This window comes from Trachypithecus francoisi, unplaced genomic scaffold (genome assembly GCF_009764315.1).
Source record: "Trachypithecus francoisi isolate TF-2019V2 unplaced genomic scaffold, Tfra_2.0 Lachesis_group17, whole genome shotgun sequence".
Classification (NCBI taxonomy): Eukaryota; Metazoa; Chordata; class Mammalia; order Primates; family Cercopithecidae; genus Trachypithecus; species Trachypithecus francoisi.
Window position 1 is genome coordinate 97,174,178 of NW_022681462.1, and position 576,716 is coordinate 97,750,893.

General features: G+C 44.2%; 4 protein-coding genes, 1 long non-coding RNA gene and 3 pseudogenes across 11 annotated transcripts; 2 read left to right on the forward strand and 6 right to left on the reverse strand.

The window, feature by feature from the left end:
• Positions 1-92,185: 92,185 nt before the first annotated feature.
• On the reverse strand, positions 92,186-96,735 carry LOC117062721. Its single transcript, XR_004428509.1, has 2 exons — positions 95,790-96,735; positions 92,186-92,419 (listed from the first exon to the last, which is right to left on the reverse strand). It is a non-coding gene; the product is annotated as an uncharacterized LOC117062721 (long non-coding RNA).
• Positions 96,048-265,997, forward strand: ROCK2 (Rho associated coiled-coil containing protein kinase 2). Of its 6 annotated transcripts, none has more exons than XM_033176544.1 (35): positions 96,810-97,456; positions 155,769-155,850; positions 156,873-156,973; positions 194,787-194,924; positions 208,508-208,768; positions 217,550-217,694; positions 220,399-220,537; positions 222,747-222,838; positions 223,548-223,707; positions 226,757-226,817; positions 227,317-227,328; positions 228,614-228,693; positions 229,516-229,564; positions 230,066-230,201; positions 230,295-230,386; positions 230,624-230,870; positions 231,246-231,352; positions 233,917-234,076; positions 236,092-236,252; positions 236,611-236,795; positions 242,757-242,826; positions 243,452-243,555; positions 243,722-243,908; positions 246,416-246,509; positions 246,604-246,698; positions 247,480-247,659; positions 247,839-248,007; positions 248,333-248,509; positions 250,129-250,199; positions 250,785-250,873; positions 251,276-251,354; positions 252,428-252,689; positions 252,779-252,992; positions 260,443-260,546; positions 261,774-265,997. In XM_033176544.1, the coding sequence occupies exons 1-34, from the start codon at positions 97,316-97,318 to the stop codon at positions 260,531-260,533; spliced, it is 4,431 nt and encodes a 1,476-aa protein (XP_033032435.1). In that variant the 5' UTR covers positions 96,810-97,315; the 3' UTR covers positions 260,534-260,546; positions 261,774-265,997. The 6 variants fall into 6 exon arrangements, with proteins under 6 accessions (XP_033032441.1, XP_033032435.1, XP_033032436.1 ...); XM_033176545.1 differs by having other exon boundaries at positions 248,333-248,503; XM_033176546.1 differs by lacking the exon at positions 260,443-260,546 and having other exon boundaries at positions 97,316-97,456.
• On the reverse strand, positions 210,386-210,486 carry LOC117063100 (annotated as a pseudogene).
• Positions 265,998-266,223: 226 nt separating the features above from the next.
• On the reverse strand, positions 266,224-288,796 carry SLC66A3 (solute carrier family 66 member 3). Of its 2 annotated transcripts, XM_033176551.1 has the most exons (7): positions 288,479-288,796; positions 283,602-283,684; positions 283,456-283,525; positions 279,887-279,944; positions 272,982-273,102; positions 270,071-270,112; positions 266,231-267,348 (listed from the first exon to the last, which is right to left on the reverse strand). In XM_033176551.1, the coding sequence occupies exons 1-7, from the start codon at positions 288,619-288,621 to the stop codon at positions 267,257-267,259; spliced, it is 609 nt and encodes a 202-aa protein (XP_033032442.1). In that variant the 5' UTR covers positions 288,622-288,796; the 3' UTR covers positions 266,231-267,256. The 2 variants fall into 2 exon arrangements, with proteins under 2 accessions (XP_033032443.1, XP_033032442.1); XM_033176552.1 differs by lacking the exon at positions 270,071-270,112 and having other exon boundaries at positions 266,224-267,348.
• Positions 288,797-289,641: 845 nt separating this feature from the next.
• On the reverse strand, positions 289,642-312,031 carry CUNH2orf50 (chromosome unknown C2orf50 homolog). The gene is made up of 4 exons (XM_033176553.1): positions 310,687-312,031; positions 304,442-304,481; positions 301,251-301,473; positions 289,642-289,793 (listed from the first exon to the last, which is right to left on the reverse strand). Exons 1-3 carry the CDS (start codon positions 310,941-310,943, stop codon positions 301,282-301,284), a joined length of 489 nt encoding a protein of 162 aa, XP_033032444.1. The 5' UTR covers positions 310,944-312,031; the 3' UTR covers positions 289,642-289,793; positions 301,251-301,281.
• A 2,676-nt stretch (positions 312,032-314,707) lies between these two features.
• On the forward strand, positions 314,708-322,839 carry LOC117062870 (annotated as a pseudogene).
• A 17,242-nt stretch (positions 322,840-340,081) lies between these two features.
• Positions 340,082-340,933, reverse strand: LOC117063038 (annotated as a pseudogene).
• A 170,453-nt stretch (positions 340,934-511,386) lies between these two features.
• On the reverse strand, positions 511,387-513,678 carry KCNF1 (potassium voltage-gated channel modifier subfamily F member 1). Its single transcript, XM_033176554.1, has one exon. It carries the CDS (start codon positions 513,189-513,191, stop codon positions 511,707-511,709), a length of 1,485 nt encoding a protein of 494 aa, XP_033032445.1. The 5' UTR covers positions 513,192-513,678; the 3' UTR covers positions 511,387-511,706.
• Positions 513,679-576,716: the final 63,038 nt, after the last annotated feature.

Here is a 576,716-nt window from a genome sequence, read left to right on the forward strand (position 1 = left end):
CTGTGAAAGCAACCTAGATGGGGATGGGGTGTACCCTGCAAAGCCACAGGAGTGGGGCTGCCCAACGCCTTGGGAACCCACTTCTTGCATCAACATGACCTGGATGGGAGACATGGAGTCAAAGGAGATCATTTTGGAACTTTAAGGTTTAATGATGGCCGTATTGGATTTCAGACTTGCATGGCACCCATAGCCCCTTTGTTTTGGCCAATCTCTCCCATTTGGAACAGGTGTATTTACCCAATCCCTGTACCCCCATTGTATCTAGGAAGTAACTAACTTGCTTTTGATTTTACAGGCCCATGGGTGGAAGGGACTTGCCTTGTCTGAGATGAGACTTTGGACTTGGACTTTTTGGTTAATGCTGGAGTGAGCTAAGACTTTGGGGGACTGTTGGAAGGGCATGGTTGTGTGTTGAATTATGAGGACATGAGATTTGGGAGGGGCCAGGGAAAAAATGATATGGTTTGACTGTGTCCCCACTGCAATCTCATCTTGAATTATAGTTCCCATAATCCCCATGTGTTGTGGGAGGGACCAGGTGGAGAAAATTGAATCATGGGAGCTGTTTCCTCCATACTGTTCTCGTGATAGTAAGTTCTCACAAGATCCAACAGTTTTATAAGGGGCTTCCCCCTTGGATCGGCTCTCATTCTTCTCTGTCCTGCCACCATGTGAAGAAGGACGTGTTGCTTCCCCTTCCACGATGATTGTAAGTTTCCTGAGGCCTCCTCAGCCATGCTGAACTGAGGCAGTTAAACCTCTTTCCTTTATAAATTACCCAGTCTCAGGTATGTCTTTATTAGCAGCATGAGAATGGACTGATACAATGTTCGGTAAGTTGTTACTGGTTGATAAGTGACCTGATTACATCATTCAACCCAGCTCCCAAGAATTTTTTTTTTTTTTTGAAACAGAGTCTCGCTCTTTCACCCAGGCTGGAGTGCGGTGGTGTGATCTCAGCTCACTGCAACCTCCGCCTCCCAGGTTCAAGCGATTCTCATGGCTCAGTCTCCAGAGTAGCTGGGATTTCAGGCATGGACCACCACACCTGGCTAATTTTTGTATTTTTTTAAATAGAGGCAGGGTTTTACCACGTTGGCCAGGCTGGTCTCGAACTCCTGACCTCAAGTGATCTGCCTGCCTCGGCCTCCCAAAGTGCTGGGATTACAGATGTGAGCCACCACACCTGGTCCTGAGAATGTTTTAAAAGATGACTTCAGGATGGGCACGGTGGCTCACACCTGTAATCCCAGCACTTTGGGAGGCCAAGGCAGGCGGATTACAAGGTCAAGAGATCGAGACCATCCTGGCCAACATGGTGAAACCCACCCCATCTGTACTAAAAATACAAAAATTAGCCGGGCCTGGTGGTGCATGCCAGTCGTCCCAGCTACTCGGGAGGCTGAGGCAGGAGAATCGCTTGAACCTGGGAGGTAGAGGTTGCAGTGAGCCGAGATTGCGCCACTGTATTCCAGCCTGGTAACAGAGCGAGACTCCGTCTAAAAAAACAAAGAAAAAAAAAGATGACTTCAATAACCAACAAGCAAACTGAATTTGTAATGAAAGAAAAAATGATTACCAAATTTGCATTTTGCTAAAAGTTATACCCCATCTGACTAATTGTCCTTTGCCTCAGCAAAAGATGAGCCCCCGTGTGCTGTTGTCTAGGGGAAGGCTTTAAACTTGACACAGCTACGACTCCTTTTGTGCCTCCCTTTTGACGGTTTTGGCTCCAGGGATGCATGTATTGGCCGGAGTCAAGTGAATGCCCAAGGCTAGCAAGTGAGTGATGGTGCCACTGAGGGCTTGAGGGCCTTAGGACATAACTAGCGTTTCACTTTCATACATGAAACTGTTTCTTCATATCTCAGAAACGGGCTAGTTGATTAACACAATTAAAAACCACCTGGGTCATTAAAAGCAACCCATTGTATTACAGTGTTTCAGAGCTGGCTTTTCAATTCTATTAGCGATTGACGTACCCCACCCTCCAAGTGGTGCGCCCGGCCTTGCCAGGTGTTAGCTGCAGATTAAGGCAGTGCCTTGTCCTGGCTTTATCTTTTGCTTTTGTAGTTTCTCTGATTACTAAAGACAGACCTGGTGTCTTGTTGGACTTAGGCCTTATTGTCACTCCATTAGGTGGGAAAGAGATGATGTTTGGGGCTCTCAGCCTGGCCTTCAGCAGACAGGAGGCGAGGGCTCAGAGAAGCAAGGAAAGATCTGAGAGAAGGTAAAGAAAGAAGCAAAAAACAGAAGGGAGGAAAGAGCCAGGATGATAGGATAGGGAGAGAAGAAAGAGGGACACGGTATAAAGGAGAAGCAGTGGGAGAAGTGAGGAGGAGTGACAGTGTGGCCTGGGAGATGGGAGTCTCCAAAGTCAAGGTGTGGGTCAAGCAAGGTGACCATCAGCGCAGCCGGAGGAGCAGCCCCAGACCACAGTCTTGAAGGTGAGATGCCCAGAGGTGGAGGGTTGCAACTCACCTTGAAGCTACCACTTGGCGAGTTCTGATGTAGTTTCAAGGAAGGATGTCCTTTGGGATCTGAAGAGGCTATTAAACAACTTTCCATTTTCCAGCTGCATATTTATATGAGGCTGGGTTGTTCTTTATGTATGTAAACCAAAACATATCACAGCAGAATTCACACAAGCCAAGAGGAAAATCCATCTGTCTTCTATTAGGCCAGACTTCAAGAGATTTGTGAAATGTAAAATAATGCCATCTTTACTAAATTGTTTTTGTCTTGGAAAACATAGTTATTTTTCATAAAAATATTTAACATGTATGGTGTTTACTATTTTTATTTTTAGATGAATTAAATACTTAGATAATTTGTTAGTTTTAATGTGCAATACTTTACATATCAGTCAGTATAATACATATATAAACAGAAGCTTTTTGGGGTGTTTAATATTTTAGAGTTTAAGGAGGTGCTGAGGCCCGAGCTTATTCTACCCAAGGGCTCGTAACTACAGGCAGCCCTCCTTCTCTTGAGAGAGCTGAAGGGGGGGCCTGCGTGCACCCACGTGCACCCCCACACACACACACAATACGCTCCCTCCTTAATCCAAACACCCACAGTGACTCTCAGGATAATCACGTGGACTTAAAGCAGTGGCCAGCCACCCTTAAAAAAAAATAGCGCTGGCCCCAATGTCTTTATTCTTGCTCATTGAGCCTTTCTAGTTCCCATTCTTTTATTTCAAATGAAAGTAATTGTATCCAGCCAGTCATTCACATTATTTCTAGCTAATGTTTGTGAAAATTTAGGCTGTCAGGAAAAATGACTCTGTACACATGGCTGATGACAAAAGAAGGGAGCATTTTCTGAACTAGCTAGCATTAGGCTTCCATGTAGAGGAACCTGGATTAGAGTGACACTGTTGGCCTCTGCTACTCCCTCAGTCACCCTTTCCTTTTAGAAGCAAAAGGGGTGGTTTCTCTGAGTGTGGAAAAGGGAACTGGACATGAAAAGCTCAGTCACTTTGGTTTTCCTCCCTTCGGGAATTTCCTGCCTTTGGAGATACACATCTGGATTGACCCGAGGGGGACTCCTGCAGTTGTCCAGTTGTGCCAGTTGTTCTCAGCTGGGGACATTTTGTTCCCCAGGGGATACTGGGCAATGCCTGGAGACAGTTTTGATGATCATGACTGGAATGCTGTTGGCATCTAGGAGTGGAGGACGAGGATGCTGCTAAACCTAGTGTACAGGATAAACCCAGAACGGTCACCTGGTCCAGCGTGCCAATGGCGCTGAGGCCAAGAAACCCAAGTTAGGTCAGTAACAGAGGCAGATAATCTGTCCATTTCAGGAGGAAGTGCTAACGAGCCCTTTTGCCCACCAATCTAAAGCCACATCCCCATCAGCTTTATTAGTAATAGGAGGGAGAGTTTTACCTCTATCTTTTTGTCTATCAGTTGATTCTGACTATGGAAGGGGAAGAGGAATATTACTTATTGAGAAAATAATATGTAACAGACTTTGCACTGGGGCTCCATATTAGTAAGGAGTAGATTCACCTGCAACACAGACACATACACACAACACACAACGGCGACTTTAACAAGACAGAAGTTTATTTCTCTCACGCATTTAGGAAGGGGACAGTCCCGAGTTGGTATTGTTCTCCAAGAGGTCAGGAACCAAGGCCCCTTCCAGGTGTTGGTTCTTCATGCTTGACTTCCATTCCCAAGGTCGCTTCAAAATGCAAGGGAGCTGCTGGAGCCCACCCCATAATAGTATGTATTATTTACATGCTAGCCAGAGGGAAGGATGGAGAAGAAGGATACAATTCCTCTCCTTAAGGACACTTCCAGCAGGTTGTGACCGCACTTTAACTGACATCCATTGGTCATAGCTTAGCTACTTAGACTTAGAAATGTCATGTTTAGAGGAGGGAGGTACAGCCACGTGCCCAGCTAACGACCAAGAATTCTGTTGCTATTCAAGAAGGAAAGAATAGGAACTGGATATGGTAGATACTCAAATGTCTATCAAGTTCTGGTTCCCCTCCCCTTCTGGATACCAAAAGATGGAACCTATTAGTGAGGCCATCTGGTTTGTTCTAGCCAGTTGGCTATGACGGGAAGTGACACGTGGTGACAAGATTATAGTCTCCAGTAGCTCTCTCCTGCCAAGGAAGCCACAGGTTCCAGATGTAGCTACAAGGCACTGGAGCCTCCACTGGCCTGGATCCCTCAGAGGCTGAATGGGAATGGAGCCTCTGCCAGTCTACATGCAACATGAACTGTATCAAAGCACTGAGATTTATTTGAAGTTAATTTTTACTGCGACATAACTTAGCCCATCTTAACTAATATGTTTGGGGACAACTAGCAGTCTCTGTCACAGGTCAGTGAGGGAAAGAATAATGCAGTCAAAACAGCCTCACAGACTAGTGTCATAAATGCCTTCAGCTCACTCGGAACTGTTGACAGTTGCTTATGATGGGCAAAGTTGAAACACTAGTCACTCAATGAAAAGTGACCCTCTGAATGCATTTGTTTGCTACTAGTATAATGGGTGCCTAACACAAATTTGGGTGATGATTGCCATCTGGCAGAGAATTCACGATTATTCAGATTTCTTCACTTGCTTTCAATTAAACAGATGCTGCTAAAGAATAGCACTGACGCCTGTAATCCCAGCACTTTGGGAGGCCGAGACGGGCGGATCACGAGGTCAGGAGATCGAGACCATCCTGGCTAATATGGTGAAACCCCGTCTCTACTAAAAAATACAAAAAAAATAGCCGGGCGAGGTGGCGGGCCCCTGTAGTCCCAGCTACTCGGGAGGCTGAGACAGGAGAATGGCGTAAACCCGGGAGGCGGAGCTTGCAGTGAGCTGTGATCTGGCCACCGCACTCCAGCCTGGGCGACAGAGCCAGACTCCGTCTCAAAAAAAAAAAAAAAAAAAGAATAGCACTGACTTGAAAAAGACATTTTTGGATCACATTCTTGTTAACAAAATGAATTCATGTAATTTTTATATATCAACTCTAAATGGATCAACTTGGTGGGAAAGAAGTCCTTGCTCTCCAGAAGTCAGCGTAGTACCCTGGCTATGTTCTGTTCTTGCCATAATCTGGTCTGCAGGGATCTTGATTCTCTTGAGCCTTCTCAGGACATCACACTGTTCTGTGACATTGGACCTGTTCAGCAGGAAGGAGCAAGTACCCCAGATGTCTTCGTAAGACATACGTGTGTCAAGAGGGCAGTAGATGCATTTTTGATAGCAAAGTCTGTATCAGTCAAGGTCCGGTAAGAAAACCGTGGTAGGTATTACAGCAGAGGTGAGTGAAGACAGGAAATGGGTTACTCAGATGTTGGAAGGCTAAGAAGCAAAAAGGGAATGTTGAGGTAACAGATACAAATACATTCGGGGTTGACTCTGGGTACACTGCTTAAGAATTAGCCCTGCTCGGCCGGGCGCGGTGGCTCAAGCCTGTAATCCCAGCACTTTGGGAGGCCGAGACGGGCGGATCACGAGGTCAGGAGATCGAGACCTTCCTGGCTAACATGGTGAAACCCCGTCTCTACTAAAAATACAAAAACTAGCCGGGCGAGATGGCGGGCGCCTGTAGTCCCAGCTACTCGGGAGGCTGAGGCAGGAGAATGGCGTAAACCCGGGAGGCGGAGCTTGCAGTGAGCTGAGATCCGGCCACTGCACTCCAGTCCGGGCAACAGAGCGAGACTCCACTTCAAAAAAAAAAAAAAGAATTAGCCTTGCTCTTCAAGGAGCAGTTATTTAAAAAATACAAATAAATTCAGAAAGTGACTACTACCCCTAGGAAAAAGTAGGGATACCGTAATGTAGGAGCTCATAGGAGGGGTCCCCATGCGGCTGGCACTTAGACCTCGGAGGAGATGCCACCACAGTGCTTGGACTTCCATTGGGGAAGGAGACACCCACCGAATGGCTGGGGCCCAATCCTCTGATTGGGGGATGGCACAGCTGGTGTGCCACCCTAAAGGGGTACAGCCACGTACTGGGGCTGCCAAAACAATCTGGAAACTGGAGCCATCACTATCTTCTATTGCTGTGAGGATACTGACGGGAACTAGAATAAGGAAGAAAAATTCCTCCTCCTCCCGCTTTCCACTCTCCTTCCATTGCCTCCTAGTGTCAGAACCCACCCGCTAGCAAGGAAACACAGGAAATGAGGTGTGCAGAGAGCCAGTCCCAGGATCACAGAATAGAAACTCGAAGGGCAGACTTGGATCTGAGAGAGAATAAACACCCAGCATCCGCTTCCCACCCATCATGGCCCCATGGGGTGGCAGTTCCCACCTCTGTCCCTGGCTGACTATGACGTTAGATACATCTTACAAATATAAATTATAAAATTATAATTGTAAAATTCCTTTTGGTTTTTATTTATTATTATTTGAGATGAAGTTTCACTCTGCTGCCCAGGCTGGAGTGCAGTGGCATGATCTTGGCTCACTGCAGCCTCCGCTTCCTGGGTTCAAGCAATTCTCCTGTCTCAGCCTCCTGAGTAGCTGGGATCACAGGCGTGCGCCACCACGCCCAGCTAATTTTTTGTGTTTTTAATAGAGACGGAGTTTCACCATGTTGACCAAGCTGGTCTCAAACTCCTAACCTCAGGTGATCCACCCGCCTCAGCCTCCCAAAGTGCTGGGATTACAGGCATGAGCCACCAAGCCTGGCCAAAGTCCTTTAATTCTCCTATTCTGTGATCCTAAATTGAGATCTGAGTCCAAGATGATTGCAAGTCCACGTTGATAACTGGAATATTTGTTTCTTAGATGGTACATTTTGTCACATGATTTGACCTGTGTAAATACAGACCAACCTCACTGGATATACAACTATTTTCCTCAGTTTCATTCTCCGTTAGAGTAATTAGTACAATAATTTGCCATCGCGATTTATGCCCCTTTCATCCTCAAGGTCACCTTCTGTTTTCTTTGCGACTGTAGTCAGTGCACACACATGCTGAGGGCATAGCACCTACCTAGTTCTCCTCTATTTATAGCCTGAAACTGTAGTGAGAGAAGTTAAAACCTTACAGTCTTTTAACTTGCCAGGTTAAAACCTGGCAGTGGTATCTACAAGGGTGGCAACATCGAGTGCTTATACTGTCCCGAAATTTTGTGCCAAGAATGCAAACCCACTGGTCTTGAAGCTGAACGTGTCTCAACACAGACCCGCGAAGCTCACACATGGAGCAGTTGTGTGGTCGAGGCTGGGGGCTGTTCTCAAGCATTTTTGTAACTTTTCAGTCATGAAGCACAGCACCTACGGTGCCGTGTAGGCGGAAAGAAAAGAAAACCACCCACCCTCCGTCACATTAGGAACTGAGCTGCTTTGCACATTTCTTCCAGAATTCTAGGTGTTCCCAAAGGCAGCTGGAAAACTAAATGGCTAAATGAAAATCTAAAGAACACAGCAAAACTGATGGGGGAAAATTATTTTCCAATTTAATCCAAGTTGTATATGGCTTGTTTTCCTTTAAATCCCCATTGATGTTTGTTTATAAAGAGAGAAATTTAGTTGAAATCCAAGCATTTAAGTTTTACTAATCTTTGTATTCTGTTTTATTCCTCCAGGAGTTAATAAGCCTCCTTTCGATGCATTGCTGTTTCTTTGTGGTAAAATGTGCATGGGTCTTTCTTTTTGAAACGGAATCTTGCTCCGTTGGCCAGGCTGGTCTCAATCTCCTGGGCTCAAGCAATCCTCCTGCCTCGGCCTCCCAAAGCGCTGGGTTTCCAGGCGTGAGCCAGCTTGCCAGGTCTGTATGGATGTTTTGAAATCTGCTCCTGATGGCATTCTTGATTTAAATGAGATTGCATCCACATTGGGAAAAACTAGGGGCATACTGCCTCATAATGATGTTGCAGTGTTCACCTTGTTCAGAACAGACCCCAGCATCACAGTCAATGGATGTGAGTTGTCTTAAAACTTTTCACTGTTTTTAAGCATTAGTAACATAGGAACGATGTTGCTTTTAAAAAGCTGAATATGCCAATAATTGGAAATTGGGACCACATGTGTTGGCTCACACCTGTCATTTCAGCACTTTGGGAGGTTGAGGTGGGAAGATTCCTTGAGCCCAGGAGTTTGAGGATGCAGTGAGCCATGATCACACTACTGTGCTACAGCCTGGGCAATGGAGCAAGACCCTGTCTCTTAAAAAAAAAAAGAAAGGTAGAAAACATATGGATTAAATGTATGTTCAATGAAAATTAATTACAGGGTTCTATAAAATAGTAAGCATTTTAGAGTCCTTTCTGTAGATCAAGCTCTGTTATGGGCATTTGAATGACAAAAACAAAAATGGCATGTTCCCTGCCTTTAACCACAGCTTGAGAGGAGACCAGCAAATGAAAAACTACCTACCTACCCCGCGATGGGAACAGATGTCCACCAGAGGAAAGAATGAGTGAGCACGGAGTGACTAACACATTTAAATTAGGACTTGAAAGATGACTAGAAGCTCCCCAGGCATAGAAAAGGGAAGAACCTTCCGGTTGAGGAGAGAAGCTATACAAAAAAGAGGAGTCAAAGAGTGTCCAGAGGGACTCAGTGTGCTGCTGCAGTGGTTTCCAAACTTCACTGTGACCCACAGTGAGGAAGACACTTTCCATGGTTTCCAGTGCACACACAAGAACTTCTCAACATAATTACCCAACTGCACTGCAAGATACTCTTCTATTTATTCCATTTTATTTACAGAAATGACAACGTAAAGACCTAACCAGTCACAAGCGACACTGTGAAAAACGTGGTGCTAGGCCTTCTGGAACTCTCCAAATCCGTAAGATAAAGAGTTGTCGTTTCAGGGGTGGTGATGATGATTATTATCTAACCAGTCATTAGTGGATCAGAGTTATGTTTTAGAAAGATGGCTGCAGAGCACTATTTACAATAGCAAAGACTTGGAACCAACCCAAATGCCCATCAATGATAGACTGGATAAAGAAAATGTGGCACATATATACCATGGAATACTATGCAGCCATAAAAGAGGATGAGTTCATGTCCTTTGCAGGGATATAGATGAAGCTGGAAATCATCATTCTCAACAAACTAACACAGGAACAGAAAATCAAATACTGCATATTCTCACTCATAAGTGGGAACTGAACAATGAGAACTCATGGACACAGGGAGGGGAACATCAATTACCGGGGCTAGGAGAGGCAGAGCATTAGGACAAACACCTAATGCATGCAGGGCTTAAAACCTAGATGACAGGTTGATGGGTGCAGCAAACCACCATGGCACATGTATACCTATGTAACAAACCTGCACATTCAGCACACGTATCTCAGAACTTAAAGTAAAATTTAAATAAAGAAAATAATCAGACAATTGTTAGAGGGACATTCATCTCAGCAATATCTACAATAATACCTCTAGCTGCCCTAAATGTCCAAAACTATTTATTAAATAAATGTAAATATATATATAAAAAAAGATGGCTGTAGAGTAATCTAGTGAAAGTGTTAAATTACAGTCACCAAGATGGGAATCTGTTCATTCCTTCATTTCTTTAACAAATATATGTTGCACATTTTCTAATGTTAGATACTCTAAGATAAACAGCCAACGTCCCACTGTGAAGAAGGCCTCAGACTGATAGGGCTTGATTCTCTGTCTTCCATTTACCAGTATTAAGACCATAAGTCCTTTGCTGAACCTCTGTGAGCCTCAGGTTTACCGCTAAAATGTTAAGTGGGGAGGGGGTGCAGGGAGGTATGTTCTGGCTTAAAATAAGTGTTCAGTAAATGTCAACTTTGCCCCTTCTAGGGTTGAAGGTAGCTTGAGGAGATAAGTGACTAGTAGCAAGGAAACAAGATTATTTTTATTTACTGGTTCAGCCATTTTAGAAAATGTACAGATGATATTGACTAGGATGTTTTGCTTTTAAATACTTTGATTAATTTTCAAAACGTGGTGTAGGATTGCTTCAGAGCACAAACAGGATTTGTGTTCATGGTTTGGCTCTAGCATCCGTTAGCAACTGGACTGGCTCAGTGAGATAAAAAGGAGATTTATTTACCATGTGCCCAAGAGTACTCAAATACATAGGGTTGTTATATGAAGATTAAATGAGTTAATTTTTTTGTTTGTTTTTGTTTTGAGACAGAATCTCACTCTGTCACCTGGCTAGAGTGCAATGGTGCGATCTTGGCTCACTGCAATCTCCATCTCCCAGGATCAAGTGATTCTCCTGCCTCAGCCTCCCAAGTAACTGGGATTACAGGCGTGCACCACCACACCAGCTAATTTTTGTACTTTTTAGTAGAAATGGGGTTGGCCAGGCTGGTTATGAACTCCTGACCTCAAGTGATCCACCTGCCTCCGCCTCCCAAACTGCTGGGATTACAGGCATGAGCCACCATGCCTGGCTGAGTTAGTATTTTTAAGTACTTATTTTTAAGGTATTTTTAATGTACAGGGCCTGGCATACAGTAAGTACGATATAAGTGTTTTAGGCCGTTCTTGCATCGCTATTAAAAAAATACCAAGACTGGATAATTTATAAAGAAAAGAGGTTTAATTGGCTCAGTTCTGTAGGCTTTACAGGAAGCATGGTGCTGGCATCTGCCTGGCTTCTGATGAAACCTCAGGGAGCTTTCAGTCATTGCGGAAGGTGAAGCAGGAGCAGGCACATCCCATGGCAAAAGCAGTAGGGGAGAGAGCGGGGCGGGAGGGCGGGGGTGCCACACCCTTTTAAATGAGCAGATCTCATGTGAACTCAGAGCTCACTCATTACCAAGGGGATGACCCACGCCATTTATAAGGGATCCGCCCCCATGATCCAAATACCTCTTACCAGGCCCCACCTCCAACACTAAGGATTACAGTTCAACATGAGATTTGGCGGGAATGTACATTCAAACTATATCAATAAGTATTTGATTAAAATTCTAATTAGTAGAATTAAAGCTAGTCTGAATTCTGTTTTAGTGATGGCTGTAACTGAACGAATATTTTTACTTAGAATCTTACATTCATCCACCATAGGGTCTTTTTACATGGTGGAGGGCACACTCCTTTTAAAGCATCCGTGGCTGATCTGCTTGCTGGCACAGGTGACCCATCAAGCTCTCTGCAGCATTCGAACCTTCCATGAACAGATTGCTGTCCCAGTGAAAGCCCCAGCCAAAACCAAATGAGTTTCCTACTCCCAGAGAAGTAGACGGTGATTCATAGGTTTTAAGAAGGTGAGAACTTTTCACACATTTGCTGTCAATTACCTAAAGCAGCCATAGTGCTGTTGTCTTCAGGAATATGTTGTCAAAAAGGCCTACCTATGCTGTCTTTGTCTGCTAGCAGTTTTGTTCAGCCCATTGTATAAGTAATATTATGCCCAAGAGGTGGATATGTTAGAGTTGGTTTTGTGGTTAATTAGTACAGTTGCTGTGGCTGTACTGTCCTCAAGGGTGTGTCTTTACTTTGTGCACTGAGCCTTCTGTGGCTATACTTGTAGTCCTGCCAGGGAGAGGAAGCAGCTAAACTATGTCAAGGCTTCTGAAGAATGCCCAAGGCTTTTCTCAACCCCACTTAAAATGTGGGTGCACAGGCCCTCCTGGCCAGCCATTCCCAGGAGTAGGGAAGGCTCAGGCGTCTTGCTCCACAAGATCTGGGAGGCAGCCAGCCAGGAGGACTTGTAGGTTACTCGAGTGTGAAGTCTTAAGTTGATTGCCTTAGGAATCTCTGCTGAAAAATGTGTCCCTGCTGGGGAAGGAGAACCAACCAGTCAAAGGAGACCTAGACCTACAGCCAAGAAGGTGAACGAAGATGCTCTTCAGTCTGTGTTTCTAAATGAGGAACCCATATGTGGAATGACACATGAGGATTTGAGGCTGTTCTTCGTCTCACTGCAAGTCCCTGTTGAAAGGTGGCAGAGGACAGGCAGTGGCATCCATGGGGCTGTCCAGGCCAAACAGTCTGAATGCAAAACAACTGGGGTGGGGGTGGCAGGACTGAGGCCCTTTCCAACTGCAAAACTGCTGCTTGGGGGCTTAGAACATTGTCATCTTGATAATAACACAAAGCAAGCCTTCCCCAGAAGCTATTTCCATCCCTGCAATAGAGAATACAACAGAAAATGTAGGAAGGAAGGAGAGGTCCAAGTGTATAAAGAAAATGATCAAAGTAGGCTGGGCATGGTGGCTCATGCCTGTAATTCCACTTTGGGAGGCCAGGGTGGGCAGATCACCTGAAGTTGGGAGTTCCAGACCAGCCTGGCCAACATGGCGAAACCCCCTCTCTACTAAAAATACAAAAATTAGCCGGGCATGGTGGCGCATGCCTATAATCCCAGCTACTCAGGAGGCTGAAACAGGAGAATTGCTTGAACCCCGGAGGCGGAGGTTGCAGTGAGCCAAGATGGCGCCACTGCACTCCAGCCTGGGCGACGGAGCAAGACTCTGTCTCAAAAAAAAAAAAAAAAAAAAAGATGGTGCAGCTCTTGGCCTGGTATAATTTTCAAAAGGAAAATGTCCCTTTCTCAATAATGTACAGTCACGTGTCACTTAATGTCAGAGACGTGTTCTGAGAAACGCATTGTTGAGTAGTTCTGTCGTGTGAACATCACGAAGTGCCCTGAGCCACACCTGGATGGTACAGCCCACTACACACGAGGCTGCATGGTAGAGCCTAGTCCTCCGAGGCTACAAAGCTGTACCGTAGGCTACTGTACTAAATACTGGAGACAAGTGTAACAACAGTAAGTGCTCCTGCATCTGAATGTATCTCAACATAGAAAAGGTACAGTAAAAACATGGTATTGTAATCTTATGGGACCACCATTGTATATGTGGTCTGCCACTGACCAACATGTCATGACGTGGCCTATGACTGTAATTACAAGGAAATGAGTCTGACACCAAAACACACAAATATTCATCTTAGTCATTATGTTCAGGCCATTTGAGGCTAATAATAACTTCCTAACTATATGGAAATGAAAACAGTATGAATTCTGCTGAATTGATCTTTTCCTTTTGTATCAGAAAAGGATACAATATTGGCCTAATATTCCCATAAATCACACTAAAGATGACAACAAATTAAGTATCATTTTAGTACTTTGGTCTCAACAAATCCGTGTTTATCACAAATTTATGAATATCAGTGATTCTTAGACACTAAATTTCCAGTTCATACAAGGCAAAAAAACCTTGTGTGTAATAGGAGCAGACTTTTATTTTGGTTTTAAGCCTTATTCTGTAAACCTTCACTGTCTAATATGATGGCCACTAGCCATACGTGGCTATTTAAATAAAAATTATAATTAATTTAAAATAAAATGTAAAACTCAATTCCTGAGTCTCACTAGCCACATCTCAAGTGTCTAGTAGCCACATACGGCTAGTGGCTGCCACGCTGGACAGCACAGAGAACGTTTCTGTCATACAGAAAGTTCTCATAAACAATGCTGCTGTAAACTTTTATTATAATGCCCTCTCCAAAAAGGTTACTACATTGTAACTAAGCTCTACCAATTATGTTTCATTATTTAAAATATTTAATCAGAAATGTTTTGGTGTCAAAGATTAATGATAGTGATTCTAATCAGACATTAAGTGATTAAAATAGTTATGCTTATTTACGTAAGCACAGTTGGCAATAAAGCACTTTAGCAAATAATTTTATAGTAATGACAAATAGGGAATTCGTGTAAAGCAAATATAAATTCAACAATTAGCTTGCTTTCTGAAGTGTGATTGATTGATAACACTTTGGAGGTATTTTGAGTGTTCAGATCTCAACAGCACATAGCTAGATAAGTCTGTCATTTCATAGTTGTCATGACACTAAGCTGTCATTATTTTTTTTAATTGCTACCTATTTTTCCTCAAAAAGACAATTTTACGGTCACTACGTATCATGAGATGGAAAGAGTGTAAATTAAAACCTTGAGGCCTGGCATGGTGGCCCACACCTGTAATCCCAGCACTTTGGGAGGCTGAGGCGGGCAGATGACTTGAGGTCAGGGAGATCGAGACCAGCCTGGCCAACATGGCGAAACCCCCGTCTCTACTAAAAATACAAAAAATTAGCCAGGTGTGGTGGCAGGCACCTGTAATCACAGCTACTTGGGAAGCTGAGACAGAAGAATTGCTCCAGCCTAGATGACAGGGCAAGACTGCCTCAGAAAAATAAAAATAAAACCTTGAGAAACAAAACTTTGCTTGTTCCTGGGAGTGAAACAAACATGGTGAATATTTTCTCTTATCTGTAGTGATCTCTCATGGGTTTTTCCCCAGGACTGTGTCGTTGTCCATAGCAATTAGTATTTGTGTGAGAAAAAACAGGACAGTGCCACTGAGCTTGGAGACCCTGGGACTTCTTAATTGAAAACACATCTCTAAGATACTTTGATCAAAATAAATATAAAGAGACTTAACATCATTAGGAAAAAATAAGTACATTTTACACTGATGATATTGCTTCACTGTACCAATAAAAGCAATACATGGTTGTAGCATAAAATTTGGAAAATGCAAAGAAGTATAAAGAATCATCTATATTTCTTCCTTTTATTTCTATCCACACATATTTCCACACATAGTTGAAACACACAAAATAAAATTTTCTATCAGAATGAACTTTTAAACTCATAATGTTCAAAATAGAAAAAAGTATCGCTATATACTTTCACAAGAAAATGTCTTTAAAATTTTAATTAATAGGATTTTTAAATCAGGCCACAAAATGTATTAATTGACATCAATATCTCATTCTTCCAACATAAATTATTGCAGCTAGTCTCCTTTATGTGGGACAGTCTATCCTAAGATTATGTAAAATTCCATGTATTAAGCCTTAGCTCTGGAAGAAATTAAAAAATGGTTGTGGGTAGGTAGGAGGACATGATTGGAAATACACTAGAAAGGGGTACAGGGGTGCTGCAAACTTTTTGTGGTGGTGGAAACATTCTATTTGTTGTTGTCGGTAGTGATTACATGAATGTATACCGTTGCCAAAACTCATAACTGCACATTTAAGATCTGTGCTTTTTATTTGTTATTAATAACTCAATTAATAAAAACCTTTAATCTTACTACCATTTGAAAGGTTCTTGTATCGGTTCAAACCCCGAGCTCCCGCCAACAGACAACACAAGGCAGCGGAGAAACAGGCTGTTTTAATGAGTGCCTGAGTGCAGGCGGGATGAGGCTTAAAATGGCGTCAGCCCCAAGTGAGGACGGAACAGGAGTTTTGTAGTCCTCTGTAAACAGGAAGTGTCCCAGTCTGACGTGACTGCTACGTAGTACCCAGACGGCCTCTTTCTCCATCTTCACGGGTATATGTCTTCCTGCCAGGGTAGGTGTCTTCCGGCCGGCTCTCTTCCTGCTTCTGCTAATCTTGCTGATGCATGCTGCTGGCACAAGTGGCCTTGTGCCTTGGGACTGGGCCTGAGAAGGGAGGAGTTACTCATCCCTTCAAGCTTTCAGGCGCTGGGGAGAATCTTTCATTCCTATTTGGTTATAGAAAAAAGGGAAAAGGGGCAACTTAATAACTACTTCAGGCGTGACATAGGGGGTGGCATGGGCACCTTGGAAAAAGGAAACCTTAATTTTGGGGATATTTTTGAGAGACGGGTTGGTATCATTGTGTTGTTTAGCAGGAGCATCATCTGGATTGTCTGGAGATTAACTGTAGTTTCAGCAAGAGTTTTAGTGGCTTTTATTATCAGTGGGATAACACAGGGGAGAAACAGGAGGAGCCCAGTGATGAAGATTGCTGTCCCTACCAGCGTTTTAAATCCTCCTAAATTACAGAACCACCCTCCTAGAAGGTTTGCCGGGTCCTATCCTTTCCAGGTTTGGACTGGTACATGGGCTACTTTTCTGACATTTGAAGCGATTTCTAGAACTGCTTTTCCGTTATCGTCTATGTTAAAACAACAATTGGAGATATTAAACTTACCACAGACCCCACCCTCTTCTGCTAACAAGTGTCTAGTGCCAGCCTGTTTTGATAAATTGCTGTGCGCATTTGGTTTTGTTGTTGCACGAGCATTTCCAGGGCTGAGGCGGTTTGGTTAGTGATTATCTCTAGAACAGCCTGTAGTCTAATTATTCTATTTAGCATATATATGGGAGTACAATAACCCCATGAACCATCCTCAGCCTAAGTGGCAGGACCACAATACTCGATAATCCGTTGCAGAGGCCACTCGTCCTCTCGCCATCTTTGGCTTCCTCCTACCTTTAAGGATCGTTTTTCTCTGTTTAAGTTATCATACACAGGGACTCCAAGGGTGTCGCCCACCTGCCTTGGAAGTAAAACGAATACAGGTTTAATTGTGCCTAGGAAGCAAGTACGTCACCAGTGATAAGGTAGCCATGAGTAAACCTGGGTTCCACATATCCAAAAGAATCCATTGGGGCAGTCCATTATAGGCTGGTCTCCACAGGACTGTCCCATCGTGCACTCAGGAGGAGTTATGTGGCGTAAGGGTTAGTGGTGTTTGTACAGTTCCAGGCCCTTGTTGATGGAACACAATTGAGGTGGCTTAAGTCAGAGGGAGACCAGGCTCTGTGGGGTAATCTCGGCCACCGCTCGGCTGTGGAGGCACTGACTGTTAGGGTTTGCTGACAAGGGCTTTCACCTAGGGCGCGATGGGTTTTATCAACCCACTTGCGGAATGTTCTCACTGTCCCTCTTACTGGGTTGGTAAGTGTCCAGGACTACGGGCGTTCCTGAGGAGTGAAAGTGAGGCTGGAATTTCGGGATGCTAGTAAGTAAGGGGAATGTCTAGCCCATACCATGGCCACTGTTCACTCCTACGGGCTTCCCCCACGTACCCAGCAATCGCACACATTCATAAGCGCGATGAGTTCTCCTAGATCTGCAAACCGGATTTTTCCTGGCTTGGGAAGGGATACATCTGCTTGTAGTTTTTTATAAAGGGATGGAAATACTATGGGTGGTTGTGGGGGGGAGTTGTTGGCTTTGGCTATCATCTTTTCTCTCTTTATGTCCTCTAGCACTTGAGTGTTTACTCCCCATTGTCCAATTTTGGTGAAGCAAAGCCACTGCTTCCCTTTGAGGCATATAGCCCCATTACGACTGCCAGATACTCCTAGATTTTTTACTTTATAATAACTTTTCCCTGATTCAACACATTCTTCAACTAAGGAGGCAGAGGTTGCAGTGAGCCAAGATCACACCACTGCGCTCCAGCCTGGGCAACAGAGTGAGACTCTGTGTCAAAAAAAAAAAAAAAAACAAAAAAAAAGCGCTAAAATTTAAAAAGTGACAACACCAAATGCTAGTGAGGATGCAGGGAAACTGGATTACTTGTTCATTGCTGGGGGGTATGTAAAATGATACAGTCACTCTGGAAAACAGCTTTGTTTCTTATAAAACTAAATGCAAGTACTGTAAGACCCAACAATTACACTTTGGGGGTCATTTGTTCCAGAGAAGTGAAAACTTACGCTCACACAAAAACCTGTGCATGAATGCTCATAACAGCCATATTTGTAACAGCCAAAACCTGGAAACAACCAGATGTCCTGAGAAGGAGGAACAGTTCAACACACTGTGGCACATCCATATCATGGAATACCACTCAGCAATAAGAAGTAACAAACTATTTTTTTTTTCTTCAGCTTTTAAGTTCAGGGGTACAGGTGTAATATGTGCAGGTTTGTTACGCAGGTAAATGTGTCCCATGGTGGTTTGCTGCACGGATCATCCCATCACCTAGGTATTAAGCCCAGCATCCATTAGCTGTTCTTCCTGATGCTCTCCCTCCCCCACCCCTACAGGTCCCAGTGTGTGTAAGAAGGAACAAACTCTTGATACACATAACTTAGATGGATCTCCAGGGAACTGGATGGAGTGGGGGGAAAAAAAAACACTTGCAAAAGGTTGCATCCTGTATGGTCCTATTTATGTAACATTCTTGAAATAACAAAATTAAAGAATGGATAACAGATTAGTGGTCGTCAGAGACCAGGGACACGGGTAGGGGTGGGGTAGGTGTGGCTATCTCTAGAAGAGCAACACAAAAGATCTTTGTGATGGTGAAACTGTCCTGTACTTTGACAGTGTCAATATCCTGGCTGTGATATTCTACTATAACTTTCCAAGTTTACCGTTGGGGAAACTGTGTAAAGAATACACAGGAGTTCTCTGCATTATTTCTTACAACTGCATGTGAGTCTATAATTCTATGAAAATTAACAGTTTAATCAGAAAAACTTGTAAGTTATTCCATATTAGAACAAGGCTCTTTCAGATTTTCACTTGTATCTTCAAACCTTCTTCCAAACCCATTGTTCTTCTTACTCTCATAGGAACTTAATGTGTAACTGATAAAACAATTTAATGGAGAAAGGTCAGTCTTTTCAACAAATGGTATGGGAGCATGAAGATGTCCATAGGCAAAAAATGTTGACTATTTTCATCAACTTAGTGGAGTGTTTTGTTTTGTTTTTGAGACAGGGATTTGCTCTGTTGCCCACGCTGGAGTGCAGTGGTGCAATCACAGCTCACTGCAGCCTTGAACTCCTGGGCTCAAGCGATCCTCCTGCGTCAACCTCCTGAGTAGCTGGGACTGCAGGTGCATGCCACAACACCCAGCTTCAACTTAGTGTTTTGAGTCATCGTCCTTTTCTCCATTTCTTCCCATCTGTCTAAATGTAGTTTAGTGTATTTTTTGTTGTTGTTTGCAGTGTTAAAGCATAAAATGGCTGAATAGAGCAAAAAAAGAAAAAAGAGTCTCTTCAATGGAGAAAAAATAAAATAATCAGTAAATATTGCAAAAAGAATTTGTTTAAAACCTTACCCTGCTCTCCCTACCCCCACGATCTCTTCCTGTCACAGACAACCATTCTGCCAATGGAGACAATATTGCCAGAGAAGGACATTTTACCAGGGCAGGAGAAGCATGCGTCATTTTACGTCCCTTGCCCTCCGTTTCTCTTCATACTTGTGTACCTATTTGTAACTGAATGGGGTAATAGAAAATGCTGAAGACATGATGATTGGTGGCTGCTGAATAAGCCTTCAGACAGCCTTCCTAAATGCATGAGGATCTGCACTGGATTCTGCCCAAGTGCAGGTCAGGGGCAAAAGCAGATGAGTTGGCAAAAGACCACATGGAGACGAGACACCAGCACTGGGGACAGGCTCATACTGGTTTGGAATCCAGTCATTGAATGGACTTCTAATTTTGCAAAATTATTTTCTACACCAGCTATTTCTTAAATGACTTCTAGTTGACTTGGGTGGTAACATTAAGATTAAAATGTGTTGACAGTGAAAAAAACAAACCAGACTTAAAAGAAATATTGAAACTGGGTACGGGGGCTCATGCCTGTAATACCAGCACTTTGGGTGGCTGAGGTGGGAGGATCACTTGAGCCAGAAGATCAAGGCTGCAGTGAGCTATGATCGCACCACTGCACTCGAGCCTGGGTGACAGAGAGAGACCCTGTCTCAAAACAAACAAACAAACAAATATTGAAATGTTGCTTAGTTAAGAGCTTTTAACAATTTGTTTCCACCTAACATGTGGTTATTTATTTGATCATATAATCTGGTGAAGGAGAGTAAAGACCATGACACTGACTTGCTATTTACAACAAGGCAACATATTGCTTAGTGCTCGTCAGCTTTCTAAAGAAGCTGAACATCACGTCCAGTACTTTGCAAAATTCTTTCAGATCCTCTGACAGCTTTAGTAAAAAATGTCATCACAAGCCAACTCAGTTGTCTATAAACAGGCTCTCATTTTACATTTAACTTTGAAAATATATTTACAATCCTTTGAAAATATATTTACAACAATTTAGAATCATTCTTCTCAATTTCATTGCCTCTCAGCTGCACAGCTGGATTTTAGTTGGAGCAAAAGGAAACACTGGGATGTAGGTAAACATTATATCATGTTTGGGGAGTGGTTTATAGAAATTTCAAGCCTCTTGTACTTTCATGAATCTTCTAACACTTTATTATTGTTATAATTATTTACTCATAATAATGACTGCCATTTATTGAGCCCATACCATGTGCCGGCCCCTGGACTAGGAGAAACAGTTAATATTTGTGTTACCCGCCGGGCGCGGTGGCTCACGCCTGTAATCCCAGCACTTTGGGAGGCCGAGATGGGCGGATCACGAGGTCAGGAGATCGAGACCATCCTGGCTAACACGGTGAAACCCCGTCTCTACTAAAAAATACAAAAAACAAGCGGGGCAAGGTGGCGGGCGCTTGTAGTCCCAGCTACTTGGGAGGCTGAGGCAGGAGAATGGCGTAAACTCGGGAGGCGGAGCTTGCAGTGAGCTGAGATCCGGCCACTGCACTCCAGCCTGGGCGACAGAGCGAGACTCCGTCTCAAAAAAAAAAAAAAAATGTGTTACCTTGTCAGGTAAGTGTGGTTGCTGAGGCTCAGGAGGGTAAGGACACGCTTGCCCAGAACTCCACAGCTGGGAAATACTAGAGCCAGGATTCAGACCCCAGACAGTACAGTTCACAAGCCATATTCCCTTTAAAAATGAAGGTGACCCCTTGTCAGGCTATGGAATTTGAGGTGTGGAATTCTTTCAGCTCATGCTGTAGTTACTAGAGATGGTCTTAATTGTCAGACAGCTCTTCAGCATTTGGGGCAAACAGGCAAACATTAACTATCAAATCATGATGACCATACCATCTGGATGAGTTTGTTCTCGCATTGCTCTAAGGAACTACCTGAGGCTGGGTAATTTATAAAGAAAAGAGGTTTAGTTGGCTCACCGTTCCACAGGCTGTTCAGGAAGCATGGCTGGGGAGACCTCGGGAAACTTAGAATCATGGCAGAATGCAAAGACGAAGGAGGCACATTTTACATGGCTGGCGCAAGAGGAAGAGAGCGAAGGAGGCAGTACACACTTGTAAACAACCAGATCTCATGAGAACTCATTCACTATCATGAGAACAGCAAAGAGAAAATCTGCCCCCATGATCCCATCACCTCCCACCAGGCCCTACCTCCAACACTGGGGATTACAGTTCCACATGAGATTTGGACAGGGACACAAATCCAAACCATATCACTACCTAAGCCCATTTCTCCTACTACTGACCATTTCTTTCTTCCCTTTACCAGTGTGTGTGGGTAGGAATACATACTGTATGATGCTGCCCGGTGAGAAGAAGCAATCTGACTAAATCCCTGGGCTGCTTTCTAGATTTGATTTTGTACTTCACTACTAAGGTTATTTTTGTTGGTCAGTGAACCTCTGAAACTGTAGTTAGAGCAGCTTGTAATACATGTCTTATGAAAGTTACATCGATGTCTATGTATATATATGTATGCTGGAATAACTCTTTAAATCTTGGTTTCAGAACTCTGGAATATTTATGCTGATACTCAAGTAGGGAATTTGATTTGAGTATTTTAAGTAGAGTCACCAAAAATAATCCGTTGCAGCACATTTAGAAAGTTATCATTAATGCTCAAAATACGTCATTTTCTGCTTATTTTCACTTCACAAGGTATCAAATAGGATTTCCAATATCTTATGAAAAGATACAGTATTTTCTCAAAGAGTTAAGAAAACTGGGGCAAAGGGTAAATAAGGGTAGAAAAATAATACGCAACTAGGGGAGAGGCTAGTACACAGAATACATGCTGTACAGCGTGTGTCATTGATTGCATCTCATTTTAAAAATAAAACAGCACATCCCACTTTCCTAAAAATGTGGCTTCTTGATCAAGAATCTCTATCTCTGTTACAGCAGTGGGACTTCTTGTCCTTTTTAATACTTTGTTCTTTCTGCCCTGCCTTAGGAAATATTCCATTTGATTCTGTCTTTTTTTTTTTCTAATAGGCAACCTTCCAGAGCAGCAGTCTGAGACAATGAAAAATCACTTGAGCTTTTTAAAACAAATGATCGTGAGGAGCATTTGAGGATTTATTTATTGCGTTAGTTGGAATGTCTTATGTGGGCAAGCTCATGTTTCCAATTTGGGACTTGGAGCAGGCAATCAGCTGTGTCGCATTCTCATATCCGCTTGACGTCAGCCCTGAGAGCTGCGGTATCTTTAGTAGCTCACTGTGTATGGCGATAGCAACTGTGTGAGTTGTCCTCATGGAAAACAGCTCACTTGATAGTTTATGAAGCTGTAACTTGGCAGTGAGATCCAAGACCTTTCTTCTAGAAATTGCTGTTGCCACTACCACACAGTGGACAAATCTGAAAGGGAGAATTTAGTTTTTCCACGGACTCTCCTTTTCCTATGAAGATTTTTCCTATGAAGATTTTATGTACACCCTGTACATAAAACCATGGCTTACAAAGTGAAAACATTGATCGCTTTTTTTTTTTTTTTTCTGTTTTTTGAGGCAGAGTCTCGCTGTGTCACCCAGGCTGGAGTGCAGTGGCCCAATCTCAGCTCACTGTAACTTCCATCTCCCAAGTTCAAGTGAATCTCCTGCCTCAGCCTCCCGAGTAGCTGGAACTACAGGTGTGAACCACCACACCTGGCTAATGTTTTTGTATTTTTTTTTTTTTTAGTAGAGATGGGGTTTCACTATGTTGGCCAGGCTGGCCTTGAACTCGTGACCTCAGGTGATCACTCGCCTCGGCCTCCCAAAGTGCTGGGATTACAGGTGTGAGCCACCACAACTGGCTGATACATCAGCATTTTGAATGGATGAGTTGAATATGATAAAAATAAGGCCAGGCATGATGGCTCATGCCTGTAATCCCAGCACTTTGGGAGACTGAGGCAGGCAGATCACTTGAGGTCAGGAGTTTGAGATCAGCCTGGCCAACATGGAGAAACCCAGTATCTACTAAAAATACAAAAAAAATTAGTCAGGCATGGAGGTGCACACCTGTAATCCCAGCTACTTGGGAAGCGAGGCACAAGAATCACTTGAACCAGGAGGCAGAGGTTGCAATGAGCCAAGATTGTGCCACTGCACCCCAGCCTAGATAACAGAGTGAGACTCTGTCTCAAAAAAATAAATAAATAAAAATGAAAATGAAATGTAAGTATCTATGTAGAACTGCAAAATGTCTTAGGTAAAACGTAAAGTGTCCATTATTTTCCCTTTGTGCCACTGTAAATATGAAAAGAAATAATCAAATACTCTAGGCAGAATTGTAGGAGGAGGGGGACTTAAAATTCTAAAATCAATGTTTGCTGGACCTTTTCTTTTTGCCTTCAATGACTTTTAAAAATAGATTATATTTTTAGAGTAGTTTTAGGTTTACAGAAAAATGATGCAAAGTACAAAATTCCCATATAACCCCCTTTCTGTGCATAGTTTCCCCTACTATTAATGACATCTTGCATTGATGTAGTACACCTGTTACAATTGATGAGCCAATATTAATGCATTATTATTAAGTCTGTAGTTTCAGTTCGGATTCACTCTTTCTGTTACACATCTCTACAGGTTTTGCTGAGTGCATGATGTCTTGTATCTACCACTACAGTATCACACCTAATAGTTTCACTACCCTAAAAATCCCCTGTGCTTCACCTGTTGATCTCCCCTTCCCTACCCCTAACTTCTGGCAACCACTGGTCTTTTCACTGTCTCTATAGTTTTGCCTTTTCCAGAATGATAGACAGTTGTAGCCTTTTCAGACTGGCTTCCTTAACTTAGCAATATGCATTTAAGATTCTTCCATGTCTTTTTGTGGTTTGATAGCTCATTTTTTTTCTTGCCGAATAATTTTCCACTGCATAGATGCACCACAGTTTGTGCAGGAGCTGTGCGCTTGAGAAGCTATGTGTGCTCCAGGAGCCATTCACCAGAGAAGCAATTCCTTAAAGCAGGCTGCTGGTCAAGCCTATGGGAACCAGAAAACAACCGGTTTTCGTCTGCAGCATCTCTACTGACAAAGCTTAAAATTGTGCCAGCTAGCGAAGAAAAAATATATAAAAGGCCCAGATTCATTTTCACTAGCAGGCAAAAAGGATGGTTTTGAGGCGTCCAGGCTATAAAATAAAAACAGGCATAACAATCTAACCTACCACAGGTAGTAAGATGCAAGGAGAGAAGCCAGGCGAACTGAAAGCTAATGACTTATGAAAAGCACTCAAGCTCACTCTCTGGACCAAAATGCTAGGTGTTTTTTTTGTTGTTTTTTGTTTGTTTGTTTGTTTGTTTGTTTGACACAGAGTCTCACTCTGTTGCCTAGGCCGGAGCGCAATGGCATGATCTTGGCTTATTGCAACCTCCACCTCCCAGGTTCAAGCGATCCTTCCACCTTGGCCTCCTGAGTAGCTGGAATTACAGGTGTGTGCCACCATGCCTCGCTACTTTTTATATTTTTAAGTAGAGACAGGGTTTCACCATGTTGATCAGGCTGGTCTTGAACTCCTGATCTCAAGTGATCCACCTACTTCAGCCTCCCAAAGTGTTTGGATTACAGGTGTGAGCCACTGTGCCCAGCCTCAAAGCACTCGTTCTGCTGCATCACTGAGTCTCAAAGTGCCCCCCTCAGATCTCTTATGCTAGAACCACCTACAGGCTTGTTACAATGCAGATTCCTGGGCCCCAACTGGAACTGAAAACTGAATTAGAATGGAGGGAGGCAGACAGCCATCTGTAGTTTAAACTTTTACTCCAGCTAGCTTTATGTACACTAACTTTAAGATTCAGGTGATCCTTGAGGGTAGAGGCCTTTTTAATTCATACTTGGCTTTTGACCCAGTATTTGACTCCTATAGGATGTTGCTGTAGATAGGCTGGTTCCTGCATTGGTTGGTTGGTTGGTTGGTTGGTTGAGAGATCTGATTCAAACCCAAGCAGCTGTAACTGGCCATGAGCTACAGCCCCAGCAATACTTTAATGGTATTTGGCAGATGAGCATGTCCCTTCACTATTGTTAGTAAAGCCCAGAGGTGATACATCCTCAGTAGAATGGCACATGGTATTTTCCATAGATGACTGTGGCAATATCTTCCATCCCACATCTTCTCCTACAATGTGACCTTGCCACCCTTCCATCAAGAGGCAGGGTCTATGTCCTGGATCCTTGAATCTAGGCAGGCTTGGGACTTGATTGCAGTTGATAGAATGTGCAGAAGTGATGCTCTCTGAGGCTACCTTAAAAAAGGCGATGACCAGGCGCAGTGCCTCATGCCTGTAATCCCAGCACTTTGGGAGGCTGAGGTGGGCACATCACAAGTTCAGGAGATCGAGACCATCCTGGCTAACACGGTGAAACCCTGTCTCTACTAAAAATACAAAAAATTAGCCAGGTGTCGTGGTGGTTGCCTGTAGTCCCAGCTACTAGGGAGGCTGAGGCAGGAGAATGGCGTGAACCCGGGAGGCAGAGCTTGCAGTGAGCCAAGATGGCACCACTGCACTCCAGCCTGGGCTAGAGTGTGAGACTCCGTCTCAATAAAAAAAAAAAAAAAAAAAAAGGCAATGCAGTTTCTTCCCTGTTCCTTGGGGCTCATGCTTTTGGAGCTCGAGGAAGCCCAGGCCTCGTGGAAAGGCCACATGTGGCTTCCCCAATCAGCCCTGGCTGAGGTTCCACCCAACAGCCAGATCAACCACCAGACAGTAAGTGGTGATGTCTCCTGGGATTCCAGACCCCAGCTGTTGAGTCTCTGTTAGCCATTAAGTCTTTCCACCTGAGGCTCCCGAGCCATCCCACTGCCATGTCCAATTTCTGACCACAGAATCTGAGGGTAGTCAAATGGTTGTTATAAGCTGCTTAGTTTAGGGATAATTGGTTACACAGCAATAGTAATTACAACAAATTAGAAAGCACTCCTGGATTAGAATCACCTGGCCATCTCATCCTCCAACTCATAGATGCTGAAAAGTGTAAGCTTCTACTTTAGCCTTCCCTCCACTGGCCGTATTGCTAAGATCTTCCTTCCCCTCTGCTGAACATCACTGTGGAAGAGAAAACCCAAATACTCCTAAACTTGTTATAGTGTCTAAGAGTTGTATTTGAAAGACTTAAAAAAAAAACCAAAAACCACTAGTTCAGAAGTGTGCCACACACCTCACTACTTTAGCAATACCAGGGAGGCTTTATAAAGCAACATGAAAACCTAAACCAGTGTAATTTCTATATTCCCATCTGAAAAGAAAAGCACAAAATAATCAATTGTGCCACACAGTATCCAGGAATCGGCCAAGTAATCTTTAGCAAGCCTTTGCATTTGGAAGACCAAATGGAATAATGAGAAAGAGGAAATCATAGAGATCCATAAAATCTAGGTTCATCCTTATGTTGTCTGGGTGGTCTTGAGCAAGTTACTCAACCTCTCTGAACTTCAGTTTCTTTATCTCCAAAACAGGATTATCTAATTATATTCCTAGCCACAGGGCTGCTATGCTGACCAAATGTGGTGTTCAGAAATATGAAAGCACTTTGTACAGTGAGAAGACTAAATATGAACAGGAAAATGAAAGAAAAAAACAAAATAAACTAAATGTGTATCCAGGCAATGTAGGCCAGTGTCAACAAAGGTAAAGCAAGAGCTGGGTGCAGTGACTCATGCCTGTAGTCCCAGCACTTTGGGAGGCCAAGGCGAGCGGATCACAAGGTTGGCAGTGTGAGACCATCCTGACCAACATGGTGAAACCCCGTCTCTACTAAATATACAAAAATTAGCCAGGCGTGGTGGCAGGTGCCTGTAATCCCAGCTACTCAGAAGGCTGAGGCGGGAGAATTGCTTGAACCTGGGAGGCAGAGGTTGCAGTGAGCTGAGATCGTGCCACTGCACTCTAGCCTGGGTGACAGGACAAGACTGTCTCCAAAAAAAAAAAAAAGAAGAAGAAGAAGAAGAAGAGGTAAAGCAAAAAGCAAAACAAAAAATTCTCTGTTAAATGTCAGTGTTCCTGGCAGACACAGGTGCCCATATTTACCTGTTATAGTGATAAAGGATCCAGGAAGTAAGGTAGCATCACTTCACTGTCTTCCCTGCAAATCCTGTTTAGACCAAGTTTTATACGCTTTGCTTTGAGCAGATTCATCTGCTGCTGCTACAGTGCTTCCTTCCCCAAAACTCCCACTTTCAAACAAGCCTGTGATTGCTTTGCAAAGACTCATTTCCAATTCAGGTTCCTAAGATAAGCTGCCAGTCTTCTTGGGGTCTTCTGTCTCATGGTTTTATGTCCAGCCAGCAGCAGGCCTAGCCCTCTCCTGTTGCTCAGTGAATTTCAATGCGAATCTTCTCTTTTCTACTTGCATGACCAAAAAGACCCTCAGAGACCAGCCAAGCCCATCATTTTACAAAACAGAAAACCAAGACCTAGGAGACGAGCAGGCTCACAACCAGGTGTCACAACGTATTACAGAACGGAGCTCCTCTTTCCATAAATAGTTTTCTCCTCGTTATTCGTGCATCGAGCATGTGTTCCAGACTGCCTGCTTGACATCTCCAGATGGATGACTAATAAGTTTCTTAAACTTAACTTGTCCAAGCAGAACTCTTGATTCCACCCACTCAAATGTGTTCTTCCCCCGGTCCTCCCAATCTCAGTTAATTGCCCAGGCCAAAAACCCAGGAGTCATACTTGATTTATTTCTTTTTTTCTTTTTCTTTTTTCTTTTTGAGACGGAGTCTCACTCTGTCACCCAGGCTGGAGTGCAGTGGTAAGATCTTGGCTCACTACAATCTCTGCCTCCCGGGTTCAAGTGATTCTCCTGCCTTAGCCTCCCAAGTAGCTGGGATTACAGGCGTGTGCCAACACACCCAGCTAATTTTTGTATATTTAGTAGAGACAGGGTTTCACCATGTTGGCCAGGATGGTCTCGATCTCCTGACCTCATGATCCGCCCGCCTCAGCCTCCCAAAGTGCTGGGATTACAGGCATAAGCCATGGCGCCCAGCTGGATGTATTTCTTTTATCTCACTTCGTACATCCAATTAACCAGCAGGTCCTGTGGCTCTGTCCTCAAAATACAGCCAGAATTTGCCTACATCTTACCACTTCGATGACTACCAAGACACCAGCACCTCTCAGAGGGCTTCTGTTATAAAATAGCCCCCCACTGAGATACCCTGGCTCCACACCTGTCTTTCTCGAATCTTTTCTGCACATAGTAGCCAGAAGGGAAGTTTTAAAACCGTAAATTAGATCACTTCACTCCTCTACTGAAAGGTCTCCAATGGTTGCCCATCTCACAATAAAATCCAAACTCCTTACCATATTCTTTAAGGTCCTACACAATGTACCCTGCCTACTTCTTGGGCTCCATCTCCTCCAACGGACTCCCTAACACTCTGCAGTCCTGCCTCTCTTGGCCTTTTTGCTTTTCCTGGAGCACACCAAGCTCATTTCCACCTTAGGGCATTTGTACTTGCTGCCTCCTCTCCTGAAATGCTCTCCACCCACATCTTCGCATGAGTTGGTATCTTCCTTTCTGTAGGTTTCTAATTCAACTTACCTTGACCAGTCTTTCAAAGAGTACACCCCCAGTCACTCCAATTCTTTATCCTGTTTTATTCTTTATTATTTATTTATTTATTTATTTATTTTATTTTGTTATTTTTTTGAGACGGAGTCTTGCTCTGTCACCAGGCTGAAATGCAGTGGCACGATCTTGGCTCACTGCAACATCTGCTTTCTGGGTTCAGGCGATTCTCCTGCCTCAGCCTCCCCAGTAGCTGGGACTACAGGCATGCACCACCACACCCAGCTAATTTTTGTATTTTTAGTAGAGACGGCATTTCACCATGTTGGCCAGGATGGTCTCCATCTCTTGACCTCGTGATCCGCCCACCTTAGCTTCCCGAAGTGCTGGGACTACAGTAGGTATGAGCTACTGCACCTGGCCTTTTTTTTTTTTTTTTTTTTTTTTTTGAGACAGAGCCTCACTCTGTTGCCTAGGCTGGAGTACAGTGGCGTGACCTCAGCTCACTGCAACCTCCACCTCCCGGATTCAAGTGATTCTCCTGTCTCAGCCTCCCAAGTAACTGGGACTACAGGCATGTGTCACCATGCCTGGTTAATTTTTTTGTGTGTTTTTTCCTAGAGATGGGATTTCACCATGTTGGCCAGGCTGGTCTCAAACTCCTGACCTCAAGTGATCTGCCTGCCTCGGCCTCCCAAAGTGCTGGGATTACAGGCGTGAGCCACCATGCCCGGCCTATCCTGCTTTACTTTTCTTTATGGCACCATCTCCACATGAAATCACACCACACTTATGTTCATGCACTTGTTTACTGTATGTCGTCACTGCTGTTCCTGAGGGTCCATGAGAATGGGGTCTTCGCCTGCCGTGGTCCCTTGCTTTATCCAGGGTGCCTAAAACAATGTCTATCACATATCAATCACATAGCAGAATGTCTATCACAATATTTATTGAATGACTGAATCAGCAGACTCGCATATAAAATTCGAGACAATCCAAAACTTTTTGAGAAACAACTTTTAGACTCAACACACAATGGGTATACATACCATTTTTTAGCACATGGCTCATGGAGAGGCCATTTTATCTGTGATGGATTTACCACAGGGCCACAGTGCTTACAAAGAAGAGAAAATCAAATATTCTAAAGTGCATTTAGTGGAAGGAAGGTCCTGCCTGGGCACTGAAGTTTTAGGTGGGACTTTGTCTTCCTGCAGCATAGTAAGGTACTGACAGACTCAGACTGTGGTGCATTCCCAGGACGTGTGGCTTCCAGCAGAAAGGTGGGTCATTTCCAAGCAGCAGAAGCATTTCATCTGTGCGGCACAATTTAGAGCCCTTCCAGAATCCCTTTTCTCAGTGGACCTCAGGAATTCCCTGGCAGGAAAGATTCAGACCTGCAGGGGGAGCTGATGGCATGCATCCATCCTGGAAAGCCTCAGAAAATGGGGGTCCAGAAATCTAGCTCTTCCTTCAAGTGGGATGGACTTACAAGGTCATCGAATTTTATAAACATCCAGGATATTCTCTTCCTCCCGCCAGAGCCTGAGAAATTGAAAGATTCTTAAGACTCAAAATCTCAAGTGGTCAAATTGCATTTATACAGCCCGTATACGGCAGGACTTTATCTGAACTCTGGGGCCACTTCCTCTTCATGGGTAGATTTGAAAGTCCCTTATCTCCTTGTCTACAGACGTTGCCAAGGTGGCTGCAAACGATGGTAAAGAATGTGCAAGAAACACTCAAAATTCTGCCTGGAAAAACACAAGAAGCCAGCTGTCATCATCAGATAGAAACGTGTGGGTTTATTGAGAGGACCCCAGAATTTCGCTTCTTGCAAACAAGAGCAAAATCATGTGACCTTCCTGTTTGGAGGCCGAAAAATACTCAACAAAATGGAAATCACTGTATTAATCTTTGTTTATTTTATTTATTTATTTTGAGACGGAGTCTCGCTCTGTCGCCCAGGCTGGAGTGCAGTGGCCGGATCTCAGCTCACTGCAAGCTCCGCCTCCCGGGTTCACGCCATTCTCCTGCCTCAGTCTCCCAAGTAGCTGGGGCTACAGGCGCCTGCCACCTCGCCTGGCTAGTTTTTTGTATTTTTTAGTAGAGACGGGGTTTCACCGTGTTAGCCAGGATGGTCTCGATCTCCTGACCTCGTGATCCACCCGTCTCGGCCTCCCAAAGTGCTGGGATTACAGGCTTCAGCCACTGCGCCCGGCCCAATCTTTGTTTATTCACAAATAGCCAGGTCAAAATTAATTATCCAACCTTGCTTCTAAGTTCACACTAGTAACTTCATTAAGCTTTCATGAAGCCGGTCTTTTTGTGTGGGTCATGAGGTTTGCTTACTCTCAGACTCCAGTCCTTCAGGGCAACCCTTGGCAATGACAAGGAGTCCTAGTTCCCATCCCACTGTCACTCTAACAAGAGCCAGAATAGTGAGAAAGAAAAGGGGGCGGTTCCTCTCCGCCTGGTGTCCTGTGTTAGATCTGGGAAAGGGCAGGAGGAGACCTTTGCTAAGAGTGGTGGGCCTGGGACTGCCTCCAAGGCAAAAGCCTTCAAGTCTTCACAGTGGCCTCAGCATCTCCTTTTTCAAGCTTGTGAATTCCTGGACTTCTTTCTCAAGATCTTAAAACAAAAACAGCCTGTAGAAGAATACATTTTTCAAGGTTGCTCATTCCTTCTCCACATGGTAACATCCATGTCAGTGTATCTGATCATGTCCTCAGATCTCAGCAAGTTGTGACTGCAAAATAAGGATGCATCTAAATTGTAATGACTTAGAGTTATCACCTGCCCAAAGGAGCAGAAAATTCAGGCCCCTTCCCTTGGCTCCCTTCCTTAGGGTCCATATTTGTCTACTATTACTTACATAATTAATAGCTCTAAAGGAATGCATCTTACAACTAACATCAAAAATTAAAAACACAACCCTTGGAGTACCTCCAGTTCGAGGTGTTGGCCATTCCTAGTTGTCTGATGGTCATCCTCAGCCTGTGTGCTGAGGATTCACTCATCTGGTCTTCCCTGCTTGGAGTTATCTGTATTGGAATAACTGGAGGTGGGAGGCAATGGAAGTTTCGATTCCCAGTGCCTCTGAGATTTGTTGCAGTCTTCCTGGATGTATCATCAGCATATGAAATAGACATAGAGGGAAGAGGGGCTGCTTTGGCTGTGAATGTGAGACATACGTACGTTGGACCTGTTTGGTTTGAGACACCAATATTTCCATCACTGCATCTTGAAGGGTAGGGTCTTGAGGACCTCTGAGCTTCTTCCAGATCTTTCATGCCAAAGGCAAACCCTGTGATGGTGTATGCTGATATTTGATGACAATGGAAAATGGGTTGTATGCTTTTGGGAAGAGTCTATCAGGCATATGGAAAGCGCTCTGGTGTTTGCCCCTTGCTCTTATGGCCTTCCTGTGAGTGTCTTCATTTGTGACACACTCATGCATCCATTCTTCCTTTATTCATCCCCCTTTCCTCTCAGTTCTCAAAACATTGTATTTGGGACTCGTCTGGCGTGTATTTTCTCACATTGCATTGTGTCACCGATGCATGCTGGATAAATGACTGGAATGAGAAAGGATGGGGAAGCCATGTTTTGTCAAGTACTCCCACGCAGGAAGAGAGCTGCAGCAAGAAAGTAACCAGACCACCCCCACCCCTTAAAAAGCAAACATTTAAAAAAACACAAACGGATATAAAACTCAATGAACTCCATGTCCTTACAATGAAAATAACCATCTTGGGATAGTTAGTGGTATGTTATTGTAGGGACAATAACAACAACAGTTGACTTTTTTGTGTTGTTGATAATCATGTGGGCACATTCTATTTGTCAGGTGTGCTGCTGAAAGCTTTATGTACACACTATGTATCTAATGGATACATATTATGTCATTTAATCCACACAATGACCCCAGGAGGTAAGAATTATTACCCCCATTTTATATATAAGGGAACTGAGGCTGAGCGGTTAGGTCACTCCTACAAAATTGTATAGCTGCTAGGAGGCAACTGGAATTCAAAGCTGGTCAGGGTAACTTCAAAGCTCAGACTCTGTCCACTCTAGTTTCTTGCCACTGACATAATCACTGTGTCCAGTCCATATGATAAATGGTGTTCCTACTGGTGACCCTAAATCATCATGTCATTTCCTAGTTTTAGAAAGTGAACAGATGTGTACTACCATTTGGAAAGAGTCCTTCCCAAATGCTCAAAGTTAAAATGTTTTAGTTCTTAGTTGCTCTTCAAATACCTGGAAATTTCATTTATATGGAGATCTTTTTCCCTATCAGTAAAACAAATGAGGAATTACAGAAGTTTTCTTGAGATTAAACCCCCAGAAACACACACAGAATGCCAGACACAAATGCACCATGACTTTGCCCAAGAGAAGAGTGATATATTTTGGTTTGGTTCTAAAATCTTAAGAAATCATGTCCCAGACTAGTTTAACCTCTTGAGCCATAAAACACATTGGCCTATTGGCCTATTGGGTTCAGAGAATAATCCATAATGACTCAATTCAAAGTCCCTCTCCTGGGTCCCTGTCAAAAGCTGAGTCATAACTTTTTTATACTTATAAACTGGATGATCCCTCCCACCAACTGGCTTTCCTTTCCATTTGGCCCCACCACTGTCAGCCTACTGCTCAGCCTGAAAACAAAAGGTCCTGAAGGCATCAGATTAATCTCCTTTGATCTTATTCTTTCCCAACATGATGCAAATGAAGGTTCTTGTAAGCAAAAATTATAAATTCATAAGTGGAGCTCAGGGCTTAAACATACTGCACAGTGAACTTCTCTTTTTCTCCTTTAACTGGCCATCTTGGATAGCCCAGCCTCAACATAATTCATTAGACTTTCATGCTATATTTTATTTGTTTTCCTTCTGAGCCAAGAAAGAAGTAAGAGGTTAAAAAGCACACATTTGGAGTTAGAAAGAGTGCCTTCACATCTCAGCATTGTTCCGTTCTCTGAGCAAGTCACTTCATTTTTTTAGAGTCATATCTGAAAAGTGGGGTTATAATGCCTTCCTCGTCCATTCTTCCTTCTCTGTTTTTTCCTTTCTTGAAAATCCTTGACATGTCAGAAGCCAAGGAAAGTGCCTAAGTTTGAGCAAGAAGCTTTTGTCACAGTACTTCCTCCATAGCAAGTTAGTTATTCTAATTATTAAGAGAGAGCACAAAGCCAGGCCTGGTGGCATGCTCTTGTAGTCCCAGCTACCTGGGAGGCTGAGGCAGGAGGATCACTTCGGCCCAGGAGTTTGAGGCTGCCATGTACTGTGATCACTCCTGTGAATAGCCACTGTACTCCCAGCCTGGGCAACATAGTAAGACCCCATCTCAAACAAAAATAAATTTTTAAAAGACAGGACACAGTGGTTGGGTTCACAGGAAGACTGAGAGTCCAGCAATGCCACCAAGGGCCAAAGCACAGCCAGCAAGAGGGGACTCCATAGCTTAACTGACATAAATTATGGAGCATCAGATGGCTTTGGTATTGGTCAATGTAGTGGGCTGAATAGTGTCCCCCAAAATTTATGCCATGAGAACCTTCAGAATATGACCTTATTTGGAAATAGAATCTTTGTAGATATAATTAGTTAAGTGTTGTGAGATGAAATCATCCTGAATTTAGAGTGACTCTAAACCCAATGATTGGTGTCCTTGGAAGAACAGGCCAGGACACAGAGACATGAGAAGGCCATGTGAAGACAGGGGCAGAGATTGGAGTAAGCTGGGATAAGCCAAAAACTTCTCTACCAAAAACTGGAGAGGCAAGGAAGGATCCTACCCTAGAGCCTTTGGAGGAAGCATAGCCCTGCTGACACCTTAATTTCAGACTTCCAGCTTCCAGAACTGTGAAAGAATTACGTTTCTGTGGATGGAAGCCACCCAGTTTGTGGCTCTCTCTTCCGACAGCCTAGGAAATTAATGCAGCCATTCTCTGCTTCTTCACCTGAACATTCTGGCTTTATCTTGCTATAAAGTTTGAGGTGTGAACAGCAAATGTGAATGCACTGAATGAATTCCTGGTACCTGAGGAGGGATTTGAGAAAGGGAACAACCTCCCATCACACTCACACAAACACTGCCTGCAAGATTAAGACTAAATTCTTTAGTGTGTCCTTTACTACATGCCAAGATCTCACCAGCCCAATGTTTCCAGGGTCAGCTGTGTTGGAATAGGATTCATCCCACTCCCAGCCACATGCAACTGTTCAGTCGTCAGGACATTATTGTCCTCTCCCATCCAAATCCAACCCATCCTCAAGTTTTAGGTTCTGCGCCTCTTCCTCCAGGAAGTACATCCTAATCCATCCTGTATCACCAAGGATGCTTTGGTTGGGAGTGCAAAAATACCTAACTCCACTGACTTAGACAATGAGAGGAATTTATAGTTTCACATGACTGAAAACCCCAGAACAAGAATGGCATTAGGTAAGAAATATTTTGGTGGTTCTAGTTTATATCCGTCTCTTCATTCACCTTCTGCAGTTAGCCTCATTGGAAGGCTGACTCACCTCATGGTTACAAAACAGCTCTCAGCAGCTCCTGGGGCTTCTTCCTTCAAATCCAACACTAAGGCTCAGACTTGGTTTCAGCATTCGCTGCCAAAGTCTCAGTCTTCACTCTGATTGGTCCAGCTCGGGGTGGGCCTGAACCAATCACTGTGCCCAGGGGGATGGCTTGCCCTGATTGGCCAAGCCAGGTCTCGCTTTAAACCTCTGAAGCTGGAAAGAAGAATCTCCCTCGCTGGAAACACGTGGTTCTCCAACTAGAAGCAATGGCTGCTGGAAAAGGGGCCGGAGGAATGGAGGCTGAGAGAGGACAATCAGATGTCCATTTCTTTCACACCCTCTTCTGTGTGCCTAATAAATTTGTCCGCGGTTCTATTAAGGCACTGACCGTCCTTGCCATGGGTTTTATTTCAGTATCTGTACCTCCCTCTGAAAACTGCCAGCTTCTTGTGGCCAGAGAGTGTGTCTTGCTCGTATTTAGGTCCCAAGTTAACTTTTTGCATCGTTGGTGCTCAATAAAGTTTTGTTGTTTTCAGACTTTCAGATTCCCAAAGGATCATATTACGTTGTTTTCCCCACGTTGATTAATCCTTCTTCAGTAAGCAAAGCTAATCGTAGACAGTAGAGCGGCTCTCACGTGCTGAAACCAGATACATTTAGAACATTTTCATCATTTAAAAACGAAGTCCAATGTCCCCTGCATTTTTTGTGTGTGAATGTGTGCATCGCTATAAATAGAAGTGGAAAAACACTAAGGCTGTGTGAACTCAGTTGGCAGGGGCCTTGCATTCGGACCCCCAAATATAGCCTGCTGACAATTTGCCACAGGCATGATTTTTCCACACAGTTCATCGTTTTATACATTCTGAGCAACCATCCTGGATATTTGTTCAACAGTACATTTTTTCCACTTCATCTTTTGGCCAAATGTGTGGCTTTTCCTTTAAAAAGAGATGAGAATGTCAGGCACAGATAAATATATATCCTGGCGCTTGGCTATAATGCAATTCTCCATAGGCATTTCTGTCTCCTGTCCGTGGGAGTGCTGTAACTCTGGAAGCCTCCGGAAGGCCTGGGTCTCACACGCCTTCTCCCACAGCTTGAGCCAATGACAGGAACCCTGAAGAGAACTTTCAGGGAGTGGGAAGCAGACGTCATTTTCCGTTCAACAGAACCAGACAGAAAGGGAAGCTCGGTGAGGGGTTTCTCAGCAGAGGTGGAACTCCAGGAAGCCGTCACTTTGAAACTGTAGGGGACCACCTGAGAAAGTACCCATCAGTCTCCGAACTTTCCCCAGCCTTGTTATACTGTGGCTCCACCTACATTTCTCTCCTTTCTTCTCCCCGTCTCCAGACCCCACCCAGGTTCCAAAGTCCAGCCTCATTGCCGGACTTGATAAGTCTGATTATAGTTGATACAGGCATTTCCCTGTATCAACTATAATCAGACGTGTCAAATCTGATGTCTGGTCCATGTCAAGAATGTCAACTGGATCTGAATGTGGGATTAGAACAGACTTTCCAATGTAGTTAATGAGAATCTAGATTCCCAGGCCAGACTGTAGAAGCCCATGTGACCCAGATGTGCTAGTAATGTCCTGGGTTGAGACTTCAGGTCAGCTTTTGAAAGGGAATGGACCTCATTGGCCTCTTCATTTAGCACCTCATCCTTGGTCCTTCCCTCTCCTTCCTGTCTCAGGTGTGAATGATGCATACTGGAGGTCAGCCGTCGTCTAAGCACCGGGAGAGCAAAGGCCACACCTTCTTGAATAGGGCTCAAGACGCTTACCTCTAGACCTTTTTACAAGTAGAAAGTGGCAGAAGAAATAAGAAAAGAGAAACCTGTTCAAATTATCCACTGTAGGCAGCTTTCCACATCATGCAACAGAACATAGTCCTAAATTGATTCAGGATAATTCTTTCTGCAGCTCCAGGGGTACTGACTCCTGATTTTAAACAACTGATGGCCCACATATCTTTTTTTTTTTTTTTTTTTGAGACAGAGTCTTACTGTGTTGCCCAGGCCTGGAGTGCAGTGGCACGATCTCACCTCACTGCAACCCCTAGCTTCCAGATTCAAGCAATTCTGCCAAGTAGCTGGGATTACAAGCACATACCACCATGCCCAGCTAATTTCTGTATTTTTAGTAGAAACGAGGTTTCACCATGTTAGCCAGACTGGTCTTGAACTCCTGACCTCAGGTGATCCGCCCGCCTTGGCCTCCCAAAGTGCTGGGATTATAGGTGTGAGCCACCGTGCCAGGCAAGATATCTTTTTTTTTTTTTTTTTTACTTTAAGTTCTAGGGTAGAACTTAAAGTATAATAACGTGCAGGTTTGTTACATATGTATACTTGTGCCATGTTGGTGTGCTGCACCCATCAACTCGTCAGCACCCATCAACTCATCATTTACATCAGGTATAACTCCCAGTGCAATCCCTCCCCCATCCCCCTTCCCCATGATAGGCCCTGATGTGTGATGTTCCCCTTCCCGAGTCCAGGTGATCTCATTGTTCAGTTTCCACCTATGAGTGAGAACATGCGGTATTTGGTTTTCTGTTCTTGCGATAGTTTGCTGAGAATGATGGTTTCCAGCTACATCCATGTCCCTACAAAGGACACAAACTCATCCTTTTTTATGGCTGCATAGTATTCCATGGTGTATATGTGCCACATTTTCTTAATCTAGTCTGTCACAGATGGACATTTGGGTTGATTCCAAGTCTTTGCTATTGTGAATAGTGCCGCAATAAACATACCTGTGCATGTATCTTTATAGCAGCATGATTTATAATCTTTTGGGTATATACCCAGTAATGGGATGGCTGGGTCATAAGGTACTTCTAGTTCTAGATCCTTGAGGAATCGCCATACTGTTTTCCATAATGGTTGAACTAGTTTACAATCCCACCAACAGTGTAAAAGTGTTCCTATTTCTCCACATCCTCTCCAGCACCTGTTGTTTCCTGACTTTTTAATGATTGCCATTCTTACTGGTGTGAGATGGTATCTCATTGTGGTTTTGATTTGCATTTCTCTGATGGCCAGTGATGATGAGCATTTTTTCATGTGTCTGTTGGCTGTATGAATGTCTTCTTTTGAGAAATGTCTGTTCATATCCTTTGCCCACTTTTTGATGGGGTTGTTTGTTTTTTTCTTGTACATTTGTTTGAGTTCTTTGTAGGTTCTGGATATTAGTCCTTTGTCTGATGAATAGATTGGAAAAATTTTCTCCCATTCTATAGGCTGCCTGTTCACTCTGCTGGTAGTTTCTTTTGCTGTGCAGAAGCTCTTTAGTTTAATTAGATCCCATTTGTCAATTTTGGCTTTTGCTGTCATTGCTTTTGGTGTTTTAGACATGAAGTCCTTGCCCATCAGGCAAGATATCTTGATCACTCAGAGGCCACCGATGAGCTTTGCTACTCCAGGTGTTCCTCCCTTGACAGGCCTGGTGGCGGGTTAGATTGGGAAGAGGGGATCGTGGACTGGATGGATTAAGTGTATGGAAGGAGAGTCAGGAGAAACTCTCAAGGGACATGCTCTTGTTTTTAAAATAGGCACAGCAAAGTGAAACTGCCCCCAGCAGGGCTGCTGTCCTTGCTGTCCGCTCTGGGCTATCCCAGCTCACTGGGCCGTGCATACCCCACTAGCAATTTTCTTCCTGCCAGGAGCTTGGAGCAACCTGAGTCCACACCGGCTCTCACTAAGCCAGGCCTTATCCACCTGCTCCTCAGATGGGAGGGATCCTGGATGCTCAGTGGCTTTAGCCAGGGCCACAGGCTGGTTCTCAGCAGTCCTCTGTGAGCAGCAAACAGAGCCCAGAGGCTGCAAGGGCAGGCCTGTGTCTGCTCTGAGGGGCTGCAGCACAGCTTAGAGCTCCCATGGCATTTGTCAGATGGTGGCCACAGCTCTGAAAATTGTGTGCTGTATCTGATCACAAAGTTTCATCTTTCCGCAGCATAGGACTTTGCAGAAAAGGACAATGGCTTTGCCAAGGACCAAAGACTAAGTCACTGCTATTTTTTTTTTTTTTTTTTTTTTTTTTTTTGTTGAGACGGAGTCTTGCTCTGTCGCCCAGGCTGGAGTGCAGTGGCCGGATCTCAGCTCACTGCAAGCTCCGCCTCCCGGGTTTACGCCATTCTCCTGCCTCAGCCTCCCGAGTAGCTGGGACTACAGGCGCCTGCCACCTCGCCCAGCTAGTTTTTTGTATTTTTAGTAGAGACGGGGTTTCACTGTGTTCGCCAGGATGGTCTCGATCTCCTGACCTCGTGATCCACCCGTCTCGGCCTCCCAAAGTGCTGGGATTACAGGCTTGAGCCACCGCGCCCGGCCAAGTCACTGCTATTGTGCTGGAGTGAAGAGAGAGGGATCAGAGGAGATCTCTGGGCAGGAACAATCTTATTACTATTGTTACTTTTAGTAATTCTAATAACAGGATCACAGTTGTATTTTTTTTCCCAGAGTATCATCACCTCCATTGACTCATTTAATTCCCACAATATCCTTCTGAAGTAAGAAAGCAAAAGTTGGGAGTACTGGATTCACATTTAAGAAATTAAGAAACTGAGGCTCAGAAAGGGTCCCTGACTCCACAGGATCACACAGAGAATCAGATGTGACCTCAAACTAAAGGTAATACTAACAATAGTTGTATCATCCAGGGTCCCCGCAGGAAATAGTGGCATTCTCCAAAAAGGTGGTTCCTGAGAGTGTAACGAAGGGACTATTTACAGAAGTGGGCACAGGTTAAGGGTACACAAGAAGGGAAGCATCTGAGGCCAGCAAGAGCAGACATGCCCTGCCACCCCGACGCCCAGAGGAGCAGAGAGAGCAGACACTACCTCAGTGAGAGCTTTGCCTGTAGGAGGGGCCACCAGGCAGGAACGGAGAGAAATGCAGCCATTGCCAGACCCGCAGAGTGAGCACCTCATAGCTGTTCCCTCGCAGTCCCTCCCATTTCCTGTTGGTGCCTCCCATTGGGCAATTACGCGCATTGCATGCAGTCCATGAGGTCAGCTTCCCACAGCTGAGGGCCAGTGGAGAAGGGTGCAGAGCGGATCCGGAGGAAAATGGAAAATACCCAGCTACGATCTGCTGTGTCCTGATTACATGGCACAGGGGATTGATGTGGTGGTTTTGCGTAATCCTTCCCATAGTCCTGTGTAGTAGAAACAAAATCTCAGATGGCCAACTCAGATGTATAAGAAATGAAGCATTTGGCTGGGCGCAGTGGCTCATGGCTGTAATCCTGGCACTTTGGGAGGCCGAGGTGGGCGGATCACTTGAGGTCAGGAGTTCGAGACCAGCCTGAACAACATGGTGAAACCCCGTCTCTACTAAAATTACAAAATTGGCCGGGCATGGTGGCTGCTCGCCTGTAATCCCAGCTACTTGGGAGGCTGAGGCAGGAGCACCTCTTGAACCCGGGAGGTGGAGTTTGCAGTGAGCTGTGATGGCGCCATTGCACTCCAGCCTAGGCAACAAGAGTGAAACTCCATCTAAAAAAGGAAGGAAGGGAGGGAGGGAGGGAGGGAGGGAGGAAGGAAGGAAGGAAGGAAGGAAGGAAGGAAGGAAGGGATTTAAAATTTTTTTAAGTATATAATTTAATTTCTAAATGGAGCCTCCATTCTGATAGGTGGCAGAAATTTTATGTCAGCTCATGGTTTCTTCAGCCAATTCTAGATCCCAGCACAACCCAACCCCTTGAAAACATCTTCCAGGAGTTTTGTGTGTGTCCATGTGGCTTCCCAAGTGCCCAGTCACCAGCTGCTTCTATCTATGCGCGCAAACTGACATCTCTCAAGGCATCTTTGTTCCTACCTAGTCTCTTGTCATTGGATCAAATTAATGAGTGCCTGTCCGAACTATACGATCTCTCTAGGTCCTATTCTCTTTCAACCCTCTAGGGAACTCAGGAAACATTGGGCTATTATCCACAATGTGGTGGTGGTGGTGGTGGTGGTGGCGGCGGCGGTGGTGGCGGCGGTGGCAGTGATGGTGGTGGCGGTGGTTGTGGTGGTCGTGGTGGTGGTGGTAGTGATGGTGGTGGTGATGGTGGTGGTGATGGTAGTGGCAGTGGTGGTGGTGGTCATGGTGGTGTTGGTGGCGGCGGTGTCACCTGAGGCTGCCTTGGTCCAGCCAGCATGCAGCCTTCTCTATTCATTCTCTCTCGTGTGGACCGGTGGGGGAATTCTATGAGTCTTGCCACTTCAGGGCTCCACTCAGAAGGCAAGGTGAAGTCTTCTTTAGAGCCAGATTCCCAAATGGATCTGGAGTCTCCATTACGCACAACCCCCTAGGGGTTTGACCCAGAATCCTTCTCTCAGGGTCACGTGGCAATATCTACCCAACCCTCTTGCTTCTCCTCTCCTCCCTCTTGACTCCTTTCCCACACACCTCCAGTCATTGACTCCAGCCTATAGAATATTTAAACAATCACTGGGGTATTGAAAGAATGGCTCTGGGTAATTAGGCATATTTCTGTTTCCAAATCTACTGTTTATGCATAAGCTTTATTCTCCAAGCCTTTCAAGGATAGGATTTTAAAGTTCAAAGGCCTAGATTTTTGCAACCTAATGCTTTTCCTTTAAAACAATTTTTTTTTCTTGTGTCTGCCATCGGAAAATTAGGAGCTCAAAAATTGAGAGTTTCCATCTTGGTTGTCTGCCTTCTCTGGTGGCATCCCTTCCCTGGGGTAGTAAGCCTCAGCTACCATCTGAAAAAGAAGGACCTCAAATTATAGGAACTACCCAATATGAAAACCATAGCAATAGTTAATGCAGAAATGGAATCATCATGAAGCTAACGCAGCTTAAATTTCAGGACCTCCCTTGGAAGAGCCCCTACCCAAACCTTGGGAGGACTCAAGCAATAGATTAGCATTTTTTTTTTTTTTTTTTGAGATGTAGTCTTACTCTGTCGCCCAGGCTGGAGTGCAGTGGCGTGATCTCGGCTCACTGCAACCTCCGCCTTCTGGGTTCATGCCATTCTCCTGCCTCAGCCTCCTGAGTAGCTGGGACTACAGGCGTCCGCCACCATGCCCATCTAATTTGTTGTATTTTTAGTAGAGACGGGGTTTCACTATGTTAGCCAGGATGGTCTTGATCTCCTGACCTTGTGATCCGCCCGCCTGGGCCTCCCAAAGTGCTGGGATTATAGGCGTGAGCCACTGCACCCGACCCAGCATGTTTTTATAAAATATGTAAAATCAAGATACAATATTTTAACAATTCCTGAAGCCCACATCTCCCACTCAGACTTTGTTTCCACCACACTTGTACTTGTGTTGGGTGATGGTGTGGCTGTTTGGGGCTTTAGCCAGGGGGAAGTCAAACTGGGTCTACACAGTAACATCCTCAGCCTGGACTAGGGCAGTGTACACCCTCTACTTTCAAAGGCTCCTATCTTGTCCTTCTCTAGCTGCATTTCTACCCTAAGGGCAAGGAGTCTACAGGGCCAAAGGGAGCTTCACCCTCTGCCAGGCTACTCCCCAGGTGTGGCAGTCATGGGAATCTGCCTCTCAGAACTTCCTTCAAGAAGAGCATGAGGGACTGGGCGCAGTGGCTCACGCCTGTAATCCCAGCACTCTGGGAGGCCCAGGTGGGTGGATCACAAGGTCAGGAGATCGAGACCAGCCTGGCCAATATGGTGAAACCCCATCTCTACTAAAAATACAAAAGTTAGCCAGGTATGGTGGCGTGCACCTGTAGTCCCAGCTACTTGTGAGGCTGAGGCAGAAGAATCATTTGAACCCGGGAGGCAGAGGTTGCAGTGAGTCGAGATCGCGCCACTGCACTCTAGCATGGCAACAGAGTGAGGCTCTGCCTCAAAAAAAGAAAAAAAAAAAAAAAGCATGCTGTCAGCGGCAAGGGCTGCATTTAGCTGAGATCTCCAGCCAGAACATCATCAGGCTCTGCCATAGCATCTGAGTCAAGGCCACACTTCCGCCAGGCAGCCTTCAGCTAAAGAGGGACCACAGCACGAATCCTAGTGGCTGGCCATGTCTGCCCGTGGGGGAGCCTTCTCGTGGGCAGTCTTTCACTATAGCTCCCTATTGGGTGGGACCAGGTTTCACCAGATGGCATCTCACTCTGAGCCTCTACCTGCTTATTCTGCTCCTTCTCTAGTTTCTTTCACAGGTTAAGATTGGCATTGTGATATGAAGTCTTTTTCTGCCCATTCATGCTTCATCCTCCTATCATGTTAACAAGGCTTACCTCTTACTCAGTCTCCAGCACTCCTAACTGACTCCATTTCTTCTACACAGAGGACCTGACCTGACACCATCAATGCTGGAAGTGGCCTAAGAAAGCAGGCAATAAGAGAGGGGGTGGCACCTTCATCAGCTAGCATGAGGGCTCCATCCCAGGCGGTCTGGGAGACACAGACGGTGCCTAGGATGACACAGCAACCCAATTGCTATAATTTCAGTGATGTTGACTTGGGAAATTGCTCCGATGGTGGGAAGACCCAAGTGGTGGATGCCCCTGATGACTTTGGTTCCCAAGACCCCTCTGAGCCCTCAAAGTTGGCAGGGATTGCCACTTCTCTCAAGAGTCAGTGCTTTCCCCACCCTGTAGAGGTCTCTCCCCTACACAATAGCAGGGCCCCCCTCAGGATCTGCTCCCATATCCTTTCCTGGCTGCGAAGCCAATAAGTAGGATTAAGTGGCAGCAATAACCCAGCTGGGGACAGGCTAAGCTTGATAAGGGAGGAAAGCAAGGACCCTGAAAGGTGCTGCAAGAATGGACTGCCATAGACTAGTGGGCACTAAGGAGGGTCCAGACAGGGAGGGTGCTTGATCAGGGTGGGGCTTAAGACCAGGTTCATTAGTTCATTCTCATACTTCTATAAAGAAATACCTGAGACTGGGTAATTTATAAAGAAAGGAGGTTTCGGCTGGGCGCGGTGGCTCAAGCCTGTAATCCCAGCACTTTGGGAGGCCGAGACGGGCGGATCACGAGGTCAGGAGATCGAGACCATCCTGACTAACATGGTGAAACCCCGTCTCTACTAAAAAATACAAAAAACTAGCCGGGCGTGGTGGCAGGTGCCTGTAGTCCCAGCTACTCGGGAGGCTGAGGCAGGAGAATGGCGTAAACCCGGGAGGCGGAGCTTGCAGTGAGCTGAGATCCGGCCACTGCACTCCAGCCTGGGGGACAGAGCGAGACTCCGTCTCAAAAAAAAAAAAAAAAAAAAAAAAGAGGTTTCATTGGCTCACGGTTCTGCAGGCTGTACAGGAAACATAGCAGCTTCTGCTCAGCTTCTGGGGAAGTTCCAGGAAACTGGTGTGGTGGAAGAAAGGGACGCAGGCACATCTTACATGCCAGAGCAGGAGGAAGAGAGAGAGGGAGGGAGGAGGTGCTACACACTTTTAGACAACCAGATCTTGTGAGAACTCTATCATGAGGGCCCGTACTGGGGAGACGGTGCTAACCCATTCATGAGAACCTGCCCCCATGATCCAATCGCCTCCCACCAGGCCCCTCCTCCAACATTGAGGATTACAGTTGGACATGACATATGGATAGAGACACAGATCCATACAGATCCAAACCGAATCATTCCACCCCGGCGCCTCCCAAATCTCATGTCCTTCTCACATTGCAAAATCCCATCATGCCTTCTCAACAGTTCCTTCTCCAAAGTCTTAACTCATTCCAGCATTAGCTCAAAAGTCCACAGGCCAAAGTCTCATCTGAGACAAGGCTAGTTAGTCCCTTCCACCTATGAACCTGTACAATCAAAAACAATTAGTTACTTCCAACGTACCGTGGGGGTACAGGCATTGGGTAAATACTCCCATTCCCAAAGGGAGAAATCGGCCAAAAGAAAGAGGCTACAGGCCCCACTCAAGTCTGAAACCCAGCAGTGCACCATTATCTCTTAAGGCCCCAGAATAATCTCCTGGATTCCATGTCTCATATCCAGGGCACAGTGATGCAAGGGGTGGGCTCCCAAAGCCTTGGGCAGCTCTGCCTCTGGGGCTGTGCAGGTCCCAGCCTCTGTGGCTGCTCATGGACTGCTCGTGGGTGTCCTGAAGCAGCAGAGGCACATGGTAGTGCTTAATCGCCAGGAGCCAGAAAGTCACACCCATCGTAACAACTGGCAAGGCTGGAGTGGCAGCCAACAGGGCATGACTTCCAGAGTGAGGGAGATGTTGACAGACTACAGCAATCCTAGCGAGGGGCGGCCCATATGTGGACTGCTGTGTGTGTGTGTATGTGTGCGTGTGTGTGTGTGTGTATGTATGTGTGTATGTATAAACTGGACTGGAATTAGCTTTTTTTTTTTGAGACAGAGTCTTGCTCTGTCGCCCAGGCTGGAGTGCAGTGGCTGGATCTCAGCTCACTGCAAGCTCCGCCTCCCGGGTTCACGCCATTCTCCTGCCTCAGCCTCCCGAGTAGCTGGAAATACAGGCGCCCACACCTCGCCCGGCTAGTTTTTTTTTGTATTTTTTAGTAGAGACAGGGTTTCACCGTGTTAGCCAGGATGGTCTTGATCTCCTGACCTCGTGATCCACCCGTCACGGCCTCCAAAAGTGCTGGGATTATGGAATTAGCTTTTTAAAAAATACGACTTTTTAGTTACTTGATGTAATTTTATTTATTTGTTTTTTTTTTTGAGATGGGCTCTCACTACATTGCCCAGGGTGGTTTCGATCTCCTGGGCTCAAATGATTCTCCCACCTCGGCCTCCCGAGTAGCTGGGATTACAGGCATAAGACACAGCCCCTGACTGGAGTTAGTTTCCAGAAGTGAGAACCATTGACAGAAGAGGTGGCTGGGTACCCAGGAGAAAGAATCCTGTGACATGACAGTTTTTAAAGTAGAGATTTCAGATAAACAACAGGACCTATGACCATTTACTAGAGTTTTGCTGGGGAAAGAGGAGTACTCAGCTATTTGAAGGATTATCTGAAAAGCTGAATTGACACTGACATCCAGAGATCCAAAGCATTCTTGTAGCCCATCTCTTAGAGTAGGGCCATGCAAAGAGCCAGGGAAGAAAGTGAGTGCCGGCTAAAGTCCAGCTGAGAGTGGGTCTACTGCCTCCATGGATCCATCCTGAGGCCATTTTCTCAGTCCCTGAATGTATAATTGGCAGTGGAAAAGCTCCCACATTGGGTTTTTGGCCTGTAGAGTAAGAGCTATCATACTGGGGAAAGCCAAGTGAAAACTCTTGATACTATTCCCACCCTGAACCTCAGCCAAGAGAGGAAAATACAAACAATATCGCGTTCCGGGGACTGCTAGAGATTAATGCCACCCTTATGGAACTCAAGGAGGCATGGCTGCAGCTCTCCCCCGTATTTCCATGTAATCAACCAGATTAAATGGAAATTTAATCTGCAGGAACCAGAGGGAACCCAGAGAACTGTGGACCAACACAAACCCAAACAGCAATACCCCCAGTTACCATGACCAGTGTAGTATCTTTGCTACAGCAGATTACTACGGCCATGGATTTAATGAGTGCATTATTTTTTATCCTGATCAGAAAAGAGAATCAGAAATATTTTGCATTCACATGGAACGGACAATACACATTTACAGTTTTGCCCCAGGGCTCTTTGCCTCACTCACTTGCTCTCTGTCTTAAGGTACTCTAGAGAGATCTGGATTGTTTGGGCATGCCACAGAGCATCATATTGATCCATGAAATTGCTGACATCTTTCTAATTCGGCAGGATGAGAAAGAAGTAGCTGGCCTGTAGAGGACTTGGTAAAGTACACGTACCCTCGAGGGAGGGGAAGAAACTCTATGAAGATTCAGAGACTGGCATATCAATAAAGTTTTTAGGGATGAAGTGATCAGGGGCATGCCAGGGCATCCTCTCCAAAGTAAAAGACAAATTGCTGCATTTTACAACCCCTGTTGCAAAGAAGGAGGCACAATGCCTGATAGGCCCCTTGGGTTCTAAAGGCAATATGCTCCACACTTAGGAAGCCTATTCCAGACTATCTGGTAAGTGACATGGAAGGCTGCCGGCTCTGAGTGGCCAAGAGCAGAGTGGGGCCTGCAGCAGGTTCAGGCTTGGGCCATTTGATCCAGCAGTCCCTGCAGTGCTGGAGGTGTCAATGGTGGAGGAGGATGCAGTGTAGAGCTAATGACAAGCTGCCATGGGACCATCACAACCCAGGCCCCTGGGGGCCTGGAGCAAGGCCATGCCATCTGCAGCAGAGAATACATGCTTTTCGAAAAGCAGCTCTTGGTGTGTTATTGAGCCCTGATGGGAATGGGAGAGTTGCCCAGGGGATCTAAGTGAAAATGCATCTAGAAATATCCAGCATGATCTGGGCTCTCATAGAGTGATGGAAAAGGTTCACCTGGGATCAAGCCTGAGCTGGGTGTGGGGGAGTACGAGGAATTTGTATGAGCAAGTGTCCCAGACCCCGTGTCATCTGCCACAGCTGCACCATCTCCCCTCCCTCAGCACACCCCCATGGCCTTCCCGTCGGTGGGAGTGAGCGGGGGGTCTCCTATAGCCAGCTGAGGGTGGAGGAAGGGCCCAAATTTAATTTGCAGATGGTTTGGCTGGGTGCTGTGTGCGGAAACAAGCAGAAACTGGAGAGCAGCTGCCTTACAGCGACACTCAGGGACAGACTGCTAAAGACAGTGGCCAGGGGAAGCCCTTCCCATCAGGGGGATTCCAGCATTGTCCCTGGTCATGAACTTTGTGTGGAAGGAGTCTTTGCCAAAGGTGAAAAAAATCTGAACTCTTGGCAGTGACAGGAGTTCACCTTGTCACCTGACCTGGCAGACTGGTCAGGGGCCAACCTAGAAGAATGAATGATCAGAGACAAGGAGGTCTGGGGGAGAGGCATGTTCATGGATATATGGAAATTGACATAAAGAATGGTGATCTTTGCATTATATATCAACTACCTGAAAGCATTAGTCACAAAAGGGGCACTAAATAGTCAAGTAGGCAGAATAGCCTGGCCACGGGTTGTCAGCTAGCATATGCCGTGAGCTATGAGCTGGCAGAAGCAGAGATGGCATATGGGCCCAGCAGCATGAACTGCCGCTTACCAAAGCCAATCTGGCTATTGTGGACAGTAGCAGGCACGGAGGCGTGTGGCTCAGATCTCCCTTCCAGAAGGAACTTGCTGGTCAGCTGCAAGGAGAGGAGTTAGCTGGCAGCATCCAGCTGAAGCCCCTTCACAATTCACTGCAGCCTCCTCCGGGCAGCCGGGCCAGCAGTGAGCACACCGGGAGCTTTCTATGCCCAGTTCAGGACTCCTCTGATGCGCAGTCTGCAGCAGAACTGCCCATCGGGTTGACCACACTGTAAATGATCTCCAGGACAGTGTGGGGGCTCTCCCTGCCCATTTTTGCCCTCGACACATTTCAGATCAGCATTGTGATCTGAAGCCTTCCCCAACCAACCCTCCTCTGTCGCTTTTTATCTTTCAAAAATGTCTCTCCTCAGGAAACCCCTTGCATCCCCAATTCCATTCCTGGATCTGTTTATCAGAAGACCTGGATGGATACTCCAGGCCCAGAAACCCAGGATTCCTTGCCAATATCTATCATGCTACCAGGGCCTGTCAGGACCGCTGCCCACGTCCTCCTAAAGGCCGGCTCACATTCTGGTGTGCAACCCCAGGCCTGAGGGGCTGCCAGAAAAGGCTGTGTACACGGCAATGGTCGATCTTAGCCAGGAGCCTGGGCTATCCACACACGTGCCAGAGCCCTCAGGGTGCAAACAAAGTGCTTCCTCCTGGAGAAGGAGAACCGGCAGCCAGCCAGGGGGCAGGGCCAGCTTTCCCCACACAACACATTCCTGATGGAACTCAGCATTCTGAGAATTCTAAATTTGAATCTGGCCTTTCAAATTGTAAGGGTAGAAGGATGGGACACAATGTATTTAACGGTTTGTTAGTGTGATTGATGACTTTCAGGAATTTGTTTTTAAAATATGGAGAGGGGACCTCCTTTCTAGTCTTGTCCTGGGCTATGCAATTGTTAGGAGTGGGCCTGGCCTGGAGATTCATTTTATTTGGGTAAATGGGATATACTGATGCATTTCAGAATCACTTCCATTAAGTTGTTGCTAGCTATCCTGGTGGAGGAGTGGTTTCTAGAAATCCTCCTGAGGCCTGTGGTGTCCACTCACCAGGCATCATGACAGAAAGTGCAGTGCTCAAAGTCACACTGAAACAAATGCATTCTGGCTGTGAAAGGATGGGTTTGTGAGGATGAATCAAGGCAGGCCAAGGTTGAAGAAAATGCTTCTAATCATGAATATGTAATTGCAATTGCAAGCGGAGAATTTGTTTGTCATTGCTACCTAGTTGAAGCTATCAATAATAAAAATCAAATTTTGACCAACTGTGCTAAGGAAAAGACTGAATTAACTTTATAATCTCTTTATAGAAACAGAAAATACTACCACAAAACCATTGTCATAGAAAGAAGCTATTAAAATGTATGCAGCCAAAAAATGTAGGAGAAAGGTATTAGAATCATAGAAGACAATTAATAAAATGTAGTACATTATTTTTCTAGATTTTGTGATAGTTGTCGTATTTGTTCAGTTTTTCTTTTTTCTTTTTTCTTTTTTTTTTTTTTAGAGACAGGATCTCACTCTGTCACTCAGGCTGGAGCACAGTGGCGTGATCATAGCTCACTGCAGCCTCAACCTCTCAAGCTCAGGTGATCCTCCCACCTCAGCCTCTTGAGTAGCTGGGACTACAGGCGTGTGCCACCATGCCTGGCTCATTTTTGCATTTTTTGTAGAGATGGAGTTTCACCATGTTGCCCAGGCTGGTCTGGAACTCCTGGACTCAAGTGATCCTATCTCCACCTCCTGAAGTGTTGGGATTACAGGCATGAGCCACTGTGCCTGGCCCAGTTTTTCTTTTTAACTGTAATTTGTTGTGATTTTTTTTTCTCCTAAGTAAATACCCCTTTTTATATTTAATATGTTTGTAAATTTGTATTATTCTTTGTTAAAAAGGACCCTCCGCACTGAATAAGCTTCAGGCCCCCAATACCCAGATCCACTCCTGAATGAATATTATTACTAGTCAAAGTATGATTTTATCACATCCATGAGGGAGATAGAATTACATCTGTTTTACAGAAAAGTAAAGGCCCAGAGATGAAGTTGCTTACTCATTCTGACTCTGAATGCTTTTCCCGCTAGATTCTGGAACCTTCAGGCTTCTTGGCGCTCAGCCTGTTCGTTGATCCTCCTGCTGCTTCTGCCACCCAGATCCCAGCAGAGAAAGCCAGAGGGAGACTAAATAGCAAGAAGAAGCCTATCTGAATAAGCTGAGAAGGTTCCATAACGTCCCACTCTTCCGCAGCCTGCGGTCAGGGAGATGGGGTGAGGGTGGGAGTGGCTGCACAGAAACCAAAAACCAAGTGGCCCCAACAACCAGCTTTTGTAGGAAGGCAGAACTGGCAGTTAGGGGCTCTGGATCCCAGGCCAGGACCCTCGGCCCTCAGTTAACGGCTAGTGGGGCTGAAGACTGACGTCGCCAACAGAGACAAGGAGGAGAGTAGGGAAGGATTACATATCTGTGGTTCTGATTTCCTGAAATAGTCCAGCCCTGCAAGAAAGGTCTGCTGTGCAGAGCCAGAGTCTAATCCAAGTTCAGGATGGCCACTAAGGGCACCTGATTTATCACTTATCTTTAATCATGGGCCATGAACATTCCTTTGCTAATCAAGGCTGTTAACAACCCCAAAAGCGTTGCCTATTAAAGCAGAAAGAACCCCAAGATCACTGAATCCAGGGATTCTTAGGTCCACCCTGATGAAACAGAGAATCAATGAGCGACGCTTCCAAAAGCTAAATGTATACAGTTTAAACTATCATTTCCGCCAAGATGTATATATTTTTGTTGTTAAAATGTCTTGTCTTTGGTGAAATAATGGAAATAATGATGGTGATATTTGCTAGTATTTATTGAGTGTTGCCATGTTCTGGGCATCACCGTAAGAACCTTAAGAAAAAGACACAATTTTGTTTTTGGTTTTTTTTTTTTTTTGAGACAGTCTCACTCTGTCACCCAGGCCGAAGTGCAGTGGCGAGATCTTGGCTCATTGCAACCTCTGCCTCCCGGGTTCAAGTGATTCTTCTGCCTCAGCCTCCCAAGTAGCTGGGACTATAGGCACACACCACCATGCCCGGCTAATTTTTTTTTTTTTTTTTTTTCTGAGACGGAGTCTTGCTCTGTCACCCAGGCTGGAGTGCAGTGGCATGATCTTGGCTCACTGCAACCTCCGCCTCCCGGGTTCAAGCGATTCTCCTGCCTCAGCCTCCTGTGTAGCTGGGATTACAGGAACCCACCACCATGCCCAGCTAATTTTTGTTTTTGTTTTTTTTTTTTTTGGTAGTGACAGGGTTTTGCCTTGTTGACCAGGCTGGTCTCAAACTCCTGACCTCGTGATCTGCCTGCCTCAGCCTCCCAAAGTGCTGGGATTACAGGCATGAGCCACTGAGCCCGGCCCAATTATTAACCCACTTTTTCTTCTGAAGAAACTAAGACTAGGAGAGATCAAACTGTTACGAGTCACATAGCAGCATGTCACAGAGTTGGGACCTGAACTTTGCAGGTCTGATTTCCTTGTGCCTGCTCTTAACAGTCACATCATCCTGCCTCTGTAGATTAAATGCACTTTTCAATTCTGACATCCTGATCTTTCCAAATAAAAGTGTGGTGGCTGGGTATTGCAGCTCATGCCTGTAATCTCAGCATTTTGGGAGGTTGAGGCAGGCAGATGTCTTGAACTCAAGAGTTCGAGACCAGCCTGGGCCACAGGCTGTGAAACCCTGTCTCTACAAAAAATACAAAAATTAGTTGGGTGTAGTGGCATGTGCCTGTAGTCTCAGCTCCTCAGGAGGCTGAGGTGGGAGGATGGCTTGAACCTCAGAGGTGAAGGCTGCAGTGAGCCAAGAATGTGCCACTGTACTCTAGCCTGGGTAACAGAGCAAGACTCTGTCTAAAAAAAATAGAAATTAAAAAAGTGTGGCAACCCTGGGTTGGAACCTTTTGTTTTCTTAAAGAGCTCATCCTGGTCTAGAAGTCTGGAGACCTGAACACCGTTGGTGTAACTTGTCAGGTTCATCTGACACTTGCCTGGGGAGATGTACTTGAGTTACCCAATGTCATCCAGTGAGTTGGAAGCAAAATTATACAGGGAAAAGACCTGGCCGAGTAGATTTTCAGCATCTGTGAGATATGAAAATTTGGGAATTTCCTTTGGTTTGGACAATGGCTGACTACAGGAAAGGCAACCTCTAGAAATAAATTCAGAAAACAATTCTTCCAACCTATGTTTCCCCAGGGACATCCCGGCTTCGACAATGTACTTCTGTGCAGCTTCAGGAATGCCTCTGCATTCCTCAGTAGAGTGGGAATTTCCAGTCCTGATTCCTGGAGGCGCATTCTCACCTCTGCCTGCTGTACCGCCTCCCACTCAGGAACTTCTTTCCTGTTGGCTGTCTCCATGGTGAAGCTGGGGGAAAGAGAGAGTTTAGATGGTTGCCATGGCAACAAGAAAGGAGCTGTGGTTTCCTTGGTGATACCGGGAAGGTAGAGGCGGCAGGGCTCCAAGGATCTGTTCCCCACCCCTGTTCCCCTGCCTGGGTCACATCCTGGGCTCCCTGGATTAGGACCATGCATGACAATAATAGCAAAACCTTGCAGGTGATAGACACTCTCTGGGCCAGTGAGGCAGTGCTCTGTTCGGGCTCTGGGTCCAGGCACACTCGGTCTGGGCATGTTATTTCACCTTTCAGGCTCTGTTGCTTCATCTGTAAAATAGGATCCACTTGTTAGGGTTATGAGGAAAGTAAATGTAAAGTGCTTAGCTTGCGGTGAGTGGGAGTCAATTTGAACTATGATGATTACATGGTAACTATTGCTATTACAGACTAATAACCCGTGTCAGTACAATGCAGAGAGGGAGACAAGGCAGGTTAATACGGCCATCTTGGGCCAGGTGTGGTGGCTCACGCCTGTAATCCCAGTGCTTTGGGAGGCCAAGGTGGACAGATCACCTGAGGTTGGGAGTTCGAGACCAGCCTGGCCAACATGGCAAAACCCTGTCTCTACTAAAAATACAAAAATTAGCTGGGCATAGTGGCAGGCACCTATAATACCAGCTACTCAGGAGGCTGAGGCAGGAGAATCACTTGAACCTGGGAGGCGGAGGTTACGGTGAGCCAAGGTCGTGCCATCGCACTCCAGCCTGGGCAACAAGAGCAAAACTCCGTCTAAAAAAAAAAAAAAAAAAAAAAAAAGCCCATCTTGGAGATGAGGAAGCTGGAGGTCAGGGTCGGTAAGTGGGTCAGCCCGAGCACCACCATCGTCAAAAGCTGATGCTGGGGCGAGAAGTCAGGCATGTGGACCCAGAGTTCAGTACTCTTTCCACCACACACCCACGCCCCCCCTCGAGTGGTATACACTTGGCCACCAGCTGGGCCTGCTTTCCTCACCTCGATCAGACACCCTGAAAGCAGAGATTCAGCCCCTACTCCTGCCCCATGTCATTTGGTTTGCACCATAAGCCTGGACCAAGGCCACACAAGCATCTAGATGATTCTCAAAGCAATTAAGAAGGGAACACTGAACAAAAAGGGAACACTGAGCAAATTCAGTGAAGTCTCCCCATTCCATAAATTACTGGGAACTAGTCTACACTGAAGGCTGGGCTGCCCATGACTGACAGAATACTTCACGTTTCAGTGAGTGGTTTTTGCATCATGTAGCCTGTCCCAGCATTCCTCAATCATACAATTTACACATTATTAAAGTTTCACTTGTGTGATCTAGTCATTATTTAGAAGGTGACACATCATCATTCCGGGAAGACTTACCGGCTTTAGAACTAACCTGATTTATAATCAAATTCTAAATTCCACCCACTTCATTCTAGCAATATGAGTTCGGATGACTTCATTAACCTCTTTGAGCATCAGTTTTCCGGATCTGTAAGATGGGCGCATAATGCTATCTCCTGACAGATTCCTTGTGAAGCTGAGAGGTGCTGTATGTATAACACCTGGTATGTTAGAAGTTATTCAACACGTGGTAGCCTTTCTTATTAAACACAGACTAGCTCATCACTGTTCTTGTTAGTTCCCCATTGGGGTGGATGCCCCGTGGCGGAATCGGGCTGCACGGCGTTCTGTGATAAGGTGAGCTTAGGAACATGTTGCTGATGTCAGTGCAGGCTCTTGCTCATATCACATGCAGGTAATTATTTTAGTCTGCAGCTGAATCATCACTCCCTAGGCCAGACAACAAAGCAAGCTGCCTGGCTCAAATCTACAGGGCTGGCTGGGAGTGCCCACCTTGGGGCCATTGGTCACAGCCACAGGGGTGAGTCCCTGGCTGCAGGTTTGGATTGCATGATCCTGTCTGGTGCCTCTGCCTAATAGCATGGAAAGTTAATATGTGACCAAAACCCTCCAATGAACTTGTATCTCCTAGGAATTTGGGATTGAGTCCAAGAGAGAGTTTAGTTAGTATCTTGATGTGGTTAAAATGTTTATATATAAAGCTTGGAATGGAGAATTGGCCATTTGCCACTTGATCCAGGCACTTGATCCAGGGAAAGACACACACACATTCGCACATACGTTCACACAAGTGCACACACGCACACGCACACATGAATACACAGATGCAGAATTCAGGGACAGATATCCCAGATCATGTGTCTGATCCTTTCTGGGTCCTGGGAGCATTTCTGACTATAGGTTTGGTGAAATACCCTAAAATACATTCTCCGTTCTGGATTTTGTTGTTGTTGTGAAACTAGGTCAAGTTTATTTCTACTATTTGCCATCAAAAGCAGAGAGATGGCCTATGACCGGCAGGGCTGTGCTGCGATACATTGAAAGAATTTGATTAACCAAGGTTCTACTCCTCAGGCTTTCATTTAAATAATAATAAAGGAACTCTCACATGCTGAGCAAAGGGATTATCATGACCTTTTCTCATAGCAGATCCTCCTCAGCAGAGGGACCTCTGCAAAGGCGACTGACGCCATTTTTCCAAGACTCAGCAACTGCATTTAAGCAGTTATTGGTTTTCACTGTTGCCTGATAAGCTCATTCCCCTCTGGGTGCAAGGAAGATCTAGAAAGCAAAATATGAAATGCACCCATGTACTGCCTGCTACGGTTAAGGCTTCTGACTAAATTAGTTCCTGTGGAAGCCGTAAGCAATGCTTCCCTCCATGCTGGAATCTGTCTGTGACCGTCACCATAATCAATGAGAAAAGCCCAGGGTTTGGGGATTGCCCCAGAAAACCATCCATCCATCCCCACCAGCCTCCGGGATTGGGATTCAGAAGCACCCAGGATGGTGGCCCACCAAGAAGCCAGCACCAGGCCAAAGGTCATGGGGCTCAGAGGGAGGAGGCTCAGGGTGCAGGGCCACCTTTCCTGCCTCTGAAGGACTGTCTCGAGGAAGGAGTGGGAGGGAGGAGCTGGTACAGGTGGTTTACAGGCAGGATGTTTGTTAAGGAGTGCCATCTGCACCTCCCCTGGAAAAGACGGAGGAAGGAAGCAGGATTGGGCAAAAGGAGAAGGTGAGGCCCAATGACAGCCTCGCTGACCACAGAAAGCACGGGAGCTAGAATGGCTCTCACAGCTGGTAAGCCCAGCTAACCAAGCCCTTATACCTTTCCCACTGGATGTGGGCCACCCCAAAAGGTCATGACCTTGGGCCAACCAGCTCTCCGCAGCGGAGGCACATCCTGAAGGGGCTGCCAGCTTTGTCTGTAGACAGCATTCCCACGAGCGAGGGAAGCAAGCTTTTTGACGAAGGGGCATCTGGGTGACACATCACAGTGTCCACCAAAGGTACCCCCTGCAGAGGGCAGAACAGAAACCACTCAGAGGAAACTACAGGGAGCCAGATCCTGGTGCAGGCTGCTGTGCTGGTTGCAGCTGCTTGTCCTCTTTTTATTATAGTTAGTTGGGAGGCCATTAGGCTGAGAGAGTTCCAACACCTCAGGTTCCTAAGCAAAGAAAAGCCCAACTGAGTGAAAACAGTAAAATGAAACTTAGGGTTAACCAATCACAAACTGCCAGCTAATCTCGAACTACAGGCTTTTCGCTTTAACCAATCAAATATTTTATTTGTCTTCGTTGTGCAAACACCTTATAAAGGTTTTCCCCTTGTGCGCCCTCAACAGAATCCCTAACAGCCAGTAGTCTGGCGCTGCCCGATACATGAATTGCTGAATGTTCAAATAAACTTGTAAAAATCCTAACATACCCATGTTTACTTTTAACATTGAACCTATATGTACGAAGTGCCCATATACACTAACCCTTTGCTAAAAGCTTGATAAACACAGTTCCTGTCCAGAGTAGATAGTTGAGCAGTTCAAACACAGAAGTATTTTCCTTCCCACTGTGTGCCAGGCAACTAGTCTATAGAAGCATAGGAGCTCAAATAAAATGTTAACAAGTAAAACTGTTACCAAAATTGTCTAGGTAAGAGTTTTTTCAACAAAGATGCTGGTCGGCCAGGCGCGGTGGCTCATGCCTGTAATCCCAACACTTTGGGAGGCTGCGGTGGGAGGATCACCCAAGGCCAGAAGTTTGAGACCAGCCTGGTCAATATGGAGAAACCCAGTCTCTACTAAAAAGAATACAAAATCAGCCGGGTGTGGTGGCACATGCCTGTAATCCTAGCTACTCGGAAGGCTGAGGCAGGAGAATCCCTCCAACCCGGGAAGCGGAGGTTACGGTGAGCTGAAATCACGCCATAGTCCTCCAGCCTGGGCAACAAGAGTGAAACTCCGTCTCAACAAAAAGAAAAAAAAGAAAAAAGATGCTGGTTGAGGAATTAGAAAGCCTAAATTTGAATCCAGGCTCTGCTAGCTATGTGACCTTGGTAAAGTCTCTAAGCCTCTCTGAGCCAAATCTAAAAATGGCAGTCCTAATACCTACCCGTGTAGGGTTGAAGCAAGATGCATAAGTTAACACATAAGGCTGGCACCGCCCATGATCGACAGCAAGGATGCAGAGACTGCTAGTGGTCTGACTTTGTTCCTCTGATAACCACTCAGCCACTATGGATACTGTGAAAGTTATTGTTCCAACCAGAAGAGCCATAAACTGTTTTTTATGGCCTAATGAAAGCCAGATGCCAAATGGGGAACCACAGAACCAAGCTTTAGTCATGAAACCTTTGGAACACATAAGCTGCTTGGTGTCTGATGACTTCCATTACCCTTGGTCTAGAGATAGAGAAGAATTAAATACTTTATCTTGGGTGATGGTTCAAATCTGGCCAAGATCCACCTGGACTTGGTCATTCTGAGTGACCCTGGTCAGACAGCATCCTTGTGAAATCAAGTAAACAGCTACTACAAGCAATCCAACACACACACACACACACACACACACACACACACACACGACAGCCTCACAGATAACTATCTGCAAAATGGGCAGAGCTCAGATTAAAACGTAAAAACCAAACTCATCCTGAGGATGAGACAGAGCCATTTGTGGCTCTGACAATTAGAAGAATTGAAGTCATCTTTGCCACCCAAGTTTGCTGAAAGTGGGAGGCAAGCAGAGTATTTTTATTTCTGGTGACCTAAAAATGCTATATTATAAACAGAACAGTTGAAAATCCCAAGCAGCAGCCTGATTTTACAGCCAAGGAAACTAAAGCCCAGAGAGGGTTGGTAACTTGTTGAAGACACACAGCCCATCGTGGCTGGTTGAGTTGGGGTCGGAGTCCCAGTCCATGGCACTGCCCTGTGCTTTCTCTTAATCATGGGGGTAGGCGGCCAGGGTGTGGCTGGCAGCGCTCTTGAGCAGTGCCAGTCCTGACTCACCATCCTATGCTATTTCTGGCTCTGCAGGCAGTGAAGAGAGATGGGGAAGGAGGGTCGGAAGTGGGAAAGTGGAATGGAGGCTGTATCCGTTCCCCAGGGCTGCCATATCAACGCGCCATGAACTGAAGGACTTAAACAGCAGAAATTTATTTCCCTACAGCTCCAGAGGCTGGAAATCTGAGGTCAAGATCTAGGCAGGTTTGCTTCATTCCAGGGCTCTTTCCTTGGTTCACAAGTGGCCATCTTCATCTTCACACAGTGTCCTTCTGTGTGTGTCTGTGTCCAAATTTCCCCCTTCTGTAAGGACACCAGGCATATTGGATGAGGCACCCACCCGACTCCAAGATGACCTCATCTCCACTTATCACATCTGCAACAGCCCTATTTCCAAATTAGGTCCCATTCTGAGGTCCTGGGGATCAGGACTTCAGGGCATGAATTTGGGAGCTGGAGGGACACAATTCAGTCCCTAACAGAGGCCTGTCCTTTGTGAATTAGTCCAGAGGGACAAACAGACCCACAGGCTGGTGAACCCAGACATTTCCCGTGTGTCTTTGGCAGCTTGACATATAACATTATGGATCAATGAGAAAAGGGTGGTCTAGTCAATAAAGAACCCAAATAACCCAGCGATTTCACTGCCAGGAGCATACACTCAGCTCTGGTTAGCAAATGTGACACTGAGCTTTGTGTGAGAATATTCACTGAAGCATGGTTTATCATACCCAAAAAAATTATCTATAGGAGAAAGAGCATGTAGGAGGTTGTTACAGGCTGAAATAAATATGCCCCCCAAAATTCATATGTCGAAGCCCTAACCCAGCACCCTCAGAATGTGACTGTATTTGGAGACAGGGCCTTTAAAGAGGTCGTTACATTAAAATGAGGTCATTAAGGTGGGCCCAGATTCAACTGGACTGGCACCCTTAGAAGAAAAAGCCATTAGGAAAGACGCATACAGAGGACCAGCCATGTGGAGACAGAGGGAAAGGAACCAGCCTGCTCACACCTTGGTCTTGGACTTCAGCCTCTAGAGCTATGGGAGAATTACTTTCTGTTGCTTAGGCCCCCCAGTTTATGGTACTTTGATAAGGCATCCCTAGCAAATCAACACAGTGGTATATGTAGAAAAACATGCATAGAAAAGACAAACACCAACTTTGAAACAGCGGTTACTTCTGTAAGGAAGTGAGATGTGACCAGGGAGGGGTACTTAGAAGACTTGGACTATATTTGCAAAATTTCAGTTTTTAAGCTGAGTGGTGACTATCCGGACATTTATGTTATTCTTGCCATTTTTTATTATAAACCCAGAGTTACAGGTAAGTGTGACTGCTCTCTGAGTGACCTCTCCTTTCAAGGCAGCTGGGTGTAGAGGGGCTCTAACTATAACTCACTGGGTGATCTTGGGCTTGCCACTTCTCTCCTCTGGCTTCAGTTTCTCTAACTGGAAAATTTGAAAAATGAACGAATTCAATGTTTCTCAAAGTGTGTTTCATGGAACCCTAAGAGTGTGAAATTTTTAATATATATTCTATAGCAAAGAAAAGGTTACCTGATCAAATAATTTTAGGAGGCATTAGATTATCAAAGATATAATCACATTATTTTATTGCAGAAATAGCAAAGACTTTTAATGCATAGCTAACAGGGGGTTATCGTATGTATACAACAGTCCTTTTTTCAAAGAATAGCAATCAATTTGTTTTTTCTGTTCATTCAAATAAGAGCTGATGTTCCTGATGGTTTTGAAAGAACATCAGTACTTTTCTACGTGGGCTACTTTATGTAAATGAATATATTTAAAAAGTTTAGGCCAGGCGCAGTGGGTCATGCCTGTAATCCCAGCACTTTGGGAGGCCTAGGCAGGCGGGTTGCTTGAGATCAGGAGTTCGAGACCAGCCTGGGAAACATGGTGAAATCCTGTCTCCACCAAAAATGCAAAAATATCAGCCAGATGTGGTGGCATGCACCTTGTAGTTCCAGCTACTTGGAAGGCTGAGGTGGGAGGATCGCCACCAGGAGGTGGAGGTTGCAGTAAGCCGAGGTCACGCCATTGCGCTGCAGCCTGGGCAACAGAGTGAGACCTCATCTCAAAAAATAAAATAAAATAAAATTTAAATTTAAAAAAGAAGTTTAAATGACAAGGCAAAACAGATAGCTGTCTTATATGCAATAGACCGTACAGCGTGAGATGGGGCATTCTTTTTTTTTTTTCTTTTGAGAAAGGTTCTGTCTCCATTGCCCAGGCTGGAGTGCAATGCTGTGATCATAGCTTACTAGAGCCTCAACCTCCCAGCTTAAGCAATCTTCCCACCTCAGCCTCCCAAGTGGCCAGGGCTACAGGCGCACACCACCATGCCTAATTTTTTTTTAATTTTATAATAAGCTAGGTGTGGTGGCACATGTCTGTAATCTCAGCTACTTGGGAGGCTGAGGCAGGAGACTCGCTTGAACCTGGGAGACAGAGGTTGTGGTGAGCTGAGATTGTGCCATTGCCCTCCAGCCTGGCCATCAAGAGCGAAACTCCACTCCAAAAATATATATATATACATAAATGGGATCTTGCGATATTGCCCAGGCTGGTTTTGAACTCCTGGTCTCAAGTCATACTCCCACCTCAGCCTCCCAAAGGGCTGGAATTACAGGCATGGGCCACCATGCCTGGCCAATAAGATTTTCTGTATGTTACGTGGACTCTAGTTTTGCAAGATTTTATTAAGTATTCCATGAAGAAAGAGAACTGTAGTCATGTAAGCTTGGCAAACAACGGGTTAAGTAGTTATTTTTTTCTTCTTCTAGGACTTGTTGGAGACTTTAATGTTCTAATATTATCATACATTTCTGAAAGAAGGGTAAGGGCGCAATATTCCCCAAATGTATTTATGGAACATTTTACTGTAGGTGTTACATAGAACTAATGTTCTGAGAAACACACTTAGGTGAATGGCACTTAACATACCATGGTGTATCTTGTAATGTGTGTCATGCCATTAGGTATCGTTCATTTCTATCTTTTTATTTTATTTTATTTTATTTTTTAATTTTTATTTTTTTGAGATGGAGTCTCACTTTGTCGCCCAGGCTGGGGTGCAGTGGCTCCATCTCGGCTCACTGCAACCTCTGCCTCCCAGGTTCAAGCAATTCTCCTGCCTCAGCTTCCTGAGTAGCTGGGATTACAGACACACGCCACCATGCCTGGCTAATTTTTGTATGTTTAGTAGAGATGGGGTTTTGCCATGTTGGCCAGGCTGGTCTCGAACTCTTGACCTCAGATGATCTGCGTGCCTAGGCCTCCCAAAGTGCTGGGATTACAGGCGTGAGCTACTGCGCCCAGCCCATTAAGTATCTTTTAAGTATGGTTTTTAATGACTGCACACTTCCCCGGTGTCTGATGATGCCAAAGTCCTGGAAGTGGAATTAGTGGGTCGAAAGGAATAGGCCTTTTTAACGCCTTTCATAGGTGTTGTCAAATGCCCTCCAAGAGGCTAGTAATTCACTGTTCTGACCAGCGCTGGATGTTACTATTATCTTTTCAAATTGACACTTTGATTTGGTACCTTAGTAGTAGTTTGATTTTTAAAAAAAGATTATTTTTTGTTAGTTTTGTATACTAGACATAGTAGTCAGAATAATGACCCCCAAAGATGTCCACATCCAGATGCCCAGAACCTGTGACTGTTTTACCTCACATGGAGAAAGGTACTTTACAGATGTGGTTAAGCTGAGAATCCTGCAATGGGAAGACTAGACTGGATTATTTAGGTGCCCCCTAAGTGCATCATTACAGATGTGGTTAAGCTGAGAATCCTGCAATGGGAAGACTAGACTGGATTATTTAGGTGCCCCCTAAGTGCACCATGAGGGTTCTCATAAGAAGGAGGCAGAGATGTAGCAGAAGATGTGACAACAGAAGCAAGAGATGAGAGTGATGTGTGGAAAGGGCCACAGGCTAGAGAATACAGGTGACTTCTAGAAGTTAGAAAAGGCAAGGAAACAGTTCTCCCTTCGATTTCAACCCCTTGAGAATGATTTTGGACTTCTCACCTGCAGACAATAAGGGAATACATTTGCATGGTTTTAAGTTAGTTTGTGGTAATTTGTTACAGCAGCAATAGGAAATGAATACAACAGAGTATCCAAAATATGTAAAGAATTCCCATAAATCAATAAGAAAAAGACAAACCATTAGAAACACAGTTAAAAGATCAGAACGGAGCCGGGCGCGGTGGCTCAAGCCTGTAATCCCAGCACTTTGGGAGGCTGAGACGGGCGGATCACGAGGTCAGGAGATCGAGACCATCCTGGCTAACACGGTGAAACCCCGTCTCTACTAAAAAATACAAAAAACTAGCCGGGCGACGAGGCGGGCGCCTGTAGTCCCAGCTACTCGGGAGGCTGAGGCAGGAGAATGGCGTAAAGCCGGGAGGCGGAGCTTGCAGTGAGCTGAGATCTGGCCACTGTACCCCAGCCTGGGCAGCAGAGCGAGACTCTGTCTCCAAAAAAAAAAAAAAAAAAAAAAAGATCAGAACGGATCTTTCACAATAGAATATGTGATTGGTCATTAAGCATATGAAAAAGTGCTTAGCCTCATTAGTTACTAGGGATATACAAATTATTTAATAAAACCACGTTCACCAGAATGAATAAAGTTTAAAAATCTGATAATACCAATTGTTCATAAGGGGTAGAGCAGCAGGAGCTTTCTTACAGTGGTGGTGAGAATATGAACAGATATAGTCACTCTGGAAAACAGTTTGGCTTTATCTACTAATACTGAAGACAGACATACCCTACATCCAGCAAGTTCACTCCCAAGTTAAGTATTCGCCAGAAACGTATGCTTACCAAGAGGCCAAGAGGCATGTGAAATATTAAGAGCAGCATTATTTATAAGTACCCCCAAACTGCAAACAACTTAAACTTCCATCAGTGGAAAAGTAATAAAAATAATTATGGTGAACTCACCCAATAGAATACTATGCAGCAAGGAAAATGAAGGAACTACGGTTAATGCAACAATGTACGGATTCTCACAAGCATAGTACACAGCAAAAGAAAGCAGATGCAAAAGAATACACACATTCAATTCTAAGTATAAAAAGTTGTTTTGGAGGCTGGGTGCGGTGGCTCACACCTGTAATCCCAGCACTTTGGGAGGCCGAGACGGGCGGATCATGAGGTCAGGAGATCGAGAGCATCCTGGCTAATATGGTGAAACCCCGTCTCTACTAAAAAATACAAAAAACTAGCCGGGCGAGATGGCGGGCGCCTGTAGTCCCAGCTACTTGGGAGGCTGAGGCAGGAGAATGGCGTGAACCCGGGAGGCGGAGCTTGCAGTGAGCTGAGATCCGGCCACTGCACTCCAGCCTGGGCGGCAGAGCAAGACTCCGCCTCAAAAAAAAAAAAAAAAAAAAAAAAAAAAAAAGTTGTTTTGGAGGCTGGGTGCGGTGGCTCACACCTGTAATCCCAGCACTTTGGGAGGCCGAGGTGGGCAGATCATGAGGTCAGGAGATCGAGACCATCCTGGCTAACAAAGTGTTTGTTAACACTTAACAAAGTAAAACCCTTAACAAAGTAAAAACCCTGTCTCTACTAAAAATACAAAAAAAAAAAAAAAAATTAGCAGGGCATAGTGGTGGGCGCCTGTAGTCCCAGCTACTCAGGAGGCCGAGGCAGGAGAATGGCATGAACCGGAACAGAGGTTGCAGTGAGCCGAGATCACGCCACTGCACTCCAGCCTGGGCGACAGAGCAAGACTCCGTCTTAGAAAAAGAGGAGAAAAAAAAAGTTGTTTAAAAAACAGGCAAAACTAAGAAGTAATGAATAATAGAATCAGGATAAGTGTTTACCTTTGGGGAGGAGGAAGGAAGTAGTGATTGGCAGGAGGCATGAGGAGGCATTTCCGGTTCTGGCAATGTCTGTTTGTTGACCCAGGTGATGGATATTGACTAAGCTATACATTTATTTTGTGCCCTTCTCTGTACATATATTACACTTCACAGGGACAATTTTTTGGGAAAAAAAAGCAATGAATTTTTTAACGTACTCTTTGTTTTAACTCTCAGTTCATTCGTAACAGTTTAGTTTTTATCATTTAGCTTAATCTTTTAAAAATAAGATTTTTCTAATAATTGCAACAAAAATACTTTCAATAAATTTCCTCTTGAATCTTAGAATGCCCCACCTTGGCCCAGCATGGTGGCCCATGCCTGTAATCCCAGCACTTTAGACTGCTAAAGTGGCAAACATGACCTCTCAGGCTCAAGCGATCCTCCCATCTCCGCCTCTTGAATAGCTAGGACTACAGATGGGTACCATCATGCCTGGCTTATTTTTTTTTTTTAAGTTTTGTAGCAATGGAGTTTTGCCACGTTGCCCAGGCTTGAGCCAAGAGGCGGAGATGGGAGGATCGCTTGAGCCTGAGAGGTCATGTTTGTCGTGAGCCATGATTGCACCACTGCACTCCAGCCTGGGTGACACAGCATGACCCTGCCTATATGTATACACACACACACACACACACACACGTAAAATCTTGTGAAATGAAAAAGTTTGAGATTTTAAAAAGGCGCAGAGAATGACCCAATGATCCTAGGGTCACATTCAGAGAGATATGTGTGTGTGTGTGTGTATCTCACATGTAGATAAATGACTAAAGATAAATATAGCAAGATTTAATGGAGGTTATCTTTCTGAATTGCTATTACTGGCATATTCTTTTTTTCATGTTTTTCTATATTTCAAAATTTTCTGCAAAGAACACTAGCACTAGTTTTACAATCATAAAAAACTGCATGTGTATACTCACACACATAGATATAATGTGTACATGGATACACATATGTATATGTGGCTGGGTGTTTTCTTCAAATGGTGACCATCCACAGACTGTGAATGGAGATGCTGGACCCTTGCAGTGAAGCCACTCTGAGGGCTCTGCTGTGATTTGGGGACGTAGGTGAAGCCATATTTCCACTGGGTTCTTCTTGTACTTGTCCTAAGAGAACAGGGACATCAAAGGTAGAAGTGCCTTCCCTGAGTTATGATGTTCCCAGTGGCCTCTGCCTTTTGGGGAATGTTCTACAAGCATCGTCTGTTTTAACAGCGTCTGTGGGTCTTTTGCAATACTGTGATGGAAGCCTCGGTCTATTCCACAACCCAGTGTCTCTTTTACACTCAGCATGTTTTGGCAGGCAATTCATTCCAGGAAAATGCCCGGCTCTTCAAGTCAATTTGTATGCATTCTTTTGTCAGAAAAAGAAAACTGTGTAACTCAATATGTTCCTCCCTTTGTTTTAGCTGCCAGGCAATTTAGACCCAGACTCAAGATGGCTTTATGGTAATCAGCTTTTAGAATAGCTGGGCCCCCCAGGAGTTCGAGACCAGCCTGGGCAACCTAGTGAGATTCTGTCTCTACAAAAAATAAAAAATTAGCCAAGTGTGGTGATACATGACTGTAGTTCTAGCATCTCGGGAGGCTGAAGTGGGAGAATTGCTTGAACCCAGAAGATCTAGGCTGCAGTGAGCCATGACGACACTGCTACACTCCAGCCTGGGTGACAGAGCAAGACCCTGTCTTCAATGATCACTGATTTCCTAAAGCTCCTTTAAGTCCTGCTGGTACTACAGAGTTACCATATACCAGAGCTGAACAAAACAAGGCACAGCCAGCGGGGCTCCCAGCACCCCAGGGTGTGGCCCAGCCTCAGTAAGAGAAGCAACTTTTCTGGAAGCTTCCAGTCGATGCCAGGCTTCTCTCTCTCCTGCCCATGGCATTTCGAACTCCCACTGTACAACAGATCAATTAGGGCCCCTTGCATCCTGTAGAGATCTCTGTACTGAGGGACAGAGCCATGTCTGACTTGTCCTTGTCCCCACGGCCTCCTGCAGGCTCTGGGGCACAGCAGATGCCCAGTGAATGTTTACTGAACAAAGGAGGTGGCGAGGGCCTCAGTGAGTCTGGCTTAAGCTGTAGGCAAAGGGCAGGGAGTGGAGTGGGTTCCCCGCCTCCCTTCCCAGAGCTCAGCCATTAGGCAGTGGCAGGAGGCTGCTATGGGTGAGAGGGAGCAGGCAAGAACCTCACCGCTCTGCCTGCCCGATTTTTTGTTTATTAAAGTTCTGATCTAGGCCCAGCACCTTTCATACAGTATCTCATTTAGTCTTCTCCTTGGCCCAAATATGGTGAGAAAATGAGGGCTCAGAGAGGCAAAATAGCTTGTCCTGGGTTGTATAAGGTTAAGAAGCCCTGCAGGGGCTCATTCTGACTCGAATGGGCCCTTGTTGTGCTTTTAAGGAGAAGGAACCAGCCTGAACCAGGTAGCCCCTGCCGAGTCCCCACAGGCCCACCGAGACCCTCCCTCATCAGTGGACTGAGAGGAAAGTTCCCAGAAAGTCCAGTGGCTATTTTAGGGGAAGGGACGGGCCATTTATCATAGCAGACAACGTTCCCACTTGCTGCTACAACAAACATAGCTATTTCAGAGACCTCAGGCTGGAAAAAGCCCAGGGAGGAAGGGCAGCTTAGCCCATCTTCATTTTTGTGAATAGGAGAATGACAGCCATAGAAACATGGCCGAGAGTTCTGAGAGCGTTGGAAAGGGAAACATTTGTGCTTCATCACTCAACCCAGAAACTCGGGCAAAGTTCTAATCTATGATGGACTCTGTCTGCTTAAAGGCAAAAAAATAATAACCACGAGTGGAGTGGGGAGCATTTCAGCACATGACACATCAAACACCACCCTTCGCCCCGAGATGACGCCCAAACCCGCAGAAGCCCTTTCTGTGGCTGCAAAGGAGAGGAACAAACCGTTCTCCAGGGAGGTTGGAGGCCAGGCCCCTCCTAATCAGAAGGTTATTTTGACTTTCAACAGGCCAGGGTTTCATACCTTACCAGATTTTCTCATTTCCTTAAATGTTCTTTCTCTAATAATTCTGTTTTGTTGTTTGTTTGTTTGCTTGTTTGTTTGTTTTGAGACAGAGTCTCCTGCCTCAGCCCTCTGAGTTGCTGGGATTACAGGTGTATGCCACCATCATTTTTGTATGTTTAGTAGAGATGGGGTTTCACCATGTTGGCCAGGCTGTTCTTGAACCCCTGACCTCAAGTGATCTGCCCACCTCGGCCTCCCAAAGTGCTGGGATTACAGGCATGAGCCACTGCGCCCAGCCCTTCTCTAATCATTCTAAATGTGGGCCACAATCAGGCATTCAACAAATGTTACTGAGCATTGGCCGGGGCAACATGGGACAGTCAACCCAGGAAGTCCAAGGAAGTTCCTGGACCTGGGGAAGCTAAATGGATAGGAACTCCCCAAGACAACCTGTCAGACAGTGGAGTCTGGGGGCTTGGTGACTAGACCTGCATTTTAAAAAACTGTTTTTAAACATTTTTTCTTAGAGACAAAGTCTCATTCTGTTGCCCAGGCAGGAGTGCAGTGGTGCATTTGTAGCTCACTGCAACCTTAAACTGCTGGGCTTAAGCGACTCTTCTGCCTCAGCCTCCCCAGTAGCTGGGACTACAGGCACTCACCACTGCACCTGACTATTTTTTTTAAAGTTTTTGTAGAGACAGGGTCTCATTATGTTGCCCAGGCTGGTCTTGAAGTCCTGGCCTCAAGTGATCCTCCTGCCTCTGCCTCCCAAAATGCTAGGATTACAGGCATGAGCCACAGTGCCCAGTCCCAAGACCTTCATTTTTCTAAAGATTTCTTAAAATATATTTTTTTGCTTTTTAAAAATTTTTATTATACTTTAAGTTTTAGGGCACATGTGCACAACGTGCAGGTTTGTTACTATTATTTTAAAATAAATGTCCTATGGCATCCGGCCAGCTACAGTTGTACTGAAAAGAAACATAAGATGTACCTGCCTCTCCCCAGAGGCTCTGGTTGCTCAGAGGTTCAGGGGAAGGCAGACAGGGAGGAAGGGCTGCTGTTGACCTGCGTTCCCTGCTCTGATCTCTCGCTTATTCCTTTGCAAATCTCTTTCGAGCCATTGCACCGTCTGAGCTTCATAACGGCCTTGTGAAGAGAAACCATGAGCTACAGAACAAAAGCAAAGTCTTCCTGTAGAGAAGCTGTAGGGCTTTGAGATAAAACTGAACCTATTTTTTACTAAGGTTTATTGTTTCTCTTTCTCAAGTACTGTACCATTGTTTTTTTAATAACAGCTTTATTAAGCCATAGTTCACATACCATAAAATGTACCCCTTTTAAAGTGTACAATTCAATGGTTTTTAGTGTAGTCACAGAGTTGTGTAACTACCACCACTGTCTAATTCTAGAATATTTTATTACTCTTAAAAGAAACCCTGTACCTATTAGCAGTCACTCCACTCCCTGCTTCTCTGGGCCACCTTTTTGAAGAGAACAGCTGATGCCACCTCAACTCAAAACCAGGGAGGGCCTTTTGTTTTATAAAGAAGTTAATGGGAGCCAAGGGCAGGAGAGACCTTGGCCTGAGATCCCACTGGAACTAGTGGCAGGGACAAGGAGAGCATTCTAGTGAGGTCCACAGCTCAGCACTACAGGGCCTTGGGAGGCAGGTGGGTGAATCAGATCCATGCCCCGAGGGGTACCAGGGAACTTGTTAAAACACATGGGGAGTTCTGACGAAAGCCTCCAGGTCTGCCAAGCTCTCAGGGGATGCGAGGTGGCATCAGAGAGGCCTTCATGTGAAGTCGAATGACCTCTGGGCTCAGAGTCACTCAGATTTGGAGTCAGACAGACTGGGATCTAGACTTAGCATCCCCCAGCATTTGTGACTTGAACGAGGCTCTTTTCATCACAAGAACAAAGTCTCACCCAAAGTAGTTTAAGCAAGAAAGGGAAAGTTATTGGATGTAACTGAGTTGTTCTACTTCAGAGTTTGAAGCCAGGTCTCAGATGGCAATATTTACTTATGAAGCCAATGGATTCCCCTTCTAAGTCCAGAAAGCCCCATGTGACAGGCAGTATGGGGAGGTTGGAAGGAATGGGAGAGCCCAGTCTCACTGCCTTAACCTGGAGAAGCCAACTGCCCAGAAGTACCCGGATGCTCGTAGGAGCTGCTTTCCAAGTCATGAGGGAAGCACCACAGCTGGCTCCAGCCCTGGCTGTCACACACCACAGCCATCAGCGGCCCCACTGCCCTTCTCCGACGCTGGTTTTGGCTGGGACATATGGAGGGACTGACTTTGCCATGTCAGAGCTTGCCCCTGCCTCCCTAAGTGAGGCTACTCAGGATCTGCCCTCTAGAACCTTCTGTCTTTGTGTCTCCAGATAGCAGCTGGTAGATTTTTCCAGAAAGTTTTTTTTTTTTTTTAAATCTTCCAATAGGGTATCGTGTTACATAAATTTAAGCCCTAATAGAACATTCTGTTACAAAAAGATATAGCAGCAGAATCTCAGGGAACCAAAGGCTTCGAGAGTGACTGGAACAGGGAAGCTGGCAGAACCATCTGTCAGGACTTCTCGGGTCATTGTGTAACAGTTTCATCATCTGCTCTGCAGAGAAGCTTCCTTTGCTTCTGTTTGAGATGACAAGCTCAGCTGCCCAGGCCTGGCCTCACCAGGCCTCCCCAGTCAAGGGCCCAACAGAGGCTAAGAAGGGAATCTGGAATCAAAACTTCCGGAGAGAATATCTGATTGGCTTAGCCTGGGTCACTGGCCCATCACTGGTCCAGTTAACCAACGCCGGGGTAACAAAGTCACACTGAGTGAGCATGGCTGTGGGTGGGATTAGTTCACAAAGTAAAGGGCATAAGTTGGAGAGGCAGATACCCCAAAGGTTGTCTAGAATAGCCTGTTGCCTTACATAGAACAAATGCGTTGGAGCCATCACTGCATTTTAAAATATGGATAGTCACAGCCACACCTTTGAGTTTCCAGGAGGGCGCGTGAGTTGTTGCCTACACAGCGCTGGTTGCCATCCTTCGGGAAGCGCCATTTCCAGCCTGTGAGGTCCTCAGGGCCCTGAGAACCAGGGGAGGGGAGGAAGCGGCTTCGCACGGGCCCTCCACACGCCCAACTGGAAGGCAGCACCCAGCTCCAGTGCCGTGCGAGGTGGTGCCAGGTCCACACCACGCCGTTGGAGAGATGCCAGGCCATTCACAGGTTGTCTCTGAGACACCAACAGTCATAAATCCTCAGCTTTGAGATGTGCTTGCCTTGGCCCAGCCCACTATAAATAGGCCTCTTTATTTCCCTGCCTTCACGCTAAGGAGAAAGAACAGCAGAGCTGGGGAAGAAGGACATTCCAGAAATGCCACAGAGGCCTCAAGAGAGCGCTGCACTGTGTCTGCCTCACAAGAGAGAAACGAGCTGCAGGAAGAGACCGAGGGCTGCACAGCCGCTGGATGAGGGGAGGGCCTGTCCCGGCTCTCACAGGGCCGCGGGGCAGGGGCAGGGGCCAGGCCCTCTGCCCCAGGCCTGTGATCTTTCCACTATGTCAGGTCTACTCGAATTTAAAGCGGTGGAATTTTGCTGCAGCGTGTCATTCTGAGTGAACTCCAGAGATGTCAGATTGCCCGCAGATTCGCGGGGGGAGTGGCTGTATTCATTTTAAACAGACTCATTTTCAAACAAATCGTCTCCATCCAAGTATACTAAGAAGGAAGTCCTGCTTCTAATAGTAGACTTGTTTACTCAATGGGAAAAAAATATGTATAACTTTTTTTTTTTTTTTTTTTTTTGAGACGGAGTCTTGCTCTGCCACCCAGGCTGGAGTGCAGTGGCCGGCTCTCAGCTCACTGCAAGCTCCGCCTCCCGGGTTCACGCCATTCTCCTGTCTCAGCCTCCCGAGTAGCTGGGACTACAGGCGCCCGCCTCGTCGCCCGGCTAGTTTTTTGTATTTTTTAGTAGAGACGGGGTTTCACCGTATTAGCCAGGATGGTCTCGATCTCCTGACCTCGTGATCCGCCCATCTCGGCCTCCCAAAGTGCTGGGATTACAGGCTTGAGCCACCGCGCCCGGCCTATGTATAACTTTTTAATCCCACAGCTGCTGAGGCATGCACTGGGGATACCAAGTTTCTCTCTCTCTCTCTCTCTCTCTCTCTCTCTCTCTGTCTCTCTCAAGACCGAGTCTCACTCTGACGCCCAGGCTGGAGTGCAGTGCTGTGATCTCGCCTCACTGCAACCTCCCCCTCCTGGATTCAAGCAATTCTTATGCCTCAACCTCCTGAGTAGCTTTGATTACAGGTGCGCGCCACCACGTCTGGCTAATTTTTGTGAGCCTCCCAAAGTACTGGGATTACAGGCGTGAGCCACCGTGCCCGGCCATCGCCAAGTTTCAAAAGAGAAAAGAGAGGGCCCTCCTGCTAGGGCCTCACCCTCAGGTCCTCCCAATTGACTGGCATCTTGACGTGATTTCTTTTGGTTTGAGAAAGTAAAGGTGAAATCTTTGCAGGCACATTTTTTTCCCAATCTGGATGACTTAAAAATATGTACACGCACACACACAGACACACACACACACACCAGCTCCTCCACTTCGGAATTCCTAGTGAGTTGCATTTTTTCCGGCTTGTTTCTCCCTTAATAATCTTCACGTTGGTTTGTGCCTGCTGACACCATTTGGGTGCGAGGTTTAGGTTGGGAACAGCTCTTCCCAGTACCACTGTTTCGTTTCCAATCATAGACTTGAGGTCTCCGTAGTAGGGTGAGAGGTTAGGGCTGGAGGTAGAAGAAGGGGACCACAGCTTGTGTGGGCCTATGTCACCTATTTTGGGCATAGGACTTCTGAGTCACCACCTAAATTAAACACAGGTGTTCTTAGCAGCCCAGCCTGCCCAGTGATGTTGCAGGGAGCCCTCGAGGGGGAGGCTGTCCTCTCAAGAGCATCGAGACTGGCAGAAAAGCACTTTTAAGATAAGGCCCCCAAAGTGACATCTTGGTAAGGAATGAATTTTGGTCATTCCTTGGCAAGGTCTGGTTTCAAATCTTGGTCTCAGAACCTTCTATTATCTGATATATAGGGCAGCTTACTTATCTCAATGTCATAACCTGTAAGATGGTTCTCTAATTCACGCATCGCAAGGTTGTTAGATAAGTGAAAGACGGTGACCGTTAAGCGTCCACACACAGTAGGTGCTTAGCAGATGGTGTGTGCCATTACTGGCATCCATTCTGGAATTAAGCTTTGTGTTCATTGTGTTTTCTACCCTCAGACCCTCAACCTAAGCTCTTGGATGGCAAGGGCTGATTTACTCACCTTTGAAATTCTCAAAGAACAGGAAGGTGTGTAGCTAGCTGTCAGCAAATCCTGTGAGTGAACCCACCAGTACCTGGGCCTCCCTCTGCCACCCGAACCCTATCTTGACACACACACCTTAGAGGACTGTGCTTCCAGATGTCCCTTCACACGCCAATAGTGATGGTCGGTGGAATAAGAGACAGACACTTGGCAAGAAGCAGAAACCTAGAAAAGCACAGCATATTTTGGTTTAAGTGGCAAAGGCGTCAATGAAGAGGACAGTCTGGGGACAGTCGAATTCCCAGAAAGCTGCCAGAGGTGAGAGCTGCAGAGTCTCCAAGGCAAGGTCATTGGGAGGGCAGGGGCTGCAGAGGTCTGAGCACAGGCGTGTCTGTGGGTGTGGAAGGGTAAGACGATCCCCATTCATTGATGAAGTACCACTGAGGGCCTTCTATGTGCCAGGTGTGGGGCTGGGTGCTGCAGATGCAATGGAGAATGAGACACAGCCAATGGAAACAGAGACAAAGAAGGGGTCATGGCAAGAGTCTGGCACCAGGAGCAGGTACACAATGCTCAGAGAGCACACAGGAGGTTGAGAAGAGGTGCTGGGCAGTGACAGCCCGCCTGGGACCTGGCCAGAGGAGGAAGAACATTCTGAACAAGGAGAACCTCACTTTAAAAGCCTGAGCATGCTTGGTTTGCACTTGGAAGTCGAAGCTTACAGAAGCCTGTGGTTCTAGGGGCTGGCACTGGGGCAGACCTGTTGGATCCAGCAGTGGGTGCCCCAAGGTGAGTCTCTTGGGTGACAGGCTGGGCATTCCAGGAAGCGTTCTTCCTGGGGTGACAGCACTCAGCGTCAGCAGGGATGGAGGGGGTGAGAAGTGCCCTGCAGACGAGAGCAGGGAGGCCCAGGACAGAGCAGCAGCTTTACCTGCGACAGGCTCAGTGGCATCTGGTTCTGTGTCTTGTCCTGGAACTTGGAGCTAAGGAAGGAGGAAGTTGAGCCTTTCGTTCGGCTGTCCCTTTGGCAGACTGTGGCCCAGGCAGTGGCCGACAGCAGATCAGATTCAGTTTCAATGGTTAACTGCTTTGCCACAGGCCTGGCACTCTGTCCAGACCAAAGAACACTCAGATTCAGGGTCAGTTTCCAGCCATGGTTGGAAATATCCTCTCTCTCCATGACATCCCTCTGCCATTGTAGGCCTTAAAATGCCACCATCAAAGAGGACAGTGCCTCCATGGGGCTCAGCACAGTGCCTGGCAGAGGACAACAGCCAGTAAGCATTTGCAGTTGGAAGTGAGAGAGGAGTATGAGCAGGCGCCTACCTGCCCCAAGTCCTCTCCCTTGTCCTGTCACTGGTGTCACTCTGTCTCAGTCATTCAACACACTGCGTCGTGGTGTAAGGAGAGCCAGATGCCCAAGTGTGCACCTCTGACAACCTGCATGACTCTTAGCAAGTCAATTTTCCACACGAGCACGCGAGTCTCCATTTGTGCTGTGAAACAGCGTGGTTTGGGACCTGCCCGTCTGCCTCACAAAATCACAAGTGATGGTCAGTTGATATACAACAGATGTGTATGTGTAACCATAAAGCACAATGATTTGCTCTGTGTAAGAATTCCCCAGTATTGCCTGCCTCTAGTTCAGTATTGTTGTCATTCGTGCGCATGGGTGGGACAGAGCTGACAGATTTCCTTCCAAAGAGAAGCAGCCTGTGCCTTCTTTGCTGACAGAGGTGCTGACTCCAGGCACCAATGAGCATCGTAAGGAAGCCAGGGTCATGGGTCCAGGCAGATCCCTGCTCCCAACCCGTCTCTGTTTCTGCAGGTAACCAGAGAGACCACAGCAAGCATCTACAGCAAGGGTAGGGTTCCCTGGGGTCAAAGTCACAGAGAAATGGGGAACCCTGGAATGCAAGGGCAGGGAGGGACTTGCCAATCAGATTCAGCAAACATTTGCTCATTGCCTCCAGGACATACTAGGCACCGGGCCAGGTGACTTACACAATTAAATAGTTTCGTCTCCATGACAACCCTGGGGCTCAGGTGTCAGGTTATCTCCATTTCACTAGTTCCAATGAGTCGCGTGACCAGGCCAAGAGCACGTGCCATGCCCTACTTGACCTGTTTGGATCCTCTCATTGATGTCATCTCATCTGAAACATCACCTTCTCAGAGAGGCCTCCCAGGTGCCTTCTCCTGCTCTGTCTCCCAGGCCAGAGTACAGTGGCAGAATCACAGTTCACTGCAGCCTTGACCTCCTGGCTCTGGTGATCCTCCTGCCTCAGCCTCTCGAATACCCAGGACTACAGGCACACACCACCATGCTTGGCTAATTTTTAAAATTTTTTTGTAGCGGCTTGGTCTCCCTGTGTTGTCCAGGCTGGTATTGAACTCCTGGGCTCAAGCAATCCTCCCACCTCAGCCTCCCAAAATGCTAGGATTACAGGTGTGAGCCACCATGCCTGGCCTTTTTTGTTTTTTAATTTACAGAATGCTTTGTAATTTACACATTTACAGAATGCTTTGTAATCACACACTTGTGTGTTGCCTTATTTAATGTCTACCTTTCCAACTAGACTATAAACAAACACAAGGTCCAGAGCCCTGTCAATTTTGTTCACCACAGCGCTTAGGAAGCTTCTGAATAAACACTTGTTGAACAAGCTGTAGGAATAAATACAAGTATTAAGAACTTAAACATACATGGTCTGATTTTTAAGATTTTCTCCTTTGTTGTTTTTTGTTGCTCTTCTTGCTGGGTAAGAAATGAGAAGTGGTGTTTTGGGTGAGATTTTTCAATAAAGCCCCAAAAGTTCCCATAGTCTTTCTCACCCTGAAACCACTGAGCATCTGCCTGTGAAGTGAGGCTAAGGCCCTCAGCAAATCCCTGGATCCACAGTGATCTCTTCCCACTTCATAATTTACACAGCACCCAAAGCATTGCAGATGCCCAAAGAATTCATCGTGACTGTGGAGTAAGCCAATTAAATGTGCTCCTTAGCTCTTGAATACACGCAGATTGTGGCTGTTTCTACCCTGGCAGAGAAGCATATTTGGTAAGCACCTATCTTGAACAGAGTCAGCTATGGCTCAGACCAGGCTGTCAGTAGTTTAACTGCACCATTTCACTGATGGAAATGCCTACTCTACTCTTCCTTCCAACCCTGATCCTAAAAATCACCGGAGATAACCAGCCAAATCTCTTATGCTAACACTGGCACCTAGTAGGCACTTAGTAACTGTTGCCTCTCTTCCTTTCCCCACCTGTCAAGGGTGGGCTGTGATCCTATGTCCTCCCTACCCCAGCCCCCAGGGACATTCCCCTCCTCTGAATTCTTACACAATTTCCTCCACCCTCCTAACATTGGCCGCTAACTCAGCAAACTTTGAACTGAGACATTTCTCCTCTGAACATGTGGGTCTTCAAATTCAGGTTGCGAGCTCCTTGGAGACAGGGATTTATTTGGTCTGATACTTTGAGGTCTGGCCATTCTTGGCCCCTAACAAGGTTAATATAAGGGCCTCGCCTTGCCTAGAGTAGCTGCTCCATAGATAAGGACCAAACCTTTGAACCTCTTCAAGACAAGGTAGATTGGATGTAGGATAATCTACGAAACAAAGTTGGCATGTAAGCATCAATCAGCTTTTCCTTTTTCAGGTCTGAAATGAGTTCTGTCTAGGCCTCCACCTTGAAAACTGAGCCCTTGACCCCATCACTGTAACTTCCAATTTCCTTTCCAAGAGGACAACCGGAGGCTGGGAGATAAATAGGGTTTCAGAACTGGAATTCAATCAAAATAGGAAAATCAGGCTGGGCACAGTGGCTCACGACTGTAATCCCAACAATTTGGGACGCTGAGGCAGAAGGACCACTTGTGGCCAGGAGTTCAAGACCAGCCTGTGCTACATAGTGAGATTCCCCCCATCTTTACAAAAAATTTATAAAATAGTCAAGTGCAGTGGTGCCTGTAGTCCCAGCTACTGGAGAGGCTGAGGCAGGAGGATTGCTTGAGCCTAGGCAGTCAAGGCTGCAGTGAGCTGTGATCTCGCCATTGCACTCCAGCCTGGGCGATAGAGTGACCCCATCTCAAAAAAATAAAAATAAAAACGATTAAAATAAAATGAAAAACTCTGACTGATGAGGGTCAAACTATGAAAACAGAATTCTGTCCAAGAGGTTATTATGGGGCCTAAAAATGGCCTAAAAGCCAGAAAACAAGAAGTTAGGCATTCACTGAAATGCAAACCAGACAGAAAGCAAGAGAACAGAAACAGCTGGACAATTGCCGAGAAAGAGCCTGGGACTCTGACGCTTGCCTCCACCCGTGTGGACAGAGTGCCCAGTTTGACGGCTCAGAATCAGAAGGGCACCCACACGGGCCTCCCCAGCTTCCTTTGGCTCAAGGGCATCCAGACAGAAAGCGAACAAGGCAGTAGGAAAATGGAAGTTCCTATTTCCCTTTTCATTAAAACGGTGGGTATGCCTTTTCTCACACAGAATTTCCCTCACATTCTGGGCTCCCGGCTGTGTCCAGGAGTCCAGGACCTGGCTTTCGGCCAACGCACAAACTTCCATTTTAGTCCGGAGTTAGAAATCTGTCATGCTTTGACGTCTTGGTCAAATGGCTCATGTCCAGAATCCACCAAATGTGCATTTTGCAAAACTGCCCTCTCTCCACAAGCTGCCGCCTCAATTCTCATTGTGAGTGGCTGAATATAACAAGGAGAACCTTCAGACTAGAAATTGCCTGATTTCTCCTGCAAACTTCTGCCCTGAGAAGGCAGATGTGGGACTGCAGACACAGGAATTTATTCATGCATCTCATTGAAAAGCTACCAGTTGGTTCCTTATTGCTTCTCCATAATAGAAAAACTCTTTAATGAGCTCTCTTTTTGTTTTTCAAATCAGATATGCAAAGAAGCTCATAACAATTTTTTTTAAATGCAAAACAAGAATCTCCAATTATGGGAGCAAAACCTTCAGCTTCTGAGTTCCTGTCTCACTGAGGAAATGGATTTGAAATGGCAAGGAGGAAATGAGGAGGCAAACTTTCATGTCTATTTTAGTTTTCCAGTGCAGTCCTATTTCCTTTGGACTTTGGATAAACAAGGAAAGGACAGTTGTTCAGTTATTACAGATAACCTGTGTCTTTAAAGTAAATGTATCTTATCTAAGTAGGACTCCAATAAATGACTACACTTTTTCAAAATATAACTTCCCAGCTTATAACAAGAATAATAGCAAACATCACTTTATTAAGCAATTACTATGTAAAAGCACACATAGGAAATATTGTTGACTGGCTATTTCTGAAAGCCTATTACAAAGAAATAAAATCATCAGTATAACAAAGGAGTGTGTGTGTGTGAGTGTGTGGGTGTGTGAGTGTGTGGGTGTGTGTATGTGTGGGTGTGGGTGTAAGTGTGTGAGTGGGTGTGGTTGTGTGGCTGTGTGTGGATGTGGAAGTGTGTGTGTGTGAGTGTGTGTGTAAGTATGTGTGGCTGTGTGTGATTGTGTGTGTGTGTCAGTGTGTGAGTGTCAGTGTGTGTGTGAGTGTGCAAGTGCACACACGTGTTGTAGTATTGTTCATAGTGGCAAAAACTAGAAACAAAGTGAGTATTGATAACGTGGGCATAGATGACAAATTATATCTTCAAATTAGAAAATAGAATCCAGTCATTAAAATCAGAGCTTTACCACGTGACTAGGATGAAGTTCCAAAAAGTATTGTTAAGTGAGAAAAGCAGGACACATAGGATACATGAAATTGAGTATAATATGATTTCCCTTTTTTTTTTTTTTGAGACTGAGTCTCGCTGTGTCGCCCAGGCTGGAGTGCAGTGTCATGATCTCAGCTCACTGCAACCTCCGCCTCTCGAGTTCAAGTAATTCTCCTGCCTTGGCCTCCTGAGTAGCTGGGACTACAGTCACCCACCATCACGCCCCAGCTAATTTTTGTATTTTTAGTAGAGACGGGGTTTCACCATATTGATCGGGATGGTCTCAAAATCCTGACCTCAGGTGATCCACCTACTTCAGCCTCCCAAAGTGCTGGGATTACAGTCATGAGCCACTGCGCCTGGCCGATTTCTTTTTTAAAATGGTCAAAAAAACATTTATATAAGTGGGAATCTAGCTATATACTTTTATTATTGTATTACCATGGGAAAAAACATGGAAGGGGGAGGCTGAGGCAGGAGGATCACTTGAGGCCCAGGAGTTTGAGACCAGCCTTGGCAACATAGCGAGACCCTCATCTCTACAAACAATTAAAAACTTAGCTGGGCTTCGTGGTTCATGCCTGTAGTTCCAGCTACTCGGGAAGTTAAGGTGGGAGAATCACCTGGGCCTGGAGAGCTCAAGGCTGCAGTGAGCCGTGATTGCGCCACTGTACTCTGGCCAGGGTGACGAAGAGACTCTGTCTTTAAAAAAAAAAAAAAGAGAGAGAAAGAAAGAAAAAGAAAAAAATAAACTTGGCAGGTGCATTCAAGGTTGTCAACATGGTTATGTGGGTTGTGTCATGGGCCCGGGTTCAGCCTGGAGCGGTGACGTAAGTGGAACAGGACTAGAAGGGGAAGGAGGGGAAAAGAAAGAGAAAGGGAAAAAGGAATCTGTTTAAGGAAACCCACCAGAGTATACAATATAATCACACTGATGTGTTTATATGCAATTCTGTCAGTTATGAGTAATGAAAATAAAAATGGCATTGATTTTTTTCTCAATAACCTTGTGAAATATTATTTTTCCCACTTAATAGATAAGGAAATGGATGATCTCATTTGCCAAAAGCTATCTGATTCTAAGGCTTAAATTCTTTTCCTGTAAGTGTGATGCACAGTTATAGTGAAAAAAAAAAATCAAATATCATAGTAAAGTACAATGAAGATTGTAAAAGCTCCCGAGTCTCAGAGACACTGCTATTAAAATTTGAGAAAACAACACTCCAGAAGTTTCTCTATGCATATATACCATTTACTAAATCATGCAATATATGCCAGAGTCAGTCTGCTGTGAGGTTATGGGGGAGGTACTGCACCCCTGCAGGAAGTGGATGCTTTTACTCTCACTCATTCTGAAAAGTGGATAATCCTGGGCAGAGAATTAGGCCAGTCTGAGGGCTGAGGGAGGGGGGCAGGCCCAGGACCCGCCTTGGGAGGCTCAGCGTGGTTCCTGTGATGAGAAGGAGCTGCCCTGACTGCTGCAGGCAGCCAGCCTCCCAAAGTGTGGATGGCAAGTAAGAGGCATGGATAATGGTGGTCTCTCTCCTCCTGAACAGCTTTCCCCCTGGACAGCCGTGAAAGAAATTGGGACTGACCTTTGGACAGGAGGATGACTGTGTCCCCTCCTGAGGTCAGAGGGGAGCACTGCTTCCAGACAGGGCCTGCAGCTGACCTTACAGCCTCTCCTGACATGGCCACACGATGCTTTGGTCATGCCTTCTGATGAATGGCTGTCTGCGTATGAGCACAGATTCACCAGAGTTGTCAGTTACAGCCCAGTTACTAGGAGGCCTCTTCTGAATGTGATACAGGTGGGAGGGACTCCCCTTTTCTCTTGGGAAGACACTGAGGTGAAATAGGCCTGCAGCAGCCAATACAGAGACAGCAAGGAGGGTCCTGAAGACACTCACATGGCTGCAGAAGAGACCAGGGGTTTCCTCCAGCTGCCTGGTTGGCCGCTGCTCTGAGAAGATACCAGACCCCTGCTCCGGTGACTTCAGGGAGGCCACCCTGGACACAGCCAGCAGAAGCTGGTCATCCATGGAGGGGTCAGCCTACAAGACATAGCCAAGTTCATGTTCTTCGGGAGGTGGCAGCCAAGGTAAGCCTGAGGGAGCTGATTCACAGACGAATCTTCAAACATATCTGGAGAAGGGAATCTCAGAGATATAATCCTCCCTCCATTTTGAATGGCTGGGGGCTCCTGGGCATTATGACTTGAGTATTAAGGAAGGGTGACTTTATTTTGCACACCAAGCTGGTGAGGTGAGACATGTGCATTACATGGATATAGATCTGCATATCCAAAATACAAAGCTTATGCTGCTCCTCTGCTTAAAATCCAGCAACAGCTGCCTTTGGGGTGAAACCCAAACTCTCTACTATAGACCCACACTCCGAACACTACGCGGCAGCCATGATGAAGTCTCAGCTCCCTCCTCAGATCTCCAGGCCTTCACCCATATTTCTGCTTAGAACACTTTCTACTCCACTCACCCGGACAGTTCATAGTCACCCTTAAAGATTCAGCTTAATGGCCGGGCGCGGTGGCTGATGCCTGTAATCCCAGCACTTTGGGAGGCCAAGGCAGGAAGATCACCTGAGATCAGGAGTTTGTGACCAGCCTGGCCAACATGGTGAAGCCCAGTCTTTACTAAAAATATAAAAATAAGCCTGGTGAGGTGGTACAAGCCTGTAGTCCCAGCTACTCAGGGGGCTGAGGCAGGAGAATCGCTTGAACCCAGGAGGCAGAGGTTGCAGTGAGCTGAGAGCGTACCACTGCACTCCAGCCTGGGTGACAGAGCAAGGCTCTGTCTGTGCCCCCCACCCCACCCCACCACCAAAAAAAAAAAAGACTCAGCCTAACATGTCACCTCCCCTGGGAGGTCTTCCCTGGCCCATTCCCTCCTGGCCCAAATCCTCCAGATTTGTCTTCCTGCTTGGTGTTCTCATAATCATAACATTTGTTACACTTTATTGGTATGTTTCACCCAGAGACAGGGATTCTGTCCTACCTGCTTCTGTATCCCCAGTGTTTTGCATAGTTAGTATTTGTTAATCTGTTGAATGACTGAATGGTGAAGGTACATAGTTTTACACAAAGGGAACATGCTCTGTAGTCGTTTGCATTCAACAATGCTGTAAGTCTGTGCCCTTAACCATTACACATCCCGATGAAAGGGCTTTAATTGTGGCATTCAAGCACTTTACAATCCAACGCTCATCAGCTCCATCCTTTCTGCTTTCTGTGCCTTGAATATTCATGCGTGTTCATCTACAGTGCCTAGCACACAGCCAATGCACCTGCCAAAGTGAAATACCCCAGGGTGTGCCCACATTCTTCCCCTACATTATTCCATGCCTGTTTCCCACCCTTGCCTGGCTAATTCCCATCTCTCCTCTGAGGTCCCACTGAAACGTTTTCTCTGTGCAAAGCCCCATCTGTCTCTCCCAGACAGAGTGAGCCAGCCTGCCTCTGTGGGCCCCTGAACCTTGCTCCTCTCTCCTCACAGCTCCTAATGTGTACACCAATTACGTGTTTGTAAATCTGCTCTCTGACTCAACTTTGATCATTGATAGTACTAGGACTTTGTCTTCTTCCATTTGTTATTCCCAACATCTATCTAGTGCAGCCTCTGCCACCAACTGATATTCAGTAAGTATTTGTTGAATGAACGAATGAGGGCATGAATGAAGAAAGTTTAGTTTCATGCTTACAGAACCATCATGCCAGGCTTCAGGGCCAACTGGAATCCATCCCAATTCCTGCTACAGACTTACTGATCCTGTCAGTTGTACTCAGTTGGAGAAATCATCCCAGCATGGTGGAACTAGGTAGAAACCTTGTTTTGCACATAATGAAACTGAGGTTGTAAATGTGAAGGTCACACAGCAAATTCCATCAGAAGTTATCTGAGATAGCAAGACTGATACCCTTGCATTTCAAGAGTCATGAATCACCAAGATCTCATCCCTATCTCTAGTGCTATGTCATACATTTTTCACTTTTCAACAAAATAATGATGATTCTTTAAAATTGTGTAGCACTTTATAATTTACAAAGTCCTGTAAAAAAGGCCTCTGAACTAGCTATTTTTGGTTAAGTCACTTGCCAGAATCATTCAGCTCTTAAATGATGGATCCAGGGCTAGGACTCAAGTTTTTGGCTCTGTGCCTAGTGTACTCCTCAAGATCCAATATCTGTCTCCAACATTACAATAAACAGTGGTTAAATAATGATTCTAGGCTCAGTCCTGGGAAAACATTATCATTTCTAATCAATATAATCATTTCCTATTTCTAAGAATTTTCTGAAGGCAACATAGACCAGACTTGTCAAACTTTTACATAAGAGAGCTGATAAGATCGAAGCGCGGCTATAAGAAGGAACCAGAGTGTCAGGTCTGTGGGTGTGCCTGTGTGTGCACATGCGTGTGTGCATGGATGTGTAGTGTGTCAGTGACTCTGCATGTGGAATACTTGGTAAAGGCTTTAGAAACTCAAAAGTGTGGGCGGAAACAAAATAAGCAAATCTCCAATGCACAGCATCTGCATAGAGTGTGACCTTGATAAATACTTGCCAATGAATTAATATGCCATGTGTGAAACAATTCTCATATAATTTTTGTGCCTTAGCCAGTATTTCCATAGAATGACTTTTAACAATATAAATATGTCTTCCAAATAACTAAATTTATAAACTCATGCTTTCATTCAATAATGAATGCCTGGCTGGGTGCGGTGGTTCACACCTGTAATCCCAGCACTCTGGGAGGCCAAGGTGGGTGGATCACCTGAGGTCAGGAGTTTGAGACCAGCCTGCCCAACATGGTGAAACCCCAACTCTACTAAAAATACAAAAATTAGCCAGGCGTGGTGGCGAGCGCCTGTAATCCTAGCTACTCGGGAGGCTGAGGCACGAGAATCGCTTTAACCCAGGAGGTGCAGGTTGCAGTGAGCCAAGGATGCGCCACTGTACTCCAGTCTGGGTGACAGAGTGAGACTTTGTCTCAAAAAATAATAATAATAACAGCCGGGCGCGGTGACTCACGCCTGTAATCCCAGCACTTTGGGAGGCCGAGGCGAGTGGATAACGAGGTCAAGAGATCGAGACCATCCTGGCTGACACGGTCTCTACTAAAAAAAAATACAAAAAAAAAAAAAAAAAGCCAAGCATGGTGGCGGGCGCCTGTAGTCCCCGCTACGGCTACTCGGGAGGCTGAGGCAGGAGAATGGCGTGAACCCAGGAGGCGGAGCTTGCAGTGAGCCGAGATCTCACTACTGCACTCCAGCTTGGGCAACAGAGCGAGACTCTGTCTCAAACAAAAAAAAAAAGAAAAAGAAAAATATGATAAGAAAAGGGGCTTGGGAGTGGGGTGGTGGGCAGTGGGGTGGGGTTGAAATTTGAATCAAGGGGTTCGAGAAGTGACATCTGAACAAAGACCTGTAGGCTGGATGCGGTGGTTCACGCCTGTAATCCCAGCACTCTGGGAGGCCAAGGCAGGTGGATCACTTGAGGATAGGAGTTCAAGACCAGCCTGGCCAACATGGCAAAACCCTGTCTCTACTAAAAATACAAAAATTATCTAGACATGGTGGCACGCACCTGTAGTCCCAGCTACTGGGGAGGCTGAGGCAGAAGAATCACTTGAACCCGGGAGGCAGAGGTTGCAGTGAGCTGAGATTGCGCCACTGCACTCCAGCCTAGGTGACAGAACGAGACTCCATCACAAAAACACACACACACAAAATGAACAAAGACCTGAGAACAAGGGACACAAACTGTGAGAATATCTTGGGGAAAATCTTAACCTTTTAAATAAACACATAATTTTAAAAACTTTTTTTTTTTCAAATAGCTTATATACACTTGGCTGCCCCCTTTTTTTTTTTTTTCTTGAGACAGGGTCTCGCTCTGTCACCCAGGCTCCAGGCTGAAGTGCAGTGGTGTGATCACGGCTCACTGCAACTTCTGCCTCCCAGGCTCAGGTGATCCTCCCACCTCAGCCTCTTGAGTAGCTGAGACCTAAGCATGTACTACCATGACGAGCTAATTTTTGTATGTTTTGTACAGAGAGGTTTTCACCATGTTGTCAAGGCTGGTCTCAAAGTCCCGGGCTCAAGTGACCCACCTGCCACAGTCTCCCAAAGTACTGGGATTACAGGCGTGATCCACTGCACCTAGCCTACACTTGGCTGCCTTCTGAGAGGATCTAGCAGGTAGTTTAACATGTTCTTGATAATTCGGGCATCTCTGTGACCGTCAATGCTGGACACCATGTAGTGCTGTCCGTGTAGGTGGAGATGGTGGAAGTTCAGAGGACTAGAGGACTATTTGCCCCCCGGCTAGAGGCCTCCAATCTGTTTTTCTTCTGCATTAATTCTATGACGTCCACTCCTCTCACACCCTATTATTTCTAGTAGCATCCCAGCATCACTACCCCATGCGTTTTTTCTGCTTTTTCCTAATACATCATTGGTTTGTTAGGATTGGGTCTAGAAGAGAAGGTCTTGAACAAAAGGCTAAAATGCAGTGCACGGGCTTTATGACATCTGCTCTGCCTCTCTGCCTATTCACATAGGACATTTTGTTCCTATTTCCTTACTCTCAATTTCCTTTCTGACTGTCTGAATGCCAGATAATTAAATCCCTGATTTGGGAACTGTTGCTAATTAATACCTCATTGTCCTTCCTTTTAAGGCTCAGAACCATGTTCTTACTAATTTCAACAGATTTTCTTCATAGGAAGCAAGTTAATGTGCAGGTTTCCACAGAGCGGTGGAGACAGACTCAAGATAAAGCAGTGCATGAGGAGAAAGTTCCCAGGACAGGATCCAAGAAGCTCTCAGTGAGGGGAGGGTACCTGGAAGCACAGAAAACAGGAACTGTCTTTATTTATTTTTTAGCCAGTATGCCGTTTGCCTACAACCTAAAAGTGGTACAGAGGAGGTCAATAATTCATAGTTATTTTATGCACATCAGGGAAAGGAGAATGAAAATACTCTAATAAAAGTCCATGGGAAGTGCAATGGGAGCACAGAGTAATGAGTAATATACTTTTACACGGAATTTGGGATGGGCTCACAGCAGAGGTGGCGTTTAAGCAAACCTTTGAAAGATGAGTATGTTTTCATAAGTAAAGAAAGGAGGGAGGCCGGGCGCAGTGGCTCACACCTGTAGTCCCAGCACTTTGGGAGGCTGAGGCAGCTGGATTACGAGGTCAGGAGATGCAGACCATCCTGAACAACACGGCGAAACCACATCTCTACTAAAAATACAAAAATTAGCTGGGTATGGTGGCAGGCACCTATAATCCCAGCTACTCGGGAGGCTGAGGCAGGAGAATTGCTTGAACTCAGGAGGCGGAGGTTGCAGTGAGCCAAGATTGTGCTATTGTACTCCAGCCTGATGACAGGGTGAAACTCCATCTCAACAAAAAAAAAAAAAAAAAAAAAAAAGAAAGGGAAATTTCTAGACTGAGGAAACAGCAAGAGGAAAGGCCTGAAAGGAGGAAATACCTAGTTTATTGACAAAAAAAAAAAAGTGACCAAATAATTAGTATACTTTGACTTTTCTGGCTCTTTTGACTGGAAGCCTAGGATCCTTCAAGTAATATGCTAGCTTAAGCCCCCGTTTTCCTTTTATTTTTCTTTTTCTTTCTCCAGGTTTATATTTTTGCAACATTCTCACTCACACAAATCATGAGCTACCAACTAATCATTCAATGGAGCTGGAATTTAGGGAGCACAGGGGAGCAATGAGAAACAGGCCAAGAGTCACCAGGGACTAGACTGACCTAGTCTTACCTAAACACTAGAAGGTTTGGCTGGGTGCAATGGCTCACGCCTGTAATCCCAGCACTTTGGGAAGCTGAGGCAGGCAGATCACTTAAGGTCAGCAGTTCAAGACCAGCCTGGCCAATATGGTGAAACCCATCTCTACTAAAAATATAAAAATTAGCCAGGCATGGTGGTGCACGTCTGTAATCCCAGCTACCTGGGAGGCTGAGGCAGGAGAATCGCTTGAACCTGGGAGGCAGAGGTTGCAGTGAGCCGAGATTGTGCCACTGCACTCCAGCCTGGGCAACAGAGCAAGACTCTGTCTCAAAAAAAAAAAAAAAAACAAAAACAAAAACCCAAACAACAACAACAAAAACAAACAACAACAACAACAACAAAAACAAGGTATATCACCTAGAGAGCCATGTTTCCCAAGGCATATTATCAGGAACTGTATTTGTGTGAGACATTTCTTGGAGTTACTAAACCAAAAAAATAAAAACTCCTCTGGTTGATTGTATTTTGGAAATATGCTCGGTTTGTTGAGGCTAAAGAGGTTTCTTTCCTGCAGGACTTGGTGCATTGCAAGGAGGCCAGGGAAAGAGAGACAGAGAAGCTGCTTCTCCAGACTTCAGTGACCACTCCTGTGTTCCTGCGGCTGAGTGTCTCTCAGAATGGGTGTCTCTTAGGGACACACTGCTGTAGCACAACACGGAAGCGTTGTCAACACTTTTGAGCTGGAGAATAACCAAACCACAGATTAGCCTCTTGGAATGACCACGGTGGAGGCCTAAAGGTGTGGACTGGAGGCTGGGCAAGTGTTGAGGGGCTCCCCTGGCGAGCGCCAGTGACAGGTTTGACGAGGCCTGTCCCCAGCAGTGGCAGTGAGGCTGGCACGTCTGGATGACCTCTACCCAGAGGCCCAGCTTTATTGCAGGCTGGCTCTGAATCCTTTAATCTCTGGCCACAGCCGGACAAAGTGCCAGATCTGAGCAGCTGCCTCAGTTCTCCAGCCACTGTGCTCCGAGAGGCCACAGAGGGGACAGAGATCAGAGGAGCCGAAACTAAAGTGATGCAACTGCCCTCCCAGGAATGCTGTTCTCAACAGAGGAAAAAGAGTGGCGAAATGGGAGCCACGGGCCCTGTCGGGGCAGGACAGGCTTCTAGACCTCACCGTCGGGTCTAACTCCTTTTATTTGACATATGGGGAAACTGAGGCCCAAGAAGGGAAGGGAGATGCCTAAATTCACACAGCTGGACACCTTTTTCAAATAACTCCATGTGTCTTACAGTAGTTTTGCATTATTTTTCTCATTGATAATTTTTATCATTTTTTCAAATACTTTTGACTTCATGTCCAGGACCCCCCAGTTAACATTCTTGCTTAAGACGCAAGTTTTTTCTGGATTCACTTTTTTTCAGTAATTAAAAAAAAATCAAATCACTGTCTTTTGATGATCTTGCCTTTGACTTTACGGCAAACTAACAGATTTTAAAACACAAGGAGAATAAATGACAGGAACAAGTCCTTTGCCAAGGACTTGTCACGCCAAAAATATCCCTTACCAAATGGTTTCCGCACTCAATAAATTTTCCCTCATCCCTCATTTGACAAGTGACCTTCAAAGAAAGGAATCGCGAAAGAGAGAAGGCAGCTGCCCTCAGGAGTTGAAGAGGGAGATCCTGATCAACTGGGGGCTGAGCGAGGAAACCTCAAGCCTAGTTCTGCACTAGCCTTGGGGCCTTAAGGAAGTCATAACCCTCCCTTTTATGGGTCCTTTGAGTTCCTTGGCCTGGTGGTCAAGGCCCTTCCTATGTGTCCCTAGCCTATGTCCCCAGCCTTTTCCTCTTACGTCCCCATGGCCAACTTCTGATCCAGCCAGGTGTCCTTCATGGCCACCAGCATTGGCAGGCCTCTCCCACCTTTCCCCCGCTCCAGTCTTGCTCACCTGGGAGATTCTTCTGCTATTCGAGTTATTCTTCTATTCTCCAAGCTCCTGCTTCTTCCCTGAGGCCTTCCTTGGCTTCTCCAACTCAAATTATTGCACAGTTCTGTTGAATGCTTAGTATTTGATAGGATGGCCAAGACGGATGGGTTCTTACAGATTATTACCTTCAGCCTTTTTCTTTTATAGGGGAGAAAACAGGTACAGAATGGGAAAATAATTTGCCCAAAATCACACAATAAACAAATGGGGCCAGCTTTCCTGATTCCAGACTCATGCCCAGTTTACAATATCAAGATAGTTAACACTATTACATTCATTTGCCACTTGTAAGAATTATAAAAACCCATATTTTCACACTTTGTACGTTAACATCGTCATTAATCCTTTTAGCCATTAATTCACTCATGTATTCACTCATTTAAGCAGCCAACATATATGAGGGCCAATGTCCAGGCACTGAACTGTGCTAGATACTAAGTATTGCTATTATTTCCATTTGATAGTTGAGGAATCTGACTGTGAAAAGTTCTGTGACTGCCTTCAATTTACTGAATGAGTTGGGTCTCTTCAGGAAATGGAATTAACTTAGATGGTTTCCATAAAGGAGCTCTTTCCAGAGGCGTAGACAGAATTAAAGGAAGACAAGCAATGTTGAGGCACTGTGACCCCAGCGACAGTGAGAAGCTGAGGTCAGGAGGGCAGAGAGAGGACATAACCTCCCTGAAGCCCAGTGAGAAATGGAATGCAGCCCGAGGAGCTGCACGGATTGAGGTGCAGAGCTGCTGCCAGAGGTCGAGCTGGGGCAGAGGGGAAGAAACCCTGTCCTCACCCCCAATCTCTTTCCAGGGATCTAGGGGGTTAAAACCCTGTCCTCACCCCCAATCTCTTTCCAGTTCTCCCTTTGGGCGGAGCTCAACCGGAAGATAGACCACAGATAGCCCAGAGTAGGCAGCCCATAGAGATCAGCCCCTGGAGCGCAGAGCAGGATGGACAGTGACTCTAGAAGCTGACAGAACTCTCCAGACTCATACACAGCTGGAAGTGGGAGAGCTGGGACGCCACAAGCCTGTGTTCTTTCTTCTGTACCACGTGGCTTGCTCGTGCTTATGTCCTTCTGTTCATTCATTCAGTCTTTTGTTCAGGCTATAAATACACTGAGCACGCACTCACTCCTGGCTGGCCTCTCTGCATATGTTTCATTTCCCTCCCCAGATCACGAAGCTCAGACCTTGCCTGTTTATTGTTGTTTGCATTTTTTTTGAGACAGAGTTTTACTCTGTCACTCAAGCTGGAGTGCAGTGGCACGATCTTGGCTCACTGAAACTTCTGCCCCCTGGGTTCAAGCGATTCTCCTGCCTCAGCCTCCTGAGTAATTGGGATTACAGGCGCCTGCCACCACGCCCGGCTTTTTTTTGTGTGTGTGTTTTTAGTGGAGACGGTGTTTCACCGTGTTGGCCAGGCTGGTCTCGAACTCCTGACCTCAAGTGATCTGCCCACCTGGGCCTCCCAAAGTGCTTGGATTACAGGCATGAGCCACCACACCCAGCCCAGACCTTGCCTTTCTTATCTTGGCATTCCCCTTGATGCCAGTCTTGATCCTTGACGCATGGTAGGCATTCACCCATTTTATTGATTAATAAATAGGTCCACTAAATATCACTCTGCTTTATACTAAGGATGTGGCTACAGAGGAAGCCAAGACAGCTGGCTTTCATTCTTGGAGGCACCAGAAGGGAGTGCTCCTGCACTCATCACTAAGTCACTTTCTTGTCTTGGAGTGAGAGTGGGGATTCTACGTGAGGGCTGATGCCTCTGCTGCTCTGGAAATTCCCACCACTTCCAATAGCACGAAGCTCTGGGGCTGGGGTCTCACTTCCACAGTATCTCGGCTCTACTGAGTGCTTCTGAGCTCTCGGCTCTCAACTGGCCTGCAGTCTCAGGGCTATTTCTTTGAGGGTTGTGGCAGAGCTGATGAAAGCAAAGTTTACCGCTTTCCTTCAAACACAAGGCCGCCACCTTCTCTGCACTGGGTGATCAAGGTTGAGCTTTGAACGGCCTTCCCTTGTAGATCCTGCTGGGCCAGAGCAAACAATGACTGTGTGTATCACAGCCCACTCCCTGTTTAAACATTATCCATGCGAATGTCAAGAAGAATCCAAAGACCTGAAGACACTGGTCATTGGCATTCAGCTTCTTAGTAGTAGTAGTTGCACATTTCCTTCCTTCCTTCCTCCCTCCTTCCTTCCTTCCTCCTTCCTTCCTTCCGCCCGCCCTCCCTCCCTCCCTCCCTAGATGGAGTTTCACTCTTGTTGCTCAGGCTGGAGTACAACGGTGCGATCTCAGCTCACCACAACCTCCGCCTGCTGGGTTCAAGCGATTCTGCTGCCTCAGCCTTCCCGAGTAGCTGGGATTATAGGCATGTGCTGCCATGCCCGGCTAATTTTGTATTTTTAGTAGAGACAGGGTTTCTCCATGTTGGCCAGGCTGGTCTCAAACTCCCGACCTCAGGTGATCCGCCTGCCTCAGCCTCCCAAAGTGCTGGGATTACAGGCATCAGCCACCACACCCAGCATATTTCTGTATTTTCAGTAGAGATGAGGTTTCACCATGTTGGCCAGGGCTAGTCTTGAACTCCTGACCTCAGGTGATCTGGCCGCCTCGGCCTCCCAAAGTGCTTGGATTACAGGCACCAGCCACCGTGCCTAGCCAACTCTGCTAAATTTTAAGGACCCAGGCCATGTATCACCTCTTTTCCCTGATCCCCCTGCTGGAAGACATCTCTTGTATCAGGATTCTTTGAGTTCTCACAGGATGTTATCTGTGAATCTCTTCAGGCACTTATGTTTGTTGAATTATAATTATTTGTGTTTTTCCATTTATACATTCACTCAATCATTCAACCATTAAAAATACACTGAGTATCTATTCAATCAACAATTCCTTAAACATTTTTTTTTCTTTTTAGAGATGGGGTCTCACTATGTTGCCCAGGCTAAACTCAGACTCCTGGACTCAAGTGATTCTCTTGCCTCAACCTCCCAGTTAGCTAGGACTACAGGCATACGTCACTATCCCTAGCTTGCATCAACAATTCTTGACTGCAAACTCTGTGTAGGAAGAACCCATACTCGGTTCCTTTTGTATCTACCAAAGAACTAGCACGATGCTCAAATTGAAAGTAGAAGGAAAGCAGGAGATACGAAACTGGCCTGGAAGGAGAATGCCTTCCAGGGTGGGTCGTGAGGGGAGAGGACTGAGGAGATGCTAGGGAAGGTGGGACAGCACCAGCAAAGGCACAGACGTGGGAATAGCATGGTCACTTCTGTGAATGATGCATCCGACACAGTGTATAGTTTTGCTGAACTGAAATACTTGGAGAGTGGAATAGACAAATGTTCTTCATGGTTAATAATGGGAAATTACTAATTTACTCTGGAAAAACAACAGACCCAAGGTTTTGGACGTCAAAGGCATTGAAAGGGAAAAGGAAATATTTTTCTTCTCATGCATGTGAGGCAAGCACTTTGTTAAATATTTTGTTAAAGGCTAAAGGGGATCTAGAATCCAGTAAGAATCAAGCCTTCACTCAAGGAAGAGGGGCCTACATGGAGGATGAGTAGGGACTCCACAGGTGGAGAGAGGCAGGGAGGTGCCTTTCCACATGGGTGGAAATCATCTTAACCAAAGAGGAATCAGCCAAGGGTGTTCCACTTTGAGAAACAGAGAAGAGGAACACTGGAAGACAAGTCTGAAAAGGGAGGCGTGGACATCTCTAGAAAGCCCGGATTCCAGGCTAAGGATTTCAGGCACAATCATAGGAGACCCAGTGAAAGTTTTTGAGCAGGAAAATCACATAAAGCATTGCAGAGCCACCTCTATTTCACTAATGGGGAAAATCAGATTGCCAGGTATGACATCAGGGTCCCCTGCCAAACTGGCAGAGCCAGAAACAAACTTAGCTTTCCAGGATCCTCCAAGTCATTTCTAGGGACCACTATTCTCAAACATATACATTTACACTGTATATATTTTTGCAGTGACTTACCATTTACTTCTAAGTGTACTTCTCAGCTGTGACCAGAGCTTTCTCTTCTGAGAGTCTTTCATAGCATACTGGTGAATAATTTGTGTTGGATGAATGCAGTATCTTTCATCTGCAGATCTTAAGAAGCCTTAATGACAACCAAGCTTCATTAATTCTATTTTGTGTATGAGGCAACTGACTCACAGAGGGGTTCAGCAATTTTCTTCTTCACCCTGGGAGTTATTACCAGAACCATGAATGCAACTTAGGATGAAACTCTATTTCATAAACCATTAAACCCTGTACCCTTTATAGTAGAGGAGTTTACAAAGATAATGACACCTTTGTATTGCGAGTTCATTCCTTTATTCTGTTATTAAATCCTGGCTTGTGTGGAACAGAAGCCACTCACTACGACAATGCCAGCCTGAGTTGCTTGGCAGCATGAAGTGAGACGGGAAAAGTTGCTACATGTCTTGTCAGTGATGGCTGGACCATTCACGGTTTGCTGTTTTCACCCATCCATTCCTTAATTCATTGTTTCACTCCATGTGCATGTATATGAGTCCTCATTACATCATCTGTAAAATGGGCATAGTAATATTACCGTAAGCAAAAGGCTGTTTTGAGAATTAAGATAATCTCTATAAAGTGTGCTGCCTAGCACATAGTAAGCCCTTAAAATAATAATTATTACAATTAAAAAAGTAATTAAAAAGCCACATGGTCAAAAGACAAAAATGGTCCTTTTCCAGCCCTAGATGTGGGTGGAGAGGGTAAAGTTGCATCTGATGGGTGAATTAGTTCTTGAGGAAGAGGAAGATTCCTCAAATCAAAACCTGAAACTTGAGGAGATGGATCTCAGAGAAAAGAAGGAGGCCTGGACCCTCAGTTTGGGTGAGGAAGCATCAGGAGGGCTAGGAAGGCATCGCTGGGTAGTGGATGTCAGATAGACCATTGGGAATGAAGAGACAGAGAAAAGAAATTCCTATGAAACGGAGTGGAGTTTCTAAGTTCTGCAGAGCAAGTTACGAACAGTTATGGTACAATCCAAGCCTTATCCATTGATAGCCAGCTTGGTTAAATGCCCTGTATTTTCTGTGTTTATTTTTCCATTGTTCTTCCTTACTATTGAACAAAAGTTTCTGTCCAAGTTCCTGCCTGTCTCACCTGTGCTCAGGACACACTGGGGCCCCTGTTAAAAAGGAGCAGTCAACCCTGGACCGAGTCGGGAGTCACAGCAGGAGTTCCCTTGGAGACCAGCAAGCCCAGGGAACCCCCTTCCACAGCTAATTTGGGACGAACTGAGCTGAGAATATTAGGAAACTGCCATTTCCTCATAACCTGTTGCAACTCCAGTATTCTGTATGACCTAAAGACTGGGTTGGAAATCCTCCTTTACACAGATACAAAACCCAGAAGCTGTAGAGGACAATATCAACCGATTTGACTGTATAACAGGTAAAAACAAAACCGAATGGCAAGCAACAGATTGGAAAAAAATCTTCACAAACTGTAACATATTTTAATATTCTATTATAATATAACAAAGAGGAATATCCAAAATACATAAGGAGCTCTTATAAATCACAAAAAAGAGGTAAAACTAATGGATAAAAGATATAAACAGGTAATTGCAGAAGAAATAGATACACAAAATGCCTATCTTCAGTAGTAATTAAGGGAATACAAGTCAGAACAAGATGTCTTTTTTTGCCCATTTTGTTGACGACAATTAAAAATATTTATAATGTTCAATACTGGGAAAGGTGAAGGGAAATGGGCAGTTTCTTCGACTCACGCTGAGAATGTAAAAGGGTAGCATCTTTTTAAAGGCCAGGTTGAGGCCCAGCGCTGTGACTCACCCCTGTAATCCCAGCACTTTGGGAGGCTGAGGTGAGTGGATCGCTTGAGCTCAGAAGTTAAGAGACCAGCCTGGGTAACAAGGAAAAATCCCGTCTCTACAAAAAATACAACTATTAGCCAGGCATAGTGGTGTGTGCTTGCAGTTCCAGCTACTCAGGAGGCTGAAGTGGGAGGACTACCGGAGCCCGAGAGGTGGAGGTTGTAGTGAGCCGAGATCTCTCATGCCACTGCACTCCAGCCTGAAGGACAGAATGTGACCCTGACTTAAATAGATAAATAAATAACAGGTTGGCAGCATCTGTATTTACAGTATGCCTACCTGTTGTTATGACAATTCCACTTTTAGGAATCTATACTATTCAAATATGAATGCAAAAAGGATACGAGGATGTCAATGGATCATTGTGACAGTGAGAAAATATGAATAATATCTAGTATTGATTGAGGGCCAGCACATTCTAAGCACTTTATAACAAATATTGTGAGGACACCAAGACACAGAGGAGTTAGGTAACTTGTTCAGGGCCACACGGCAAGTGTGTGTTTGGGGCAGGATTTTGGCAATTATTCCTTAACCACCATGCTCTCATACAGAGAATAATTACAGTGTGGCACATCCAAACTGTGGAGTAGAGGACAGCAGGTAAGTGGAATGAAGCAGATCTCTGCCTATAGAGATGGACACGCCTCTAGGACATATTAGTAATGGAAGAAAAAACCAAGTTGCCAAACACCATAATATGGTGTAATTTCATGTCTGTAGGGAAAAGGTAATGTGTATCTACAATACATATGTATAAGGATGGCCAAAGGCCTTGAGTAATACAAGAATGTATGTGGAAATAGAGTTGGAAGAGTAAATTTTAGATTATGTTCCATATATTTGTGGTTCGTTTGAACTTTTACAAGAATGCATTTGTGTATTACTTTTGAAAATAAGAATTGTTGTACTAACCTACCCCTACCCCATCCTGCAAAAAGGTTTAACTCATATCAACAGATTCATTTTCTGTTCTTCCAGGTAGACAATGGGATAGGTCTTGGGTAAAAATCTTCTGTACCATGGCTTTTTCTGGTCTATATAAATAAGTATATGTAGAAGATGCCTAGGATATGTATCTTGTTGATCACTACTCTTAAAATAAGGTTTTCATGTCCAGTATTTGGACCATGACTTTCCTGTTATTCCACCAAGCTACATACAATTATACAACAGTCAAAATTAATTTGGAAACTGAGAACCACATAGTGTTTTGTTTTCTTTCGTTTTTTTGGGTTTCTTTTTGAGACAGAATCTCACTCTGTTGCCCAGGCTGGAGTGCAGTGGTGTGATCACAGCTCACTGCATGCAGCCTTGGCCTCCTGGGCTCAACGGAGGAGGCCTCCACCTCAGCCTCAGGGGTAGCTGGGACTACAGGCACACGCCACCACGGCCCGCTAGACAGAGTGCTCCTTTGCCTTGCATATTATTTTGTCATCAGAAAAATAATCCATAATCATAGATTATCTCATTATTTTGCTCCAGTGCATAAGTGGGAGTGTCTAGCTTCGTCTGTTCTCCTGGCGGCCTCTGCGGAGGTCTGAATGAGTAGCTCAGAATAGACTTAAAGGACTCTCTGGACGTGAAGTCAGTGTTACTATCTGAAAGGGAAAAGCTGTATTGGATGGATCATCGGGGCCTCTTCCTGCATTAGTCCAGCTAAGGGTGGTTTTAACTAACCTAAAACCAAAGAAGAGGCTCCAATTAATTCAATGGTTTGGATCAAAATGCAACTTTTACAAGGCTGGGGCTTCACCCTATCTTCGGGTTTATCTCTGACATACCAGGGAGACAGTTCCTAACATTCTTATTACTTAATGGATATCAGATTGTTGCTTTTCAGAGTGGTTTTTCCATTTTTTGAAATTTTAATTTGCTCTTAATCATCTTTACAGAAAAAAAAATCCCATTTATTTAAGAACTGTACTCTCTGGTTCTTATGGCTGCTCATTTTACATAGTTCTAGTGTGTAAAACGATTTTTCTTGTCTCACTTATTTCTAATATACCTTCGCCAAAATTTCGTGTTTGACACAGTCTGCATACCTGCCAGGGTTCTTGCTGCCAATGTGAGGGCGCTTGTTTGTATTACTCAGTTGTTGGACAACTGGGCCCATTCCCAGGTTTTGGTCATCAGGAACATTGTGAATAGCCCTGCTGTTAACATCTTTCTGCAAGTTCTCCCCCTTCTTCGCCCTTTGGATCATTTCCTTGGAAATGTACTTCCTTAAATGGGTTTACTGGGTCAAAGGGGCTCTATGAATGGTTTTATAGCTCTTGGCACATATTTTTCGGATTGCGCCCTGGGCGGATCTGAGCGATGGCACCGACCGCCGAGAGGGCAGGAATGCGGAGGAACGGCCCCGATAACCACCCCTCTTCCGCCCCCCAAAAGGAGAGGACCCCGCGAAGGCCTGCGGCTGGAAAGCGTTTTTCTGGTGCTCTCCCGTTCTCTCGACGTGGTTAGTGTCTACGCCGGGCAGAAACGCTTTCAGGATCCCAGGCCCTCCTGCCCCAGGACTAGGATTCCACCCGCCTCCGCTCATTCGGAATCCCAGACACCCGGGGTCCCCTCTCAGGCTCGCCTCGAAACCCACGGCCCTGCGGCCCCTCGCGGCGCCGAGCTCGGTCGCTATTATTTGGGCGCGGGTGAGGCGAGGCCCGCATCGCTGCGCGCTGAGTCAGCGGGGGCCACGGCCGGGGGCGCGGCCGGACTCTCCCCCAGCGCACAGCTGCGTCGGGCCCGACGTCGGGGGTTCAGCCTCTGGGCCACGGGGTCGTCCGCGGGGTCCGGCGGGAGGGGCAGGGGGCCTGCGGAAGGACCCGGCCCGGGTGCGTCTCCCCTCCCCCAGCAGGCGCTCGACCGTGACCGCGCGCCCGGCCATTCGCCTCAGAGAACCCCGCCAGGCGGAGGAGGCGAGGGCGGGCGAGGAAGGGGCGCCGTGGAGAAAGCGGAGCGGGGCAGACGCAGGAAGGGAAAGAAAGGGAGGAAGCGCGGCGCACGGGGCGGGGCGGGGCGCGCGCGGGGCGGGCGGGGGCGCGCGCCGGCGGCTGCGCGCGGAGGGGCTTGTGGGTAGCGGCGGCGCGCGGCCGAAGACGGGCGGCCGCGCGGGAGTGTGTGTGCCGGAGCGGGCTGAGGGATTGCAAGGCAGCCGGCGGCGACCATGGCAGCGGGCCGGCGGCGGCCGTAGTGGCCCAGGCCTGGGCTTCAGCCTCCCGGGGCCCCAGAGGGCGGGGCGGTCCGGGCCGCGGCGGTGGCGGCGCCACTTCCCAGCTCCCGCCCGAGGACTCCTGCGGGCGCTCGCGGAGGACCAGCGGACCGGCGGCGCGAATCTGACTGAGGGGCGGGGACGCCGTCTGTTCCCGGCGCTCCCGACAGGGCCGGGCCGGGCGGGCCCCTGGGAGCAGTCCCCGGGCGGGGGACCGCCGCGGAGACCCGAAGCCGGAGCTAGAGGCGGGCGGTGGGCCCAGGCGGAGTCCCGGCCGAAGCTGGTGGTGCGGGGGCGGTGCTAGGCCCCGAGGCTGCCGGACCTGAGCGCTAGGAGCCTGAGTGCGGGTCCGGCGGTGGCGGCATGAGCCGGCCCCCGCCGACGGGGAAAATGCCCGGCGCCCCCGAAACCGTGCCGGGGGACGGGGCCGGCGCGAGCCGCCAGAGGAAGCTGGAGGCGCTGATCCGAGACCCTCGCTCCCCCATCAACGTGGAGAGCTTGCTGGTAGGTGGCCGGGGCCTGGGAGCTTGATCGTTGCAGCTCACACCCCAGATCCCCTCTCCGTCCAGCCCTTCGTGCCTGTCCGCCCGTGGGGAGGGGAGGTCTTGCCCCACCCCGCCCTGCTTCCGGCAGCCGGGCCCGGAGACCAAACGCTTCTGCCCCCGAGTTCCAAGAGTAGTGACCCGCCTTTGATTCCTCCCTCTACCTCCTGCTGGAGCCGGTGTCATCCCTGGCTGCTCCTTTCTTGCAGCACTGGGAGGAACACCCCTCTTCTCTTCCGCCTACCCACTCTGTTTGGGGAGGTGGGTGGAGGACTGGCCATCCTTCATACAGCAGGTTAGCCGATTTGAAAGTGTCATGCTACGTGGGGACTTGGTGCGAGCAAGGGAGAAAGAAACCTGATGCTCTCCCTGTTGCGAGTACTCCCTGGAATACATGACAAAGAGCTGCCCTCACTCTCTCCTTTTAGTCTGAAATCTTGGAACACATAGCTAACGTTTTGCTGTTTTCACTTGCGTTTGAGCATTCCATACTTGCCATTTAGGGCATTTTAATTGCTGTAAATTTAATTCCCTGAGATTATTGCGCCAGAGCCAAAAACTCAGTCTGAATTGTGGAGTGGAATAAATCTCTCCTCTTCATTGCGTCTCTTTCCTAAAACGACCTTTGAAATCCAAATTAATAGCACCGTAAAGGCTGCTAATTGGCTGTTGATTAAGAAAGGAGCATGTTTTACAAAATAGAAATGCACCGTAGAATGCTGGCTTATTTCTTATTTTTGTGAGGATAAATGATTGTATTTCGCAATTTGAGTAGTGTGCAGTGTAGATGCATTTATGGGAAAAGGGGGTGTGGACTTTTACCCTGGGGAGAAGAAAAGTGAAAACGATACTCTGCATATTAGATTGACTCTGGGAGACTAGAATTAGGGTGAGAGATCCTTAGATCCGTTAGACATTCTGTGTTGGAATGCAGATGTTTAGTTCTATTCCCAGCTGGGATAAACCTTACAGTATGATGAGAAAAACTGCCTCCTCCCTTTCCAGGGACGGACGGACTGACTTTTCGTCAGAGGCAGTTGGTTATCCTTTGAGGTTTCAGGCATCGTTTGCAGAGTGACTCAGTCCTGTTTAGTCAATATGCAGAAACTGACTTTAGCTATGTATGTCTTTCTACACAGTGCACAGAAAATAGTGATGTGCTATGTTGTGTCACATGTGTTTGATGTTTTACTGATTTTCGGGTTAATGTGTTGTTCCTGTGTTTTCATGGGAGCAGTCTTTGAAAGTCTTTAATTGGGAGTAAGATTGCTTGCATGGATGGCATAGCTTTTCCTAGGCTACAGCGGAGTCTCTGGGCTGCACTCCCAGCATTTTCACTTTGGTATTTTGCTAGCAAAACTTTGACCTAAGGCCAGAAAGTTTAGTTAAAAATAGTACAGCAAATCTCAAGTATTCATCAGGTTCATACTAAATCCTAGATGGAAATGTTTTGCAATTCACTTTGATATCTTAGATCTTTAATGATATTAATCATAATTAGTAGAGTTATTCTGAGCTTGAATGTAAGGTAGCTTATACATGTAATGTGCTCATGCATTTTGTTTTTTTACTTTCCAAGTTATTAAAATGAGGGCTACTTTTAAAAGTGAAACATTTTACATGCTCAGGACACAGTTCATTCATTTAATGCTTATTACAGCCGAAACACACTTTTATTAAGGTAACACATTACTGATCGGAGAATTGACATCAGATGCTGATGACTTGGCAGACTCTGTTATTGCTGTTTCTAGTTGATTAAATATGCTTGAGGTACAGTAAACCTTTCCAAGCCAAAATGTGTCCCTTATTCCTTTGGAGCAAGATTCCTGGTGCTTCTGCTGCAAATTGATAAACTAAATTAAAAAAAAATTATAATAAATTAATTTTAAATTACGTATATTTTATGAAATATTAGAACGGATTTTTTTGTGGTAGCATATACAGAATTTACCATTTTTAACCGTGTTTAAGTGTATAGGTTAGTGGCAGGCATTAAGTATATTCACATTGTTGTGCAACCATCACCACTATCCATCTCTGGAATCTTTTCATCTCTCCGAACTGTAAATTAATATCTAAAATAATGTTATTAAAAATTATATTCCTGAAATACTGATGAAATAATGGCTGGTATCACTTTAAAGATCTGAAACCTTAGCATTTAGGTTGCATTTCACAATTGGTCATTGTTTTACTGCATATGTCATTTATTTTTTGGCTTTGCCATAGGAAATACATATTTTGTCTTTAACAGAAAATTTAAAGGAATATAATTTAAAGCAAACACAACTGCGACACTAACTTCATTCAGGAGCTCAGAAAGTACTATTAAAAATTATATACTCCTAAGATGACAAAAGAAGATGAAGTACACCAGAAATGATTGTATGATGCTTTTCAGTAAGCTAGGCCTGGAAGGTAAACTCTGTAGGAAACAAAGTTATATGAGGTAACATGTAAAGTGCTTAGCCTAGTGCTTGGTCCATCACAGTGCTCATTAAATTTAGTTCTCTTCTCCTGTGCACATTTAGCATGTTTTTGGTTAATTGCTTTAAATTTTCTTTTCAAAGGAAAATGGTTTTATTTACAACGATTTCTTACTACATAATTTTGAGAGGGTAGCATTATCATTTGAATTTGCCATCAGAAAAGTGCTGGCAATCATTAGGCATAGGTAGAGCTAGAGTTCAAGACTAAATCAGTGTAAAGATGACATCTTGTTTCTCTGCAAAGGCTCATTGCTTTGTGTGGGTCCTTAAATTAATCTGAAATAGAGTATTACTTAGAAATAGAGTTTTGCTTCTCTACTGACTCTTTTTTTTTTTTTGGAGGCAGGTCTTCAGTAATATGCTTTTGTAGTATTTGAAACCTTTGGGTAAATACCTGTGCTTTGTTGTCAAGACCAGCTTCTCATACTGCTTAACCTATTATGGTAAAAAGAATTGTATTTCAGGCTTTGCTGAAGAGATGTTTTTCTAAAGATCTGTGCTTTTTGAGTTTTGATTTATTTTACTCTTTCAAAGGTAAACAGTCACAATAACCTGTAGGACTCATGCTTGAGTAAACTCTTAAGACTTGTGTGGATGGGCAAAGGTGATTAAAAATTTGTTTACAATTTTCAGTAGCATAGAACATAAAATAATTTGATTGATTTCATTATACTTGTAAAATATCTGACAGTATTTCTTATCTCAGTGCTTAGACTCATCATGCTGCTGGTTATTTGCCTAATTAAAATAAAATTGTATGTATATTTTTCCCATCATGTAATAAGTAAGAATATTATAGAGATACAATAAAAAATGAAATAGAATAAAAATTAAAGATCGTTTTATACATTTTTTTCTTTATGAAGAGTTTGGCATTTATAGTATAAATGTGACGAGTTTACTTTAAAACTTTCATGTTGATAGGAAATCTTTAAATAAAATGAGTTAGGTAGGGAGGTTTTAAAAAACAGATGATGTATGGAACTTACTGTTGATGTGAAGCAAGTGCAGGTCTGCAATCCCTTATCCACAACTTTGATATATAAAAAACCCTAAAAACCAAGTTTTTGGTAAAATGTATTTGATAATAACATCTGACCTAATCTGACATTAGAGTATTTGTGGTCTAGTCATTCCTCTTGATGTAAATAATAATGCCTTTTGCTGGAGGAATATTAATGTATTTGATTTCAGGATGCTGCCCAGATTTTCAAGAGCGTTTTAGGGAATGCACAGTATATGTACTGTGTACCATTCTAAAATCCAAGAAATTCTGAATTGGGAAACATTGTGGTCCCAGGGTAAGGCCGATGTAGACTAAGTAAGGAGATACGGACTTACATACACTTCAGTAGTTGTAAATAAATAGTGGATAATTATCTTGAAATCTAACTTTTTTGCTTTTTATTTCTGGAGTCTTGATCAGATAGCCCTCTCTTTCGCACTTTGAATTCTAAAAATATAGTATGCAAATACAATTTATGAAGCATAAAAACATATTTGTGAAATCACCACACAAGTTAATAAGTGGAACACTAGCCTGTAGAAGTTACCTGTTTGCTGTCGCCGCTGCTGGATTCAGTCTTCCTGCATCCTCTCTCATCTGCTACCCTGAACATTTTATTGTTCCTTTGCTTCATTTCATAGATTACTACAGTTGTGTATATCTCTAAATAATATTATGTAGTTTTACTTGTTTTAACTTTATAAAATGTCAACGTCTTTATGTATTCTTTTATGACTTGCTTTGTTTACTGAAAATGGTGTTTCTAAGATTCGCTAACATTGTGGTTTATTCATATTCCCTGCTACGATAATCAGTATAGCTCCAATCTACTTAAAGGATATTTACAGTTTTCTTTCTTTCTTTCTTTTTTTTTTTTTCTATTATGGAAAGTGTTGCTAGGAGCATTTCTGGAGCTCATGTGAAGAATTCCTGTAGATGAGGGTATATATCTGGGAGTGGAATTGCTGGATTTTAAGATACACTATGTTCAACTTAATGTAATGGATAGAGTTTAAAATTTTCTCCATCATGTTATTATAGAAAATTTCAAAGTATAGTAAGGGTGAAAGAATCAACAATGCACATCCGTATATTTACCGCATAATTAATATTTTGCTATATTTGCTGTATTTTCTTTATCTGTCCATTCCTTTATCCATCTATCAATACATCTTTTATTTTTGATTCACTTGAAGTAAATTGGAGATATTAGTATACTTTGCTTTCAAACACTTCAGTATGTATTTAAGAAGAGTTCCATTTGATTTGTTTAGATTTTTTAAAGATTAAATTTTCATGCAATGAAATGTACAGATCTTAAATGAACCACTGGTGAGTTTTGACAAATGCACACACCTCTGTAATGCAAATTCTTGTAAAAATACAGACCATTATTACCAACTCAGAAATCTCCTTCACACCTTTTCAGCTAATTCTACACACCATTTTCTTCTCTTAGAGACAGTCATTCTGATTTTTTTTGTTGTTGTTGCAGTAAAGATTACTTTGATTTCTTCTAAACTTCATAAAAATGGAATCATATAGTATATACTTCTCTGTGTCTGGCTTCTTTAATGCAGCTTTGTTTCTGAGAGTTATCTGTGTTATTTTGTGTGTCAGCAGTTTGTTCCTTTTTCTTGTTGCTGAATTGTCTTCTGTTATATGTATAGACCACAGTTTGCTTGGATATCGTGTTGATGCATACCTGGACTAGTTTTCAGTTTTTTGTCTTCAGAATGTACAGTGGTCCCTTGGTCTTCTCTGGGGATTGGTTCCAGGATACTTGCCTCACAGTCTGCCTACATACCAAAATCCGACGATGCACAGTTCTTTTTATAAAATGGCATTAGTATTTGCATGTAATCTGTGCATATCCTCCATATACTTTAAGTCATCTCTCGATTACTTATAATGCCTAATACGATACTGTATTGTTTTTTAGTCTGTATTTTTTAATTTTTATTTTTTTCCAAATATTTTTGATCCACGGTTGGATTCATGGATACAGAGTGCTGAGTGTATTATATATTTTGGCTTGATTTTTTAAAAATATGGAGACAAGATCTTGGTCTCTTGCTTAGGCTGGGATGCAGTGGTGCAGTCATAGCTCACTGTAACCTTCAACTCCTGGTCTCAATAATCCTTCCATCTTAGCCCCTCTAGTAGGGACTACAGGTATGTGCCACTGGGATTGGCAAATTTTTATTTTATTTTGTTTTTTTGCAGAAATGAGGTCTTGCTGTGTTGTCCTGGCTGGTCTCAAACTCCTGGCCTCAAGTGATCCTCCATCCTCATCCTCTGAAAGCGTTGGATTAGAGACCTGAGCCACTGCACCCAGCCTATTTTGGCTCTTAATACAGTTGCTATGAATGTTTTCATTTCTTTTGGGTAAATTAAATACCTTGTAGCGGAATTGCTAAGTCATAGGGCAGATATGTGTTTACTGTTTAAGAAACTGCCAGCTGGGCACGGTGGCTCACACCTGTAATCTCAGCACTTTGGGAGGCCGAGGTGGGCGGATCATTTGAGGTCAGGAGTTTGAGACCAGCCTGACCAACATGGTGAAATCCCATCTTTATTAAAAATAATAAAAGATTAGCCGGGTGTGGTGGCATGCACCTGTAATCTCAGCTACTTGGGAGCCTGAGGCAGGAGAATCACCTGAACCCAGGAGGTGAAGGTTGCAGTGAGCTGAGATCAGGTCATTGCACTCCAGGTTGGGCAACAAGAGTGAGACTCTGTCTCAAAAAAAAAAAAACCAAAAAAAGAAGAAACTGCCAGATCTTTTTATGAAGTAGTTATACCGTTTTACACTCCCACCAACAATATATGAGAGTTCCAGTTGCTCCACATCTTCCCCGACACTGCTCTTTAAAGTGTGATTTTGATTTGCACGATTTGCATTTCCCTCATGACTAATGATGTACTTTTTCTTGCACTTACTGTTTTCCTTTGTGAAGCATCTGTTCAAAGCAACATATCTCTGTTTTCGCCCATTTACAAACATTGGGTTATTTATTTGTATTTATTATTGAATCATATAAGTTCTTTTGTATATAAAGAGAACACTCTTTGTCAAATATATGTTTTGTGAGTGTTTTTTTTCCTAGCTTATGGTATGTCTCTCTCTCTCTCTCTTTTTTTGAGGTAGAATCTCGCTGTGTTGCCCAGGCTGGAGTGCAGTGGCGCGGTCTTGGCTCACTGTAACCTCTGCCTCATGGGTTTAATCGATTCTCCCTCCTATGCCTCCCGAGTAGTTGGGATTACAGGCATGCACCACCACGCCCGGCTAATTATTGTGTTTTTAGTAGAGACGGGGTTTTACCATGTTGGCCAGGCTGGTCTCCAACTCCTGACCTCAAGTCATCTGCCCGCCTTGGCCTCCCAAAGTGCTGGGATTACCGGCACGAGCCACTATGCCTGGCCCCATATCCCTTTTTTTTTTTTTTTGAGACAGAGTCTCGCTCTGTTGCCCAGGCTGGAGTGCAGTGGCACGATCTCAGCTCACTGCAAGCTCCGCCTCCTGGGTTCAAGCCGTTCTCCTGCCTCAGCCTCCCCAGCAGCTGGGATTACAGGCGTCCGCCACACGCCCGGCTAATTTTTTGTATTTTTAGTAGAGACAGGGTTTCACCGTGTTAACCAGGATGGTCTTGATCTCCTGACCTCATGATCCACCCGCCTCGGCCTCCCAAAGTGCTGAGATTACAGGCGTGAGCCACCGCGCCCAGCCTCTTTTTTTTTTTTTTTTTTTTGAGACGGAGTCTTGCTCTGTCGCCCAGGCTGGAGTGCAGTGGCTGGATCTCAGCTCACTGCCATATCTTTTTTTTTTTAATCAAAATTTGTAATGGCTATTGCCTTTCTGCCCAAGTAATTGTTGCCATCCCCATGTCATGTAGATACTCTGCTTTCTTCCAAAAGCTTTATGGTTGACTTTTACATTTAGGTCTAGGATACATTTTAAGCTAAATTTAACGTGTGGTGTGAGTTAGGGGTTGAAGTTAATTTTTCTTTCCCCACATAATTATCCAGTTATCTAGACTATCCAGCACCATTTAAAAAAAATTTAAGTTTTCTCATTGGGTTGCTTTGGCGCCTTTGTTAAAAGTCAGTTTACTGACTGTTGGGACTTTTAAATTTGCTTTTCTACCACCTTAGTAGCTACAGCAGGTCGTCAGTCCTGGTTGTGTTATTTAACCCACGCTCATTTCAAAGTCATTTCTTGGCTAGGCACAGTGGTTCGTGCCTGTAATACCAGTGCTTTGGGAGGCTGAGTTGGGAGGATTGCTTGAGGCTAGAAGTCTGAGACCAGCCTGGGCAACACAGTGAGATTTCTTGCCTCTACAGAAATAAAAAAAATTAGCCAGGCATGGTGGCACAAACTTGTGATCCTAGCTGCTCGGGAGGGTGAGGCAGGAGGGTGGCTTGAGTCCAGGAGTTTGAGACTGAGTGAGCTGTAATGGTGCTGTTGCACTTCAGCCTGGGTGATAGAGTGAGACCCTGTTTCTGGAAAAAATGTCATTTCTTTTTAGTTTTATCTGTACCTGAGGGAAATGACAACCAACTATGGCTGAGAGGGAAACATAGATTTTATTTTTTGAAGTGAAACAAGATTTGTCATTTTTTAAATTATAAAAATAATATGCTCTTATTGGAGAAAATTTAGGGCGCATAGAAGGGTATACATGCCAATGACGCTTATCTGCAATCTCCTTCCTTAGAGATAATCACTGTTTAAATTAACATTTTGGTGTATATGTCTTAAATTATATATATATATTAAACATTACACTATTCATGTACTTCATCTTTTTAAATATTTAATGAATAGTATGAGTTTTATGTAGTTACAATTATCAATCTTTTCACTGTAAAGTGATTTCTGGTTCAGTGGTCATGTTTAGGAAATTCTCTTTTACCAGGATTATATCATCATATACCTGACTTTTTGTTCTCACATGGCTTTATTTTTATTGATATTTCATTTGGAATTCTGATGGAAAGTATGAAGTAGGAGTTCAAATAATATATCAGGAGATAGAGATTTGTCTAAGTATTAGATTTTCCAAAATATTAATTGGGAGTTTCTGTTTACATCTCTTTATTAAACTTTCTATTTAGAGAGTGGTGGTTGGGGTGAGAAAGAAGTTAATGATTATAGATTAGGTCTCTATTTGGGCCTCTTGAATTTCTTCATGAAAATACTACTCTACAACTATCCTTAAAACTCTAATTTGTGCTAACATAAAATATGTGTGTGTGTATATATATATATATGTGCTGTTAGTGGTAAGGATTACTGATAGAATGTGGATGGATGACTCAGTGCAACTTACAGCTTTTAAAAATAACAAAAGAACATCTTCCATTGGTGGACTAGCGTATGGAACTTACTGTTCAGTAAATTGATGTGAAATCATGGTGCAATTGGGGCTCAGCTAAAACTATACTCACTTTATCCTTGATTGGAGTCATTTTTCTTTCCTCTCATTTGTACTCCCCCCCGCCTTTAAAGTATGATTAAATTATATAGATATTCTTGTAAAGTCTGCAGTTAGGTGTTCTAAATGACCCCCACATATCTTTTCAAAAAGCATTTGGGCCACAATAGTTAGCATTTCTCTCATTCCCTGCCTTCCCCTTCCGTGTGTGTGTGTGTATCAGTCAAAGGGAACTATTTGGATTCATTTTTAGTTCATTGTCGATAATATTTTGGGGAATGTTTCTAAGTCCAGGAATGATTTTATGGTTTGGTACTTCATTTTGGTAAGGTATGGGCTGTTTGTTCAGATATCTAAAGTGCTTTATAATTTTTTTTTGTTATAGTTGATTGACCACTTATATTCAATGTCTGAATTCCTTTATACTCTAAAAGAATTTCACCTCAGATTTCTTTAGTTATAAAGCAAGTGATAGGCATTTTATTTTCAAGGGATTATAGACTGGAACAATTTCTAATGTTTAATTACTGAGGTTTCTGTGCCATGGAAATGAATTAGCAAAGTGTTCTCTAGCAGTACTTTATTTAGAGAAACGGGCCAGAGCAGGGATGGTATTGTCTTAATTACCTGGATGATTGTGTTGAGGAATGCTTAATACACTAAGCATTGCCTTCATATATGCTTCTTGGCTTTTGAGTTTATTTTTATTTAATGCACAGAATATGAGCTGTTTTAGGACATGGGTCTTTTTTTTTTTTTTTTTTTTTTTTTTTGAGACGGAGTCTCGCTCTGTCACCCAGGCTGGAGTGCAGTGGCCGGATCTCAGCTCACTGCAAGCTCCGCCTCCCGAGTTCACGCCATTCTCCTGTCTCAGCCTCCCGGGTAGCTGGGACTACAGGCGCCGCCACGTCACCCGGCTAGTTTTTTGTAGTTTTTAGTAGAGACGGGGTTTCACCGTGTTAGCCAGGATGGTCTCGATCTCCTGACCTCGTGATCCGCCCGTCTCGGCCTCCCAAAGTGCTGGGATTACAGGCTTGAGCCACTGCGCCCGGCCTGGACATGGGTCTTTTATATTTTCTTATTCTGTAAATATTTGTTGAACAAACTAACAATTCTTTTTTTTTTTTTTTTTTTTTGAGACAGAGTCTTGCTTCATCGCCCAGGCTGGAGTGCAGTGGTGCAATCTTGGCTCACTGTGATCTCTGCCTCCCGGTTTCAAGGGATTCCCCTGCCTCGGCCTCCCGAGTCGCTGGGAGTACGGGTGTGCACCACCACGCCCGGCTAATTTTTTTGTATTTTAGTAGAGATGGCGTTTCACCATGTTGGCCAGGATGGTCTCAAACCTCGTGATCTGCCAGCTTCGGCCTCCCAAAGTGCTGGGATTACAGGCATGAGCCACTGCGCCCATCCCTGGCCTCTTTTTTTTTTGTTTTGAGACGGAGTCTCGCTCTGTCGCCTAGGCTGGAGTGCAGTGATGGGATCTCTGCTCACCCCAAGCTCCGCCTCCCGTGTTCACTCCATTCTCCCGCCTCAGCCTCCTGAGTAGCTGGGACTACAGGTGCCCGCCACCATGCCCGGCTAATTTTTTTTGCATTTTTAGTAGAGATGGGTTGCGCTGTGTTAGCCAGTTTGGTCTCGATCTCCTGACCTTGTGATCCACCTGCCTTGGCCTCCCAAAGTGCTGGGATTACAGGCGTGAGCCATCGTGCCTGGCCCTAGCCTCTTTTTTTAAATAACAGAAGTGATAACCTGTAGAAATATCTCTACTTGAAGAGATATTAATTAAAATACCTCCCAGATAAACATTTTGTATGTGTTCCTATCACTTAGTTCTTACCTATCCATAGGAAAGAAGGTAAGTAAACATCTATATATTCAGGGAGGATGGGTTTAGAAGTAGAATTAATTTGGAGGTCATGTAGGAAAAGCAAATTGTGATTTGGATATTTTCCGAATTGTGGTGAAACAGTTTGTCTTGGAAAGAATTTAAGTGAATTTTATTCAGTATTTTAGGTGAAGTGAAGATACCTCATGGGGGCTGAACAGCTTTTTATCATTTTTATGTGTCATTTTTCCCCCTTCTCCTTAACTTTTTTCTAGTTAAACACATTTACTTCTTTTTATATACCTAGTTATGCCTGTGTTGGAATTGCACTTTGTGAGTAGGGCAGATGAAATGCTGGTGGTGTGTTCACAAGGTGAAATCCTTTAAAATAGCATATTGGCTGGTATTAATAGTAAGGCAATATTTTTCAACAATATTAAAAACTAAGTTAAAGGGCATGAGTTTTTTTGAGAGGAATCAAGTGTGTCATTGCAAGTCACAATGACTTGAGAATTTTTCAGATATTAAGCATTTTGGTTTCTAACATGTTGATTTGGCTTTAAGCTGTTTCATGTTTGTAGTATTTCTTTTCTTTCCCTAATACATGCAGGTGCTTTTTTTGTGTGTGTTCTCTGGACCATATTTAAAACAGTTATAGAAATAATAGAATTTAGAGTTGTGATAGTTTTTCTTCTACATCTACTAGTGGTATTCATTTAGCAGACAAAGGAGAGTGATACATAGTATCTTGCTTGTAATAAGCCTTTCATATTGGTTGAACAAATAAATACAGCCTGCAGATGTAGTGCAGTTGACAAAATGTGTTTCAGTCTCTTATTTTCTGTTGGAATCAGCTCTGAAATAAAAGTCTGGTGGTTGAGAATGAGCAGGTATTGAATATACAGAGTCAGGCATCATTGTTTACTACCATTACTAGTTCTTTTTATTTTCAACTGTTTTATTGAGGTATAATTTATACACCATAAATTTCCTCCATTGTAAGTGTACAGTATGATTTTTAGTAAATTTACAAAGTTGTGTAACCATCATCACAATTCATTTTCATCACCCCCCCTAAATTCCCTTGATCCTATTTGCAGTCAGTCCTGAATCCCAACCCCAGCCAACCACTGATCTGCTTTCTGACTATAACTTTGTCTGTTCTGTAAATTCCATATAAGTGGAATCATAAAATATGCAGTGATTTCCACCTGGCTTCTTTTACCTAACATAATGTTTTTGACGTTCATCTATGTTGCAGCATGACTACTATGTTCTTTTTAATTGATGAATAATATTCCATAGTTACTGATATACCACATTTTGTTTATGAATTCACCATATGTGAGGGCATATGTTTTCATTTCTCTTGGATAGATTCCAAGGAGTGGGACTGCAGGGTCATATGGTAAATTTATGCTTAACTTTTGAGAGACTGCAGACTGTTTTCCGAAGTAGCCCTACCATTTTACATTCTCACCAGAAATATATGAGGGTTCCAGTTTCTCCATATTATCACAAAACACTTGGTAGTGTGTGTCATTGTAATTATAGCCATTGTAGTGCATTTTACCAGTGACAGATGATGTTGGCCACTGTTTTATGTGCGTGTTTTGCTTGTTCTTTTGATTTTTGCTAATATGTCATGAGTGTGGCCTGATTTGAATCATTATATTTGAGTTGTTTTTGTTTTTATGCTAGGAAATAATACGGTAATCGACTGGTGAAGGAGTTTTATTTTGTATACCATAGGCCAATTCCAGTGTTGGGAATTCCAAAAATAGAATACAAATGCAGATCAGAGCCCTCTGAATGTGGAATTAGCCTACTGATAAGTGTTTACACCTGAAAGGCCTAGTTAATACTAAGCATTTTTTTTTAAACCTTGTTATGATACTTTTTGCTTCCAAGGAATGAATGAGTCTTGCTGATCTGTGTAGGCTCTCTTTTATTTTTTTAATTAAAAAAAGATTTTTTTTTAAGAAATGGGGTCTCACTTTGTTGTCCATGCTGTAGTGCAGTGTGATCATAGCTCACTGCAGCCTAGAACTCCTATACTCAAGCAGTCCTTCTACCTCAGCCTCCCAAGTAGCTGGGACTACAGGCGCATGCCACTGCACCTGGCTAATGGGTAGGCCCTAATAATGGCAGTGGAGTCTACTAGTTGGGTTATTTCTGTTTTGTTGTTGTTGTTGAGACAGAGTCTCGCACTGTCGCCTGGGCTGGAGTGCAGCAGTGCGATCTCGACTCACTGCAACTTCCGCCTTCCAGGTTCACGTGAGTAGCCTCCCGAGTAGCTGGAATTATAGGTGCCTGCCACCAGGCCTGGCTAATTTTTTGTATTTTTAGCAGAGAAAGGGTTTCACTGTTTTGGCCAGGCTGGTCTCAAACTCCTGACCTTGTGATCCACCCGCTTTGGCCTCCCAAAGTGCTGGGATTACAGGCATGAGCCACCGTGCCCAGCCAGTTGGGTTATTTCTAAGCTACAGATGTTAAGGACTTCTGACGTGCACATAGCTTTTACATGTTTGTTTGTTTGTTTTTTTTTTCCATTCTGCTCTGTGTTCATCTTCCCTCTTTTGATTGTTTTGAGCATGTTAGGTGTAAGCTTATAAACTTACTTATTTCCCTTTTGTTGACCCAAATTTTATCTTATACTTCTCTGTTAAAACAGTTACCAGTATTACTTTAATAACTTGATTCATATAGAGGATGGGTAGCTGTTGGTGTTTTAAGCAGTATTGCACTTAGCTTTTGGCTTGTTTTTGAGTATTTATTTTAATTTGCCTTACAGATACAAAGGTTGCCTGTTCTTGTTCACAGGTGGCATTGGATGTTGACTTGGATATGTGCAAATTTTTGCATTGTATCCAACATACTACGTTCTTTTCAGGTGTTAAAAGTAGCCTTATTTGTACATTCTGTATCAGTGTGTGATTCTACTCTTCTGCCTTGTATTTAGGTGTGACTCCTCTAGAAGTCATACTCAGAATATGCTTATTGAAATTAAAGTTTTCTTTTTAATTTTAGGTTAGATAAATTATTTTTGAGTTTTTATTAAAGATAACTACATGCAAGACCTTTTTCTTTTTTTTTTGAGCAGTGAAGGAAACTTAGAAAATATTATTTCTTCTCCTCCCTCCTCCTCCCTTCTCCTTCTCCCTCCTCCTCCTCCCTCCTCCTCCTTCCTTCTCCTCCTTCCTTCTCCCCTCTCCCTCCTCTCGGTCCTCACTCCTCCCGGTCCTCCCTCCTCCTGGTCCTCCCTCTTTCTCACTCCTCCTCTTCCTCCTCCTTCCCCGTCCTCCATTTTTTGAAACTTTTTTGAGATGCAGTCTCTGTCACCCAGGCTGAAGTACAGTGGTGAGATAGCGGCTCACTGCAACCTCCGCCTCCCAGGTTCTTAAAAGTTTTTGGTTTTAAAACCAAAAGGAAAAGAAAGTGTATTAGCACAGTTGTCATGAACTTTGATGCCTACAAGATCTAATGAAAAATGTGTTTTTGTATGTTGAAATCCCTGTAAAAGTATGTCATGTATTAAATATGAAAATATTAGTATGATTTTGAAAAATTTATCACCTTTTTCAGATGACTTTGTTGCTTTAGAGTTATAGTTTGTGGGATTTTTATCTCATGGCTAACAAAACTACATGCCCTGTGGCCAAGGCACAGTTAAATAATGTGAGGCTCTAGAGTGACATATCATAAAAGTATCTTTAAAGTCCTAAAGATTTATGGAAGTTTATCTTTTGAAATGTATCTGGTGTTTTCACATAATTGCTGAATAGAAAGATAATTAGAAATGTGAAATCTGAAACTAGGTGATGCTTCTTTCACTGACTGAATGTATTTCCTTTTTTTTTTTTTTTTTGAGAGCGGAGTCTTGCTGTGTCGCCCAGGCTGGAGTGCAGTGGCGCGATCTCGGCTCACTGCAAGCTCCGCCTCCCGGGTTCCCGCCATTCTCCCGCCTCAACCTCCGAGTAGCTGGGACTACAGGCGCCCGCCACCGCGCCCGGCTAGTTTTTTGTATTTTTAGTAGAGACGGGGTTTCACCGTGTTAGCCAGGAGGGTCTCGATCTCCTGACCTCGTGATCCACCCGCCTCGGCCTCCCAAAGTGCTGGGATTACAGGCTTGAGCCACCGCGCCCGGCCGACTGAATGTATTTCTGCAGTTATTTTTAGAAGTGTGTTATGGATGATTTAGAAACATTTTTGTTGGGAGTATTTTTCCAGTTAGAAACATTTTACAATCTGGTGATGAGAATTCCTAATTCCGTAATACCTCAATGTTGTACAGGATGCTCCAGCATTTCTAAATATTTGAAAAAAATGCAAATAATTTGAGACTTCATGAGTCAGTTATGACATGTTCATGCTAAAAATATTCTCAGGCATTATTTCTTGCTGTAGCTTAAACGGAATATGCAACTCATGGTTGCAACATATTAACTTACAATATGGATCATGTTTATGTTGTTATATTCAGGTTAAAGAAGAATTTAATCACAAAAGCTAGAGAACATTTAAAGAATTTACTCACAAAAACAGGAAAACTCACCTAAAGGATTTTGCTGATAGTTTTGAAAAACAGTTGCTGCTGTAAGCAATTTTTTTTTTTTTTTTGTAAAAAAGGGGAGGCTGTAAAGTTATAAATTTTGAATGCTGGAAACAGATTGTTTTCCATATTTAAGACATTTCCATAATAGGGGAACAGCAGATGATACAAATAAAACTAAATTTAGAATTAATAAAAGGAAACTCTAGTACAAAATTGGCTTGTAAAATTTTCTTCTGAGGGAAGTCATAAAATGTAACGGTGAATAAATTTTTCTTTTTTTTTTTTTTTTTTTTTTTTTTTGAGACGGAGTCTTGCTCTGTTACCCAGGCTGGAGTGCAGTGGCCGGATCTCAGCTCACTGCAAGCTCCGCCTTCCGGGTTTACGCCATTCTCCTGCCTCAGCCTCTGGAGTAGCTGGGACTACAGGCGCCCACCACCGCGCCCGGCTAGTTTTTTTTTGTATTTTTTAGTAGAGACGGGGTTTCACCACGTTAGCCAGGATGGTCTCGATCTCCCGACCTCGTGATCCGCCCGTCTCGGCCTCCCAAAGTGCTGGGATTATAGGCTTGAGCCACTGCGCCCGGCTAATAAATTTTTAAGAAGTTACTTTTTTTTTTTTGGAGATGGGATTGTTATAAGCTTTTAGTATAGGGAAGTTTTGTCTTTCAGAATGATATAATGTCAATATTTGGCATAGTGTTTTAATGTGCTTTCCCCCTCTTTTAAACAGAATTATTCAGTTTGACTCTAGTTACAACAGATCTGTGAAATAAAAGTTTGAAACTCTGAACAATACCTTATTTCAAATGATTTTCTATTAATAAAATTCCACTAAAGTACATAAAGAGGATCCCTGTTTGATCTCATTAACAAATGAAGGTTAAAATGAATTTTTTTCTTACGAGTTCCCCCCCACCAAGGTAGTGAAGATGGGCAAAAAATGAAGGAAAATGACTTGAATTTTTAATTTCAAGTGTATTTTTAAAAGAGAGAGTAGTATAGTGGAAAGAACATTGGATTTGGAGTCAGAAAAGCTAAGTGTTAAAAGCTGGTGTTAATGAGATGTTCTACTGATTATCTTCTTGATTGTGAGTAATTTATAGGACTATCTGCCTTCAAGGAGTTGTGAAGATTACAGTGAGAAGCTAACTACATGTGCTAGTGTTCTGTAAACTGTACAGAACTTTAGTTTTTTTACAGACAGTTGAAGAACTATGTGTATAACAGCCTATGTTGTTTGTGTCTCTCAGTGTTTTCCTAAAGATACGTGCATACCAAATCAGCCCCCTTGTATTAGCCTGCTCCCCCTCCTCCCCGCAAAATGTGGCATATTATTTGGCACATATTAGCTTCACTAAGTGTTAAATAAATGGATGAAAATTGTTGGCATTTTTGTGTTCTTAATTCACTGAGTGTAATTAGTTGCATTGGGGTTTTGGATGGATCTTTTACAGTCTAAGAGAATAGTAAGACAAAGTCTTGGTGGGGTTTATGGCTCACAGATGATGGACTTTGGGGGGTAGAAGTTTCTTATCAGAGATGTGGAAGGAAAGGGAGTGAGCAGGACGAGGGATAGAGTGAGTCTTCTTTTCATTGATAATCTGAATATACCATGTTCTCCTATACTCTTTGCCCTTGTATGTACCTCGATTGCTCTGCTTTATCAGCTTACCACAAAAAAAAAAAACAAAATAAATAAAACAAACTTCATTTTTTAAATTACAAAAGTAACATATGCCCCTGTAAAAACGGACAATTGGCTGGGCTTGGTGGCTCGCACCTCTAATCCCAGCACTGGGAGGCCAAGGTGGGCTAATAGCTTGAGCCCAGGAGTTTGAGACCAGCCTGGGCAACACAATGAAACCCTGTCTCTACAAAAAATGCAAAAATTAGCCAAGTGTGGTGGTGTGCACCTGTAGTCCCAGCTTCTTGGGAGCCTGAGGTGGAAGGATTGCTTGAGCCGGCGAGGTGGAGGTTGCAGTGAGCTGAGATTATACCATTGCACTCTAGCCTGGGTGACAGAATGAGACTCTGTCTTAAAAAAAAAAATAAAAATAAAAATGGAAAGTTATAGAAATAAAGCTAAAATATAAATTATCTTCTTAGCTCTCGCTCCTTGATCTCAGTCTCCTGAGGCAACCACTTTATAATACATCAGTGTATCACTTGTCCTTTTTCTGTGCGTCTAATATAACATAATGTCGTATCATTTTCCTTTTTTTGTGCATATAAAACCATGTGACTACTTGTAGTTTTTTAAAAGCCACAATGCAGTTCTGCAGTATCTACTGTTCTGTATCTCCTTTCTTTGTTTAGTTTGAAGACCTTCCAGTCAGAATTTATAATTCATCTAGTTCTTTTTGAGTGCTATGGAGTATGCCATTATCTGCATTTGCCATAGTTTATTTTACTGTGTCAGTGTTGATAGACATTTATGTTGTTTTTTCTTTCTTTTATAAACCTTGCTGCAGTGAACGTATAAATATTTTTATGCACATATGTGAATATTTCTACAGATTTTAAGAAACAGAATTGTTAAAGGGTATATGCATATTTTAAAATCCCCGAATAATCTCAGTTATCTTTTTAAAAGGCTTTAGCAAATTGAACTCTCCCAGTATTGATGAGAATACACATAGCTCCATATCTTTGGTAGGCTGAATATTATTAGCCTTTTACATTATTTGCCAATCTGATAGGTCTTTAAAAAGCCAGTATCTCCCTTTGTTTTTATATGTATTTTAATATTTTACTACAGATGAGATTGAGTACCTGTTGTTAGTCTTTCCCGGGTTTTAATTCTTCTTTAAGACTCACCTTAAATTTATTTTCCCTGTGAGGTCTTCTTTCATTTCCTGCTCGCTCCTTCTCCCAACCCCAGGCAACTTCCTTCTTCCATTTGGTCACATAATGCTTTGCACATGCCTCTGTTGTAAGCAATTATAATCATATTGTATTATGATTATTCATTTATTTTCCTTTTCCTTACCAGACCATGGAACTCCTTAAGGGTTGTGACTATGTGATATTTATCTTTATGTCTCTTCTTAGTATCTAGCGCTGGGCTTATAGCACTTGGTATGTGTTAAGGGAGATTTATTGAAAGGTTAGTCTCATTCCCAATTAATAATCTGCTTGTAAGGTTTGCTGCCCCTTTTTTGTTTTGGGAGTGGTGGCTGTTAATGGTAATGGTTCTAATTCAACCCCTTCATTTTATAAACTAGATCTAAAGAGAGAAGACAGAGGAGTGTCTTCTTTGGTTAATGAGTTGCTTTTATTTCTTTATCATGCCCTATTAGGTGTTATGAGACATAGCGAGACTCTGAACTAGAAGTTACTTATGGTCAAGGACAAATGTTCATTTTTACAATGTGAGATAGATGGTGAGCTTCTCTCAGTTCTTCTGGGCCAAGGCTGACCACTGGAACTTTTGCCTGATTGTCTTAGCTTACTGTAGTCTTAAGCTAACACAAGGCATCCAGTTCATTTGGCTCCTTCCAGATGTGTTTGAGTCTTCTCACACACTAGAAATAGACTCCCTTCTAATTGCATTTCTTCAAGGCACTAGCTGATTTCTGAGAGGCCTGATGTCATCTTTTCCAGAGAACTCTTGGAACCTGCTCCCTGGGCCACCTTCCCATGAAGCGACCCTATCAAATCTCATTTCATTGTTGCCTTTTCCTGCCCAAGGTAGATGTATAAGCCCTAATACACCTGTCTTCTCATTCTTGTTCCCCTGCCTGTTTTTCCCCTTTTTCACACGTTTCTCTCTCTTGTTCTAAGGTTAACATATTCACTTGCATCTTCAAATTCTTTACCAAATGTTTCTTTTATCTTTTCCTTAGTTATAGATACTGTACTACTTTTGAGGAAAAGCTCTCTGTAGTGGAGCTTGTACCTTCCTGTAGTCCTTAAACCTCTCAGCATAGGAAAGGATGGGAGTGGGTTTCCTTCTCATTTTGCCACCGCAGTATCTACAAAACCTTCCTGTTAAAATTCCTGTTGTTAAGTCTGATGTAGTTAGAGTGTATGTCCTTCTATCTTTCCTCATGGCTCACAATCTTTCCCCACAAGGTTTTACCACCATTTATGGTGAATTTAGAGTTTAGGTGAACCGAGGGCCCAGGACTCTGGCATTTTAGTTTCCTAATTTCATCATCTCCAATTGTCTTTCTTTTCACTTCATTCATTCACTTAATCCTATGGAGCTACTCTGAACCTCACCATTAGCTGAAAATCGACTTTACCTCTGAGGTCTTAAATTTAAAACGCTGTCCTGGCTCTGACTCTAAACTTTCAAGATCTATAGTTCCTTGACATCTCTAAATGGTTCCTTTACCAGCAGGCAGGAACCCATTTTCCATCACTTTAAACTTCTTGCCAGAATCCTCAGTGTCCTTGTCCTCATGAATTTTCATCCTATGTATCTGACAAAATCTAGGTTCTGGATCAGTTTGTCTCTCTGGGCAACAAAAAAAGCATTTGTTGAGCAATGATGGATAAAAATCAAACACAATTACCCAGATTAGTGGTACTGCGAATTCATTCTCTAGTCCCTGACAGAGCTATCAGGGCTGCACTGCAATTCTTTTATTCTCCATAGGGGCTATTTTAATCATTCTTTTCTTTCTTTAAACTTAAGAAATAAAGTATCCTCCCCAGATGGTCTTCCCACTTCATGGGAAAATAGAACCCATGAAAAGGAGACCCCTTATATTTCCTGTTACTTGACTCACCAGTTTATCTCCTCTGTAGCATTTGTTCTTCCTTTCATTCTGTTTCAGTGGATGAGATGTTCCTCATGCTGCCTCAGGCTGATTCTCCAGCTGTGCTCTGGGTCTCATTCTTTTCTTCCTGCTGATTAACTCTGTGTCTTTAATCTCTCTCTTAATTCTGATTATTTCCCATCTCACTAATAAACATGTTCATAAAATAAATAACCAAAGTACCCCTAGACATAAGGCTCATTTCTTACTGCATGATATGGTCAGAAAATAAAAAAACAAAACAAAAACGAAACCTCAGTTCTTTCTAGCTTCTGCCTCCTCCTCTCACCAGCAAAACAAAGCCCCAAGCTTGTGTACTTCTCTGTTGTCTCATGTTCTGTTCACTTCTCCATACACTATAATGTCTTCTCTCATCATTCACTAAAACTGCTCGCTCCAAGATTATCTGGACTTGTTGCTGTTAAAACCATCATCTTATAGAATGTTCAGAAGTACTTGACACTCGTCAAATTGCTGTCTTCTGTTGGCTTCTGTGACAGTACACAAAGCCTCTAGCTGTTTCTTCTCAGGCTCCTTTGCTGCCTCCTCTTCTTCTGCCAAATGGAAATGTTCCTTACTTTTTAATTTTTTAAATGCATTTGCCATCTTGGTTTTGTCTCTTTTCCAGGACTTTATCATTTGTATGTTGATGCCTTCCATTTTATCCATCTGAGAGCTTGCGTTTGAGCTTCTGGCTCACATATCCAGCTACCTACTACCGGTCACCTCTACTTGGATGTACTGCAGATACTTAACGATATCATATCTACAACTACATTCTTTTCCCCCTATTGCTCCAAATCTGCTTCATTTCCTTTGATTTTAGACTCAGTGACTGTTTCCACTATCCATTTAGCTTGGATCAGGCCCAAAATCTAGTATTTATTATCTTTGACCTCACATTGTTCCCAGATCTTATCAGTGTTACCTCTTAAACGGGATTCACTTTTCTCCCATATCCCTGCTTCTTTCCTATTTCAAGTGACTTTCAAGCTATTTCTAGATTATTATGGTATTCTTTTCCCTGGTGTTCTTTCCCCCAGCTTTTCTAGCCTTTTTTCCATTTTCTACTCTCCAACCAGACTAATTATGAAATGTAAACTTACCTTGTTACTTTCTTTTTAAATGCCTGATTTCCCATTCATTCAGGAAAAAGTTAAAAATGCTAATTATTTCCCACAAAATTGTTTGTGATCTAACTTCTGCTGACTTCTTTAACTGTCCCTTGTCCCTTTCTCTCATATCCCACCTCATATTAAATAACTCATTTGAAACTGCACCATTTTTCTTCCCATCTTCAAGTTGTTAAAAAACCTAGATCCCTCTGCTTAAAATACAAATGCTAACTCGCCAAGTATTACTGTCATGCGGTATGTGGAAAAACTTCTGTAGCATTGTATTTAGTTTGATTTGAAGTTGGATTCTGGAAGGACAAGACAAATGTGTACAGTTTTCCCTCAGTATCCAAGGGGGATTGGTTCCAAGCCCCAGTACCCCTTTGGATACCAAAATCTGTGCATGTACCAGTCCTGCAGTTGGCCTTGCCAGAACCACATACACAAAATGTAGTCTTGCTTTTGGTTGTGGATGCGGAACTCACGTTTAAGGAGAACTGACTGTACTTATTGGGAAAAAAAATCCACTTATAAACAGACTTGTGCGGTTCAAACCCATGTTAAGGGTCAGCTGTATTTATAATAATGTCTTTCAGAAACTGATCTATTTCTGTATTAAATGATAATGGAGAATTGGTTTGTATAGCGCAAAGGGGATTTCCTTAGAAAAGTGTTTCAAATGGAAGTTGCTGATGGGAACTCAAATTTCTTGTGAGCATTTCTCTTACGAGAAGTATGCATAAAATAGTTGGCTAATGGAAAAATGGTAATATAAATGCTGGGCTTGGCCGGGCGCGGTGGCTTAAGCCTGTAATCCCAGCACTTTGGGAGGCCAAGACAGGCAGATCACGAGGTCACAAGATCAAGACCATCCTGGCTAACACGGTGAAACCCCGTCTCTACTAAAAAATACAAAAAACTAGCCGGGCGAGGTGGCGGCACCTGTAGTCCCAGCTACTCGGGAGGCTGAGGCAGGAGAATGGCGTGAACCCGGGAGGCGGAGCTTGCAGTGAGCTGAGATCCGGACACTGCACTCCAGCCTGGGCAACAGAACGAGACTCCGTCTCAAAAAATAAAAAATAAATAAATACTGGGCTTAAAACTTCTTCATAGAAAACGAATAGATGTTTTAAATAATAAGCACTTGAGACCTGTCATGTTGAATAGAGGTTTTTATGATGTACTATTAAGGTTATTGTCATAGCAAAAATAATACAAGCAAAACATATATCTCTTACTATGTGCCAGGCACTGTGCTTTACTAATTTATTAGATTTCTGTGTCATTTTTCCAGTGCCATGAAAATGACATGTTCTTTCAAGATTGGCTTCTTTTACTTAGCAATATGCATTTTAAGTTTTCCCTCCGTATCTTTTCATGGCTTGATAGCTCATTTCTTTTTAGTGCTGAATAATATTCCATTGTCTGGGTGTACCATACTGTATCCATTCACCCACCGAACAACATTTGGTTACTTCTAAATTTTGCTAATTATGTATAGAGCTGCTATAAATGTTTGTGTGCAGGTTTTTGGTGAACATACTTTTTTTTTGTTTTGTTTCGTTTTTTGAAAAGGAGTCTCCCTCTATCACCACGCTGTAGTGCAGTGGCATGATCTCGCTCACTGCAACCTCCACCTCCTGGATTCAAGTGATTCTCCTGCCTCCGCCTCCCCAGTACAGGCACGTGCCACCACGCCCAGCTAATCTTTGTATTTTTAGTGGAGACGGGGTTTCGCCATATTGGCCAGGATGGTCTTATCTCTTGACCTCATGATCCTCCAGCCTCGGCCTCCCAAAGTGCTGGGATTACAGACATGAGCCACCGCACCCAGCCGAACATAAGTTTTTAACTCCTTCAGGTAAATACCAAGGAGTGCAGTTGCTGGACTGTATGGTAAGAGTGTGATTTCAGCTGTATGACGTTCTGGACAAAGGCAAGAGTGAGGAACCAGCAAAAAGATCAGTGACTGTTAGTGTGGAAGGAGAGATGAATAGGTGGAGGACAGAAGATTCTTAGAGCAGTGAAAAACACTACATATGATACTATAATGGTGGATACAGGTTATTATACATTTGTGTGAACCCATGGGATGTGCAGTACCAAGAATGAATACTGATGGTAACTATGGACTTTGGGGGATAATGATGTGTCAGTGTTGTAGGTTTGTTTGTTGTAACAAACGTATCATTCTGGTGAGGGATGTTGATAGTGGGGGAAGGGTATGTATATGCAGGGGTGAGGGATATGTGGGACATCTCTGTGCCTTTCAGTTTTGATATGAACCTATAACTGCTCTTTAAATAAAGTCTTTTAAAAAACATGTTCTTTAAAAATATTCTGCACTTAGAAATACTTACAAATTCAAGTATGGTTTAAAATTTTTCTAAAAAATTACGACCTCTTCTGGGTAGTATAGAGGTAGTTGCACACTTTTTGCAAACATAAAGAGAAACCTCTTACCTGTCTGTATTAAAGTTATATTAAAGTCAGAACATCTGAGTAGCATATATATCTTTTTTTTTTTTTTTTTTGAGACGGAGTCTCACTCTGTCGCCGGGGCTGGAGTGCAGTGGCCGGATCAAGCTCCGCCTCCCGGGTTTACGCCATTCTCCTGCCTCAGCCTCCCAAGTAGCTGGGACTACAGGCGCCCGCCAACTCGCCCGGCTAGTTTTTTGTATTTTTTAGTAGAGACGGGGTTTCGCCGTGTTAGCTAGGTTGGTCTCGATCTCCTGACCTCGCGATCCACCCGTCTTGGCCTCCCAAAGTGCTGGGATTACAGGCTTGAGCCACCGCGCCCGGCCGCATATATATCTAATAGTATATAATTTCACACAATTCTTTGAATAAAGGTTTATTCATTCTGTATCTGAGAAAGTTAGTGTCTTTTAGATTTAATGTCTTACTGAGTATTTGTTTTCTCATGTAATACAGTTGTGAAATATGTAGGGCAGATATGCAGAATAGAGGGGAAACTGAGGTTTGGAGGTTTGTCCAAAGTCATACAGCTACTAAGTGGCAGAACTGCAAAATAATCAATGTCTGTAGATTTCTAAGAGAGTGTTCTTTTTTCATTATCATGGTTATTTTCTGAAGTAAAACCTCAAGCTCTGAACAAGAAATTGGTAGCTATTTGGATAAGCTGGATGGCTATCTTAGAAAAGTAATTAATAATAATAATTGTTCTATCTTGCGGGAAGTCAGGGACCCGGAATGGAGGGACCGGCTGGAGCCATGGCAGAAGAACATAAATTGTAAAGATTTCATGGACATTTATTAGTTCTCCAAATTAATACTTTTATAATTTCTTACGCCTGTCTTTACTGAAGTCTCTGAACATAAATTGTGAAGATTTCATGAACATTTATCACTTCCCTAATCGATACTCTTGTGATTTCCTATGCCTGTCTTTAATCTCTTAAGCCCATCATTTTCGTAAGCTGAGGATGTATGTTGCCTCAGGACCCTGTGATGATTGCGTTAACTGCACAAATTGTTCGTAAAGCATGTGTGTTTATACAATGTGAAATCTGGGCACCTTGAAAAAAAGAACAGGATAACTGCGATGTTCAGGGAACAAGGGAGATAACCATTAGGTCTGATTGCCTGAGAGCCAGGCGGAACAGAGCCATATTTCTCTTCTCACAAAAGCAAATAGGAGAAATAACACTGAATTCTTTTTCTCAGCAAGGAACAGCCCTGAGAAAGAGAATGTGTTCTTAGGGGGAGGTCTGTAAAATGGCCGCTCTAGGATGTCTGTCTTATATGGTTGCAGATAAGGGATTAAATAAGCCCCGGTCTCTTGTAGCGCTCCCAGGCCTATTAGGACGAGGAAATTCCTGCCTAGTAAGTTTTAGTCAGATCAGTTGTGTGCTCTCAAACCCTGTCTCCTGATAAGATGTTATCAATGACAATGTGTGCCCGAAACTTCATTAGCAATTTTAATTTTGTCCACATTTGCTTTGTGATATTTTATTGCCTTGTGAAGCATGTGATCTCTGTGACCCACACCCTATTCATACACCCTCTCCCCTTTGAAAATCACTAATAAAAACTTGCTGGTTTTGTGGCTTGGGGACATCACGTAATCTGCCGACATGTGATGTCTCCCCTGGACACCCAGCTTTAAAATTTTTCTCTTTTGTACTCTTCCACTTTATTTCTCAGACTGGCTGACACTTAGGGAAATAGAAAAGAACCTACATTGAAATATTGGAGGTGGTTCCCCCGAAAGTTATAACATTAATAGGATTATAAACTTCGGAATATTTGTTGTCAGTGATTGTTCAACTTGTTTGCCCTAAAAAATCCCCTTAGGTTCAGGTTAATCTTCTTCACTCTTCTCCAAAAGAGCACTGCTTTGGATTTTTTCATGTCTGCAAGTGAAGGGAGCATTTCACTGTATGATCTATACTTACTGGAGGTAATGATTAAGAACTTATCTTTAAAACTCATTAGTTGTTAGTGTGATTTTGTTCACTGACCATTTGACCAAGTTAGGGAGGAAATGGAACGCATAACTCAGGAAAGGGGAAAGAAGCTCTTCACAACTGTGGTATCCCGTAATGATAAAATTAACCAAAACCAAAAAATACGTATGTTTAACTTTCTACCACATACAAGATAATGTTTAGGACATAGTCCAGGTACTTTTAAGAAGTTATAGTTTGGGAAGATAAAGCTTATTGTCAAGTGGAAAGTTAAATGATGAATTGAAGAGCTATAAATACAGTAATATAAAATGACACCTTACTTGCTATTTGAGCAGCAGATAACAAACACCCTGAATTAAGAATAGGTGGCAGTCGGCCAGGCGCGGTGGCTCAAGCCTGTAATCCCAGCACTTTGGGAGGCCGAGACGGGCGGATCACGAGGTCAGGAGATCGAGACCATCCTGGCTAACACGGTGAAACCCCGTCTCTACTAAAAAAATACAAAAAACTAGCCGGGCGAGGTGGCGGGCGCCTGTAGTCCCAGCTACTTGGGAGGCTGAGGCAGGAGAATAGCGTAAACCTGGGAGGCGGAGCTTGCCGTGAGCTGAGATCCGGCCACTGCACTCCAGCCTGGGCGACAGAGCGAGACTCCGTCTCAAAAAAAAAAAAAAAAAAAGAATAGGTGGCAGTCACTGTGCTTTGGAAGTATTAGAAAGAAGAGCATTATGGATGCTCTTCTGATGCATTCATGACATGAGTGCGACAGTGGCAGCAACAATGGTGATGATAAGAATAGTAGCAGACAGTAGCAAACACTTAAATGGCTACTGTTTCTGGCATTTATATATATATAAAATATTAAAAAATGTATAAAATATATATACACACATTTTAGGGGTACTTTGATTTCTTTATTGTTTCTTACTTTTTAAAAAATTGATATATTAATATGAAAACTGTATATTTATGGTGTACAACATGATGTTAACACCTTGATTTTTGAAAGATAGTTTTGATTTGTGTAGTATTCTAAATTGACCGTTGTTTGTTTTGTTTTTGGCTTAAATAACGGAAATTTATTATCTCAAAGTTCTGGAGTCTGGAAGTCCCAGATCAAGGTGTTGGCAGGTTTGGTTTCTTCTGAGGTTTTTCTCCTTGACATGCAGATGGTCGCCTTCTCACTGTGTCCTCACGTGACCTTTCCCCTTGCTTGTGCACTCCTGGTGTCATAATCTCCTCTTCTTAGAAGGACACCAGTCAGATTGGATCAAGACCCACTCTGATGATCTCATTTTAATTTAGTCATCTCCTTAAAGACCCTATTTTTAAATACCAGTGACATTTTGAGGTACTGGGAGTTAGTACTTCAACTCGTGAATTTTGGGGTGGAGGGGGAACATTAACTATCCATCTATTTATAAACTATCCATCTAATCATTTTTAACGTGGAGTGCTGTAAGATTGAAGAACGCCGGGCGCGGTGGCTCAAGCCTGTAATCCCAGCACTTTGGGAGGCCGAGACGGGCGGATCACGAGGTCAGGAGATCGAGACCATCCTGGCTAACACGGTGAAACCCCGTCTCTACTAAAAATACAAAAAACTAGCCGGGCGAGGTGGCGGGCGCCTGTAGTCCCAGCTACTCAGGAGGCTGAGGCAGGAGAATGGCGTGAAACCCGGGAGGCGGAGCTTGCAGTGAGCTGAGATCCCGCCACTGCACTCCAGCCCGGGCGACAGAGCAAGACTCCGTCTCCAAAAAAAAAAAAAAAAAAAAAAAAAATGAATATGTATATGAAAACTTGTGGTTGAGTTTTTGTTGTGATCCTTCTGAATCCTTTGATCAGTGTAAACCGGTCACTTTCCTGCCTGTAATACAGCTTTCGATTCTTACCTTTCAGGACTATTGTGGGATAGGTTGATTGCTTTTGTTTTTGTTTTATTTAGTACTTTTAAAACATTGCTCCACTGTCTTTAAAAAAGAATCGGTCCAGAGGCTTATTTGAGACTAATAATTAATTTGGCACTCTCTGACCCAGTGATCCACCTGCCTCGGCCTGCCAAAGTGCTGGACACAGTGGCCACGCCTGTAATTCCAGCACTTGGGAGCCAGAGGTGTTTGGATCACTGGGGCAGAAGTTCGAGAGCAACCTGGCTAACATGGCGAAACCCTGTCTCTACTAAAAATACAAAAATTAGCCCGGTGCGTGGCATGCGCCTGTAGTTCCAGCTACTCGGGAGGCTGAGGCACGAAAATCGCTTGGATCTGGGAGGCGGAGATTGCAGTGAGCTGAGATCGTGCCACTGCGCTTCAGCCTGGATGACAGAGTGAGACTCTGTTTCAAAACAAGAAAATAATTTGATCCTTTTGTGCCTTGCTTTGTTATGCCGGTAAAGAACACCAGTTAATCTAGAGCTAATTTTTCCATGCTACTGAGGGAAAAGCCTTTTGAGTACAGCACCTCAAATCCCGTGAATTATAAGTTTTTCCATTCTGGCCAGCATGGCAGGAATTATTCTTGATCAGCTCTTGGGAAATGTCTCATGTAGATCACTGATGAGTTCTCTACTGAAGACTCTAGGGGGAACACCTGTGTTCTTTCTCTGTACACCTCCCTCCTCTCTGGTACTCTGCTCTGTTAACAACATTGGCTTCCTTGACTTCTAGCTCTGCTTCTGCAATCCAGGGTGACCACTTGGCTCAACTTAGGTTCCCTGTCTGGGCATGGTCACCTGGTCACCTGGAAGTGGCCATGATAGGGCTCACTTTGTTTTTCTCCTCTCGGAGGGACCACCGTCCTTCACTGCCTGATATCCAGTGTCTTGAAAGTTACCATTTCACTTATTTTTTCTGGTTGGTAGGTTGTTTCAGGTTAGAGTGGGATGGTAGGTGGCTGGAAAGGGTAGATTCTAGATATTTTAACTTAACTCCCTAAGCATTAAATGTAAACCCATTATCAGGCTAGAGTAAGACCTATATTAAATAATTTTATTGCTTCATAATGTATGTAAGGTATTTATCACAGTGGTGACACGGCCAAAAAATGGTTGCTGTTGCTATCCTTATTATCTCATCAAAGGACTCAATGTTGGTGGCTTCCTTACATTTAAGTGTTAAATTATTTAAGATCCAATACAGCTTGATTGCAGCTACACCACGAGACAGTGCTATTGAAGGAACCTGGTAGTGGGTAAAGAATATTGAAAAAGTTGATATAAACATCATGGCAGTGGCCCAAATAGCTATTATTTTCTTTGTGCTAGGGAAACCCCTGGAATTTATTTGGGTTTGGGCTGAATGAAGACTACTTAAAAAAATTTTTTTAAAAGCAGTTTTGTTGCTGTGTGTGATTAGCCACATGAGTAAGTTGAAGCTATGGAATGTGAATGCCAGAGGTTTTTGAGTAGCTTCCAGGAAGAGTCCTTATAGGGAGTGAATGTATCCTTTTCTTGCCATTGCCTTTTAACAGCTGGTGTTGGTGCTTGCTATCCCATGTCATTAGGTGGAAGCAGTGGATTCAGGTTGACAGTAACAAAGCTGAGGAGTTTAGGTCCCTGATCATCACTGGAGCCACTGGATCCACCCTGAATAGTTTTAAGATGTTTTCTGGTTAGGTTTTTCTGTCACTTGAAGCTGAATCAATCCACACTGATAATATAATTTATGATAATATAGTATAAAATATCCATGATATTTAAAAATTACCATTATTTCTTTAATATTGCCAAGGAAATAAAGTGTTTAGAAAAGTGTAGGTCAGGGTGGCTTTAAAAAATAGCTTTTTGAAATTAATAGCTGTTTTATGTATGTGCCTGGTGTTTTACAGACATTTTATGTCCTTTATTTCCTTTTCATAACAATGCTGCAAAGTTCCATTATTATCTCTGTTTTATTGATACTATGAGGTTTAGAGAAGTTACCTAACAGTTGCATTGGTAGAGTTCATATTCAATTTCAAGTCCGTCTGATTCCAAATCACATACTTTTTTCCACTAACCCATGCTTTTCTAACTCCTTTGTTTTAAATTTTCATTTCTGAGTGTCTTCTGATAGGTAATTTATTCTGTTTAGGAGATGCCCTGTAAAAGTGACTAAATTTATTATTTCACGCCACTTACTTCTTTTGTTTCTTACGTTGACATAAGTTGCATGTCTTTTAGTTAACTTGCGTCATTTCTGTGGCACCTCATTCCCAGGAAAAGTTAAAACAAACTTTCCTGAATCTATAAAGTTGAACACCACCATAAACTCTGGACTCATGATAATTTAACCTTATGTAATATACCATAGATGAGAGTTTGGTCTGAAGAAGGCCTCAGACTAGCCTTTGCTTAAGCTTTTTAACTGTGCTGGTATCCTCTATCAATTAAAGGTTTGGTTTATGTATGGTTAGCTTTAAACGACCACATTTAGGATCTGAGGAAAACAATTTGACTCTTCTAGCATATTCTGAGTCTCTTAATTCACTGAGAAATTTTGATGCAGTTTTAGTTTTCACTCACTTATTTTGTTTTAGCCCCCTCTTTTTGTTCTGGACTGACATATTAGCAGTCAGAGGACAGACATACCATATCCTAGGAACCTAAGCATGTCAAGAATTACTTAAAATACATGGTCGCATAAAATGTTTATGTCTTAAAGAAATTTGCTTTTTGTAATCTGTTATGGCAAAGTATTTTTAAAGCCTGGGTGTTCCAGACCTGTTCTACCTGTTACCTCTTAACTGAGATGAAGACTGCATACCTGAAAGAGAAATTCACTGGTAGAAGAGACACATGCCAGAACTACTGAGATTTAAGTCTTTGTTTATGTAACCTTTTAGTTTGTTGAGTCTTTCCTTTTTTGAAGTACATGAAATTAAATACTATGGAATAATTTGCCATTCTCAGCTGTTAATATATTCCCTATGCTGTAGAATTTGTTAGTGCTACCTTTATTGTTATATAAACCTGACATGGTTTTTCACTTTAGTAATTGACAAAGTATGGATGTAAATTTAACAAGGAAAAACATTTAAGATTAGTAATGTTACATATACAGGTGTTGTATAAATTCTCAATTGTCTTGGTCTCTAAGACCTATCCATCACCTCTTCTTCCACCCACCTCTGATACTGGATATACGTAGTATTTATTTATCTATTTATTTATTTTGCCTCTTTTTCCTTTACAGTAGTTACCCATTTTCCAGTTTCTCGAGTTGGAGTGCTACCGGTTGAGGGTAGTTGTATTGAGTAGTTCTTTTAAAGAGAGCTTTCTTAGGATATATCCAGATACTTCTGCCTCCAGTATAATAGCCATTAGCTACATATGGCTAAGTTAATTAAACTAATCAAAACAACATAAATTCAGTTCCTCAGTTTTGCTAGCCTTATTTCAGGTGCCCGGTAGCTACATATGGCTAGTGGCTACCATCTCGGAGAGCACAGCTTTATAGAATGTTTGCAGTGTTCTGTTGAGTATACTTCTAATCAGAATGTGGACTGAAGAAGGCCCCTGGTACAACTCTATTTTAGATATGTGTCATTTAATAATGTACTTATGGCTTTAATTTCTGGCTGAGGTTGTTTGAAAAAGTGAGGTCTTTAATCCCTGTGAAGCTTGCCTTGCTTACCAGTCTACATTCTGATGAGTTTTCTCACTATATTTTGAAGTCTTTTACAGTGCTGCCTATTTAACGGACAAATAGGACTTTACTTGTTGTTAATGATTTGCCAGAAAAAAATTACGGATATGTTTTTAGAAGTTTTTTATATTCCTGATTATAAGAGTACTAGATGTATTATAGAAAACTGGAAAATGTAAAGAGTAAACAATAAAAACTTACAGTATGCTAACTCAGGTAATTTACTGTTTTTTTACTTGTTTTTATTAATAATTTAATTTAAAAAATTTTAAACTGTTGGGAATTTGTCTCATATTCAGTTTATTTCCATTTTGTTCCCCTAACATTGTAGCATAAGGGTTTCTATATGATACTGTGGAAAAAAAAAAAAACACTCTTAAGTATACACTGCAGTATTGAATTCAGTGGTTATAATTGCTTAACCATTCCCCTGTTGTTGGGCGTTGTGTTCTGTGTAGTGGTGCTCTTGTTTCGTAACAGAGATTATAAGGGTATGTCTCTAACTTCAGTATAATTGTTTTACTTTTTGTGGTAATTATTTGTTAAGTTTATGTCTTGTACTAGAGTATAAGCCATTTGAGTGCAAGGACCATGCCTTGATTATTTGTCTTAGGTCTTTTTTGCATTGAGAAAGGATATAAAGTTATTTTAGTGATATTTTTATCCTCAGTTTCTATCATTATGTCTGATATATAGACACTTGTTTGACAAATTGAACTTAGATAATTGGATTTTTCGTTTTCATAGGTTTTGCTTGTGGATAAGGATATGCATGGCATTTTAATAAAGTAATAATTCAGCTTTTTGGACACATTCCTTTAGGGATGATAGTCTCATTTGTAATACACATTTTTTCTTTTTTGCGGCTCTCTTCACAGGAGAAAGTTTTTGGATATGCCATTTCAAGAGATGAATACTTTTTCAAGGACATCTATATTTAAGCATCATATTTGCCTGGCTTTATCACATACCACAATATGGTTTAGCTATTTGAAGAACATCTTTAGTGGCAAATGCAAAACAATGAATCATGGGTGCTGGGATACTGGCCACATTTAGTTATGATACAGCTTTGTAGCTTGTATAAGTTGATTTCAACAGTATTCTAAAAGGAACTATGAAAAGCAAATTTGAGGATATGTATAGTTTTTTTTTTTTCCTAAACTTACTGTGTTTTGCGTTTAAAATGTGGCAGATATGAAACCTTATTCATGTAAATATGGTATATGTTAGAAATTGTAATATATTGGTACCAATAAATGTACTGGTTAATGAAATTCTAAACTATTCTTAAACACTATTTTAAATACCTTTAACAGTAATGTGTTTTAGTGAATAATAGTAACTAAACAGCATGTGCAATGCAGTCCTTTTCTTTAAAGAGCATACAAAGGACATATGTCAGTCAAAATTGGTATAAAGAGAGCAGCAAATTGGAAAACATTTATAGTAATGTTTTTAGTTGCTACATTAGACTATGAGGAGAACATTACTATTACGTGAAATACCAATTGTTGACTGCAAATAGTTTTTCTGGTATCATTATAAGTGCTTTATTCATTCAACAGTATACCCTTATCATAGTTCTATAGTAATACCTTTAAATCTACCTTATTTTTAATAACTTTTAATATTCCATTGCTTGGATAAATTATTTATCCATTACCCCTACCAAAGGATTTTTGAGTCACTTTCTTTATATCTGAGTATCAAAGAATGTTCTTATAAATATATATTTATGCAGATTCTAGGAAAAATACTATAATTTTTTCCTGTACTTCTGACATTTCTTCAGTTAGTGTTATATGTTTTTATAATAAGGACAAAGTAAAAATTTATATTTGTAAAAAATGCTTTAAAAAGTTGTTTAAATATTTGAGAGGAAAAATTAGGTTATTTTCTCTCTTTATAACATGCACCAAAATACACTCCATATAATTAAAGAGGATAAAGGTAAAATGAGAAACCATAAACAAAACGAAACTATACAAGTTCCCATCTAATCTGATGGGGTGGGATAACTGATATGAAAACAATCATATGTTTCATAACTGATATGAAAACAATCATATTATAATGTAGGTTTTACTTACTGAAAGTGAACAAAACTAAAAGAAGTTAAGAGAGAAAAAACTGAGGAAAACCGTATTCCCCAAAAGGCAGACATGGCACTAATATTTTTGACATAAAGAGGTTATACAAATTCACCATAAAACCTCAAATATCAATAGAAACAGGGTACCAGGATTTAGACAATTCACCAAAGAAATGCAAATGACAAAAATAATGCTCAGGATTTTAAAAGATGAAAATTAAAACATCAATAAGAGATCATTTTATTCTTATGAAACCCAAAAATATTTTAAATATGGTAGCATCTGCTGTAGAAGAGCGTAAATTTGTCACATTTATTCACTGCTGGTCAGAGTTTTTCTTGATAGTTTTGCCTTTAGTTAATAGTTAATAGACTAGAACAGTTGTAGGTTTACAGAAAATTGAGCAGCTGGTACAGAGATCCCCTGTCACAGCTACCCCATCTCCTTCCGTTTCTGTTATTAACATCCTACATTAGTGTGGTACACTTGTTACATACAGTTAATGAACCAATGTTGATACATTATTATTAACTAAGGTACATAGTTTTCTTTAAGGTTCATTCTGTGTTGTACATTTGTTTGGGTTTTGACAGATGTGTAATATCAAGTATCTACAGTTACAGTATCATACAAAAGGGTTTTACTGTCCTAAAACTCCCCCGTGCTTCCTTTTTCCTCTTGTTGCCTCCAACCACTGAGCTTTTTGCTATCTCTAGTTTTGCCTTTTCCAGAACGTCATATAAATGGAATTGTCCAGTGCGTAGGCGTTTCAGAATGGTTTCTTTCACATAGAAATATGCATTTAAGTTTCGTTCATGTCTTTTTTGTGGCTGTATGATTAATTTCTTTTTATTGCTGAATAATACTCCGTATACCACAGTTTATCATTTACCTGTTGAAGCACATATTAGTTCCCTCCAGTTTTTGGCAATTATAAAGCTGCTAAAAACATATATATACAGGTTTTAGGGACATAACCCCAACACAAGTCAAGGAACATCTATTCTCAACAATAACAAATGCATTATTAATACATGGAAAGAAGATGAAGCTCAGAATTATACTGAATGAAAGAACCAGTCCAATAAAGAGCACATACTATTTGATTTCATTTACATATAATTATATGAACTTCAGACTAATTTATAGTGATAGGAAAACAAATCATTTGTTGCCTGGAGAAAGTGGGGGCTTTTGAAGAGGGGCAGGAAAGAGGGATTTTTAAGGAGTACAGGAAACTTCATGGGTTGAGGGATATGTTCATTATAATGACTGTGGTTATGATTTTATGGATGTATACATATTGACAAACTTACCAAATTGTACACTTTAAATGTGTGCTATTTATTGTATGTCAGTTTTACCTTAATGAAGCTCCTTTTTAAAACGAAGCTTAGAGTTTAAAAGAATGTAAAGTATATGCTAAAAACTGAGAAAAATTTAAAATGTGAATTTGTTAATTTATTGAGAATAACTAATAAAGCCAGTTAATTTCACCTACATAGTACTTAATGAAAAATATGTTTTTCAATACAGAAAATTTAGTGAGAAGAGTGGCATTGCTCTGTAATTTTGCGAATCTTTTCCGTGTCTGACTTTAGTAGTAAACGACGGCTGGATTCTCACCTGCTTCTTCATGTGATCAGTTGTGATATGTTGTCTTTATTGAAGTAAATGAAGAAAAATCATCATTGTACATATTTGTAGTTGGAAAAGGGAGGGGAGTATTAATAGCCTTTCTAGATAATTCTGGATATTCTTCAAGTTCTCTGTTGAAATTCCCATCTTGATACCTGAGACATATTAATAGCAGTGATTTTGAAGTTTATGTTAAGTTTCTGGATCTCCTGTAGGGGTGTGTGTGTGTGTGTGTGTGTGTGTGTGTGTGTTTTCTCTCAATTTTATGATATTTTAGTTTTATCATCTGGTGTGGCTGCTAATGTTTGACTGCTGGACATTGCATGTGAAAAAATTGCATAGAATTAGGTAACATTCTCTTCGGAGAGGATTTACATTTTCTTCTGGCAGTCAGTTACGGTTGAGGTGGACTACCTTAGTCTATTCAGTAATTGAACTGTTTTGAGGCAGATTTTCAGTCTTTTGAGGGTTGGTCTAGTTTTGATTTTTCCTTATTACTTCTAGGATATAGCCCTTTAGTAGACTCAATTAAAAACCCTGGAATTTTTCTTCTTCATGAGTCCAAAACTCTAATTTTTGTGTTCCCTACTCTGTAAGAATGCTAGAAGCTCTCTTAGGCTTCTCAACTTCAGAGCTGCAACTTTGTAGTCAACTTCAGGTTCACTTCTTTCTCCACCCCCTACCCTGCCACTTCAAGGATTTTGGTTTCAAATCTTTATTGCTTTGGGGGCTCTCCAGTACTTGAGTGGATTTTTAAAAATAATTTCTTTTAGCTTTTAAAGATTTTCCTCATTGATAAGATTGGCTTGCAACAAATTGGTCTATCATTAGTAGAGATAGAAATCTCCAGATTGTCTAAGAATTGTTTGTTCTTTAAAAAAGTGTTTCAGTGTACTAGATAGTAGAATTTCAGGGGCTTGATATATTATAATTACTCTCATGCTGAATTCATAGCTAGTTGAGAGTTGAAGAAGTAAGTTAGAGATCAGAATGTCATCTATATTACTGGTAAAATCTAGGATGCAGGCTGTGGCTCAAATATGGGACAAAACTATTGTCCTGAATAAAATTTGAGTCGTAGATACATTTTCCTCACAGAGTTGAAATCTTCCTTGCTTTGTTTATTGCAAGAATAAGAGTAGATGAGAATAAATGCGTGTCATTTATATGGGTCAAGATTCTGGAAAATTAGGTAATTTAGTGTAACTTAAAATTGCAAATCACTGTTGTGGTCAGTGTCTGTTATACACAACCTATGATTCTTTCTTCAGTTGAGCTTATATTTTTATGAATTTTGCAGAGCGTGGATGGGTAGTAAGTAATGTTGAGCATGCCAGGATATAAAATATTGTTTTGCATTCTCAGGAATTATCAAAAAATATAGTATTTTGTGATGATTATGTTTGCCATTTGGTAACTGTTATGCAATCTGGTTATTTGCCATTCATATTCAGAATTTATCTAAGAGTCAGTGAGTTGTGTATACGCCAAGAATTCTCTCAGAATTGCAGTGTATGTCACAATAATGTGGCAATATCTTTCATCAATTCTAAGCCATGTTATTAGGCGTGTTAACTGTAGGAATCACCCATTTAAAACTGCTTGACTTTGAACCCAACTCTGCTTTAACCTTTTTTAAAAATTTTAAATAAGACTTTACAGTAATGGCCAGAACTCATTTAGTATTCCTAAGGTTGTAATCAGTGCTAACACCAGGTAACACAAATGCAGTCAAGCTACTTCCCTTAAAAAAACTCACCAGACTTTAGGATCAGATTACCATAACATGGGCTAAATTAAAAACAGAAATGAAATATGCAGTATTTATTACAGGGATATTTAACAGGAAAAGAAAGTATCTTTAGGCCATGTTGGTTTGACTTTTATTTTACGTAATTTTATAATTAGTTCAATCCATTCTTAGAAATCTCTCAAACAAAAATTTTAACGTAGCTCTTTTTCTTTTCTTCTTTTTTTTTTTTTTGGAGACAGGGCAGACTGGAGTACTGTGGTATGATCTTGGCTCACTCCAACCTTTGCCTCCAGTGCTCAAACTGTCTTCCCACCTCAGCCTCCAAGTAGCTGGGACTACAGGCATATGCCACCATGCCCGGCTAATTTTTGTATATTTTGTAGAGACAGGGTTTCATCACATTTCCCAGACTGGACTCAAACTGCTGAGCTCAAGTGGTCTTCCTGCCTTAGCTTCCCAAAGTGCTGGGATTATAGACATGAGCCACCAAGCCCAGCTGACATAATACAGTAATTGATTGGTTTCATATTAGGAACATTAAACTATATTTTTATATTTCATAAACTCTTTATTTTTGTGATTTTTAAAACAATTTTTTGGTGGTGATGGGGACTGAAATAACTTTCTAGATATAGAACCCTAATTTGCAATACTGTTTCTATTGGAAATTGGAATTTTATTTACAAATTTAAATTTCAGTCATTATCAAAGAACCAGTTAGGTTGTAAGATGGGTGGGAGTCATGTGTAAGCTCAATTAAATCAAACCATCTTTATTTTGTGTATACTGCATATACACATACACGTGCATATACAGTCATTCCTCGAAGTCTGTGGGAAACTGGTTCTAGGACCACTAGAGGATACCAAAATCCATCCATGCTCAAGTCCCTTATATAAAATGGTGTAGTGTTTGCATATAACCTGTGCCCATCCGGCTGTATACATTAAATCATTTCTAGATTACTTATAATGCCTAATACAATGTAAATACTATGTCGATAATTGTTATATTGTGTTGTTTAAGGACTAATGACAAGGAAAAAAGTCTGTATGTTCAGTACAGATGCAACAATCTGTTGGTTTTTTTCCTGAATATTTTCAGTTCCTATTGGTTGAATCCATGGCTTCAGAAACCACAGATATGGAGGGCTGAGGGTATACAGTGTTTTTGGTATGTTTCGTTTTCAGAAGTGTTGGTTTAGATTCAGATATGTTTGTTATTTAGAAGTTTCTTTAAGATAATGTTTTCTGGCTGGGTGTGGTGGCTCACGCCTGTAATCCCAGCATTTTGGGAGGCCGAGGCGGGCGGATCATGAGGTCAAGAGATCGAGACCATCCTGGACAACACGGTGAAACCCCAACTCTACCAAAAATACAAAAATTAGCTGGGCGTGGTGGCACGCACCTGTAGTCCCATCTACTCGGGAGGCTGAGGCAGGAGAATCGCTTGAACCTTGGAGGAGGAGGTTGCCGTGAGCTGATAATGCGCCACTGCACTCCAGCCTGGTGACAGAGTGAGACTGTCTCAGAAACAAACAAGAAGAAAATATTTTCTGTCATTTCGGTGACAATTATGCAAGAGAGAAAGGTCAGCTTTATTACCTGGTACACAGGAGAAAAAAGCATTCATAAAATGGGATGCTACTGATTTGACTGCTTCATGGGTAGAAACCATAAGATCATCTTTTTTTTTTTTTGAGACGGAATCTCGCTCTGTCGCCCAGGCTGGAGTGCAGTGGTGCGATCTGGGCTCACTGCAAGCTCCGCCTCCCGGATTCACACCATTCTCCAGCCTCAGCTTCCCGAGTAGCTGGGACTACAGGCACCCGCCAACACACCCGACTAATTTTTTGTATTTTTAGTAGAGATGGGGTTTCACCGTGTTAGCCAGGATGGTCTCGATCTCCTGACCTCGTGATCTGCCCTCCTCGGCCTCCCAAAGTGCTGGGATTACAGGCGTGAGCCATCCCGCCCGGCCCCATAAGATCATCTTTAGATTTTTGAATTATACTTTTTTAAAAAAGTACAAACCATTCAGTACATTTTATAATACTGTAGATTAATGGAAACCATTGTTGTTGGTAGTTTTTCAGGGAAACGTGGTAATAAAATATCGAGACCTCAGTGACATATGTCTGTTGGTTTATACCACTGACTTTATTAAAATATTAGTTTGATGTCACTCTTTTTTCCCCCAAGAAAACCTGCTTTGTGTATCTTCCCATATTTTTCAAGCAGGTCTTCTGTAGTTAATTCCTGTCTGTCAGCATTTGGATTGTTTATACTGTACTTCCCACATAGTGTTGGTAGGTATTTTCTTGCTGTATTAGCTGGCTGCAGTATTATGGCTTTGCTTGCTGATGGAAATAGGTTTGTTCACTAAGCTCCTTAGGGCAAGGACATTAGCTCATTCATTTATGCTGTAGACATATTTGTTGAAATGATATCCCAGAGCTATCAAGTTAACAGCGGAGTTCTTTTACCTGTTTCTGTATTCCTTTGCTTTGATTGAGAAAGTGAACTTATTTCACAGTTGGTTCTTAAATCCCTTGTGTTCAAATGATTTTATGTACGCTCAGTCATTTAATGAATATTTAGTAACTATGGCATGCCAACCACTGGTTTAGGCAGTGAACAAAGCAGATAAAATTTCCCTCCCTATCAGTTTGCATTTTAATAAGGAGCTAGATAATAATTTAATTGTTTGTAAGATAGTGATAAGTGGTAAGGAGAAAGAAGGTAAAACAAAGATAATGTGAAATACAGAATTTTTAAAGTTTATGTATTATAATAAGTTCTCCCAGAAAAGATGACTTTTAAATGAAGACTTGGTGGAGAGCTACCACCAAGTGGTGCAGAGATATGGGTGTGAGCATTTCTGATAGAAGGAAATAGTGAATCCAAAGTCCCTGAGTCAGGAACATGCCTTTTGTGGTTTTTAAAAAACTTCTTATTTTGAAACAATTTTTATAAACTTACTGCATACACGAAACATTTGATTTGTCAACTGTCCAAATAATGTTCTTCATAGAAAAAGAATCTGACCCAGGATCATATATTTATCCAGCTTTCGTGGCCCTCGAATCTCCTTCAGTCTGGAACAGTTCCCCTGTCTTTCTTGACTCTCATGCTTTTGACAGTTTTGATGATTACAAGCCATTTATTTTGTAGAAATTCTTCCAAATTTGCCACTGGGAGCCCTTTCATACTGGCTTATATGTCCTCTTGACAAGTCACCATCAGTCCTTGTACACTTCACTTATTTTTAAACTTTTTTCTTGAAATAATTATAAATTCACAGGAAGTTAGCAAAAATAGTACAGAATGGTCCTGTGTACCTCATTTCCCATAGTGTTTGTATCTTACATAACTGTAGCTTATTCTCAAAACGAGGACATTGACATCGATACATTGTGTATGTATAGCGCTGTGCCATTTTATCACCTGTGCACTTCCTTCCTTTTTGGCGCGAGATGCTACAAGCTCATCTTACAATTTTCCTACTCCAGCCTAGAATCAGCATTTCTCCAAGGAGCCCTAGTTCCCTTTAGTGAAGAGTAGTATTTTAAAACCAAGCTCTGAGTGCTAGATGAGCTCATTGCTATGGGAATATCTATTGTACACCAGGCCCTTTCAGTGGTCACATCCAGGAAGCACGTGTGTGTGTGTGTGTGTGTGTGTGTGTGTACACCCACACAGACATTTATCTACATCTGTATTTCTGTATTCATCTTTTGTTTTAAACTTTTTTAGTTTTGAGACGGAGTCTCACTCTGTTGCCCAGACGTGGAGTGCAGTGGCATGATCTCGGCTCACTGCAACCTCTGCCTCCCAGGTTCAAGCAATTCTCTTGTCTCAGCCTCCCAAGTAGTTGGGACTACAGGCGTGTGCCACCACGCCCAGCTAATTTTTATATTTTTAGTAAAGACAGGGTTTCACCATGCTGGCCAGGCTGGTCTCGAACTCCTGACCTTGGTTGTTCCGCCCTCCTCGGCCTCCCAAAGTGTTAGGATTACAGGCGTGAGCCACCACACTCTGTATGCCTTATATATTGAAATCTGTTAATTCATATTGATACCTCTAGTTCCAGCTTAACACCATGAGTTCATTGTAGTGTGCCCAACCCTCCTCCCCCATATTTGTATTCAGTCTATCAGTAGTATGAGCCTGGTTCAGTTATTACATACTAATTGGCTGAATTCCTCATATTTAGTCAGTCTCCCAACTCTGTAAGGCTGTGGTGCTGCTCAGTTTTCCCTCCTTGTTAGTGTCCTGTCTGCCACTGAGCTACCTTCCTACACCATTCGTACTTCTTGTGTAGGGTACCTTTTATGATTTTGAAACCTTTAGAAAGCCAGTGTGGCAGAAGCACAATGAGTGAGACAGAAAGTAATGGGAAGGGAGGTTTGAGAGTTAATAACTAGGTGGATGCGAGCAGATGATAGACTCAGAGGCTGGGAATTGTGCTTTACTCTCAATGAAATGGGAAGCCATTGGAGGTTTTGAACAGAGGAGTGACAGCATCATTCTCTGTGTTCCATTGAAAATACTCTAAGAAGAAAGAGAAGGCAAAGTTGGAAGCAAGAAGACCTAATGGTAGACATTTGCAGTGATTCCAGCAAAATGTTGGTGATTTGTAAAGGTGGTGAAATTTGGTGGAGTTCTGGATTCATTTTGAAAGCAGTCCTGACCAGATTTGTAAGTGTTAGGATTTGGGCTCTTGAGAGAGAAAAAGCAGTCAAATTTGAATATTAACATTATTGGCCTGAGTATTTGCAAGGATGGAATTGGCATGAATAGAGATGTGAAACACTGAAGGAGGGAGGTGGTTGTAGTAGGAAAAGGAAGGTGTAGGGCATAGTTTTGGACTTTATTGTTTGAAATACTTATCAGACATTCAGAAAAAGCTGAAAAATAGCAAATAGATATATGGGTCTTGAATGCAGGATTTTAGTTGGAATAGAGATATTAAATTTAGGAGCCATCAGCACATATTTAAAGACACAAGACAAGATGGAGTTCAGGGAGTGAGTGAATTTAAGAGAGAAGAGGCCCAAAGACAGGAGAAAACCAATAAAGGATACTAAGAAAGGTCAACCAGAGAAATAATGTGATAAACAATTTAAATGGGTTTTCATCAAAGCAAAGTAGAAAAAGTTTTCAAGTTTTTGAAAATAATAGGTCAAGGCAATCCTGACCAAACCTTGACCTGTTATTTTGAAAAAAAATGGTGAAGGGCTGTCTAAAGATGTTTATAGGCCAAGTAAGATGTGAACTGAGACATGATCATTGGATTAGCAACATGTAGGTCACTGATAAGCTTGAAAAGAAAAGTTTAGGCAGTGTGATGATGGCTATTAGTCGGGGGAGAACTAATTGTAGTGAATCGTAAAGGGAATGGGAGGAGAAAAACTTAAGACAGCTAGAATAGGTATCTCTTCCAAGACATTTTTCTGTGAAGAAAAAGATTGAAATGAAATGGCAGCTGTATGGGAGGTTGGGTCAAGAGATTTTATTTTCTTAAGGGTAAGAGAAATAACGACATGTTTCCATGCCAATGGCAATAATCAAGTAGAGAAGGCGGTGAGAAGAAATGAAGAGATCACAGGAGGTGGGGAGACAGAGAACTGCTGTTGTGGTGTTAATGAGCAAGAGGGAATGGGAGATTTAGTGTGTAGATGGAGGGATTAGCTGTAGCTAGGACTATACATCCATAATAGGAAAGAAAGTAAAATGTGTGGGCACAGATGTAGGAATGTGGATAGATTTGGTGATGAAGGCTTGTGCAAGTTCTCAGGTAAGAAGCAAGATTTGAAGAATTCTGCACTTGAGGAATTTACAGCTAATAGATGTGAGACAAGCTGTGTACAAAAATAACCTCTAATAAGGACAAAGTGACATCTTTGAAGAACATGTAATGTGTAGGAGTTAGGAAGGAGAGATTTTTATCCTAGAGGATCCTGAAGATTTCACAGAAGTAAGTTTTATCTGAACTGATCTTTGAAGAATAGATATAAATTTGATCAAGTAGAGATGACTCAAGAACTTTAACTTTTTTGTTTTTTTATTTTAATGCTTAGCACTCAGCCATGGTACATGGCTACCCCTCAGCAAATGAATGATTGTTGAATGTTCTGTGGTCAAAGACTGTGAGGAAAGTGATGGAAATAGAAAGACCAAGGTGAAAGATGAAAGTTTGGGTGGTCCAAACTTTCCAGTGAATACTGTTCAATAGATATATAATGTGAGCCACATATTTAATTTAAAATTTTCCAGGAGCCTCATTTTAAAAAGTGGAGAGAAACAGATGAAATTAATTTCAATAAATATTTCATTTAACCCATATAGCAAAGTATTATTTTAACATGTAATCAATATTTTAAAATTATTAACAAGTTATTAAAAGAGTTATTTCATATTCTTGTTTATTAGTACTAAGTCTTTGAAATCCAATGTGTATTTTACATTTACCAGAGCATCTCAGTTCAGGCTAACCACATTTCAAGTGCTTGGTAGCCAGATGTAACTAGTGCCTTCTCTGTTGGACAATACAAATCTAGAGCACATGTGAAAGAAGGGTGGTAAATAGTAGGAAGTCAGATTGGAGAAGGTTGATTGGCAAAATATTCCAAATGCTAGTTGAGACTTGATTTTCTAGGCATTTGGAAGGTATGGAATAATGTTAAGGGTGCCTGTAATCCCAGCTACTTGGGAGGGTGAGGGAAGAGAATCACTTGAATCCAGGAGGCGGAGGTTGCAATGAACCAGACCGTACCACTGCACTCCAGCCTGGGCGACAGAGTGAGACTCTGTCTCAAAAGAAAACAACAACAAAAACACCCCCCCACACACAAATTTAAATATTAAGAAGAGCATAAAATGTATAACTTTATATTTCAAAAAGATTACTCAGCAGTAGAATGGAGATGTACTGGAGCAGAGGGAGATTAGAGGCAGGGAAATGAGTTAGTGAGTAGAAAATAATGAGAATCTGAAACCATAATAGAGAATGAAGTGGAGAAGGGAGCCAACTGTGAGACCTTAGAGGAAGTATCAGCAGTACAGAGGGAGTGACTTGAAGTAAGGGACAAGGGAAAGGAATTCTGAGCCTGAGTTACATAGAATGACATTGGTTATTAGATGTAGAGTAGGTAAGTTTTTTTTTTTTTTTTTTTGTTGAGACGGAGTTTCACTCTTGTTGCCCAGGCTGGAGTGCAGTGGCGCGATTTTGGCCCACTGCAACCTCCACCTCCCAGGTTCAAGCAATTCTCCTCCCTCAGCCTCCCAAGTAGCTGAAATTACAGGGGCCTGCCACCTTGCTTGGCTAATTTTTTGTATTTTTAGTAGAGACGAGGTTTCACCATGTAGGCCAGGCTAGTCTCAAACCCCTGACATCAGGTGATCCGCCCGCCTCGGCCTTGCAAAGTGCTGGGATTATAGGCATGAGCCACTGTGCCCAGCAGAGTAGGTAAGATTTGAATGAGAAGATGCCTGATTTAGTTTTGGTTATGTTGATACCAAGATGCTGGCTGTTTACACAACAGTTTTTTTAGTATATGTACTATGCTTGGGATATAGAAAATAAGTTTTTACTTTCAAGGAAGATAAAAAAATTCCTTACCTTTAAGGAATTTATGACCTCCAAAGTTTTAATGTTGTATCCCATCATCGAAAAAATTTTGAGAATATCTCCAAATATATTTTACTTATAATTTGTATACATGGACTATAGTATTAAAATATGTAAATTACAAAATATACATAAAATGGAAGTTTTTAAAGTATAATTTTATAAACATAAGATTTTTATAAATACTACTTTATTAATGCTACAAACTTTTTCTTTCCCCCCTAAATGACATATGCTTTATTGCTTTTTACAATTTTGGCTTAATGTTGTTGCAGTGATTTGAAGATTAGGTTCTAAGTTCAGCTTATTTTGCTACCAGGTTTTGAGAACCATCATAGGTTTTTCTTTCCTCCTGAAATTTCACAAGGAGGTATAGACACAAATGGAAGAAGCATAATATGTTAGTGGCTGTAGTTACTAAATCACAATACTCACTTTCTAATTCTGCTCATCAGTGATACAACTTTTTTTTTTTGCACCTTAGTAGATCATTTTACACTCTCATTGCATAGGTCCACTCAACTTAGGAGACTTCTTGGGTCTTTTGGGTATCTGGTAGATACTTGGAAATAAGGGTACTGGATCACAGTGTACTATTTTGTAGAAATAGGGTTATTAAGCCTACAAGATGATTCAAAGAATAAAGTCTAGATTTTTGTTGACTTTATTGCCTTTTCTATTTTGAGTGTAAGAAAAATTATGGCTATTTGTGGCAATTTAGGTTCGGTGTCTTTGAGTAATTTTGTATTTCTTTTAAACCATAGTTGCTGGCCAGGCACGGTGGCTCGTGCCTGTAATCCCAGCACTTTGGGAGGCCAAGGCAGGTGGATCACCTGAGATCTGGAGTTCAAGACCAGCCTAGTCAACATGGTGAAAACCTATCTCTACTAAAAGTGTAAAAATAAGCCAGGCGTGGTGGCGGGTGCCTGTAATCCCAGCTAGTTGGGAGCTGAGGCAGGAGAATCTCTTGAACCAGGGAGGGCGGAGATTGCAGTGAGCTGAGATCACGCCATTGCACTCTAGCCTGGGCAACAAGAGCGAAACTGCTTCTCAGAAAAACCCAAAAAAACCCATAGTTGCTAATGTGTATCAAAATTGATTGATAAATTATTATTCCTACCTAAGGTGCTGTTATTGCCAGAAATGAACAAGCAATATGCAGAGTTATGGAGGAAATGGTCTAGTTGGTAATTAGCCTTTAGAAACTGTAGATTTACCTATTAGTTGTCAAATTGTTTTACAGTGGGACCTTTCCTGTGACAAATAAGAATTTATAGGCTACCAAAATTCGAAATAGACCCCCAAAACTGTGAATTAGATTCCTTTTCCAAGACTTGCTCATCATTCTTTATTTGTAGGGGAGGGTACATACAGGGGACAAAAGAGACAGGACAGATATTTAAAAGGTTATTAAAATGTTTTCTGATTTTTTAAGTGTTCACTTAAAAAAGTTTCCTGAGAGGTATGAGAGAATTGTTGCCTCCTGGGTAAGGATGAGTTGTGCCTTGCTTCTCTGGTTTCTGTTGAGAAGAACATTTTTACTTTTCCATGAAAATTAGGTTGGCTACTCATTCTGCATAGTTACAGATCTAGTTAGAAGAAGAAAAGAGAAGAGTGCGTACTTTAAAACAACCATCAGCAACTATTTTCTTCTTGCTGTGTTCTTTCGTAGTTCTTAGTGGTAGTTGTATGAATAGCAGAAAGACCTGCTCCTCGTTGCAGCTTCTGCCTCTGCTGTATCCCTAAGTGACTGCCTCAAAGCGCTTCTCCCATTTTTTTTTTCTAGTGGGGCTTTTATGAGAATTGAATGAGAAAGTGACTTTCTTTTGCACATAGTGTGCACTCAGTGAATGTTAATTTCCTAACGTGATCAGTGGGCACACATTTTTGCCCTTTGATTTTCATGGGAACTTGATTTATAAAAGTACTTGGTTGTGCTTTAAAAAGTTCATTGTTTAGATTTGATTAATATTTGACTGGAAAATTGAAGATTATGTCTGTGGATATAATGATTTGATGTTCAGATATTTCCAGTGATTTTTTTTTTTTTTTTTGAGATGGAGTCTTGCTCTGTCACCCAGGCTGGAGTGCAGTGGTACGATCTCGACTCACTGCAACCTCTACCTCCTGGGTTCAGGCGTTTCTCTTGCCTCAGCCTCCTGAGTAGCTAGGATTACAGGTGTGTGCCACCGCACCTGGCTAATTTATATATATATATATATATATATTTATATTTATATTTTAGTAGAGACGGGGTTTAGCCATGTTGCTCAGGCTGACCTTGAACTCCTGACTTCATGATCTGCCCACCTAGGCCTCCCAAAGTGCTGGGATTACAGGTGTGAGCTGCCGCATCCGGCCTCCAGTGATTTTTTAATGTGGAATATAAAATGAGATTTTAAAATCTCTGTAGTTTTAAAATATATTTATAATAGCTATAGTGATATATCAAATTCTGACAATAGGGAAAGATAGTTTTGTGTTTGAAATTCCTTTAACTCCATCTCAGATTCTCCAGCAGGGCAGCTCTCCTCTTCTCACTCAAAATTGCTGACTTGTTTTTAAGGGTTATAAGAAACATCTTTGCCATTACATGGAAGATGGGATCCAAAGTATAAAGTTGTGTGACTTCTCATAACCTGCTCCCTCCCAGCACTTTGAACACAAATAAGCTTTAAAAGTGTTTGGGGGATAAGTCTCTGTAATAAAAAAACTCCCATTGAAACGTAGCAGACTTGAGGATGGGTTTCTTACTCATATGTCCTCCCTGATTGAGGAGATACAATACATTAGAAAAGGTATGTGAAAATGTCTAAGCACAATGATGGCAAACAGATTTTAAAGTTCATTTCCCCATTGTTTTTTTTTTTTTTTTTTTTCGGGATGGAGTCTAACTCTGTTGCTCAGGCTGGAGTGCAATGGCACGATCTTGGCTCACTGCTACCTCTGCCTCCCAGGCTCAAGTGATGCTCCTGCCTCAGCCTCACAAGTAGCTGGGACTATAGGCTAGCACCACCATGCCTGACTAATTTTTGTATTTTTAGTAGAGACAGGGTCTCACCATATTGGTCAGGCTGGTCTCGAACTCCTGACCTCAGGTAATCTGCCTGCCACGGCACCCCAGAGTGTTGGGATTACAGGCCACTGTGCCAGACCTCTTGTGCTATTTTTATCTTGTCAATAAGTTCATTATTATCCAATGCATCCAAAACACTCTTTGTAAATATATGTCTATATATACCCTCACAGAAAAGTATGTATATTGTATGTATACAGCTTGATAAAATTTTACAATCTGAGAACCCATATATAATCAGCAGCCAGGTCAAGAAACAGAATTTTCCAGAATGTCACCTCATCCTGACCTTCTAATCACCACCCCACCTATGTTTTTCATGAAGTTTTTGTTTTTATGTACAAGTTTTTAACAGTTTTAGGGAAATTACGTTTGCTTTTAATTACCTAATGTATGTTTAAGCATCATTAATTAGAAAGAAATGGGATATTTCAAACATTTCTCTCAGAAACTTGAAAAAATTTTGTTCCTAAAGGTACTCAGAGAGCTCTGTGTCCTCCACATGGCCGACCTAATACAATGTGGTAACAGCCACAAAAAGGTAAAATACTTAGCAGTAGGCTTAACAGGATGTACTTAGAATAGATGTGATTATCAGTTTGCTGAAAGAAATAGAAATTTTAAATAGACGGAGAGACCTCCGTTGTTCTTGGATGGGAAAAAAATGTTAGTTTTTCTCAAATTAATCTATTAATCCCTGTTAAGATACCAGTTCAGAGAAGAGAGAAAGAAAAAACACAACATATGACTTGTAGGAGACAGCGAATAGTGAAATGCATTGGGATTTAAAATAGCATCTGTTTCAGTAGAGATATGGAGCTATAGATAAGAAATGAGTAATTTTTTTAAAAGTCTAAATGTATTAAGACTGTCTTCTGTAATACCTTAGATCTTGTTTACTTAGATTTGCTTTATTTTATTATGAGTTATTTAATACAAAATTTCACCACCAGAAATTTAAGAAACGAATAAAACCATATAATTTCATCATGGTATGATAGTTATTGTGTTTGTTGCTTTCCATTCAAAAATTTCATATACAGATTTCCCATGAGTAGAATTATCATACATTTAATTTTTATTCTGCACTTTTTAAACATTAATTTTTTAAAAATACTAACTCCCACCTAGTCTTTGTAACCATTATTTTTAATGATTGCTTAATATAACTTTAACAAGCTTTAGTAAAATTTACTTAGTTTTTCTGTTCCAGATTTTTAGGTTGTTTTGAGTTTCTTGCTATTATAAATAATGTTGCTCCAAGCACTTTTGTGTTATATCTAATCTTTCCCAGATTTTAACTGGCTTAAATAAAATGTTAAGCTGTATAAACTTAAAATAAGATTGAAAATTACTTGGGAGTGAAAGAGCTTTTAAAATTGATTAAAACATGAGTACACTCATAACAAAAGGAGTTAAAGTGACTAGTACCTAACCTTTGTTTCATTTGGTATCACAATCTTTTCACTAGTTGTCACACTAGCCCTGAGACTTAGATGTTGTATTGCATAGATGTCAAAATGAGGTTTAAAGGAGTAAAATAGTTTTCTTTATGGAACACATTATGTTAGTGATGGAACTGTTTTTGGTTCTGTTAGTATAAAAAATGTGCTAATAGGTTTAGATGTTAAAGTTAAAAAACCTTCCAGCTCTCCATATCCTAAATTACATGATCTTTAAATGCATAGTGTGTATTTAGGTGATACTGAAAATAGTGGCAATAATAGCTAACATTTATTGAGTGATTGATATTGTTTGGAGATGAAGCAGAAATTTAACTTCACAATTGTAGAAAAATGATTTTCTATATTTAGGTTCTTAGGGGTGGAAACCATATAGACAAACTTCTTGTTAGAAAATGAAAAAGAAGGTTCTATTTATTTGACAATTGACTAGAAACAGGTGTGGAAGACTGTTTCTTGTCATTAAGTGTGAATATGACCAAATTGTTTTACTTTCTAATAAACAAAACTTTGTTTGTTGTATCTTTTCAAAATTTAAAAAATACTGGAATAGCTGTATATTCAGAGTGGCTTAGATATCTGTCTACTTAACTATATATCCACAAATATATTACAGACAAATGTTGCTTTGTAATTTAGTTGGCCATTGTCATCTCCAGCGTTCTGATCTTGGCTCACTGCAAGCTCCGCCTCTTGGGCTCAAGTGATTGTCCTGCCTGGGCCTTCCAAGTAGCTGGGATTACAGGCGTGTGCCACCTTGCCTGGCTAATCTTTGTATTTTTAGTAGAGACGGGGTTTCACCATGTTGGCCAGGCAGGTGTCAAACTCCTGACCTCAGGTGATCCACCCGCCTCGGCCTCCCAAATTGTTGGGATTACAGGCGTGAGCCACCGTGCCAGGCCTTCTCTTAAGATAATCTGGTCTTCCCTGGAGTGTCTGTAATGGAGCACTATATAAACAGATCCTGCCACCAGTGTATTTAGAGTACGGCTGCTGAACGATATTATGAAGATCAAAATATTGAAGCCATATAATTATTCTGTGTACCATGAGCACCAAATAGGAAAACTAATAAAACATAAAACCAGCAGGCCTTTTGGGGGTATTTTTCTTGTATGTATGTGTTATATCCTGGATGAGATTTTTTTTTTTTTGCCCTAAAGTCTATGTATGATATTTAACTGTACAAGTTACAAATATGGAAAATACTTTTTAAAAAGTCTGACTTGCCTACAACCAGAATAACAACTCTAATTTTATCTGGCCAGTTGAATACCAATATTAAATTAAGAATAGGATTCAGACCGATGATGCATTACTTTTTCTAATATTTTATAATAGAGAGTTGTTTAAATTGCCTGTTTTCTGTTTTATAGGGAGTTTCAGGTAACACTGTATGTAATTTTTGAGGAGAAAAACTTTTTTTAATAAAGGAAGAGATAAAATTGTTGATTTATAAACCATAAGAAATCTAGTAATACAGGCTGGGCGCAGTGGCTCACACCTGTAATCCTAGCACTTTGGGAGGCCGAGGCTGGTGGATCACCTGAGTTCAGGAGTTCAAGACCAACCTGGGCAACATGATGAAACCCCATCTCTACTAAAAATGCGAAAAAGTAGCCGAGCATAGTGGCGTGCGCCTGTAGTCCCAGCTCCTCTGGAGGCTGAGGCACAAGAATCACTTGAGGTAGAGGAGGAGGTGGAGGTGGAGGTTGCGGTGAGCTGACATCATGCCACTGCACTCCAGCCTGGGCAACAGAGCAAGGCTCCATCTCAGAAAAAATAGTGATACAAGTATAATTTGATCTTAATTTTATTCATGTGTTTCTAAACAATGTATTACCTTATGTATTACATAAATAAAATAATAAAACAGTGTATAACATTATGAATGTAATTTGATTCATATCTTACCGTCAACAATATTTTAGAAGAAAAAAATTAGAATTTAATTTTAAAAATACCAGTAATTGCTGAAAGCAGCATTGGGCCCAATACCAACCCTACTGTTTCTTAGCTGTGCCGTTCTGGGAAATGGTTTAAGTTCTCCAAGCCAAATTTCCTCAACTAAAAAATATGGTGATATTAAGACCATATAATTAACACCATATAATTCCACCATATAATTAATACCATATGATTCCACAGTCTGCTAGGAAAATTAAATAAGGAGATGTTATACAAAGTGTTTGGCATTATGTCTATCCAAGTACTCTGCAAATAGCAGCTGCTTTATTATCAGCACAGCAGCACTATCACCATTAGAACAATTACCAACTTTACATTTAATTCTAAGACTTTGATCAAATCAATAATGTTATTTTTTGCACATTCTTTCTTCTTCTTCTTTTTTTTTTATATGGGAGTCTCACTCCGTCACCCAGGCCAGATGCAGTGGTGCGATCTCGGCTCACTGCAAGCCCCACCTCCCGGGTTCACGCCATGCTCCTGCCTCAGCCTTCCGAGTAGCTGGGACTACAGGTGCCTGCCACCACGCCTGGCTAATTTTTTGTGTTTTTAATAGAGATGGAGTTTCACTGTGTTAGCCAGGATGGTCTGGATCTCCTCACCTCTTGATCCCCCCGTCTCGGCCTCCCAAAGTGCTGGGATTACAAGTGTGAGTCATCGTGCCCGGCCCGCACATTCTTTTAAAATCAATATGCTATCGTTAATGCCTCTCTCATTGTAAAGGTTCGTTCTCTTTTTAGGACCAGGGCTGAGGTTAGAGTGAAGCCATTCAGGCACTTGGAACAAAATTTAAGGGAGAACCCTAAAAAACCACAGTAATCAAGATATTTTAATGTAGTATTTAAAAAATTAATGCAAAGACATTATGAACAGAATATCAAACTCAAAATTTTGAAGAAAGGCGAAATCAGGAAGAGTACTCTGCCAAGCCATATTGGCATGTGAGGCAAAAAGGAAAAATTAATAATACGGGTCCTGTCTTGCCATGCTGAGCCATGTTGGAGCCTCAGGCTCAAGGAAAAGTCATAAAAACATTCTTATTGCTCCTGCCTTTGCTCTAGGAAAGTGTCTTTCCTTATGTCAGGATTTCCTTTAACTATTTAAATAGCCAATTTTTAAAGAACTGCTCACCATAATGATTTTATAGGCGATGAGCTCTTTCATACAAATGAGTGCCCTAGAAATTAGGTGAAATTACTTGTGTAGGGTCACACAATTTTATCTTTTCCTGTATCAAAGTTTCTCTCCTCAAAGTTACTGCTAACCTCTGAGTTGCTAAATTCTCAGTCCTCAATTAAGTTGCCACTAAATGGCAGAACCGTGATGGTATAACCCAGGTTTCTTAACTTCTAGATTTCCTTTACTTTATTATCTCTTTATAAAACACATCTGTGTATTTGTTGGCTCATTACCCTGAGACTGGGTGATTTATAAAGAAAAGAGGTTTAATTGACTCACAGTTCCCTAGGCTGTACAGGAAGCATGACTGGGGAGGCCTCAGGAAACTTATAATCATGACAGAAAGCAAAGGGAAGCAGGCATAGAGGGGAGAAGGGGGAGGTGCTACACACTTTTAAACCGGATCTCATGAGTACTCCCTCACTATCATGAGAACAGGGAAAAGTCTGCCCCTGTGATCCAGTCCACCAAGCCCCTCCTCCAACACTGGGGATTACAACTTGACATGAGATTTGGGCAGGGACACAACAATCCAAACCATATCAACTATTTTAGTTACATATTTGTGTTTGGAGTTGAAATAGCAAACAGAGGAAATGCGTTACAAATTCACTTAAATAACATTTCCTGGTCACTAATCTGTACAGCAGATACACAGAAACATGCTTCCTATGCTCTGTAACCAACTGTTTCTTTGGTTGTCTTGACTTTAAAACATGTTTGTTCTTTAGTATTCTTTTAGAGGAATAACTTTACTAGTTTATTAAGTTTATTATTTTATTAACTTTAAGTTCAATATTGTTTATAAGAGCATCATAAAATTTTAATTCTGTTACATATAAGCTATTTTGGCTTGGGCACATTGTTTAACCTCTTTAAGCTTCAGTTTCTGTGCCTACTAATGTAGATATGACACTAGTATTAACTTATATGCTGTGAGGAATAAAATGTTAAGTGCATGTATAGTGCTTTGCACAATGCATGGTGCAAAGTAATTAAGAAAGTTCCCTTGGTTAATACAACTGTATTAACCTGTATAAAGTTTTTGGTAAGTAGGCTGTAAAGAATAAGATACATAATTTATGGTCATGCTGAATGCTAGGTATTATTTACAGTCTATGAGTGTGAATTTTTTTTTTTTTTTAATACAGTATTTAAAATAGTAGTACTAAGAAAGTGGTGAACAGTGATTTGGAAGTAGTAAACTTGTAATCCAAATAGCCCTTAGAAAAGTTACTGCTAACCTCTGAGTTGCTAAATTCACAGTCCTCAATTAGGTTGACTTACCAGTCAGATTAACTATCATTAGTCTTATCGTTTGTCTATCATTCTCTCCCTCTTCCTGCACTCTTCATCTGGCTTCTAAGATACCATGATGGTCTTGATTTTCCTCCTCAAAGAAATAGTTGTTCCTTTCAAGTCGCCTCTTGTCCCTTGTCTCTTAATATTGATGTATCCCAGGACTCTGTCCTTGATTCTTTTCTGTTTATCTATAATCACTCCTCTGGTGATCTTATCCAGTTTTATAGCTTTAAATACTACGCATGTGCTCACAACTCATAAATGTATAAAATTTTCAGCTAAAGGATAATTTGTGCCTCATTTAGCAATTGGAATTCCTAAGAGGGTGTCTCCATCATTTTGCTTATCGATTTAGACTTTCCAGGTTGGTAAAGTATTTCCAATCTCTTTTTATTTTTATTTTTTGAAGCATTTTGTTTGGATATTTAACAACATTTAGTGTTTTTGTTTTTTGAGATGGAGTCTTGCTCTGTTGCTTAGGCTGGAGTGCAGTGGCGCGATCTCTGCTCACTGCAACCTCCGCCCCCCCGGGTTCAAGCGGTTCTCCTGCCTCAGCCTCTTCAGTAGCTGGGATCTCAGGCTTGTGCCACCACGCTTGGCTAATTTTTGTATTTTTGGTAGAGACAGGATTTCACTGTGTTAGCCAGGATGGTCTCGAACTCCTGGCCCTAGGTGCTCTGCCCACCTTGGCCTCCCAAAGTGCTGGGATTACAGGCATGAGCCACTGCACCTGGCCAACAACAAGATACTAAGAAGCAGTGTATAGTGAAAGTGAAATCAAGTTCAATACTTCATTTCTTGACAATTGAAGTATAAAAGGGCTCTGTGTTCAGGAAAAGTTAGAAAAATAGACCATTTTATGTATATATATATTCCCCCCATAATAATTATAGTAGGGGAAACTGGGTGTTGACTTACACTTTTTTTTTTTTCAAAAATATAGTAGGATAACACATTTTTCTCCCTGCCTTTCTCATGCTTTTTGCATATAGACAACCTAAGTTAGTTTTTGCATTGGAGCTAATTCACATTTCTCAGCTGGTAACCTTAGAGATGTAAGTGGGCTACCTGTGGGCATAGTCCAAGGCTTGATTGAAAGCTGTGTCTGGCCGGGCGCGGTGGCTCAAGCCTGTAATCCCAGCACTTTGGGAGGCCGAGACGGGTGGATCACGAGGTCAGGAGATCGAGACCATCCTGGCTAACACGGTGAAACCCCGTCTCTACTAAAAATAAAAAAAACTAGCCGGGCGAGGTGGCGGCGCCTGTAGTCCCAGCTACTCCGGAGGCTGAGGCGGGAGAATGGCGTGAACCCGGGAGGCGGAGCTTGCAGTGAGCTGAGATCCGGCCACAGCACTCCAGCCTGGGTGACAGAGCGAGACTCCGTCTCAAAAAAAAAAAGAAAAAGAAAGCTGTGTCTGACCTATCTGGTTATGCAGATTCATATGAAACTTGGGCAATAAGATATTGCTGTTTTTCCCTCCAGTGTCTTATTTTAGGAGTGGGGATTTTCACCCCGGGTACTGGTTTTCTAGTAATCAGTCTGGTTTTAATTCCTCACCTCATTTAGGCCCTTTTAATTATCAGTCGTTGATCTTGCTGCTTTCTGATCTGAAATCCAATAGACCTCTGTGACTTTTAGGTCATACCCATTGCTTGGCATTTTTCTTTCTGGTCTTTGAATATTTTGTTATTGGCGGTAGTGTTTTGTTTAGTCTCAGTGGGGCTATCATTTTCAAATGTTCTCTTGTCATTTCTATATAGTTGGAAACAGGCAGATAGTTTTCTTCATTGCTGTAAAATTTTGGTTGTAGTCTTTTCCTGAATTTATTTGTATTTCTTTTTAACATTTTTTAAATCTCAGTTTTAGTATCATTTTTTAAAAAATGAGATGGGGTCTTGCTATGTTGCCCAGGCTGCTCTTGAACTCCTGGGCTCAAGCAATTCTCCCACTTCAGCCTCTCGAGTAGCTGGGATTACAGGGGTGTGCCACACTGTGTCTGGTTTAGTGTCACTTAAAGAAAATAATCACAGTTGAAATCACTGACACTTTTAAAAAAAAAAAACTTATGAAGGTTTATTTGAAAACTGCATAATAAGGAAGTTCACAGACATAGGGCTTTCAATCAAGTCCTGAGCTAACTCAGCTTGCCCAGTGACTGGATCTCAGTATTAATTTCATATACATAAAACACTAGTATCTGAAAACAATTCAAAATTTTTTTCTTAAAAGGCGATACTAAATAGAATAAATTTTGATTGTAAAAATTATAAACATAAAGGCCTCAAGTAAGAATGTAAGTTTATAGATGTATATATTATCAACCTACATTAAAGTATCATAGTATCATTAAAAACTGATGCTACATAAAAATAAATTAATAGTGCCTAATAGTGGTAGTATTTGGTCTTGTTAAAATGGTTTTAAAAACAAGATGGTTGAGTTGAGCAAATATGTTCAAAATGCTGAAAAAGCTCTCTGACTCTACACTACTGGGGAATGTTATGGGAAAATATTTATAAACTTTCCAGATTATTTAATCTTCACATAATCCCATCGCTTGGAGAGAACTTTTGGGGAAGATGGGGGGAAGCAACGTTACTTTATTAATGTCAAGTTGTAGTGTTGCTTCAAAGAAAGGCTTCTCTTGTCTTATGTGTAAATGGAGATTTTAATGCAGAGTTGCTTTTATTTCAGTATGAAGTGTTAATATTCCATTTGTTTGAAAAGTCTCTGAGGAAGATTTACTGTTGCAATAGAAGCTATTGCCTTGTCAATTTAAATTTTTCTTCCCGTGGAGGTAAATGGAGGCATGGAAGAATGCTTTCCAAATGAATATACTTTTCTTTGATTTGAAATTGTAATACAGAGTATAAATCTAGATACATCTAAAATATAAATGATTCAGATTTTACATATTTAACTTATTGAAATATCAAAATTATACTAATAAAGATACATTGATTTGGTACTTAAAAATAGTTTAATATACTCAAGTGTTAGAATCCTTGAAAAGTAGTCCAGCTGTTTTGGAGGAGTGTGTGTGCGTGTGTGTTATGTTGTTTATGTGTATGAGTATGGGAGGGTATGTCTTAATGTGTGAATTTAACAATCCCAGCTTACCTGGAAGTTGGATTTTTAAAAATGTATTTTTTTCTTTTAGTTGAAGAGAATCAAGATTGCTTTGTATCTGTATTAGATTATCAGTGGGATATAAATCATTATGTTATTAAAAATGTTAATAGTTTACTCTTAACACCTTTGTCCCTTTCTGTTATTAAATAATATTTTCATAAAGTGTTAACATTTTTTAGTGAATGAAAATTAAAAATATGAACTATAACCGAGTGGTAAGCATAGTATATACAGTTATTCTAGAATTAGTAGATTACTTTTCTAAAGAAAAAACTTTTTTCAGAGACAAGGTCTCACTATGTTGCACATGTTGGTCTCAAACTCCTGGGCTCAAATGATCCTCCCGCTTCAGCCTCCCAAGTAGCTGGGATTACAGGTGTGTGTTGCCACGCCCACCTGGATTACCTTTCTAAATTTTGTGTGTAATTTTCCCCATATTTTCCCCCTATCCAAGTCCCCTAAAGGTTTCTTTGTATTGTTGTTACGCTTTCTGCAATCCTCTAGCTTCCTTGTTTACCCTCCCAGGCTCCCATTGTTTCTTTTAGCAGCGTGTCAGTCTGATCATTGAGACTAGAAGGGTGAGTTAAATCTGTTGGACCGCCTAAGATTTAGGTTGTATGCTGCTACTGTCATTTCCTGACAGCGTGACCCTGAGGAAATCAAAGTAATGTAATTTCTCTGTGCCTTAATTTGTTTCTTCATCTTTAAATTGAGGATGTTTCCTCTACCTTCCACAGAGTTACTTGGTGTTGAAACAATGTATGTGATAGTGTTTTAGAAATCCTGCTACCTTCACAAGCATTTCCATTGAGTAATTTGAGACTTAGTTTCTTTCTGGTGAGTTTTTTCACCTCCACCATTATATGTATATAGTTTTTTTTCTGTTTTTATTATAAATTCAATGCATGTTCATTGTAGAAAATATGGGAAATACAGAAACGTAAAGAAAAAATAGAAATCCAGACAATGCATCATCCTGTTGTTGTTGTTGTTTTTGGAGGAAATTTAGTTTTGAGACTGAGCTCCCAGAGGGTAAGGATGGTGTCATTTATTTTTGGATTTTATCTTCTTAATCTGCACTAGGCACAACATTAATGCAGGTTTAATAACAGGGAACTTAGTGTAGCTGTATTTCTTAAAGTCAAAACCTGATGAAATTTGGCCATTCAGGCCGGGCGCGGTGGCTCAAGCCTGTAATCCCAGCACTTTGGGAGGCCGAGACGGGCGGATCACGAGGTCAGGAGATCGAGACCATCCTGGCTAACACTGTGAAACCCCGTCTCTACTAAAAAATACAAAAAACTAGCCGGGCGAGGTGGCGGGCGCCTGTAGTCCCAGCTACTCGGGAGGCTGAGGCAGGAGAATGGCGTGAACCCAGGAGGCGGAGCTTGCAGTGAGCTGAGATCTGGCCACTGCACTCCAGCCCCGGCGACAGAGTGAGACTCTGTCTCAAAAAAAAAAAAAAAAAAAAAAGAAATTTGGCCATTTGAAGAGAGAAAAGGAGACATCTGACTAGCAAAAGTAATAATAGATACATGTTTTGAAATGACATTTTTCTATTGGCTGAAAGAACACACGAAAACATGATAGGGTCAGTCCTAATTTTCTCTGACAGAGATTAGGAAACCTGTTAAAGCCGTTGGATATGGAACTAATGGACACTATCATATCAAAGTAGGTTGGCATTTTTCTGGTGAAAATGACATAAAATTAAAAGACTTTTTTTTTTAATGAATGCTTGAAAATTGTAAAAACTATCTTTTCCTCTTTTTATTTCTTAACAGGATGGCTTAAATTCCTTGGTCCTTGATTTAGATTTTCCTGCTTTGAGAAAAAACAAGAACATAGATAATTTCTTAAATAGATGTAAGTATGTTTAAGCTTCATATTTGATCTTATAACTGTACTTTTGATAAGAGATTTGTTTGGTTATTAGCCTATAAATTTATTGATTTAATCAACTTATTTATTAAACTTAAGTCTTTTGTTTACCATTTGATTTATTCAAAAATTGTTACTTTTATTTTTAAAGCAATTGCAAAACCAAATTACAATATGCAAAGCAGATAAAGTTCTAAATTGTGAAATACATTACTAAGACTAGCTATTTTAGGACAGGCTATTTATAGCAGTTCAAAGAGAAGTTTTAAATTAATATTTATAATTCCAAGACTTAATATTACCCAGAGAATTAATAAGCTTTATGCTTCTGTAATTGTGGACATTTCAGACTAGTTAATAATAAATAATGTGATAACTATTATTACCATATGTGTTTGGTAACCCTTAATATTTGCCAGTATTAATGTTGCAATGCAGAAGTAAATGAAATTGAATTCCAAGAATAAGAAATTCTCAAAACAATTAATATATACTTTGTATCATCACAGTAAGCGCTTTACTTTGAAATTGACAGAGACTGAGGTATTTTCCCAATTAAACAATCTTATCTATAGTTACTATATATATAGTATGATTACCACTTTTCAGAGACGTAGGCCATCAAAATTCATTACTAAGATTAGCCTTGCAAGTAATTTCATGGCAACTTTCTGCCATGATTCAGAGTGCACACCAGGATTGCTTGGGTCATCACTGTGTCAGCTATCATCTAACTTGCTAAGCAACAGTATCAGAAACAGAATAGCTGTAACTGTTACTTTTTGGCAGTCAGTGGTGTTCATTTATATGTGTTAATAAACCTTAGAGAGTTTTGGTTCTTTAAGGTTAACGTATATCTTAGATTTTTAACTAACAGCCTTTAAAAACTGGCAAGTTTAGCTAAAAACTGTCTTTTCTTGAAACAAAAATATATTTATAAATATGTTGATTATTTAAAAATATTTATAAATATGATTGATATAAGTATGGTGATCTTTTTATGGTAGATGAGAAAATTGTGAAAAAAATCAGAGGTCTACAGATGAAGGCAGAAGACTATGATGTTGTAAAAGTTATTGGAAGAGGTGCTTTTGGTGAAGTGCAGTTGGTAAGAGAGTATTTGTTTTGTTCTTATTGTTCTTTATGACATCATGGTTTTGTGGTGCATTATCAATAGCAGCTGAGTAGATCTAATTTCTATGCCCACCCATGCCAGAAGGTGGCTTCATGATCTTGGTCAGTGTCCTCATCTATAAAAGGAAGCCTTTGTTGTCTACTCTGGGTCTCTTCCAGCTCTGAAACACAATGTAGAAAATAAGGCCGATATAGCTTCACATGTGATCTGCCTAGCAGTTAATATTCCACCAGAACTGTTGTATTTTTATTTAGAATGTTCAGATTAAAAACATCTGCTTAAGGAACTGAGATTTATTTAGATATATAAGAAACCCAACAGATAATTTTTAATAACTGAAATTAAATCTGAAATTTATTTTCGCAGGCCAAAGTGGTACCAATTGCAAATATTATGAATGTTGACAGTAACCATTACCTTTATATTATTAGCTTAGGAACTCTTCCTAATCTCGTATTCCTGTTTTCATCACCTGACTATTTGAAACTCCTCTATTATTGTCCTTATAGTTAAATTAGAGTCAAATTCTCTTCACGCTACAGCGTTTACCCCTCTTGATGGAGCACTGAGAAAAGTAGTGATCATTATAAGCCAGCATGGATTTTGTTAAGAACAAGTCATGATAGACCTTTTTCTTTTCTTTCATTGCTTCTTTCTTTGGGTTTTTTTGTTTGTTTGTTTTTGTTCTTTTTTGAGACAGGGTCTTGCTTTGTCACTGAGGCTGGAGTGCAGTGGCACAATCTTGGCTCACTGCAGCCTTGACTTCTCGAGCTCAAGCAGTCTTCCTACCTCAGCCCTCCAAGTAGCTGGGACTACAAGCGTGTGCCACCACACCCGGCTCATTTTTTGTATTTTTTGTAGAGATGGGGTTTCACCATGTTGCCGAGGCTGATCTTGAATTTCTGGACTCAAGGGAACTACCTGCTCGGCCTCCCAGAGTGCAGGGAGTACAAGCATGAGACACCTCACTGGGCCTTTCTTTGATAGGTTTATTGGACTTTTAGATCAGGGTAGTGCAATTTATGTAATATATATCCATAAGAAGAATATTATTCTTTTGAATATCTGACACTTGAGGATAATATGATGAAATAGCACGGTAATAACTGTATGGGTAGGCAAGCTTTATAACTAATGTACTAGTTTTATTCTAAGGAGGCTGGTGAAAGCATGGGTGGTACATGGGACAGAGACCTCCAAGAAATGTTTCAGGGTCCCTCTTCTCCTATTAAACATTTTTTCTTTTTGACACGGAGTTTCACTCTTGTTGCCCAGGCTGGAGTGCAATGGCATGATCTTGGCTCACCGCAGCCTCCTCCTCCCGGGTTCAGGCAATTCTCCTGCCTCAGCCTTCCGAGTAGTTGGGATTACAGGCATGCATCACCACGCCTGGCTAATTTTGTATTTTCAGTAGAGACGGGGTTTCTCCATATTGGTCAGGCTGGTCTTGAACTCCTGACCTCAGGTGATCCGCCCACCTCAGTCTCCCAAAATGCAGGGATTACAGGCATGAGCCACTGTGCCCGGCCTCCTATTAAACATTTTAATGACTTGTATGGGAGCAATGGTGGCATGTTGAATAATTTTGCAAATGAGTTAAACCTGAAGTATAATGAGGATGATTTTAGGTGATGAGCCAAAATCCAGAAATCATCAATGGGAAAGATCATTGGCCAGACAGAAGTGAAATTGAACGAGAATATAGTACTTGAATGTGAAGAACACAGGAAATAGTTACTTAACAGTACTGTCTGAATTAAATAACCACTTTCCTTGAATTGTAACCAGGCAAGAGTAATTAGTGATCAGACTACCTAAAGTAGTAAAGAAATTTGGGACTGCTTTAATATAATTTCTAAATTGATAAAAATTGATGGAGCATACCTGTAATATTTTATTTATTCTAGATGCCCTGTTGCCCTGTTTTTTTTTTTTCTTTTTTTAAAAAAAGACTTTAGTTTTTTAAGAGCAGTTTTAGATTCATAGTAAAACAGAGAGGGAAGGTATAGAGATGTCCCATATACCCCTTGCCCCAGCATGTGCAGAGGCACTTCCATTGTCAGCATCCCTCATTAGAGTACATTTGTTACAACTGATGCTTACATTGACACTTCATAATCACCCATTGTCATAGTTTACATTAGGGCTTGCTCATGGTGGTGTACATCCTGTAGGTTTGGCCAAGTGTACAATGGTATATGCCCATCATTATACTATGATACATAGTATTTTCATTGCCCCAAAAATCCTCTGTGCTGTGCCTATTCATCTCCCAGCCCCAAGTCTCTGGTAGTCACTCTTTTTACTGTTTTCATAGTTTTGTCTTTTGCAGAATGTTATGTAATTGGAATCATACATGCAACCTTTTCAGATTGTCATCTTTCACTGAGTAATATGCATTTAAGGTTTCTCCATGTCTGGTTGTGATCCTTTAGATTATTAGTTTTTACTAAACAATATTCTATTGTCTGGCTGTACCAAAGTTTATCCATTCACATACTGAAGGACATACTGGTTGCCTCCAGGTTTTGGCAGTTATGAGTAAAGCACTATAAACATCCATATGCAGGTTTTTGTGTAGACATAGATTTTCAGTTCATTTCGTTAAATACCAAGGATCTTGATTGCTGGATCACAGGATAAGAGTGTATTTGGTTTTCTAAAAAACTGCCAAACTGTCTTCTTAAGTGGTTGTACCAGTTTGCATTCCTACCAGCAGTGAATGAGGATTCTTCTTGCTTCACATCCTCATTGGCGTTTGGTGTTGTCAGTGTTATAACTGACAAAAAACAGGTGTTTTGGTTATTTGATTAGGTGTTTAATGGTATCTCCTTATTAATTTGACATTTCCCTGATGACATATGATGTGGAACATCTTTTCATATACTTATTTGCTGTCTGTATATCTTCTTTTTTTCTTTTCTTTTTTTGAGGCGGAGTCTCTGTCGCCAGGCTGGAGTGCAGTGATGCTATCTAGGCTTACTGCAACCTCTGCCTTCTGAGTTCAAGTGATTCTTCCTGCCTCAGCCTCCCAAGTAGCTGGGATTACAGGCGCCTGCCACTATGCCCAGCTATTTTTTGTATTTTTGTAGAGACGGGGTTTTGCCATGCAAGCCAGGCTGGTCTCAAACTCCTGACCTCAGGCGATCCACCCACCTCGGCCTCCTAAAGTGCTGGGATTATAGGCGTGAGCCACCAGGCCTGGCCTGTATATCTTCTTTGATGACGTGTCTGTTCAGGTCTTTGGCGCATTTTTTGATTGGGTTTTTTTTATTATTGAGTTTTGAGAGTTCTTTGTATAAGAAATTCTTTTGGATAATAGACCTTTATCAGATGTGTCTTTTTCAAATATTTTCCCCCAGTCTTTGGTTTTTCTTCCATCCTCATGACATTGTCTTTTGAGTAGTAGAAAATTTGAATTTTAGTGAAGTTCAGGTTATCAGTTATTTCTTGGGTTATCTCTTTGGTGCTATATATAAAAAACCATTGCTCTAATCAATATAATTTAGGTTTTCTCCTATGCTGTCCTCTAGAAGATATAAGGTCTGGTGTTGATTCTTTTTTTTTTTTTTTTTTTTTTTTTGCATGTAGATGTTCAGTTATTCCAACAACATTTGTTCAATCCATTGTATTGCCTCTGCTCCTTTGTCAAAGATCGGCTGACTATATTTATGTGGGTCTATTTCTGGGCTCTCTGTTCTGTTTCATTGATCTATTTGTCTTTTCTTTTACCAATATCACACTGTCTTGATTACTGTAGCTTTATAGTAAGTCTAGACATTGGATAGTGTCATTCCTCCCATTTTGTTCTTCCTTACTTATTTTTAATTATTATTTTTTGAGGCAGCATCTTCCTCTGTTACGCAGGCTGGAGTGCAGGGGTGTGATCTTGGCTCACTGCAACTTCTGCTTCCTGGGCCCAGGTGATCCTGCTGTCCCAGCCTCCTGAGTAGCTCGGACTACAAGTGTGTGCCACCACTCCTGGCTAATTTTTGTATTTTTAGTAAAGTTGTGGTTTTGCTGTGTTGCCCTGGCTGGTCTCAAACTCCTGGGCTCAAGTGATCTGCCTACTTTGGCTTCCCAAAGTGTTGTGATTACAGGTGTGAGCCACTGCACCTGACTGTTCTTCTTTAATGTTTTGTTGGCTATTCTGGTTCTTTTGCTTCTCCATACAAACTTTAGAATCAGTTTGGCAATATCCACGAAATAATTTTCTGGGATTTTTTTTTGTGATTGGATTGAAAATATGTATTTGAAGAACTGATATCTTGACAACATTGAGTCTTCATATCCAAAAACATGGACTGTCTCTCCATTTGCTTAGTTCTTTAATTTCTGTCATCAGAGTTTTGTAGTTTTCCTCCTATAGATTTCCTCCTATAGATATGTAGTTAGATGTATGCCTATTTTATTTTTTTAGGTGCTTTAATGTAAATGGCATTGTGTTTTTAATTTCAAATTCCACTTTTTCATTGCTCATATACAGGAATTTAATTTCGTATACATTGCTCATATACAGAATTTAATTTCAAATTCCACTTTTTCATTGCTCATCTACAGGAAAGCAGTGAACTTTTGTGTATTAACCTTTTATCTTGCAACTTGGTATAATGACTTGTTCCAGGAAATTTTCGAATCCTCTACATAAATGATCACATGGATCCTTCCCAATCTGTATACCCTTTACTTCCTTTTCCTGTGTTATTGCATTACCTCGGACTTTCAGTACAATAATGGAGAGGATTGGTGAGAGGAAATGTCCTTGCTTTTGTTCTTGATCTTAATGGGAAAGCTAGTTTCTTACCAGTAAATATGAAGTGAGCTGTAGATTTAATTTATTTAATAACAGTAAGTCTGTTTCTTCTTTTATGAGTTTGGGCATATTATGTCTTTGAAGGAATTGATCCATTTCATCTAAATTATTAAATTTGTGAGCATGGAGTTATCATTCATTCATTCGTTGAGACAAGTTCTTGCTCTGTGGCCCCGGCTTGAGTGCAGTGGTGCTATCTCAGCTCACTGCAATCTCTGCCTCCCGGTCTCAAGTGATCCTCCCACCCCAGCCTCCTAGTAGCTGAGACTACAGGTGTGCACCACCATGAATGGGTAAATTTTTTTTTTTTTTCTGTAGAAATGGGGTTTCACCATGTTGCCCAGGCTGGTCTAGAACTCCTGAACTAAGGTGATCCACCCGCCTAGGCCTCCCAGAGTGCTGGGATTTCAGGCGTGAGTCACTGCACCTGGACCCTTATTATTCTTATTAATGTCTGTGGAATCCTTAGTGCTTTTCCCTCGTTCATTTCTGATATTGGCAGTTTTTATTCTCTCTCTTTCTTCTAGCCAACCTGGCTAGAGGCTTATCAATCTTACTGGTCTTTTCAAAGATCCAGCTTTTAGTTTCATTGATTTTTCTGTATTTCTTGTTTTCTGTTTCCTTGGTTTCTGCTCCAATTTTTATTATTTATTTTCTTTTGCTTACTAGGAATTTAATTTGTTTCTTCTGTTTCTGGTTTCCTAAGTTGGAAACTCAGATTATTGATTTTAGATATATGCATTAAGCACTGCTTTCACTGTATCCCACCAATTTTGAAAAGTTTTGTTTTTATTTTCATTTACTTCAAAATATATTTTAATTTCTCATGAGATTTCTTCTTTGACCCAAGAGTTATTTAGAAATATGTTGTTTAATCTCGACATGTTTTGGAATTTTCTAGTTATCTTTCTGTTACTGATTTCTGGTTTCAATTCATAGTGATCTGAGAGTAGACACAGTATGATTTCTATTTGAAGTTTGTTACGGTGTGTTTCAGGGCCCAGAATGTGATTTATCTTGGTGAACGTTCCATGAGAGTTTGAGAAAAATGTGTATTCTGCTGTTGTTCGATGAAGTAGTCTGTAGATGTCAGTTATATCCACTTGATTGATGGTATTGTTGAGTTCAACTAGATTCTTAACTGGTCTTCTGCCTGCTGGATCTGTCCATTTCTGATAGAGCAATGTCAAAGTCTCCAATTATGTTAGTGAATTTATCTCTTTCTTTTAGCTGTTCTGTCAGCTTTTGCCTCATGTAATTTGATACTCTGTTGATAGACACATAACACATTGATGATTGTTATGTCTTCTTGGAGAATTGATCCTTTTAATCAGTATGTAATGCCCTTTTTTATCCCTGGTAACTTTCCTTGCTTTAAAATTTGCTCATCTGAAGTTAATACAGCTACTTCTCCTTTCTTTTGATTAGTGTTATGGTATATATTTTTTTCCATCCATCTACTTTTCATCTATATGTGTCTTTATATTTAATGTGAGTTTCTTGTAAACAAAATATAGTTGGGTCTTTTTTCTTGATTCGCTCAATCTCTGTTTTTAAATTGGTCCATTTAGACTTCTGACATTCAAAGTGATTGTTGATATAGTTGAATTAATATTACCCTATTTGTTGTTGTTTTCATTTGTTGCCTATATTCTTGTTCCTATTTTTGTCTTCCATTCTTTTTCTGTCTTTTGTGGTTTTAATTGATCATTTAATGTGATTTCATTTTCTCTCCTTTCTTAGCAGATTGTTTATACTTTTTTTATTTTTTGCTTTTTTTTAGTGTTTGTATACTTTTTTTTTTTTTTGCTTTTTTTTTAGTGTTTGCCCTAGAGTTTTAAATATTTATTTACATTTCTGAGAAAATTAAAAATGAAACCACCGGCCGGGCACAGTGGCTAATGCCTATAATCCCATCATTTTGAGAGGCCAAGGCGGGTGGATCACCTGAGGTCAGGAATTCGAGACCAAGCTGGCCAACATGGTGAAACCACATCTCTACTAAAAATGCAAAAAATTAGCCAGGCGTGGTGGTAGGCGCCTGCAATCCCAGCTACTTGGGAGGCTGAGGTGGGAGAATCGCTTGAACCCAGGAGGCAGAGGTTGCAGTGAGCTAAGATCACACCATTGCAGTCTAGCCTGGGCGACAGAGTGAGTCTCTGTCTTAAGAAACAAAAATAAAATAAAACTACCATTACAATCCAGCAATTCCACTAGTAGGTATATATCTAAAGGAAGTGAAATCAGTATTTAGTAGAGGTATCTGCATTCTCATGTTCATTGCAGCATTGTTACTCATAATAGCCAAGATATGGAATCAACCTAAATGCGTCACAATGGATAAAGAAAGATAATATGGTATATATACACAATGGAATACTATTTAGCCTTACAAAAAGAACGAAATCCTGTCATTTGGAACAATATAAATAATTGATTGTTGGAGGATTTTACGTTAAGTGAGATTAGCCCAGGCACAGAAAGAAGAATACCACATGATCTCACTTATATGTGGAATCCAGAAACACTGAGTTCATGGAAGCAGAGAATAGAATGGTGGTTACCAACAGCTAGGGAGATCTTTGTCAAAGGATACAAAATTTCAGTTAGATCGGAGGAATAAGTTAGATTTATGGTACAACATAGTGACTGTAGTTAATAATGTATTTTTGAAAAATCTCTAAGAGAATAGATTTTAAGTGTTCTCAACACAAAAAATTAAAAGTATGTGAGGTAATGCTTATATGTTTATAAGCTGGTTTTAGCCATTCTACAGCATATACTTACTTCAAAACAACATATTGAACACCATAAATATATGCAGTTTTTGTCAATTAAAAAATAAAATTTTTGTGAAAGGAACCTTAAGTGCTAAATGAAGGAATCCTGTCTGTAAATCATGCTCTGATTCCATAAGACATTCTGGAAAAAGACAACTTTGGAAGCAGAAAAGATTAGTGCTTGCTACCCAGAGGAAAAGAAGTCATACGAAAAAGATACTTGCACACACGTTTATAGCAGCACCGTTCACAATTGCAGAATCTTGGGACCAACCCAAATGCCCATTAGTCAACGAGTGGTTAAAGAAATTGTGGTATGTGTATATGATGGAATACTACTCAGCCATACAAAGGAGTGAATTAACGGCATTCATAGTGACCTGGATGAGACTGGAGACTATTACTTGAAGTGAAGTAACTCAGGAATGCAAAACCAAACATCGTATGTTCTCACTGATACGTGGGAGCTAAACTATGAGGACGCAAAGGCATAAGAATGATACAGTGAACTTTGGGGACTTGGGGGGAATGATGGGAGGGGTGTGAGGGATAAAAGACTACAAATATGGTGCAGTGAATACTGCTTGGGGGATGGATGCACCAAAATCTCACACATCACCATCAAAGAGCTTACTCATTTAACTAAACAACACCTGTACCCTAGTAACCTATAACCTATGGGGAAAAAAAGATTGGTGGTTGCCAGAAGGTTGGGAAGGGGTGAATGGGTGGAGCACAGGGGATTTGTAGGGCAGTGAACCTATTCTGTCTGTTACCGTAATGGTGGATACATAACATTTTGTCTGCCAAGGCCATGGAATTATATAGCACAAATAGTGAACCCTAATGTGAACTCTGGACTTAGTTAATAGTAATGTATGAATATTGCTTTATGAGTTGTAACAAATGTACCACACCAATGCATTCCTCTAATATGTTAATATTAGAGGAAACTGAAAAAGAGAAGGGGACAGGGAGTATATAGTAAATTTTTGTACCCTATTCGGTTTTTCTGTAAACCTAAAACTGTTCTAAAAAATAAAGTCTATTAATAAAAACATGAAAAAATAAAATATACTCACAGTTTATTCAAGTCTACTTTCAAATCACAGCATACCACTTCACAGGGGGTGTAAAATACCTTATAATAACAAAATAATCCTAATTCTTTCCTCTTCTTACGTCTGTCATTGCTGTTATTCATTTTGTGCATGTATATATGTATACATACACACACACACCAGTACACATACAGACAAGCATACGCTACTAAATATATTGTTGCTGTTACTATTTTGAACAAATTTATTTGTTAGATCAATTAAGAAAATGAAAATAACAGTTTTTGTCTTACTTTCACTTATTTCCTCTATTTCTGTTTTTGCAAGAAACATTGGAATTACAGGATTTGCATTGACTCTAGGTTGTTTTGGGTAATGGTCATTTTAATAATATTAAGTCTTCCAGTCTGTTAACGAGGGACTGGGTTCCATTTACTTATGTCTTCTTTAATTCTTTTTAGCTGTGTTTTGTAGTTTTTATTATATGTCTCTTTTGATTAACTCCTAAATGTTCTTTTTGATGTTATTGTAAATGGAATTGTTTTCGTAGTTTTCATTTTAGATTATTTTTAGTGTATAGAAATATAGTAGACTTTTGAGTGTTGACTTCGTATGCTGCAATTTTGCCTAACTTACTTATTCTAATACATTTTTTGGGAGGTGGAAACTAGGATTTTCTACATAAAATATCATAAATCATTTATGGACAAAGATAGTTTTATTTATTTTTTATTATCTAATTTATCTGGCTAGAACTTCCAGTGTTAATGTTGACTACAAGTGGCAGAAGCCTTTTTTGTTCTTTATCTTAGTGGAAAAACTTTCAGACTTTCACTATTGAGTATGATATTCATGTTGGGTGTTTCACGTATGTCGTTTATTACGTTGAGGTGGTTTTCTTTTACTCCTGGTTTGTTGAGTGTTTTCTTTTTTAAAGTAATGAAAGAGTGTTGAGGCCGGGCACAGTGGCTCACGCCTGTAATCCCAGTACTTTGGAAGGCTGAGGCGGGCGGATCACCTGAGGTCAGGAATTTGTGACCAGCCCTGTCAAGGTGGTGAAACCCCGTCTCGTCTAAAAATACAAAAATTAGCTGGGCGTAGTAGCAGGCGCCTGTAATCCCAGCTACTAGGGACGTTGAGGCGGGAGAATCGCTTGAATTCAGGAGGTGAAGGTTGCAGTGAGCTGAGATTGCACCACTGTACTCCAGCCTAGGTGACAGAGCAAGACTCTGTCTCAAAAAAAAAAGGAGTGTTGAATTTTGTGAAATGTGTTTTCTCCCTCAATTAAAATGATTATGTGTTGCTTCCCTTTATTCTGTTAATGTGGTTTAATACAATGATTATTTTCACATGTTTTACTGCCGGGGTCCAGCCCTGGCGTGGCCAAGGTACCCAAAGGGGAGAGGCAAGGTGGCGAGAGACAATAAAGACACCAGACACAACATATAAGAAGACACAGACAAGACTGCAGCCCCGTAAGGGGCTGACAGCGCTGAATGATTTTTACTATAGGCTTATATAGTATTTTATAGAACAATTGTCAATCAGTAGAGCATCAGGTGATTACATAATTATATATAGAACAATTGTCAATCAGCAGAGCATCAGGTGATTACATAATTATATATAGATTATCAGGATATTTTCAGAAGTTCATCAAGAACAGTTCTCTTCATGGATGGTCAGTTTGTTCTTCTTTCCTTGGTTACCTTTTTTGGGGAATCTTGATCTTCTTTTATGAAACTAGATAAGCAAGCCTTAATGGTTAACATAACAAAGTCTTATTTCAGACTTGGTGGCTCTTGCGGTTACAGGTGCTAAACAGGACTATTGAAGTAAACCTGTGTGGCTTTGAGGAAAAGGTTGCAGGGACAATTACAGCAGCACAATTGTTTATAAGCTTTGAACTGACGCAGCAGTTTCTTAAAGTGTATAGAGTACAAAGTTATATTTTAACATTGATTGTATAACTATGTACAACAATTTTCCTTTCTTTTGTTTAGGGCACCAAGTTTAACATCCTTGTCTTCTTTTTGTATTTCACAAACGCAAATCTTTTCATGGAATTAACCTTTTATTTATTTACACCATTCTTTCACTATATATATACAATCCCCTGAATATGAAATAAGATGGGAACTTTACCATGACAAATTGTGCATATAATTTCTGCCTTTAGGGGGATACCATATTTCCCTTTCTCTTATGTGTTCCCATCACATATCCCTACTGGCCATTAACCCATATTGAAGGGACAGGCCCAGGGCCAAATTTTCCGAGGGTAATGTGGTGAGATTTCTCTTCTATCTTTCCAGCTCATGGGTATTGCCTCGTTTTCCAGGATCTGGAGTAGGGGTGGGCAGTACTAATACCGAATGAGTAACACTCCCCAGACCTCACCGTGAATCCCCTCCAATAGTTGTCTGCATATATATGATCAACTGAATGCAAAGCAAAATAGCACAGATTATTCCAGCGATACAGAAGAGCCCATCAGCACCACCTGCTGCATAGGCCTTGGAAGTGGCCTTGCCAACATCCAGAGGGCTCTGAGCCTTGCTCAGGAGCAGCCTTATGCGATCAGGGTCCGGGCCGTCCCTCTCCTGCATGGCCTGCGCCATTTTACCATCCTTGAATTCTAGGAATAAATCACACTTGGTCATGATGTGCAAACCTTTTAATATACTGCTGATTTCAGTTTGCTAGTAATTTGTTGAGAATCTATTAATTTTCAGAAATGAAACTGGTTGGTAGTTTTGTTTTCTTGTAGTCAGCTGCCCTTACCTGTAGTTTTGCTTTCAAAATTTCAGTTGTCTGCAGTCAACCAAGGTCTGAAAATATTATATACAATAAGGTATTTTGAAAGAGAGACTATATTCATATAGCTTCTATTAAAGTATATTGTTATAATTGTTCTTATTCTTTTTTTTTTTTTTTTGAGATGAAGTCTCGCTGTTGTCCCCCAGGCTGGAGTGCGGTGGCGTGATCTCAGTTCGCTGCAACCTCCGCCTCCTGGGTTCAAGCGGTTCTCCTGCCTCAACCTCCCTAGTAGCTGGGATTACAGGCGCCTGCCACCATGCCTGGCTAATTTTTGTATTTTTAGTAGAGACGGGGTTTCACCATGTTGGTCAGGCTGGTCTCAAACTGACCTCAGGGGATCCACCCACCTCAGCCTCCCAAAGTGCTGGGATTACAGACGTGAGCCACCGCTCCTGGCCTGTTCCTATGATTCTTTATTTTTACTGTGCTTAGTTTACAAATTGAACTTTATAATAGATATGTATGTATAGGAAAAAACAATATATATAGGATTCAGTACTCTCCATGATTTCAGATAATCACTGGGGTCTTGGAATGTATTTCCTGAGGATAAGAGGGGACTACTGTGATGTCTTTATCTGTCCTTGGTATCAGGGTAATGCTGACCTCATAGAATGAGTTAGGAGGTGTTCCTTCCTCTTCAGTTTTCTGGAGAAGTATGAGAATGATGGATGTTATTGAAATATTTGATAGAACTCACCAGTGAAGCCATTAGGTAAAGAGCTTTTCTATGTCAGGAAAGTTTTGGTTACTGAATCAATCTCTTTACTAATTGTAGGTCTAATTATATTTTCTGGTTTTTTGTTTGAGTTAGTCTTGGTAGATACTGTGTTTCTGGGAATTTGTCCGTTTTATCTAGGTTATTCTATTTGTTGACGTAAAATTGGTCAGAGTACTGTCTTAATCATTTTCGTTTTCGTAAAGTGGATAGTAGTGTCCCCACTTTTATTTCTGATTTTAATAATTTGAGTATTCTCTGTTTTTTTTGTTAGTTCATCTAGCCAGAGGTGTGTGACTCTTTTGGATTGTTTCAAAGAACTAACTTTTGGTTTCATTGATTTTTGTGTGTGTGTGTGTTTTTGTGTTCTCTATTTTATCTTTGCTCTAATCTGTATTATTTTCTTGCTTCTGATGGCTTTGGGTTTAGTTTGTTTTTGTCTTGCTAGTTTCTTAAATTGTAAAGTTTAGTTGTTAATTTCAGGTCATTCTTGGTTTTTTAATGTAAGCATTTATAGCTATAAATTTCTCCCATATACTACTTTTGCTGTATTCCGTAAGTTTTTTGTTGTGTTGTTTTCATTTGTCTCTGGAGTATTTTCTGATGTCTTATTTGTTCATTGGTTATTTGTGTGTTGTTTAATTTCCATGTTTTTGTGGATTTTCTCATTTTAGTTCTTTTATCAATTTCTAACTTCATCCCATTGTAGTTGCAAAATATACTTTGTATATTTTGTATACTTTTTAAATCTTTTGAGACTTAATCTGTGGCCTGACATATGCTCTATCTTGGAAAATGTCCCATATGCGCTTGAGTTTATTATATATGTTATGTGTTCTGTATATATCCCTAAGATCTAGTTAGTTTATTGTATTAAGTCCTCTGTTTCCTTACTGTATTTCCATACTCCATTCTATTAAGTGATAATAGAGAATTAAAGTCTACAACTGTTGTTACAGAGCTGTCTATTTCTCCCTCAGTTCTTTCTGTTTTTGCTTCATATATTTTGATGGTCTGTTACTAGGTGTATAAATGATTGTAATTGCTGTGTCTTCTTACACTATTGAACCTTTTATTAAGATATAATATCCTTCTTTGTTTCTTGTAACCTTTATTGATTTAAAGTCTATTTGGTCTGATATTACTATAGCCATTTCTGCTCTCTTTTGGTTACTTTTTCCGTCCTTTCACTGTCAGTCAGTTTGTGTCTTTGGATCTCAAGTGATTATCTTATGGACAACACATAGATGGATCTTTTTTAAATTCATTCTGCCAATCTCTGTCTTTTGATTGGAGAGTTTAATTCACTTAACATTGAATGTCATTACTGGGAAAAATAATTTATTTCTGTTATTTTGCTATTTGTTTTCTGTATGTTGTAAAGCCTTTTTTTTTTTTTTTTTTGACCCTTATTTCCTGCATTTCTCTTGGCTTTTGTGTTCACTTGATTTTCTTACAGTGATATGTTTAAATTCCTTTCTCAATTCCTTTTGTATGTATTCTGTTTTCTTTGTAGATACCATAGGCATTACATTTAACACCCTAAACTTATAAAAATTCAGATGTCAATTTATACCAGGTTAGCTTCAAGAATATGCAGTAACTCTACTCTTTTTTTTTTTTTTTTTTGAGACAGAGTCTTGCTCTGTTGCCCAGGCTGGAGTGCAGTGGCACCATCTCAGCTCACTGCAACCTCCGTTTCCCATGTTCAAGTGATTTCCCTGCCTCAGCCTCCCAAGTAGCTGGGATTTACAGGCGCCCATCACCATGCCTGGCTAATTTTGGTATTTTTAGCAGAGACCATGTTGGCCAGGCTGGTCTCAAACTCCTTACCTCAGATGATCCACCTGCCTCGGCCTCCCAAAGTGCTAGAGTTATAGGCGTGAACAACTGCAGCTGGCCAGCTCTGCTGCTTTAACAGCTCTGCCCTCACCCTTTCCAGTTGCTGTCACAGAATTACCTCTTTATTTATTATGTGCCCCAAACCATAAACTAATCACTTTAAATGCATCAATTTTTTATATATAACAAAATGGGTTTATGAACCAAAGTTGCAATAATACTAACTTTTAGATTAATAATTTAAAAATAAGTATTGGCCTTTTAAACCGTGTAGAAAGCAAAAAGTGCAATTATAAACCATTATTACAATAATACTGGACTTTATAATTGTGCGTGTATTTGCCTTTATTGAGCTTTTTATTTCACATGACATCAACTTACTGTTTAAACAGTGTATTTTCATTTCACCCTGTAGGACTTCATTGACGATTTCTTGCAGGTCAGGTCTACTGGTAACAAGCTCTCTTAATTTTTGTTTATCTGGTAATGTCTTCACTTTCCTGTCAGTTTAGGGAAAACACAACAACCAAAAAACCCAGTCAAACAATAACAAAGCTTCGTCGCTTTCCAAGGCAGTCCTTTCCTCAGATCTACTCCAAATGAACCTTTTAATTCTTTTTTTTTTTTTGAGATGGAGTCTCACTCTGTCACCCAGACTGGAGTGCAGTGATGTGATCTCTGCTCACTGCTCACTAAAATTCTCCTGCCTCAGCCTCCCGAGTAGCTGGGACTGTAGGAACCTGCCACCACACCCTGCTAATTTTTTGTATTTTTAGTAGAGATGGAGTTTCACCGTGTTAGCCAGGATGGTCTCGATCTCCTGACCTCGTGATCCACCCGCCTCAGCCTCCCAAAGTGCTGGGATTACAGCTGTGAGCCACCGCGCCCGGCCCTGAACCTTTCAGTCCTTTCAACCTCAGATGGCATTGTTTCAAGTCCCCTGAGCACCACACCCCTTGAGTATATCCTATCAGTATGCCCTTTAAAACAGGGCACCAGGTTTCTGATTCCACAAGTAAGGAGCTTGGAAATCACCATCCATCCTAACAACAAATAAAATGCTGAAGAGACTGAAAAACCAACAGTTCTTCTTGAATCCAAAAGACACGTGAGGACACCAAACAAACCACTGACCCCAAACTGGAGAGACAAACAAATAGCCATGGCTACCAGACCCAGGATTCACAAGCAGAAGTTGCCACGGGAACCAGTGCTGAGGTAGGAAAATCTGAGCTGTAACTGACAAATTGCTGGGGGCTAAGTGGTAGTCAAGTCAGAGAATTAAAAACTTGCAAGGGACCCAGTTATAGGTGAACCCCCACACCTTTACAGATTTTATATCCAAGAGCTCGACCAGAGTCTCACAGTAAATATTGGAGAAAAATCCCCTCACACTTCCAAGAGGGTTAAAGGGAAAGGAACATTTTGAAACATGCCACAGCATTCGCTTCTTAACAAGGCCTGCCCTCCAGATTTAATCAGAACATAATGGAACTTGGGGAAGGTTAATACACAACTCCAGCCCACACTAGCCATCCTGTGACTCAGAAGCACATTTGAAGTTCACAGTATAGAGGCATAGGGATTCACTGAGACCTAATCATAAGACTATAGAACACTGCCCACAAGATTGTAGAACCCGAGACTATAGGAAACATTGCCTCTCTCTACACCTTATATTACTAAAGACCTATTTACAGAAGTTCCTTTTACTCAATGTGTCATGTCCAGCTATCAAGGAAAAGTTGCAAGGCATACTAAAAGGCAGGACAAAAAATTTTGAAGAGACAGTAAGTATTAGAAGCAAACATGGTAGGAACACTAAAATTATCAAACCAGCAATTTAAAAGAACTTTGATTAATATGCTAATGGATAAAATAGCATGCATGAATAGAGTGGTGATGTGAGTACAGAGATAGAAATCCTAAGGAACAACTGAAAGTAAATTCTAGAGATCAAAAACACTTTAATGGAAATGAAAAGTGCCTTTGATAGACTTACTGCTAGACTGGACGTGGTTGATAAAAAAAAATCTCTTAAGTTTCAGGGTATATCAATAGGTACACCCAAAACTGAAAGCATGTAGAGGGAAGACTGAAAAAAAATCAGAATAGAATTATCACAGAACCATGGAACCACTAGAAAAAGTGTAAAATATGTGTAACGGGAATACAACAAGAAGAAAAAAACAACAGAAGAAACATTTGAAATAATAGTGAAAATTTCCCCCAAATTGATGTCAGACACCAAACCACAGATCCAGAAAGCCCAAAGAACACAAAGCAGAATAAATGTCTTAAAACGTTACATTTAGAAATACCACTTTCAAACTATAGAAAACCAAGCATAAGAAAAAGCCTGAAAGTCAAGAGAAGAAAAAGCCAAACAAACCACATTTTACCTATACAGGAACAAAGATAAGAACTTTATCTGACTTCTCCTCAGAAACCGTGCAAGCAAAAAGAGAGTGGAATAAAATATTTAAAGTGTTGAGAATAAAAAGGAAAGCAAAATTACCAACCTAGAATTCTGCACTTTAGGAAATTATCCTTCAAAAGTTATGGGGTGGCTCTTATGTAATCCTGGCACTTTGGGAGGCCAAGGTGGGAGGATTGGTTGAGGCCAGGAGTTTGAGACCAGCCTGGGCAACATAGTGAGATCCTATCTCTACAAGAAAATTAAAAATATTTAGCCATATGTGGTGGCATATTCCTGTAGTCCCAACTACTCTGGAGGCTGAAGTGGGAGGATTGCTTGAGCCTGGGAAGTCAAGGCTCCTGTGAGCCATGACCATACCACTTTACTCCAGCGTGGGTGACAGAGCAAGACCCCATATCTTAATGAAAAAGCACACAAACACAAATGATGAGAGAGGATTCTGAAAAGAGAAGGAGTAAGAAGCAAGAGGAATCTCTTTCTTTACCTGGACAACAATCACACTGGCAGAATATGTCTTATATCCAAAGAAACAGGAAAATATATATAGGCCATTCAAAGAAAACAAAAATAAATCAAAAGAAACGATCCTTGAAAAAGACCTGATGGCCGGTATGGCTGATCCATTCAAAAAAGATTTTTTTTTTTTTTGAGAGAGAGTCTTGCTCTATCACCCATGCTGCAGTGCAGTTGTGCAGTCTTGGCTCACTGCAACCTCCACCTCCCAGTTCAAGTGAGTCTCATGCGTCAGCCTCCCAAGTAGCTAGGATTACAGACGCCTGTCACCACACCTGGCTAGTTTTTATGTTTTTATAGAGATGGGTTTTGCCATGTTGGCCAGGCTGGTCTCAAACTCCTGACCTCAGGTGATCCGCCTGCCTCAGCCCTCAGCCTCCCAAAGTGCTGGTATTACAGGTGTGAGCCACCACTCCTGGCCCATACAAAGACTTTAAAACAGCTATCCAAAAGATGCTCAAAGAACTAAAGGAAGATGTAGAGAAAGTCACGAAAGTGATGTATGACCAATATGAAAATATCAGTAAAGAGACAAAAAACCATAAAAAGAAACCAAAAAATTTCTAGAGCTGAAAAGTACAATAACTGAAATGAAAAACATTAGGAGTCAAAGGGGCAGATTTGAGCAGGCAGAAGAATCAGCAAGCTTGTATATAGAGAAATGAAGATTACTGAGTCTGAGGAACAAAACAGACTGAACAGAGTCATATAAGTAGGACACATTCAAATGGAACAAAATATGTACTGTGGGAGTAACAGAAGGAGAAGAAAGAGACAGAATATTTGAATGGGTGAAAACTCCCAAATTTTGATGAAAGGCATGAATATCCAAGAAAGTCAACAAAATCCAACTAAAATGAACTTGAACTCAAGGAACTCTACAATGAGAAATCTTACTGTCAAACTTTTGAAAATTACAAAGATAATTTGAAAGCAGCAAAAGAGAAGTGATTTGTCACATATAAAGAATCGTCAATAGATTATGAATAGATTTCTCATCAGATATTTCAGAGGCCAGGAGACAGTGGGCCAATATATTCAAAGGGCTAACAGGAAAAAATGTCAACTATGAATCCAGACACACACACACACACACGGACACAGCAAAACTTAAATACACACACACACACACACACACACACACACACAGAGTAAAACTGTTAAATCTGGAGGGCTGACCTTAAGAAGCGAATGCTGTAGCATGTTTCAAAATGTTCCTTTCCCTTTAACCCTCTTGGAAGTGTGAGGGGATTTTTCTCCAATATTTACTGTGAGACTCTGGTCGAGCTCTTGGATATAAAATCTGTAAAGGTGTGGGGGTTCACCTATAACTGGGTCCCTTGCAAGTTTTTAATTCTCTGACTTGACTACCACTTAGCCCCCAGCAATTTGTCAGTTACAGCTCAGATTTTCCTACCTCAGCACTGGTTCCCGTGGCAACTTCTGCTTGTGAATCCTGGGTCTGGTAGCCATGGCTATTTGTTTGTCTCTCCAGTTTGGGGTCAGTGGTTTGTTTGGTGTCCTCACGTGTCTTTTGGATTCAAGAAGAACTGTTGGTTTTTCAGTCTCTTCAGCATTTTATTTGTTGTTAGGATGGATGGTGATTTCCAAGCTCTTTACTTGTGGAATCAGAAACCTGTTGCCCTGTCTTAGAAAAGACATATTGGGGCCAGGCACAGTGGCTCACACCTGTAATCCCAGCACTTTGGGAGGCCAAGACAGGCAGATCGCCTGAGGCCAGGAGTTTGAGACCATCCTGGCTAGCATGGTGAAACCCCATCTCTACTAAAAATATGAAAAGTTAACCGGGCTTGGTGGCATGCACCTGTAGTCCCACCTACTCGGGAGGATGAGTCAGGCAAAATCTCTTGAACCTGGGAGGCGGAGGTTGCAGTGAGCCGAGATCGTGCCACTGCACTTCTGCCTGGGTGATGGTGAGACTCCATCTCCAAACAAAAATAAAGCATGTTGATAGGATATACTCAAGGGGTATGGTGCTCGGGGATTTGAAACAATGCCATCTGAAGTTGAAAGAATTGAAAGATTCATTTGGAGTAGATTTGAGGAAAGAACTGCCTCGGAAAGCGAGGAAGCTTTGTTGTTGCTCGGGGTTTTTGTTGTTGTTTGTGTTTTGTGTGTGTGTGTGAAAATGGTGAAACTTCGACTTTTACAATTTTGGTGCTGTGGTTGGGAGACTGGGAGATTAGATCACATGACAGTTGAGTTATGAAGAGCCTGAAGATAGGGAAAATATATAGTAGTTGAATCCTAGCTCTGCCATTTTCTAACTCAGTGATCATGGTGACCACAGGCATGATTTTTTCTGAGTTCCCATCTATAGAATAGAGATAATTATACCTATCTTATGGGAGTCATTATGGGGATTAAGGTAATTAATAATATAAATGAGCCTGGTCATAGTGCTTCCTAAGGGTTAATTGTATTATTCCCTATTTGGTATATAGATTCATGCTGTAAATATTTTAAACAGATGCATTGTTTCTGCATACCTGTGTAGTTATGGAAGAGATACAGAATTTGGAGTTGAAATTTGGAAGGAATATGACAGACCTTGAGTTACCATGTCTTAATGGCAGGATATTCACTGTACTCTGTTAATTTGATCATTACAATTAATATGTTAAAGGAAAAAGAAGAAAATGGAAGATGTGTAGATAGAAAAGGCTTTTATGTTTGTTTTTATCATTTATTTTTCATCTCAGAATTTGTTTTGACTACAAAATACGCAGAAACAAAGTCTTAATTTTTAGAAATGAAAAATATTTTAACATTCCATTCATCTGATGACCGGACCCAAGAGTTGACAGCATGTTTGTTTTGGCTTTAGTTCTTGGTTCTGTTACTTTATGCAGAGACTCTTTAAGGATAAGATTGCAAAGGAGAAGTGCAGGTGCTTCTTTCATAGCCTTTTAAAGTTGATTCGTATACAGTAAATAAATTATATGGCAGATATGTGTGGATTGTTCCACATTTCACACATCTTTATGAGTATATTTTTCTAGTCATTTGAAGAAAGTTTTATCATAGTTGATGCAAATTTGTCCTTTCATGTATTTCACATGAAATTCATTTCAAGTTAAAAATGCATTACCACATAGGATCTACCAGTTTCTACAGTTAGAAGTCTCATTGTGCAAGTAACTTTAGTATGTCACAGTAGGTATTGCATAGTACAGTCATGCACAGCATTATGGTGTTTTGGTAAATGATAGACTGCATATATGTCAGTGGTCCCAAAAGACTATAATGGAGCTTTAAAATTCCTTTTACCTAGTAATGTCAGCTGTCTTAAGGTCATAGCCATCTTAATGCCATAGTTCCAACACATTACTCGTGCAACTCAATGGTGAAAAAAGAAACAAACCAAACAAACCACCATGGACATATTTCTGAAAAGAGTGACACCTCGTCAAGAAGTGCCTCAGGCAGGTCCTTCAGGAGGGATTCCAGGAGAAGGCCTTGTTATCATAGGAAATGCCAGCTCCAGTCACGTTATTTCCCCCTGAAAACCTGTTAGTGGGACAAGATGTAGAGGTGGAAGACAGTGATATTTCTGATCCTGACCCTCTGTAGGCCTACGCTAGTGGGCGTGTGTGTTTTAGTTTTCAATAAACAAGATTTAAAAATCTAAAAATAGAAAAAGGACCACAGGTGTGTACCACCACACATGGCTAGTTATGACAAAAAAAATTTTTTTTGTAGAAACAAGGTCCCCCAGTGTTGCCCAGACTAGTCTCTGACTCCTGGCCTCAAGCAGTCCTCCTGCTTTGGCCTCCTAAAATGCTGGGATTACAGGTGTGAGTAATCCTGCAATCCCACTGTGTAATCCCCCTGCTTACTTCTTATTCCTAAGAAAAATGTTAAGTGACATTAAATTTTTTCCTGGTCGCTGTTTTATTTAAAACTATAGAATTTAATATATGAATGCATTCTCATTCACAAAGGTCTAAATTGCTTAGAATTAGGTGGAAGAACGTGTTAAAACCTCCATTTATCATGTTTCTTTCTCCCTATTCCCATTTTCAAACAGAAAGGTAACCATCCTCTTTGTATCCTTTAACTGCTTGGTGATTTACAGACATTTGGAGACTGTTGCAAAACCAGTGTTGAATTATTTTCAGTGGGTATTTATATTTTCTCCTAATCATTTTCATTGTAGGAAAGTTTAAAACTTTTCCCTATTGAGTTATGAAAATTTCCCTTGAAATTAAGAATTATGTATATGATGAATATGTTCCCAGTAGAATAATGAGAAAATAAGCCAACATTACACTTTTAAAATTCACCTGTAGTGTTAGAACTGAGAGATAACTACTCTTATTAATTTGATATCTAGATTTCCAACATGCCTATTTCTAAAGATATATGTAATATATTTAAGTCTTAAAGGATCATTATATACATAGTTTTGTAATTTGTGTTTCTTAGTGCAGTAATAAATGGTAGCATACTCTTTTAGCAGTTAACAACATTGCCAGGCAGACTTTTAATCCATTTGTGTTTAGTAACCTATCTTTATAACAGTCCTTTCAGGTAAGTATTATCACTATTATGCCCATTGTACAGATGGGAAAATTAAACTCAGGTAGTTAGGATAAATAACCTGCCAAAGTTCACATAGCTGCTAAGTGGTTGAAATGAGATTTGAATTTAGGCAGAGGATTCCAGAGTCTGTTCTCTTTGACATATATGGTCATAACCATCTTTCCATGTCGATAAATATAGACTTCACCTGTACTTTTATTGGCTGTATAGTATTTCACTCTCATCTCACTCAAACTGTTAGTAATATTCACATCTCTTCATTTCCTGAAATGATGTTTTCTTTACAGTCTCTTCCTTCTAAGTTTCCTTCATGGTTCATTCTCTACCTGACTTCTAAATATTGTAGTTTCCAGTGGCCAGGCTCTTTGTTTCTTTTATTTGCCTTCTTAAGGTAAGCTCATGCATTCCTGTGACTTTAAATACAGTTTATATAATGGAAAGACTCAAATTTATAGTTACTGCTCGGAACTTTCTACTTTGCTCCCCAACTCATATCCACAGTGGCTTATTTGACATCTCCATGAAGATGTGTCATAGACCTCTAAAATGTGTGAAATTATAATGTTTGATTCCCTCTCTAACTTTGTTCTTCCTCCACAAATCTGTTCCTTCTCTTTCTGATTGTAGTAAATGGCTCTTGCATTAACCTAGTTGTTCAAGTCAAAAAATTAGGAGTCATCACTGATTACTCTTTTCTGTCAACCCTTCTAGTTAATTTTTCAGTAAGTCCTGTTTCTGCTTTCATAATATTTCTCCGGTCCATCCACTTTTACTGTCATCACTTTCATCAGGCCACTCCGTCATTATCCAGTTATGAATGAACACCTGCTTTGCATTCTGTTTTCCACTTCTGCTAACAGTGTTTCACCATTGTTACTATTAATCTTAGGTCGTGAAGTGCTGATGAAGACAGTGTCAGGACTCTGCTTATATCTATAAATTCACACTATCCAAGCTCAGTTAGACTGGCGTTACTGTTTAGCAGACCATCTTCCTCATGCTTGAAATATCCTTGTGTTCTCATGTATTACTCCTATCCCCATTCCTGGTTTGTGTGTAGTGCAATTAAGAGTGGAGCTTTTTGGCATACATGTTTTGTTTTCATCCTTTTTCTTCATTTCCCCACCTCCTTATATTGAGTTAGATAAAAAATGGGAATTCTACATCTGATCTGACTAATATAAACTGCTGTCAAGTTGACCTTATAAAATACATTTATGTATTATCTCTGCTCTATATTTAATGGATCTTTTTCTGACCGAGTGAACTATGAAATCTTCATCCTGGCGTTCCAGGCCGTCTTTTAAGGTGTTGCCAATTAAAAAAACAAAAAACAAAAAAACTTTAACCCTTATCTTCCACTGAGCTATTCATTGTAGTCAGGTTGCTCATTTCAGAGCACGCTCTTTAGTTTTTTTTGTGTGTGTGTGTATGTGCCTTGTGCTATAGTTTATATATATACTTTGATTTTTTTTTTTTTTTTTTTTTTACGTAAAACTTTGAGTGCAGGAACTGTGTCTTTCAAGGACTTTTGGCATTTACATCAGGGATTCATAGCTGTTCTAAATAGTTCACTCATATCTGGGAAGATTGTCTTATTTAGTCAGGAACACAGTTTTGGAGGAGTATCTGTAGAGCCGCAGGAAGAAAAGGAGAACCCTTACTATGGGCATTTGTCACTTTAACCCAGACATTGGTAACTGTGTGTGTGTGTGTGTGTGCAACCAGATCATATCTGGAGTTAGAGTTTTCTTGTCTTTCAGTATCCTGTATAGCACAGAAACTTGAATGTAGAAAGTTTTCATTGAAGAACTGACTGTGATCCTTCCTGATCACTGGGCTTATTGCTTCCTGGGCATCCACTGGCTTGCTTTTAATTTAGTTTTAAACCAGACTTTTAAAGTAGAACCAACCAGGGGGCAAGAATGTTGGGGACATGAGTTTCCAGTGCTACTCATGTAAACTTAACTTTTTAATTCCTTTTTTGGAATAAAACAGGCTCTTCACTGTTTACAGGGTTATTTCTAGGTTGCAAAAATTATCTCTCTTTCAACATTTTTTTGTAATTCCTATATCTCCCATTCGATCTTGGCTGCCGCAAATAGAAAGTGTGAGGACATTTTTTTCTTGTGTCTATGGTAGAAACAGTAACTGCTCCAGTTCTGTCAAGTAGATTCATTGGATCTTCTTATAAAAATAATATAATATTTTTGATAATAAAAATAAATTTGAAAACTTCAAATGAGGTGTTTTAGTTAGAATGATGTTCAAAAGTTTTGTTCATAAGTGTTTGAGGAGGTCATTTTAAGATTTTCCAAGTGTATTAGTCTGTTTTCATGCTGCTAATAAAGACATACCTGAGATTGGGCAATTTACAAAAGAAAGAAGTTTATTGGACTTAACAGTTCCACGTGACTGGGGAGGCTTCACAATCATGGCGGAAGGCAAGGAGCAGCAAGTCACGTCTTACATGGATGGCAGCAGGCAAAGAGATCTTGTGCAGGAAAACTCCTCCTTATAATAACCATTAGATCTTATGAGACTTACTATCACGAGAACAGCACGGGAAAGACCTGCCCCCATGATTCAGTTACCTCCCACTGCGTCCCTCCTACAACATATGGGAATTCAAGATGAGATTTGTTTGGGGGACACAGCTAAACTGTATCACCCAGTATATCTCTGGCTACACTTAGGAATGCCTCATCTATTTAAGTCTTTTTTTTTTTTTTTTTTTTTTTTGAGACGGAGTCTCGCTCTGTCGCCCAGGCTGGAGTGCAGTGGCCGGATCTCAGCTCACTGCAAGCTCCGCCTCCTGGGTTTACACCATTCTCTCGCCTCAGCCTCCCGAGTAGCTGGGACTACAGGCGCCCACCATCTCGCCCGGCTAATTTTTTGTATATTTTTTTTTAGTAGAGACGGGGTTTCACCGTGTTAGCCAGGATGGTCTTGATCTCCTGACCTCGTGATCCGCCCGTCTCGGCCTCCCAAAGTGCTGGGATTACAGGCTTGAGCCACCACGCCCGGCCTATTTAAGTCTTTTTTAAGCTCTACATATTAACTTCAGAAAGTACAAATAAAAATAAGAATAAAAATTACCAAAGATTTTATCAGTTGTGTTATAACCCCTGTTAACTTTTTGACCATTATTTATTTTTTGTTTTTTTCATATGTATAGCCAGTTAGATGGTGTTTTTACGCTCATCCACTTTTAAAATTGAAAACAAGGGATATAGCAATCTTTTCTATACAAAGAGAAACACTGTAGTAAGAGCAACGTTTTTATCCTTTAGGTACTCATAGACTAGTGACGGGAAATTCATGTCATACTACATAACAGAATGACCTAAGTTCCATTTGTCTGTGGTGGAGTCAGCTCAACATTTTCATTGAGGATATTCTGTGTGCTGAACATTTGTGGCCATTATCTCATTTTATCTATGCAATAACTCTGTGAGATTTTTATATAGATGAAGCCACTGAAATTTAGAGATTAGGTAAATTGGCCACATAGTTCATAAACAGCTAGGTGTTTGCCCAGGTTTGTTGACACTTAAATCCATGCTATTTATGTATTTATTTATTTAAGACGGAGTCTTGCTCTGTCGCCCAGGCTGGAGTGCAATGGCGCGATCTTGGCTCACTGCAGCCTCATCTCCCGTGTTCAGGTGATTCTCCTGCCTCAGCTTCCTGCGTAGCTGGGATTACAGGCGCCTGCCACCACGCCTGCCTAATTTTTGTATTTTTTGTAAAGACAGGGTTTCACTATGTTGGTCAGGCTGATTTCGAACTGCTAACCTCGTGATCTGCCCGCCTCGGCCTCCCAAAGTGCTGGGATTACAGGCGTGAGCCACCAAGCCCAGCAAATCCATGCTTTTAAACATTACCCTGTATGGTGTGATAATGAACAGCCACTATATCTGACTGTTCATCTGTCTGTCCATCTGTATTGAATAAAGGAGAAGGAGTTGGAGAATAAAGGGAAATCTACAGATATGCTGAGGAAAATAATAATAAAATAACTCAGAAAGAGACATCCTCAAAGGATAATCAGTGGAAACCAGCTTTGATAAAGTAGTAGCACTTTAGTGTGGTACTTGTAACATGACTGCTAACGAATTATAAAGGTTTGGTATAGGTATTTGGCATAAATAAACTTATTGCCTCTTCATGTTTGCTCCGTAGATTAAGTTATGTCGAAGACCACAGGCTGATGGTTCCCAGCTCTTGATTTAAGAGCCAGGAACTGTCCTATCAAAGCAGTTTAAGTGAAATTCAGGCCCTAGAACTAGAACATGTAGCCAAAATATTCTAAAGTTTTGTAGATATCCTACAGATACATGATTTTGTTGAATTAGTCAATTTAGCATTGTGCCAACCACTACGCAGTCTCACAAATAAAAGTATGTGTTATCTTCCTAAAGGAGCTTATGAAGTAGACATGTTCACAAGTAATAGATTATTTTAAGTGCTGTGGAAACACATAGAGGGGAGCAGTTTTACATGAAGAATCACCAGAAGTGCAGTCAGTCAGCATTTTTCTCGTATTCAAAAGCCATCTTATTCCTATCTTGTGTGATTTTATTTTATATGAATGAATATCTTTTTCCTTCTAGGTATATTTGTTTTTCTGTTGAGTTATCTCATATGTAAATATTGCTAGTTTAAATATTTAACTGTTTTCTACCAGCTGACAAATATATTTTAGCTTCTGTTGATATCTTTTTAGCAGAAGTTTAAAAACTGTTCTTGTCATGTTCTGAGTCAAGCATAGGTAATAATATTGTATAAATTAATTGGCTCTTAATGTTGTATGGATTGCTTTCTCTAATGAAGTTAGGAAGCATTGAAAATTTGATTTGTTCTTAAAGTAAGTGAAGATTTGAAGAGTGGTGTAAATATATATAGAAGAAGGACTATGTTAGCAACTCCTTTTTTTTTTTTTTTTTTTTAATTTTTATTTTTTGAGACAGAGTCTCACTCTGTCACCCAGGCTGGAGTGCAATGGCGTGATCTTGGCTCACTGCAACCTCTACCCCCCAGGTTCAAGCAATTCTCCTGCCTCAACTTCCTGAGTAGCTGGAATCACAGGCACCTGCCACTACATCCAGCTAATTTTTGTGTTTTTAGTAGAGATGGGGTTTCGCCATATTGGTCAGGCTGGTCTGGAACTCCTGACCTCAGATGATACACCTGCCTCAGCCTCCCAAAGTGCTGGGATTACAGGCGTGAGCCACCACACCCAGCCTAAGCAACTTCTTTTTAACACTGTTGACATATTTTAAACTATATTTAACAACATTACTGGAATGATTATTTGAGATAACCTGCTAATTGAACACAAATCTATCTGCTGTAAGAGGGTTTTCTAGTTTTAAGTCTAGGATAATTGATTCCTTAATTTCCCACTCCCCACCTGTGTTTTCATATTCCTTTCCTGTGCATTTATTTTCAGTATCCTATAATTTTTACAACACTATACAAATCAAAGGAATTGTTACTCCAGCTTGGTCATTTAATATAGAAGATGGATGTAAGCCATGATTCTTGTCATTACTTATTTGGCTCTTTGCATTTAGGATTCTTGTCATATACAGTTACTGTATATTGTAATCCGTCAAATTTGAAATTTTTTTTCACAAGAAAAGTATATTTTAAAGATAAAATTAATCCAAAAGTAGTGCCAAATAGGAGTGCTTATTAATATAGATTTGTGTATCACTAAGGATAATTACTAATTAATACTTTTACACAATTTTAAAATGTATAAACACCGTTAGCTAGGTAAACTTATTTAAACCTAACAACAACTTTATGATGGGTATTGTGATACTAGCTTTATAGATTGCAAAACTGAGTCTCAGAGAGGTCAAATGACTTGCCCAAGGACAAAGAATTAAGTGGCAGTGCAGGAACTGGAACCCATATTTGTATGATTTTGAATCCAGAAGTATTTTAATTACTCACATTTAATCAGTAGCTTCCAAAGTGCTTATGAATGTTTTATTTTGGCTTAAACATTTGTCTTGCAATTCCATTTACAGTATATGATATGCAAACACTGATTTGTATAGTAAATGCAAAGATAACTTCAGTCTGGTCTTTACCCTAATGATCACCAACTAGGGAAATGGCATTCATTTAAATGAGGCTGTAGAGCAGCTTTTCCCAAAGTGTGAGATATGCTAGTATAGGTATCAAAGGAATATTTATTATTTTAATGTAATTCCCAGCCTAAAAGGCCATCAGCCCTCAGACCAACCAACAACAGGTTTATTCTAGATCCTATGTAGTGACGCCTAAATCTCCCTTAAAAGCTCAAACTTTCTTCTCCCCTGTCCTCACTTCTCTTGAAGTTTTTTGTCTAGCTCCTTCCCTTCTGGGCACATGTAGTCTCCTCATAATTTCCTCCAGTCTGTCACCCTTGCCTTTCCTGTATTTGACTCTTCATATTTCTTTAGTAATATCCAACTCTTCCTCCTCAGCTCCAACTTTCTCTCTTTTCAGGTTTTTTTTTTTTTTTTTTTTAATCCCTTTCCAAGATCCACACATCAAACACCGATGTCCTCTTTACCCCTTGGGTTCTTCGTAGCACTGTCATGTATACCTTAGCTCTACCCTCCTAGTCTTGTCCCACCTCCCATCCCTTCACAGCTCCTCCTCCACTCAACTGCATTCACAACCCACCCTAACCCCTCAACCTGGGACTAACAGAAATAACCTGCTCAACAAAATCTATGGTATGAAGTGTCTTTCTCACCAAACCAAGGTCTAACTGGTTCCAGGGTTGGGAGGTCTTGTTTTTTTCCTCTTGACTGTCTCATAACTGAACTCCATAGGCTCTCTCCACACTTTTAAATGTTTTCTACACTTTTGTGCTTATTCACTATTCCTGAGCTTACATTGTACAGTTTTGGTGATCCAAAATGTTCTGGGGTTCAGGAATAATATGGGGAACATTTTAAAAAAGAATTAAGAGCAGTTGACAAAGTCTCCTGCCTTGAAAGGAAATTTTGGCTTACAAAGGACCACTGTTAAATCAGATTGGACAGGAGGTGATATCAAAGAAATATGCAGGTAGTAAGGGTATGAGACAATACTTCTAATGCATGAAGTTTGGGAATACTGCTCTAGAGTATTTGAAATTCAAATTTATTCATTCAGTCAGTCACTTATTCACTCATACATTCACCATGTGGTCATTCACTCAACCAACCAACAAATACTTATATTAAGCGCCTATTCTGTACCAAGCACTGGGCTAGCTATGCAGTAGTGTGACAAAAATTTACAGTTCCAGCCCTCATGGAGTTTCCTGTGTAAGGGAAGGGAGATTCCATGTGCTTTCATGAAAAGCGGCGTTTTTGTTTCTTAAAAAAAAAAAAAAAAAGTGCCTACTTAAACAGATTTTAAAAATATAACTGAAGTGACAAAAATACACTCTCTGTAAATAAATAATATCTAATAGATGTGTTACCACTCAGAATTTCTACTACCATAAATAAATGTACTAAACCTGGTGTCAGAGATCACTGTGGGCCAGGTTAGAAAAACAAACACTTTTCTTTCTTTTTTTTTTTTTTTGAGACGGAATCTCGCTCTGTTACCCGGGCTGGAGTGCAGTGGCGGGATCTCAGCTCACTGCAAGCTCCGCCTCCCGGGTTTATGCCATTCTCCTGCCTCAGCCTCTGGAGTAGCTGGGACTACAGGCGCCCGCCACCTCGCCCGGCTAGTTTTTTGTATTTTTTAGTAGAGACGGGGTTTCACCGTGTTAGCCAGGATGGTCTCGATCTACTGACCTCACGATCCGCCCATCTCGGCCTCCCAAAGTGCTGGGATTACAGGCTTGAGCCACCGCGCCCAGCCAAACACTTTTCACTTGAAAATACATCACTCCATTATTCAGTGTTATAAAATGAAGAAAAATCACTAGTACTGCTCTAGTTAGTAAATGAAAATGTATTTGCTTATTACAAATGTTGGTTTGATTTCGAATCTCCTGAAGTACCTATCTCCTGAGGTGCTGGCTGAGCTTTAAGGACAGCTTGCAACGCTGGATCTTCCCATGGGCCACCATCTCTAATGATTCGAGTCACCAGTTCCAGATTCACATTTCCATATCTGTGGAGGTGATTCTGGTATTCCTGGAATGACCCAAGAATATCCTTTAAGGGCTCTTCATAAAACTCACGTCTTCCAAAGAATAGCAGCAACTCGAAGAAACTCACAGCAAGGCTACTCAAAACGTATTGTATGTGCTCACATTCATCTGGGAATGTTGTAAAACACAAAGTACAGTCTGAAGAACCTGAAGCTGTGGCAAAGGGATCTGCCATCTTCCAGCATTATCTTCAACCACCTGACAGAAGCGTCGGCAGTAACCCCTACTGCTGATCACGCAGCCACCGCAGCTGCCGCTGCCAGCACCGCGTCTGCTGTCGCCTGCACCTCCAAGCCCCACAGGACCCAGCAGGGACTCCACAGTGGCCACGAGCTCTTCTCCGAGGCGTTCGGCCTTTTGGTCGCTCTCTTCCTCCACCATGAGGCTCTCGCCACTGAACGCGTACCAGCCCCTGCTCCTCTACCGCTAACTGCTTAGGCTAACCCCCCAAATTGGAAAATATTTTAAAACGAGAAGTGATGTAATCTATTAATATAATCTTTGTAATTATAATTTGTTTAGGCAGTTTTCATTTTGGGCTCTATTTTCTTTATATCCATACTGATGTTTTGTTTACTTGTTCTGTCAAATACTGAGAGGCCCTAGCCTACTATCCCTGCATTAAAAATTTTGGTTGGGGTATAATTCAACCTCCGAACAACCTAAACTAAGACCATGGGTATTAACATTTCCAACTGAAGCTATAGGTTTGTCTGTTTCTTTCTTAGTTCTGTTAGTTTTTATGTTATTAATTTTCAGGCTCGTTTATTGAAGATGCATACGTAATTAGAATGGTTATGCCTCCATAATTAATTTCCTCTTTTATCTGAATTGACTTCTTTATCTCATTTTATAATACTCTTTGCCTTGAAGTCTGCTTTATTATTTATATGCCAACTTTCTTACCCTTGCAGTTTACATGGTATATCTTTCTGCATTCGTTTGTTTTCAACTCATTTGGCCTCATAAACTATACGACTTAGGTATATATTTATATCTAATATGTATGTTAGATATATATATGAGTCCATTCTCACATTGCTGTAAAGAACTACCTGAGAGACTGGATAATTCATAAAAGAGGTTTAATTGACTCACAATTCTGCAGGCTGTACAGGAAGCGTGGCTGGGGGGCCTCAGGAAATTTATAATCCTGGCAGAAGGTGAAAGGGAAGCAAGCACGTCTTACGTGGCCAGAGGAGGAGGAAGAGAACAGAGAGGGAGAATGCCACACACTTTTAACAACCAGATCTCATGAGAACTCACTATCAGGAGAACAACAAGGGGGAAGTCCCTCCCCATGATCCAGTCACCTCCCTCTAGGCCCTTCCTCCAACACTGGGGATTACAATTTGACCTGAGATTTGGGTGGGGACACAAATCCAAACCATATCAATATATAATCATCATATATAAGTATGTGAACTATAATTGCTTTTTAATCAGTTTTTATAATTTATGTTTATTAATTGGAGTATTTAATCCATTTATAATTACACATATTTTAGATTGTTTAAAATGGTATTGGAATCCCAAGTCTTCATTTTCATTTATTCATTTTGTCATTATTTTTCAGATTGATTTGTATTCAAGTTCACTGACTTCCATATAGTTTCCTTTTTTTTTTTTTTTTTTTTTTGGAGACAGAATCGTGTACTGTCATCCAGGCTGGAGTGCATGGAGTGCAGTGGCACCATCTCAGCTCACTGCAACCTCTGTCTCCCAGGTTTAAGCAATTCCCCTGCCTCAGTCTCCCGAGTAGCTGAGATTACAGGCGCACACCACCATGCCCGGCTAATTTTTGTATTTTTAGTAGAGATGGGGTTTCATGTGTTGGCCAGGCTGATCTCGAACTCCTGACCTCAAGTGATCCGCCCATCTTAGCCTTCCAAAGTGCTGGGATTACAGGTGTGAGCCACTGCACTGGCCTAGTTTCCATTTTTCTGTTGATATTTACTTCTATTCACTCATTAAGACTATATTTTATTTCGTTAATATATTTTCCCTTAGTTCTTTGAACGTATTTATAAGAGCTATTTTTAAGTATTTGTCAGTTGAATCTAACATCTTTTGGGGCCATTTTCTATTGACTGCTTTTTTCTTGATGATAAGTCGCATTTTCCTTTTTGCCTGTCTAGTAATTTTTAAATTATATACTGTACCTTGTGGATGTATGGTGGAAACTCTGGAGTTTTGTTCTTTTTCTTTGAATGCTATTGATTTTCATTCTGATAGGCTGTCCAGTTACTTGCTGTTCATCCTTAACTCTTGCAGGCTTAGTTTTACACTTTTGGAAAGATCAAGTTATTTCCCAAGTTCTTTTTTTTTTTTTTTGAGATGGAGTCTTGCTCTGTCGCCCAGGCTGGAGTGCAGTGGTGCGATCTCAGCTCACTGCAAGCTCCGCCTCCTGGGTTCATGCCATTCTCCTTCCTCAGCCTCCCAAGTAGCTGGGACTACAGGCGCCTGCCACCATGCCCAGCTAATTTTTTGTATTTTTAGTAGAGACGGGGTTTCACCCTGTTAGCCAGGATGGTCTCAATCTCCTGACCTCGTGATCCACCCTCCTCGGCCTCCCAAATTGCAGGGATTACAGGCGTGAGCCACCGCACCCGGCCCCCAAGTTCTTTTAAATTTGTAGGATGCAACCTCCAAACTGTGTTTCCCTTTGGATCTTTTAGGTTTTAATATTAGGTTTTGTTAGGTTAGTACTAGAGTAGGTCTTACTTTAGAGCCTGGTTCTTTTTCATAAGATGTGTCAGCTGAATGTCCAATAAATTAGCAAGATTTCTCTCTCTCTCTCTTTTTTCTTTTTTTCTTTTTTTTTAAAAGAGACAGGGTCTCACTATGTTGCCCAGGCTGTCTTGAACTCTTGGGCTCAAGCAGTCCTCTTGCCTCAGCTTCCCAAAGTGTTGGGATTACAGGCGTGAGCCACCACACCTGCCCTTCTCTATTTTTGCTTGTCTGGAAATCCTGTGTTCTTCCAATGCCACTTAACCTCTAGTGTTTGTGTTTTACCATAACCCCAAAGCAGTTGGTCTCTAGTAAACCTGGACTACTTTCTCTCTGGGTGGCCCAACCTTTAGCCAAGTACACGCATGTGACTGACTTCTAGGGATCTCCTCTCTTTACCTTCCAGTTTCTTGCCCAGAATAATTTAGCTGCTTCATTTGTCTTAAACTCTGATCTCTGCCTCCTCAACTCAGCAGAAACATACAATTACACGCTGTACACTGGTTGCAATATTGACTTTTATCAGAGTTTCTGGGCAATTATGATGTTGACTTGGTGAGTTTCTCTTCTCTCAGGAATTACAGTCTTGTGTTTATTTTACGAAACCTGAATACAGTTGCCTCGTGTGTTTTGTCATTTTTGATGGTTGTTTACAATGGGAGGGCTAGCTGGTACCAATTACTTCGTCATAGCCAGAAGTGCATGATTCTGAGTATATAAATTTATTGTGTCATCCTGAGACTTACTTGTATTGTATTTTCGATTAGTGATTTGTTCAAACCCACTCCCCAAATAAAATTTTGTGCCTGGCTTTTATTGGAGGGGGAACAAAACTTTCTCTATTAAAGAGGCATAGCATTTTAATGATTTTCTAAAATTTTATTGCACTTTATAGAGTATCTGATAAGTGTCATGGTTCTTCCCTGTCTCCTCTGGGGAAGACACTACCGTATCTTTGGTTTATCTTATTTTCATCAATGTAAGTATTAACTATACATGTGGATGCTATTTGACAAAAGATAACTAGAAATATTACCTGCTGAATTTTTTTTTTTTTTTTTTTTGAGACTTAGTCTCGCTCTGTCGCCCCAGGCTGGAGTGCAGTTTTGCCATCTGGGCTCACTGCAAGCTCCGCCTCCAGGGTTCACGCCATTCTCCTGCCTCAGCCTCCTGAGTAGCTGGCACTACAGGCGCCCGCCACCACGCCTGGCTATATTTTTTTTTTGTATTTTTAGTAGAGACGGGGTTTCAGTGTGTTAGCCAGGATGGTCTCGATCTCCTGACCTTGTGATCTGCCTGCCTCAGCCTCCCAGAGTGTTGGGATTACAGGTGTGAGCCACCGCGCCCGGCCCTGAATCATTTTTAAAACTGGAAATTAATGGTGTGGCCACTTGTAAAATAAATTTTTGCAGATATTACTTCAGTCATTAAATGTTTAGTGAGTGCCTGTTTTATTGCCATTGCTGGCATTGTACTTGGCACTAGGAGTATAAGGGAGAACAAAATAGATGTGCATGATCCCCATCCTTGTTGAATTTACATTCCACTATGGGAGACAGGCAATAAATACAAAGAAACAACATCAAAAATTGCAAATTATAGTATCTACCAGGAAGAAAACAAACAGGGTTCTATGGTTGAGAACAGTGAGTTCCTAGTTTAGTTAGGGTGGTCAGAGAAGATCTCTTTGAGGAGTTTTATATTTAAACTGAATGGATAAGGAGGTAGTGTCCTTATGGGAATAGTTGAATTAGGTACTATGTTGGGTTTTTTAATACCTTTCCAGTACCCATAAAGATCCTGAGGAAAGTTTTGTTGTATTAGAGGAACTGAAAGAAGATAAATGTGTCTGAAGTATGAACAAGGGGAAGAAAATGACAAGATTTAAGTTGGGAAGGTGGACATAGGCTAGATCATTTAGGACCCTGTAGACAATGGTTAGGAGCTTGATTTCTTCTTATCTTCTTTCTTCCATCCTGGAATAGGGTAACCACATAATTTGTTGTACAAAAACTGGTGTACTCTGAATAAAAAGGAACACCAACTGGATGGAATACTGGGTTGGCAGATGTAATCTAGCCCTGTTTGGGAAAATCATCCTAATTGTGTGCGTAACATGTGTAGAAATAATATATATTCTACCTGCAGATTACCTTTAAATCTTTTATTATTATTATTATTATTATTAACTTTAAGTTATAAACTTTAAGTTATATTAACTTTAAGTTCTGGAATACATGTGCAGAATGTGCAACTTTGTTACATAGGTATACATGTGCCATTGTGGTTTGCTGCATCCATCAACCCATCATCTACATTTCTCCTAATGCTCTCCCTCCTCTGGCCCCTCACCCCCTGACAGGCACTGGTGTGTGATGTTCCCCTCCCTGTGTTCTCACTGTTCAACTCCCACTTATGAGTGAGAACCTGCGGTGTTTGTTTTTCTGTTCCTGTGTTAATTTGCTGAGAATGATGGTTTCCAGCTTCATCCATGTCCCTGCAAAGGACATGAATTCTTCCTTTTTTATGGCTGCATAGTATTCCATGGTGTATATGTGCCACATTTTGTTTATCCAGTCTATCATTGATGGGCATTTGGGTTGGTTCCAAGTCTTTGCTATTATGAACAGTGCTGCAATAAACATACATGTGCATGTGTCTTTATAGTAGAATGGTTTATAATCCTTTGGGTATATACCAAGTAATGGGATTGCTGGGTCAAATGTTTTTTCTGGTTCTAGATCTTTTTTTTTTTTTTTTTTCCCCACCCAGGCTGGAGTGCAGTGGTGCGATCTTGGCTCACTACAGCCTCAGCCACCTGGCTTCAAGTGATTCTCCTGCCTCAGTCTCCCAAGGACCTGGAATTACAGGCGTGCACCACCGTGCCCAGCTAATTTTTGTATTTTTAGTAGAAATGTGATTTCACCATGTTGGCCAGGCTGGTCTCGAATGCCTGACTTCAGGTGATCTGCCCGCCTCAGCCTCCCAAAGTGCTGGGATTACAGGCGTGAGCCACTGCGTCTGGCCTCTGGTTCTAGATCCTTGAGGAATTGCCACACTGTCTTCCACAGTGGTTTAATTTACACTCCCACCAACAGTGTAAAAGTGTTCTATTTCTCCACATCCTCTCCAGCATCTATTGTTTCCTGACTTTTTAATGATCGCCTTTCTAACTGGTATAAGGTAGTATCTCATTGTGGTTTTGATTTGCATTTCTCTAATGAGCAGAGGTGATGAGCTTTTTTTCATGTTTGTTGGCTGCATAAATGTCTTCTTTGGAGAAGTGTCTGTTCATATCCTTTGCCCACTTTTTGATTGAGTTTTTTTTCTTGTAAATTTGTTTAAGTTCCTTGTAGGTTCTGGGTATTAGCCCTTTGTCAGCTGGATAGATTGCAAAAATGTTCTCCCATTCTGTAGGTTACTTGTTCACTATGATGATAGTTTCTTTTGCTGTGCAGAAACTGTTTAGTTTAATTAGATCCCATTTGTCAATTTTGGCTTTTGTTGCCATTCCTTTTGGTGTTTTAGTCATGAAGTCTTTGTCCATACCTGTGTCCTGAATGGTATTGCCTAGGTTTTCTTCTAGGGTTTTTATGGTTTTAGGTCTTACATTTAAGTCTTTAATCCATCTTGAGTTAATTCTACTTACTATCTATATAGACCTTGGGCAGTTTAATGTCTCTGTGCCTCAGATTTCCCATTTGCAGTATGGGGAAATAATATCCTCACTGGGAATGAAGATTAAGTAAAATAATATATGCATCAGAACACACAGTGCCTGGCACATGCCAAGTACTTAGTAAATCTGTTCTTTCAGCAAATATTTATTGAAAGGTTATTATGTGCCAGACATTATGCTAGACAATGGGGATTAAACGTTGAACCAAACACAGAAATCCTTGCCTTCATTGGGTTTATATTCTGGTGCTGAGAAGTAGGTGATAAATAAGTTAAAAATGGGATGTAAGGTGGTAATAAGTGTGATGTAGCAAAAACATGACACAGAGAATGGAATATGGAACATGCTGGCAGCAGAAGAGGATGGTAAGCGAATATGGAATATGCTGGCAATAGAAGGGGATAGTGAGCTGAAAGTTTAAGTAGATTGATCAGAGTAGACCTCATTGAGAAGGCAGGATTTGAACAGGGATTTAAGGAAGTGAAGGATTGAGCCAGCTACAGCAGGATTTCAGGCAGAGGGAACATGCAGAGATGATATGGGAAGCTGGTAGGAGGTTTTAAGCAGGGGAGTGACAGGAAATGGTTTGTGTTCCAGAATGGAGACTAGGCTGTGGATAAGAGAGAGTGACAGCAGGGAAACAAGTTGGTAATTGAAATAAAAGATGTTGAACCACGGTGGTATCAGTGGAGGTAGTTAGAAATGGTTGGATTCTGAAACTACTCGGAGGTAGAACTGACAGGATTTACTGATAAATTTGATAAGCTGTTTGAGAGAAAATGAGGTGCCAAAGGTTTTTTTTAGCTAGAGCAACTAGAAGGATGAAGCTGCCATTTACTGAAATGGGGAATAACTGTGGGAGGAATAAATTCAGGGGTGAAGATTAGGAGTTTCAGTTTTAGGCATCCTATTAGACACCCAAGCATTAGTGTTAACAGTTGTTACTTATCCAATAAATGTTAGCTGTTATAATCATTCATTAAATATTTATTGGCACCCTGGTGGACAGTTTGCTATGTTCTTGGAATTAAAAAGGTGGTCAAAACTAGACAATCTTCTTGCATTTATGGAATTTGCAGTCTAATCGGAAACATAGGAATTGGTTAAAGGACTTCATTGTTGGTAGTATTTTTTTCCTTAAAACAAACAAACAAAACAAAAGAAAACCTTTAATTAGGGCACCTAAAGAGAAATAAGAGTGACTTAACAAAATCATAGGTATCCCTTGATATCTAAATTTATTAGGTTCTTACGGGCAGATAGTGAGGGATATGTGTACATTGATGTTTCAGACTACTTACATAAATGGTTTTTTTCAGTAGACATATCTTTTAAGTTTCTTATTTAACAATATCTCATTCTTAAAATTGGTTAGCTTAACTAATATGAGAGAATGAAGCTTCGTGAATTTACCTTCATTTAGTTGAAATGAGAGAGCTGTATATTGAATTCAGTGTTTAAAAGTATTACATATTTCATGAAATACTTAGGTTGTTAGAAATGTTCTCCTTTGTTTCTTTCATTAAAAATGTTTTACTTTTCCTTTTTATTAGTTAAGGACCTTTTTTTGTAACTAAAGTCTTTAATAATAGCATTATAGTATCATCTATTTACCTTTCTCTTACAACATTGAAGTATAAATTTTTGTGTTTTAAAAAAACAGGTTCGTCATAAGGCATCGCAGAAGGTTTATGCTATGAAGCTTCTTAGTAAGTTTGAAATGATAAAAAGATCAGATTCTGCCTTTTTTTGGGAAGAAAGAGATATTATGGCCTTTGCCAATAGCCCCTGGGTGGTTCAGGTAAGCATACTAACTTTTATAAGTTTATTTCCTTTTATTAATGAGTGCTTTATTATTCATGAGTTGATTTTTGTGTACCAAGTCTTATGCTTCATTTACATAGTAACAGTGCAGTTATTTTTGGGAGATTTGATTTAGAACATTTGTTTAATGTTCCAAAACAGTATGTCCACATAGATATGACATGTAATACTTACTTAAATTGTTGTATGGAGGCAAGTATTACTTACAACTTTTTCTTCTTAATTCTTTTATAAAGAATTGGCTCGAATACCAGTATGCCATTATTTCATACCCACTTATTCTTGTGATTTACATAGTAGGAACGTAGTAAATTCATTGAATCATCTGGGAGGATATATACATATTAATATTCCAACATGGCACATTGTATACATATGTAACAAACCTGCACATTGTACACATGTACCCTGCTCACACCTGTAATCCCAGCACTTCGGGAGGCCGAGGCAGGTGGATCACGAGGTCAGGAGATTGAGACCATCATGGCTAACACAATGAATCCCTGTCTCTGCTAAAAATACAAAAAATTAGGCAGGCATGGTGGCACGCACCTGTAATTCCAGCTACTTGGGAGGCTGAGGCAGGAGAATCGCTTGAACCCGGGAGGCGGAGGTTACAGTGAGCCAAGATTGTGCCACTGCACTCCAGCCTGGGTGACAGAGCTAGACTCCGTCTCAAAAAAAAAAGTTTATGTTACATTTATCAGCCTATCTTGAAAAGAAAAAAAAAACAAAAAAACTTCCTACAATAAACATTTAGAAAATTCTACAATATTATAATATTATGGCTCCTAATTTTGCCTTTTATTTGACTGTGGGTTAAGGAATTTATGTTTCTGCTTTGCCTTCATTCTTTTTTTTTTTTTTTTTTTTGAGATGAAGTCTTGTTCTGCGTTGCCCAGACTGGAGTGCAGTGTTGCAATCTCTGTTCACTGCATCCTCTGCTTCCCAGGTTCAAGTTGTTCTCCTGCCTCAGTCTCTCGAATAGCTAAGACTACAGGCACCTGCCACTATGGCCGGCTAATTTTTGCATTTTTAGTAGACATGGGGTTTCGCCGTGTTGGCCAGACTGGTCTCGAACTGCAGACCTCAAGTGATCTGCCTGCCTTAGCCTCCCAAAGTGCTGGGATTACAGACGTGAGCCTCCACACCTGGCCTTTGCCTTCTTTACTATTATATTTCTCTCTAGCTTTGCTTCTCTAAAAAATTTTTTTATGCTAGTAACTAAATCTGCAAGCATTTTTGAACATGTATCGTGAGTAAGATTAGGTATATACCAGTTCTTGTTCAGAATGCTTAAATGATCTGGGAGTTTGATACCTTGCTTGTGGAAGGCAGTTCAGATCCCCACCCCTCCCCCCCAAAAAAACCCCACTTTTGACCAAGTTGTTTAGAAGCTCATTACTGTTACTTTTTCATAAGGTTGATCCTCACTGCTGCTCCCTCCCCCGCTGTTTTTTAAAATTGTAGGCAGTGAATAGAAATTCTGATATGTACTGCAAAACTAAAACTTTTATGGTAAATTCTATACCATGATATTTTTTTTTTCCCTTGAAATGGTCTCCCTCTGTCACCCAGACTGGAGTGCATTGGCATGATCTCTGCTCATTGCAACCTCCGCTTCCTGGATTCAAGCGATTCTCCTGCCTCAGCCTCCCGAGTAGCTGGGATTACGGGTTCTCACTACCACGCCTGGCTAATTTTTGTATTTTTAGTAGAGAGATGGGGTCTCACCATGTTAGCCAGGCTGGTCTTGAGCTCCTCACCCTAGGTGATCCACCTGCCTTGACCTCCCAAAGTGCTGGGATTACAGGCATGAGCCACTGTGCCCGGCCTATATACCATGATAATTTATCTGATTAAAGAATGATTGCAATAAAGTATTTGTTTCACTTTTAGCTTTAAATCGCTTTCATAGTACCAGATTGCCATTTCTAGTTATTTCATAAATTGATACTCTTTGATCTTTAAATCTGCTGTGTGAACCTTTATAAAGAATTAATTGAGATAGAAGAAAATCTGCTGATTATTGAGGTAATTGGGATACTGGATCTGAGGAAGCAAACCAATAGTGAAACACAGTACAATTGAAGAAGTAAATCCGATTATAATTGTGGCCTTTATATGCTTATCTCTCGGTAAAGAACAACATTCCATGCACCGTTATATTTATGTGTATAAAATGTTTTACTTTTTAGGAAAACTTGTGAAAGTGACTTATTTATTGTTTTATTCAATGATTTTGAATATTTTCACAGAATTGTACAGCCATCACTACTACCTAATTTTAGGACATTTTTCTCACCCTCCAAAGAAGCCCTGGACCAATTAGCATTTATTCCCCAATTCCGCCTCTCCCCTGCCCCTGTCAACTACTAGTCTATTTTATGTCTTTATGGATTTACCTATTCTGAAAGCTTCCAATAAATCAGGTCACACAACATGTATGTATGTCTTTTGTGACATCTTTCACCTAGCCTAATGTTTTAACATTCATTCATTCATGTTGCAGCATGTATCAACACTTAATTTCTTATTATGGTTAAATAATACTCTGTTACATGGTTTTACCACACTTTGTTCATTCATCACTTAATGGACATTTGTGTTGTTTCTCCTTTTTGACTATAATGAATAGTGCTGTTTTGAGTATTCTTTCATAAGGATTTTGGTACATATGTTCACACATTTCTTTTAGGGATCTACATTGCAGTGAAATTAATGAGTCATCGGATATGCCTATAATTAATTTCATTGGATTATTTCCGTTTTCCAAATCTCAGCTCTTATTTTTAAATGACTATTCAATATTTAATTGTACTAATGCCCCCATAGTTACTATACTTTTGTTAGAAATAGCTCTTTTCATTTTTGTTAATATAAATTAGCCACAGTAATAGGTCATATCTTGGACCTATCTGTATTTCTTGGAAATATATTCTTAGGATGATTTCTGAATTCAGTAGATAAATATTGACATATTTTAAAAACTTTTATTTTTTTGCGGGTAGAGAGGACTTTGTCTTTTTAAAGCCATTTATCTGTTCAGTTTGCTGTGTTTTTCTAGGGTCCTTATTTTTATGGCAAATGCTTTCTTGCTTTCCTTTGTAGTTTTATCACCCAGATGTGTACCCCTAAACACCTTAGTTTAGTTTTGGCATTTAAAAAAATTTAAGTTCAGGTATCTTTTAAATCTCTCAACCCTCTTCTTTCATTTACTTTTGTCCCCAGGTTGAAGAAACCTGGGTTTTGCTGATCTCTTCTTGTGATGTAGTTTAACATGTTTCTCTCTCACTGTATTTTTGTAAATTGGTTGTTAGATATAGAGGCTTGATCAGAGTCAGGTTTCACTTTGGAAGGGGATGGTGCAGGACTACTTCATAGACCAGGTTCGTAGGCCACCTATAAGAAGACTAATGTCTGGTTATCTGGTGTGTTACCAGGTATTTGTGCTCAGTGTCTTGATATATCATTTATTAAGGTTTGTAAAATGATACTTAAAGTCAGTCGTTCCTCCTTGGTTATAGTGACTGGAATACTTCTGTGAAGAAAAATATTTCTCTGTTTACTTGTTAGTTACTCAGGATGCAGTTCATACTGGAAGGACAGGATAAATACTTTATTCTTTTATTGTATTTACCAGTTTTCAAAAAAGGGTGACCAGTTTTGGGGGAGAATCAGTTTGAACTCATGGACTTGAAACCTGTTTGATATGTTTCAGTCCTTTGAATATCTTATTGATGCTCAAATTGTGGTACCTTTGACTAGTGGGATCAGAATGAGGTTGGTTTATGAAACCTTTAATGAAGCCTTAATAGTCTTTAATAGCTTGCTTGCAAAGTGATATAGGTGCTCCAGACCTATCTTAAACATTTGTGCTCTTGATGTGTAATTAACTGTGCTTGTAGGTCTGTCTTTTATGCATGTGTGAGATTTTCTTTAGAATAGATTCCTAGCATTGGGATTGCTAGGTCAGATGGTATGCACATTTGACTTTTTGATTGGTAGCACCAGATTGCCTTTTTAAAAAATTTTTCTTTATAAGTTTACATTATCTTTGTACAATAGATGTTCTCTTTCACCACAGTTTTAGCAAATACTTGATATTGTTAACTTTTAAATTTTTACTAGTTACATGCTGGAGAAATAAGGTGTTAACTGTGTTAAGTTGTGCTTCCTTGATTACTTACGAGATTCAGCATCTTTCATATGCTTGTTAATAATTTATATTCCTTATACATTAAGCCTAAAAATATAATTTATATTTTTATAAATTCATAATATAATTTTATATATAATATATAATTTATAATAATTTATATTTTATATGTCAAGCAATGTATAAGGAATATGAATTTCATTGCTAATGTATATGGAATATAAATTAGTAAGCAAATGAAATATGCTAATCTTTTATAGTACATTGAAAAAGATTTCAAAGTGTAAAATTTAAAGTAAATGCTATTTGCAATAATGTGATTTTTTAAAGTGGGATACTGAATTTGATTTACTAATTTGTTAAGTAGTTTTGCATCTATGTGCATAATGAGACTTGATCTTTAATTTAATTATTTAAACATGGGCTCTTGCTTTTCTTATTACAGTAAGACTATTGTAATAGACATAATAGGAGAGCATACTACTTTTTTCTGTGCTTTGGTATGGTTATATAAAATGTAAACTATTCATTTCATGAGGCTTGAATGAACTTCCTTGCAAAACTTTCAAGAAAAAAAATTCTTTTTTTTTTTTTTTTTCTGGAGGCAGGGTCTCACTCTGTTGCCCAGGCTGTATTTAGTACAGTAGCAAGGTCATGGCTCACTGAACCCTCAAATTCCTAGGCACAAACAATCCTCTCAGCTCAGTTTCCCAGGTAGCTGGTACTGCAAGCATGTACCACCATGCCCTGGCTCATTTTTGGTGAAGACCGGCGTCTCACTATGTTGCCCAGGCTAATCTCGAACTCCTGGCCTCAAGCATTCCTCCCATCTCTGCTTACCAAAGCACTGGGATTATAGACATGAGCCACTGCACCCAGCCTAATGATACATTTTTCCATTTTAAAAATGTATGATGATAAATTTATCCCAAAGTAGAAAAAAAAAGTATATTGAATCCCCATGTACAGTTCACCCAACTTCAACAATTACCAACCATGGCCAATCTCATTTCAGTTATGCTAGGAATTGCAAACATTTTTTGGTAAAGGGCCAGATGGTAAATATTTAGGCTTTGCAACCTAACAGGCAAAGTTGAAGATACTGTGGAAGTATTTATATAAGGAGAAAACAAATTTCTACACAGTTTTTATTGATGAAATTTAAGAGATAATAATACAGTTTTAAAAATACAGATCTACTAATGACAAGAATGAAATTCTTTTCTGGATGTTTGCTCAACCTGGGGTCCACAGTTAGTGTTTCCTATCATCAAAATTAAGTACAAATACTCATCTGTTAATGCTGGTGTGCAAAAATATTTTACATATTCGTCTTTGAAAATGTCCTTTCACACAGCTAGGTATTGCCACATACTATTATTATCCACTAACATATGATTGTTTTTTAAAGTTTTAGGTTTATAGAAAAATTGAGCAGACAGTATAGACTTCCTGTCTATCCCCAATACAGTTTTCCCTGTTATTACAAATGTATGAATGAACCAGTATTGATACATTAAAGTCTTTATTTAGATTTTTAAAATTTTTATCTAATGTTCTTTGTCTGTTTCAGGATCCCATCCAGAATACCACATTACATTTAGTTATCGTGTCTTCCTAGGCTCTTCTTGGCTGTGACAGTTTCTCATACTTTCCTTGTTTTTGATGATGTTGACAGTTTTGAGGAGTACATGAATTATACTGTAGGATGTGGATGCTCCTCTGTAGGAATTTGTCTGATGTTTTTCTTCCTAATTAGACTAGGGTTTTGGGTTTTTGGGAGAAAGACTGCAGAGTTAAAGTGCCATTTTCATGCTGTCGTATCAGGAGTACATACATTATTTATGACTGTTAATGTTGACCTCAAGCATATATTTATCACTTGGAGAAGGCATTTTCAGAAAATTTAAAAATTCTTCTTTTGATAGTTACAGGTTAATCATTTCTAATTGAAGGTTAGGTGGAAGAAACTCCTTGATTGGAAAGTTTAAATAGATTTCAAAATATGGATATTTCCCTTGCGCCTACATTTTGACCAAAAATGCTGCTTCAAAATGAGGAAATTAACATTGATACATTACATTAATATTCAGATCCCAATCAGGTTTTCACCAGTTTCCCAGTAATGTCTTTTATAGCAGGAGGATCCAGTTTCAAACCACATCACATTTATTTTCTTACAGTTTTGAATATTTCCTCAGTCTTCCCTTGACTTATCATCCTTTTTAGCTGTAATATCCCCCACTAGGCTGCCCGTTTGCCTGGATGTCCTTTGGACCCTGTTTTTGTTACCAACCACAGGTTCCTAGGCTCCCAGGCACTAGAAAATGAAATGAGGCAAGAAAGTGTCCCAGACAAGGCTTTATTCATGGCTGATGCTGGAGCACCAGGGAGACAGCACTGGAGTGAGAGTTCTCCAGCTGACTCTTTTTGGACACGTCTTTTTGTTGTTTTAAGAACCATGATGACATAAATAAGTATGAGATATTTGAATGTCATTACATATGCAGGGTGGAGCACAAGGTGTGCAGGTGCAGTGAGAAATCATGGTAGTACACACATGGCATGATAACAAAATGGTGAATAAGCTCCTCCCTGGGTGGGGAGTTTAGTATTATAAGGAGACAAGGGGTGGAGATTAGCTATTCTTCTGGTCTTATGTGCATATGGGCGATAGGATTAACTACCTTGAGTAAGATTTAAGGTGGGACTCTGTGTTTTTTAGTTTCTTCAAGATCATACTTCAGTGAGTATGGCAACTTGATAAGATTTAGGGTGGGATTCTGCTTATCTTAGTTTCCTCAAGTTCCTGCCATTAGCTGGAAGGAAGGTCAAGGAACGGGCAGAGTCCCATCCCTACTCTGTCTCACTTGGGCTTTGGTATCCCATGGCACCCATCCTCACACGTGAATAGTCCTCTTTTGCTTCCTCAGCTCTTCTACCCTCTGTGTGGCTTGACTTCTGACTCCTTTTATGGTTTGTTTTGATGAATAGTAATGCATGATTTTAATGCAGTAAAAGTTTAATCAAACTTTTATGGTTAATGGCCTTTTGTGTTCATTAAAGTTTGTCCCTACCTTAAGATCATGAAGATATTCTGCTATATTACCTTTCTGACTTTTATTTTTTCCCTGTTAATCTGTCCTGTCATAGTCCGTTAGGGCTGCTATAACAAAATACCATAAACCAAGTAGCTTATAAACAGCAGAACTTTATTTCCCAAAGTTCTAGATGCTGGGAAGTCCAAGATGAAGGTGCTGGCAGATTTGTTGTCTGGTGAGAATCCCCGTTGTCATATATGGCACCTTGTCCCTGTGTCCTCACGTGGTAGAAGGTGGTGAATGAGCTCCTTTGGGCCTATTTTACAAGGGCACTAAACCCATTTATGAAGGCTGACTTCTTGTTATGCAAACAAGGTGACTCAAGTGGCCTCCATGACCTATGCATTTCCCCAGAAGCCCCTTCTCCTAATACCATCACCTTAGGATGATGGTGTTACACCATCATTAAGATTTCATACGAATTTTGTGGGAACACAAAACATTCAGACCATAGCACCTAAGATAAGCCCAGAATGGATTTTTTAAAGAGTGTTATTTAAGGATTCAAATTTATTTGTTTCCATATGGATATTCAGTTGTTTCAACATTACATATTGACAAAACTTTCTGTTCCCGACTGGTGTATGTTAACTCCTTATGTTTTCATTCATTTATCCATCGGTGAATAGATCTGTTTTGGGGTTCTCTATCTCACTGCATCATTTATCTATTCTTGCCACCAGTAACACAGTACTTTAATTAGCTTCGCTTACCTTGCTTGTTATTTATTGGAGTTTCTTAGAATTACGAGTTTATAGAGTTCATCAGATTTGGAGGTAGTTTGGCCATTATTTCTTTAAATGTTTTTTCTATCTCAGTTCCTGTCCCCTAAGCCCCAATCCCCTTTCTCAGACTTCGGTTACACATGTGTAATCTGCTTGATGTTGCCCCATAGGTAACTGATACTTTTTTTCCACCAGTCTTTTTTTCTTTGCATGCTTCATTTTGTAAAGTTTTTTTGCTATGTCCTTAAGTTCGTGGATCTTCTACAGTATCTAGTCTAACTTCAATCCCTTTAAAGGGATTCTATTTGGCTTATTTGACTCCACAGAATTGTTTTGAGATTCATCCATGATGTATATCAATGTTTCATTCCTTTTTATTACTTTTATTACTTTTTATTACATATATCCTTGTAGGGATATGTAACAATTTATCTTTTCATCTGTTAATGGACATTCAGGTTTTTTCCAGTTTTTCTCTCTTACAAATAAAACTACATTATTATTTGTGGATTAACTTGATTCTTTGAAAGTTTATTTTTAAGCTGTGGTAAATTTAGAGTTGCCTTTACTCTGATGGAAAATATATACACTGTCTCTGTTCTAGTGGCTGTGTTTACCATTTTAACATGCACATTTAAGTTTCCAAAATTAATTTTATTGAGGTATAATAACTATACAACTTTATTGAGGTATGCAACTTTTTATACCTTTGTAAGACAACTTTATAATAGAACTTTATTGAGGTATAATTTGCATAGCATAAAATTCACCTATGTGAAGTGTATGCTTTAGTGAGTTTTAGGAAATTTATAGCATTGTGGAACCACCACTGCCATCTGATTTTAGAGCATTTCCACCATCCCAAAGTGGTTACTTGTACCCTTCACTCACATTTCCTATCACCCTCTAAGCCCCAGGCAACCATTAATATGCTTTCTGTCCCTATAGATTTGCTTTTTCTAGACAGGTCTTATAAATGGAATCATACAATATGTTGTCTTTTGCATCTGGTACTTTTCCCTTAGCATACTGTTTTTAAGGTTCATCCATGTTGTAACATTTGTTATAATTCATTCCTTTTTAGTGCTTAATAGTATTCCATTGTATGGCGTGGTATAATAAATAATATAGCTAGTCTTTGTCGCCATTTTTGGCACAGAGCTTCAAAAGCCCTGGAATTTCCTGAGTGATAGGAGTGTCTTTGTTACGCCAATGAGGTGATTCAGATGGCCTCCTGATAGCTTCAGGATGAGGGCTGACCACTACAAAAGACCAAACACATGATTAGAAGACTAAGGCTTTTAGCTGCCAGACCTCCCGGGAGAGGAAAAAGGAGATGTCGGGGGCGGGGGGTTGGGGGGTGGAGGGGGATTAGAGGTTGAGTTTAATCATTCAGCCAGTGATTTGATTAATCATGTCTGTGTAATGGGGCCCTTATAAAAACTCTGGATACTGACACTCAGTGGAGCTTCCTGACTGGTGAACACATTGATGTTCTGGTGCCAGGAGAGTGATACATTTTTATTCCACACAGAAAGGGTGCAGAAGCTCCATAATCTCTTCCAGACTTTGTCCTGTGTGTATCCTTTATAATAAAACTGTAATCATAAATATAGCATTATGCTGAGTTCTAGGAGTCATCGTAGTAAATTGTTAATCCTAAGGAGGTTGTGGGAACCCCTGAATTTGCAGCCAGTAAGTCCAAAATGTAGGGAACCTGGGGATCCCCAAAGTGCAGCTGATTTCTGAAGTGAGGGAAATTCTGTGGAAGACTGAGCTCTTCACTTGTGGGATCTCATGCCAAGACTTGATGGCTAATGTCAGAATTGCATTGCAGAACACCCAGTTGGGGTGGAAATGGTATAGAGATGTACTCCATGTTGTTTGTTCATTTACCGGTTAATGAACATTTGAATTGCTTCTACTTTTTGGCCATTGTGAATAGTGAATAATGCAGATATGAATATTTGCTATTAGTCTTTGGTGGATATATTTAATTTCTTTTAGGTAGATGCATAGGCGTGCAATCCTTGATTGTTTGCTACATTTATGTTTAACTTTGTAAGAAATTATCAAACTGGCTTCCAAAGTGCTTGTGCCATTTTGCATTCTCATCAACTCTTAACTATTTTCTGTCTTTTTTAGTATAACTATTCTGATGGGTGTTAAGTGGCATGTCATTGTGGTTTTAGTGTGCATTTCCCTAAGGACCAATGCTATATATATCACTTGTAAATATTTCCTCCCAACCTGTGGTTCATATTCTCATTTTATTAATAGTATCTTTCAAGCCAGAAAGTTTTTATTTTGATGAAATACTATGTATCAATTTTTTATTTTGTCAGTTGCATTTTTTAGTGTTATATCTAAGAAACCTTTGCCTAATCTGGGTTCATGAAGATATTCTCCTGTGTTTTTTTTAAAGATTTTTGTAGTTTTAACTCTTAAATTTAGGCCTATAATTCATTTTGAGTTAATTTTTCACTATGGTGTAAAGTAAGGGTCTAAAAATATTTATCTTTTTGACTGTAGCTATCTAGTTGTTCAAACTTTTTTTTTTTTTATTTTTTCCCTCATTAAATTGCCCTGGCACTTCTGTCAAAAAAATTTATTGATCATAAATACAAGGATTTATTTCTGGATTCTCAGTTCTGTATAATTATATTCAATTGATCTATATATCTTTTCATATGCCAGTACTCATATCTCACTTTGTTGCACAGACTGGATTACAGTGGTACAATTGTAACTCACTGTAAACATCAAAATCCTGGGCTCAAGCGATCCTCCCACCTCAGCCTCCCAAGTAGCTGGGACTACAGGTGTACCACCATTCCTGGCTAATTTTTAAAATTTGTGTAGAGACATAGTCTTACTTTGATGCCCAGGCTGGTCTTGAATACCTGGCCTCAAGTCATCCTCCCTCTTAGGCCTCCTCAAGTGTTGGGATTACCGGCATGAGCCACTGTGCCTGGCTAGTATCGTCTTGATTATTGTAATTTTGTAGTAAGTTTTGAAATTGGGAAATGTAAGTCCTCCTGCTTTGTTCTGGTTCCAGATTGTTTTGGCTTTTCTGAGTCGTTTGCATTTCCAAATAAATTTTAGGACCTGCTTGTTGGTTTTTGAAAAAGACCCACTGGGATTGAGGTGGAGATTGCATTGAATATAATGATCAATTTGGGGAGAGTTGCCATTTTGATAATACTGATTCTTCCAATCCATGTACATGAGGTGGTCACTTCATTTATTTTCATATTTCCTTTAATCATTTAAACACATTATACACCGATACACACACACACACACACACACACACACACACACACACATACTTTCTTAATTTGGTAACCAGCCTTCTCATGCTTTCCTATTTCTTCCTTCTCTTCATCCTGATGCCTTCCATTTTAAAATTATGTCTCACAGAATCCTCTTACTTGGATTTATTCTCCCCCCTCCCCCAATCAGAGTCTCACTCTGTCGCCCAGGCTGGAGTGCGGCGGCACAATCTCGGCTCACTGCAACCTCTGCCTCCCGGGTTCCAGCAGTTCTCCCACCTCAGCCTCTCGATTAGCTGGGATGACAGCTTGCACCACATGCCTGGCTCATTTTTGTAATTTTAGTAGAGATGGGGGCTTTGCCATGTTGGCCAGGCTGATCTCGAACTCCTGACCTCAGGTGATCTGCCTGCCTTGGCCTCCCAAAGTGCTGGGATTATGGGCATGAGCCACTGCTGTGCCCAGCTATTATTCATTTTGTCAAACTATATTCTTGAATAATTTTTTTGAAAATGGTCTGTCAATTATAAAATTTCATTTTGTCATCTCCTTTGTTTTCTTGTCTGCCATATTCTAGAATCAAAATTATTTTCCCTCAAAACTCTGAAGATATAGCTATGTTGCCTTTTATATTCAGTATGTTGGCTGAGAGGTTTGTTGCCAATATGATTTTATGTTTTTGTATATATGGCATTTTTGGGAAACAGGACTTTTCTCTTGAATTTTTGAAAATTTAGCCCTAGCTGTATAAAGTCTCAGTTTCATTTAGAGGTTTTCTTGATCTTAGATTTTTAACTTTACTCATTTCTAGAAATTTTTGTTTACTATTCCTTTGTTGTTCTAGTCTGTATACTCTCTAGAACTGCTTTTAGGTAGATGTTGGTGCTTTTCTGACATTGCTCTGTATTTCATCTCTTACTCCTTCATTGTGTTTGGAGACCATTCATTTTCTCAATTTTCTAACTGTAATCTGTTCATCTATCATCAGTCATATAGTGAATTCTTAGACTTCAGGGGTTTTTTGGTCCTCATATCAGCCTAATGTTTAATTGATGTGACATCTGTTACCCTTTTGAGGGTATTGATTTTACTTATTTTTTGTTTTCTTTTGAGATGGAGTTTTGTTCTTGTTGCCCAGGTTGGAGTGCAATGGTGTAATCTCGGCTCACTGCAGCCTCCGCCTCCCGGGTTCAAGCAATTCTCCAGCCTCAGCCTCCCAAGTTGCTGGGATTACAGGCGCCTGCCACCACGCCCGGCTAATTTTTTCAGTTTTTAGTAGAGACGGGGTTTCACCATGTTGGCCAGGCTGGTCTCGAACTCCTGACCTCAGGTGATCCATTTGCCCCGGCCTCTCAAAGTGCTGGGATTCCAGATGTGAGCTACTGCGCCTGGTCGATTTTACATTTTTAAAGCTGTCTTCAGTTTGTCCTATTAAACATTTCCCTGAGTATTATTTTTGTTTCTCAAATTGCTGTTTCTCTATTTCATGATGTTGGTTTTTCTCAGATATTGATTCTTAGTTTTATCTTTTCCCTGTTTGTCTGTGGACGACTTGTGTTTGCATTGCTTGTTTCTGGGAGAGGTGTGACATACTGTTTGGTAGAATGTACAGATAGGTTTTCTTCAGGCATTGTGGTTTCTCTATCTTTTTGGGGGCCGGTAGCAACCTGGACTGGTATCTTCTTTCTCTGGTCCCAGTGCTGCTGCTGTAGTCTCAGTACACTGAATGTCTCTTGTTTATCATGAACAAGGTGATGGGGAAGGGGAGAGAAGAGTTACACGTCTTCCAAATATGGCTACCAGTGACTCATTCTTTCCATTGATATGGGGCTTATTCCCTCTTCTTGTGTCCATTGAATCTAGTATCTCTAGATTTTTTTAAATTGCTCCCATCTCCTCAGCTCTTTTCTGTGTGAGTTATGTGCAGTAGTTTGTTCAGAAAGCTGTTTTCTTTAAACTGTAGTGAATTCTTCTGTCATTCTTTCAGCCTTTAATGTTCCTTGTTCCTATTTGTTTCTTTTTAAAAATGTTTCTATTTAAATAGTTTCTCTTGTATTGTGTTCTCCATGAGGGGAAATATTCATTTATGCTTGCATAAGGTACCCATATAAAAATTTTGTGTGATACTGTTTTTCCATTACATATGCCCAAGTCTAAAATAAAAGATCTCATAAATTTTAGTTTTGGTTGTAAAATAGCTTGCCTTTTTCAATAGTAATAATAGTTTTTTAAATTTTTGTTCTGATTATGGTTTTTGGTTTGGGTTTTTAAAAATTTTTCCTTTTCCTTTTGTTTTCCAGCTTTTTTATGCCTTTCAAGATGATAGGTATCTGTACATGGTAATGGAGTACATGCCTGGTGGAGACCTTGTAAACCTTATGAGTAATTATGATGTGCCTGAAAAATGGGCCAAATTTTACACTGCTGAAGTTGTTCTTGCTCTGGATGCAATACACTCCATGGGTTTAATACACAGAGATGTGAAGCCTGACAACATGCTCTTGGATAAACATGGACATCTAAAATTAGCAGATTTTGGCACGTGTATGAAGATGGATGAAGTAAGTAAGCAAATTGTTAAAAACAATAGTGTTTTGAGGGACAGAAATAAATGAAATACTTTAAATCAGGTCTTCATAGTTTTGAACAAAGGTAAATTTAGTTTTCATAACTGTAGAGCAACCCAAACAAGATATAACCAACTTAAAACATTAACCACCTTAAAACATTTCCTTTAGTAATCATTTATGTAGCTGTAGAGTACTTATCAAGAGAAATAAAAACTTAGCTAACTTAGTTGTCTTCCTCATAGACTGTTGACAAGCATTTGCTACCAATCAAAACTGGTTCAGGTGTATAATCTAGGTGAAGAAGGACACAAAATCTAAATTAAGGTAAATGGGTATTTTCGCCACCATTGTTATTTCTGCATTTTTTTTCTTTGAAAGAGGAGGTAAAAGTAAGTAAAGAAATTTACGTTAGCACTTCCTACTCACTCCCTCTGCATCAGCCATGCAGAATAAATGTGAGAACATCATCTGTTGTGATGCTTTGCCTGTTGATCAATTCATATTATGATCAGTAGGTTCAGTGGCATTAACCTTGTAGCTAATTATGATATTGATTTATTTTGATTGTAAAATGTATATATCTTGCCCTTTTCTCTGTAAGTGTGCAGTAAGTAATTCTTGATGGAGAGGGATCGAATTCTGTTTCCTTTGTATTACCCTGTTGGACCTAGGAGTCGACTTATAAATGTTAATATATGTTGACAACAAACTGTATTTCATCTTTTGTATGTTTTTTATAACTTTCCAGTATGCTTATAAAGCTATCTTATTTCTTGATAGTTACCTAGTCAAATGTTTATTTTGAGTTAAGGTAATTTTCTCTCTACCTCTTAACTTATTCATGCCACCTGTATGACATTCACTTTTATTGATCATTCTACCTTCATCAGCATTCCAACTTCTAAGCTCATCTCAGATTTTACCTTGGCTTTAAGGTTCCTTCTGATAATCCTGACCTGACTGATCATTCTTTAATGTCATAATGTCCATGATTTACTCACATAGACAGAATTTGTGCTATACTTTATGGGCCATTTTTTTTTTTAATCTATCTTAATCTACCCAGCTAGACCTTAACATCCCTATATGTTTTTGGTCTTCTTGATAGAGTCTGTTATTATGTTCTGCAACCCTTAATCAGTGTTTAATAGGTGGAGTTTTTTTATTGTGCCCAAAGCTCCCTCTTGTGGTATTTGGTGTAATATAGTGTGAAATGATTAACAGTGCAAATTATCTTTAATGAAAATGAAGTATGAAATAATTTCCTAATAGAATGCCAAACTTATGTCTGCTATACATAATATAACATGTTTTTGTGCTGTACTTCCATGAATGTATTTCTATTTTCATTAAACCAAAAACTTTTGGGGCTGGGGACAGAGAAATAAATCATATCACATGTTTTTAGGGAGGATAAGGGTAGTTAAGGAGAGAAAGGTGTAGAGAAGGGGAATATGGGGAACAGGATAGAATATGGTACCTACAGAATAATTGTATAAGCATGTAAGCAAATACTTAAATTGTCTCTTTATAAGGCAAAATAAAACATGGCCTAATTTTGTTTACTATTTTTACTTTTATTTATTGTTATTATTTTTAATAAATTTAAAAAATATAGACTACTTCAAGAATTTGCATGTTATGCTTATGCAGGGGCCATCTTGTCTGTATCGTTCTAATTTTAGTATATGTGCTGCCGAAGTGAGCACTGTTTACTGTTTTTAAACTTAGGTACAGACAGTTGAGTTTATACTCCTTTGTTCATAGTTTATTGTCATCAGTAGTCAACACAAAGGCCTCATCTTGCTTTTATTTTATATTTTCCTCCATTCAGTTTCTGTCTCATTCTATCTTTCCTCTCCCTAATAGATAGCTAGTATATGTTTACCATATGTTTTTGCAGATTATTAGTGTAGTGTCCATGTATGTTCTTAGCTGGTGTAAATGGTATCTTGATATAGATGTCTTTTTGTTTACTGTTATTACTCAGCATTGTTCTTATATCTCTCCCTGATAAATGTCAGTTAGTTCATTGCTTCTTTCTCCTGCTTAGTATTCTGTAGTATCTGTCAATCAGTTTACCTTATTATTCCTTGGATGTTTGGTTTCTAGGTCACCTCCAAATCCCTGCTAACAACAACTGTCTTGAACATCTTTATATATGTCCCATGTATATGCTGACAAGGGATTCTCTAAGTGTAAACATAGAAGTGAAACTGCTATATCAGAGGGTACATAAAAAAAGAATTGCCCAGTCTCCAGAATGGCTGTGAATGTTTGTAACTTCTTACTAGTAGTGCATGAGAGATCTTGTCTCCCCATATCCTTGCTAACGCTTATTATTCAGTTCTCTAAGGGTTACCAGTTCCATTGATACATAGTAGTATCTTTAAACAATTACGTTCATCTTATTGAACTAAGCCAAGAAAAAAATGAGATTTGTAAAAATTACATTAATCTTTTTTGTTGTTGTTGTAGACAGGGTCTCCTCTATTGCCCAGGCTGGAGTGTAGTGGTGTAATCATAGCTCACTGTAGCCTGAAACCCCTGGGCTCAAGTGATCCTCCTGCCTCAGCCTCCCAAAGTGCTGGGATTAAAGATGTGAGGCACTGTGCCTGACCTGTTATGTTAATCTTGTAACTAATGACGGCAAACCTCTCTTCATATATTTGTCAGTCATTTCTGTTTTGTGAATTACCTGTTGATATCTTTTTTTGTTGTTGTTTTGTTTTTTTTGTTTTTTTGAGACGGGATCTCGCTCTGTCGCCCAGGTTGGAGTGCAGTGGCCAGATCTCAGCTTACTACAAGCTCTGCCTCCCGGGTTCATGCCATTCTCCTGCCTCAGCCTCCCGAGTAGCTGGGATTACAGGCACCTGCCACCTTGCCCAGCTAGTTTTTTTTTTTTTTTTGTATTTTTAGTAGAGACGGGGGTTTCACGGTGTTAGCCAGGATGGTCTCGATCTCCTGACCTCGTGATCCGCCCGTCTCGGCCTCCCAAAGTGCTGGGATTACAGGCTTGAGCCACCACACCTGGCCTATATCTTTTAACTCTTTTAAATTGGTTTCTTGTTCATGTACAGGGATTCCTTATATAATCTAGATAGTGATTCCATAGATATTGCTGATGTCATCTTCCATTGTATTACCCATCTATGCCTTCCTTTGTTTGAATAGAACTCCTTCATTCTGATGTAGTCAAAGATGTTTTTTTAACAAATACTGAACTTTAAAAGTGTTGTTTTACCCCAGACCTCCATTCCTCAAGCAATACTAAGGATAATTATACAGTGTTTAAGAACAGAAGAGTTTTTTATTAAAAACTATAGTACATTGAATTTATAATTTTCTATTAGTTTTTAACATGAATAGAGTTATAGCAAGTTTAAGGTTCAACACTTCATGTGCCTTTGTTTGATTATTGTTACTGTACCAAAGCCATTAGAAATGTCCATACTTTTGGCCAGCTGCGGTGGCTCACACCTGTAATCCTAGCACTTTGGGAGGCCAAGGTAGGCAGATTGCTTGAGGCCGGGAGTTCAAGACCAGCCTGGCAAACAAGATGAACCCCCGTTTCTACTAAAAATAGAAAAATTAGCCAGGCGTGATGGTGCATGCCTGTAATCCCAGCTCCTTAGGTGGCTGAGGCATGAGAATTGCTTGAACCCAGGGGGCGGAGGTTGCAGTGAGCCGAGATCATGCCAGGCCACTGCCCTCCAGGCTGGGCAACAGAGCAAGACCCTGTCTCAAAAAAAAAAAAAAAGAAGGAAAGAAATGTCCATAGTTTTATTCTCATCCACTTACAGAAAGGAGTGTAACTTAGTTTTATATAGCTTACACACCAAAAATGATTTATACATTTCTTAAAGTTTGTTTAAAAAAAGAAGAAAAATATGTGACAGAGACCCTGTGTGGCCCACAAAGCCAAAATATTTACAATCTGGCCCTTTACAGGAAAAATTAGCCAACCCTTTATCTATAATGTAGACATATATGCTCAAATTATTTTTCAGCCGTCGTGACTTCCTATAAAATGTTATGCCATGGATAAAAACAAAAATAAAATACAACTATAAACTTACAAGGACTAAAATAATTTGTCACTATCAGAATTAAGAGTAATAGTATCTCATTAAATTATATCATTGATAAATTGTATATTACACAGCTTTCTGGATGCAGTTGCCATCATCCTTATTCTCTCAGAGAAGAAACTTACCTAAATGTGAGTGAGAGTCACATTATAAGATATTTATATGTAGATGTGTCTCAGTAATAGTTGAGAGCTACTGCTTTGTTGGATGTACTCTTTGCCTGTCATGTATTTTATAGCAACATTTACCACCTTTTAAGACTACATTATATGTTAGTATTTTAAATTACCTGAAGAGGCCGGGCACAATGGCTCATGCCTGTAATCCCAGCACTTTGGGAGGCTGAGGTGGGTGGATCACCTGAGGTCAGGAGTTCGAGACCAGCCTCACTAACATGGCAAAACCCTGTCTCTACTAAAAACACAAAAATTAGCTGAGCGTGATGGCGCGGGCCTGTAGTCCCAGCTACTCAGGAGACTGAGGCGGGAGTATCGCTTGAACCCAGGAGGCGGAGGTTGCAGTCAGCCGAGATCGTGCCACTGCACTCCAGCCTGGGCGACAAAGCGAGACTCCATCTCAAATAAATAAATAAATAAAAATTACTTGAAGTTAGGATATGATTTTTATCCATTAATATTCTAGCATATACCATTTGACTAAATAGAGGCTATTTTTTTTTAAAAACTGGTAGCTTTTTAAGTAATTTTTTTAAAAAAAGGTATGCATTTTCAAAAGGTTTCTCAGATTATTTTAAATATCAGATTAAATAGGTATTTGCTAAATGTATTTGATGTATTATGGACAAAAAATCATAAATTCAGATAATTTACTGAAAACACTGAATTTACTGAAAAGAGAAGAATTTCCCACAACAGAAGCTTTCAGTGATTCTGTTAATTAAAAATTCCATTTACAATTTTTTTCCCACCTTTATAGGAAGCATTTCAGTTGTTTTTAGACCAACTCCAAGATTTCCGATTGACCAGTTTTGTGTTTTTAGTAAGTTATCTCGATTTATGATTTTTTTGACCATGATAACATATCACATATGTTTAGAAAATACACATTTAATCTGATACATTTAAAATAAAATAATTTGAGAAGCCTTTTGAAAATGCCTACTCGATTATCCAGCTCTCCAGCTTAATACCCTTCAGTAGATTTCTGTCATCTACTGAGTTAAGTTCGAACTACTTAGCTTGTCACATGAAATTTCTTCTGATATGATCTCCTACCTGCTTTTGTACCTTATTCTCTATCATTTGACAGTACTTTATGGCTTAGAAGTCTTGAGTTACATGTAGTTCTTTCTGTACTATGATATATCATGATTCTTGGCCTACATATATTCTGTCTAAAAATCTGCCTGGAAAATTGTTATTCATATTTTGAAACTCAGTCCAAAGTTTGCCATCTTGTGAAAGTTCCTTAGGTTGGCCTCTTTGTCCTTTCCACATGTCCCCCTTTTGGAGCATTTTCTTATTTTTTGACTCTATACAATGTTTAAGACTTGTCTTATATTTTCTCCGTCTCACCTCTGGAGTCACCTTCTTCTCCAAGAAGCTCTGATTCTTTTTATTAAAAAATGGTATTTATGGCCGGGCGCGGTGGCTCAAGCCTGTAGTCGCAGCACTTTGGGAGGCCGAGGCGGGTGGATCGCGAGGTCAGGAGATTGAGACCATCTGGCTAACACAGTGAAACCCCGTCTCTACTAAAAAATACAAAAAACTAGCCGGGCCCGGTGTTGAGCGCCTGTAGTCCCAGCTACTGGGGAGGCTGAGGCAGGAGAATGGCGTAAACCCGGGAGGCGGAGCTTGCAGTGAGCTGAGATCCAGCCACTGCACTCCAGTCTGGGCGAAAGAGCGAGACTCCGTCTCAAAAAAAAAAAAAAAAAGAATGGTATTTATAAATCAACAATTGGGTGCTAGATGTGCTCATTGCTTCTGGACTTTTAGGCTCTGCCAGGTGACAGAGTTAAGGGGTATATATTGTATATACTAAATGTACTAAACCATAAACCACGTGTACACACGTTTATATCTAATTTTGTGTATGTCTGTATATATAGCATATTAAAAGTTAGGAGCTCATACTGCTAACTCTGATTCAAGTCCAGCACCACTAGGTTTATTCTAGTCTCCTTCCTTTCTTTTTTGTAATTTCTCTCGTGAACAGTAAAACTCTTGGCCCTCATTATCTGCAATATGTTTACTTACCAGTTCAACCCTAGTATACACATAAAATTATTTCAGAATTGCCAGTCCTTACCCCTGTGACAAAAAGATTTGCTAACCAAAATATATTATTTTTGTATACTTCTCATTTTAATTAGTCTTACAATATCCTGTTAGGATGTTATTTTCCAGAGTTAGTTAGTTTAGTTTGTTTCTTTCTGCCTTCTCTAACGTGGTTAGGTTATTTATTTATAAAACAGGTTCATTTCTTATTTTTTTGTATTCCATTTAGAGTTCCCCCCACATCCTGATTGGTTTTAATGTTTATTTTATTATTTTTTTTGGACACATGAAGTTTTCTCTGGTTTTAGAAGATAGAGCTATACAAAATGTATGCTCAGAGAAGAGTCACTTGTTCCATATTCCCATACCCCGTTCCCATTACTCCCTTCTTTCCATCCTTTGACCACTTACCCACTGTTGGTAAACCAATCTCTTTAGTTTTTTACTTATCCTTCTCACAGTTCATTTAAACAGGGTTAGAGACTTGTTATAAATGTAGATTTCATATTCGTATAATTTGAGAGCTTCCACATAACACACTTTTAAAATATTTTAAAATATCATTTTCAAATGTTTGTTTTAAAAACTTCAGTATGCTAGCCAAAAATCATGATTAGAACATTAATTTTCCAAAAGCAGAGTGTTATTAACATAGTTTAGTATGTGAATATAGTTTACTATTAGTAATTACTATTACTATATAGAATATAATAATTTATAACCAAAAAAAATATTTAGTCCTACCCAAGTATTTATTCTGCAAGTGGTTATTTACACTGATAGGCAGCTTATCCTTCCAATATTCATTGTGTGGAACTTTACGTTTAGTTGATTTGAATTTCACTGCATTTCTTAAACATGTTTATACCAGGTGGTTCCTGTTTCTTTATGCTCTTTTTTTCTATCTAACCTGTCATACCACCCTGTCTCCTTTAAACCCTAACTTATCCATCCTTTACAGCCTAACTTTATGCCAATTCTTTCTTATCTTGCCCTTTCTTCTCCTTCCTCTGAACTTTTGATGCTAAGTAATTTTTCCTTTGGTTGCATGTGTGTGTTTGTGTTTGTGTGTGTGTCTCCAGTGAGTTGGTTTTAGTAGCTAAGTCTCATATAATTTTTTAAAAACCTGATTTCTGTGGATGTACGTGAGATCAGGAAATTTTGTTTAACCTAATAAGCCTCTGTTAATTTTTTCCCCCAACAGAAGTCTAGACTATAGGACAGTCCATGATAAAAATTAATTGTATACCCTGTCTTTTGAAGTCAGGCACTGTCTTGTTCATCATTTGTCCTTCGTAGTAATCCACACACAGTGTTACTCCCATGGTTTGCTCAATTATTTCCATAAAATTTATTTTTAAATTTCTATTCAAACTAAAATAGCTTTTATTCTCTATTTTCTATATATGTGGGAAAATAAAGCCATTTAGTTAGTTCTGTCAATTTGAGAATGAATGAAAAGATTTTTTTCTATAACATGTTTTATATAAAGTTACATGAATTAGGTTTACAAAATGTGTTCAACCTCCTTTTCTCAAGGTAGCCATAATACTCAGTATTAGGTAGTTTGTATAGTTTCCTTATGAGGAATGTGGGCAACACACTCTTTACTGGGCAGGTCAAGGAAATAAAGGGCACTTAATCTCTCAAATCACTGCAAGTTGGACAGAGCTCTAGAGGTAAAGAAACACCGTTTAGCACTATACTTCTCTAATCATTTAATTTTGCAGCATGCAGACACACCCACCCCTATAATGGTTATTGTACTTGTCAAAAAGACATCAGGGAGGGATTATTTTATTATCTATTGAAACTAAACACAGATAAGTGGTTTTTAAAAATCATCTTGCCAAATATATTGATACCACAGCTGCATATTTCTAAATATATAGCTGGAAGTATAGTTTTCACACTTCTAAGATCTTCTAATTTAAACATTTGATCTATTTCTTTGTTTTTTTTCTTGGTAATGTAAGAGCCAATTCTTTATTCAGCCTCCAAACTGGGGCCCTTTGTTATCTTAATTGTTTCAGTTTATTCTGGAAATATGAAAACTTCCTTTCTCTAATGATTCTTTTTTCTAGGTCAGCGTCCTTAAGACCACATTTTGTACTAACTTTACAACTACTTTATAGTGTAAAAAATAAGAAAAAGAAAAGTTGTTGATTTGCCTGGAATCTCCATTTTACCACCCTTTTCTTCTTTTGTTGAGGAAGCTTCCTGTATTTTAGAGTTCACAGTTTATTCCTATCTCCCATAATTGAGGCATTTTAATGCATTTTCCAATGTATTTATTCTGTGTATCCCAAAGTCATGTCAGTAGAGAAGTTCTGTTGGTAGCAATATGTAATCACTGTATATCTAGTAATAAATGGATTCATTGCATTTATAAATATGTGTTTTTACACTGATCTGCTTTTTCTTTATCTCTCCTGTGTATGCAGACAGGCATGGTACATTGTGATACAGCAGTTGGAACACCTGATTATATATCACCTGAGGTTCTGAAATCACAAGGGGGTGATGGTTACTATGGGCGAGAATGTGATTGGTGGTCTGTAGGTGTTTTCCTTTTTGAGATGCTAGTGGGTAAGTAAATATTTTAACTTTTTTCAAAACACTTGTTACAATACTTTATTTCAGTCAAGAATTTGAGAATATAAGGAAATTAATTGCCTTTGTTGTAGGGAAGAATTGGATTTCTGGAAACTTTGAATTAGTAGTATCTGATAGGGCAGACTGTTAATTGGAAAATTAATACCAAGCCTGATACTGGCATGGTGATTAAATGGAATAAGTAGAATGTAAAAAGAATTAAAAATATATCACCAGGAAATATTTCTTCACTAGACATTTTTGAATTAAGAAAATATTAGAACAAGAAGCAAGTTTACAACTTCAGTGGGCCTTCATTCTAAGATTTTCCTTCTTTTTTTTTTTTCTTTTTTTTCTGAGGCAGGGTCTCGCTCTGTTGCCCAGGCTGGAGTGCAGTGGCATGAACACAGCTCACTACAACCTTGACCTCCTAGGCTCAAGTGATCATCCCATTTTGCCTCTGAGTAGCTAGGATTACAGGCACATGCCACTAAACCCACTGATTTTTTTCATTGTTTGTAGAAAGTGGTCTCATCATGTTGCCCAGGCTAGTTTCAAACTCCTGACCTCAAGTGTTCCTCCCACCTCAGCCTCCCAAAGTGCTGAGATTTTAGGCATGAACCACCACACCTAGCCCTCTAAGATTTTCTTGATCAATCATATTTGTTATAGTGTTTCAATATAAGACTTAATATTTGTCCCAGTAATAGTAAAGTAAAAATCTCTTTATGTGATTACATAATTGATTTTGTAAACAACTGTATTCCTTCCATTTACTACTTGCATATATATTTTGTTTGTAATTCTCGTGAAATAAATTATATAGTGTTTACCATTTGATTATCAAGATAAATATATTTTAACATGGCAGTTTTAGAAAACTCAGAGACAAATTTAGTTATTTCTTCTTTTTTATGACCAAATCAAAATTTGAAAGGCTGAAGTATTTCAAAACTTTCTTTACATCATAGATTTCATTCCTAAGGTTTCCCATTTCTAAGTACTCGGGTCATAAAAATATTAATACCTTTGGGCTAAGGAAGCCAGTGATGTGGCATGGGGATGAGGATTGAAAATGTAGTTAAATCCACTTTCCAAGGCAAGTATATCAAGGCTAATAACATAATATGGAATTAATTAGAGTTAAAATATACTTTTTAGAATTAGAGAATATGTTTTCTAAAAGGTGAGCCTAAAAGAAATGGTAGTGTAAAGCCTGTATGATAAAAGACTATGGTTATTACTAAAAAATCAGAAATTTTTGATAAATTACAAGTTTAAATAATTACTGTTGAACTTTTCTGTGGCATAAATTGCTTTCTCTTGATGACTGTCTTGTGTATGTAGCATTGATCTTGTTATGCTTTATTTCGTGTCATAGTATGACCTACTTTATTTTGGGCCTTTCAAAGTAAGTCTCTTTGTACACATTTTATGGTCCCATGTAGCTGTCTATTCTCCCACCTCTGGCCTAGGTTTTGTCTTGTCATCTTTTGAAAATAGAATATATTCTCTTTTTGGCCTAGACACGCTTTCCTAGGGATTTACAAAATAAGGTACTTTAGAGTAAGTAATTTGGCTTATTTGATGAAGAGGCCATTTAAATTCTCACTACTGCCAGGCTGAGTGGTGCTAGCTGAGTGTAAATAAAAGAGTAAAATTAAAATAAATACAAAATTTTTAATATAAAGTTAAAAAATAAAGTAAAAGTTAAAAAATAAATTAAAAAATAAAAAATAAAATCTTGAATTCAAAGCTCCCCTCTACCTTTCTTTGAACACAAACAAAAAATAACTACCTGAAGACATTTTTTGAAGTTTTGGATTGGCTGATTTGGGAAAGTCAGGTTTTCATTAAAGTTCCTTGTAGTGTAGGTGTACCCGCAGAGCCTGTAACACTTGTGGCTTTAGCTCAGTACTGGCCAAAATGGTGCCTTCAACATTTTCTGTCTTTATACATGCTTCAGTGCATCTATCACAGTCATTAGTAAGAACACTGCATGGGATACCATTTCTGCCCTCTTTCAACTCTAGCTACATGTCATTTTAAGCTGGTCACAGTCTGTCTCTCTGGGCCTGACTTCCTCTTATGTAAAATAATAGAGCTGGTTTAACTCTTGGAGCAGCCCTGTCTGGCCTATCATGATGTAAATGATTTAAATCTGTGCTGTCCAGTGTGGTAACCATTGGTTACATCATGACTTAAAATGTGGCCAGTATAACTAGGGATTGTGTTTTTCATTTTATGTAATTCATTTTAACTTTAAATTGCCACCTGTAGCTAGTGGCAACTGTGGTGTATAACGTAGCTCTACAGAGTGATTTCAAAATGCTGATCCAGCCCAAGCATTAAAGGACTCTGACTGATCTGACCCCACACAGGAAATCTTTCTCTTGCACTATTCAGTAAAACATTTCCTTTCTTACGTTAAAAAAAAATCTCAACACATTCTGGAGTTATTATTGATTTTATTTTGCTTTTAAGGGAAGAGGGGTCATTGGTGGTGTTACACTTTAAATGCATTCTTTGTTTTAGAATATAACAATATGTCTGTTGTTTTGACTGGGACTCTGTGCCCAGAGAATATTTGTTCTTTACTGCATGTGACAAATTTAAACTTAACATACTTAAATATTAGGTGAAAAGTGTTTCCTTTGCATTCTCTGTTACACTCAGTATCTTCTTTCTTGAAATTTAGGGGATACTCCATTTTATGCGGATTCACTTGTAGGAACATATAGCAAAATTATGGATCATAAGAATTCACTGTGTTTCCCTGAAGATGCAGAAATTTCCAAACATGCGAAAAATCTCATCTGTGCTTTCTTAACAGATAGGTAATGTACATTGAATTTGTTTGTAGAGAAGCCCTTTTATGTTAAATTTGTAGAAATAAAAGCATACCTAGCTTATTAACATATGAAATGAATCTGCCTCTCATTACCCAAGTAGCATCTAATTCTGGGTTAGCCTTTTCCTTCTACTAAGCTTGTTGTTGGGCTACCTCATTGTTATGTGTGTACAGCCCAGTTGTAATCAAACTCTAACCTTAACCCTCATGTCTAAAAAGGAAAAAATAGAACTTGGTAAAACAATGGATTTGAAAGAAAACTTTTGTATTGTTCACATTTTATCCTCCAAGCTGGTTAATCCATGTTACTCTTATATAACTTTTGAGAGTATTTCATGTAGATAAATACTCAGCAGGTTATAATCTTAAAAACTATTTGTGTTAGACTTGGGAGTGCTTCCTTCCCAACCCTTTTTAATTTGTATTTGAATATGAGCAAGACTATCCTGGAAATTCTGTACTTTTAAAAACAAAATAGATGAACAAAGGTGTGAAAACCTGCCCCAAAAAGAGAAGCTAGAAAACTCTTTGATTTGTCTTCCTTGTTCACTCCATTCCATTTTTTTCTAATGTCCCATTTTATATTTGTGATGGGAGTCATCCCATCAAAGGACCAACATATGCAAGAGGATGGTCACACCCTTGTTCAAACTTACACATCAGCTTTGTGATCTTGGGGAAATTATTTTTACTTTTTTGGGAAATAATTTTACTCATCCATAAAATGTTCAAACTTATACATCAGCTTTGTAATCTTGGGGAAATTATTTTTACTTTTTTGGGAAATAATTTTACTCATCCATAAAACAGTGGGCTCAAATTACGTAATTAAGGGCATTTCTAGCTCTAATATGCTAAGATTCCTCGGCACATCTTGTTGTTTATTAATTTGTTACAAGCATTACTGCAGTGACTATCCTCACACATTCATCTCTGTATACTTTTTATAGGATAAAATCTTAAAGGTGGAATTCTGGGATACACATTTTAAAATTAAGTGATGTTACAAAATTGATCCCCAGATGAGTTACATCAATATGTATTTCCATTAACAAAATTGTTTTCCTTTCGTCAAACTGAACATTATAAAATGTTTTTTCTTTTTTTCATCAAAGAGGATAATTATTTTTATTTGTCAATCATTTGTAGAATAAAACTTTAATACCTGTTAATTACATGGTTGACGAGCAGTCAGTGCTCATAAACTCAAAGTAAAATGGAAATGACGATTTATATATTAAGACCTGGAGATGAGGAGATGTTATCTTTGAAAAGAAGGAGTGATGCCTCTTTCTAGAGGATAGGGTGGAAGAAGAACACAGCCTGTATGTTTGATATGGGCACTGAGCAGGATTGGTAGGGATGGTCATAATTTGTGCTGGATGATAAATTGTACAACAGGGTGCACCTGTTTTATGTTAATGAAAGGAGTGTTATGAAATATTTAAATTAGTAGTTATGGGGCAGGGGTGTGCAATCTAAGGAATGATTATAGGTGGAAAACTGATATTTTGAAAATAAGTTAATGCCATAAATATGGCTAGGAGCACTTCCCCTTAAAGTCTACAGTTTTCCTATTTGTGATAAACGTAGCTCCAGGGCCTTGTATAACACAGATGCTATTTCCATACACTCTTCATTGAAGACTCAGAAGTTCAAAGAATGAAATTCTTTGTAACACTTTTCATATATGCAGAATGATAACTTTAATATACATGTAGAGATGTAATTTACCAGAATAAATGTGGATAGCTTCAAAAATAATATATGAATTCTTTTTAGGAAAGGGAGAGATTTTGAAAATAATATTTCTATTAGGGAAGTTTTGAATAACTCTTGTCTGCCAGAAATTAGACCTATGTCTCTTTATATCCTGAAGTTATTGTCATTCAGTCGTGGCACATGCAGGTGAATTTTTTTACTTGATAGTCTTACGTACTTTTGTTTGATGCAAACTATAGACAGAAACATTTTACTTTTCACGACATTTATTATGCGTTACAGTTTTTAAAATCTATCTAAAGAGATCTCATACTGTAACATGCGATTGCTTATTTTTGAGAAACATTTAAGCTGAAGCTTTTAATACATCTCAAATTTACTTGAGATCTTTATTTTGGTTAAACTATTGATGTAGAGTTAATCTTTTTATTTTACAATTTTTAAATAATACAGTCTTTAACTGCATTATTTAGGGAGGTACGACTTGGGAGAAATGGGGTAGAAGAAATCAGACAACATCCTTTCTTTAAGAATGATCAGTGGCATTGGGATAACATAAGAGAAAGTAAGTCAATAAACCTAAATATTTTCATTCCATCACATTCTGAAACTCATAATTTGATTCCTTTTTTGAAATAACAAGCATGTTTGATAACACTTAATGCTAACTCATTTTTAAATTGAGAAATTTCATTTCAAATTTGTTCTGTGGCAGTATTTATAACAATATTCCTCAATATATTTGCAAACTGTTAGCAATATTTCTCAACACTTTTACACATTTCTTAATTTGCTAAGTTAAGCTTTGTAGATCTCAATAATTTTCAGAACCAAGGGAATATAATCCTTTAAATGTGTTTGATTTGACAAATCAACAATTATTTATGGAGACCATACTCTGTTAAATATTGTGGTAGGCGTAGTATCTTATTTTTACTATGTATATATGACATTGATTCATTTTAAGGGTAAGAAATATTTCTGTTTTGAGAATGTAGAAAATTGAGATCTCTAAATTCTGTGCAAATTATTGCTGCTTGTAATTTTTAACAACTAGAATAATATGTTGCTTTCCTTGTTTAATGGATTAATTTATTTAAAACTGATCTAATATAGTATTAAATTACAAAATTTTAATTCTGTGAATCGACAAAATGGAAAATGCACTGCTACAAATTTATATAGTGTTATTAAATAATAAATAATATAATAAAATAGGATGGTTTATATATTTTGATTGTGAGTGAAATAATTTATTTATTTTCTTTTAATAGCGGCAGCTCCTGTAGTACCTGAACTCAGCAGTGACATAGACAGCAGCAATTTCGATGACATTGAAGATGACAAAGGAGATGTAGAAACCTTCCCAATTCCTAAAGCTTTTGTTGGAAATCAGCTGCCTTTCATAGGATTTACCTACTATAGAGAAAATTTGTATGTAGTTTATTTATTAATATTTACTGTTTTTAGAATCTCGCTATAAGATGATGTCTTATTTCGAGACTGAATTACAGAAGATAAAGTACTAATTTGTTTTTTTCCAAAAGAACTATCATCAGAAGAATTCTTAATTTTATTTTATTATTTCTGAATGTTATATGTTATTCATTTATAAGGTATTGCAAGACACCATTTTACATTCTTTTGGGGATATAGAATAAAAGCAGATACCTATTTTTGAAGAAGCTTGTCATCTCGTGAAGGATATAAGAGAATTATATAGTCATAAAGAAGGGTAAAATGTGACAGTTGCCTTAAGAAAGATGCTAAGAGAATCTGGGATGGTTCAGAAGAAAAATAGAAATCATCTCTTTTGGGTGGGAGTAGGGAGAAGTCAGGTCAGATCTCTGGGAAGAGGCAGCATGTTAGCCAAGTCTAACAAGAAGAAGTTTTGAGTGGCTGAAATATGGGGAGATTAGGGGACAGTTGTGAGGTGTTGAATAGTGGAAGCAAATGTTGGGAATGTGAGCATACATTGGAAGCAGAGCACTCAAACTGAGTCCGGTAGCACTCAAACATAAAGCAGGTGCTACTATATCATGACTGTTTAGAGGACTCGATGAGACTACGTGGTTTTCTTGCCTGTAATCTCTGCATCTAGCAGAGAGTCTGACATAAGATCATTCAATAAATATTGGTTAACTGGAGTGAGTATTGGATGTAAGATTAGAAAATATGTTGAGGCCTGGTGTGGTGATTCACACATGTAATCCTAGCACTTTGGGAGGCTGAGGTGGGAGGATAGTTGAGCCCAGGAGTTCTAGACCAGCCTAGGCAACAAAGTGGAACCCTGTCTTTACAAAAATAAAAAAAAAAAAACTTGGGTACAGTGGCTCATGCCTGTAATCCCAGCACTTTGGAGGCTGAGGCAGGCAGATCACATGAGGTCAGGAGTTTGAGACCGGCCTGACCAACATGGAGAAACCCTGTCTCTACTAAGAAATACAAAATTAGGTGGGCATGGTGGCACATGCCTGTAATCTCAGCTACTCTGGAGGTTGAGGCAGGAGAATCGCTTGAACCCAGGAGGTAGAGGTTGTGGTTGAGCCGAGATTGTGCCATTGCACGCCAGCCTCGGCAACAAGAGTGAAACTCCATCTCAACAAAAAAAAGAAAAGAGAAAGCCAGACATGGTGGTTTGTGCCTATAATCCCAGATACTTGGAGGCTGAGATGAGAGGATCACTTGAGCCCAGGAGTTCAAGGTTGGAATGAGCTGTTCCAGCCTGGGCGACAGAGTGAGACCATGTCTTTTTTTAAAAAATAAAAATAAAAAAAGGCCGGGCGCGGTGGCTCAAGCCTGTAATCCCAGCACTTTGGGAGGCCGAGGCAGGCGGATCACGAGGTCAGGAGCTCGAGACCATCCTGGCTAACATGGTGAAACCCCGTCTCTACTAAAAATACAAAAAAATTAGCCGGGCATGGTGGTGCATGCCTGTAGGCCCAGCTACTTGGGAGGCTGAGGCAGGAGAATGGAGCCTGGGAGGCGGAGCTTGCAGTGAGCCGAGATTGCGCCATTGCATTCCAGCCTGGGTGACAGAGCGAGACTCCGTCTCAAAAAAAAAAAGAAAAAGAAAAAGAGTGAGTTTTGGGGAAGGATAATCAGCAGATGATTGTTGTGTGCTCTGCTAAGGGGCTTTTGACCGCCTGGCGTTGGGAAGCCACTGAATATTTGAGAAACGTATTTTTGACAAACTTGTAGTATATCCGTGTGTGTAGTATGTAATGATCAGAATAACCAACCATTGCAATTTGCCCAGGACTGAGGGTTTTCCTAGGATGTGGCATGGGACTTTCATGCCAAAACCAGGAAAAATCCAGGCAAACTAGGATGAGTTGGTCACCCTAAAAACTATTGTCATGCTGACCAAAATGAGGGTATCAGTGCCAGGAAAAACACAAGCATGGTGTAGGCAGTAGGGAAGAACCCAGCTGAGAGAAATTGATAGTAAAATAGAAGTGATGATTTATATATTTAAGACCTGGAGATAAAGACATGTTATCCTTAAAAAGGAGAGAAGTCGTTTTCTAGAAGATGGTGTAGAAGAATTAAATAGTTATAGAAACTGTAACTATTACAGGCGTCTCATGCCTGTAATCCCAGCAGTTTGGGAGGCTGAGGTGAGCGGATCACTTGAGGCCAGGAGTTCAAGACCAGCCTGGGCAACATAGCAAGACTCTTTCTCCACAAAAAATTTAAAAATTAGCCAGGTGTAGTGGCATGCGCCTGTCCTCCTAGCTACTTGGGATGCTGAGGCAGGAGGATTACTTGAGCCTAGGAGTTCGAGGCTGCAGGGGGCTGTGATTCTACCACTGTACTCCAGCCTGGGTGACAGATTGAAACAAGAAAGAAAAGTGAGATAATAGGATGAAGAGGTGGGAAGTATAGTTTCATTTAGTGAGTCTGGTGCAAACAAAGTTAAAGACTAGTCATCCCGTAAGAGGGAAAGGCAAGAAAAGTTTAGCGTTTGATTGATTGATTGATTGAGTGAGTGAGTGAGATGGAGTCTCACTTCGTCGCCCAGGCTGGAGTGCAGTGGTGCGATCTTGGCTTACTGCAGCCTCCACCTCCCGGGTTCCAGCGATTATCATGCCTCAGCCTCCCGAGTAGCTGGTAATACAGCTGTCTGCCACCACGCCCGGCTAATTTTTGTATTTTTTCTTTTTTTTTTAGTAGAGATAAGGTTTCACCATATTTGTCACACTGGTCTCGAACTCCTGACCTCAGGTGATCTGCCCGCCTTGACCTCCCAAAGTGCTGGGATTACAGGTGTGAGCCATAACGCCTGGCCCTAGTATTTTAAACTATTGGAAATGATACAGATGTCTTGAGGGAAAAATATGGCTTCATTTATAAATAATGTGTTGAAGTGAAAAGAGAGAAATCTGTGTTTGATATTTCAGTCTGAGAATAACTTGAATAAAATAGCACATGGATTAAGATGAAATGTGAAAGAATTTATTTTCTCCCCCCTTCCATGTAGATTATTAAGTGACTCTCCATCTTGTAGAGAAAATGATTCAATACAATCAAGGAAAAATGAAGTATGTATAAATTTTTACTGCTGTAGTTATTTTAGTTGCATGTTTAAATATTTTAGTAATACCCATGTTTTTAAAAAGCTAATTTGATGCTTCTTTTGAAATCATGAGATGGCATTCCTTGTGTAATACAGTTTAGCATAGCATTGCAGTGATTGATTTATGTGAATAATTTCATTATTCAAGACATGATGGCTAGTACAAATATGACTTTTACATGGCTTTAGGCTTAGTTGAGTGCCAAAAGTGATAGAATAAGTTTGTAAACAACTACAATAACATTTAGAAAATTGACTTCTATAATCTGTAAATGAATGCAAAGCTAAATCATACATGTATATACACATGCACATAAATGATGATGCTAAACATTTTTTCTTCAAACTTACGAAAACTAAAGCATTAGGTTGGATAATTTTGTTATGGTTTGTGTTTTAGGAATTTTACAGAATATAACCAGCATTTTAATATTCTAATGTGTTTTCTGTTTTGTTTTAAATAGGAAAGTCAAGAGGTATGTTGATGTTGTCAGATATATTGAAAAACTGAGAAAAACTCATCACTCTCACAATGTTTAAATATAGTCATATCCTACCTAGCATTTTGGAGTACTACATTACCCAAGAGAGAAGTTCACAACCTTTTTTCTACCAAGTATCTCTTTTATTATTGTTCTGTGGCTCTGTATATTATGTAATTTTGTTTTTGTTTATCAAGGGCATATAACTGGCAGCAAGAATTTCTGATTAGCATCTAATAACTGGTATGCTCAAATTATTGTAATGCAGTAGTAACCAAAAGCAATTAAACTTGACTAGTTCGTTAGCCTGTATATTTTTATTAAGGGAAAATAGAGTTTTGCTTAAGATAGATGCAGTGTTTAAAACCATGGAGAACCTGATCACTAGAAGGAATAATGGAAAGAACGTTGCCATGGGAGTCTAATAGAACTGCATTGATTTTTGGCACTGCCACTTATTAGCTATGCTATCTTGGCCTGGTTATTTACCTTTTTTGAATTTCATTTTCTTTATCAAGTAGATACAATGCTACCATCTTTGTAGGATTGTTGTTAATATTAACAAGACAATATTTGTAAAGTACCTGATATTTTACCAAAGGCACCACAGGAGCTCAAAATGTTAAATCCTTTAAAAAGTAAATAATGTTCCAGAAATGGATTATTTAATAGTTTCGGTAGTTTTAGCTTGTTGAAAGACTTACATGGCTAGGAAACACTACTGAGGAGATGGCTTATAATTAATTAGCTATCATTTATTCAAAAGTTATTGATTACTCCGCAGTAATATTACCAGCATTACATAGGAAGATATAAAAGAAGAGCTTATATTCTTACTTTCCACAGTAATGTATTTTTGAGCATATTCAGTTGAATACTCTGAATATTTGTTTTAGATGTGTTCATTTTTATCTGACTAGCACAAATAATGACAATATTTTCAAGCAAATAATTCATAGAAAAAGCGGCAGAAGATATCAGAGGTGGTATTCTTTATAATGAATTTGAAACTTTCTGTCATAGAACAATTCTGCCAAAGTTAGAGCTTCTTATGCATGGTTACATAAGTGTGTTCATACATACATGTGTAAAGCAAGAGATGGGGGGAAATTTTTCCGTTTATCATATATAAGTCACATTAAGAAGATACAAATACTGTACCATTATATAGGACATTATGTTTAGTGGAAAGACAAAATAAGGCTTATCATTTTCTTTAAACCTCCCATCTTTAAATATGACCAAAATACGTAATTACAGTTATCTTGTTTTTTGACAGATTCAGAAAAAACTGTATACATTAGAAGAACATCTTAGCAGTGAGATACAAGCCAAAGAGGAACTGGAACAGAAGTGCAAGTATGTTTTGTAGATAATTAACTATTACTTTATAAAATTTAAATTTAAACATTTACTGAAAAAAGGAGAGCGGCCAAGGTGGATGGATCACGAGGTCAGTTCAAGACCAGCCTGGCCAAGATGGTGAAATCCCGTCTCTACTAAAAATACAAAAATTAGCTGGGCATGGTGGCGGGCGCCTGTAATCCCAGCTACTTGGGAGGCCAAGGCAGAGAATTGCTTGAACCCGGGAGGCAGAGGTTGCAGTGAGCCTAGATCATGCCACTGCACTCCAGCCTGGGTGACAAAGCGAGACTTGATCTCAAAAAGAAAGAGAAGAAAGAAATGGAGAGCTACGGCCCGGTGCAGTGGCTGATGCCTGTAATCCCAACACTTTGGGAAGGCAAGGGAGCTACTTGGGAGGCTGAGGCAGGACAGTCGCTTGAACCTGAGAGGTGGAGGTTGCAGTAAGCTGAGATCACACCACTGCACTCCAGCTGGGGCGACAGCGTAAGACTCCGTCTCAAAAAGAAAGAAAGAAATGGAGAGCTCTGGCCGGGCACAGTGGCTCACACCTGTAGTCCCAACACTTTGGGAGGCCAAGGGAGTTACTTGGGAGGCTGAGGCAGGACAGGCGCTTGAACCTGGGAGGCAGAGATTGTAGTGAGCCGAGATTGCGCCACTGCATTCTAGCCTGGGTGACAGAGCAAGACTTCGTCTCAAAAAAAAAAAAAAAAAAAAAAAGGAGAGCTACACAGTAATTATATAATTACTTTTAAATTTATAGACTATGTTTTATTGTAAATTAGAAGTTATTTACTGTTTCATTTTGAAATTCTTTAGATCTGTTAATACTCGCCTAGAGAAAACAGCAAAGGAGCTAGAAGAGGAGGTAATGTTGCCCCACTTTTTTATTAACATTTTCGTTAGTAAAAATCTTTGATGTCTGGACTTACCTAAGGAGCTCTGTTAGTACCATAGTAATACATACCTTGAAACCCACCTTGTAGTATTGGTGGATAGAACTAAATTATGGGAAATCATGTTATAAATAGGGTTCATTCGGTTATGTTTTTGCAAACTTGAGTTAATTTAGTGTGTGTAGATATTTCAAGGGAAAAAAAGCCATTCATAACATTTTAGGCCAAAGTATTAAATAATAATAGTTCAGTAGTCATGGAAAGTTACATGAAGTTTGAATAGTAAACAAAATATTTATGGTCTTTATGATTTAAGAGTGGTATATGTTAGTTTACAATCATGGAAAGCATTATTACACTTTTAACAAAAAAGTGATAGCCTTTTTGAGATCTTTTTTATCTGTTTGGAATAACGAGTATTTTTTGTTTTGATTTTATTTTTATACATACTTTTTTGATATGCATTATTTCAGATTACCTTAAGGAAAAGTGTGGAATCAGCATTAAGGCAGTTAGAAAGAGAAAAGGCGCTTCTTCAGCACAAAAATGCAGAATATCAGAGGAAAGCTGATCATGAAGCAGACAAGAAACGAAATCTGGAAAATGATGGTTTGTGTTGTAGAATATTAATTATCAAGAAAAAAATTAAGTGTGTGTATGTGTGTTATGTTAAGCTTGCCACTGAAATGCTTTTTATCGTAGTTAACAGCTTAAAAGATCAACTTGAAGATTTGAAAAAAAGAAATCAAAACTCTCAAATATCCACTGAGAAAGTGAATCAACTCCAGAGACAAGTAGGTGGATCTCAATTTGTAGTAAAGATACTAGGTTTTATTTATAACCGTGCAGTAACATTAGTTTTAGTTTAAGTGTTGCAAAAGGCCTTTACCTCTAATTTTAGAAATCATTTGGAAAATATTTTTAGGTTTTTGTTTATTTTAAATAGTTTCTAGTAGGGGAATAGATTGACTTATTTTCATTACATACATCTGTGTTTGTTTGTTGTTGTTTGGTTTTGAATGGAATAACAGCTGGATGAAACCAATGCTTTACTGCGAACAGAATCTGATACTGCAGCCCGGTTAAGGAAAACTCAGGCAGAAAGTTCAAAACAGATTCAGCAGCTAGAATCTAACAATAGAGATCTACAAGATAAAAACTGCCTGCTGGAGACTGCCAAGTTAAAACTTGAAAAGGAATTTATCAATCTTCAATCAGCACTAGAATCTGAAAGGAGGGATCGAACCCATGGATCAGAGATAATTAATGATTTACAAGGTATTGAAGTCGTGGTTGCACTTGAATTGATTGATGATTCTTATTATTAAAATAACTTTAGATGATGGATAGTGTGCTGAAGTAGGACATTTCTCATATACTACTCTTATTAAAGTTAGAATATTAGAAATACATTGATACAAAATTTTATGAACAAAAGATTTAATTTCAAATTGTATGATTTTAAGTATTAAACTCCTCAGGTAGTAGATTGGATTCCATTTGAATTAACTATAAAGCACAATACCAACAAGTATAAAACTCCTGCTCACAAACAACAGCTCCAAAATAGAAGGTGGCTTGCAAACTTTTTATTCTTAATTGAATGTATATACTTTGTGTGTTTAATGTTTTTAAAAATGTTGAAATTCTTAGGTAGAATATCTGGCCTAGAAGAAGATTTAAAGAACGGCAAAATCTTAATAGCGAAAGTAGAACTGGAGAAGAGACAACTGCAGGAGAGATTTACTGATTTGGAAAAGGTAAAACATGATTTGTATTTTTGCATAAGAAAGTTGACAGTAGACTTTCAGGCTAGAAAAGTTATTCTAAACTAAGGGAAGTCACTAACTGTAGTATTTCCACATGCTCGTGGATTCCTTTCCATTTGGACTTGATATGTAGATAAGAGATGTATCTGCAGGCTTACCATAACACTATACAAGCAGCCCTCAGCATGCTGGCTGCTCACGAAGGAAGGGGACCCATCCTGGAATGTAGATAATGAGGATCTCTGTAGGAACTCAAGGAAAACTCAAGTTTTGACTCATAACACGCCTTAAAAATGATATATATAAAGTCACCATGACTTTTGGCATTTAAAAGTTTTTCCTTTAAAATACTCTAAGGAAGGGATGATTTCTAGAGTCTATGCAGTTAGCGTTTTATTTTCATTCACTTATTTATTTACTCAACTAAATATTCAGTGTGTTATATGTGGTAGAAATATCAGGATGCAGTCCTTGCCTTGAATAATGTCACAGTTGAATAGGTAAGTTTAAAAGTAATAATAAAGCACAAAGATAATGCTAATGCCGTATGGGAAACAGAATGATAAGACTTATGGACAGGGTATATGTATTGGGCGTATGGGACGCATCCCTAACCTGACAGCAGGATAGGTTGATAAGGGCAAAGGCACAGTCCAAGTTAGGAAGAACAGCATGAGCAAAGACATAGAGGATGGAAAATTAAAAAGGCATTGTTTGTTTATTTACATAAAAGCTGTTCAATATTTCTGGAGTATAGAGTGGGGGGTCAGCAAACTTTAATTGTTTAAAGTCAAGATAGTAAATATTTTAGCTTTTGTGGGTTATATGGTCTCTTGCAACTGTTCAGCCCTGCTGTGATTCATAAAGGAATGGCTGTGGCTATGTTCCAGTGAAACTTAGAAAAAGACATCAGGTTAGATTGGCCTGAAGATCACAATGTGGTTGTTATGTAAGGACATGAGGAATTCAGTGGTCAGAGTGAGGCTACAGAGCTCCACATGAGGTAGGTCATGCAAGCTAGCAAATACTCGATTAAGAAATTTTGAATCTAGTAATGAGCTAGCCACTTAAGGGCTTTAAATTGAATGATCTTATTAGAGGTACATTAAAGATAGATCACTGTGTACTGTGTGGAGAAAAGATTTGAGGAGGACAAGACTAGAGACAGAGAGACCAGTCAGTAGACTTTTTCAGTAATGCAGGTAAGGAATAATGGGAGACTTAGTATAGCCATTAAAAGGTTGGAAAAATTGGAAGACTCAGAAATATTTGGAAGAGGAATATTTGGCAGCACTTAGTAGTTGATTAGATATGGCACATGAGTAGCAGTCAAAGATGAGTCTCAGATTTGTAGGTTGTGACCAGTTATATAGTGATGCTATTAATAAAGAATAAAGGAAAAATGGCTCATTTAGAAGAGACAGTGATAAACCCACTTTAGTCCTCTTAAGTTTGAGGGTACCTATGGGAAAGCCAAATTAGAATGTCTGCACTGCAGTAGGCTATAGTAGTAGAAGTTAGAAATATTTGAGTCATTGGTACGTTAGTAGCTGAAATCATGTGAGTGAAATAGCCCATCTGGGAAGAGACTGTGTAAAGTAGTGAATTTTTTTTTTTTTTTAGGACAGAGTAGATAACTGTGTTGGTGGATTATGTGGTTTGAGAAATCATTTTTTGTATGAAAGGTTTTATTTAGAAAAAAACCTTTATCATACTCATGATACAAACTATAGAAATCAAAGAATTAGAAAACCTTTGGGGTATATATAGAAAATGGGAGGAGCATTGGGGCTTAGATCACCAACATTTAAGGGACAGCTGGGAAAGCCTCAGAAGCAACAGGAAGGATGCAAGCAGAATGGAGAGAACCAACTAAGTACAAGGTTGGCAATGCCAAGGGATGGTTTTAAGGGTGGCAGTGAGTTCAGATGAGATAAGACTAAAAAAGGTCTTTAGAATTTGATATTGAGAATAGCATTGGTCTTTTTGTTGAGATTAAGTGATCTTGATACAGATCTTGGAACAACAGAGTGGTGGTGTAGACTGTTGGGTGCAGTGGGAAGTAGAGAAGTAGAGTATATAGATTACTATTCTAAGAGGTTTGAGTGAAGATGGGAGGGAAAATACTGAACATTCTTATTAAGCCTGTTAAAAAATGATTTAAGGTTAAGCACCGTGGCCCACACCTATAATCTCAGCACTGTGAGAGGCTGAGTCGGGAGGATCACTTGAGCCCAGGAGTTCAAGATCAGTGTAGGATAGGCAGTGTTTAGTGAGACCTTGTCTCTACGTTAAAAAATAAAATAAAATAGCCAGGAGTGGTGACAAAAAACGTCTATAGTCCCAGCTACTTTGGAGGCTGAGGTGGGAGGATCGCTTGAGCCTGGGGAGGTTGCACCTGCAATGAGCCATCATCAAACCACTGCCCTTCAGCCTGGGTAATAGAGCAAGACTCTGTCTCAAAAAAAAAAAAAAAAAAAAAAAAAATTAGAAAGCTTTTGAAATTGTGAGCTAGTCTCTTTTTTGTTGACAGCTGCATTTTAAATATTTAACAGGAAAAAAGCAACATGGAAATAGATATGACATACCAACTAAAAGTTATACAGCAGAGCCTAGAACAAGAAGAAGCTGAACATAAGGCCACAAAGGCACGACTAGCAGATAAAAATAAGATCTATGAGTCCATCGAAGAAGCCAAATCAGAAGCCATGAAAGGTATGCATTTTTAAAGAGTAGTTTCATTATTGCAGTAGTGCCTCTTTCTATTCTACATTATGCCTACATTATGGTGGTGGTGTTTTTTTTTTTAAATGAGGACATTTGTTTAGTGGTTATTCTCTGAACTGATAAAAACGAACCAATTCAGTATTAACTACCATTTTTTTCAAACTGTTAAAACGCTAATGTAAGATACATGATGACTTCCATATTTTACACGAGTACACAAAACTGTTAAATATTATAAATGGTATTCAAATCTGAGGCTAAAGCCTTTGGTCCTTCCATTGCATGTCATTGGCTCCTTGGATTAAGAACATGGCTTACCAAATAATTACTAGCTATGTGACCTTGTCTAGTTATTTAAACTTTCTGTGCCTTGTTTTCTGTAAAGGGAAAATTATAGTATTGTTACCTTGTTGTGAAAATCAAGTGCAGTAAACCATGTAAAGTGTTTAGAAATGCTAACTATTATTAGTACTACATGGGGAATGTTTCATTTTTCTGCACTTTTGAAGACCATTCATTAAACACTAAATATTCATAGGTTTAATTTTTATCTAATATAACTTTATAATAGATGATAATTAGATGTTGAGCATTAGTTATGAAAAAGCAGAGGAGCCTTAATTGAATGTGAACTGAAGTACTAACCAGTATGTCAAGATAATACTCCAACTGTGATGACTTACATTTAACACTGAAATCGCTTGGCACTTTGCCTTCTGATAAGTAAAATAGATTAAAAGTTTATTGTAAGTAATTTAGAAAATACAGGAAAATACAAAAAGAAAAAAGCAAAGATTACTCATGATCCTATGAGTAGGATACTATTTTGTAAATTTTCTCCGTTTTCTATACCATTTTGCTTTTTAAAACAGCAAAGAAACATTGTGAGTGTTTCCTTAGGTCATTAAAAATTCTGCGTAAATAATAAGCACTTACCAAGTGCTTGCCATATGCCAGGCAGCATTTAAGTGGTACACATATATTAAATCTTCACAACCTCCTTAGGAAGGTAGGTGCTGTTATCCCTATTCTAGAGATAAGGAAACAGCGGTGCAGAGAGGTGAATCACTTGCCCAGTCAAACAGTGTTAGACCCAGGGTTTAAGCTCAGAAAATTTGGTTCCAGAGTCCTGCCCTTTACCACCTCCCTAAAACATAATTTTCAACATCTGCATAATAATGTGTTAATATGGAAAGTCCTATGGAGATCATGGAATCTACCTGGATTGTTTTAAGGTAAATATAGTAACACTGAGAGACACAGAATAGCAGTAAAATACAAAAAACCTTTATTTAAAGATGTAAGCATCTTGTAGAATATAAAGGCAGAACTATCTTGCTTCCATTAGAATAGATGTAATATTGCAGAGTGTGATACATTTTTATGCTCTGTGAATGAAACTCCTAATTTTCAAGTATGAAATTCTTGACATTTCAAATATATTGAGAGTAGTAGTGAAAATATTAAATTGAAAATTAAGACCAGGCGCAGTGGTTCACGCCTGTAATTCCAGCACTTTTGGTGGCGAGATGGGTGGATTGCATGACGCCAGGAGTTTGAGACCAGCCTGGCCAACATGACGAAACCCTGTCTCTACTAAAAATACAAAACTTAGCCGGGTGTGGTGGTTCACGCCTGTAACCTGAGTTATGTCTGGAGACTGAGGCACGAGAATTGCTTGAATCCAGGAGGTTATGAAGAACTGAGTTTGTGTCACTACACTGCGGCCTGGGCAACAGAGTGAGACTCTGTCTCAAAAAAAAAAAAAAGAGAAAAGAAAAAAAGAAAATAGAGTATAAGACAGCATCATTTATTATAATTTTTGTTAGTATGGTGACATATATTTAATGTGCTTTTATTTTTAAATTTATGATTAAAATATTAAATTGAAAATCAATACAAATATAAGGCAGCATCATTGTAATTTTTATTAGCACTGTCATATATTTGAAATGCTTCTTTTATATGTAAATTTATGATTATGTCCATTTTTATTATACTAGAAATGGAGAAGAAGCTCTTGGAGGAAAGAACTTTAAAACAGAAAGTGGAGAACCTATTGCTAGAAGCTGAGAAAAGATGTTCTATATTAGACTGTGACCTCAAACAGTCGCAGCAGAAAATAAATGAGCTCCTTAAACAGAAAGATGTGCTAAATGAGGATGTAAGTATTAAGTGTACTAATGATTAATAATAAACTAATGAATTAATAAGTTTATTCATGAAGGTCTAGTGATGGTTTCATAATTTCAAAGTTTTTCTTATAATAGTCTACAACTTGTTGGTTTAAATTTTGATGCTATACTAAAGGAATCATAATTTAAACATTTTTAAAGTTATATTTACCTGATTATATTTTATTTTAAAAATACAATTATAATATTATTAGAAATACAAAAAAAATTTTAGTATGAAATGAATTAGCTACCTAAGGGTAAAAAAATCTGTTTTACATCACCATATTTTATACCAAGAAATAGAAATAATTTACTTATATACCAAGTACACAATTTATTTCTTAGGTTAGGAACCTGACATTAAAAATAGAGCAAGAAACTCAGAAGCGCTGCCTTACACAAAATGACCTGAAGATGCAAACACAACAGGTTAACACACTAAAAATGTCAGAAAAGCAGTTAAAGCAAGAAAATAACCATCTCATGGAAATGAAAATGAACTTGGAAAAACAAAATGCTGAACTTCGAAAGTAAGTTAATTGATTGAGATGTTTTAATATGCAGAATTATCCATGTATAAGTTAATTTTGGTGTATCTGTGGGTTTTCTTTTGAGCATTTTACTTTCCTGACCACGTTTTCTCTTTCTTTCTGTATAAGTAATGTGTTGAGTGTCACTGTTGTCCTTCAAGATTATATTTGTTTCCCCAACAGTTTTTACCGCTGCTACCTAATTACAATGTGATGATAGAGGAAGTGTTAGTGATGAGGCAGAAGAAAATATCTGGGATTTTCACACCATGCTTTTAGATTCCTCCTCAGGGCTCTTTCTCAAGCTTATTGTCCGTGTGCCTGTTGTTTGTTTCCTTAGTTTCTTAGACTTGGAAATGTTTGACTGTTAAATAAACAGCATGTAAATTTTTAATCGTGTCATAGGATATACTCTAGTGCTCTACTTGATTTACTTATAAAGTGGAAAACATATTGTTAAAATACTTTAAAAATATTATAGGCACGGTGGTGCACATCTGTAGTCCCAGCTACTTGGGTGGCTGAGGCAGGAGAATCACTTGAGGTGAAGTGAGATTGTGCTGTGATCATGCCTGTGAATAGCCACTACATGCCATCCTGGGCAGCATAACAGGAACTCAACTCTAAAAAAGATAAATTTAAATATATAGTAGATATACTATTAAAATTTGTCCCATTTATTCTATTAGTAGGTGAATTACTTCTTCCTAATCATGACCAGAGGTCATATTGGATCCTAGTTGTTTGATGAAAGACAGTGTGATAGAGTGGAAAGAACAAAGGCTTTGGATCCAGACAGAGTTGTGAATATTGGTTCTGTTACTTACCACCTAACCAACATTGGGCAAATGATTTAATTTCTCTAAGCCTTTTATCACACTTGTGAAAGGGAGCAGTAATTGCTTCCTTGTTAGGGATCTTCTAAAGGATAACAATGGTTTATTTAAAGCATGCATCATATGAGAAGTGTTAGGGACTATTACTGCTAGATCTATTACTGTTACAACGACTACAGCTACTACTAATTTATCCTCATTGTAATTGTCTGCTTAATGCATACCTGGTGACAGGTCAGTAAGATTGATACTGTCTAAGAAAGGATGCTCAAAATATTCAAGTAGACTTTGTTTTTTTGTTTTTGTTTTTTGTTTTTGGCTGATCTATTTATTGCCAGGGTAAGCCTAGACCTTCAACTTCATGAGATTTAAACTTTTAAAATTGGAACTAGAAATTGGAACAATAATCAGACATCTTTTTCATTGTGTGTTTTTTTTTTTTTTTTCCTGTATATTAGCTTTATTTTTCTCTCTCATTTCAGGCCAGCTTTTTATTCTAACAATAGTGTTTATTCAAATGTAAGAGCTAGTTAATCATCTAGGTTGTGTTTCCTTCCCACTTCTAATAATGCTTTGTTTAAACCTAGTGTGTATGCCTCTTATTTTCCTTGTAAGTGAATAGCATTCTGTTGTTTCTTAATCCCTCTTTTCCTTACCTCTCCCCACCAAAGACACCCATGTTTTCTATCTTAGCCACCTAATAGGGTTATAGAGGAAGTGTTCGTAGGGTTAAAATTGAAGGGCAAAAATCATTTATTTATATTTTATTCTCCCTAGTCCTTTTTTTTTTGAGATGGAATTTCACTCTTGTTGCATAAGTCGGAGTGCAATGGCGTGGTCTCAGCTCACTGCAACCTTCCCTTCCTAGGTTCAAGCAATTCTGCCTCAGCCTCCCAAGTAGCTGGGATTACAGGTGCCCGCCACTATGCCTGGCTAATTTTTGTATTTTTAGTAGATATAGGGTTTCACCATGTTGGACAGGGTGCTCTTGAACTCCTGACCTCAGGTGATCTGCCTGGCTCTGCCTCCCAAAGTGCTGGAATTACAGGTGTGAGCCACTGTGCCCGGCCCCCAATCCTTGATTAAGGTTTTACATATACTACATCCTCAATAAATGTTGTATGAATGTTTACATCCCTCTTAGATGTAAGGCATTGTAGTAGTTACTGTGAAAGATAGAAAGATTAACCAGATACATTTCCTACCCATGAGAAGCTTACTAGCATTTTATCATTAGTTATTCAGTGAGGAAGATAAAGCAGGTACATAAGTAATTGAATGCAAGATTTAAAAAAAAATACATGGAATGGGAATTTACATATGAAGTGCTATGTTGGCTTCTTTTTTAAATGGCCAACATATGTATCTCTTCTTTCTTGTAAGATTCCAGAAAAACTCTAGTAAAGGAATTTTAAAAATGTATAAACCCACAATAAGAAAGAGAATGCGTTGGAGGGCAAGAAAGTTCTGTAGCGAATGAGATGGCAGTTAGATGGAAGCCTTGTGACTGATGAAGTAGAACAAAAGAAGAAAGGAGTATTGGCCAGGGGTATATATGAAGTGGGATATAGATGGAAAAAAAGTATTAAAGTATTCAGAGCAAGTAAGGCCTGGAGTAAGCTGTGACACTAAATGAACTAATCTGCTGATCATACTCTATCATACACACATACATACATACATATCATACATACATAATCTGTTGATCATACCCTTGCAGATATGTCTGCAGCCAGGCACCTCCCACCACTAGGGTTTTTATCAGAGCATTCTCCTCTACAGAGTAATTGGGTATAACCTCTGGGGTAATTAGAACAGCTAATATGGGGTGAAAAGCCTTTCTCACTCTGGCATTTAGGGGTCCCCTTGCTTAATGCTGGCTTTTAAAGCCTCTCATCTTAAACTGAAGCTTGCCAGTGAGAAAACTCCTACATACATAGAGATTAAAGTTTTTCTCACCTCCTTTGAAAATAAATAACCAAGTATCACTAAGCATTCGAGGAAAGCCTGTAATCTGAAAGAGGAAGATTATGATAATGAAAGAGGAAAAGTGCCCCTGGAGGAAACATGTATCAAGCAGTAGAAGAAAACTGCTAAAAGTTCTGGAAAAACAAAAGCACTGTAAAAAGCTACTGGTAATTAGTATTGATCAAAGATTTCAAGAGATACTGCTTTCATTAATTGAGAACCAGATACAATGTAAAAGGAACAGCCAGAATAGGAAAGAGCTCTTGAAGATGAATAATTACTGCCAATATAAATTTGTTGGAAGAGTTCAAAGGAAAGTCAAAGAAATTTCCTAAAATGTAGAACAAAAGAAGAAATGACATGGAAAGTTTGAAAGACATAGGTAAAGCACAGAGGGACTGTTCCAGGAGATCTAGCACCCAGCAAATAATTCCAGCAAGAACTAAAAACCAAGAGGAGGAAATTAAAGAAATAATAGAGAAGAATTTCCCATAGCCGAAGGAGCAATGTCTTTAGACTGAAGGGACTCCACAAATCAATGAAAAAGGATCTACATCTAGACATACTGTCATGAAATTTCAAAAACAAAGACAGGATGGGAGTGTTAGAGTTCTCATCTAATAAACTGGGGAGATTGTAGTTTGTGGTTGCTCTAAGAGGGAAATGGGGGGTTCATTATACCACTTAGATGAGTGATACAACTATATTGGGAGGTGGGGAGAGGCTGGGGAAGACAAGAGAGCTAACTTCAAGTCTGACAACAGGGAATTGGCAAATAATATCTAAAACTTATGTCAAGAAATAACTGAGATGTGGAGGTAACCACCAAAAGACAACACAGAAATGAAACAGTTATTTCTTATAGGGGAACAGGATTAGTAGGGGTGGAGAGGTGTGGCATGAGGAGACTTCTACTTCTCGTCATTTCTTCCTGCTGTTCTGTACTCCTCATTTGTAACCACGTGCCTATTACATGGTTGCTTTCTGAAATAATACTTTCTGAAAATTACTTTTCTTAAATACCTAATAAATATTAGGTTTTAAAAGTTACATATAAATGAAAGATATCAGCTCTTGAAGAAGAAAATCTACTGTGGTTTGCTACAAGTGGGCTTAACTGACAATGATTGGACAGTTTTGAAACTTGACCTTTCATATATTTGTTAAATAGCATCTCTCACATCTTTGCCTCATGGAGAAATAAGAATCATGAATTCTCAACAGTATACTTATCAACAATAAAATACAGAAATGACACAGTTAAGTGACATTGAGTTATAACTTCCTTTTTTACCCGAAAGTTTAAGAGCCAGTGAGTAAACAAAGTGACCAAATTATGTTAAATGGGAATGAGGATAAACCTCCTAAGCAGTATGCGAACTGGAGAGACTGGGGTTAAATCACGTGCTCCCTCTGAGCCTTCCTGCATTGTAGATTTTTTATATACCCAAGTGGTATTCATATAGCTTCCCATTATAAAATACTCAAGACTATATTAAAAAAAAAAAAAAAAGATAAAGCAGTAGAAGCTGTCCTTCATGAATGCAGACATTTTCCTCTCTCCAGAGGTAACATGTCAGCGGCTTGTTATTTCTCCTTCCAGACCGTTTTCTGTGCCTTTATCCATATATCTGAACAAATATATATGAGGTTGAGTTTTCTGTACATTTTATTTTGTTTTTTGCTTGTTTTTAAATTATATCATACAAATTGTATTGTTCTCTATCTTGCTTTATTCCTCCTTAGTTTTGGTTTGGGATAACTATAATTTTTATGTTTTTAAAATAAGGCCAGAATTTAACATAGCATTTCAACCTAGCTTCTTAAATGGGTTGTTGGGGTTGCTTTTATTTTATTTATTATTTTATTCCTTTATTGAAGATTAACATAATACAGAAAAAGTACACAAATACTAAGTGTGGAGCTGAGTGAATTTTTACAAAGTATACAAATCTGTGCAGCCACCATCCATGTTTAGATCTAAAGCCAGCATTTCTCACCTCCCCAGAAGCCCCCTCCCAGGCATTCTTCACTCCCCACTAAGATCATCAGATTTGAGGTGCTCTTTGGATTCTTACACTTGGTTGGCATAAATGGCTGATCACAATGTCTGTATGTGAATGTGTGATTCAGTGTTGATTTAGTATAACACTGGTCTCAGAACCCCTTTAACTCTTAAAAATTACCAAGGGTTCTGCTGGCCGCAGTGGCTCACGCCTGTAATCCCAGCACTTTGGGAGGCTGAGGACGGCAGATCACAAGGTCTGGAGATCGAAACCATCCTGGCTAACACATTGAAACTCCATCTCTACAAAAAATACAAAAAATTGGCTGGGCGCGGTGGCTCAAGCCTGTAATCCCAGCACTTTGGGAGGCCGAGACGGGCGGATCACGAGGTCAGGAGATCGAGACCATCCTGGCTAACACGGTGAAACCCCGTCTCTACTAAAAATACAAAAAACTAGCCGGGCGAGGTGGCGGCGCCTGTAGTCCCAGCTACTAGGGAGGCTGAGGCAGGAGAATGGCGTGAACCCAGGAGGCAGAGCTTGCAGTGAGCTGAGATCCGGCCACTGCACTCCAGCCTGGGTGACAGAGCGAGACTCCTTCTCAAAAAAAAAAAAAAAAATTAGGCTGGCCGAGGTAGTGGGTACCTGTAATCCCAGCTACTCGGGAGGCTGAGGCAGGCGAATGGCGTGAACCTAGGAGGCGGAACTTGCAGTGAGCCGAGATGGCACCACTGCCCTCCAGCCTGGACGACAGAGCGAGACTCCGTCTCAAAAAATAATAATTATTATTATTATCAAGGGTTCCAAATGAATTTTTGTTTTTGTTTGTTATATCTAATGATTTGTATTGTGTTAGAAATTAAAACTGAGAAAACTTTAAAACACAGGAACACACAAACACATATTTTTTTGACCATCAGAATGACATAATTACAAGTCATGTGGCCTCAGGAAAAGTACATATGGTACATAACGAGGGAATGAGACTTTAAAAAAAGCCATGGTGCTCGGTATTATGAAAATGATTTGACCTCATGGGTTCTGTGGAAGAACCTCAGAGATTCCCAGTGCTTCCCCCAGACCATACCATGAGAGCTGCTCCTTTAAAATGTGTGTAATTTAGTTAAACCTTTGATTTATTGTCCTCACAGAGAACGTCAGGATGCAGATGGGCAAATGAAGGAGCTCCAGGATCAGCTCGAAGCAGAACAGTATTTCTCAGTAAGTTCCAGACGCATTAATTTGCAAATAGCAAACAGTTTTGGATGGGATGTTTTATTTATATCATACAACTCATATAAAAAGAGCAGCTGGGCAAAAGAATATAGATAGTTTAAGAGAAATTTATTATTGCTAGAAAAATAATTCTAAGCACATAACATACCTGATGAAGCTGATTAACAGCATTGTTTTCAGGAAGAAAATATTTTCATAAGGCAAGAAATAAAATTATAATAAAATTATCATTTTAATAGTGCTTTTTTGAGATCAGTTTTAGAAATATGAAGTAGAAACTCCTGTTTTATTGATTTAAGCCAACAACATTTTTTGTCTAAATTCTTAATGTTTTTCCTTCCCTCCTTATTCATTTTACCTATCTATGCTATTAAATGAGAAATATCACTATGATATCCAGTTGAAAATCATGCTTCTTAATTATTAGCTGAATTTGTATTAGTTAATTGATGACTAGAAATAGGAAAGTTCATTAAACTATTCATTTGCTCAGGGACTTAACAGTAAGAAGATATATGTATGTGTTCGTTCTCCTTTTTGTCTGGATAGCTTTTGAATGTGAAGCAATATTCCTGATGATGATATACATTTTATTTATTTTGCTATTTAGACCCTTTATAAAACACAAGTTAGGGAGCTTAAAGAAGAATGTGAAGAAAAGACCAAACTTGGTAAAGAATTACAGCAAAAGAAACAGGAATTACAGGATGAACGGTAAGTATGAGACCCTTGTCTCTTTTTGTTCATAGCTGTATACTTTGCTCCTAGAACAATGCCTGGTAATCACCAAATAAAAAATTATTGATGAAGTGAATTAGACAAAAACTTTCACTTAATAGTGAAAACTGAACCATTAAAATGATATATTGCTAAAATGTAGGGACTCCTTGGCTGCCCAACTGGAGATCACCTTGACCAAAGCAGATTCTGAGCAACTGGCTCGTTCAATTGCTGAAGAACAATATTCTGATTTGGAAAAAGAGAAGATCATGAAAGAACTGGAGATCAAAGAGATGATGGCTAGACACAAACAGGAACTTACCGAAAAAGATGCCACAATTGCTTCTGTAAGTCAAATTCTTGGTGCTTTTTTGGATTATAATTAAATTGCTATATCTTAAACCTTCTTTAGACATACTAAGTATCACAAATCTAAATGAAAAATCATATATGCTGACTACAAGATTTTTTATCTAGTTAACTGTCATCTTCTCAGTGTTGTCAGAGGAGCTTACTAAAAGTGACTTCACCTGTTAATGAATTCAAAGTTAAACGTCTAAAGTGAAAGGGTCATTTTTTTTTATTTTTAAATAGAACTCAGTTCAGAAGAATCTTGAGACTACCAGGAAAACAGTTCCATGCAGATTGAAAAAATTGCAATAAAAATTTCAGAGAGAGGTCAAATATCAAGTAGTTAGGTTTACCCTATCAATTAACTAGACGTATTGAAATGCTGCAGTAATTAAAAAGTGTGGTATTAGAACAGGGATATTCAATCCTGTTCAGTGGAAATGAAAAAGGGAGGCCATAAAGATTTTTTCACATACAGGAACTTGGTATATATCATGGGGGTGGCAGTATACAAATCACAGGGAAAGGACACATTTCATAAATGGTTTTGGAATAACTGTATTTTTATGTGGAAAGGAATAAAATTAAATCCCCACTACACCACACACAAAAGTAAATTCTAGCTATCTTAAGGACTAACTATGAAAAATAAAAATTTTAGCCGGGCGTGGTGGCTCAAGCCTGTAATCCCAGCACTTTGGGAGGCCGAGACGGGCGGATCACGAGGTCAGGAGATCGAGACCATCCTGGCTAACACGGTGAAACCCCGTCTCTACTAAAAATACAAAAAACTAGGCGGGCGAGGTGGCGATGCCTGTAGTCCCAACTACTCGGGAGGCTGAGGCAGGAGAATGGCGTGAACCCGGGAGGCGGAGCTTGCAGTGAGCTGAGATCCGGCCACTGCACTCCAGCCTGGGCGACAGAGCGAGACTCCGTCTCAAAAAAAAAAAAAAAATTTTAAGCTATTAGAACATAATCTAAAAGTTGCATATGACAGAGGACAGCATAAACAAATGACAGAAAGGAGATATTTGTAATATATTTATTAAACAAGAGATTTGTATCTAGAGTATATGTAGAATGTCTGTAATTCAGTAAGATAAAAGAATTTGGAAGAAAACTTAGCTAAAAGAGAAAACCTAAATATATAAGCACATACTTAACCTCAGTATTGTTGAAGAAAAGCCTAGGTAAAACAACTTTGAAATACCATTTCGTACCCATCATGTTGGCAGAAATTCAGTGGCTGACAATTTCAAGTGTCTGAAGAATGTCTAGAAAATGGCATTCTTATTCACTATGGGAAGTATAAATTTGGTATGGCATAGTACAGTAAGTAATATGACAGTTTCCAGTAAATTTTAGGCATTCACATAATGCAGTCCAAAGAAAGTCCACATTAAGATAAATACACTATAGAAACTTCGGCACAATGCTTATAGCAGCATAAATATATTAGCAAAAACTCAAATATCCATGAATGAATGAATGCATGCATTAAACGTAATAGTAGATGAAACTATTATGTCAGTTAAAATGAATTAGTTAGGTCTTCATTTGTATCAGCAATTTAATAATTTAATATGCTATTGAGTGAAAACAGTTACAGAAAGATAAATTCAGTAAGATTGAAAATCACAGCCTGGCATGCTGGCTCATGCCTGTAATTGCAGCACTTTGGGGGTTCAAGGTGGAAATATTGCTTGAGCTCCAGGAGTTTGAGACCAGCCTGGGCAACATAGTGAGACCCTGTTTCTACCAAAAAAAAAAAAAAAAAACTGTAGCCAGGTGTGGTGGCTCATGCCTATAGTCCCAGCTAGCTACTCATGGGAGCTGAGGTGGGAGGACCCTTAGAGCCCTGGAGGCTGGGGCTACAGTGAGTGGTGATCGAGTGCCATTGCACTCCAGCCTGGGCAACAGAGCTTGAGACCTTGTCTCCAAAAAGAGAAAAAAAAAAAAAAGAAGAAGAAAATCACATAAAGCCACGCTATGTATTGTTTCATGTGTATGTAATGAAATACAATCATGGGTGGAAAGGGGAAACACATAATTTACAATTAAACTTCCTTCACACCAGGTGCTTTGGCCCATGCCTATAAGTATTCCCAGCACTTTGAGAGGCCTAGGCAGGTGATCACTTGAGGCCAGGAGTTTGAGACCAGCCTGAACAACATAGTGAAACCCCTTCTCTACTAAAAATACAAAAATCAGCCAGGTGTAGCAGCACATGCCCATAATCCCAGCTACTCAGGAGGCTGGGGCAGGAGAATCACTTGAAACCAGGAGGCGAAGGTTGCAGTGAGCTGAGATCACGCCACTGCACTCCTGGGTGACAAAGCAAGACTCAGCCTGAGTGACAGAGCAAGACTCTCACAAAAAAAAAAAGGAAAAATAAAATAAGAGGTTTAACAATATTCTAGAATGTTTCTTATTTGAATCATTGTTTTATAACATAAACTGTGTAAATTGGGATGTGATTATTTTTTCCTCTTTCATTTCTTAGCTTGAAGAAACTAATAGGACACTAACTAGTGATGTTGCCAATCTTGCGAATGAGAAAGAAGAATTAAATAACAAACTGAAAGATGTTCAAGAGCGTATGTATTAACAAAAATGTTTATTTTTCATATACCTAATGTTTATCAGCTGCTGTAATTACCAATGTAATTTTAACTTTTTTGCATGTTTCAGAACTGTCAAGATTGAAAGACGAAGAAATAAGCGCAGCAGCTATTAAAGCACAGTTCGAGAAGCAGCTGTTAACAGAAAGAACACTCAAAACTCAAGTATGTATAATAGAATCTAAATATGATTTTGAATTTTGTCTCAGTTTATCTGTTTTACATTTTACTTCAAGCATTACAAGTTGGTAGCATAGTCATCGAATGTACCAATATTTGTGAAGTCACAATTATCTGATTTTTGCCAGGTTGGGAGAAGTTAGATTTGATTAATATTGTTCAATTCTATAGCTACTAAAATTTTTCTTAATTTTTCCTTTTGGAATCACATTCTCTTTCAATTTATTGTTGTAATTTAATATGTTTTTCTACTTTTAAGAACTGTTGGGATTGACCATTTACTGACAACCTGAAAAGGGTCAGTTAGTTCACTCTCTGCCAACTCCTACAGTTGCATATGTGTTGCATGAACAGGTGGGGTACTAGGTACTCTTCACTGTTGTTGGACATAGAATATTTTATTAATATGATGCCACTGCAAAATGTTCTTCCTCCAGAATAAAAGCAGAAAGGTCTGCCTATTAAAGTCTCTCTTAGAACTAAAAAGTCATAATGGTAGAAAGCAACATCAGATCAATTCTATAAATATTTAAATTATAATTCTCAGAAAACACGAGTAAAAATCTAATGGCGCATTGGATGGAGAAGGATGATGAGTAGTAAAGAAGGTGTATTATTTAAATATTATAAAAAGTGTTTCTTTGTAGCCCTGTGTGTAGGGAAGGAGAGTATTTGTGATTGCATAACTTGTTGCTGTTGATGAGATACTGAGAAACCATACACATAATTTACTTATGTATTATACTTATTTTTACATTTTTTTAAGGCTGTGAATAAGTTGGCTGAGATCATGAATCGAAAAGAACCTGTCAAGCGTGGTAATGACACAGATGTGCGGAGAAAAGAGAAGGAAAATAGAAAGCTACATATGGAGCTTAAATCTGAACGTGAGAAATTGACCCAGCAGATGATCAAGTATCAGAAAGAACTGAATGAAATGCAGGCAGTAAGATACTTTCTGGACTCTACTGAAGACTTCTTTTTAAGAAGTAGAATTATTTTCATGTCTGTTTGTTTTACTGGTTATAGACCATTTCTATTATTTAATAATTATTATTGAACCCAGAAGCAAAATGTTGAGTTGTGTTGCATCCAATTAACTTATTGTAATTAAATTTCTTATAGCAAATAGCTGAAGAGAGCCAGATTCGAATTGAACTGCAGATGACATTGGACAGTAAAGACAGTGACATTGAGCAGCTGCGGTCACAACTCCAAGCCTTGCATATTGGTCTGGATAGTTCCAGTATAGGCAGTGGACCAGGGGATGCTGAGGCAGATGATGGGTTTCCAGGTATGGATTTGCTTTCAGCAGTACTGTTTGTCTTAAATATAAATCAGTTGATTGTTTTAAGTCTTGCGACTGACTGCTCTGAAGGAAAAATGTTTGTATTTTCTTTAAGGGAAAACCTACTCCTTGGAGTAAGGATTCAAGTAACATTTCAAGCTTATTTTATTTATTGATTTTTTTTTACAAAGTTTTTCATAAACATACAAAAGAAAAACTCCACATGTCTAGTTTTTAAGTTATTATATATTAATATTAGCTCTATTTTTAAGCTTTCATTTCATTTTCTCTTCTTTCTGCATTCTTACTTCCTTTTATGTTGGGTGTTTAGTTCATATCACTCAGTCACACACTATGGAATCCATGTCATTCACCTACCAACGTTCCTCTACTTCTCTCAATATTGCCACTAAGCCTTCCAGTTCTCACATGCTCCTTGACTCTGATTCTGACTCAGAAGAAGAATCTTTGCCTTACTTACCCATTTCATCGGAACCTAATGGTACAGGTGATATCCTGAAAATCTTTTCATATTTGGAGTTTTTCTCACTACCCTTAATTTTAGTCCTTTTGAAGTTTTTTTTATATAACATTAACTAATAACCACTAACTCTACTATGTTGTTGTAGACTCAGTTAAAAATAAACTGCTGCATGAATAAAGAATTTGTTTTTAAGGTATTTTCTCATGACATTGCTGTTGTAATTGATAGAGGCCAACTTGCGAGAAATGGAGTAATACATTATATTGCTTAAGAGCGCATGGTTTCATTGCTTGTTTTAGCCATTTTCAACCAAGAAGAAATTCTTCCTGAAGTTTTATAACAAGAGTGATGGTACAGAAAAAGTATTTCCACTGATTCAGAGGATAAACTTAAGGTTTTTACTGAGTACTTACTGACATTATCCTAAGCATATGTTCTTCATAAGAAACATGAAAGAATTTTGCCTGGTCATTACCCTGAAAGAGATTACAGTTTAAATGAAAAAACCAGAGAGTTCCTTCATTCAGAGTCAAAGAGGCAGCCCTATGTGATCTTTCAAGACTGCAGTTTCCTCATCTAAATTAGGGGAATTTATGTAAAGCGTCCAGCACAGTTGATACATAATAGAAGTTAAATAAGTGATAGCTACTTTTACTATTAGAATAACTTCCCCAAATGCTATTTCACATATTTATTTCATTAAAAGGCATTGATCAAATGTCATTAAAACAAATTCCAAGGATTCATACACATTCCTTAGTTGAATTACAATGTTACTGATTTTGATATTTTGGAATTTAGAAATCTTTTGATTATTTTGCTGATTAACCAGATTTTATCTAAAATGTACATAATTGGTCAGTTGTGATGGCTCACGCCTGTAATCCTAGTACTTTGAGAGGCTGAAGCAGACATCACCTGAGGTCAGGAGTTCAAGACTAACCTGGCCAACATGGTGAAACCCCATCTCTACTAAAAATACAAGAAGTAGCTGGGCGTGCTGGTGCGTGCCTGTAATCCCAGCTACCTGGGAAGCTGAGACAGGAGAATCACTGGAACCCAGGATGCAGAGGCTGCAGTGAGCCGAGATTACGCCACTACATTCCAGCCTCGGTGATAGAGCACGACTTCATCTCAAAAAAAATAAAACAAAATTTACATTATTTTATTTTACAATAGTTATTCTAAAAGTTCATTTTCTCTGAACACGTAATTATAAAAAATATATTTACTCCTTGAAAATGTGCATGACGTGGCCCTCTTCCAAAGGAAAAATAAAGGAGTCTGAGGCAGGTGTACCAGTGAGAATAGAGAGTTGCTGCTGCTGCTTTTTATTATTATTATTATTATTATTTTGGCAGCTTTTCTGATTACAAATGCATGAATTTAATCAGTGGAACATTTGACTTTATAAAACTATAGACTATCTGTTTCCAATATGATATAACCTGGATTTTGTTTTGCATTGCATAACTTTTTACTGCTGATCCTGTACTATTACTGTATCCTAGATGATGTATAGTGATAAATTCTAAAGGATATATTTTATTTGTTTTATAAATTTCGTATTAAAATTTTATTAAGTTCTTTATTATCTAAGGAGAATTGTTATCTTTATTCTCATATGTTGTGCTTATTTGTAGAATCAAGATTAGAAGGATGGCTTTCATTGCCTGCACGAAACAACACTAAGAAATTTGGATGGGTTAAAAAGGTAATTGATACTTTGGAATATGAGCCTTTTGTTTTTGTTTTAACTCCAGTCATTTGGCTTTTGTAGTTGCAAGATATACGTGACTGGTACTTTTAGACACATAGAACTTGTTTATACTTTAGGATTTGAAATGATATGATTTTAATTATCTTTGTAAAAAATTTTTTGTCCTCATATCTTGTTAATAATACAGATTTTATTGTTAGGAAATTGTTGATTTTGATACTTTTGCTGTTTGGGTGGGAATCTAGTAAAAAAGACCCATTTATTTATTTTCCTCTCTTACTATGATTATTGATGTTATTGTGTTTATTTTTGAGAAGATTATTAATGATGTTGGATCCCAAAGCTAGCTAAGTCCAAAAAATATTTTACTTTACTTCTCCCCACAATTTGCTTATTTAAAATATCTATTAATATAAACAAAATGTATTGTTATTTTAAGGAAGACTTTCCTAAAGATATATTAAGTACTTTTTAGTTACTTAGTATGATTTTTATTGCTAATATAGAATTTATTTTTAAAAAATCAATAAGGTATATAAACACTTGAATTACTGATTTCTTTTCTCCCTGTTTTAACAGTATGTGATTGTAAGCAGTAAGAAGATTCTTTTCTATGACAGTGAACAAGATAAAGAACAATCTAATCCTTACATGGTTTTAGATATAGAGTAAGTGTTTTTATTAGAATATTTAGAAACTGTATCTTTTCTTACCTTTTGAAGTATAAGAGTAACAATGCAATTTATTAGTCATAGAATAGCTCCTGCTGTACTATTGTTACATTTTTCTGTGATTTGCTTCATACGGATGAAAGTCTGGGATACAGGGTTAGCTGAAACATCTTTATTTCATGGGCCTTTGATACATTATTTTTTGAAACTAATTAGAAAATTTCTGACAGAGGTTTGTAAAAATCTTAATTAATTATATAATTAATAGAACAAAATATTCTGAGTTCCTAACATGGGTCAAAGTAGTCAGTGTTTAACTTCTGACATAAGTATAGAATAATTAATATATAATTTGATCCTTGGGTGATATTTTATTCCTTTATTCAAAATTTTTTATAGCAAGTTATTTCATGTCCGACCAGTTACACAGACAGATGTATATAGAGCAGATGCTAAAGAAATTCCAAGGATATTCCAGGTAAACATAGTTTTGTTTATATTTGGTTGGTTGGCTTTGTTTTGTTTTTTTTTCACATTTAGAAGTTCTCAAATGACGTGACATATTAAATCTCTTCATTCTTTGGCCCTCTTCAGGTTACCTTTCTGTTTCAGTCCTATTTAAAGATGGTTTGTTGCTTTGTGACTTTTGTGCTTAATTCTGTTTGGGAACATCTTCATTCCTGTCTCCATTTTATTTGTTAAACCTTGTAGTGTGTTTGTATCATGTTTCTGGTCTTTGCTATATTTTTGTTTAAGGTTGGTTATGACTTTTTAAGCATGAATTTTTTTCCCTTCTGTTTTTGTGTAATCTCAGCTCTCTAGAAAGTTAGAAAAGTCCGTTATGGAGGTAAATTTTGTACCTTGTAACCCTTTTACCTCCAATTTAAAGTGAAGCCACATTCTTCCCTCTACTACTTCCATTTTAAAATTAGTCAAACCAACAGTGACTTACTGATTTCCTTCTATGTAAGAGCCGTTGTGCTTGGTGTACTGTGTGGAAGTTGGCTCCTTGTTTTCTGGATGCTTATCATGTTTATTTGGAGTATAATACACAGCCTTTCCTCTTTCTTTTCCCCCTCAACTCTCAAAATACAGGACTTTTAAAATGAAGCTGTGCTTATAGCTGTTACCCAGTTTTCTGTTAAGTATTACAAAACACCAATTAGTATAATCACCACATTTCTTCAAGTGATTGTTTTGAACAGTCCCTCCCAGAAAAACTTCCTAACACCTATGAAGTGCACATTTGCCTTTTGCTGACCTATTTTGATAGTACTGCTAAAGCATGGGTGTTACAAAGAAAATAAGGAGGCAGCATTTGAAGAGGATCAGTTCTTTTGAAATGCAAACCAAAGTGACTGTCTTAATGACTTTTCTTACATAAGCTTTTGATTAAGTTTGCGTAATCAAGAGCTTAAGTTTGTATTTCAGATACATTTTCTTCTCTTTGAATAATTTAGGCTAATGTTATTTTACCTACACTATCAGAATTGTTACTACATAAGAAATAGCATGTTTGGAAATCATTTATTGTTCTTTTGACATTAATAGATTCTGTATGCCAATGAAGGAGAAAGTAAGAAGGAACAAGAATTTCCAGTGGAGCCAGTTGGAGAAAAATCTAATTATATTTGCCACAAGGGACATGAGTTTATTCCTACTCTTTATCATTTCCCAACCAACTGTGAGGCTTGTATGAAGCCCCTGTGGCACATGTTTAAGCCTCCTCCTGCTTTAGAGTGCCGCCGTTGCCATATTAAGTGTCATAAAGATCACATGGACAAAAAGGAGGAGATTATAGCACCTTGCAAAGGTAAATGGTAAATTACTTGCTCCATCGATATTGGTTATGTTCAGATCATTTTAAGTACATTAATTTTTTTTTCAAATTTTTCTTTATAGTGTATTATGATATTTCAACGGCAAAGAATCTATTATTACTAGCAAACTCTACAGAAGAGCAGCAGAAGTGGGTTAGTCGATTGGTGAAAAAGATACCTAAAAAGCCCCCAGCTCCAGACCCTTTTGCACGATCCTCTCCTAGAACTTCAATGAAGATACAGCAAAACCAGTCTATTAGACGGCCAAGTCGACAGCTTGCCCCAAACAAACCTAGGTAATAAATTAAAATGCGGTAAGAAAAAAAAAAAGTCTATTAAAATATTTTGCTATTTATATTCAAACTACAAATTTTCCTAGTTAGTTTTCCTTTGCTTGGTATTTTAGTGAACTGTGGAATACCAAATGTTTGGAACTGTTTTAATGTGCATGTCATATTCATTGATTCAGATGAAAGTAATATACATTTATTTACTAAATCACACACATACAGTAAATTCAACCAAAAATCTTGAAAGATTTTTGTTGTGTTTGTTTGTACAGTAAACCCTCACTTAACATTGTCCATAGGTTCTTAGAACCTGCGACTTTCAGCAAAACAATGGCAGGCCCTGGAATTAAGTTGCTTCCTTCCAAATTGTTTTGTGATAACCTTGATGAGAAGAAAATGGTTTTGTTTTACTTCATTTAGCTTAAAGTTGTACTTTCCAAGAACCTATCGATGATGTCAAGTGAGGACTTACTGTATCATGATTTGATTTTCAGCTTTTATGAGCACTTGAGTAATTTAATAACTTACAAGATAGAATTAACATTGTACACAGACCTCACATTGTCAGGTGCACACACTGTGTTTCATATTATAAGCTTTTATTATGTTACACGATTTGGGAGGCAGGTTTAAAATCAGCTTAAGTTTTAAATCTATAAAACAGTAACTTGAGTGTGATTTTAGCAGCAACATAGACCAGCTTTAAAAATGCAAGTATGAGCTAATGGGTAAAAGTGGCCATTCCTTGGAATTGAGGTAGAGTTAGGAAAATGGAGTAAGGTCAGGGTTGATCATTATGCACCAAAACATTTTGATGGAGCCATTTTCGGATAGCTATGTGAAAGTCCTTTAGTTAAATATCTTGATTCACAATAGCCATTTCTTGACTTACTAACTACTTCAGCATTTATAAACATGGCTATTCATTGAACATGAAATGAACACAAGAATGTGGTTAGCTAAAGGAAAAAGCATATACTTTGATCAGGTATCTAATTTCAGGTATCCTTTTGGTTCCCTGACACAGGACCTTCAGTATATGAATATTGATGTGCATTGGCTGTATTGTCGGAAATCTGATTCTGACCACAAACATCTTAGATGAAACTTTCTTGAAACTAATCTCTCAAGGAAATAATTAGAATGACAAAGGCAGAATTGGTGTTTCAGCAGTGAAAATGTTTAATATTTTGTGTGAGGTATGATAAAACTAAACAAAATTAGTGATTATTGACTAAAGCTAAAGAAACTCAGAATTCAGAGACACTGAAGGCCATTTCATGTGCCTTCTGTAAAACATCTGAAAATTAAATTTATATTATTAATATTGTAGAGCTATTAATGCTTAAATGGTATTTTAATACGTTATAGTGTATAGTGATTTCAGTTTCCAAAGTACTTCTCTATGTATTCTTTCCTCTCATTTAACTTCTTATGTATCATCTCCTATGCTCTTTAAAATAGTCCTGTGGAATAGAACAGGTATTGTTATACTTGGTTTTGATTAAGACTCCGGAAGGGGTTTGTCTAGATCTAGAATTATAACAACTCCAAATATCCTTGTGATGTATTTTTTCCTTTTGTGCTATTTGACACATTAATGATTTTACTACATATGATAACATATATCAAATTAGTTTATGAGGCATGCTTCCAATTATGTAACAGGCTGTTTTTATGTACACTAACTTACAAATACCTTCCTTTCCCAGTCCAAATCAGTGTTATGGTCTGTTTGAAAGTACATTTACTTCTGATTTTTGTTACTTTTTTTTTTTTTTTTTAACTCTGGCTTTGCCCTGTGAATCATTCTTCATTTTTTTCTTAATATATTTTGTCATAGCGACGGTAAGTAGTAGGGATTTCTTTCTCTCACATCTGCATGTAAGTAAAACTAATATCAAAACTGACTGTAAAATGTGTAGTGTACATTTTGTGAAAAAATTTAATTCTTTGAAATTCTAAACATAAAGATGGTCACATTTATAATATAATTTGTATTTTGTTGTGCATCTGCAACATTATTTCCATTGTTTTTGGCATTTGAGTCTCCATTGTTTCATGTACTCCTAGCATTGTATCTGTGTCTCTTACATGAATCAATCAACCTGCATTATTATTATTATTATTATTTTTGAGACAGGGTCTCACTCTGTTGCCCAGGCTGGAGTGCAATGGCATAATCATGGCTGACTGCAGCCTTGACCTCCCAGGCCCAAGTGATTATTCTCCCACCTCAGCCTCCCAGAGTAGCTGGGACCACATACATGCACCAGGACACCTGGCTAATTTTTTTTTATTTTTATTTTTTGTAGAGATGGGGGTCTCCCTATGTGGCCCAGGCTGGTCTCAAACACCTGGCCTTAAGCAATCCTCCCACCTTGGCCTCCCAAAGTGCTGGGATTACAGGCATGAGCCACCATGCCTGGCCAGTATTCCATTCTGAATGTCACATTTTAAGAGTCACTTATACAAATTGAAGGGTATATAGATAAGAATAACAGAGGTTGCAGTATGTCATTTGAAAGTATACAAATGTAGCAAGCAAAGGAACTCAGGATATTTTGTTTTCTAAAGACATTATTTGAAAGTATGAGAGATTATAAATAGCACTAAACAGCTAAAGACCTTTTTCTTGGAAGATGTATTAGAAGAACCAATCAGAAAGGCAAATCGTGAATCTCATTGAGTAGCATGGTTCCAGGGAGGAATCAAGCCTCAGGCTGGATGGCTTTTAACATTCTACTGGACTAAAGCCCATAATATATACAAATGGGTGGAACTAGTAAAGGGTCATCCAAGAAAACGGAGGCACAGAATTGTGGTGTGTCTCGGCAGTGATCTGATATCTAGCTCTTTGTTTGAGTTTGTTTAATATTAGTCTTAGCATTAGTCAGTCTAGCTTTAGTTGAACTAATTTGACATGGTATCCTTCTTAAAACAAAGTTTGGCTTTGTTAGATACATCAAATATAAAGTGAACCCATAAATGTTCACTTAACCATTTTTGGTAACTTTTCCTCATGGTCATCTGCCATTACATCTTTTCTTTCTTTTTTTTTTTTTTTTTTTTGGGTGAGATGGCGTCTCGCTGTGTCACCCAGGCTGGCGTGTAGTGGCATGATCTCGGTTCACCACAACCATCCACCTTCCAGGTTCAAGCAATTCTCCTGCCTCAGCCTTCTGAGTAGTTGGGATTACAGGCATGCGCCATCACGCCCGGCTAATTTTTGTAATTTTAGTAGAGACGGGGTTTCCCCATGTTGGCCAGGCTGGTCTTGAACTCCTGACCTCAGGTGATCTGCCCGCCTCGACCTCCAAAAGTGCTGGGATTACAGGTGTGAGCCATCACGCTCAGCTTCTCCTCTTAACTCTGTTTTCAGCACTTCTTTTTTTTCTATAGTGGTGAAGTTGATTAAAGTAATAGATAAGTGTTAGCTATTATTATACTAGTTTATCCGCTGAACCACCCTGTGAGGTAGCTATTAACATATCTCCATTTAACAGATGAAGAAACTAAGGCACAGAAAGCTTGTGTACCCAAGGTCATCCAGCTAATAAATGGCAGAGCCATGACTTTAGATCCAGATAATCTTGTTCTGGAACCTTGACTTGGAACTGAAGTAGTCACTGCCTCATTGTGATAAGAGTAGAACTTAATTAATTGACAGTTCATAAAAATAATGTGTACAAATGCTATTCTACAGGAATTTTTTTTTTTTTTGGTACTTTTGAGTTAAAATTAAAATGCCATACTGGAAAAGTAGGAAATTTGTGAATAAAATGCTAATTTTTGATGAAGACAATTTGGGGAATCCTAATTTGTTTCAATGCAAGATAAAAATATACCAGTCTGGGCCAGGTGCGGTGGCTTACGCCTGTAATCCCAGCACTTTGGGAGGCCAAGGCGGGTGGATCACCTGAGGTCAGGAGTTCCAGACAAGCCTGGCCAAGATGGTGAAACCCCTTCTCTACTGAAAATACAAAAATTAGCTGGGTGTGGTGGCAGACACCTGTAATCCCAGCTACTTGGGAGGCTGAGGCAGAGAACTGCTTGAACCCAGGAGATGGAGGTTGCAGTAAGCCGAGATTGCGCCACTGCACTCCAGCCTGGGCAACAGAGTGAGACTCCATCTCAAAAAAAAAAAAAAAAAAATTAGATACCAGTCTGGCTAGAGGGCATTTCTCTTTAATTATTTTTCTTTTAAATATTTTTTTTAAATGCAGTATTTAATGCATGCAGAAAAGTATAAAGCAAAAATGCAGCAAATGCTCATTTATCGAGTTTTAAGAAGTAAAACATGGCAACACAGTTAAAACTTAAGGGAGGAAGTAGCTATTGTGTCATTATTATCTTTGCTCTTCTCCATTTCTAAATGTTAGAAAGTTAACAGTCTGCTTGGGAAAATAATGAAGTTATATACAATTTGATGTGTCAAAAATAAATCCATACATGAATATATACCTGATCTTGAATTGGAGAAGAATTTTCAAATAGTAAAAGCAGAGAAAACAAAGCCAAGGATCAACTACCCCAAAATTGAAGCCTTGTAAATTTAAAAAACACCATGTCTTTACAAAATATATGAGAAAGATGAGATAGTATCTTCACATATGAAAAGTTCTTATAAATCATTGAGAAAAAAGATTGCCTCATCCCCATACAGAATTACTGAGGTGTATGCAGGCATTATTATGGAAACAGCTGTTACATGTAAAAAAAGGGGATCAGCCTGATTACAGTAGTCCCCCTTTATCTCAAGGGATATGTATTCCAAGACCCCCAGTGGATGCCTGGAATCAGGAATAGTGCTGTGCCGTACATATACCATTTTTAAAACTCTGATAATGAAGACCATTAATAAGTGACTAATAGGCATGGATATGCTGGACAAAGGGATGACTCACATCCCAGGCAGGACAGAGTGGGATGGCACAAGATTTCATCACGCTGTTCAGAATGTTGGGCAGTTTAAAACTTCTAAATTGTTTTGAGGTTTTCTATTTAATATTTTCAGACTGTGGTTCACTACTGGTAACTTGAAACCATGGAAAGTGAAAACAAGGATATGGGGGACTACTGTATTAAGAAATTAACATTAAATTAAAACTATAACATAAAACCATTTTTCACCTGCCATACTGGCAAGGGTTAATTAAGAAATGAAATGGGTACTTTTGAGGACTGTTGGTAGAACTCTAAATTAAATGCATTCTTTCCAAAGCATCTTTGACAATAAGTTTCACAGGCCTGAACTATATCCCTGTTGATTAGTTAATGGTGGAGACAGTCAAGCAACAGGCAATTACAGTACTATGTAAAATGCTGTTTATGATAGAGGCATGAACAGAGTGCTGGGGGAAGTGAGGGAAGCATGGAGAATTCTACCTGAGGACATTAAGAAAGATCTCAAACAATGGAGGATGGATAATTTTACAAGCAAACAAATAAGGGAAAATCAGTTCCAGGCAAAATGTCATGTGCAGAGGTACAAAGTCGTCAGAATTACTTATGTATTTGTAATTTTGGGTTGGGTTGGGGTTGGGAGAAGGCAAGGGCAAGGTGTGGTAAAAGATGATGTGACACTGGAGAGAAACTCTGAACCCAGCTGAAAAGCTCCATGTACACTGCTCTCAGGAGTTTTGATTTATAAGTAGAAGTCTTTCAATAAGGGATTGGTATTCAGGCTTAATGAGATCCTGAACTGAGTACTTGACAATGAAAACGGAGAAAATAAACCTGGATTCGGAAAGATTTCTTCAGTTGAAATAACTAGAATTAGATGACTGATTCGAAGGGATGAGGGGAGAAGGTGTAAGGGAAGTCTCACCATGCACTGCACTCGTATCTAGCGATTCGACTTTTAAATTTGAGATTATGACACTGGCACACACTTCAAAGGTTTTGAAAGGATACGCAATGCAGCTTTCTCCTAACCTATGCTAAAGCTGAGGTGTGGATGCCCTGGAAGGCCTGCTGATCACAATCTCCCAAGCAGTAGAGCTGAAACCCTAGCTATAAGCTACATTATATGTAAGTCTAGAAAAATGAGTGTGTGCCAGGTTGTGATATGCATTAAGTATATCTGTGTGTTTTCTCAAGTGTTGTCCTATGTTTAGCACATTTTAAAAGAGTAATTTGAGTCACTGTATTTATTTTAAATTAGAGTAATCGTCCATTAACCTATTCTGTCAGTGTTTCTCAGAGTTAACCAGCTATATCAGAAATCACCTCAGGTTTCTTATTTGAAAATGCAAATATTTGGGCCCTTTTCAGTCATATCTAAATCTCTTGGAATGAGGCCTTGTGAAGAGCAGTAGGTAAATCATGTACACTAAAGTTTCTTGCTTTAGAAGTGTGTAAATAAGAACCACTGACAATAGTGATTATAGGTGACACTTTGGGGACCAGATGAGTTCCTTGGCACGGATTGATTCATGAACACCACAGTTTTAAAAATGAAAAAGTTACTCCTATTTATTTTTATATTTATTTATTGAGACGAAGTCTCGCTCTTGTCCCCCAGGCCAGAGTGCAATGGCACGATCTTGGCCCACTGCAACCTCTGCCTCCCGGATTCAAGTGACTTTCCTGCCTTAGCCTCTTGAGTAGCTGGGATTACAGGCACCTGCCACCACGCCCAGCTAATTTTTGTATTTTTAGTAGAGACAGGGTTTCACCATGTTGGCCAGGCTGGTCTTGAACTCCTCACCTCAGGTGATCCGCCCGCCTCAGCCTCCCTGTGCTGGGATTACGGGCATGAGCCACTGCGTCTGGCCCAGTTACTCCTATTTTTAAAAACAAAGATGATAGGAATATTACAGTTAGGTTATTGAATTAGAAAGAAAAGACCACATATATCCTAACTCTAAGTTCAATTTAGCCAAGATGAGTTGATAATGCTACTTATATAATTGTGGCTTTTCCCTTGTCCCTAGTTTTTTATATGCAGGACAAAGCTCTTGGTGACACATTGAGCAGGCAGGGTCCTACTGAAATTCAGAGAGCTGCTTTCTTATTCTATTACTCCCCTTTTACCCCATGGTTTTTGGTGCTATAATGGAAAAACCGAGCTGACAATCTAACCACTTTGGTGAAGGGAACATTGACAAATGTGCTTTCATAATTCTCAAATCAAACTGGGCATCAGGATGGTTACATGTTTATCTCGGGTATGGGAGTGAGGAGGGAGAAGCAGATTGTTTCTTATTAGCCCAAATATGATTGCTGTCTTCAGATATCTGGAAGGTGTACTTGGCCAACGTGATTATATACATTTATATATAAAGGGCAAGGCTTCCTTGTGTGCATGCATCTTCATTTTAATCTTGTTGTTATCCATGAATGGAAAATTAAAATGCTTACAGCACATTCAAAGTATGATTTCTAAGTCATAACATTAAGTTACAGTTTCTAAAGAGTGTTAGAGTATAAATTTACAAACCTCCTATTGCAGATTGCTTGATTTGGCATTTAAAGACTGGGATTGGTCATTTGATGATGTTGATGGTGGTGGTGATGATGATGACGATGTTTTTGATTTCTGAAGAAATAAATGGGGTAAATCAAAAAATGAAAAATCAGTTATTTTAGTACTTCAACGTAGCGCATGTGGTTTGCACTTGGGCTTTCATTATTTTTTATTTTTGAAACTTGTTTTTAATAGTATATAGTTAAAAGTAGTTTTCAAAAAGTTGCTAACTGAAATTTACATGTTAAGTGTAAAAGTGAAATGCTATGTTCAGATTCTTCATTGGCTATAAATTTTTAATACAATTAGAATTTATCTTAGAAATGAGATGTAGCAATCACAAAAGGAGTTAATTCTGATACGTTCTGTTCATTCCAAAGAAGCCATATTCAGAAGAGAAGTAAAATTTACAACGTTTTCAAGTTCCTACAGCTATATTAGTTTGTGAACATAGCATGGGATTCCTTTCTCCCTCCATCTCTCTCCTCTTATTTCCAACTTGCAAGAATTGAAAGCATAAAAGCTTCATAAGTCTAATAAGTGCTGGGAAATAGCTGTTTCTGATTTGGTGTTTTTGTGTGTGGTGCTGTGAAATGTTTGCTTAGTGAGAATTTAATGTTACCCTTGCTGAAGAATGTCAGTGATACGCTGTTAGAATTGTGCTTTTAGAAAACGTAAAATAGTTTGGTTAATAGTGGCTCCAGGAGATTTGAATGAAAGTTGAGCCTCAACTTAAACCTTTTACGTAGAAAGATTTAAAAGAAATAATGTCTGTTTTAGTCTAAGTAAGCATGTTGCAAAACATAAATCAGGTAGTATTGGTATCTATTTATAATCAGGTTTCATAGAGTAGCTCGTATATATTTACTACAACAATGTATTTGGTCCTATCTTATAGATAAAAAAAAATGTGGCTTAGGGTTGAACAGCCAAGTAGAACCTGATCAATAGGCCCATTTCCCTTTCAGCTACATGAGGAAGCTGGCAGTTCAACCCCAAATCAAACTTTATCTTCTGAGTTACTCTGTGGCATATTGTTTAACCCTAATAGCTTGTTAACCATATTAAAACTTGTGTGTAATGTGTGTAGCTAAAATTCCAAAATCCCAAGTTGTTTTGGGAAAGAATATAATTGCATGTACCTGCAGGAAAAGTAATACAGTAAGTATGTTTATGCATGATTTTAGTGTTAAAAAACATAGTAGTTGGAAGACTGTATAGTTTAATAATGTGAATGGAATGCTTTTTCTAGGAATTTAACAATCTCTTAAATTATTTCACTGTATCAGCTAACTTTATTTTTTCTTTCTTTCCAGCTAACTGCCTTCTATGAAAGCAGTCATTATTCAAGGTGATCGTATTCTTCCAGTGAGAACAAGACTGAAATATGATGGCCCAAAATTTATTAAAAAGCTATATTTTCCTGAGAGACTGATACATACACTCATACATATATGTGTTCCCCTTTTCCCTGTAATATAAATTACAAATCTGGGCTCCTGTGAAGCAGCAGGTTGAACCAACAATCATTGGTTGATAGACTAAGGATATATGCAACTCTTCCAGACTTTTCCATAAAGCGCTCTTGGCAGTCACTCACACTACAATGCACACAAGGATTGAGAAGAGTTAAAGTCTAAAGAAAATGTCTTTTCTAGCTTCAACAGAGAGGTTTCACCAGCACATTTACCAGAAGAATCTGGGAATGGATTCCACTACAGTGATATTGACTGCATCTTTAAGAAGTGACCATTATACTGTGTATATATATAAACACACAACATATATATATATATATATATAGTACTCTAATACTGCAAGGTTTTTTAAACTTCCCACTTTATTTTTTTATACACATTAATCAGATATCATTACTTACTGCAGTTGCAACTATGCACTTGTATAAAGCCATAATGTTGGAGTTTATATCACTCATTCCTGTGTACCTGATGGAAGTTGCATGTTCATGTTTAAGCAGTTACTGTAACAAGAAGTTTAAAGTTAATTATATCAGTTTCCTAATGCTTCATGATAGGCAACTTGACCCATTTTGAATGCCTTAATTTAATTTTTTTTCAAAGTCTCAGCCCTTTCTGTATTAAAAAACAAAAAGTGTTTACCAGCTCTTAGGATGTAAACTAGCTTTGTGGAAGAGAAATCGTGCACTATTTTTACACATAAATAGTTATATCAATGTCAGCCTATTTTGATTAACAAATGTTTTTAAAATATTATTGGTTATAGAAACAATAATGGATGGTGTTGGAACTAATATATCCTTGATGTCTATTATTCATTCAACCCTTTTTACAGACCTCAGTATTAGTCTGACTACAAAATATTTTCTTTGCTTTAAATTTGCTGGCTACCCTAGATATGTTTTTATTCCTGGTAAAGACATTTGTGATTACATTTTCACACTTAAGATTCAAAAATTTTCCCAAATATAAAGAAAACTAAGATGGACTGTAGATACATTTTAAATATTTAAATATGATCCTCAGTCATACAGCTGTGTGTGGCAGTATTTTAGTACTGGGTTAAGAAAACTGGTAACTGGGAAGAAGTGGCCTCAAAGGCACTTAATTTGATTTTTATTTTTTAAATGCTGTCAAAGTTACAGTTTATGCAGGACCATTCGTGTTATATTCTCATGATCCCAGATAAGTGTTTTATACTGCAACAGTATGCAGCAATGGTAAGCATCAAGTTTTTGTTTTTTGTTTTTTTAAATTATGAAGTCTTTTAACAGTCTCTCTTTATATAAATACACACAGAGTTTGGTATGGTATTTAAATACATCATCTGGCCGGGCGCGGTGGCTCACGCCTGTAATCCTAGCACTTTGGGAGGCTGAGACGGGTGGATCACCTGAGGTCAGGAGTTCAAGACCAGCCTGGCCAACATGGTGAAACTCTGTCTCTACCAATATACAAAAACTAGCTGGGCATGATGGCGGTTGCCTGTAATCCCAGCTACTCGGGAGGCTGAGACAGGAGAATCGCTTGAACCCGGGAGACAGTGGTTGCAGTGAGCCAAGACCGCACCACTACACTCCGGCCTGGGCAGCTGAGCGAGACTCCGTCTCAAAAAAAAAAAGTTATCTAATATTTCGATGAAGGAAGTAGGCATTTTTCATTGATTCCCTCTGACATCAGTTAGAGATGTTTAAAGAGTTAGATCCACAATAGATAGTATTGTGGAAACTGAAGAGTAGCCACTGGCCTACTGATAGACTGAAACTGATTTTGTTATTCTTATGTTCTCCAGTCTGCACTCTGCTGTGCTGTCTGTGCTCAGACTAGATGTGCATGCCGTTTCCCTTGCAGGTGTGTTCTGCAGCTCTGGTTTTGGGGGACAGCTCTTTTTTAAGTAAGATTAAAAAATAAAAAATATATAAAATTTATATAGAATAAATATTTCCATTCATTAGAGTTGTTAAAAGGAGACTGAATTAATATTTTATATAAAGATTTTGTTACATTATGGGAGGTTCTATCCTATTCTGAATTGGAGAGTATATATATATATATATTTTTAATAAACTTTATTAAGGTGAAATAATTTCAAGTTTACACGAGTAACAAATATTTGAGTAAAAAAGGCAAAAGTTTAAATTTGGAATGCTGTATATATTAGAGAATATGAGGAATCATGGTGTGACCAACTGTACAAGGAAGATTCATATGAAGGTCTTAGGGGAAACATAATTCTGAAGGGTGAAAAAAAAATCTCTCCCATGGAGATTCTTCACATTATATGGTTTGACGTAAGGGTTTATAAGGTTGTTTGTCCAACTAATGAAAATGCGCTTAATAAAAAATTCTGGCCTTGGGTGAGAATTCGCTTTTTACCGCATTGCCGCTTTCACGTACATACATGAGTGCATGCATCTATAAATGTGTTTTCTTTCCAACACTTATTAAATATGAAACAACCTGATTTTGTGCTCGTTTCTCATTTTTCTTGAGGCCCTAAAGCTTCCAAGATAAATATTTATAAGACTAAAAGTTGCTTGTTCCTTCACACCTGATTTCTCCTAGAGCCATAAATACCTCCTATGGGGAACTAAGAAATCATGAATACTGGGATTTTCTTACTGGATTTTTTACTTTTGTGGGGATGACGAGACAGACGTGAAAGGAAAACTGGTGCCGATATTGCTGTTTAAATTAATGTATAGTGAAAGTTTTTAAAGTATTAATTTTAAAAAACCATGTTCTCTAGAAACAAATTTTAAAAATCTATATGAGAGTTTTAAAATGTTCTAGCTAACTAATGGATAAGCATACCAGTAAAGCCAAAATAAAGGTTAGTGCTTTTAAAACTAACCTGTGTTAGAGTTACATGAATCCGGCTCTAAAGTATCTATTTTGCATCCATTTATCTATAGATCCTAAACAGAAATACTCTAGGTTGCTACACTACAGTTTTAAGAAGTTATGCTGCGGCTGTTATTCTCTTCTAGGATTCTGGTGGTAAAGTAGAGAAACTCGGACACTGTATTAACCTTATTGAAACATGCTTTAAATCGTGTCTAAAATCTGATTTGAGCAAGTCACTGCCGAGCTTCTCAGTCTGCATTGACACTGCTACTGACTCACCTCTCCTTCCCTGGAATAAGGCTTCAGCTTCCCTATGTTGTGAAGGCACCATTTGTAAGCACTTTGAGCATAAGCACTGTGTGGCAGCGCTGGGTATCATGCTTGGGTCTCTCCCTGACTCCCATCCCCGTGATAATGAGTTTTGTTTGAAATTGTAATAAGTAACGAACTGCATGGTTTAGAAAATCATAACTATTTGATCAGCTGTCCCCTCTGAACAAAAATTGCACCCCTTTTTTAAAGTTTTGTTGCATCTTTGTAGTAATGTAATTGTATTTCATGCCTGCTTTTTATAAAAAAAAAATAAAATAAATGGAGACATAAGCATTTTCATACTTCTCCTGTGAAACAGTCCTGGAATACGGCAACTTTTCTAAAGTTTACCCAAAACATTTGCTTTCTCTTTAGGATGGGTATAAACAGTGGGATGAGGATAGTAAATAAGTCTTATAACCAAGGCTATAGACTTGTGATTTTTCTGCACTATGATTTAATTCATGGAGGAATACCAAATTTCAACCAGGAGCCTATCTCTGATTTGATTTGGGTGTTTTAAGATGCACACAAATATAACAAACTCATTTGAATTGGTGAGGATAAGGAAAAGAGGCAGGATGTCTGTTTTGTCAGGAAATAGTGTGCTGAGAAAGTGTTTTCTAGGGCAGTTATTTGCTATATGATCTTGGGCAGGTTATTCACTCTGAGCCTCAGTGTTTTCATCTGTAAAATGGAGATTGTGTCTACTTTACAGGATCACTGCCAGATTAAGTATGATCATGTGTGTAGAATGTCTGAAATGGCTCCAGTGTTTGTTGCCTTACAACGGGGGAAAAACAGACCTCGTCACCTAAGTTAAGTATGCTTTTAAAGGAGTTGCTTTAAGCAATGATAAAGTACTAATGTTATCTAAATAAAACATTTGTTGGAATAAAAATCATGTAATTTGTATTGATGCTAATGGTCAGATTATAACAGCAAATGAAAAAAGATTAACTTGGATGTTTAAAAATATGAAATCTGTAATTTTAAGAATGAATAATTGTTTTTAGATACCATGTTCCTCTTCCTGTTGGTCCCAAGCAGTAGTTCTAAAAGGATTAACCAGTTCATTTAAAAACTATACCTTACATAAAATAGTCATATTAATGATTGACAGTTTTAAGACTCAGCAGAATTCAAAATAAGAAAATTTATTTTGCATAGGAAACAATCTCTGGTAAACATCATTACTGATATAACAAAACAATGCCTTCAATTAAAGGGGGAAAGTGAGTTTTTAATTAGAGTTAATTTAGAAGAAAATACAGTATATAATAACATCATATTTAGGGTAAAAATACTAGAATGTGAAAAAAATCCCTAAGAACTGGACAGAACCTACCTAACAACACCCTTTACTGTATATGTTTTCAGTAGACAAAATGTATTTTGTACCAGATTCCAGCAGTGGTAATTATATAGTTGTGGCCCTTTAAAAAATGGCAACATTGTCCTCGAAGCAGAAAGCTTACCGGGATTTCCTCATGGAAAGTAGAGATTGCAGCTAATCCTAGTACCTTTTGTTAGGAATTACTTAAGGCACAGTGCGAAGTTGAAGGACTATTTTGGTACAAACTCAAGCCAGTTACATGTGTGCTTGCCTTGGTATCCTTGCTAGAGCACGTGCAGGTGTAATACTGTATTATATAAAACAAAGCCACCCTGTTGTATCTATGTTACAATTAAACATCAGTCCCAGAAGGTGAACCCTAGTCATTTATTATAGGTGTCTACCTCTGACTTGGAACAAAATGGCACTCCGTTCCTGTTCATTTTTGTCATGGAGAGGATTTATTTCCTAAAAGATTCTGAAAGCCAACAAATCGATGTAGTTCTTCATATAGAACTTAAGAGTAAGGGTCAAAATGGCCTCAAAATGGGCTTCGTGGATGACTTCCAACAGTCCCCGGCCTTCTCAGCACTGCAGATGTCTGAGCACTACCGTAACCTAACGAAGGAGGGAAATTGGTATTTTTAAACAAGTATTCAAGTGGCTCTTTCAAGTCTAAAGAAGCCTTTGGCTTCAAAGATTATAAACTGATTTACTAAATGTATAAAATTTATGAAATTTACTAAATGTATTAATTTAGCAAAGAGCTTCTTTTTCCTTTGGTTCAGTTACTCAGAATCCACTGTGTAAAGGAATAATGTATCCATCATTCAGCCTTTATAGCGGTCTTCCGGTAGCGAAATACTGTCACTGTTACCCATATATTTAAAGCCAGCATGATCACAAAACGTGTAAGAACTGAAATTAAAAAAAAAAAGTGTATTAAAAACCATCTTCACAATATAGAGCAAAACCACCTCCTGCTCAAAGTGTAAGCCTAAGTAAAGCTTCACCCCCAACCCCCAAAATGAACAATTTTGGTTCCAGGTATTTCTGGGGAAATGATCTTCCTATCATAATGACTACTTTCGGCCCCTTGGCCCGAATTCATAAATAGTCATTTATCGGCCGGGCGCGGTGGCTCAAGCCTGTAATCCCAGCACTTTGGGAGGCCGAGACGGGCGGATCACGAGGTCAGGAGATGGAGACCATCCTGGCTAACAGTGAAACCCCGTCTCTACTAAAAAATACAAAAAAACGAGCCGGGCGAGGTGGCGGGCGCCTGTAGTCCCAGCTACTCGGGAGGCTGAGGCAGGAGAATGGCGTAAACCCGCGAGGTGGAGCTTGCAGTGAGCTGAGATCCGGCCACTGCACTCCAGCCCGGGCGACAGAGCGAGACTCCGTCTCAAAAAAAAAAATAGTAATTTATCATCTTAAGTGCTCAATTGATAGTAATGTGGCTCTGGCTAAGAAGGGTTACAACTTTTTTTTCCTTTTTTTTTGGAGACAGTCTCACTCTGTCACCCAGGCTGGGGTTCAGTGGCCTATCTCGGCTCACTGCAACCTCCACCTTCTGGGTTCACGTGATTCTCCCGCCTCAGTCATCAGGAAGCTGGGATGACAAGCGCCTGCCACCACGTCTGGCTATTTTTTGTATTTTTAGTAGAGACAGGGTCTCACCATGTTGGCCAGGCTAGTCTCAAACTCCTGACCTCAAGTGATCTGCCCAGCTTGGCCTCCCAAAGTGCTGGGATTACAGGCATGAGCCACCACACCTGGCCTAAGAAGGGTTATAACTTTTAAAAATCCCTTTATAATCCCTTTATTCAGCTGAAGTCCTGAGGGTGCTGCTATGTCAGAACATTCCATGTTAAGCAAGGGTGGTTTAACATTCTGTTAAGATCATCCTGAAAAACTGGCCCACATAACAAGGCATATTTTATATTCAAGTAAGCATGAAAATGTGTCTCTTTATGGAAAAATAAAAATACATATACATAACTTTAACAGTGACTTCACTTCTATTGTAAGGTACAGATAAAACTCCTGATAAATAGGTTAATGAGATTTAAGATATCTTTGCGTTTGTAAAACACATGTAAGATTTTAGCTACACTGTTTTCAAAAAGTTATTCCCAAGCTGGGCGCGGTGCGCACACCTGTAAACCCAGCACTTTGGGAGACGGAGGCAGGCGGATCACCTGAGGTCAGGAGTTCGAGACCAGCCTGGCCAACATGGTAAAACCCCGTCTCTACTAAAAGTACAAAAATTAGCCAGGCATAGTAGTGCATGCCTGTAATCCCAGCTACTCTGGCAGGAGAACTGCTTGAACATGGGAGGCAGAGGTTGCAGTGAGCCAAGATCACGCCATTGCACTCCAGCCTGGGTGAAAGAGTGCGAATCCATCTCAAAACAAAACAAAACAAAAAAAGTTATTCCCAGATACACTGATCACTTTCAAGAATAGCTGTCATAGATAAGAAATAAGTCACAATTAGAACAATCTTGATCTTTTAAACTTAATTTCTAATGTATAGGTTTTGTTGTTTACTTGTGGTTTGACTCTCCTTTCCATGCTGAGAATTCAAATCCTGTGGAAAGACCCAAGCCTGTCTTCCTTCCCATTTCCCACTTGATCAAAGTTTATGCTTTGATCGGAACAATTTTAGTCCCACCATCAGAACTGACAAAAAGTATTCGAGTAAAGGTATAACCTCCAGGAAGAGACTAACAAACATATCTCTGTTCTGAAGCACTATTTCTCAAATAATAATTAGCTCATTTAAAAGGTCTACATGCTGGGGACATTTTCTGATCTTCACAGGTGACACCCATCTGTTCTAATCATTTTCCAAAGATGTATAATATATGCTTGATTTGGGAGTTGAAAACAGCCTAAGGAATTACTAAATTATTTTGTGGTTAACCAAAGTACTTCCTCTTCCATGACAGCTTTTTCTTTTAAAGAAACAGAACAAGAACGTAGTCCATTGGTGACACCACTTCCCTGCTTCAAAGCCTCCAGAGGCTTCCTACTCTTTGTGGGCAGTTCTTGTAGGCCCTGAATACTTGGGCCACTGCCAGCCTCGCGCCCTTCCTCTCCTGAAACTCACCCGCTTGTCACTGTCCCCCTGCTCTCCGCACTCTAGCCCTTTGTCCTTCACTCATGACCTTCACATGCTGCTCCTTGTTAGGAGTCTGGCCTCCCCCAGCACCCTTTCCTCTGGCTAAACCTCTACTCATCCTTACGATTGCTCTTCTTCAAATTAATCCGCCCGGCTCCTGCAAACTAGGCCAGGTTCTCCTTAGATGCTCATCCTGCCCTACTCTTCCAAACCATGTTCCATTAGAATTCAATAGAGAATTGTGTGATTACCTCATGTCCAATTCCACTGCTTAAGTAGAAGTTCCATGGAGATAGGAATCTATTATCTTGTGCATATTCTATCCCCTGTACTATAAGGAGAGGCTTAATAATAAAAATGGTTACCAATAAGACTAGGAATACATTGTTGCCATCTTCTAAATCTGTAATCCAATAGAGCCAAGTCCATTCATTAAGCCCTAAGACAGTTTACAAATGAAGGAGGCACAAATAGCACAAAACTCAAAAAGGAAGTGAGAATATATTTTGCTTACTTGTAAAATCATTGGTGGTCATTAAAGTTGTGATTATTCTTGCTGTAAAAGAAAACTTGCAGCAATAAGTAACTTGCCTCTCAGACATTTTGGGGTTTAGCTAATAATGTCTTTCCCTTTTAATATCCCAATATATATTAACCATTTCTTAATTATTTTTATTTTTTACCAATATATATTAACTATTCTTGATAGAGTTTGGTAGTACAGAAAACTAAATAGTGCTGTATTTTGTAATTACATAAAAACTAGCCATGCCGGATTTCCTGAGGTCAGGAGTTCGAGACCAGCCAGGCCAACATGGCAAAACCCTGTCTCTACTAAAAATACAAAAATTAGCCAGGTGTAGTGACAGGCGCCTGTAATCCCAGCTACTCAGGAGGCTGAGGCAGGAGAATCACTTGAACCTGGGAGGAGAAGGTTGCAGTGAGCTGAGATCACGCCAATGCACTCCAGCCAGGGCGACAGAGCCAGACTCCATCTCAAAAACAAAAACAAAACAAAAACCAGCCATGCATCCTACCCCAATGGTTTTGAAACTACTCATAAGGGAGGGTACCTAGAAGGTACTTGAGCGCTGCCCACGGAAACTCGGAAAGACTGCGCTCCCTTCCACTGTCTTCTGTGCTAACCTGCAACCCCCAACCCTCCAAAAACAACTCAATAATTCTCAGTTACAAACTGAGCCTCTGGGTAGTTTTATTTAAAGAAAGGCTCCCACTAATTAAAAACAATGTTTTGGCCAGGCGCAGTGGCTTGCGCCTGTAATCCCAGCACTTTGGGAGGCTGAGGCAGGTGGATCATGAGTTCAGGAGTTCGAGACCAGCCTGCCCAACATGGGGAGACCCCCGTCTCCACTAAAAATACAAAAATTAGCCGGGTGTGGTGGCCGGCGCCTGTAATCCCAGCTACTTGGGAGGCTGAGGCAGGAGAATTGCTTAAAACCGTAAGGCGGAGGTTGCAGTGAGCTGAGATTGCGCCACCACACTCTAGCCTAAGCAAAAGAGCGAAACTCCATCTCAAAAAACAAACAATAAAGGTTTTCAAATCACTGATTTCTATCCTTGCATTTTATAGATAAGGAGACTGAGGCCCAGAAAAAGGGAAGATTTTTCCAAGGGTTTAACTAGAACTATTTTGTTTAGTTCATTTGTGTGCTATAGCCCTTTACTTAGTAAACATTTAGGAAACTGGAGTAACAGTTTAAACCGACACACGAGCGCAGAGAGCGGCATGACTTGGGAGTTAGAGAAGACCACTGCCTGCAGCTCAAGGTATGCCTTTCCCAGCCCAATACCAGCCCATCAAAACCCCTCTCTGCTAACACATTCTGCATGTTGCACATAATGACATAGTAGTTTTTTGGTCTTACCTTCCAACTAAACTGCAAGCCCCTGAAAGGCAGAGGCCAAATCCTATAAAATGTTTTGTTGACACATTTGATAAACCAAGGCTTTACACACAGACACCACATAAATAGCTGTTGATTAAATCATCATTTAAATAAAATAAATCATGTAAGTAGAAGACTTCAGTCAGGGAAGCGGCCACCAAAGTACTCTCAAACTTTTTAAAAGGCTGTTAATAACCACACATCTGCCAAGGGTTAATGACCAAAATATGTAAGAAACTCAAATGAAACAATTAAAAAATGGGCAAAAGATCTGAATAGACGTTTCTCCAAAGAAAACATACAGGGCCAGGTACAGTGGCTCACACCTGTAACCCTAACACTTTGGGAGGCTGAGGTGAGATGAACACTTGAGCCCAGTAGTCTGAGACCAGCCTTGGCAACATACTGAGACCCGTCTCTACAAAACATTGGCTGGGGGCGGTGGCTCACGCCTGTAATCCTAGCACTTTGGGAGGCCAAGGCGGGTGGATCACTTGAGGTCAGGAGTTCAAAACCAGCCTAGCCAACATGGTGAAAATCCGTCTCTACTAAAAATACAATTAGCCAGGCATGGTGGCATGTGCCTGGAATCCCAGCTACTCGGGAGGCTGAGGCAAGAGAATCGCTTGCCTTGGAGGCAGAGGTTGCAGTAAGCCAAGATTGCACCACTGCACTCCAGCCTGGGTGACAGAGCAAGGCTCTGTCTCAAAATAATAATAATTAATAATTAGCCAGGTGTGGTGGTATGTGCCCATACTCCCAGCTACTTGGAAACCTGCAGTGAGTGAAGATCACATCACTGCACTCCAGCCTGTGACAAAGCGAGACCCTGTCAAAGAAAGAAAGTCTTGATTTTAAGACATAATTAAGACAAGCAACTTGTTGAATATAAAGCCCAGCAGCCATGGCTGGAGACACTGGCCCTTTAAGATGCAGAAGAACCATGACAAAATCTACTTAAAATATCTAAAACTAGTAAATCCAGCTAATGTGACAGCTCTGAATTATAAAAATGTTTCTACCTATATATACCATATATGTATTTTAGGAAGTTTTTGTAAGAATCCAGATGAACAGTGAACATTTTAAAGTTAAGACCAAACAATGTGGCTGCTGAAAATCTCCATCACTACACATTTTATTCATTCTCAAAAGCCACTGTTCATCTTTTAAAACCTGTTATATTCAAATTTTTAAGATAAATTAGTGCATTCAATATAATCAACCTCTTCATCTTTTCAAAGAAGAGAGAACTAATTAATATCAGGCCAGATTTTTGGAGAAAAATACGCTTTCATTTTTTTTTTCTTGGCAACTTAGATCTTACAGAAAATGGAGAACACTTTGCATTAAATCATCTTTGTAAACATGGATACACTTAGGAGGTTCTAGCTGAACAGCTATTTGTAAAGCAGTAAAGCGCCAGGGACCATGTTACTTCAACACCAACTTAACACCCTACTAGGTAGACACTTGGTGCCACCAAAGGCCTCCCCACCATCTGAGTCCGGTCCTTACTTGCACAGGTATAGGAAGAGAGGCTCCAAGTCAGCGCACTCACGGTTCCCGAGTCTCTCGTCTTCCACAGACACTGGAGCTGTGCAAACTTACTGGCCGCACTGATGAAAGTACATAGATTCTGTTTGCAGATAAAATGTGAGAAAGTCATGAGTCTATTTGTTAAAAAAGCAAAAGAGGCCTGGGCACAGTGGCTCACACCTGTAATCCCAGCACTTTGAGAGGCCAAGGCGGGCGGATCACAAGGTCAGGAGATCGAGACCATCCTGGCTAACATGGTGAAACCCCATCTCTACTAAAAATACAAAAAATTAGCTGGGCGTGTTGGCAGGCGCCTGTAGTCCCAGCTACTTGGGCGGCTGAGGCAGGAAAATGGCGTGAACCCGGGAGGGGAAACTTGCAGTGAGCTGAGATCCAGCCACTGCACTCCAGCCTGGACACCAGAGTGAGACTCCGTCTCAAAAAAAAAAAAAAAAAAAAGAGCACCAAATACTCAAAGCACTTTTGAAGCCAAATTTTCAAGTCAAAATAATAACGGATTTGTACAAAGTTGAAACCTAACTTTGGTGAAAAAGAATGCAATAGTGAGACATTTATTTATTTATTTTGTTTGTTAGTTAAGACAGAGTCTCACTCTGTCGCCCAAGCTGGAGTGCAGTGGCACAATCTTGGTTCACTGCAACCTCCTCCTCCCAGGTTCAAAAAATTCTCCTGTCTCAGCCTCTCGAGTAGCTGGGAGTACAGGCACGCGCCACCACGCCTGGTTAATTTTTGTATTTTTAGTAGAAACAGGGTTTCGCCATGTTGGCCAGGCTGGTCTCAAACTCCGGACCTCAGGTGATCCGCCTGCCTTGGCCCCCCAATATGTTGGATTATAGGCGTGAGCCACCACGCCCAGCTTAAGACGTTTATTTATAACTCACAGATTCCACCATGCAGTGGGTAACTAATTGCCAGGGCTAGTTTGAAGTTGGGAATGAGAAAGAATCAATGCATGGCCACAGAGGTTCATCTATCCACACCTCCAATAAGAAATAAGTACTGAGGGGCCAGGTGCGGTGGCACAGGCCTGTAATCTCAGCACTTCGGGAGGCTGAGGCAGACAAATCACAAGGTCAGGAGTTCGAGACCAGCCTGGCCGACATGGTGAAACCCTGTCTCTACTAAAAACAGAAAAAAATTATAGCTGGGTGTAGTGGCGGGCGCCTGTAACCCCAGCTACTCGGAAGGCTGAGGCAGGAGAATCGCTTGAACCTGGGAGGCAGAGGTTGCAGTGAGCTGAGATCGCATCGCTGCACTCCAGCCCTGGCAACAGAGTGAGACTCCGTCTCAAAAAAAAAAAAAAAAGGAAAAAAGAAGTACTGAGATACTGTGCTTTAGAGCTTGGGGAAAACTATGCTGTTCTGAACTGACAAACGTGAAGTCTAGCAGCAAGCTGTGGCGCTTCAGCCCTGAATTCCTGGCTCTTCTGCTAGTCTGTGTGGTGGTGCACTCAGGCCTCTGCTCTACGGTGAGGAAGTGAGCCTCACAAATCAGCCTGCTGCTCTGCACAGCATCCCCCACGCTGACCACCACCAGCCCTGCCAGCACCAGTCTCTTCAGCAGCTGAAACTGCAGTCTCTGGGTTGAGTGTAGGCCGAAGGGAGATGAGGTGACACCTGGGAGACCAGTTAAGACTAATGCAGTCACCTGGGTTTGTACGAGGGCAGTAGAAACAGATGAGGTGAGAAATGTTCAGGTTCCGGATATATTTCCAAGGCAAAGCCAATAGGATTTGCTGAGGGAGGAGTAGTAATAGGATGTGAGAAAAAGAGAAATCTGGCTGGGCGCGGTGGCTCACGCCTATAATCCCAGCACTTTGGGAGGCTGAGGCAGGTGGATCACGAGGTCAAGAGATTGAGACATCCTGGCCAACATGGTGAATCCCCGTCTCTCCTAAAAATGCAAAAATTAGCTGGGCATGGTGGCACGCACCTGTAGTCCCAGCTACTCGGGAGGCTGAGGCAGAAGAATCACTTGAATCTGGGAGGTGGAGGTTGCAGTGAGCTGAGATCATGCCACTAAACTCCAGCCTGGTGACAGAGCAAGACTCTGTCTCAAAAAAAAAAGGAAAGAAAATAAAGAAAGGAAAGGAAAGGGAAAGGGAAAGGGAAAGGGAAAAGGAAAGGAAAAAAAAGAAAAAGAGAAATCCAGGAATCCAGGGTGATTCCAAACTCCAGTGTTTCTGGCCTTTGCTGTGGAAGAACGGAGTTGCCATTAATTGAGACAGATTAAGATGAAGGAGGGAGAGGGGCAGGGTGGGAGATCAGAAACCCAGTTCTGGACACACAAGGTTGGAGAGGCTCACTCGCCAGGCAAGGGTAGCCAGTGGTTGGCTGTGAGGTGTGTTGGAGCCCTGGAAACACTGAAGTCAGGAAACTGAGGAGGAATCAGTAAGGACACAGAAAGGATCAAGGGGAAGGGACACTGGGGAGCAAAGCATCCTGGAAGCCAGGTGGGCAAAGCGATTCAAGGAGGAGTCTGTGGGGAAAAGAGAGATCAGACTGTTACTGTGTCTATATAGAAAGAAGGAGACATAAGAGACTCCATTTTGTTCTGTATTTGAGATGCTGTTCATCTGTGATCCTACCCTCAACCTTGTCCTTGCAAGAGACGTGCTGTGGTGACTCAAGGTTTAACGGATTTTGAGCTGTGCAAGGTGTGCTTTGTTAAACAAGTGCCTGAAAGCAGTATGCTTGTGAAAAGTCATCACCATTCTCTTAATCTCAAGTACCCAGGGACACATACACTGCGGAAGTTCGCAGGGACCTCTGCCTAGGAAAGCCAGGTATTGTCCAAGGTTTCTCCCCATGTGATAGTCTGAAATATGGCCTCGTGGGAAGGGAAAGACCTGATCATCCCCCAGCCTGACACCCGTGAGGGGTCTGTGCTGAGGACCAGTGCAAGAGGAAAGAAGCCTCTTGGTAGTTGAGATAGAGAAAAGCATCTGTCTCCTGCCAATGGAACATCTCGGTGTAAAACCCGATTGTATGTTTTGTTTACTGAGAAAGGAGAAAACCGCCTTAGGGCTGAAGGTGGGACGTGCTAGCGCAATGCTGCTCTTTATGCACTAAAAAGGTTTATGGAGATGTTTCCATATGCATATCAAGCACAGCACTTTTCCTTAAACTTATTCATGTCACAGAGATCTTTATTCATATGTCTTACTGCTGACCTTCTCCCTACAATGATCCTGTTATCCTGCCACTTCCCTTTTTCTAAGATGGCAAAGATAATGATCAATAAATACTGAGGGAACTCAGAGACTGGTGCCCACACGGGTCCTCTGTAAGCTGAGCGTCGGTCCCCTGGGCCCACTTTTTCTTTCTCTATACTTTGTCTCTGTGTCTCATTTCTTTTCTCAAGTCTCTCGTTCCACCTAACAAGAAACGCCCACAGGTGTGGAGGGGCAGGCCACCCCTTCAGGAGTCCTGATCGATGGCGTCAAAAGCTACCGAGATATGAAGAAGAGGAATGAGAACTGGTCACAGGCTCTGGCATGAATGAAAGCCGCTGGCCTTGACAAGAGCAGCTTGTTTACCTTCTGTCTCCCCAGGAGAAGGAAAGCTCACGGGGACACTCAGTCTGCTTCCTGCTGGGTCCCCAGGACCTGTGACAGTGCTGGCACCTGGCCAGCACTCAACAAATCCTTGCTGAGGGAATAAATCCTTAATAATAACGCAGTTTGGCAAACGTGATGATAAAAGTGCACCCAGGGTGACTTGGGAGGACAGAAAGGGTTACTTGAACAAGGAAGAATTATGGAGAAGGGAGGCCAGGTGCAGTGGCTCAAGCCTGTAATCCCAGCACTTCAGGAGGCCAAGGCGGGAGGATCACTTGAGGCCAGGAGTTCAAGACCAGCCTGACCAACATGGTGAAACCCCATCTCTACAAAAAATACAAAAATTAGCCAGCCATGGTGGCATGTGCCTGTGGTCCCAGCTACTCAGGAGGCTCAGGCACAAAAATCGTTTGAACCCAGAAGGCAGAGGTTGCCGTGAGCCGAGATCACACCACTGCACTCTAGCCTGGGCAACAGGGTGAGATTCTGTATCAAAAGAAAAAAAAAAAAAGGAATTATGGAGAAGGGAACCACAGGAAGTGCTCTTGGGCAGAGGAGTTGACCAAGGACCTGTGGCCAGGCCTGTGGCAGGATTAAAGTCACCCTGGGAGCTAGGTGCAGATGGCTTGGAGGATGGCTAACCCCAGGCAGGAAGACCTGTGAGGAGAGGGGGCTCTTGTACAATCAGGAGACCTGGACAGAGCAGAGGAGGGAGGACTGCAGGGGAGGGCTTGCGCCAGAGAACTAGCCAGAACATAGGCTCGGCAGGGTGGCAAGGAGTCAGTGCAGGCTGGGAAGAGCTGAGGAAGCTGGCTTTGTTCACACACATTGGGGCCCCAGACCACATTATGACACACTCGTGCTGAACACAAGCTTGCCTGCTAGATATTCTACCAGATTCATCTTTCAGGAACAAAACCATCTTTACAATCCTGAAACAGTGTTGGTTTGGGCCCTAACCGAGCCCCGGAATGTCTTATCACATCAATTCAATTGCAGACTATGAAATTTTTCTGTAAAATAGAGTCTAGTCGAGGAACAGGACTGGAAAGGAGAAGGGATGCTTAGCTGTTATGGGGATCATGTTCAAGTACTTTAATCATTTTCTTGTGAATAAACCATGTGTATATGAATTATCAATTTAACCAGGAAAGCCCAGTTTAGGACTTTTGGAGGAATGATCTTGGGTACCTGCATTTGAAAGCCAAAAAACAGAACATTCTACAATGCAGATTTTCCACTGATTCAAGCAGCATCCGCTCCTCTCTAGGATTCTGGAGTTTTGCTACCATGTGTGAGCTCTGAAGGCCCTGCTGGTTCTCCTGCACTGGGGCTCTCCATGACTCTCAGATCTGGGCCACCTTGTGCCCTGGGCCCTGGCACCTCAGAGCAGGTGCATGAGGAACACTCATTGAGTCAGTGAAGGAGGGCTACGGGCAGACACAGCACAGAGCCTGGTGTTCAGCCCTCGCATGATAAAGGAAAGAATCAAAATTACATTTCATGAAATGTTACATCATCAGTGTGTGGTTAGACTAGACGACTACTGCTAAGGGTACAGAAGAAACACCAAGAGCTGTTGTTGTCTTTTACTCCTGAGTGTGATTCTTTTGTTTTCTTTTGTTTCGTATTTGAAACGGAGTCTCGCTCTGTTGCCCAGGCTGGAGTGCAACGGCTTGATCATGGCTCACTGCAACCTCCACCTCGTAGGTTCAAGCAATTCTCCTGCCTCAGCCTCCGGAGTAGCTGGGATTACAGGCACGCGCCACCACGCCCAGCTAATTTTTGTATTTTTAGTAGAGATGGGGTTTCGCCATTTTGGCCAGGCTGGTCTCAAACTGCTGACCTCAAGTGATCCACACACCTCAGCCTCCCAAAGCGCTGGGATTACAAGTGTGAGCCACTGCACCCAGCCATTCTTGACAAGCCTATATCTCAACATTGCTGGAAGGATGTTTCCTGAGGGGTGAAGGCTCACAGCTGCTGTATGGGAGCTAATCACCCCCAAACTAGAACCACCCCAACTCAATCAGTAGTAGGAGCTACTAAGAACAGAGAGAACAGAGAGAACAGAGAGAAGGCTCATTTACAGGGTTGCGAGATTTGGCCAAAAAAAAAATACAGAACATCTAGTTAAATTTAAATTTCAGATCAACAACAAATAACATTTTAGTACAAGCATGTCCCACGCAATATTTTGTTTGTTTGTTTTTTGAGATGGAGTCTCGCTCTGTCACCTAGGCTGGAGTGCAGTGGCATGATCTCGGCTCACTGCAAGCTCTGCCTCCCGGGGTTGAAGCGATTCTCCAGACTCAGTCTCCCAAGTAGCTGGAATTACAGGTGCCCGCCACCATGCCTGGCTAATTTTTGTATTTTTTTTTTTAGTAGAGAATGGGGTTTCGCTTGTTGGCCAGGCTGGCCTCGAACTGCTGACCTCAGGTGATCTGCCTCGGCCTCCCAAGGTGCTGAGATTACAGGCGTGAGCCACCACGCCTGGCCCCATGCAATATTTTGGACATACCTGTACTGAAAAAGTGTTCCTTTTTAATACGGCAACCCTACTTATTTGCTCTCCAAAGAAACAGGGTTGAAATGTAACAGAAATTTAACAGAGAATCTTGTCCACAGACAAGATGCTGGGGGAAAGGGGAAAGAAATTCATGAGTGTAGGTGTGGCAGGCAGTGCCCTGTGACCACCAGTTAGTTCTCCTCCTTCTTTTCTCATTGGGTGGAAATGTTCACTTCTGTCACCTTGGAGAGGTCTGTGGTCAAACACATCCTGAACCACCCTCAGAAGCCCTTGGAAATTTTCGGCCCTGAGCCAAGTATGAAAATAAGTCAGCCCTTCTCCAGGACAAGGCCAACATGCCATTATGAACCTAAGAAGAAGCTCATTAACTGATGCTCAATTCTTCATTCTAAAACTGTTAGTGGCCGGGTGCCTAGGCTCAAACCTGTAATCTCAGCACTTTGGGAAGCCGAGGTGTGTGGATCACCTGAGGTCAGGAGTTCGAGACCAGCCTGGCCAACATAGCGAAACCCTGTCTCTACTAAAAATACAAAAAGTAGCTGGGCATGGTGGCACATGCCTGTAATCCCAGCTACTGGGGAGGTTGAAGCAGGAGAATCCCTTGAACCCAGGAGGCAGAGGTTGTGGTGAACCGATTGCGCCATTGTACTCCAGCCTGGGCAACAAGAGCGAAACTCCATCTCAAAAAAAAAAAAAATACATATATATATGATCTATCAAGTTCTCTCCAAGGTAGCTTATTCCTCCTACTGTCTTTTCAAGCACTATACTCACCATGGCCAGGTCTATGATCCACTTCTGCAGAGCGAGGACGAACCAAGAAGACACCAGTCTTACCAAGTGTTAAGGGACACAGCAGTGGGTCGCCCACATCCCCGCCACCCTCCCATCTCACATATACAAACCAAGACCACAGAGAGCTGCACATGGAAGTCAGGTGGGTGGGAGAGGGGGACATGCTACCAGAATCTGCCAGATTTGGAAGGGATGAAAAGGGTTGCAAGTGAACACCTGCTGGGAGTTCAAAAGAACAAAAGCAGGTTACGGAAGAGAAATACAAAGACACCCACACTCACGGACTGCTCCCGACGACTGGGAACATTCATAGTGGTTTTCACTGACCACTTAATTCCAGACCATGCAGACATCTCCAATTCACGGTCAAAAGCTAAGCACTTAAAAGAGAAGTCCAACATTATAAAGCAGGAATGTTCTGCAAAATTGGTGTGATGTGAACTTCTGTTTACTGACTTCCACCTTTCCCACTAACTCCACTGCAGTTGGGGTGGGCAATGCTGGGAGTCAGGCATGTGCACTGAGCTCGGTGACGCCACAGGAATAGAGGCCAGCTAGGGAGCTGAACAAGCACCCAGGAGACAGCGGCCAGGGCTGGAAGGGGACTGCCAAGAGTCTCTGGAGTGGCCTTGGGAAAGTCACTTTCCATCTTTCCACCTTGATTTGCTTATCTGTAAAATGGACTCAACATTCCTTACTCTATCTACCTCCCAAATGCCTAAAAGCACGTAGCACCGATTCAAGAGACTGCTATTATTATAATTTCAAACATTAATTAAATGAAGATACTGAAACAATGTGCGGTGCTAAAAGTCAGTGGAACTAAATACTCACAGCCTGGTCAACACCAGAAGGTAGCTCGAAGCTGGCTGGATAGAATCCCGTTTTGAAAACACTAACTCAATTTTGAAACCTAACTTTTGTGACTCCTCCCCCAACCAACGCTGTTCCATCCCACCTCATTCTGTGTATTCGGAACATACATTTTATAACATTTGACCAATAGTAGGAGCTCCTAAGATCCTACAGATGATTTAGTTGTAGGGTTGCCAGATTTCACAAATTAAAGTACAGGACACTCAGTTCAATTTGAATTTCAGGTGGAAAATAAATAACTTTTCCCAAGTTATTTATTGCTGTGAGACACCATGCTTGAATCATTTTTTTTCTTCTTTTTTTGGAGCACTAGGGAATCCCACTATGTTGCCCAGGCTAGTCTCAAACTCCTGGCCTCAAAAGATCCTCCGACTTTGACCACCCAACCCACTGGGGTTACAGGCATGAGCCACCATACCTGGTCAATAATTTTCAGTAGAAGTATATCCCATGCAATATTTAAAAGTATTCCTTAATATGGTAACCCTATTCTTTTGCTCTCTGTAAGTCGCAACCAACAGGAGATTATAAGCATCTTGCTGATACTACGGACTCGCCATCAGCCTCCAGCTATGTGGTACCTCCCAGTGCCACCAGTACCCAAGTTTTCTAATCTGCGGACTCACCATTTGCACAAAACTGATGCATTTTATTTCAAAAGTAAATCATGTAACTCTTTTCATCTTCAAAGTACCGTTTACCAGTACTTTAACCAGCTGGGACTGACCGTGAGGTGTTGAGGTGCAGTACAGCTGTGCAGTCCCTCTTTCTGCAGAGAAAAATGGAGGCGGCAGAGCTTACCACTCGGGGAAACAGCAGAGGGTCAGGACTCAGCCAGAACCCAGCTCCCTCCACCGACATGGGCTGCAGAGCCTCGCTTCTGGTAAAACCACCACAATGGCCCTGTCATTTACTCTGCTTGACTGTGTTTCTGGTACTTCTAGCTTCCACAACAACCCTAAAACATAGGCATTATGATCCCACGTCACAGATGGGGGACGCGCAGTTTATGGCGTATGCTGAAGCCACCGCTGTGGTGGCAGGGACCTGTCCTGTCTGGCTCCAGGCCAGCTGTTTCCCACCACTCCGCACCCACAGTCTCACGGCCTGCGCTTAGGTCACTCAGGCCACAGGCCTGGCTCTGCTCTCCTTCCTCTGCTCGGAAGAGGGCATGGGAAGAAACAGCTCAGGACATTTCACAGATGTGGCAGGACAGGCTGACAGCTAGTGCCATTCAAAACACTTTCTTGGGCCAGGAGTGGCGGCTCATGCCTGTAATCCCAGCACTTTGGAAAGCCAAGGTGGAAAGATCGCTTGAATCCAGAAGTTCAAGACTAGTCTGGGCAACACACCGGGACCCAATCTCTAAAAAAAAATTTTTTTTAATTAGCTGGGCATGGTAGCATGCACCTGTAGTTCTAGCCACTCAGGAGGCTGAGGCGGGAGGATTCCTTGGCCCCAGAAGTTCAAGACTGCAGTGAGCTATAATTCAGCCACTGCACTCCAGCCTGGGTGACACGGTGAGACCCTGACTCTTAAAAAAAAGGTTAAAACATCTTATAGCTTGGGCAATATAGTGAGACCCCCGTATCTACAAAAAATTTAAAAATTAGCTGGGTGTGGTGGCATGCTTCGATAGTCCAAGCTACTCGGGAGGCTGAGGCAGGAGGATCGCTTGATCAAGACGATCAAGCTTGACCAAGAAGGTCAAGGCTGCTGTGAGCTTTCATCCCACCACTGTAATCCAGCCTGGGCCACAGAGCAAGACCGCCTCAAAACAAACAAACAAACAAACAACAACAAAAAACACTCTCCTGGCTTTTTTTTTTTTTTTTTTTTTTTGAGACAGAGTCTCCCTCTGTCTCCCAGGCTGGAGTGCAGTGGTGCCATCTTGGCTCGCTGCAAGCTCCGCCTCCCGGGTTCACACCATCCTCCCGCCTCAGCTTCCTGAGTAGCTGGGACTACAGGTGCCCACCACCATGCCCGGCTAATTTTTTTGTATTTTTTGTATTTTTAGTAGAGACGGGGTTTCACCTTGTTAGCCAGGATGGTCTTGATCTCCTGACCTCATGATCCGCCCGCCTTGGCCTCCCAAAGTGCTGGGATTATAGGCGTGAGCCACTGCGCCCGGCCTCTCCTGACTTTTTAAGGAGTGTGACTAGCGAGTCTTTACAAAGAGAACTGAAGTGAAGCCTCACCCTCATTCACAGGAAGTGCCACTGAGCGGGGACACATCTGTGAGCTGACCAGGCTTCCACTGCAAGCCTCCGGGCCACCGACTGCCGCTCAGACCTCAGGGCTCAGCCTCTAAGCTAACGTCTTGAGAGGCGCCGGATACTCTCATGATTGTTTCCAATCCTTGGGGGACATTATCAGGCAGGAAGAAATGTCTCGGATGAACTAATGCAGCTGGACGATGCTGCACTTAGCAGGGGTGGACTCGACCCATCTGCCTTCTACTCGGCCTGCTGGCACCGCCCAGGGCATGCTGGTCTCAGAGGGGCAGCAGGGGCTGTACTGAGGGCATCTCTAGTGTACACTGACGCATTTACATTTGGGATTCTTTTTTTTAACCAAAAAATAACACATCTGGTAAAGGAGTCTGCTTCACAATGCATACTATTCACAAATAACACCCGTCCCCACTGCTGGCTCAGATTCGGAAAGGATACACAGCGATGTAAGGAGTGGCCTGCTTCACGTTCCCGTTAAAATGAAAGATACACAGCAGGAGGATGACATCTGAAACAGAGAGGCTCCGAGTGAGGGAGAAAGGGGAGACCCGCAGCAGCCCGCCGGACAGGGAAGGGGCTGTTACCTTGTGCGATGAGAATGGGGTACTCCAGGTAGGTCAGCGGCGGGTACCCATAGTAACACTGGTACCGGAGAAACACCAGGAACCTGGAAAGAGGAGGGCACATGTCCACATGGCTGCCCCAAAACGCAGCTGTCGGGGCCCGGCGGGCACCCGGAACACAGGTCAGTGTGCCGAATCCTCGCAGGGGTGGTGTGGGCACCCCAGTGTGAAAGAGCAAGGTTTAGAACAAAATAGATGGAATTCAGTTGAATCATCTGTACAATTTTTGGAGCATTTAGAACTTAACTGGGCACTGGGCCATAGTGCAATACCCACGACCTCTATACAGTGCCTTGAGATGGTCACTTACAAAGGATTTTTACAGAAGGCAAATCCCTGAGCAGGAGTATGAGACTGGGCCTTCTGGGCCCACGCTTGCTGGCCTGCCTCCCACGTTGGGCTCTCACGGATCCCAGCAGCTGCCCCTCAGCTGCTGCACCCATCTGCCCTCCACTCTGAGAAGCCACAGAGGCACAAGGGTCCGAGGGGCCGCAGCCATCCCTGGATGGGGGTCTGTAGCCATGTTTTAAGAGTTAGAACAGCACCTGGATGGTCCAGTTGCCTTCTAGAAGAGCTGCCTGGTTGAGAGGGCAGTGGGGGAAAAGCACAAAGAACCACCGTCAATTTCACTAAGATTCCAGCGGTGAGGATGCTGCAAAGACCCCAGGGACCCACCTTCTCAGAAGAAAAGGCAGAGCTTCCTGCCTCCCCCTCACACCCAGCCGTCTCCTCCCTCAGGACCGGAATCCCCGTGGTCTCCTGGGGCTGTCTGTCCCATCACCCAGCTTCGTGGCTCCCTCCCTCTCACCTGTGTGTTCAGACCACTCAGGTCAGGAAAAAAGGGGAGCAGGAACCACAGGACTTCAATGCACAGGAGGGATCCCCCAGGGTCTCCAATCGCCTAAGCTGGGAAGGAATCCTGGAAAAGCCCGGTTCACAAACAGGCTGTGCCTCCCTAGCCTGTTTCTGATAGTGCACAACTTAGCTGGGGGCGGAGTCGAAGGAGGTCACAGTGTCGCCCTGAGCACGAGGGCCTCCCGCAGGCCTGGTCCCCGAGTGGAGGCCCCACCATGACCAGCAGGGTCCCCACCTCCAGCTGACTGCAGACCCTCTGGATGCTTTGCAGCTGGGCCACCTCCCAGCTTCAGGGATAAGCGGTGCCTCTGCCCCGCCCTGCCCTGCCGCAGGGACTCTCCTCCTGCCAGCCTCCTGAGCAGCCCTCTCTGTTCCCCTGTGAGATTGAGCCCAGAGGGGCTGGCAGAGCGGGAGGCTGCACCCCAGCCCCTCTGTGGGGCCACAGCCAGCCGCTGAGTGCTGCAGAACAAAAGCTATGGAGGTCTTCACCATTGAACTAACGGTGTGCTGACCCTGGGACGCAGCCACAGTCCGCAGGCCAGGCCTGAGAACCTGGGGATGTCAGAGCCTGTTCTCACCTCCAGGGGTCATCCATGCTGGCCTCCACATCTCACAGACCACTTAGGGAAACGGAGGCCCAAAGACACCAAGAACATACCAGATGAAGAGCCTGGATTTCCCGATGCTGATCTGGACACAGCCGTTGCTGCTCCTGCAGGTTTTGTCATCTACTCCCTGCTTTCCCTGGGACTCAAACTCCCCCAGACCCTCCCTGGAGCCTAGGGAGGTGGGGGCAGTGTTTTCCTTTAGTTTCTAATGTTTCTTTTTGTTTTTTTTGAGATGGAGTCTTGCTCTGTCACCCAGGCTGGAGTGCAGTGGCGTGATCTCAGTCACTGCAACCTCCACCTCCCGGGTTCAAGCGGTTCTCCTGCTCAGCCTCCCAAGTAGCTGATACTACAGGTGTGTGCCACTATGCCTCACTAATTTTTGTGTTTTTAGTAGAGATGGGGCTTCACCATGTTGGCAAGACTGGTCTTGAACTCCTGACCTCAGGTGATCTGCCCATCTCGGCCTCCCAAAGTGCTGGGATTACAGGCGAGAGCCACCATGCCTGGCCCTTTAAAGTTTATTTTAATAAATAATCGCTACAATGCTCATCATAAAATCATGCTGGCCGGGCATCTGACACAGACCCATTTGTCTCCATTCCCATCTACTCCATGCAACCGTTGGAGTTTTCTCCCTCGACACCTGCTAGAGGGTTAAACAAAACATATACCCCTACCCAGGCTGGGGGACAAGTGATCTGGAGCACTTGGTGGGCTCCAAAGGCATCCTACCCAGAGGCCAAGGTTCTACAGCCTAAGGGTCCATGGAAGGCTGCAGGCAGGGCAGGTCCTATGTGCTCCAGGAGGCTCCTGGCTGCAGACAGCAGGGAGGCAGAGCCCTGCAGGCAGGGCAGGAGGCCGCCAGCAAGGCCGAGAAGCAGCAAGGTTGGGAACCAGGGAGGGGGAAGGCCCTAGCTACAAGGAATGCCCGGGGGCGGCAGAGGCAGGTCCCTGGACGGCAGAGGCAGGTCTCTGGACGGCAGAGGGAGGTCCCTGGGCAGAGGCGCCTGCCCTTCACATCAAGCCACACTAAAAAGGCTTTTCTGGCGTCACTAAGACACACTTCATGCTCCAATTGACTCAATGCTCTCAAAACTGGGAAATGGAGACCCAAAGAGGGCCCGTGACGTCCAGACGGCTGACTGCGACAGCCCTGGAGTTCCTTCTGCTCTAACTCTGGCTGCTGCCGGATCTGGTCAGGGGCCCAAGGCCCAGCTGGCAAGCATGGCCAGCCCCAGGCGGGCCTCCCAGGCAAGGCTGGGAAGGGCATGAGGGAGGCAGGCAGGTAGATGGGAGGGCCAGGACCCTGCTGGGCTACCCAGCCCGCTGCTGCCCCGGGCTCCTTACCTCCCTAACTCAGGTTCTCATTATCTGGGGACAAAAACAACACCTACCTCCTAAGGTTGCTGTAAGGATTAAATGAGATTATAATTCATGATAATTTATACAATGCATAGAGTCAACACATGGAATGCTCAGGCAGTGCCACATTATAACAAACAGCTGGCGGTATGGAGATCAAATCTATTGGAACTCAGCAAGGGTAGAGCCTTAATCCCTTCCAGCCTGCCTTCCAGGTGAGGCTGGCACTGCAGCTGGGCCCTGACACAGCCAAGCCCATGTACAGAAGTCTGTGTGCCTGGCCCTGGCCCTGGCTTGGAGGCTGCAGAGCTGGTGCACCAACCCTGACAGAGCCCCCTTTACCTGTAGTGATCAACAGCAAGACCCTTAGACAGGCCAGAAGGGATGGCAGCAAGCCGCTGCCCCACCCAACTTGGGCTCCCATGCCCAGGAAGATCCTCCCACTGCCAGAGGTCTGGCTTTCACTAAGGTGAGCTGGGACTAAGGTAAGCTGGGAGAGGTGACAGCTGACAGATTTAATATGAGCCCTCACCTACATATCTCTGAGGGTTTGTGTTTTTCAAGCAATGGTGCAAAGGTGGTGGAAATGCAGGCCTAGGGGCTGGTGGCAGGAGGGAATCTATGAACTCTACAGACCGCCTGGCTTCTTTTCCGTCATGGGTCCAGCTTCAGCTTCCCCAGCTCGGGGACCTAGCAAGCAGCCAAGGCCAAATCCCGCTCTTGGCTTTCATGCCCTTGTCCCCTCTCCCACCTGAGTGGTCACTGCAGCCACTTCCAGCCTGTGTCCTCTGCCACAGCCTCATCGCTCCAGCCTCTCTGCTCCCAGCCTTGCGGCGGCACCAACCTGAAACGCACGCTGCCTGCCTCCCCTGGTTGCCTCTCAACCCTGCCATCCAGCCTGGGACCACCCTCCACACCCCACAGGGCAGAGGCACTCACAAGCCTGGAAGAGGTCACAGCCCCACCCACTGCAAAGCTTTCCCAGACATTTCCCCTCAAAGTGCCCCATTGGATGACTGTGCCCAGGGCCGGGCTCCATAGGGCCGGCGCGGAGTCCAGAGCCTGAGTGGGGTCCCTCACCCTCCCACACTTGAGGTCTCCTCTTTCTCCCCCGCACCCATTGGCTTCTTCCCATCCTGTATCCCGCACCCTCCACCCCGCCCACCTTGCGCTCCAGGACAGCTTGTGTGGAGGACCAGCCTTCAGACCCCACTGGGTGATGGCGGGGAGCAAAGTGGAGGGCCTGGCCTGGCCAGGGGCAAGGGGCGAGATCACTAGGTTCAGGTATGTGTTTTCCTATTGTTGGGGCTCAAAAATAATACCTCAAAAGTTTGGTGCTCTGGCATGATGAATACTTTGAATAGGAAGGCCTTAAAATCTGCCTCAGAATCAAGGACTTAATGACCTCTCCGTCACCCCTTCCCAACTGCAGAGACTCTCCAACGTCCTTATAAGATGGCTAAGGAAACTTCTTTCTATAAGAAATGCAATTGTCTTAAGACCCTCTCCCAAGGAATCTCATTAAATAACCAGGAAAGGTTCCCCACCAACCACCGGGAGAAGAGAAGAGATTCAGCCATTCTTAGTTCAACCCCTTATTTCACAGGTGAGGAAACCGAGGCCCGAAAAAGAAGCCGAGGGTCCGTGGTGAATTTAGGGACAAAGAATATGACAGCCTCGAGGTGCAAATGGCCTTGCTCAGGGCCAGCAGGTTTTGTCACTAGCGCACCGAGGGCTGCCTCCGCTGGGTCTCTTTCCTCATCTGTAAAATGGGCGTGCACAGGCAATTCGTGCCATGCGGGGCTTGGTGAGAAACAATGTAAGCGGGTGGCGGGTGGCCCTGGGAAGAGCACCCCGAGCCCCTAGGCTACCTAGTTCACCCTCGGCCGCCCAGCTGCGACGCCGGCGTGCAAGGATCATCCCCGCCCTACTTCGAGCCGAGGCTCTCCCGGGCTCCCAGCGGGCAGCAGCTGCGAGGGGGAAGGAGGCAGCCCCGGTCGCCCCGGGCCTTACCCTGCCAGCTCCAGAAGTAAACTCGGAAGGCTGAGACCCCGCGCGCTGCGCGCCGCTAGCACAGCGGAGATCTGCGGCAGCTTCAGCGCGGCGCACACGCCCAGGGTGCTCCAGTTGCACAGCCCCAGCAGCGCCGCCTCCATAGCGCCCTGGGTTTGGGCACCGGGGCGGCGGCAGCGGGAAAGTACTGCTCAGCCTCGGCGGCGCAGCTCTGCCGAAGCCTTCCGCCTTCCCGGGATCCGCCCGAGACCGTCCAGCAAGGGAACGCCCCTCCGCCCTCCGCCTTGCTCCGGGTCCTCCTCGCTCCGCTCCTCCCCTGGACGCACCCCGCCCCCTGGCCCGCCTCGCCTAATCCGCCCGGACTCGCCCCGCCCACGGGCCCGCCTCCCACCCGCCCGGGATCGCTCAGTTCTCGGACCCGCCTCACCTCGCCCCGCCCCCAGATTCGCCCCTCCCGGTCGGCCTCACCTAGCCCAATCCCCTGGCCAACCTCGCTCCGCCCCGTCCCTCCTCGCTCCGCCTCCTGGCCAACCTCGCCTCGCCCCGCCCCTCCTAGCCCCGCCCGCGGGACACTGTCCCACCCTGGCGTGCTGGCTCCGCCGGCAGCTGCTTCGTTTTTCCGCGTTCTTGCGATCCGATAGTTTAGCAGCCGCCGGGAGCCACCCCAGAGGTCCGGCTTTTCACGGATTGGGTGGACCGGGAGGCAAACGGGCACCCCCTAGGGGGATGGGCCATTCTGCGAGATTTTTCCCTCCCTACAAGTGTTTTAGTTTCTCTCACTAAGCATTTCAGTAGTTAAAGCCTCCTGCTTAAGGGCTTAAGGGCTGGGTGCACCCTCCCGATTTTACAGGTGGGGAAAGGGGCTGGAGAGGCTCTCCGGGACCAGAGCCCCGGGGTCACCTCATTCGTGCCCTTTCAGAGCACGCGGCCTGTCTCCAGTCTGGGACGGAAGGCTTCCCGGCTTCCCTCCTAGCGGCCTGAGAGGCTACCGGAAGCCTTGAACTTGAGCACTTCACAGTGAAACTGTTTCTTAAGGATTTCTCCTGATAGAGTAACTTGGACGTGGCCGTCTAAGCCACAAACGGAGGGAAAGGGAAGGACGCATTTTCCAACCTCTGAAAATCGCCTGTGTATTAGGGCCAGGTTATGAAGCAGGGAAAAAAGCACCAAAATGCAATGCCAGAATCTACGACCGCTGGTTTTGTGCCATAAACCTCAGCCGGGAAGGGTGAGGAACCGGAGCTGGGTCAGCTTCGGAGTTCGGAGTTCTGGCCGAGGCTCTTTCTCTCGAGCCTTACCAGCGCATCACTTCCGCCTATGGAGAGAAAACACAAAAACAAACAAATAAACAAAAAACAGCTGCTGAGTCCTGTCTCCCAAGTCTAAATGAGAACAGGACGTTCAGAAGGGAACCCTTAAAGGAAATTGGCCTTGGGCCTGCCCTGGCTAGGTTGATACTGATCATTATTGCCCCTGAAGCAGGAAGACTGCTTGAGGCCAGGAGTTCAAGACCAGCCTGAGCAACAAAGGGAAACCCTGCCTCTACTAAAAATGCAAGAATTAGCCGAGCGTGGTGGTGCATGCCTGTGGTCCCAGCTACTCGGGAGGCTGAGGCAGGAGGATGGCTTGAACCCAGGAGGCGGAGGTTGCAGTGAGTCAAGATCGTGCTACTTCACCCCAGCCTGGAAGACAGAGCCAGACCCTGTCTCAAAACAAATAAATATATATATAATATATATATATATATAAATTTTTTGAAGAAGAAAATAGAGAAGAGCTTTTTTTTTTCTTTGAGATGGAGTTTCACTCTTGTCGCCCAGGCTAGAGTGCAGTGGCACGATCTCTGCTCACCGCAACCTCCACTTCCCGGGTTCAAGTGATTCTCCTGCCTCAGCCTCCCAAGTAGCTGGAATTACAGGCATGTGCTACCACACCCAGCTAATTTTTGTATTTTTAGTAGAGACGAGGTTTCACCGTGTTCGTCAGGCTGGTCTTGAACTCCTAACCTCAGGTGATCCACCCGCCTCGGCCTCCCAAAGTGCTGGGATTACAGGCATGAGCCACCGCACCCGGCTTAAAGAGCATTTAACAACATCAGCAGCAATGACTATAGAAACATCTAGGACCTGTTGAGTGGCTCCTGCGTGCCAGGTGTTTTACTTTCATCATGACATGTGGCACGTCCCTTGAAGCAAGGAGGTGGTCCTGGTTGGAAGTGTTCTGCTCCAGCCTTGGACTCTGTTTATTCCAGGGGGTGGCCAGAATCTGGGACCCCAGGACTAGCCTTAGGAGGGAGCTACTCCCATCTAGGGCCCAGCCTGTGCTAACATTTGGGGATGCAGGCAGCATAAGGGGCTTTTGAGAGGTATGAGTGTTCCCATGACCACGCAGGGAGTGGCCTCCTCCATTGTGGAACAAATGCTGCTCCTGGTCCAGGACACTGCTCTGGGGGTCAGCTGGGTGAGGCAAGGCTGTGGAAGAGCTTTCTTCCTGGCTCCTAGAGCCCTCCCTGGCTACGTTGCGTGAAGACCAGGATGGGGTGATGTGGGTGTGTGGCCCTTGGGGGTTAGGCAGACCTTAGCTATCCTCCTAGCATTGGCCCCTACAGACTGCATGATCTTGAACAGACCTTAACTTCCCTGTTCCTCGGTGTCATTTTTAAAAGGGGAGAATCATCCGCCTCAGAAGGTTACTGAGAGGTACAGAATAGGTGCTCAACGGAGATGGTCATTCCCCACCAGGTGCAAACTAGCAAAACCTTTTGGGGATTTGTGGGCACTGGCTTTGTTCCTGAAGCTGTGTGGGGATGGGGCGGTCCTAGGGGGAGCCAGGTTATAGATGTTTCTATAGTCATTGCTGCTGATGTTGTTAAATGCTCTTTAAGCCGGGTGCGGTGGCTCATGCCTGTAATCCCAGCACTTTGGGAGGCCGAGGCGGGTGGATCACCTGAGGTTAGGAGTTCAAGACCAGTCGCTTCAGGAGGTTGGGGAGTGTCTGGACGGGGGTCTTTACAGCGCACACTCACTGGGATATCTCTCCAGGACAAGATAGTGTCCCCATGTTAGAGACCTCTGCCTCCTCCCCAGCTACATGGCAGCCCAGGTCACAGTCTGTTACAGGACCTGACCCCACTCCTGGGCCACAGCCGCACAGAGTGAATCAGCTCCCTGAATGAAGCTGGCCACGGAGTCTCATTGAAACCGCCTTTGCAAAAATTATAACAGGAAATTACGACAGTGAAAGAGATCAGACCTAACTGACTCCATCTTGCTTCTAACCTTTAAGCTGTCCTGGTTCCTTCCTGGGCATAGGCTGAACCAACCTTGCAAAGGAATTTAGTTTATGGTTTGACTCTGAAACAAAATTAACAATAGCCCTTTCCTGAAAAGACCACCTTTGTGCCTTGGGACCTGTTTGCCTTTGTAGGACTAACAAATTAGCTACAAGCTTTAGAAATTACAGTTTAGGGTCATGCAGGCTCTGGCTGCAAGAGTCTGAACCTTCCCAGATTGCTCCTGGGGATCACATCACTATTGTAAAACTTAAGATCAGTGCTTGAGATATTTTGCAGACCCTGCACTGGATGGATCAGTTGACACCACCCAGACCAATTATTTGGCTCAACCAGTTCTGCAGCCCCCGCTCAGGAACAGAAGACAGCAAGAAAACTTTACTTGGACCCCCCTGCCTATGATTCCATCTCCATCCTGACCAATCAGCACATTCCACTTCCCAAGCCCCTACCGGCCAAATTATCTTTAAAAACTTCCATCCGGCCGGGCGCGGTGGCTCAAGCCTGTAATCCCAGCACTTTGGGAGGCTGAGACGGGCGGATCACGAGGTCAGGAGATCGAGACCATCCTGGCTAACACGGTGAAACCCCGTCTCTACTAAAAAATACAAAAAACTAGCCGGGCGACGTGGCGGGCTCCTGTAGTCCCAGCTACTTGGGAGGCTGAGGCAGGAGAATGGCGTAAACCCAGGAGGCGGAGCTTGCAGTGAGCCGAGATCGCGCCACTGCACTCCAGCCTGGGCGACAGAGCTAGACTCCGTCTCAAAAAAAAAATAAAATAAAATAAAATAAAATAAAATAAAAAATAAAAACTTCCATCCACAGTCTGAGCGCGGTGGCTCACGCCTGTAATCCCAGCACTTTGGGAGACCAAGGTGTGCGGATCACCTGAGGTCAGGAGTAAGAGACCAGCCTGGCCAACATGGCAAAACCCCATCTCTACTAAAAACACAAAAATTAGCCAGGCGTGGTGGTGGGCGCCTGTAATCCCGGCTACTCTGGTGGCTGAGGCAGGAGAATCGCTTCAATCCGGGAGGCACAGGTTGCATTGGGCTGAGATCATGCCACTGCACTCCAGCTTGGGTGACAGAGCAAGACTCCACCTCAAACAAAACAAAACAAAAAAACAAAAACACGAAACTTCCATCCCCGAATTCTCTGCTCAGGGAGACTGATTTGAGTAATGATTAAACTCTGGTCTCCCGCACAGCTGGCTCTGTGTGAATTACTCTTTCTCCAGTGCAATTCCCATCTTAATAAATCCGCTCTGTCTAGGCAGCGGGCAGGGTGAGCTCTTTAGGTGGTTACACCTTCATGTGGGAACATGGAATTGAGCAGAAACTGATTCCAAACCTCCCCCAACCTCACTTTCCCACTCTTCAACAGAGGAGATGTGAACTCAAGAGCCATTGGTGGTGGCAGTAAACCCAAAATATCTGAGACAAGTCTCAACCAATTTAAAAGTTTATTTTGCCAAGGAGGTCCCGATGACAGGTGCCCAAGGTGGTTGGGGTACAGCTTGCTTTTGTCCATTTTAGGGAGACACGAGACGTGGATTAATAGATGTAAGATATACTTTGGTTCCGTCCAGTAAGGCAGGACAGCTCGAAGAGGGGGGCTTCCAGGTCATAGGTAGATAAGAGACAAAAGCTTGCATTCTTTTGAGTCCTTCATCAGCCTTTCAGTGAATACACAATCTAGTCTGGCTCAGTGACTCTTCATTTTTACATAAACAGTAGGTCTGACGAAGCAAGCAGATAAGCATTTCTCTTGGGTGAGCAGAGGAATGATTTTTCTGTCCTGCACCTGTTAAGATCAGCTATCAGTTTACATTGCCAGGGTGAAATGCAACAGAACTGTTTCACTGTAAATATATATATATATATTTAATTCTTGGCATGATCCTGAATAGGGTAAAGATCTTGAGGCCCGCAAGGAATTCCCTTGTGGGCAAATTGTGAGGGAGGCATGTAGCTCTTTTATCTTTATAGCCACCTTATTCAGGAATTAAAATGGGAGGCAGGTTCCCAGCTTGACTTTTCCCTTAGCTTAGTGATTTTGGAGTTGAGATTTATTTTTCTTTCACAGTGGCCATTCCCCCACCTTCATTTTAAAAGAAATTCCTAAACCGCCAGGCACGGTGGCTCTCACACCGTGTAATCCCAGCACTTTGAGAGGCTGAGGCCGGCAGATCACGTGAGGTCAAGCGTTCAAGACCAGCGTGGCCAACATGGTGAAACCCTGTCTCTACAAAAATACAAAAATTAGCCAGGCATGGTGACGGGTGACTGTAATCCCACCTACTCGGGAGGCCGAGGCAGGAGAATCGCTTGAACCTGGGAGGCGGAGGTTGCAGTGAGCCAAGATGGCACCACTGCACTACAACCTGGGCAACAGAGCAAGACTGCGTCTCAAAAGAAAAAAAAATCCGGCCGGGCATGGTGGCTCACGCCTGTACTCCCAGCACTTTGGGAGGCCCAGGGAGGTGGATCACGACGACAGGAGATCGAGACCATCCTGGCTAACATAGTGAAACCCCGTCTCTACTAAAAAATAAAAATAAAAATAAATTAGTGGGGCATGGTGCGGGCGCCTGTAGTCCTGGCTACTCAAGAGGCTGAGGCAGGAGAATGGCACGAACCCGGGAGACGGAGCTTGCAGTGAGCCAAAATCGTACCACTGCACTCCAGCGTGGGCAACAGAGCGAGACTCCATCTCCAAAAAAAAAATTTCTAAACACGAATTTTTTGTTAAGCCACTTGGAAGTTTCTTATATATATCATGGCACTTTTCGGCAAACACCTAAGAACAAGGGCTTTCGGCTGGGCACAGTGGCTCATGCCTGTAATCCCAGCACTTTGGAAGATTGAGGTGGGTGGATCACGAGGTCAAGGGTTTGAGACTAGTCAAGCCAACATGGTGAAACCCCATCTCTACTAAAGATACAAAAAATTAGCTGGGCACGGTGGCACGTGCCTGTAATCCCAGCTTCTCAGGAAGCTGAGGCAGGAGAATCGCTTGAACCCAGGAGGTGGAGGTTGCAGTGAGCCAAGATTGTGCCATCGTACTCCAGCCTAGGCAATGGTGTGAGACTCTGTCTTAAAACACACACACACACACACACACACACACAGGCTTTCTTCTGCAGTCTCAATGGAATTACCGCACTCTGCACTTTATTGCCCATACAACAGTGTTAGCTAACATTTCGTCTGCAAAGTGTCCTTTAGAGCTGCTTTTCCTGACCCAGGATCCAGTCAAGGATCAGGGACTGAATCACTTCAGCCTTCCTTTCAGACTTTTCTGACATTGACGTGTATTTATTTTTTGACACAAGGTCTCATTCTGTCGCCCAGGCTGGAGGGCACTGGTGAGATCACAGCTCACTGCAGCCTTGACTTCCCAGGCTCAGGTGATTCTCCCATCTCAGCCTCCCAGGTAGCTAGGACTACAAGCATGAATCACCACACCTGGCTAATTTTTTGTATTTTGTTAGTAGAGATGCTACGTCCGGAATCAGTGGGTTCTTGGTCACACTGACTTCAAGAATGAAGCCACAGACCCTCACAGTGAGTGTTACAGTCCTTAAAGATGGTGTGTCTGGAGTTCATCCCTTCAGACATTCAGATGTGTCCAGAGCTTCTTCCTTCTGCTGGGTTTGCGGTCTCCCTGACAAAAGAAAAGCCACAGACCTTCCCAATTGTTACAGCTCTTAAAAGCAGTGTGAACCCAAAGCGCTAACAACAAAGCTTCCACAACGTGTGAAGCACCTTGCCACTGCTGGCTCGGGCAGCCTGCTTTTATTCCCTTATCTGACCCCACCCACATCCTGCTGATTGGTCTCTTTTACAGAGAGCTGATTGGTCCATTTTGACAGAGTGCTGATTGGTGCATTTACAATCCTTTAGCTAGACGCAGAATACTAGACCGAAAAGTTCTGGAAGTCCCCACTAGGTTAGCTAGCTACAGACTAGTGATTGTTGTATTTACAAACCTTGAGCTAGACACAGGGGGTTGATTGGTGCATTTACAAACCCAGAGCTAGACACAGAGTGCTGAGTGCGTCCAACATCCTTTAGCTAGACACAGAGTGCTAGACAGAGAAGTTCTCCAAGTCCCCACTAGGTTAGCTAGATACAGAGTACTGATTGGCGTATTTACAAACCTTGAGCTAGACACAGAGTGCTGATTGGTGCGTTTGCAATCCCTTAGCTGTGTACAATCCCTTAGCTAGACATAAAGGTTCTCCAAGTCCCCACTAGACTCAGGAGCTCAGCTGGCTTCACCCAGTGTATCCAGCACCAGGGCTGTAGGCCAAACTGCCCACAAGTCCCGCACCGTGTGCCCGCACTTCTCAGCCCTTGGGTGGTTGATGGGACCAGGCCGCAGAGCAGGGGGTGGCGGCTGCGCAGGAGCCCACTGCAGAGGTGGGGGCTCGGACATGGCGGGCTGCAGGTCCCAAGCCCTGTCTGGTGGGGAGGTGGCTGAGGCCCTGCGAGAATTGGAGAGCCGTGCATGCGGGCCGGCAGTGCTGGGGAACCCGGTGCAACCACCGCAGCTGCCGGCCCGGGTGCTAAGCCCCTCACTGCCCTGGGTCGGCGCTCCGAGTGTGGGGCCTCCGCCTGCCCCCGCACCCTCAGGAACTCACGCTGGCCTGTGAACTCTGTGCGCGGCCTCGGTTCCCGCCTGCACCTCTCCCTCCACACCTCCCCAGCAAGCAGAGGGAGCTGGCTCCAGCCTCGGCTAGCCCAGAGAGGGGCTCCCACAATGCATTGGTGGGCTGAAGGGCTCCTCAAGCGCCGCCAGAGTGGATGCCCAGGCCGAGGAGGTGCCGAGAGTGAGGGCTGCTAGCACAATGTCACCTCTCAATGCAGTTTCAGCATGTTGTACAGGCTGTTCTCAAATGCCTGAGCTCAAGGGATATGCCTACCTCAGCCTCCCAAAGTGCTGGCATTATGGGTGTGAGTCACAGCGCCTGAGCAGACATTGACATTTTTGAAGAATCGAGGCCAACTCTTTGACAGAATGTTTCTCAATTTGGGTTTGCTGAGAGTTTCTTCCTGATTACACTCTAGTTACTTTTTTTTTTTTTGGCAGGGGTGCTTCCTAAGTGAAGTAGGTAGCATTGTCTTCAGTGAACCACACCAGGGGAGCACAGTGTCAGCTGTCCTGTTATTGGTGAGGTTTGGCTTAATAGTTTGGTTAAGGCATTATCTTCTAGATTTCAGCATTTACCATTCCCTAAGAATCTTTCAGTCATTTTAGTGTCTTTTATTGACTCTTGCCTAAATCAGTTATTGCTGTGAGTTATTAAACGGTGATTTTTCTATTATCATTTATTCTGCATTCTTCAATAGAAAATAGTTTTCAAGGCCTGGTGCGGTAGCTCATGCCTGTAATCCCAGGACTTTGGGAGGCTAAGGCAGGTGGATCACCTGAAGTCAGGAGTCCGAGAACAGCCTGACCAACATGGAGAAACCCTGTCTCTACTAAAAATCCAAAAATTAGCTGGGTGTGGTGGTACATGCTTGTAATCCCAGCTACTCAGGAGGCTGAGGTGGGAGAATTGCTTGAACCTGGGAGGCGGAGGGTGCAGTGAGCCGAGATGGCACCATTGCCCTCCAGCCAGGGCAACAAGAGTGAAACTCCATCTCAAAAAAGAAAAAAAAAAGTGAAGAAAGTGTCCCTCCAGGCTCATTACGGCTCTCAGCTCTTGATTCCAGTCCTTTTCCTGAAGCCCAGCTGTCTCCTCGTCCTTGGTCTCCAAGTGCCCATCTCTTTATTGGTAACGCCCCCTTTTCCTTTTGCTGGCACTGACACTGCAGGCTTGGTGCCCACTTCTTCATGACCTCCTAGCCCATTCACCCTCCCTTGTTCTGGCCCAAATGAGCTGAAAGGCTGGCGTTGGGATTTCACTGCAGATGCCCCTCTGTCCTGGTTTCCTGGGCTCCCAGTGGGTGAAACGGGGAAGGTTAGAAGCAGGCATCTTCTTGAAAAGAAGGCAGATGTGGCAAGGAGCAGAGGGTGGGTGGGCCTGGTTGTGAGGAGGGTTTTGGCGTGATGACAGGTCATTGCAGAGTACAGAAAGCATTTCTCCATGCAGAAGGCTTTGGCATGCCTGCACGGTTCTGTTGAGCCCTTGAGTCCTGGTGATGTGCCATGAGAAAAATATGCCCCAGGAGGCTTTCAGTCCAAGAGAATGAGAGACATGCACAAAATACTTGAACCTAACCTGAAGTGTGGAGGAAAGTCTAGCCAAGTCCAGCCAAAATCACCTGAGCCCCAGCTACATGCAGACCTGTGAGCAACACAGGGGATGTTTTGTTATACAGCATTATCATAGCTGACTAATGCACTCTGTGAAAGAACTCAAACCCCTTTTTTCTTCAGTACTCCCTGAATGCTCAAAGAAGAGAATCCTGGAGCTGGAGATGCCCTTAAATCTGTCTTCTTCCCTCCTCCCCTCATTTTATAACTGTGAAGACTGAGGCCTGGAGCAGGGAAGGCAGCATGGAGAACTCACACATGAGATAGATCCTGGCCCTTCACTAGTTGTGAGACCCTGACCCGATTGAATGAAGTCTTTGGCTTAGTTTCCAAACCTCTCAAATGGTGACAATTATAATACATGCAAAAGACACAATGTTGGTAATGTGCCAAGCCCAGAGTCTGTGCTTATAGGTTACATTGTCTGCAAGTGGCTGTACTTCCAGGAGTGGCAGAACCGGCACAGGTCCATGGCCCTCCTCACTGCCCTCCTGGGCATTCAACGATTCCGTCCCCTCTGCACAGGCCTGACCACCTGCAGCCATCCTTAACCTTGACTTTTCTAGTGCCTCTCTCTCCCTCAAATGGAAATCTTGATTTTGAGTGTGAGAATAATATAAGGCAGACTCAGGGCAAAAACATAGTTTGGGTCTTTAAGGAGCCTCCAGCATCTTTGTACCCGCCCAGTCTGAGGGCAAGCACTTGACCTTCATGGGATGCTGCCAGGATGTGACCAGGACCTCTGGCTGTCCTGGCCACTGACCTTTGCCCAGCTGATGATCTCAGAGTGGAGAGGGAGCCCAGCTTTCATGTCAGACACTGAGAAAGAAGGCGGTGGCCTCCAGATCCAAGTAGGAAGGGTTGGGCCTCTTCCTGGCCAAGTCACATTGGGCCTGGTCTGCTCCATCACACAGTCGCACAGGGCTAGGGTGTGGCATGAGGCGTAGGGGCTGTTGCATGGAAATAACGTGTCCTGTCCTGTGTAACTCCTGGAAACACCAATGATCTATTCTTGGTGGTAGTAGGGATCCCAGAGATTGGAAAAAATCAGTTTTCCCTTTCTTAAGGATCAAGCGACTTTCTTTAAGCAGAAAAATCCTGTAATTTGCTAAATTTTGGGGAATCAATTTATTGAGGATTAAAGGGGACCCATATAGCATACTGCTTAAATATATAGTCCTTGGAGCCGGACTCAACTGCCAAGTCTGAACTCCAGCTTCACCACTTGCCAGCTGTGTGACCTTGGGCAAACGACTTAGCCTCTCTGTGCTTTAGTTGCCTCATTTATAGGAGTATCTATCTCATAGGGTTGCTGAGAGGATTAAATGAGTTAATACATGCAAATAACAGTGACATTTAGCTACTGCCAAATAAGACCCAAGCAAGCATCAAAGACAGAGCAGTCATTTCAGCCCCTGCCCCATTTTTCTCTCTTTTCTGGAGGCCACGGCTGGGGTCCTGCAGAGGACACTGGGCTTCAAGCTTGAGGCCTGGCATTAATGTATGTTTGGGATTTTATTTCACCTCTCTGAATCTCAGGTTTTGCCTGTATTAAATGAATATGAAATCCCTGCCTGTTGATTCCCTTAGGTTGTTGAGAAAATACATTTAAAATGCTTTACCCTAGAAGTGTGGGCTATTGTTTTTGTTTTGGTCAGTTTTTGTTTATTTTGTTTGTGTGTCAGTGTGGGTGTAGGGAGATTCTGCTCCACAAGCTCACTCAGGGCTCCAGGCTTGGGCCTGACATGCTCCCTCCATCTTGTGCCCGTCTCTTCCCTGCATCCTTCAAGTCCTCTCCCTTCTTCAGCTGATGGAGAAAGGAGAACATGCCAATACCTGGAGTGTCTCATGGACCAGACCTGGAAGGGAGACCTAGGGTTTTTGCTCCCATTCCACTGGCCGTGGCTCTGTCACATGCTCCACCCAAACCAAGGGAAAACACAGCCTAGCAGAGCACCCAGGAAGAAGAGGAGAATGCGGATGTTTGAAGAAAGAATCCATTTGTGTTTTAACCAACAAAGAGGAACTAAGCCTTTTCTGCATTTTTTGCTTAAATATGAAGGTTGTGATATAATCACAAGGGTCCTTAAAAGATGGAGGAGTGAAGCCAGATGCCTGTAATCCCAGTGCTTTGGAAGGCCAAGGTGGGAGGATCATTTGAGCCCAAAAGTTCAAGACCAGCCTGGGCAACCTAGTGAGACCCTATCTCTACATAAAATCTCAAAAATTAGCCAGATATGGCTAGGTGCGGTGGCTCACACCTGTAATCCCAGCACTTTGGGATGCCGAGGCAGGCGGATCACCTGAGGTTGGGAGTTCAAGACCAGCCTGACCAACATGGAGAAACCCCGTCTCTACTAAAAATACAAAAAATTAGCCGGGCGTGATGGCACATGCCTGTAACCCCAGCTACTTAGGAGGTAGAGGCAGGAGAATTGCTTGGACCTAGGAGGCGGAGGTTGCAGTGAGCCAAGATCACGCCATTGCACTCCAGCCCAGGTGATAATGGGAGGCTCCGTCTGGAAAAAAAAAAAAAAGAGAGAGAGAGAAAAGATGAAGGAGTGAGGCAGGAGAGAGCGAGCGATAGAGATTGATTTGAAGATGCTAGGATGCTGGCTTTGAAGATGGAGTAAGGAGCTGCAAGCTAAGAAATGCAGGCTGCCTTGAGAAACTGGAAAAAATGTGGAAATAGATTCTTCCCCAGATCCTCCTAAAAGAGCACAGCTCTGCAACGTGTCGATTTTGGCCCAATGACACCCATGTCAGGGTTGTGATCTTCAGAGCTGTAAGATGATACATTTGTGTTGTTTTAAGCTATGCACTTGTCACAGTAGCTGCAAGCAGAGAACACATGGAATCGCAGGAGGGGAGACAGAGGTACAGAGTGTTGCAGCAGCCAGCTCAAGGTCCCACAGCTCATCAGAGCCAGGAGCTGGATTTGAACCCAGGCATTCAGTGCTCCTGACCACAATGCAGGGTCCCTTTCATGGGGCACCCATGGGTTCTCAAGATGGAAAGGCTGGGGGTTGTATGGCTGGGGGCCAGTTACTGAGTCCTCTGAATCTCACGTGTAAAAAGTATGTAAGAGTGACCTCATGGAGCCTGCTGGAAGAGTGTCCTGCAGCTTAGAGACAGTGCAGACCCAAGCTGCCTTGTGTGGGTTGCTGACTGGTGCTGTCGTGGGCCGGATCTCTTGTCCCCACCCTTACCCACCTGGGGAAGGCCAGCCCAGCCCTCCTTGCTCCTAGATGGGCTGCATCTCATCCTCCAGCTTCTTCTTCCGGGCCCCTTCTGTGAAGAAGAAGTCCATGCGGATGAGAGTCTGTCCCAGGGGCGTGTCCAGCCTGCTACCCACAACCTGGTTCGTGGAACTGGGAACTGTGTCCGAAAAGAGAGGCACATGGTCTGGCAACTTCTCAGGCTCCTTCTTGTTGCCCTGAGGAGAAGGGACAGCTCGGGTTACACAGAGCGTGGAAAAAGGAGGACCTTAGGATGGGAGAAAACAGAGCAGAGAGCAGGTGCCTCTCTGTGTGAAGCATCTCCAGGTGATTCAATCCTGGTTTGGACTTGGGATCCCCCAAGAGTGACCCGATGTCACAGCCTCTGCCAAGCTTGTCCCTCCTCTTCCTCCACTTCCTCTTCCCCAGGTGCCTCCCAGATCCCTTAACTTTTATGCTGCGACCTGCAGAGATCAAGGGAAGGATCAGGTCTTATTCCCCTTTCTACCCCAGGACTAAGATGCCGTTTTACATCTGGTGGGAGGTTTTGATTTTTGTTTTTGTGTTTTGGTAAATTTGTACTTAGAGTATAACATTCACACAGAAAAGTGCACAAGCCATCACTGGCCAGCTTGACAAATGTTCACAAAGTGAAGATGCCCATGTACCCAACCAGATCAAGGGGTATGGTCCCCTCCCCTGCCTCCTTTCAGCCCCTCAACCCCTGTCTCTGCTCCCAAGGCAACCTGACCTTGACCTCTAATGCCACACATTAGCTTTGCCTGGTTTTGAACTTTGCATTAGTGAAATCATGCCTTTTCTGTCTGGCTTCTTTCTCTCAAAATACAAAAATTAGTTGGGTGTGGTGGCGCATGCACGTAGCCCCAGCTACTCAGGAGGCTGAGGTGGGAGGATCACTTGAGCCTAGGAGGTTGAGGCTGCAGTGAGCCATGATCATGCTACCACAGTCCAGCCTGGGAGACAGTAAGACCACGTCTCGAAAAAAAAAAAAAAAATCTGACAAGTGGGAAAACATCCTCAGCTCTTCCTGCCCCTGTTTAGGGTTACCTTTCTGCTACCCTGTGTCTAATAGAAGTGACATGACCTGTCAAGTAAGGAGATCCTGGCTTTCACCTGGCAGAGTCCATGCTGAGGTGGCTCCCCTCTTTGGTCATGATGCAGATTTCAGTAGTCAGGTTGCTATCACATAGCCCTTAGGAGGGAGAGACTCTTATAGGCTGGAAGCCCAGACCAGGTGCACAGGGCGGGATATCAGGTCCCATGAGGTGAATTTTCCCTCCAGAATGGACAGCAACAAGCCCAGCAGGTCCACAATGCAGGCATTAAACCTTTCCTCAACCTGGTAGGGTCCAGGTAAGCATGGCCACCCCCCTTGAGTGACTGTCCACATTGCTTATCTTCCAGGTTGGTCCTTTGACCATCTTTTTTTTTTTTTTTTTGAGACGGAGTTTCGCTCTTGTTGCCCAGGCTGGAGGGCAATGGTGCCATCTCGGCTCACTGCAACCTCCGCCTCCCAGGTTCAAGTAATTCTGCTTCCTCAGCCTCCCAAGTAGCTGGAATGACAGGCATGCACCACCACACCTGGCTAATTTTTGTATTTTTAGTAGAGATGGGGTTTCTTCATGTTGGTCAGGCTGGTCTTGAACTCCCAACCTCAGGTGATCCACCTGCCTTGGCCTCTCAAAGTATTGAGATTACAGGCGTGAGCCACCGTGCCTGGCTGACCATCCTTTTAATAGTGAGATCCATCTTTTCATTAACTCATTCATCCAGCATGAACTGAATGTTCACTTTTTTATGGTCTCTGGGGGATGGGGCAAATGCTAGGGTTGTGATAGGGTGCAGTGATGAATTCATATTCATCTTTTCTCTTTCTAAAAAATAATGTTTTTTTTGTAGAGACAGGGTCTCCCTATGTTGCCCAGGCTGGTCTTGAACTCATGGATCCAGGTGATCCTCCCACCTCAGCCTCCCCAAGTGCTGAGATTACAGTCATGGGCTACCATTCCTGGCCTCATCCTTTCTCTTAAGGAGTTCACAGCAGGTGAAATTGGGCATTGCAGTATTACATTACATAGAATACCAAAATAACGGGTGAGATATGCTGGTGAATCAAAGGAAGGAGTGACCTGGTCAAGCCTACCCAGGAAGGGGAGATTCCCCAGAAGAGGAGGCACTAGAGTAGGGTCTTGAAGAGTGAACAGGAGTCCATCAGGCTGACCAGGTGGGAAGGACATTGCAGCAGGGGACCAGCAGGCCCAAAGGCATGGATAAAGAGTGTTGTGGGGGCTGAGTGTGGTGGCTCATGCCTGTAATCCCAGCACTTTGGGAGGCCAAGGCAGTTGGATAATTGAGGTCAGGAGTTCAAGACCAGCCTGGCTAACATAGTGAAACCCCCTCTCTACTAAAAACACAAATATTAGCCAGGCATGGTGGTGTGCACCTATAATCTCAGCTACTCAGGAGGCTGAGGCAGGAGAATCGCTAGAATCCAGGAGGTGCAGGTTGCTGTGAGCTGACATTGCACCACTGCACTCCAGCCTGGGCAGCAGAGTAAGACTCCATCTTAAAGAAAAAAAAAAAAAAGAGTGTGTTGTGAGGTCTGCGTGGGGTGGGTAATGAGGCTGGGGAGATAGATGGTTTAGATCACAGGAGGCTTTGTAAGCTACCTGAAAACTTCAGACTTACCGAAGCATTTTAATCAGGAGAGCTACACGGCCAGTTCTGCCATTTAGGGAAATCAGTCTGGTGGCGAAGTGGAGGATAGATTGCAGGTGGTGATACCAGAGTCAGGGAATTTGTTTACAAAGTATTTTTACCCAATCTCATTGCCCTTCTTGGGCATGCCACACAGATACGACTACACATTGCTGACATCCTCAGTCAGGGAGACATTTCAGCAACAGATGCCTGTCATTTCTAATTGGTTCATCTTAATAAAACTAAGAAACACTGAAGGAAACAAATTTCTAAATGCTTCATATAACTGTTTTCTTTCCAATGGACCCAAGGAATGCAATTCCTTGAAACAAGAGTGTATTTTACTCATCTCTGCACATCAGCATCTAGTCCAGAGTAGATCTTCAATAAATGTCAGTTGAATGATGGAAAGAATGAATAACATTCAGTCTCAAGTATATTTGGCAGGAACAAATTTTTCCTTACCATTGGGTCATAGTCTTTCAGGAAACTCCAGTTCTGAACCCTGGAAAGGAAAAGCATGTTGACTGTGTGAGTTCCTTCCAGGACATTTTTACCAATGACTTTCACTGTGTCAAGTCAATGCAACAATGTATCACATGGAAGAACTGAAGAATTTTTTTTTTTTTTTTTTTTTTTTTTGAGAGGGAGCCTCGCTCTGTTACCTAGGCTGAAATGCAGTGGTGCAATCTCAGCTCACTGCAACCTCTGCCTCCCGGGTTCAAGCAATTCTCCTGTCTCAGCCTCCCAAGTAGCTGGGACTACAGATGCTTGCCACCACACCCGGCTAATTTTTGTATTGTTAGTGGAGATGGAGTTTCACCATATTTGTCAGGCTGGTCTTGAATTCCTGACCTCAGGTGGTTCACCCACCTCGGCCTCCCAAAGCGCTGGGATTACAGGCATGAGCCACCGTGCCCGGCCAGAACAAAATCATCTTTAAGTGAAACAAATGCCAAGTGCCAAGCAGGTATTGATGGTGTATCCCACCAAAAGAACAAATATTTCAATTTCCAATGACTTCTCCTAGAATGACAACTATGACGTTGCTGTGGTGGGACTGCCTAAGGAAGCAAAGGCTATAATCTCACCCTGCCTCTGTGCATTTTCAGAAGGCTACAGTAGGCAAGCATTCTCTGAAGAAAAAACAGTTTTCACATCCCCAAACCTTTGTAACCTTCCAGTGTGAGTGGCAGAGGAAGGCTAGGGAGGGGTAGGAAAAGGGAGGGACTGTAAGGATAGTATTACCTTGTACTGGTTGTTCAGTTTTATTTGAATCTAATTTTAAAAAGTCAAACAATTCTACAAAACATAATAAAAACAGCCTTCTCTGTCCCCCTCCTCACAGCCCCTGAGCCTCACATCTTAGAGTCAAACCTTTGCCAGCCTTTTGGCTGTTTCTTCAGGCCTTTGCATCCATATTTTGAAATAATAGGATTCTACTGCTGTATTACGCCACTCTTGCCTTGCTATAAAGAATACCTGAGACTGGGTAATTTATAAAGAAGGTGTAGGCTAGGCGTGGTGGCTCACTCCTGTAATCCCAGCACTTTGGGAGCCCGAGGTGGGTGGATCACCTGAGGTCAGGAGTTCAAGACCAGCCTGGCCAACATGGTCAAACCCTGTCTGTACCAGGAATACAAAAATTAGCCAGGCATGGTGGTGGGCTCCTGTAATCCCAGCTACTAGGGAGGCTGAGGCATGAGAATTGCTTGAGCCCAGGGAGGTGGAGGGTGCAGTAAGCAGAGATCGAGCTACTGCACTCCAGCCTGGGGACAGAGTGAGACTCCATCTCAAAAAAATAAATAAATAAAAATAAAAAAGCAGGTGTAATTGGCTCACAATTCCACAGGCTGTACAGGAAGCAGGATGCTGGCATCTGCTTAGCTTCTGGGTCAGTCTCAGGAAACTTCCAATCATGGTGGAAGGCAAAGTGGCAGCAGGCAGGTCACATGGCCAGAGCAGGAGCAACAGAGAGAGAAGGGAAGTGCCACACACTTTAAAAGAACCAAATCTGGTGAGAACTCCCTACTGTGAGGACAGTACCATGGGGATGGTATAAACCATTTATGAGAAACCGACCCCATGATCCAGTCGCCTTCCACCGGGCCCCACCTCCAACACTGGGGATTACAATTCAACATGTGATTTGGGTGGGGACACAGATCCAAACCATATCCACTGCTGTTCCTTAATACATTTTAAAATTTAAACGTATCTATCGACTTTCTTTTATAGGAGATGAAGAGTTAGCATTCTTACTCCTGCCCTTCCCCTTGTTCTTTCAAAATCATTACAGATCTTGGTTAAATTGATATATATCATTTTGATTCTTATGATTATGTAAATGTTATTCCCTGATGAACTAAGGGGTGCAATATACCCCAATTCTGTTCTTGTACAACCTTGTATTCTTTCTAGAGCTAACAGAGAAATTACATTTCCTCCCAATTTTTTTTTAGGCTTCTATGTACTGATCATTGATTCCAGATGTTCCAACAAAACTGAAAAGTCCCTCTCAATATTATTTTCTACACTATCATGTGCATCAGATAATAAACATTCCTTTAAAACCTTTCTTAGACACCTCCTCGGAAGCCCCGTGTCCTCCTGCTCCCACTGGCCTGGCCATGCCTCAAGATCACAGGCTGGTCCCTTTCTTCACCAACACGCTGGCATCCCCCTCTTGGGGAATTCCATGTCTTACTTTCTTGTTAATGTGCCTGTTTCTGTGGAGCACCTACTCTAGTATCTGTGGACTCCTGCATTTCTTTGGTTCTGGAAAATTCTCACTTACTTTCTCTTTAGACATTTTCTCTCTCCCATTCTCTCCTTTGGGAGTTTTGATTAAGGATAGGTTGGAGCTTCTTGTTCAGTTCTCTACGTTTTTAATTCGTCATTTGTGTTTTCTGTCTTGATTTTCTGAATAATTTCTCCTGTCTTGAGTTTATGAAGTCTCACTTCAGTTGTGTCTTATATTTCAACTTTATGTATTTTTATTGCTACAAGTTCTTTTTGTTTTCTGGTTTTTTTGAGATGGAGTCTCACTCTGTCACCCAGGCTGGAGTGCAGTGGCACAATCTTCGCTGACTGCAGCCTCCCCCTCCCGGGTTCAAGCAACTCTGCCTGCCTCAGCCTCCTGAGTAGCAGGAATTACAAGTGCATGTCATCATGCCTGGCTAGTTTTTGTATTTTTAGTAGAGATGGGGTTTCACCATGTTGGCGAGGCTGGTCTTGAACTCCTGATTTCAGGTGATCTGCCTGCCTCAGCTTCCCAAAGTGCTGGGATTATAGGTGTGAGCCATTGTTCCCAACCTCTTGTTTCATTTTTGAAAGCAGCACTAGAACATTTAAGCTATGTGTCTGGCTCACATTGTTTTCTGTCAGGCAGCACTGCCTTACACATTCCTCTTTGGGCTTTCCAGACCTTGTAAAACTCTTTCCCCTTGGTCTTTACACCTCCTTATGCCCCTGGCTTTCTTCTCTGGTGTTTCCTGGCAGCGTCTCTGCCTTTCTAGTAAATGTTGCAAGTTCTGTCCTGCATCCTCGCCTCTTCTGATCCATTGTGCCCTTCTGGGGAGAGCTTATTCACATCGCTGGGGCCAATGCCCACCCGTTTCCTGCTAAAACTGAGATAGAATTCGCATTCCATAAGATTCACTTTTTAAAGCACACAATTCAATGACTTTAATATATTCACAGAGTTGGGCAACCATCACCACTTTCTGATTCCAGAACATTTCATCACCCACAAAACACCTTGTGTCCATTCGCAGTCAGTCCTCATTCTCCCCTTCTGGATGGGTTTTTAATGCGCAGCTCCTGACTCTCACACTCAACTACCTCCTGGGCAGCTCCATCTAGACGTGGTTCGGGCATTTAAAACTCACCAGAACTCAGCATCTTCATCATTTATCTTCTCCTCCCTATTAATTATTCAAGCTGAGACCTGTCATCCTTTATTCCTTCCTTACCTTTCCTCCCACATTTACTCAGTTGGTAAATATTTTCTGTCATTCTGTAGGTTGCCTTTTCACTCTGTTAATTGTTGCCTTTGCTGTGCAGAAGTTTTTCACATGCAAAAGAATGAAATTGGATCCTTTCTAACATGATACATACTAATCCACTCAAAAACATAGGAGGAAGCTTCATGACATTGGGCTTGGCAATTATTCCATGGATATGCCACACAAAGGACAGGCAACAAAAGCAGATAGACAGATGGGATTACATCAAACTAAAAAACTTCTGAAGAGCAAAGGAAACAAGCAACAAAGTGAAAAGGCAACACACAGAATGGGAGACAACATTTACAGATCATATTTCTGATAAGGAGTTAATTTCCAAAATGTATAAGGAACTTCTACAACTTAGTAGCACAAAACTAAATAACCAATCAAAAAATGCGTTAAAGACTTGAATAGACATTTCTCCAAAGAAGATAAATAAATGGCCAATAAATATATGAAAAGATTATCAATGTCACTCATCATCAGAGAAATGCAAATCAAAATCACAATGAGGTCAAACACGGTGGCTCATACCTGTAGTCCCAACACTTTGGGAGGCTGAGGCGTGTGGATCATCTGCTGTCAGGAGTTCAAGACCAGCCTGGCCGGAGCTTGCAGTGAGCTGTGATCGCACCACTGCACTCCAGCCTGGGTGACAGAGCAAGACTCCGTCTCAGAAAAAAAAAAAAAAAAAAGACCAGCCTGGCCAACATGGTAAAAACCTGTCTCTAATAAAAATATAAAAATTAGTCAGGAGTGTTGGAGGGCATCTGTAATTCCAGCTACTTGGGAGGCTGAGGCAGGAGAATTGCTTGAACCTGGGAGGCAGAGGTTGGAGTGAGCCGCGCTCACGCCACTGCACTCCAGCCTGGGTGACAGAGTGAGACTTCATCTCAAAACAAAACGAAACAAAAAATCACAATGAGATACCACCTCACACCTATTACGATGGTTGTTATCAAAAACCAAAAGACAACTAATGAGTGTTGGCCATTGTGTGGAGAAACTGGAATGCTGATAGGAATGCAAAATGGTGCCACTGCTATGGAAAAGACAATGGAGGTTCCTCAAAAAATTAAAAATAGAGGTAGCATATAATCCTGCAATCTCTCCGATACGGTTTGAGTGTTTGTTCTCTCCAAATCTCATATTGAAATGTGATCCCGAGTGTTGAAGGTAGGGCCCAGTGGGAGGTGTTTGGGTCGTGACTGGCTTGATGCCTTCCTTGCAGTAATGAATGAGCTCTTGCTCTATTAGTTCACAGGAGAGAGCTGGTTGTTACAAAGAGCCTGACACCTCACCCTCTCTCTCTGGGTCCCTGTCTTACCATGCGACATGCCTGCTCCTCCTTCACCTTCTGCCATTATTGTAAGCTTCCTGAGACCCTCACCAGAAGCCAAGTGGATTCCAAGACTATGCTTGTACAGCCTGCAGAATGGTGAGCCAAATAAACTTATTTATAAATTACCCAGCCTCAGGTGTTCCTTGACAGCAATGCAAAATGGACTAAGAGATCCATTTTTGAGAATTCATCCAAAAGAATTGAAACCACTCCCATGTCCATTGTAGCAATACACATAACAGTCAAATGTGGAAGCAACCTAAAGTCCATTGACAAATGAATAAAGAAACTGCACATATATACATTCAGCCTTAGAATGGGAGGAAATTCTGTAATATGCGACAACATGGATGAACCTGGAGGACGGGATGCTAAGCTAACAAGACAGACATGGAAAGTCAAATATTGCACAATTCCACTTCTATGAGGCACTGAAAATAGACTCCTGGGAGTAAAGACTAAAATGGTGGATGCCAGAGGCTGAGAGGAGGGGGAATGGGGCGTTGCTAATCCACGGGTATGAAGTTTCAGCAGTGCAAGATGAGTGCTTCCTAGAATCTATCAGGCTGCTCATTTAAAAATGTAATCGAGATCATGCCATGTTCTTGCTTAAAATCCTGGATGGTGTCTCCTTTGGAAAAAACGCATCCAGACTTTTACGATGGCTGGGGTGGTCCCCGGCTGCTCCGCCTTATCCTGTGGCCTTCCTCACTCCCTGTGCCTCAGCTACACGAATTCTTTGTTTTGTTTTTTAGATACGTCAAACTCTTGACTCCTTCTCCGGTTTCATGTCTCAGCTTAAATGTCTCCTCCTCAGAGAGGCCTTCAGCCGGCTCTCCCCCTAACCCTGAACTGTTTCCTTCTTACCGCTGATCATACTTCATACAGATTTGTACTTGTTTGCTTTTCTGCTTGCTTTTTGGCTGCCCTGTCCTGAGTATGAAGGCTCCGTGGAGCCATGGCCAGGTCTGTCCAGTCCTTTGTTGCATCTGGTCTCGTTTCAGAGCGGCTCATGGGGATTTTTGGTTGAATGAATGCGTGAAGGAGCATCTTTCCCAGAGTCAGGTCAGACAGCCAGCGCCTCTCACCCAGACTAGGCCAGCAGGCTCCTGCTCCAGGGAGGTGAGGCTGATCGGACTCAGCGGCATCTGATCCTGGCCTCCATCTTCCTGGCTTCCTAGGCTCAGGCTCGGGCCTGGCTCTGGGCTGGGCTGGTGACCCACCTCCCCCCGGGCATGCCATGCTCTCTGTCCCTCAGCCCAGATCAGCTGCCCACCCATCTCCCTTTCTCCAACAGTTTCCCCAACTTGTAGTCAGGTTGCGGGGGTCAGGGTGGAGAAGGGAGGGCAGGGACTCACCAGCGCCGCTGGCCCCGACGCTCGGCCTCCAGGAGCTCCCGCCACAGCTGGTCCTGCTGCACGCCACCACAGGCAGCTCCCTGGGCCACCCGCTGCGACTTCAGAGCCTGGGGGGCCTGACAGCCACCAGCAAGACCTCTGCTGACCGTAGGGCCAATCCGGGCAGCTGGGGAGACAGAGGTTGGCGGCCTGGTGGGGGACAATCGGTACCCAGGTGATGTGGTTCTCTGGAGCCCAGGGTTCGGGTGGCTCCCCATGGGTGCAAGTGTGTGTATGTGTGTGTGTGTGTGTGTGTGAGAGAGAGACAGAGAGAGAGACTCCTGTGCCTGAGCTCAGCTCAAACCTCCTCCTGGAACACTCTCTGCCTCCTAACCCCGGGACAGCCTGGGCAGGGTCCTCCTCACTGTCGCTTTAGGCCTCGAGCTCAGAGTGGCCGATGGGAAGAGCATTTGAGCCCAGTTTTGTTTTGAACTCCCGCCTGTGTTGACTGTTGTCCTGGGAACGGGCAGCTCCCAGGAAAGGGACGGGCCCCGTGTGTGTGTGTGTGTGTGTGTGTGTGTGTGTGTGTGTGTGTGTGTGTTCGTCATCTGAGCCCTAGGACCAGGGGGCAGAGAGTTCTTGAGTAGATGCCACGCCCAGTTCAGCAGCCCCCTACCCCGAGGCCAGAGTCCTCCGCACAGGGTAGGGGAGGGGGAGGGGGAGGGAGCGAAGCCGGGGCTCCTGGGGGCCACCCCCACCGTTATCGCACTTGGCTTCCGGCAGCCGCCTTCAGGCCATGGGGCGATGATAGTCCTGTGCTGCCCCCTCGTGGATGTTGCGAGGCTTGCACGAGATGGTGGCCTTGAGGGCGCTCTGGGAATTGTGGATCAGGCGTCAGTGTGAAGCTTCCTGCTTGTTTGGGAACAATGGCAGAGGTCATGAGCTTCTGTTGGGCGAGGGAAAATGAGTGCAATGCACTAGGAACATCCGCTCTGTCTGTAAACCCGGAGCGTTCACACAGCACTCTGCTTTATGTCTGAGACCTCCCAGCCATGCCTTTCCAATGCCGTTCTACAGATGAGGAAACTGAGGCCCTTACCGGCAAGATTAAGTGACCGCCCACGGTCACACAGTCACCAGCTGAAGGGAACAGTGAGAACCTGAGGGCTCACGGTCCGAGCCCTCAGCCCTGTTTTTGTGCTAACTGGGTGCAGCCAGGCTCCCTCCGTGGCAGCCTCTCCTGGTCTGGCTCAGCTGAGCTCCAGGGACGCCCGCTGCTCTCATCACTTGCCTCCTGCACTCTCTGCTTCCGGTTCTCAGAGTTTCGTGCTGTTCTGGTAGGTGCTGGTGGTTCTCTGGGTTTCCTGCCGTTCCGGTAGGTGCTGGCAGATTCACAGTTCCTTCCACGCAGCTTCTCTGTGGGTCCATTCAGCTGGCCCGCTGCTTCCTAGCTTTGTACAGGAAGAGCTAAGTGCAGACAAAACCCTGATGAATAGAGGCCTGCGCAGAGTGCCTGGGGTGCAGGGCAGCAGGGCAGCCAGTGAACCACTGAGCTCGCACTGTGGCCAGTCCTGTGTGCCCCAGCTGGATTCTGCTTCTATGAGGGAGGCAGCAAGGAGTTGGGACTTCACAGGAGAAAGGACTTGCCAGGTAGAAAAACTGGGGTGACCACAAAAGCTTGGATGCAAGAGAGAGCCTGGCATTTTGGGAGATGTGGGGGAGGAGACAAGGGGTGGCAGGGCACACGGGGGCAAGCCCCGGGGTGTTTTCCACTGTATCCTGTACCCAGTGGAGAGATACTAATGGGAGTGACGGAGTCTCACTCTGTAACCGGGGCTGGAGTGCAGTGGTGCGATCTCGGCTCACTGCAATCTCTGCCTCCCAGGTTCAAGCGATTCTCCTGCCTCAGCTTCCCGAGTAGCTGGGAATACAGGTGTGCACTGCCACACCCAGCTAATTTCTTTTGTATTTTTAGTAGAGACAGGGTTTCACCATGTTGGCCAGGCTGGTCTCGAACTCCTGACCTCAGGTGATCCACCCACCTTGGCTTCCCAAAGCGCTGGGATCACAGGTGTGAGCCACAGCGCCCGGCTGGAGATTGGTTCTTAAAAATTAAAATATAATTTAAAAACCATTTCAGACCGAGAGTTGATAGAGGGCTGGACTGATGTGTGACAAAGCAAATACAATACAACGTAACTGTGGAATCTAGGTGGTGGGCATATGGGCGGGCATATGCTGGGTGTCTGCCCTGCCATTCTTTCAACTTCTCTGTGTGTCTGAAAAATTTCAAAATAAAATGTTGAGGGGAAAAAAAACCCCTCACCTGCCAGTCCAGGTCAGTCACTGCCAGTCTCTTTTCACATGTCCTTATCCCTGGAAAAACATCCAAATTCACTCTGGGTGCGCCTCATTGAGCCCCAGCCTGGGAGGACCCACGCCGCCCTGCCCCTCCCGCAGCTCTAAGGCTGGCCTCACCTGGGGATTAGGACATTGGGTTCCAGTCCCTGCTCTGCCAGTGACTTGCTCTGTGCCCTTGAGCGAGGGCTCAGGGCCCACCCCACATTTTGTGGTCTAGCTTTATATGAGACTTTCCAGGGGAGCACAAGAATCCCTGCCTTTGGGAGGTTGCTGGAGTTGCCTTTTAATGGGTTTTCCTCAACCCTAAACGGCTTAGCAAGTTTAGGGCCTTCAGCTGGGCGAGGCAGAACGTTCCAGCCCAGGCAGCCACAGGGTGGCCCCACCAGCCCGGGAGTAAGGACACCTGCGATTCACAGAGCGCGACGAGGCTCCGCCCTGCGAGCCAGCCCCGCTCACTTCCTGTCGGCCCCGTCGCTTCCCGGGTAGGCGGGCGAGGGAGGGTCCCGAGCTCCGCCCAGCTCCGCGGGCGCAGGGCCCACGGGACCCGGAGCTTGGGAGCCCGCGGGAGGGAGCTGAAGGGCCGGGTCCGTGGGAGGTGAAGGCAGGGGAAATGTGTGTCTGCATTTTTTAATTTGCAGGGGATATTTTCCGCCCCTTTTGTCCCCTAAGCCTCTGCTCTTTGGATGAAAAGTTGGCTTTACTACCCTCTCTCTCCTTCCCGCACGCACACACCTTGGAGGCGTCATACCAGGCGGTGACCGCAGAGGAAGCATCCAGGGCCACAATTCTTGCCTTGTCAGCTTCTCCCGCCAAGCCCGCAGAAAGCTCCCGGTTCATCAGAACAGCAACATTAAAGGAAGGCCCAATTTATCTATGGAAAAATCTGCACTGGCCTTCCTCTTGCAGCCCCAACCATTTTCACTTTGGGTGAAAGTAGCCGCTTTGGGTCTTACTGTTGGTTGTACAGTTGCTGTCAATGTGCCCACCATTTTGTACTCAGCTTAAAATTGTTTATTTATTTATGTATTAATTTATTTAGAGGCAGTCTCGTTCTGTCACCCAGGCTGGAGTGCAGTGGGGCATGATCTCTGTTCACTACAACCTCCACCTCCTGGGCTCAAATGATTCTCCCATCTCAGCCTCCTGAATAGCTGGGATTAAAGACGTGTGCCACCATGTTCGACTAATTTTTGTATTTTTAGTAGAGACGGGGTTTCGCCATGTTGGCCAGGCTTGTCTTGAACTCTTGACTCCAGTGATCTGCCCACCTCGGCCTCCCAAAGTGCTGGGGTTACAGGCGTGAGCCATCATGCCTGGCCAAAAAAATTTTTTTAATGTATCAGCAACATCTTTTCATGTTTCTCTTTACAATTCTTTTTTTCTTTTTTGAGACAGGGTCTTAACTTTGTCACCCAGACAGTCATAGCTCATTGCAGCCTCCACCTCCCTGGGCTCAGGGGATCCATCTCAGCCTCCCAAGTAGCTGGGACCACAGGTGCTTTATAATCTTTACACATCTCATTGTAGCCAATTTCTTAGAGTTGATGCACCACAATGTGTTTAACCAAATTTTTCTCTTCTTGGACATTTAGATTTTGTTCAGGTTTAGCACCAGCTGTGATGAGTATCTTCAAGTCTCTGCTTCCTGCTGTGGAATTGTTGCCACAGGACACATTCCCAGATGGGATTACTCAGTCAGAGGAAGTGGACATTGAGTGGCTTTCAACAGACAGGCTGTATTCCTCTCATGGTGTCCGTGCAGGTACCACCAGCAATGTATACACATACAGGAAGCGCCGGCTTCCCTGTAGTCTTGTTGCCATGGCGTGTTGGGGTCTCTAAGACCACCCTGGGTTTGATGATTGGCTAGGAAAACTCGCAGGACTCAGCATACAGTGATACTTGAGGCTATGATGTATTACAACAGGACATGAAGCAAAATCAGCAAAGGAAAAAGGCACATGGGTCAAGTCCAGAGGAAAGGGAGTGTGAGGGTTCAAGACCCTGTCACACGCTGGACGCACTCACTTCCCCCAGCAGTGTGTTGGGACAACACGTGTGGAATGTCATCTGTCAGGGACACTCACTAGAGATTTGGCACCGAGGATTTTACTGCAGGCTAGTCACAAAGGCACCCTCTGCCTAGCATGTACTGAAATTCGGGACTCCCAGTACAAAGACATAAACCACAGTGTTTACACAGTTTAGGGGCAGTGAACTATTCTTATCAGGGAAGGGCCGGAACACTCCCCAGGTCCAATTTCCCAGATACCAACCAAGGGCCAACCTTGCAAGCAGTCCTTGCTAAAGATAACATTGCTATAATTTGTCTTTCTTTCATTCTTCTTTTGAGGGTAAATCATGTCGGTATAAAATAATGAGACGGGCCATCCCAAGGTTCATTCACTGTCAAGGCTGGAGGTTGATGCCAGCTGTCGGCTGTGACCTCAGGTGGGTCTGGCGGCCAGCTGGGGCCCCTCCGTGTGGCTTGGGCCTCTCTCCAGTGTGAAGTGGCTGTGTTTCAAGGATGAGGAACTGACAAAGAGGGAGCCAGGTGGCAGCTGTGTCACCTTTTCTATCCTAACCACAGAAGCCACCCTGTGCCACTTCTACCACCTTCTGTTTATTAGAAACGAGTACAAATACTGGCCCATATTCAAAGGGAGGAGAATTAAACTCCACTTTTGATGGGAGAAGGATCAAATACTTTGTAGAGGTTATTTAAAACCATCACAAACAGATTTGGCATGTTTAGGCATTTATTCTACAAAAAAAAAAAAGATACAAATGTGCAAAGTTACTTGAGACTATTTTCTGCAGTATTATTTGTGTTAGTAAAACAAACAAACAAACAAACAAAACGGGAAACAATCTAAATGTCCATCAAGGGCCAGGTGCAGTGGCTCATGCCTGTGATCCCAGTACTTTGGGAAGCCGAGGCGGGTGGATTATCTGAGGTCAGGAGTTCGAGACCAGCCTGGCCAACATGGTGAAACCCCACCTCTACTAAAAGTACAAAAAATTAGCCGAGCATGGTGGTGCATGCCTGTAGTCCCAGCTGCTCGGGAGGCTGAGGCAGGAGAATTGCTTGAACCCTGGAGGCAGAGGTTACAGTAAGCTGAGATCGTGCCATTGCACTCCAGCCTGGGCAGCAGAGCAAGACTCCATCTCACACACACACACACACCAAAAAAAAAAAAAAAAAAGTCCATCAATAGGTGATGGGTTATGTTACTTGTGGTATCTTTACTATACTTATTACTTGTAAAGATGTCATCTATATAATGTTAAACAAAACAAACATGATAAAACAACAATAACAAAACGTGTTGCCAAGTGGTATATGCAGTCTGATTCTGGTGTTGTTATTATGAGTTGAATGCATGGGAAAAGTCTGAATGGACGTGCTTCCTCCTGTGTCTACTGCATATCTTTAGGGGAGTAGGCCGGAATGCAGTGGCATGATCATGGCTCCCTGCAGCCTCCAACTCCTGGGCTCAGCAATCCTCCCACCTCAGCCTCCCAAGTAGCTAGGACTACAGGCATGCGCCACCATGCCTGGGTAGTTTTTGTATTTTCTTGTAGAGACAGGGTCTCACCGTGTTGCCCAGGCTGGTCTCAAACTCTTGGGCTCAAGCAATCTGCCCGCCTTGGCTTCCCAGGGTGCTAGGATAATAGGTGTGAGCCACTGCACGTGCTCAATCATGTTAACGCCTAAGACATGACTGTCAGGGGTAGTGGAAAGAGCACAGAATTGAGAATCCAGAGATCTGGGTTCTAGTCTGTCTAGGCTCCGACCCTACCTTCCTGGGCTTTGTTTTATTTTATTTTATTTTTTTGAGACAGGCTCTCCCTCTGTCATCCAGGCTGGAGTGGAGTGGCACCATCACAACTGACTGTAGCCTCTCGTGTCCCATGATTTTCCCACCTCAGTGCTCTGAGTAACTGGGACCACAGGTGTGTGCCACCACACCCAGCTAATTTTATTTATTTTGCTGTGACAATGGGGTCTCACTATGTTGCCCAGGCTGGTCTCAAACTCCTGGGCTCAAGTGATCCACACTCCTTGGCCACCCAAAGTACTGGCATTACGGGCATCAGCCACCATGGCCGGCCTGGGCCCATTGGTAAGGATTATTCAGCAGTAAAGATAGTAAATGTGTGACAGTCTCTCTCGGATTATGTATTCGTTTGCCAGAGCTGCCCTAACACAATGCCACGAACTGGGTGGCTAAACAAGGGAAATACAGCATCTCACAGTGCTGGAGGTCAGAGGTCTAAGAAGAGGGGTTGGTGGGGTTCATTCCTTCTGCGGCAGTGAGGGAGAATCTGTGCCAGGCCCCTTACCTCGCTTTTGGGGCCTTCCTGGCAATCTTTGATGTTCCTTGGTGTGCAGAAGCATTACCGTAATCTCTGCCATCATCTTCACATGGTGTTGTTTCTTCGTGTGTCTCTGTCTAAATTTCTCCTTTTTTATGAGGTCACATTCATACTGGATCTCAGCACACCCTACTCCAGTATGACCTCATCTGAACTCCTCACATCGACAATGACCCTGGTTCCAAATAAGGTCACCTTCTGGGGTCTGGGGATTAGGACTTAAATGCAAATTTCAAGAAGCACAATTCAACCAATCACAGATGATACAGATTTGAATCCCTTCTGGGATCTACTAAGGGATGCAACTGACCTTATATGGCCGGGCGTGGTGGCTCACGCCTGTAACTCCAGCCCTTTGGGAGGCCGAGGCAAGTAGATCACCTCAGGAGTTCCAGACCAGCCTGGCCAACATGGCAAAACCACGTCTCTACTAAAAATATAAAAGTTAGCCAGGCGTGGTGGCACGAGTCTGTGATCCCAGCTACTTGGGAGGCTGAGGCAGGAGAATCACTTGAAACCGGGAGGTGGAGGTTGAAGTGAGCTGAGATCACGCCAGTGCACTCCAGGCTGAGTGACAGAGTGAGACTCCATCTCAAAAAAAAAAAACAAAAAAAGAAGAACCAACCTTGTATTCAGCCCCCACTGTACATCAGGCATTATTTCCAGTCCTCACCTCATCTCATTCGGTGAACAGTATTAGCTCCATTTTATGGATGAGAAAACAAAGGCTTCAAGAGGCTGAGTGTCTTGTTCAGGGACACAGGCAATAAGTGGCAGGCCTGGCATGGAATTCACGCATACGACTTCTAAATTGTGTGCTTTATTCAAACTGCAGAGCTGGGGCTTGACTAATACTTGACCACGCCTAAGTTTTTTTTCCCCAGGAACCTCCTTGATAATTTTCATTAAATAGACCTTACATTTTCAATCCAGTCAAGCCTCTGGGAGATAAGTTAGAAATTCCCTGATGGATAATGACATTAAAAACAGCAACTGTGTACACTGCTTTAAAAGTACGCTTTCGTGCATTTCTCTTGTGAAATATTGTGATGGCCTTGTGAGGTGGAGCTGATCACATGTGGATTTAGGGGCAGAAACTGGAAGACCACGACCCACCTAGACCACACAGGCAAGAAATGGACCCCCAGGACCAGAATCCCTTCTGACTATAGTTCCTGGTCTCTTCTTGAGTTGTTATTTACAGAGGAAAAGCATCTCACATAAACAGTTTTACTTCGGTTATCAAAAAGGTACTCAATGATCTATATTTCAAAGACTCTAGATTCATGGGAGTTGGGGAAATTTTAAGCATTCGGAACGTATTCTGGAGCATGTCTTTATGTTCTTTATTTTGTAACCTCCCATGGGTGGGCAGCCGAATGCGTTTTGGGAGAAAGCAGGTCTCGTGGATAATATTTCTGAAGATCGGAGCAGGTTGTGTCCAAGTCCATGTTGGCCATGACTGCAGAACGCCCCAGAGGCAGCAGGGGGCACCCTGGAGCTTTGTATCCTCCCTCAGGCCCGCGGCATCTCCCCTGGCTCCACCATCCCCAGGTGCCGAGAAGCCGGGTGTCTCAGGTCGGAGGCACGCTGGTTCGCTATGGCCGTTTCTGATCAAACACAGAACAAATGGATTGTCCAGATACGGTGTCTGTGAAAGGAGCCCAGCTGTGGGCCTGGGGAGGCAGGTGCCCTGGCAGGGGTGACATTCTTAACCCACAGGGAGGGCCCAGAAGGGACGCAGGAGGTCCCCTGCCATGCAGCATGCGGGGGTCTTGGAGGTGGGCAGCCGCTGTTTACCCGTGAGCGTGGAGGAGCATCAGCGCTTGAACAGTGGAAGCAGCATTTACAGGTGAACACCAGCTCGGCAAGGGCCGGGGGCCCAAGGCTATGGTGTCCCGAGCCTCCCAGCTCCCACTCCGGCCTCCAGTGGCCATGGAATTGCTAATTATGAGGGCAAGAGCTTCTCCCAGCAAGTCAAGGGGACGCTATGTGCTGCGATCATGGGTCCAGCCGCCTTGCATTTGGCCTTCCAAGCCCCTCTCTGAGCCCCACGACTTACCCACACCTGCTGGCCCGTGCAGGGTGGACCTAGCCTGCGTCAGTCAGGCCTCACTCCAGAGCCAGGCTTGGTGCAAACTCCCAGCTGAGCTCACACGCTGGCTGCGGTCTGTGATACTTCCCTGGTGGTCTCTGACCGGCCGTATGGCCCCCCTCTGGAACCCAGGCTGCACGCTTGAGGAGCTGGGGGCAGTCAGGCAGAGTCAGCCTCTGGTTGCCAGCATGGGGTGTCAGGCAGGGGTAATCCATGGGGGAGCCTGGGGAGAGAGGGTGGGGGTGTGGCACTGGTCTCAGGCTGGGGGAAGGAATTCACACCTGCATGGCTGAGGCTGGTGCCACCCCCTCTGATCACCGGGAGGTCAGCCTCTCCTTCCCCAGGCTCAATTTGCACCCCCAGCCTGTATGGTTGGCACTGTCTCCCGTGGGGAGCCCCTGCCTGGCTCAGGAGAGACTCTGGTCCAGAGCCCACCTTTGGAGCTGCCCTGGCCTGCTGAGGCAGGAGCTGCCCCTGGCCTGGGCCTGACCCTCCGGGGAGGCTACAGTAGCCAGGAGAAGGCCGGTCAGAAAGGCCATCTGCCTGCAGGGGTTTCTAGCCAGCAGGCCAGGGGAAGGAAGCTGTCAGGCATCCTGCGGAGAAGGCCAGGGTTGCAGACAGGGGTGGCAGTCAGCTCCATGGAGCTCTGGGACCCAGGTGTGTGGCAGGGCCAGGAGCACGTTCTGCTGCTTTTCCAGACCCGACTCCAGCTCATTTCCTTGAGAGACCCTTTCACCCATCCCGGCCTGCATTCGCCTGTGTCCTCCTTTCCAGCAGCAGCTTTGTGGCTGTGCCTATTCTGGGCCCTCCGAGTTCTAGGTTGAGGGTGAGGATTGGATGAGTTGATCCACACAAGGCTCCTAGCACAGTGCCTGGCACATGATTACATAGACATGAAGGCATAATAGGTGTGTGACCCTGTCCTCAATGTGAGTGCCACAGTAGGGTGCAGAGTGGCAGCCCTGCCGGGCAGGATCGCAGGGTGTGAGTGACAGGGCTTCCTCATCTCCCTAATAGGGAGAGAGGCTCACTGAATAGTAAGTTGGCTGCATCTTTTCTGTCTGAGCCTCTCAGGGAAGCTTCCTAGAGGGATAAAGGCTTGAGCTTGAACTTGGAGGAGTTTGCAGGTGGCTGGATTGGGGTGGGGGTGGGGTGGGGGTACCAGCATGCCAGGCAGGGGGAGCAGCATGGGCGAAGGTATGGAGATGGGGGAGGGATCTGGATGGGGTACCCGTGGCTGGAGCACAGGGCGTGTGTGGGCGGGAAGCAGGTGAAGAGAGGAAGAGCTCAGGGGCTTCTGGGGACTTCTGGAGGGGACCCACCGTGGAAGCAGGCCAATGGCTGGCAGGGCTAGGTGGTGCAGGTGCCCCTCATGGATTTGGTCGAAGTGGGCACACATGCTTATGTCAGAGGCATGTAAACCAGAGCAACTCCATCTTGAGTAGGAGCTGGGTAAAATGAGGCTGAGACCTACCGGGCTGCATTCCCAGACGGTGAAGACATTCTTAGACACGGGATGAGATACGAGGTCGGCGCAAGATACAGGTCGTAAAGACCTTGCTGATAAAACAGGTTGCAGTAAAGAAGCCGCCAAAACCCACCAAAACCTAGATGGGCGTGAGCGTGACCTCTGGTCATCCTTGCTGCAACACTCCCACCAGCGCCATGACAGTTTACAAATGCCACAGCTATGTCAGGAAGTTACCTATATGGTCTAAAAAGGGTAGGCATGAATAATCCACCCCTTGTTTAGCATATCATCAAGAAATAACCAGAAAAATGTGCAACCAGCAGCCCTTGGGGCTGTTCTGTCTATGGAGTAGTCATTCTTTATTCCTTTCCTTTCCTAATAAACTTGATTTCACTTTACGGACTCACTCAACCTGAATTCTTTCTTGCGTGAGATCCAAGAAGCCTCTCCTGGGGTCTGGATCGGGACCCCTTTCCTGTAACACTTACAGCTCTGTACACCTTGAGGGTCTTGGAGGGAGGGTGGAGACAGCCCAGGGCTGAGGGCACCCCCTCCGTCAGGGGTAAGGCTGATGCCGGAAGCCTCAGTCTCTGCCCCACCCACCAAGGCGGAAGGCTGGCCCCTAAGGAGGAGTGGTGCCCCGGGGTCCTAACGGAGCAGCAGGCGCTCCTCAAGAGTGGTGGGAGGTGGAGGTTGGTTGGGGTCAGGGTGAGAAGTGGGTGCCTGGCTGGGTGAGCATCCTCAGATCTATGGGACTGGCTCCTGCAGACCTCTGTGGCCCCTGCTTCATCACCCTGACCTGCCCCTGTGCTGAGACAGGATGGATGAGAGGGTGGGGCCAGAGGCTCTGCAAACTGTGAAGGGCTGTGCTCACCCCTCCTTGAGGTTGTTCATGCGCAGTTCAGCTGTGCTTCTTCCTGGGGAGAAAGTCTTCGAAAGCTCAGGGAAAAGGCAGATCAGAAATGTGGAAGTGCCTGGGGAGGGAGCCACTCAGAAGATGATAGTCCACACCGTCCAAGCAATCCACACAACAGTCCCCCGAGAGCAATCAAGGCTGGAGGAGGGGGTGCTACAGGCCCCTGAGACTGGGGAAGGGGAGGAGACATGTTGAAAGGGGACAAGAAGGGACTTTTGGGGGTTGCGGGCATCTCATTTGTTTGTTAAGCCATTTCCTTATCACACCAGCCCATAAGGTAGGTCATATTTCTATCATACCTGTTGGAAAAGGAAGGCTCAGAGAGGGTGAGCAACCTGCTAGGGTCACACAGCAAACCTGGCATTTGAACTCAGGGCTCTGACTCATGGAAATCCCTCCACAGCAACAGAAAAGATCACAGAGAGGCTGGGGCCAAAGTCAGATTCTGCCTAGCTCCCAGGTGGCCTATGGCCAGCCCTGCCATGATTTCTTCTAAGGCTGTTAGTCTTTGAAGAATAGCAAAGCCCAGGAGTGAGTTCATCTGCTACGACGAAGTGAGCTGTTTCTGAGACGCACTTCTGGGAGGTTTGACATCGCTGTCACAGAAGGGACTGAGCAGAAACTGCTGCAACAAATACATCTTGTTTGAGAGTGAACTGGGGCTGTGGCTGGGTGAGCTCGGAGGCCCTTCAGGTCTGGGGTTCCTTCATTCCAAGTCTCTTTCCTTTTACGGGCCTCAGTTTCCTCCTCATGAGAGGTGGAGCAGTGGTTCCCAAACATGACATTGGAAGTATGTTAAAATGCAGATTCCTGGGCTCCACTCTGAAGCTCTTCCAGCAGCCACCTTCCCAGCTGACCAGACCCTTGGGAAGGCATCACCTCAAGACCCCTGCACCCCTCCTCCAGAGTTCTGGGATTAAGCTAAGTCCTGGGAAGGCAGGACGGGCCTAGGCCTCCCACCTCCCTTTGCTGTAGGGTCGGTCCTGTCTCGGCTCCCTCAACCCCTAGTTCCTGTCCATGTCTTTTGAGACAGCTTTTCTGTCTCAGGTCCTCACTTCCTGCCGCCTGGGCAGCAGAGTATGTTTTCTTCAACAGCACCCTCCCTAAGAGACTCTTCAAATCATTTGTTTGTCATGATGCATGGTAGTTAAATGAAATAACAGAGGCAATGAGGCACCCACTCAGAGGCCAGCACCTGGTGCACCTTTGACAAGTGGCACTTTCATCTCGAGGACAGTTGGGAGGAGCTTGCATGGATGAGTGGGGACGTGGGTGTGCTGACATGCAGGCGCTGTCTGGCAGCAGGTTAGATTAGAGGTGGAGGGGGCACAGATGTATGGACAATTAAACTGGGACTCAGGGACACTCTGCCCCAGGACTGGGCAGGCGAGTGCTCTGGGAGGTGATGGTGTTGACCTGACCAGGGACCCATGCCCTTTCACCCCTTTGTTGTTGTTGTTGTTGTGTTGAGACGGAGTTTTGCTCTGTTGCCCAGGCTGGAGGGCAATGGCTCGATCTCGGCTCACTGCAACCTCTGCCTCCCGGGTTCAAGTGATATTCCTGCCTCAGCCTCCCGAGTAGCTGGGATTACAGGCATACACTACCAAGCCCAGCTAACTTTTGTATTTTTAATAGAGACAGGGTTTCACCATGTTGGTCAGGCTTGGTCTTGAACTCCTGACCTCAGATGATCCTCCCGCTTTGGCCTCCCAAAGTGCTGGGATTACAGGTGTGAGCCACCGTGTCTGGCCTCTTTTTTTTTTTTTTTTTTTTTTTTGAGACAGGGCCTCAAGCTTTGTTGCCCAGGCTGGAGTGCAGTGGTGTGATCATGGCTCACTGTAGCCTCAACCTCCTGGGATCAAGTGATCCTCCCACCTCAGCCTCCCAAGTAGCTGGGACTATAAGTGTGCACCACCATGCCCAGTTACTTTTTTGATTTTTGTAGAGATGAGGTCTCCCTTTGTTGCCCAGGCTGTTCTCAAACTCCTGGGTGCAAGTGATCTTCCCATCCTCAGCCTCCCGAAGTTCTGGGATTACAGGTGTGAGCCACCTTGCCTGGCCACCGTTTGTTCTTCTTACAACTCATGGAGAAGACAATTCTAATACTTTAGCTCATCCCAGTCACCACGTCATGGCTTTAGCAATGTTGGGAATCGGATGTACCCATGTCCTGCTGTTATAATGTTGACGGTGGTAATAGGTACACATCTTGCGTACCTCTTTAACCACTCAAATGCTTTATTTCATTGACTCCTGACAACAACCAAATGACACGGTGAGATGGTTAATTTTATGCATCACCTTGACTGGGCCAAGGGTGCCATATTTGGTGGAGTGTTACCTGGATGTGTCTCTGAGGGCATTGCTGAGTGAGGTCCGCATTTGAGCAGGTGGGCCGAGCGAGGCAGGTGGCCCTCCCTGATGGGCGTGGGCTGCATCCAGTCAGTTGAAGTCTATGTGGATCTCTTTTGAAGACCCAGATAGAACAAAAAATCTGGCATGAAAGGGCTCCTCCTGCCTGACTGCTGGAGCTGGGACACTGTCCTTTTCCTGCCTTTGGACTGAGACTACAACATCGATTCCTCTTGGGCCTGTAGCCTGCTGGCTTTCAGACTGGCACTTAGCATTTGGAGATCCGTAGGCTCTAACTCAGACCGGAGCTGTCTGTCGGCTTCCCTGGGTCTTTAGCTTGCTGACTGCCCGTCTTGGGACTTAGCCTCCATAATTGCATGAACAACTCCTCAGAATAAATCTCTCTCTCTCTGTCCTATTGGTTGCGTTTCTCTGGAGAACCTTGACTAATACAGACAGATGAGTGCTCTTGGCTCTATTTTGCAGATGAGGAAACTGAAGTTCAGAGAGGTCAGATGGTGGGGTGGGAAGTCACCCTCAGACTCAGTGCACACCCAACCTCCTGAGCCCTTGGCCACTGATACGGTTTGGCTGTGTCCCCACCCAAATCTCAACTTCAATTATATCTCCCAGAATTCCCATGTGTTGTGGGAGGGACGTAGGAGGAGGTAATTGAACCATGGGGGCCAGTCTTTCCTGTGCTATTCTTGTGATAGTGAATAAGTCTCATGAGATCTGATGGGCTTATCAGGGGTTTCTGCTTTTGCTTCTTCCTCATTTTCTCTTGTTGCTGCCATGTAAGCAGTGCCTTTCACCTTACGGCATGATTCTGAGGCCTCTCCAGCCATGTGGAACTGTAAGTCCAATTAACCTCTTTTTCTTCCCAGTCTCGTGTATGTCTTTATCAGCAGTGTGAAAACAGACCAATAGGCCAGGCGCAGTGGCTCACGCCTGTAACCCCAGCACTTTGGGAGGCTGAGGCAGGTGGATCACCTGAGGTCAGGAGTTCGAGACCATCCTGGCTAACATGGTGAAACCCTGTCTCTACTAAAAATATAAACAATTAGCCAGGCGTGGTGGCGGACGCCTGTAATCCCAGCTACTCGGAAGGCTGAGGCAGGAGAATCGCTTGAACCCAGGAGGCAGAGGTTGCAGTGAGCTGAGATTATGCCACTGCACTCTGGCCTGGGCAACAAGAGTGAAACTCCATCTCAAAAACAAACAAACAAAAAACTATGTACTGATCCAGCCACTGTGCCCATGATCCTACTGGATCTGGGCCTGTGCAGCCTCTGCGATTTCCCGGGGAGGTGCCTGGGCCCTATTCCTTGACACATGAGGAGCAGATGCCAAGGGCCACAGTGAACGCCGTCACCCCTGAGGACCAGGGTCAGGAGCTGGGGAAGGAGGAAAGGACTCAAGGGCATCCCATCCTTGGTTTTCAGAGCAGCTGAGGCTCTGAGGGCATGGAGAGCTGTCTGTGTTCTCATGTCTAGTGGGTGATGAGGCTGGACAGAGCTCAGACTCTGACTTCAAAGTCTGCTTGGCAGGTGAAGGGACCGAGGTATTAACACTGCTGAGTGATTTCATGCTACTGTCTCATTTGTCTATATTGTATCTTTTGAAGTGCAGATGATTCTACCCCAGTTTGAAGAAAGAGTCTTGGAGAACTTAGGTGACTTGCCAAAGATCTCCAGGCTGGAAAGTTGTGCAGCTTGGAATCAGTCTGACAACAAATGATTTTAGGGCTCAGGTTTTTCTTCCACTCTTCACTCTTTCCAAGTGGGCATCTTCTATTTGTTTCTAAACAAGGGAGGCAGGGAAGCCTTGTTAAAAGAAAATATCCAACAGTGATTTTGAGGAGGAAGTAGTATTTGACATGAATGACTGGGTATACAAGGGTTAGCTTCGGGGCTGCTACAACAATATGGGTAGAAAAATACGTTATTTACTGATGGATTAGTCACCATTGCCTGCTGATTATATTGCCAATATTAGCCTTGTTTTGATTACTGCAAAGGCCAATAGCTGCCTCCTACGACATGCTGATCCTACACATTGGTGGGGAATCTGTAAATGAGGGGGTGTCCCTGGGAGACCCCACAAACCTAGCTTGGCCCTGGTGGTGCCCCTTAAGATGTTGCAGTTACACAGTTGAAGGAGGATGGCTGCTCCAGAGTTATCAGCTCAAATCATGTGTTTTAATTACGAGTCCCTGCTCTTGTTAGAGGGATTAGTGCCTATCTGGAATGAAATGTGTTTGCATTTACAAGTCTTACAAGTTCTCCTGGGATCAAGTGTACTGGAATGGGATGCCTCTTGCATTTTGCATTAGGACTGAAATTCACTTAGTGATTACATAAGCAGAAAGGTGGTAAACTACGATGATTAAGAGCAAGCACTTAGGAGTCAGACCCACAAAGAAAGCTGGCTCTTCCCCTCCCAGCACTCAGAATCCTGACAGTGCTTTGCTTGCTGAGGGCAGTGTCTGCAGGTGGTTGTAGAGTGAGCACAGGCTCTTTGTGGGCTCCATTTCTTTATGGCTTTCGCTAAGTTTCAGTCCTACTCCCTCGGAAGAAGGATAATAACAATAGATAATGATGATAATAGTCTCCCCATAGGGTTATGGCAAACATGAAACACCTTGAATTGTGTGTAAAGTTCTTTGCAAACTGCACGGCATCTAGTAAGAATAATGCTGGTTAATATGATGATGACGCAGCCCACAAGACAAAATAGCCCCCAGGAGCATCCCTGTAATCCTCAGCACTGGGTCTGCTTGGCTTGCCGTAGCAAGGGGGAACACACCTGCTGAGGCTTCCAGGACGTGGCCTTGTGCTGGGCGAGTCTAAGGAGGAGCGTTGGTCATTCTTGCAGCTGCAGCATGGTCCTGCTGGGTTTCTCTGTTCTGTTGGCTTCAGCTGTGTCCCATTGGAAACCTTGTTTATCTCGTTTGCCTGCAGCTTGGCTCATTATCTCTCCTCTCCTCTCTTCTCCTCTCCCCTCCTCTCCCCTCCTCTCCTCTCCTCCCCTCCCCTCCCCTCCCCTCCCCTCCCCTCTCCCCTCCCCTCCCCTCTCCCCTCCCCTCCCCTCCCCTCCCTCTTTCTTTCTTTTTCTCTCTCTCTTTCTTTCCTTCTTTCTTTCCCTCCCTCCCTCCCTCCCTCCCTCCCTTCCTTCCTTCTTTCCTTCCTTCTTCTTTCTTTTCTCTTTTCTTTTCTTCTCTCTCTCTCTCTTTCTTTCTTTCTGACAGGGTCTCACTCTGTTGCCCAGGCTGGAGTGCAGTGACACAATCTTGGTTCACTGAAACCTCTGCCTCCTGGGTCCAGGCGATTCTCCTGCCTCAGCCTCCTGAGTAGCTGGGACTGCAGGCGTGCGCCACCACATCTTGCTGATTTTTGTATTTTTGGTAGAGACGGGGTTTTACCATGTTGGCCAGGCTGGTCTCAAAATCCTGACCTCAAGTGATCTGCCCACCTTGGCCTCCCAGAGTGCTGGGATTACAGGTGTGATCCATTGCGCCTGGCCTCAGCATGGCTAATTTTCACTGTCTCAGTTATATAGGTCTTCGCTATCAAAGCACTGGATATTATTTATTTATTTATTTATTTTGAGATGGAGTCTCGCTCTGTCTCCCAGGCTGGAGTGCAGTGGCCAGATCTTGGCTCACTACAACCTCTGCCTCCCGGGTTCAAGCGATTCTCTTGCCTCAGCCTCCCGAGTAGCTGGGACTACAGGCGTCCGCCACCACTCCCGGCTATGTTTTGTATTTTTAGTAGAGACGGGGTTTCACCATATTGACCTGGCTGGTCTCGAACTCCTGACCTTGTGATCCGCCCGCCTTGGCCTCCCAAAGTGCTGGGATTACAGGCTTGAGCCACCGTGCCCGGCCTGGATATCATTTATTATTAAAAATATTTTATTTTATTTTTTTTTTTTTTTGAGAAGGAGTCTCGCTCTGTCTCCCAGGCTGGAGTGCAGTGGCCGGATCTCAGCTCACTACAAGCTCCACCTCCCGGGTTTACGCCATTCTCCTGCCTCAGCCTCCCGAGTAGCTGGGACTACAGGCACCCGCCATCTCGCCCGGCTGGTTTTTTGTATTTTTTAGTAGAGATGGGGTTTCACCGTGTTAGCCAGGATGGTCTCGATCTCCTGACCTCGTGATCCGCCCGTCTTGGCCTCCCAAAGTGCTGGGATTACAGGCTTGAGCCACCGTGCCCGGCCTGGATATCATTTATTATTAAAAAATATTTTAAAAATAATAAACAGAAGTTTGTAAAAAATTTTGTGAGAAAATTTAATGAGTCCTACCCTTTCAACAAATTTGTAAGTGTACAATCAGTATTGTCAACTGCAGGCATAATGTTAGATGGCAGATCTCCAGAATTTGTTCATCTTGTGTAATGGAAACTTCATATCCGTTGAACAGCAATTCCCCATTTCCCTGTTCGTCCAGCCCCTGACAACCACTATTCTGTGCTCTGCTTTTCTGAGTTTGACTATTTTAGGTACTTAGTGCAAGTGGGATCAGTATGTGTCCTTCTGTGACTGGCTTATTTCACTTAGCATAATGTCTGCCAAGTTCAGGCATGTTGTAGCAAATGGCAGGATTTGCTTTTTTTAAAAGGCTGAGTAATATTCCATTGTGTGTATGCACGACAGTTTTTCTACCCATATACATATATATATATATATATATATTTTTTTTTTTTTTTTGAGACAGAGTCTTGCTCTTTCGCCCAGGCTGGAGTGCAATGGCGTGAGCTCAGCTCACTGCAACCTCCACCTCCTGGGTTCAAGTGATTCCCCTGCCTTAGCCTCCCAAGTAGCTGGGATTACAGGCATGCACCACCACGCCCGGCTAATTTTTTATTTTTAGTAGAGACAGGGTTTCACCATGTTGGCCAGGCTGGTCTCGAACTCCTGACCTCAGGCCCACCTCAGCCTCCCAGAGTGCTGGTATTACAGGCATCAGCTACCGCGCTCAGTCCCCATTCATTTGTTAAAGGGCATTTCCACAACTTGGCTATTATGAAAAATGCTACAGTGAGCATGGGAGGGCAATATCTCTGTGAGATACTGGTTTCAACTCTTTTGAATAAACATCCAAAAGTGGATTTGCTGGATCATATGGTAGTTCTATTTATAATTTTTTGAGGAGCCCCCATACTGCTCCCCATAATGGCATTCCCACCAACCGTGTACAGGGCTCTAATATCTCTGCACCCTTGCTAATACTTGTTATCTTTTATTTACTTTTTGGTAATAGCCATTCTAACAGGTGTAAGGCTACTGATCTCATGGTGATTTTTGTTTGCATTTCCCTAATGATTAGTGATGTTGAGCATCTTTTCATATAACTGTTGGCCGTTTGTCTGTCTTCTCTGGAGAAATGTCTATTCAAATCCTTTGCTCATTTTTAAATTGGGGTAGTCATTAAGACCTCCTTACATAATTTGGACATTAATCCCTTATCAGATATATGGCTTGCAAATATTTTCTCCCATTCCATAGGCTGCGTTTTCACCCGATTACTTCCTTTGCTATGCAGAAGAATGGAACTAGACACCTTTCTTATACCATGCACAAAAATCAACTCAAAATCTATTGAAGATTTAAATGTAAGACCTGAAACTGTAAAACTTCTAGAAGAAAACGTAGAAGAAAAGCTTTATGACATTGCTCTTGGCAATGATTTTTTGCACATGACCCCAAAAGCACAGGTAATAAAAGCAAAAGTAAACAGGTGGGACAAAAGCCTTGGGTCTCATTTAAGCCAACACAAGATCATCCCAAGAGAAAGGAAATTAAATTTTCTCACAGCCTCATGATTGTGCCTTCCTCTCCCTGTGCTCCAGCTTCTCCAGGCTGCTTCCCGCTCCCACCTTTGAGCATGCTCGAGCCTCTCCAGGCTGCTCCCCTCTCCCACCTTTGGGCCTACAGGAGCCTGGAACTCTGATCTGTTGTGGCTCTGGTCATTCAGGTCCCAGTTCAAACCATCCTTTTTAATGGCTTTCTAATAACCAGGCCTCCATCTAGCTTTCTGGGTCTCATTCCTCTGTTTTCTTCATAGCATTTAAAAGTCTCCAATTATCTTGTTCATTCTCTGTTTCTTGCAGTAGAGTAAAAGGCCATTGGTGCATCTCCACCTAGAATGGCTCCTGGCATCTGGTAGGTGCTCTGTAAACAGCTGTGGAAGAAAGGAAGGAAGGAAGGGAAAAGAAAGGAAGGAAGGAAGGGGAAAGGAAGGAAGGAAGAAGAAAGAAGGGGAGAAAGGATGGAGGGAGGGAGGGGAGAAGGAAGGGAGGATGGAAGAAAGGAAGGAAGAAGGGGAGGAAGGAAGGAGGAGATGTGGGAAGGAAGGAAGGAGGGAAGGAGGGAAGGAAAGAAGGGAGGGAAGGAGGGAAGGAAAGAAGAGAGGGAGGGAGGAAGGAAAGAGGAAGGAGGGAAGGAAGGAAGGAAGAGAGGGAGAAAGGAAGGAAGGAGGGAAGGAAGGAAGAAGGGAAGGAAGGGAGGAAGGAAGAAGGGAAGGAAGGAAGAAGGAAGGAAGGAGGGAAGGAAGAAGGAAGGAAGAAGAAGGGGAGGGAGGAAGGAAGGAAGAAAAGAAGGAGGGAGGGAAGGAAGAAAGAAAGGAAGGAAGAAGAGAAGGAAGGAAGAAGGAGAGGAAGGAAGAAGGAGAGGAAGGAAGAAAGAAGGAAGGAAGGAAAGAAGGAAGGAAGAAGGAAGGGAGGAAAGGAGGGAGAGAACATCCCCACACATGATCCTTCCCTGTTGATCCTTGCATTCTAGGGAGTTGGAAGGGAGCTAGAGGTCAGGACCAGCATTCCCCTAGCAGCAACGCTCCCTCCTGCAGCATCCTCACTGTACTTCTTTCCTTCCTTCCTTGCCGTCCATTCGTCCTTCCTTGCCATCCTTCCTTCCTCGCTGTCCCTCCCTCCCTCCCTCCCTCCCTCCCTTCCTTCCTTCCTTCCTTCCTCGCTGTACTTTTGCTGCACTGTTTTCATCACTTCATGTCATGCCAGTGCTCTCCCTTTGGAATGCTTTTCTTAGACAGGAAGAGACACACCACCCTGAGCCTCACTGAGTGGCCTCAACTCTGGCCCTTAGAACCACTGAGAACAAGACCCTTCACTCATGATAGCCCTCCAAGTAATTGAGGATGTCTCTTAGCACCCTAAGGAGGCAGCTTTTCTCCAAGATGAGGCCTCATCTCTTTCAACTTTCCTCCCATGACATGGCTTCTGGATGTCTTGCCTTCAACCTTTTATATCAGGAGCCCTAGGAACACTGAAGAATTTCAAGGATGTCCTTTAGGGTGTCTGTGAAACCCTTGATACCGGTGGTGTGTTCCCTGCAGGTGTGCAGTTTGGGGGTGGGGACAGACTGTAGGATTCAAAGGACCCTTGACCTCAAGTGGTCCAGAAGCCCTTCTCCCTCTATCCTGTCTTCCGGGAGCCGTGTGCCATCTATCCTGCTGTCTGCCAGGAGCTGAGCGCCATCTAGCTTGTCTTCCAGGAACCCCGCGCCATCTAACTTGTCTTCCTGGAGCCTTGCTCTATCTAGTCTGTGTTCTTGGCCAGAATCGCTCCACCTAGCCTGTCTCCTAGGAGTCCGGCTGTATTTAGCCTGTTCTCCAGGCCACGCCTGCCCTCTGCAGCACACAGTGGGTATTTTTCTCCTTCATAATTACCGCCTACTCTAGGTAGCACTTTCTGATTTGATGACTCACTTTCACATTTGGCATCTCACTGAGTGCTCATGATTCTGTTCATTCAGGGTGTCTAATTCTGCTTCTGTGAACAAAGAAACAGGGTCCTGAAAGGGTGTGTTTTCTATATTTTGAGGCTGTTTTTTGATGTAGCAGCTTCATGACTGTTATACCTTCTGCTGTTCCTCTCATCATTACACAGTAAGTTTGTTGTCTTATAAAGCACAAGTTTTTTTTTGTTTTTCCTGTTAATATATTTACACAGCTTTTCTTTTGAAAAATATTCGTGTGCTATATTTTTTTCCCATCAGCTTATTTTAAATCTGAATCCTTAGTTTTAGTTATGTTTCTTGTAAGCAGCATAAGGCTGTCCTCAAAAAACTCAGCCAGACAACTTATGTCATTTAACTAGTAATTGTTTTCATTTATATTTATTATGATTACTGATTCCTTAAATATTTCCCCACAATCTTATTTTGTACTTCCTGTTTACCCTGCTTTTTGAAAATTCCATTTCCTCTTGCTGTTATTATTATTATTTTGAGATGGAGTCTTGTTCTGTTGCCCAGGCTGCAGTGATTATTATTATTATTTTGAGATGGAGTCTTGTTCTGTTGCCCAGGCTGGATGCAGTGGTGCGATCTCGGCTCACTGCAACCTCCACTTCCCACCTCCAGCAATTCTCCTGTCTCAACCTTCTAAGTAGCTGGGACTACAAGGACATGCCACCATGCCTGGCTAATTTTTGTATTTTTAGTAGAGATGGGTTTCACCATACTGGTCAGGCTGGTCTCGAACTCCTGACCTCAGGTGATCCACCTGTGTTGACCTCCCAAAGTGCTGGGATTACAGGTGTAAGCCACGGTGCCTGGCTCTTGCTATTATTTTGAAAGTTATAAACTGTATTTCTCTTTCTTATCGCTTTGAAGATTGCCAATTTTTTAGTGGTGTTTGAAAATTCCAATGTATGTACTTAATTTCTGCAATTCTACAATTTTTCTATCCTTCTCCCATTTTGTCTGAAATACCAAAATTTTAGAATGCTTTTACTATAATCACCTTATCCAACTTTGCATGTTACTTTTGACCAATATTTTAGTTTCACGTTGTTTTTATTATGCCTTAAGTTAGTTATGTGTTTTTTCTAGTCAGTGATTTTTTCTTTTAAACTTTATCGGTATATTTTTTACCCCTTTCTTTGCTCATCTCAGGCCCTCCTTCTTGGTTCGATTTTCTTCTTTTTGAAGCACTTTCTCAAGAAACTTTTTAAATGAAGATCTCTTAATAAATTCATTTAGTTTCTTTTTGCCTGTAAATATCTTTATTTTCCCATCATTCCTGAATGATAATTTCAGTAGACAGGCAGTAGTCCCACTTTGACAATAATTTTGACTTAGTACTTTGAAAGCAATATTCCTTTGTATTCTGGTTTCTGATGCCCCCGTGAGAAGTCCAGCTATCTGCCTGCTATGCAGTGTTCTGAAGGGGTCTGTCCTTTCTGGTGGATTTTCAGTGTGTGCCTTTGTCTTTGGTCCATCGTAGTTTCATTGTGGTGGGTTCAGGTGTGGGATCATGCTTTAGGCTGAGTTCCTGAGTCTGAGGATCAGCCCTGGGCATATGGGCTCTCCTTCACTTCTTCTGTTTTTTTCCTTCCCAGACCATCACATGTATGCATGTCGGTCCTTCACCTTTTCTTTGTTTCTCTGTCTCTTTCTTTCTTTTTTTTTTTTGAGACAGAGTTTCGCTCTGTTGCCAGGTTGGAGTGCAGTGGCATGATCTCAGCTCACTGCAACCTCTGCCTCCCAGGTTCAAGCGATTCTCCTGCCTCAGCCTCCCAAGTAACGAGGATTACAGGTGCCCGCCACCATGCCCAGCTAATTTTTGTATTTTTAGTAGAGACAGGGTTTCACTATGTTGGCCAGGCGGGTCTTGATCTCTTGACCTTTTGATCCACCCATCCCGGCCTTCCAAAGTGCAGGGATGACAGGCGTGAGCCACCGTGCCCGGCCTCTTTGTTTCTCTTAACTTGCTTTCATATTTGTTCCAAGTCTTTGTCTCTCCATGACTCATCCTGCGTATTCTTTAGATAGATCATTCAGTTTAGTAATTTGTTTCCTCACATCTATTGATCTAACTTGTGCTTTAACTTTAACACCTTGAATTTTAATTTTTAAGTGTGTGTATTTATTTTTTCTTTAGAGCCACGGTCTCACTATGCCACCCAGGGTGGAGTGCAGCGGCTATTCACAGGGGCTACTAGAGAACACTACAGCCTCGAACTTCTGGGCTCAAGCAATCCTCCTACCTCAGCCTCCTGAGTAGCTGGGACTACAGGCACCTGCCACTGTGCCCAACTTAAATTTTTTATTTCTAAAAATTTTAATTGTTTTCCTCTCTTACTTACTTTGTCTTTGTCTTCTGTGTCTTGTCTGCATTTTTGAGAATGTCTTTAAACATCTTAAACATTCTTATTTGTATTTTGTACCCCAAAATTCCATTGCCTGGAAGCCCTATGACTGATTCCAAGTAACTCGTGCTCATGACGGGTTCCTCTGTGGACTGTGGGCCAGACTTCCTGGGTTTGAATCTCAAATCTTCTTTGCTGTGTGTTCTTGAGTAAGTTAATTATCCGCTCTGTGCCTTCATTCTCTCCTATTCCTAATCCAGGAATATGAATGATTTTAATAAACAATAATGAGAATAAAACCACCTACCATTAGAAGAATGTGTGAAGATTAAGTGGGACAATACAGGTAAAATATTTATTTATTTAATTTTTATTTCTTTTTGAGACAGAGTCTTGCTCTGTCACCCAGGTTGAAGTGCAGTGGCACCATCTTGGATCACTGCAACCTCTGCCTTCCAGGTTCAAGTGATTCTCCTGCCTCAGCCTCCAGAGTAGCTGGGATTACAGGCACCCACCACCACACCTGGCTAATTTTTGTATTTTTATTAGAGATGGGGTTTCACCATGTTGGCCAGGCTGGTCTCGAACTCCTGACCTCAGGTGATCTGTCCTCCTCAGCCTCTCAAAGTGCTGAAATTACAGGTGTGAGCCACCATGCCTGGCCCAGGTCAAAGATTTAAAACTGTACCTGGCACAAGGTAAGTCTTCAATAAAGGTTAATCTTTTTTTTTTTAATCGAGACAGTTTCGGTCTGTTGCCCAGGCTAGAGTTCAGTAGTGCAATCTTGGTTCACTGCAACCTCTGTCTCTCAGATTCAAGTGATTCTCCTGCCTCAACCTCTGTAGCTAGGGCTACAGACACATGCGCCACCATGCCCGGCTAATGTTTGTATTTTTAGTAGAGCCAGGGTTTCACCATGTTGGCCAGGCTGGTCTCGAACTCCTGACCTCAAGTGATCTGTCTGCCTCAGCTCCCCAAAGTGCTAGGATTAGAGGCGTGAGCTACCATGCCTGGCCAATAAGGTTAATCTTATAGTACACAGCCGGGCTTTATCTTGGAAATCCTACACATCTTGGTTTGAGGACGTGTTGCTCCAGAGAGATTTCACATTTGTTTCTGCCAAACATCTGGGGACTATCAACCTAACACCATTCTTAGCTAATTTCTTGACTTTAGTTTCCCAGACCAAATGGTAATCAGTTCAAATCCAAACCCAATGGGGCCAGGCATGGATTCTCAGGGAGACTGTCCCACTCAGAGCCCAGGAGTTGAGACACATGTTTCCTTGTAATTTCTTTTTATTAATTTCTGTTTTACCTCATTCTATCACTGAGGGTATGGCCTCCAAGGGTCCTGCATTTCTAGGGGCCTCACTTCCAAGTCCCTGGCTCGTGCAGGCCCTGGGTTTGGTATTCAGTGCCTGGATGGCTGTGGACACCGAGGCGCTCTGTTCCTGAGCTTGGCAAATATCTCCAAAGGGCAGCAGCTGAGTCCACAGCTGCTTCTTTGCTTCTGTCTGCTGGGGATCTCTCTTACTGATGTGTGCCCCGCCGTGTGTTTAACAGGATATTCAGGATAAATTTTCCAGGATTTCTAGGTGCTTTGTGGCAACAGGACTTTCAGATTTTGTAGATTTTCCTCTTCCTGGAAACAAACATACCCAGAGAGATTTTATAACTGACTTAAGCCCATGCATCTTGGACAGAACAAGAGTCCAGTCCCCTGTTTAGCTCACAGACCCCAACAGCACCTTCATGGTCCTGTAGGCACCTGGGGGATTGAGACTGGGGAGTGTGACGTGGAGACTTCTTTTCAGGGGACCTCAGCCTCACACTGAAGCCTTCTGTTACCATCTGACATTGCTTAGCTCTAGGCTCCTCCTCCCCTTTCTCCTCCTCCTTCTTTTTCTTCTGTTTTTATAAATAATTGTGGAAAGATGTAAATTTTTTTTACAATAAACACAAACAGCTGGAGCTCATAACATTTTCCAGGGCTGTCGATCTAACAACTTTGTCAAAGTGAAAGGCAATCGGTCCTCAGTGACCACGTGCTGGTTCCCAGCAATTCGTTTTTTCCCCACCTCCCTAATCATTTAAAAATTACTCTAGGCTGGGCACAGTGGCTCAAGCCTGTAATCTCAGCACTTTGGGAGGCTGAGGTGGGTGGATTACAAGGTCAGGGGTTCGAGACCAGTCTGGCCAACATGGCGAAACCCTGTCTCTAAAAATGCAAAAATTAGCTGGGTGCAGTGGGTGCGTGCCTGTAGTCCCAGCCACTTGGGAGGCTGAGGCAGGAGAATCGCTTGAACCCAGGAAGTGGAGGTTGCAGTGAGCAAAGATTGTGCCACTGCACTCCAGTCTGGGCGACAGAGTGAGACTCCGTCTCAAAAAAAAAAAAAAAAAAAATTACTCCATACTGGAATTTTGCTCAAAATTGGTCAGGCTTGCTGGTTTGTTTCTACTTTTCATTTATTTAATTTTTTGAGATGGGGTCTCACTCTGTCACCCAGGCCGGAATTCAGTGGCACAATCATAGCTCACTGCAGCCTTGACCTCCTGGGCTCAAGTGATCCTCCCACCTCAGCCTCCTGGGTAGCTACAACTGCATATGTGCATCACCACGACTGGCTAATTATTACTATGTTTTAATTTTTTATAGAGATGGGGGGGTTTATGTTGTCCAGGCCGGTTTTGAACCCCTGGACTCAAACAATCCTCCCTCCTCAGTCTCACAAAGCGCTAAGATTATGGGCATGAGCCACTGCACCAGGCCTAGTTGGTTTTTAGAATTCATCTTTCCTCTGCTTTTGAAAACTGAGCTGGCCTTTCCTGTCTTCAGACTACTGGCCTCTTTTCTTTTCTTTCTGTTTTTTAAAAGCAGTCTCACTCTGTCACCCAGGCTGGAGTGCAGTGGTGCGATCTTGGCTCACAGCAACCTCTGCCTCCCAGGTTCAAGCAATTCTCGTGCCTCAGCCTCCTGAGTAGCTGAAATGACAGGGGCCTACCACGCCTGGCTAATTTTTGTATTTTTAATAGAGACAGGGTTTCACCATGTTGGCCAGACTGGTCTCAAGCTCCTGACCTCAAGTGATCTGCCCTCCTCAGCCTCCCAAAGTGCTGGGATTACAGGTGTGAGCCACCACGCCCAGCCTGTCTTTTTAATTCTCTTGATTTCTTAGGTGTTTTCGCGTTTGACCTGTGCTGAAGCTCTCACGTTCTTTCACTTTCCCTCGTTAGAAATTTTCCAGTTTTGAAAGTGTGAAACTAACGAAAGTGACCCAAAGGTTTCTACCCTCCCTCGCTTATCTGAAGATTGGAAAACCTGTGATGTGAGAAATCTGGTTTTGGAATTCATAAATCAAAGCGGAAGTAACTTCGCCAGACCAGTCAGATGAGCTGGTGAAGACCCAGGACCGATGTGATTAAAAAAATCGGCCCCCCATGTGGAAGGGGATCAGGTGAACTCTGCAGACCAGAAAAGGGGAGAAGGAGGGTCTTAACTCCCAGGCCACGTGCTAAACACAGTCACAAATCCACAGCCACCTGATACAAATGTAGCAGGTATTGTATCATGGAGTAGGATTGGGGATAGCTGCCTCCAACTAGTTTAGTAACCTATGGAACTCAGTAGTTGTTCATTTCACAATCAGGTGCCTGCCTCCCTTGGGCCTCCCTGCTGCACCTGGCCATGTGGAAACTTCTGTAGCTCCCTGGCTGTGCAGGAGCGACCACAGTGTGCCCCTCCCAGGACCACTGTCCCCTTGTCTCTGAGGCATCTACGTGGACCCAGTCTGGGTTGAAGTCTCATTTCTCTGGATTCCCACGGCAGCTGGCGGCTGCCTCTCCCACACCCATCATTCTGTGTCATGGAAAGCTGTGCGTTTGTCTTCCTTCCCACCGAGTTTGAGTCACTCGAGATCAGGGCCATGACCGTGAGCTGCATGTCCTCGGCACCCAGTGTGAGGCGTGTACAGTAGAGGCTGACCGACGTCTTGGAGGCAGAAGTGAGTACATAACTGACAATTGCTTAAAGTCGGCCGGGCCACGGTTTACAGGCTGGGAGGATCACCAGACACGGGTGGGGCACAGTGGGGCAGGGGGAGGTTCCTAAGGCCACTCATCAATGGAGTTTGGAGGTGGCTGCCCAGGGGTAGCCTCTGAAACGTTCTGGAACAAGCTTGTCCTGTCACAACGTGGCTGTGTCGGGACCCTCACCTGGAGGCCTTGGGTGATGTGTTTGTCAGTTTCACAGCCACGCATTGGCATGAGCCGGTGTCCCCCAGGCCACGCGTCGACATGGGCCCGTGTCCCCACATAGCTGAGTCCCTGATGCAGGCTGGGTCCCTGGGGAAGCTCACTCAGAGACAGAAGAGTGTTTATTGGTGCAGGGCAGTGCTCTTGGGTTTAAGGTCTGTGAAGGGAGAGAAGAAATGCCAGTGGGGTAGAGGGAGTCGTCGGGCAGTGAACCACTGGTTCCCGGGGAAGCTCTGGAGCTGGCACAGCCCTTCAGGGTCATCCTGAGTGGAGCCCAGGGCTGGGCCTTTATCCCCAGTGTGGACCGCCGGGTGCAGGTGCCTAGGAGGAGGCGTGTTGTGGGTTGAATTGTGTCCCTCCAAAAAGATACATTCAAGTCCCAAAACCCGTTACCTGAATGTAACAAATCCGCTGTAGAAACCAGCATTCAGATCTCAGCTCTGCACAACCATAATCACTATCGAGAGCCGTGACTGTTATGTGGGTTTAGAGACATGTTGTGGGGGTTATACAACCACGTATTACTGTGCAAAAAGACTTCACTCAAGCCCATTAGTGCAGAGGTTCCTTTAACTGTGGAGGATTAAATCAAGGAATCAGAGATAGTTTACGCTGGAAGGGACTTTGAGGTGTTCACTTAATTGGAAAGCAGGTCTTCATGGGCCCTACGTGGGTGTTGGTATCCACAGAAACTCCAAATCCCATCCAGGGGAGGCTGACACAGGCACCAGGTGTAAGGCCCTACCCCCGTCAGGCCCTCCTCCGCGGGCCTGGCCAGGAAGCTCAGCCTAGCGTGAATGCTGTGGAGGGCGCCCCAAACTCCTGCTCCAAGACAGAGGCACAGGCATCACCTCCCAGGACTCACCTGGACGGGGCTGCCTGGCGTGAGCTCATGCCCCTCCCATGCCACCTGCTTTAGTGGCTGATTGCTATGTCAGGCAGGGCCACCTGCCTGATTCAGGCTGCTGTGCAGCCACCCAGCCTCAGAGCTGCCTGTGAGCCTGGCTGAGGCCTTTGCTGCTCATTCCCGCTGCCCTCTCCCCTGGCGGGGGCTGGTCTCCAGGACACCCCCATAACCCCCTTGCACCCAGATCTCCGTCTCTGAGTACGCTGCAAACCCGGCCCCAGCGTGTGGACAGTGGCGTCCTTCTTGCACATGCTGGGGTAATTGATGGCTGTATCTGCTCCGAGGCGGCAGAGTGGGCTAGCTCCCAGTCCCAACAAACGGCCCACTGCGCCCTCCACACGTGCTCAGCACAGGCTCAGCAGCCTGGGGAAGAAGGAAGCCGCTCTGCTCAGTGCTCTGGGTGCCTGGCCCTGTGAACAGCACGGGTTGTCCCCACGGCTCACTGTGCCTCCTCCTGGCCCACATCCACTCTGGCATGCTGGTCACAGACATGGCCCAGGCCTCTGTCCCCACAGATTTACTATTTTTTAAATGTTATCAGTTATTTAATTAGGTTCTTTTTAAGAAATTTAGAACACCAATTTGTGAGGATAAATTCTATTCCTCAGAGCAAACACAGATCGCAGGTAGCCCTGGAGCTGAGGAATAGCTTTGATTTTTGGTAGAATCTGTGAGTCCACAGCTCTCTGGTCAATCTTGCGCTGCCCTGTAATCTCGTATTTCTCTTTTTCTGTGAAGATCTCACCTTCCTGGTGTCTGGGCTTCTGCAACTGCTGCTTCTTGAAGTAAGCATCAGTGAGATGTTTTGGGAGTTTTACATTGCTGATGTCAATTTTGGTGGAGGTGGCAATGACAAATGTGTGGTGTGTTCTTCATAGAGGAACTCGATTGAGGACCAGAGGTCCAGTCCTAAGTAACAAGCCACTAGCCAGCTGCTTCAAGAAAACCACCGTCTTGCCTCTGTGGCATCCAGTGAAGATGATTAGAATGGCTTCGGGGGTAATGCTGGCTCACAGCTTTCTCACATGCTGACTGAAGGGCTTTTTGCCATGGCTCAACAGCTTTCGAAGCACATCTCCAGTAGGATACTATCTAGGCATTTTGTTAACCACCCAGGTACCACCGTTCTTGTCGCCAACTGGTTTTGTAACAGTTGCAAGAAGCTTCTCCTTTTTCTTTTCAACCTTGGACTTAGCAGCTCAGTACTTCCTCTTCCATGTGTCCTTTCTGGAATACACGGCAGATTGGGAATACCTGCCAATTCCTCTGACAAGGACAGGACTGAGGCTGCAATGGGACTTCCCCTTCTTGAGCTGTTCAGTCTTGAGGTGATCCCTTTTCCCCTTGTCATCAACATCAGCCTTCTTTGCTTCGCGTTTCTTCTCTTTAGTATCCGGCTTCTCAGCTTTTTCACCTGCCATCTTGCAAGATGGAGAAGAGCTCTCCTACAGCTTTGCTTCCAAGAAACCTGAGCTTTCTTCCTGCAAAGGGCCTTATAGAGAATGTTCTCTGGTCTTCTTTTCTTCCTTCTGCAAACTCTTCTCCAAGGGGCCAGATGCTGGAGATGATGGGACTGTCTTGTAATCTAGGGAGGGGTTATCATTAGCCTGTGGTGCTAATTACATGAATTCTTAAACCCCATGTAAGCACGCTGCACCCAAGGTGCAAAGAGAATGCAGCTCCTTTGTTTCTACTGGCTGGCATTGTCTCTTGTGGATGCCACAGTCTCTTCACAGACATGTGGTCCGCACTGCCGACCTCCCTTCTTCCCCTCAGCCCCTGATCCTCTCTGAGTGGGGGCGGTGCATGTGGTGGGGGAAGGAGCGCCTCTGGTCTCTAGGCAGGTGGCTGTTCTGCCCTTGGGTAGGCCCTGGCTGCTGGAGGCTTAGGTGGTAGATCTGTCTTGTCCTGCTCCTGGGCAGCCTGGTGGGCTGTTGCAGAAGCCTGTGGCTGCTGTCTTCTGTGGTCTGGGGAGCTCAGCTGTCCCCCCTGGCTGATGACGTCCTGGCTGCTCTGGGGGTGCCCTGAGGTCTGGCTGGAACTTCCATTTGATTCTTGGCTCAAACAGCCCCATTGACTGATTGCGCCCTTGGCTTCAGAGTCACTTTACCCCCATGAAAATGACTCTCTGACAGGTCCCCATGCCTCAGCTAATAGGTACCTAGGGGTTCCTGCCATAACACATGGAGCTGGGCAGGCCCTGAGTGTCACCTTGGGCTCTTTTTGAGTCTCTGTATTTACCCGGCTGCCCTGGCCTGGGTGGAAGTTGGGAGTCCCAGAGCCATGGGGGTGGGGCCCGCAGGCCAGGTGTTCTTGGAGTCCCCATGGGAATCAGGTCGAGGCGTGGCCCTGCTTTGACCTCTTCAGCATGCTGCTTTGTGACCCTCCTGACTTGGAGAGTGTGGCCTCAGGGGAAGAGGGGACACTAAGGGTTGCTGTTTGTGCCACCTGCCTCTACCCCACTCTTCCTCAGCACCACCTAGTGGGAAGGCTCTGACCTCCGGTTTCCCCCAGGTGGCTCAGATTTTCTCCACTCCACATCTTTCTCCTTCCAGGAGCAGGATCTTCCCCAGTTCTGCCTCGAGGCCAAGATGGCAGTCAGGAATCAGGCTTTAGGAAACCATTAACACCCAGTGTGAGGATTTCAGATCCTGCTCCCCTGACTTCCACATCCCCTAGGCTGTCACTGTACCCCCAGCACAGGCCAGCACCAAACAAAAACACAGACACATTCTCCTAGAAAACTCCAGACAGCCTGGTAAGGCCTCTCTGGACCTCGTCGGAGATGTGGGAAACACTCTTTGAGAAACAGTGCTCCAGACTTCGCTGTGAGTCCCCAAATGATACAGATTTCACCCGATGCTGTTATTTAGATGACTGCAATACACCAGATGATTTGGTTGTAAAACTTCTGGAATAGAGGTTAAGTTCAGGAATCAATCCAGAAATGCTCTTCACAGTGTACAGTGTCACTGGTTGTAGCACACTGAAGTCACGACCAATAGAAGGCAGCCTTTGGGAGAACCCTGCGTGTGCGTGAAGTTAATGAAGAGGAAAGCAAATGACTGACCGGCAGTTCTGCTCTGGTTCCCATGCCCACCTATATTTCCAGAGGGTGGGGTGGTAGGCCCAGGACCTGCGGGCCCTGAGGTCACTCTGTTCCTCAGTGCAGGGGGTGCTCTCCCCACAGGGCAGCAGCGAACAAGGAGAAACAGAGCCACCCCCACTGCCACCGTGTGCTTTACATGCATCACCTCACTGACTTTTCCCAACAGCCATGGGCAGTAAATGTTATTGTATCCCATTGAACAGGTGGGCAAACTGAGGCTCTGGGAAATTTAGTGATTTTCTTTAGATCATGCAGTCATATAGTTTAGGGGATGTGGAGGTCATGGGAGCAGGATCTGAAATCATCACACTGGGTGTTAATCATTCCTTAAAGCCTGATTCCTGACTGCCATCTGGGCCTGGAGGCAGGTGAGGGAAAATCCTGCTCCTGGAAGGAGAAAAATGGGGAGTGGAGAAAATCTCAGCTGCCAGGAAGAGAAAAAGGAGGTCAGAGGCGTTCTGACAAGCAGGTGGTGAGGAAGATGGGGTAGAACCAGGTGGCACAGATAGTAGCCCTTGATGTGCCAGGCTCTTGCAGGAAGCGGTCCTTTGAGGACGCTGTGGCCCCAGGACTTTCTGTAGAAGTGGGTGTTCTTCCCCAGGAAAGGAGAGGTGCATGATTTTGAGCAGCACTGGGCTTTTTCAGCACCAAGAGAGTTTCTCCTGAGTTTCAGACAAGAGCCTTTCCGGATTCTTCCTTGAAGCCCTACTGGGGAGAGGTGTGCTACTGAGCTGGTGGGGGGACATGACATGGGGGATGGAATGTCAGCTACCATGTCAGTGCCAGGGGCACTGGGCTGGTAAGGGAGCCACCATTTCTGCCCAAGCACTAGCCAGGGAACGATGGACATTGTGACAAAGAAACAAGGACAGTTTGGTGTGACAGTGACAATGGGCTGTGTGCCCTGACACAGCAGGAAGGGCCAGGTCAGACCGATTGTGGACCTCTGATGGCTTTGAGTGAACTCAACAACCATTGGCTGGGTGAAGAATGTGAAGGGCACCAGCTAAATCCTGAGGACCATCATCTGTTGGGCACCTACTGCCACCATATGGTCTACACGTGTCACCTCACTTAATTTCCCAACAGCCATGGCAGTAAATGTTATTGCATCCCATTTGACAAGTAGGCAAACTGAGGCCCTGGGAGATGTAATTTTCTTTAGCTCATGCAGCCATGCCTTATACAAGGGGTGCAGGATTTGAATTCTGTGCCTCTGTAACAGGGATATTATCCCTGTGAGGCCACCTAATAAGAGGCATGCTGTCAGCAAAGAAAATTCTGGCCAGGCTACTGGCTTCTTCCCTCCCTCCCTCCTTCCTTCCTTCTTTCCTTCCTTCCTTCCTTTATTCTTCCCTCTCTCCCTCCCTCCCTTCCTTCCTTTCTTTCTTCTTCCCTCCCTCCTCCCTCCCTCCCTCCTCCCTCCCTCCCTCCCTCCCTCCCTCCCTTCCTTCCTTCCTTCCTTCCTTCCTTCTTCTTTCTTCTCTTTCTCTTTCTTTTTCTTTCTTTTTCTTTTTTCTTTTTTTTTTCAGAATCTCTGGCTGGGCACAGAGGCTCATACCTGTAATCCCAACACGTTGGGAGGCCAAGGCGAGTGGATCACTTGAGGTCAGGAGTTCGAGACCAGCCTGGCTAACATGGTGAAACCCCCATCTCTACTAAAAATACAAAAATTAGCCAGGTGTGGTGATGGGCACCTGTAATCCCAGCTACTTGGGAGGTTGAGGCAGAATAATTGCTTGAACCTTGGAGGCAGAGGCTGCAATGAGCCAAGATTGTGCCACTGCACTCCAGCCTGGGGAAAAGAGCGAAACCCTGTCTCAGAAGAAAAAAAAAAAAAGGAAAATTCGAAGTGGGGCTGAGTGCTTTTCATCAATTACTTTGTTTATTCAGACACTTTATTTGGCATATATTTATTGAGCACTGTTGTTTGCTAAACTAGGAGGACAGATAAAGGCTCACAAAAGAGGAGTTGGCTAGATTTGAAATGGCTTCTCTGGGGTCACCAGCCGGTTAGGGCAGCGTGAGGACCAGAACTGGGGGCTCCCAGTGCCTGCCCTTCAGGGCTTTCAGGAGGCCACATGCTTCCATGGAAGACACTGCTGCCTTTTCTGATGGGATCGAGACTAAAGGTTGCATTCCCTGTGTCCTGGTCATGAACATTAAATGTAACAGGAGGACATAATTATAGAAATGGATAACACCCCAAGCCTCCTTAACCACCTGCTGTAATCACCCACAGCCCAGAACACATTGTAATAATTTGTCACCCATTTCTAAGGTACAATGCACTAACTCTTAATTACAAGCCAAAGTGAGAGATGAACAAATAAACACGCACGCCAGTCTGGATGCTATAATTAGAACTACCATTTGGTTAAAGAAAAGTGGAGACATTTTAATTCCAGGCCTCTGCTTGAATTCTGCTTGAATGTGAAGTTGCTGCTGGGGAACAAGCCACGTGTGTGAACACATCGAGTTCTGAGGACACGGTGGCATCTTGAGAAGATATTTGTAAGTGAGGCTGGAGTGCGCTCTGTACTTTACTAGATACTTAAGTTCTGTGTTTATTTCCCAGGGCCAATCTAACATGATAATTAGTATTTTTCAGATATTCCTGACAGCCACTCAGGATGACGATTTCACATAAAATTTCTGACTCTATTGATATAACAGGTTGGCATCATTCATTGGCACCAATGGGTTGGGTGATGATAGGATGAACACACATTATTCATTCATTTCATAAATAATTAGGACACATGTGTCTGTTATTTCCAGGGAAGCCAGGAAGTGTGTTTTCCTTGCTGTCTTCACAAAAACACCTCAGCCTTCTGTTCTGACCACTGAGTTAACATTTACAAGAGTGACTCCTTTAGGCCCCCTCAGTCCAAGTGCTCAGCAAAACTGACCAGAGCAATCCAGAAACTGAAACCTACGCTCTCTGCAGTGTCATTAGTCAGCTGGATTTTAGACTTTGTTCCTTCTTGGTTACTGAGTTAGAGAAATTTCAAACTCCTGAGCCACGAGGAGGATGGGCACTCGCTTCCTATGCCCATCAGAGGGAGGGAGTGGAATGATTTCAGGTAATCAGGTGAATGTACTTTGAAAATCTCCAAGAACTCAACCCATGTAGGATAAGAACCTTCCTGGAGAAGAGACCACACCCACGGTGGGCCTCTGCCAAGGCACTCAGTTCCCTGGCATCAGTGAGTACTCGGTGGAATGGTGGCCACCTCCAGCACTGGCCACAAGCCAGGCACTGTGCTAAACTCGGAGGCCTCCAGCACCACTGACGAGGAAGGTCCGTGCTCTGAAACCTCCAGGCGATGCAGCCACCAGCATCACCTGGAGGACCCCATAAAATGCAGATTGTGGGGTCCCCCCCAAGACAGGGCTGCCAAACTTAACAAATAAACATTCAGGACATCTGATTACATTTGAATTTCAGATAACAAATTATCGTTTAATATAAGCAGGCCCCAAATATTGCATGGATAATATTAATCATCTGTCTGAAATTCAGATTTGGTGGGATGACCTGTAGTTTGTCTGGCAGCTCTACCCCCTGGGTTTCTGAAATGGCAGGTCTGTGCTGGGGCTTGACAATCTGTATTTCCAGTAAGTTCTTGGGTGATGTCGATGTTGCTGGCCACGGCCATACTTTGAGAACCACTGAGAAAGGTAATGTTATGATCCCCGCTTTATAGTGAATCAGATGAGGCACAAACAGGCTAAGCAACGTGTCCAAGGTCACAGCTCTGGCTGGGACCCAGGGAGCCTGGCTCCCAGGCCTGCTTGTTAGCCACGGTGCCACCCCACCCCAATGAGAGGTGCTTCTCAGAAGTGGTGCAGCACCCCCCCAACCCCCACCTCCACCTCCACCCCCAGGCTGTCTCCTCACATGCTTACACCCAATGTATTCAGGGGGTAAAGCCAAAATGGTTTTTTTTTTTTTTTTTTTTGAGATGGTGTCTTGCTCTGTTGCCCAGGCTGGAGTGCAATGGCATGATCATGGCTCACCGCAACCTCCACTTCCTGGGTTCAAGCGATTCTCCTGCCTCAGCCCCCTGTGTAGCTGGGACCACAGGCATGTGCCACCATGCCCAGCTAATTTTTGTATTTTTAGTAGAGGCGGGGTTTCACCATGTTGGCCAGGCTGGTCTTGAACTCCTGATCTCAGGTGGTCCGCCCACCTCAGCTTCCCAAAGTGCTGGGATTACAGGTATGAGCCACCCTGCCCGGCCTAAATGCTTCTTTTAAAATGCAAGTTGAGGCCAGGTGCAGTGGCTCATACCTGTAATCCCAACACTTTGGGAAGCCTAGGCGGGTGGATCACTTGAGGTCAGGAGTTCAAGACCAGCCTGGCCAACATGGCAAAACCTCATCTCTACTAAGAACACAAAAATTAGCTGGCTGTGGTGGCGCACACCTGTTATCTCTAGCTACTCAGGAGGCTGAGGCATGAGAATTGCTTGAACCTGGGAGGCAGAGATTGCCGTGAGCTGAGATCACGGCAGTCACCACACTCCAGCCTGGTGGAGAGAGTGAGATTCCATCTCAAAAAAAGAAAAAGAAAAAAAGTAAATTCAAGTTGAATTATGCTTCTCCTTCACTCAAAACCGGACAATGACAACCACATTCGTCAGTAAAGCCTACGTCCTGACTGTGGCCCACAAGTCCCTCGCTGATGTGGCCCTGGCGCCCCCTCTGGCCTTATTTCCCACCGCCTCCCCCACTCATGCTTCTCCAGGCACACTGGCCTTCGTGCTGCCTTTGAACATTCTGGGCAGATTTCTGCCGTAAGGCCTTTGCACCTGCTTTTCCTCTGCCTGGAATGCTCTTTTTGAACAAGCGCCATGGCTCCCTCCCTGCATGTCTCTGCTATCTTCAGGTCTCTGCTGCCATGTCACCTCTTGAGTCTTTCCCAGTGGTCCAGCTGAGAGAGCAGCTTCCTTCATCCCTTTCTAGCCCCTCATCCTGACTTTGCAGCACTTATCACCCATCAGCTGACATTCTACATGTATATACTTGTATGTACACCTGTTTATCTGTCCTGTTTATCTCCAGCCACTAAAAGGTAAGCTCTGTGAAAGCAGGTCATTTGTTTTATGCACTACCTAGAACAGTGCCTGGTAATAGATGGTACTCAAACACCGAAACTGGACTACCTGCCTGTATCAGGCACAAGTTCACCTGTTGGAATTCAGTGTTAAGGCGCTATCCCTGCCCTGGTGGAGCTCAAGCTAACACGGAGGAGAGATGCAGAAAAATGCAATTATGCGACAGTGTGGTGAATGCAGTACTGAAGATCTGCTTGGGTGCAGCTCTGTTTATCCCATCTCGGTTTGGAAAGTGGCTCACACTTAAAACTTTTTAAAAACAGGGTTAGTAGAATCTCAGTGAGAAAGTTCCATCTTTGCTGCACAAGACCATCTTTCAACAGAAATCACATGGTGAGTTTATTCCTGAACCTCTTATGCAAGAAGTGGCATATCTGGAACATACTGGGATTGGCTGCCCAACTGCCTGTCCCTTCTCTTTGTGTCCAGGAGAACCCATGTCCTGTCACAGAGGTGGACATTTTAGACACTCTCCTTCTTAGCTGCCAGTTGCAGTTAGGGCCTGGGCATGGGAGCTCCTCTGCTCGGTGGGACCTGATAGGGAGTCTCTGGGACCTTTTAGGAAACTCTCCCTCCCTAATTCAAAGAGACGTACTGGAGGAAGTGCCCTCTTCTTTAAGTGAACATTGTCACATCTGCAAGTGGTGCCCAGAAGTGCAGAAGCCACATTGGAACCATGAGGTGACAGCTGAGGGGCTCCGTGACTCTGCTGAAGGTAGCAGAGTGGAAAGGTTCCCCTGAACCCAGCCACCCCCAACACCCCCATCCCTGAACCTTTCATGAATGTGACAAGAGGCTGCTGGTGTTCTACGGCCACTTTCCCAGGGTTCCTGCCCCTGGTGCTGAAGCATCCTGCCCGCCCGCTGGCCTGGGCTGCTGGTGCTGTGGACCTGGGGGAATACTTTGTGTAGGAAGTCGCACATCTGGGATGCACAGGGATTGGCCACCCACCTGTGATGTGCAGAGGCTTTCTGGATCACGCCTGTGAGCACAAAGCAGGAGGAAGGTGGCCAAAGCTTGGGGAGTGGCTAACTGGTCCTCTGCAGCAGGGTCCGGTTCATTTTGCTGCCTCCCTAGCTGACACCTAACCGTACCCCACAGACCCTCTGGAGGAGCCTAGCACGCACCTGATGCTTCTCACTAAGGGGCCAGTGAGACTGCGGCCAGAGGCAGGCGGCAAAAGAGAATGATCCTGGTGTTTCCTCCTCCTGCAACACCCAGGTTCTGTGCTTCCTCCGCTCATCCACGCTTGCTGGGAACCCAGTGCCTTTCGTACACCTTGCAGTTTAAGCACAGAAATTATGTTAGCTGATTTTAAATGAGGGCACCCTCCTCAATGGCTTACCCTTCAGTGTTGTTTCTGACCCTGGGAAGTACTCAGTCCTTCTGTTCCCCAGTGCTGCAGCTCTCTGCCCTCTGATTTGTGATGGGAGAGAGGGGATTTAAACTCTGCTCATTTTAATGGGGAGAGTCATTTCTGGGCTGGTGACATGGCCCCTTTTAGGCAGAAGCATGTCTCCACAGGATTCCCTGTGCAGCTCCACTGAGCACCGAGCTGGGGGAGCACCTCAGGGGTGATCCAGGAAGCCATGTTGTCTTGGGGACGTTTGCATCTCACATGTCCCAGGATGCAAGTGTGAGGCCCCTTCCGTCTGTGCTCCTGAGCATCTGGTGTCATGGGTTCCATAGATGTGAGGTGTCCAGCTGCTGCCACAGCCAGAGTGTGACTGGCCCTGTCCTCATGGCCTGGTGGCAGTTTAGGTACAGGAGTGAGCTCCTAGAGGCCAGGGCCTGTCCGAAAGCTCCTTGCATGCCCCAAGGTGAGGAATATTGAGTGGGTGAAGAACAAGCAGTGCCTGGCACACAGTGTGCAATGAACAATTCCTAATCGACTCAAATGGCTAAGCCAGGGGGTTCCGGGTATACCATAAATCCTACAATAAAAATTTGGCTTCAGCCAATAGAAAAACCACGTGGCAATGCTGATTTATAACACAACCTGTTTCACTGTGGGATTCTTTTTCAGTTGTTGGCTCTTCTAAACACATTCTAAGCAGGATTTGATCAATGCATGGAATCTTTTTTTTTTTTTTTTTTTTTTTTTTTTTTTACATTTTAGGAATCCACTTATTGCACACGGTGGGGTGCATCTGCAGGGGCTCAGGCCTGCTGGAATTTCTCCCAGGCATTGCCGTCGTGGGTGCTGGCTACCTCGATCCTTCACCCCATGCCCCCAGACTCCAGAGGCTCTTTATAGGTCACCTGCTGAGTTTGCCTCTGGTGCCTGTTGTCTGCTTGCGTTGCCTTCCTTGCTTTAATCTTCTCTCCCAGAGACACAGAGTTGAGAGAATACATCCTTGTTTGCCTGCAGTTTGCAGCACGTCACATCCCTTATCTTTTCTCCCTGGGCTCCACTGCACGAGGAGGGCTCTTTGCAGCCTGTGCAAATGAGCATGGAGCTGAGGGAGGCAGCAAGAGCTGCTTAAACAGGGAGAGTTGTAATGTGCATGCCTTGAGATTCACCCATTTCAGTGCACGATTCAGTGGCTTTAGTATAGTCACAAAGCTGGGCAGCCATCACCACTGCATAATTTCACATTCCCATCACCCTCAAGGAAGCCTTTTTCCTGTTTTCCCATTCTTCCCTCCCATTTCCCCTTCTTACCTCCCCACAGCCTCTGGCAACCATTAATCTAATTTCTGTCTTTTTGGATTGCCTAGTTTGAATGCTTCGTATAAATGGAATCATACACTGTGTACATTTTGTATCTGGCTTCTTTCTCTTAGCATAATATTTTCAGTGTTCCTAGGCTGGGTACCGTAGCTCACACTTGTAATCCCAGCACTTTGGGAGGCTGAGGCAGGCAGGTCACTTGAGGCCAGGAGTTTGAGACCAGCCTCAACATGGTGAAACCCCGTCTCTACTAAAAATGCAAAAAAAAAAAAAAAAAAAAAGCCAGCTGTGGTGGCACACACCTGTAATCCCAGCTACTCAGGAGGCTGAGGCATGAGAATGGCTTGAACCTGGGAAGCAGAGGTTGCAGTGAGCCAAGACCACTGCACTCCAGCCTGAGTGATGGAGCGAGACTCTGTCTCAAAAAATTTATATTAATGTATGTATAATTATATATAATGTAATATAATTTATATTAATATGTATATAATTATATATATTTAAGGTTCCTCCATGTTGTAGCATGTTTCAGGACTTCATTCCTTTATATGGATGGCAATTTTCCACTGTATGACTATACCACATTTTAAAAATCTATTCATCAGTTAATGGAAATTTGGTTTGATTCCTCACTTTTTGGCTATTAAGAATAGTGCTGATAGAAACATTCATGTGCAAGTTTTTGTGTGGCCATGTTTTCAGTTCCCTTGGGTGGATACCTGGGAGTGGAAGTGCTGCTGGGCTATGTAGTAACTTCATGTTCCACATTTCAAGAAACTGCCAAACTGCTTTCCACAATGACTGTGCCATTTCACACTCCCATTAGCAATGAGTGAGGGTTCCAGGTTCTCCACATCCTCACCGACACCAGTGAATAACTTTAATTTTAGCCATCCTAGTGGGTGGGAGGTGGTCTCTTTTTATGGTTTTCATTTGCATTTCTCTAATGATTACTGAGGTCAAGCATCTTTTTATATCTGACCGGCCATTTTTGTATAATATTTGGAGAAATGTCTATTTAAATTCTTTGCTGATTCTTCAGTGGGGGTATTTGTCTTTTTATTAAGCTGAGAGATTTCTTTACATATTCTAAGTATCTTCAGATATATGGATTGCAAATATTTTTTCCCATTCCATGGGTCGTCTTTTTGCTTTCTGGATAGTATCCTTTGAAGCACAAACGTTTTTAATTTCAAAGTCCAATTTACCAAATATTTTCTCCAGCTGCTTGTGTATTAGGTGTCATATCTAAGAAACCACTCCCTAATCCATGGCTGTAAAGATTTATGCTTTTTTGTGTGTGTTGGGGGAGTAACAGTTTTATAGTTTTAGCTCTTACATTTAGGCCTTTCATCCATTTTAAGGTAATTTTTGTTTATGGTGTGAGGTAAGGATTCCAGTTCATTCTTTTGCATGGGACTATCTGATGGTTCCAGCACATCTGCTGAAAAGACTCTTCTTTATTCTTTGAATGGTTGTGTCTGAAACCTATTGACCATAGATGTATGGGTTTATTTCTGGACCGTCAATCCAATTCCATTGATCTACGTATTTATCCATATGTGGGTGCCACATTGTCTTAATTACTCTAGCTTGGTAGTATATTTTGAAATCAGGAAGTGTAAATTCTCCAACTTTGTTTTACTTGTGAAAGTTGCAGATACAAGGATGAAATCACTTTAGTCAGATCCAGACAATACAGTGCCAGGAAGGCATGAAGGAGAGGGGCTCATGTTTACATATCTGAAATAAGAACTATTCCAAGGACTTTCTAGAAACCCTGGAAGAAATATCTTCATGTCCTTCACACATCTGCTTTGTGCAGCTTGTGTGTTTTGCATGTGTGCATATATTTCTTTTTTTTTCTTTTTCTTTTTCTTCTTTTTTTTGAGATGGCGTCTCGCTCTGTCGCCCAGGCTGGAATGCGGTGGCACCATCTCGGCTCACTGCAACTTCCGCCTCCCAGGTTCAAGCGATTCTCCTGCCTCAGCCTCCTGAGTAGCTGGAACTACGGGCGCCTGCCACCACGCCTGGCTAATTTTTTGTATTTTTAGTAGAGACAGGGTTTCACTGTGTTAGCCAGGATGGTCCCCATCTCCGGACTTTGTGATCCACCCATCTCAGCCTCCCAAAGTTCTGGGATTACAGGCGTGAGCCACCGCGCCCAGCTGTGTGCACGTATTTCTATGACATGTGGTTTATCATTAGACATTCTTTAGGACTGTAACAATTCTGATAAGATGCTTTTGAAAGAACACTTGCTCAGTAAGCCCTCCACCAATGAACTGATGCCAACTCTGGCTTTGAGCTACCAGAACCAATGAACTCTGTGTCCAAGAAGTTTATGTGAATGTCTCCCTTTTTTCTAATAAAAACTTCCCCTTACTCCTTTTCCCTCACTGTGTGCACCTGTGACTTGTCATAGTGCATTATAGATTATAATCCTCTTTTCTATTCCCCTCCAAATTGAACATATTTGGAGACATTTTTCTCTGATGTTGTTTTTTTAGGTTGACATACTTTTTCAAGATGATTTTGGGTATTCTGGGGCCCTTGCATTTTTATATGAATTTTAGGTTATCTTGTCAATTTCAGGAAGAAAGCAGCTAGGATTTTAATAGAGATTGCATTGAATATGTAGGTCAATTTGGAGGATATTACCATCTTAACAATATGGAGTTTTACAATTCATGAATATAGAATGGCTTTCCATTTATTTAGATTTTCTTTAATTCCTTTCAATATTTTGCAGTTTTCAGTGTACAAGCCTTGTACTTTTTTCATTAAATTTATTCTTAAGTATTTTATTTTTTGATGCTATTGTAAATGCAATTATTTTCTTAGTTTCAGTTTTGGTTTGCTCATTGCTAATGTATAGGAGTACGATTGCTTTTGTATATTGATCTTGTATCCTGCAACCTTGAAGAACTTGTTATTAGCTCTAAATAGTTTCTTTCATGGATTCATTTGGATTTTCTGTGTACAAGATCATGCCATCTACAAATGGAGATAGTTTTACATTTTCCTTTCCAATCTGAATGTCTTTTATTTCTTTTTCTTGCCTAACTGGCATAGTCAGCACTTCTAGTGTAATGTTGAATAGAAGTGCCACCTTTCAAAAGAGAGCTCTTAAAACTTTCATCTTAGTGCATTTTAGAAATTTCATGTGGGGGAAAATGAGAATAGAATTTCTTCAAAATGCTAGGAAGTAGGAAGAGAGAAAAAAGAAGTAAAGAAAAAGAAAAATAACATTAAGTAGGAAGTACAAAATAAGATAGTAAACCTAACTCTAATTAGTTCAGTAATTATAATAAAAGTAAACAGATTCCATTTTCTGGTTCATTTAGAAACTCTTGGACAAAAATCAGGCCAGATGCAGCAGCTCATGGCTGTAATCCCAGCACTTTGGGAGGCTGAGGCAGGTGAGTCATTTGAGGTCAGGAGTTCAAGACCAGCTTGGCCAACATGGTGAAACCCTATATCCACTAAAAATACAAAAATTAACGGGGCATGGTGGCATGTACCTGTAATCCCAGCTACTCGGGAGGCCGAGGCACGAGACTTGCTTGAACACAGGAGGCAGAGGTTGCAGTGAGCCGAGACGGTGCCGCTGCACTCCATCCTGGGTAACAGAGCAAGACTGTGTCTCAAAAAAAACAACAACAAAAAAGTCCAAATTCAGCTATGTGCTATGATACCCAGAAAATAATGAGGCAAAAACATTAAAATTAAAAACAGGGAAAGATTAAAAAGATAAAAGAATAACAAAAGGAAGCTACTAGTTATATTAATATTAGACATAAGAGATTTGAGTTATATCATTAAGGATTAATAGAGTTATTAAATATGGTAAGAGAAAAGTTTCACAAGAAAGAGGTAAAAATCCTGAACTTGTATGTTCCTAAAACATATCATCAAAATAGATAAAGGAAAATTTGGCATACTTTTCCAGAGAAGTTGACAAATTGCTAATCATAGTGAGAGATGTTAATACCAGCTTCCAGAATTGATTATTCAAGCAGAAAAACAATACTAGAAGAGTTAATCAATACACTAATAGGCTTGATCTAATGAGCTGCATAGAACCTATGCCCAATAGTTAGGAAATTCACATTTTAACTTCCAAACATGATACAAAACATTTACAAAAATTGGCTATGTACTAGGACACAAAGCAAATACGAATAAACATAGAATGAAATGGTATGATGTTTACCTTTCTGTGGTCATAGAAATAAAATACAAGGCCTGGAGCAATGGCTTCCGCGTGTAATCCCAGTATTTTGGGAGACCAAGGTGGGTGGATCATTTGAGATCAAGTGTTCAAGACCAGCCTGGCCAGCATGGTGAAACCCTGCCTCTACTAAAAAGACAAAATTAGCCAGGTGTGGTGGTGGATACCTGTAGTCCCAGCTACGCAGGAGGCTGAGGCAGGAGAATCACTTGAACCCAGGAGGTGGAGGTTGCACTGAGCCGAGATGGTGCCACTGCACTCCAGCATGGGCAAGAGAGTGAGACTCTGTCTCAAAAAAAAAAAAAGAAATAAAATACAAAGACTGTCAAAAAGTATCTTACAAAAATTAAGAAGTTGGCAGAGTTTACACCAGTCAAACAAAAGACACAGTAAGATAGAACTTGTTGGAATTTGCTGTATTACTTATTTGGTTTTATTTTGGCCAAGGTATAGACAATGAATGCTTTAGGGGAGGTGGCATGGTGAAATCTTGTTTTCTGGGTAATTTCTGTTCTGAAAATAAAACGTGTCTGCAGGGCTTATTCACTACAGGTACAATTTTGCCATCTTTTTCTAAGTGAGAGGTTCGCACTATAGTTATATGAGGAAAATGTGCTTTAAAACTCATTATTACTAAGCCTTTGAATTCTATCTTGATTCCCCCAAAGTCAACATTTTATTCACTCTAACATGCCCAGTGCTTTTGTTTAAGAGATACTACGTCATTTGAAGCAGAGCAGCTGGCTCTTTCTTACACATATAGCTCCAAAGAATGTGATGGTAAATTGAATTCTTTTTCTGGTAATTGTTGAAGCAGTGCCCTGGGAATGTTGAATTTATTATGGTGCTGCCTTGGGGGGGGACATTTTAGGGATTAAAAGAAGATGCAACTTAGATCTGAGAGTAAGTATTTGGCAAAAGTGATTCAGTTAGTCAAACGTAGTGGCGTGTGCCTGTAGTCTCAGCACCCAGGAGGCTGAGGTAGGAGGATAGCTTTAGCCCAGGAGTGTAAGACTGCAGTGAGCTATGATCGTGCCACTGCACTCCAGCCTGGATGACAGAGCAAGACCCCATCTCAAAAAAAAGAAAGAAAAAAAAGGAAAAAGATTTGAAAGTTCAATTGGCATTAGTTCAAAAGAGTTCATATAGGGCAGAAAGGAACTTGAGGCTAACACAGACAGTAAATCAGAGGTAAGGCTGCCTTGTAATGCAATGTGCAAGTACAGAAAATTGCCACTTGTCACAGCTACTCCCAATTAAATAAATTTTGAGTCAGGTGGAAGGGTAATTAGCCCCAAATCACTTGTCCTTTTCCCATTTGCAAAACATAATGTCTCAAGATGCCTGGGAGCTACCAGTGAATTGTAAGTAGGTAATGTAATGCTGTCATTTCATTTTGAGTGCTGATATGGTTTGGCTCCAACTCTCATCTTGAATTGTAATCCCCACGTGTCGAGGAAGGGGTCTGGTGGGAGGTGATTGGATCATGGGGGCGGTTTTCCCCAGGCTGTTCTTGTGAGAGTGAGGGAGTTCTCAAGAGAGCTGATGGTTTTCAGTGTGGCATCTCCTTGCTCTTTTTCTCTCACTTTCCCAATGCCATGTAAGACGTGCCTTTCTTCGCCTTCACCTTCCATCATGATTGTAAGTTTCCTGAGTTCTCCCCAGCCATGTAGAACTGTGAGTCGATTAAACCTCCTTTCTTTATAAATTACCCAGTCTCAGGGAGTATCTTCATAGCAGTGTGAGAATGGACTAATACAGGTGCTAATATATATTTCTATAAAACTTAGATTTTTTTTTTTTTTTAAGAGATGGAGTCTCACTCTGTTGCCCAGGCTGGAGTGCAGTGGCACAATCTTGGCTCACTGCAACCTCTGCCTCCTGGGTTCTAGCAATTCCCTGCCTCAGCCTCCTGAGTAGCTGGGATTACAGGTGCACGCTGCCACGCCTGGCTAATGTTTTGTATTTTACCAGAGATGGGGTTTCACTGTGTTTTGCAGGCTGCTCTGGAACTCCTGAGCTCATGCAATCCACCTGCCTTGGGCTCCCAGAGTGCTGGGATTACAGGCGTGAGGCACACTGCACCTGGCCGATCTATCTTTTAGAAGACGGACAGGGTCAGAGAAAGTCAGGGAGGACCATGGGAAATACTGAAGTGATGGCAGTGTGTGGGGCTGTCGAAGGATCCTGGCTTTCCAGTTCCACACACCTGTGTTCAGACACTACTACTGAGCAGCTGTATGACCTTTTCAACTGGCTGGCTTTTCAACGCAGCAAAGATTCTGTGAGCGCCTCCTATCTGTCAGTCTAAGTCCTAAGTGTTTATTCACCATGGTGACTGAGAGATGTATCATTCCTGCCCTAGTGACATTTATGTTTTATCATAGAAAACATGAAACAAGCAGTTACAGCTAAGTATGATTCAGTGTTTGAAAAACAGACAGAGTTCTTTGGAGCACAGAGAAGGTGTGTTGTGGGGGTTGGTAGGAGATTTGTGGGGTGGAGAAGAGGCCAGGCCAGCTCTTAGGGAAGGGGGCAAGTTAAGAAGCGGATACAGCATCGAGGGGAGGAGCTGAGGGTGGGCCTTGCCTGGAGGAGATGCATGCGAATGAAGACCAGACATTTTTTTTTTTTTTGAGGCGGAGTCTCACTCTGTCGCCCGGACTGGAGTGCAGTGGCCGGATCTCAGCTCACTGCAAGCTCCGCCTCCTGGGTTTACACCATTCTCCTGCCTCAGCCTCCCGAGTAGCTGGGACTACAGGCGCCCGCCACCTCACCCGGCTAGTTTTTGTATTTTTAGTAGAGACGGGGTTTCACCGTGTTAGCCAGGATGGTCTCGATCTCCTGACCTCGTGATCCGCCCGTCTCGGCCTCCCAAAGTGCTGGGATTACAGGCTTGAGCCACCGTGCCCGGCCGACCAGACATTTAAGACTTAGAATTGGTAGGGCTTTTTATAGCCTTTTTCTAAAAAAACTTTCATAACTTTCCTTTAGTAAAGTTGCCATCATACATTTTTTGGTCTGTAAAGGATTACGTAGGCATGGAGGAACATATGGAAATATATGACTTAATTGTTAATGACTTAGGTTTTGTTGATATTTTAGTCTGGGTTCTCCAGGGAATTGGTTCTAAAGAACCTACACTCACACACACACACACACACACACACACACACACACAGAGAGAGAGAGAGAGAGAGAGAGAGACAGAGACAGAGATTTATCATAAGGAACTGACTCATGTGGTTATGGAGGCTGAGAGGTCCCCAGATCTGCAGTCAGCAGGCTGGGGACCTGGGAGAGCTGATGTGTAAGTTCCAGTCCGAGTCAGAGTCTGAAGGCAGAGAAGATTCAAGTTTCAGCTCAGACAGTGAGAGCACATGTCAGGCCTTCGGTGGATTGGATGAGGCCTGCACACACCGGGGAGGGAAATCTGCTTTCCTACAACTACCGATTCAAATGCTAAACATCGCAGATACAGCCAGAGCAATGTTCAACCGCACATCTGAGCTCTCCATGGCCCAGCCCAGTGGACACATAACATAAACTTCACAGTGGGTATGAAGGGAGAGCCAAGACAGGCAAAACAAAATGGAACGAAACCCCCCAAACCCCAAACCAATAGAACGAGAGTATGATGTGTTTCCACTTAAGCATGTTGGGCATATGTAAAAAAGAACGTTTGTGTGTGTGTGTGTGTGTTTTTTATTTTAATTTTTTTAAAATTTTCTTGTTTTGGAGACAGAGTCTTGTTCTGTCACCCAGGCTGGATCTCAGCTCACAGCAACCTCCACCTCCCAGGTTCAAGCGATTCTTGGGCCTCAGTCTCCCAAGTAGCTGGAACTACAGGTTCATGCCACCACACCCAGCTAATTTTTGTACTTTTAGTAGAGACGGGGTTTCACCATGTTGGCCAGGCTGGCCTTGAACTCCTGACCTCAAGTGATCTGCCCGCCTCGGCCTCCTAAAGTGCTGGGATTATAGGCATGACCCACCGTGCCCCATCAAAAAGAAAGTTAAAAAAAGAAAAACACAAAAAGTGGGTTTCAGAAGTCATTTGGATCACTCATCTCATCTTGTGATTGGTTTATGTCATTGCTTAGACAAATGGCTAACTGAATGTCTCGGACAAGTATTTGATTCTCCACTGGTAGGGATTCAAAAGTTCTTTATTAGGCAGGGTGTGGTGGCTCACGTCCGTAATCCCAGCATTTTAGGAGGCCAAGGCAGGCAGATTGCCAGTGCTCAGGAGTTTGAGATCACTCTGGGCAACATGGTGAAACTCTGTCTCTACTAAAATACAAAAAATTAACCGGGCGTGGTGGCATGTGCCTGTAGACTCAGCTACTTGGGAGGCTGAAGCATGAGAATTGCTTGAGCCTGGAAGGTAGAGGTTGCAGTGAGCCAAGATTGTGCCACTGCACTCCAGCTTGGGCTAAAGAGTGAGACTCTGTCTCCAAAATTAAAAAAAAAATTCTATGTTAGTCTTCCTGTATCTGCTCACTTATGTCTGAGATTTCTTTAACAGGTTTCCTACTCATTACAGAGGAGGCATAGCATGCAAGTGACACATTGGACAAGGCACAGGGACTTAAATTCATACTAAAGTGTAAATGACTACTACCAGAACCATGCACTGACTTTGGGTGGAAGAGTGGAAGGAGCACTGAGTCTGAAGGGCATAGAAGAGAGTATGTCACACAGTGAGTTAAGGGGCCTAGAGGGGAAGTTTTGGAGAAGCTCTGTTGGCTTACTTGGTTCTGAAAGAGGCAGCTGTAGTGTAAGGAAAAAGTACAAATCTGCTTCACTGTGTCACTTACTGGCTGAGTAACTTGGGCAGATGGTGTAACCTCTCCAAGGGTAAAGATATTTACATGGCTTTTTCAAAGATAAAAACTGTGACAGCCGGACACAGTGGCTCACGCCTGTAATCCCAGCACTTTGGGAGGCCGAGGTGAGTGGATCACCTGAGGTCAGGAGCTCAAGACTAGTCTGGTCAACATGGTGAAACCCCATCTCACTAAAAATGCAAAAATTAGCCAGGCATGGTGGTGGGTGCCTGTAATCCCAGCTACTTGGGAGGCCGAGGCACAAGAATCGCTTGAGCTGGGAAGGCTGAGGTTGCAGTGAGCCAAGATCACGCCACTGCGCTCCAGCCTGGGGGACAGAGCGAGATTCCCTCTCAAAAAAATAAAGAAATAAAGAAAGGCCATGACATGTGGCTGCTGAGGAGAGTCCATGTTCCATCGTGGCGATGCAAGGCTCTCCTCCCGCTCCCCTCTGCCCAGCCCACCCAGGGAGTCTGCTGCAGCTTTTCCCTTTCCCGTTACAGATGTGCCCGCAGAGTAGGGTTCACAGGCAGGTCTTACCATGCACTGACCCCACATGGCTCAGCCTACAGGAACTTGGCAGGGGCCGGCCTGGCCCTGTTTCTGCCTCAGTGACCCCAACCGGCTGTGAGAGAGTGTGTGGTAGAGCCGAGTCTGAGTGTGAGAGCAGGGCTGTAAGTGAAGCCCTGAGCACAGTGCTTAGCACGTAGTAGGTGCACAACAAGCGCCAACCACCACCATGATCATGATGAGGAGGAGTGCGTTAATCACGTTTTTGCAGGCCACATCTGCAGGAAGGCTGCTTCAGAGGTCAGGGAAGGAAGTGAGCTGGGGATGCCTCCTTGAATGTCCGCCTATCTGGAGAGGTGCTCAAAAGCTTGCCTCTGCAGGCAGATCTGATCCTAAGACCCCAGGAATCCAGCCCCTGCTTCTCTCAGCCACCTGGCCTCCAGTGGTGTCTCTGTTCTAGTCAACTGGCCTCCCGGCTGTCCCCAGCTCATGCATGGTTTCTCCTTGTTCATTGCTCCCTTGGTCTGGAATGTCCTCCAGCTTTAGTATCTGCCTCCACCAATCCCCCTGCCCTTCCCAGCCCAGCCCCTTGGCAGCACTAGCCTCACTGTGCTCTCTGTCTGCAGCTCCCAGGTACTCTTCTCATGCACAACTCCAGCCTGCCTTCCACTGCAAATCTCACACCTGGTGAGGATGCCCTGCCTGCGAGCAAGGATGCAGGAGAGCAATTCTGCTTTCGTTCTTTCTTCCGCTTGCTTTTTTCTCTCTTTCTTTTCTTTTCTTTTCTTTCTTTCTTTCTCTCTTTCTCTCTTTCTCTTTCTCTCTCTCCCTCTCTCCTCTCTCCCTCTCCCCCTCTCCCCCCTCCTTCCTTCCTTCTCTCTCTCTTTCTCCCTCTCTCCTTCCTTCCTTCCTTCCTTCCTTCCTTCCTTCCTTCCTTCCTTCCTTCCTTCTCTCTCTCTCTCTCCCTCTCTCCTTCCTTCCTTCCTTCTTTCCTTCTTTATTTCTTTCTTTTTTGAGACGAAGACTCACTCTGTCACCAGGCTGGAGTGCAATGGCGCGATCTCAGCTCACTGCAACCTCTGCCTTCCGGGTTTGAGTGATTCTCCTGCCTCAGTCTCCTGAATAGCTGGGATTACAGGCACCCGCCACCACACCCAGCTAATTTTTGTTATTTTTAGTAGAAATGGGGTTTCACCATGTTGGCCAGGATGGCCTCAAGCTCCTGACCTCAGGTGATCTACCCGCTTCAGCCTCCCAAAGTGCTGGGATTACAGGTGTGAGCCACTGCGCCGGGCCACAATTTTGCTTTCTGACTTGGTCGTCTGCCAGGGGCCCACAAAAGGTAACTCTGTGTCTTTCTAATGAAGGACAGACAGTTTGGCATCAAAATCACCAACGACCGTGGGCCTGTGTATTGGTGGTGGTTGTGGCTGATTTTGAGGAAGCGGTGAGGGTGAGGTCTCACAGGTGGCCCCGCTGCTGTCACTCCTGTGTGCCAGTGCAGTCAGCTGCTGCTGGGCTGGAGCTGCGCTTGTCCACATTGTTTTGCTTTGCTGTTTTCAATATTTATTGCCTAATGACATGACAAATTGCATCCGATGCAGCTGTCTCGTCAATGAGGAAGCAATGTAATTAAGTGATAAAATTATACTGCTTCAATGCCCCAAGCTGTGCTTGCTTCATGTAAATTGAATGACTATAAAAGATCCAGGGCTGGCTTTGTAAATGGCCTGTCACATCATGCAGGAAGGGAACTCCACGGTCACCAGGACCTTCTGAACTTCGAATGTCAAAAATGACAAATGGACTGTGCTTTCCTTCTTAATCATCATCATCTGTCACCCACTGGTGCAGAGTAACAGGCCGGGCTGCTCGTTTGCCTCATCTGTTTGAAGATGACTCCATCAAGGTGAGCTGTCAGCACCCGGCAGCTCTGGGGGTACCTGGAGGCCGCGTGTGATCAACAGCAAATTCCAAGGGATGGCTTCTCCAGGTGTCCTCAAAGCCCAAGCGCCACCCTCCCCACAACAACAGCTTTCCACCCATCCCCATTTCTGAACCAAATACCAAATGCCCATTCCTGGCCCATTAGACTGTGGGTTGTGGTTTCCTTTGAGAGAAGGAGGGTAAAAATACATTGCATAATATTAATCATTTTAACTATTCAGAAGTGCATGAGTCAATGGCATTAAGTACATTCACTACATTGTGTACCCATGACCATTATTTATACCCAAGCAATCCATCATTCCCAATAGAAACTCTGTACCCATTCAACAATAACTCCTCCTCCTCCACCCCCAGTCCCTGGTCGCCTCTATTCTACTTTCTGTCTCTATGCATTTGCCTGCTCTAGATACCTTACTTAAGTGAAATCACACAATACTCGTCCTTCTGTGTGTGCCTTATTTTACTTAGCATAATGTTTCCAAAGTCCGTCTGTGCTGTAGTGAATATCACCATCCCAATTCCTCTTCGCAGCTGTATAATATTCCACCCTGTGCATAGACCATTTGGCTGGATTTGGAAAGGACCCAGGCAGCTCCTGCTCCACCATAGCCACAGACCTGGGTGAAGGCTGTCACCTTTGGCACCAAGGTCAGGACTGTCTCCATTGCTCTTTACCCTGAGGATGTGGCTGACTCCTTCACTGCCTGTCCTCTTCAACTCTGTATCCAGAAGTCATGGGGTGCTCTGAGGAAATTGCAGGGAAAAGCAAGAACAGTGGATCTTGAAATAGGGAAGAGACTCAAAGCAAGTTATTTCCTGGATTTTTGTGAAACACTGATAAGAAGCTAACAAGCACTGGGTAGAAAATCTATTTGCTCTTGGACAACCAGTCCCACAGAGCAACCATCTGTGTCTGTTGCCATGGGGAGAGCAGAAAGGCAATGGCTCAGTTAATCATGGCTGGGCACTGCTGGCCTTCCTTGGGTAGTGTTGTGGGAGAGAGTTAGTGTCACTCCATCAGGCCACGCCTTCGCTTGGAGCACTCTCTTCCCTGTCACGATGGACTAGGACCCTCACCCTGGGGGAGAATGGCATTTGTCATGGCATCTGTGATCATAAAGTCACTGAGTGTGACCTCAGAGGGACCCAAGACGACTCCTCCTGAGAGATGAGGAAACTGAGCCCTTAGATGAGTGGCAGATGTGCCAAAGCCCTCAGCTGGTGACTGTCATCTGTCACCAGACCATGGTTTTCCTGTCTTCTGTGTTGTCCTCCCTCCATGGGGCAGCAGGTGCTGCTTCTAAAGGGACAAGTGGGAATATGGGTCTGAGGGAGGCCCCACAGTCAGGTGGATGCTGTCGGTCCCAGACCTGCCACCAGACCTTTGCTCGTTTCCTCTTGACACTCCGCATCGCCAGTGCTTGGGTCTGAAAGGCTCGTTTTACTCCTGAAATATTCATACTTCCTAAGATGGTAATGGCTGGTATTATTTTCTTAAAGACATCACTAATGCTTTATTGCTTTAAAAGAAAGGAGAAGGCCGGGCGCGGTGGCTCATGCCTGTAATCCCAGCACTTTGGGAGGCTGAGGTGGGTAGATCACGAGGTCAGGAGATCAAGACCATCCTGGCTAACACAGTGAAACCCCGTCTCTACTAAAAGTACAAAAAATTAGCTGGGCGAGGTGGCGGGCGCCTGTAGTCCCAGCTACTCTGGAGGCTGAGGCAGGAGAATGGCGTCAACGCAGGATGCAGAGCTTGCAGTGAGCCGAGATCACGCCACTGCACTCCAGCCTTGGCGACAGAGCGAGACTCAGTCTCAAAAAAAAAATCCAACGTTTGGATTGGGACTTTTCAGGTCCTTTTTGGAGGCCAAAGAAAGTGCCAGCTTCTCTGGGGAACTTGTTTTTAAATCCAGACTCGAACCACATTCCCTGCACGTGAACACGTTTGCTTTCATCCCTTCTCTGTGTCTCCTTCCCATCTTAGTACCATTGTAGTTACATCTGCAGTTTTAGAAGCATTTTACACATTTTTTTAAAACATTCCAGAACTGCTGACATACTGTGGATGTAGAGTGTAAAACTTGAAAAATGCAGATGTTGAAGGTATAATAGGTATCTTGTGCTTTAATACTTTACGGCAGGATTGTACTATAAGCAAATGAATTAAACCACTCTGCAAATCATAAACAAGAATTAAAAGGGAACCAAAGTGAAAAGGATAACTTCCAGGCAGTGTCTTTCTATTGTAACCTGTTATTTAAGGAAATACTGGTGATTTCTTCTAAATAGGATATAAAACTTATCGCAAATTACTGTTCCTCAGTCCTGCCTGCCAAGAACTCAAGTGTAACTGATAAAATATCCTTTCCCAGGTATATTGACAGGTATATGTGTAATCTCAGAATACTCAGGTGACACAGATATGATATGACAGCTGGTAATGGTGGATTCATTTATATTGTTTATACTTCTATGACCAGGCCTTAAGGGAAGGTCAGTTTTTTTTTAAAAAACCAAGTAGTGTCTCCCTACCTATCTCCAGATACATGTCGAAAAAGAAGCACATGTTTGTGCTTCTGTTTTGTTTCTGCTTGGCAATATGGTCAAGCAACAGTTTGTTTCCAAGAGACCCATTGAGCTATGTATGCATTTTTGTTTATTTCAAACAAAATATATTTGTATTATTTGTCAAAAAAGGAGAAAAAAAGTACAATAAAACATTGTGCAACTTGTTACCAGATGCTAAGGATGTCACATTAAATATGAGAACCCAGAAAGAAGAAAATGATAGAAATACACTTCTAGTGCACAGAAGAGGCAGGAGTGCCAAAGTCTCTATCAGGAGTAGGTTCACTGCTAGTGACAGCAACCTGGCCTTAGAGGCTCAGACACACAAAGGTTTATTATCTCACAAAAAAGTAGTACAGATGTAGGCAACCTAGGGCCGATGTGGTGGCTCCATGAAATTATCAGGTAACCCAGTTCCTTTCTGTCTTGTATTTTTGCCTGGTATCACTTCCAATATCAAGGCAACCTCATAGCCTAAGATGGCTGCCAGAGCTCCAGCCATTATTCCTACAGTTGAAGCACCAGAAAGGAAAAAGTGAGGAAGAAGGGCTCCCTCGATCATCTAAGAAGCTCTCCAAGAAGTCCAACACAACACTTCCGTTTGCATCTCACTGGTCAGACCTAGTTTCGAGGGAGGCTGGGGAAGGCAGTCTTTTTTCTTAGGTGGCAACGTGTGCAGCTAAAAAGCAGGACTGTGTTACTAAGGAAGAAGAGAGAATGGCAATAGGGAGCAACTGTAACCTCTGCCACATACACAAAGCCAGTGGCCGGAAGTGGATCTGATGGTAGGGACAGTTGTACTTTGGCCATCTGTCCACCCCACACTGAGAGCTGCTGGTTTTTTGGTGCCTGCTGTGACACTGGCAGGGCCACTGGCAGAAGGGAAGCAGTGATGCTAGCCATTCCTCAGCCCACTGCTGTGTCTCATATCATGTCCAATCTTGTTTTTTCTGCACAGATTCAATGAGAACAGTCGTCGTTTTCACTTACATTTCAGTTTGTGCTGTGCACAGCCTTCTGACCAACATGGTATTCTTTGGTTGGCTCCTACAGAAGCAGAGTTTGAGACAAGAGTTTTTATTTTTTTAAGGGATAGGGTCTCGCTCTGTGGTCCAGGCTAGAGTGCAGTGGTGTGATCATAGCTCACTGCAGCCTCCAACTCTTGGACTCAACTATCCTCCTGCCTCAGCCTCCCAAATAGCTGGGACTACAGGTGTGCTACCACACCTGGCTAATTTTTAAAATTTTCTTTAGAGACAGGGTCTCACTATGTTGCCCAGGCTGGTCTCAAACTCCTTGACTTAAGCGAGCCTCCCACCTCAGCCTCCCAAAGTTCTGGGATTACAGGCATGAGCCACCTTGCCAGGCCTGAGATAGAAACTCTTGAGGGAGTGCCCTCAGGTGACATGTGTGAGGGTGAGAGAAGCATACCCAGACAGGGGAAGAAGTAGACAAAGAGGTGGCTTGACTGCACAGGGAGCTCAGGACTGTGAATGGGACCCATGTTGTCCCACCTGAGGCAAGGAGCTGGGTTTTAGTTTCCCCATCGGTCACGTAGGTGGCATCCTGCCTACATCAGCTCGGTTCAGAACCCTGCCTAGTGCCAGCCCTCAGAGAAGGAGATGGAGCCTGCACAGATGGCATCCAAGTCATCCTCGTAGCACCCAGTGAGGAGCCCCAGGCTCAGGTCATTATCTGTACATTACAAAGGAGGAGTGGGAAACCTTGAGGAGGTAGGTGACCAAACAGGACCATGGGCCACCTTGAGGCAGAACCAGGACCAGCCGTGGCCTCCTGCCTGCCGGCCACTGCCTTAGAAGGGAACACTTGGAGCCCCTTCCACTGCTCTGCGTTGCTGCCTCTAACCTGCACTTCTGACAACTGAGCATCTGTTATTTGTGTCATTTACATTTTTTTCTCATTTTTTAAAATTGTACTTTAAATTCTAGGGTACACATGCACAACATGCAGGTTTGTTACATATGTATACATGTGCCGTGTTGGTGTACTGCACCCATTAACTCGTCATTTGCATTAGGTATATCTCCTAATGCCATCCCTCCTCCCTCCCCCTACTCCATAACAGGCCCCGGTGTGTGATGTTCCCCGCCCTGTGTCCAAGTGTTCTCATTGTTCAGTTCCCACCTATGAGTGAGAACATGCGGTGTTTGCTTGTGGCATTATTCACAATAGCAAAGAGTTGGAACCAACCCAAATGTCCATCAATGATAGACTGGATTAAGAAAATGTGGCACATATACACCATGGAGTACTACGTAGCCATAAAAAAGGATGAGTTCATGTCCTTTGCAGGGACGTGGATGAAGCTGGAAACCATCATTCTGAGCAAACTATCGCCATTTTAAATTTTATACTGGGTCTGAGTGAGACACATGGAAAGGAAAGCAGCTAAACCATTTATTAGAAAAGAAGTGTTTCCAGCTGCAGACAATCACTGCAGTGATCCTCATCACCCTTAGAATAAAAAGCGGCAGGACGCATTTCCTAGGGTAAAGGTGCACCATGGTGGCACAGTCACCTGTGTGCACACCTGTGTGTGCTTGACTGCGCTTTCTCTGCACTCGCTCTTCCTTTATTTTTCCCTTTGGAGGTGAGTGCAGGTGGGCAGGGGCTGGGCACAGCCACCTGGCACCATGGGCTCAGTCCTGGCGTCCATCTCTGTCCAGTCTCCGTGTTCATCCTGAGTCATCTTTTCTTGCAGTTGAAAACAATTTCCTGTTTTTATGTTTTCCTTCAGGACACAGGGACAGCTGGTTGTGGACATATGAGCTTTCACAGATTTAAAAATCTCAAGCGATTCTTCCACAAGGATGTAAACATTTCCTCATAGGGCCCATTTTTCCATCTGAAGTTTTCTGGGTCTCCTCAACGGTCTCTTTCTCTTTTTTCGGTGTAAGATGATGGTTGCTGTGGCATTGTTTACAGTGAAAAACTAGAACCCCCAAATGACCTTCAGCATGGGGTTGACTGGACCACAATGGCACCTCTTATTGGAAGAATGTAGATTTGTGTGTATTGACCTGGATAATTGACCTCCAAGATATTCTGAAGTGGGAAAAGCTAGTTGTAAACAAGATTATAAAGCACTACATAGTGTTTTTTTTTTTTAAACAAACAATACATAGACTCAGAACCTCTGTGTGTGTGTGTGTGTGTGTGTGTGTGTGTGTGTGTGTGTCAGAAGGAACAGAGACAGAGGCAAAGGCAGAGACGCTGCAGGAGACGCTGCAGCACCACCCACTGGCGTTGGCCTGGGTCGTCTGGGAGGGGAACAGGAAAGGGAGAGGGACCCTCTAGGCAGTGCTCGACCTGAGACGTTCTCAGACATTTCCCATTTCCATCCCGCCCCAGCCGCATCACATCACATCCAGACAGGTCTGGAGGCTCCTGCTGTAGCCCTGCTGCTTTAAGCCTCCTGTTCCCAAACCTGTCCTTTCCACAGCTGCCCAGCCCTGCTTCCAGCACCCCACAGACCTCCTGAGGAAGCTACGTGGATGCCATTGAATCGAAACCGCCACTGCAACATTATAACCAAGACAGCGAAAGAGATCTGACTGAACCACCTCCATCTTGCTTCTAACTTCCAAGTTGTACTTGTTCATTCCTGAGCATAGGCTGAAATAACTCTGGGAGGAACTTAGTTTATAGTTTAGCTTTGAAACAGAGACGATAACAGCCCTTTCCCAAAACAAACTCCCTTCTTGCCCGGGGACTGCACTGCCTTTGCAGGACTAACAAATTAGCAAAATATTAGAAATTGTGGTTGAGGAGTCAGGCAGCTGGAGACTACAAGATTCTGACCCTCTCCAGGTTGCTCCTGGGGATAACATCACTATTGTAAAACCTAAGGTCAGTGCTTGAGATATTTTGCAGACTCTAAACTCCATGGATCAGCTGGCACCACCCAGATCAATAAACTGGCTCCTCTTGTCCTGTGGCCACCCCCAACCCAGGAACTGACTCAGCACAAGAGAACGGCTTCGACTTCCTATGATTTCATCTGCGACCCGACCAACCAGCACTCCCAACTCACTGGCCCCTACCCACCAAAGTATCCTTCAAAACTCCAATCCCTGAATTCTCGGGGAGACTGATTTGAGTAATAATGAAACTCTGGTGTCCTGCACAGCCAGCTCGGCGTGAATAACTCTTTCTCTATTGCAATTCCGCCGTCGTGATAAATCTGCTCTATCTGGATGGTTGGCAAGGAGAACCCGCTGGGTGGTTACACAATCGTTAAGAGGCAGGACACAGAATTAGGTGAATCACCAAGGAGGAAGGGAAGGTGGCATCTGGCTTCTTGAGCAGGAGTTAGGGGTCATACTGGGAATGGCGGCATTGGGGGACATTATTACTTTTTCTAGGTAGATTATTTGATTTGTTAAAGTAATAAAATATCAACTTTAAATTAATGAATCAAATGCATTGCTTTGAAGCGTTAAGGATGAGGGTCCTTTGAACGCCACGGCTCGACTGCTCACCGTAGCCTGGACTGACCAGCAGCAGTAAACCACAAACCCCTTAGGGCGGGCGCTGCCGGCTGCTGTTAGAGCTTCTCAGTCCCAGCCCTGGAATCAGTTGTTTTTCCAGGGCAGTAGATTCCTCTTTCCTGTGGAGAATGAAATTTAAAAGCCAAAGTCTGTGTTCTAGGTGTGCTCAGTGCTTTTGGGGAACAGCAGCTTTTGTTGCTATTCCCAGGCTCCTTAAATGGGCAGAGCTAGGGAATGTATGTAATATATATATATATGTGTGTGTGTGTGTGTGTGTGTGTCTGTGTGTCTGTGTGTCTTTCTACCTAGTATCATCTGTCTCTGTCTGTTTAGCTAATCTATCTAATTTATCTGTGCATCATCTATCTCTAATATCTATCTCTATCATCTATCTAGCTTACCTATCATCTATCTATATCTAACCTTCATCCATCCATCCATCTCTCATCTCTCTAATCAATCTATCATGTCTATTGTTCCCCAAAACCTTAAATTCACATGGATACTTTAATCCCAGTGTTGCAGGACTTTCTCCTTAGTTCAACTAAAAACCAGGTTCTTGTCACATGACCAGGAAAGATTAGGTTCGCAGACATGTAGAAGGGTGAGAAGAAGTGGAATTTATTGGGTGAAAAAGGAAAAACAGAAAAACTTTCAGCAGAGTGAGAGGGAAGCCGGGAAATCAGCTCCTGCCCCCACCACCCAGGAACTCAGGAGGCCGGGCTTCTCCCCTGCTCAAATGGCTGGAAGTTCCCTGGCTCCACCCCGTCCTCCTGGTCTGCAGACCTGTTGGAGGTTCTCCTGGGAGCCTTTTTATTTGCCTTGTCCTGGTGAAACTTGGAGCCACAGTCACCTGTCGGGGAGACCCATCTCCCAGGAATGGGCCTGCCTCAGTGTCCCCGGCATGCTCGGTTGTGGCTAGGAGTGGCTGACGGGAATTGTTTCAGCACAAGCGTAAGGAAGGATTTCGGAGGAGTCACTTCCCTGCAGACGGATGGAAAAGGTGCGTTCTTACGGCAGCCACCATCTCACTGTAGCATCTGCTTCCAAACTGGAGGGACTTCTTCGCAGCCCTGTCCTCCTGGGACCGCAACAATTTTGACTCCGCCTTCTCTCTCCCAATTTGGTGAGAGACCTGCAGCCAGAATTTGCTCTTTTTTCTGTTTACAGTTGATGCAAGTTGATGGGTCCTGGTGTCTTCCTGGTTAACCCTCCACCTTCTGTCTTTTGAAACGGGCAGTGGATCAACCTTGTCCTGCTATGTTTCCTGTGTGAGAGAAGGCTTGGTGTCCTTGGGAAGTTTGCTGAACAGCCTGGCCCCCTCCTTTCCTCCGCAGCTGGACTTTCTGAGCACTGTCAGAGGGAACGTCTCCCGCCCTTGGGTTCTTGGTGATCGCAGCCTCCCCAGAGGGTTCTGACAGCGGTGGATGCTGCTTCAGGTGGAAGATATCAGGGTATTTCCTCTGTCCACATTTCTCAGTGCCTAAGCGTGACTCATTGTGTGGCCGTCTCTAGAATCTCAGTGTACAATTATACGCCGTTTGTTTATTCTGAGATTTCTTGGCATTGCCGGTTAGGGCTGTCGCCATACCTCTGTCTTGTTGAAGTCACAGATTGTTACTGCTAGTAAAGTGCTTATGAGGAAGTTTATGTAACTTTATGTATTTATAGCCAGGGATACTGCAGTTCAGAGAGGTCTATGACCCAGGAAATTTGTGGCAGAGCCGGACTGGAATGCAGGCTCCTGGTTCCCAGTTTGGTGTACTTTTCCTACCCGACCTGGCTTCTCATCTTTGTTCCCCTCACCCCTTTTGCTCACCTTCCCCTTATTTAATTCCTCCATCTTCACAGGCAATCACATACAGACTCATACGGTTGTGGTCCCTGACTTCCTCTAGCATAAGAGATGCCAGTTACCCTCTGAGCACCTGCAGCAGTGACCTTAATAATACATGCGGACCATGGCTTCTTCTTTCCCTGCTGCAGTCTCCCCTGTCTCACTTCCCGCGCTCTCACTCCTGTTTCCCGGGATCACATTCCAAATAAACAACCCAAGTTCTTGTCTCAGGGTCTACATGGTGGCAGAATTCTAAAATGACCCCAAGATTCCCACCCCCTGAGATCATAGCCCTAGCTAACACCTTGACTTCAGCCTTTTGAGATTCTGAGCAGAGAAGCTAGGTTATGTCTTGACCTCTGACCAACAGAAACTGTGGTAAAATAAATGGCTGTTGTTTTAAGGCACTCCGTTGGTGGTAATTTGTTATAAACTGAATACAGCATTCCTTTTGTGTAAACCCAAACTAAGATGCTTTCCAATTATAAAGCTACATGAGTCAACACCCATGAAGCAAAAATTACAGAAAATATGAGGAGAAAAAGAAACACATTAATAGTAGAAGATATTAATTCATATTTTTCAGCAATGACAAATCAAGTAGCCAAAGAACTAATTAATGATACAGAACTAAATGATATAACTAATGTAATAGGTTGTATAGATGTCTAGTGTAAGCCGAGATGAAATAAGCTCACTACAGCCTTTCCTTCCCACCAATTACAACTAAAAGCGCTGGACAAAATATACCGAAAAGTTACAAATAGAAGGCAGATTGGGGAGGGAAACCAAACCTGAAGAATGATATATTCAACAGATCTACATTTCTGAGATGCAGTTAAAGCAATGCTTACAGCAATTTACAGCATTATATGCTTATATTAGAAAAGGAAAATGCCTCACGTCAGTAATCTAAGCTTATACCTTAAGGAATTGGAAAAAGAAGAACAGACTACATTCAAGAAGAAGAAAGGAACTAGTAAAGATATCAGCATGAATTAATGCCAATGAAAATAGAAAAATAATAGAAAATAATCAATGAAACCCCATGTCGGTATTTGGTAAAATATCAACACAATTAATAAACGTTTAGCCAAACTGACCAATATAGAAAAGGGAATCAACAGATCTATTGTACAACGTGATAACTTTAGTTAATATCAATGTACTATATACTTGAAAATTGCTAAGACAGTAGATTTGAAATATTCTTAACACAAAAAATAAATATGTGAGTAAAATACATTAATTAGTTTGCTTTAGTCCTTCTACAATGTATACAGGTATCAGAACATCATCTGTACACCATAAATGTATACAATTTTTGTCAATTAAAAACTATTTTTTAAGAAAAGAGGACATACAAATTCCTAAAATCAGAAATCCTAGTGTAGGATATCACTACAGACCCTACAGACATTCAAATAATAAGGGTATACTGTGAATAACTCTGTGCCTATAAACAGGATAACTTGTACTAAACTGATGAGTGCTTTGAAAAAGAAAAACTACCAACATTCATTTAAAAATACATAACCTGAATATACTATAAATATCAACATTTATTAAGGAAATTGAATTCATAGTTAAAATTTTCTGGAAAAAAAAAGTGTCCAGGACTAGATGGTTTCATTGGCAAATTCTACCAAACATTTAAAGTAGAATAATGCCAATTCTACACAATTGCTTAGAGAAAGTAGAAGAGGAAGAAATATTTCTCAACTCATGTTATGAGGCCAGCATTACTCCTCTGATATCAAACAAGACAAAGACACTATAAGAAAACTACAAATACCCCTCATTAACCTGGATACAAAATCTTCAACATAATATTAGCAAATTGAATCCAGTAATACATAAAAAGGACAATACAGCATGATTATATGGGACTTATCCCAGGAATGCAAGGCTGATTCAACATTTGAAAGTCAATCAATGTAATTAATCATATTAACAGACTAAAAAAGATAAATTATATGACCATCACAAAAGATTCAGGCAAAGCATTTGACAAAATTAAATATCCAATTGTCATAAATACACTCAACTAAGTAGGAATAGAAGAAAACTTTTTTTAAATGAGATTTTTGTGCTTTCCTTTTTTTTTTTTTAAATTATTTTATTTTAGGTTCCAAGATACATGTACAGAATGTACAGGTTTGTTACATAGGTAAACATGTGCCATGGTGGTTTGCTGCATCTATCAACCTATCACCTAGGTATTAAGCCCCACATGCATTAGCTATTAGTCCTGATGCTCTCCCTCCTCTTGCCCCCACGACAAGCCCCAGTGTGTGTTGTTGTGTCTATGTGTTCTCATTGTTCAGTTCCCACTTATGAGTGAGAACATGTGGTGTTTGGTTTTCTGTTCTTGTGTTAGTTTGCTGAGGATAATGGCTTCCAGCTTCATCCATGTCCCTGCAAAGGACATAATCTCATTCCTTTTTATGGCTGCATAGTATTTGATGGTGTATATGTACCATATTTTCTGTATCCAGTCTATCATTGGTGAACATCTGGATTGGTTGCAAGTCTTTGCTATTGTGAATAGTGTTGTAATAATCATACCTGTGCAGGTATCTTTATAATAGAATGATTTATATTCCTTTGGGTATGTTCCCAGGAATGAGATTGCTGGGTCAAACGGTATTTCTGGCTTTAGATCCTTGATAAATTGCCACCCTGCCTTCTACAGTGGTTGAACTAATTTACATTTCCACCAACAGTGTAAAGCATTTCTATTTCTCTGCAGCCTCGCCAGCATCTGTTGTTTCTTGACTTTTTAATAATTGCCATTCTGACTGGTGTGAGATAGTATCTCATTGTGGTCTTAATTCACATTTATCTAATGATCAGTCATGTTGAGCTTTTTTTCATATGTTTGTTGGCTGCGTAGACATCTTCTTTTGAGAAGTGTCTCTTCATATCCTTTGACTACTTTTTGATGAGGTTTTTTTTTCTTGTAAATTTATTAAGTTCCTTGTCAATTTTGGATATTAGACCTTTGTCAGATGAGTAGATTGCAAAAATTTTCTCCCATTCTGTAGGTTGTCTGTTTGCTCTGATAATAGTTTCTTCTGCTGTGCAGAAGCTCTTTAGTTTAATTAGATCCCATTTGTTAACTGTAGCTTTTGTTGCAACTGCTTTTGGCACTTTCATCATAAAATCTTTGCCCATGCCTAATTCCTGAATGGTATTGCCTGTATTTTCTTCTAAGGTTTTTATGGTTTTGGGTTTTACATTTAAGTCATTAATCCATCTTGAGTTAATTTTTGTATAAGGTATAAGGAAGGGGTGCAGTTTCAGTTTTCTGTATATGGCTAGCCAGTTTTCCCAGCACCATTTATTAAATAGAGAATATATTCCCCATTGCTTGCTTTTGTCAAGTTTGTGAAAGATCAGAAGGTTGAAGATGTGCAGTCTTATTTTGGGGATCTCTTCTGTTCTATTGGTCTATGTGTCCATTTTGGTACTAGTACCATGCTGTTTTGGTTACTGTAGCCTTGTAGCATAGTTTGAAGAAAACTTTCTTAACATTATGCTTAATGGTGAAAGACTAAATGCTTTTCCCTAGGAATAAGAACAAGGCAAGGACATCTGCTCTCACCACTCATATTTAACATTGTCCTAGAAATCCTAGCCAATACAATAAGGCAAGATAAAGAAATAAAAGCCTTTCAGATTGATAAAGGAAGGAAATAAAACATTTTCTATTCATAGATGACATGATTGTTTGTAGACAATTCCATAGAATGTATGCAAAATTTCCTAAAACTAATAAGTTAACTTATTAACATCATAGGATGCAAAATCATTTTACAAAAAATTATTTTTTTATACTGGCACTAAATGATTGGAATTTGAAATTTAAAAAACAGTACCATTTATAATGGTAAAAATAAAATACTTATGTATTAATCTAGCAAAATATATTTAGGATCAGTATGCTAAAAAAATTTTAAGAGGAGGTGAAAGAAATCAAGGATGACTTAAATAAATTAATGGATATTCTATGTTCATGGATTGGAAGATTCCATATTAATAATATGGTCTTCTCCCTAAATTGATCTACAGATTCAGCACAATCACAATCTAAATTTTAGTAGGACTTTTTATAAATATTAACAAGCTGATTTTAAAATAGTATGAAGAGAAAAAGGAACTATAATAGTCATAAGAACTTTGAAAAAGAACCAAGTTGGAAAACTTGCATGAATTTATTTTCGGACTTAATATAAAGTTGTTATTATTAAGACAATTATGGTATCAGTGAAAAAATAGATCAGTGGAAAGAACAGAATCCAGAAATAGACCTATACACATTTGGAAAATTGATTTTATATAAAAGTACAAGTGCAATTTCTTTCTTATTTCTTTTTGTGTTATGTTCTATAGTTATTTTCTTTGTGGTTAACATGGGAGTCACATTTAACATTCTAAACTTATAACACTTTATTTTGAACTTTTACCAGTTTAACTTCAATAGCATATACAAACTCTGCTTCTTTACAACTCTGTTCTCACCCTTTTAATTTATTGTTGTCACAAAATTACATCCTTGTACTTTGTATGAGAAGTGTTCAGTCATTCTTTCTTCACATATTCTCTCTGCCCATTTCTGTCTCTCTTCTGAGACTTCCACAGTGTGAATGTTGTTCTGCTTAATAGTGTTGCACAGGTCCCATAGTCTCTGGTCACTTTTCTTCAGTTTTTTTTTTTTTTTTTTTTTGCTAAGATTTGATAACTTTTATTGTCCTATCTTTAAGTTCACCAATTATTTCTTCTTCTGCCTGCTCAAACCTGTCTCTGAATCTCTCTAGTGAAATTTTCATTTCAGTTGTTACAGTTTTCAGCTCCAGAATTTCTTTTTGGTTTCTTTTGAGGTTTTCTATCCTCTTTTTTAATGTTTCCATTTTGGTCATACGTTGCTTTCTTGCCTTTCTCCACATCTTCCTTCAGTTTTTTTTTAACATCTTTATGACAGTTATTTTAACATCTTTGTCTAGTAGATCTGCCACCAAGTCTTTTTCAGAGACAGTTTCTGTTGATTTATTTTTTTCCTTTGAATGTGCCATACTTTCTTTTCTTTGTATGCCTTGTAATGTTCCAGGCAGTCCTTCACATTTCCTGTACTGGACTTGGAATTGGTTATTTCTCTAAGGAGCCCTGGCTCATTTTAGGGGGAACTGGTATTTATGACCACAATTAGATGTTAGGGGTGCCTATTATCTTGATTAGTCATTATTTTCTGGTTTTTTCACTGGCCAGCGCTAGCAAAGTGTAGACCTACACAGTTTTTGTTAAGCTTGTTTATCTTACATCTGCACTTCTTTGTTCTACTCCAAAAATTCATTTAATTTTCTTTAACATAATTACTTGCTTTCTTTATCCCACGGAACATGCACAATAGTTTCAGAATGCTACTAAAACTATGATCAACAATAAGAACAGCAAAAAACAATATAAAACTTTTTTTTTTTGCCCTCTGAGGGAATGGGAAAAATTCTTTTGTTCAGAGGTTTTATCTCACTAGGTGGGTAAAATTAAATTACTGTGACTTAAAGTCCCTTGCATGATGCTTCTTTACAGGATAATCCACAGTCTGATACATAGTGAGATTAATTTGTTTCATTTTGCTTTTGATTCTAAGGGATTGCTTTCTAAAGTTTAACGTTGCTTTAGATACATAAATTATTTATTCCAAATCCATAAGACAGATATATTCAATGAAATCTAACTTCTAAACCTATTCTCTCCACCCATACTTCCCCTTTTCCTATAAATAACAATACTTAATATTTTATCATTTATCCTTTCATTTAAAAAATGTAACACACACATTTCCCTTCTTTCTTAGATAAATGGTACCATACCATACACATTTTTCTCCATCTTGATTTTTATTAACTTTTTTTTTATTATACTTTAAGTTCTAGGGTACATGTGCATAACGTGCAGGTTTGTTACATATGTATACTTGTGCCATGTTGGTGTGCTGCACCCATTAACTCATCAGCACCCATCAATTTGTCATTTATATCAGGTATAACTCCCAATGCAATCCCTCCCCCCTCCCCCCTCCCCATGATAGGCCCCAGTGTGTGATGTTCCCCTTCCCGAGTCCAAGTGATCTCATTGTTCAGTTCCCACCTATGAGTGAGAACATGCGGTGTTTGGTTTTCTGTTCTTGTGATAGTTTGCTAAGAATGATGGTTTCCAGCTGCATCCATGTCCCTACAAAGGATGCAAACTCATCCTTTTTAATGGCTGCATAATATTCCATGGTGTATATGTGCCACATTTTCTTAAGCCAGTCTGTCACAGATGGACATTTGGGTTGATTCCAAGTCTTTGCTATTGTGAATAGTGCCGCAATAAACATATGTGTGCATGTGTCTTTATAGCAGCATGATTTATAATCCTTTGGGTATATACCCAGTAGTGGGATGGCTGGGTCATATGGTACATCTAGTTCTAGATCCTTGAGGAATCGCCATACTGTTTTCCATAATGGTTGAACTAGTTTACAATCCCACCAACAGTGTAGAAGTGTTCCTATTTCTCCACATCCTCTCCAGCATCTGTTGTTTCCTGACTTTTTAATGATTGCCATTCTAACTGGTGTGAGATGGTATCTCATTGTGGTTTTGATTTGCATTTCTCTGATGGCCAGTGATGATGAGCATTTTTTCATGTGTCTGTTGGCTGTATGAATGTCTTCTTTTGAGAAATGTCTGTTCATATCCTTTGCCCACTTTTTGAGGGGGTTGTTTTTTTCTTGTAAATTTGTTTGAGTTCTTTGTAGATTCTGGATATTAGCCCTCTGTCAGATGAGTAGATTGCAAAAATTTTCTCCCATTCTGTAGGTTGCCTGTTCACTCTGATGGTAGTTTCTTTTGCTGTGCAGAAGCTCTTTAATTTAATTAGATCCCATTTGTCAATTTTGGCTTTTGCTGTCATTGCTTTTGGTGTTTTAGACATGAAGTCCTTGCCCATGCCTATGTCCTGAATGGTACTACCTAGGTTTTCTTCTAGGGTTTTTATGGTATTAGGTCTAACATTTAAGTCTCTAATCCATCTTGAATTAATGATTTTTATTAACTTAATAAAATATCCTGAAAATCAGTAAGTAGTACATTGAGATATTTTTATGCCATTTTATAGTTGTATAGTATTTCATTGTATGTTTATTATATTTAAAAAACCAGTTTAATCCTATCAACATTGGGTCATTTCCAGTCTTTTACTATAATAAACAACAGTACTGCAACAAATAGCCATGTGAATTTGTCTTTTGGTCTTTTGGGGACAGAGTTTTAGAGCTGGGATTTCTGGGTCAAGGGGAAAAAGCATATATGTAATTTTGCTACATATCACCATGTTTCTACAATAGGGGTTGAACCATTTTGCATTCCCCCAGCAAACATATGAAAACAACATCGCCCCTACATCCTCATCAACAGAGCATGCTGTCAAATTTTTGGAGTTTTGTCAATGCAATAGGTGAGAAGTAGAATCTCAGATAATTTTAGTTTGCATTTCTCTTATTATGAGCAAGGTTAAGCATCTTTTCATACTGTTAAAAGTCATTTTTATTTATTTTTCGGTAAACTTCCATTCATGTTCTTACACTATTTTTCTACAGGGTTTGCTTTGTATTTTTTAATTTTTAATTTTTTTTTTTTTTTTTTTTGAGACGGAGTCTCGCTCTGCCGCCCAGGCTGGAGTGCAGTGGCCAGATCTCAGCTCACTGCAAGCTCCGCCTCCCGGGTTCACGCCATTCTCCTGCCTCAGCCTCCCGAGTAGCTGGGATTACAGGCGCCCGCCACCTCGCCCGGCTAGTTTTTTGTAGTTTTTAGTAGAGACGGGGTTTCACCGTGTTAGCCAGGATGGTCTCAATCTCCTGACCTCGTGATCCGCCCGTCTCGGCTTCCCAAAGTGCTGGGATTACAGGCTTGAGCCACCGCGCCCGGCCTCGCTTTGTATTTTTTATCTCATTTTTAAGAAGCTCTTCATAAATTTTTTCCTGTGACAAAGGATAAAATATTTCTCAGATTGGTATTTGCTTTTCTCATTGCTTCTGCTGTTTGATATGCAAACATTTTTAAAATTTTTGTGTAGTCAAATTATCCTTCTTTTTCTTTATTGTTTCTGGATTTTGAGTCATTGTTAAGGAAGTTTTTCTCCTAGATTATTATAGAGAAATTTACTCATGTTTTCTTCTAGCACTTATAAAGGTTTTTATGTTTATAGTTATATCTCTTATCCATTTAATATTTATCCTGGTGTGTGGTATGAAAAATATACAATTTCATTTCATCTTTTTTCCTGTTTATTTAGTTATATTAACTAATTTCACTTATTAAAAAGTCCATCTTCTCCCCATTGATTTGAGATTCTGTCTTTATTTTATACTATATGTGGCTCTATAATTTAATTTTTCCATTTGGTTCCTTTGGCTTATCTATTCATTCACTAATATCACACTTCTTTAATGAAAAATAGTTTAATTGGTATATAGAGCTCTTTCTTGCTACTCTTCTTTTTCAGAAATTTCCTGGCTATTTTTGCTTATTTCTTTCGTCTAATGAACCTCATAATCAACTTATTCAGCTCCAGAAAAAAACATGGTGATATTTTCATTAGCATTGTGTTACATCTATGTATCAATTTAGGGAGAACCAACATCTCAGTGACATCGTGTTTCCCTATCAAAGAACATAGAATGTCTTTCTATTTGTTCAAAATTTCTTCTGTTCTCTCAGGAATGTTTTCTAGATTTTTTTCTATAGGTTTCCAACATCGCAGAAGATGTAGAAATGCACAGCTCAGATCTCCCTTCAGGAAGGGACTCTGCCCTGTTGGGAGCAGGTGGTCAGCTGACAGCCTCCACCAGTTCGTATTGTCAGTCTTTGGGCCACAGGAATGCTGTTCTCAGGGCAGCTGATGGCTATTGACTGAGCAAGGCCAGTAGAAAAGCCTGGACATTTCTGCCCAACCTTGAATGACTCTAACAGGCGACCCTTGCTCCAGATCGCCCTCTGCGCCAGAGACAGCGAGACTGGGGTCTGAGTGTCCTGCCTGTCCTATCTGCCTCCTGCCCTTTCCTTTGACTTTTTGCACTCTTAACTCCACCTTGGCATCTGCTTCCCAGGAAACCCACACTGCAACAGACGTTGATTGTTAAGTTTAAGTGTAAACTTAGGGATGTGCATTACTCATGTTACTACTTTTATTGCCTATGGTCAGAGGATGTTGTTTGTACAATTTCCACTCTTAGAAATTTACTAAGGTTTTCTTTATGGCTTAAGATATGGTTAATTTTTATGAGTGTTCTCTCTGTCACATTATTATTTAGCATTGTTAAGTATCTAATGTCAATTAGCTGAGAAAGAGAAATGAGGCAAACAAATTAGAAAGGAGAAGGTAACATTATTACTATCAGGTGTTACAAAAGAACCACCAGAACAATCTATATAAACATTAGGTAATTTACAAATATGGCTATGTAAAAACATTTAATACATACAAATTAACACCCTTTAAGTATATACGTAAAAATTAGAAGCATAATGTGAGGCTAGTTAAATAGTTTGTAAACGTGTGTATGGAAAGCATCTATGCAGATATGTGTATCCATGCAGAGACTCTCAAGAAAAACATGACACTGGTTGCTTTTGGGAGGAGAGAGAACTGAGAAACCCAAAAATATCTTAGGGTGAGAGCTGAAATGTAATAATGGTGACCCTTCCCTTTGCTCCACAGAAATATTAGGGTGCCTAGGATATCAGGGTACCTAGGAAGGAGAGAGATCCAAGAAAAAAAGTTAATTTACAATCAGAATAGAAAGACAGGTACTCTGTGCTTGGCATCGGAGCTATGAGACTCGCAGGAGGTAAGGACCAGGGAAGGGTAGGGGACAGCAGAAGATGCAGAGACCAGAAGGAAGTTGGGTGACTCTTGAGTTCTTTCCGCCAGAAAGAAGAGGCCATTTGTAGAGTGGATTATAGCCGTCCCTAAAAGCAGATTTTATTCCTAAAGTTATCTTTGAACAGACGGTGTTCGTGGACCAGTTTTCCCGAAGAAACTATGGAAAACAAGCTGATGCACTTATGTCTGCAGAATTAATGACAAAAAACATCATTTGGGAACTGTTCTAAGGGCTGAGCATTGTTTGAAGACTGTACTTTTTTAGACAGAAAATTCGTGCGTTTGCTCTTGAAGCTTTAAAAGCTTTTTTATGCTCTTGCATTAAACAGTGTTGTTAATGGAATGAGAGATTTTCCCCCTCTAATAATGGTCTATTATTGCTTCAGAAAACAATGCCTTTAGAAATGCCACAGTTTCTCTTTGCCAGCCCTGATTCTGTCACTGATGGAGGTACCTGAGTGTCTAAGTGCTGTTGCCAGACCTTTTCTTAAATGTGGAAAATGCACAGCAACTTGGAATTATCCTGACAAACTGACGACTTTGAAGAGGAAGCTAAGCCACAAGCCTTTTTGCCAGCACTGAGAGCAATTCCTGAAGCATGCCATTTGCCAGTGCTTCCGTGGGGTACTGCTGGGCTTCGAGCCAGAAGGCTTTCATTAAGCCCTAGATTCACCAGTAACTTGCTCTGTGAACTTCAGTGAATCACCCATCCCTCTTCCATCTCAGTTTCTCATCCGTTGGAGAGGAGCTTTCCTATCTCACAGGATTGCTGCAAAGTCTGAAAACAAAATCCCATGTAAAATCAAAGAGCACAGTGGCTGGTGTGCATTAAGGCTCTACTGAACTGAACTATGGGCATGTTTATCTTTTGGGAAAATGGCCCCCTCACGGTGGTCCTCATGGTCTTTTTTTTTTTTTTTTTTTTTTTTTTTTTTTTGAGACGGAGTCTCGCTCTGTCGCCCAGGCTGGAGTGCAGTGGCCGATCTCAGCTCACTGCAAGCTCCGCCTCCGGGTTTACGCCATTCTCCTGCCTCAGCCTCCCGAGTAGCTGGGACTACAGGCACCCGCCACCTTGCCCGGCTAGTTTTTTGTATTTTTTTTAGTAGAGACGGGGTTTCACCGTGTTAGCCAGGATGGTCTCGATCTCCTGACCTCGTGATCCGCCCGTCTCGGCCTCCCAAAGTGCTGGGATTACAGGCTTGAGCCACCGCGCCCGGCCTTTTTTTTTTTTTTTTTTTTGAGACAGGGTCTCACTGTAGCTCAGGCTGGAGTGCAATGGTGCAATCTCAGCTCACTGCAACCTCTGCCTCCCAGGTTCAAGTGATTCTCCTACCTCAGCCTCCTGAGTAGCTGGAATTACAGGCACCTGCCACCATACCCTGCTAATTTTTGTATTTTTAGTAGAGATGGGATTTCGCCATGTTGGCCAGACTGGTCTTGAACTCCTGACCTCAGGTGATCCGCCCCCCCCTTCGGCTCCCAAAGTGCTGGGATTACAGGTGTGAGCCACCGCGCCTGGCCTCATTGTCCCTTAAGTTCACCTAGGAAACTAAGACACAAAATCCTAACGATCTGCGTGTCCTCCTGAAGCCAGACCACCCACCCCACATCAGCATCTGGGGCCACCGGACTGGAGGGTTTGAGGCTACAACACTGGGACCACCAGACGGGTCTGTAACTGGGTACAGCTGCCAGGCCAGTGACAGCAAAGACGGCTGATTGTATTGCGCCATAGAGCACCGCAAGGAAGTACTCCAGTGGATTTATCATCTCAGGATGAATTTCGTCTTATAACCTCGAGAAATGAAACAGCATCGTCAGAATGTAATTTTCAAACAGATGCAATTTATATTAATCACATCCTGGTTGGAACTCACTCTGTTTTATGTAGTATTTTATCAACACTGTAGAAAGTTCTCAAGGAAAGCCCCCCCAAGGAGTTTTGGTGCCCTGGGGCGAAGTTACCTGCTCTGAACGTTCCCCACAATGTAACTGACTTCAGTCAATTCCTCAAAGTGTGGGGGGTGGTCCCACACCAAAAGCACTCACAGATATCAAAGTTCAAATCCAGCTTCCGAAGGAGGAACACCAGAGCTGCCCCTGATATTTGCAGGGCTGGGGTGAGAGCACACACAGGGGCCCACATTCACATCTGAATATTTAAAGATTATCCACCGGCCTTGTGCGCTGTTCAGTGAAACAGACCTCATTCTTCCACCTTGACATATGTGCCAGGAAAGCAAGGTTTGAATTTAGAACCCTTGGGCTCCTCAGATTTCCTATGGAAAGGTGGCTGCATGGCAGCTGTGGGCCCCGGACCGCCCCGGCCCCAAAGTTCATTTCTCTCTCTATGGCATGAGACACTGCCGGCAGCCACAGCCCCACAAGGAGCCGCCCTCAGCTGCTCCTTAAGCCTGGGGGTGTGCACACCCACACATACCCCTCTGGGAGGCTGGGCCTGGGAGGAGGCCCATGCAGGCCTGAGGCAGGCAGACTTGGGGCCTTTTGGGGAACGTTCAGAGCAGGTAGCTTCGCCCCGGGGCACCAAAACTCCTTGGAGGCCTTTCCTTGAGAACTTTCTACAGTGTTGATAAAATACTACATAAAACAGAGTGAGTTCCAACCAGGATGGTGATTAATATAAATTGTGTCTGTTTGAAAATTACATTCTGACGATGCTGTTTCATTTCTCGAGGTTATAAGATGAAATTCATCCTGAGGTGATAAATTCATAGGAGCACTTCCTTGCAGCAATTCTGGGATGCTGGGCCACTACAGCATGGTCCAGATGGGCAAGGGCATGGGTCCCAAGTTGGTACGACTCCTTGGCCTCTGCCCACGGGGAGGGGAGTGACCGAGGAAGGTCAGGGCAGGAAGGTCACTAAGGCTGGGGCTTGGGGCAGCGCCCAATGGCAGTGCTGACTTAGCAAAGCAGTAGATGCCATGAGGGGCCACTCAGAGCACAGAAGTCTCAGCAAGGGCTCCAGCCCAAGGTCACCAGCAGTGCCACAGGGCTCAGGCTCAGGGACATGCTCCTGGTGGATGGGAAACAAGATCTGAAGGAGAGCTTCAAAGAGGAGCCACAATTATCCAGGCAGAGAAGGACATGGTGGCGGGTTGGGTATTTCAGACACAGGCAAAATCTTGTGCAGAGGAATGGAGGTGTGAAGAAATGTACCATGTTCAGGGAAACCGCATCTGATTCTTGACAGCCAGGTGTGTGGGTGGCGTGGAGGCTTAGGGGAGGCTGAGAGGTGAGCTGCAGCGTGGGGTCCCTGCCCAGATCCTTGTGAACATCACCACGGAGGGGACGAGAAGCATGAAGCATTGTCATCAGTAGACTAAAAGCAACGCTATAAATAAGAGGGGAGGTCAGAGTGTCCTTGAGTAATGTGTATTTTCCCACATCCAAAAATACTCTCACAAAGTGAGCAGCTGTTGCTGTATTTGCAAAGTCTGTATAACAGAATCTTACGTTATAGCACAGATAACGAAACCATCTGATGCATTAACGTTAGAGGTATCACATTAATTTTTGTTTGTAGTTGTATTTTTTTCCAGCTATGGACTAGCAAAGAAACTCGTTTCCTGCATGGATTTTGATGTTAAGACCTGCATGTATTTGATGGTTTTATAGCATGGGGAGCTTTAATGAGGCTTTGCAAGCCACAGCATTGTTCCAAATAAATAAATCCAAGCCTTGCCTCAGGATATTAAGGACAAACAACACAGAAATCTTTCTTGTTCTCATTTTCATTTATATTATCTGACAAAGTTGTAGGAGTGCTTATTGGTGGCATGAATCTGAACAGTAGAGGCCCCTAGAAGGGAGGAAAATGTGAGTTTTGAATATGACTTTTCCACCGAGCAAAATGAAATGGCATTTGAATCCATTATAATCCACTCCACAGGACACACCTATTGTCTCAGTTCAGCAGACCTCCTTCGTGACGACTGTGCTGTTGGCATCCAGACTCCTCACTTAGAGGGACTGCAGATGAAATGGCACAGAGAGGCAAGGAGAGGCGCGTGGAGCCTCAGCAGGCAGGCAGTTCCTTATTCGAAATCCGTCTGCCTTTGATCCTGGCTGACTTTGTGCCGATGTCCATCCAGGCCCCAGATGATTCAGGGAAGGTTGAGCCTGGTCCCTGAGGTCTCATTATCCTTTTCTGCGGTGGATTTAGGTTTGGGATGAGAAACAGCTCTGGCCAATGGGAACCTGTCTTCTAGCCATTGCTAGGTTTGGAGGTGATGCCTGGACAGCTGCAACCGCCGTGCAGCCACGATAAGGAGAGCTGACTTCAAGACAGGTCAACTTGCTAAGCATGTCGAAGCCGGAAGGCAAAAAGAGCTGGGGGCTTTGACAATGTCATTGAATAACTGGGTAGAAAGTTTTTTTTTTTTTTCTTTTCCCTGAGACGGAGTCTTGCTCTGTCACCTAGGCTGTAATGCAGTGGCACGATATTGGCTCACTGCAACCTCCAACTCTCAGGTTCAAGCGATTCTCCTGCCTCAGCCTCCCAAGTAGCTGGGATTACAGGTGTGCACCACCACGCCTGGCTAATTTTTGTATTTTTAGTAGAGACGGGGTTTCACCATGTTGATCAGGCTGGTCTCAAACTCCTGACCTCGTGATCCACCCACCTTGGCCTCCCAAAGTGCTGGGATTACAGGCGTGAGCCGCTGCACCTGGCTGGGTAGAAAGTTCTATTAGGTAAGACGACACATTTTTGTTCCTGCAGCTGACGACATTCTTACCAATAGAGGAAAAAGTGACCTTTTCCTAATCCCTCCACATATCCCTTCTTCCTGGATCTTTATGCATGTTGTAATGTCATAAGGTTAAAAGTGAGAGAGGTCAGCTCAGATATCTTATTCTCTAGCCTGATATATATTGTCTTTGTACAAACAGGCAGTCTTAATACCAGAAGCTAGTGTGGTGGTAGAGAATGAGCACTGGACTGTGAGTCCAAATACTTTTTTTTTTTTTTTTGAGACTGCGTCTCACTTTGTCACCCAGGCTGGAGTGCAGTGGTGCAATCTCGGCTCACTGCAACCTCTGCCTCCTGGGTTCAAGCAATTCTCATGCCTCAGCCTCCCAAGTAGCTGGGATCACAGGTGAATGCCACCACGTCTGGCTAATTTTTGTATTTTTAGTAGAAATGGGGTTTCACCATGTGGGCCAGGCTGGTCTCGAACTCCTGGCATCAAGTGATATGCCCACCTTGGCCTCCCAAAGTGCTGGGATTACAGGTGTGAGCCACTGCACCTGGCCCCATATGCTAAATTTTACTAAATTCTGCTTTCCACGGAGGCTCTGAGTGAGCTTATGAAGGGCCTAGTGCCCTCTCTGGCCTCAGTCTTCTCATTTGTAGAGAGACAGGCTTTGAGGAACACTGTCTCTGGGGTCCCTTCTGGCTCTTTCAGTGGGTGATTCTAGAGCTCTTCACCCCACATGTGTGCCCTGGATCACCTGCCTCCCCTGACGGCACTGTCTGTCCCCTCTACAGCAGGGGACTCAAGGTTTTTCCCTCTGTGTATTTCTGTGCCAATGGCGGTGCCTGGCCTAGAATATTCGGATCCGAGTTAGGCCCTCAGGAGATTCTTCCTTTGGGATTTTAATCTATGTCTTGTCTTTCTGGGGATTTGGGCGTAGTGCTAGCCTGACAAACTCCATTGGCTGAGAGGTGTCATAGGAACATATCATTCTGTCAAGGATGTTACCACATAAATAAAAGCAGGTATGTGCAGAGTAGTGCTCAGACCATCAGTATTGTCCCCACAGGTATTGTTCATCTGTGCAAATAGTGTGCCCAGTGCCCTTGCAGGAGTGTACGCTTTCTACTTGCTGTACACTTTGAAGAAAGCGAAACCCTTAGGGCAGGCCTGGTCTCCTTGATCCCTGCTGGAAGCGCTAGTACTTTCAGAGCGAAACGTGTGAGTGGAACTGATCACAGCGAGGTGAGTGGGAAGGACTCACAATCAATTCTTGGGTCTGGGACCAAGAAAAGAGTTTTGTGGCCCCTGATGACCTCCTCCCCTCATCTCCTCCACTGTCTGCACTGTGCTCTCCACCCACCAGCCATGGCGACCTTTCTTCCTTGGCTCTAAATGACCACTCTTCGCCTGCCTCAGGGCATTTGCATGGGCTGTGGCCTCCTCCTGGACCACCCTAGCCCAGTTAACTCCCACTCATCTTTCAGGTCTCAGCAAATGTCCATCCAGTCAATATGTACTGAGTGCTGACTACATGCAAGGCCCAGGGCTAGGGACTATGCAGCCTTCCTTGCCACCCTCATCCCAGAATAGAGCTAGACCTGGTCTTTTCCTCTGCTGATTTCATTGCAATTTGTAACAGAGTATTGTTGTGATTCTGCATCTGATTAATGCCTGAGACTGTCAGACTTCTGCGGATGCCCACACCATCCACGTGTTCTGCACGGAGCTGTCAGCACATAGCTCAGTGCCTGGCACAATAAGAGGCAGTCAGTAAACATTTTTTTTGTTTGGGACGGAGTTTCGCTCTTGTTGCCCAGGCTGGAGTGCAGTGGCGTGATCTTGGCTCACTGCAACCTCTGCCTCCTGGGTTCAGTGATCCTCCTACCTCAGCCTCCTGAGTAACTGGGATTACAGGCATGTACTACCATGCCTGGCTAATTTTATATTTTTAGTAGAGATGGGGTTTGGCCATGTTGGTAAGGCTGGTCTCAAACTCCTGACCTCAGGTAATCCACCTGCCTTGGCCTCCCAAAGTGCTGGATTACAGGTGTGACCCACCGCACCTGGCCAATAAATAGAGACTTTGTTGTAATCTATTCAACCAGCAAGACACAGATAGGTTTGTCTTTCAATAGGGATTTTTATGGGTAAGGAGAACCCTCACCAAATTGCAGACACACACACACACACACACATATGCACACACACACACATATTTATATACATATACATATATATGTATATATATGTATACGTGTGTGTATATATGTGTATACATTTGTGTATATGTATGTGTGTATATGTATGTCTGTGGACCTGAATGTGCATTTGTGGTCTGAGACAGAGATCCTGGTCTAAAACACCAGGGATTTGTGTATTTTAAATTCAAACTTCTTCCATCTTTACTCAGTATTCTGACCTTAAAAAAAGCGCCTGCGCAAATGTCAGGCTTTTGTTTGTTGGGGAGATGGTGGGTGTTCAAGCTTCCAGAACGAGCCTGTGTATTCTCTGCGTGGGGAGAAGCGTGCCAGTTGGCTTTGTTCTCTCAGTGGGAAGATTGTTCTGGAAGCCAAGGAGGAGATAGACAGGTATTCCACAGGATTAGTCACAAGAGAAATGCCTCTGTCACAAGGTTTCTTCCTGTAATTGTTCCCAGGAATCCTCTGTGTTTGAAAAGCATGAGTGAAATGAAACATTCATTTTATTTGATCGAATGGAAACGGTTGGAGCTTCCTGGGTGAAGCAATTATTGATCAATTATGAATTGAGGTTTCTGAGAAGAATTAGGATGTATTTGTTTTCATTGTAATCAACAGACTTCACGGACAAAGCTACACGAGAGACTCTGCTGGTTCTTTCCCTGCTCAACCAGGACCATGCAGCAGTGCATTTCTTTGAGTGGCCTTTCTTCCTTTCAAAGCACTAGGTCATTCCATCCTTGTGACAGCCCTGTGCAAGGTGAAGACCCATTTGACACAGGAGGAAACGGGTAGGAGGATATGATTTGGCTGTCTTAAGCCTCACACCTACTGCGTGGTACACCTGGGCTTAGGATGGAAGCCTCTATCCTTTTTCTATCGCCTCCTAGTGCCCTATTTTCTTTTGAAACTGGGATGAGATGTGAGAGGATGGTAGGGAGAAATTGTGGGTGGACTCCACAAACCCAGTAGCATGGCTCAGTCCCCAGACTGAGGTGCTGTTCAGTGCAGATTGTGGGAGGCCAGAGCCTGGGGAAAGCAGCTGTTAGATGCTCTGCAGAATGGCTGGACCCTGCCTTTGTGGGAAAACAACAGCCGCATCAGCACCAATAACAACATCTCCTCTACACATGATACAATTCAGAGAAGGAAGTAGGGCTTCCTCGTGAGGACAAAGGCATGTGTAGCTGTTCAGCAAGGGGCAAAGCCACGCCTTAAATGCGCTCTCAACTGTGAGGGTGTTTTTACGTGAATACATTTTAACAAATATCTGCTCCTTCTAAAATTTTTGCATCATATCTAGCGGGGATTTTAGGTGTGTGATTCGTTGTCATCCATTTATTCAGCAAACTGATATTCTACTGTTTTCATAATGCCTTGGCAAATGCTGTAAGGTTCGAGCCCTGTAGTCTACAGGTGTAGACCCACAGGGTATAAATACTGCACTGGTGGAATGAAGTCCACTTGTTCATTTCTTAAGTACTTTCTGAAAGTGGTACTGAATTCTGCTGGCTAACATTTTACTTGGCATCTTCTGCACTGATATTCATGAGTGGTGTTAGTGTGTATATCTGGACCATTTTTATTAGGCTGAGTTACCAACGTAATATCAATGCTTCATAAAATGGATTTAGGATGTTTTTCTTCACATTCAGTGCTCTGGAAAAATCTGTGCATACATCAACCCTCAGAAAAATTTGAAGACAGAGAGTGCCCCTGCTTCAAAATAACTATAAGTTAAAAGGGGGGAAAATTACCAAGTCCAAGCACACAAGCACACAATTTCTCATGCTCCTGGCCTGCCTTCACCCCACCGCAGGCTTTGTAGCAAGCAAAGGCAGACCAAGGGAAACTTGAAGGAAGAGAGAAGAGGGGAGTTTCACGAAGGGTACCAAGGTTGATCTAAAACCACCACTAGAAAGATGATGTCCACCCCCACCTGAAAGAACTAAAAATGTATCTGGGTAGATCACAGCGTGGACTGCAAGCAAGGGACTGACACTTCCATGCAGCTTGAAGGAATGGTTTTCAAAATGCACAGCTTCTGGGGAGAAAAAGGCAAATGTGAAGGAAGAGTGTTCTTTTGAAATCAGATGATGAAGTGGAGAAGAAGCAAAAGGGGAAGGTTTAAGATCCTGCGAGATAGAATGAGAAAAGCCAAAAATAGGAGAAGACTCCAGCACTCCTTCACCACCAGCACACACACGTACACACACACACGCACACACACATACACGCACACGCACGTACACATACACACGTACACACACGCACACACATGCACGCATGTACACACACACGTACACACACACGTACACACATGCACACGCACGCACACGCACGTATGCGGGTGCACACACACATGACACGCACACACATACACCCACACGTGCACACACATGCACACACATGCACATATGTGCAGGCACACACACCATACAACATACATGCACACACATACACGCACACACAAGTATGCATGTGCACACATATGCACGCACACACACGTGCACATACCCACACCCAAGCACACACGTGCACACACACACAGTCCACTCATGTATCTGGACTGTACTGACAGAATACAATGCCATTGAGGTAGAAACCTAGTAAAACTGGTATAAAAATGAACAAGAGAGAGGGCATGGGTAGGGGGAAGTGAGGGAGTGAGGCTGCCATGGCCTCTGCTGCTGGGCTTCAGTTGCCTTCCACTTAGGGCGCTCAGAAGGGCACAGTCTTAGGTATTCCAGATGACTCAATCCAGGGGATGCTGCAATCACTTGATGACACTGGCTTCTTGTCCCAGGTGCCGTCTCTAACTCAGCCCATTCCACTCCTGGAAAGGTCACTTCTTGGTTTGCAGCCCGCCCTTCATTTAAATGTGAGTATAAAAATAATGGGCAACATATGTTTTATCCATTTTACGTCAATTATGTGATTTAATTTAGTGCATCTTGTTTGTTTTAGTTAATTTTTACAACAACTCTGAGGTTCTCATATCTGCATTCACAGATGAGGAAACTGGAACTCAAAAAGCGAAATAGTTCACCCAAGGTAACGAGGTCCTTCTAAGTCAGTGGCAGCTCTAGAATCTGGTCGGGTCCGCCTTTCTCCGCGCCTCTGCTCTTAGCTACTATACTGCGACATCCCCCACAGCAGTCATCATCAAAGAGAAGAACATGGAGCCATTATCAGTAATGTACACCTCAGCATGAATTAGTTTATTCATATCAGCAATTCACAGCTCTTTAGCACTTCACAATTTGCGAAGCGCGTGGGTGTATACTATGCTCCTTGATGTTTATAACAGCCCTGTAAAGTATGTATCATCACCCCCAGTTTCACAAGGGGAGAAATTGGTGTTCAAATGTTTGCTCAATGTCATCTAGCTAGTGAATGGTGGGATAGTAGATAGTACTCAGTCAGGCCTCCTTGTTGTCAAGTCTATTTTCTATCCACCACCACAAACAAGCTTCCTGAGCACCTAGCTGAGAGCAGGGCATCGAGGGAACAACAGTGTGAAGATACACACACACACACACACACACACATATATACACGTGCATACATACATATATATGAGTGTGTACACTTAAATTTTTTTTTTTTTTTGAGACAGAGTCTTGCTCTGTCACCCAGGCTGGAGTGCAGTGGCACGATCTCAGCTTACTGCAACCTACAGCTCCCACGTTCAAGCGATTCTTCTGCCTCTGCCTCCCAAGTAGCTGGAATTACAGGCGCCCGCCACCCTACCCAGCTCATATATATATATATATATATATTATATATATATATATATATATATATGTAGTATTTTTAGTAGAGACAGCACTTCACCATGTTGGCCAGGCTGGTTTCAAACTCTTGACCTGAAGTGATCCGCCTACCTCGGCCTCCCAAAGTGCTAGGATTACAGGCATGAGCCACCGCACTTGGCCTTAAAGCAAATTTTTAAACTAAAGAAAAACCAAATAAAAAACCGTACGTAGTTTTACCTAAAACTCAAAAAACTTTTAAAAAATGTAAAAAAAAATCTTTAAAAAAGAGCACAGTTTAAAATTCAGTTTGGATCAGGACTGTGACACCAGTCCAAATAGGACTAGGATAGCTACTGAAGGCACAAATTGAATTTGTCCTGTGCTCAGCTGACTCTGAGCTTTGCGTCTGCTTTTCTCTCAATGTGGAACACTCCTCTTTTCCACCTTATCTGTCAAAACAGAGCTCATCCTTCCAGACCAAGTGCAAACATCACTCCTATCATATTGCCTGTCTTAATCTGCCAGCAAGAAGGGAATTCTCCCTCAGAGTTTCTGAACACTGTTTTTTTCAAAGCTAAAATGGATTTAACTTTATGATCATTTTCACTTTTTAGTTTAAGTTCACAGAATGTACAAAACCTTAAAATACAATTTATAACAGTTTTTGGCCAGGAACAGTGACTCACAACTGTAATGGCAGCATTTTGGGAGGCCAAGGCGGGAGGATTGCTTGAGCCCAGGAGTTTGAGACTAGCCTGGGCAACATGGTGACACCTTGTCTCTACAAAAATGCAAAAATTAGCTGGATGTTGCATGCCAGCTACTGAGGAGGCTGAGGTGGGAGGATCACTTGAGCCCTGGAAGTCTGAGGCTGCAGTGAGCCATGAGCCTGCCACTGCACTCCAGCCTGGGTGACAGCAAGACTCCATGTCCAAAGAAAAGTTACTAGATAAGTTGAAACAAAACTAACACATTCTGCATATCACAGCATATTCAATGTCTCTTTAGATAAATGCTAAATTTGATAGGTTCTACCACGCACATATTTTATGAATACTGTATCTTTTAGTTAAAGGCTTTATTTTGAGATAATTGTAGGCTTACAAGCCATTCCGAGAAATAACAGAGAGATCCAATGTTCCTTTTATCCATTTCCCACTGATAATGACATCTTACGGAACTACGGCACAGTATCCCAACCAGGATATTAACATTGTACAATACACCCAGCTTATTCTGATTCCTCATTTTTCCTGTACCCATTAGTGTGTGTGTTTATATAGTTCTGTGCAGCCTTAAGGACACGGGTAGGTTCATATCTCCCTCACGACAGCCAAGCACAGAACAGTTCCATCTCTACAAGGATCCCTCCTGTTGCACTTTTATGACCATGCCCACCTCCCCCCAGCCTCCTTTCCCTGCCACCTGTCCCTAACCCCTGGTGATCACCAATCTGTTTTTCATTCTATAGTTTTGTTGTTTCAAGGATGTTATATAATGGAGTCAGACAAGTGTGTGACCTTTTGGGATTAACTTTTTCAACTGAGCTTTTTGTAGAATTGGAATCATTATGTTTGAGTACTGCTTCTATCACTTGTTCAAGTTACTTAAACATCCTGTTCCTCAGTTTCCTCACCTATAAAATGCAGAAGATGATGTCTATTTGATAAGACCATTATCTGCAACTTGGCATACTGTTGGCTGCAAGGCGATTGTGAGTGTTCACTTGACTCATTTGTGATACTGGACCGTGAGCTTCTTGCAGGCCCCGGCTACAGATACTCCTGGAAGACGCTGACCATTGCTGTCTTCTAGATCAGAGGCCCCCAACCCCTGGGCCATGGAACGGTCCTGGTCTGTGGTCTGTTAGAAACTGGGCCATACAGCAGGAGGTGAGTGACAGACGAGGGAGAGAAGCTTCATTTGTATTTATAGCTGCTCTTCATTGCTTGAATCACTGGCTGAGCTTTACCTCCTGTCAGATCAGCGGTGGCATTAGATTCTCATAGGAGTGTGAACACTATTGTGAACTGTGCATATGAGGGATCTAGGCTGTGAGCTCCTAATGAGAATCTAATGCCTGATGATCTGTCACTGTTTCCCATCACCCCCAGACGGGACTGTCTAGTTGCAGGAAAACAAACCCAGGGATCCCTCTGATTCTACATTATGGTGCGTTGTGGAATTATTTCATTATATATTACAAGGTAATAATGCTAGAAATAAAGTACACAATAAGTTTAATGTGTTTGATTCATCCTGAAGCCACTCCCCACCCTTGGTCCATGGAAAAATTGTCTTCCACGAAACCAGTTCCTGGTGCCAAAAAGGTTGGGGACTGCTGCCCTAGATCATCTTTGTGGGATGCCAGGGTTTGGGTTGGTCTGGAAAAGACCCTTTGATTTGAGAAGTTTCTGTTCAGTCTCAGTGGGAGAAGAGAACAGGCACTGGAAGAAGGTGGCACACTGGCACACGTAGGGGGCTGTCAGTGCCATGGTAGGACCTGCCATCAGAGAGAAGCCTCTTGGAAATACAAGAACAGAGAATTCGCTTTTTTGCCGATTTAATGCTGGGAATGCCCACCAGAGAGGAATCCTGAAAACGCCCATCAAGAGAGGTATATTATTCCATTCTTACATGGCTATAAAGAAATACTGAGATTGGGTAATTTACAAAGAAAAGAGGTAGAATTTGTGGTCCTGAAGACTGAACAGGAAGCATAGTGGCTTCTGCTTCCAGGGAGGCCTCAGGAAACTTCCAGTCATGGTGGAAAGCTAAGGGGAAACAGGAACATCTCACACGGCTGGAGCAGGAGGAAGGGAGAGTAGGGAGGAGGTATCACATACTTTTAAACAACCAGGTCTCATTCACAATCACGAGAACGGCACCAAGGGGAACCATTAATGAGAACTCTGCACCCATGATCCAATCTCCTCCCACCAGGCCCCACCTCCAACACTGGGGATTACAATTCGCCATGAGCTTTGGTGGGGACACAGATCTGAAACATATAAAGAGGGATCCTGGGAACGCCCACCAAAGAGGCATTAAGTGCCTGTTATATTTTGTCTGTGGAGTCCTCATTCAGAAGTTTAAGTGTGGCATAGGGAAGATTTTGAGATGTTTAAGACGTTAAATGCTACAGACAGTAAATGTCGTTAGTTCTTTGAGAATTTTAGTTGTGATAAATTTTTAATCTTATATATTTAATTAAAGTTCAGATTGTCTTTTGATAGCCAGGTAAAAATGCTTTGTTATTCCATCTAAATCTCAAATGCACACAGTAGAACCTCCAAGTCACACAGTAAGAACCAATATTGCTTCTTCTTGGTAAGTAAGCAAATAGCACAAAATCCATTTGCACCAGAATATGCTCCACCACATCTGTACGTCTCTCGGTGTATTTGCTCATTGTGTGGAAAAAACCCCACCATTTGGCATTTTTAATGTTTTCCCCCAAAGAACACTTCTAACCAAGCAGAAGCAATCCGATCCCCCAGTTGGAATGATGTAAGTGGAATTAAATATTTTAAAATGATGTCTTGATAGTTGTTGAAATTCTTGGGCCTCTGCTGTGACTTGACAGCTTGGTAATTGCTAATTTGCTTTTATGCTAATTTAACTGGATCCTCATTTTCCTGTTAAATTCTAAGACTTGTTGATTGAGCTGAGCTGTTCCTGCCTGACTCAGGAGTGCAAGAGAGGGATAGTGGAGGTCAGGGAACCTGTCTTCTCTGGCTTCCTAACTCCATTCCAGTACCTGCAGCCCCGGGGCTTTCTGCAAGAAAGGTGCTCAGTAAATATGCATGACGTGAGTGAAGCCTGTCGAAGGGAATGTGATTTTCCAAAAGGGAAATTAGCAACTCTTCAACCAGGCAAGCATTCACTTAACAGCTGTCACTGATAGCTGATTTAGTGGAAGGAGCCCAAGTTTTAGAGGAAGACATAGCTGGGTACAAATCTTTTCTTTGTCATCTGCTGGCTGAGGGACTTTGGGACAATTAATCAATTTTCCTGAGGTTTGTTTCCTCATTTACAAATAATGTTCCTATTTTAAGGCATTCTGTGCATTTAAAGAACATATGTAAGGACTGGGGCAGAGTAACTATGGCACATGGGATTCAAGAAATACTGGCTTCATTTTCTTCCTCTTTCTAAACATTTGTAATTCTGTTTTCTGTTGTTTTGTTACATTCCTTCACCCTCCCCAAACACAGTCAATAGCATTCATTCAGTGAAATTTAACTTTATGCCAAACTCTGTGTTTCCTGCTGTGAATGAAGAGATAGACAAGCACAGCTGGGCCCTCAGAAGCCTAATGGGCCAGAGGGTGGCACCCCCTGGGCTGGAGGTAGAGGACCAGGCTTCTGGAAGAGCCTCTGGACCCTAATGGTACACAGGAGGTGGCCGGGAAGCATCGGTGGACCGCCCGCCCTTGCACATGTCTACCCTTGCCCCTCTATTACTCCTGTCAGAAGCAAATCGTCACAGTAGCCTCAACTCTGTTCTGGGACAGTTCCCAGTAGGCAGGGCACCCATGGGTGAGTATCTGTGTCACCTTTCTTCTTCCCAAACTCACTCATTTGCGCAGCAAGAACTTAGATTATAAATTTGTTGGATAAAATGAAGATTGCATGTGTAGCAGATAATGGTACTCAAAAAATAAAGCCTTGAGTCTCTGTTTTCAATTCTTTGGGGCATATACCTAGGAATCAAATTGCTGGATCATATAGCAATTCTGCTTAACTTTTTGAAGAACCACCAAACTGTTTTCTACACTTTCCTTCTTTTCATGACCTTGGCCATCTTTAGGAACTGGCTAGGTATTCTGTAGAATGTCCCCAGTCTGGGTTTGTTTAGTATTTTCCTCATGATTACACTGGCTGTTTGGTGTTTTGAGAGACTATGAGGTTAAGAGCCCTTCTTTCTCATCACCTCTCATCAGGGGTACATGGGATCTGCATGGCATCACTGGTGATGTTAACTCTGACCACTTGGCTAAGGTGGTGTTTGCCAGATTCCTTCACTGTAAATTACTCTTTCCCCTTTCCCCAGACTACTCTACAGGAGTGCATCAGTAAGTCTAGCTACCCTCAAGGGGAGAGGGTTAAGCTCCACCTGTTAGATGACAACATCTATATATACTGCTTAAAATTCTTCTGTAAGGAAGATTTGTCTATTTTCCCATTGAGTTGTTTATTCAAATGTTTATTTATACTGGTAGAGACCTTGTAGATTATACTTCAGGTTATATTTCAATATCACACTAATCATCAGGGAAATGCAAATTAAAACCACAATGAGATACCACCTTACTCCTGCAAGAATGGCCATTATTAAAGAGTCAAAAAACAAAAGATGTTGGCATGCATATGGTAAAAAGAGAAAGATTATACACTGCTGGGCAGGAATGTAAATTAGTACAAACTCTATGGAAGACAATATGGAAATTTCTTTCCTTCCTTCCTTCCTTCCTTCCTTCCTTCCTTCCTTCCTTCCTTCTTTTTTATTTTTGAGTCTTGTTCTGTTGCCCAGACTGGAGGGCAGTGGTGGTGTGCTCATGCACCATTAATGCTTGAGCCTGGGAGGTGGACAGCAACCTCCACTTCCTAGGCTCAAGTGATTCTCCTACCTCAAGCTCCCAAGAAGCTGGGACTACAAGTGCATACCACCACACTTGGCTAATTTTAAAATTTATTTTTGAAGAGATGAAGTCTCACTATATTGCCAGACTGGTCTCAAATTCCTGAGTTCAAGCAATCTGCTCACCTTGGCCTCCCAAAGTGTTGGGATTACAGAAGTGAGCAATTGCACCTGGCCCAGAGATTTCTTAAAGAACTTAAAATATATCTATCATTTGATCCAGCAGTCCCACTACTGGGTATCTACCCAAAGGAAACAAAGTCACTAATATATCAAAAAGACACCACACGCATATGTTTATTGCAACACAATTCACAATTGCAAAGACATGGAACCAACCTAAGTGCTCATTGACTGATGAATGGATAAAGAAAATGTGGTATATATACACCATGAAATACTACTCAGCCATAAAAAAGAACAAAATAATGTATTTTTCAGCAACTTGAATAGAGCTGGAGGCCATTATTCTAAGTGAAATAACTCAGGAATGGAAAACCAAATACCATATATTCTTACTTACAGGTGGGAGCTAAGCTATGAGTACACAAAGGTATACAGAGTCATATAATGGGCTATGGAGACTCAGAGGGGGATGGTGGTTGGGGAGGTGAGGGATATAAACCACATATTGAATACAGTGTACATTACTCAGGTGACAGATGCAATAAAATCTCGGAAAATTCATCCATATAACCAAAAGCCACTGATACCCCAAAAGTAATAGAAAGTTTTAAAAAATTGAAAATAAGCTGAGCATATAAGAGTGAAGAAAAAAAAGGAACCTGTCAATCAAGGGCAATTATTTTCCATTTGCCTTTTGCTCTAGCCTTTGGCAACAACTAATCTACTTCCTGTCTCTACATATGTGTCAGTTCCAGACATTTCATGGAAATGGAATCATACAATATCTGACCTTTTGTGCCTGGCGTTTTTCATGTAGCATAACATTTCAAGGTTGACCCAGGTCTTAGCATGAATCTGTACTTTATTCCCTTTTATGGCCAAATCATTTTCTATTCTATGGATATAACACATTTTATTTACTCATCAGTTGATGGAATCTGGTTTCTACTTTTTGCCTTTTATGAATAAAGTTGCTATGAACATTTGTGTACAATTTTTGCACAGACATGTATTTTCAGTGTTGTTGAGTATATAACTAGGAATGGAATTGCTGGGTAATATGGTAAATCTACCTGTTGGCATTTTTGAGGAAATGCTAAACTGCTTTTGAAAGTGGCTGCAACATTTTATATCACAATGTACCAACATTTTATACCACAATGTACAAGAGCTCCACTTTCTCCACATCCTTGCCAATATTTCTGATGACAGCCATCCTGGTGAGTGTGAAGTGGCATTCCCTTGTAGTTTTCATCGCTAATTCTGTTGACTATATGTTCATACCTTCAACATTCATCCAGGCAATTGGTAACTCTTAGCTTTCTCTTTCTGATGATACTGATCTTCAAGGTGACCCAGAGGTGAGAACTTAGGGCATTTTCAGAACTATTCCAGGCATGCAACAGTGTCACACATGTACAAGGCCTTCCAGATTCCTAGGAACATGTCAGAACTTTCCAAAGCCCACTTTGGATACTTCAGTTTTTCCTTTTATGTTTTTTGGTTAGCTTCTTGTTTGTCCCAACTGGTGGCATGATTGCAGGCAGCCGTGATGTTAAACAACTGCCACTGATTGTCTTCCACAAATGTCCCTAGGGAAAAGGCTATTCATGCTGAGTGAACGCCAAGTCAAGTCATATAAAGACAAGCCCTGCTAGTAAGGCTTTCCAGGGAGCTGCCAGACAGGTCAAATAATGAAAAGTCTCTGTAATGAGGCTTTTGGGAATCCCAAACCTATTTTGCCCTTTCCAGTGGCTGCTAGGCTGTTGGTTTTTACTGGGATTGCGGAGCTTTTGGTTTTCTAGGCTGCTACGTAAGAGGGGGATGGCAGTAGGAGAAGTTCAACACCACAAAGTTCACTACTTTTACTGAGATTCATCTCCTTTTCTTTAACAAACACTTTTAACATTGCTGTGAGCCTTTAGTGAGTTTCCAGAGTTTTAAAAAATTGATTTGAGCATTTTTTGCCAGTATTCATGTCATTTTAATGGGGAAGCGGATGTTTGGAGGTCCTTACTGTCCATTTGTGCTGAGGTCATGATGAGACTTCAGATTCTTGACCATATCAGGCCTTTTTGCCAAGGAGTAGAAATATTTAATGTTATTAATCCAAGAGAACAAAGAAATCAACATTTATTGTTTAAGTATTAGCTGGCTAATTTGACAAAAATTTATTAGGCACCTGAGATATTTTCCTCCAAGCAACATATGAGATGGGATTGGGATGTCTGAATTTCCTCTCAGACTCACACATTTTGAGCAACAGCTTTTGCTCCAACAGGGCAGTGATGCCATCAGGTGTATGTGGTTTTCGTCCATATCACATGACTATTGTGCTTTGATATGTTTGCCTTCTAGGTGGGAAAGCAAAGCAATCCAGTCAGCCATTCATAACTGAGATTTAAGAGGAAGGTTTTGATTATAAGACATATTTTTTTTAAAGCCCTTAATTTCTCCTGCCCCCGAAGAAATTCTATTAATGTAATACAGCACATTAGCAGAGTAGAATACAGTGATACCAACAGATAATTATCAAATGCATTAAAAGCATTTGATAAAATTTAACATCCAGTTGTGATTTTTTTAAAAAGGAGAGGAAACTCAGCACAGAAGAATTAGAAAAATATCTGTAAAAAAATAAAAACCTTACAGATATCATCTTAATGGGGAAGAATTAAAATAATTCCTGTTAGAACACAGAAAAAAAAAATCCAAGGATACCCACCCTCACAGTGAAATTTAATGTGCTACAATAATTTCTAGTCAGATAAATAAGAATAGGAAATGGAAGTTTTAAAGATTAGAAAAGAAGAAATGAAACTGTTATCAACTCATCTTTGCAGATGAGATGATTGTTATGTAGAAAGTCCAGGAGATTAGATAGACTATTAGAATTAATAGTAGAGTTCAGCAAGATACTAGATTTTTTAATTAAAAAATTGTATTTTCACACACCATGCATCAGTTATAAAATGTCATTTAAAACAAAATACCTTTTATGATAGCTACAAAACAATAAAAAATAAACCCAGCTACCCAGAAATAATACAAATGTGTAAAATTTTTGTGGAAAAATGGTAAAATTTACTGAGTGATATTCAGGAAAACTCAGAGATAAGTCACGGTTATGGATAGAAAGACCCAGTATTGACTAAGCACAGTAGCTCATGCCTGGAATCCCAGTGCTTTAAGAGGTCAAGGAGGGAAGCCAACTGCTGGTCAGGAGTTCCAGACCAGCTTGGGCAACATAGCAAGACTCCAGTCTCTATTTTAAAAAAAAGTTAGCTGAGTATAGTGATACACACCTGTATTCCTAGCTACTCCATCAGAGGTTGAGGCAAGAGAATCACTTGAGCCCAGGAATTCAAGGCTGCTGTGAGCTATGATCATGCCACTGCACTGCAGCCTAAATGACGGAGTGAATCTCTGTCTCAATAAGATAAATAAAATTAAGACCCAATATAAAAAGATGTTAATTCTTCCAAAAATGATTCATAGATTTAATGGAATTCTAACTTTGAAACTTCAGTAGGATCTTTCACTAAACTTAATGAGCTTATTCTAAAATTTATATGGAAGAATAAGAGACCAAGACCAGCCTAAAACTCTTTGGAGGAGGATGGGGGTGGGGGTTGCCTTCTGAATCTGGAAGCACATCACACAGAGGAGGCAGTCTTGTGTGGGATCAGAAACAGGCAGGCCAAGCACAGAGAACAGGATTGGAGGAACTCTCCAATGATTTGCAGGTGTGTAGAAATGGGCTACTGACTCAGCTGGCGATGAAGGCCATGGAAGAAGGGCAGACTCTTTAATGAAGAGTAATTGCTTTTCTACAGGGCAAACACTGAAATCAGATCTTTATCTGTTACGTAAAAGGAAATCTCAAATGGATTAAAGACTTAAATATTAAAGTCAAAACTTAGAGAATACGATATAGGAGAATATCTTCATGGTCTCAGAGTAGAAAGGAATTACTTAAAACAATCCCTAGCGGAAAAGATGAATACATTTGCAGCATTAAAAAAATATTGTTCATCCAAGCTCTGTAACAAAATTCAAATAAGACATGAATTACAGAAGGTATTATCAACACATGACTGACAAAAGATCTAGAATATATTAAAATTTCTAATAAGATAAAAAAGCTCCCCAATAGAAAAAAATAGAAGAGAAAGCACTTCGCAGAAGAAGCACAAATACCCAATTAATATGTGAAAAGCAACTGAACCATATTAGTAAAGGATTGTAAACTCAAACCATTGTAGGATATTGTTTAGTGTTCCCCACCCATTGACAAGAAATTAAAATACAATATAATAAAGTATCAGAGACATGGAACAATTCCTTTATATTGCTGGTGGGGGCTCAAAATGGTACAATCACTTTGAAAAAAAATTGACATTATTTAATAAATAGATTGAAGATGCATGAACTCAAAGATTCAGCAATTCTACTTCAAAGAAAAACCCTTGTATAAAAACCTTGAATGCTAGGAAACATATAAGAATATCCACAGTGAAATTGAATGTAATGTAAAGAATCACTGGAAAAAACTCAAAAGTTCACTGGCAAGAAAACGAATAAATGAATTGAGACATAATTTATACGATGCAATGCTGCACGCAGTGAAAATGAACTAAGCAAGCTGCAGGCACCAACACAGATGAATCCGGCCTAATTTGGAGCAGAATATGTCACTCACAGAAGAATACACACAGCATGACATCATTTTTGTAAAGTTCAAAAACATGCAGATTAAACAATATGTAGAAACATGCATATTGTCAAACTCTAAAGAATAGCGAAGGATGAGTAACAGAATTCAGGACAGTGGTCTCCTGTGGGGAGGGAGACGGGGGTGTGGGACTCAGGCACACGATGCCTGGCAGGCTCTGATACATGGACTGGTTTTTTGTTGTTGTTGTTTGAGACAGAGTCTTACTCTATCACCCAGGCTGGAGTGCAGTGGCGTGATCTGGGCTCACTGCAACCTCCATCTCCAGGGTTCAAGCGATTATCCTGCCTCACCTTCCTGAATAGCTGGGATTACTGGTGCGTGCCACCACACCCGGCTAATTTTTGTATTTTTAGTGGAGATGGGGTTTCACCATGTTGGCCAGGTTGGTCTCGAACTCCTGACCTCAAGTGACCCACCCGCCTCGGGCTCCCAAAGTGCTAGGATTACAGGAGTGAGCCACTGCGCTCGGCCGCACGGACTGGTTCTTAAGCCAGCAGTCAGGGCCTGGCCTTCACTTACTACTCGTGGAGCCTTTCCACCCTGTGTTCTTTAACACCGCCCCCTGGTTCTGCAGAACAGAAGGAAGAAACAAATGACCCAGACTCAGATACATCTGCGTGAAAATATGAACATCAAGGAAAAAAGGAAGAGCCTTAAAGCTTCAGAGAGAAAAACATGCAAATGTTTACACCTTCAAATGAACAGGAATCCAGACTGGGATCAGGCGTCTCCACAGAAACACCAGATGCTGGGAGATAATGAGGCAGTACCTACGATGTCCCCGTTCAGCTGAGCAGCAGGGATAGAATCAGAAAAGCCTCACGTGACTCCCTTGAATTCATGATGCGGGGCTGGTTTGTTGTTGCTGTTGTTGTTGTTGTTGTTGTTGTTTGCCTGTCTCTGAGTGAAACTTAGGGCAAATCTTATGATTTTTCTTATTCTTGTCAGAGATAAGTGGTCGCCAGCCACTTCTCTCTAGGTCATTTGCCTAGCTTCTCCTTTCTTGGGCTGAGGTCTGCAGAGGTGACCCCAGGTGGGAGAGAGAGGCATGAGCATTGCTTTTCTTTCCCTACTTCCTGCTAATTGCAGTTTCTCACATTTTGGGAATGGAGCAGGGGGAAGGAGAAGACTCAAGAAGTCAGGAGGGTCCTGACCTGGCTGGATGGATCCAGTTTTAGTTTGGTTTGGGCAGGTGTTTAAAGATGCCTCTTTTTCTGGCGATGTTCGTGAGTTTGCTGGAGGTGTCCCCTGCCTCCCTATTAGGGATCTCTTCCTGTAATTCCCTTTATGAGGGTAAGCATGGCTTCTCCCTGGCTGATCTCCCAAACCTTCCTTAGATCCCAGCACCTGTCGACCCCTCCAGGGGATCTCACAGACAGGACCAATGACAATCCAAGTGCTCTCTCTGGCACACAGGTGTGAGCCACCACTCCTGGCACAAGCCCCAGCGGGTCCAAGGATGCCCTCAGGCATCCTCCGCCTTCATCAACTTTGGGAGTGAAGGCTGCTGGTACAGGGAACTCACCTTGCTCTGCTCTCCAAGTAGGTAGTGCTTGACCTCCTGATTTTCCAGGTGGGCTTGCTGTGTCCCCCAGACTGCAGAAAACAAACCCTCTGAGTTTATTTTCTATCTTTGCTTTAGGTGAAGTGGTGGAGCCCCCCCAGGAGGAAGGACTCCCAGCACACCAAGAACAATCCAGAAACAGCCTCCTCCCTTCTGCAACCTCTAACCCTTTCAAGCTCTCTGTGTGGGTGTCTATGGATGAGGGATGTTGAGAGTTATAAAGTCATATTTCTCTATCTTCTTTTGAAAACTCTTGCTTGGGCCAGGAGTGGTGGCTCACACCTGTGATCTCAGCACTTTGGGAGACCGAGGTGGGCAGATGACCTGAGGTCAAGAATTCAAGACCAGACTGGTCAACATGGTGAAATCCCATCTCTACTAAAAGTATAAAAATTAGCTGGGCATGGTGGCACGTGCCTGTAATCCCACCTACTCGGGAGGCTGAGGCAGGAGACTCACTTGAACCCAGGAGGTGGAGGTTGCCGTGAGCAGAGATCGTGCTTTTGCACTCCAGCCTGGGCGACAGAGCAAGACTCTGTCTCAAAAACATAATAAACATAAATAAATAAGTAAATAAATAAATAAATAAAACTCCTGTTTGGTGACCATGGCGGGCAGAATAAACAGCCTTCTCCCCCAAGCCCCTAGAGAGGCCCATTTCCTAATCCCTGGAGACAGAGGATGTGTCGCCTTTCTTGGCATAAGGGACTTAGAGGACGAGATGAAGAAATCTGAGATGGGGAGGGTATCCTGTACTATCCAGGTGTGCCCAACAGCATCACACCAGCCTTTCTAAGGGAAGGTAGCAGAAGAGCTGGTCAGGGAAGGGGACATGAAAAAGGAGGGGAGTTCCAGGTGATGCCAGGGCTGGCCTGGAAGGTAGAAGAGGCCAAGGAAAGCAGGTGGCCTCCAGAAGCTGGAAAGGGCAAGGAGACAGCTTCTCCCCAGAACCTCCAGGAGCACAGCCCTGCTGTCGCCTTGATTGTAGCCCGGTGAGATGCACCCTGGACTTTTGCCTCTAGAATTGCACGATAGCATGTCTGTGTTGCTGTAAGCCACCAATGTGTGGTCCTTTATTACAACAGCAATAGGAACTAATACAGTGGCCTTGCTCTACCCTTTGGAGTGTGGTGTCTATTTTCTTTGGGTCTCAGCCAAAACTTTCATTGGAAATCATTTTGAAACCAGAATTTTGTATCCAGCCAAACTGTCATGAAGATTAAGGGACAATAAAGATATTTTCCTACGTGGGAGTAGTAAAAATGTTTATTTCCAACACCTTAAAAGAAACACACACATATACACACACACAACTGAAGGACGTCCTCTAGCAGAGTGAAAAGAAATGTTTTAAAGACAAAGGCTTGAGGCCCAGGTAACTGTGGAACTAATTCAGGTGTGTAGGGGAAATAAATGTGAGGATTACAGCCTTGCAGGAGGTCTAGAAAGCAGGAGAGAAAGTAGGAAGTTAAAGAATAAAGGTAGTTTCTGTTCAACAAACTGATAATTAACAGGAAGATCTGATTGCTGTGTTAATGAAAACATTTGTTTTTCTTTCTTTTTTTTTTTTTTTTTTTTGAGACGGAGTCTTGCTCTGCCACCCAGGCTGGAGTGCAGTGGCCGGATCTCAGCTCACTGCAAGCTCCGCCTCCCGGCTTTACACCATTCTCCTGCCTCAGCCTCCTGAGTAGCCGGGACTACAGGCGCCCGCCTCGTCGCCCGGCTAGTTTTTTGTATTTTTAGTAGAGACGGGGTTTCACCGTGTTAGCCAGGATGGTCTCGATCTCCTGACCTCGTGATCCGCCCGTCTCGGCCTCCCAAAGTGCTGGGATTACAGGCTTGAGCCACCGCGCCCGGCCTGTTTTTCTTTCAATATTGAAAAAGGAATTATTAATGGAAAAACAAGGAAACAAAATCTGCACAAGGTCGTTGTGATGGCTGCTGCAGGTGCACCTGCCCAGCTCCGTCCGCCCTGCTGTGCCCTGGAGTCCAGCAGCTCTCGCACTGCGGTCCTTGGACCAGCTACACAGCATCACCTGGGAAATGGTTAGAAATGCTCATTTCCAAGCCCCACCCCAGATCTGCCTATTTAAGTTTGGGAGCCACTGCCTAAGTGTGTGTTGCAGGTGGGAAAGCCGAAGGCTATGAGTGTTTCCCAGACTCCCTCACAACCTGGGATCATCCTGTGGCCTAGCTCCTGCCAGGCTGATGCCCATGGCCTGCCGATGTGGACAGGAGGAGTCTGCAGGAGGCTAGATCCAGCTGCCAACACAGAGAGGCGTTGGTTTGTCTGCAGCAGGGGCAGGCAGATGGCCTGCTAGCTGGCCTCTAGTTCATGGGTGTTAAGAGACTGGGTACGGGCCACCTGTGGTGCTGTCATAGACAGTACATGAGACAGTGAGATCCCACAGCCCATGGAAGGAGCGCAGTGGATTCTGACCCCCAGATAGAAGGCAAGACAGGATGGCTTGGAGACCCAGAGTTGAGGCAGTGGCTTCCTGGTTCTTGTTTGCCTAGTCGTCCCCCTCCTCCCTGGGCAGCTTCCTTGGTGTGCTGGCTTTAAGAGTCATTTCTGGAAGCTAGGCCTTGAGCCTGGGCTTCCAACCCTCCCAGCAGTTTCGAAAGCCATAATTTCACGTCTCAAATTCCTTTCTGCTTAAACTAGCCGGAGTGGGTTTTGTTCTCTGGGACTGAATCCTGACAAGTAAAAAGATCGTGGTTCAAATAGGTGGATCTAAGATGAGACGTGACATTGACACTGACGGAATCCACTCGACCTATGTGCACGGAATGCTGTCCTTCCAGAATCGTTTAGTGGGGCTTGAAGCCCTCATGGGCAAGTGACACACGAGGATCCTCACTGATGGATGTGAATCCCTCCACAGTCAATTTTCTGCGTTCATGACAGTCAACATTCTTCTACTAACTCGGTGCATCACAAGAGAAAATAAAAGGGGGATTTTAGGACCCTTTTTGTGTCGACAGCCTGCTCAGGAATCTCCCACCAGACAGCGGGTCAGAGGGGAGGCAGCAGGAAGTGTTGTGGCGGGTGGGTCACCTGCTGATACAAAACTGCTCCTGACATTGCACCAGACAAGACAGAATTCCCAATATCAAGATGTGGGCGTTGAGTCCAGCTGATTGCAGGCTTTGATGCAAAACAAGCCCATGACATTTGGCTGCTGCGGTGTAGTGATAATTTTAAGTATCAGATTCAACCCACGTTTTAGATTGCCTTGATTCCTTGTCAGAAGACATTGATGGAGGTCACGCAAGTGTGAGGTGACAGTAAATATGAGATACGGGATGAGGGATCCCTCCCCACCATGGTGTCACCACTTTGTTTGGGGGAAGCACCTAGTAATAGAAACACATGGAATTATGTTTTCTTCTCTACAAAGCAAATCACACTACTTTGCAGAAAACAGTACTTGTCTAATGGTAGTATTATAACCTTTATTGGCTTTAGTTTTTAGAATTAACCAATAGGCGATTCAGCCATCAATTCGGGATTTAATTAATGGGAATCCATGATAGATACAGAACAAAACTGAGTAGGCTAAGACCTGACAAATGAAAAGCCAGGGTGGGTGGGGGCTGGGCAGACGGAGGAGGAGGTGCAGGTGGGGGAACATAATTTCCTTCACCTTACATAATAGGAAATTAGAAAATGCGCCTGTATCATTGGTAGAACAAGAGGTGGAGGTTTCTGTATATTTTTAGAGCTAAAGATATTAAATTAATGAAACAAAAACTGTTGTTCTAACTAAACAATTCTGGAAGGAAGATAAGGAAGGTAGGAGATGCTGTGAACGAAGTGATTCATCTTTGAGTGGGGACATAACCGACAAAACAGAGGCAGGCCTGTGTTATTCCCGTCATGGTGGGACAGAAGAACCTCGGGACCAGACTGGAGGGTGGGGACAATGGGAGACATTGAATTTTTAAAATATCACTCCTGATTGTTTGATTTTTAAAAACCATATGTGAATATGGTTCTCTCTCCCTCTTCCTGTCTCTGTCTCTCTCTTTCTGTCACACACCCAAACACCCTATGGATCTTACAAAATAAAAAGCAGCTGGTCTCCTTCAAAATCTGGCCTCTTGAAATGTGGAGCTGCGGGGATGGGGCGGCCGAGGGAGAGCGCAGCAACACACCAGGTGTTAAAGTGGAGACCCTCAAGAGGGCTCTCTGATCCCAAAGTAAGCGTCAGAATGTCCCTTACCCACAAAGCATGCTAAAAGCCCAGGGTCAGAAGTTACTTCTACTTCTGTCATTCTGTGTGCATGTCTCCCCCTGTCGGAGGGCAGCGCTCAGTTCAGGGTCACGTGCAGGCCACTGGCACGTGTGAGCATGCTTCATGGCCCACGTGCAGCCACCCATCTGCAAAACCTTGGGAAAGGCTCTCTGATCCATCGTGGTTGTTCGCTTTGTTTCTCTAAATAACAGCAGATTACCTTTGCACAGCCTTTTTAAAAATTTTTTTAAATTTTTATTTTTATTTTTTACTTCCAAAGTGTGTTTATAGCGCTTAGGCCATGTGGCCCCGTTGACCCGTGTGAAGCCATCCCGGAGAGGCCAGCTGCACCTGGGGCGGGACCAAGCAGGGAGAAGGCCGGGTCCAGAGGGCCTGAGACTCTTCACAGGGACTGGGGAAACCACAGGCTCAACTTCTGCTTCAGGGACCAAAGCATCCCGGGGAAGAGGAACCTGGCAGCGACAGCTGAATGAAGGCAGGGAGGCCATGACAAACTGTCCCAGTGACCCGGCAGGAGGCCATGAGCCGGCAGAGAGAGAGAGCTGCAGTGGAGGCAGAGAAGGAATCGGCTTTCTCCTGGGTCTGTGAACAGCATTGTAGCCGACTTCGCCTCCTCTAGGACCTGCCCGGCTGCCCGCCAGAATGGTGCGTTTACAACTGCAGTTCCGGGGGCAGGTGTCGACGTGGGCTCAGGGCTGGCCTCGCACACCCCTCATCCCTGTGATGGTGACTGAGGTGTAGCGTGGACCGCAGAACCCCCATGCAAGACCTCGGCCAGGCCTGCAGCTGGGGCCAGTCCCACCCGCCCTGGGGTCTTCAGTCTGCCTTCTTGGACGATCTCCCTATTCCATCAGCTGAAGGTTTTCAGAAGTTAAATTCAAAGTTGCTGGTGGTTTTGAGTCACTTTTTTTTTTTTTTCAATAGCGACTCTTGAGTGAAAATTAGGCTGTTGTGTGGGTGGCTGTTAAGGGTGCCTCATTTCCACATCGGAGTGCTGCCCACACAGCAGATTTTAGTAGCACTTAAAGTGGGACCTGATTTTGCCTCTCAGCTGCTACATTAAAATAAAATGCCCTTAAGCTGATTATAAAGATACTAATTTAAATGCATGGATACCATTTCCTGGGAGGAGAAATGTCTTCATTGACTCGGAGACCTCATGTCCCCTAGGGGTGCATGCCACCTTCTAGCACTCTGTAGCAGAGATGGCTCAGCAGGGCAGAGGGGTGGATGCAGAGGGGCACTGGGCAGTGAGTCCTGACTCTGTTGTTGGCTTGCTGTGTGGTTTCAGTGAGTCACTTCTCTTGGCGTCTCAGCCTCTGTCCATGTGGGGACGTTCACCCCACTTGTCCACCTGACCATGTCACCATGAAGGCGGGATGAGTGACCCAGTGGCAAACCCTGGGCACCTGCTGAGCAGTCCTCTGTGAATCACCGTTCCTCACCCTCCAGGTGGGCCGCGGCATGGCAGGGCAGCCACCATCACTGCGTCAGACCAATTTGGTTCAACCTTTATGTAACAAAGTTGTGAGTTGTTTTGCAGTTGCCATGGACACCCAGATTGAAGGTCACATAACCTGAGTATGCCTGGATGAACCAAGCATGCACCCACAGGCAGAACCTAAGTGCTCGGACCTAGGAACAGGGACTGAATTAAGAAGGATGATGGTATGCAGCAAGATCCAGGATCCAATCAGATTGAGCCCTGGGATCACCCCATCGCATGATCCAGTCAGATCACGCCTCCAGGCATCACATTATTGTAAGATCCAATCAGATCACACTTCATTACCCTATGCTTATAAAATCCAACCCAAACCCCAGCTTATGGAGACAGATTTGAGTGTTTCCTCTTGTCTTCTGTTCAGTTGACTCACAGTAAGCCTTTCTCACTGCAAAAAACCAGTGCTTTCGTGCTTGGTTTTCTGTTGTGTGGGTGCAAATGGACACAGTTTGGTTTGGTGACACCACTGCTCTTGCGTTTGCCCCCCTCCTGAATTTTCTCTGAGCTCCTTTGGAAGAACTTCATGCTTTCCCCTCCCCTCATTCAGTCTGTTACAACAGCCTCCTAACTAATCTTGTTTCTCCTCATTTCACCTTCCAGGTAGTTGCCTGAGAGCTCTCTAGCATGCAGGGCTGAGCATGTGGCTCCCAACTTCAGAATCTTCAGTCGGGCATTCGAGACTCTTTGCTCTTCATCCCTGTCTGCAGGGATTCTTTTCACCCTTCTACGTGATGCCTTTGCAGCCCCCTGCTGGCAGGTGAAGGTACTCAGTTCCTTGAGCAGGCAGGGGGAGGGACTTGATCCCTTGACTTCCCCGTGGCACCATGGACAGCCTCCATTGTAAACTGCTTCCTATGTGATATGGTTTGGATATTTGTCCCCTCCAAACCTCATGTTGAAATGTGATCCCCAGCATTGGAGGTGAGGCCTGGTGAGAGGTATTTGGATCATGAGAGCGGACCCCTCAAGAATGGCTTGGTGCCATCCTCTTGGTGATGAATGAGTTGTCACTCTATTAGTTCACATGAGAGCTGACTGTTTAAAAGAGTGTGTCACCCCTCCCCTCTCTCTTTGTCTCCCTCTCTCACCTCTGCTCCCCCCTTGCCTTCCCCCATGATTAAAAACTTCCTGAGGGCTTCCCCAGAAGTAGATCCTGTTGCCATTCTTCCTATATAGCCTGCAGAACCATGAGCCAAATAAATCTCTTTGCTTTATAAATTACCCAGCCTCAATTACTCCTTCATAGCAATGCAAAACAGACGAACACGCTATCATCCCAGACAGCTCTGATTACCCATTCCTCCCTACTAGGCTGTGAGTTTCTGGAGAATAGAAGCCAACACCGACCCACCATGGTGTCCCTTGTAGGCACTCAGGGGTGTTTGTTGAGAGAATGAATAAATGGGTGATTTAAGGTATCCTTTTTTGTTGGGAATGTTCTTCTCTTTCTGCTGAGCTTTCTAGATTCAGCTAGCTGTAGGCCACATCCTCTGAGGAAGAACTCTTAGGAATTCCTTCAGGGAAATGTGACTCCCTGTAGGTCCCTGGGTAGACTTCTGTCTGAGCACACACAAAGGTTTATTTCACTGAGTTGCTTATATGACCCTGGTGTTTCCCCGGCCAATTCCAGTTTCCATTCCGGAGGATGAGACCCTATAACTTGGTGGGGGACATTTTGATTTAGAGTCTTTTTGTCCCTAGAACCTGAGGTCTAATCAGGGTCCTGGGGGAAGAGTCCTTCATGGCTTTCTCTAACAAAGATAACCCCACATCACTATACACAGAGGGCTGGGGATTGTGGATGCTGTGGTTTGAATATTTGTCCCTGCTAAAACTTGTGTTAACCTGATCCTCAGTGTTGAGAGGTGGAACCTTTGAGAGGTGCTTGGATCATGAGGCTCTGCCCTCATAAATGGATTAACCCATTTATAGAATGATGGAATCATGGTGTGAACTAAAAAGGTCACAAAATCTATAAACTTAGAAAGGAGGGTTTTATTTCTAAAGAAGGGTACCACGACCTGCAGGCAGAAAGTGGAGCCTACAGCTGAACGGAAAAGCAATCCCTTTAGGGAGGAAGTTACGAGACAGGAATTTGTGCTGAACGGGTGGGCTAAGTGTACCTATTCAGCAGGCTATAGGAGGAGCTATGAATATTCACAAGGGGGAAGTGGGTACATGCATAGTAAGTCAAAATGTATGTTGCACACATCCCATGTTCACTTTGCAATGGAGAGGGAGAAACTTTTAAATGTGTTATCATTAGGCCCTATCCATCAAAAGGTGAAGTGGAGACACGAAGACCCTCTGTGTGCAGCTCTGCAGACTGGACAGAACCATCCCATGGCCAGTGGGCTCTTATCAAAAAGGAATGCTGGTCGGGTGCTGTGTTAAAACTGCGGAATGGAGGATGGTATCAGGAGGTTGGTTGACATCAGCAGCAGAGCACGTCTTTCAAAAGGGTTGGTTTCTGTTTATCCCTAAGGAAAGAAAAGTGGTTAGTGAAGGAGCGGGGAGAAAGAGGCGGGTCTAACCTCCTGTCCTGTCACGGCTGGGAGCTCAGTTCTTTTTAAGGGTTCTCTTCAGTTCCCTTGGCTGAGAGGGGGTTTGTTCCATCAGTTGAGGGACTTAGGATTTTATTTTCTTTTGTAATGGGTTATCATGAGAGGGGAATTAGTGGCTTTACAAGAAGAGGAGAGAGACCTGAGTTGGGACACTCAGCCCCTTCACCTTGTGATGCCCTGCATTGCCTCCGGACTCTGCAGAGTCCCCACCAGCAAGAAGGCCTTTGCCAGATACAGTCCCTTGACCTTGGACATTGCAGCCTCTAGAACTGTAAGAAATAGATTACTTTTCTTTATAAGTTACCCAATTTCAGGCATTCTGTTATAAGCAAGATATATATCCATCAATCAATCTGTCCTCTGCTGAGGTTTGCAAGGATGATAGCCCCATCCCAAGTGCACCCTGGCCCCCGCCCCATCAGCTTGTACCAGGTCAGTACCACTGGATTACAAGATGAGGCACACTCTTCTTTCCAAAGGAGAGGAGGCAAAGCCTAGAGGGCATGGCAAGGCTGAAGCAGGACCACTGCTGTGCTGGTTACCTGACTGTCACCTGTGCTGCCTTGAGACAACGTGTCGCCAGCAGGTGCTCCCCTGACGCCTGACCTGTCTCTTTCACCTCCAGCTCTTCTCCGCCTAGATGCTCAGGCATGGCAGGCTGGGGTGGTTGGCTCTAGGTCCATGGGCAGAAGGAAATGTGAGTGTTCCAGGTCTGGTTCCATTTCCTCTTTAGAGAAAGTGGTAACTGACTTGCTTAATAAAGTCAGCTAGAAGTGAGCACACCTTACCAAGGGCACGCATTCGTATTTCTTGGAGGCACCATGGTCTAACCTCAGAGATAGGAAGGGCTGTGTCACCCTTTGGCTCTGGGTTTGCCCCTTTTTGGAACGACAGACCCCAATGATAAAGTTTTAGGCTCTTTCCTGCCTGGCTGGCCTGGCTGCCATCCCAGAGGAACAGCATAGTTGTTGATGACTTGTCTCTTTGATACCTGGTGAAATGGGTCCCATTTCTGATGTGCTTATTCTGATTAAATTCTACTGTCTTCCCTTTCTCCCTCTAATGAGGGTAATGGCCTGCCATTTGCTGGTTTGTTCTACCATCCATCTGTTTCCTCCACTGGGCTTGAAGGCAGATGTATTATTTATTGCTCACCATATTCCCAAGGCCCAGCAGAAGACTTGATCCAGTATAAGTACTCCCTTGATGTCTGTGGAATGAATGAAGGAAAAAATGAATGCTGGGGAACAGAGGTTAGAAATCCATGAGGAAGAAAAAAAAAGGAGGTGTGCCTGTGAGGATGGGGATCCTTGCCCAGCCCAGCCAGCCTGGGGGATGAAGGAGACAGGGAGACTGTGTGGCTGGAGAGGGAACTGGGTACCACTATGTGACGGTGCTCCATAGCCTCCAGATGCACGCTGCGGCTTTTCCTGGCCAATTCTCTCCATCTTTTCCCGAGCCAGGTGGTGGAGGAGCTGACAGCTGTGAGCAGGATTGCTCCGGGTAGACCTGAAGCCTGGACTGTATGCCCCTTGAGATTTTCCACACAGCAAGAAGTCACCTGCTGTTTCTGAGAACTGACAGATTTTCTTCCCCAAAACCAAGGGAAGGGATCTCTACAAGCATCACTTGTAAATTCCAGGGATGCCTGCAGGCAGGGGAGACTGGATTCTGCCTTCCGGGGGCATCTGTTCAGTTGCTGGCTGACTGGTCTGATCTGACGCTGTGAGCAGGAGAAAAGAGAAGCAGAGATGGCAGGGTATGACGGGGAGACGGTGGCGTGGCCTGGATCTCCACCACTGGGAAAGGCTTCTTGAGCCAATGTGCATTCAGCAGACTTGGAGGAAAGTGTCTAGGCCTGAGCTGTATGGCTAGTGCCTGACTGCTTGCGGGACATCCCTGGGGTTAAAGAGACTGAGCTGGAGCCATATGAACTCTTTTGGGAGGAGCGGGGAGAGAGCCCCTTAAGATCTTCATGGGAACCCAGGCAAGCACTAGCAAGAGCAATAGCAACACAGAGAGCCCTTCTAGGCATTCAGGTTGGGCCAGAGAAGCCACAGGCCCTCACATAAGGAAACCTCTCTGGTCCTCCCTCTTCTACCCCAGAGAGGTGAGCCATGGAAAGCAGGCTCTGTGTCCCACCCAAATCTCATGTTGAATTGTAATCCTCAGTGTTGGAGGGACCTGGTGGGAGGTGACCGGATCATGGAGGTGGACTTCCCTCTTGCTATTCTCATGACAGGGAGTGAGTTCTTATGAGATCTGGTTGTTTCAGAGTGTAGCACTTCCTCCTTCGCACTCTCTCCCCTGCTCTGCCATGGTAAGATGTGCTTGCTTCCTCTTCATCTTCCACCATAATTGTAAGTTTCCTGAGGCCTCCCCAGCATGCTTCCTGTGCAGTCTGTGGAATTGTGAGCCAATTAGCAGTGTGAGAACAGACGAATACAAAAGTAAGCCATTCCAGGTCAATTAGGAATGACCTAATAGGTGGGTTGGATGTTGCACACTGGAAAGCAGAGACGTGGAAACCCCACCATGCAGGTCTTGTTCATGCTCTCCTCTCACCTCCCCAGGAGCCGTGTGAGCTGGAGACTATTGGCCCCATTCTTAAACGGATGATCACTAAGGTCCAGAGAGGTCAGAACCTTGGCCAGGGCCACACAGTGGGCAAGGAGCAAAACAGAGAATTTAAATGCAGAGCTTCAGACTCTATCACCTACCCCATAGGTATTAATGCTTATTGAGTACCTATTATGTAACTTTTGCTTTCCATAGCTCTCTCTATCCCAGCTGGGAGAAATAAATTCATTTTCTTGATAAATTACACAGTTTCAGGGTAATTTATAAATTGCATTATTTTACCAGGAAAGAAACTGAGTCTCAGACAGGAAGACATTCACGTATGCGAGCATGGTGCTAGCCAGTCGGAGGTTGGATTGGCTGAGCCAGTTAGTCTGACTCCAAATCCAGCGTTCTTCCCAGTATTCCCCAGCTGCTGCATCCAGAGACCTGCAGGATTCCTTGAGCAGAACCTTGCTTAGAAGGTGGGGTCTGATCCCGACAGAAAAGAATTGTGTTGATCTTTGGGCTTGGCTTAAAATTCGGTCATCTGAACTTTTCTCTGATTTTGAAAACTGCTCTCCACTCAAGCCCTTACTGTTTGGTCTGAAACCACAGGGTGCCTGCAGTGTAGACAGAGAAATGGGCTGAATCAGACAAACCCCTGGCCCTCCAGTGCTCATGAGTGAGCTGTTTCTGCAGGGTCTCCTTGCCTTCTGAAGATGGATTTGGGACAGCACGGTTAAAAAGCAGCAGCATTTGGTCTTGGGAATGCCACTTTAAAATCCCTTAAAAATAAATGCACAGGCTCTTTATCTTCATTGAAATCTTGTCTCCATGGCTCTGGGTGGGAGAGCCCCTCAGAGCCTGCTGCCTGGGCTAAGCTGGGAGGTGGGCATTTCCCTGGGCAACTGGAATACAGTTATGGATACTGCTTGTAAGGGCTTTAATTACAAGTTTTCTGGCATAAAAGTTTGCCTTTAAAAATAGAAATCATGCCAGCAAATACGTAATATTTGCTTTGAAGTACTGAATTCCCAGAATTAGCTTTCGGCTTTTCCTTCATGGAGGGCTACAGATCCTTGGAGTCCCTCTTGCTCTTCCAAGGGAACCGCATTATTTAGTTCTACTCTCCAATTCCTGACTTCACCTTTTTCCTCACTTTTAATTTTTAAACTCTGCAGCTGTAAAGTGATAGCAATGGTCCTATCTATGAAGTCAGAAGCTCGAGTCTATGTCCCAGAAACTTTGGTTAGTAAATGTGTGACCTTGAGCGGCTCTCCTAACCTTTCAGAGGCTTTTTCTCTCCTTCTGTAAAGTATAAGGGTGCGGTGGCTCATACCTGCAATCCCAGCACTTTGGGAGTCTGAGGTGGGAGAATGCTTGAGCTCAGGAGTTCGAGACCAGCCTGAACAATATAGTAAGACAATCTCTCTACAAAAAATGCAAAACTTAGCCAGACTCAGTGGTGTGCACCTGTAGTTCCAGCCACTCAGGAGGCTGAGGTGGGAGAATCACTTGAGCCTGGGAGGTTGAGGCTGCAGTGAGCCAAGATTGCATCACTGCATTCCAGCCTGGGCAACAGGGTGAGACCTTGTGTCAAAAAAATATAAATAAATAAATAAATAAATAAATAAGAATGAGGGCAGCATTGCAGAGCTGTGGAGAGGCATAAAGGCTCAACGGGCAAATCTGAAGCACTGAAGCCCATTAAACGCTTGTTCATTCATACAAACAAATTTCCTTTTGAAGTTCATCTTTCTTGTTCTATTCTGAGTCTTTATCTGTTGGGTGTGTTATTAGGTGTTGATTATTTTTTCTCTCTCTCTGAGATGAAAAAAACACACGGCTTCCTTCCTTCCCTCTCCACCTTCTGTCTCTCTGCAAAGCTTCCTTTTATCTGTGCTTGCTTCGTTTCCCCCTCATCTTCCTGAACTGCCATCATCCCTCCTGGAAGCCTTTGTCATTTACCTGGTTTCCCTTATTTCTCTTTAAGTAGCATTTAGCATAAGCCTCAATCTAGCAGGCACATCTTAGATGTTTTCTCATTTTGGTACAACCTTGTTTTTCTTCCTCCTACTTCCTCTCATCCAGAAGGATTTGAAAAGTTCCTAAGAAGCACTGAAATTGACTATATAGGAAAGTGGGGGCTGGAGCTTTGTTTCTTGCCAAAGGTCTTAGTAATTTCTGTTTTCACTCTTCCATCTTGCTATTTGGCTTAGAGTTGGGGGGTGGTGGTGAGAAGGGGCATTGGTGTAAGAACCGAAATGTTGTACTTTGTCATCAAAATGTGTGAAAGCCCATGGAAGAAAATCCCCTTCAGAACATTAGGGAGACACAGGCTTGGACATCGGAGAGGCCTCACTTTGAACCCCTAATGGCTACTTTGGCTTCTTTTACTTTTAAAGACTATAGTCTTTTTCACCATGTTTAAGGACATATGTTTAAATATTTAAAGCACCCAGAATTTACCTGGGAGGGAGGGAGCCATCTTCATTTTTTTCTCAATAGATTGCCCATTGTAACAATACCTTTTGTGGATTAGTCTGTCTTTTTCCTACTGATTTGGAATATTATCTTTGTCATATGCTAAGTGTGTAATCTACAGGTCTGCTTCTGGGTTCTCTGTTCTGTTCCATTGATTTTTCTATCCCTTTGCCAGTAATTACTGTTAGAAAGCTTGAGTTCCTGAGCCAGAATATTCATGGACACTCATAATTCACTTTTTTTTTTTTAACAAGAATAAAAGGGTGGTTGCAGAATCCCTTATTCCTACAAGCCATCTGGTATCCTCCAACACTTGGAAAAAATAATGTAAAGCAATAATTTAGACCTCTATTTGATTATTTTAAAAATCATTTCGAGCACCCTTGTTAATAAGAGAGTCGCTAAATCTTTGAACTGAAGAGAAGGAAAATTCCACATGTTTAATTTATGAGATGTTTGCTCCATGGAGACTAGTTTATTTTCAGGTAGGGGAAAACAAATGGAAGTTGGGTAAATTCTCTTATTTTTCAGTTCTGGCACTGATAATCAGTTTACCACAGCCATGTACCCTGCTCTGCATTTGAGGTGGGATACGGCGATCTTCCATTCCTGTTCCTGAAACCTCCTTTTGGATGTGCAATGAGCACCTCACAGTCACCTTCCAAGTGCCATTTGTCACAGGTTCCTGGGGTTTGGAGTGGGGTTGGCCACAGGTCATCAGCTGTCACCTGAGCAGTTGCAACTTTCACTGATGTCTGGGAACTGAGGTGTGTTCCAGAGCACACCTGTTAGGTTTCATGAATTTTTTAAAATTTTCCAATTTTGAAGAGTAAATAGAGATTTTGGAGCTATGTTTGGAGGGGGAGCATTTATTGAGCACCTCGTTTCTTCCTGAATACCTAGACACTTTAGTTATGGGAATCAGTATGGTTCTTTTGATCCACAGGAGTAAGTGGATCATCCCTGGGAGGAAACTGAGACTGAGAGAGTTTCTGGAACTTGCCCCAGTCGACTCAATTTGTAAGTAATGGACCAGGAACCCAAAGCCCCACCTATGAGACCCACACGCCTTCCACCCACCAGGCTTATTCTGCTCACCAGTGATGGAGTCACACTCTGCTTGGTTCCAGTCCCAAGTGTCCCACAACAGACGTGACCGTGACCGTGACCGCGACCGTGACCGTGACCATGACTCCTCAGTAGGCTCAATCAAGGTCAAGGCCAATGCCTGTTATTATGTCTGACATTTATTTTACATTTAAGGTAGTGAAATCGCCTTATTGATTTAGGCACAAGTATATATCTGAGATGCCAGATGCATAATTTGATCATTCCTGTCTGTTCCCTTCCTTCTCTTTCTCTTATGTAATCATTCAGCACTCTCCTTGGAAAGCATTCAGTGATAATATGGAATTTCTGCCCTCTAGGAGCCTACAGTGCAGTGGTGTGTATAAGTGATCACAGCTGACGTTCACTGAGCACTATGTTTCCTAGGCACCATTCCAGGTGCTTTACATGTGTCGTATCGTGAACTCCTCTCAAGAATCCTATGAAATCAGTTTTAGTATTATGCCCATTTGGTATAGAAGAAAATGAAGGCACAGAGAGGTTATGTAGCCTGCCCAAGGTCACACAGGTAGGAAGTGGCAGAGCCATGCTTTGAATCCAGGTGGTCTGACAGGAAGACCACACTCTCAAGTCTGGTGGCCCATGACCCACAGTAGCGAGCAAAGGTGGAGGAGCATCTGAGGCTGCCTTGGGGTCAGAGATGTTTCATCTGGAAGATGAGTCTGTGAGGCCATTCTCGTCCACATTGCTATGAAGAAATACCTGAGACAGGGTAATTCATAAGAAAGGTTTAATTGGCTCCTGGTTCTGCAGGCTGTGCAGGAAGCGTGGTGGCATTTGCTTCTAGGGAGGCCTCAGGGAGCTTTTACTCATGGTGGACGGTGAAGCAGGAGCAGGCAGTTCACAGGGTGGCAGGAGGGAGAGAATGAGGCAGGGAGGAGCCACACACTTTTAAATGACTAGAGCTCCCAAGAACTCACTCCCTACCACAAGGACTGTACCAAGGGGGATGGTCCTAAACCATCTGTGAGAAATCTGTCCCCATGATCCAATCACCTCCCACTAGGCCCCACCTCCCACACTGGAGATGACATTTCAACATGAGATTCGAGCAAGGACATACATCCAAACTCTATTAGTGGCCGGGCACGGTGGCTCACGACTGTAATCCCAGCACTTTGGGAGGCCAAGACAGGCGGATCACCTGAGATCAGGAGTTTGAGTTCATCCTGGCCAACAAGGTGAAACCCTGTCTCTACTAAAAATACAAAATTAGCCCGGTGTGGTGGCGTGCACCTGTAATCCCAGCTACTTGGGAGGCTGAGGTAGGAGGATCGCTTGAACCTGGGAGGCGGAGGTTGTGGTGAGCCAAGATCCTGTCATTGCATTCCAGCCTGGGCAACCGAGCAAGACTCTGTCTCAAAAAACAAAACCAAAACTAAAACCAAAAATAAACAAGCAAACAAACAAACAAACTAAACTATATCAATGAGGAAGAATGTTCCAGCCACCCACAGGGGCTGGGGGCGGAAGGCTGTTCTGGCAGAAGGGACCGCACAGGCAAAGGCCCGGAGGTGGGAGGGTGTCTGATAGATTGATGAAGTCATGAGTTTCTCAGTGGTCATTTCAAGTTCATGGTTTACAGTGTCCTGGGATCATAATACCATATTTAATGAACCAGCTTAATCCTAGAAGAAATTTGAAACAATGAAGCACTTGAGGTTTGAGTGCAGGACTAGACTCTAGGTAGCCAATGAAGAAACATTTATTCATACTTGAAATATGACCTGCGCCTACAATTGTCTCTCCCAGTCTCAGCATGGGTAGAATGACCCACGTGAGCTCTTTGGGGTGAGCAGCCAGAAGAGAGGTAGGCTAAACAAACATGCGCTATGCCCAGGGCTGTGCTGGATGATGGAGATTCAGGCACTCTCCCTGCCCTCTGGCGAGTCCAGCTAGCAGAGGGCACAGACAGATCAGCGAATACAAGATGGTAACACAGTGTGAAAAGTGGGCAAGGTGGGGTTTTGCAGGGAGCACAGCTGGGGAGCCTCTAACAGCCCCTAACCCCCAGCAGCATGTGGAAGGTTTCCCTTTCTCTCTCGTTTTGTGTTTTGTTTTGTTTGAGATGGAGTCCAGCTCTGTTGCCCAGGCTGGAGAGTAGTGGTGCAATCTTGGCTCACTGCAACCTCCACCTCTCGGGTTCAAGTAATTCTTCCACCTCAGCCTGCCAAGTGGCTGGTATTACAGGCACGCATTGCCATGCCTGGCTAATTTTTGTATTTTTAGTAGAGACGGGGTTTCACCATGTTGGCCAGGCTCATCTTGAACTCCTGACCTCAGATGATCTGCCTGCCTTGGCCTCCCAAAGCGTGGGATTACAGGCATGAGCCACCCAACATGTCTGGCCTGCTGTACGTTCTTGGTGGTCCTAGCCTCTAACTTCTCTCGGAACCATTAGTTTTCAGAATCATCACTGATGAACCTTCTCCCTTTAACCTCTGTGAAGAAGGGTCACTGTGCACTGGTTACCAACGTGTCTGAGTTTTGTGAGACAGAAACTCACACACACACAGCAAGTTACACGAAGTGGATTTTTTTCTTATAGATAGGCAGCAAAAGACAACAGAAGCCCGGGATTCATGAGGAGCTGCTCCCCTGAGGCTCAGGAAAGCTGCCTGGGTGGATAGAGTCTTGTCTTCAAGTGGTCAAAGCTGGCCCTGGGTTTTATACCCTGGGGAACATGACTTGCCGGGCTAAAGTGTTGAAGAATTTCCTGTCTCTAGGGGCAATTGGGACAGCGCCAGACTGTTCTGGCTAGTCCCCCGTTACCTAACCAGAACATGTTGCGCTCCAGCACGTTTTAGTTATTCTCCGGCACTACAAGTGAGAGAGGGGGAGAACTGGGTTAGTCTAAGGCCCAGGAGAACTGTCCTGCAATGCCGGTGAAGCTTTATCACCCAGCTGTGACTTTCTCACTTTTTAAACTTTTATTTTAAGTTCAGGGGTACATGTGCAGGTTTGTTACATAGGTAAACTCGGGTTATGGGGGTTTGTTGTACAGCTGATTTCATCACCTAGGTACTAAGGCTGGTACCCATTAGTTATTTTTCCTGATCCTCTTCCTCCCCACCCTCCGCCCTCTAGTGTGTGTTGTTCCACACTATGCATCCGTGTGTTCTCACCATTTAGCTCCCATTTATAAGTGAGAACATGCAGTGTTTGGTTTTCTGTTCCTGTGTTAGTTTGCTAAGGATAATGGCCTCCAGCTCCATCCATGTTCCTGCAAAGGACAAGATCTTGTTCTTTGATGGCTGCATAGTATTCCATGGTGTATATGTACCAAGTTCTCCTTATCCAGTCTACTCTTGACAGCCATCTGGGTTGTTGATTCCCTGTCTTTGCTATTGTGACTTTCTTGAGAGCAGGATTCAGCATGATTCCTCTCGGTACCCAGCCGATGCCGTCAGAGTTGTCCCAGAGTGGGAGCTGTCAGCCACCTCCAGGGCTTCCACAATGCCTGTGCACACTGTGACTGCCCATGCTTTCTGGGACCATGGCCTCTTCTCCTTCTTCGTTCTACAATAGTTGCCCAACTGGCCCCCAATCTAGCCCCTTCCATTATTTTTCCTCTATGCTGCCGGGATAAAAACAGAGTGTATGTGTGTGTTCTCAAATGGGCTATACCACGATGAGCCCCTGTAACTGTCCAGTCTCATCTCTTGATTCTTTTACCCAACCCGCCCACCGATACTCCAGACTGCAGTCGAACTGAAGCCGAAACACATTGAGCTCTCTCACCTCCAATCTTTCATTTCTTCTTCACCCTCTTCCTGGAATCCACCCTCCCACCACCCCTGACCCTTGGTCTCACCCTCTCTAGTCTCTCAGGATGCCTGTCCCTCCAGAGCGTGGCCTGCCTCCTGCAGTCCTCGCACACCTTGCCCGGCTTCCTGCTCTCCTAACGCCATCACACTAGTCTAGCTGTTTATGATGCTGCCTGCCCCAGAGCTCTGGAGTCTGTGAGCACAGGATCAAGTCCTTGGTTTTCCCTGTGTCCCAGCATCTGGTGTTGGCTTGGGTGGATGGTATGTGAATGGATGCATCTGCCATAGTCTCACACAGCAAAGAGCGGGGCTCAGGCCTGTGTCCCCTTGGCCTCCTCCTTCTGCCGCAGCATCTGTGCCTGCACAGACTCTGCCTACGGATTCTGGGAACAGCCTCCTGTCTTCGCAGAAAACGGCTCAAAGCCCTCCTCAGATTTCGTGTCCTCCCAGAAGGCTTCCCAGACGAGGTGGGCTGAATAAGGCTCCTCACCTCCCTCAAGCTTCCGGGATGAGAAATGCTCTTTCCTTCTCTGTCCCTCTAAGCCGACCAAATAAGAAAAATGTAGGGCCTAAAAACGGAGACCAACAAGTCGAACTTCACCATAGAAGTGGAGTGAGTGAATATGTGTGTGGGTGTGAAAACTAAGCAGAACTTGAACCCACCATCTGGACATCTGTCCGGGGCCTCCAAGTCCCTCTACAACACACCAGGGAGAAAAGATGGTGCAGCCACAAGCTCTAAGACTTTTATGTATCCTTGGGGAAGGAAGAAAGGCTTGTCGCATTAATTTTTTCTCAACCCCCTACTCCGGAAAATTTCAAATACATTTAAACATTGGGAGAATAGTAAAACAGGCTATCATGTACCCACCACCAGCTTCACCAATGATCAAGTTATTGCTCAGCAAATATAAATATCTATTAATTAGAGATTTAATGATTAATTTAAAACATCGATTGTATCAGATAGTAACAGTAGATATTAATATTAATTGTTAATATATTTAAATATTATTTATAAAAATTAATTCCATTATTTATTACAATAATGTATACAATAAGGTTTAGAGTGTGTAACATTTATTAGGTTGACGCAAAAGTAATTGTGGTTTTTGCCACTGAAAGTAATGTGTTCTCAACACATAGCAACATCTCCAGTTACCTGGATCCAGGCCCAGTTCAAGAACATTCGTGTCAGAGGGACAGAAGAGGTAACCTTCTTCTGTGCTTCTACATGAGACAAGAATCCAGTAGCCCCCCTGGGATCTTCTAGTCACTCCTTGGGTTTCATGAAACTCAAGAGGGGCCCACAAAGTAAATGGCATGTAAGTGTCAGCTGTTACTGGGGCATTTTGGCTTTTGGAAAACCTGGGAATGAGAGTCAGCCGATGTCGGATCTTAACAGCTGTGTCATTGGCCATGTGCATAACCTTTCTGGGACTTCATAGTTGTTGGTTTAAAAAATGGAGTAAGACCTGTTTTAGAGACCACGTGGATTTCTGAGGAAGAAGGAAGAAAGAGGCGTAGTTAGGATTAATGTGAGGCTCAAAACCAGGGTCAGAGTCTGCATGCACCCCCACCTCTCACCCCACCCGGTTTCAGATAAACTGTGGGATGGTGGGAGAAATGTCCTGGAAAGGACTCTCTGCACATTGCTCCAGCGACAGCAACAACACCCAGAGACATGGCCTCAAGCCCCCTGGAGTTGGACCGTCTCTGATCTTAGAAGGGTCAGACTAGCACAGAACAGGCCAAAAAGAGAGCTGCTCTTTCCCATCCGCATTTAAATAGAGCGAGAGATGCTGAATGCATGAGGGCTCTCCGATGTTCCACGGCGGGGGAGTTGCAGCAGAAGGAGGAAGGAAAGGCCAGGGAAGAAGAAGGAGAGAGGTGGAAATCAGAGTGCCTGCGCCCGCCAGCAGGGATGGCACTAGCCAGCGCTGGGGTCATGAATAAATGCAGACAGGCTCCACCTGGATGTTTAATACCTGTCAAGGGACAGCTGGGAGAGTTGTGAGCTGCTCACCCATCTGCTGGTTATCTGCGTACACATCACACCCGAGGAGATAGTGAAAAGGAGTTGTGCTGACAGTTATTTAATTAGGGCTCAGCTATGAATATGCAACCCACTGGTAGCTAAATTGCCTTGTCTCATCAGTGCTTAATGACATGATTTCATTCCTATTTCATTACAAAAAAAAGATAGAAACTCTGACAGTGACCATCCCTGACGACAAATGAACACTGCTGATTAGAAGCCACCGGTTTGGCTGAAAGCAGATGAGGGTTGCCTGGGAATCAGGCAGGGGGTGAAAAGGGGGGTGACAAGGGCCCAGGGCACTATCAGGATGATGGGCATTTGTTATTGAGACCATGGCAATGGCCTCAGGAGTGTACTGTGTCAAATGCATCAGCGTTGTACGTTTTAAACACCTGCAGCCTCTCCTCCTCAATAGAACTGAAGACGGGTCCATGGGCATCATGACCGTTGAGACCTCTTCATCACTATTCCCTGAGTTAGCCTCAGAAATCCTCCAAAATAAACCTTGGAGGACTAGTTTTTTAAAATGTTACAATGTTAACAACAACAACAACAACAAACCCTTAAAAGCCAGGGAGACACAGGGGGAGTTAAGGTTTATAGAACCACCACATCTTTGCAAACATGGTGTCATTTGATGCTTACCGCAACTCTGTGAACCTGGAGGTGTTATGGCTCCCATTGTACATGACACCCAGTGGCTCTGATAACTTACAGAGCGTAGGTGGTGTCTGGTGGAGCCGGTCCATCCGTTCAGCAACAAATTCCCTCTGTTCTCTGAGCATCCCATGCTGCTAACTATGGTGCCACCTTCATTTGCAGGGGATCAGAGGACACGCGGGCCGCTTGCTCCTACTGCCCTCATAGATGTCTTTGTTTCTTCATGATCCTGCTTCAGGCCTTGGCACATTGTCATCATGTAAGCGTAAGGTAAGCATGATTCTGCATCCTGCTGTTTTCATTTCACGTTGTTTGTCAGTACTTTCCCATGGTGCTCATATTTATTTTGAAAGCCTTCATAAAACCCAATGAGTTGATGCCTTATGATGATTTATTAACACTTAATCCTAGTGCTAGACAATGAGATTGTTTCTAGTATTTTGCTATATAAGTTACACAACACCCAAATTATCGTGCAGTAGGCAGTGACAGGGAGTGGATGAGAATACACTCCCACAGTCAGGCTGCCTGGGCTTGAATCCCAGAACCGCCGCAGAGTGCCGTGTAGCTTGAGGCAGGTTTTTTGACCTCTCTGTCCTTTGGTTTCTTAATTTATAAAGCAGAGATAACACTACCACCTCTCTGTGTCTCCAGGACCCTAGAACAGAGAGACCTGGCTCCAGTAATGCAGGGTCCTGGGTCCACGGCTTTCCCATCGCAGGCAGCCGCTCTTTTGGTGACCCCTCTTTTCTGTGGCTGCTGTGATAACCCAAACCCTAACTCTAACCCTAACCCTACCACAGATGTAGTGGCTGGGAACAACACAAAGTGACTAGCTTACAGTTCTGTAGAGTAGAAATCCAGCACACTTCTCACTGGGCTCAAATCAACGTGCATCCCTCCCTGGAGGCTGCAGGGGAGAATGGGAGCCTCACCGTTTGCAGCTTCTGGAGGCACTTGCTCATCCCCCTTCCTCCATCCTCAAGGCTGATAGTGTTGGATGAGTCCTCGTGTTGCTCTCTGATGGCTCTCTTCTGATTTCCTCGTCCACTTTCACGGATATTGGATTCATGCAGATAATCCAGCATAATCTCCCTACTTTAAAGTCAGGTGGTTAGAAACCTTCGTTCTATCTGCAGCCTTCATTCCCTCTTGCAGTGTGACTCAGCCTATCCACAGGTTCTGGGATTAGGATGTAGATATCTTTAGAGGAGTCATTATTTGCCTACCACACACTGCTGGGGCTAGAAGCCTGGAAGCCATATATACCCCTGCTCCCTTGCTGGCCAGGTTCCAGCTAGAGTAGCCAAGGGAGACCCCTGCATCAGACTAGAAGGTGGGTGCAGGTGTGCGTGCATGGGCTGTTGCCTCCAGCCAGGGTGCTGATGGCCTTCTCATTGCTACACAGAACCCCCCACCCCCCACTTCGCACCTGCAGCCTAGAAATAGACGCAGCTTCCTGATCACTAGGTCACACCCCTGTCCCATTTCCTCCATCACTGCTTCAACAACTTTGTCACAAGCTGCTTGCATGCACGCCTTGGTTTCCTCCAGCCCCACACAAAGGAGGTGCCAGGAGGGCTGGGAACCGGGACAGAGCCCTGGAACACCTACCAGGTGCTGGGCACTTGTCATCCGTGGCTTTGTTTAACCCTCCCAACAGCTCTTATTTTGAAGATGGACTCACATGCTTCACTTAGGTCACCCAGGTGGTGTCTGCCAGACACTGTCTTGCCTTCCCAGGGGCCAGGCCTCATCTCAGGGGGCACTGTGGCCTTTTGGGGTGTCTCCTGAGCCTCTCTCAGCTCCCTTTTGAGTTCTGTGGCCCTGAGAGTGGTCAGACCTCCCAGAGACCCCTCTCCAGGCATGTTGGGTTAGGGGCTCTCAGGAAGCCCCCTGTGTCCGGCTGCTTATGGCACCTGTGCTACAGGAACTGTCATGTGTGGACCCTTTATGATTAGAGTATCTTGGTGATTCTCTAATTTACTGGAATAAGCTTTCACAAATGTTAAATGCGTCTCCCCCTAGTTCCTGTCTGTTCTGTTCACATGGGATGGACTAGGATTTGGTGTCCGACTGACCCAGGGGAACTCTGGCTCTGGGAGGCACACGCCCCCCTCTCCCTCACCAGCGCAATAGGGTCACCGTACCTACTCCTGGGGCTGCCTCAAAGATGAAATGGGAGGGCATGGAAGTGCCTAGTACCACACCTGACACTTGATATGTACCTAACACATTATAGTTTTTTACGATTTTAAATTTTAGGTTTGTTGGGTTTTGCTGATTTTAATTTTCAGTGAAATAGCCAAATGCTCTTTTTCACTGAAATTTCTTCTATTGATTCCATTTTGAAGAAGCTCGCCTCTCTTAGAAGTTGAGGTAAATACTCAAATTTATTTTTAGCCAGTTCCTCTCTAATTTCACATATTTAAAACGATTTAACTCCCTCAAGCATCTGGAGTCTATTCTGGGGCATAATGTTAAATGAATTTCCAAATCCCTATGAAATTAACCTAACTTAATTTAATGAATAACTTTTTTTCCCCTAGTGTTTGGTGTTGCTTATTTTAGTGTGTATTAGGTTCCTGTACGCAACAGAGTCTATTACGGGCTCTGAGGTATGGATTCACAAGCCATACAAGGACATTCTGTGGGTCTGAAAGCGCCATTCTGTAGCCTCAGATAGGGATGACAACTTGTTGAGCAACTAATTCTCAGAGCACATCCTTTTCTGCAGAGCTGAGGCCTATAGATGTGTTTCTTTTGTCTTTGGGAAGTGAGAGGACTGGAGAAATCAAAGGCAGCTATGAGTCATACCTTTCATTGTAGCCTGTCTTTCCTGCTTGGTGATTGCTGAATATTCCGTCTTTTTCCCTGGTTTAAAAGTTTTATGAGACACTGCCTTGGTGCAGACTCTCATTGCAAATTTTATCACAGACTCTCTGAACCTTTGTGCCCAGGCTTGGTTCTTTTCTTCCCCGAGAATCATCCCCTTCACTATAATCTGGATTTATTTTCTCTATGCTGATTATTCTTCTGTTTCCTGATAGTGACTTTAATTGGCCTATTATGATTTTATGGCAAGGCTTTCTTTAAAATAATAACCAGCATCCTGGTTTATTCTTATTGATTTCAAGTGATGTCCTCTTTCATTTCTTTGGGAAGAGATGCCAACTCTAACTTGTTACCATCATGTCTGACAGAAATGTCAGGCTGTGTAAATTTGGAGATCTTACTCTTTGGCTCTAATGCAGGATAAACATTTTGGAAGCTGCATCCTGTGTTTCTGCCCTGCTGTGGTTGGGCTGTTGGCTTTAGCGGCCCCCACACTTGCTGCTCTTTGTACGTGTCCCAGGCAGGTAGAAGGGGAAGCGCAAGGGTCTGAGAGCCGCTCTTTCTACAAGGGAAGGGATGCCTGCAGGGATTTGAGCTTATATTTCATTGTTTGACACTGTATTGGTTTCCAAAACCAAAGCACCACAAACTGGGTAGCTTTAAACACCAGAAATGGATTCTCTCACAGTTCTGGAAGCCAGAAGTCTAAAGTCAAGAGGTCAGCAGTGCCCTGGTCCCTCTGAAGCTCTGGGGAGGATCCTTCCTGCCTCTCCAGCTTCTGGTGGTGGGAGGCCGTCCTTGGGGTTCCTTGACTTGTGGACCCATCACTCCAATCTCTGTCTTTGTCTTCATATGTCCTTCAGCCTATTTCAGTTTCTGTGTCTCTTATCTTTTTAGAAAGACACAAGTCATATTGGGTCAGGGCCCACTCTATTCCAGGAGGACCTCATCTTACCTAATCACACCTGTAGCGACCCTATTTCCAAAGGAGGTCAGAGTCACAGGTGCCTGGGTACCTGGTCATAGTCACAGGTACCTATATAACCTGCATTCTTGGAGAGCACAATTCAACCCACAGTGAATACCATGTCACCTGGATGCCCCTCCTCAAGGCTCTTTTAGTAAGTAAAATGATGAGACTAGGTATTTAGCTGGCTCTAGTGGTGCCTGCCACAGTGGTCTGATGCAATGGGGGTGATCGTCTCTCTCTCCTGAGGTTCAGATGTTGTGTGCCCGGCAGCCTGCCTGGCAGCTCCTACACCGTGTCTCTCCCAGTCCCCTCTGCCTTTGCAGATGGCATCGATGCCCACGCAGAGTACCGAGCAGAGACCTCGGCAGTGCCCTCCATTTAGCTCTCCCTCTCCTCATCTGCCCAGCCCATCAGTATCCCGTCAGTTCCTCCTTGGGAAGATGACATTTCCCACATCTACTGCCATGGGCCCACCTTAAGTAACCAAATAACCAGCTAAAGACTGCCTTGATCTCTCCCTGGGTCACTGCAAGAGCCTCATCACCTTATCCCTGAACCAGTCTCCACACAGCTGCCACAGTTGTTATTATCCTGTGCTCCAAACCATGCATCTGCTTTGCTGAACCCCAAACTGGGCTCTCATGTCCCTGTGAGACCAGCCCCTTCCCTCCTCTCCTCCTCACCTCTTCCCACTCTCCCCTCTCTCACTCCCCTTCCGCACATGAGTCTTCCCTCTGTGCCAGAACGTGCCAAGCTCATTGGAGCTCAGGGCCTCTGCCCGGGATCTTGCCGCTGCCCCCGGTCTCTGAGATGAGCTCCGTGGGGTGGGATGATGCTGGGGATGGGGTGGGTCTGATGTGAGGAGTCCTCTGGGTGGGTGCTCATGCTCTCTGTTCACATTTAATCAGGAAATTCATGAGCACATTAACTGGGAACTGACTATTCCAAAAGTTAAGGATGGATTCAGCTTCTTTTCTTTCTTTTGGCCTAAAGCCTTTGAAGTCTCACAACTTTTCTTGATAATAATGGCATGAAAGAGATATTTGCATTTTAAACTTTTATATAAAACTACAAAAGAAAGAACAAGAGCTATCAACAAGATTAAAAGAAATAGGAAACTTACAAACAGGAGGGAGATGATGTTTTTTTGCATTTGGTTTACAGACCGGTGGGAGGACACAAATAATACTAAGAAACCATACTGACTAGTTCAGAAAAGAAGGATGTTGGTGCTGAATGATTGTGAGATGCAGGATGTTAGTGGGACGGGGTCCAGAGAAAATGGGCCTCACCAGTGCAAAGAAGAAAGGTCAGAGAGCTGTGAATGTGAACCTGAAAGCCCTGAGCCCATGCTTGTCAGAACTGTGCTGAAGTAAGAGCTAATTCGGAGTGTCTTGTCTCTGTGGTAAAGTCGTCGGCTTCGTTCCAGTACCCCCAAGTCCTCTTTGCTTGATTGTGGTTTCTTGATGGAATTCCAGAGGGCCGAGATTGCTGCCATCCCATCAAGATGCCTAGAATCACAGATGTTTGGTTTGGCTTTCTATTTCATCTCTCCTATATGGCAGCTCATTGTTGGACCTCCTTTTCTTCTTCCTCTCTGCATAGGAAAAGAATGTCCCCCTCTCTATAAGTGAAACAGAGTAGATGAAGATGAAGAGAAAGATGAACACAGTGCAGCATGCCGAGGCACCCAGAGACTCAGCAGGGACTCAGGAGAAGAGAGATCCTGTAGATATAGGACCAGCTGTCCTATGAGAGGTCTCCGGAGGTAATCTCTGAGCTCCATGCCACATGCACAGCCTCATGGCAGCGGCCTTTCAGGAGGACAGTGTGTCCCCACCTTCTGGGGGAGCACGTCAGGTCCTGTAGCACATCGCCAGAGGTAATGGCAGATCAAGACCCTAGCATAGGAGGACTCTCCTTTCCCTCACTCTCTCACCAATCTCCCTCCCTCTCTCCCTTCCTTCCTTCCTTCCTTCCTTCCTTCCTTCCTTCCTTCCCTCCTTCCCTTTCTCCTTCCTTCCCTCCCTCCCTCCCTCCTTCCCTCCCTCCCTCCCTCCCTTCCTTCCTTCCTTCCTTCTTTCCCTCCATGCTTCCCTGCAACTATCCATTTTTCCTTTTATCCATCCATCCATCATCTACCTCCTTCCAGAAAAGGAGAACATTTACAAAGAGGGAGGTAGTATCTTAAGATATCAAGGTGTTATAAGAACAATGCACAAAAGGCAAAATGAGTATAGGAAGTTGAGCTGAAGCCAGAAGTTATATTATCATACAAAATACATGCCTCTAAACGCTAAGCACCTGCTAGAGATCAGCAACATCCCGGCTCTGAGCTTCCTAGCAGCCAGTGGGAGTGGAGAAACAGGATAACATGATCAGTCCCTTGACTCAGTATCTGTAAGGTAAAAATAAACTCATTGCCAAGGGAAAGTTTGACTCCAAGTGATTTAGAGACTAGTGAAAATTTTTCCCAGGGCTTTTGTAGAAGAGGAAGTTTGAGGTTTAGCCAGGATCAAGGCTGGTGAGCTAACCACCCCTAGCTGAACAGGCTAGACCCTTGTTAAGGGGAGATTGTGGTTTACTGGAAACTCTAGGGACAGACCTGATCAAAAGAGTGAACAAAACAGACAAAATCTCTGTTCTCGTTGAACTTTCTCTCTAGAGGGGAGAGACAGACAGTAGACACATAAGTAAGTAAAAAATCGAGTTTTTTTTCTTCCCCATATGGTGACATGCTCTATGGAGAAATATGAAGCTGGGAAGGGGGTTGGGAAAGCAGAGGCTATGGGGAAGGGGGACTGAAATCTGAACAGAAAAGTCAGGAAGGTCGTGGTGCTACAGTGATGATGATGTTTAAACAAAGATCTTCAGGAAGCAAGGGAGCCTGCCAAGCAGATACTTGAAGAGAGAACCGGGTTAGAATCCTAATCACACTGGGTTTAAGTAAGCAGATCGCGACTTTAAAGCCCTTTAAAAATTAATCTCACCTGGGCCCGGTGCAGCTCACGCCTGTAATCCCAGCACTTTGGCAGGCGGAGGCGGGCAGATCACGAGGTCAGGAGATCGAGGCCATCCTGGCTAACATGGTGAAACCCTGTCTCTACTAAAAATACAAAAAATTAGCAGGCGTGGTGGTGGGCACCTGTAGTCCCAGCTACTTGGGAGGCTGAGGCAGGAGAATGACGTGAACCTGGGAGGCGGAGCTTGTGGTGAGCTGAGATCTGGCCAGTGCACTGCAGCCTGGGCGACACAGCGAGACTCTGTCTCAAAAAAAAAAAAAAAAAAAAAAAAAAAAAAAATTCCTCTCACTCGGCCGAGTTCAGGTGATGCCGAAAAACCCACATCTTGTGAACCCAACAGACGCAGTCACAGCACTGGTGCAGGGCAGGGACTGAGCACGCCTCCTGGGGCTTGTCCACACCCCGAGAAACAGGACAGACAGGAGGACATGAAATCCTGCACCCCACAACCCCCTTCATAAGACTTCTCTCCTCTGTGGGCTCTGAGACAGGCTAAGCTTGGGACTCTCACCACAAAGAAAGGAGTTTAGCAGAAACACAGGGAATTCCAAGAATCCAACTGTACACAGAGGGACCCAACCAAGCAGCGCCCTCTGCCACTCGGCACTCACTGTTTGCAGCCCTGGAGCATGCATGAGACTCTGTGCCTCCGCTCCTGTCTGAGCCTGCGCCTCTTGCCACACTGAGCCAGCTTCCTGTGCCCAAAAGTGTGCATTTTCCAGGGGACACACCCGTGCGCACCTGAAGAATCAGCTGACCATATTGCATTTATTGAGGAAAAGCACGTGGGTTTCTCTCCACCATGGCACTGCCTCAGCTATTTTCAGAGGTGATTTGTTTTGCTGGTATTTTATTTTGGTTTTAAATGAAGATGCTTTTGTCTTTCTCTGTTTATATGAATGGCTGAGCAGGCAGGATTGTTCAGAGAGGAAATCTCTTGTGCTGGAGGTCGTGAATGTTCCTGGGCTATAAATACAAGGAGAATGTGTGAAGTTCGTGACTTCAGGAATTCCAATAAAATGAAGAGAGGAAAATTGCAGGGTTTACACTCTTGTGACCCCCAATGCAAGATGGGCCAAGAGCAAAGTTGGAGACCGAACGAAGCAGGGAGAACGACTGAGGCTAACCTCCCGCCCTGCTCCCTGGCAGTGGGGCTCCCGAGGCTCCTCCCTCCACTCATGACTTGACTGCAAGAAACAAAACAAAGCATGAAATGTGCAAGTCATCAGGCAGCCATGAGGAGCAGGGCCACTTCTGGGCTCGTTAGCTGCACCTGGCAGGAAGCTCTGGAACTAACAGAGGACAGATTTGTGGCCCAAAGGAGGGAGGTTGTCAGGAATAATTGGAGGACTTAGGCACCTGCTGGAGTGAGATTCAGGTCCTGCAGGTCTGTGGCACCCTGAAGACCTTCTGGATGGGTCACTAGGTGTATGTTGATGTCCTCCTGGTTCTTCCTGTCCGTGCCACTGCCTGGAAGGAGAGCGCTGTAGCTGGCAGGTGGACACCCACCCCCTGTGCCCCGCATGGCTGGCAGGGATTGGAGCTGCTAGACCATGCATCCTCCAGGGGGTGGGCCACCTGTCCAAGATGGGAGAGGAGAGGTAGAGAACATGACCATTTATAACATAGGAGGGGATAGGATACTGAAACGTTCAAATGGTATATCAAAATATAAGAAATCTGAAATCCCACCACCAAGGATAATTTTCAATTGTGCTAAAATTTCATTTTTGAGTTTACGATTGACTGTAGTGTCTTATTCCACGCAGCACGCCTCTGCGCAGGGCACTGTGCCCCCTGACTTCCCTAGTGGGCGGATCTGGTGGGATGTGGCTTGAGGTCTTGGTGTCCTCTGAAACACTCTGTCTGGGCAGAAAAGGTGGCATCTTCCCTGAAGGCAGTGGGATGCGGGTCCTGAGGACGGGCCACCTTCTCAGAATCTTCTCTGAAGGTAGCGGGATGCGGGTCCTGAGGACGGGCCGCCTTCTCAGAATCTTCCCTGAAGGCAGTGGGATGCGGGTCCTGAGGATGGGCCGCCTTCTCAGAATCTTCCCTGAAGGCAGTGGGATGCGGGTCCTGAGGATGGGCCACCTTCTCAGAATCTTCCCTGAAGGTAGCGGGATGCAGATCCTGAGGATGGGCCACCTTCTCAGAATCTTCCCTGAAGGTAGCGGGATGCGGATCCTGAGGATGGGCCACCTTCTCAGTGGGCCACGAAGGTCCAATGTAGATGGGCAGTGTGGCCTCCACACAGGGCATCTGGGGGCACTTTGCCCCATGGAAGTCCCCTAGGGATGACACGTGATGCCTCCACTGGGAATTACCTTCCGGGCATAGCAGCCTGGGTGTCTGTTCTAGAGTTTCTCAGGCAGTCATTCTGGAAGATGGTGTACACTGGGAATTACCTTCTGGGCATAGCAGCCTCGGTGTCTGTTCTGGAGTTTCTCGGGCAGCCATTCTGAAAGATGGTGTAGTCACGCCGCTACCCTGTGGGAGGCTGCTCTGAGTCTTCCTGAGCTGCAAAGCCTCAGGGACTAACCTGGGCTTTCTGGGGCCTTTCTCTGGTCAGTCTGCAGCACTGACTCCTGGACACCTGAGCGTCCATCCATTCCCTCCCTGCAGGAAACTCCTCAGTGCTTCCTTCCTACAGAGCCCTGATTTCACTTTCCTCCCTGTCAGCTCATTCCCATAGCTCCCCGGCGGCATGTCATAGTAACAGGCTTTGGGAAAGGAGGCAGGACTTTCCTCTGAGGAACCTGACTAGGCTGCATCTACAAAATGACATTGCTGTTTGGACAGAGGTCATTCCCAAAGGAACAGGGAAGTTGGAGGCAAAAGACAGCGCAAAAGCTGTTTCAGAGTCTGGGGCTCGTCCTCCTCCTCCTCTTCTTCTTCATCCTCTTTTTCTTCTTCTTCATCCTCCTCCTCCTCTTCCACCTCTTCAGAAAAACAGAAGCTTGCTCATTATTAACTGACTTTTGAGGTTTAAAGATGTATACCCTACAAATCAAAGTTCACCATAAAGTTCAGACTTCAGGATTGTAACGTACAGGGACTTTTTAAATAAAATAAATGATGATAAGAAAAAAGTAGGGCAGTCAGGACTGTCTGGCTCAGTGAATCTTGTTAACTACACAGATCTTTGAAGTAAAAATATTCTGGCTGTAGAGAAAATTAGTTTTAAGAGATAAAACCTTTCTTCAAAAGTATTACCATGAAGAACAGCGAATGAAGTCTCGCTTCCAGAGAGATGGAGTAGACACATTTTTCCCTACTCTTCCCACTAAGTCACTAAGTGAGCTAAAAATCCTGGACACCATATAAAAAACAAAGATAAGGAGACTCTGAAAGGTGGAAAGAAGGCATACTGTCTTGAAAATTCAGGACCCAAGGAATGGCATGAAGGTAGTTACCTGGTTTGTTTTTTTGTTTTTGTTTTTGTTTTTGTTTTTTGATGCCTCATGTACCCCAGATTCTGAGCAGAAGAGCTGAAAATCCCAATGGGTACAGATGATAAACCCTGAACAAAAGCCTGCTCTCTCCAGCTGAAGGACCAGGACAAGGGCAGCTTAGCAAGACAGAAACTTCAGGAAACAATCACTCTATTCCAGTCAAATGCTACAGAAAACCACCGGCCTGCCCTTTCCCACACTGGCAAAGGCCAACCAGGGTGCCCAGCCTTCTGCCCCCGGGAAGGCTATAACAAGGTGCTTCCTCTTCTTTTGAGGGGAGAAGGACACAGTGGCTGTGGCGGGATGAGGAGTGACAATGTCATCACTGGGGAAGCCAGTGGGGAGCAGAGGGCGTGCCTGGGCAGATGGAGAAAGAGGAGGGAGCCTCGCTGACTAGGAAGGGCCTTGGACTGGCTCTGCCCTCTTCCCTCCCAGCTGGTCCTGATCCTGCAGGCACAGGCAGGGTGTGAGGAGCAAGTCTAGCACATGCTCCTGTTGCCCCGCCTGTGAGAGCCTGAGCCCTGGCTTCACCCTGCCAGTGTCTGCAGGTGCCTCTCACGCACATGGCTGGCTGAGCTTAATTCAGGACCCATGACACTCAGTGAGAGTCTTTGGTGGGATGCAGCTTCAGCCTTGGGGAAATGACTGTGTTTAGGAACTCAGATCTGCTCAAGGCCTCCATCCATATGGGGTTTTTCTATATGAAACATTCAAATAAAATGGCCTGAACCCTAATCCAGCCCAGGGTCTTCTCCCGGTGTCCAAGGATTCCTGGGTCATCTCTTCTTTCACATTCCTGCTCCCACTAAATTCTCAGTCTTCATTTTGCCCACCTGCCTCCTGGGGCTGCTGGCCCCTCTCTGCCTTCACCATCCCTGGAGATGAATAGCACCATCTCTCCTTCACCGTGTCAGTGCTACCGTCTGTTTATAAGAGATGTCACTCAAGATAGTGGGGAAGAGCGGTATTTAGAACCTCAAGTAGAATATTAACTATCTCTGTCTCTACAAAGGGGAAGGTCTCCCCTCATAAAGGGAACTTCTCATTGGTCTGGGTCCCCCACTAGACTCCGGCTTCCCATCTATGTTTCTAGGCCTCTCTTTCCCTGCAAATTGCTTATTCAGACCCCAATCCTCTTCCCTGGTCACTAAGAAGCCAACAGTGGAAATCCCCAAATTCCTGATACTTTATCCTACAGAATGATTTAGTGTCTGCCTTCCTCCTCAGGCATGGGGCTCCTCCCAGGTGCTGCCTGTATCAGTCTGTTTTCACACTGCTATAAAGATACTATCTGAGACTGGGTAATTTATAAAGAAAAAATGTTTAATTGACTCGCAGTTCCGCATGGCTGTGGAGGCCTCAGGAAACTTACAATCATGGCTGAAGGCAAAGGGGAAGCAAAGCACGTCTTACATGGTGGCAGGAAAAACAGAGCACGAAGGGGAACTGCCAGACACTTTTAAAACCATCAGCTCTTGTGAGAACTCACTCACTATCATGAGAACAGCATGGGGGAAACTGTCCCCATGACCTAGTCACCTCCCACCAGGTCCCTCCCTTAACACCTGGGGATTACATTTGAGATGAGATTTGGGTGGGGACACAAAGCCAAACCATATCCCCACCTGTCCCAGCCCAGGTGCCAGATGTTTTCTCCAGCAGGAGTGATCTGCCTCCCATAGGAACCCTGCTCCACCCCAGGAATACAGAAGTGTGGCCATCACTTCTTTTTAAATAGTCTTTATTTAATTTTTTCTTTCTCTTACATTCATAAAATAGAGTGTGATGCCAAGTTGACTTGTACAGTACAGCAAGAAGAGGGATCCAGAACTTTCCAGGAAGACCTTGGCTCACGGATCTCAGAAACAAAGGAAAAGGACCTGGAGAAGTGACAGGCAGGGAGACACAGCTGAGTCAAGCCTAGAAGCCTGTTCCCCTCAGAGCCAGGAGACTTCTGACTGGACAGATGGATCGAGGAGCTTAAGCCAACTCCACTCACCAGGACTGGGCCTTCAGTAGGAAGGAAGGCTCTGTGAGGAGAGAGGAAGATGCCTCTCTTAAGGGAGAGAGGACAGGGCCTGAAACAGAAAAGTTCAACCTCACCTCCGGGCAAGATGTTCTGGAAATGAAATATGTAAGATTTGTCTTCTAGTTTGGGCCAGGCCTGCCTTCATTCCCTCTGCAGCCCGAGCTGTGCCTCAACCCACACTCACCCTGCCACCATAGTGTCTGCTGTACGCAAGGCGACCATCTGATAATATGAAAGTGAAGGGGCGAGGGTTGGTGAGAGAGCACTTTTCCTAGAGGGGAGGTCAAAAGGGGAGCGGGGCCCATCCAGCTCTGCGTGGATGCTGGGAGCACAACCTCTCCATGTTGTTAGAATTAACCTTTCTCCTGGAGCACTGCAGCCACGAAGAGGCAGATGTGTGTTGATCAACATGTGAGCTGGAGATGATTCTGAAGGATGCCCATCAACAAGATAGCTTTCTGGGTTTTGTTTTTATTCTCTTGTTTGCTTTCAAATAACAGAAAATATCAACAGATGCATTGGGCAGACGATGCCTCCCTAGCATTTAGCAAAATATCAGGCAGTTTTTGATGCCCAAAGGATTCCTTGTTTCTCCAGTGGATCTGGAGGGATACAACTTTGTGAACCATGGGAAGAATCAGAGCTTTATTTTTTCTTTTTACGAAGGGTTACCAACAAGGGCTGGAAGCCATCTGGTCCATCCCCTGCCTCCAGATTTCCTGACCAGTTTGGTCTGACCCTAGAGCCACCTTAGTTTCTTCACATGGACAATTGTCACAGGGACAAATGGTCTTCACGCTCTCTAGTTGTTACTGTTGTCAGTAAAAATTGAGTATGCATTGCCAATATATGCAGTAGTTCTGTATTGAAACGTACATATCCCAGGACTCTTTTAGTAACACATTCTGTACAAAAATAGAAGTTAAAAATAGATGACGTAAAAATAAAGTATGAATGTACTAATTTGGAAAGTGTGCCCCCAACATTCATGTCCTCCCTTGAGCCTCAGAATGTGACCTTATTTGGAAACAGGATCTTTGGAGATATAATTCCTTAAGATGAGGTTGCCCTGGAGGAGAGTGGACCCTTAGTCCCATATGACTGGCATCCTGATAATAAGAGACTGAGACATATAGGGAGAACGCCAGGTGATACCAGAGGCAGAGACTAGAGTGATGAAGCTACAAGCTGAGGTGCCAAGAATGACTGGTGGCCCCAGAAACTAGGAGAGAGGCATGGAAGGCCCTCCCCTAGAGCCTTCAATGAGAGCATGGCCTGCTCACACCTTGATCTTGGCCTTCTAGCCTCCAGAACGGTGAGACAAGAAATTTCTGTTGTTTTAAGCCATTTTGTTTGTGGTCATGTATTATGACAGCAGTAGGCAACTAATACACTAAGATTTTAATATTTTCATTCTGCTCCTCAATGGGGTGTCTTGTACAACCTCTGTGGTATGACTCCCACTTTCGAGACCATAGATCAGGGGAGGTGTCCACAGCAGGCCAAGAAGGAGACTGAAGGCAGGGACACAGCTGCCTGGGGTGAGCAGGGGCTGGTCGGCCCCACTCCCAGAAGCTGCCGTGTCCTGATTGGTCCCTGTAGGCGCATCACTGATTTCCAACCAGAAAACTTGGAAAAGATCTATTGCTCCTGACTTGTCGACCAATCAGAATAGAGTTATTAGCTGGCTCCAGTGTGTTCCTCCTAGACTTCTCTGTGGGGCTCCAGATCCACCTGCCTGCTGGGTCCCTGCATCTGGCCTCTGGGGCCCTTGGGCTCAAGATGTCCATGGCTGAGTGCTTGGTTTCCTTCTGCAGCTTGTGCCCCTCAGCCCCGAGTGAGGCCAGTGTTAAGATCGTTCATAAAGTTTCTCAAATCAGGAATCTAAGAGTCATCCCGGAAGCCTCTCTCCCTGGTCCCTCAACTTCAGCACATTCTGTTGATCTTGCTCATAAGCAGCAAAGGCCCGTCCCCCACTCTCTGGAATACACGGGATAAAGTGGAAACCCCTGGCTTAGCCCGCAGTCTCTTTATCAAGGGTCTGCAACAGACACTGTGGGCCTGCCACACACAAGCTCCTCCCAACTTCCTGGGTCTTTTTCCTTTTCTTTTGTATTTTTATTATTTCTTTTTTCTTTTATTTTTTATTCTTCTATAGAGCCCGGAAAGCTAAATACTTGATTTTTCTAGACAACTGCCATAGAGTGGCCACAGGACCCTGTTGTGGCCAACAGGACATAAGTGGAGATCTCCTGGGGAAGGCTTTTACTCCTGGAAAGAAGAAGGGATTTTGCCCTCTGCCTTCTTCCTACATGGAAAACAAATGTGATGTCTGGAAGTGCAGCAGCTATCTTGTGAGTAGGAGGGCAATAGTCTCGGTGGAAGGATGGTAGAGGACAAAGAGAGAGACAGAGGCTGGAACCCTCATGGCTTCACTGAGCAGCCATTGGACTTGGATAACCTACCCCCAAGTTACATGAGGAAGAGAGACCCTTAGTTGTTAGCCACTCTTGGTCATGTTTCCTCTTGTTCCCGTTGTATTCCAACTGGTCCTGGAACATTGTGGTTGCTCAGTAAGTGTGGTGAGCTCCTTTCCCTTCTCCACTTGCTTGCTGCCTGACGTGGTCACTCTCTCCACTTTATGAGGAATTTTCTAGAACTCTAGGGGGAAAGTTCATTATGCTGGCAGACAAGTGCATGGCGAGATTAAGTTCTCTGTAGATGAGACAATTCTTTGAAACTCCTCGTGTCAGACCCTGACAAGGAGGGCTCAGTAAGTGTGGATGCCAACTCCTAATTTCTTGTCTTCCCTCTTTTGGCAGAAATCTCAAAAAGCATGGGCTAGGCGGACATCCTTCTCCCATGACTATCCATGCTACCTGGGGGAGTTGCGGGTCATCTCCCCACAGCTCAGGCCCCCTTGTGATCCACTGCATGCCTTCCAGGCGGCCGTGCTGAAGACAAACCCCAGTGCCCAAGCCCTCTCCTCCTGGGGCTCCTACCCCACCACTGCCCTGTGGCCTTTCTCCCTTCCTCCAGGGACCACACATCTCATCAGTGCTTAGGATGTGTGGATTCGCCTCCTTGGTGGCTGTGGGGTCTGTCCAGTCCCCCACAGTCTCATTGCCTTGAGCTCAGTCCACTGTTCTGGAAGTCCTTAGAGATGAAAGGCTGCAGTGGTTTTGTCCAATAGCTTCCCGCCTCCATTCTCTGGTCTTATTCCTCTGTGGTTCCAATGAATAAAGGCTTGCTTTCAAAAACAGAGGCCTACTACACTCTGGAAAGGATCTCCACCAGTCTTCTCCGTTAGAGCAGTTTTACCCTGTGTACTCCCTTCAAACTCTTCCAGATGTTCATGGTCATTACTTGAAATAAGCCTGGGGCTCTGGCAAGTTTGGGCACTGCTGGACTAAACGAAATAAATGGGTTTCTTATCTGCAGGATTTCTCAGAGACTCCAAGAGTTCTTGTCATAGTGTTCTCTAGAAAATACTATGGGAAATGCATGATTAGAGATAAAACCTGGAGGTGCTTCAAAATATGAAAGTTTAATTTAGGCTGGAATCTCAAAAGGAACCTGCAGGAAAACTTGACCCTCCTCCTTCCCACCTTACCCAGTGAATAATCCCTTATCATTGCCGTCATTCACAAAATACACAGGCTATTTAGACATTGATGCTGCCCTCCACACGTTAACAGTCTACAGTGTGTAAGATGAGGACACACATGACTATGACAACTTGTCTCCAAGGGAAGGAAGGGTAAAGTCTTCAGAGACAGGGTTCCTGCCAGCCAAGGGGACCGGGCACTGAGAAGGAGGCAGGTGTCTTTGGGTTAGGCCTTGAAGGCCGTGTGAGATGAACACTCAAGCAGAGGGGACAGGGTGGCGTGGACACTCCAGGTGAGAAGGAGTGTTCTAGGGAATGCTTGGAAGAAGGTGAGCCTGAGACAAAAATAAAGGAACGGTGCTGGGGCCAACCTGCCTCTCAGAAGCAAACAGCTGGACTAATGCTTCAAGGGTACTGTATGGGTAGGAAACAAAGAAACACAGGCAGGCCAGATGTTGGGGCGCCTCAAATATGGGGTTGGAGGCTTCTACCTTCATGCTGTTGGGCAAAAGTCATGGAGGGATTTGGGGCCAGTGACAAGGGACTGGTCAGTCTTTGATCACACGTATCCGGGCAGGGCAGTCACTGTCTCATGGCTGGATAACCTTGTAGCCCTTTTTTCCAGTGAGCCCTATGGCTGCCACCCTGAGTCTTAGCTCTCTGTAACAAACAGCTGGGCAGGAGAGCAGTGAGAACCGAGTCCTTGTCTGGTCTTTGAGATTTCCGGAGCTCCCTAGCAGTGGCAGCTAGACACAGCCACCAGCCCACCAGGGGCGTTATTTCCAGGGCTGGCCCCCCAGAATGAGTAGAGCCTGTGACCCCTCTCCCGCTCCAGAATGCTTGGCGGCTGTCCCTGACTTGGGGACTGTATGGCTGCGGCGCCGTCCTGCTGCCATCAGCCGCCAGAACAGCGTGGCCTTGGAGAAGCACTTCATGTCGCCAGGCCAAGCAGATAACTTCCCAGGACTGATGCGCTCTTGCCTTTCAAAGGGGGCTTCTCTGTTGCAGAGCCAAAAAGCACAACACTTTTTCGGTCCAAGAGCAGAGCTCAGAAAAGTAGCTGTTGGGGGAAGTCGCCCAGCCTGAGCTCCGCGTCTTCCTCCGAAGCCTGGGATGGAGGGAGGGAGGGATGTACCAAGCCAGGACCAGATGGCTCCAGCTGGATTCGTCTCCCGGAAGAGAGGCCACTGTCATTTCCCCTGATTCCTAGACTCGCATAGCTGGAAGGGTCCTCCAGAGATCACTCCGTCTGTCTCCCTGTCTTGAAATGAGAAAACATCTAAGCCACCAGCTGGCGTGGAGCGTCAGTGCAGAGCGTAGTGGGAAGCAGGATGGAGGAGCTCGGGGAGGCGAGAACACAGCGCCTGCTCAGCGGAAGGGCAAGGGGACAGGGCAGGGAGGTTGGGGAGGGCTGCAGGCTGGGGGCTGTTGACTGAGCCCCCAGCTGCAAAGTGCCGAGGGTGCAGGAGCCAGAGCGCAGTGCAGGCTGTATTGGCCTATTTTTAACAGGACTCCTGTGTGAGGAGCCCACACTGTTGAGAAATCATGGGATTTGAAATCAAGCCAAGTCTCTGAGATGTTTGTACCCCTGAGCCATAGATCCCTTTCAGTGGCCCTTTCTCAAAACCCGTGTTGTGTGGGGTGGTATTTTTTGGTCAGAAGACATTAAAGTGTGAAGATAAAAGCAATGCATTTGGTCCTTTATTGGCAAAATAATTATTTTGCTGAAAAATCTCCTAAGACCAATAATAACTGTGAAATCAACACGGACATCTCATCACTGCACTGCCTTGCACCCAGCATCTACCAGGAAATGCAAACAAGGCTCTACATTTGCCTTTCATATTATTTTGCCCATAATTGGGTCCCGGCTTAAACAAACAACCAAAAACATACATTATTCCAATGGGGAAAACAACAAAAACGGCAAGGCGTGGTGGCTCATGCCTGTAATCCCAGCACTTTGGAAGGCCGAGGTGGGTGGATCACGAAGTCAGGAGATCAAGACCAGCCTGGCCAACATGGTGAAACCCCGTCTCTACTAAAAAAAATTACAAAATCAGCCAGGCGTGGTGGCGCATGCCTGTAGTCCCAGCTATTCGGGAGGCTGAGGCAGGAGAATTGCTTGAACTCGGGAGGCGGAGGTTGCAGTGAGCTGAGATCGCACCATTGCACTCCAGCCTGGGCAACAAGAGTGAAACTCCGTCTCAAAAAAAAAAAAAGAAAAGAAAAGAAAAAAGAAAAACAACAAAAGTTTACCCTCAGATGGAAAAAATAGACCAGGGGGCAGAGGCTTCCAGAGTGGGAACTAGGGCCGCCTGCTCAGAGAGGTCAGGGAAGAAGTTGACCAGATGCTCCTGCTGGAAGCCTCCTGGGTCCAGTGGATTCTCCTGGGTTGTCTGCTTGTCTGGGTCTCCCAAGGCCTGGGGCCCACGTGCAGGTCTGGAGTCTGGTCACCAACCCTACACATCCAGACCACAGGAGGCCAGTTGGAAAGCCTAAACCACTGGATACATTCATGATGAGGGAATGGTGTTTCCGATGCTGGCATGCAGATGCCTCGCTGCGATTGTCCATGGGAAAGCCTGCCTCCTCCCTCCAGCCTGGAAACTGCCAGAGGGCTGGGGTCTGTCTAAGGCACCTTGGGGACAGAGCCTGGCACCCAGGAGGTGCTCAGGGAACCAGGGGTGCCCTGGGGACGTACCTCTAACTTGGAGACGAGGGTCTATTCTCTTTGAACTGAAGTGGTCCCTGCTGGCTTTAACTAGATGTTGTGGGAGGAACTCAAGTTTTGATGTCATGCCTGGATTCAAACCTTGGTCTCTTCATTTGCCAGTGGGATGAACGTCACCATTCATTTATTCTCTTTGGGCCTCAGGGTTTTTTTTCATATGTAAAATGGGGCTAAGATGAATGAAAACGGAAATACTGCATGGGAATCCCTAGAGCAGGAGCACTTTCCAGGCACTCGGGAACAAGAAGCAGCATTCTTCACTCTCCGTTCATGCGGCCTATTTCCACACCACCGAGATGTGATGCTGGTGCGTTCCCTGATACCTAGGATTCTAGGAATGCACGGGGGTGCTGTTGGTGTAAAAATCTGTTTACCCTCACGGGCTTCTTCTTGGTGTCTAATCTTTGCAGAAATTCAAAGTAAATAGGCTTGACAGACTCCAAACACTTCCATTAGGCACCAGTAATAGAAGCTTCCTTCCACCACTCTTGACAAGTGCAAATATCTTGCTGATGCCTCCAGCGGTCAGAATGGGTGCCGGGGGCCTCTGGCATGGTGATGGCCCAGTGTGGGAAGCCCTAGGGTCTGGTGGTGGGTGTGGCTTCTCAGGTGGGTGGAAGCTAGCAGTGGACTCAGGACCAGGGGCTGGGGGCTATTTATGGCAGTAGGTTGGTCAGAGCAATGACACTCAGGCCACGAGTGGTTCTCAGTCTCGGCTGCAAGTTGGTGTCACCACAAAGGCCTTAAAAACTAGTTACCTGAGTCCCACCCATAGGGATTGTGATTTAAGTGGTCTAAGATGTGGCCTGGGCAGCAGAGTTTTAAAAGCCCCCATGTGATTCCAATGTGTAGCCAAGGGCGTGAGCCAGGGGTGCCCAGAGCAGAGCACCGGGGAGATAGGTGGAAAGTGGGAAGGTTGGCAGCACCTGCCAGTCACCTAGATGTGAGAACAGCCACATGTGCAGAACAAAATAAGACCGGCTTCTGGACTGGAATACAGAACCCCAGTAGGAGAGGACTGGCAGGAGCCCCATTTCCTGAGATTTGGTTCAAAGTCAAAGGAAGACTCGTTTCTACCCTCTGTTCCCCAAGCACCCTGTGCTATCTGTCAAAGCCTGTACCTCCCTGCACAGCAGTTATTTGATTATTTTCCTGTTACCCTTGGTCTACGAAGACATTCTGGAAAGCAGAGGCTCTATTATTTTAGTCTAAGCATCCCGGATAACAAGCACCAAGCCGGGCCCAGAGCAGGCTCCTGGCTGGTGTGTATTGAATGGAGTAGACCCCATCTTCAGTCGCTTGTTTGATCCCAATCTGATGCTTCTAGATCCATCAGACAGCAGCTGGTTGACCCCAGTGCCTGAGCTGAAACTGAGCCTGTATCAGGGATCAGGTTATTTCATCTATGAGGAAAAGAAAAAGAGCTTGGGGCTTGGCGGGACCTGATACCTTCTCTGATATTTGCCTAAACGAAGACTTTCTTTAATGAAGGCATGACTTCTAGTCACCATGAACCACTTTAGGTTTGAGAAGGACATGAAACAGCTATTACATTTTACAGAGCAGTTTCTTAATCTCGTTTATCTTTTATGTTTTGGCTTGGGCTCATAAGCCATTAATTGCTGTGTCGAAAGCCAGGGTGACGTTAGTAACCTTCCACTTGGGAGGTGGTGGAAAGAAGAGGAGCTGTGAGCTGCTTTTCTGAGTACGAGTCGAGTCTGTCAGCTTTAACCTTTCCAATCCAACTCAATGCCTATTCGACAAAAACCCTGACATTTCAAAAGGCAGCACATCCAGCCCACATCTTTATGTTACAGGCCGACCACTTTTCAGAGCCTTCTTTCTTCAGAGCTATAGCCAAAAAAGCAGTTTGGCATTTCTGATACTTCTGTTCCCTAGCTTTCTGAAAAATGAAGGGGAGACAGGCAAGATAAAAGTGTCTGTTCGTTGATGTCCATTAGCCTAAATGGACCTGCGTTTGCTGGTGGGTGTTGACGTGCCACACACGGCTTTATTTTGCGTTGAAAAGGAGAGGACCGCAGGTGTCGGGAAGCAAGATGAGACAGGTGGAAACCCACTTCGGCACACCTATTTTTAGCTCAGGTTCTATTTAAGTGGAAGTGATAACTTCAAGGTAACTGGCAAGACAAAATGAGTCTGTTTGCACAGTAATTGTTTTGCCCAAAAAAGGAACGAACATCCTTAAGGTAATCCAAAGGCTGAGTGAAGGGAAAAATCAAAACAGGTTACTGAGAGAAGAACCTCTGTAGGAGGTTTAAAGAAATTAGCACAGCCAGAAAAAATACAGTGATGAAGGTGAGGCTCCGGTCGATCAGGGCAGCCATCGACCGCTCTGCTGGCTTTCCCTCTCCTATGGCGGCTCCTGGGGTTCTCAGTACCCTGGCAGGGAAAGGTCACTAGTATGGGGGGCTGGACAGTGCTGGAGAATATCACCACATGCAGACCACCCTGAAAATCCTGACACCCACGTCTTGACCACAGGCCTCTAACCTTCTGGGTCCCTTTGCCCTCACTGTGATCATACCTGTGCTTTGACCTCTTAGAGAGACGCCCCTTCCCTTTATACCTGTCACCCCCACCTCCATCACCCTCTTCCCTCACTGGCACAGGATCCATGGCGGATAACTGAACTAAGGTCTTGCCAAACCCTCAACCCCCTTGTCCCTGGGTCAACTGTACCATCTACCCTCTACTGGAAAATGCCCTCAAGACGCAGGTGGCAGTGCTGGGCACAGCTCTGCCCAGCTCTCTCGTCTCTCCTAGATGAAGGACCACAGGAGACCAGGAGTCTTGTCTGTCTCATGACCTCCCTCAGCTTGGCCCACAGCTGGTGCTCAGTAAGTGTGTGTTAAAGGAACATTCCCCTTGCCATATGAAGTGGGCATTGGGGCAGAATTTAGGAATTCTTTGGTCGCAGCACGTTTGCTGTGCGATATGGAATAACACTCCAGTCCATCTTTTTCTAAGTTTTCTTGAGTACATGAGGGAAGCGGGCAGTGGCCCAAGGTGGGGGTTAATGGTCCCGGAGAGGCTACGGACCACCTGGAAGACAACAGTCACTGAGCATGTATTGAATCCTATGTAGGCAAGAGGCTGGGGTGGGCTCTGCAGACTATAAGACCCCAACCCTTCCTCCCGCCCCTCCCATCTCCAAGGCCCCCTTCTTGGCTCTGCCTCAATTCTCTGGGTGACTCCAGCAAGTCATTTTTTTTCCTTGAACTTCCATTTTTTTCTCAATGAGGCAGGGAGTTCCACTGGGTCCTCTTGGGGGTCCCTTTTGGCTCTGATACCCAATAACTCAAGTCCCATCATGCTGACGGGTGGTCGGAGCTTTTTTCTGGGAATTAGAATATGCTCAGCCCACAGGGCTTTCCCTGGGCCCCACTGCCCTGCCCCATCCAGGTCAAGAGCATTTCCAGGGCCAGAGGTGGAGAGCAGTGATGGTAAAATCTACATCAATTTCAGTACAGTGTGCCCCGGCCTGCATTGAGTGGAGGTGCAGGAGGACCGCATTGGAGAATGGATGGAAATCTGAAACAGGGCCTGAGCAAAGCAAGACGTGTCCTATTTTTCCATTTGGGATTTTCTTTCTGGTAGAAACAGCTGTTCTCTTCACCCCTCATTTGTAAAAGGGGCCCGATAACAAGGATGGTGACAGTGTGTTAGAGTCGCTGCCAGCATTCAGTGAGAGAATACAGGAGAAGCACGGGGACTCAGCAGGCGGCAGAGTTCTGGTGGAAGGGCCATGATTATTCTTATCATCCTTCCTGTTGTTTAACTTTTCCATTTCCATAAGTTCTGATAAAAGTCTCCTAGGGCTTTCCAGCTCCTGGCTTTTCTCCTGTGCAAAGCCACTTCCATTATTTTTGTTTTCAATTCAATTTCATTAGAAAAAAAAGAACATTTATTTTCTAAGCCCATTACTCTAGCTCTTCCTTTGAAAAATGTCAAACAAGTCAATGTGGTCGGTCTTGGCAGCCATATTACATTTCAAAAAAAAATTAAAACGATGAAATATTATTTGAAAACTATAGAAAATTGGTGGGTATTGAGACTGGCTCTGATTCACATTCAAAATAGATTTCCTATCTGGCAGGAACAGACTCGGGTTGGGGGAGGGCGGGCTGGAGGATTTGAAGGCAGAGCTCTTCGAAACCCGGCTTTCCCCTTCTCATCTGCCTGTGGAGACGACTGATAATCTCTTCCTTTTTAGAGAAAAATATAATTTAAAAATGATATGCCTCTTTTTTAGTTCACAGTTGTAAAGACATTGGAATAGCAGATTCTGTTTCAAAATGACCTGCATGTTAATGCCACAAAAATATCAAAAATTAAAATCCCAAATTCTCAAAAGATAGATGTTAATAATTCACGACAAAAGCATTGACTGTCTTCAGCAAACAAGTGATTCGTGTGGGAATCACTGTCCTTTGTGAAGATAATTACAAAGTTACTTAAACCAAGCTTTTCAGCCAATCACAGGAAAAGAAGTGCTTTGGCCCATATTCAATATTTTAAAGAATTTCTCTCCACCTTAAGTTAGGATCAGATTTGCCTCCATGGATAAATTAGGTGCACAAAAGAGCAGCCGGCCAGCCGGGGGAGCAGGGTCGTCTTTGTGGTTCTCTGTCCCATCCCACGCCAGCCTCCGGGGATACTGGGTGACAGGCGGCTGTGTACTGTTTCATCATCAGTTTGAGGTTTTGAGGCCAACCCTTCAAAGCTTGATTATTTCCTCTGAGGCATCAGGTCAATGATTCCTGTAGCTGTCGCCAGGGATGATGGGAGGTCGTGGGACTTCCTAACAAAGGTCGTTTAGCCCAGAGCTGCTCTTGCTTTGAGAGTTATGCATTTTCTGCCAAAATACACTGATAAAATGACAAGTCATGATAGGAACAAGGTTTTAGAATTTCTGCTATATCTTTAAATAACATTCTGTCGTCCCTTCCCTCTTTTTGTTTGCTTTGCACTACAAAAGTAATAAAAACGGTTATAGATTGTGTATAAAATGCAGATTAGAAAGGGAAGAAAATTGAAACCACTCTACATCTTTCCATCTGGTGATAGGCAGTATTAATATTTTGGTGGATACTTTGTGTGTGTGTGTACATGTGTGTGGTCACCTATTCATCCAATAAATATTTATTAGCCCTCACTTATCATATTTAATATGCTAACAAAACAAAGAAGCAAGCAGTATTGTTATCCTCCCATGACAGTAAAACAATATCTTTTGAAATCATTTTTAATGGCCTCGTAACTTTCCATTGCATAGGTATACAAATATACTGAAGTAGTGTATTCTTTGAACTAATAAATGAATGTATACAATTCATCATTCTAGTGTGGCTTAACGTCTAAAGGCCCTTTCCCACTTTAATCAATATATTATTATTATTCATATTAATAGTATAATTTTAACAACAGTAAGATCAACCATGAACATTTTTTCAGTACTTAACTGTGTGTCAGACATTGTGCTTAAAGTTTCACATGAAATATTTTATTTAAATCCAACAACAATCCTATGAAGTATCTGCTATATTCATATTACCTGTCAGATTATAGCATTCACCCTAAATTCTCAGTCCCTTTCTGCAAAGGAAAAATTGGATTTCTTTCTTTCTATGTCTCTTAGCATTACTCAGATTTTGCAAATTTTGGTTTGACTAAAACCAGAGAGTGATTATAAAATACCTATTATTTTAAAAAGCATAAATATACACAGAAATAAAATTTCAAGCAGTACATGATAGTATACATTTCAGAAGTGAAAATCATTTGACTGTTTTTGTTTTATCTTAATATGTTTAGATGTCTCCTTTTGCTTTATTATTTTGAAGCAATATTTATTAATGCTCACCCATGAAGATGAAAATATTTAGATTATTTTCACCTCCACCTCTTTCCCTAACTTCTCTTTGCAATTTTATTTTTTTCTTGAGTCAGAGTCTCACTCTGTCACCCAGGCTGGAGTGCAGGGGTGCGATCTCCACTCACTGCAACCTCCACCTTCTAAGCTCAATAAATTCTCATGCCTCAGCTTCCTGTAGCTGGGATTACAGGCATGCACCACCACACCCAGATAATTTTTTGTATTTTTAGTAGAGATGGGGGTTTCACTATGTTGGCCAGGCTGGTCTTGAACGCCTGTCCTCAACTGATCTGCCCTCTTCAGCCTCCCAGAGTGCTGGGACTGGATTACAGATGTGAGCCACTGCAACTGGCCTCTGTAATTTTTAAAGTAGCAATTACCGTTCTTCTATGGTTTCCTAAGGATCTAAAAGTAGACATCCCATACCTGGTCCTAATCATATGTGAGTAGAACACAAAGACTGGGTGCCTTTTTCATCTTTTTAGAGTGCATACTTTGGTAACCTTTTCAGAAAAGTGAGTGGGAGGTAAATTGTATAAATCTTTTTATATCTAAAAATGCTTTCACCCTTCTCCTCCACCTGATTGGTTGATTGGCTGTGTTTGGAATTCCAGTATTAAACTAGTTTTCTGCCTGAACTTTTAAGGCATTTTTTCATTGTCTTGTAGTGCTCATTGTTGCTGAGATGTCTGAAGCCAAATAGCTAGGAATAAAAATAATAATAACACCAACAAGCAAGATTATAAAAAAAAATTATTCTCTCTTCAGCTCTTGGGTTTCTCTTTTTATATTTTTTACATTTTAGCTGGGCAGAGTGGCTGTAATCCCAGCACTTTGGGAGGCCAAGGCAGGAGGATTGTTTGAGCCCAGGAACTTGAGACCATCCTGAGCAACAGAGTGAGACCCTGTCTCTATTTAAAAAAAAAAAAAAGTGAAAATATATTTGTGCTCTCAAATATCATAAGGGTATAACCAGTTTGATTCATGTATTCATTTTTATTCATTATGCTTTCAGCATTAAGAAATCTTTCTCTATGTTCTGTCTGTCCCAAACTCTTCTATGTTGCTTAGCGCTTCTCATAGTGACATAATTTGGACCTGTGTCCCTGCCCAAATCTCATGTCAAACTGTAATCCCCAGTGTTGGAGGTAGGGCCTGGTGGGAGGTGATTGGGTCATGGGGGTGGATCCTTCATGAATGGTTTAGCACCATCCCCTCGGTGCTGTTCTTATGGGAGTGAGTGAGTTCTCGTGAGATCTGGTTGTTTAAAAGTGTGTGGCACCTCCCCGCTTGCTCTCTTGCTTCTTTGGTCATGTAAGATGCCTGCTCCTGCTTTTCCTTCTGCCATGATTGGAAGCTCCTTGAGGCATCCCCAGAAGCAGAAGCTGCCATGTTTCCTGTTCAGCCTGCAGAACTGTGAGCAAATTAAACCTCTTTTCTTTATAAATTACCCAGTCTCAAGTATTTCTTTATAGCAATGCAAGAACAGATGAATACACAGATATATATATATATATATATATTTTTTTTTTTTTCATCTCCTTATCTTTGCTCTCTGCTCTAGGAGATTTTTTCATGGTTTTTCTTACTGCCTTTCTTTTATTGTTTTTTTATTTTGGTAATAGCTTTTTAAAAAAAATTTCAACAAACTCTTTCTTGTTCTCTGATTTCTCCCTTTTGGTAGCAGTTTGTTTTACTTTTATTGAGACAATATTTGCTCTCTTTTTTTTGAGGACACTAATTGTAATTACTTTGAATGTTATTTCTTTTTTCTCTGGGATCTTTTGTTTGTGTTCATATTGGTCCTTCTCCTTTGTACTATTTTCTGCAGGTAACCTGTGAGTTTTGTTTTCATTCATATTTTGATAAAGGTCTAAGTTGATTAATAACGAAGAGTGGCTGGGGTAGAATCCTCTGACATTATCAGCTTCTCTCTGGATGAAAATGATCACTCTTGCAGATATGGGAGAGTTGTTCTAACCACCGGGTTTGCCTCCATCCCTAAGAAATGCGTCACCGGCGGAGCTCACCGCTGGGGGCACCAGCCTCTTTTGTGAAAGCCTTTGCCTGGCCCCAGCTGGGGGCGTGGGAGATGGGGGTGGTGTGTGTGCACACGTGCTTGTTCTGTGGGGTAGAGGAGCCTGGGGTCTTCTCACTCTGCCATCTCTGCCCTGCCTTCTCCTTTGCCCTTGCCAAGTCTAGGTGGTTCTGCCATGGAAACTGGCTCCCACTCCTAGACTTCACTCCCATGCCAGCTCTGAGCTGGGCTCCTTCCACTCCAATATGTCTGTCAGTTTCGGCATACACCCTTCTGGCTTCCAGCGATGAGCCCACGACTGGGGGCTGCTTCTTGCCCCTGTGAATTCTCAGCGCTGTGCTAACTTACTCCCTGTTAAGCCTCCTTACTACCCTTTTAAGGGGTTTCTGGAAGGCAAAGCCTGTTGTCATTTCAAAGGATTTTTGAAAATCACGTCAAACATCTTGACCCGGGAGCCCCAGAAAGTCCATGTGTGCGTGCCTCCCGATATGGCGACGTTTGACTAAAAAGGAGAACTTTTTCCTTTCCAACAACTGCTCTCCCAGCTCCTGAAGCTAGTGAGCTTAGACAATTATTCATGGTTCCAGTCACTCCATATCTCTTTTTCCCCAGGTGGACATCCCACATCCAATCATCTCAAGTCCTGTCATCTGTCCCTTCAAATGTCTGTGCAAACTCTGACCATCCCGGGCTGAGCCACTGCGTACCCTCCAAGCAGGCCTGTGCCTCCACCCAGGCCCCTAAGGTGGTTTCTCAACACTGTAGCTAGAGAGACCCTTTCAGAACACGTTAGATCATGTCCCTCCCCTGCCCCAAACTTACAGTGGCTCCCATGTCACTCAAAGTAACAGCCAAAGTCCTCCCTGTGACCTCCCTGCCCTATGTGACCTGTACTGGTCACCTCACTGTTACTCAAAATTGCCAGGACTTCTTGCCTCAGAGCCTTCACACTTGCTGTTCCCTTTGCCTAGAATGTCCTTACCCCTCCCCCACCTCTCCCTTTGCACCCTCATCTCCCATCCCTCCCCCTCCACGCCCCTTCCCCTGCACCAGCATAGACCTCCCCAGTCTGGCTCCCTCACCCCATTAGCTCTTTACTCCAATGTCACCTCTGCAGTGAGGCCTTCCACAGCTGCCCGGCTCTAACTGCCCCTACCAAGCGTGTCGCATCATCCCTCCTCTGGGTACGTGACTTGCCCGATGGCAGTCAAACGGCCTAGGCAACACGCTACGACTGGGCTCACCTTGTCTTGTGTTGCCTCCCACTGGAGTGGAAACTCCATGAGCTCAGGACTTTTGTCTGTTTTATTCACTGCTCCTAACCCAGCACCTAGAGCCGGACCCCGTATGCAATAGGTGCTCGTTCGTGTATCATAAGTCATTGAAAAAGGAATAAAAGATGTGCTGTTTCTAATCTCTGTAGCACTCAAACTCCCTTCCAAATGGACTTTTTAAGAAGGGCTTTTCAAGCTCCCTTCTTTCGAGCGTGGTGTTTCTCAGTCTTTCCTTCATCACTGTCCCCCTTGAGAGCATCTCTAGACTGTCATTTCCTGCTTGTGCCCCATGAAACTTGAACCCCACAGACAGACGGTGTGTCTGCGGATGCACTGTGTGTGTATCTGGGCTTTAGACACAAAAAGTGTAAAGTATTTTTGTCCCAAGAAGCAATTTTTGCCCTCTTGGGAGCAAGGTCACTCATGTTGAGAATGCATGATTTAGCACAACAGAATATTTCAGAACGCTTTAAACAAACTCTAAGTAGGTTTTTTTAAAAAAGATATGCAACAGTTTTATGGTAGAAAGGGGAACTCAGTGACTGAAGAAAGTCTGAACTCTGTGCCTTTAACCCTATAGCCAAGTGTGCTGACAGCCCCCTCCTGGGAGCGGAAGCCCGAGCAGCAGAGAGCAATCAGACCAGCTCCTCCTGGGTAGGTAGCCTTGTGCCATCATTGCACTCCCTGGGAGCGCAAAGAGACCAGCTCGGCAATTGTCCAACCTGTTCTTCATGGACCACTAAACGCATTGAGAGCCAGGAAGCCAGACCCTGGCCCCAGGCAGGGCCCAGCTCACACACATGCTGCAGTCAGCAGCCTCCAAGCACAGACATGATTTTGCACAGAGGCGAGGATGAGCAAGGAAGACCGCTGCTGCTTCCACCCAAGCACCCCATCCCCTCTTCCCTGGGCTCCCCCATGCCCCAGCCAGAGGCAACCCCTGCCATCTCTGAGCAGCCGTGTGGCCCATTGACCCATCATCTAGAACGTCATTGTTGCGTGGCCTATTGGACACCTCCGTGTGCTTGTTTCTCTTCACTGGGGGCAGCCTATGTCCCCTGGACCTGTGCCCTCCCCTCAGCCGGGCTTACTGGGCAGACAGCTCATGTCTGAAGAGCGCTGTCACACGTAACGGGAATGTATGGCTTGTGCCAAGGTGTGTGGTAGCCAATGACTTGTCTGCCTCTCAGGAGAAGGTACTGATTAGATACTTGGTTTGCAGGGAAAGGATGCCTAGCCCTGGAGGAATCAGGTTCCATCATCCAAGTGTTATTAAGGAACAACTGTATGCCTAATTGTCCAGGGAGTAACAATTGTATCCAATTATGAGCTTGAAGGGACTGATAGTGGCTCATGACTGAGGTCTCCCTGCAGAAGTGAGGGGCTCTCGCTGGGCCTTTCAGATGGCTTTCTGAGTCTCCAGCCACACTGCTCTGCTTGGCACAGAAGATTGTCCCTGCAGTCCCCAGCACTCAACCCCACCCTGCATCCCAGAACATTTACCCCAGGGCTTGAAGGGGAGAGTGCTGAAGGAGGTTCTGTTCCTCCTGCCTGTCAGAGAACTGGAAGCTTTTTCAATTTTATCTTGCCTTTTGGAGCTAATATATCAGAGCTGGGCCTCCCTCTCTCTCCCCACTGCAGAAAACATGGTCACAGCCTTTAGCAACAACGGGATTTGTTTGGGGGTCAGGGCTGGTTTGTCTGGGACTATGAATTACAGTAGCTGCAAAGCCACCTGGAGACCTGCAGAGCTGGGTGAGGGCTCATGGGCTGAACTTGTGTGTCGTATAGGGAAGCAACAGGCAGAGCTGGCCTCCCTTCCTGCAGGGTCTCATTTAGTGCCCAGCATCTCTTCATCTGTCTTCTCAAATGAAGAATCAATGAGGCAGGGATTTTGTCCGTGATGTTTGTAGCTAAACACCCAGCAACAGATACAGAGCCTGGCTTGTACTTGCCAACATCTGTTGAGCAAATGAATGATATACAATCAGTGGGTATGAAGATCTTAGAAACTGCTAGGTAAACAGAAAACAAATCCAGAAGAAACACTAGACACTCAGGGATGAATGCAAATTGCTTAAAAGCATGTTTTGTTTTTGCATTCAAAGTAAGAAATGTGGGAAATAGAAAGAAAAATGCAGAGACACATTGAAATACAGACCTCAGGGTAAACTCTCACAAGTAGACAACATCGGGACAAGATGGGGCTGGCATCCTGATGACCGCAATTTCACCTTCTCTGGGAAAGACCCCAAGATTCTCCGATGGGCTCCTTGTAGCTGTGCTCCTGTCTTCTGGAAAGACTGCTGGGTCTAGGGATGTTCATCTCTTCCAAGTTGGGTGACTCCCAGAGCTCAGCCCCTCTAGCCATAGTTAATTGGTCCCAGGCTATGTGACCCACTGATATGGTTTGACTCTGTGTCCCCACCCACCTCTCCCCTTGGATTGTAATAATCCCCACGGGTCAAGGGCAGGACCAGGTGAAGATGATTGAATCATAGGGGTGGTTCCCCCAAGCTAGTCTTGTGATATGAAGTGAGTTCTCACAAGACCTGATGGTTTTAGAAGGGGCTTCCCCCTTCACTCATCACTCATTCTCTCTCCTGCCATGCTGTGAAGAGCTGCCTTCCACCACGATTGTAAGTTTCCTGAGGCCTCCCCAGTCATGCGGAACAGGGTCAATCAAACCTCTTTTCTTTATAAATTACCTGGTCTCGGGTATTTCTTCATAGCAGTGTGAGAATGGACTAATAACACCTGCCAAGAAAAGTTGCGGAACTTTGAAATGGGCAAAAAATACATGCATACATACATACATACGTATTTAAAGTGGCCTGCTAGACATTGTCTAGAGGACTCTCCTGGGGTTATCTGATTCTGTAGCAGTCTGTGTCTTTTATTGTTTTTGATTATTATTCAACTTTTTAAATATATAAGTTGGCTGTGGAGAGCTGATATTGATTCACCTTATTTCAGTTCATAGAAATTTGAACACTGGTGTCCATTCAAATTGCAAGTGCTTACCACCCCCTATGAAAGAAGTTGGCCTCTATTAGCAAATTCACTTCAGCAATCCTGATTGCACACACACACACACACACAAACACACACACAAACACACACACAAACACACGCGCGCACACACACACGCACACATGCGCACGCACACACACACGCACACACACAAACACACGCGCACACACACACACACAAACACACACGTCCTTTGATTCTCCTTTGAACTTGGTTTTTCTATCTTACTTGTTCTCTCATTACTTAGTTAAATAAAATCTTTGACCTGGTTCGTTTTCTATTTCAATGAGAGTCATGTTTTACTCTTAAAAAAAAAAAAAACTCTTTAACGGACCAAGCAAAACCAACTGGAATCTTGGGATGTCAGTGGCCATGGTGCTCTGCAGCAGAGGCGAGTCAGGGGAGCCGAAGATGAGGGAGAGAAGAGCCTGGGGCTGAGTCCCGCTCCTGATGTCTGCGGTCTGGGTGCAGAGGCCCTGCGGTGCCTGCCTGAGGGAGACAAGCTTGCTTTCCTCTAAGCTACTCCAAGTCGGGTTTCCATCAACTGTGACCCAGAGCGGGCTTGTCACACAGGCTCACGTTGCGGAGAGATTGATTTCAGAAGCAGGTGAGGTTTAATCAGTCCATTTGTGTACGGTCATGGGCCACACACACAGGTGGACACAAAGCCAGGTCCTGTGGATGCAGGGAGAGAGGGAGGAGAAGGGAGGCTCCCACTGGCTCGGAAGGAGCAGAAATCACTCAGAATCTGAGAATTCATGGTGTGGCCACTGGCAAGGCTTGAGGAGGAAGCTCAGAGCCAACAGCAGGTGTTGGAAGTACACGGGCAGCACCCCGGTGCAGAAGTGTGCTGAGGGCCATCTTCAGCTGCATCCTCCAGATGCCCTGGCAGGACAGATTCATCCTCCAGGGACAGGCCACAGCCAGCATGACTCCCCTGCTTCTGTTTGGCATTGCCGACCACACCTCTCCTACTCGCTTCCAGGCGTGGACAAGGAGCAAGTGTCCGCTGGAGCCTCACTGACAGCTCATCATCTGTATCCAAAAGTTTAAATATGAAATTAAAGATGGACGAAAGCCACCATGAGAAAACCAAAAGGAACATTGCCAGGGCCTCAGCACACCCTAGTTATTCTTAGAGCAGTTGTGAATCCTTAGGAGGGTGCGTTTTATTTCCTTGTAAAAATACCAAGTGGTTGAGGGGGTGAGCAAGTAGTGGCCAATCTTGCCCAAGTTACATTTCTAAAAAGTTTATATGATGCTCGGATGTGCTGCTCCCCAACGCTCCCTTCTTGGAGTCCAAGAAGCTTGGGTGTGAAACGTGACTCTGCCATTCCTTTAGCTGAGTGACCTCAGCTGAGTTCTTTACTTTTCCTGAGCTTCAGTGACTTCCTCCATGAAATGGGATGCCACCCAGTTATGAGGATGACACGTGACAATGCAGGCCAGGTGCCTATCACACAGCAGAGGAAGGAAAATGGAACCTCTGCAAAGGAACTTGCCATCCCCACGCTCAGCCCCCATAGTCGTCCCCTCGAATTCCAACTTCCAGTCCTGAGCGAGGAGGAGGAGGGGCCAGGCAAGGCTTCAGCCACATCCTTTTCAGTATTTTAACTCCACTTAAATTGACTGTCATCTAGAACAGGACCAGCTGGGAATCTATTCAAAGGACTGGTCCCACGCAGCTGTGACACAGGCAATAGCCCATGTGGGGTGATCTCAGATCCTGCCCCCACCCCCAAAAACCTCCTGCTCCCAGAAATGCCACCTTCATTCCTTTGTGGTAAGACTTCTCCTTGCTCACTCCCCAGTCTGGACTAGAGCACCCCCGAGGCTACAGCAGACCCAGAACTCATTTCAGAAAGGCAGGTGCTTTGGGGCCTGGCCCCACAGCATGAACACCCAGCTCACCCCATCCAGCTCAGTGCAAGGGATGCTCATTCCTTAGCTGCAAGAGGGAGGTGACAGCTGCCTGGGGGTTACATGAGGCAGTGCACACAAGCTCCTGTCAATGTCATTGCTTTGATTCTTCTCACTATGACTTGTGTGCTTTTTCCTGCCACCTTACTTTGCCAGAGTGGTGTGAACAGAGGACACCAGCTCACTGGGTGCCGAGAGGTTGGCAGGGGTCCATGGACAGAGAGAGGGGCCAAGCATGCATCTGGGGTTCTGGGACTGCTGGCCCTGCTGAGGCCACTGTTCCTGACCTATGTCCCCCTCCACCCTGCAGGAGTACCCTGCCTAGTGAGGCATGGCCACAGTGCCTGTGAGGTGGGTGCTGCTCCCCCAGCCGCTGCCCTGCCCGGGAGCCTCAGGTTCATGCTCCTCCCCGGAGCCCCCTGCTCCAACCACCACAGCATCGCAAGGTCTCCCCTGGGCACCTGGAGCTCAGCTGTGTGAGTCTGAATGGCTCAGAAATCAATCTGGGGAGGAGAACGAGTGTAATCGCAGGGAATGATAGAGAGCCGCCTTGAAAAGGCTGTATCCACCCCAGACTCAGACTACTCCTCCAACCAGTAGCCAGTTGGAGGAGTGACACCTACTTGATCTAAGACTATGGCACCTGAGAAGTGGCAGCTTTAAAAAGCATGCTCTGCGGGCAAGTGCCCATTGCCCATGTGTCCTGTACCCATCTCTCCTATCTGGAATGCCCTTCCCAGGGGGTCTGCAGGGAGAAATGCCCTGCTTCCCCAGGTGTAGCACAGAGGTCCTGCCTTTGGGTTGCCTCAAGGGCTACAAAAGCCATGCATGCCCTCAGCTGTCTGTTCCCCACCAGGCTATGAGCCCCCCGAGCAGACTGTGTGGTCCCACAGATAAGGCACTTGGGCCAGGCACAGAGCAAACGTCTAGCAAATGTATTTCTTTAGCCCCTTCTCACTCCTTCTCTCCCTTCTCCCTTCCTTCCTCCCTTCTCCCTTCCTTCCTCCTTTCTCTCCTTCCTTCCTCCTTTCTCTCCTTCCTTCTTCCTTTCTCTCCTTTCTTCTTTCTCTCTTTCCTTCTTCCTTTCTCTCCTCCCTTCCTATCTCTCCTTTCCTTTTCTCTCCTTTCTTCCTTCCTTCTTTCCTCCATCCCTCCCTTCCTTCCCTTCCCACTTTCTCTCCCTCATTTCTTCCCTCTCTCCATCTCTCCCTCTGTCTCTCTCTCCTTTCTTCCTTTCTCCACCAAAGCAATAGATAGTCACACAAACAGTTGCGGAAGGAATAAATGTGGAATTGCTGAATGAGCCAGTGAAAATACTGAATGGTCATTGTGGGAACTGTCCACATGCCCATGTAGAGGTGGAGAGGGTCAGAGCTTCCTACTCCCTGAGGTCCATATCCCGTCTCCTCCATCATGAAGCAAGTGTTCCATCCCTCAGAAATTGTTTCTTTATAGAATTTACTATAACACCATCTACCTCACATTCTTGTGTGGACTCAGCGAGACACTGCAAAGTGAGTTTAACGGGTGGAAGTCACTGTCCTGCTTGTGATGTTGCGGTTGCATGCGGGGTCCAGACCCGTGTCCAAGACAGCCCATGCAGGAGCAGCCACACTCCTTTCCTGTGAGCATCAGCGATGGGCAGACTTGGGCAAGTCACCCACTGCAGGCTTGCACATGGAGAGACCTCACTGACTTGCCCAATACAGCTCTCCTGAGCAGGATCTGTCATCCATAAACTGAGGACAATCAGATCAAATGGAGCCCAGCATGAGAATCAATGTCATGGGTACTGAGCAGGAATTTGAAAAGGTCCTGGCTCAGCCCTGGAGGACAGCTCACGCCCCACCACAGGGCTGCTGAGAGAATGAGAATGAGGGTGAGCTTGCCTCTTTGGAGCTCCCCTCTTGCCTCCAGCACACAGATGTCCTAAGAGGACGCCACCCCCTCACCTCTCTTTCCTGTCCATGTTGCCATGGGAATTGTTGATCATCAAAGGACACAAGGAGATTGCAGCCCAAGAGTGGAGGCTGGAGCCTGTCTGGAAATGAGAAGCCTTTCCAGGAGGAAAGAGGGTTGTTGGAAGGCAGGAGACCAGACCTGCGGCCAGAACCTGGCTTTCTGCTACGTCTCACCCAAATTAAATTAACCGCTCCCTGTCCCCAGCTGTCGCCTCCACCTGCGGGGTCACCAGGGGTTGCTCAGGCCTCCTCCCGGCTGGCCAGCCTGAGGCTGAGAAGAGACACATGGGGCAGGGGACATCCTGCTGTGGCCACAGGACTTTCCTCCTGACTGCACGAGAGGATCAGAGTGAAGCCGAGACATTCATCACAAGAGGGGTCATTCAAGGCAAGGGAGAGGTGGGACACAGCTCCTGCTAGCCGGTGGGGGCGGGTATTTGGGAGCATGGGCTGTGGTCACTGTGGTAGCTCTGGACATCCTAGTTATGGATGCTGTGTCATTTTTCAGCATCTTTTGATTTCCATGTCCAGCCACACAACAACTCAGACAAGACTCCTTCTCAACTGAGGTGCCTTGTTCCTGTGATGGGTGATGACTTCCTTACCTCTCACTTCAGTGCTCTGGGACCTTCTGCATTTGACAAGGGCCTGGTGCAGGTTTCTGGTCTTAGCTCCGAGCTCACCTCCCTCATTGCATCCTGGGTTCTCCTGTGTGTTCCACAACTCCCTGGCCTTTGCTCAGATCTTCCATAGAGTGTAGAATGCCCTACTGCCCAGCCCCATTCTGGAGCAGATGGCTAGAGTGGACACCTTGGTCCACCACTTCCAAGTCATGGGACCTTGGTCAAATGGTGTCCCATCACTGTGTCCATTTCCTTGTCTGTAAAGACAGTGAATATTAGTACCTACGTCATGAGGTTGTGGCGAGGCTCAGATTATCTTAAAAGTGTCAAGTGCTGGCCGGGCACAGTGGCTCAAGCCTGTAATCCCAGCACTTTGGGAGGCCAAGATGGGTGGATCATGAGGTCAGGAGATCGAGACCATCCTGCCTAACACGGTGAAACCCCATCTCTACTAAAAAAATACAAAAAACTAGCCGGGCGTGTTGGCGGGAGGCTGTAGTCCCAGCTACTCAGGAGGCTGAGGCAGGAGAATGGCATGAACCCGGGAGGCAGAGCTTGCAGTGAGCCAAGATCCAGCCACTGCACTCCAGCCTGGGCGACAGAGCGAGACTCCGTCTCAAAAAAAAAGAAAAAAAAAAGTGTCAAGTGCTTAGAACAGCCTTGGCATAAACATGAGTTATTATTGTTACTCACCTTCTTCACCTCCTCCAAAACACCTTGGCAGATGCCCTTACCCAGCTCCTGGGCATGGTCAGCCTCTCCCGCTTGTGGATCCCAAAACTATGAGCTTCTATTTCAGCCTCGTCACCATCTGGCTGGCCGCGTGATTTTTGTAGCAGTCTGACTCCCCCAGATGGAACTTCTAGGGGGAACCAAAACCCATTCACCCCAGTACCTGGTACAGGGAGGGCAGTAGGTTGGCCAGAGTGGGAAACAGGCAAGGATGAAGTGAACAGTGGCAGGCATGCGTCCTGCAGACACCGGGCCCACAGTGTGGTGGTGTGCACAGATGACGGCTTGTCTCTGTATGAAGACAGGGTCGGAAGACCACAGGGCTACATGGAACCCGTGTATGGGTCCACTTAGCACAGCTCCTGGCCCCTAGTAAGGCAGAATTGGTATTTCTTTCTTCTCTTCCTCTCTCCACATAAGCCAGCAGTAAGATTTGTAGCTTTTTCCTTTTACCTACCCCCTCCCCTTTTCTAAGGTCATGCAAATTCAGCGTCAAGATCAAGGTATCCGGAGATTCTGTGCTGAGATCCCTGGGGGTGCCAACTTGTGTTCTGGCCCAACTGTGACATTACAGAAATGGTGAGGAGGGCCTGGAGTTTATTGGAAGACAGTGGCAGGAACCATTCACCAAAAGAAAGGGGCAGCTGAAGGAGCCCCTGGGGCCCAGACTGCAGGGGAACCGGAACAAGAGGCCCTTCCCCAGTACTTCAAAGGTTCCCTTTCCTCTGACGTGCAGAGGGGCCTTCAGACTCAGCGGGGAGGAACCCAGGGAGGCGGGTTTGGCTCTGTCTAAATTTGACATCCTCCCGGAAGCAAACCCTGAGACAAGGATGGGGCAGGGAAATCATTTGGGAAGTGATCCCAGGAAACAGAAGGGGTGAGAGGAAGTGAGAAGGGAGGGGAGGGCCGCCAGTCATGGTGTGTCACCAAGCGAGTCACCACTGTGAGTAACTGAAGCTTCATCCCTCTGGGACTCTGGGAACTCGGCCAGAACCCACGACAGAGAGCCCCACTCAGAGGGGAGAAGCTGGGCCGCAAAACCCATTTCCACTGGCACTTTGGTGTTTAGTCCTGACCTGAACTGCAACAGAAGTTTGTTGATTACATTTCTTCTTTTCCAACATCTGCCACAGCTGGAAGACATACTTATTTTTATATGAGCAAAAGTGCAGAAAGAATGAGTTAATGAAGAATTCTGTGTGTTTCATCTGAATGGACGGAGTTGCTAGAACCCAGCAGATGGGGGAGTGGATGGTCTCTCTCCCAGCCTCTGCCAGGTTTCGGGGAGTCCTGCTAAAAAGACTCCCTGTCACGCTTGGTCAGAATAAATCACATGTTCTTCGTGTTTGCCAGGAACATAGTGTAGACCGGACTACAATCCACCTGTTTGATTCCTTGTTGGAAGCGCTGCAGATCTTCAAAGTACAAAATGCACGGTGTTAGGTTTAAGAAGAAAGGGAATCACCTCTTAGTGTCTGGTGTCCTGTTCACTTCCATGACTTTCCCTCCTCTGGGAAGTGCCCTGTGAATGACTTCTTGCTGTTGAGTTTCTCATTGAGTCCCTGGCTGTGTCGGGGAAATGTCTCCCTTTCATTCCAATGAGGAAGAAGTCTCAGAATTATGCTAATTGGCGAAGGTTTAATGGATATATTTAAAATAGTGCCAAATATCCAGGATGCCAGAGCAGCATTGCCTCGAGGGAAGTATCTGGGTGGAAATAATGATTACCTAAATTAAAAACCAAAAGAGAAACTAGCACCTATTCAGGGGGTTAGAAGAAAGAAGGTGGAAACGGTAAAACATCTGTATTCTGTGTTCTTTTTAGGGTGAGAGAGTGTACCATTGTGAGGGTCTGGATGGGGGAATAAGGGAGATGAAACCTCATGGGGGATCCAAAACCCAGAGATGCAACTCAGCAACAAAAATACAAATAATCCAATTCAAAAACAGGCAAAGAATTTTAATGCGTGTTTTCCCAAAGAAGACACAAGTGGCCAATAAGCACACGAATAGATGCTCAACATCATTAGTCATTAGGAAATGTAAACCAAAACCACAATGAGATACCACTGCACACCCACTAGGAGGGCTAAAATCAAAACGACGGAAGATAGGTGTTGGCAAGCATGTGGGGAATTGGAACTCTCATACAGTGCTGGTGGGAATGGAAAACGTGAGGCTGCTGGGGAAAACAGCCTGGCAGCTCCTCACACAGTTGAACACAGCTTTTTTCTCTCTCTCTTCTTTTCTCTCTTGGACCTTGGTGCCCACTTGGATCTCTGCTAAGCGCATCTTCCTCTTTCCTGTTCTAAAACTTTATAAATAAACTTCCATTCCTGTTCTGGAAGGAAAAAATTGAACACAGAGATACCATATGACCCAGCAATTCCACTCCTCAGTGAATTCCCAGGAGAGATGAAAACATATGCTCATGTACAAACTTGTATCTGTGCGTTCACAGCAGCATTACTCACAAAAGCCAAAAAAATAGAAACAAGTCAAATATTCATGGACTGATGAAAGGATAAACAAAATGTGGTTTATCCATGCCATGGAATCTCATTCAGCTATGAAAAGGAACGGATATCCATACATGCTGCAACTCGCATGGACCCTGAACACACGTGCTACGCGAAAGAAGCCAGACACAAAAGCCCATGGGTTGTATAATTCCACTTATATAAAATGTCCAGAATAGGTCAATCCCTGGAACAGGAAGGAGATTCGTGGTTATCGGGGTGTGGGGGTAGGAGAGGATGGGGAGTGACTTCTTCACAGAGCGTAGTTTCTTTATGGGGTGATGAAAATATTCCAGAATCAGATATTGATCATGGTCGCACAACATCTAGGACTGCACTAAAACCCACTGAAATGTACACTTTAAAATGGTTCAAATGGTACATTTTGTTATATGAATTTTGCCTCAATAAAAATGTTTAAGAACATTTTAATAGGGGTATAGCCATAAATCATAAATTATGAAGCACAGCTAACGAAAATGTGGAGTCCTTTGTTCAAAAACCGTAAAGAGTTTCAGAATGGCAACGGCAGAATCTTTTTTTTTTTTTTTTTTTTTTTTGAGACGGAGTTTCACTCTGCGGCCCAGGCTGGAGTGCAGTGGCCGGATCTCGGCTCACTGCAAGCTCCGCCTCCCGGATTCACGCCATTCTCCTGCCTCAGCCTCCCGAGTAGCTGGGACTACAGGCGCCCGCCACCGCGTCCGGTTAAGTTTTTTTGTATTTTTAGTAGAGACGGGGTGGCAACAGCAGAATCTTAAACCAAGCGAGGTGGCCTGTGGGGCTGCACAGGTCGCACCCAAAGGCCGGACCCAGAGGCACGGCAGGCCGTGGCGCTGGGGCCTGGCTCCTCGAGTCTGCAGCAGGGGCCGGGATCCCCTGCTCCTCAGCGATGCTGCAGTGCAGGTCTGCCCTTCTCGGGTCCCCAAGCTGCTGCCCTCACGATTTCCGCTTTTGCTTGTCCCAACTCTGCCCCGTGCCTTGTCTCTGCTTGGTTTCTCTACACTTCCCACCGAAGCTGTGATTCGCTCTCTCAATGGGGGTTCCACGGTCACATTCTGGAGGGAGGGAACCTGCAGGCAGCCTGCTTCGTGGTTGGAGGAGGTGTTGGGGGTGGTTTCCCAGCAGCTGTGTCATAGATTGCTGGGACCGCGGGAACTCTTCCTCAGCTGTGGCTGTGAGGGGAATCGTGTAGTCCGACGCCTGAGGCTCCTTTGGAAAGGCTGGGAGGGATCCCTTCCCGTGGCCGGGGTTCACAGGAAGATGACGGGGGAAGGTCCTGGGAACGAAGGCCTTGAGCATCCCTTCCCCACTGCCCATCCAACCTCTTCAGGTGACAGCTTCCTGATATTGGACAAGTCATTTAAGTTCTCTGATCCTCCATGACCTCTTTAGTAAACGGGAATAAAACCTTAGCTGTTCACGCACAGGGACTGAATCAACTGATGAAACCAAGTATGCCCTGGGTGTACTCCTGCTGTGTTCCAAGTGGGTGCTGGGCCCTGGGAGGCGGAGGGGAGGCGCCTGGGTGGGGACACAGGTGTGCTTACAGCTTGGGCCCTGGGAGGCAGAGGGGAGGCGGCTGGGTGGGGACACAGGTGTGCTTACAGCTTGGGCCCTGGGAGGCAGAGGGGAGGCGGCTGCGTTGGGACACAGGTGTACTTACAGCTGGGTGTGATGCAGAGTAGAGGGAGGGGCACTCACACGCCAGCGCGGCGGGTGGGAAGGAGCCCGGAGGAAGGCGGAGGGTCCTCCCTGGGCCTCCAGGACCTTAGTGGAAGAGAAGCATCTGAACTGGGATTTCAACAGTGAGCACGTTTCCACAGGTATTGAAGAGCCTTCCAGACAGAGACAGCAGCTGGAGCCCAGCAGAAGCAGGGTCCTGTACCAGGGAGGCATCCTTGCCCAGCAAGGGGAGGGAGAAGTGAGGTCAGAAGGGCCAGCCCAGGCCACAGAGAGAGGCCTCCCATGGCCCCAGCCTCCTTCTGGTCTTCCTTCCTTTCCACCAGCGGCCCCATCACGGCTTCCTGTGCCCCCTGTCCCTGCCCAGTCTCCCTGATTCCACCAGGAGAGCCCGAGACGCAGCCCTGGAGGAGCAGAACAAGCCCGTCTGGCCAAGGCCTCACTGCTGCGGGGAACCTCAGCCCCAGAGGAAAAGGCGCCTCCTCTGTCTTAGGTTCCAGGCGACTCGGCACAGGGCTTCGGAGTCGGGAAATCCGATGGTGTCCCCAGGTGCACGGAGGGGCGTTGCCCCCATAATTCTCACCCTGGACCTGGTGCTCAGTCAGCAGCTTTCCGGTGCATGTTCCATCCAGATGCAAACAAGTTTCTTCTCACCTTCGGCTCTCTCCGCGCTGCCATGGGCTGCGGCCATCACTCAGGAACCGTGAGATCTGAGTGGGCCCTGGGGGCCGGGGAAGGAAGGGAAGGAAGCCACGCCGGCCCCTCCCTGGGCGGCAGCAGGGTGTGGAACACAGAGCTCAGATCCTCACTCCACCCCAGGCTTCCCTCCCAGAACTGTGCTCCCCTCTGCTCCACGCAGGAACCCTCCCGCCAGCTCCCCCACCTCCCCTACCCAGCCCTGCCCGCAGCCACCAGACATTTCCATGATGGCCCATCGGACCGTGGCCACCGAAGCCACGCTGGTGAGGGAAGGCAGAGAGCCCAAGACACGCAAGGGGATGGGACTCTGAGACCATCTGGACTTAGCCTTTCAAGCACCTTCCCTGTTTCCCTCAGTGTTTGTGGGGTGGAGGTGTGGATACTGGAGGCTCTGGCTCTAGAACCTTCTGTAGGAGGTATTTTCCACCACAAACTCACACTTGCTCTTTTCGAATCTACATTTAAGAGGCAACTTTAGGACAATATAGTCAGCAGTGGCCAACGTGGAGCTTTCTTTTCTTTAAATAAAAATTTCTTAAAATAATTAAAATTAAAATTTTGTCTTGTTGCAAAGTAATAAATATTCATTGCAAAGAAAAATAGAAAAGGCTGAGAACAAAACAGTAGAAAATAAAAGTTATTCCCTTGAGATGACTGTTGTCAACATATATACAGTATTTCTTTCTATGCATATATATATATTTTTAAAAATCACGGCTTATAATGAATGCACCACTAATTCATAATCTTCTTTTCCCTCAGCTAATAATACACAATAAACTTCTTTCTAGTCACTAAAAATTCTCCTTCTGTGTTATTTTAGTGATTATGTAATATTCAAAATTGTATTGAATCAATCCTCAAAGCACATTTTTATACTTTCTTCCTTTTGTGAACAATGCTGCTACAAATGATTTTATAGCTAAATCTCTGCATGTATTCATAAATATTTCCTTGGCATAAATTCCTGAAGGTGAAATTACTGTGTCAAAGGGATGCAAGAATTAAAGTTTTTGAATGTGTTACCAAAACGCCTCCAGAAAAGTTATATCAATTTATGCACCCCAGAGTACTGTATGAGAATGACAACTTATCTGTGTCCTTGCCAACCAACTATTGTCTTTTTTTTTTTTTTTTTTGATATGGAGTCTCCCTCTGTTGCCAGTCTGGAGTGCAGTGGCACGAACTCGGCTCACTGCAACCTCTGCCTCCTGGGTTCAAGCGATTCTTCTGCCTCTCCTGAGCAGCTGGGACTACAGGCGCACACCACCACACCCAGCTAATTTTTTTATTTTTTTGTAGAGACAGACTTTCACCATGTTGGCCAGTATGGTCTCGATCTCCTGACCTCATGATCCTCCCACCTTGGCCTCCCAAAGTGCTGGGATTACAGATGTGAACCACCACGCCTGACCCAACTATTGTATTTTTAATCATTGCCAACTGAAGAACAGAGCAAAATGATACTTCATTTAGCACTTGTTTGTTGAATAGGTGGTTGAACATTTATTTGTATACTGACCAATTATAAGTTTTCTGTGTGATATCATTCCATTCCCTTTTACTGTAATATCTCTTTTCCATTGATTTTTAAAGGCTATTTATGTATTGTTGCTGTTGAACATCTTACTACCTATCTATGTTATAAATATATTTTCTAAGGTTGTCAGTTGCCTTTGGTTCTGTTTATGGCTTGTTTGGAAAGCAGAACTGTTCTCTTTTTATGATCAAATCTGTCAATTGTGTCTTTGATGGTTTGTACCTTTGACATCATGCTTAAACAGTCTTTTTTCATCTCAAGGGTATAAACATTAAACAATGTTTTCTTCTAGTACTATAGATTTCTTTTGCACTTAATGTTTAATCTACTTGGGCTATCTTTAGTGCTATAGTTTGAGTTTATTTTGTTTGTTTTGCTGCACTGCTCGTTTGAAATGAAAATGGCATATTTGGGGTGAGATGTCCTTTCCTCCCCCGACTGCCTGGTATCTGCTGCTCTGATGGCCCATCAGGTTTTCCATTCTTGTTTAAAAATCAGCTTTGGGGCCAGGCACAGTGTCTCACACCTGTAATCCCAGCACTTTTGGAGGCTAAGGCAGGCAGATCACTTGAGCCAGATCACTTGAAGCCAGGAGTTCAAGACAAGCCTGGCTAACATGACAAAACCCCATCTCTACTGAAAATACAAAAATTAGCTGGGTATGGCAGCCCATAGCTATAATCCCAGCTACTTGGCTGAGGCAGAAGAATCGCTTGAACCAGGGAGGCGGAGGTTGCAGTAAGCTGAGATCATGCCACTGCACTCCAGCCTGGGCAACAGAGCAAGACTCTGTCTAAAAAAAAAAAATTAGCTTTGGTTTATTCAGCTGATTCCCCCTCCTCAACAGTCATCCCCTTGTTCCTTGCCCTCCCACCCTGCTGTGAGCCACAGCACATCTTAGAGCTGTGGTGAAAAAATCACGTCTTCATATACCCAGATGGGCATGGAAGGACAAGAGAGCTGTGGTTTTCCACACACCGACGATGGGGCTTAGCTCCTGTGCTTTGGGTAATTTTTTGGGTTCAGTCTCCATAACAACCCTGAGAAATGAGTGTTAATATTCCCTTTTTATGAAGAGGAAACATTAGACTGAGCAAAATCTCACTTCAAGTAAATAGCAGAGCTGAAACTCAAACCTAATTCTGCTCACTCTGAAATCCACAGCCCACCCAGGGCTCTCAGCAGGGGTGGAGAGTGAGCCCATTCTCTGCCTTCTGTGTAGAGTCTTGGAAGGTGTCTCTTAGTTCAAATCGCTGTAACAAAAGATCATAGATGGTGTGGCTTAAACAACATTCATTTCTCAGTTCTGGAGGCTGGAAGTCCAAGATCAAGGTGCCAGGAAAGCTGTTGTCTAATGAAGGTCCTGGCTTTTAGGTAGCACCTTCCAGTGTCTTCACGTGGTGGAGAGTCTCTTCCCCTTCTGAAAAGGAGGCTAATCTCATTGCGGGGGTCCACGCTCATGAATTTATCTAAACCTGACTGCCTCCCAAAGTCCCTATCTCCAAATACCATCCCATTGGGGTTAAGGCTTCAACATGTGAATTTGAGGGGGGTACAAACATTCAATCCACAGCAGAGGCCCATAAATATAAACACCTACTATGTACCCACAAAAATTAAAGATAATTTTTTTAAAAGGGGGGCTTGTGGATTTCAACTTGGTAGAAGCCAGTACGTTTTCTTTCAGTCATTCAGTCAATCTACAAACACCTGTTAAATTTCTACCACATCCACATCCACAACCACATCCACATCCACAACCACAACCACATCCACAACCACAACCACATCCACAACCACATCCACATCTACAACCACAACCACAGCCACATCCACAACCACATCCACAACCACATCCACATCCACATCCACAACATCCACATTCACATCCACATTCACATCCACAGCCACATCCACATCCACATCCACAACCACATCCACATCCACAACCACACCCACATCCACATCCACAACCACAACCACAACCACAACCACATCCACATCCACAACCACATCCACATCCACAACCACATCCACAACCACATCCATAACCACATGCACAACCACATCCACATCCACAACCACATCCACAACCACAACCACATCCACAACCACATCCACAACCACATCCACATCTACAACCACAACCACAGCCACATCCACATCCACATCCACAACCACATCCATAACCACATCCACAACATCCACATCTACAACATCCACATTCACATCCACAGCCACATCCACAACCACATCCACAAACACAACCACATCCACATCCACATCCACAACCACATCCACAAACACAACCACATCCACATCCACAACCACATCCACCACCACAACCACATCCACAACCACATCCACATCCACATCCACAACCACATCCACATCTACAACCACAACCACATCCACAACATCCACATCCACAACCACATCCACATCCACAACCACATCCACATCCACAGCCACATCCACATCCACATCCACACATCCACATCCACAGCCACATCCACAACCACATCCACATCCACAACCATATCCACATCCACATCCACAACCACATCCACAACCACATCCACATCCACAACCACAACCACATCCACAACATCCACATCCACAACCATATCCACATCCACATCCACAACCACATCCACAACCACATCCACATCTACAACCACAACCACAGCCACATCCACATCCACAACCACATCCACAACCACAACCACATCCACATCTACAACCACAACCACAGCCACATCCACATCCACATCCACAACCACATCCATAACCACATCCACAACATCCACATCTACAACATCCACATTCACATCCACAGCCACATCCACAACCACATCCACAACCACAACCACATCTACATCCACAACCACATCCACAGCCACATCCACAACCACATCCACAACCACAACCACATCCACAGCCACATCCACAACCACATCCACATCTACAACCACAACCACAGTCACATCCACATCCACATCCACAACCACATCCACAGCAACATCCACAAACCCATCCACATCCACAACCACATCCACAACCACATTTACATCTACAACCACAACCACATTCACAACCACATCTACATCTACAACCACATCCACATCCACAACCACATCCACAGCAACATCCACAAACACATCCACATCCACAACCACATCCACAACCACAACCACATCTACATCCACAACCACATCCATATTCTCGACCACAACCACAACCACAACCACATCCACAACCACATCCACATCCACAACCACATCCACAGCAACATCCACAAACACATCCACAACCACAACCACATCAACCACAACCACATCCACAGCAGCCTCCACAACCACAACCACATCCACAACCACATCCACAACCACAACCACATCCACAACCACATCCACAGCCACATCCACAACTACAACCACATCACATCCATAACCATGACCACAACCACATCCATGTCCACATCAACAACAACTACATCCACATCCACAACCACATCCACATCCACAACCACAACTACATCAACCACAACCACATCCACAGCAGCATCCACAACCACAACCACATCCACAATCACGACCATATCCACAACCACAACCACATCCACATCCACGTCCACAACCACATCCACAGCAGCATCCACATCTACAACCTCATCTACATCAACCACATCCATAACCACAACGACATCCACATCCACATCAACAACCACAAACACATCCACAACCATATCCACATCCACAACCACATCCACATCCACAACCACATCCACAACCACATCCATATTCACAACCACAACCACATCCACATCTACAACCACATCCACATCCACAACATCCACACACACAACCACATCCACAACCACACCACATCCACATTCACATCTACAACCTCATCCACATCAACCACATCCATAACCACAACAACATCCACATCCACATCAACAACCACAACCACATCCATATTCACAACCACAACCACATCCACATCAACCACATCCACATCCACAACCACATCCACAGCAACATCCACAAACACATTCACATCCACAACCACATCAACCACAACCACATCCACAGCAGCATCCACAACCACAACCACATCCACAATCACAATCACATCCACAACCACAACCACGTCCACAACCACAACCACATCACATCCACAACCACAACCACATCCACATCCACAACCACAGCCACATCCACATCCACAACCACATCTGTATCCACAACCACATCCACATCCACATCCACAACCACATCCATCCACATCCACAACCACAACCACATCCACAACCACAACCACATCCACAACCACATCCACATCCAGAACTACATCCATATCCACAACCACAGCCACATCCACAGCCACAACCACAACCACATCCACAACCACATCCACATCCATAACCACAATCACAACCACATCCACAACCACCTCCACAATCACAACTGCAACCACAACCACAACCACCTCCACATCCATATCTGCACACATCTTTTCTCCTTGATAGAAAACGCCATTGGGCAAGCATCATATGTTCTGGTGCCTTGAACTTCTTTCTCCTCCCCTCACTGGCATAGTGCTGGGCACCTGGCAGGTCTTGGTGACTATTTGGCATATGCTTGCACACATCTTCTCGCTCTGCTCTCCTCCTACCCCTGGCTTCAGAGTTTGACTGAACCCTTCAGCCTGAATGTGCCATCAATCAAATCTAAGATGCTGAGAATAGAGCTCAGTCTTTCCTGTCCTGAGGCTTCTCCTCTTGACCACACCTTCCCTGCTGCAGGACCCTGTCATCTGCCCTGTCCCTGTCCCCTCTTCACCCCACTCCTGGAAGCCAGGCTGTACAGAGGACTGGGAATACTGACCAGTGTTTAACAGCCATTCAAAGTGACCAATGGAAGCCCTGCTGCCTTAGTTTCTAGAATCTTCCTCATGGGGCAGACCCTAGACAGCATTGAAGGAGCTTCAGATTTCCTGGGCTATCTGAATTATCATGTAGATGATGGCAGGGAGTGTAGTGGTGACTTCTGTGCCTGCTTCCTTGCTGGCAAATTGGAACCTACATCTTCAGGGCTGTTAGATTAGGCTGGTGCTAATAGGAACTAAATGAGAGAATGCATGTAAAGCACTCAGCAGAGCTCCTGTGCAGGGTCCACCCTCAGCACCAGTTAGCTCTGACTACTGACATTATCATTTATTATCATCAATGATCACAGTAGTATAGCTTCACACTCATTCTCTCCACTCTGTTTACCTCATAAGATTCCTTTGGGAATAAAATCCAATCACGAGCATTGGAGCATCTGAGCAAATGCACTAAGCTGTAGAAAAGCTAGAGAAAAAGCAAAGGTCTGGGCTACTATCCCGCTGTGTGACCTTGGAAGTGTGACTTCTCTCTGGGCCTCCACACATGCTGTGGTTTGGGGATGTGTTCCACCATAGGTCTCAGCTCTCTGGGCCCAGCAAGAGGTAACTGGTGGTTCCTAAGCAATCTATCTGTAGTTAAATCAGCCCCTCCTCGAGCCAGGAAGAAAGGCCGGGGCTCCCTGGGAAGACAGGATTCTGCAGGGACAATTCCCTGCCACCAGGCTGATGTTTGCCTGCTCCAGCTACTTTCTCAGCTTTGTCTTCCAGGTCAGAGCCTCAGCACAGGTACCTGGGCCTCAGAGACATGGAGCTGAAAGGGCGCTCAGCCCTTCTGGGAACTGTGGATTCCTCAGGATAGCTGCTACAGGAAGAGGGGAGGTTTTTCCAGCATAAAAGCTGGCTGCAGCTCCTGGAGGTGTAAACTTGCCTTGTGCACCCCACTTTCTGGAGATGCAACCCCACACTGAGGGTGTCCTCCCATCCCCCTCCTCTCATCACCCTGAGCTCAGCTACTGCCGTGTCTGTTTTCATTCTTTTGTGTGGGCGGCTTGTTCCTCTGGGCCAGATTCTGCACCTTGGATGGTGGGAACTGGGGATTCTGTCCTTACTGCCCATCCAAACAGCATGAAAGTTGGCATTGACCCAGCGTGGTTTCCATGCCTGGTGCTGCAAACAGATGTTCAGTGTGGCTAGTCCCAAGCCTGGGCAGCTTCACAGACTCAGCAAAAGCATTACCATGGCAGCTAGAAAGAACCCAGGTGCTGGAGTCGGTTCTGGGTCTTTCTCTCTGGTTGTGTAGTCTTGGCTAAGCTACCTCCCATGTCTAAGCCTAGGAAACCTGTACACATCACAGTCTTTGCACCCACATCCCTGGGTGGCTGTGGCCTCTGGCCTGGGAGTGAATGCATGCGCCTCTTGGTGTGCAGGAGCTGGAGTGTGGCTCTCAGGAGAGAGGTGTCCAGGCTGGCAGATGATGTGTTGACACCTGTGAGTACTGCAGAGCACCCAGAAATTCCCAAGACCTGGGGGCAGAATGGATGCATGGCCACATCTAATCCAGCACTGGGTACCCTGAAGGGTCAAGTGGACACTCACAAAGCCAGGGCCAGAGCAAGGGCAATCTGGGCACCTACCCCAAAGAAGAGCAAAGTACCCATCCACATGTCCAGGAGACCACACAAGCCTCCACGCTCCCAGACACACACACAATCACACCCACAACCCACAACTCAGAGGAGGAGCAGACAGAGATGGGGGATGCCTGGAAGTCTGAGCACTTACCCAAAAGAGAATGAATTGCCCTGAAGAAACCAGGCTGGAAAAGACTGAGATGCCACTTCTTGGCAAATAAAGTTTCTTTATCCTGGTATCCAGTAAAGTGAGGCTCCTGAGGAGGAAGATTCCATGGCAGCTGCCTGGCTGAGTGCAGTATGACTGGGACGCCTTGCCTGGTCCCCATCTCTCCTGCTGCAGTAGCATTTCACCAACCCAATCCAGGTGGCAGCAGTGCCTACCCTTCACTCCTCACTTACCCAGAAGCCACCATGTGAGACCCTGGCCAAGTGCAGTAGGGAGGCAGAGACACAGACAGAGCCCCATCCCCCAGGAGCTCATGGTCTAGTACAGAAAACAAGACTCCAACTATGTTGGGGTCTTTTCCAAAGAGCAACCAAAGGTAATCTGCTCCTCTGAGAGGGGTGGTATATAGAAGAGAGGATTTTTCATGTGGGGAACAGTTTTGTGGGGCAGAATAGTCGGGAAGGGTTTCCTGGAAGAGGATGGATCTCAGAGGTTAAATGGTGTATTAGTCCATTTTCACACTGCTATAAAGAACTACCTGAGACTGACCAATTTATGAAGAGGTATAATTGACTCACAGTTCTACATGGCTGGAGAGGCCTCAGGAAACTTACAATCATGGCAGAAAATAAAGAGGAAGCAAAGCACTTCTTACATGGCAGGAGAATGAGGGAGTGAGTAGGGACACACTTTTAAATCACCAGACTTCATGAGAACTCACTCAGTATCATGAGAACAGCATGGGGGAAACCACCTCCATGATCCAATCACCTCCCACCAGTTTCCTCCCCTGACACATGGGGATTACAGTTCAAGATGAGATTTGGGTGGGGACACAGAGACAAACCATATCAGATCATGAATTCAGATGGTGGAAAGAAGAGAGAGAGGGCATTTTATGTGTCCATCATCCCTCCATCCAACCATCCATCCATCCATTCATCCATCCACTCACTCACTCACCCATCTACCCAAACATCCATCCATCCACATATACAACCACCCACCCATCTATTCACTCATCTATCCATCCATATATACATACATACATTCACCCACTCACCCACCCATCCATTTATCCACTTATCCGTCCATCCATCCATCCACCCACCCACCCACCCAGCCACCCAGCCACCCAAACATATGCCTATCTATCCATTCATCCATTCACTTATCCATCCATCCATCCATCCATCCATCCATCCATCCTCCCAGCCATCCAGCCAATGTTGTTTATGCAGTGTTTATGAGCCAAGCACAAACTAGGGGGATTCACGAGACATTTAAGGTTCTACATTGCAATTCCATTTTCAGGCACCATCTCTGAGTCCACTGGCTAAAGTGGTCTTTTTAATAGACTTGGTCACTTCATGTTGTAATCTATTGTGCTTTTACTACATTTTTTTCTTTTTGGCTGGGTCAAAATAAAAGCTATGTGTATTTGAGGCAGGAGGCAATCTGGGAATTTTAAAATCACTTTCCCCTAGCCTTGACAAGCTGGTCTCTGCTTCTAATAGAAGGGACATAAGCTTAGGCAAGACAGAAGTAGCTGAGGAGTCCCTGAAAGATCCATTTCACCTGGAAAATCACATGATGTAGTTTTACATTTTAAACAAATCAAATGCAAAGTCTTCCTTTCCAGGTGGGTGCACTGGTTCTCACGATGCTCCTGTGTAGGGAGGGTGTAAGCAGTGGGGCCAGGCAGGACTGAGCTGAAGCCCAGTTCTGCCACTCACCATGGGGCCGCCTTGGGCATGCCTGCCCGGACCTTGGTTTCCTCACTTACAGAGTGTGGGCACGTCTACCTTCCTGGAGGAACTCAGGCAAGCACCAAGAGAGAGCCTGCTCAGCCCATCCATCTGCCCCTGGTCTTCCAGGCTCAGAAGCTATCACTAAGCCTGGGCCATTCCACCGAGCATGAGTCATGGACCTCGAGGTCATTGAGAGCCAGCTCTGGAAGCTGGAACCCAAAGAGCAATGGAAGTTGCCCAAAGTCCCACAATGAGTTGATCTACCAGGAACAGGAGGATCCCCCTCTGCCAGCCTCCATGTTATACTTGGCATTTTGTCCAGGTTTATCGGAGAGGAGATCCCAGCCCTCCCGACTCCTCTAGCCGATACAGGTGCCACCATCCACCCCCTCCCCAGTGCATTCTGAGTGTGCGGGATGGCCCCTTCCCTGTAGCCATGCCATGCCCAAGCCCCTCCCTTCTCACAACAACCCGGTGAAGCTTCTTGGGAGCTGGCACTGCCCGTTGCCCAGAGACCTCACTCCTCTCAGAAGAGCAGTACAACCCCCTGCTCTCCCCCATTCCCACCTCATTTCCTCTCCCAGTGTCCTCCCCACCGACTCCACACCAGGCACCCCAACACGTCCTCAAAGGCCGCATGTGGATGGTGTCCCCTTCCGCCCTTGGTACAGTCAACCTCACCCTTGTTCTTGTCACCACTGGCAGGTCTGTGGGGGGCTGCACACCCCTGACAGCCACCCCTGAATCCCTGCCATGGCCCCTAACTGGTCTCCCATTGTCCATTTCTTCTCTCCCAGGCCATTGGCTCCCTATCTTCAGAGTTTTCCTTTTAAGCAATTATCTGACTTGTCACATTCCCGCTTTAGACAATCCAGTAACTCCCAGGGGCTGTCAGGACAAGGCTCATACTCCAGGTGCGAGGCCCCAGGCCTTCAGGTCACGGCCCCTGCTGACATGGCTCAGCACCAGGCCCCTTCCTCAGATACACTCCCTTCATCCTCTGCTTGACGGGTCCCCTGTGGTTCACCTCTAACATCTCCATGTCAGCAAAGCTGCTCCTGTATGCCCACCCCCACCTCCGCCACCCAGTCGTTCACATGAGCATGAAGCCACACAGCTATGAATGAAGTGCAGTAACGAAGGCGAGTTGTTATCACTGTTGAACGAATGAGAGAAAAGAGTCTCAAAGAGAGGGACGTGCCTGGTCACAGCAAAGAGGGAGGCATGCTTGATCACACAGAGAATATGCAGTGGATTTTTTCATGTGTCTGTTGGCTGTATGAATGTCTTCTTTTGAGAAATGTCTGTTCATATCCTTTGCCCACTTTTTGATGGGGTTGTTTGTTTTTTTCTTGTAAATTTGTTTGAGTTCTTTGTAGGTTCTGGATATTAGCCCTTGTCAGATGAGTAGATTGCAAAAATTTTCTCCCATTCTGTAGGTTGCCTGTTCACTCTGATGATAGTTTCTTTTGCTGTGCAGAAGCTCTTTAGTTTAATTAGATCCCATTTGTCAATTTTGGCTTTTGTTGCTGTTGCTTTTGGTGTTTTAGACATGAAGTCCTTGCCCATGCCTATGTCCTGAATGGTATTACCTAGATTTTCTTCTAGGGTTTTTATGGTATTAGCTCATCATGACTGGCCATCAGAGAAATGCAAATCAAAACCACAATGAGATACCATCTCACACCAGTTAGAATGGCAATCATTAAAAAGTCAGGAAACAATAGGTGCTGGAGAGGATGTGGAGAAATAGGAACACTTTTACACTGTTGGTGGGATTGTAAACTAGTTCAACCATTATGGAAAACAGTATGGCGATTCCTCAAGGATCTAGAACTAGAAGTACCATATGACCCAGCCATCCCATTACTGGGTATATACCCAAAGGATTACAAATCATGCTGCTATAAAGACATAAAGACACATGCACACATGTTTATTGCGGCACTATTCACAATAGCAAAGACTTGGAATCAACCCAAATGTCCATCAGTGACAGACTGGATTAAGAAAATGTGGCACATATACACCATGGAATACTATGCAGCCATAAAAAAGGATGAGTTTGAGTCCTTTGTAGGGACATGGATGCAGCTGGAAACCATCATTCTCAGCAAACTATTGCAAGAACAGAAAACGAAACACCGCATGTTCTCACTCATAGGTGGGAACTGAACAATGAGATCACTTGGACTCGGGAAGGGGAACATCACACACCAGGGCCTATCATGGGGAGGGGGGAGGAGGGAGGGATTGCACTGGGAGTTATACCTGATGTAAATGACGAGTTGACGGGTGCTGATGAGTTGATGGGTGCAGCACACCAACATGGCACAAGTATACATATGTAACAAACCTGCACGTTATGCACATGTACCCTAGAACTTAAAGTATATAAAAAAAAAGAATATGCAGTGGAGTCCTGGGCCTCCGCCCCAGAATTTAAAACTGTCCCCAGCAGTCCCAGGGGCTTGGTGTTGATTTCTGCTAGAAATAGTCAGAAAGGCCGGCTGCAGTAATTACCGCGTCTTCTGCTCCCTGAGGGACGGCTATCTTTGGCAACTAATTACTAATAAGGTTTGCTCACCAGCCAGTATAATCACCAGAGAAAACTATCTTTAAGGACTTATTCTGCCCAATTTGAGGTTTGATGTTGCAGCCACAGTGTTCTGAGAGGCTCGGTTCTGTGACGGGGTGTCAGTGAGGAGGACCTCCTGAGCTGGTTAGGCCTCTCAGTGCCTGCAAAGCCGCCCCCCACTGCCCACTCCTCCACAGGGACCTCCCCAACCTCTAACGGCAGCTTCCCTGCCTGCCATCCAGGCTTAAATCCCAGCTCCGCCAAGAATCTGGGGTTAATGTCTTGACATGCAGGTAAGAACAATAATCCATGTTCTAGAGGGTGTTGTGAGAACAAGTGAGGCAGTGGCTGCGGAAGAGGTAGCGTGGGGCTGGGCACCCAGTAGCCCCCAGCCAGGGGTCCCCCTGCCACCCGCTTCCCATGGGAGGCCGCAGCTCAGCTGGGTCCCTTCCCTTCTTGGCTTGTAGACCAAGAGTATCATCTGCTCCCCATAAAACCTTGTCTGCCCAGGAAAATCTGGAATGATGTTCCCCAACATGAGAGTGATGATTCATTGTCTCTGTGTGGTGAGATTTACATTTTTATTTGTACCTTTATGAATTATTTTCATTTTGTATAATAAGCATGTGTCATGTTTATGATTAGAAAGAACAAGCTCAGAAAGTTTTTTCTGAGCGAGGTGCACAGTACCCCTGCCTCCTCGTAACAAGGGACCTGCAGGAAGGACACCGGGGCAGGCTGGGCTCCTCCTGTCCACTCACAGCAGAGAGAAATGACAGACACGTGTGTTGGAGGTGAGGGTTCCCCGCTGCCTGCCGACAGCTGGCTTCTGTCATTTGTACTGAAGCATGTTCTGCTCTTCCCGGCTCATTCGAGTGCTGAAAGCTGAACTCGGGCTGCCAGGTCGTGCCTCCGTGTGGTCGGTCACAGGAACTCGGTGCAGTCATTAAATGCTTTTCTTGTCAAAATCTCAGAAGCAAATGGTGAAGACTGGCTTTTTGTAATATATGCATATTTCCTCCTCCAAATCAGTTCCATTGATCTGTTTCTAACAGTTGGTGTTATTCTTTTTTAGTTGCTACTGCAAATCATAAATATGGATTTAAGAATTTTCTTTTAAAGGCTTAGAAATATTTCTCTGTCCCCAAAGTTCCTGAGGTAAGAAAGGCCAGCTGTCTCCTTGCGGGACGTTGCCTCTGGTCGGGGCTCAGGGAAAGAGATGCAGATGGGCGGGGTTCTGGGGCTGTGCACGCTCTGCTCTGATTGCCGTCTCACCTGGGAGGACCCCCTTGCTCTCTGGGCCTCTGTGGCACCCTCCTTTGCAAGAAAAGCAGTGGGGCTGAATGAGCTTTCAGGCCCAGCACCTGTCCCAAGCCTCATAGCTGTGGCTGTGAGGAAGGCCGCCCAGTTGGTCCTGCCCAGCCGAGAGACCTGCAGGGCAGACACCCACAGATCCTAACCCCGAAGAGTGGTGGACATGGTAGGCATCCTTGGGGGCTCCAGAGTCAATGCTATAAGGTTTAAGTGAGTCTTTCTGTGCCTCCAATAGGCTATAGGACAACTCCCTGTGCCTCCGTTTCCTCATCTGCAAAGCAAGGGTTATGGAAATAATACTGAGGTAGGAAGCAGGACTCAACTCTAGAGGCAGGGCTAGGACATCGGACCAGATCGAGGACTAGCTAAAACAGGTACCAGGGCAAAAGCAGCTTCAATCAGACATGCCCACGAGTGTGCCATGGCAATTCACTGTTGCCATGGTAACACCAGGGCTTTACCGCCCCTTTCCATAGCAATATGAAACAATGATTACTACCCCTTCCCTAAAAATTTCTGCATAACCCCTTAATATGCATGCAATTAAAAGTGAGTACAAATATAACTGCAAAATTCCCTGAGCTGCTACTCTCTGCCTACTGGGTAGCCCTGCTCTGCAGGAGCAGTCACGGGGCTGTAACACCGCCTCTTCAGTAAAGCTGTTTTCTTCTACCCCTGACTTGCCCTTGAATTCTTTCCTGGGCAAAGCCAAGAACTCAGCAGGCTCAGCTCCACTTTAAATTTCGCCTACCCTGTATCAATCCTGCCTCAGGAGGTTGCTGTCAGGACCATGGGGTTGATGCCAGTCACTTACAGAGGTGCCTGGTGTCCCTGAGGGTGAGCTGTTTTCATCAGGAGACTGACTGTGGCCGGGGACCCAGTGCACTAGCTGCAAGAAAGGCCACTCCTTCAGCTGTCTTCTCTGCTCTTCTCAACATCTCGCTTCACACTGTGTGATTTCCTAAAATGTTTTTGAATCAAAGCGTTTATTGCAGCACTGTTCACAACAGCAAAGACTTGGAACCAACCCAAATGCTCATCAGTGATAGACTGGATTAAGAAAATGTGGCACATATACACCATGGAATACTATGTAGCCATAAAAAAGGATGAGTTCATGTCCTTTGCAGGGATATGGATGAACCTGGAAACCATCATTCTCAGCAAACTACACAAGAACAGAAAACCAAACACCACATGTTCTCACTCATAAGTGGGAGTTGAGCAATGAGAACACATGGACACAGGGAGGGGAGCATCACACACCAGGGCCTGTCGGGGGTGGGGAGCTAGGGGAGGGAGAGCATTAGGAGAAATACCTAGTATAGATGAAGGGGGTTGATGGGTGTAGCAAACTACCATGGCATGTGTACACCTATGTAACAAACCTACACGTTCTGCACATGTATCCCAGAACACGTATATAAAAGTGCATTTTAAAAAATTCATATCAATACATTACATTTAGCAATGTTAACAAGGCAGCACTTTCAGAGGATGTGCCCAGAGGGAGGAACCCTCCCTTGCTGCTGCCCCTCAACTACACTCGGGACTGAGCAACCTGACTCCCTGCACCCTGGGGGGCTAGCTTTCTTTCAGCCGGAAGTGCAAGGTCAGAACCGGGAGCCCCTGCCCGGCCCCCTGACCTGCCTCTGCACCCTCACACCAACCCAGCCTGGAAGCCTGATCTTTCTCATCACTGGAATGCTGGTGTCCCCAGATCCATGTGGGGCCCTCAGCCTCCTTCTCCAGCTTGTCCCTGTCAGTTCTCCTTGGGCCTGGGGTGCCTGAGGCTTGGTGTTGGCAACCTGAGGGGAATCCAGTGTCTTTTGGGCCACCTCCAGCTAGATGGAGTCTTTTGTTCCCCATAACTTGTCAGTCAGATGAGCAGAGCCCACAGGTGTTTCTGGAGAGTAGGCAATGGAGTCCTGGAGGACAGCAGGGGAGAGGGCAGGGAAGGGGCCAGGAGAAAGGGGCACAGTGACCATGTACGGAGGGCACTTCCTCTGGCTGGGACAGGAAGCCTGTGTTGCCTCTAGTCCACACCGGTCCTGGAGGGAGGCATTACTTTCTGGGTCAGGGAGGTAAGCAATCCATCCAGTGTAACAGAATGAATGGTGAGAATGGGAATCAAGGTTGATCTTGAAGCCCTTGTTCTTTGCACCAGACTTTCTTCCAACAGCTCAGAGATGTTTAGTTCAAAGGATCAAGTACTCAGCTCCACGCTGGGGCTTTGGTTAGTAGCAGGAAGCTTTATGGAGTCACCGGTCAGACAACTGGCAATTTGTAGGACAGTCTTTATTTTGTATTATTGGTCTTGTTGTCCTCATAAATCATGGAGGTGTCTTGGAAATCCCAGTTTAATTCATGGAGGTGTCTTGGAAATCTCAATCTTTGAGCACCCAGACTTCCAGAGTCCCTCTTGCACCCATAAGTCACAGAAGTTTATCACCAACCCAAGAACTCCAGATTTTGGCTTAGTTCTGAGCATCCTGAGAGTAAAGGATCTGTTTTTCACCTGAACACCCTCCCTTGAAAGGAGCAGGCATCCCACACATCCAGTGATTCTCTCCCACCTTTCTAAGGGCATGGGGCAGGGCTTGTGCCTTGTATATCCTGAAATCTCAGCACCCAAGGCAGATTAACTAGGGTGTGCACGAACCTTACGGATGACCATGCAATGAGCCTCAGACTCACCCAACTTCAGAGTGGGTGATAAAGACTCGATCCCAGGAAGCAATTCCAAAAATGAATGTCCAAGGAGGCTGCAAATCCAAGAAATGTAACGCATTTCTATCCCACGAAAGGACAGAGGGCTGGAGCTAGACTTGTTTTATAGGCACCTGTGTCCCTGTGCAACTTAAGGTTGCCAGTGTTGGGAATATGGGAAGATGGCAGTGAGGAGTGTGAGCTCACCTTGCACTCCCTCCTGGCTCACCACTCCACACTATAAGGTCAACATGTTGATGGCACATCCTGTGGTATCCCCACCTGATGACCCCCTACGCTTCTCAGGTAAGACAACCTAGTAGGTTGGAGTCACCCACGGGACTAAACTCCCCAAATGAAGTATAGCCCTAAATTTTCTAGCCCAAAAGAGAGACTTGGTAAGCAGTCCTGGTGTAGGTGCCCAGGAATGGTCCTTCCCAGCCCCTTCCAATGACCTCTGAAATTCCCTTCCTGATCTGAGCCCTAACTACCAAGTCTCTCTCACTCACTGTGGGCTTGAGCCTCTCTGGCTTGTTCACTCACAGCCTCCGATCCTTTCCTTAGCCAGAGTCAGGGCCCCTGTGGGTCACCTTTCCTGATCCTAGGAGAGATGGAGCTGCCTAACGTGCATTCATGCAACACTTCCTGAGCCCTTCATGCACTCCAAAGCTTGGGCCTGGTGCTGGGAAATGAAAATCTCCTTAGAACTTCCTCCTCCAATGAGCTTACCTCTTGCCAACGCAGGCAGGACACAAGGTCTATGCTCATGGAGACAACGTGGGTGCCCTTCCCAGCTCAGACCAGCACTATCCCTCTGCAAAGCCTTCCCTGGCCTTGTCCTGCCCCCTCCAGCACTGTTGGCCCCCTCAGGTCCTCGCACCCTCTCCCAGGTGGATCCTCTGTTCCTCTGAGCCTGTAACCCCTGAGAGAGGGGAGCTGCCTTATTCTTCTCCATCACGATCGCTTCATGAGCCAGCCACAGAGTAAACAATCAGGGTTTGTTTGATACAGGAATAAACTTTGTCACCTTCGTGTGTGTGTGTGTGTCTGTATGTGTGCTGACAAGTTGGGGAAGGCAGTTTCCAGTTTGAAACATCTCCATGCCTTCTCTTGGATCAGGCAGCTGAGAGTGGGGTGGAGGCCGCCAGCAGGACTCAATGGAGGCTTCATCACACCCTCTCCTCTTCCAGCCACCAGCCCAGCAGCCACCTCTGTCCGGGGGCCAATATGCCCTGTGATTATTTTCAACCCACAGATAAATTGCTTTGAAAGATTTATGTTTCAAATTTGCCTTGGGCCTGATGGCATTTGATTAAGACCTAGGCAGAGCCAGAAACCTCAGGTCTGCTGTCTCCTATAAAAATCTGGGCCACAGAGGGAGGTTTTGTGGAGGACGGGTCCTGCCAGCTCAGCTATTGTTAGTAACTGTGTCTGCCATTGTGATGGCCAACAGGCAGGCCAGCTGGGGCTACAAGCCGGGGTGAGCGAGGCTGGTGTTTCTTCAGCTCCCTCCTACTGAACACATGGCCCCCTGGGTGAGGAATGTAAGGGTGGCAGGGAAGTGGGGCACAGACAAGGACTCTTCCAAGCTGGGAGGCTGCCAAGGTGCTGATGTGGTGGAGGGCCAGTTATAATGGTGGAAACAGTTGGCACCTGCTGTCTCCCATGGCTGGGGCAACAAGCAGGCGCCTGGCTCTGTCCTGCTAGGGACGGCATGATCTCTAGGTCAGAGGTGTGGAGACCAGGCTCAAGGAGCACATGGGGTCCCCCAGCTCTCAGTGACAGCACTAGAATCCTAGCACAGATCCTGGAGCTGGAGTCAAAAATGCACACAGGTTGGGCACGCTGGCTCACACCTGCAATCCCAGCACTTTGGGAGGCCGAGGTGGGTGGATCACCTGAGGTCAGGAGTTCAAGACCAGCCTGACCTACATGGCGAAACCCCGTCTCTATTAAAAATACAAAAAAAATTAGCCGGGCATGGTGATGTGTGCCTGTAATCCCAGCTACTTGGGAGGCTGAGAAAGCAGAATTGCATGAACCCAGGAGGTGGAGGTTGCAGTGAGCTGAGACTGCACCACTGCACTCCAGCCTGGAGGACAAGAGCAAAAATTCAACTCAAAAAAAATGCACACAGGACAATACAAATTTAGGGGTGAGAATGTAGTGTGTTTTATTTCCCATAATTGCCTCCATCCTTCTCCTGGGTCTCCCTCCAACTAGGGAGTAAAAGATTAACTTGCCAGTTACAGACATCTCCATTTCTTCTGGTTTAAAGCCATCTCTTGGCAGTCAGCCCAGTCGTTTTTGGGTAGATCCCAAGGTGGCATCTGAGTACATAGCCCGTGTCTTGTCCCACACACAGCTGAAGTAACCGAGTGATCCCTACGCCTGGTCCTGTGACGCCCTAAAGAACAGGCAAGAAATTCTAGACCCACTCACACCCTTGGCAGAAGCTACGAGGAACAGGCAGAGTTCCCTGGGGGCTCCGGTGTCTTGACTGTTCCTTCGTCGCTGCTCTGTCGCCCCCTCCCACATGGGGCTAGAGGAGCCTCCCCTCCCTCCTGCTGTTGAGCACCTCCATGACATATCCTGAGTTTCATGTCTGTGGGGTCCAAATCCACGAGCATAATTTTATACGTAGTGGAGACTGTTAGAATTTAGAAATCCCTTCTTTCTCCTGATGAAACCTCTAGACTCCTAGAAAGTTAACTTAAAGGTAAAGATGACTCCGAAAGGCATGGAAACCCTTTGGTTCGACAAGTGGGGACAATTTAAGGAGAATAAAAGATTCATCCGTTTGGTATTTTCAAAAAAGGAAACTGTAAAACAGTCCGACTCGAGTCCATGCTTCCCTCTATCTGCTCGCTCACCTGCCTGGGTGGTCCTAGAGGCAGCAGCGGCTGACGGTCCCAGGCTGAGATGCCCACAGGCAAATGTGGCAGCCTTTCTTTGGGCTGTACACAGAGTAACAATACAATGTATTATCCAAGCCCAGATGTTATTAACAATTATACCAGAACAACAGCCATAAATTGGGATTGTCAGAGGCAAACTGGAGCATATGACCTTTCCTACAAGTTACAGATGATGGACAGCAAACAGATGCAGTCTTCTTTTGCAGAACTCATCTTGGACCCCTGGCACTTCTCCCATAAAATAGAGCAGTGCTAAGCACAGCTTTGGAGTCAGCTAGACCTGGATTTGAAATGTGACTTGACCAGTGCAAGTTGCTTAATTTTTCTGAGCCAACTTTTCTTTGTCTGTGAAACAAGGATAACACTGAGCTCACAGGATTGTTGTGAGGAGAATGACATGATGTGTTAATATTATTGTCCAAAAGAGCATCAGGATGGCTACACAATAGGAAAGTTGGGTTGGCAATATCAGTTAGCAAACCAGGAAGAGACAGTCTTCAGCATGGACCAAATGTGCTCTGTCTTCAAAGAAAGGATGGGCAGGTTAGGTTTTATGCTTCACAGGGCCTGGATTACACAAAAAAGTCATTGAGATTCAATAAGTTTGAGGGAAAGTCATACATATTTGTAAGGGGGTTAGAGCACAGGCACAATGGGTAAACATGTATGTAAGATACAATCCCATCTTCACTTTGGGACCAGGTTTTAGCATTAAAATGGTAGAATTCGGCTCCTTTCATTAAGAGGTGAACTACAGGACACAAAGAGAGCTTATGCACAGCTTCTGTAAGCTGCTGACATCGGCTGCAGTTGCTTCTCAGGAAAGAACGTTGTACGGCTGGTCCTCTGTCCAGTTGGAATTATAGTGATCTGGATTGTAAATCAGAGTTAGGAAGGGTCTGATAATTTGCCTGATGGCTCCTATTGTTAGGGAGTTTAGCAAGAGTGGGGTTTTTGGGTAGCCATAGGAATTAAGGAAAGTTGCCACGCCAGTCAGTCTCTGAACCTTTGGCTCATAGGTAACGTTTATTTTCTTAACCTCAGGGTCCATCTTAGTTGATAAAGGGGCATTTATTTTGAGCTCTCAGATAACAACGTGTTGCTTTGATCATTGCAGGCACCCAATGAAGGGTAAGCAGGACCATCTCTGCTGAAGTCGTCACTCTAATAATCATGGAAACAATGACTTTCCAACATTTGCAAAGGTATGATCAATTTGTAAGGTTCTTTCAAATCCATTTTCACATTTAATCCATCTCGTTTGTCTCCATATTCTTTTGCATTCATTCACTATGTTCTTCATCATCCTCTAGTGGACTTTAGCACTTCTTACTTGGTGATACGGTTTGAGTCTGTGCCCCTGCCCAAATCTCATGTCAAATTATAATCCCCAATGTCGGAGGAGGGGTCTGGTGGTAGATGGGGGCAGACTTCCTCCTCGCTGTTCTCATAATAGTGAGTGAGTTGTCACAAGTTCTGGTTGCTTAAAAGTGTATGGCACCTTCTCCTTCATTATCTTCCTCCTGCTCTGGTCATATAAGATGTGTCTCCTTCCTCTTCACCTTCTACCATGATTATAAGTTTCCAGAGGCCTCCTTGGCCATGCTTCCTGAACAGCCTGCAGAACTGTGAACCAATGAAACCTATTTTCTTTATAAATTCCCCAGTCTCAGGTAGTTCTTTATAGCAATGCGAGAACTGACTCATACAGAAAATTGGTACTGGGACTGAGGTATTGCTGTAAAGATCCCTGAAAACGTGGAAGTGACTTTGAAACTGGAGAATGGGCAGAGGTTGGAACAGTTTGGAGGGCTCAGGAGAAGACAGGAAGATGAGAGAAAGTTTAAAACTTCCTAGAGACTTGTTGAATGGTTGTGACCAAAATACTGAGAGTAGTATTGACAGTGAAGTTCAGGCTGAGCGGGTCTCAGATGGAGATAAGGAACTTATTGTGAACTGGAGTAAAGGTCACTCTTGCCACACTTTAGCAAAGAGACTGGTGGCATTGTGCCCCTGCTCTAGGGATCTGTGGAACTTTAAACTAAGAGAGATGATTTAGGGTATCTGGTGGAAGAAATAAGCAGCAATGCACTCAAGAAGTTACCTGGCTGCTTTGCAAAGCCTAAACTCATATGCATAAGCAAAGAAATTGCCTGAAACTGAAATTTATATTTAAAAGGGAAGCTAAATGTAAAAGTTTGAAAATTTGTAGCCTGGACATGGGGTAGAAAAGAAAAACCCATTTTCAGGGGAGAAATTCAAGCCAGCTGCAGAAATTTACATAAGTAAAGAGGTACTGAGTTTTAATAGCCAAGACAACAGGGAAAAGGCCTTGAAAGCATTTCAGAGAACTCTGTGGCAGCCCTCACATCACAGGCCCAGAGGCCCAGGAGGGGAGAATGGTTTTGTGAACTGGGCCCAGGGCCTTGCTGCCTGTGTAACACTGGGACATTGTTCCCTGCATCCCAGCTGCTCCAGCTCCAACCATGGTCCCCAGATATGTCTCAGGCCACTGCTCCAGAGGGTGCAAGCCATAAGCCTTGGTGGCTTCCACATGGTGTTAAGACTGCATGTGTGCAGAGGACAATAGTTGAGGCTTGGGAACCTCCACTTAGATTTCAGAGGATATATGGAAATGCCTGGATGTCCAGGCAGAAACTTGCTGCAGGGGCAGAGCCCTCATGGAGAACCTCTTGTAGGAAGGAAATTTAGGGTTGCACCCCCCGCACACAGTACCCACTGAAGCAATGGCAATGGAGCTATGAGAAGAGGGCCACCATCCTCCAGGCCTCAGATTGGTAGGGCCACCAAAAGCTATACTATGCACCTGGAAAAGCCTCAGACACTCAATGTCAGCCCACGAAATCAGTCCAGCTTGCATTAGTGTGGCCTAGATGTGAGACATGGAGTCAAAGGAGATTATTTAGAGCTGTAAGATTTAATGACTGCCCTGTTGGGTTTCAGACTGTCAAGGGGCCTATAGTCCCTTTGTTTTGGTCAATTTCTCCCTTTTGGAAAGGGAATATTTACCCAATGCCTATACCCTCATTGTATCTCAGAAATAACTAACTTGTTTTTTATTTTACAGGCTCATAGGCAGAAGGGACTTACTTGTCTCAGATGAGACTTTGGACTTTAGATTTTTTAAGTTAATGTTGAAATGGCTTAATACTTTGGGGGGCTGTTGGGAAGGCATGACTGTATCTTGAAATGTGAGAAGTACATGATATTTGGGAGGAACCAGGATCAGAATGATATGGTTTAGGTCTGTGTCCCCACCCAAATTTCATGTAGAATTATAATCTCCAATTTTAGAGGAGGGGCCTGGTGGGAGGTGATTGGATCATGGGGGCAGATTTCCCCTTTCCTGTTCTTGTGATAGTGAGTGAGTTTTCACAAGATCTGATTGGTTAAAAGTGTGTAGCACTCCCCTGACCTTCACTCTCCTCCTCCTGCTCTGGCTATGTAAGACATGCCTCCTTCCCCTTCACTTTCTGCCATGACTGTAAGTTTCCTGAGGCCTCCCCAATCATGCTTGCTGTACAGACTGCAGAACTGTGAGCCAATTAAATCTCTTTCCTTTATAAATTATCCCATCTCAGGTAGTTCTTTATAGTGATGTGAGAACAGACTAACACACTTGGCTTTGGGGATGCTCTACTCAATTCTCCATGGCTTCTCCCACCCAACAGATGGAATTCACCACTCTGCCCCATCTTGGGCCTGTTGGTGCTTAGAATAGACTTCCACCATTTCAGCCAGACTCTTTATGTTCCCTGCTCACCTGGGTGGCTGTGTCTCCCACTTGCTGGGCAGAGTGGGCAGACACTGAGTTTCATTCACCTTAGCAGCCCCACTGCATAGCACATGGCCTGACTCAGCAAGCACCCAGGAAATGGTTTTAAATGGAGAAAATAAAGGAAGGAGCAAAGATGAATAAGAGAATCTCTCTACCTACCAGGAGCTCTCTACCTACCAGGAACTGGTGGGGTAGCCTGAGACAGGCACTGATAAATTCTTACAGCATCCAGCCACCTCCTTACCCTTGTACCCTGACCCCACCAAACTGAACCCAAACAACACAAAATAAAACCTAATTCTGGCAAAAAGAAATGTGCTCATTATCTCATCAATGCTATGCCGCAAGCATCAAATCATCTCTATTTGATCACATGAAAACCAAGGCTCAGAGAGGTGAAGTGATTTCTCAGAGGTCACACAGGCCAGCATATATTTTTCAAAAGTAAACTAATGTTTCAGAAGCCTTAGGAGAGTTTGATGAGAAAGAAACTGATGGAAAAGGGCAAAAGTGAGAGGAAGGGGCCACATCTCGGGACCCACATTTTCAGAAAGAAAATCCCAAATGTCCCATATACATGGAGCATGGAATTTCCCCCATTTCTTGGGATAAGCCTTCTGCTTTGGAGTCTTAAGAGGAGAGAGGGGCTCAGTTGCCATAGTTTTCTGATGGCCGGAGCTGGGGATGCACCCTGCAGCTCACGGTGATATTTGCTTGTTTTAGTTGCATCCCATGAGTCACACTTGACCCAAGCTTTGTCATTTTTTAACTTTACTCCTGAAACTGCAGCAGAAGATGGGACCATATCCTACCCTTTGAGATGCTGGGCTTCTTTCGTTCATTCCGCCACTGTCTCCGATGAATATGCCTGGCCTTTACTTACTCATCTACTGACTCATTCATTCGCTCGGTCACCCACTCATTCATTCCCATGTCTGCTCACTCCGTCATTCACCCACTCCCACTCACACGGTCCCTCCTGTAGTCACCAAAGTGTTCCGTTGTTTCTTTGTGCACTCATTCATTCACTCACTTATTATAAATTCTTCTTTGAGTACCTGCTGCATACAGTCAGCCTTCTCTAACCACGCGTTCTGCATGTGAGGATCCAGCCACATGAAGGTGGAAAGGATTTGAAAATAATAATAATAATAACATACAACAATAAAAATACAAATAAAAATATAGTGTAACAACTATTTGCACAACACATTGTATAGATATTATCAGTTATCTAGAGATGATTTAAAATATACAGGAGGATGTGGTTGTTTTATGCAAATACTTCACCATTTTATATCAGGGACTTGAGCATCCTTAGATGTTGGGATTCACAGGGATCCTGGAACCAACGCCCCAAGGGCACTGAGGGGTGACTATACCAAGGCCCAGGCAAGGTTCTTAGGTACACAGCAGAAAATCATCTTATTCCAGCCCATGTAAAGCTGACAGGACTAGCAAACAATTACAGTGAACTACACTGTAAAATGAGGGGAGATATAAAGCAGTGTGGGAGCCCAGGGCCTGGAGAGACTGTTTGGGGCCCGAGGATATAAAGACAGCCTCTGGAGGCCTCCCGCCTGTGGGGTGGGAGAGGAGCCTTCGGCCATGGGCAGCAAGGACGAGTCCAGCACGGTTAGGAATGCGAGAGAGCGGAGTGAATGAGCAGCAGGAGGCCTGTTGCGCTGAGGAGAAAGAGAAAGTGATGTAGACCAGGGGCCGCCGCCTGAAGAGGGCCACACGGGTCCCCCAGACAAGGATGCCTGTGTTTCTGGGAACCACACATACCCAGTGAGGAGCCCCAGTGGCCGGAGGTGGGGAGCTCAGCTCTCGTCCTCCTTGGAGGCACGTCCCCTCAAGGAAAAAGCCACTAGGCCAAGTGGGCCGTTCTTTAAAGCCTCTGGGCTCAATTCTGGAAGACAGACTTGGGGGAGAAGGTGACGGAGGGGGTGAGGCAGAGCTTCCAATCATGCTCCCCTGCTCCTGCAGGAGCCCCTGTGCACTCAGGCCACCTCTTAGAGTCTGGGCCCTGGATTTGTCACTTTAATTACAGTGACATTTTGCACCTGCACACGAAGCCATCATCACCCAGCAGCAGACGTCGGGGGAGGGAGGGAGGAACTCCACCAACGGCCGGCTGGCCTGCCCCCGAGATGGCAGGGACGCTCTGAGCTCCAGATCCTGCCTCTCCCACAGCCTCACAGCACTTGGCCTCCAATTCAGCTTCATTTACTCCACAAACATTACCGAGCACCTTCTCGGGGTCAGGGTGTGCTGAACACTAACAGCACTCCTGCAGGTGCAGCTCAGCTGATCTTCAGCATGGCCCCACAGAGCGGGCTGCACACAGCTGGTAATTTGTGTGGCCGGGATTTGAAGGCAGCAGATGTAGCCCTCCTACTCCGGCATCACCTTCCACAGACCAGCCTCCCAGCCAGCCCTGCCCTCAGGGGTTCATGGCCTGGAGGGAAAGACAGAGCTTACCCCTCCGGGATGCACCCATCTTTGACAGGCAACAGGAGCCTGAGGGTGGGGCCAGAGACACTAGTTGTTATTGTTTGCAAGTGTCTATGCCCTTGAGCAATAGTGGGAGGCTGACCTTCAGCCTCCCAAAGGACAGGGAGGCTGCCAAAGGAGGAAGATAATCACCGGGAGGCAGAGGGAGGGGCAGGTGGGGGCTTTCCCAGGGATGAGGGGTCTGCCAAACCTAAGAGAAACTGCAGCAGCCAAAATCAAGGGGCACAAGTGGGGCGGGGTGGAGGGGGGGACACAGTCTGCCAGCTGGAAAGGGCCTCATGCTCTCCTCCCCTGTAGATGAGGCTGCAAACCCCAGTGTTGCCTTAGAGGAGGATGAGGGATCCAGTGGAGACAGCATGCAGATGCCAGCACAGGGCAGGTGAGGCAGGATCGCGTATGGAGAATCCATGTGTGCTTTGCTCTTCTCTCTCCCTTCCCTTGTGGGAGGCAGGAAGCGTGCCTGGGGACCCTGTCTCTGTGTGGGGCCATGTGGGTTCTAGCACTGAAAGCAGAAGTGACTGGAACTGGCCCCCTTCCTGCCCCCTCCAAGCAGAGCATGGGGGGCTACTTTGTCCCTGAAGAGGAGACTGACTGTCTTTGAGGAAAGATGGGAACAGCAGGACAGAAAAGAGAGATTTTCCCCACAAGACAACATGGGTCCTGCAGACACTGGGGACCCGCACTCTGTTGCCTGGCAGCAGCCTGGACACAGGTCATGAGGGATCCCAGGGCTGCAGGTTGCCCAGAGGCAGGAGCTGGAACCCAAGTGACGGCACAGTGGGTGGGTGACTTGTGGGGAGCTAATGCGGACCCGAGACTACAGGCGCCCCCTTGACTATGTGGTGCCTCTGGAAAAGACCCCGGGACCTGGAAACCACCCAGTGTCCATCAGTGGGTGAATGGATGAGCAAATGTGGCATTGCCATAGCAGGGAGTATTACTCAGCCATAAAATGGAATGAGCACTGGTACACGCGGCAATGTGGATGAGCCCAGAGCATGATGCTAAGTGAAAGAAGCCAGACACAAAAGGCCACATCGTGCAGGATTCTGTTCACACGAAACACCCGGAGTAGGTAAACCCCGATGGACAGAGAGCAGGCTGGTGTTGCCAGGGCTCCGTAGGTGACTGGGGAGTGACTGTGTTCCAGGTAGAGGGTGTCCTTTGGTGATGAAGAAAGTGTCCTGGACAGATGCAGGTGACGGCAGCAAAACACTGTGAATGTGCTGAACACCTCCGGATCATACTTTCAAAAGGACTAGCGGTTCATTTTGTCATGTGAATTTTACCTCACCTTTTTTTTAAAAAAAAGTCCCCATCAGGACCTTTGCCCATGCCTAGGGAGGGAGAAGGAGCCCTAGAGCCCTAGCAAGGACCGCCCCCAGTGACGTCCAGGTAGCTCAGAATCCAAGGGAAGTTGATTTGGCACAACGAGACCAAAAAGTGTGGTCTACTGAGTTTGTGGAGTGAGATTTGTGTCATTTACAGAAGAGCTATTTATGGGTCTCATGGGGCATAAAGGGGTGCTGAAGGAATGAAAGGACCTCTTGCATTCTTGGGGTGGCGGGACAGGAGGGCAGCCCTGAGGAAACCTAGGAAGACTCGTGAGTCCAGATCCCTCCACTGTAGCCTGGGAAATGTCTGCTGGGAGGAAGGAGGAGTCACTGTCCTCTCCCTCCATTCACATACATGCATATACATGTACATGCACACACAAGAGCACAAACACACACAGGCGCACACACAGGCACACATTGCTCCACAGCCAACCCCTCGGTGCCCTGATCCCCTGGCTGCCCGGGGTGTTGTTTGGCCATGCAGGCTGCTGATCGCCAAGGCCTGCTGGCCCATGGACAGTGTCCAGCCTGGGGTCCCCAGGCAGCCCTGTGGCAAGAGCTGCATGCTGCCAAGAAGCCTCCCAGGTGGCTTTTGTAGAAGGGTCTGTCCTTGCTGTGACAGTGTCATCGGGAAAGGACAGCTGGAGGAGCCTCTGATAGCAAGCGGGTCCCGGATCCCAGCACGCCCACCCAGGCAGATACATCCTCCCCTTCAGACTCCAGTGGAAGGGTAACACACACAGAACAAAGGCAGGTCAGGACAGGGGGACCCTGCAGGGGGAGCGGACGTGTGCGTGTCCTCCCGGAACAGGGTATGAGCCTGCCTCAAGCAGAACAATAATGCAGCAGACATTTGTCTCCGGGGCTGGAGGCCTCGCTCCACAAAGCCAACTCAGGCAGCAGCCGGTGCCCAGAGAAGGCTCTGGCCATGTTCTCAGAGGGAGGCTCTGCTCCGCTCTGGGGTTTTCTGGTGGTGGGGGGCCCCGAGCAGGCGTGTAGCTTTCCCAGCCTGTCTCCTCCTCCAGGCCTGCTTGCCTGTTTTGGGTGACACCACTTCACCTCCAGGCCCCACTCTCCTCACTGTGGAAACCAGAGGCCAGCCCATCCTTCACAGAGCACTTGCCAAGCTGAGAGCCTGGAGGGAGGGGAGCGAGGGTCAGGTCTCTGCGGGTCCCAACCACTGGCCTGCAGAACCCTACAGAGCAGCAGCGCTGTGAAGGGGTGTGTGTTCAAGGCTTTGTCTGTTATAAAGTGCTCGAGAAATATGAATAGTTTACATATCGAAGATGAGAAAAGGATGATCACGGTTGACCACGTGAATGGTGGAATCGGCCAGGGCTACTTTGAGGGAAGGCTTCCAGGGACTCTTGAGTTACCCTCTGTAAGGGATGACCTGGCTAGCCCTCAGCAGGTGCCAGAGTTGACCAAGAGCCACATGCACAGAAGGCACAGGCCTGGAGATGCCTGCTGTGATCTGGGCCTCTGTTCATGCCTAGAGCCCATCCATGTGTTTCCTGGGACCCTGGGGCCTGCCAGGGAAAACACAAGGGCCAGCGAGTCAGACTGCTGGGTGAGCTCCACGCTTTGTCTGCCAGGAGCAGCAGGTGGCATCCCGCGGTCCCCATAGGATTCCTGGCCCACTTGTTCCTCCCTGGGCACTGGTAACATGCCTGTCCCAAGGAGTGCTGATCAAGGGAAGCACCCCTCCTCAACTGCACTGTGTCAAAGGTGGACCCGGCCTTGGTCTGGCCCCATAGCCACTGCTGAGGGACCACCCAGCCCCAGATGTCATCCCCAGGAGGACCCTGTGTGAGGCTCTACCCCACCAGCTCGCCGCTGAAAGCTGCACACAACATGCGCTTGGCCTCCCAGGTCACGGTGGGAGGGAGCGCTGGCCCCCACAGGACCCCAGGAGGAATTAGATGACTGCCCAACCCTCCCAGTTGGGAAGAGACGCAGGAAGGACTTAAACATAGGCGTGGATAGCTTGAAGCCAGCTTTCCTTCCCTACGGAACCCTGTGTCCCCATTCTGGGGCCACGCCACCCCCAGGAGGCAGCTGCTCAGCTCTGTCTGGTGCAGCGGGAACGGGCCTTGCTGGGCCAATCACATCTGGTCTAAATCATGGGCCCTGTGGAAGGAATTGTCACCAGAGCTTACAGACATGCACAGTGTCCCAACTTTGCCCTCTTGACTGCAGGTCATCTGTAGAAAGGATGATGAAAAACCAAAAACCAGGGGATAAAAAGGGATCCTTCAACCTTGCCAACCAAGTCTGTATTAGGCCTGGGGGGGCGGAAGTTTATGGGGGTTATTGATCTCCCTCAGCCCAAACAGATGGTGGGGGAGGTGAGACCAGCGTGGAATTACATTCTTTGGTGACACGGCTATATTAAGATCGATTACATTGTGCAACAAACATATGAATCACTCCCAGAACCCTAACTGCTTGAATTTGAATATGCATGAGAAGCTGCCCAGAAATGCCTAAAATACATACATACACTTATATATAGTCAAAAAACAAGACAGCTCACGGGGTGAAGAATAACAAAAGGCAATTTGCCACTCTGATGAAAGGGGCCGTGTGCTAGGTTAACTGATGAAGACTCATTCACAATCAGTGTACACATCTAGGGCCTATGGGAACTTGGCCCACACCACCCCCGTTCATCCTCACAAGCCTACACACCAGGAATTATTTTTCCCATTTTACAGATGGGGAAGCTGAGCCTACAGCTGAGTTAAAATCATACTGCAGTTGGTCAGTCCCAAGGAAGAATTTGAACTGTGGGCTCTCTGTGCCCAAAGCTCTGCCTTTCTGTGCGAGACTCTGTCTCAGACACCAAAAAGATCCCACCACTACCCACTCTAGTCTTCCAGGTTCAGGCTTCACAAAACCACTGTTGCCTCCTGCTTCCTGGAGTTCTGCACAAGAGAGCCAAGTCTGAAGGAACAAGAAGCTGATACCAAACAGCAACGATAGGAAAACAAAGATGTCTTGGAAATTGAGAACCACGATTCCAAAAACAGTCAATTAGATGAATGATAAGATGAACGCAGTTGAACACCAAACCAACAATATAGATGACAAAGCCAACAAAATCTTCAAACATAGAGCAAAAAGGCAAACAAAACAAAACAAAAACACACGAAACAAAACACACACACGCACACTAAGTAAATAAGAGTGCTTGGGTGAGAAAACAGAATAAATGCAGGAGAGATAGAAAGCATCAGTAGAAGTAAATTTATCTGGGCTAAAGAAAGATTTGAGTCTTCAAAGTAAAAGTCACTGCCAAGTGTTCAACGGAAAAAGCTTACTTTCTAGGTGAAATTTCAGGTTGCGAAAGAGTTTCAGAATTCCAAAGATACAGAGAATTCTAAAAGCCTCCAGAGTGGAAAACCAAATGACCTGAAAAGGAACAGAAAGCAGATTGACTTCAGATAAATTAGCCAGAAAGCATTATGCAGCCAAACTGTCAGTCCTGTGAAAGTAAAATAAAGGCATATTCAAACATGCAGACTCACAAAGTCTATCATCCATAGATCTATCCTGAAAGATGCACCCAAGGATGTATTTCCAGCAAATCCAAAAAGGAATCCAAGAAGGAAAATGACACAGTAGCTAAGAAACTAAGAAACTATCCACCAAACCCAGGAAGCTATCTGAAAAAGAAATCATGGATAGCAACTGTGCCACCAACCCCAAGAACAAATGGTACAAATCCAATCAGGAAATCAGGAGGTCCTGAAAAGAATGTCTCCAAGAGGAAAAGGACGTTTGTCTTTAACAAACACTGGAATGAGAAAGCTGGATAATCCTAGTGATAAGAAGAAGGCATATCAAAATATGAAATTTGTAAAAATTATGCACCGTCCTCTTCATCCAGTGGCATCAGAAGTAGAGAAGAAATGGATGGAATTGACATTCACATCTGCGGATGTAGAGAACGGAATTCCATCCGTTCCATTCTCTACATCTGCAGTGAAGAATAGTTGCATAATCATTATATTAAAAACACCGATCATTGGTTTAATTTTGTTTAGAATCAGCTGATTGTCAAAGCACAGAAATAACTACAGTCGCAGAACAGAGTGTTCCTGTTTTAAAGCTTGTCAATGTAGCAATGAGAGGTGGGGGCCAGGAAGTGGGCAGTGAGCCAGGAGAGAAGGCAGAGAGATCTAGGGGGGCCTAGGGGATTTTCACATAGGGGAATTCAGGAGATACTGACTAGAGCTGATATGCTGAGAAATCGAAGTTTAAGCATGGGATGTAAAGCAGTAATGGTAACTAGAGAAGAAGTAAACGTTTTATTAATAAAATGTGCCTAGTAGAGATCAGGGCTGCTGGGAAGTGTTATTGACATAAGCAAGCTAAAATGCGTTCTTCATAGCGAGGGGCAAATGTCTTCATTCATTCATCACATATTTATTGAGCACCTACTATGCACCAGACGGTGTGTAGCATGCTTGGGTGGGAGGTGGAGGTTCAATAGCATGCAGAATCTCAATCCCTGTCCTCAAAGAGTGCCAGTCTAGTGTAAGAGACAGATAAGAATTCTATGAATAAAAATCATAAATACAGGTGAAATTGCAAGTGTGATGAGCATCAGAAGAGAGACACAGGGTGCAGTTAGAGTGTAGCTTAGACACATTTGAGATCAGGGAAAGAGGCAAGGATTCCGCCAAAATCTGAAGGATGTAAACAAGTTAAACAGAGGAGAGAACATTTCCATCAAGGGAGCAGCATGTGCAAAAGTCCTGTGGCAGGGGGAGCCAGAGAATGAAAGAAAACCAAGATATATCGAGTAAGAAGAAGAGAGAGAGCAAGAGACAGGGAGGCTGGGAGGTAGGAGGGAGACACATGTCTTGTGGGACCTGTGGGCTGGGTTAAGAATTTGAGCCTCAAAGGATTGGGAGTAATTACCATGTTCTGTTCCAAAGTATGGACTAAGAGATAAAGTTTTCCAGCTCATTTTATGAGGCTAGCGTAACCCGGATACCAACACCTAAAAAGGCTAGACCAAAACTAGAAAACTATAAGCCAATCTCACTCATTGATATTTAGGCAACGATCTTAAAAAAAACTTTAGCAAGCAGAATCTGGCCATCAATTTAAGTGAAAATGCATTGTGACCATATAGGTTTTATTCCAAGAATGGAAGGGTATGTAAACATTAGGAAATCGTTTCATCATTAACCTTCACAGACATACATTAAAGACACAGAAAGTACATGAAAGTACTTATCATTCCACTAGATAATGGAGAGCTGGGTATGGTGGCTCATGCTTGTAATCCCAGAACTTTGGGAGGCCAAGGTGGACAGATCACTTGAGATCAGGAGTTTGAGACCATCCTGGCCAACATGGTGAAATCCTGTCTCTATTAAAAAATACAAAAATTAGCTGAGTGTGGTGGTGTGTACTTGTAATCCCAGCTACTCAGGAGGCTGAGGTGGGAGAATTGCTTGAACGTGGAAGGTAGAGGTTGCAGTGAGCAGAGATTGTGCCACTGTACTCCAGCCTGGGCGACAGAGTGAGACTCTGTCTCAAAAAAAAAAAAAAAGAGAATGAAGAACACTTAAAAAGATGTAAATGCTCAAACCTGAATTTTAAACAACTTTTTGAAACCTAGAAATGAATGAAGCTTTCTTGAGATCTACCAGAAGCAGACATCACCAGAGAAAAGATGCTGAAAACCACACACTACAGAGACCCCAGCCCATGCAGAAAAGCAAGGCATAATGGCACTTAATTGTAGGAGTGAAGAAACCAAACTGTCCTTTGCAGATAATCTGATTTTTTTGTTTGTTTGTTTTGAGATAAGGTCTTGCTCTGTTGCCCCGTCTGGAGTGCAGTGGCATAATTATGGCTCACTGCAGCCTCGAATTCCTGAACTCAAGCAAGCCTTTCACCTCAGCTTCCCAAGCTGGGAGGATAGATGTGAGCCACCGTGCCTGACAATAATGTGATTTTTGAAACCTATACATCAAAGGAAAGCAGCTGAACAGTCATTAGAACTAATGCGAGAGCGCAGTACTGCACTGGTTCTCAAAGTGCTGCCCAGGGACCAGCAGCATCAGCCTACCTGTGTGTGTTAGAAAGGCAGACCCTCGGGCTGACCCCAGGCCCACTGAATCAGAAGCCCTGGGACAGGCTCAGCTTTGTGTCTTTCAGCAAATCAAGCCATTCATGCAATGCTAACACACACTGAAAGTTTGGGAACCATTACTTCAAGGCACTAGACTACTAGAAATGTAATCATCTCACTTCAAAACCATATACAAATAAATAGGTGGGAGTGTTTTGGAAAAAAAAATTCTGTTTACAATAAAATGGATAGCGTGATAAATTTGCAATCTCCAGGCAAGGTTTGTGTGTGTGTGTGTGTGTGTGTGTGTGTGTGTGTGTGTATGTGAGTGTGTGTTGTAATGGCTTTGAGATATAATTTACATACTATACAATTCACCCATTTAAAGTTTACAAATATTTATAGTATATTCACAGATACTTGCTACTATCACCACAGTCAATTTTAGAACATTTTCATCACCCCAGGAAGAAACCCTGTACCCCATAGCTATCACTTCCCTATCTCTCCTTTCTCTCTTTGCTTCTCTTCCCCTCTCAGCCACTTTCTGTCTCTACAGACTTGCCGTTTCTGGACATTTCATATACATGGAATCACGGTGGTGACTGACGTCTTTTACTCAGCATGATGTTTCCAAACTTCATTCATCACGTGTGTCAGCACCGCATTCCTGCCCATGATAATGTCCCGTCCCACATCTAGACCACATTTTGTGTGCCCCGTCAGGGTTGTTAGAAGCAAGGAGCAGCCCTAGGAGGGGTGGCTGAAGGGAGTTTGAGCCCGGGCTCCAGGGCAGCCTTCCCTGTATTGCCTGGGACAAGTCACGCATCTCTTCAAGTCTCAATGACCCCATCTCTAGAAGGGGATGACTAGCCCTACCCAGGGAGCCTGGGAGAGCCATCCAGGCGGCCAGGGCGCAGGGGACAGCCCAGAGGCATCCGAAGGAAGGTGACACTGAAACTGATCACTGACGAACCTGAGGGAGGCTCTAAGGAGGCAGAGGGCAAAGAGCAACGGGCTCCAGGCAGAGCCCCCTGGAGCTGAGAAAAAAGAGAGCAAGCCCGCCTAGCGTTTAAAGAAGTGGTTCTCCGCTTGGGTGATTTTGCCGCTGGGGGATATTCGCAATGACTGGAGACTTTTTGGTTGTAGCCATAGGACGGTGGGGGGAATGCCATTGACATCTAGTGGGCAGAGGCCAGGGGTGCTGCTAAACATTCTGCAACTCACAGCACAGCCCCCCACCCAGCCTCCAAACACAAACCCATCAGATCCAAAGTGTCAATGGTGCCGAGTCTGAGAAACCCTGACTCCAAACTTCAAGTGGTTGTGATCACGTGGAGTGCTGGAGAGGAGGGTGATGCAGACAGTGAAGTCACTCTGAACAGCCGAAATGTTCCCCCCAGGGTAACGGGGAGCCATGGAAGGCTTTAGGCAGAGGGTGATCCCTCTGATGTGTGTTTCAGAGGGATCTTTTTGGCCTCTGAATGGAGAATGTCTGGAAGGACTTCTAACGGTTCCAAACAAGCAAGAAATGGGATATCCTTTGTTGACTCCAGGCTCTGGGATACCGGAGATCTCCAAACCAGTAGGGTGTTTGTTCTTCACTAGTGGACTCCCATCAAGCTATGCACTTGTGGGATCCCCTCTGACAGAGCGCTCCTGGGGCAGAGGCAGGGCTGGGGACACACCCTGGGAGCTCCCCAAATCCCACCCTGGGAGCTCCCCAAATCCCTCCCTGGCTCCGGTCACACCCAGGACTCACCCCAGTGGGGCATGGAGAGAAGCCCTGTGCATGGGCACACACAGAGCTACTGCAAAACCCATGTCCCCTCTCCTCTGCCTCAGAGATGTTGGCAGGTGCCAACATACAGGTGAGCGCCTTCAGGGGACCCCTCCTTGCTGGGCAGGAGCTTCTGGCCCTTCCTGCTCCAAGAGCAGCCAGGCCCTCCTGTGAAGCCCTGCTCAGCCCCTTACCAACCTCTTCACTCACTGCACACACACTGAGGTCCTGGGCCAGGCTGGGCTTAGGGCTTTTTGGAAACACATCTCGCTGAAATGTGCAGTGCGCTTCTAGTCAATTTTGTGAGGCAGGGAGACCTGACACAGCTCCTGGCCTGAGACGCTGACATGGGTAGGGGTGTGGGGGTAGGGAAGACAGGCAGCAATGACAAGACAAGGAGCTATGTGCTCTGATCAAAAGAGGCCAGGGAACTCAGAGAAGGACAGCACGCCCAGACTGTGTGGTCAGAGAGGGCTTCCTGGAGGAGGTGGCCAAGAAGATGTGCCTTAAAGCACAGCTGTGAACCATGGGGCTGTTGTGCCTTGTCCTCCCTGGCAGGAGCAGCACAGTAATTACCAAGAGGTGTGAGGAAAGTCTGGGTGCAGCAATGCTCCTGCCTGCCCGGCAGTCTTCAGCAGCACCACAGCCACCTCTCCTCAGCATCCTCTCCTCCTTGCTGTAATTCCCACCTCACGACCAGAACCCAGCCCTACTCCAGTCAGGGTGTGGCTGGCCCCACCCACAGGAATGACCCAGTTCTGGCCACTGAGCAGCCTGGGGTGTTTGCTAGGAACAAGTTCTACACAAAAATTAATGCTAGCAGAAGGGAGCCAAGAGTTGCCAATGGGAGATAAGGGGGTGCACTCCCAGCCTAACAAGATGAAGGGAGAGGCCATTAAGCTGAGGTCCAGCGGCGATGGGCAGAGGCAGAGCCTTGCTGCTGGGACAGAGGTGTTCCCATGGGAAAAAGGCTGGACAAGATCTTGTATTTCCTGGAAATCACAGAATCGGCAGGAAGCCTACTGAGCACTGAAGGGAGAGGTGTCAAAGAAATCCTCAACACAGCTGACCAAAGCCTGGTCTAAGCAACACAGAAGTGGGCCCCAGACCTGCTCCTGGCTGCTAGACCCATGGGAGCCTGGCAGGGACCCTTGTCGTCATGTTGGAGGACAGTCATCAAGGAAGTCTGCCAGGGGACAGACCAGGGACAGGGGAGGAGACTGGACCAGGGATATTTTCCCAAGTGCAGAAGCAAAGACGGCTGTTTTCTAAGTGGCGTTTTCTCACCAGTGTGTGATAAGTGCTATGGGCCAGGGCCAGCTACGCTGCCTGTTTTCCAAATGTTAACTTTGAACATGATTTTCCTGCCCTTTCTACAACACTGAGTACTTCGAGTGTGTGGGTAGAGATGATTTTCTATGGCCAGAAATAGTCAAACCCTGAGGCTCGACATCCAGACCTGAAGGGACAGAGACATTTTGCAAAGGCCTGGTGGGCTGCCCAGAGCCAATGACTGCCCAGGCCTCCGAGTGCCTGCCTTGGAGAAGATATTTGAATTTCAGTGTAGATATGAAAGGTGCGTCAGCCCATGTGGACATTGAAGACTACATATGTACACACTCCATCAGGCATGGCTTTGTGCCTTGCCATTCACTGTGCTACCCCCAGGGGCAGGAATGATACCCAGCAGATAGTAGGTGCTTAATAAAAATGAACTGCATGTGTGTGTGAGTATTGGGTAGACAAAGGGGTGGGCCGTGGAGTCTCCCCACCATCCCACCATTCAGCCCACCCTCACCCCATGCAGTCTGGGGATGGACACCTGGCACAGGATCTGAATAGTCCGAGCCAGTCACAGTAATCTTGCCCCTGTGTGAGCACTGCAGAAACCTAGGCCTCAGCAAGTGGCAGCCCCCTGCACATAAGAATGGACTCAAAAATGGGCATATCATCCAATGTCTGCCAATGAAAAGTAAGGGCTATCTGCAAGGGACTTCTGGGAACGCTTCCTTCCCTCTGGAGCAGGCTGCAGGAGACAGTGTCTCTCCCGGCTCTGGGTGCTGCTGGAGAGGTGAGGCACACGCCCGCTGCAGCTGTCTTCCTACCAGCCCACGTGCGGAGGAGGCAGAGCTGGGACAACTGCAGGGAAGGGAGCCGAGCCCCTGGATGGAGCCAAGCCTGAAGTCCACCTTCTCTTAGCTTTAAGTCAGTGTGGCTCAGATTTCCTGGTCACTTGCCACCAAAGCACCCCTTGTGAGCACAGGGAGAGAAGCTTCCAAGGGATGCCAAGGAGTTTGGGTCTCACCCTGAGGGCACTGGGGGTTTAAGCAAGGTGATGCCTTGCTCAAGCTGGGGGTTCTTTTGACAAATCCCTTTGTCATGTAGAAAATGGCCAAGACTGGAGGCAAGTGATATGTGAGTGGGCTTTTGTGGTAAACAAGGCTACAGCTGGTGAGGCTGGGACCCTCCGGCCGGGCTTGCGCCTTCTTGGCCTCTGAGGTGCCCTCTTTCCTCAGAAAGTGCAGCGGGGTGGGAGGGGAGGGGATTGTGCATCCCAGGGTTGGTGTCACCTCAGAATATCCCCCAGGAGGCAGGAGGGGCACGACCAGGACCCACAGCTCAAGACCTACTGGAAGCAGAGAGCAGGTGAGGGGCTACAGAGAAGGGGCTGCAAAAGTTAAAGGAAACAGAAGCGTCCCCTCCCATCTCCCAGCACCATTGCACAGCACGTGCTGCCTGCTCTGAGTGCATCCCCCACTCTGAAGTGAGCCCCCACCGTGCGGCCTGTGGCTGGGCTGTGGAGCCCTCACCTGCCGGCCTTGCCCTGGTTCTGCTCAGGGAACGTCCCTAGAAACTCTCAGTGCTTACTGCCCGCACTGGGAGGGCGGAGAGCAGGCAAAGCCTTGTGATCCACCATGCTGAGGAGAGACTGGGGGCTAACAGGGAGGGACTCAGTCAAGGTGGCAGCAGGGACACCTGCTGCAGCTCCACTCCGGTGCCCTGAGGCATTTGGGAGCCGGCCAGGCCTTCCCTCCCTCCACAAAATGGGGTGATGGAAAGCTTTAGGGGGGAGCTTAGAAAATGCTTGGTGTTTTTGTCAGGTGTGGAAATCACATTGTGGTTATTTTATTTTTGGAGCCGCATGATGAAGTCTTTAGGGGAAACGTGTCTGCGTGTCTGACACGTTTAAAAGGTTTAACAAAATGCGAAATACTAAGAACGTGTATGTAGTGGTTATTTTGATGATAGAATTCATTTTATTTTTCTGTGTGTTAGAAAAAAATTACAGTAATGACACTTTTAAAAAGAATATTTTTTCAAAAAGAAGAAAATACCAGGGCCAACAGTTCTCAAAGGGTATCCTTCAACACACTGGTTCTGGGAGATTTGGAGGGACATTCTGTGACCAAAGGAAAGAGCCCCCCTCTCCCTTTCTAGGGAGGCAAACAGGCCAGAGGACGAGAGGAGCAGCCTGCAAAGAGCACGCATTGCAGGCTAGATCCTGGGGCTCCAGGTTCCGGACCACAGTGGGGCTGCCCCAGGAGGGAAGGCAGAGAGGGTGAGCCACATGGGTGTAGCTCCATGGACACAGGTCCACAGACACAACCCCAGGTCTGCAGCTGGCCTGAAGGTCTTCTCTTACTGGGCCAGGCGGGGGCCCAGGACCAAGGGCAGAGCTCTGCGGAGGTGCATCCCAGCTGGACAGAGCTTTCTGACCAAGGAGTCTGAGCTTCCTCACGAAGGATGCCATTAGGGGCTCAACTATTCAATGTGAGCATTTAGAAAGGACGCGTCTCTGTGCTGGCAGCCACTGGGCTAGACACAGGGCATGGAGGTGAGACATGGACCCCATCATCAACAGACAAGACAGCCACACGCAGAATTTGAGGAAGAGAAATTCTGGGCATGGCCACCCCAGGGCACAGCACCGTTCACAGAGTGGGTCCATCCCACAAACATTTGTTATGTACCAGCTATGTGCCAGGCACTGCTCCGGCTACCAGAAGGTACACCTGTGACCCGAACACAAACCTGTCACCCTGGGACTCACACCACAGCTCAGGTCACTGTCCCACAAAAGGCAGCCCCAAAGTGTCATGAGGCACAACAGCGAGGCACATGTCCTGTTGGGGTGCACTCTCTGGCCCAGCCACTGTACCGCGGGTCAATGGAGAGCCTGGCCCAGCCACTGTGCCGCAGGTCAATGGAGAGCCTGGCCCAGCCACTGTGCTGCAGGTCAATGGAGAGCCTGGACAAGCCACTTAGGCGCTCAAGCCTCAGGTTTCTGGGCAATGTGCACAAGCTGGACACAGAGTCGGTTACTGAGAGAGGCCAGCTCTCAGCCCATCCCTCTGCCGCCTCTGCCTGTGCTCTGAGCAGCCAGCTCTTGACGATGTTTGGGGCCTCCTTTCCCCCATGTTCTATGCCCATCTGGTCCCAGAACCAGAATGTGGCTGGTGCTTCCAGGGATGGGAAGTGGAGTGGTCTACGGCCCCTGCCTTGCTGGCTGTCAAGCAGGTTTCTGGGGAAGGTGATCAGCTATAAAGGGAGGCAGCATGCAGTAGTTCTCCTCTTTTCACTCAGAGGGCAAGAAAGAATCCGTTCACACACACACACGCACACACACGCACAGGTACACACACACACACGTGCACTAAGGTCTTGCGTGTGTATGGTGTGCTCCCATCTTCATGAAAAACAGAGGATCCCTCAGTCTGGCTGTGAACTTCAGGCCTTTAAAAGGCCAAGACGTTGCCACAAAGGTTTGACATGAATAGGAGACTATGTGCAAAGCACTTGGGGCTGGCGAACCCCGGCTCTGTTCTGATGGCTGCCACACCACTCACAGGTGCCGGGAAGCTGTTCCTGGGGCCGTCTTTCAGTCTCATTTCGCAATCCTCACCTCTGACTTGGTTGGGCCTACACCTGTGGGCAGTCATGGGCGGGGGTTGATGGAGTAGGAACAGAGCGGGAAAGTGAGTATAGAGACAGGATCAGTAGCCTGGTTCCCGCATGTGACTCCCGATGGTCACATAACCTCCTGAGATGCTTTCCTCGTGTGGAGTGAAGTAGGTTGACCATAGGATCTCCACAGCCCAGATTCTGCACCACAAAGCAAGGCCCCTCCCTAGGCCGTGTGGGGGCAGTGTCACCTCTGAGGAGGGGAGTGCAGGGGCAGCGTTCTGACAGGTGGAGGACTGGGAAAAGGGCAACAGGGACAACAGGAAACACCTGTGCACAGCAGGGAGCGTTCTGTGCGAGGGAGGGCTGAGGGTGGCAGCATGGGAGATGACGCTGGAGAGGTCTTTGGAGCTGTGGAGGGCCTTTCCGGCAGGCTCAGCAGCCTGCGCCTGGCCGTGTGGCCAGAGAGACTGAAGCAAAGGAGAGGGAGGAATCTGGCTTGCACCTCCCACCCACTCAGGAGCAAGGTGTGCGTGCAAGCTGCCGATGCTCGCTACGGCTCCAGTCTACCTGGAACCTGGCTGCCCAGGAGTCTCCATGGGGCCTCCCCTGGGCCCTGTGCTCCAAGGCCAGATCAGACCCATTCTGCTGAATCCAGCAATGGGACTACAACAAACAAAGCCCCTGGCTTCTAGTGACAACTTCATTAACAGGCGCACCAGCAGAAGCCCGGCCTGGATATATTAATATTTGCGCCTCTCCCAGGTCTGGGCTGCTACTATTGCAAGCACAGGCCCCATCTTCCCAGCCCAGCCCTTGACAACAGGCATAATATTTTGTGTTTGGGGAGATTTGTGGCTGCCCGCAGGCACACCAGCAGGGCTGGTCTTTCCTTCACCTGCGATCTAGCTTTGTGCCAGGGAAGTGACCTAGAGGCTAAGCTGGAGTGAAGAGTCGGCAGTGTTGGACTCCATCCTCACTCCTCGGGGACGGACACTGGCCTGCAGGGCCACAGGCACTGGGCCCTCTTGGCAAGCGGAGAGGGAGGCGGGAGGCTGCACAGTCCCTTGGGCCCAAGCTGGAGTCCCTCTCTGACCTGCATCCACCTCTCTTTAGCCGTGTGACCGCAGGCAATTTCCTGCGACTCACGGGACCTCACAGGTGTCACCCGAAGCCGGAGCAATCAACGTTTCTGGTCAGTTGTTGAGAGTGTGGAATAAAATCATGATTACGGTAGCCCTGGCATGGAGCCCGGCTGGCTGTCAGCGATAGCCTCAAAAACGAAAATGACCAAGCACAGAGCCTCCCAATCCTTGTTTTGTTTTTTTCCTTTTGGAAACTGACATCCTCTCTGTAGCTACATTTTGGGCTGCTCCAAGTGAGAAAAGCATTTAGGGGGAACTTCCACCTCCGATTGAGGGATGGGTGAAATCCCCTTTCAAGTCGGCTGGGAATACGCTCACTGGAAGAGCACAGAGCTGTCTCCACACAGGCAGACAGGTGGGAGGCCCCTGGATATGCCCCGGCCCTCTTCTTCCTGGGAGATGACAGGAAGCTGGGAGACATTCAATTATCCTCCCTTGGGGGAAAGAGGGCTGGGCCTGGGGGCTGTGGGAGGAACAGGCAGCCCTTCACAGGACAAGGGGAGACTGAGGCCGCTGCCTCTCAAGCGTTCCCCACACTGACCCATCCTCCTGCCGGTATCTCCCCATTAGGTCAATGAATCCCCCTTCCTGTAACCCTGGGGCAATTGCTAGTGTCTTACCTGCCACCCACCAGGTTTCATCAGGGAATGTGTGAGAAGTAGTTCTAGGTCTTGCCATTTTCACAGATATTTTTTCCAGTTTCCCTCGTTTTATGGGGTCCCTCCAGACCCCGATGGGGGGCTGTAGGCTCCAGACCCTCCTACGATTGCCAAGATGGATCCTGAATTCCACGTGGCCCAAGCATCTGGATCAAGGAAATGGGTTTGCCTTCTTTTTCTTTCCTTAAAAAAATGCCGCAACCAAAACCAAAGCATAGTTGATGGAGTAAAACCTTTCAGAGAGATCAGATGATGGCATCCTTCGCCTTATTTGGAAGCTCAGGTCAGACCTTAAGCGGAGCCTGTCAGGCGCCGAGTTCTGATGGCAGCAGGGAGAGGTACACGATCCGCCTCCAGATAAATGTCGGTTGGAGGCTCTGGGCTCGGCTACCAGCTCTGCCATCAATGAGCAGCAAGGCCATCAGCCTTTTGCTTCTGCCCTCTGGGCCTCAGTCTCCCCATCTGTAAAACTGCAGATTACTAGCTCACTGCATGGAATTATTTTGAGGCTAAAATGAGATTGTTTGTGAAAGTGTCTGCCACATGCCCTTTCTTTAAAAGTCAGGAATTTATTTGTTTTTACGCACACACACACACACACACACAGTCTTGCACTCACACTTCTCTATTTTTGAAATGGCGTGCACGGAGTGCTCCCAATTTTATGAGAATCAGAATGGGGTGGACCCCTCAAAAGGCTGTGGCATGCAGGCCTCACTCAGCCATACACACTCAGAGCCACGATGTCTCCGTCTGTACAGCAAGGGCTTGTACCCGATGATGCCCTGCTTTTCTCTTAACTTGCACATTCTGCAACTCCAAGAAACACATCTGCCTCTCACTTGATAGTCATTATTAGCAGGTTACAAGAAGCTTGTGAGATTCACCCAAACTGGGGACGAGCATGTGAGGCAACTGCCCCAGGACAGGGAGATTTTACAGGACTGTGGCTGGGAGGTCAAGAAAGGAGGAAGAGAAGCCAGCAGCCTCTAAGCACAAGCCAGGACTGCGGAGAGATGGCTGCAGGGAACCTGGAATCGGGGGTCTCCGTGGGAAACAAAGCAGGGAGCTGCGAGCCCTGGGATGCAGTGAGAAAGGAAAATCTTTTTACTATGATTCCTGCACCTGCCCTGTGGTTTAAGAGCGGGCCTCACTCCTTCTAAAGCGGGTTCCACACTCCTGTGTCTTGGCACCCACGCTGTTCCTGGTACGTGGGACATGCTTTCTACTCCCTCTTCCGGGAGAGCTCCTACGCATTCTTCAAGGCCTAACTTAGATGTCATTTTCTATAGGGGACGGAAAATAAATAGTCCACACTTGCTTTGTGGACACTGAAATTTCAATTTTATGTACTTTTCACGTGTCACAAAATGTTATTCTTCCTTCGATTTTTTTCAGCCATGTAAATACATAGAAACCATTCTTAGTTCATGGGCTGTACCAAAACAGGTAGCAGACCAGACTGGCCCACAGCCAGAGTTTGCCAACACCCCTGCTGCCCTCTTGCTGTTCAAAGTGGGGTCCATGCCCAGTAGCCTCAGCCTCATCTGAGAGCTTGTTGGAAATGCAGATTCCAGGGACCCACCCAGACCTACAGATTCAAAGACTACATTTTAACAACGTCTCTGGATGGCTCAGATGCACATTAAACTTTTAAAATGATGATTACACCACTGCACTCTAGCCTGGGTGACAGAGTGAGACCCTGTCTCAAAACAAAAAAGAAAAAAATCCTGCCTGGGTGTCACCCCCAGAGATTCTAATTTATTAGGTGTGGGATGCAGCCTAAACAGCTAAACAGAGCTTTTTCAAGCTCCCCAGGTGGTTCTAACTCACGGCAGAGTTCCAGAACCCATGCCTCAGAGAGATGCCCCAGGGAAAGAGGACTGCTCCTGCTCCTAGATCCCAAAGTCCCCAGGTCACTCCTGCATGGCACAACATGTCACTGTAGAGAAATTATTTGTTACGCTCTGAGCTCCTCTGAGATCAGGATGCTGTCTAATCCTAATTTATGAAGGTCTCAGACAAAACACCTACCGCCTCTGGGGCTGGATCTCCTCCTCTTCCAATGCATGGCTTTGTAGCCGTAAATCTGCTCTTCACTGACCGCCTCCCTCCCCCGGTGCCCCAGGTGAGTGCAAAGAAGGTGGCCTCCAGAGCCAGGGTCACCCTGGCCTCTCCTGCCCTCCCTCAGCTTTCCCTGCTCCTGTGAAGCCCTCAGGCCAGCACAGGCTCTGGGGAAAAGGGGTCAGAAAGAGGCAACCCACACATCCAGCAAACCCACTGAGCCCAGGGCGTGCACAGACTACACCCTCCACAACCCTCCTCCCCTCTTTCCCAGCTGGAGGGCATCCAGCCCCTTTCCTCCCTGCACTGGGTCCCCGCTGCCCCAGCCCCTGCCTCCTGACTCCTCTGCCTTTTGGCCCTGACCCAGCATTTTCCTGGAGAAAACTGTGAGGGAGGGGTGCATGGCACTGACTCAAAGCCACACAAGAGTCTTGCCTGGGAGAGCCTCTGATCGGGAGAGGACTGGGGGACACAGGACAGCCCCTTTCAGGCTGGGCTGACACTCCTGCCCCATGTAGCCATGCACCCCCTGGCCAGGCCCCTCTCTACTTGGGGCACTCCCATCGCCCACAGCTCTGCAGCCGAGCCCTGCACTCCACAGACCCTAACTCTCTCCCAAGACCTCCCACTCCAAGCCCCCTATACCGTGGCAGCCTCCCACCCTCTAGAGTCCACACCACAGAGCATCCACAGCCTAAGGCTTCCGAATCCTGGAAGGTCTGATCTAGACAGGGCCTCAGGAAGTCTTATTATACATACAGGGAAACCTACGCCTAGAGGAGGGGAAAGATCGACCCGAGATGGTGGCAGACTGGGGACCACCACCTCCCTCTCCCCCATGTAGTCCCACCCACTTCCCCCACTGCAGGGCTTCTCCCACTGTACCAGCTGCCTTAGCAGGAGAAGGAAGGACAGAGCTCTGGGGTTCAGGGAAGATGGAAACCCAGAGGAAGGGACCTGCTGGGGCCAACTCTTAGCGTTTGACTAAGGACAGTGTGACAATGCCCTGCCCCCAACCTCCCCCGACCTACAAGCCCAGCCCAGATCAGTGGAGGTCAGAGTGGGCAACTGTGCAGCCCACCTCTCTCCCAGCACAGAGTAACAGAAACAGCTACTATTTATTGAGCACTTACTAAGTGCCAGGTGCCATGCTAAAACCCACGATTCTCTGCAGTACTTATTAAATGTTATATCCCCATTTAGCAGATGATCAGAATGAGGGTCAGAGAGGTGAATCAGCAGGCCTGCAGTCACATCACAAAACTGGTAAGAGAGTGGAGGAGGAGGGGCCTTAGAGAAAAATGTTTAAGTTCAAAGGCATCTCAGAGTTCTTCCTCACTGCCTGGGCTTCAAACCCAGATCTGTCTCATCTGTTCCCTCAGGGCTCTCAGACGAGATGCAGTGAGACACCAGGACTTGGGTCAGGGGGTCCCACGCACGCTTCTCCATTCAGCAGCTATCTTAAAGGTATCAGGGCTAGAGAGATGGGCTGGAGGACAGGCACCCCACACCAAGGAAAACCAGCTCCTCTCCTGGCCCAAAGAGCCTCTCATCACGAGCCCAGCAGATGCCTCTGTCCCACGACCACCTGGTGTCAGAGAGGACACATGGGCTTGGGATCATCAGACCTGGGACTGTTGCCTTCTCTATGTGACCTGGGACCTCAGTTTCCTCATCTGTAAAATGGAGATGCCTAGCTAGTAGGGTCAATGGAAGGAATAGAAAGAGGTTGTGAAAAGGGCCCCGTGCAAGTGATAACTAAATGCCGCAGGCTGCTGGGCTTGCACTGTGAGCTCTCCCCCATCCTGGGCCTGCACGGGGAGCAAGTTTTACCCCAGAAGGAAGCAGCAGGGAAGCGCGGCCTGCAGAGCCTCCTGGAATGTGGCAAGTCTCCTTGGCGCCGAACCTGACTGTGAGCCCTTCTTTAATTAGTTCTCAACTAAAAATAGCTCCCCCACCACCCAGGCTGCACACCTACCTCCTGGCCTGGCACTGGGGTGTGCCTGAGCTACTCTTGGGGGTGACAGCCAGCCTGTGACAGAACCTACAACACGGAGGGTGCACAGAGCAGGAGGCTTTATTGAGGGAGATACAGAAGCAGGCGTGGGCTCCCGCGCCAACCAGGCCACGGCCTCCACACGCCCCACACGGCCCTGCGGCTCCTGCACAACCCTCCCTCCCTGGCTCCTGGACAGCAGGCAACACAGAGGAGTCTTACCCAGCCTTGGCAGAGGTGCCGGGAGGGCCTTCAGAGTCTGTCCAGGGGAGGGTTGGGGGGACACAAGACAGCCCTTCTGTGCTATCGATGACATGCCTGCCACACCTATCGGTCTGTCCACCGCCTGGTCCATCTCTGCCTGGGGGGCCCTCCTGTCACTTGCAACTCTGGAGCCGGGTCCTGTGGTGCTTCTCCTCGGTCAGGAGGGGGATGAAGGTGTCACTGTGGGAGAGCTTCAGCCGGCTGCTGCAGCTCGGCGCCTCCTTCCCTGCAGGCTCTGGAGGGAGGTTGTCCAGGTCACTGCGGGAGCCCCCGGTCTTGCCCTCGCCCCCACTGCTGGAGTTGAGTTCCATCAGCTCCAGCTCGTGCTTGGCCGCTGTCTCCAGGACGCGCTGCTTGTTGTAGTACCTGACAAAGTTGTTGATGATGGGGTGGATGGGCAGGGCGATGGCGATGACGCCACACAAGAAGCTGATGGCTGCGTTGAGCTTGCCCAGCGTGGTCTTGGGGTAGATGTCCCCGTAGCCGACGGTGGTCATGGTGATGATGGCCCACCAGAAGGACTGGGGGATGCTCTTAAACAGGGTCTCTGGGTGGCTCTGCTCCATAGTGTAGCCCAGGGCAGAGAAGACGAAGATGCCCACTGCCAGGTACATGAGCAGCAGCCCGAGTTCCTTGAAGCTGCGCTTGAGGGCATAGGTGAGGGTCTGCAGGCCCGAGGAGTGGCGGGCTAGCTTGAAGATGCGCGCGATGCGCATGATCCGCAGCGCCTGCACGGCCTGCTGCACGTTGGTCAGTTCCATCATGCGGGCACCCAGGTGCGTGAGCGTGAGGCTCACATAGAAGGGGAGGATGGCCAGCACGTCCACGATATTCATGAAGGACAGTGCGAAGTGCAGCTTATTGGGCGACGAGAAGAGGCGCAGCAGGTACTCCAGGGTGAACCAGCCGATGCATGCCGTCTCCACGTTCTCCAGCGTTGGGTGCTCCACGCGGTTGCCCTCGGCATCAAGCACCTGCAGCTCGGGGATGGTGCCCATGCACATGACCACAGACGAGACGAGGATGAGCAGGAAGGAGAGCACGGCCACCACCCGAGCCGGGCACGAGGACTCGGGCTTCTCCAGGAACTTCCAGACGCACTTCTGGCAGCGGCGCCAGCGGCCCTCGGCGGCGTCCACGCCCAGGTCGTCCAAGATGAGCTGCACGCGGCGCGCGATCTCCTCCAGTTCCTCGCGCTTCTCGCTCAGGTGGCTCTTGCAACAGTCGTCCAGGAACTTGAGATCCACCTTCCAGAAGTCCATCTCGTTCTTGAAGCAGATGGGGCAGATGCCCTTCTTCATGTGGACCTCCCCGAAATAGTACACCTCGATGACACACTTGAAGGCGTCCGGGTCCCTGTCAAAGTAGAACTCGCGCTTGCCGGGGTCGTAGTCGTCGCACAGAGAGAAGATGGTGTCGTAGCCCCCTGCCAAGCAGTTGATGAGCTCCGCCAGCCTGGTCTCTGGGTACTGACTGAGGAGGTCCCCGTACAGTACCTGCCGCACGCCCCCCACGTTGACGACTATCTCGATGTCGTCGCTGGCCGCGGAGCTCTGGCTGCCGGGCTCCGGGAGGCTGCGTTCCCCGGACCCGTCCATCCTACCCGCGCGCGCGCTCGCAGCCTCGGCCCCGTGCCCCCTGCAGCCGCCGCCGCCGCTGCCGCCGGGGGTCCGGCGGGTGCCACCCGTGCGCTGATCTCGGGGAGAGCCCGGCCGGCGCCCGCTTGCGGGGAAGGGCGGTCACAGCGGGCAGCAGCCGGCGGGGGCGCGCCGCGGGGGAGGCATGCACCCGGCGGCCGGGCTCTGGGCTGGCATCCGGGCGCCGGGGCGCGCCCGCGGGGGCTTTGGCGGCCGCCGGCCTTGCCCGGGGCACTCACCCCGGCTGGCGGGCGGCGCGCTCCGCCGCTTCAGCTCGGCCTCCTGCAGGAGTGGGGTCTCCTCGTGGGCGGCTGGCACCTTCCTACGCCCCGGGGCGCGCAAGTAGTGGCGGCAGGTCCCGGAGCTGACGGACCCACGCCGTCCGCGAGGTGCTCGAGGTGTGCAGAGAGCGAACTTGGGCTGGCTTTGCCCGAGCCGTTTCTAAACACAATAGGAATTCCAGCCTGACGTCAGGAGCTTTTCAAACTGTACCCTCTTCTGGTGAAATTCTGCAAGGCACGCGCGGCAGCTGCAGGGGACGGATTAACCCTTGGGCAGACGGGCACAGCTGCCGCGCCCGCCTTCGCCACCGCGCACCGCCCGCCCCTCCCCGGGCGCAGCGGGTCACCGAGGGGCTGCGACCTGGCTTGAAGCGGCAGGCGTTCTGTCTCCCTGCTGTTCGCAGAGGATGGGTGGGGAGAGAATGCTGCCGCCTGTTGCTGGGCAGGAAAATGTGCTCCAGGAAGCCCCTTAGAAGGCGACTCCGATGTCCGGGTCCCTTCTCCGGCCTTAGCCCCGCGCTGTTTTTTTCTGGTGGGAGGAAAATCCTGCCTGATCCTTGAAGCGTTTCCTGTCATCCCCCAACAATGCCCTGCTGCGCTGGTGGCACTGTCTCACCTTTCCCGCAACGCTGTGCAAAGAGGACATGTAGTCCAGCCTCCTGTAGAAGGGAAGGGACTTGCCCAAGGTCACGCGGTGGAATGGGAGCAGAGCTCAGCTTGACCGCCTCCTGAGCTTTCTGGCTGTCCCAGCTGACTGACGCCTGCTGTTCAGCAGATTTCAATTCTGCCTTGAAGTCCCTGCTGTCTGGCACCTCCTATCTCTGCAGTCGCACACCAAGGCCACTCGCTTCCAGAGCCCTCGGGTCCAGTGACTCCTGCTTCCCCGTTCCTCACTCCTTGACCAAGGCCTGTCTCTTCCTGCTACACAGTGTCCCACACCCTCCTCTCTTCCAGCCTTTGCAGCCACAGCTACCCTTCTGACCTCACTCACCTGAACCACTACAGCAGCTTCCTAACAGTGTCTCTCTCCTCCGGTTCACCACCATCATCACTATTGCAAATTACTAGCATCATCTATGGCCTCGAGATTGTGTTAAAAATATTCTGGAGGGAAGGATGAATAGGCAGAGCAGAGGACTTTTAGGGCAGTGAAACGTACCATAATGGCAGGTATGTGTTGTTATACAATGGTCAAAATCCACAGAATGTTCACCACCAAAAGTGAATGCTGATGCAAACTCTGTGCTAGGCGATGATGACATGTCCATGTAGGGTGGTCCACCGTGACAAGTGTCCCACCCTGTGTGAGATGTTGATGGGCAGGGGAGAGCTGTGGAGACACGGGACATGTGGGGATTCTCTGTACTTTTCTGTTGAATTTTGCTCTAAAATATAAAGTCTTTTTAAAAATATATTCTGTAGGCTGGGTTTTTTAAAACTTAAGGACATGCCCGTTAATGGATTATGAAATCAATTTACTGGGTCACTGACAGTATTCTTTTTTCTTTAATGAGTTAGCATAAAACAGAATATATTCGAATACATCACATGAAGCATTATTTAGTGAAACTTCTTTTTACAAATTTTACTTCATTTCCATTTAGCATCAGACAACGACATGCTACTACAGAGTAGGAAATCAAGGCTCAGAAAGGTTGAGTAATAATAAGAGTTGCCACTGACTCTCTGTGCGCATCGGAGTGCAGTCTCTGAGTGCTTTGCATGTTTCTCATTTAATCTCCCAGCAACCCCCTAAGGAAACAAGATGTCAGGTAACCTGCCGAGATCACTCTGTGGAGCTGGGATTTAACCATCCTCTGAGGCCTATTCTTCTCCCCAGAAAGTGTGACACACCACCTCCTACACACACCCCAGCTTCCTCTTCCAACCCTTATGCATGCTACTCCCCTTCTCAGCTGTCCTAGTACCTGCAGGGTTAAGTTCAAATTGCATCTTAGTCTGAGTTTAATGGGCTTCTAAATACCCATTCATTCACTCAGTTACTCAAATATTTATCGAGCTCTTATGGCACATGCGTGCAAATGCACACAGACACACTCACACACAGACACACACCACCCTAGGTGTGGGGACAGGGTTCATATTCTAGTAGATAATATATTTTTTGTAAATAATAATTAACAGTTTGGAGTAATGAGCTTAACAAGAGAGGTATACGTATTACACAAAGAGTAATGCTTCCCGGATTTCTCCACAGGGGGCACTGAGGGGCCGCCATCTGGTTGGAAGAGGGAGGGGCTGCTTTTGCCTAGAAGCCCAGCCTTCACGCTCAGGTTTGCATCGGGGTGTCTGATGAAGCTCCTTCAGCAGATAGAGCCCCAACAGCTACTCCTTTGTATCGGCATGAAATACAAAGTGCTGTGGAACCCGGGAGTCTGCAGATACCTCGGCAGGCCCAGGAGAGGCTGGTGCATTAAAAGCATATCCCTGGGATTTAGAGAGATCAATGCCATTGAAAGAATGCATCACTAACATGTCCTGAGAGAAGAGGACCTGCCAGAGGAAGTTCCAGGTGTGGCCAGGCAGAAGCAGGAGCGAGGGGAAAACGAGGCCAGGCCCTCTATTGGGGTTTCCTGGGGGAAAAGCTAGGGCACAACAGAGGAAAGAGTCCAAGATTGGCTCCTTGGGATAATTCTGGTAGACTTTGGACTATAGAGGTGGTCTCTAGTTGCCTAGGCCTTGGTCTGGGATGATTTAGTGCAGGGAAATATTGCCTTGGTGTGTGAGAGTTTGATGAGGGGGACGCTGGGGGTCTGGGCCTGAATTGGTGGATTTGCATGTGAAAGACACACTGTGGCCTTTCACAATCTCTAAGGATGCCCCCACTGGGAGGGGCAGTCTCTCCCCAGTCAGTGAGGCCACATTGGCAGTCATCAGGAATGCAGAAAATAAGAAATCACAGTTAATACACCATTGACCCCAGGATGAGAGGATGGCACGCGGACAAATCTAGAATCTAGAAAGATGTGATGACAAGCTGGAGACTCAGGCCCCCGGAAGAGCCAGTGCGTGAGCTGAGCCTGGAGGTCTGAGTGCCACTTGCCTGCTCAGCTAAAAGGACCACACGGTTTGGAGCTGAGGCTGGCAGGCCCACGGCTGGTGGAGTCAGCTGGAAACAGACCCCAGAGAGTCTCAGCGGCCCTGAACGCGTCTGGCCCACAAGTCAGCACTTCATCCTTTAGGTCATGGCTCAGTAGCTGACTGTGAAATTAACGTATTGAGTATTAGAAAATACCAGAGAATATCAGACATGGAAAAATAAATACGGCTTGAATCAGGTAATAGCAGTCAGAGGCTGACTCTGGCTCCAAGTCCATTCAGCAAATCCCAGGCCCAGTGGTGAGAAAGTTGGTCTGGTGCAGAAGTGGGAGGGGTGGGGCAGCAGATGCAAAGCCCAGCAGAGAGAATGTCCGCACACAACCCACAGCAGAGCAAGCGCCCACTGACAACAGGGGCGGGAGAAAGAAACAGCTGTAAATAGCAGGTCAACGCTGGAGGTGCGAGACCGGCCCGCAGCCAGAAGTCAGGGGAGGGACGAGAAGAGGCAGAGACACAAATCCTGCTCTGTGAGGATCAGCCCTGTATCCTTAGATGGGGAGCAGAAGGCTGGCATTCATGTGCCCCTCAGTTTCCCGGGCTGTTAAATGGGTGACGTGGACTTACATATTCACACGTTGTCATTTGTTGAATAGTGCAGTGAACAGAGAGGCTTTGAGTGGAGGCCCTTGCCAAGCTCTGACACTTACTGGTGGTATGAGGCTGTGGGTTCAATTATGTCCTCTCAAAAGACATGCTCAAGCCTTCACCCCGGCCTCTGTGAATGTGACCTGATTTGGAAATTGGGTCTTTGCAGATGTAAGTGAAGATGACATCACCCTGGAGTGGGGTGGGCCTAAATCCAATCACTGGTGTCCTTGTAGGAAGACACAGACACACAGGGGGAATGCCACATGGCAACACAGGCAGGTTGGAGTGATGCTGCCACAAGCCATGGTACAGCAGGGACTGCCGGCAGCCACCAGAAGCTGGGAGCGACGCATGGAGCCCTCTGTGTTCCCAAGACAGAACCAAACCTGAGGACACCTGGATTTTGGACTCTGGTCCCCAGAACTGTGAGAGCATAAATGTCCACTGTTTTAAACCACCCCAGTTTGTGGCATTTCATTATGACAGTCTTAAGATACTAATACATGTGGCCTAGGCAAGCTGTAACTTTTTTTTTTTTTTTGAGATGGAGTCTCATTCTGTCGTCCAGGCTGGAGTGCAGTGGTATGACCTCAGCAACCCCTGCCTCCTGGGTTCAAGTGATTCACCTGCCTCAGCCTCCTGAGTAGCTGGGATTACAGGCATGCATCACCACACCTGGCTAATTTTTGTATTTTTAGTAGAGACGAGGTTGCACCACATTGGCCAAGGTAGTCTCATCTGACCTCATGATCCGCCCACCTCGGCTTCCAAAAGTGCTGGGATTACAGGCGTGAGCCACCTTGCCGGGCTGGCAAGTTGTAACTTCTTTAAGCCTCCAATTTTTCATCTGTGGAATAAGGAGACTGCCACAGTACACAGTGACAGGGCTACAGAATACAGTGGGGACTCAGTGCTAGAACAGGTGGGGACTTGGCGCTGGAACAGGTGGGGAGCAAGTGCTGGGACAGATAGGAACCAGATGCTGGGACAGGTGAGGGCCAAGTGCTACGAGAGGTGGGGGCCAAGTGCTGAGATAAGCGGGGACCAGGTGCTGGGATAGGTGGGGACCAGGTGGGGACCAGCTGCTAGGAGAGGTATGAGCCAAGTGCGAGGGCTACCCTGGAGAAGGGAGGCCCCGATTCAGCATGGGGCCTAGAGGAAAGCTCACAGAGAAGGTCCATGCACCCGTCTATTGAGCCGGCAGGAGTGGTTCTTACTGCATTCCAGGCTGTGTTCTGGGCGCTGAGAACAGAGCAGAGATGAGATGGACGAAGGTCCTATCTCTGCAGAGCTTGTGGATTTGAGGTGTGGAGACCATGAAGCAGTGCCTATTGTGAGAGGTGACTGGTAGGCCAGGGACTGAGGGGACATCTGGGAGCCTCCAAGGGGACATCTGGGAGGCCTGGCTGTCCAGGGAGGCCCAGCCTGTCTGGTGGAGCTCTCAGAATGACTGAAGGGCTCCTCACCCACACTATCCGGTACGGTAGCCACAGCTGCACATGGCTGCTGAGCGTTTGGCATGTGCCTCGTGCACCCGACTAGCTGAATTTTTATTTCAATTATATTTGATTTTTAACAACTTTATTAAGATGTACTTCACATTCCATACAATTGATACTCCAGTGGCTTTTAGTAGATTCAGAGCTGTGCAGCTGTCAGCACTGGTTCATCTTAGAACATTTCATTACCCCCAAAATGAATGCCACACCTTTTAGCCATGACCTCCAAACTGCCCCTGCCCTAGACACCCACTAGAATACTTTTTGTCTATGAATGTGCCTATTCTAGCAATATCATATAAATAAAATTCTATATGACTTTTTGTGACTGGCATCTTTCACCTACAACTTACAATTTTTGTTTGTTTGTTTGTTTGTTTGTTGTTGTTTTTGAGACAGAGTCTGGCTCTGTGGCCCAGGCTGGAGTGCAGTGGCACAATCTTGGCTCACTGCAACCTCCGCCCCCTGGTTCAAGCGATTCTCCTGCCTCAGCCTCCCTAGTAGCTGGGATTACAGCCACCACACCCAGCTAATTTTTGTATTTTTAGTAGAGATGGGGTTTCATGATGTTTGCCAGGCTGGTCTCAAACTCCTGACGTCAGGTGATCCGCCCATCTCAGCCTCCCAAAGTCTTGGGCTTACAGGCATGAGCCACCACGCCTGGTCACTTAACATTCATCAGTGTGTGGCATGCATCAGTACTTCATCCCTTTTTATGGCTGATCATATCCATTGCATGGATAAGCCAAATTGTGGTGATAGTCCCCTGTGGTCTGTGGCTGCCATGTTGGGCAGGTGGGGGTCTGGCGAAGCTGAGCCAGGTCAGGTGGGCCTGGGCAGTGAGGAGCAGGGCCAGGCCTCCCAGGCAGACAAGGCAGTAGCACAGACAGAGGCAGGAAAGACCCCACCAGGGTCCTAGGCCCCGCACTGCACGGGCCTCTGCATGCTCCACGCTAACGGTGCCCTTTACTGCAGTGCTGCCCCCACCCATCCCTGGGGTCATTCTTTCCACCCTTTCAAAACTCAGTCCTCAGTGTCACCTCTTCCAGGAGGTCTCCGGGGACTGCACCCCCCCATCACCCCTCCTTTCCCCAAAGGATCAGGGCCCATTTCCTGTGTGCTCACAGAGCCCTCAGCTGTCCTATGGCACAGGGTCAGTTCATGCACCACTGGCTTGTCCGCCCGCAACTCCAGCCCCAGCACAGTCTGGATTATTCCTCTCTGTGACAGTGTCCAGCATACAGCCTGGACATTCAGGTGCTAGGCAGGTGTGTGGAGGGAAGGAGTGACAAAACACTTCATTATGCCCAAACAGAACCCACACAACTTCGAAACCACAGGACCTTCCTGGTCTCTGATGAGCCTTAATTTGCTCAGCTGTCCCACAGAGCTGGGCTTCAGCAGTGTCTGGGGCGTGGCGGTGAGAAAGACGTCGTCCCCTGGGCATGCCCCAGATCTGTGGTCAGACTGACAGGAGGTGAGAAGCACCTGGGAACTAAGCATGGCTGGGCCGTGGCCGCAGAGACTGTTGCGGGTCATAGAATGGTCTTCCTTCCACGGCCAGGACACAAGCATTTTCCCTTCAGTCCTGCATGCTGCACACCCCACCTCCTCATCAAACCCTGGCAAGTCCACAGTCTGGTCTACTGACATGCCCAGGCCCAGAGTGCCCCTCACCTGGAATCCCACAAACCCCACTTGTCCTCCCAGGCCAGAGCGAACAAAGCCTACAGATCAGGTTGGCTGACTCCTTGCCCAGTGCTCTCCCCAAGCCTGTACTTCTGCCTCTGTTATGGACTGAATGTTTTTGTACCACCCCCTCCAAATTCATACGTGGACACTCTAACCCCCAATGTGATGCTATGTGGAGATGGGGCCTTTAATGAGACAACAAAGGTTAAATGAAGCCATAAAGTTGGGGCCCCAATCCAATAAGATTAGTGGCCTTAGAAGAAGAAAATAGAGACTTTGCTCTCTGTCTTCACCACATGAGGGCACAGTGAGAAAGTGGCCATCTGCAAGCCAAAGAGAGAAGCCTCAAAGAAATGAAACCTGCCAGCACCTTGATCTTGGATGATAAATGTCTGTTGTTGAAACCTGAGGTCTATGGTGCTTTGTTACACAGCCCAAGCTGACTAGTACGTTCTCCTTCCCTCACACTTGCTAAGTGCTCCCCCTCTGCCTTCCTCTTCTCAAAGCTCTGGAGACAGGCCCTTTGTCCTCTGACCATATAGACCCTGTTTGGAAAGGTGGGGCTGGGATCCCACGGATTAGGAAACAAGCCAACAAACAGAAATCAACATGCTGCCTTCTCACTGAAGGTCACTGTGGCATAGAAACTTGAGCCAGCAGCCTGGATCCATTTAGAACTTCCTGAAGGGTTAAACCAGCAAAAAATAAAAATAAAAAAAATAAAAGTCTGGACTTTTTGGCTAAAAATGGAAAGCTTCTTGCTGTGATGTATTCAATCCGGCATAGACCTTCTATGAGAATTGTACATTTCATGATGCCATGGGGGAAGGGACGTAGAGCACAAAACCTTCTATTAGACACAGAAGCAGCAGCAATTTTACCTTGTGGGTATCTCATTTCAATAAAGACGGGGGAAAACAGTTTATTTAGGCATTATGGGAAGTAGTTGTTTGAGCTGCATTTAATTTTTTTATTTGTTGAACAATACGATTTTGGTCTACAGAATGCTAGATTTTTATGGCACTAATTAAAACCGGTGCGTGTGTATCTTAGTGATTTGTCTAGACGGCAAATTGTGCAAGCTGCAATCTATTCCTTTTTATGGACTAATCAGTTCTGCTCAGTTAAAATTTCTTTGTGTTTTGCTGAATTTAATAATACCTTTCATTAAGATTCAGTTCTGTACTCCATTGAAAATTTACATTTCATTATTTGCTGTGCACCCATCAGCATCAGGGAGCTGCCCCGTCCCCACTCCCGCTCCCTCTCCTCATCATCTACCTCCCCTTGTCATCCCCCTTCCCCACCTCAACCAAGAAGAGATGATTGACAGAAAGGCTCAGCTGGTCTCTCCTGTCTGAATACCCTGGCCCCTGGAAGTCAAGAGCAGGAGGCAGCTGGGTGGGAGGCGGTGCTGGATGGAGGTGGGTAGAGAAGGATGTCAAACTGAATCATCAGGAAGCTTCATTTTTTTCACCCCAGCTTCTAAGCATTTTATTTTCTTTTCTATGCCTCAATTTTGTCATCAGCAAAATGGAACTAGTGACTCTTTCCTTCCTGGCAATGAGACCTTATGGGAACAAATACATTATTGGGTGTGAACAGTTTTGTAATCGACAAGCTGCTGAACCTACCAAGGCCAAGAAGAGCAGGGGGAGGAGGGCGGGAGGGGTGACTTCCTGGTTCCCATTCCCAAGGTGGGCACATTTCCTGGAGTCTGCTCACCTCTGCCTCCCTGGCTTCCGGGCCTCTGTTCAGCCATGACTCATCCTGCCAGGACCAGGACAGGGTCGCCACACAACCCAGGTGTGTAGAAAAATGTCGGAGGCTTTGGGTGCATTCAGCTGCCCCAGAGGCTGCAGGTAGGATCCCTCTTGGCCTGAGATCTGGGAAGAGAGAAAAGCAGTTAGAAAACAAGACTAAGGAGGATGAATGTTCCTGCCTCCGGCTTGCCAGGTTGGAGTAGGGGGGATGGGGGTGCTGTTAGCTTTTGTTCTTGCTTTTAAAGCACACTGTGAGAGTAAACAAAATGGTTGAAGAAAATTCTTCAAAAACAAATCCATTCCCATTTTCCTTTACTTCAATTGCAAAATTGTTGTCTATTTATTGTAAAAAAAATTTAATGTGAAAGGAAGCCTTTTATTTACATCCCTGACTTCCCTCTTGCCCAAAGGTCAGAACGATACACGATCTGTCAGTTTTCTGTCACTGGGTACAAATTACCTCAAACATAGCAGCTTAAAGCAACACACCTTTCCCAGCGCACAGGTGCCATGGGGCAGGAGTCCGGGCACAGCTTAACGGGTCCTCTGCTCAGGGCCTCACAAGGCACAATCAAGGTGCTGTCCAGAACTGCATCTTCATCTGAGGTTCAGGGTTCTCTCCTGTGCTCATGCAGCAGAATCCATTTCCTTGCAGCTGTGGAACTTACCCAGGCCTCTTTCTTCATTAAGGCCAGCAGTAGATTCTCGTCAGAGAAGGTCTAAGTCATCTGTTCAGAGGCTTACCTGATTAGGCCACGCCCCCACCAGGAGATTCTCCCATTTAATTAACTCAACGTCAAACTGATTAGGGATCTTAATTACATCATCAAAATCCCTTTATGTGTGCCACATAACCTAGCCACCTGACCGAGCTCTGTCATTGTCACAGTCCTGCCCACACTCAAAAGGTGGAAATTGTACAGAGGGTGGACACCAGGGGGCGGGAATCACGAAGCCATTGGAGAATTTTGTCTACTACACACTTCTGATGTGCATATTTCCAGGCCTCTTTCACAGACAGATAGTCAGATAGATCAAAGGAAAGAAAGAAAGATTCTTCCGTTGGCATTTTGCTTTCTTCCTATTTAGTAACACTTCGCAGACATTATGCCATTTTAGTAGTCATAGAACTTATGTATCTATTCTCCTATGGTTGGATATTGTTTATTTATAATTTTCTACTATTAAAATAATGCCATAATAAATATCATATACAGTCTGTATCCTTGAAAACTTATACTTCTATAGAATTGATTCCTACTAGTGCAATGGCTAAGCTAAAGGGTACAGACATTTTAAGTTTTAATGAATACTACTAATAGCTTTCAAAGAGGCACCCTCAAGGAAAGTACCTATTTCCCCAAACTCTTACCATTTCTGAATGTAAATCAATCTTTTAAAATTTTTGACAGCCAGAAGAGTGGAAATGGTACCTTGTTTTAATTGCATTCCTTTGATTATCAATGAAGTGCAATTCAATGATTTTAGAAGCACTATTTTTATTCTATTTTTTTGTTATCACCTTTATGTCTCATTAAAGCATGACGCTTCGGAACTCTACTAGACAATATATTCAGTCATTAACTTTAGTTGCTTTGGTAGAGATTTCACTCGTTAAAGCAGACTCTTAAATACTCCTTCTCATTCCATAGACATTAACTGAGTGACTGTTTTATGCTGGACTCTGGGTCAGATGTGGGAAATATAGAAATGAAAATGCTATCACTCTTGTCTACAAAAATTATTCACATTACAGCAACATCTATTTCAAGATGTTAAATTTATGTGCAAACACTGGCAATTCTCAAATTCATTGAAAGACACAAACTACCAAAGCTCATCCAAGAAAAATATAGATCACATGAAAAGCCCTATATCTATTAAAAAATTGAAATTATAGTTAGAAAACTTCCCACAAAAGAAAACTGCAGGTACAGATGGATTCACTGAGGAATTCCACCAAACATTTAAGAAATAAATAATACAAAGTCTACACAAACTCTTCCAAAAAACAAAAGAGGCAAAAAATTCTCCAAATCAATTTAGGGGGCAGCAATACCCTGATTCCAAAACCAGATGAAGACACTGCAAGATAACTATATTTCTCATAAAGACCAAGACAGATATCTCTCTTACACATGGATTCAAACACTTAAACAGAATTCTAGCAGATGATCAAAACTTACTACAATATTGCAGTAATAAGGACTATAATCAAATATATACATCATAAAGACAGGCATATAGATCAATAGAACAAAACCTCACCTTTATGGTCAACTGATTTTCAAAGAGGGTGACAAAACAATTCAATGGAGAAAGAATAGTCTTTTTAACCAGTGGGGCTGGGAAATCATTCATGCAAAAGAATAAAATTGGATCTTTACCTCACACCATACACAAAATTAACTCAAAACAGATCAGAGACCAAATGTAAGAGGTAAAACTGTAAAACTCCTAAAAGGAAACATAGGCAATATCTTAGTGGCTTTAGATTAAGCTGTGTCAGCTTCTGAGATGACACTAAAAGCACAAATGACCAACGAAAAATGGATACATTTAGAACAGTTGTGTGTCAAAGGACACTATCAAAAAAGTGACAAAAAGACGCAGAGAATTGGAGTACATATATGCAAACCATGTATCTGATAAGCTACTAGTATCCAAAATATATGTTAGCCCCTTAGAACTCACCAACAAAAAGACAAATAACCCAATTTAAAAATGCTCAAAGGATGTGAATAAAAATTTCTCCAAAGAGACTATGCAAATAGCCAACAAGCATATAACAAATGCTGTCTCTTGGTGCCCCCAGCTCCATATCTGTTCCTGGCCAGAGATTAGAAATGGAGGCACTGGGGGAGGGGCATCTTATGGGGTCAAATGAGGAGAGAAGGGGAATGGTGTGGGAAGTGGCATGGGCTAAAAGTGAACTGGGAGCACAGTGGGCGATGGATGGCGAGAGAGCAGGAAGGTGGAATGGCAGTAGAGAGGGAAAATTCTGGAACATCTTCCAATGTTTGAAAGAAAATGTCATGCCAGGCAGAACTTGATAATTACTGTCATTTGTGGGATATTTCAGTACAAGAGAACCAAATAATTATGATGTCATAGGCCTCAGTGCCTTCCTCCAAATCAGCATCCAGTCATCAGATGCACATGGCTTAGGCGTCCTCGAGAGCCTCCTATGTCTTAGTCATAGCACCGGCTGTGAGACAGAGCTCTTTGGGAGAATAAAAGTTTCTTCTTCCTGTGGTTATGACAATCAAATAGGATTTCACAAGTGTACAGATGGATCCTTGGAGCTACTGAGTTTCCAGGGAGTCTGAATTGTTGAGGTCAACCTTCCACCCAAAGTAGAAATCTCTGCCATTGTATCCTTCTAAGCAGGTACTCAGCTTCAGGCCAGATTCCTCCAGTGATGGGGAGCTCCTAACATCCAGGGAACAGGGTACAACATGCAAACTCTTGGAAGGAAAAAGGATTCCTTTCCACTTCCTGATGGTGAAGTAACTTTACACTTTAAGATGGTGCAGGCGATGTCTATCTAGGCAGAGGGGATCTCTAGTCAGGAAACTCAGCTTTGAGTCCCACCTCTACAGTATACAAGCTGTATAACCTTGGACCACTAATTTTTCCCCTCAGTCTCAGTTGTCTCTCTATAAAATGGAGATGATACTCAGTAGGCCTATATCAGATGGTTACATTTAGTAATAAAGAAATTGCATGGGGAAGTATGATGTGAAGAATTGCTATCATTGCACATATTTTTCATAATATTGGGATTGAAAGAAACCTAGGATATCAGATACACATTTCTTCACTTCCCAGCACCAATAGATACATAAGCTTCAATGTCCCAGTCTATAAAAATGTGCTAAATGTGCTAACAGTGAGATGGAAAAGGAAGTAGAAAGAAGTTAGGTGTTGGGAAGATGCTTCTGTCCCTATTATGTTCTTTTGGCTTCGCACATGCACTTAACGTAGCAATGCTCACTGCATCTGCCTCTCCTACGTTCATTCCACCTGCCCCACCCAGCACGTAGTAGTTATGGAGTCTGGATAGGATTGACCCCCATCTCCAACTTCAGAGGGAGTCCTATCAGTCTAAGCCATTCTCATCATCCTCTTGACATATACATCTCTGTATTAGTCCGTTTTCACGCTGCTAATAAAGACATACCTGAGACTGGGCAATTTACAAAAGAAAGTGGTTTATTGGACTTACAGTTCCACATGGCTGGGGAGGCCTCACAATCATGGTGGAAGGCAAAGAGGAGCAAGTCACATCTTACGTGGATGGCAGCTGACAAAGGGAGAGAGCGTGTGCAGGGGAACTCTTCTTTTTAAAACTATCAGTTCTTGTGAGACTATCAAGAAAACAGCACGGAAAAGACGTCCCCCTAGTGATTTAATTACCCACACTGGGTCCCTCCAAAAACACATGTGAATTCAAGATGAGATTTGGGTGGGGACACAGCCAAACCATATCAATCCCCCTTGTCTTCATTATTGTTTTGAGGAAAGACAAGTGGCCCAGTCTCAAACCACCCAGGGTATTTCCCTGGCCATGATGATGAGGAGTGCACAGGACCCGAGTTGCTCCAGTAGAAATGTAGCAAAAGATTTTTGTTTGATTGTTGAGGCAAGAAAAACTCCCTCTTCTTCTGGGTAAGGACAAGAAAGCATGATTCTCTGGAGGCTGTGGCATTCATCTTGCAACCATAAGGAGAACCAGCCTTCAGATGAAATGGATGTGGTCAAAGGTAGGATGGAGAGACACACATAGATGTTGTCCTCTTGAAATATTAGATCAAACTGATCTTGAAGCCTGAACTATGTCTGGATTTTCTAGTCACATGAGCCCATGCATTCCTTTATTGCTTAAACCACTTTGTGTTGCAACTGTCAGCATCCCCATTACCAAATTTTGTACAAGGAAATGTGATCATTACAACAAAACTTAAAATCTGCAATTGGTTGAATAGAAGCTGGCAAGTAGCAGTGTCCTGGGTTGGAATGTCGGCGTTCTTGTTTCGCAGGTGTTTACCAGTTATTTGTGGTTTGGGGAGATACAAGTGTGCTTTGCCAAGGCTGTAACATTAGGGAACACAGGAGAGAAGGATTAGAATATCGGGTGACTTGGCTGCTTCTTGCAGTCTTCTGCGAGGTCCTACATGTAGATGTAGGATCAATGCAACTTTGATTTAAAAAATAATAATAAGCTAAATATCCAATAATATTTAGCTTATTTATTTAATAATATTTAGCTTATTATTAAAACTTTGTATCTCTGCTCTCTTAGCAAAATTAGACTGCCATCCTAAAATGCCTAAGGCCCGAGAATTTGGAGTTTTTGGAGTTAAAGAAGCCAAATTATCTTCCCAAGATGTTATTGGGAGCAGAGGCAGTAGGGCAGGAAGTGCAACGAGGAGAAAATCCAGTTGGAAACTCTGTTCCTTTTCCTCAGAACCACTGGTCATAGCTAGAGACAAAGTAAATGCTATGGACATGGCCACTGGGCATTTTGGAAGCAGGCAGCTACCTGATCTGTCTACTGCAGGTGCTCTTGCCTCTTCTCACAGCTGATCTTGGAACAGGCTTTTTAGGGTGGAGTGGGAGGGAAGGCAGGGAGGACAGGACAGGGGTGAACCTGAGGGCAAAAATAGGAAGAGAAAGTCCACTAGAAGGATCTAGGAAGGATGAGAAAGGCTCCAGTGACCAAGAAATAATTCATCCCTGACTAATGGTTCCACAACCCCAGCCCAGAGTAACCAGTGGCAAGGTCATGGTTCTCATTGATCAAGTCGAAAACTGGCAAAATTCTCCCTGCTTTAGTGTCCAAGTTATCTTCAAGCCTGTTGTCCATTCTCACTGGAGGACAGCCTGGGTGGAAGCACCAATCATAGGGGGCCAAGCCCCGAGTCTGGTACCTTCAGGAGGCGGGACATCCTGGGGCTCAGGGTATCCACTGAAAGCCCCCAAGGCCATGTAGCAGGAAGGAGAACACAAATACAGTGTACGGAGACAGGGACGAGTTGAGCACTAACTGAGGAAGACGGAGTGTGGCTAAAGGCAGAAATAGCAATCATGCCAGTGGAAGCTGGAAGGTCACAGGAAGGACAGCATGGGAGCAGAAATCAAGGCAGGCAAGGGATCACGACAAAGGCTGTGAACACCAAACAAGAGGATGCAGGCGTCCCTTCTGAGGTGGGCCCAGGGCAGGTAGCTAAAGAAACTATCACCCCTGGGAGGGCTCTTGTCCCCAGCAACACTTACCTGAGGAACCACAGTGCTCAGAGCACAGGATGTGGACCACTAGTGGGGATGCAGTCAGGAAAGAATGGTGAGTGCAGAGTTCCTTTGTTACAGACCACAGGCTCTTTGGCTCTCCATTTAATGGAAATTAACACAGGGCCAAGCAGACTTCCCAAACAAGCCTTTTATTTCAGGGCTTACTCTGGATCATAAGGGAGACAGCAGAGGCGAGGTGCAAAGATCCTCCAGCTGGCCCCCCAAAAAGCTGGTAGGGATTTTTTTTTTTATTAGGAAAAGTGTGAGAATTGACATGAGAGGTAAGATATGCAGGCTGGGTTGGGCAAAACACTTGAGGGGTAGGGTATGTGGGTCAGTATTATTTGGTTGCCATGGTTATCTTGAGTAATGGGCCACCTCATGGTTAGGCCGCCTGGTGGTCTGGCCGGTGGTAATAGGGCTGCAAATTACTTGTTCAGCATTCATTCCCAAGGGGGAATACTCTGCAACCTTAATTCAATGTTTAGATTTCCTGAGGCCAGTTTCTAGAATTCTTTAAGTAAAAGGCATGGTTAAGCATTATGAGAGCACAGAAAAATGGCCATTCTTTGTGTGTGACTAAAGCCTTGGGGTTAGTCAGTGAGGTAGTGGTGTGGGTTTTGTGAAGAGAAAAAAAAAAAACAGAAAAAAAATATGTAGGAGGAGCCATGTCCCACTCCTATTCTGTGTCACCTTTCCCTCTGAGGGTGAATGGAGCTGAGCCCACCGGAGCGTAAGAGCAATGCGCCATTAACTGTAGCATCTTTATTGCCGCTCTGTCAACCTCCCTGACCCACAGCCCATCAGGACCTTAACAAAAAAACACTTTAAGGCTGAAAGTATACAGATCTCAACTCCTGCTATGGTCTAAATATTTATGTGAGAGGTGTAAAGAAAGTTTCAATCTTCTGGAGAATGTCTAAGTGGTTGTAAATAGAATGTTGGTAGAAATACGGATGGAGAAGGCCATTCTGATGAGGTCTCAGACAGAAGCAAGGGACATGTTATCAGAAATTGTAGGAAAGATAGTCTTTCTTATAAAGTGGCAAAGAAGTTGGCTAAGTTGTGTTTGTGTCCTAGTGTTTTGTAGAAGGTGGAACTTGTGAGTGACAAAATTGGATATTTAGCTGATGCTATTTCTAAGCGAAATGTTGAAGATGTGGCCTGGTTCTTCTTGACTATTTACAGTAAAATTCTGGAAAAGAGAAATTATTTAAAGACAATGTTGTCAATAAAAAGAGAACGAGAACTTAATATTTGGAAAATTCTCAGCCTATCCATATTGGGAAAAAATGAGAAAGTCTTTTCTTTTTTTTGAGACAGAAGGGTGTGGCCAAATTTGATAAGGAGATTAGTATGGATGGACCATCTCAACAAAAGCTATGAGGTATTCATCAACACAGTGGGGAGATTAGTCAGCCATCTACACAGAAGCCAGGACCTATTGTCCAAGGCAATGACTCTGTTACAGAATGTAAGGGCCACTGGGGCAGAACAACTTCAAAGGAGAGGCTGCAGTGCAGCATGAGCTGTGCCCTGAGAAGCTGTGGGGCCATATCTGCCTCCACCTAGATTTCAAAGGATATCCCATAGAGCTGGGAGTCCTGGGCAGAGAACTACCTTGGGGATGGGCCCCTACAGGGGGCCCTTACTAGGGCAATGCCCAGCAGAACCATTGAAACGGAGCCACTCCATGACCCCAGACTGGTAGAGCCACTGGCATGCAATTTTGTAAGAGTCACCGGTGTGTGACTCCAACTCTTGCGACCTGCAGCATGGGCTGCACCTGGCAAAGCATGGGCTCCACAGGCAAAGCTGTGGAGGTGAGGCCCTCACCCCCGTGGACCTGGAGGGCGGAGCATCAAATCAAAGTTAGATGCAGTTCCTGGCTCCCCCAGACTTTACTTGCACATTCTTCCTGACTCCTTCATAAATGCCTGTCTGAATCCTCTCAACCCACAACCTTGCACACCATCTCCTGAGGCCTTTGCCTGATCCAGGGATATACAGTGCACTTCTCAGTTCCCCACCCCTTTGCTCACCTCCTTTGCCATGTCTCTGGGTGGCAATTATTGATTTATAGGCAAATCTGCCTCCCCTTCTAGACAGTGAGCTCTTTGAAAGTATATACTCTGTATTTTGTCTGTGTCCTCAGCACCCAATGTAGGACCTAGTGAAGGTTTGAGGTAAAAAGACACAGATGGATGGGTGGGTGGATGGAAGAAGGGACGAACGGGTGGATGGAAGTAAGGAAGGATGGATGGATGGAGGAATGGATAAATGGATGGTTAGATGGATGACTGGGAAGATGAATGGATGGGAGGATGAATGGATGGGAGGATGGATGAATGGATGGGAGGATGGATGGATGGGTGGGTGGGTGGGTGGATGGACGGATGGATGGATGGATGGATAAATGGATGGATGGATGGGTGGATGGATAGATAGATGGGTGGAAGGAAGGAAGGAAGGAAGGAAGGAAGGATGAACAGAGGGTAAAGGCTCGGAATCTGAGAGATCTTGCTGATGGAGTAATGGGAAGCACATGGAGGAAAGAGGTTTTTCTACATGGTGTGAAGGATATGCTCCATGGGTTGGCAAACACTGGACTTCTCTCACATTCTTTCTCGCTCAAGAATCAGCAGAGAGGTATCATGGGAGATGAATATGACAGTGCCCTGAGCAGGCAGATCAGGTTCTGGATATGGCTCTTTGATTAAGCCGCTGCATAATCTTGGGCAAGTCATGAAACCTCTCCAGACCTCAGATGTTTTATCTGTATTGTTAGACTAGATGAACTAGCACAGCCTTCTTTGCTCTAAAATGCTGACTGTCTGTTAAATGCTCCACAATGGAATGGTTTCCTTTTGGGTTGCTGAGTCAGGTGGAGCAGTTTTAGCCCCAGTTTTCCTCTCATTTGCTGTGTGACTTTAGGTAAATCGCCCATCCTCTCTGAGCTTCTTTTCTCTAATCTTTAAAATGTGAATGTTAGAAGTACTTACTTCACAGCACCCTTTCAAGGATCAGAGACAACTCTGGAAGGACCACGTACATGTACTGTCACACAGTTTGCAGGTGACAGAGGAAGTACCCATTAGCACTGTGTGGTGCACGGTTGGGACCATCTGAGATTCCCTGTTTCCATCTGCACTGACTCTCCAAGGCCGATGATTGTACTGATTCCAAGGGAAATCTGGGAGCAAGTCTGTGTGCACTATTTTATATTCTGTGCCCAGAACAAAGGCTCCTGGCAGAGGAGCTGAGTGGGAGCTGAAACCCAGCCCATGTGCCCTTGCCAAGCCATGCTCCCTGGAGCAGAGCTGCATCTGTCTACAGGAGGGGGCACCATTTTGCTCACCCAAAAGGGCTACCTGCACACCACACCAAGTGCCTATGGGATGGCATCCAGGTGGGAACTGGGCAGACAGGAGGTGCCTTCTCCTAATTTGTATAAAGCTTCTCTATGGGCTAGTGGCAGCCGAGCTCCTGAACACTGAAGCAACTCCTGAAGTTCACATTCATGGCCTCAGCTGGCCACTTTAATCCCAGGTCTGGGAATCAAGTCCTCACCTGGATAGCCTTCCTGCTGCCTGCCCACCTGCCCACCTCCCCAGCCTCTGACAGCATGACCCATTACAGTGCTGTCTCCTCTCTGGCTGGACCTCCCTGCCGAGAACGTGACAGACCAGCATTCCCTCTGGATGGTATTCAGTCTGGCAGACAGCACCTCCTTTCCCCAGAGTCACCAACCTGTCTTGTCTGCCCTGCTTAGGTCACTAACTCTTTCAAAAAGGACTGATGAAGGGCATCACCTCTTCTTCATCCAGCATGTCACAGGGCAGGGAAGAGGACCTTGTCACAGAGGTGTTGCCTGTTGGGTCTTCTGGAAGCAGATGCGAGGAGGCACCCACCGTGCCAGAGTGTTATTAGGGGTAGACACCTGTGAACAGGAGGACCGGCAGGCAGGACTGAGCAGACAAGGAACCCAGGCGGCACTGCAGGCCCAGCAAAGCCTGGGGAGCTCTGGCATGGATTTGTCTAGCAGAACTGGGCCACGATGGCTGAGTTGAAGCCCTTGCCTTGATCACTCATTGAAAGTGGACAATCCTGGGAAGGGCCCTTCCCTGCCCAGCCTGGGCTGAAGTCACTCTCTGGAGCCCCAGCAAGCCCTGAAGGAGTGGACATTGGCAGCAGCAAGCTCTTACTAAAAGGGGACCTGGGTGAGGCATCTCTACTTGATGTAGAGTAGATACTCTACTAAAAATTAGAAAAAAAAATTCCTCCACAAGAGCTGAGGAATTGTCTGCATCACTTCTTTTTTTAAAGATTTATGCCACCCGGCTTTTGAGCCAAGTAAGGGCAATTGCAGCAATGCTGATTTCCTCTTAGGGCTTTCAAATTGCAGGTCTGCACCTCAGATTTAGGAATCGTAAGTACTGACTTGGCAGAGACTGTCGCGTGTGAAACTGGGAGGATTCCTCAGGAGGGGCTGCAAGAACGGTGGTTTCCATCTGAGCACTGGCTCTCACCAGGTGCCAAGCAGGAGAGCGCGGCAGGTCACAGCCCACACCTGTCAGCTCAATAGTTTAGAAAACTCATGAGATTCACTTCATGCATGCAAAATATCCACTGGTAAATGGCAGGGATCCATTGTTACAGGTGTAACAAGCTGATGAGGGTTTCCAAAATAGAGCCACGACATATGGAGATTGAATCCGTCCTGATTTGTCCCTCCAGATTTGCCCAGCCTCCAGCTTGGGGCCATTTGTTGGATGGCAGCCAGAGCGCCCACCTGCTCCAGCCTCCAGCATGCCTTCCCCAGCTGGGCAACTCGGATGGGCACTGCTGACTCATAGGCTGCCTAGGCTGCAGTAGCATGGTCTACATGTGTAGCTGGCCCCAGACTGTACCGTACAGACTTGCCTCTAGCACAGAGGCTGCCTGAGCCCACCACGGGAGCGGCTGGCAGCTCCCACAGCAGAACATGACCTGACTCCTCCTACAGCTTCTGGTCTCAAATAGAACACAGTGCATGGTTCTGGTTTCCCCAGAGGCACTCAGTGATACAACATAGCTTCCTGGAGAAGTTACCAGCCATGACAGTTAGCTTTAACCAGTGAGAGCCAGGAGAGCAGAAGAGGCTGGCTGATGAATTTCCTGCCCTTCCCGCACATCACCCACCACCATCCTAATGGGCTGTTCTGTAATGCAGTGGTTCAGATGGCTTCCCCAGTGACATCCACGTGACTGTGAAGTCAGCTCCATCTTTCTTAGGGAGCTGTGGCTGGCCCAGTCATGCGTTGCTTTGGGTTTGCTTTCCCCATTTTCTGGACTCACTTCCCTTTCACCCCACCCTTACTTCTCTGGAATTGCAAACTCGCCCTGACTCTCTTCCAAAAATGTCTTGCCTCTTGTGCTATTCCTAGAGAAAACTAAAGCCTTCATCTCATAAATGTACATAGCCAAGGAAAACATAGGTGCATAATCTACGATGGCATCTGTAGAGTCTTCCTGTCTTTAATGATATAATTTGAGACAGCACAGGTTTTTCTTGTGTCCTCAGGCTGTGTTGCAATTAGTGACTGATACGGTTTGGCTCTGTGTCCCCACCCAAATCTCACCTTGAATTGTACTCCCATAATTCCCACATGTTGTGGGAGGGACCCAGTGGGAGATAATTTGAATCCTGGGGGCGGTTTCCCCCATACTGTTCTCACGGTAGTAAACAAGTCTCACCAGATCTGATGGTTTTATCACGGGTTTCCATTTTTGCATCCTCCTCATTTTCTCTTGCCATCACCATATAAGAAGTGCCTTTTGCTTTCCGCCATGATTCTGAGGCATCTCCAGTCATGTGGAACTGTAAGTCCAATTAAACCTCTTTTTCTTCCCAGTCTCAGGTATGTCTTTATCAGCAGCACGAAAATGGACTAATAGAGTGAATACACGGTTGCCTTATGCTCAGCGACATGACAGGTTACAGGACCATTGGTGGCATCACAAATCTCATTATGAACAGTGTGTTATGGGTTCAATTGTGCTTCTCCTCAAATATATGTTGAAGTCTTAACTCCTGGTACCCCTAGTTGGACATAGGGTCTTTGCAGGTGTAATCAAGTTCAGATAAATTATGAATTGTGTTGGACCCTAATCCAATATGACAGATGTCCTTGTAAGGCTTGTGTCACTATTCCCACCCAAACCTCCCAAGGCAGGAGAATGGAGGATTCTTCTCTGGGAAAATGTATGGCATCTCATGTCAGTTCCTCCACTTATTCCGCCCAAGTCATTTAACCACTCTGAGTCTGTATATAAATTTACAAACTGGATATAAGGATGTTGTGAGATGCAAAAGAAACCATGAATGTGAAAATTCTTCAAAAACCAAAGGATATGGTTTGGTGTTCATCACTATTGCTATCACTGTGGCCAGCCAACCCATCTGTGTATGAACAACTTTGGCTTCTTTCAAAATTGAAAGCAAGGCCAGGTTTGGTAGCGCATGCCTGTAATCCCAACACCTTGGGAGGCTGAGGTGGGCGGATCACCTGAGGTCAGGAGTTCGAGACCAGCCTGGCCAAAGTGGCGAAACTCCATCTCTACTAAAAATACAAAAATTATCTGGGTGTGGTGACATGTGCCTGTAATCCCAGCTACTTGGGAGGCTGAGGCAAGAGAATCGCTTGAACCCAGGAGGGGGAGATTGCAGTGAACCAAGATTATACCATTGGACTCCAGCCTGGGTGACAAGAGAGAAACCTGGTCTCATTAAAAAAAAAAAAAAGGAAAAAAAACTCTAATGCCATGTGCAACTATATGCCTTAAGACCACAACCTTCTCAGGAATTCACTTATCACTGAATATCTAACTGGGTGCAATGCTCCCTAAAATAATTTATCATAAACAGAGCCTCTAAAGTTCTCTGTCCCTTGTTTTGCTTTATATGAAATAACTATGAAGATAAAAGCAACTGTTAACAGACAACTTCTTCCTACCCACAGAAGATTCTCTCGTGTCAAGGGGAGCACAGTAAAATGTTCCCAGATGAGACGTTCGTGTGTGGGGTTATGGGCCCATTATTGAACAAAATAAGTGTTCGTAGCTCACTAGGCATCTGTCAGTATGCTTGATGAAATCAAACATGTAAACTCAGAGGCATTCGCCCAGATAAACACCACCTGCCTCTGCATTTTAGAAGATCACTTTTTAATCTCTCCAAGTCAGAAATTTTCTTCCTAGACACCAACTGCTTCTTGAGGAACAGTTTTTGGGAGAAGAATGGAATCCCCCTCTCATCTCAGCCCAGTACTTTGGCAGATGCTAATTACATCCTGGATCAGAGAGAAACTTCTGCACACTTCAGCACTGGGGGAGGTGGCAACTGCATCTCAGCAGGCAATGAGTGGATGGGAAATTGCTAAAAAGCCTTTCTGGCCAAACATAGGGGCTGGGGAGGTGGGAGTCATGGGCTCTTTCCCTTGGAAGGAAGGGAGCCATTGCTGTAGCTCTCCACTGTCAGCAAACAGACAGGCTCCCCTTGTGTCTCCAGAACCCCTAGGACCATCCAGGAGCAGGCCGTTGGAGGAAGCCCCCACAGTCACCAGCTTTCCAACTCTCAATAAGCTACTTCTTTCTTCTCTGTCCATCAGAAGAGTGACATCTGTTGAATGGACAGAGTGCATGATCCCTAGTTGGCCGTTCTGAAAACAGAAGGTCATCTCATAGATTTGTGGTGGTACCGCTGGGCCTGACAGGTTGGGCTGCCTTGACCTATCCCATGTGGTGTGCAGACACTGAGATTTCTCTGCAGAAGTATTTATGTGTTTGATTCCAGGGTGTTGCCTGGATCTCTAGAGTTGCTGGAGGTGTCATGCAACGTACAGAGTATAGATGATATTACTTTTTTAAGTATTTTTGGGAAAAACACTGATTCCAAAATACGTCTGGCCCTGAGAAATTGTCAACTTGTACTTGGTGGTATTTGAGACCTGCTTTGACCCTCTCATCTAGACTAAGAGGAACACTTCTCAGGCAAGCAAGAGCACACAGCCTGGGCATTTGCCTGATACCCTCCACATTAGCTGTTCCTCCCATGAAGCTGCTCATGGAGAAGGATAAAGTGAACACATCTGGCTGTACCTCTCATTTGCTGCATCATTTCCCCATTGAGGACTCAGTTTCCCCATCTTCAAATGAGAAGTTCTACTTTCTAACATCTAGTCATTGTGTGCCATTGAGTCCCAAAGCACCAACTGTGAAACTCAGTGTTATGGACTGAAGGTTTCTGTCCCCCCAGAATTCATATACTGAAGCTGCAATACCTAATACAGCTGTAGTTGGTGATGGGGCCTCTAGGAAGTAATTCAGGTTAAATGAGGTGATACAGGTGTGCCCTTATAAGAAGAGACACCAAGGCAGGCACAGTGGCTCACGCCTGTAATCCCAGCACTTTGGGAGGCCAAGGTGGGTGGATCACTTGAGATCGAAGTTTGAGACCAGTCTGGCCAACATAGTGAAATCCCATCTCTACTAAAAACACAAAAATTAGCTGGGTGTGGTGGTGCGTACCTGTAATCCCAGCTACTCAGGAGGCTGAGGCAGGAGTATCACTTTAACCTGGGAGGTAGAGGTTGCAGTGAGTCAAGATTGTGCCACTGCACTCCAGCATGGGTAACAGAGTGAGAGTGAGACTCCATCTCACACACACACAAAAAAAGACACCAGAGAACTCTTACCTCTTTCCATGCACACGCATAGAGGAAAAGCTGTGAGCATGTGGGGCACAGAGAATGAGACCCCAGGGTATGGTGCCTAGCATGCTGGGCACTTTTGAATGTGAGGAAGTCGGAAGCCTCAGGAGCTGCCTCAGAGCCAAGGACTTTCTAATCTTCTCTTGTCTTACTCCCCTCTCCCTACCCCTGCCCCAGCACAGAAGCGGTACTCTGAAATTTCCTTATCTGATTCTGGAAGCTTCTTTCCAAAAGAAACGCAATTATCTGAAGACTCCCCCTCCCTAGAATCTCATTAAATAACCAGGAAAGATTAACCATAGGGAGAAGAGAAGAGACTGGGAGTCATCACCACTTCCAGAGAGACTTTCATCTACTCTTCTGAGGGCAGCTGGAGACATCACCTAGGAGACTCTATCTGCAAAATTAGACAACCTTTGCTCGCAGTGAAGTTCCACCCCTCACCTTCCCACCACATCCTCCAGAGCACAGAGGAACTTCGTCCCAGGACATTGTTCTTTGGGCTCATTCATTTACTGAAAGTCATTTACTGCCCCTCACACTTGCCTATATCCCCATTTCCCTCTCCCTTACGAAGAGGGTATTTAAGCCTCAGCCACCTGGTGCTTCTTTCAATCTCGTATTTTCTGTGGTCCTGTGCTTATGCACATTAGCAACTTTGTGTGCCTTTCTTTCTCGTATTAGTCTGCATATTGTCAGTTTGTTCAAACCTTCAGAGGAAAAGTTTGAACTTCCCCACAGGACACAGCAGGATGGCAGCCATCTGCAAGCCAGAAAGAGAGACCTCACCAGAAACCAAATCAGTCAGAACATTGACCTTGAACTTCCAGCCGCCAGAACTGTCAGAAAATACATTTCTGTTCTTTTAAGACACACAGTCTGTTATTTTGTGATGGCAGTCCAGGCTGACTGATACGCACAGTGTCCTTGCCGTTCTAAGAAAAAAAAAATCCACAAAATACGGGTGAGATTTTAATTAAAAACCACAACAAATAAAATCTGAATTTGGATTTTAACTGTAAATGATTAATCTGTATTCCATGGCTAGAGGAAAATGAAATTCAAGTTTTAGGAAAATCTAAGCAGCTAAACCTTTGAGTTGGACAACAGTTGGACCAGAGTTACTGCTCGATGCCAGGACTGGCTGTGAGGGATGGTTTCCCAGCAGCACTAGTGTGAGACCATGGCTGGGAGGGAGACCAGGCTCAGGCTGAGATGCAGAGGACTCCTCCCATCACACTTCAGCTCAGGACCTCAGGATGTTTTCTCTGGATCTTCCTGAAATTAAGAAGTGGATTTGCAGTTAACACAGAAACAGCAGAAAGAAAAAAGAGGATGTACATATCTCAGTTACAATGGAGGAGAGATTCATTGCAAGCAGCAGAGCCTGGTTTTGTATGCTGCACTGATAGTTCGGAAACCCCACTCTTCCCATTGTGTGGCTCTACCATCCACTGATCTTTTTCTTGTTCTCAGTGGCCTTGCCTTTTTCTGCCCTTGAGTAAATGTTTGAAGGAATAGCTATCCTCCCATGCAAATGCACACCTCTATTTCTATAGGCAGCCAGAGAGAAAATCTCGAGTGTGGGATTAGAAGAATATGTCATCTGAGCTGATTCTCTAAAGGATGCCATTACAAAAAGTCCCCTAAATGATAATTGCGGACTTTGTCCTGTTATCAACCACCCCCACCACCCCTCAAGCAGCTAGGCTTAAAATTGCCTGCTGACTGATTCCCTGGGGTTTTCTGTGTAACTCTTCCATCTCCAGTAACATTGCACATGTGCACACATGCGTGCATACACACGCACACACCCTAAACCCACAAATATTTATTGAATGCTATGTGTGAGACAGTGAAGGCCTTATGGAAAGTATACAACATGATACCTGCCCTCAAGCAATGATGATCCTGTTGGAGAGTGTGTAAATCTATGAAAAACCAATTTGCAAAGCAAGAGTTAACTATTACCAGCCCCAAAGGAAGAGAGGATAGCAGCTTAATCTTTAATAAAACTGTCACCTCTGACCCACTGGGTTCTCACAACAGCTCTGAGAAATGCTCATGGCAAAGGCTGCAAAGTGATGAGGGAAGGACCGGAGGGGTTAAGCCATGCGGATTTGCAACACAGAAGGAAGAGTGGCCTTGCCAAGCCATCAGCAGGAATGAACAACAACCAAGTGCTGTCTCATTTGCAGTCTTGGCAGCTTTTCTGTACCAAATAAACAACTTAACAAAGAGACCTTGATTTTGATGGTTTGAAAATGGGAGTGGGGTTGATTTACCCAGTGTCTGGCTTTTGCAAAAACCATGCCATTTGAGCTTTCGAGCACTCTGTTACCCCGTCTCCTAGGGTAAATTGACTTTTAAATGAACACAGTTAAATACCCAAGTCTCTGTAACCAGCACAAAGGCTAAAAAGAGCACCTCCCTCCTACACAAGCCACATCAATTTCAGAAAGCGCTTTCTCTCTGACCGTAGTACATAGCCCTTTCCAGCCCCAGCCAGCAGAACGGAGCCCATGGAGCCAAAGCCTGAGGTCAGCGGGCTCAGGGGCTGAGGAGGTGGGATGGGAGCTTCAGATTTGAGAGGAGGGGAATGTTGAAAGAACCATTTCCCCACCTGCTGCCATCGTCTACTCTCCTTCCCACTTATCTTGCACACATAAAGGGAAAAGGATTGAGTTCTTAGAGCAGCAGGTTCCAGTCTGTGGCCTGGGGACTCTTGGGGGGCTGTTGGCAGGAATCTCGTGTGCAGGATGCTGATCACTCTATCTGATCATCCATCTCCCTGCCCAATCCCTTGCCGCCCCATCAGACATCAGACAAGTCCCCCGCCTCAACCCACGCATGCTGTGCTATGCTGGATGCTGCTGAGAAGATAAACGTGAATCTGATAAGGTCCCTGCTGTCAAGGCCACAGAGTGGCCTGTGGAAAACATAAGGCCTGCTCACTGGTCCGAAGCACCGTGCAGTCAGACAGATCGAGGTCCAAATCTTAACTCTACCATACAATAGCTTTGTTTCCTGGGGCCTCAGATTCCTCATTGGCAAACATCCCAGTTAAGTAAGTGAAACCAAAATGACCCTGTCTGAGCACACAGTAGATACTCAATAAATGTTAATCTCCATTCTCCTTCCCAGGAGAGGATTAAACGATTACCTAAGACTAGCCTACAGGACTGAAAATGGAGATTAAGGCAGAGCAAAGCATGACAGAACTAGGAAAGACCTTTTCCACCTTACCTAATAGGAAAGGAACCTGCTGGCCCACTCCTGCCCAAAGCATTCTAGCTTCCCTCTTCTCCCGATGTCGTAACCATGTGTTCCTAGCACCTAGACACATGGTGGCCATTAGCGGCTATTTCATTAAATGAGGTTCTCCTGGTGTTTCCCAAGTTAATAGCAGCTCTGCACCCTGCATACTGTGTTCCCATCTCAGCAATCCTGTGCATTATTGAGGACATAGGCTCATCTGCTGTGAAAGATCCAAAAACAAGAGAGAAATAAACTTCTGTCATGCAGACAACCCAGGGAGGGAGTGATCTGTGATGAGGGAACTCAGTTTCTGCTAGGCCTTGTGTTCAAAGTTAGATGCAGTTTCCAGCTTAGTGTTCCTAATGATGCTGGAAGAGATGACAACGATCCCAGTTTTACAGAGAAGAAAAATAAGGTCAGAAAGGTGATATGACAACAGACTCCCAGGCCAGTGCTCCTGGCACTGTTCCACAGCTGCCTTTTCTGATGGCTGTGAGTTGTGGGCTGAAAGTCCTGGGGTGGTTCTGTAATTCCAGCTACTCGGGTGGCTGAGGCAGGAGAATCGCTTGAACCCAGGAGGTGGAGGTTGCAGTGAGCGGAGATCGCACCACTGCACTCCAGCCTGGGCAACAAAAGCGAAACTCAGTTTCAAAAAAAAAAAGTTAAGATCCAGCCATTCTACTCCTAGAGAAAAAATACAGATGTCCATGTCAGGGAGGGGAACAACACACACGGGGGCCTGTTGTGGGGGCAGAAGGAGGGAGAACCTTGGGACAAATAGCTAATGCATGCAGGGGTTAAAACCTAGATGATGGGTGGAGAGGTGCAGGAAACCGCCGTGGCACCTGTTTACCTATGTAACAAACCTACACGTCCTGCACGTGTATCCTGGAACTTAAAATTAAACTAAATTTTAAAAATTTATAGATAGATGTCCACGTAGAGACTTGTGCATGGATGTTCGGAAGAGCTGTATTTGTAATAGTCCCAAATTGGAAACAGCCCAGTTGTTCTTCAGCAGGTGAAAGCATGAACACACTGGCATATCCATGCCACAGAATACCACTCGGCAAGGAAAAAGAGGGAATGACGGGCACACTCAACAACATGGATCACACTCAAAGGTATAATCTAAGTGAAAGAAGTCAGATACAGAAGGCTGTTGTATGATTGCCTTTATATGCCACTCAGAGAAAGGCAAAACTATTACAGACAGAAATCTAAGCCACTGTTGCCGGGAGCTGGGGATGGGAGGAGTGATTGAGTTTAAACGGAATGAGAGAGATCGCCCTGGGGTGATGAAAATATTCTGTCTGGATCGTGCATCGTGGTGGTGTTGACACACTCTATACATTTTGCAAATCTTACAAAACTGTCCACCTAAACTTCACAGTATGCAAATTACACCTCAATAAACCTGACTTTAACATTTTTTAAGCATTATCATTACCATATTCAGCGATGATTTCCTCCTTTTTTTTTTTTAGCAAAAGCTTATCACTAAAATGAGAGAAAAAGAGCACTATTTCTACCAATTTCTGCTGATTAATCCATGACTAAATGCCACATTTTCATATGGAGGGCTATAAATAAAGATTTCTATCACGCACACGGTACATGCGTGCACTGTACCTGATGAGGAACTTTTAGAGCCCCTGCCTCTATGACAGTCGCTGGCACAGAATGGAGATGAGGAAAGTGGCTGTTACCAAGTTCATGATGCCGTTTCTCATGCTCTTGTCTCTCGCCACAGCCACAGCCACATGAGGAAGGCCGGCAGGGCATTATCATTACTTCTGTTTTATAAATGTGAAAATGAAGTGAAAGATCTTGCCAAAGGTCACACAGCAGGTCGATGGCAAAGTCTGAATTTGAATCCATGTCTTTACACCACAGACAAAGTCATACATTTCCATTCATCTTCTCTCCAAAAGCAAGAAAGTAAAAGGCAGCCGGAAGGCAGGAATATGGATTTAATTGCAAGCCCTGTGGAGGGGAAAATTCATGGGCAGGAAGAAAGCTTGTTACAGACCCTGGTCTGTTCTGGGAGCTTCCACAAACCAGCTCCGGTGAATCTGAAAAGGCGCCCACGCCTTCGCACCGGGAGCCTGTGAGGTGGTGCGGACCCAGGTGTGACCAGGACAAGGACACACTGGACGTTGCTCAGCTGTGGCCTCCACACAGGTCATGAGGCAGACAGAGCCCTTGGGAGTTTGACGTCCTGGACCCAACCCGGCCCCACCCAGTCTGGCTGCTTTGTGAAGCCACCAGGCAGCCCCTGGGCCCAGGACACCCTGGGAAGGGAGGGCTCCATGAACAGGCCCCCACCCTCCTCCCTCCTGTGTCCCCGTTCTGCGGTCGCCTCCTTTGCCAGGGCCTCAGGTGGCGCCGGACCCCCCTTCCTGGCCCGGAGGCCTCCTCTAAGGCCCTGTCCCCGTGGAGGGCTCCATCCTGTTCACCACAGGCAGCACTTCCCAAAGGGAGCTGCTCCACCGGGTCTGAGGGACGGTGGGTAGGGCGTGTGGGGAGGGGGCATTTTCAGAAAGAGTTCTGAGGAAAAAAATGACTTCTGTGGGAAATTCCAGGTTGAACTGTCATGGGTTGAATCGTGCCCCCTCCAAAAGGTTTGTTGAGATTCTAACCCCCGGTGTTACCACTAGCGTCGTGACTGCACATTGTCCAGGTTCTTGGCGTTTTGAACAAAGAATTGGACAAAACGCCCAGTAAAGCAAAAAAAGAATGAAGCAACAAAAGAACGAAAGCAGGGAATTGTGGGAGCAGACCGAGCAGCGGCTCAAGAGTCCGGATCCAGAATCTTCTAGGGTCCAAATACCCTCTACAGGTTTCCCATTGGCCACTTGGTGATCACATCATGTAAATGAAGTGGTGGCCCACAATTGGTTGCTTTCTGCAACCAATCAGAAGCTGAAATGAAGTTATGCCGGTCACACTCCTGTGCAAACATGTGATTGGCTGCAAAAAGCAACCAATCAGAGGCTAAGGTGAAGTTACAAAGTTGCACTTCTATGCCAATGAAGACTCAGCGGCCGGCAATCAGTCTGATTGGCTGCCAACAGCCAATTTCCCACTTGTGGCACAGAAAAGGTAGGGGTTTAGCAAAGGGAGTAGCCTCTGGTCCTTTTGTTACTTGTCCTGGAAAGTTAGGTTTTTCCTTTCAATTTAGTTCTAGGAAGTCGGCTTGAAATGGACTTAGGTTCCCTGCCTCCAAACCCTATTCTCCTGCCTCACCAGCACCTCAGAAGGTGACTTTCACTGGAAACAGGTTTGCTGAAGATGTCCTGCTGGACTAGGGCGTACCCTTAATCCAATGTGACTGTGTCCTTATAAGAGGAGAGAGAGACACACAGACACATGAGGACAGAAGCAAGCCTGAGGTGCCACGGATGCCACGGACGTCACGGACGTCACGGACTGCCAGCCACCAGCAGCTGGAGGAGCAGGATGAACCCTCCCTAGACCTCCAGATGGGGCACGGCCCTGCCGACTCCTGGAGCTCAGACTTCCGGCCTCCACAACTGTGAGAGAATTGATGTCCGCTGCTCAAGCCCCAGCGCGATGCTTTCTTACAGCAGCCCCAGGATACTGGGACACTGGGACACTCACACAGGCGATGTCCACAACCATTTTTTACTTTTCAGAGACTTGAACAAGCTTGTTCCAAGAAGGAGGAGACAATCACACCCTTGTCTCCATTTATTTTACCACAAACATTTTTCCTCAAAAAAACTCAGTGTGCCATGAAAGGTGCTTTGAGAAGTGGGGGTCTTCGGCATGCATCTGTGGTACCCCAGGAAGGTGACATAGAAGGAGGGGCCAGGCAGGGACCACAGAGTCTGAGTGCCCCTCCAGAGAGGGTGTCCCACCCAACCACAGGCCAACACCAGGCCCCGCAGAGACTCCTGCTCGTGCTCAGTGAATGAGTGGGCACCCGGACTAGCAGGAATTTCATCCTATTGATAGACGACCGACCCTCTGCCTCTGGACCAGTGTAGGGCTTCGCCCCAAAGGGAGGCCCCATCAGACATCTGCTCACCTCCCTGGCCTCGTCTCCCAAGCCTCTCCAACCCCTTGCCCACCCCAGGCTTCAGTGACACCAAGCTGTCACATGCCTTGCCTTCTCTGCTCTGGATCTTCTGACACGCTGTTCCTGCTGTCTAGAATGACCCCCTACTCCCACCCCAATTCGACCTTTTGTCTGCTGACTGGATTGCCACTCATTCTTTAAGGCCAAGTTCAGAGGCTATGGACGCGCCTCTCAGGCCATACCTCCCCACCCCCTGCCAGCACCTTCCACAGGGAGGGCCCTGACAGCTCCTCCACCCCGGTGTCCAGGCAGCCCCTCACAGTGAAGAGAAGATGAACTTCAACATGGTGGTGGCAGCTCACACTGACCTTCACCCTTTGGCCTTGGGCAACTTGCTTTGCCTCTTCAGGTTTCTGTTTTCTCATCTATAAACAGTATCTATGAGCCAGATGTTTGTGAAAGTAAAATAGCATGTTACTGATAGGTGCTAGACATCTAGTCGGTGTAAATAAAATTGCGTTGTTATACTGTTGGTAACACAGGATTTGTCTGGGGGCAGCTGGACCGGGAGCTCCTTGAGGACCCAGGCGGTGGGTGTGTCGCCCCTCTCTGCAGCCAAGCCCCCAGCCCTCCTGGAGTGAATGTTTGCTGACTGCACCAGGGAGCCATCCCTCTGGAGGCTCAGCAGGGTGTGGGCTGTGTTGTCAGCCCTTCCTCCTCCTGTTCACAGCCTTCTCCTAATGACTCAGGGGCACTCGTGGCAGCATCCCCTGTGACAACACACTGCCTTGCTCCAGGGCTGGCGAACAGATCCTTCCCCCAGCTGCCTAGAGCCTAACAACACCTAGAGCACTGTGATTCTGAGTCGTGGGGACATGAGCGTCAGGGGTCTCCCCCCAGGCACTCCATTTAACATTCACCCCCATACTGGCACCATCAGCAGAGCAGATAGCATTTCCTGTCTCAGAATGTTCTTGTCATTTGTTTAAGCAGGTTGAAAACTGCTGCACCAGATCCCACTGAAAGGAAGTACCCAGAAGGCAGGTGGGTTGGGAAGTAGGGGAAGAAGGTCCTTCCCTTTACATGTTGTAATTTTTTCTATTTTCTAAGTTTATTTATACTGGATGTTCTAACATGCTGATAAAAGCCATCTACAAAAACATGCATTCATTAAACAGATATTGGTACCTTCTATTCACCAAGCTCTGTGGGGGTAATGGAGGCAACATTAAAATTAAAAATTCCTACCCTTAATAAATATGTTGATTAAGGTACACATTAAATGGCTGGAACAATGCCCCTATGGACAATAACCCAAACCCTATCGGAGTTTGTTTTTCTCTTTTGTAACAGTCCCAAGGTGGCTTCCACTCCACAAGGGCATTCCAGGAATCAGCTTTCTTCTATCTTTTTTTTCTTGCTGAGGTATAACTTACATGCAATAGGCACATAAATCTTAAAAGAATAGCTCAATCAATTTTTATGTGTGTATACACCTGTGTAACCACCACTCAAGTCAAGGTACAGAACTTTTCCAGTACTCAGGCTAGGCATGGTGAGTCACGTCTATAATCCCAGTACTTTGGGAGACCCAGGTAAGAGAATCACTTGAGGTCAGGAATTCAAGAACGGTCTGGGAAATCTAGTGAGACCCTGTCCCTACAAAACATAGGAAGAATTAGCTGGGCATGGTGGCGTGCAACTATAGTCCCAGCTACTGGGGAGGCTGAGGCAGGAGGATCACTTGAGCCCACGATGTTGAGGCTGCAGTGAGCTATGATTGTGCTACTGCACTCCAGCCTAGGCTACAGAGTAAGACCTTGTCTCAAAAAAAAAAAAAAAAAAAAAAAAGGAAAGAAGAAAAGAATGCTTCCAACATTCAAGTTCCTCCTGTCTTATTGCTTTGTAACACCCTAGGGTGTTATCTTCATTCCACAGCAAAACTCACTCATTTTATCACCTCTACATTTCAACCCACAGGAAAGAGAGAGAAAAAGGCATGTAAGAGAGGAAGGCATGTAATTTCCTAATTAAAAAAAAAAAAGTTATGATCTGGAAGTTGCAGAGATTGCTTCTGTCACACTCTGTTAGCTCTATATGAGCTCTAAGTGCAGCTGGGGAAAATTGCCTCTAGTTGGGCAACCACATATGCCAAATAAATTATTGAGTTTGCATTACTAAGAGGAAGTAAGTGTTGTGTCCATTTTCTAGATAAAGAATCTGAAGATCAGAGAGATGAAGTGGTTTGCTTTAGCTAAACTGAATTACAAACCAAAGTTTGTCTGATCCCAAAGTTCAGGCCCGTATCCTAACACTTGTCTTTAAATTAATAGAAAGGCTGGGCATGGTGGCTCACACATGTAATCACAACACTTTGGGAGGCCGAGACAGGCAGATCACCTGAGGTCAGGAGTTCAAGACCAGCCTCGTCAACACAGTGAAACCCCGTCTCCACTAAAAATACAAAATTAGCTGGGCTCAGTGGTGTGTGCCTGTAATCCAGCTACTCGGGAGGGTGAGGTAGGAGAATCGCTTGAATCCGGGTGGCTGAGGTTGCAGTGAGCCAAGATTGTGCCACTGCACTCCAGCCTAGGCAACAGAGTCAAACTCTACCTCAAAATAAATAAATAAAGTCCAGGCGTGGTGGCTTATGCCCGTAATCCCAGCACTTTGGGAGGCTGGGGTGGTCACCTGAGGTCAGGAGTTCAAGACCAGCCTGACCAACATGGAGAAACTCCATCTCTACTAAAAAAACAAAAATCAGCCAGGCATGGTGACGCATGCCTGTAATCCCAGCTACTCAGGAGGCTGAGGCAGGAGAATTGCTTGAACCCAGGAGGCAGAGGTTGTGGTGACCCGAGATTGCGCCATTGCCTTAAGCCTAGGCAACAATTGCGAAACTCCATCTCAAAAAACAAATTAATTAATTAACAGAAAGTCTCAGTTGAGACATCTATATCTAAGAATACTTAAGCCATTAGCATAGAAATAATAGCCTTAAGTTCTGCAGCAGAGCAATTCAGAAACAATTGAAGTTTGTATAAAAATTTCTGTTAAGTTTCGACTTCCAGTGTGGTGACATGAGTAGCTCCTGCACCTGCTCCCCAGTGAAACTGGTGAACATTATTTTTTTTTAAAAAAAAAAACAACCATTTAAATTATCTAATAATAGTCCTAAGGGCATAGAGCAAATGAAACATTTATTCAAGAAAATCTGCAAGAATTCAGTAAGAAGAGTGAAAATCTGTGGTATTTGAACCACGACTTACTCTCTCCTCCCCTAGTTCCACCTCAGAGTGACCAAAATTCCACTCCAGACAGGCACAGCCAAGAACACAGAGCTCTGTCTGGCTCACTCACCCGCAACACACAACTCTCAGTTGGAGAACTATAGTATCTTCCTGCTTGCCTGGAAGGAACAAGATGTCAGCATTTCTCATTCTGCCCCCAATCCCCTGTTGCAGAGGCAAAGCTGTGGGCCAGTACTGCTGAAAGGTGGGGGCTTCCTCCAAGCCGAGGCAATGCCAAACACAATGGTGGCTATGGAGTAAAGCAATTAGGAGAAGACTAGTAGATTCATTCAAGATATAAACTAAGCCATAGGTCAGCTAGTTTTCCAGCAAGAACCAGAAAAGAAGCAGATAAAAAGATCTCTCCTAGAGTAAGAACAAATCTCAAACACTGACCTTAAAAACTATCCCTCAGAGGCCGGGCGCGGTGGCTCACACCTGTAATCCTAGCACTTTGGGAGGCTGAGGTGGGCAGATCATCTGAGGTCAAGAGTTCGAGACCAGCTGAGCCAACATAGTAAAATCCCGTTTCTACCAAAAATACAAAAATTAGCCAGGCATGGTGGTTCATGCCTGTAATCCCAGCTACTCGGGAGGCTGAGGCAGGATAATCACTGGAACCCAAAAGGCAGAAGCTATAGTGAGCTGAGATCGTGCCACTGCACTCTAGCCTGGATGACAGAGCAAGACTCTGTCTCAAAAAAATAACAAAAGAAACAACAAAAAACTATCCCTCAGAGAGATTACATCCTATCAGTCCTTGTGTAACACCATCCCTCTCTTTCTCAGTGCTACCTAGAGTGGTGGCAACCATCTCTTACTCAGCATTATGGCTGCCCTCAGACCCCTTGTGAAACTCAAGATCATCAAAAAGAGGACCAAGAAGTTCATCCAGTACCAGTCAGACATATGTCAAAATGAAGCATAACTGGTGGAAACCCAGAGGTGTTGACAACAGGGTTTGTAGAAGGTGCAAGGGCCAGATCTTGATGCCCAACATTGGTTATGGGAGCAACAAAAACACAAAGCACACGGGGCCTAGTGGCTTACAGAAGTTCCTGGTCTACAATGTCAAGGAGCAGGAAGTACTGCTGAAGTGCAACAGAGTTAAGGACAGCAGAGGCCACACCACGCTCAAGAGCTGGCACTGCCTATCCTTGGAGTGAGCTCTGTGCTGGAACGCAGCTTGTGCTGGTGCCAGGAGGGCACAGGAAGGAGTGTGAAGGATGCTTGTTTGTTTGAGAGGAAACATCTAAGCAAACAGAATTGACTTTATCACCATCACTTCTTATCAGCTGTCAAAGATAACTGTGGGCTTCATGCAGTATGGGACCAAGTGACTGATTTTCACCTATAGCCCGGAAATACCTGGCAGGCCAGGAGAACTGGAAATGAGCCATGGGGAGAACGTTTGCCTGATGCACAGCCAAGATCAAGCCATTCTAAGATGCTCTAATTTATTCTCAGGGGATATTTTATTCTAATATCCCCTGAGAAACTTCTATTGGGAAGCCACAGTTGCTTCTGTTCCTGGCCCCACCTTTTCTCATCAGTGACTTCATCATCTCACCGAAGGGAACCACTCAGAAAGCAGACAAGAGTCAGATGGCTCTTACCCAGTGAAGGCCTTACTGTTACTCTAAAATGGACTATGATGGATGGGTGGGTGAGGTGAAGATCTTGGCACAGCCTCTAATCCTCTCAGGGATGGATTTCTCTGCAGGGCACAAGAAGCCAGTAAGCTGGAGGGTGGGGGTCACGCCACAGAAGGGGCAGCATCAACTGCTTCTGCCAGCCTCAGGATGACCACTTTTCTTGCTGGCCTGGCTAATTTTATGCACCCATTCCTCACACCAGAGAAGTTGAGGTTGTTGGTTGGGGGAAAGAAGGGAGGGAAAAAAAACAGTCCCTGAAATGGCTCTCACAGTCTGTATCTGGAACGTACCAATGGCATTTTCTGCCAAAATGCTACCCAGCAGGTTTTAAATGTCACACAAGCATATCTCCACATCAGTGATACGTCTGAGTCTGCAGTGCTGGTCAGAGGCAGCTCAGCCCAACAGCAGGCACTGGGGCTGTCATGTTAACACTCATATCCCTGGTGCCTCCCACGGGGCTGGCACAGAGCTGGTAGTCAATAAAGATTTTCTAAATGATTTAATGAATGAAACAACAATAACAAAAAGCTATTCCTTAGTGAAGCCCAAATTTAATTGAATCAGTCAATAGAGCAACCTAGGGCATTGTTGAAAACAACAGGGAAATCAGCCAGCAATTTGTGGAGTTTAACAACATATGGGTGTGGTCAGGGAAAAAGACAATCAAAAAGAGCCCTGTCAAATCTGCTGCTAACCCAGGGCAACTATGCATATGACCAAGGCTGTGCCTCTCAGGAGCAACATCAGAGGCTTTAACTTGTGGGGACTGGAGGGTGGACTTCACAGCCAGTCACTAAACCAATAAACAATCAAATATTACTAACAAGCCCCAGAGGAGAAGGGAACCCATCTCTACAGATGCTATATTATTTACAATGTCCCATTTCCAACAACAAAAAAAATTATGACATGTAAAGAAACAGGAAAATCTGACCCATATATGAGTGGAAAAGCAGGCAACAGAAACTGAGAGCAACCAGCTATCAGATTTGACAAAGACTTCAAAGTAGCCATTACAAATATATTCAAATAACTAAAGGAAATCAGGATTATAGTAAAGTAAACCATGATTAAAGTAGGGTAAAGGAAGATATGATGACAATGTTGTACCAAATAGAGACTATTGATATAGACTAAAGAGACAGAAATTCTTAAAAAGAACCAAATGGAAATACTGAAGTTGAAAAGTAATAACTGGAATGACATTGTCACTAGATGGGCTCAAAAGATTTATTTTAACTGGCAAAAGAAAGAATTACCAATCTTGAAGATGGATCAATAGAGATTATGCAATTTGAAGAACAGAGAAAAAGAAAGAATGAAGAAAAATGAACAGAATCTCAGAAAAATGTGGAACACCATTAAATCCATCAACATATGCAAAATGAGAGTCCCAGAAGGAGAAAAGAAAAAGAAAAAAGCAGAAAAACTATTCAAAGACATAATGGCTGAAAACTTCCTAAATTTTATGAAAAACATTAATCTACACATCCAAGAAGCTCAACAAATTCCACATAGGATGAGCACAAAGACATCCACAAACAGACACATCATAGTAAAATGGTGCTGACGGCCAAAGACCAGGAGAATAGCTTGAAAGCGGCAAGAGAAAAGCAAAACATCCCTTTCTTTTTTTTTCTTTTCTTTTTTTTTTTTTTTTTAAACGGAGTCTCACTCTGTGGCCCAGGCTGGAGTGCAGTGGCCGGATCTCAGCTCACTACAAGCTCCGCCTCCTGGGTTTACGCCATTCTCCTGCCTCAGCCTCCTGAGCAGCTGGGACTACAGGCGCCTGCCACCTCTCCCGGCTAGTTTTTTGTATTTTTTAGTAGAGACGGGGTTTCACCGTGTTAGCCAGGATGGTCTCAATCTCCTGACCTCGTGATCCGCCCGTCTCGGCCTCCCAAAGTGCTGGGACTACAGGCTTGAGCCACCGCACCCGGCAAAGCATCCCTTTCAAAGGAAGTCACAACACGATCAACAGTTGACTTCTCATCAGAAACAGTGTAGGCCAGAACACAGTGGACAACGTTCTGAGTACTGAAAGAAAACAGCTGTCAGCAAAGAATCCTATGCTTATTAAAGCTATCTTTCAAAAATAAAAACATTCTCAGATCGACAAGAACAGAGAATCCATTGCTAGCAGATGTGTCTTAGAAGAAATGCCAATATAAAGTCTTACAACTGGACCGGGTGCAGTGGCTCGCACCTGTAATCTCAGCACTTTGAGAGGTTGAGGTGGGTGGATCACAAGGTCAGGAGTTTGAGACCAGCCTGGTTAACATGGTGAAACCCTGTCTCTACTAAAAATACAAAAATTAGCTGAGTGTGGTAGCATGAGCCTGTAATCCCAGCTACTCAGGAGGTTGAGGCAGGCGAATCGCTTGAATCTGGGAGGCGGAGGTTGCAATGAGCCGAGATCACGCCACTGCACTCCAGCCTCGGCAACAGAACTATTCAGGTTTTTTTTTTTTTTTGTCTCAAAAAAAATTTCTCATGACTGAAAGTAAGTAACTCAATACTGTAGTTCAAATTCACATGATAAACAAACACCATGAGTATAGATAATTATATAATTATAAAAGACGTTATAAATACATATTTCTTTTCCTTTCTTAACTGATTTGAAAAGCAATTATATAAAACAATATGTGCTTACTTGTGTTGTTGAGCCTAAACATGTAGAAATGGAACATACTCATAAATAACAGCACAAAGGAGGTGGGTGGGAAAACAGCTGTATTGAGCTAAGGCGATAACTCACTATGGTAACTCAATTTACAGGAACAAATGGAGAGAACCAGAAATAGGAAATATGGAGGTTAGTATAACATAAGCTATAAATACATAGTTGCCCTCCTTTCTTCCCTTGGCTTCTTTAAAAGACATAAAATTACATAAATATAACAATGTATTCCTGGGTTTATAACATATAAATGTAATATGTCTGACAATAATACCACAAAAAGGTGGGAAAGAGAATAGAAGTATACGGGACTAAGTTTACTGGAACTTAATTAAATCTCACTGGAATTAAGTCAGTATAAGTCTAAAGCAGATTCTGATACATAAAGATGTATATGGTGAGCCCTAGAATAGCCACGGAGAAAAACCCTCCAAAAAATAAAGGGAATATTATTAAAGTAATTAAAATGTTGCATTGGAAAATATTCACTTAATGTAAAAGAAAGAAGTAAAGGAGGAATAGAAGATAGAAAAAGACATGAGACATACAGACAAAAAAGTAATTCTAGCTCCTAGGAAAATTTGTAAAAAATTTTTTTAAAGTAAAATGATAGATGTAAAACTAACTATATCAATAGTAATATTATGTGTTAATGGGTTAAACAATCCAATCAAAATGCAGAAATTGTCAAACTGGATGTTAAAAACACGATCCAACTATATGCTGCCTGCAGGAGACACACTCTAAACACAAAGATAGAAACGGTTGAAAGCATTTGCTGCCTGGTAAGCAGAGAGACCCAGAGACACAGGCTGCCTCCACCTTGGTTCCTCTCAATATCCTTCCCCACATCTTTTGCCATATAAGGTGACATTGACCGGTTTCAAGGATTTAAAGTGGATGTCTTCTAGGGTGTTCTATGTTGGATTGGTGCAGATGTTGATAGATCAGTCACTGTCTATCCATTGCCTAAGCCAATATATTTCCTGGTCATTAAAATGGGCCACAGAGAGGAAGGCAGGGGTAGAGACCTTTCAGTTCTGACCTCTAAAATTCTCTGCTGGGGAATGCAGAAACAGAACTTTCACATTTTTTCTATCACATTTCTCTTGTGCTACCCCCACTCTACCTCATTTATGAGCCGACACATATTCACTGAGTACCTCCCCCACAACTGCATATTTCTTTTACAACTGAGCAATTGAATGGATAAAATTCTAAAATTTCCTGTTTGGAATGAGACTGAGGACAGTGTATTAGTTGCCTAAGGCTGCCACAACAAATCACCACAAACTGAGTGGTTTAAAACAACAGCAACTTACGCTCTCGTAGTTCTGGGACCCAGACGTCTGAAATGAAGCTGTTCGCAGGTCCATGTGTCCCAAGACTCAGAATAGAACCTTCTTGCCTGTTCCTGGTTTCTACTACTGGCCATCAACCCTTAGTGTTTTTTAGCTTGTAGCTGCAACCTCTCCAATCTCCACCTCTGTCTTCAGATAGGGATCTGCCTGTGGGGACAAAATCTATCTGTCCTTAAGAAGACACTAATCATTGAATTAGGGCCCACCGAGTTCAGTATGACCCCATCTCAACTTCGTTCCACCTGCAAAGATTCGACTTCCAAATAAGGTCACATTCACAGGTACAGGGGGTTAGGATTTCAACATATCTTTTGGGGGACACAATTTAACTCATCAGCGGCAGGATAGTGAAAGAGAGGTGATCTTTAACTGAACATGCAGTGTGGCCCAGGCAATGGGCTCAGCACTGTTACATGCGTTTTCTTATGAGATCCTCCACGGCATAGGGATTATCACCTTTGGTTGACAGATGAGGAACGAGCCTTAAAGAGGTCGAGTGACCATCTCAAGTTCACACAACTTGTAAGTGGCATAAAGAAGATTCCATCCCAAACCTGCCTTCTGCCAAATCTGGGTGACACTTAAACCCAATCTGGCTGTCTCATATCACCCAGCCCACCCACGCGTTCTGCAGACTACAGAGCTCTTAACACCCCTGAGAAGGGCAAATGCATGCCCATGTCTCCCAGCAAGTCCCTGGCAAAGCTAAGGCCAGAAGTTGCGTCTCCCAACCCCCAGTCCAAAGCACGTTCAATCACTGTGCCTAGACAGTATCCACAGAAGAGGCTCCTCAATTCCTGTGAACGTGTCTGTGGTAAGTGGAATTCTGTTTCCCGCTGCGAGCAGGACCAGGGGTTAAGAAGTGGCTCTGTGACTCATGGAGACCTGAGTGGCTGCCCAGAGGACACCAAAACAGGAGATGGTCTAGAGGAGAGGCATAGCTGGAAGCTGAGCTGGCACGCGATGAGGCGCCAGGGACTTAGGGCAGGAATTCAACGCCCCTCTCTCAGGGCACCTCTCCCAGAAGGAATGAGCTGGCGAGCCCGAGGGTGGCCCCCCCAGGGGATGGCTTCTATGCAGCAATAGGAGCCGCAGAGGCCCCAGTCAGGTGGGCCTGGGCCAGACACCACAGGCCTGAGCCCCGAGTCTCCTGTGTCCTGCAGGTGCCCTTGGCCGTGGCATGGGATGGGCTAAACCAGGGCCTGGAAACCCACAGGGGTGGTTTGAACCTTGTTTCAGGCATCTGCCAGCTTTGTGCTGCTGGGCACATTCCAGCCCAGAGACGGGGATCAAGGGTCCCTCACGGGCGCTGGTTTTGGGGGATAAACTAAATGATATCATGCATTAAAGCCCTGAGCCAGGGCCAGGGGGAGCAGCATCGTCTATCTGTGGCTGACTGGACGTGGAGGATGGGAATACTGAGTTCCCAGCTCCCTCCTTTCAGAGCCTTCCAGGCACAGAGCAGGCCCAGTGCCGAGGCAGGCCTTTAGCTGGGCCTGGCCTGTGCCACAGCATGGCAGGGATGGCTGAGGGAACAGTAGGCCAGAGCTAGTATTCCTGAGCCCCCACAATAGGTACCCCTCTGCCCGGCCTCACAGCCAGTTGCCCTATTTTTTCAGTTTTCTATTTCCTCAAACGACCCTTTTGCCAGATCAAGGGCATACTGAAGGATATGGTCGACCCCTCTGCCACTACCTCACTGTGTGTGCCTGGGAGAAACCCCTCCCTGCTCTGGTGAACACAGTGGTGGCGACCGCCCCTGTAGGCAACATTTTCTGATTCTGCACACAGGTTTTCCAAAACACAACCCTGCTCTTATCATTCTTCATAACAATCTGTTTCAAGTCTCCCTTCTTCCCAAGCACTCTCAGTTCCACAGGAGCAGGGACTATGCTTACCTCTTTCTCTCTTATACCCCTGGCACCCAGCACGTGGCAGATGCTCTATAAATCTTTGTAGACTGACGTCCTCCCAACTCAGGCCTCATCGGGTCCACAGGACAAGAACGCTCATTATCTACTGCATGACAACAAGTGAAATGAGGATTTCCCCATGTGGTATCTTAGTCAATCTTTATAACTGTGAAAGTTAGGGATCATTATCCTCACTGGGGCCAAGGATGGAGCCCAGGTGCCCCTACTAGGAACTATCCTATAGTCTCCATATGACAGAGTTCCAGAATGAAGGAGCAGCAGATCCTAAAGGCAACGCCACCTCCCCAGCCTGTAAAGGGCAAAATGCCAAGAGGCGGCATCTCAGGAGAGGCTGGGAAAGGAAGCACTAACTCATCTTGAGTGCTGCAGCGAGCTAGGTGGAGTTCCTGGTGCTTCATAATCATTACCTGGTACAATTCTTACACAAAGCCTGGGAGGCATGGTCTTGTTATCCCCATTTCAGAAGAGGAAACAGGCTCAGAGAGGTTAATAACTTGCTACAAGTCTCTCAGCTATGGGCAGCAGGAAAAGGTTCGAACTTGGGTCAGTCTGACTCCTAAACCCTAGCCCCTTCCACCTCTGCAGACTCCACACTTGAAATTTGCTATGGACTAAATCATGTGCCCCCAAAAATCATATGCTGTGTTGGAAATATGGCCTCCCCCACCATGTGGCTGTATTGGAAATATGGCCTTTAGGAAGAGATGAAAGTCAAGTAAGTCATAAGGGGTGGAACCCTCATGGAGTAGAACTAGTGTCCTTGTAAGAAGCAAAGTCAGGCCAGGCACAGTGGCTCACGCCTGTAATCCCAGCACTTTGGGAGGCTGAGGCGGGCAGATCACTTGAGGTCAGGAGTTCGAGACCAGCCTGGCCAACATGGTGAAACCCTGTCTCTACCAAAAATACAAAAAAAAAAAAAAAATTAGCCCGGCTTGATGGTACATACCTGTAATCCCAGCTACTCCGGAGGCTGAGGCAGGAGAATCACTTGAACCCAGTGAGCCAAGATCGTGCCACTGCACTATAACCTGGGCAACAGAACGAAATTCTGTCTCAAAAAAAAAAAACAAAAAAAAAAAAAAGCAAAGTCAGAGCTCTCTGATGTAGCCATGTGAGCACATGAAGACAGCTATCCAGGAGTCAGGAAGAGGACCCTCTTCAGAACCCAACCATGCTGGCACCCCAATCTCAGACTTCCAGCCTCCAGAACTGTAAGAAAATAAATTTATATTATTTAAGCCACTCATCTGGTTAGGGCAGCAAACAAAGATTTTTTCAAACATCAAATAGCTCAGAGTTGAATGGAACAAGCTTTTATGAACTCCTTTCCCCATTCCTCAGTCTCTTAGAGAAAAAGTAGTTTTAATATCCCCCAAGGACATTGCAGCATTTGCAGAGAACTGGGAACTGTCACTGATTGGTTTAACTTCCTCAGCAAGAATTGATGACCACCAGTGCTCCCCAGAAGCTTCCAGAATCCCTGAAAGTGATTTTTCCCTGGTCTGAAGACTCTACCTTATAAATTCACTGACCCTCATCACCCCTCTTTCTGGATGGCAACTGTCTGGTTTTCTCTGGAAGGCATCTATTCTGTGAAAAAAGCCCTCATATCTTCTCAGTTAATAGAGTGTTCACACATACATGATCTGTTCCACAGTACTGAGGACAGAGTTGCTGTCTTCCCAGTTTCACAGATGAGGAAGCTTTGGGGTGGGGGCAGTGTCACCTGACTAAGGAGGCTTTGGGGTGGGGGTAGTGTTTAGCTGACTCGCTCAGGAACAGCAGTTCTCGAACTCTATTCCTGGTCTCTGATCCTCTGTCAATGTCACAGCTAAATGCTCTCATTTCGTACAATAAGTGTGTGCATTGGAATAAATTGTGTCATATAAGTAAATCAACTCATGGGCAAACAATTAAATGCAAAATGACAACTCAATAATTAGAGCTATTTGAATATCAGCCAGAGAGAACTAACACAAAAATAAAGAGGAGGAGGAGAGGGAAGAGGGAGGAACAAAGGAGAGAAGTGCACCTGTGGATCCTACTGGTCATTGTTCGATTTGATTCTACTTCCCCATCACGTGCTGGGCACCGGGCTGGGCACTGAGACTCAGAGGTGACTCAGCTGAAGTTCCTCAGAGACCCACTCGCTTTGTCATAGCTCCTCTACACCATGTCGACCTGCCAGAAACTGGCAGCGAGGGATGAACTTGTCTCTGGGGCTAAGCCATGCTGGTTTTTCACCATCGACACACGGTATGACTCCAGGGTCTTCCAGCGTTCTGACCACACCCTCCGTGAGACGCGCTGAGTTTGCTGGTGACCTCCAACACAGGGTGCTTCATCATGTATAAGGTGCTTCCACATTCCATGTCTCATATGTGCCTCGAAATCCCTCTGAGAAGAAGGTACTATAACCAGCTCCATCTTGCAGAAGAGATGAATTTACCCTCAGATGGGCAAATAACTTACCCAAGGTCAAGTAACTAATAAGGGACCAAGCCAAGACCTGAACTCAGGTCTTCATAGCTCCAAATCTAGCTGTTCACCCTTCCCAGTTGCCTCTAGGTCCCATGCCAGACACCTCATTTATGCACACATACATATGTCTAACTTGGCACATAGAGGCCAGACAAATTTGGAACAGGGCACAATTCAAATTCGCCTTGACTCTGACTGTGTGAGCAATGTGTGCCCTTTGAAGGAAACTGTTTGCACCTGTTTCTGAGGGCGATCTGAAACGGGTGAAGTAATGCCTATGGATGAGCCTTGTAAATTGCTGAGCCATGCAAACGTGGGTTAATGCCAAGGTCAAGGCTGCTCTGTGTCTGACAGCCAGCAGGAAATAGGAGCGGGGGCACAGATAATGCCACGAGACCTCCTAGGCTGTCTCCAGACTCTGCCCAGCTGAGCGTCCCCAACCCCAGCCCCTTCCACAACCTCACCATATCCTAAAGCCACCACACCTCCACCAACAAAAATATAACTGAAAATATATGTGATGACTCTCAGTGAAGAACAGAATGGCACCCTGGCATCTTAGCAGGTGCCGGTTCTGCCACAGCAAGTCCCCGTGGCTTTCAGCGGCATCGCACACTGCTTCAAAAGTGAAAACTGAGTCTCACCTTCTCAGTAGACATTAAACCAGAAAGGGAGTTTCAGATCTATATTTTGAAGTGTTTCGTGAAGCACTCCTCTGGAAATAGAAATGCCTTTGCTTTTTACCAAATGCACAGAGTAGCCAGTTTCTAAGCTCTGGAGGTGATCCTGTTTTTTTCAGGGATGTGGTACCAAGGGTTAACATTGAGCTTTATATGGAATTCTCTTACGGAAGTTGTTTTCCCAATATCTAATTGCCCCATTCAAACCTGAGTACATTGCCTTTTAAATTTCTAAGTGGTTTAATAATAGAATCGCTGCATTAACTCTGATACATGCTTGGGAATCAAGCAAAGAAATGAAGAGACAGCTAGAAAAACAAGCAACCACAGTTGTGTGCATTCCTGAGTCCTAAATGCTAGTGAGCTTGGTGGCTGAGATTTTATATCAAAAAGCCATGACTGGAAGCCCTTTGTCTGTGTGGGTCACAGAAGGAATGTCCTAACTTCTCTGCTCCTCCCAAGCCAGCCCCCTCCTTCCTTAGAGAGAGGCTATCCTCCACCCACTCCCTCCTGTCCCCGCACCCACCGTCCCCTGCTTTCTTCCCCTAGGAGTTCAGGGGTCCCTCCTGCTGTTTCAAACACTCCCTAGCCTGGCTACTATGAGGGACTGCAGTTTATTCACCAAGAATAGCTCTAGCTTCACTTCATTCCTCTCTCCTGCTAGATAAGATTTAAGACCACAATTCACAGAATTAGCCCTGCTTCCAGATAGAATCTAGTCCAAGGAGGAAAGCTCTGCATCCTTAAAACCTCTTCAAAATCCCCTAATGCAGCCCAAGTGAGCAGGTCCTTCCTGGGCCTCTCTCCGGAGACACCCCAGGGCCCTGCGCAGTGCGCTCTCTTCCTGGCTGCAATGAGCCCAGGGTTGTTCAGATGCTGGTCTGCAGCTTGAGCTGAAGGACACTGACCACATCCTCGTATGTTTACAGAAGGGGTTTCGTGTGTGTGTGTGTGTGTGTGTGTGTGTGTGTGTTTTCTTTTCTTCTTTTTTGATACAGGGTCTCACTCTGTCACCCAGGCTGAAGTGTGGTGTCATTAACACAGCTGACTCACTGCAACCTCCACTTCTCAGGCTCAAGCGATCCTCCCACCTCAGCCTCCCAAGTAGCTGGAACTATAGACACACATCACCACATCCAAAAAATTTTTTGTTTTTTTGTAGAGACGGAGTAGTGTCGTGTTGCCCAGGCTGTTCTCAAATTCCTGGACTCAAGTGATCCTCCCACCTCCGCCTCCCAAAGTGCTGGAATTACAGACATAAGCCATGGTTCCCAGTCTAGAAGAGATTTCATACATGCTTTTTGGTAATGGAGTTTCACACCTATTATTATAATGGTAAGATTATTTTCATGTCTATAACGATCCACATTATCATCCCTCTAAATGCCTCCTCTCCTGGCAGGCTTTCCTGAACTACATCTCCTCCACTTTCCTGCATGTAACCCTCTTCTCGATGCTTCTCTGATCCCCAAAAGAGAGCACCTGCAGGTTCCTGCTCTCGATTTTGTCTGTACATCGTCTCCCTCAGTTATTTCATCCCTGCCTATCTTATCCTGTCCCTTCCATGGGAAGAACTTCCAAACCAGGACTCTAGCCCTGACCTCTTCCAGCCACCTGCTAGACACCTGCTCCCTAACCCCGGTGTCCTACCAGCATGTCAGAGTCAGTTGTCACACCAAGGCTGTCACCACCCTGCACAGAACTGACTGCACCTGACCCCCTTGTCCATGCTTGCAGCCTGCCCTCCCAGACCCTGAAGGACCAGAAGCAGGGGTGCCACCCCAGAGTCTCCCTCCCTCTGGTCTGCACATCCAGTCAGCATCATGACCCACATCGATTTCTACAGGCACAGCTCATGCCAAGAGAGGCCAGGAATGCAGAGATCCAGGGCGGGAGATCATGATGGCTCTTCGTTTTGCTTGCACTGAGAAACTAAAAACCCAGAAAGGAGTGATAACATGACCAGGGTCCATCCACTGGGGGAGGCTAAGCCAAGACTCTCCCCATGTGTTCAAGCTGCCTTCCTCTTCCACACCAGGCAGTGCCTCCTGCATCCCTCAGGACCCTCATGGATACCGCAGCCACCTCCCAGCCGGCCTCCCTGCTCCCATCTCTCCGTCAGCCACCTGCCTCCCGCTGCCAGCAAGTGAGCTCTCGAACCTCACTCCCCAGCCTGAAGCCGTCAGTGTCTTCCCAGTCACTGCAGGTCACACAAAGACCCCCATCTTCCCTCGGCCTGGGGCTTCAGCAGCCAGTCACTCTATCCTCCCACAACTTCCCACACAAACTTCCGAACAGGCCGCACAGGGACGCTGGGGCCCACCTGCTTCTTGCCTTCTCTGGTCTGAGGTCCTTTCCACTCCACTGGCTGGTCAGCATCTGCTTGCCCTCTGTCCCCTGCCACACCCAGGGTCTGCTCCTCTCCCATAGCACAGTGTGGGCTCCTGTCCACAGCACTGGGCCCTAGGCCGCCGGGCTCTCTGTGGCTGTGCGTGGGCTCTGCTGGGCTTTGGGCTTTGCAGGAGCCCCATCAGGTGAGCTTTCTGTCTAAGCCCAGTGCTTAGCACGCACCAGGCCCTGAGGAAAGGTGGAGGGAGAGAATGAAGCGGCCTTCCTTTGAAGAGCACATTAACAAAACCACCCAAATGGTGGCAATCATCGTTGTCTATACCATGAAGCCTTTCCATTGACAGAGTTCCAAAACAAGCCTGATCTCTGAAGATGCTGAGAGGAGTGATACTTGCTCTTTGACTGTAAGAACAGAAGCTAAGGACCTTCTAAAGAGAATCATCAGGGTCCCTCACAAATAGGGGTACAAATACCTCCCATAGGGACTACTAAGAATCATGAAACAGCCCTGTTTTCAAGGACTTCCCCGCCATGCCCCTACCATGTAAAGACTGCACTGGGGAGGGGCAGTAACGGACACGTGTGCAATACCAAGGAGCTCACAGCCCAACAGGATGCAGGGACACAGGGAGGCAGAGCTCACAGCCCAACAAGATGGAGGGACACAGGGAGGCAGAGCTCACAGCCCAACAGGATGGGGAGACATGGGCAAATAGAGCTCACAGCCCAACAGGATGGCAGGACACAGGGAGGCAGAGCTCACAGCCCAACAGGATGGGGGGACACAGGGAAGCAGAGCTCACAGCCCAACAGGATGGGGGGACACAGGGAAGCAGAGCTCACAGCCCAACAAGATGGAGGGACACAGGGAAGCAGAGCTCACAGCCCAACAGGATGGGGGGACACAGGCAAATAGAGCTCACAGCCCAACAGGATGGGGGGACACAGGGAAGCAGAGCTCACAGCCCAACAGGATGGGGGGACACAGGGAAGCAGAGCTCACAGCCCAACAGGATGGGGGGACACAGGGAGGCAGAGCTCACAGCCCAACAGGACAGAGAGAGACAGGCAAGCAGAGTCCTGCCACAAGAACAAGCCCACAAAGTCCAGGGGACCCCACACAGATGTGCTGGATGGAGGTGGCCTGGCTTTGAGGGTGAGGTGACCTTTCAGAACTGAGCCCCAGAGCTCTGTATCCTTGCACTTAACCATCATCAGCCACATGCCATCGAAGAGTTGATATCACACAAAAAGACACCAGTCAGAGGAGGGGCATTTCCTCCTGAGAATTACTTTTCTTAGAGAGAAACATCTTTCCCAGAAGTAATGGCCTCTGCACATTTACTCCAACCTCCATTGGCTGGAATTAGGTCACATATCAACATTTTAACAACCACTAGCAAAAGGCATAGAATTATAATTATGACTACTCAACCTGCATGCCCTGGGGCTGGAGAAGGTCCCAAGCAGTATCTAGACCCCCCACAACTTAAGAGAATTGGGGTTCTGTTGGCAAGGAATAGGGTGGAGGGCAGTGGCAGTGGCAGCTACAAAGGGAGACGCTCTGCCCCACACCCTCGACTTGCCATAGAGGACTGTGGGGCCAGCATGGCCTCTCCCAGGCTGGAACAAAATGCCAGCGGTGAGAGGCAGTGTCCCAGTGTAGGAGGGGTTCTGACCGATGCCTCGGAAAATCTGGGTGCTCCTTCTAGTTCTGATACTTGTCAGTCATCTAAGGTTGGCCGGTCACTTGCCCGAGTCTGTTTTCTCACCTATAAAATGGAGATTTAATCTTTCACCCACCTACAGTAAAGATCAGATGAGGAAAAAAGTTGTGTGTGCTTTGTATAACCTTATTAGGTGTAAAGTGATTTCCTTTTCTTCCCCTCAAAACACGGTAAAAAAACAAAATGATTGTGATATGGGATGCAGTTTGCTGGCTGGCACCAATGGAGGCTATTTTGGGAGGAGCGGTAACTAAGAAACATGAGGCACTGGTAACCTTGGCAACCATAGGTAAGGCAGGATCCTGGTGCCCCGGCTTTCTGTATTCCACTCTTATCTCCAGCTCTCAAGGCTCACTATCTGGTGATTTGTCAGGCATGGTGTCTCGTAGGGCGCAGGAAGGCCTGGTGTTGGCCTGGCTAAACTACTCTTGGACGAAAAGGTCTGCACAGGCTCCGAGGGACAGGCAGCTCCTTGCCTCTGATGTCGCCGTGGGAAAGTACAGGGTGGTCTCCTCAGGAACCTGCTTTGCCTTCCTCCTGTGGTGGCCCTTGGCGCCATGGCAGCCTCCTCACTCCCACTGTCCAGGGTACAAACACCACAAACAGAAATCAGGCTTGTATTCAGTAGAGTCTAGTTAGAAATTACAGTGGGCCCCTCTCATCCCTGGGGGATACCTTCCAAGACCCCCAGGCTGCCTGAAACTGCAGACTGCACTGAATTCCCTATATGTTTTCTCTTATACATATATACGTACATAGCTATGATAAGATTTAATTCATAAATTAGGCACAGCAAGAGAACTAACAACAATAACTAATAAAAAAATAGAACAATGATAGCCACGTGCATCACTACTCTTGCACTTGACACTGTTCAGTAAAATAAGGGTTATTTGAACACAAGCACTGCAATCCCACGACAGCCCATCCATCACCCAGAGGGCTACTAAATGACTCACAGGCGGGGAGCGCCTACGGCTTGGAGACGCTGGACAAGGGGAGGAATCATACCGTAGGGAGCCAGAGCAGGAAGGCACGAGGCTTCACCACACTCCTCAGATGGTGTGCACTTCAAAACTGATGAACTATTGATTTCTGGAATTATGCACTGACTATTTCAAGCCTCAGTAGTTGACCATGGGTAACTGAACCTGCAAAAAGCAAAAGCTCAGATAAGTGGGAACCACTGTACAAGCACAAAAGCAGTTACAAGCAAGGCAGGTCTGCCCGGGAAGATGCAATAACGATATTCCCTTATAAACTCAAAGTGTTTAAACCATTGTTTGTATTGAGCAGATATAGAAGAAATTAGTAGATATAGATAGATAATGGGATCTTTATAAGCAGTGGGTAGGGTGTCAAGATCACTTGTGCTACAAATAACCACAACCCCACAGCCCTGCTTAAGAACCAGGACACAGCAGGCACCTTTGCAGCCACTTCTATGCCTTGATCATGAATTTCATCAATCATGTGATTACATTTCCTTGTTGTACTTCATAGTTTTATCATGTTTGTACCACTGAAGATGTATTTAGTTTTGCAGGGTTTTGAACTTTACACAAATGATATAGACTCATTCTTCTCCAACTGCCTTTTTTTTTTTTTTGCTCAACTGTATATTCTGGGTTTATTCTTCATCATGCACATATTTGGAGTGGCTTTGGTTTCACTGCTTTGTAGCATTCCATTATGTAAATATAAGTACTTACTATGTAAATATGTAACTGTACAGGAACTTATTTATCCCTTCTCTGTCAATGAACACTTAGGTGGTTTCCAATCTTAGGCCACCAGGAACAATGCTGCTATGAGCATTCTTCATAAGACTTTCTCTAGACTCCATACCAAGGAGTGGAACTGCTAGGTACTAAGATATGGGCATCTTAAGCTTTACTAGGTAATGCCAGAGTATTTGTGCCCATTTACATTCCCACCAGCAATGGATAGATTCACAGATTCTCTTCTTGTCTCTCTTTTTTTTTTTTTTGAAAAAGGGTTTCATGCCTTCACCCGGGCTGGAGCGCAGCGGCATGACCACATCTCACCACAGTCTTGGCTTCCTGGGCTCAAGTGATTCTCCCTGAGAATACAGTTTGGAGGAAAAACAGAACAAAAGTAAAACGTGCTGGGCCGGGTGTAGTCACTCACACCTATAATCCCAGTACTTTGGGAGGCTGAGGCAGGAGGATTACTTGAGCCTAGGAGTTTGAGACCAGCCTGGGCAACACAGTGAGACTCCATCTCTATCTTTCGTTTTTAAAGTAAAATGTGCTGTAACACTCCAGCAGCAGTCAATGTAAAAATATTTAAAATATCATTTATAGTATCATAAATATATGCACAGTGATAGATACATATTTAAAAGTATGCAACCCCAAGGTAGATAAAATGACTCAATTTTTACTGAAAAATATGAAAGAAGACCTAAGTAAGTGGCAAGATATATCATGTTCCTTGATTCAAAATATTCTAAGTTATGCAGATGCTAATTCTTTCCAAACCAAACTACACATTGAATTCTACACTATTCAAAGCCCCAACAATGTTGTGTGTGTGAATCTGACAAGCTGATAAGCAAATGGACATGGAAGAGCAATTGGCCACGTATAGCCAAATCACTGCAGAAGAACCAGGTCGGGGAACTAGCCCTGAGAGGGAGCAGTGCTCAGTAACCAGCTACAGCAATTACGGTAATTTGGCATTGTGAAGGGATATAAAAATAAACCAATGGAACAAAATATAGGCCAGAAACAGACATACACAGAAACGTGATTTATGACCAAAAAGTCTGTGTGGACTAGTGGGGGAAATGTACTTTTTATGAATGACATTGAAATAAAAATAATCATACGGAAAAAAAATAAAATGGGATTCTTCTTCATGCCATTTACCAAAATCAATTCCAGATGGGTTCAAGACCCGTTTATGAAAAGCGAAACTGTAAAACTTTAAGAAGATAATGTAATTTTGGCCGGGCACGGTGGCTCAAGCCTGTAATCCCAGCACTTTGGGAGGTCGAGACGGGCGGATCACGAGGTCAGGAGATCGAGACCATCCTGGCTAACACGGTGAAACCCCGTCTCTACTAAAAAATACAAAAAACTAGCCGGGCGAAGTGGCAGGCGCCTGTAGTCCCAGCTACTCGGGAGGCTGAGGCGAGAGAATGGCGTAAACCCAGGAGGCGGAGCTTGCAGTGAGCTGAGATCCGGCCACTGCACTCCAGCCTGGGTGACAGAGTGAAACTCCGTCTCAAAAAAAAAAAAAAAAAAAAAATTCTGAAGATACAAAGAAGTACAAATCATAAAGGGAAAGATGGATACATTTGATAACATTAAAATTAACAATTTTTGTTCATTAAAGAAACATGAGGGGCTGGGTGCAGTAGCTCACATCTGTAGTCCCAGCACTTTGGGAGGCCGGGGCAGGAGGAACGCTTGAGTCCAGGAGTTCGAGAGCAGCCTGACCAATATAGTGAAAACTTGTCTCTACTGAAAAAAAATACATAAAAACTAGCCAGGCAGCCGGGCGTGGTGGCTCACAGCCTGTAATGCCAGCTGTAATCCAGCACTTTGGGAGGCTGAGGCGGGCAGATCACCTGAGGTCAGAAGTTCGAGGTCAGCCTGGCTAACATGATGAAACCCCATCTCTACTAAAAATATAAAAATTAGCCAGGCATGGTGGCACATGCATGTAGTCCCAGCTACTCTGGAGGCTGAGGCACAAGAATCACTTGAACCCGGGAGGCAGAGGTTGCAGCGAACCGAGATCGTGACATTGCACTCCAGCCTGGGTGACAGAATGAAACTCTGTCTCAAAACCAAAACAAAACAAAACTGGGGACTACTTGAACAGAGGAGAACTGGTGAATTCTAAATAGAATAGGCTCTTCCGCCATCTACAAAAGGAAGAAGAAGGAGAGGGAGGAGGTGTTGGGGAGGAGGATGAAGAGGGGGAAGAGATGAAGGAAGAGGAGGGGGACAAATCTGTTCATATAAATTGTCATTCTTTTGAAAGTAATCTGTCTTCTCTCACCACTTTTAATGTCTTCTTATCTTTGGTGTTTTGTAGTTTCAGTATAATTTTTTTTTTTGAAACAGAGTTTTGCTCTTATCACCTAGGCTAGAGTGCAATGGCACTACCTCGGATCACTGCCACATCTGCCTCCTGGGTTCAAGTGATTCTCCTGCCTCAGCCTTCTGAGTAGCTGATTACAGGTGTGCGCCACCATACCCAGCTAATTTTTTGTATTTTTAGTAGTGCCAAGGTTTTGCCATGTTGGCCAGGCTGGTCTCAAACTCCTGACCTCAGGTGATCGCCTGCCTCGGCCTCCCAAAGTGCTGGGATCACAGGCATGAGCCACCACACCTGGCCTATTCTTTACAACAACCCTGTGAGGCAAACAAGACATCTATTGTTGTACCACTTGAAAGATTCAGAAGCCAAGGCTCAGAGAAGTTAAGGCTTACAAGGGAGTGAGAGGTGAGAACGCATTTTCAAGAATGGAATTTCTTTCTCTTTATAATAATGGATCAATGGAGAAATGGCTAAGTTAGGTCTAAGTTCTGTCAGAACTAGCAGCAGAGAACTGAAATAAAGGAGCCGGATGTCAGAAATATCACTCAGGGAGTCAGGTTGGCCTGCAGAGCTACACATCTGTTGGAGGGAAGGTATGAAAGTTAAGAGGCTGGTTCTCAGCTTCCCACACCCGGAAGCTCCACCTTTCTGATCACCTTTCTGATCCACTTCTCTGATCGAAGAGTGCAACTGCTAACACTCAAGCTCCCAAGAAGCTGATTGGGAGCATAAGAAAGGATTTCAGACAATTAATTTGCAACTCAAAATAGAATGACCACACGGATCAGACAGTCTAGACAGTGATCTCCTGACTGTTTTTATGTGCAGCCCATCGGTAAAATAAAGCGTGCATCCTCAGTAAGTGCACATTCATCTTTAAACGTTTGAAGTATTGAACATGATTATACGACCCATTATTATACTCTTAACAAATAAGCCAAAAATAGGCTGCTAGGACAAGATGAGAGATAGAAGAGACAAATGGAAGTTACAATATTTGTCCCCAGTGAACCATCTTGTGCAATCCCACTCCGGAGATTGTATCTGGACCCCTGCAAGCCCAGAAAGCATGACACAAAAAAGTCTAATGACAGTGGGGGTGGGGAGAGTGAGAAGAAGCAGTGTTGGGGAAATGGCACCCAACGCCCTCCTCACCTCCACCATGGGGCAGGCCTGCTGGTGGAGCCCCCAAGTCAGGGTTCCGCCCTTGGGCAATGCCTCCACCCCACCCCCTCAACACACACACCTGCAGTTCTAAACTTTTCTGCCAAGCTCCTCCTGTGGCCTGACACACTTGGCTCTCTCTTGTGTTAACATTCAGGTCACAGTTAACCTGTATCCTTAGTTGCCCAGGCAAGGGACCCCTCCTCTCTTTTTAGGAATTTCTGCAGAAGCTGAGCTTATCCATATTCAGATTCCACCAGCCTTTCCCCATCATGGTCACTTTTGAATGAATACATGCCCTTCCTCCTATTTTGAAGGATCTGTTCAGCTTTGTAGATTACAGGATATGCTGGGTGAGGAAAAGCATCCAAGTCCTTGGTGGTGTTCAGTGTGATATGGTAACTTTGAAAACCTAAGATGGTATCTGCTTCAATCAAACAAACAACAACAGCAACACCATTCTGAGAATCCTATGAGATAGAAATACTTTTATTTATATCTAAGGAAACCAAGGATCAGAAAGGTCACCAACTCTGATCTACATCCAACCTAGTAAGTGGCACAGCCAGGACTTGAACCGGGTCTCTCTGGCTTCAAATCCTGAGTGTGCTCCTTTCCCTGCATCCCTTCATTGTCTTTCCAACAATGTCAGAGGCAACTGAGTTAATACAGGAGCCTGGTGGGAGGGATATTGCCAGTACTATCATAGTCAGTAATTACAGCTGAAACAGCCAGGACTTCAATACCATATTTAATTTTTGTAAATACTTGGCTTTTTATTGCATATGAATTAAAATGCCCATTACACTAACCAGATACCCAGAATTCGAAAATAAGAAATTTTTAAACCACTGAAACATCTACTGGTATGTAATTATTCACTGCCTCCAGACTTTATATTTTAAAAATAGTCACAAGGAGCAGGGATAATTAAGCTGACATTATTACTCCATTATTAGATCACCACTGTGTTTTAGTCACATGATGAACACATTTCCGTCCTGATTGAAACTGAAATGCCCATCAAGATTAGTTGGATTTCAGGGTCAATCACAGGAAAATACAAAATGAAGGTGGGGGGTTGATTAAACAAACTCAGAAATTGGCACGCTATGCTGGACCATCTACAAGATAACAATGTGAGTTCCACTGGAAGGCAGGTCGAGTTGAGATGGAAACAGTTGCTGCCCTAATGCCTCCTTCCCTAGAATCCACCTGGAGAAATTACAGAGCAAGAAAACCAGATCAGGGGAACAAACGACAAGAATATTGAGATTTTTGAAACCTAGCCTACAGTTATCAGAAGTGATGCCTGGTGTCAACAGCTGCCCCCAGGATCACCAGCACAACCTGTGGAGAAAACAGAGCAGGTGTGTGTCTGAGTGTGTCCCCTTATGGAAAGGGAGGCCACCCCCCGAAGTTTGGTGTGTCTCAGAGGGGAAGGAGAAGGCAGGGCCACAATTTATTGAGAAGTGGAAGTTTGATTTAAGGGGGTCTTTCAAATGAGGAAATCTAGTCAGCACTGGGTAACAGCCATGATACAACCATCAGTCTGGACATGGTAGACAGAGGAAGGTGAGGATTTTGAGGCAAAGAATTCAAAGACTACCTGTTGATGTTTTCCATCAGAGAGTAAATGAGTCTTTCCAGAAGTTCCTATAAGAACTATTAAGCCATCTGCCTGGGCTGGAGCCTCCTAGGAATATGAAGTCGTGCTGATGAAGACAGGAGTAACATCAGGTGATGTGCATATAGACAGTAGGGTGGTTTGGCTTTCAGTGTCCGTGCCCAGTGTGGGGGTAGATGCTTTGGTTCTTACTGGTTGGAGTGGGACTGGTATCGAGGTGGTGGCATAGGGAGCTACAGCCTGGAAGACAGCCAGAGGGGGCAATAAGAGGGTAGGCGAGGCTGGGCGCAGTGGCTCACACCTGTAATCCCAGCACTTTGGGAGGCCGAGGCGGGTGGATCACCTGAGGTCGGGAGCTCAAGACCAGCCTGACCAACATGGAGAAACCCCGTTTCTACTAAAAATACAAAATTAGCCGGGCGTGGTGGTGCATGCCTGTTATCCCAGCTACTCATCCACTTGAACCAGAGGCAGAGGTTGTGGTGAGCCGAGATCATGCCATTGCACTCCAGCCTGGGCAACAAGAGTGAAACTCCGTATATAAAAAAAAAAAGAGTATGCGAGAAGGCATTTCTAAGTTCCACTCTGGCCCCCGTTCTGCAAGGCTTGGTGGAGCCACTGCCTGGCCCTTCAGGACAGGCGGCTGCTTCCAGTGTCTGAAATAATGTCAGGGCAATCCATGATTCCTGCTGGGGTGAGGATTTGATAAAAACAGGTAAGGACAGAGCACTCAAACCCAGCCACTCACCCACAGACACCCAAAGCGCAGGGATCTGAGGAGACTGGCTCCGCCCAAGACTGCTTTTCCCTGGGGGATTGGTGGTGCAACTCTGAAGAGTCCTGTTGCCAGGTGAGGAGACAAAAATCCAGTGAGTCTGAGATCTGGGGCTCTTCATCCTAGGTTCCATTTCTCTCCTTCCATCAAATGCAGGGATGGAGATGGGCGTGGCCTTTGACCCTTCCCAAGAATGCATTTCCAGATGGAGTGACCAAAACCCCATTCTTACGGAGTTCTGAGTTCATAGGCCAATGTAATCAGATTCCTGAGGACAACTACCATGAAACAAAGACAGCCAGGTAAGCATCATTTCGTGTCTGAAGCAGAAATATTGGAAGAGGAGGACAAAAATCTTAAAGAGCATAGTGGTAAATACACATAAGATAAAGAAAGAAATAGCAAAACTTATTTGCAAGAATGAGAAAATATTTTCTTAAAAAAGAGAAAGGGCAAAGGACTTGAACAGACATTTCTCCAAGGAAAGTACACAGGTAGCCACTAAGCACATGAAAAAATGCTCAACATCCTTAGTCGTCAGGGATACGCACATCAAACCCACAATGAAATACAATTTCACACTCACTAGAATGGCTAGGATAGAAAACAACAACAACAACAGAACATAGCAAGTGTTGGTGAGGATGTTGAGACATTAGAACCCTTGTGCATAACTGGTGAAAATATAAAATGGTACAGCCATGTGGAAAATAATATGACAGTTCCTCAAAAAATCAAACATAAAATTACCATTTTATCCAGCAAGTCCACTTCTGGGTATATATTCTCAAAAGAACTGAAGGGACTTGAACAGATACTTGTACTTCCATGTGATAGCAGCATTATTCACAATAAGGAATATGGTTTCCACCGAAAGGTGGGAACACCCTATGTCTCCATCAGTGAAGGAATGGATAAGCAAGTTGTGATATATACACACAACGAAAAATCATTCAGCCTATTGCCATGATCTGCTTCTATTCCCGACACCTATGATACCAAATGTATGGGGTTTTTCCCACACCCACCACCAATTCTCTAACTCTAACTCAATGACTCAATTCAATTCTGACACAATTTTCTGAAGTTAGCATCAGACAGGCTATGGGCTCAGTCCCACAAGACTGCTCCCACTTCAGACACCAGTCCCAAGCGTGGATCTCCTGTACTTATGACCAACAAGCTATAAATCAGGGGTCCTCACAACACCCTCCTCTGGTTCAATAATCTGCTAGAAGAGGTCATAGAACTCAGGAAGGCACATACCTACTATTATCACCTTCTCATAAAAGATACGACTCAAAAGCAGCTAAATGGAAGAGATGCACAGAGCACGGTATCAGGGAACAGGGAAGCTTCCATGCCCTCTCTGAGTGGACTCCCCTCCCAGTACCTCAACCTGTTCACCAACTCAGAAGTTCGCTGAACCCCATTGTTTAGGATTTTCATGGAGGTTCCATTATGAAGGTAGGATTGATTAAATCATTGGTCCTAGGTGATTGATTAATTTCCAGTCCCTCTCCCCTCTCTGGAGATTGGGGATTGAAGCTGAAAGTTCCAACCCTCTAGTCATACCTTGGTTTTTCTGGAGACCAGCCCTCCTCCTAAGGGTATCTAGGGAGGGGCACCCATCCACCAATCATCTCATTACCCTACAGAAAGACACTTATCTGGTGATCCAAGGGCCTTAGAAGCTCTTATGTCAGGAACCAGGGACTAAGACTAAATATCCTAACAAAAGATGCTTCTATCATCCCATCAGTCAGGAAATTGCGAGGGTTTTAGGAGCTCAGTGCCAGGAACTATGGACATAAACCAAATATATATGTATATAATATCACAATATCACACAGTGTTAAAAAGAAAGAAATCCTGATGCATGCATCAACATGAATGAACCTTGAAAACATGCTAAGTGAAGAGAGCCAGTCACAAAAGAGTAAGTAGTGAATGATTCCACTTGTATGAGTTACCTAAGGCAGTCAGATTCATAAGGACAGATGATAGAAGGGTAATTGCCAGGGGCTGGAGGGAAGGAGGAGTAGTGAGTTATTGTTTAATGGACATAGAGTTTCAGTTTGGGATAACGCAAGAGTTCTGGAGAGGAAGGGTGGTGATAGTTGCACAACAATGTGAATATCCCTACTGCTCTAAGGGAGGGAAAAACCCTTTCCTCTCTTACGTTCTGTAGCAAGGGTCTGTGAATTAAGCTGAAAAAAGACAGATTAACAGGGGGAAAGGCATATAGATTTTACTCGATGTTATTTTCATTTTTATGTGCACATGGAGGCCTTCATAGAAAAGAAATGAGGATCCAAAGAGACAGGTAGACCTGAGGGCTTATATGCCACTGTAACTGTGCACCCAAAAGTCTCCAAGACAGATCTCAATCAATTTAGAAAGTTTATTTTGCCAAGGTTAAGGATGTGCCCTGATACAGCCTCAGGAGCTCTTCAAGACATGAAGAGTTCTGGAGAGGAAGGGTGCCCAAGATGGTAAGGGCACAGCTTGCTTTTTTTTTTTTTGGAGACAGAGCCTTGCTCTGTCACCCAGGCTGGAGTGCAGTGGCACAATCTCGGCTTACTGCAACCTCCACCTCCCAAGTTCAAGCAATTCTCATGCCTCAGCCTCTTGAGTAGCTGGGACTACAGGTGTACACCACCACGCCCAGCTAAGTTTTTTGTATTTTTAGTAGAGATGGGGTTTCGCCGTGTTGGCCAGGATGGTCTTGAACTCCTGACCTCAAGAGATCCACCAGCCTCGGCCTCCCAAAGTGCTGGGGTTACAGGCATGAGCCATCATGCCCAGCCCAGCTTACTTTAATACATTTTAGGGAGACATGAGACATCAACCAATATGTGTAAGATATACATTGGTTTGGCCCAGAAAGGCAGGACAACTCAAAGCAGACAAGAGATAAACGTTGCATTGTTTTTTGTTGTTGTTTTGTTTTGTTTTTGAGAAAGAGTCTTGCTCTGTCACCCAGGCTGGAGTGCAGTGGTGTGATCATGGCTCACTGCAGCCTTGATCTCCCAGGCTCAAGGTATCCTCCCAACTCAGCCTCCTAAGTAGCCAAGACTACAGGTGCATACCACCATGCCAGGCTAATTTTTCGTATTTTTAGTAGAGGCAGGGTTTTGCCATGCCACTCAGGCTGGTCTCGAACTTCTGGACTCAAGTGATCCACCCACCTCAGCCCCCCAAAGTGCTAGGATTACAGGTGTGAGCCACTGCGCTCAGCCAGTTGCATTATTTTGAGTACTTGATTCGCCTTTCACTGAATACACAATTTACTCTGGCTCAGGGAATCTGCAGTTAAACAATAGGGCAGAGGAAGCAACAGATAGGCATTTGTCTCAGGTAAGCAGAAGGATAACTTTCTGTCCCACACCTGTGAAGACGAGCTAACAGTTTACATTGCCAGGGTGAAATTCAACAGGACTGTTTTAGGGTAAAGATCTTGAGCCCCACAAGGAATTCCCTTGTGGGTAAACTGTGAGGGAGGCATGTAGGTTTCTGATCTTTGTAGCTATCTTATTTAGGAATAAAATGGGAGGCAGGTTTGCCTGACGTAGTTCCCAGCTTGATTTATCTTTTGGCTTAGTGATTTGGGGATCCTGAGATTTTTTTCCTTTCATAATAACAAAAGGTAATAATTTGTAGAGAAGCAGCAAGAGAAGGACAAGGCATTTGGGTTTCTAGGGGCAGGAAATTGTGACAAGGTAAATATGTGGGGGGAATCTCATGGAAGATAAAGGTTATTGAGTGGCCGGGGGCGGTAGCTCACACCTATAATCCCAGCACTTTGGGAGGCTGAGGCAGGCAGATCACCTGAGGTCAGGAGTTCAACACAAGCCCGGCCAACATGGCGAAACCCTGTCTCTACTAAAAATATAAAGATTAGCCAGGAGTGGTGGTGGGTGCCTGTAATCCTAGCTACTCGAGAGGCTGAGGGAGGAGAATCGCTTGAACCTGGGAGGTGGAGGTTGCAGTGAGCCAAGATCACACAACTACACTCCAGCCTGGGCAACAGAGCAAGACTCTATCTCAAAAAAAAAAAAAAAAGAAAAGAAAAAAGAAAGAAAAGAAAAGAAAGGAAAAAAAGCCTCCTTCTGTTTGTCCCCACTGAGAACAAGATCCCACACTGCCTGTAATCAAAGCCTCAGAGTGCATGAGAAATCCAGAGAGGAGCACGCCTCATCTCCCAAGCACCCTGAGAAGATGTGTTCATTCCCTGGTCTGTCTGGCCAGCCCTGCAACCACAGAGTCGGCAGGAAGGAGCATGATGGACCGTTTGGAAATGATGAAAATGGTAAATATCTGATTGTGGTGGTGATTACATGAGTGTAGACAGACTCACCTCTAGACCAAATTTCTTTCAGCCTCTTCTGAGCCCTCTTCTCTCCTCATGTTTTCGGCCTGCATAGCTCTGTGCAGTCTTAGCAGGATTCCTGCTTAGTCAGTTTAGCAAGAATCCCCCCCACCCTTCACATGTGACCACCCTTGATGTCCAATCAAGTTCTTCATTCCCCACCTTTGACATCAAGTCCCCTGACCTACCCTTAGCAAGAATCCCCCTACGCTGATGATTCCTCTTAGTCATTTTCCATCCACTCCTTGCCCACACCCCATTCCTTGGCTATAAAACCCCCCTTTCCTTGTTGTATTAGGAGATGAGCTCAATCTCTCACCTGCTGACAGAGTTGATCCCTATTGCATTGGTCTTGAATAAAGTCTTCCTCACTGTTTTAACAAGTGTCAGAATACATTTTCTTTAAGAGCATCTAAATTTGCCTAAATTCATCAAAAGTTACATTTAGGTGTATTATTTGTGTATAAAGTAGAGTCCTCATAAGTAAGCAACAATGAGGAAGGGGTCCCAGGTTGGGGAGAACAATTGCTCTGAGAGACGACCAAACACAAACAATCCACTAGCACAACTACCTTGCTCCGCATATAGCCCCAGCAGTATAACCCCTATGAAACTTCCCATCAGCCCCTGCCTCTTTGCAGACAGCCCTTTCTCTGCTGTGCTGCCCATTGCTTTCTTGCAACGCACTTTCCCTTTAATAAATCTGCATTCCTTTACCTACAACTGTCTTAATAAATTCCTTTACCTCCCACATTGTTGACTCCAGCTATTCACACCCCTGACAAATTATTTCTCAATGAAAGTGAATTTTGAAAAGGAATGGATGAAACAAGATTGGCCAGATGTTAGTGTTGTCATTGGTGACGGGAACATAGAATATCCTTATTCTATTCTGTCTACTTTCATTGATGCTTGAAAGTTACCATCTGATATGTTTTGGGTCTGTATCCCTGCCCAAATTTCATGTCAAATTGTAATCCCCTGTGTTGGAGGAGGAGCCTGGTGGGAGGTGATTGCATCGTGGGGGTGGATTTCCCCCTTGCTATTCTCATGATAGTGAATGAGTTCTTATGAGAACTGCTTGTTTAAAAGTGTGTAACACCTCCCCCCATCCTTCTTCTTCCTGCTCCAGCCAGGTAGGATGTGCCTGCTTCCTGTTTGCCTTCTGCCATGATTATAAGTTTCCCAAGGCCTCACCAGCCATGTTGTCTGTACAGCCAGTGGAACCTGGAGCCTATTAAACCTCTTTTCTTTATAAATTACCCAGTCTCAGGTAGTTCTTTATAGCAAAGCAAGAACAGACTAATATAGAAAATTGATACCAGGAGGTAGGGCATTGCTATCAAGATACCTGAAAAGGAAGCAACTTTGGAACTGGGTAACAAGCAGAGGTTGTAACAGTTTGGAGGGCTCAGAATAAAACAGGAAAATGCGGGAAAGTTTGGAACTTCCTAGAGACTTGTTAAATTGTTGTGACCAAAATGCTGATAGTGATATGGACAATAAAGTTCAGGCTGAGGTGGTCTCAGATAGAGATGAGGAACTTACTGGGAACTGGAGCAAAGATCACTTTTGTTATGCATTAACAAAGAGGTTGGGAGGCATTGTGGCCCCCGCATAGAGATCTGTGGAACCTTGAACTTGAGAGAGATTATTTAGGATATCTGGAAGAAGAAATTTCTAATCAACAAAGCATTCAAGATGTGGCCTGGCTGCTTCTAACAACATATGCTTATATGTGTGAGCAAAAAGATGATCTGAAATTGGAACCTACATTTGGAAAAAAACAGAGGATAAAAGTTTGAAAACTTTTCAGCCTGACCATGTGGTAGAAAAGAAAGTCATCTTCTGGGGAGAAATTCAAGCTGGCTGTAGAAATTTGTAGAAGTAAAGAGGAGCTGAATGTTAAAGGCCAACATAATGGGAAAAATGTCTCAAAGGCATTTCAGAGACCCTCATGGCAGCCCATCCCATCACAGGCCTGGAGGCCTAGGAGAAAAGAATGGTTTCATGGGCCA

What these genes read in the sequence shown, in the direction of transcription:
- ROCK2 (XM_033176544.1), top strand. Translation starts at nt 97,316, where the DNA reads ATGAGCCGGCCCCCGCCGACGGGGAAAATGCCCGGCGCCCCCGAAACC. An exon ending in CCTTTTTGAGATGCTAGTGG is followed by an intron (nt 217,695 to 220,398) that starts GTAAGTAAATAT and finishes CTTGAAATTTAG; the next exon opens with GGGATACTCCATTTTATGCG. An exon ending in GGCAGATGATGGGTTTCCAG is followed by an intron (nt 248,008 to 248,332) that starts GTATGGATTTGC and finishes TTGGGTGTTTAG; the next exon opens with TTCATATCACTCAGTCACAC.
- SLC66A3 (XM_033176551.1), bottom strand. Translation starts at nt 288,621, where the DNA reads ATGGAGGCGGCGCTGCTGGGGCTGTGCAACTGGAGCACCCTGGGCGTG. An exon ending in TTACTTCTGGAGCTGGCAGG is followed by an intron (nt 283,685 to 288,478) that starts GTAAGGCCCGGG and finishes TCCTCTTTCCAG; the next exon opens with GTTCCTGGTGTTTCTCCGGT. An exon ending in GGATCATAGACCTGGCCATG is followed by an intron (nt 273,103 to 279,886) that starts GTGAGTATAGTG and finishes ATCTGCAAACAG; the next exon opens with AATCTATGTACTTTCATCAG.
- CUNH2orf50 (XM_033176553.1), bottom strand. Translation starts at nt 310,943, where the DNA reads ATGGGGAGCCACCCGAACCCTGGGCTCCAGAGAACCACATCACCTGGG. An exon ending in CGTCGGGGCCAGCGGCGCTG is followed by an intron (nt 304,482 to 310,686) that starts GTGAGTCCCTGC and finishes TTTCCTTTCCAG; the next exon opens with GGTTCAGAACTGGAGTTTCC. An exon ending in TGAAAGACTATGACCCAATG is followed by an intron (nt 301,474 to 304,441) that starts GTAAGGAAAAAT and finishes CCTTCTCCTCAG; the next exon opens with GGCAACAAGAAGGAGCCTGA.
- KCNF1 (XM_033176554.1), bottom strand. Translation starts at nt 513,191, where the DNA reads ATGGACGGGTCCGGGGAACGCAGCCTCCCGGAGCCCGGCAGCCAGAGC.